The sequence below is a fragment of the Callospermophilus lateralis genome, chromosome 9 (assembly GCF_048772815.1).
Source record: "Callospermophilus lateralis isolate mCalLat2 chromosome 9, mCalLat2.hap1, whole genome shotgun sequence".
Classification (NCBI taxonomy): domain Eukaryota; kingdom Metazoa; phylum Chordata; class Mammalia; order Rodentia; family Sciuridae; genus Callospermophilus; species Callospermophilus lateralis.
Window position 1 is genome coordinate 33,130,342 of NC_135313.1, and position 576,716 is coordinate 33,707,057.

A 576,716-nucleotide genomic window follows, 5' to 3' on the forward strand; every position below is an offset into this window, starting at 1 on the left:
CTAGGGGTTGAACCCAGGGGCCTTAATCACTGAACCACATCTCCAGCCCTTTTAAAAAATATTTTATTTAGAGACAGGGTCTTGCTAAATTGCTGAGGCCCCAAATGGCTTTGAACTTGAGATCCTCCTGCCTGGGCCCCTGGGGATTATAGGTGTGCACCACCATCAATGGCTCTGTAACACTTTGACCTTCTCCTCCATTGCCACTCAGGGTTAAGCTATAGTGACTGTTTGCCTCAACTATTCTAATAGTCTCTCACTGATGTCCCTGCTTCCACTTTTTCACTCTATTCTTCACTCTCCATCTGGTAGAAGAGCTATCCCTCTGAAAAAGGAAGCCAGTCACGTGAGGTGGTGCACACCTGTAATCCCAGCAGCCTGGGAGGCTGAGGCAGGAGGATCATGAGTTCAAAGCCTGCCCTCAGCAAAAGGGAGGCACTAAGCAACTCAGTGAGACCCTGTCTCTAAATAAAATACAAAAAGGGATGGAGATGTGGCTCAGTGGTCAAGTGCCCCTGAGTTCAATCCCCAGTACCACCCCTGCTCAAAAAAGAAAGAAAGAAAGCCAGCCAGCCTATAACACCATCTGCTCAAAGCCCTCTAAGAGTCAGGAACATCAGATAAACCCACAGACCCAATGATTGCCTCACTACCACACCATTGTCAACCTGATCTTATCTCCTACCTTTCTATTCTTTTTTCATTTATCTTTAGCCTCATTCAGACCCTTTGAACCTTTATCATGCATCTCTAACAGTACTGCCCTCCCTGCCTTTGCAATCACTTGCTCCCTTTGCCTGGAGTGCCAGGTGTCCACAGGTTCATGCTCTCTCACTTCCTTACATGTCTCTTTTCAGATGTTGTCTTCTTCTTCTCCTTCTCCTCCTTCTCCTTCTCCTTCTTCTTCTTCCTCTTCTTCTTCTTTTGGTACTGGGGATTGAACCCAGGGGCACTTAACCACTGAGCCACATTCCCAGCCCTTTTTGAATTTATTTAGAGACAGTGTCTCATTAAGTTGCTGAGGCTGGCTTTGAACTCTCCATCCTCCTGCCTCAGCCTCCCCAGCCACTGGGATTACAGGCGTGCACCACCGCTCAGATGTCTTCTTAAAAGAAAGCTTTTTACTTTATAAAAAGCAGCACCCTTTCCCTTCTATCCCGATACCTTTTTAATAACAACAACATCACATAGAGCATAGACATATAGCATTCGCTATATGCCAGGTATCATTGTAAGCACTTCACAGATAGTAAATCATCTAATCCTCACATCACCCTATATAGACAATGTTACTATTCCCATTTTATGGATGAAGAAACTAAGGCATACAGACATTACATAACTTGCTCCAAAGTTACAAAACCAAGTGATGGAGTTGAAATTTGAATGCATTCTCTGGCTCCAACATGTTCTTTTTATTTATTGCCCTATTTTTTTAAATAGCTGTAGTCACTACCTATTTTATGTTTATTATCTCACAGTTTTATCACTTGTTTCAGCATAATCAATCATCCCAAACTTAGTAGCTTAAAGCAATAACTTATCATTCCTCAGGAATTTGAGTCAGGAATTCAAGCAAGGCTTGACTAGGCTGATTTTCTGACCTACTTTGCCTTGGCCCATCTTACTCACCTGCATTCATTTGGTGACTGAGTAGGCCTGGAAGGTCTCAGAAAGCTACACTCTGGCACCTCAGTGTTCCTGAATGGGCTTCTCTCTTCACATGGTTTCTTATTGGCCCGTGCTATGGCTGAAGCTTTAGAACATGGCAGCTGGCTTCTCAGAGAGGATGTGAAAGTTGCCAGTTTACTTAAACTCTTGATCCAGAAATCCTAGAACTTAATTTCTGTTGCAATATATCAGTTAAAATAAAATTGCCAGGGGCTGGGGCTGTAGCTCACTGGCAGAGCACTTGCCTAGCATGCGTGAAGCACTGCGTTTGATCCTCAGCACCACATAAAAATAAAACAAATAAAAAAAGGCATTCTGTCCATATACAACTACAGAAATTTTTTTTAAAAAATTGCCAGGTATAGTGGCACATGCCTATAATCTCAACGACTTGGGAAGCTGAGGCAGGAAGATCACAAGTTCGAGGCCAGTCCAGTCTCAGCAATTTAGTGAAGCCTGTCTCAAAAATAAAAAAATTAAAAGGGCTGGAGATGTGACTCAGTGGTTAAGCCTCCCTGGTTTTAATCCCTTGTACCAAAAAAAGTAAGTAAATAAATAAATAAAATCACAGGGCTGACCCACATTTGGGGGAGAAGAAAAAGTCTCCATCTCTTGACGTTTAGAGTGGCATTTGTATACATGGAAGGAGGAACTGATAGATGTAATCTTAGGAGACGGTCTTCTACATTACCAGTGTGTAACTTCCATGAGAACAGAGACTCTTTGCTATTTCATTTATTATTATGCCTCTCCAGTTCTTAGAATAGTGCCTCACACATAATATGTATGCAATAAATATTTATTTCATCCATGAATTTAAGGCACATTTGAAAGAAAGAATCTGCAAAGATAATGGAAAGGTCCAAAGTAAGAGGAAACCAGGAAGAGCTATGTCTCAGATGTCAAAGACAAAGAGTGAAAGAAAGACCCAACCAAGAACTTTACCTTCTACTCTCTTTTTAAATTGATACATAAAAATTGCACGTATTTATGGGGTTACATATGATGTTTCAGTACACGTACACATTGTTTAATCAGAGTAAGCACATGTATCTCCTCAAACATCATTTCTTTGTGATACAAACATTCAAAGTTCTTTCTTCTAGCTTCTTTGAAATATACAGTACCTTATCTTTATCTACAGTCACTCTACGGTGTAATACAATACCAGAATTGATTTCTCTTATCTAACTATAACTAACAGTTATTCTTGGACCTCCTTGGACCAACCTATCCACATCCTTCCCTCATTCCTATCCTCTCCAGGCTCTGGCAACCATTATTATACTCTCTACTTCTATGGAATCAACTTTTTTAGATTCCACTGAATGAAGTCATTCAGTATTTCTCTTTCCCTGGTGGCTTATTTCACTTAATGTCCTTTAGTTCTATCCATGTTTTCCCAAATGACAAGATTTTGTTCTTTTTTAAAGACAGAATAGTATTCCATTGTATGTACACCATATTTTCTTTGTCCATCCATCAGTTGATGAACAGTTAGGTTGATTCTATTTCTTGGCTACTAGTGTTGCAATAAACGTGGGCATGCATACATATCTTTTATACATTAATTTCCTTTGGACATATACCCAGTATTATACTTGCTGGTAATTCTATTTCTAGTTTTTGAGGATTCTCCATACTGTTTTCCATAATGGTTGTACTAATTTACATTCCTACCAACAGTTTATGAGATTTTTTTTCCCTTTCTCCAAATCCTTGCTGGAGTTTATTATTTTTTTTTTTTTTTGTCTTTTTGATAATGGCTATTCTAAATGGGATGAGAGAATATCCCAATACAGTTCTTGCCTTTCCCTGCCAATTGGTTGAGTATTTTTTTTTCATATACCTCTTGGCCATTAGTATGTCTGTTTTTGAGAATGTCTATTTAGGCATATAAACCATTTTAAAGATTGAATTGTTTGGGTTTTTTGAGTTTTTTGCCATAGAATTATTTGAATTTCCTATATATTCTGAATATCAACTCCTCGTCAGATGTATAGTTTGCAAATATTTTACTCCATTTTGTAGGTTGTGCCCCCCTTCTGTAGATTGTTCTCTTTGTTGTATAGAAGATTTTTAGTTTGATATGATCTAGCTGTCTATTTTTGCTTTTGTTGCATGTGCTTTTGTGATCAAAACCAAGAACCTTTGTCCATTCCAATGTCCTGATGTGTTTCTCCTATTTTCTTTTAGAGATTTTTCTTTTGGAACTTACATTTAAGGCTTTAATCCCTTTTGAGTTGATTTGGAGAGAGGGTGGGGAGGTAGATATTATTCAGTTAGTTTGCATGTGGTTATTCAATTTTCCAAGCACTGTTTATTGAAGAAACTCTACTTTCCCCAGTGGATGTTCTGAGCACTTTTGTCAAAAATCAGTTGGTTATGGATGCTTGGGTTTATTTTTAGGGTCTGTATTCTGTTAACTTGGTCTATATGTCTTTTTTTTTTTTTTAAATGCTAATACCATACTGTTTTGATTACCATAGCTTTGTATATATTTTGGAGTCACCAGTATAATGCCTCCTGCTTTGTTCTTTTTATACCTTTTTTTTTCTTTGTGGTGCTGTGGATCAAATCCAGGGCCTCACTCATGCTAGACAAGTGCTCTACTACTTAGCTACATTCTCAACACCCCATGCCCTCTTCTCATGTTAAAAGTTTTATAAGTAAAAAAGCATATGATTAAATCAAACCATACAAAATGGCAAAGAATAAAGTCAAGTTTTCCTCACTTTCTTGTTCCCAATTCCCTCCCCACAGTGCCAGATACTCTTAAATGTGTTCTTTTAGAGCTGTAATCAAGGATAAGGATATATGTCACAGTATTACTGAAAACTCAGTCCTTGACCCTGATGCCAATCCAATAATGAGGACACAGTATTAAGAAAAAGGAAAAAGAAGTTTTGCTAGCAAAGAAGAAGCACGGGGACCCATTTCCCAAAGGCTGTGATTCTCCCCATCAGGGGAATAAGGAGAAGAAGGGTTTTTAAAAGTTGATTCAAAAGCTACACCCCAAACTAGGGAGGAGATTAGAAAGATCAGGGAGGAGAAGGTTGGGAAGAAAAAAAAAATGTCAGTTTTAGAGAAGCAAGGACTATATTCAAAGCATAAAGTGGGCCACTGTTACAATAGCTATTCACCAACCTACCTAATCTTTTTTTCCTGAAAAGCCATATAAATAACACAATTGGTAGAATACTATACACATGATCCACATCTAACTTTTTTTTTCCTCTTAACAACCTAACTTCCAGATCATTTTGTATAAATAATCCTCATTCTTTTAAATGGTTGTACAGAATTGAAACCAGAGTTTGAGATGAAACTTGATGGATGGGTTCTATGCAGGCCTTGCCCATTTCCATCTTGTTTGAAGAATGAAATCCAACAGACAATAAGTGTAGGATTTATTTAAGTGAAAAGAGATAGAACTCTTGTAATGTGGGAAAGGACCTGATAGCAGGAAAACCTTTTGATGTGCTACCTAGGGGCTGATATGGGTTTTGAGTATGAACATTGAGGAAAATCTGTTAAACAGGCATTGAAAAAGTACCAAAGCCATTGGTCAAAATACATGTTAAACAGGTATTGAAAAAATATCAAGGCTATTGGCTGTGTTCTTTAGTCTTCTGAGTTTGAATCCTTCCAGTCACTTCCATTTGGGTTCCTCCCACCTTCCATTTTCCCTGGGCTCTGGGACAAAGGAGTTGACTGGAATGTTTCCACCCCTTAGCTTCATGGTCTTTACATTTGAAAAAGGCTTTGGTGGGGCCTACTACTCTGACTGCCTAACCATCTATTCTTATTTAGAGTGGTTCCCCTGTCTGACCATATCATTAGATTCCATAATTAGGAGGTGGCTACTGCTTCCAGTAGACTTGAAAAAGCTTGGATTACAGACTGGGTAAGACTGAGAGGTCAGAAAGTAGAGGTATAACATTAGGTTGCAAAGGAAATAAGGCAGAAAAAAAAAATAAAAATGAGACAGAGTTGGGTGCGGTGGATCACACATGTAATCTCAACTACTGGGATGGCTGAGACAGAGGATTGCAACTTTAAGACTAGCTTCAGCAACTTAGTGAAACCCGGTCTCAAAATAAAAACAAAAGGGCTGGGAATATAGCTTAGTGGTAAAGTGCTCCTAGGTTCAATCTCTAGTATGGGGCTGGGGTTGAGGGGAAGAGGAAGGGAAGGAGAGGGGAGCAACCTTATATACTGAAAGATTAAGAGAGGTGGACATTGAAAATACACACAAAAAAGTAGGGCTAAATCATGGAGCAAGTCTCTAAAGGAATTGGAAGAGATGTCTCTGGAGAAGGGTCCAAGGAGTTTCCAGAGGAGAGGGGGAACTCAACTCAGAACCAGTGGGGTTCTTGGCATCGGTGAAGGAAAAGAATTTCAGCATAAGCCAGACAAGGCAGAGGCAGAGGTTTATTTAGGAAAGTAGATATACATTCAAGGGAGAATGAAAGCTGACTTGGGCTAGGGGTTGGGGTGGGATGTCCAGGGGCAGGGCTGGAGGTGCACAATTCTGTGTAAATTTCCCTCATTTTACAAGCGCATGGGCCAAAATTTACAACCTGTTTTGTGCCTCTCAATGGCTTGTGCGTATTTCCTTCAAGTTTCAGTATTTCTCTGTTTATCCTAAATCCCTATCTCAGAAGGTTTCCCGAGTTCAAGTGGAGAGATTAACCTTGAGAGGTCAGAACATTTCTCTTAAGGCAGAAGGGAGACGGCGAGATGGCGAAGAAGGCTGTCGTTGCAAGTAGACTTTGAAATAGTGGCTAGCGGAGTTGAGGAAATTCACCTCTACTGGTCTCATTTTCCTCAGAAATGTAGGAGATGAAGTATTTTATTTTTATTTTTCCAAAGGGGATGGGGGTTAAGTAAGAGGTTAGGAGTACAAGGGTTGGGACTAGCCAGGAGGGAAAAGCTGATAGTCTGAGAAGCAATGTGTAAATGTGACTGTTTTAGGCTCAATCAATAATACCTGATCGCATGGAAGTCCTGACATAAGTTGGACACCTTTGGTTTATAATGACATCAATTCGCAGGGTCGTGTGATTTCTTGCACTGGTGCAGGAGTGGATGGAGCTGGTTGAGGTTGCAGAAGAGTTTTGCAGGTGAGTGGAGCATTGAGGAGGCAAGCGATTGAAGGTTTGGTGAAAGACCATTTATAGCTGGGAGCTTCAGACTCTGAATACACATTCATCGTTGGCTGTTTAAATATATGTTTGCAGGTCCAGTGCACCGCCTAGCTTAAGGGAGTTAGCCTCCCTGGGGCCTGGTACCAAAACCGGCGGTGAAGGACTTCAGGGTGCTGGCGGGGTGGGGCTGTGACAAGCAGATGGTTGGGAAACTCATTTTATTCAGACCGTACACTGGGGAACCCCGCAGGAATCATAGGGGAGGCCAATACCCTTCGGGATTATAACTGAGTAGTAACAGTGTGGACACTCCAGCAAACCGGCGCCGCGTGGCGATGACGTCATTCCAGGGGACAGGAAGCGATCACTTCACATGCAGTTCACAAAGGCAGTTTAAAGATATTTCAGGCTTTTTACTTTATACTTCCACCTCCTGCAGTTTGAAGTAGTATCAAAATGATACTCCTTCACCGTCGCCCGTCACCATGGAAACGCTGGGCAGCTAGGCCGGGACAATTCCATATTGCGTCATTGTTGAAGCGCGCCCGGGAACTGGTGGTTCTGCCCTAGCCTAGGGAGGGGCACTGCGCATGGAAACGTTGGCTTCAGTGCTTAACGCATCTTCAATAATTTTGGTCCCTACTAGGCGCCGTCTCCAGTCTTCCAGTCTCACCCCACCTACTCCGGGAGCAATCCCCTCCCGCCCTCCACCCGCTCACCGCCCGCGGCCCCGCCCCTGTACGGAGGCCCCGCCCCCGTGAATCAGCTGATCTTTCGGACCCGCGGGGCTGCTGGGCTCGCGCCGGATGGCGCCGGATGCTGATCGCTGTGCTGCCGGTGGAGCGTCAGGTGAGCCAGCGCGGGTCCCGGGGTGGCCCTTGGCTTCCGAGGACTGATCTATCGGTCGGGACCTCCTGGGTGCGGATGGCTGGGGTCCGGGAGCGAGGCGGAGACTCCGGCCGAGGCCCTGGAGTGCACTGCGGGGGCCTGCGGATTCGGCGCCCGGGTCTTCCCACCCAGTGTCTACAGACGGCGCCTGCCTGTCGAGGAGCTCCGGACGCTGCCCGGGGCCCCAGGTTGTCCCTCTCGCCCGTATCCCACCCTCCCCAGTCTGGCCTCCCCTGCAGTGGTCTCAGTGGCGTGAAATTCCTTCTTGCCCTCTCTTCCCGCCTCCACCCACGCTGCTTTCCAGCCATTCATTCTTGAGGATTTATTGACTGCCCACACTAGATGCTAAGGAGATAAACCCGGGTCCCTGGCCATGAACCCTGGTGCGGGTCCCAGGCCGATTTGCCCTACGGTGCAAATCGTGGTGAAGAGTAAACCGAGGGCTTTGGTGTTTTGAAAAGGCGATTGCGGAAAGAAGAAAATGACTTTGATATTAGTAATTAGGAGTTTAGTCAAGTCTTCTTAGTGAGTCAAGTGATCCATTAGAAGAGAGGTTAAGTTAAGAAGTATTAGAAGTTGAAGTGGTGTATTCCGGTACGGCATTTCCTTTTTGGTTTAGGAAGGTGAAGGAAATAACTGTTGTATCCAAATGAAGATCCTTACTCTGTTGCCTTTATTTGTTGGTGACTGTAAATGTTCTTTAAAGTGCTATAAGAAATAACATTGTGTGACGTATGTTTATCTGAGCAGGTACAATATTTGGCAAAGCAATTAGTCACACGTTTTTTTCTATTGTATACGTATGTGACTCGGAGTGACCAGTTGATCTTTAGGTTAGAACTTAAAACAGATTTTTTTTTTTGTCTTTGCTGGAGATTGAACCCAAGTCCTCACGCATGCCAAGCGAGCGTTCTACCACTGAGCTACTACCCCATCCCTTTTTAAAATTCTATTTTGAGATAGGCTCTTGCCAAGTTGCCTAAGCTGGCCTCAAACTTGCAGTTCTTCTGCCTCAACCTCTTGAATAGCTGAAATTACCATCCTGTGCCGCCGTTCCTGGCTATTCACAGAATTTAAAGCCGTGAAAATTTTATTTTGTAGTAGATTGCACTATTTTAATCTTAATAATGTAGCATAGTGGCTTTGGCATGCTTACATCTTTCTTTGAGCAAGTTACTGAAACCTCTTCACATTGGTTTCCTTATCACTAAATCGAGGATAAAATTACTTTCCTAACATTAGTAACTTTTATATGTAATGGTTCATGTATCTGTTTATTACAGTGCCTGGTTCATGGTAAATATTCAGTATATATTAACTCTTCTTATAATTGTTTCTTCACTTCATCATGATCCAAACTATATGGATTTTTTCCTGAGTGGTGAGAAAGATATATTTTAGTAGAACAATTATTATTCATGTTTTTAAATCAAAAGAATTTTCCAGATAATTTTGTGATACTTATATTTAGAGAATATGCTTTCAGGTTGGTCTCTAGTTACTTTGATATTAAATAAGGCATTTTAATGTGTAAAAGATGCCGTCTATACCTACCTTAAATTTATTACCTCCTAAACAGCGACTAGTTAGGCATATTGAAGGCTCATAGTTATATCAAGAAAAAATTTAAAACCACTTTGTGATGTTAAGATTTGAATAGGTAATGGTCCAGAAAATAAAGTACCAAATCATAATTCTTGGGAAAAAATTTGAGTACCATTTCTCAGACTGCTCATTTCTTAAACTGATATACAAAGTATGAACTGCATCCTTTCTTACCAGATTTGTTTTTCACAGTTTAGACTATCATTTGAAACCCTTACTTTGAGCATTTTGACTGTTAAAGAAGCAAAGGTCATATTAAGAACTTTACTGAGTCCTGATTTTAGTTTTCGTGTGATTAGGTGGAAAGAATACTATCAATCTACTTTTCATAAAAAAACATGGGTTTAAGCAGTAACTGTTGGAGTTCCTTCTAACAGTATTTCTAAAGAAATGTCACAGGATTGTAACAATCTTCTATGATTATTAGTATGAGACTAGTAAGGTATGAGTGAAAAACTACGAAGCAGAATGGAATGGTGATTTTTGAGACTGTGTTTAAGAAGGCTTGCTTTGATGTAGTAGAAAGTTGAATACCTTTTTCAGTCACTTTGAGGAATGATAGGATGATTTTAGTGACTTCCAAATCATTTAGCTTTTCAAAATAACTTTACAGTATTAAATCTACCACATAGTCAAGCTATATTAGAGATACGGGTTTTCTTAATAGAATTTCCTTTTTTTAGCAGATTTTTTTTCTTTTAACCCTTATCCATTGATAACCAAATAATACAGTTATCACTAATAAGAAAGTAGTACATTTGTAAGGTGTGGGTCCTTAAGAAACTGCTTGGTAATCACAAATAAAGTAGCAATATACTATGATTTGATTCTTTTTTAGTATTGTACTAATTTTCCTATCTGTATTTCCTGTTTCTCTAGATATGTGATGGTGGTGTCTTTAGCTTATGTCTTGGTGTTTGCCTGTATGCAGATGAACTAATTGATCCAATTAGGGTAGAGCAAAACTATTTAAATTAGTCAAGTACTGAATACTTTTTTGGGATATTGTATAGTGTGTGTGTTTGTTTTGGTACTGGGGGTTGAAGCTAGGGGAGCTTTACCACTGAGCTACATACCCAGTTCTTTTTTATCTTTTATTTTCAGACAGGGCTTGCTCAGTTGCTGAGGCTGGCCTTGAAGTGGCAATCCTCCTGCCTCAACCTCCCCAGATTCTAAGATTACAGGTGTGTAACACCATGCCTGCCTATCTATATTTCTTTTAAATTTAAAGAATATGTAGTTTTCTCAGCTCTTAGGAAAAAAAGATTGGGGCTGTTTGGTAGAGGTTCATTTTGCTGCCAATGAAGTATGCCTAGAGAGATTAGCTTTTGTCTAATTAATTCCATAAATTGATCAACTTATGTTTCCCTTAATTATCACATATTATTTAAGTATTTTTCTTCTTAGTCATCACATGGTTCTTATTTGGAAGGTGGCATCTGGGTGGGTTGTAATTTATTTCAGGGTTCTTTTCTCTGACAGCCTAAATTTTTGTTGAACCAATTTCTTAACTGAACTTGGGGGAGTTTCCCAAACAAACATCTAACAAAGATTTAAAGTAGCAATATAATACAGAATAATAATAATAATCCAACTGTATGTTGTGGGAAAACTGGTTTATGCATGCAATTAAATACTTATTTCCTAGTGAAAATGAACTATATCTTCACTTACCAGTATAGATACACCTCAAGTACATAATGTTAACTGAAAAGAATCAAGTTGCCAAAGGATATATAAAGTAAGATGTATTTTAAAGCCATCCAGTCACATCTATTGTTTATTGATAAATATATATCATGTATGTATTATGTATTTATCTAAAGTACATAAAAGTATAAGCATCTGTGTGGGAATGAGATCTATTTTTACTGAGTAGAGCTCCTTCAGCTCTCAATATAACTTTTTCTTCTGTTTTTTAAAGAAAGCTGAAGCAAATTTGGAAATATGTTCATGAATCTGTTAAAACTGGGTAATGAATATGTGATTTGTTTTTTATTTTTACAGTTTTATGTATGGCGAAGATGGTTTGTGAAACTCATACTTTAAAATTTCTTTTTTAATCAGGGTACTTTCCAACATGCTTTCTTTATTTTACTTTGTAACCTCAAAGTAGTAGAATGAAAAATAACTTCTTTCCCTGCCACAGGGAAGGAATGTACCAGTGCATCTCCACTATGTGAAGCTGTACTGTTTTGAAGACAGGAGACAGACCAATTCTTTGGTCAAGTTTTACTTTGCAGTTTGACTTTGTGTCCTGGGAAACACTTTTTTTTTTTTTTTTTTTTAAGGAAATGAGGATTGATCCCTTTTAAAGAGCTGCAGGGGAATTAAACTGCTAGAGATTCTGGGAAATACAGGCATATACTGGTCTTGAATTCTCAAAGTATAGAGGAGTAAGTTGAATCATAGCACTATAAAAGGAATTTGGATATAGATTAACTCAGATATGAAATTACCACGGATTTCATGTGATCGTTAACAGTTTTGTGAAGTTTGGGTTTAGTTGGGTTTGCATTAATTATTCTCATGGGTATGATAATTCTAGCAATTGAATTTCAAATTCCCAAGTACTGCAACAATTTATGCTTCTTATTATATGGCATTATTACAGAATGTTTCATGGGAATTGTAGTAATTCTGAAAAATTCATTTTAAAAATATGCAGTAGTTGTTATAAAAGAAGCTAAATGAGCATGACTGGGTATTTATCATGCTGCATTTACATACTCTTTCCTTTTAGAGGATTCCCATAATCAGAAGAGTGCAGATTTATTAGGTTTCGGTATAAAATTAGCAAGGCATCAAAAAGTACACTGTGAGGCTGGGCGTCGTGGAGCACCTGTAATCCTAGTGGCTCAGGAGGCTGAGGCAGGAGGATTGTGAATGCAAAGCCAGCCTCAGCAAAAGAAAGGTGCTAAGTAACTCAGTGAGACCCTGTGTCTAAATAAAATTTTAAAAAAAGGGCTGGGGGTGTGGTTCAGAGGTTGAGTGCCCCTGAGTTCAATCCCTGGTATCCCCCCACCAAAAATAAATAAATAAATAAACACTGAGAAATCTTCACATCCCTGATCACACCAAAAGCTGTCTCCCTGTACTAAAGGGAAAGGGAGAAAGATATTATTCTTCCTTGGGTTGTGTAACATTTGCAAAGTGGTATGAGATAAAAGTGTCTCCATGGTTAGGAAATACCATTATCAAATTGTGAACAAGAATTTCTATTATGAAAGATATTTTACTTTTATATCTGATGTTGACTTTTATTATAGGCTCTAGAAATCTATAGCATTTGGAAGACTGTAGAATAGAACTCAAGATTAAGGGCAGTGTCTCCCACTCAAGTATTCACTTAAATGTAGCCAGCTTGTATGAAGTGGTTACTGTGGGTACCAGCGTACTGTACCGATGAATAAGGTTTAGTGTCTTGGCTTCAGGAGTTTTGTTGTTGTTGGCAATACTAGAGATCATACCCAGGTCTTGCAAGTGCTCTACTGAACTACTTCCCCAGCCCTTTTAATATTTTTATTTTGAGACAGGGTCTTGCTAAGTTTCCCAGGCTGGCCTAAAACTTCCGATCTTCCTGTGTTAGCCTCCCTAGTAGTTGGGATTATAGGTGTGCACCACTGTTCCTGCCTTACCTTTAGTAATTTTTCATGAATGAATGACTTAGTAAGTGCATTATCCTATTGGTAACAAAGTTGTAAATAAGTAGCTTTCTAGATCAGCCTACTGAATTTATTCAATACATTAATTTACTGAGTTCTTCATCTGGGTGAAAATTTAAAGGCTAGTCAGCTCCTGAAGTAGAGTTAGGCAGTGCTCCCTATGCATCACTTACTGTTGAGAACGCTGGGATTTTAAGTGGCTTTGACCTTCCATGGTGGTTGATTTTTCAAGGCTTCAGTGCTAGGTGATCTTCCTTAACCTTCTGTAGTGCTTGGTGAAGGTTTCAGGGCAGGATGTCCAAAAAGTAGCAGTTGTTATTATATAGGTTATTTGTAAGTCAGATGTTTGAGTTCTTTCAGATGTAAATATATTGACTGAGACAAACATTTATTAAGCATTTACCCTGTGTACATTCCAGATACTCTTAAATTATTATTTGCTGTATTCACAAGATAAATTCTAGCTTACTACATTATAATAAAATATGACCAACTAAAACTTTAAGAAGAAAATGTTAATGGGTACTTGAAATTTTGTTTTTGTGTGTGTGGTGCTGGAGATTGAAACCAGGGCCTTTATACATTGCTAGACAAGCACTGAGTCATGGCCCCAGATCTTTTCCTTTTGTTTTTGAGACAGGGTCTTGCTAGGTTGCTCTGGCTGGCTTCAAACTTTTGATCTTCTTGTCTGAGCCTCCTAAGTAGCTGGTATTGTTATTATTGTTGCTGTTATTTTGTGTTCATGTAATTTATTTTACTAATAATGTCCCCCAAAGTGTAAGAATGGTGGTACAAAGGAGATACCAGGATATAAAACATGGACGGATAATTTAACTCTGATACTGCATGATAATGCATGTAAGAAAAAACATAATAGGGCTTGGTACTGTCCCAGGCATCTGTAAGGGACTTAGAACTTATCTCCTGTGTATAAGGGTGGGGGCTATTGTAGTATGGAAATTCTTTGAGGCAGAAATTCATTTATTTACACATGTATGTTGTCTGTCTACAGATATTAAGTACCTTTTCTATATTAGAAACATGCTAAGCAGCTGGGATTTGCACCCTGTGTCCATGGAAATTTTAGACTAGCAAAGTACCTGGAATATAATAATAAAAAAATACATGCAATTTTGATGTTGAAATTTAAGCACTTGAAGTTTTCACTATGATCCACAGATTTATCTGTCACTAAGTTATTAAGGAAAAAGGACTTTATCCTTTTAAAGTTTACTAGAGATAAATACAGGAAATTCCTATACAATTTTTTCTTTTTTGCACTTGAGATAATAGTCTACTAATGCATTCCGCTACCACAAACATTTTATCTATATCCTGCCCTGTTCCCTCCAAGTTTAAGGCAGCTTACAAAAGTGTATAAATATAAGGTAAAATAAAGAAACAGAAAGAATGAAGCCAGGAGTGAGAATAGAATATACAACACACATATTGTAAAGTCCTAATCACCTACAAGCAGCATCATATGGGACATCCTCCTCTAGAATCCATAATCCTGCCTTTGTCTGTACTGATCATCTTTTTTCTTTATTTTGGGTCTTCGTTTTCCGTTTAAATTCACTTTTTTTACAGTGTGGTTTTTACTCCCCAAACAGACCACTGAAATTGTGACCAAGCTCAGCAGTGATACCTGTTTTGGCAGATGCAGTGGACACTTTTTAAGATCTCATCATATGAACCCTGCTGCCTTGACCTAATTGGCCTCCTCCTCTGCTTTGCTTTCATGTGCCCACAGCATGGTCATGTTTCTCCTTCCTTTCGGACCACTTCTGACTTCAGTCATCTTTGTTGGGTCCCCATTCTGGTCAAGCTGAATGTGTAGGAGCTCTGTACAGCTTGATCCTGTGCCTTTCCTTTTTCTTTACCCACACTCGGTGCCTATTGTGCTGATTTCAGATATTATTCATATGTCTTCCCATATGTCTTTCTTCTGAACTCCATGTTCTTATATTAAACTGCTAATTTGACAAGTACTTTCTTTGCTTTTTTTTTTTTTTTTTGATGGTGGTGCTGGGGATTGAACCCAGGGCCTTGTGCATATAAGGCAAACACTCTACCAACTGAGCTATATCCCCACCCTTCACATGTACTTTCTCACAGGCAACTTGAACTTAACAAAAACAACAAAAATTTTACCAGAGTCTTGTATTTCACTTGAGGATCTTGTCTCTCTCAGCCTTTCCCATTTCAGTAAATAGAACCACTAAGCTTGGGGCAGTGGTACATACCTGTAATACTAGCTACTCAGTAGGCCGAGGCAGGAAGATTTCAAGTTTCAGGCCAGCCTGGGTGATTTAGTGAGACCCTGCTCAAAATACAATTTTAAAAGGATTAGGGGATGTGGCTGAGTGGTAGAGTGTTTGCCTAGCTTGTATGAGAGGCCATAGGTTCAACTCCCAGTACTCAAAAAACAAACAAACAAACAAAAAAAGAACCATTAACATATAGCTGTTCAAGTTAGAACCTGGAGCCCAAACTTGATACCTCTTCCTTTATGTCATTTATTCATCTCTTTCATCTCCACCAAGTTAGCAGACTTGTATGAAATGAAAGAGCCCAGATCTCCTCATTCCAATGAGAACATGAGCCAAGGGAGTATTTATAGGTAGGATATTCCTTGCAAAATTAATTTGTGTGCTGTAAGTGAATATGTTCAGTATAAAATTGACTTAAATGTTTTCAAAGAAATGTTAATCATAGGGCTGGGGTTGTAGCTCAGTGGTAGAGCATGTGTGAGGTCCTGGGTTCTATCCTCAGCACCACATAAAAATAACTAAAATAAAGGTATTGGGTCCATATACAACTAAAAAAAATTAAAAAACAAAGAAATGTAAATCATTGCCATTAAGTCATCAAAACATCAATAGAATATCTTGGTGGAAGCAGTACAACTTCCTCCTGTACTCTTCAAGGTGAAGTTAATGTTAAAAGTACAAGAAAGAACTGGATCTCTGTGTTTATAATCCCAGCTACTGTGGAGGCTGAGGCAGGGAGATCACTTGAGGCCGGGAGTTAGAGGCCAGCCTGAACAACATAGTGAGACCCCCTCCTGCCACCCACTCCCCCCCAAAATACATAAACTGAAGGAAATATAAAAATAGTTAAAAGTTGGGAGACATGTACCAAAAATGGTAGTTGTTTTAGAATACAAGATTCAAGTTTCTTGTTCAAAACCTTTGGGGCAAGATGTGTTTTGGAATTTATATTTCTTTTTCTCTTAAGAATAAGGCGTATAAACCATATGTTATATAATACTTTGTGTAGGATCTATAATATTATTACATTATTGTCATGTTAATATTTATGCAGCAAGATAGAGAGATATAAAGGCTAGACTACCTCACATTTGTTCAGGTCAGATTTTGCTGTCAGAGGGTTCAGGTCAGATTAGATTATTTCACCAAAAGAATTATGGAAAAAAATCTAGTTTTAAAAGCTTTTAGATTTTGGATTTCTGGCTAAGGTATTGTGGAACTGTAGGTGATTTGTAGCTCTTCTTTCTTCAGTAATTAGCACATTTATACCAGATTAATTTTTAGGGCATTCCCAGATTATGGTATTAAATGATAGCCTCAGCACATACCAGCTCCTTTTTCTGTTATATGTAGCAGGAGGATGTGTATCCAGTGGAGTCCAAAAATGGAGTTAGATCATTAAGAACTATTTGCTCTTATTTTTAAAGAGCATCTGAGAGTTTAATTACTTTGCATTTTACTGTGGAAGAAATAGTAATTTAAAGTATAGGGTGGTATACTTTAAAGTGGATCAAGCTTTGTTCTTTGGCTCATAGAACTTAATAGCTACAAGGAATGCTGGAGTCTAGTTTGCTTACTTTTTGGACATACCATTGATCTATGGAGAGGTAAAAAGGCAAGAGAAGCCCATGTATTCTGACTCCAAGTAAGTGATGCTTATATAGCATCACACAGCTTCCTTATGAGAGCTGCTTAATCTAAAACAGGTCTATGGAAGAAAATTATTATTAATAGAAGAAAAGCAGTAGTACAGAGATCTTTCCCCTCAAAGAATGTAGGGTAAGGAGCTTAAAGTTTAGAGGAAGCCCTATGATTAAACAATTTTATAAAACTTTAAAAAATACAGCAATATAAAGCAATTAAGGAAGCTTAAGTGCTATTAAAAATCTTATAGATATCTTGGAGAGGGAATTCTAAAAATACTAGAAAAAGAAAAAATTTAGGTTTACTTCCCTTTTCTGTATGAATGCATAATTGAGAAAGAATGTCTTGATAAATTTACACATGTGAGTAAAACTTTATAACAAGCTTTTCATATTTAACTGTGATATTCCAATATTATTTCTTTCTTTTTCTTTTTTCCCCAGTACTGGGGATTGAACCCAGGGACTGAACCCAGGGACGCTCTTATCACTGAGCTACATCCCTAGTCCTTTTTTTGTTTTGAGACAGGGTGACCCTAAGTTGTCCAGGCTAGCCTTGAACTTGCCATCCTTCTGCCTTAACCTATCAAATGGAATTACAGGAGTGTACCATGGTGCTGGCACATCTGTACCCAGCTTCCCTCTTCCACTTTGAAGAACTCTTTGTGATTACCTTGGGTCCACCTGGATGACCAGAATAATCTCCCTTTCTTAAGGTCAGCTGATTAGTACCATGTCACCTAATAGTCTCAGGGCCTGGACATCTTTGGGGACCATTATTCTGTCTACCCTATACAATAAGTAAAACACAACAACAAAAACTTTGCAAAGCATTTTATGGAGTTTTAATTCAATTTGGGTTTAGGGAAACAGGGGGGTGGTGATAAATAAAGATGTAATTGTTTTTTTAAAGAAAATTCTGACTGTGTGCAGTTGTGCTCACCTGTAATCCCAGCAGTTTGGGAGGCTCAGACTGGAGGATCACAAGTTCAAGGCTAGTCTAAGCAACTCAGTGAGACTCTGTCTCAAAATAAAAAATAAAAAGGGTTAGGGATATAGCTTAGCATAAAATTGCCCCTGGGTTAAAATTCCTAGTAAGCATCTCCCAAAATAACAAAAACAAAAAGAATAGAAAAACTATTCAAAACTCTGACACTAAGGATAAATATTGATGATTTTATTCACTTTACCAAAAAATTCTCAATATTCTTGAGGTATTTTCCATGCAGCGAATCTATTGTGAGAAGTATGATGTGCTTATGTACTTCCGCATCCTCCCAAAGGAGTTCTCTGGCTTCCGTAGGGTACTGCTGGAATTTAGCCAAAGGTATAGAACTGCTTGATCTGCAACAGATAAGCACAGATTAGATCTGGCTTCAAAATTTCACTGTACACCACGAAATGTAGATTTTATTAAAGCTAGTTACTTATGCAGAAAATGCAGTAGCACTTAATGCTTGTATTTTTTAAATCAATAACATTTATTAAATTTATTCTGATTTACTTCCTGTTTACACAGTACCCTTTATCCAACTTTGAATGATTCAAAATCTTTCTAAAATAAGCAGTAGGTAGAAAGTAATTTCCTTAAATATACAGATGGAAAACAGTAAGAATTCACAGGCAACCTGGAGTAAACAGATGGACCTTAGATTACCCCTGCCAGTATGGGCTGATTCCAGTGCACTGTGAACCATATCCTTTTCCAGGAAAAAAAAAATCACAAATTTGTGCACAGTATTTTTGTGGTCCACATATTAAAAGGCTTTATTGCTGTTATTTTCATGAGCTTTGGTAACCTTAAAAATGTAAATATCTGAATTGAAATGCTTTCAGCATTTCTTCTGCTTCTTTATTTTTCAATGTCTTAATATTTATTCAACACTTAGTTTCTAAACAGGTGGGTCATGTATTTGTACAGTGATTTAAAAAATTTTTTTAGATATTGATGGACATTTATTTTGTTCATTTATTTATATGCGGTGCTGAGAATCAAACCCAGTGCCTCACACATGCTAGGCAAGTGTTCTACCACCCAGCCACAACTACAGCCCTTGTATAGTGATTTTGATGTGGCTCTTTCCCACTAAATGGTGGATTTTAAAACAACTATTTTAAAATTCAAGCAACTTCTAGCCCTCTAGATGAGGCATATTATTAGTTTTGAATTGAGGTTGATTTGGGGAAAATACTGCTAGTTCCAATAAATGAAAAACTTCCTTTTTTAATAATGTAACTTTTTGTTCATTACTGAAATACATAAAATTATTTGAATCTAATACATTACTGAGGCGATTTTAGCAAATCTTCCTCAGTTGATATTTAAGTCTTCATATTTTCCAGAAATATTTTAAAAGTAACCTTAATATATATGTAATTTTTGAACTTAACACATTGATTTTTGGATTAAACCACCTTCTGCATAATACAAAACAAACAAAAAATCAGTTGCCTGGAGCAGTACAGTTTAACTGTAGTAGTCGTTTCTTCCTTGACATTACATTTGGCAGGTCAACAGGCATTTTTATAAGCTTGGTGGGCAGGCTCAGTCTAGATATTTGACTTTGGCAGGCAGGATGTGAAATAGTTTAAATAGTTGTGCTGTGTATTTATTGCCCAGTGAATGTACACTTGTTAGTGGGCAGCCCTCCCCCCTCCGTTTTCAAGTCTGAGGAATAAAATAGCAAAGTATTCTTAACTCTTTTTGTGTTTACCCTGTTTTTTTCCCATTTAGGTCTTGATATACTCTTTCTGAAGAGGGAATGGTTTGGTGATGGAGTGCTCCCACTGACCGATGGACTCAAAGAAGAGAAGGTAAAATCAATTCTTCCTTCTCTTCTATTGTTCTAGGAAAACAGTAAACAATTCTATGCCAGTAGCTTTTCTTCAGTTTAATTTTTTTGGTTGTTGATGGTTGTTAAGTGGGAATAGTTAGTGACATTTGTAGTTGATTGGTAAAGAGAAAATAATATTAAAATTTGACTAGTAATAAGCTTTGTTGCTAGTTTCTTATGCTTGTAAAGACACTAAATAGCTTCACTTCATCATTTTAAAGCTCTTGTAGCCATTTTTTTCTTACAAATAATTTCAAGTTTTCAGAGGTATCTTTACTAATTTTAATCAAACTTTACCCTTAGAAAACTAGTCATGGAAGATTTTTAGAAAGAAGGTTAAATTTGTGACTTTTCTTCCATAGAACCATGGTATTACACAATAATAATTTAAGGGAGTATTGTTTAGCAAAAGTAGAGAAATTCTAGGCATTCAAAAAAATTGTTCCACATATCAACTAAATTTACCCCACTAAAATTTTTAGCACCTGTGTTCTAGTAAAAAGGAAAAGGGGAAAATTGTCATTGTGGCATGTAGGAAAACTTTGTAAAGGAAAACAGAAAAGCTTAATATACACTTTTCCTAGAAGGGGTGGCAGTTAGATTATAATCATTATTTTTCAGCTGTGAGTTTTGTATTATTTGAAATAAAATCATCAAATTAGATAGAATTCTTAGGCTGGAAAATGAATGAAGCCTGAAGGATTTTACTGGCATCTGTTGTAAATTTTTCTTAAATCTAAATAATGGAAAATAGTATAGAGACTCTTGAAAAACTAGAAAAAGAACTACCATATGACCCAGAAATTCCACTACTGGGCGAATATTTCCAAAGGAAAGAAAACAAGAATATTGAAGAGATGTCTGTAACCCTGTGATTATTGCAGCTCTGTTCACAGTAGCCAAGATATGGAATCAGCCTACATACCTGTTAACAGATGAATGGATAAAGAAAATGTGGTAGATATATGCACAACAGTATATATTTAGCCATGACTGGGCACTGTGGGCATTCCTATAATCCTAGCTACTGGGAAGGCTGAGGCAGGAGGATCACAAGTTTGGGGCTAAGCTGGGCAATGTATCAAGACCCCATCTCAAAATAAAACATTAAAAAGGGCTGGGCATGTAGCTCAGTGGTAAAATAGCCCTTGGTTCAATGTTCAATCCCTAGTACTGAAAAAAAATGGAAAAAAAATTCAGCCATGAAAATTTGAAATCTTATCATTTTCAGCAACATGGAGAGAACTAGAGAACATTATGTTAAGTGAAATAAATCAGGCACAGAAAAGTAAATACCACAGGTTTTTACTTTAACATGCTGAAGCTGAAAAGTTGATTTCATAGAAGTAGAGAATAGAATAGTGATTGCCAGAGATTGGAAAGGATTTGGGGGTTATGGGGAAATGGAGAGAGAGTGGTTAATGGGGATAGTATATCACTGTAGGGAAATATGAGTGACACAATTAATTACATACTTCAAAATTTCTAGTAGAGAGAATTTTGAATGTTTCCAACATAAAGAAATGATAAATATGCCATTTACCCTGATCTGATTATCTGATCATTATACATTGTAGATGCGTATTGAAATAGTCACACTGCACCCCATAAATATGTACAATTATGTATCAATTACAAATAAAAACATTATTTTTGATACCAGGGATTGAAAAACGGGCATTTAACCACTGAGCCACATCCCCATCCCTTTTTATTTTTTTTTTTTTGAGACAGGGTCTCACTAAGTTGCTTAGGGCTAAATTGTTGAAGCTGACTCTGAACTTTCTATCCTCCTGCCTCAGCCTCCTGAAGTACTGAGATTACATGCATGTGCCACCATGCCTGGCTCAAATTATTTTAAAAACTTAAACAGAAATTATAGATTTAAACTCAGCTTAAAGTAAAATATGGATTTCTATTTCTCAGATCTTTCTCATCAAAACTTTTCATCAATTATAAACTAATTTTAAAATAAGACTTCATCTTGGGGGTACTTTATTTTTTTTAGTTTTTTTAGTTGTAGATGGTCATAATACCTTTATTTTGTTTGTTTAATTTTTTTTTTTTTAATGTGGTACTAGGGAACAAACCCAGTGGGTATGTTTTAACTTGACTATTTAAACAAGGTGTTAATTAATGTATTGAGAAGTTAGAATCTCAAAATTTTACGCTCCCAAATCATAAAATGTCCAAAAATATCCAGTTTTTTTCTTTCTGCTTAGATAGAGAGAAATAATTTGTGGGCTTAGATTATCTTCCAGCCTTTATGTAAATAGTTGTTTTTTCTTGTCTCCTATATCAAAACCAAAGCATAATGTAGGCGCTAATTAAACTTTTAGGACCCAATCATCCATGAATCCTGATAAAAGACATAATTTCATGGAAAATATTAAGACCAAAAGATACAGTTTTGAATTGTAAGAAAAAAGTATATATATTTATATATTTTCCCTAAATGTTTATAGTTCAACAGAAGCAGAAGGATCCAAAGAAAGAGGCCTGGTCCATGTCTGGCAGGCGGGATCCTTTTCTATCATACCAGAGAGATTGCCAGGCTGGGGAGGAAAGACTGTTCTTCAAGCAGCCCTTGGAGTGAAACATGGAGTTCTTTTGACTGAAGGTATTGAAAAGAATGGTTTAACAAATACTAACTAAAATGGTAATAAATACCTGAGTGTGTAAAGTCAGGTAAGAGAGTTATTGAATGTTAGGGGTTCTCAGTGAACTTTGCTGCTTATAATAGTCAACGTTTATCAAACATTTGTGTGCCAGAATTAACACTAAACATTTTCCACATTTTATCTTTGAATCTTTACCTTATGACGTGGCTGCTAGTGTTATTTACAGATAAAATGAAGGTCATAATAAATAAACTGAAGGTCAGGGAAGTTAAATAATTTCCCTTAGCATACATAGCTATTTAAAGTGTCAGAATCAGGATGGGAATTCAGTCTGATTTCAAAGCCTACTTTTTTTGTTTGTTTTGGTACTGGGGATTGAACCCAGCGGGGCTTATAACCACTGAGCCACACCCTCAGCCCTTTATATTTTTTATTTTTTGAGACAGGGTCTTGCCTAGTTTCTTAGGGCCTTGTCAAGTTGCTTAGAGCCTCGATAAGTTGCTGAGGCTGGCTTTGAACTTGTGATCCTACTACCTCAGCCTCCAGAGCCAGTGGGATTACAGGTGTGTGCCACTGTTTCTGGCCCCTCAAAGCCTAGTTTTTAAGTCACTGGACTGTATTGTATCAGTACAGTTTTTCTCAGGCATAAGTAGCAGCTCATAAGAGCACATAAAAACTTGTGCATCTAAAATAGAAACGTGCTAATGTAGAGTTGCCTTTAGTCCCCTGCCTCCAATGAGGATTGAACTCAGGGGTTCTCTACCACTAAGATACATTCTCCAGACCTTTTTATTTTTCATTTTGAGACAGGATCTTGCTAAGTTGCTAAAACTGGCCTTGAATTTCTTATCCTCCTGCCTCAGTCTCCCAAGTTCCTGGGATTATAGGTGTGAGCTTTGAGAGTTGCCTTTAATCTTGATGTCAGTTTATCAACTCAATCACGGCAAATTTGATTTGGGCCAGGATTGCCACTGATTTCACTAATTCATACATTTTGCTGTATAAACATTTATTAAATATTAAATGCTACTTTGGTATTTTCCTTCTAGGAACTAAGGGAAGATAAACTCTAGGAAATAAAGCTTAAATCTGACTTTGGAGTTCTCAAGCTCATAAAAGTAGAATACTGTTGTTTTGAATGAAAACTTGGAATATGTTCATTAAGATTTGGAAATCTTCAGTAAAAGCTGGGACAATTGAGGGATAACTTGAAATATATATAAATGTCCTATTATTGTTCGTGTTTAAAGCAGTATCCTCAAAGATGCCTACGCCCCAGAAAAAACAAAGTAAAAAAACCTCATTTCACACAATGTGAGCATATTTTAGCACAAAGATCTCTAATGTTATCCTTTTCAGGTGAGAAAATGAATGGTTCTGATTGAATGCTAAAATGATTCAAGATTCTTTGTCTCTATTAAATTTGACTATTAGCTCATAATTCATTGATGCTCCATTATGTATTTCAGGGTAAAAATAAAGTGGTGGGGAAATTACATATCCATTTATTTGCAATGTTGCTCTTGCTAGTGGAATAATGTTACTTGAAAGAGTGAGTGACTATTGTTTTGTTCCTTGGGAGAAAAGTTTAAAAAGTCTTAATCAGTGAACTTACTTTCCCATCTTCTTCTTTTTTTTTTAATACTCTTTTTAGTTATAGATGGACACAATGACTTTATTTTTTATTTTTTTTGTGGTGCTGGGGATTGAACCCAGGGCCTTGCACACGTGAGGCAAGCACTCTATCAACTGAGCTATATCCCTAGCCCTGCACAATGACTTTATTATTTATTTATTTATTTATTCTTATGTGGTACTGAGGATTGAATCTAGTGCCTCACATGTGCTAAACAAGTGCTCTGCCACTGAGCCACAACCCCAGCCCCCCATTTATTCTTTATCCAAGCATACATTTCTTAATAAAAGTTCCTATATTCCCTCTAGCCACTATTGTGTTCTTCCCTATATAGCTATTGTGATGAGTTGGCGTGTGTAGCTATATATGCCACATACAGTAGGACAGAGATAAAGTTTGCATTTTTTTCAATTATCAACTTCATTGTTGCCTTGAGGGGAAAATAGTACTGATTTCTTCATTAATCAAAAAATATGGATGTTTCTGTTCATATAGAAAACAAGGAATAGTAAATTTGATTCAATATTTTTTAAAACTTATGGTCAAGTCTTGTTACACTTGAATTTTTAGCCAGCCTGGGTCATATGTACTTGCTCCCAAACTCCTACAATATAGCAATAAAATTAAGACTTATAGCTACTTGGATACATATAAGTTATAATTTTGTGTATATGTCACTGCCTTTCATTTTAGTTCTAAAGTTAGTTAGTCATTTGTTAGTTTCGTTTGCTTTCTGCTGTTTATTTTGTTGTGACGATTTGCTTTTTAAATAAATCTTATCTTAGAAAGGCTCTTTAGTATCTAGTATACAGTATATATATATGGAACATCTAGAAATTACATATGATGTGACTTACATGTCTTGTTGATACTGGTGCTTTCTGTATAACCTAGAGGCATAAAGCCACTTTCCTAGTCTGGGTCCAAATGAATCTTTATTTTTATGCCATTGTATGATTTTCTGTTGCTCCAACTTCTAGACATTAGCAAATGTGTCTATTTTATTATCTTCTGCTTACTTTATCCTATGATTACTTTTTTCTGAGTATTTGGTATCTGCTTCTCTAGTAGACTGTTACACTAGCTAGAGTTTAGTAGTAGATTCATGCTGGGAGTTTTAGGATGGGGCTGAAGGAAAGAGTGATAATACCCTTTGACTAAAAGTAACCTGCTGCGGTTTGTAAATTCTCATTATAGTATAGAATGTTTATTTGTTAAAAGTTATGTTATTTGTTGGGGCTGGGATTGTGGCTCAGAGGAAGAGTGCTTGCCTCCCATGCGTGAGGCACTGGGTTCGATCCTCAGCACCACATAAAAAATAAAATAAAGATATTGTATCCACCTATAACTAAAAAAAAAATGTTAAAAAAAGTTATGTTATTTATTAAAAGACAAATAAGTGTGAAATACTGTGTGTTTGAATCAAATCGCTATAACTGTCCTTTGGAAAGAATTTTTAAAAATTCTGTTTTGTTAAATCTGGGGGCATAGTGCTAGAAGTTGCTGATAAAATTTTTAATTCACTAACCTTCTCTTTTTCTTTTTTTTAAACCTTCAGATGGTGAGGTCTACAGCTTTGGGACTCTTCCTTGGAGAAGTGAATCAGCAGAAATTTGTCCAGATAGTCCCATTCTAGAAAATGCCCTGGTTGGGCAACATGTTGTTACTGTGGCAACAGGGAGCTTCCACAGCGGAGCAGTGACAGAAAGTGGCGTAGTGTACATGTGGGGAGAGAATTCTGCGGGTCAGTGTGCAGTAGCTAACCAGCAGTACGTGCCAGAACCGAATCCTGTCAGCATTTCTGATTCTGAAACCAGCCCTTTGTTGGCAGTCAGGATTTTGCAGTTGGCATGTGGCGAGGAGCACACTCTGGCATTGTCAATCAGCAGAGAGATTTGGGCATGGGGTACCGGTTGTCAGTTGGGTCTCATCACCACTACCTTCCCAGTGACAAAGCCACAAAAGGTGGAACACCTTGCTGGGCGAGTAGTGCTACAAGTCGCCTGTGGTGCTTTCCACAGCCTGGCACTTGTGCAGTGCCTCCCTTCCCAGGACCTGAAGCCAGTCCCCGAGAGATGCACCCAGTGCAGCCAGCTCCTCATTACCATGACTGACAAAGAGGACCATGTGATTATCTCAGACAGTCACTGTTGCCCTTTAGGTGTGACACTGTCAGAATCCCAGGCAGAAAACCACGCCAGCTCTGCCATCAGCCCCTCTGCTGAGACCCTTGACAGTCAGGGAGAAGTGTTTGAGAACACGCCTGTAGAAGCTGGACTGCCGCTTGCCTCCGAATTGAACATTGAAAGCGCCCCCACCACAAGTGGTGATACTACTTCCTCCCAACAAAACATCGAGGGAACAACTGAAATTTCTTCTGCCAGAAACATACCATCATACCCTGACACCCAGGCAGTAAATGAATACTTGCAGAAACTGTCAGATCATTCAGTAAGGGAGGATTCAAAGAATGGTGAAAAGTCAATGCCACCTCAGGTACTTGCTAAATTTCATAGCCTAAGGGTATTATTAGAGTTGAACTGTATGCACTTTACTTTAGAAACTTGGAAATGCTAAGATTTTATGGTGTGCTTTAGTTTGTAAGTTTGACTATATTTCTATTTTATTAGGTAAGCCTAGAGAAAAGAACCTGTATTAATTAAAAATCACTGTGCTTACGTTCTGACTCTTTATCATGTTGAAAAATGTCTTGCTGGGCTTATTTTGGAAGTAGCACCCTCCTTTTTTTTTTCCCCCTCATTAGTGACCCCCCAGCATGGCTAAGGTACTGAATTTTGGTGGATCCCTGAATAGTTTAGTCTAATATAATCACATATGCACAGAATGTTCTGAGTTCTGTTTTGGAAAATCCTTTACTTCCTAACAGGGAAGGTCGCAGGGTGGCAGATCCTTTAGTTGTAGGCAGAAAGACACTGAAAGGCATTCTGTTGTGTTTTTATCAGTTTTTATTAGTTATAGCTGTGGTCCTTACTGAACTTTATTTGGTTGGGAGGTAATGTTTTCTTATCTTGTTAAAACCATTCTCATTTTTAATACTTGTGGCAAGATGAACAAAAGGTTTTACCTGTACCTTGCAATAAAGTTTGAGTCTCCCTGCTTAAAACTAATTTTTCTAAAAGGATAATTTCTGCTTTTTACTTAGGTGTAGCCTTTTGATTTTGCTTTTACCAAAACCCTAAAATTAAGAAACTAAAATTAACAAAACATCTAGTCATAGAAGATCTGCCATGTGGTGTTTTTTTCATGCTTTAAAAACCATACAGTCTCTTGATTCTTTATTGCTATTGTTACTCTGTCAGAATGAGAGCATGGAGGTATTTTTAGAAATAATCTTTATTTCACAATCCATTCATGAAACTATGTTGATATTTCATTTGTAAAAAGTTAATAATAGCTGGGTTTTTTCAACTTTTATTTGGCACTTTTAAATTTCTTTTTTAGTTAGACAGGACAATAGAATCTATTTTGATATATTTATACAAACATGGAATATATCTTTTTCTAATTAGGATCCCAGTCTTGTGGATGTATAGGTAAGATTCACTGTGGTATATTCGTACATGTACATAGGAAAGTTATGTCAGATTCATTTCACTGTCTTTCCTATTCCTATCCCCCTTCCTTTTTCTACATTCCCCTTTGTCTAATCTGCTAAGCTTCTATTCCCTCCAACCCTTGTTGTGGGTTAGCATCCACATATTAAAGAGAACATTCAACCTTTGGTTTTATGGGGATTGGCTTATTTCACTTAGCTGATAGTCTCCAGATCCATTCATTTACTGGTGTATATCATAAAGTCATTCTTCTTTATGGCTGAGTAATATTCCAATGTGTATATATGCCACAGTTTCTTCATCCATTCATCTGTTGGTGGGTATCTAATAATAGCTGTTTTCTAATATTAATTCTAGTCCCAGCTACTCAAGAGGCTGAGGTAGGAGGATTGCAAGTTTGAGGCTATCCTGGGCAATTTAGCAAGGTGACCTTGTGTAAAATTAAAATAAAAATGGCCGGAAGGCTGTAGCTCAGTGGTAGAGTGCTTGCTTAGCATGTGTGAGGCTGTGAGTTCAATTACCAGTATTGCCAAAAACAAAACAAAAACCAAAAGAACATTCTTAGACTGCACATGCTTATAAAAAAAAGTGTGATTAAAAAAAAAGTCATTCCTTTAATTTACTAAAGTTTGGTTTGTTGTATATAGGTTATTTAATTATTAAATTGCCATCAATGAAATTGCATTTTACTTTAGACTTCTTTTGTTAAATATTGAAAGTTTTTGTCACTTGTGCTAGTTTTGGCAATGTGTGTTCCTATTAAGTTTAATTCATTCTTCATAAACAGCATTTCAGTCATATATTCAACTCAGAAATTGAGGTTTGGGACAAGATTTTTCTCCTCTGGCCAGATATAACTGAAAGTGTTTCCCATTTATGTGAAATAAACCAAAATGTTATTGGTTGACCAGTACTCCTAAAATTGTCTTTCATCAAAATTGCTGGTTTTGTATTTTTTCTGTCTTGTTTTTGTTTTATTTATTCACTTACTGTATTCTCCAATGTAATTAAATAGAAAGACTGAATTAGAATAATTTAATGTTTATATAAGGTACAGATATTTTGTTTATTTGTTTTTCATGTATGTTTTCTTTGGCAGTGCTGAGGATTGAACCCAGGACCTAATATACACTAGGCAATTGCTGTAACTCAGGACCACACCCCCAGTCCAATAGATAGCGTTTTGTTACTTTTCCACTATCTAGTGGTAAGAACACCTTAATAGCCACCCCTAAGTATATCACTACTTCCTTAATGAACCTTCATAAAGGGTGGAATATTGAGGTTGGTTCTTCTGAGCAAATTATGAGGTTAAAAAAAAAAATACACACACACACACACACACACACACACACATTTGTATCAGAGATTAAACCCAGTGATGCTTACCCACCGAGCCACATCCCCAGCCTTTTTTTGTAGTTTATTAGAGGTAGGATTTCAATGAGTTGCTTAGGGCCTCACTAAGTTGCTGAGACTGGGTTTGAATTTATGATCCTCCTGCCTCAGCCTCCCAAATTGTGGAATTACAGGCATGCACCACATGCCCAGCTAAGTTATGAGAATTCTATTACCAAAGAAATAACAGGGTTTTTTTTTATCTTTCGTTTCATGTGATTGGTATATTTTTTATTTCATTGACTTATTATAGACTACTTACTTTGTGTAGAAATAGCTCTCCTGAATTTAATATTTAATTCAATAAAACATATTGAGTACCTGCTATACTTCAGAAACTATACCAGGAACCAGGAATTATTTAAGAAAATCAGAAGCCAAAGTGAAGTACTATATATATTTTATTTTGTTGTTTTGGTTTGGTTTGGTGGTAGGGATTGAACCTTGGGCACTTGGGCTGAGCATGCATTCTGCTGCTGAGCTACACCCCCCAGCCCTGGTTTGTTTTTTAATTCAGGACAAATTAAGGAATGTGTGGCTATCCTTTGGGATCTTAGGGTAGAATAAGAAATGATTTTTTTTTCATTATAATTAAGCTTATATGCCAAAAAGCTTTTTTTGTGTTAACTAGGTATATTTAATGACTCTTCTTTTTAGTGAACAATGGTATTTATTAGCTTAGAGTAAGTTTCAGCTCATTTTTTTACTAAGATAGTAGAAAACTTTGGTTTGACTTTTTAATATATCTGTGAATCACATTAAGGACATTGGTTCCAGGTGTTTAATTATTAACGTATCATTTTCGCTCTCTATGGTAACAAGAGCAAAGGTAATCCCGCAACTTGTCTAGCTACTGGGTCATGGAAAATAACTCATTGATAAAGAAGCAGAAAGCCTTAACATAATTCTGAGGATGTTAGATCAGAGACCTAACTTATTTTTCTGTTTCTATATCCCATATCTAAATTTCCATTTATAAAATGTTCTTAAAATCTAATTTTTTCTGCTATTTTTGCGTAGCAATCTGCAAGTTTTCCTAAAAGTGATCAGTAGTAAACCTTGGATTTTTTTCCACCTTATATCCAGGGCTGTGTCAGTGTACCTTATATTAAAGCCAATGTTTTTTGTATCTTTCCTTCTCCTCTCCTCTTTTCCTTTGCTTGATTTTATGAAAATAGTGAGAGCTTATTTTAAAATGTCATGAAAAAACACAACACCCAGGCAGAAGGAAGTACTTCAGATAAGAAACTGTATTTTGAGTCCATCTAATATGTTAACTGTGATCAAGAGGGGATAGTTTTAAGTTGGAGATGAAGACTTCTCTTGTTTAAAATTTTTATATGCAAATAGTGATGGCTAAATTGTCTTTATTGATTATCTGTCTTATAAGGGATTATATTTTTATGTTCTTTTTTTATGTGTGTATATTTTAGCCTCTTGTAGAAGAAGCAGTTCCTAATCTTCACAGCCCACCAACCACAAGCACCTCAGCCCTCAACAGCCTGGTGGTCTCTTGTGCATCTGCTGTTGGTGTGAGAGTGGCTGCTACCTATGAGGCTGGGGCCTTGTCTCTTAAGAAAGTTATGAACTTTTATAGTACAGCCCCTTGTGAAACTGGAGCGCAGGCAGGCAGTAGTTCCATAGGCCCAGAAGGTTTGAAAGACAGCAGAGAAGAACAGGTTAAACAGGAGTCAATGCAAGGAAAGAAAAGTTCAAGTCTTGTGGATATCAGGGAAGAAGAATCAGAGGGAGGCAGTCGAAGACTCTCCCTCCCTGGATTACTGTCACAAGGTAAGGAAATAACCAGCTTTGTGAACTGACTTCTGGTGAACTGTAGATGCTATCAGTACTGTATGCTATATTATAATAAATTAGGTTTTCTGATTATGGAGCTGACATACTTAAAACTTTATATAGTTTTATTAAAATGGTGGCTTTAAAAAAAGGGTCACATATATGCTTTGCTTTAGAAATAACTATAGAACATAATTTTTTCTTGATGTCTGCTTCTGCTTATGAACCTTGTTATGAATCTTATTTGTTCTGGAATGTGGCAGTAGCCTTATTTCTTTATTGGGACCTCTACTCTAAATCAATGAGTTTGTAGATAAGAGCATTGGGTAAGTGAATTTTTAAGCTTCAATAAGAGAAAACTTCATTTCTGTAACCATTAGTAATGTGGTTACAGAGTATTTAGAATATTACACAGTTGGGGTTCTTTTGCATTTTCGAATCAGTTTTGTAATCTCAGCCAAGTAGACTTTTGCTTCCTTGAAATGGTCTGCAGACCAATAGCATTAGCATTATCTGGGAACTTGGTAGAAAGGAAGAATCTCAGACTTCTCCCCAAACTTACTGAATCAAAACATGCATTATAACAAGGTACTGAGGTGATTAGTGTGAATTAGTATTTGAAAAGTATGAGGTCAGACCAGAAGTTGTCAAATTTTTTCAGTAAAGAGCCAAAGAGAAATATGATTTGTAGGTTACACAGTCTGTGATAACTGCTCAACTATGCTGTTGTAACATAAATGCTACTGCAGACAGTCTATAAATGAATGAAGTGCGTGTTTCAATAAAACTTTATTTATAAAGACAGTGGGCCTTATTTGATCTATGATCTATAATTTACCAACCCCTAATTTATACCATTTTGTATAGAGCTCCAAAATTAGAAATCCTAGCCTGACTAAAATTTACCTCTTTTGGCCCTGTTCCCTACATTTGATCTATTTCCCACAGTTTCTTGTGCCACTGTGTACTTTTCTTATCCGATCTCCTGATTCTCATTGCCACTAGATTTTTATATATGATATATATGTGACATATAAGAAAGCCCTTGGGTTCTGTTAAGTCTGAAGGAGAATTAAAATTTTTTCATCTTAAATGTCCTTTAGCTTTTTAAGTATACATAATTTTGAGATCTCTTTGACCCACAGATGTGGAATATTCATTTTGTTATGTCACTAACACACTAACATGCAAAGGTCAAATTTTACTTAGTAATCTAAAGTATACCTAGAAAAATTTTATTTTTCTTCTCTTTAAAAATTATCTGTGGAGCTGGGTGCGATGGCGCATGCCGATAATCCCAGCAACTCAGGAAGCTGAGGCAGGAGGATCACAAGGGCAAGACCAGCCTCAGTAATTAAGTGAGGCCTTAAGCAACTTTTGAAGCAAGACACTGTCTCAAAATCAAAAATGTAAAGGTCTGGGGATGTGGCTCATTGGTTAAGCGTCCCTGGGTTCAATAAAAGAGGAATAGGAAGAAAGCAAGAGAAAGGACAGTGTGAACGCTCATCCTGATATTACTGACTTTGAAGATGGACAGAGAGGGTGCCTCAGGGTTCAATGCCCAGTACCAAAAAAAAAAAAAAAAAAAAAAATCTGCAGAACATCTTTGAAGAAGCTTCAAGTAGTTTATTTGGGTCTCTATGCTTACAAATTGTACATTAACCAGAAAAGAATGTAAGAAATGATGATCACTTTGTGGTGGCCCACAAGTTAATGACTAAGTTCATGAGTGAATAGGTCTGCACTTAGTGACATTTTGATGATTTTCTTCAAAATTTATCTTGCAACCACATTGGTATATAAGATTTACATAGTATGGTGTATGTTTGTTATAATTTTGAATACTACAAAGATGGCAGCATCCTTTCAAAAGATTATTTCTCTATAAAATAATTTGAAATATACAGGCAAAATGCAAAAGCTTTTAATACTAACATTTTATAAGCCTTTTTCTACTATACAAGTTTTGAAATTTTTTATCTAATAAGTCCTTTAGGGGACTGGGGCTGTAGCTCAGTGGAAGTGCACTTGCCCCACATGTGTGAGGCACTGGGTTCAAAATTCTCAGCACTTCAAAATAAGTAAGTAAGTAAGTAAGTAAATCCTTTATTACAAATGTACATGACTATTAAATCCCCCTTTTTTCAGAGAACCTATCAAAATATGCTTAAAAATACCATGTTAATGTATTTATTTGAAAAATTCTCAATTTTTAATCCCCTAGGATTATCGGCATGCACCACCACCCAGCTCCACAGATAATTTTTAAAGAGAGAGAGGAAAAATAAAATTTTTCTAGGTATGCTTTAGATTACTAAGTAAAATTTGACCTTAGCATGGAAGTGTGTTAGTGACGTGGCAAAATAAATATTCCACATCTGTGGGTCAAAGAGATCTCAAAATTATGTATACTTAAATTATGATACTCTATGAAAACTGTATCTTTTCCCTGGCTCTCTGCTCCTTTATCTTATCTCTGGTTTCTTTTTAGTTTCCCCCAGGCTCTTAAGAAAAGCTGCACGGGTGAAAACCAGGACAGTGGTTCTGACTCCCACATATAGTGGAGAAGCAGATGCCCTTCTGCCTTCTCTGAGAACAGAGGTGTGGACCTGGGGGAAAGGAAAGGAAGGGCAGTTGGGGCATGGCGATGTTCTGCCTAGGTAAGTGCAACAAGCATTTACTGATAAAAGTTGGATTAAACAAATAACTGCCCGAGTATGAAGGTCTCTACATGTCCATTTCCTCTTAGAGGAAATCCGATCCCTCTAGATCCAGGTTATAATGCACCATTAACTCTGCTAAAAAACAAAACAAACAAACAAACAAACAAAAAAAAAATTGTCACTTTAGCCTTGAATTTGCTCCTAATAATAAGGACTTAAGTATTCATGGTATACTTTTCCATGTCTCCTTTGATGTATGTTGATCTTGGAATTAAAAAAAAAGCAATGTTAAAGATAAGATGAAATTTCATTGCATCATTTGAATAGTTAAATTTTTTAACTTATGCAGTAATACCAAGGTTATTTTATCCAAAAGATATCTCTCTGCCACTGTCAAAATAACTATAACTGAAACACTAAACTATGTGTACATCAGGGAAAAACTATCATTATGTTTAATGTAAGTATAGAAATGTTTAATATAAGTATAGAAATACTTATATTAAAAAGTATATATTTGTGAAGCTTGAAGATGTGTAAATGGAATGTTTGTCTAAAACAATGGGTTGATATAAATGTCTGTTCTTAGCAGAGTGAAGGATACTATGAAATTAAAAAAAAAAATTTTAACTCATCCACTTCTTTAGTTATATTCTACTGTGTCCTTAGTATACCCTCTGTTATAATGAATCACTTGTAGTTCTGTGGTTCTTAAAAAGATTCTGACTTATGGGGGTTCATTAGTGTTCAATAGAAAAAATTGAATTAAAAACCTAAAATTATTTATAAAATTTGGAGTAGTGTGAACATATATGTATTATTGTTATTTTAATATTCATTTTTACTGAAAAGCCCCTATAATTTGAGCAAGATCATAATTCTTGCTGAGAATACATTGATTTTGTAATGTGTGTGTGTTTATCTTTAAGGCTTCAGCCATTGTGTGTAAAGTGTCTGGATGGTAAAGAAGTGATCCACCTGGAGGCAGGTGGTTACCATTCTCTTGCACTTACTGCCAAATCCCAGGTAAAATGCTGATCTTATTTCCGTTCCACATAAAGCAAATATGGTTTATTAAGTACCTGCTCTGTCAGGCAAAAATGTCACATCTCATTTAAACTTTTGAATGTGTTACATGGTGTTATTTCCATTTTACACAGGAAGAAAGTAAGCTAAGAGAAATTTTGTAGCTTAAGATATTCTTAAATTACAAATGCCAGATAGTAGAGCTTGCATTTAGCACTGGTCTATCTTACCAAGAAGCTTTATTTATTTAATGTTGTTTTATATTGTTGATATGTTCTTTGATGAAGAAAATCCATAGTAATTCACAAAAAAGGGCATTTTTCTTTTGAAATCATGGGACCTGAAAGTGATTTCTGACATTATAAACCTTTCTAAGAAAATAAGTTGTTTTAAGTTATTCTTAAATATATTCAGATAATGGCTTCTTCACCAATTCTCTTATCTTTTTAAGAAGCCAGTGAAGGACTCTAGCTACCCTCCGCCCCCCTTCCTAGTTTGAAAGGAGTAGGATTTATTCAAATGAGAAGAAAAGAGAACTCTCACAGGGCAAGAGGGAATCTGATAGCAGGTTGCCCTAAACTCTTTAAATATTTGATTTTTATTTTAGATTTCACATACCTAACAATTTCTGAAAGAATATATGTTCTCAAAACACACTAGTAATTGTCTTTAAGTGGCTAGTTCATCAATGTTTTCCTTTTTTGAACTATCACCACAGTCTTGTACAAGGACCATGAATTATTTTCATGTTCACTATAAACAGAAACCATTTTCATTTAACATAATCTTTGTGATCCAGTTTTCAGCTGTCTCTGGTAAAACACGGATACTTTTGTTTTTCCTATAGTGACCCTGAGCTTCATATACCAAAAGCTTTCTGGTCATTCCATAGTTTCCCTTCTACAGAGCATTTACCTTTATTTTTTTTATCACTTTCTTTGCAAGTAACTTCTAATGTTACTTTAAAATACCTGTTATTTTAAAGAGTGAACGAATAATATGAGTAATTATGCATGATTATTGATATATATTAATGATTTGAAAAGTTCAAAATTGACATGCAAGATCAGATTCACAACTCTTATCTCCATTCTTTTGCTTTTCTGGTAGGTTTACTCGTGGGGTAGCAATACCTTTGGTCAACTTGGGCATTCTGATTTTCCAACAACAGTTCCTCGGCTTGCAAAGGTACTTTTCTGAGCTTGATAACAATTTACTCATACTTCTAAATTATAATACTTTCATGTTTGTTATTTCTAATTGCCAAAAAATTAGGGGAATTTTATATTTGTAGCCTAATATTGTTTTGATCCTTAAATTTTTTTTTTCTAGTAACACGAAGCCACTTCTTTTCAAGCTAAATATGCTTTTTAAATATGTTTTATTTGGGCATGGTGGAACATGCCTATAATCCCAGGTATTCTGGCGGCTGAGGCTGAAGGATCACAAATTTGAGGCCAGTCTTGGCAACTCTATGAAACTCTTAACTCAAAAAACAAATAAAAAACCAAAAAGAGCTGGGGATGTAGTTTAATGGAAGAACACTTTCCTAGTATGTATAAGACCCTGGATTCAAGTACTCCCTACTAAATGTGTTAGTTTTAATTTCTTAACCATAACTGTTCACTGAATATTTATAGTTCTTTTGTCTTTTTTAAGGCAAAAAAATCAAAAAGTGAAAGTTCTTTTTTATTTTGTATTTTTCTAGAAATCGGAACCGGGGGTGCTTTACCACTAGCTACCTCTCCTGTCTTTTTTATTTTTTAATTTGAAACAGAATCTTGCTAAATTGCTGAGGGTCTCACTAAATTGTTGAAGCTGGTCTCGAACTTGAAATTTTCCGGCCTCATCCTCCTCAAATTACTGTGATTGCAGGCATGTGCCACCATGCCTGACTAAAAGTACTTTCTTTTAAAACAAATGTTAGGACTGTGATATTTTCTGAGCTTTATTCGTAAAATGTCTACTTTTTGACTTCCCACTTCAATTTGACTTTTTCATATAACATTTTGTGGTGTTGTGTGTGTTTTGTAACATACTTAGCAGTAAAATCCTTTTGAAAGCCTTTTCAGTTTCTGTAATAAAACTAAAAAGTATAGGTCACTTTTATGAATGGTTTTTATTATATATTGTTGTTAAGAGCTTGGTAGCTTCTAGTTCCTTTTATGTAAATCTGGAATAGTGTTTTTCAGCCTTTTTTAACACTCAGAAGAAATATCAAATTCTCATTAATAATATTAGTTTCTTTTACAAGGGTTTTGGTTTTTTGGTTGGGGGCAAGGTAGGGTGCATGGGATATGGATCTCATTTCTTTATGCATTTTGATTCTGGTGTCTGAAGGCATCCTCTTTCTATTGACAGTGATAGAAAATAAAAAAAGGATAGTTAGCTCAATTTTAGGAACATGATTCAAATTTAAACTATAGTTAATAAATATTCCAATAATTCATATATGCAATGTTTACCATGTATCCATCACTAAGACTTTTCCATATTGCCTTTTCTTTCAATGAACTTAATTTTACTTGGAAGTAAAGATAATAAAGCATCAGAGAATAGATAGTCTAGTTTAATCTTAAATATTTTCAGTATGTGACATTATAGTAGTAAGCCATCCAGTTTCTGTTATCACAAAAATATAGCAAATTGTTGTTTCTTTTTTTAAAATTTAAATAAAATAGAAAATATACTTATTCACACTAAGGAAAGTTTCAAAGTATAGCATTAGAGACCCTAGAAATCAAACATTCGTTTAACATTTTTAGAGTCAGAGAAGAATAGAATTTGTTATTCAGTTTCATAATTCTTTAACTGTATATGTAAAAGTTATAGCATCACCTTTTTATTTTTTTAATTTGGGGAAGGGTAAACATGAATTTTGAAGTGATTCCAGTCAGTCTGAGAAAATTAAAAGTAAAGACAGTAAGATTTGAATTAGTTTTGATTAGAGACTGAGATGATGTGTTTTTTCTTCCTATTAAAATCTCCGTTCATTCTTTGCTGACCCACCCAGAAGTCAGGTAACTGAATGGCTTGAATGGCTTGAAAAGCGGAAAAGGATAGGTATGAAGTTGTGGAGATACGCATGCACCTCCATCACCACTTGCACAGTCACCTTGTGCTTGGAGCCTATCTAGACAGGAAGGATCTAATGGATTAGGATTTTAGTTAGTTTTTGCTTTTGGTTTTGTTCGTTGTTTTTTTTTTTTGTTTATCAGCTCAGGAATCAGACTGAAGCTGTATAGACACAGAAGATCAACAGATTGGTTTGTTTGTTTTTTTTTTTTAATCAGGATTGGAGTCAAGGCTAAAGCTGGGTCTAGAGGTTTAGAGAAGTAGTTCTGCAGCAGTACACTTCAAATTAATTTATGACGAATTTGATATGTAAAACAGATCATGATGGAACCACCTTAGTTGAAGGTTTGTGGGAATTCCCTGGCACCGGTCTTTCCATGGTAGTTCCTGAATCATTAGGCAGAACCTCAGCTTTGAAAATCATTGGTTTAATTAATGGTCCTCAAGCTTTTGCACATGTCAGAATTACCCAGAGGGATTGTTAAAACAGAATTTTGGATGCCACCCTCAGTAACTCTGGGGCCAGAGAATTTGCATTTCTAACCATTGCCAGGTGATTGTTGCTGCTGCAGCAGCTACAACAAAGACCACTCTTTGAAAACTACTGGTCTAGGTTCACACAGATGAGCTTCTAGGGGTCCTGCCTATTTCAACATCCTGGGATTTGGCATAGTGAATTCATATCAGAAAGGTAGTAAATTACAAGTGGGAAACTGCATTTTAGCACCCAAGATTTAATTAGAAAGAAGTGAATATAGCCTTAATTTTTTTTTTCTTTTTACCTTGATATTTCTGCACACAACTAAATGTGGATGGACAAAGGTGTATTTTAGCTGTGGGGCTCCAGACATTTCTGGGCCTCTTGATTGTAACACAGATTATTCCTGGGGCTTCTAAAAAATAACTCAAAAAATTAGATCTGCAGTTTTTCCTTTTTAGATACCAGTTTTTGGATTTTTTATAAAAATAATCCAGTTCTAAATGAAAAGGCTAAACATGGGATTTCTTTCTACTTCTTTATCTGTTCTGCATTTGATTGCACACTTTGCTGAGTGAGTTTTGCCCTCTGAGATATGGCTGACTTTGTGCCATGCCTGCTTTAGTAACCTAACATTTAAGTTCTCTGCATCTGAGGTTCTCTGTGATTATCTTCATCTCAGACAGTATGTTTCGATCATTTTAGGTAAATGGTGAAAATGGAGTCTGGAGTGTAGCTGCGGGCCAGGATTATTCCCTGTTTTTATTGGATACAGAAGACTTCCAGCCTGGGTTGTATTACAGTGGCCGGCAGGACCCTGAAGAAGGTGACAGCCTTCCAGAGAATCCCAGTGGTACTAAGACTCCAGTACTTCTCTCCTGTAGTAAGGTGAACAGTAATTGGATCTTAGGCCCACATTCTGTAACACGAGAAGTCTTTGATTCCGTTTTTAATTGTATGTATGCCTATTATTATAAAATAGCAGTGCATGCATGTTACTGTGTAATTTACTTGTTTTGTGTATTGTCTATCCTTACTATGGTGTGAGATTCATGAGGGAAGGGATTTAGGCTTTTATTCACTGCTGTATCCTCATAGTACATACTTTTTAAAAAAAATCTTTCCATATTCCTTTATTGGTACATTATAGTTATACATAAAGATTCCCATCTCATTATATATTGTACATGTACACAATGTAACAATAGAGTTTGGCCAGCATCGCTCCCCAGCACTTCTTCCCTTCCTACCCTCCTCCCACCTCCTGGTCCCTTTCCTGTACTGATCTTTTGGTTTTCATGAGATATCCCCACCCCCCACCTTTCTTTACTTTTTCCCTCTCTAGCTTCCACATAAGAGAAAAACATATGATTCTTGACCTTATGAGTCTGGCTTATTTCACTTAACATAATAGTCTCAAGTTCCATCCATTTTCCTGCAAATGACATGATTTCATTTTTCTTTATGGCTGACTAAAACTCCATTTTGTGTATATACTGCATTTTCTTTAAATAAATTCATCCATTGATAAACAGCTAGACAGGTTCCGTATTTTGGTTATTGTGAATTGTGTTGATATAAACATGGGAGTGCATGTATCACTGTAGTAAGAGGACTTTGATTCTTTAGATAAATATCTTTTGCTTAAATATCTTTAGGATAAATATCAAGCTGGGTCTTATGATGATTCCTTACCTAGTCTTTTGAGGAACTTCCATACTGATTTCCATAATGGTTATACTAATTTATAGTCTCACCAATAGTGTGAAAGTGTTCCTTTTTCTCTATATCTTTCTCAACATTTATTGTTATTTGTATTTTTGATGACTGTCATTCTGACTGGTTGGGATAAAATCTCTGAAGATTTGCCAGGCGTACACCTGTAATTCGAGTGGCTTGGGAGGCTGAGACAGGAAGGTTGCTGGTTCAAAGCCGGCCTCAGCAATGGTGAGGCACTAAGCAACTCAGTGAGATCCTGTCTCTAAATATAAACTACAAAATAGGGCTAGGGATGTGGCCCCTGAGTTCAATCCCTGGTAAACTTCCCCACAGCCCCCTGCAAAAAGAAATCTCTAAAGTTTTAATTTGTATTTTACCATGTTGTTGAACATTTTTAGGGGTCCTATTGAGAAAGCTGTTGCCTGTGCCTAATTGCCAGTATTGACCCTACGTTTTCCGGGAGTTGCATATTTTCTGGTATAATTCCTAGAGCTTTGACCCATTTTGAATTAACTTTTGTGCTGGGTGAGAAATAAGGATCTAGTTTCATTCTTCTACCTGTGGATAACCAGTTTTTCCAGCACCATTTTCTCCAATGTATATTTTGGGCACCTTTTCAGAATCATATGACTGTAGATGTGTGGGTTTGTTTCTGTGTCTTCTATTCTGTCCATTGATCTCTTTTATGCAGTACCATGCAGTTTTTGTTACAATAGTTGTGTAGTATGATTTAAACTCAGGTGTTGTGATGCCTCCAGCATTGCTTTTGGGGCTTAGAATTATTCTGGCTAGGGGCTGGGGTTGTGTGGCTCAGTGGTAAATTGCTTGCCTAGCATATGTGAGGCACTGGGTTCCATCCTCAGCACCACATATAAATAAATAAAATAAAGGTATTGTATCTACCTACAACTAAAAAAAAAAAAAAAAAAAAAAATTGCTTTTGCTTTTCTGGGTCTTTCATTCTTCCAAATAAATTTTAGAACTGTTTTTTCTAGTTCTGTGAAGAATGTCATTGATATTTTGATGGGGATTACATTGCATCTATATATTGCTTTTGGTATTATGGACAGTTTAGCAATATAAATTCTGCCTATCCATGAACATAGGAGGTCTTTCCGTTTTCTGAGGTCTTCAATTTTTTTCTTCAGTGTTCTGTAGTTTTTGTTATAGAGGTTTTTCACCTCCTTGGTTAGATTTATTTCTAGGGTGTTCTTTTGTTTGTGTTTGTGTTTTTTTTGTTTTTTTTTTAGGCTATTGTGAATGGAATTGTTTTTCTGATTTCTTTGTCAGCAGATTCATTGTTGTTCTATGGGAAAACTTGGTTTTTGTATGTTGATTTTATAACCTGTTACTTTGCTAAATTTGTTTATTAGCTCTAGCAGTCTTTTGGTGGAGTTTTTAGATTTCCTATGCATAGTATCATGTCATCTGCAAACAGTGACAGTTTGATTTCTTCCTTTCCTTTTTTTATCCCTTTTATTTTCTTCTCTTGCCTAATTGCTCTGGCTAGAATTTCTAGCACTAATATTAAGTAAGAGTGGTAAGAGTATACATGTTTGTCTTGTTCCAGATTTTAAGGGGAATGCATTTCATTTTTCCCCATTTATTATGAGGTTGACTTTGGATTTTTCATATATAGCCTTTATAATGTTGAGGTAGATTCCTTTTATCACTAGTTTCTTTGATGTTTGTATCATGAATGTGTTCTGAATTTTTTTCTAAGGCCTTCTCTGCATCTATTTGGATGACTAAGTGATTTTTGTCTTTCATTTATTAATTTATGTATATTAAACCATTTTTTTTTTTTTTTAAAGACAGAGTGAGACAGAGAGAGAGAGAGAGATTTTTTTTTTTTAATATTTATTTTTTAGTTTTCGGTGGGCACAACATCTTTGTTTGTATGTGGTGCTGAGGATCGAACCCGGGCCGCACGTATGCCAGGCGAGCGCGCTACCGCTTGAGCCACATCCCCAGCCCTAACCATCTTTTTTTTTAGAGTACCAGGGATTGAATTTAGGGGCACCCAACTACTGAGCCATATCCCCAATCCTATTTTGTACTTTATTTAGAGAAAGGATCTCACCGAGTTGCTTAATGCCTCACTGTTGCTGAGGCTAGCGTTGAACTAGCTGTCCTCCTATCTCAGCCTTCTGAGCTGCTGGAATTACAGATGTGTTCCACTGCACCTGGCAAACCTTCCTTGCATCTCTGGAATAATATCAACTTGGTTGTGATGTACAGTCTTCTTAATATGTTATTGAATATGATTTGCCAATATTTTGTTAAGTATTTTTACATCTGAGTTCATCAGGGATATTGGTCTAGTTTTCTTTCCTTGTTGTGTCCTTATTTGGTTCTCGTAGTACATACTTTATAAGTATTTGTTGAATTAATACCCTCATGTCAGTATATTGAAAAGCACATTTCACAGTGAAGTTCTGACTGTGTTTCAGGGAGCCCTCAGTTGAATTAGAATACAAATAGAGTAGATGAATTTCTCTTGGTGGGAAGTAAAAGCCGCAGGGTCCTAAGAAGGGCTAGTGGCAGACTATGACAGACTTACAGACCATTAACAGTGCTGTTTCTCATTGCTTCCCCTGATCTCTTACCTTTTCATTTTATTTTCTACTGCTTATAAAAATAATCCAGTTCTAAATTAAAAAGCTATATGTGGGATTTCTTGTTAATTCTATGTCTTTTCTGCATTTGATTGGGCACATTGCTTAGTGCTGCTTTTCTGCTTTGGTGTTTCTTTTTATAAATGTAAATCATTGATTTGTTTCTGTTTTTGTGTTCCTCACTCAAATAACTCATATCCTCAAAGTAACATGCCATAGGAAAATTAACCCTTAGTGCTACTACATTCTGTATTTCTTATTCTTGTTGAATAATATGTATTATGGACTGCTTTTTAGTCTTTTCCTGGCTAGTAAGCTCTTAATATATTAGGACAAGATCTAAGGCATCACTGTTCAAGATTTGACTCTTGACTTATGTATAGCTTGTTTTTTCAGGCATGTTGATTGGCTGTAGTTTTTGACCATATTCTCCTTGAAAGGGTCCACAGTTTAGATAACGGTGAAATAGGATGATGAAAGGGATGAGGTTCCAATATATATCTTTGGTTACCATGGGATGTTAACTTTGCATTGTGTATACATTTTGCCTGCTGGTTTAATAAAGATATGTAAATACAGACATTGCATGTTTACGTTCAGTGGTAGCATGGGTAAATGATGAAAAATTCCTTTTACAGAAACCCCTTTCCTCCCCCCCCCAAAAAAATTTCTATTTTAATGACACGTACTAATCAAACATTCACAGAGTATAGTGTGACCTTCAATAAATGTATACAGTGTGTAATGATCAATTCAGGGTAATTGATTTATCTGTCACCCCAAACATTTATCTTTTCTTTGTTGAGAACATTTAAAATCCTTTCTTAGTTATTTTGAGATATTCAGTTTTTGCCAACCATAGTTATCCTATCATGCTATAGAACATTATAAGTTACTCTTTCTTACTATACCCCTATACTCATTGACCACTCTTTCTCCATCACTTCTGCCTCTACACCCTTCCCAGGTTCTGGTAACCATGCTTCTGTTTTTCTAATTCAATGAGATTGACTTTTTCAGTTTCCATATGTAAGCATGAACATGTTTTATGGGTCTTTCTGTACCTGACTTATTATACTTAACGACATGTCCTTTAGTTCCATCCATGCTGGTACAAATGGCAGTATCTCATTCTTTTTTATGGCTGAATAGTATTTCATTTTGTGTATATATATATCACTTTTTCTGTATGCATTCATCCATCTGTGAACACCTAGGTTAATTCTGTATCTTGGCTATTGTGAGTAATGCTACAATAAACATTCTAATGCAGATGTCTCTTTCACATACTGATTTTAATTCCTTTGAGTGTATATCCAGGAGTGGGATTGCTGGAACTTATGATAATTCTATTTCTAATTTTTTTAATATTTATTTTTTAGTTATAGGTGGACACAATGTCTTTATTTTACTTTATGTGGTGCTGAGGATCTAACCCAGTGCCTCACGCATGCTAGGAGAGTGCTCTACCTCTGAGCCACAACCCCAGTCCTATTTCTAATTTTTTGAAGCCTTCATACTGATTTCTCTAATGGCTGAAGTAATTTACATTCCTACCAACTGTGTATGAGAGTTTCTCTTCACATCCTTGCCAGCATTTATCTTTTTATTGATAACTGTTTTAACTGGGGTGAGATATTTCATTATGATTTAATTTGCATTTCCCTGATGAACTAGTGATGTTGAACATTTTTTCACATATATGTTAGATATTTGTGTATCTTCTTTTGAGAAGAAACTATTTAGGTCATTTGTTCAGTGGATTAATGGGAAGATTTTTGCTATTGAATTTTTTTAGCTCCTTACATATTATTATTATAATATTATTATATTATTAATCCTCTGTTGGATGGATGGTTTGTGAGTATTTTCTCCTATTCTACAGGTTCAGTATTTTCTTTTCATTCTGTTGTTTCTTTTCCAGTGTAGAAACTTTTTAGTTTGCTATAATCCCATTTGTTAGTTTTTTTCTTTTGTACTTTTTTGGATGATAGCCAAAAAATACTTGCCCAGAGCAACATCCTGAAACATATCCCCTGTTTTCTTAAAGGAAATTCCTTTTTGTTTTACTTTCAAGAAGGCAAGATAATTCCTAGACTCTTAAAACTTTCATATACAGCATAATCTTCATTCTCATTAATCTTATGTCATGCAAAAGGGGTTAACTTGTAGACTTGTAGCTGTCATTTGGATCTATATATCTAGGATGTCTATGGTTCTAAGCACTTGTAATATGAAATAAAAGGTATCTTAGAGATAAATTGAAGTAGATATATGTAACAATACCTAGGTCCATATATATATATATATATATCAAACCAGCTCTAAAATAAACAAATGAAAAGGTCCTGATCTTTAGTGTTTGCAGATTTCTACTATGGTCAGTTTGAAGCTATCAATGGTTTATTCACCTGTTTAAAAAATTCCTGAATATTTAATCATTTGCATTTTCCAGTTGGTATAAGCCAGCTTCAGCCCACCAAATTGATGCTAATAAATTATATTTTATCTGTAATTTTAAAATTTTCCTCTTTTTCAGCTTGGATATATAAGCAGAATATCAGCAGGAAAAGACAGCTACCTAGCCTTGGTGGACAAAAACATTATGGGGTATATTGCCAGTCTCCATGAATTGGCTACTACAGAAAGACGATTCTATTCGAAACTAAGTGATATCAAATCTCAGATACTCAGGCCTCTTCTCAGTTTAGGTAAGTTGAAACCTCTTCCCACCAGCAACTCCAAATCATCAGGGCTCTTGTTTTATCTGTTCTTCTGTATTATAAATAAGACTTTGTGGCTTGATTGTTTTTTTTTTTTTTTTTTTTTTTTTTTTAAAAAGGGATGAGTTCATGCTATATTACCCAACCTGGCATTGAACTCCTGGACTCAAGTGATCCTTTCTGCCTTAGCCTTCCAAGTAGTGGCACACACTACCTTAACTGGCTTTAAGAAAAGCCTTTGAGTTATGGTTTACTCCTTTTCTTTCCACTCTCCTTCCCCCTCTCTTTTTTTAGACACAGACAGTTCAAACTGTTTTAGTTTCTCACTAGCCCAGCTGTCCCCACCCTATCCTACTGCTCCCAGAGCTCCTTCTATGTATGCAAGTTGAAATTGGAACTTTTAGAATATTAATATCTGGGGAAGTAACCCAACATTTGGACTTCCAAGCAACACTTCCAGTTTCACTTGTGTTAAGATATCTTCCATTTTACCCTGAATTTTTCATTTTCTTTGCTATAGGTCTTAGAATTATATCAAGTAGATTCATTTGGATTAACAAGTGATCTCCATATAACTGGTAAGGGCCAGGCCCAGTGACACATGCCTATAATCAGCTCTGGAAGCTAAGACAGGAGGATCACAAGTTTAAGGCCAGCCTCAGCAACTTAGCAAGACCCTAAGCAACTTAGTGAGACCCTGTCTCAAAATTAAAAAAAGGGCTGGGGATGTAGCATAGTGGTAAAGCGCCCCTGAGTAAAATCTCCAGTACCCCCACCCCCAATTCTTAAGGGTCTTATCCCACATTAGCACAAGTTGATTAAATCTATTATTTTTCTACTCTTTACTTGGCTACAAAGAGGGATTAGAAATGAGGCTGTGATGTGGAGAAAGTAGTTACTGTAGTACTCAATAGAATGCTGCTTTCCAATAATAACTGGGACCTGAGTCTCTGGGAGGTTAGGAAGGAATGTGCGGTAAATAGATCTGGGGGATGTTTGAAGATAACCATTCCTTTTTTTTTTCAAAGTTTTTTTCTATGTTTGGTCCTGTGCTCGGAAAATGGAGAGGAAGTTTTTTTTTCTCTTTTACTCCCTGCCACGCTTTGAGGACCTAGAATTTAGGCTAATCTCTAGCATATCAGTTTTCCTACATTAAGATGACATCAACTTGTGTGGGTTTGCCTATTATTCCTAATAGAAAAACATCTGCTTTCCTAACAACTACCTCATTCTTTGTGAATACAATCACTTTGTAAATTGGGGATGATCTCATTTTTCTTTCTTTCTTTTTTTAAATATGCTTTGCATTTTTAAGTGTTCACAGTCCCTATTCTGTAAATTCTCTCTCTTAGGTGGGCCTTGTCTAGGATTTAGACAAGGGAAAGAGAGCAACCCCTCCTTCCTGGATTACTCTGGAAGGAAAGTGAAGACTACCTTTCCCCTGCCCCAGTTCCCAATGTCTGTGTTGGTCTTATCTGATCTATTCATCTATTTCATTTCTTGGAAAGAAGTCCTAGAAATGAGTAACTTTGGAGTGGGAAAGGGCAAATAATCTATGGATGGCTTTTATAAAATTCAGAGTGATCTAGGCAGTATTATTTTTGGTTTGCCCCCTCTGCACTAAACTTGTCTAAGGGGCAAGTAGAGCAGAAATTAGTGCAAAATGTTGAAAAGGTTAATCAAGATATAACTATAGAAGTGAGTTTAATTCCTGGATGTCACTAATTGTGTGAAATTGAATAATTCACTTCTGTTCTATTAGCTTCATATTACATGTTTTCAAAACCTGAGACATGTTGGGGGTAGCTCAGAGGTTCTAATTTGGTTAATCTTTAGCTAGAAAGGACTTTTTTTTTTTTAAACTAACTACCTGGAATCTTAATACTAGATCTACTGGGTCAGAACTTAAAAATTCCTGTGAATTTGTTTTTAATAAGTTCCTCAAATGATTGGATTCCATGATTTCTGAAATTGCTTTCTGTAACATTTTCTGTAATTATTTGGGTTCTATAGATGAAAATACATCTCAAAATGTTAAGTATTCTTAGAAAAGTAAAACTCTTGATCATAATCATATATAATATAATCATTTAATCATAAGAAAGCATTTGGTCTTTGTGTTGTCATCATTATTATTCTCTTGCAGACAATTTGGGCACTGTGCCTGCAGTCCAGCTGTTACAGGAGGTGGCAGGCCGCTTCAGCAAGCTGTGTTATTTAATTGGTCAGCATGGAGCCTCCCTGAGCAGCTTCCTTCAGGGGATAAAGGAAGCCAGGAGTTTGGTCATTCTGAAACATGCAAGTCTCTTCTTGGATAGTTATACAGAGCAAGTATCCAGTCCCGTGTCATGTTCAATCTCTGCAGGGTTATTCTGCCAAGGAGAACAGCTCCTTAATCAGAAGAGACTAGATTAGGGAGAGAGATATAAGGTAATAGAAATTGAAAAGCAGTATTTTAATTTTAAACCCACTGTAGTTCTGCATTGCTAAAATTCAGTTTTCTTTAATGGGAAAAAAAAATTCTGGATTCTCTTATTTCCTTCTATATTCTGGCAGTGTGATAGTATACTTAATTTACATGAAATGTACTATAGTAAATCTGATTATTTTGTTTACTTAAGTAATTTGTAGTAAAATTTGAGGAAATAAGAAATTAAACAAAATTATTTTAAGACCAACTATAAATATGGAGCTGTTCTGATGTCTGCTTTTTTTTATATAAATGGAAGGTTTAAAAGGTCTACTACATTTAACATAAAAATATTTCCTCAATAAAACATAGAATAGTTATGGAAGGTTCTTTCTGTTGTTTAAGTAAACTTTCCTGGGTGTATTTGAAAATTTAATTTAGAAATTTTCTCATTTCGTCTTGATTTGTATGTTGATATTATGATTTAGGGCATACTTTAAGAATTATTTTAATGTATACTATTTTATGCTGCTACGCTGAAATATGTATTGGTTTTATTCTTTATTCATTCATACCTCAACCATGAATTTATTTTTATTCCTAGAGATGGTACAAAATATAACTGTGTTTATGATTTTTTTTGTTGTTGTTGTTGTTACAGGGGTTGGACCCAGGGGTGCTTAACCATTGACCCACATCCTCAGCCCTTTTTATTTTTCATTTTGAGACCTGGTCTCACTAAGTTGCTTAGGGCCTTACTAAGTTACTTAGGCTGACTTTGAACTTGTGATCTTCCTGCCTCAGCCTCCTGAGCCACTAGAGTTAACAGGAGTGTACCACAAAACCCAGCATATTTATGAATTTTTTTTAAAAATATTTTTTAGTTGTCAATGGACCTTTATTTTATTTATTTATATGCGGTGCTGAGAATCAAATCCAGTGCCTCACACATGCTAGGCAAGCACTCTACCACTGAGCCACATCCCCAACCCCATGAATTTTTTAAATTGTTTTATTTGTAGTAAAATTCATATCACCTAAAACTTACCACCAAAACCATTTTTTTTAAAGTCTGCAACATCTTGAGTTATTTTTATTAAGAATTTCCCTTCTTTTTTTTTTTTTCCTACCATAGTTTTTCTTATTCTGGAACTGCATATAAATGGGATTATAAAGTACATATAAGACTTTTACTACACATACTTTTTCGTTTTTTGATACTGGGGATTGAACACGGGTGATTTTACCACAGAGCTACATTCCCAGCCCATTTTGTTTTTTATTTTAATAAGTCAGGGTCTCACTAAATCTCAGAGGTTCTTGGTAAGTTGCTGAGGCTAGCTTTGAACTTGTGATTCTCCTGCCTCAGCTTTCTGAGTCACTGGAATTATAGGCGTGTACCACTTGAGGTGGCTACTATGCATACTTTTGAAGTTCATCCATTTTGTTTGTATATCAATAATTCATTTCTTTTTTAATCTGTTTAGTATACCATTAAATGAGTATACCACAATTTGTCTGTTTACCTGTTTGATAGATGACATTTGTTGGTCCCCCTGTCCCCCCCCCTTCGCACCCTCCCCCCCACCGTTTAGGTATGTTCTGAATAAAGTTGTTAGGAATGTTTTTACACACACACACACACACACACACACACACAGATAAAGTCCCTTCTTGGTATCTGTGATGGCACATGCCTATAATCTCGGGGAAAAGAGGGAGGCTGAGGCAGGAGAATTGCAAGTTCAAGACCAGCATGGACAACTTTGTGAGACCCTGTTTCAAAATATAAAGGGGGTCTGAGAAGTATCAGTGGAAAAATGCCCCTGGGTTTAATCCCCAATACAATAATAAAATAAAATACAGAATTTCCCTTCTCATCTGGTACAGTGGCACACACTTGAAAGCCCAGGGGAGACAAAGGCAGGAGGATCTCAAGTTCCAAGGTAGACTTGGCCACATAATGAGACACTGTTTCAAAACAAACAAAAAACTGGGGATATAGCTCTATGGTAGAGTGCCTCTGGTTTCAATTCTGAGTATGACAAAAAAAAAAAAAAAAATAGAGGGGGTGTTCCTTCTCTTTCAAAATGAGTATAAAGTTAATGTACCTAGCTTAGAGCAGTTTGTCTACCTCTCTAGCTGTGTCAACATGTATTCAACATTTTCTAATATTTTCACACTCAAGCTCTTTAAACATGTTTTCTTACCTTCACTATTATTCATTTTCTGAAATCTTAGTTGGGAAACTTGAAGTGAAGATTAAATTTTCATTAAAATTAAACAACCTTAATCATATTTTTTCCAGTTAGTTACCATTTACTATCTGCCAAATAAATTCAGCATCTTCATAGCTTTAGATGCTTTTAAAATTTCCTGTTTTATTTACATTCTCCCCTAAACTGGCATTTACCACTCCCCACCCTCTTGTGATTATCCCACAATCTGCTCTTTTCTTCATTCCTTTACAGTTCCCGAATGTTGACATCACTAAAGTTCTGAAACTCATTGGTGAGATTTCAAGAAGCATCTGTTCCAGATACTTGCTTGAAAACTCTGAAGAACTATTTACATTTTATCACTAATATACATGTGTTTTCTTTTTTTGCTCAAGGTATTGCACATCAATTACAAATTTCCTGGTTATGGGAGGATTCCAACTTCTTGCTAAACCTGCCATGTAAGCAAATGTGTTCCTCCAGTTATCCTAATATCCAAAGATCATGTTTTATAGTGCTGTGTGTTTTTGAGGGCCCAGGGAAAGTCTTGACTTGATCCTTTTACTAAATGAATTAAAATTTAGACTTTTTGCTTTGAAAATAACAGGTAATGGTGTAATTTGGTCTCTGATTATTCCCCCAAACTGTGAAATATATGATTCATTTCCTAGAACATAGCACCTAAACATGTATATTCTGAACAAAGGTACTATCTGATAAAATTTTCTACACAATATCCTGTGTGTTAGCTAATACCAGAATTATTAACTGAATTTTTTTTCTTCTACCTCCAGTGATTTCTTAAATAAAAACCAAGAGCTGCTGCAAGACTTATCAGAAGTGAATGATGAAAGCACTCAGTTGATGGAAATACTGAATACATTGTTTTTCTTGCCAATTAGACGGCTTCATAATTATGCAAAAGTTTTGCTAAAGCTTGCTACTTGTTTTGAAGTGGTAAGTTTCCATATGTACCCCCTTTGGATACTTATGAAGCTAAAGGATCATGGTAGTCTGTTTGGGTTATGCTACCATAAGATCTAAAACTTCATTAGTATTTACATGTGTTTAATTAAATTTCTTTTTCTTTGGGAACATAAAAGTGTCGGTAAATCTAGTTTTCTTTGCTTTGGATTCAGCTTCCTTTCAGGACCATATCCAAATGGATTATATTCACTTTATGAAACTGTGTCTAAACTTGAGATCCTATTATGAGTGCTACTCATTCAGTAGTTGTCAGTGTCTGTGGAATGCATACTGAGTATGAGTGACACGGAACTCTTTAAACCCTGGCTTCTGTATAATGGTACACACCTGTGAGGTAATGGAGTTACCACCTGGCCTGTATTCATGCTAGACTGATGTCAGGTGTTTTGGTCACTGAAGCAAGTGCTTTGAGAAATCACTGTTATAGGATTTTCTCAAATGTTAGCCAGTCTACTTTCTGTGTAAAATTAACCAATTGGAGCCCTAGGAAATTAGAACCACTCTAGGATTTGGGTATAAGAGCTAATGCTGAGATATTCACTTTTGCAATTATACTGAAATGTGTGATTGCATTTTGTTTCTACTCTGAAGAACTCTAGAGAAACCATAATGATTCCAGGGTTCCTTAACACTTTTTTTTTTTTAATCTTTATTTGTTTGTTTATTTTTATGTGGTGCTGAGGATCAAACCCAGTGCCTCAAATGTGTGAGGCAAGTGCTCTGCCACTGAGCCACAACCCCAGCCCTGCTTAAAACCTTTATAATTTTGGAATGTATTTTCTGATCTGGACAGATTTAGTCCCCAGAGTGACCCAGGAACTGATATGGGATTTCTGTATTTGATACTTGTGTGATCTCCTATGTTTTTCCTTTAGTCTGATTTTATTTTCGCCCAGACTGATCTAGTTTTAGCTGTGCAGGTTTGAGCCACAAAATAACCCAACAAGATGGAGATTTCACCTCAATATGGCCTCAGTTGATCAAAAGTTTTCTCTACTAGGTCAGCTTAGAATTGTTCAGCAAGACTGATGTTGTACTATTTCTAGTTTGAAGGGCATAATTCTGAGGAATAATCAAGACTGTTTGTCAATCAAGGCCTTGCATACTCTAACCCTCTTTTCCTATGTCTGATACGTTAGTCATGTGCTTTATATTTCCTTCCTAAAGTAACCTTAACACTATCCTCACTATGGAAACCTTAAAGGCCTGGCTCCAAAGTTGTTTTTTTTTTTTTTTTTAAAAATCAAGCCCTTCTAGCCTATACTGCTTCTTCCTCCCATTCCCAGCTCTTAACAGTTAGTTACTTCCTCCTCTGTGCTTTGCCAGCACTTTATTTCTCCATTATGTTTATCAGTGCTCCTTGTCACAGTGTATTGAAATCATCTGTGGAAGTTTTCTCAAAACACACACCTGTGTTCCATTATTGTAAAGTATAAGTTAAGGTACAACCTAGATCATCATTTTGTATATTTTTTAAACTTCCCCCCCAAAATTAATAATATTTAATATTTGTTTAATGCATTTCATCTTCTAGTTTTTTGGTCTCCACATCAAACCTATGAAATAGGTATTACTACTATCCCCCATTTACAGATGAGAGAATTGAGGCACATCAGAGAATTGCCAGAGCTAGAATTCGTATCAGGCATTCTGACTTCAGAGTCTGTTCTTTTAACCACTTTCCTTACTATATTGTCTCCTGATATAGAAACTATTTTAAAAACTTGCATTATCCTGTATTACATGTTTTTCAATCTTTCCTGCCTACTTATAAGCTCCTAGAAGACAAATCTCTTAGATACTCATTAAGTGTTTGTTAAGTATTTTTAAAGTTGCTGGGATTACAGGCATCCAGCAAATATGAATATAAGCCACTCTTACCTTCTGCTCATTTACCATATGGCGCAGCAGTTGTATCCTGTCTTGGCAGTTGGTTCTATTTTCATGACAATACTAAGACATTTGTCCTTTTTTCCATGTTGTGATTTGCATTAATAGTACAAAAGTAAAGATGGGTAAAACTGCTGGTTCCTTAGCAGGAATCAGGCAATGGTAGGTAACAAACTGTACTAGCCTTGTACTTGCAGTTTAAAACCAAAACAAAAATTCCAGTTTCCTTTAAGAATGAGGAAGCAGGGGCAGAGGTTGCGCCTCAGTGGTGGAGTGCTTGCCTAGCATGCGTGAGGCACTGGATTCAATCCTCAGCACCATGTAAAAATAAAAAATAAAGGTATTGTGTCCACCCACAACTAAAAAAAAATAAATGTTTAAAAAAAAAAGAATGAGGAAGCAGTTAAAATTATTAACTTTATTTAACCCCGGCCATTGAGTAGATGTCTTCTTAATTCTCTATGTGATAAAAGGAAAAGTGCCCATAGAGCAGTTCAGCTATCACCCCAAGTTTTTCTCAAGAAAAAGCACATAGCAATCGAGTTGAGAACTGCTATTTTTTTTTTTAACTTGAGTGGACAATTTAAATGGACAGATGATAAACTATGGTTACTCAGATTTGGGTATTGTGAGATATTTTCTTAAATATGAGTAAAGGAACTTATTGTTTCAGGGAAAACATGATGATATTTGTTGCCAATGGTAAAATCTGAACCTTTTTCTTTTTTTGGTATGGGGATTGGATTCAGGGGTACTTTACCACTAAGCTACATCCCCAACCCTTTTTACTTTGAGACAACGTCTCACTAAGTTGAAAAGGCTGGCCTCAAATTTTTGGCCCTCCTCCCTCAACCTTTCAAGTTGTTGGGATTACAGCACCCAGCAAATCTGGACTTTTATAAGCAAAAATTAGACAATCACTGATAGTTTTCCAATGCTTAGAACTTTTTCTGATCAAATAGATGGTAATATTAATGTTTTTTGATGTTGTATATAAAAATGTATCTATATTCGGAAGATCTGTATAACTTATTGTTTTCCAGTTGCCCCGTCTACAATGTTACAGAATCATGTATGATAAAAGTGACTTAAAGTGCAAGATACTCCAGTGGATATATAACAGTACAGAAGTTTCTTGCTGTGGTTTCAGATTTCACTTTTGTAGCTACCCTTTAAGAAACTATCTTTAGTATGTATAAAAGGAAAATATCTATAGTAATTATTTTAAATAGATATTAAAGTACATCTCCCTTTTCTAGTTATCCTTATAAGGCCAGATTTTCTTCAGATATTTCAACCAAACAAAAGCACAAGTAGATATAAAAATCTGGCTATTGTCTTTTAAGTGATAATGAAGAGATTTGAAAAAATGAAAATCTGTGCCAGTTTTCTCACTAAAAATGCTTTTTTGGGGAAATACAGTTGTCATTTTAAAATCTTAATTTTATTTGAAATGAATGAATATCTTTTAAAAATTCTTATTATCTAAAATGACAGTTATCAATAGGTATGCCCTACAGGGACTCTGAAAATAAAACATTTGAGACCTCCTGCCCTAACCTGTGTCCTCACTGATAATTGCCAGTGTGCACTCTTCCCCCACCCCTTGCATTATTCCTCCATCTCATGTAGACATACTTACATCGTAAGTTTTTTTGGAAATGATTCTTTTTCCCAGTTCCCTTTAGTGTACCACTGCTGTCCTTGGGCTGAATTTTCTCCCTCAATTAAAGACTACATGTCTAAATCACACCAAGTCTACAGATTCTGGACAATTGTTTTATATTCTTTTCTTGTTTTTCTTAATTATTGGCCTCTAGACATCTCCAGAATATCAGAAACTGCAGGATTCCAGTTCTTGTTATGAGTCTCTTGCTCTCCATCTCGGCAGGAAAAGGAAGGAAGCAGAGTACACACTGGGCTTCTGGAAGACTTTTCCTGGAAAAATGACGGTAATCCATGCCAACTGACATTTGTTACTCCAGCAAACAGCAGGCATTTCCATAACAATTGCCATCATTTTCTTAGTTTCTCACTTGTTTATAACAATAGTGTTTTAATGATCCTTTCATAGCAATAGGGGCTTTAAATACCAACACCTCCCTTCATTTATAGGAATCCTCTGAAGGCTTACCTTCTTTAGTTTGTTCCTGTCTTCTTTTTAATATCCTTAGGGCTCTAATTTTATGAAGTATTTGGATCCCATGTAAATATAAGTAAAATACCATGCTGAGCCATGACCAGGAGATTCCCCTAAATGTGGTTTGTGTCTGCTTCACTTTTTCTTTGCATGTTAAAATAATTTTGATTGTTTAACATAGTATTTGTTTTTAATTCTAGGATTCCTTGAGGAAGCCAGAGCGTCGACTGCTATGTGAAAGTAGTAACCGAGCCCTCTCTCTGCAGCATGCTGGGAGGTTTTCTGTGAATTGGTTCATTCTCTTTAATGATGCTCTGGTCCATGCCCAGGTAGGCCAGATTTCTAACAGGCCTTATTCTTAATGACTACAGTCACATGTTACTTAATGACATACTAAGAAACATGTTGGTAGGTAATCTTGTTCTGCAAACATCATAGAGTGTGCTTCAAAAACCTGGATGATATAGCCCACTATACACCTGTTGTTCTCAGGCTACAAACTTGTAAAGCAGGTACTATACTGAGTACCATAGGCAATTGTAACACAATGGAAAATATTTGTATATTTAAATGTATCTAAACAGGTTTGTTTACATCAGCGTCACCACAAACACATGAATAAGGTATTGTGCAGTGACAGGAATTTTTCACCTTTATTGTAATCATATGTATGGTCCACCATAGGCCAGAATGTCATTAGGTAGTACATGACTATCAATATGTGTTAAAAACTATTGTGATTTCTCTATAACTGTTGAATAAAAGAGAATATTTAGCTACAGCTTGCATTTGTAGTATAGATTGGATTTCAGAGAACTTTTGTTTGTTTGTTTAGTGTTGGGGACCAAACCTAGGACCTTGTGTGCCACGAGGCATGAGCTTTATCACTGAATAATATCCTTTATTTATATTGAGAATGAGTGTCAGCCATATGAAGAGGTCCCTGCAGCAGTGATGGCAATGCCCACTGGGTTTAGTTATGTTATGGGGACTCAGTGGCAGAGATGGTAGCACCCACTTGGACTTAACCATTGCAAGGGGATTATGCTGCAGAGATAGGCCCATATGGGCCAAGGGCATCCAGAGGACGTGCGCAGAGACCCTAGGTGTATGTGGACTTTCACAGACATACCTCTGTGTTCTCTTATTTCAGTTCTCCACACACCATGTATTCCCTTTGGCCACACTGTGGGTAGAGCCACTTTCTGAAGAAGCTGGTAATGTGTAAGTGCACTTCCTCTTCCCAGCTTACCTCCACCACTTCTCTCCCTGTTACCCAGGTCATTTCCTTACATGTTTTTTGTTTGTTTAAGAAAAAAAAAAAAAAAAGACAGGAAGGCTTGGAAGGCTGAGTAATCAGACTTCCTAACACATTTGATGGTTAAGTGCCCTGTTGATAATAAAATGGCCCATTGTAAAAATCAAGATAGAGAGTAGAGGGGCATCTCCATTGTTCTCATCCCCATTGTTAACACAGAACAGAGTAGCTCTGCATCCTTTCCCCTACTGTGGGGTTCAAAGTCAGGCCATTAGCATTTATATTTAATTGACTTCTGCCCCTTCTGAAATAAATAGACTGCTTTTCATATTTGAGGATTGATATTGTAATGACAGTTTGTCATACCTACTGGTATTTATCCTTGTAAACATTTTAGGAATGGCCTAAAGATAACTACACCTGAAGAACAATTCACTCTCATTTCATCAACACCCCAGGAAAAGGTTAGTCCGTTATGGTATTTTCTTTCAGTCTTTGACCTGGCTATTTCTGCCTCTTTTGGTAGTAAAGAGGAAATAAAAATTGTTCTTGCTTGACTAAGAATCCATAGTTATATAATTCTTTATTAAACCAAAAAATGGTTTTTTTTCAATGTAACATAATCTTAACCATATAATTTAAGTTGTATTACTCAACTAATTAGAAAAGTATTAGGAGACAGAAAAATTACACCAAAGAAAACTGTGATTAAAGTGGTGTTTGATGACTTGTTGCCTTAAGCTTATTGACATTCACTTTCTACTCCTAGACTAAATGGCTACGAGCCATAAGCCAAGCTGTGGATCACGCTTTGAGGGGCACATCCGATCTTCCACCTTATGGAAGTGGTAGCAGTGTTCAGAGGCAGGAACCACCCATTTCACGCAGTGCCAAATATACATTCTACAAGGATCCTCGCCTAAAGGACGCCACTTATGATGGGCGGTGGCTATCAGGGAAACCTCATGGCAGGTAAAAATGCTTAAGATTTGTCCCTGCGATTAGGAGAAATTAAAGTCACACTATAGAAAAAGTACCTGAAACATTAGTTGATGTGCATTATTCTTTGCTTATGCTTTCCAGGGGGATCTTGAAGTGGCCTGATGGAAAAATGTATTCTGGCTTATTCAGGAATGGCTTGGAAGATGGGTAAGAAAATTATTTAAAGCATAAGAATAAATTTTGAGTTTGATCACAAGTTATATTATGTTTAGAGTTGCTTTTCAAATATGCAATAGATTTTCGTTTTGTTTTTTAGACATGCTTACAGTTTAATAGTACTTACACTGCAGATGTGTGACCATAAATGGAGCTGGGAATATGGGGTGTAGCCTCTGATTTACCTTAATAGTCACGTGGCCTCAGTTACATAGCCTTCCACCTATTAAAATAGGTCTGTGCTTTCCCTCCCTCTCCCATTCCTTGGGGAATGTCAATGGTGAGGTTGTCCAGACAGTAGTGCCCCCTTTACACAAAGAACAAGAGCAATTTTCCTTTTAGTTTTAAATCATCTTTAATTTTTGTGATATGTCTGTCAAAAGGGCAATCTTGAGGAGTTCTGCCCTGCCCTGCTCTCTGCCATTGTGAGATTTTCCTTTCTCTAGCCCCAGTGCACTTTGCACTCTCCTTTATCACCACAGCCGCTTATCTTGTATTATAATTTGTAATTATCTATGTCACTGTCTCCTCAGAGACAGGCCTCAAGCGTTTGGGACTGTGCTGATAAGCAAATTCCCATGCAAACTCCAACAGTTCTAGTACCTAGATTTATGAATTTAGTCAAATTATTTAATTGCTATATGCCTTGATTTCCTTGATTCATAAAATGGACATTAGACTCTCGTTGGCATTTGGTTGCTGGGAGACATGGTAGTAATGTATGTGAAATATGAGGCATAAAGTGTATTCAATATAAAGGGTACGTTAAAAAAAGGAAATTTTGCAAGTGATGTATTATCCTAATGATACTCTAATAACATCTTTTTCATAAACTTGTCATAAATTTTTTCATGAGCTTGTCATATTTTATAACACTGTAAATATATTTACACAATAAAATTATGGTAGTGACATTTTGTGTCATGCTAAGGAAGTAATTTATATATGTGTAGTACGTGATTGTGTATATGTGAAAATACAAATTTTTTTATGTCTTTTGACCTCTTTTTAATAGATTTATAAAATGAAAGAGCCTTTAGATAATATGCTTTACCCCCTTTATTATGCCAATGAGAGATGATGGATTCCCAGACTTACATAAGGTGATACAGCTTATTAGTTACAGAGATGGGCCTGGAGCACAGGGCTTTGCTTTTCACTGGCCTTGGAATAAAACATCCATTCTGTCAGTACACTGTAGGCTTGATGTCCCTTCTGAGGCTTGCCAGTTGATCTAAGCAATAGATACAACTTAACCAACCTCCCCTTTCTTCCTGTAGGGAAATCTTTTCTCTGTCCACATTAAAATGCTTACTGACATATACATAATAAAGGTGAATAGATCATAAATGTATCTTCTGGTGTTTTTAAATGTTCCTTGGTAGGTATGGAGAATACAGAATTCCAAACAAGGCTCTGAGCAAAGAAGACCATTATGTGGGCCACTGGAAAGAAGGAAAAATGTGTGGTCAAGGAGTCTATAGGTAATTATGTTAGAAAGGTTATTAGACTGGTATTGCTTTTTCAAAGAACCATGTAAATCTAAAGTTTGTATAGCCAGAATTTCTAAAGAGTAAATTTTATTTGATGACTCTTTTTTTAAAATAAAAAATATATTTTTTTATGTGGTGCTGAGGATCAAACCCAGTGCCTCATACATGCTAGGCAAGCACTCTACCACTGAGCTCCAGCACCTATTTAATGACTCGTAATGATTAAAAGTATAATCTTCCTATAAAGAGCAACCCCTCATATATCACAAGATGAAATTCTAAGTTATTAACTTTGATTCTTATCTAAATTGTATGTGTCATATAAACCATAACATTTCCCATCTTGTCTACAAATTTAATTTTATTACTCAACTCTAATATTCTTCTCTCTCTATCGACAACTTATTATTTAATTTTCTCATAAGGAACTAATATAATTTTTCTCCATGTTATTAATGCAAGATAACCACCCATGATGTCTTTAACTTCTTAGGCTCAATCATTGAAAAATGAGTTTTGATTGAAAAATGATTATATAAACAAGTATATAGTTATAGTTATTCACTGAGATAAAGTATAGTTTTGGAGTTTTTAGACTAAGATAAACATCAGAATTCAGTGTGTGTGTGTGTGATCTTTATCCATTCTTTCCAACCATAGTTATGCCTCTGGTGAAGTGTTTGAAGGCTGCTTTCAAGATAACATGCGTCATGGTCATGGTCTCCTTCGAAGCGGAAAACTGACTTCTTCTTCTCCCAGTATGTTCATTGGCCAGTGGGTAATGGATAAGAAAGCAGGATATGGTGTCTTTGATGATATCACTAGGTACGGTATTCTACTTCTAATCTCAAAAGTGTAGTGTGTGACAGGATAAGGTTCTTTTACTTCTCCGAAGAAAATAGTGAAAGTTATATGAAGGCTGAGCATCTTCATTGAACGACATTAACAAAATTTTCATAAGGAAGCAGGGGTGACAGCCATCGTCTTTTCCATTTTCTTTTCTTCTTCTTTTTTTTTTTCTTTTTGTACCTGGGATTGAACCCAGGAGCACTCAATCACTGAGCCTCATCCCCAGCACCCCCCCTTTTTTTGGTCTTTTATTTAGAGACAGGGTCTCACTGAGTTGTTTAGGGCCTCACTAAGTGGCTGAGACTGGCTTTGATTATGGCATGCACCACCACACCAGGCTTCTTTTCCATTTTCTTGTGGGTCATACAATAGATTACTTCTTTATGAAATCATAATAACTAAAAATTTATGTTTGTGCTGTTTTCCCTAAAGCTTCACACAAAAATTTCACTGTCTAAAAGAAGCTACCACATCTTATTATACAAAGAAAAACTTTTTTCTTTTTTTAAATTTAGTACCAGGATTGAACCCAGAGGTGCTTAAACACAAAGCCACCCCTGCCCCCAGCCCTTTTTATTTTTAGTTGGAGGCAGGGCCTCACTGAATTGCTGAGGCTAACTTTGAACTTGTGATCCTCTTGTCTCAGCTGCCTGAGTTGCTGGGATTACAAGTGTACACCACCACACCAGACTAGGGAAAATTTTCTAATGCAGTCAATAGAAAATAGGAACAAAAGGTAGGAGAGAACCAATGGATAATGCTTAGAGGTTAAAAAGAATAGTCTGGAGCTGGGCAAGGTTATGCACACCTGCAATTCCAGCAGCTCAGAAGGTTGAGGCAGGAGGAGGATCACAAATTCAAGGCCAGCCTCAGCACTTTAGGGAGACCCATAGCAACTTTGCAATACCCTGTCTCAAAAAATGTAAAAGGACTGAGGATAAAGCATCCATGAGTTCAATGCTCAGTACCTCCCTTACCCCAAAGAAAGGATAGAATGGTATCTAAACAACTTTCTTCTTAGGGCTTCCTGTTAAGTTGGAAACTTGTTATTGTGCCTACCTACCAGAAATCAAGCCTAATAAAATTCAGTTAACTAAACCTTGGGGAGGAATATAATCCTTTTGCCTCCATATTTGATTTGGCTTAATTTACTTTGGACTTACAGTATACTAATCCCACCCATGTTATTATTTGCCACAGTTTCCATAATGTGGGATTTTAAAAATTGCTGTTATTATAAGCTGTGTGATTAAAGGTATCCAGGAAATCTATAAAGTATATACAGATCTGTATCAAGTAGGCCACAATATTAAATTCCTGAGAGAACATTACTTGGAATAAGATGTCTTTTGCTATCACATTGTCCCATGTTTGAGGGGTCAGGTAACCACTTTAACTAGAAAAATGGAACTGATACCAATCTAGAGGTGATGTTTGGAATCTCTTTTGTCTTAATTTTTAAAATCTGATTTATCCTTATTATTGGTGATTTTTTTTTTTTTCCTTATTTCTATGCAGGGGAGAAAAGTACATGGGAATGTGGCAGGATGATGTGTGTCAAGGGAATGGTGTGGTCGTTACCCAGTTTGGATTATACTATGAAGGCAACTTCCACCTTAATAAAATGATGGTGAGTGGAGTGTTCACACTGACTTTTAAATCATCTTTTTATTAGTATTCTACCTTCTTGGTGCTATTCTCCTGTCTTTAAGATTATGTTAAGCTTTGGGCATGGCTGAACATACTCTCAGTACTCACCTTTTGTGTGTTGTGATTTTGTTTCGTTTCTTCACATAGGGAAATGGGGTTTTACTTTCTGAAGATGATACTATCTACGAAGGAGAATTTTCTGATGACTGGACTCTTAGTGGAAAGGTTGGAATTTTTTTATTTGTCTCCCGAATACATTCTTTTGCCAATTTTTCTTGACTTTAAAGAAACTAATTTATATACCATAAGATTCACTGCTTTTAAGTGTATATAACAGCTATTTGAAGAAAATAGTTATATAGTCATCACCGCATCCTAGTTTTAGAACACGTCTGTCATCTGAAAAGATCCCTCCTACCACTCATAGTCACTCCCTTTTCTACTTCCAGGACCAAGCAATGGAAGTGGACTTTATTATGTTGTAGATTTGCTTTTTCTGGACTTTTCTTATAAATGGAATCATGAATGTGGTTTCTTCTTTGTGTTTTTTGAAACTTACCATAGTATTTTTGACAGTTACCATAGTATTTCCATATTGCAGCATGTGTTGTACTTTATTCCTTTTTATTGCTGAATGGTATTCCAAAATCACATATTATCCTTTTGCTAGTTTGATGGACACTGGGAAATTTCTAACTCTAGACTGTTGCAAACAGTGCTACTATGAGCATTCGAATACAATTTCTTGTGTGTACATATTTGCAATTGTTGGGTTATATGGTAAATGACGTTTAACATATTAAGAAACTGCAAAAATGTTTTCCAAACCGGCTACACTATTTTATATTCCCACCAGCCAATGTATATTTGAGATCCTGGGTTCAATCCCAGTACTGTAAAAATAAATAAACAACAGATTTATAGTTTTTTAACTTCTTCCATTTAGGCCTGTGGTTTACTTTGCAGTAATTTTTGTGGGTGATTTAAGTCTAAATTCCTCTTTTTGTTTGTGGATGGCAATTGCCCAACACCTTTTCCTGCTGAATCTTCTTGATACCTTTGTTAGAATTAATTGATCGTAAAATTGTTTATTTCTGAACTCTCAATTATATTACACTGATTAATATGTCTTTTTTGTGTTAATATTGCATTATCTTGATTACTATAGCTTTCCAGTAGGTTTAAAATTAGGAACTGTAAATCATTCAATCTTGTTCTTTTTCAAGGTTTCTTTGGTTACTCTGGATCTTTTGTCTTTCTGTATAAATTTTAGGGTTGGCTTGTCAAACTCTGCAGTAAATCCTGTTGAGATTTTGATAGTGATCTGTTGAATCAGTTTTTGCTGATCAGTTTTGGGGAGAATTGATATATTAATAATTTTGAAATCTTTCAACCAGTAAATGTTGAACATCTCACAGTTTACATAGGTTTTTAATTTCTCTCAGCAGTGTGTAGTTTTCAACGTACATGTCTTGTGTTTCTGTGGCTAAATTTCCTCCTAGGTATAATGCTATTGTAAAGAGAATTGTTTTCTTAATTTTATTTTTAGATTGTTCATTGCTATAATATAAAAATATAGTTGATATTATATTTTGTTCTTATATCCTGAAACCTTGCTCAATTCATTTATTATTAGTTCTCGTGCTTGTTTTTGTAGACTTATTAGGATTTCTTGTATACAGAATCACGTCATCTACAAATAAAGACAGTTTGGGTTCTTCTTTTATACTGGCTTGAATCCCCAGTAAAATTTTGAATGGATGTGGTAAAGTGAACATCTTTTTTTTTAAATTAATTTTTAAAATTTATATATTACAGCAGAATGCATTACAATTTATATTACACATATAGAGCACATTTTTTCATATCTCTGGTTGTGTACAAAGTATATTCACACCAATTTGTGTCTTCATATATGTACTTTGGATAATAATATCCATCACATCCCACCATCATTTATAATCCCATCTTCCCTCCCTTCCCCTTCCAAGTCCTCTGCCCTGTCTAGAGTTCATCTATTCATGCTTCCTCGCCCTATCCCACTATGAATCAGCCTCCTCATATCAGAGAAAACATTCGGCATTTGGTTTTTTGGGATTGGCTAACTTCACTTGGCATTATCTTCTCTAATTCCATCCATTTACCTGCAAATGCCGTTGTTTTATTCTCTTTTGTTGCTGAGTAATATTTCATTTTGTATTTATGCCACATTTTTTTATCCATTCATCTCTTGAAGAGCATCTAGGTTGGTTCCACAGTTCAGCTATTGTGAATTATGCTGTTATAAACATTGATGTGGCTGTGTCCCTGTAGTATGCCGTTTTTAAGTCCTTTGGGTATAGACTGGGTCAAATGGTGGTTCCATTCCCAATTTTCCAAGAAATCTCCATACTGCTTTTCATATATTGGCTGCACCAATTTGCAGTCCCATCAGCAGTGCATGAGTATACCTTTTTCCCCACATCCTCACCAACACTTATTTTTGTTTGTATTCATAATAGCTGCCATTCTGACTGGAGTGAGATGAAATCTTAGAGTAGTTTTGATTTGCAATCAAGTGGAATTCATCCCAGGGATACAAGGTTGGTTCAACATACAGAAATCAATAAATGTAATTCATCACATTAGACTTCAAGAATCATATGATCATCTCAATAGGTGCAGAAAAAGCATTTGACAAAAAACAGCACCCCTTCATGTTCAAAACACTTGAAAAATTAGGGATAACAAGAACATATCTCAACATCATAAAGGTTATCTATGCTTAGCCCCAGGCCAGCATTATTCTAAGTGGAAAAAAATTTAAGGTATTCCCTTTAAAAACTGGAAAAAGACAGGGATGCCCTCTTTTACCACTCCTACTTAACATAGTTCTTGAAACACTGGCCAGAGCAATTAAATGAAAGAAATTAAAGGTATACACATAGGAAAAGAAGAACTCAAATTGGCACTATTTGCTGATAATATGATTCTATACCTAGAAGACCCAAAAAATTCTACCAGAAAACTTCTAGAACTAGTAAATGGATTCAGCAAAATAGCAGGATCAACACCCATAAATCAAAGGCATTTCTGTATATCAGTGGTGAATCCTCAGAAAGGGAAATGAGGAAAACTACCCCATTTACAATAGCCTCAAAAAAATAAAATAAAATACTTGGGAATCAACGAAAGAGGTGAAAGAGCTAATGAAAAGTACAGAACACTAAAGAAAGAAATCAAAGAAGACCTTAGAAAATGGAAAGATCTACCTTGCTCTTAGATAGGCAGAATTAATATTATCAAAATGACCATACTACTAAAAGCACTATACTGATTTAATGCAATCCCAATCCCAATCCCAATGACATTCCTCATAGAAATAGAAAAAGCAGTCATGAAGAGTGAACATCTTTACATTGTTCCCTGTTTTAGGCAAAAAGCATTTTTGTTAAAGAAGGTTTTCTGCATCTATTGAGATGAACTTATAGTTTTTGTCTATTATTCTATCAGTATTATATTGGTTGCTTTTCTGATGTGAAACCAACTTTGCTTTTCTGGGGTAAATTATACTTTGTCGTGGGTATATAATCCTTTTATATATTGCTGGATTTTTTTTTAAAAATAGGTTCTTGTTATGTTACCTAAGCTGATCTTAAATTCTTGGGCTCAAGTGGTTGTCTTGCCTTAGCCCCCTGAGTATTGGGACTGTAAAGCATAAGCCATTTCATATTTTATGGAGGATTTTTGCATCTATATTTCTGAAAGGTATTAGTTTGTAGTTTTCTTTTCTCATGTGCCCCCCAACCCATTCCATTTCCTGTCCCTCCAGAACTACACTAGTAATTGAACCCAGGGCCTCATGATACATTCTATTAGGCAAGCATTCTATTATACTTCCAGTCTCTTTGATACAAGTTGAGAAGTTTCTCTCTTCTGTTTCCTGAGTTCATGATGCCCTGGTATTATTTCTTCTTTTGAGTGTTTGGAAAAGTTCACCAGAAAAGTCACCTAGACCTGAGCATTACTTTATGAGAAGATTTTTATCTCTGTATTTTTTTTTCTTTCTTATTTTAGGTCTATTTAGATATTCCATTTCTTCTTGATTGAGTTTTGGTCATCTGTGTCTTCCTAGGAATTTTTCTTTTTCCTCTAAGTTATCTAATTTGTTGTCATAAAGTTGTTTTCTTAGTATTCTCTATTTTAGTTCATTTGTGGTGCTTTGACAAAATACCATAGATTGAGAAGCTTATTTCCTGACAAATCTGGAGGCTGGGAAGTCAAGATCAAGGCACCAGCGTGTCTGGTGAGGGCCTTCCTGCTACACCCTTCATGGTAGAAGGTGCAGACACATGGTGGAAGGCAGAAGGGCAAAAGGTTGTAAACTGCTTCCCTCTATCCCTTTTATAAGGCATTAATCTATTTGTGAGGTCAGAACCCTCATGACCTCTTCACTTCCCCAAAAGACCTCTATACCTCTTAATTCCACCCTAAGGAGAATTAAGTTTCAACATGGATTTTGGAGGGGACACATACTAAAACCATAGCACCTTCTAACCTTTTTTTTTTTTTTTTTTTTTTGGTCTTCCATTGATTTCTGCTCTAGTCGTTATTCCTTTCAGCTTCTTTCTTTTGTTTGTTCCCCTTGTTCTAGTTTTATTAGGTAGAATTTCATATTACTGATTTTGAGATTTACTAATTTTCCTAGACAGGTGTTAACAGCTGTAAATTTCCTCCTAAGCACTGCTTTAGCCTGATTCCATAAATTTTAATAGGGTTTAGATGTTCATACATCTAAAAATATTTTCCAACTTTTCCTGTGGATTTTTTTTCTTTCATCCATGGATTATTTTCATACATTTTTTGGACTTGCACATATACACATTTTGTTGTTGTTGTTGTTTATCAAAGAGTTGGAGACTGGTAAAATCAAATTAAAAAGAAAATTGTTAACAATTTAGTGGTTTGGGCTCTTAATTTTTAAAATTGAAAATAATTCCTCTAAGTCCACATTTTTTTTCCCTCTAACTTTACCTAGGGAACACTGACCATGCCAAATGGAGATTATATTGAAGGATACTTTAGTGGAGAATGGGGATCTGGGATAAAAATCACTGGAACCTACTTTAAACCTAGTCTGTATGAGAATGACAAAGACAAACCCAAAGTTTTGTGAGTAACTGATGTTAGTTCTGGATTAATTATTGAATGTTTGAGTTGTTTTGCTTTCATCAAAGCTGGTTAATATTTTAAAAGAAAAATCAAGTTTTTAAAGTCATCATTGTAAAACCGTGAAACTCCTAAATTGTGAACTCACACTGTATAGATAGCTAAATCTATAGTCTTGGCTTAAATTTCAAGTCTTAGTAATAGATGTTTAAAATAAAACTTACTAGGGATAAGAGTAATCCAACTGTTAATGTTGCAGGTGTCCAACTGACTAAAAGAACATTCTTAAATAAAATCCCTTCACAACTTTAATTTGAAAAGTAAAGATCAGCAGACAGATATATGCCCACCCCGTGTGAACTAATACCATCTGTATATGAGTTAAAAGGTCAAAACCTAAATCTATTTTTTCTTCCAAGGTTTTGCCCTATGCCTTTCTTTTATTAGCTTTGCTTTTTATTTTTTGGTAGTTTCTCAGATTCTTTATTCCAATGGGAGCTGGATGTGTCTTCTGTACCATGCTTATTTTTAGGGTATTTTTTAAACCTTCTGTGTGATATATTTCACAATTCTCATCATTGACTGTGCTAAGTTCAGGAAGTCCTTGTTTTAACATGAATCAATGTTACAAAATAAATTCTGTGGAAATGTAGGAGGCAGACAAGTCAATTCTGATGTGGTTTAAGCTTAAAAAATCCATAAACTTTTAATATTTAATAAACATTAATTAGGTAAAAAGCATCTCTTCTAAATTTTTATTCAGTGTTTTTAAAGTAGAACTAAACAGTTTAGTCACAGAACTGTTCTCAATTGTATGTTAGAAAGTGTTTATTTTTCAGAATGATATTATACAAAAGAAGTGATAATGGGTTGCTATGGATTTATTAGCAGGAAGCTAGGAAACCTGGCAGTGGCTGCTGACGAGAAGTGGAGAGCAGTATTTGATGAATGCTGGCATCAGCTGGGCTGTGAGAGCCCAGGCCAAGGGGATGTTTGGAAAGCCTGGGACAATATTGCTGTGGCCTTGACCACCAATCGGCGCCAGCACAGAGACAGGTGAGCGCTTGCCTGCCCAGCACAGGACATAGCATATTAGGAAGATGTAACTTAGAACTAGTCAAGGCTCTGTACATTCAACTACAAACTACAATTTCATTTAAAAGTTAATCATGTACTCCTTCTGTGTAAGATGAATTAAAGCATACCTCCCTTATCTTCTATTAAACTCAAATAAAACCTGAACAGAATACTTGACAGCTGTTTGAAAATTCTGAAAAGTAAATATCAACAATGAAGTGAAGAACTCCTAAATTCAAAGTGCCACCAAACCAGTGGTTAGTAGCGAGTTTACTGGGTTTTTGCCCCAGTGTTTCTCAGCTTGAACTCAATGCAACCTGAAACCTAAAGTAAGCAGACAGACAAGAGATCTAGAATATGTCCTCTGCTTCTGACTCAAGGAGTGAGATAAGGACTCCTAAAACTCAGAACAGAGCCTGTGCACCTGGTTTTCTTCCCCTTCCTTTCCCCCAGTCTCTCCTGCTGTAGTTTCTAGCAAAGGTAACAATGGCAGTGGCTAGAGCAGCCATGAACAGGAAGCATAACTCCAAAGGAATGGAATCTTTTTCCTCTATTGATGGATTATCAGGTCCAAGAGGCAAGGTTAAACCCCATTTTGGGTGGACAGGGGACTCTGTTCTCCCATCATTCAGTCCTAGATATGGCACATTCATGGAAGCTGGCGGAGTACTTAAACAGGAAGTGTGAAAATGCCAGGGAGGTAAAGGAGAGAGAAAAGCTCTGGAAACAACCCCATAAAGTTGTTCATGAACTTCTGGGGTCCCCTCAGACCTGCATCTACATCAGTTTGGTTTTAATTAATTTATCAAAGACTTTGAGAACTGAGCTAATAGGTCAGTTCCAGACTGACTGTTAAATGCTACATTCACAGTTCAGACCTAAATAGGATTACAGAGGCTATTTTAGCCTACAAAAGACTAAAATGTTGGTTGTTTTAGAGATTCCCAAGATTATCTACACTTTTACTAATTCACAAGACTCAGAATATAATCACACTCACAAGTAAGATTAAGGCAACATAGCTCTATGAGAAGGGAAGAAGAAGGTAGAGTATAGAGAATTCCACATGTGAACTTCCCATGTTCTCCTTTCTGTGAGTGGTCACCCCAAAGCACACACTTTTCCCAGCAGTAAAATGAAGTTACATATGTACAATGTTCCTGCCCAGGGAAGCACATTGGTACCCAATGTAACTGGTCACATTGGTACCCTACGCCTGGCAATACCAAACTTCCACAGTCACAGACAGAAAGCAGATGTTCACCATAAATCACATTGTTAATACATCTGTGGACAGCATATACCCTTATCAGTACAAAGAACTTTTAACAAGCTAAGTTCCTAGGCTCCAGCCAAGGGCCAGCCTTACAAACAAGTTATTCTAAAGATAACAGTGTAGACAAAAAGATAACTATTTTATTCATGTCAGTATTCTCCATAGGATATAAACAAGATCCAGAGTAAACATGAAAACCTCAACTCATTAGGGGAGACAGTCAACAGACACCAACAATGAAATGATGTAGATGTTAGAGTTGCCTGACAAGAACTTTATTTGCTTATTTATTTTTAACTTTTTTTGGTGCCTAAAAGAACTTTGAAGCAGCTGTTATAAAAATTCTGAAGTGAACAATCACAGAATACTTGAAATAAATATTAGAACTGAAAAAGTCAGCAAAGAAATTATAAAAACATAATTAAGAACCAAATAGAAGTTGCAGAGTTGAAAAATACAGTAACCAAAATCATTTGCCATATGGACTCAGAAGCAGAATAGAAATGGCAGCGTAAGAGCCAGTGAACTTGAAAATAGGTCAGTAGGAATTAGCCAGGCAGAACAACAGAGAGGAAAAAAACAGTGGGGGAAAAAAAGGATAAAGCCTTGAGATCTATGGGTCTAAATTTGTGTCCTGAGAATTCTAAAAGAAAGGGTGAAAGATTGTGGGGTTAACTATTTTTTAAAGAAACAATAGAAGAATTTCCCAAGTTAGGTGAAAAAATATGAATCCATAGATTCAATAAGCTAAGCAAACTCCATCCTGGAAAATGGAGTCATATTCAGATTCAAAGAATAAACATCTTGAAAGCAACTAGAGAAAAGTGTTTTTTCATACATAAGGAAACAGCAGCTCAAACGACTGCATGTTGATTCTTGTCAGAAAACTTGGAGGCCAGAAAGAAATGGCACAACTTTTTTTGTGCTAAAAGGAAAGTTACAGATGAACTTTTAAATCTTTCTCCCTTTTCTTGTTTTCCTCCTGCATTTTTTCCAACTGCCTTTTTTATTTCCTTATTTTTAAAATTTAGCCAATAACTCCCATAAGGATTGTTTAGCATTTGGACCTAAAGAATTTACTAATCCCCATAGCAAAACCCTTACTAAACTACTTGTGTAATTCTAAGTAGTTATTTGAGCTATTCCTTTATTGTTAGATTTATGCCAACTTTCATTTACATGTATCAGTTGCTTTCTAATATTCAGGAATTAAGGGAAGAAAATTAATCAAGTGTCCATTTATTCAGAATATAAATGTTTGTTCTGAGTAATCAAATATTGTGGTTTCCTAAAAGTTACTTAATTCTCTAAATAAATTATCAATTTTCAAATAACTGAGATACTGAGCTCAATATAATTACATAGAAATTAAATTCCAGAGATTGAAAAATTTTTCAGGAAGTTTAAATATCTCACAATAAAGTCTAACAAGTAATAATTGTTATTCTAGCCTAGAGAGGTTAATCTAGCTTCTGTCTAATTCAGTACCCAAAAGGTATATACTGAGTCCCAAAAGGTATTCAATTCCATTTTTGATTGGGATTTAAAATAAACTATATTATCTTTTTTTCTTGCTGTTTTTCTGTGTATTTTATTTTTAAGGAATTAAATGTATGAAAGTCTTTTTTATAAAATATTTGGGATAAAGAGGTATTGATTATAATGTTTCATTAATGTAGTTCATGATTATTACCTTCTATTCTGTCAGTGGAAGAATTAGAACTTCCAGAATTGACTATAATCATGGACTGGCCCTTGTGTGTGATACAAATGATCAGTTTTCATTGTATAGCTGTTGGTGTAGACCTTAGCCGATAGCCCTCCAGCTAACCTTGCTTAACTGCCAATGGGTATTCCTGAGAATTGAGAATGAACGGACTTGTACATAAAGCCACATTGCAACCACAAAGATCTTATTTATCTTAAGTAATATAATAATGATTATGTGCGGTTTCCAGTTTCCAACTGGTTGTATTATAACAATAGAGTGCTTTTGCCAAAAGTTTCTCTTGGTTTCTAGCATGTGATTTGTCATTAGCCTTTCCATCCAAAACATCTCTTTACCCATTAGGTGCTTCCCTTGCCAGCTATTGGAATGCTCTCATCAACTTGCTTCTTGAGCTCATTTTCATTTCTTTCTTTGCCCTTTTATTTATTTTCCTTTTCCCTCAGCTCCTCCCCCGTTTTTATTCCATTTTCCTCTTATCAATAACCAGGTCTATGACCAGTTTTCTTTCCAAACTAATGTCACAGATTTCTCAACACCATGTTTTAGATTGGAGCAAAATCATTAATTTATTGTGGTTGGTATGAAGTAATCTTAAATGCCATTTGAATGAGTGCTATGTTAACAGGGTGCCTAATGGCAGGTTGTTTACCATTTTTGAATTTATCTGGGCCTAATACTTTGCTTGATGTTCTACTTCATCCTTAGTTCATAACTATGTTTCGTATGTACACTTACACTTATTTGCTTTTTACAGTCCAGAAATACTAAGTCGTTCACAAACTCAGACACTAGAAAGTTTGGAATTCATTCCACAGCATGTTGGTGCCTTCTCTGTGGAGAAATATGATGACATCAAGAAGTACTTAATAAAGGTAAACTGGAGTTTGAATTACATTGGTTTTATGAATTAATAATGAAACTACAATAACATTATGCAAATGTTAACCTAATCCTGGTTTTACTTTCTGAGTATTTCTTTTGCAAATTCTCTTGTACTAAGATCACATTTCTACATGAAGATTATCCCATTATTAGAATAAGACTTTTTAGAGTTTTGTAAGGTATTTGAGAGAGTTCTTGAAAACTTAAGACAAGAATTTAAAGTGGCTTTTTGTTACTAACATTAGCAAACTAGAGATCATATATAAAGCACACTGTCCTCACCCTCTAAAATACTCTTTACTTCTTTCTCAACCCTGTAAGATCAGCTAGAGTTCAAAGTATGATAAGCATTGGTAGGGGGTGCAGGAAGGAAATACATATTAAAGATGTTAAAAGCATTCTTTTATTAAGAAGATTAGGAACTCTAATTTTTCTACTCTCTAGTTCTGTGACTTCAACACATTTAGGTTTCACATATGAGTGAGAACATGTGGTATTTGTCTTTATTGGGGTGGAGGTACTAGGGATTTAATCCAGGGGTACTTAATCACTGAGTCATATCCCCAGCCCTCTTTTATTTTCTACAGGACCTCGATAAGTTGCTGAGGCTGGCTTTGAACTTGCAACCTTCCTCCTCAGCTTCTGAGTTGCTGGGATTATAGGCATGTGCCCCCAGCTGGCTTATTCCTCTAAATATTGTGATCTTCAAGTTCATTCATATTGCTACAAATGACAAAATTTTGTACTTTTTTATGACTTAGTAGTTTTTTTCATTGTGGATGAGTAAGGGATGGTGTTCTGTTACACAGAGGGCAATTATGCTTAACAGGATTGTATCATATAGTGCAAATAGCTGGAGAGAGGATTTTGAATGTTTTTATCACAAAGAAATGATAAATGTTGGAGATGATGGATAACCTCAGTATCCTCAGTTTATCAATATGCAGTGTGTAAACATACCCTGCAATAGCATACTGTTCCCTATACAGGTGTGCAGTTAGTATCTATCATTTAAAAAAGAAGAGAGAGAAAAGATTAGAAACTTCAGCTCTGTATAATTTGGATAGACTTAATACTTTCAGAAAAGTTAAAGTATTTGAATTTTCCTGATCTAAAAAATGACTCCTGACATTTTGAAAATTGTTTACTGTTTATGAAATTGCTTATTATTTACACTTTATGAATTGCTTGTTATTGATTGATCTTGTTATTAATGTGTGTTGACTGACTTCCTTGGTTCTTTTCCTGCTCAGGCCTGTGACACTCCTCTGCACCCTCTGGGCAGGCTTGTGGAGACACTGGTTGCAGTATATAGAATGACATATGTGGGTGTGGGAGCCAACCGCCGATTATTGCAGGAGGCTGTAAAGGAGATTAAGTCCTATCTTAAGCGAATCTTCCAGCTGGTGAGGTAAAAGATCTGTTCATTGAAGTCTGAAAGTTAGAGAGTAGTAATGTATATTAATGCCTGGGTATCTTCACCCTAAATCTAGACATTACAACTTTGCGAAGAATAATAAATGTTACCATTTATCGTGGAAATTATTCATCAAAAAAATGATTTTATGCCATAGGTCCTTAAATAGATTAAATAATGAGTTGGGCACAGTGGCACTGCTTGGAAAGCTCACAAGTTTAATAAAGCCAGCCTGGGCAACTTAGCAAGACCATGTCTCAAAATAAAATGAAAAGGGCTGAGAATATAGCCCAGTGGTAGAGTGCTTGCTTAACAAATGTAAAGTCCTGGGTTCAACTTCCAGTATGTCAAAAAAGATTTTTCAAAAAAATTTGTTTATTCTATAAACAATAAAAAAATATGAACCTTAGCCATTGTTACTTATTTCCTTTTATTTCTTGCTTATTAAGTGTTTCAGAAGGTTAAAATAAATATTTGTTTCCAATTCTAGTTGGTATGAAATGTAGTTGTCTTCTTTCTAAGCATGCCTCTAAAACCTAACCACAAAATGGATGAGGTTTGACATAAATTTTTGTGCCTGATTATTATTAACATTTATGATGCCTGTCCGTTGACAATGGCATCATATATATTAATTTTTTCAATAAATAATCTGTTGAGTATTTCTGTATGTTACTGACCATTCTCTGCTTTGGGAGAAGTTTATCAGTGATCATGGCAAAAAAAACAAAAAACAAAACAAAAATAAACTGCTCTATGCAAATAAAAAACATGGGATATCGGGGTGATTAACACTTTAGAGAAAAATAAGGAAGGGAATGAGATGGCTAGAGATAAGATGCTGATATGTTAATAGAAGGTCAGGGAAGCCTAACTAATCAGGTAATATTTGAACAGAGACTTTGAACAAGGTAAGGAAGTGTTTCAGGTTTTTGAGGGAACAGTCTGTCCCACTTAAAAGATAACTGAGTTGGAACGGGTATAGTGGAATGTGCCTTATAATCCCATCAGGCAGGAGAACCACAAGTTTGAAGCCAGGTTTGTCAATTTAGCAAGACCTTGTCTCAAAAAGTAGAAAGGGCTGGGGATGTAGCTCAGTGTAGAGCACCTCTGGATTGCTCCAGTAAACTACCCCCATCCCACCCTCCGAACCCATCTCCAAAATCACTGAGCTGGAAGTGTTTCAGATGACATTAGGTAGATGTGAATAATGAAGATAAATTTCATGACATTTATTAGTTTCCCAACTATAAAATTTGGGCAGAGGAAGAGGCAAGGTATAAAAGTCTACACAAATAGAGATTATCAGGTACTTTTGAAGGGTGGAGATTTAAGTCTATAAAAATAAAGAGGACAATAAACTTATTTATGGTAGAGGCCACAGGCATACAAGAAGTTAGATAAATCTAGGGGGAAAGTCTCCAGAAAACCTAGGGAAAAAAACAACCTCAATAATTTAGTCTTTTGATCATTTGAAAATTAGCTTTCAGCATCTTCACTTTCAAAATTTACATTGATTTTTCTACTACTTAAAACCATTTTTTTCCTTAATTTTGAACAGATAAGTAATATCCACTAGTATTTGCATGTACTCTAAGAATAATGATTTCTGGTCAGAGTTAGTACATAATAACCTCAGATGAGCTTTGCCAAAAGAAATACATACCTTGTATAGATCATAAATTTTCATTTCTTAGTAATTAAGCAGGATAAAAGCACAGCAAATAAAGGTTTTAAAATATTATTAACTAACTGCACTGTTTTGGTTCTAGAGACTTAATTCAGAGGTACTTTACCACTGAGCTACATCTGCAGCCATTTTCATTTTTTATTTTGAGACAAAGCCTCATTAAGTTGCTGAGGGCCTCGCTAAATTGCCGAGGCTGGCTTTGAACCTGTGATCCTCCTGCCTTGGCTTCCCTAAACTGCTGGGATTACAGGTGTGCACCATTATGTCAGACACTAGCTGCACTCTGTTTTATTCTGTAGGAAGCATCAGTTAAGAACCTCAAAGAAATAAAATACTTACTTGATGATATTGTTTGATTTTATAGGCCTTGAAATGGATTAACTAATGGAAATGTATTTTTACTCTTGGCAGCCACTCAGAGTACAGTTATATTTATTATTCTTTCTTAGGTTCTTATTTCCTGAACTTCCAGAAGAGGGCAGCACAATTCCTCTCTCTGCTCCTCTGCCGTCAGAAAGGAAGTCATTTTGCACGGGAAAGTCGGATTCCAGATCTGAATCACCAGAGCCAGGGTAAATGCAGTTGGGTGAGATAGTGAAGAAAGGGTATGAGAGCTAGATGATCTTATCCAAAGATTCCTAGATCAGTTTCTTCATTTCTACAATGATGTGATTGGGTTAAGAGATCTCTAATAGAACTAAAGACCTTAGGTTCCCCTAAGGTCTTTAGTTCTATTAGCATACCTCAGGAACGAGCAACCACAAATAATACTTACTAAGAATAATCCCAAAGAAAGCAGCCTCAAAGTATAAACATAGTGGATTTTCAGTTAGATTTTGAGTTATTGAATAGAATTCTTAATTGGACCAAGATGAAGCTCTAGAGCCATAGATGAGTTCCTTCTGTCAATTCTGTATGTAAAGAGGAGAGTGGCATTATAATTTCCTTAAAATTTTCCATTCATACTTTTGACTTTTAGAAACTGCAACTCTCTTTGATTCTATATTTGGTTCTAATATTGTGTAGTTACGTTGTAACAAGTTCTGGATTACTGCTTCCTGTGCTGCTCCCCCGCCTCTATCCACCTCTGTTCATGCTTTATGCTTTGGACAATGATCGTGAGGAAGACATTTACTGGGAATGTGTTCTGCGACTAAACAAGCAGCCAGATATTGCTCTCCTGGGCTTTCTTGGAGTACAGAGGTAAGGACAACAATTATGAACAGAACCAAAAGGCTTTAATTGAAGCTCTATCATGTTTATCAGGAGTCTGGTACTTCAATATCTAGTTTTACATATATATGACTTGTAGTTTATGTACTTATTTGTATATCTTATGTAGCAATATAATGATATTTAATATTTCTTATTTCTGAGAGTATTTGGAGATGAATGTGAAACTGCTTATTATCAATGTGATTTTATTATGTATATATAGGTTAGATATCAGTTATCTTGCTATTTTGTACTTCTTTTTTATTTTTTATTTTATTTTTTTTATTGGTTGTTCAAAACATTACAAAGCTCTTGACATATCATATTTCATACATTTGATTCAGTCGGTTGTGAACTCCCATTTTTACCCCGTATACAGATTGCAGAATCACATTGGTTACACATCCACATTTTTACATATTGCCATACTAGTGACTGTTGTAAACAAAATACTTTTTTGGTACCAAGGATTGAACCCAAGGGTACTTCCCCATTGAGTCACATCCCCAGCTACCCCCACCCTTTTAAATATATTTTATTTAGAGACAGGTTCTCACTGAGTTGCTTAGGTACTTGCTAAATTACTGAGGCTAGTAATCCAGCCTCACCAGCCGGGATTACAGGTGTGCACCCTACACCTAGCTCAAAAACATTTTATATTCATATTCCTCAGAAATAAAATTAATTGTATTCAGTCTTTGGCATTCTTCCTTTTTTTCCCATCTGCAATTTGTAATTTAATATTCTGGATATACTTAAAGAAACTTCTGCTGGTCCAGGGGAATGCTAAATAATAATCATTGACTTTTTTCTCCTGTAGTGATAAAGCTGATCTCTTACCGGTTTCATGATTATGTATTGTGCTATCAAAAAAAGTGAATGAACTTTAGTTGGACAGTTTTCAACATTCCCCCTCCCATAGTGCAATAACATAGTAATAATTAAAAAATTGAAAACTGAAAGAAGGAAAGATTTTGGCCAGTACCTATTAGTGTACAGGGTTGTTGTTGTATAGAATTATAAATCCCGTAGAAATATAATAGAATTTTTTTTTTTTTTTTTTTTTTTTTTGGTGCCAAGAATTGAACCCAGGGGCACTTAACCACTGAACTACATCCCCAGATTATTTTTTATTTTGAGACAGTCTTCTAAATTGCTGAGGCTAGCCTTGAACTTTTAATCCTCCTGCCTTAGCCTCCCAAGCTGCTGGTATAAGAGGAGAAATGCTGGGATAAAAGGCATGTGCCACCATGCCCAGCTCTTAGAAACTCTTAAATCACTTCTGGAATGTTTATTAAAGCTTAGCCAATTGGCAGAAGTTACTTTTAATGAGAACCAGGAAGCTAATATAGCTGTCAACTGTTTTTATGGGAATTTTTCTATCATAGTAACTATATATTAATAATTTATGGATTTCATTCTAGGAAATTTTGGCCAGTGACCTTGTCAATCCTTGGAGAGAATAAAAAGGTATAGTAGAATTTAGTTTCCTCTGTAAATATGTTTTTCTTTGCCATGAAGGATTCAAGATAGCAAAAAAAATTCCATTTTACTTGGATCCGTTACCCACCAGTGAGCTGCACTCTGCCATCAGCAGCACTTATTTTTGTTGAAAAAGACAGCTCTCCTCTCTGACCCTTGTTAATTCTTTTTGTAGGTTTTGCCAACCACAAAAGATGCTTGCTTTGCCTCAGCAGTAGAGTGTCTGCAGCAGATCAGGTAATAAGTCTGTGATTTATGGAGAAATCACACAAAGTAATGGTTAGTTTATTAAGATATTATATTAAGATCTGGTCTTTGCTATATATCTATACACACACACACACACACACACACACACACACACATCTATCTTTGAGAGGATATATTTTTGTTTTGTTTTGTTTCCCACAACAGCACAACATTTACCCCATCAGACAAACTTAAGGTTATCCAGCAGACTTTTGAGGAGATCTCTCAGAGTGTCCTGGCATCGCTGCAGGAAGACTTTTTGTGGTCCATGGATGATTTGTTCCCTGTTTTCTTATATGTGGTGCTACGGGCCAGGTAGCTTATCTTTTCTGACTTTATTACTATTAAATCATTATTTAACGAGTCTACTTTTTACTTTTGTTGAACTGATGCCAAGAATATGCTCTCTTACCAGGGGGAAAAACAATCCACTCTCTTAATCCATTCTACCTTGACATTACCTTTTTTCCTTTTATTATTGGGGTCCTGGGGGTTGAACACATGGCCTCATACTTGCTAGGCAAGTGTTCTACCACTGAGCTACATCCCCAGCCTTGGTATTACCTTTTTATTGAATTGTTCTTTCTCTTCCCATCCTAGATTAAAAAGGAAGATGGACTTGTAAGCAGAAATAACTTAGCATCTTTTTCTCTTTGGGACAGGATTAGGAATTTAGGCTCTGAGGTACATCTCATTGAGGATCTGATGGACCCCTATCTTCAGCATGGGGAACAGGGCATAATGTTCACCACCTTGAAGGTGAGTGTAGATATTAGTTAATAATAAAAATTGTCCTTCATTTACTATATTATAAACCTGTCATTAACTGTTTTCTTCTTTATAGAAAATTTTTACTGCAAACATTAAATACCTTTAGAAAAGCAGATTATTGATATTTAAAAGCATGATAACATTTTGAAGAAAAGTAGGATTAGTCAGTTATTCTTCAAAATACTAAAGCAAATTATTCATTATCCAATGTTCTTTGTAAATTGAACATTTCAAGTGATCATAAAGGCTTACATTTATATAAATCTTTCTAGAAAAGAAGCAGAGAGGATTCTTAGTGTCCTAAAAAGTATCCAGCAGTAGAGCTATGTAATGAAACTAAGGAAAGACACAGAGGTAACATGAAAATAATGAATTTGAATTCCATCTTTTTCTTTCACTTGTATTTACTATAACCAATAGGTTACATGAGGCTCTCTGATCTGGATACCCTCTAGGGATTTATTAGAAGTAATTTTCACTTCCCACCTTGAATTTTTTCTTGGAATTTCGTAGAATTACTCTAAAGTTTATCAAAAGAGCAACAGACAGAATATCTTCAAAAGAAGAGGGAGGAAAAATAGATTCACTCTGTCAGTTAATGGAATATCATGAAATTATAATAATTCAGATGAAATAGTATGTTGCTGTCATAGAAATAAATAATACCTAAGCAATAACCCCTGTGTAGACAGCACTAAAATAAAAATTTCTCATGAAAATAGAAGCATCAAAAATGGAAAAGGCAAATAAAAAATGGAAAAGAAGGAATTATTTAATAAATGATAAAGCTTATTAACAGTTTGGGGGAAGGGTAGACTAGCAAGTTATAGATGCTTTGGGGTTTAAACAGAAAGGAAGAGAGAAGAAAAACAGGTAAATTGAAATGAGAAAAAAACTAGACTTTAATGTCAGATTTCTGACAACTTTTAAAACTTGTAGTTAAAACCATTAACATTTCTATTACACAGACTGAAAAGGAGGAAACTAGGAGACACTGGCTGCAAATTGCTTGCATTATTAGTATTTGTTACATGAAATGAAGAGTGCCTCTAAACAGAGAACAAGAGACTAAATGAGTGAGTTTAGATGTGGAAAAATGCTCAAACTTGCTGAAAATCGAAGTACTGCTGATTAAACAAGATATCATTTTGTGCTTGCTTAATTAGCAGAAATGTGTTAAAATTATGCCCAGTGCTGGTGGCTTTATAGTGAAATCATTTCCCACATTGACAATGGGTAAATAGCTGTCATCCTTTGCTGTTATAATTACAATTGCTATAAATTGTTATTAACAGATCTGTTGAATCTGACTGAGTAATCTTAGTCCTGGGAATTTATCCTAAGGAGTTAAAAAAAGAAAAATGGTATATATTATCTGAACGTGGTGTTTTTTATAGTATGAATTATTCCCAGACCTAGGCACTTTCAGAAACATTGAGGGTGTTTCTTTAAATATGGATTCCTGAGAATTCTGGCTCACTAGATTTGCAATGATGCTTAATCTCTGTTAAATGTCCCAGGTGTTTCTGATGACAGTTGTTCTAGCATACCTTTAAAAGATCAGTATATTTTGCTCAATCATAAGTGGTTCATTATGGTATTTCTACTTGATGAAGAATATTGATACATCTTGTAAGAAGTTTTTTTGTTGGTTTTAGAATTAGAGGGAAAAATGCAGAATTTTATCTGTATTAATTACAACTAGACAAGAAATAGCCATTGTATGGGGGACTTGACAGGAACAGGGAAAAGTGTAAGCAACTAAATTTGTTGGGTCACTAGTTTTTAATAAGGGATTTTTCTTTCTTTAGTTACATATTCATTGCTTTGTTTATGTAATTTCTTTAAAAGTAAATTTGAAAATTATTTTGAACTTTTTTCCAGGCATGTTACTACCAGATTCAGCGTGAGAAGCTTAACTAGGCTGCATAATAGCTTGAAAACTGGATTATCATCTACCAAGGGTCACAGCACCATCTGGAATCTTTGTAGTGGTGAAAAATAATGGTGTTGAAAATTGAAAAGGACTGTGTTATTTTGGTTGTTATTTCAGAGCCTTACTAAAAATTAGAGCTCTGAGCTCAGGAAAAAAAAAAAAGACTGTAGTTTAAAGGGAGGATGGAAAAGAAGGTAGAAGTCAATCAGACCAGTGCTTGGCCTGTGTTAAGTCCCAGAATTTTCATGCATCTATTTGGAAAAAAAGGATATCCCTTCCTGCAGTGAAGGGTATGTCAGCCACGTGGATTTGTAAGGCAAGTTCCCAGCATCACTTCTTGCATTAAAGAAGTTAATGATGAATATTTTTTGAGTTTCTGGTTTGCCTGAATCCATCTGCAGTTACCCCAGATCTCTTTGCAAGGAGCAGATTGTACTAAAAACTGTAGTAGCCACACCATGCCTTTTTAGATCCCTTCCAAACGTGTGTGTTATGCTTCTTTGCTTAGAGAGGGGAAGGAGGAATTTTTGAACTGCAGTTTTAACTTTTTCTAAGCTTTTCCACCAGGATATTCATGATGGGAGAGATTCTATGTAGTGACTACCACATCCTGACCCAAGACACAGAATGAATCTAAATAGGAGCCTTCTGCCTGCTGAGTGAAAGGAACATAGGAATTTTGGTTTTGGTTTCCTCAATATGCTGCAGGAAGTTGAGTACACTGGAATTGAAGCACCACTCAGCTGCTGTGGAACCCTTATTTGTCCATGTGCAAATGCTGTATTCCAAGGCCTGTGACTGTCAGCCTGAAAAGCTTCTGCATACAAGCTGTTGTTTTGGAGCAGGACTGAAGTTTGGGAAATACAGAAGCAAAGAACTGCATCGATCCCCAACATAGTGTTGTGGTTCTTCCCTATACCTCACACTGAACCCAAGATGGAAAGAAAAAGAATATAAGCTTTGACTGTTTCCATCTCTAAAGTATTGTGGCACCTCATCAGTTTAGTGTTTTCCTTTTTTAAAAAATGTCTTACTGTAAGTTTTTGGTTTACACTGTACCAGTAACACTAGTAGCTCTTTTGGATAACATAGGTGCTCTCCCTCATCTCATCTCCTACCCACTGCGGTGAACATATGGAGTGTCCTGATTTATGTGAAGTGACTCAGCTGATGTTAATTACTTTTGAAAAAGGATCATGGTTTCTGCTCTACTTTATAATCAAGACAAGTGTTTGTTAAAATACTGTTTTGGAATGTTGGCTTGTAACAGCAATTTTCATAATAAAAAACATTCATCTTTATGAGGTGGTTTTATGATTACAGAAGAAATGACACAGGGCAGCCTAAAAATTTAAAAGAAAGCCAGTATTTTATCTGCTCACATTGTAATTTATGCCTTTTTGACCTCAGAGGAACTTCAAGGACTATAGAGATCTGTCTCTTTAAACATAAACCAATAATTACAGCACCTTTGCTAGCAAAGAACAGATTAACCTTCTGATCCTAAAGATCCTAGGACAAGTCATAAATCTAGTATTTCTTGGGGAAAAAATGGTGTATTTGATAGTTGTTGATAGTTACCCAAAATAGATTCATAGAAAGGGTAAGGAATTTGGTGAGAAACATTAGGCATCAGGTAATGATTGGTTGTAACGTTTTCTCAAGGAGCCTTTCCATTTCGCCATGCCTTCTATTGGAAAGTACACACTTATAGTAGGAAAGGGACCGGTTCTTAAAGATTTGTCTATGCTAAACACTTTGCATTTCCACTGGGGATTGTTTTGTCTTTCTGAACAACCATACAAATGCCTCATTTGGCTAATAAAGACAAATTTTTGAATATCTAGCTCATTAAGAGACAGGGATAATATGTGGAAATGGACAAAGGATGGTAGGCTATCTCAGTTCTAAGAAAAACATGTTACAATTCATCCTTTTACTTGGAGTCTTGAATGAAACTATCCAAATACTTTAGATTCTTCATTGTATATTTTATTTTCAGATTGCATGTTAAAAGAGACCTGAATTTCCAGTTCTTTGAGTGGGGAAGCCCTAAATATCCGGGCCACTATCTATAAATAGAAATACCTAGCACTCACGCAACAGTTGATGGCGATCTTTCACTTGCACCAATGCTCACAGCACCTCTTGGCTGCAGGTATCTGTGATTTGCTCACTTTTCAACAAGGAGTGTATGATTTGCTCACTTCTGGAGCTGGTATCCCATCCTAAAACCCCTCCTAGTCCCAATGCATTTTCTGACTACAGCTGCCAGAGGTGGTGTTTCCTAGCTGGGTTAGGCATTGGTAGTTCTCAAAAATAAAAAAGTTAGTTGAATGAAAACTACATAAAAATTAAGTGCTTTTGATAACCATTCTGTACTCAAAACACAAATGTCTTAAGTTCCCAGCTTGTATTTCCCTCTGCAGTGGAGAGATGAAGAAAACTATGTGTTTAATTGGGATAACAGGGTTAGAAAACCTCTTAATAATTGCCATTTGCTCTTCACCCTTTCTCATGTTCTTTGTGTGATATCTTTGTCAGAGTGCTCTTTCCACTGACTATATCCTGTAATATAAATTTTCAAATACCAGAAATACAGTTGACCTCTATCTGTGGGTCACATCATGGAGTCGGCCATGGGTGGAAAATATTCATGAAAAAACATTGCATCTGTACTGAACATGTACAGACTTTGTTTTTCCTTGTCGTTATTTCCTAAACAATACAGTATAATAACCTCAAAGCATTTGTGTTGTGTTGGATACTATAAGAAATCTAGAGATGATTTACAGTAGTAGGTTATGTGCAAGTACTATGCTATTTTATAAAAGGAACTTGAGCATTTGCAGACTTGCATATCAGCAGGCAGCCCCGGAACCAATGCCCCCATGGATATTGCTGGGTTCCCTACTGTGGCTCCGATCTGAGAATCATGCATGGGCTGGCTAATTGTTATATTCAGAACAGAGGCTTGACAGAACAGACCGGAAGGAGCTGTTTTTGATGGTGCTCTCTCTTTATTACTGGCAGAAGAGTCCCCACTGTTTTCCCACTAGAACATGAGAAAATAAGGCTAATGGGGTTAGTTTACTCCAGGTGCCTACAGGGTTTTTGCTTTTGTTTTTTTCATTAAAATAAAAAATGCCACCTTCTGTTGTAGATTGTTATCCTGAAATAGTTAACAAAAATTGTGTGTGTGTGTGTGTGTGTGTGTGTGTGTGTGTTGTGACAATGTAAGAAAATACTAGGTAAAGGTTAAAAATTATAAATTAGATGTTTAGTCTAAGAAATATTTTAAGATTTGTTGCAGAGGAAGCTTATGAGTTCATGGTTAGGCTAGGTTAGGTCTGTGTGTGGATTAAATCAAAGAGGATGTGCAGAGGTTTTATTTAGAGCAGTGAGGTGACTTTGGCAGCTAATAGCCCATAGTATTTTCCACTCAAGGTTTTGTCTGCATAGGAGCAACATTGCATGTTCAGTCTTACAGGTAAGGTACTGCAAATAATCCTCAGTTACCAGAGATACCTCCTATAACTGTCTAGCATGTCTGTCCATTTTTAATAGCTAAAATATCATTCTGGATAATCTAATTCAAATAGTTGAATTTCAGAGCAACTCAAATATGGAGAATTTCTATGACTTTGGAAGAAGAGGTTCTGCTTTGAGAAACCATTTCTTTAAATATGGAATAATGGGCTGTCATGGAGTTTGAGTAAAACTGAGCATTTATCCCAGTCCTATACAATAGAATTAGACTCTGGAAGCCAGTTGTTATCATAGGGACCATTTCTCATTAAGTCTTCAAGTGTTTTGTTTTTTTTTTTCAGCGTTTGTCAGCTAAAAAGCATTATTTTAAAAACAGGATAAAAGGGGTAGTAGGTTGGATCATTGAATAGTAGTTAGTGCACTTTAGAAAGCTAATAGAAATAATTCTAAAATAATATTTCAGACAAATGTCTTAGGAGTCAGCAACAGTACTGTAGCTTCTAAATCTATGACAAGAGAACTGGTTATTCATGTGTTACTTAATCACCCAGAATTGCATGTGACTGGGTCTACTATTGCTTTTTTAAAGTCAATGTCCTTATCTGGAAATAAAAGTGTTGTATTTTATTTTCTCTAAGATGCCCATCGGCCCAGTTTTGAAGTCTGATAGGACAAAAGGTTAAAGTCAGTATATCCAGGCACTTGCCTTGTCAGCTGCTGCCTCACAGCTCAAAATACATTCATATAAGAAATCAGTCTCCAGTGCCCTTGTCTACTGAATGAGTAGGCCTCATTCAGTGTGTTATCATTTAGGCATTAAATATGGAAGAAATGTGGTCCATCTTGTGTGCAAACAACATTGGCTTATTTAATCTGCTGTTTTACCAAGGACAATGATTTGTGGGACATGCTGGGCTAACAGGTTTTAAGAGGTTGCCTGGTGTCAGCCCCATCTGTCTACTCTGACTTTTGCCTATCTGGCAGGCCCTCCCTTTCCCTTTCCAATATACCTACTCTGTGGATTTTTGAAAAAAAAAAAAGCAGAACACGGGAAAAGGCCCAGTTTAACCTGGCTGGGCTAGATCTAGAGTGGAGTGGGCAAAGGAAAGGCACAACAACAATGTCAGGTTTTGGTGAAATCTAGTAAAATACTTCAGTGTGACTGGAAAAGAATGTGTATAGGAAAGCAGCTGAAAATTCTGTGCAAATTTCTGAGCTGTTCTCACTGCTGTAGAATTTAGAGACAATGTAATAATGATCTTTTTATCTTTTAAATTTCCTGCTCAACCCCATAATTGATTTAGTGTCTAGACAGTGGTTTGCGGCCCAATCAGATTCAATACCCCAGTCTTAAACAACTAATTTTAAATGCTGCTGCTTCTTTTTAAAAAATTATTCTTAAGTTTTAGATGGACACAATATCTTTATTTTACATTTATGTGGTGCTGAGGATCGAACCTAGTGCCTCTTGCATGCTAGGTGAGCGCTCTACCACTGAGCCACAACCCCAGCCCCTTAAATGCTTCTTTTAAAAAATCCTAATTTATTCTTTTTTATCCTACTATAAGAAATATTATCATTGCCCTACCCACATATATCACCTCGATGCTTTCCATTCTCGTGTACTCTGGGCCAACTGCTAGTACCTATCCTTGCTATCTGAAAGTCCACCTGGAGCAGGCTGGAAAGGCCAGAAGAAATGCTCTCAGGAATGGCCCTCAACCAAGGACCTGCAGCAACATTGGTATTTAAATACCTCCATTCCTGTGTTCCTTCTTACCCCCATGGGATTACCATCCAATTGCCACTCACAGTATTTACTCACTCGATCACACTTTTAATGATTTGTTTTTCTTCCCTGCCTTTATACCCTACTCCTCTATGGGAATTTCCTGGGGTCCCTTTATAAATACATTATCTACCCTATAGTCCTTGCTCATTGATCTGGGGGAACTCAACCAACATACTTACTCATGAGTTTTGAAAAAAAAAATGCATATAATTCCCTAATAATAATTAAAAGGATAGTTGATCAAGCTGGGAATGGTGGAACAGACCTGTAATCCCAGCAACTCTGGAGGCTAAGGCAGGAAGATCACAAATTCAAAGCCAGCCTCAGCGAATTAGTGAGCCCTAAGTAACTCACCGAGACACTGTCTCAAAATAAATAAAAAGGGTTGGGAATAGCTCAGTGGTTAAGTGTTCCTGGGTTCAATCCCAGTACTCTTCCACCAAAAAAAAAAAAAAAAAAAAAAAAAAAAATTGATCATAAGACATTGTATATTTCAATATGTAAATATGTGACTTCTCTACATCAAAAGTTAAAAGAAACTTACAAATGTTTGAACATACACAAAAATCTCCATAGAGGATTTGGCAGTTTTGAATACAGGCACAGATGCAGCCTGATACTGATAGGCTGTAGTGATTTCCTGGGTACCACACGCACGCAGCATTACCATTAGTGACATGATTTTCTGAATTGGTGGACAGCTTGGTAAAGTTTAAAGCAAAACCAAGTAAATTCATTCCTCAGTTATGGTGGTACCACTCCATCCAATCAATGTGCAAAATCTTTTGTACTTACATGTAATAAAAAGTTGGGTTCTAGATTCAGATAATTATAGTTTTTTTTTTTTTTTTCCAGTAGGACATTTGAAAATTCCATGGGGCCTAAGATGATTCCCTGTTATGTAGGGCAATTTCTAAGAAATTCTCTTGAAGAGCAGTATGCACATTCCCTCTGTCCTTATTTTCCTAATCCTTTCCAGTCCTGCTGGCTGAAATGTAGACATTATGGCTGGGGCTTCAGCCACCATGTTGGAGCCCGTAGATGAGAACAATGTCACACCTAGGGTGAGGATTGGGAGCTGGAAGTAGCCTGTTCCCTAAGGACTTTGTGGAGCTAGACTGCCCTGCCAATCCTGGATTGTCTCTGCCTCTGAACTTACTTTGTGTTTCTCTTTCTCAAAACTAAACCCACCTAAAGCAATATGGAAAATAAGCATTAAAATAAGCATTTCAAGTAAGTTGTTAAAGATTAGTATTGAATCTGATAGGGCTCTCTAGAATTTAGATAGATCGTGGGGTTGAGTCAGGAAGGTTGTAGGAAAAAAAATCATTATCATGTTGTTTGTAAATTCTAAAAGTCTGCCTCAGCAGCAATCCATCACACATGGATTCAGTTAAGTCTTCTAACAGCAATTGTACAATTGTGACTAGTTGTTATTATTTTTTTTTAATGAAGAACCGTAAGGTGCAAAATAAGAAGCAGGGCACATACAAGCAGTCAGGCCAGGGGACCCTTTTGAGCTTTGAAAGATAGGTAAAATTAATGAGGCAAATCAGTGGAAGATAAATATAACATTGTAACTTGCTTTTAAAAAGCAGAGGGATAGTGGGAGTACTTTTTGAAATAGTAAGTTTTTCTCCTTCCCACTGCTGGTGATGGTTAATTTGCTATGGGACAAGACTAGGTTTTATTTACTTATTTATTAGTAATTTTTTCTTTGTTCTTTTCAGATATCCATGACAGTAGAGTATATTCTGATGTATTATACATATATGGAGTATGACTTATTCTAATCAGGATACATGGTTGTATGTGATGTGGAGTTGCACTGTTCGTGTATTCATATAAGAACATAGGAAAGTTATGTCCAATTCATTCCACTGTCTTTAAGACTGCATTTTATTTGATGTGTACCCCAGTGAGTGGCACAATGCCTAGCGTGCTTTATAAATGCCGTTGAAAATATATTTCTGCAGGCTGAGTGTGTGGCCAGTGTGATTGCATGAACTCTGAGTTGTTTATGATCTGCTTCCTAGGTCCCACCTCCCTTTGGAAGCTCTGGCAGGGAGGATGATACAGTCAGACAAAGGAGGAGATCCTCCAGACAGGGACAGGAAGCTCTCTACTGCAACCCAGCCACGGAATGGTACGCGTCACCAAGGTTCCCTTGAAACCAGAAAGAATGGTATCACTCTAGATACGCAATCTAGGCATGGAAAGAAATTCTAACACATTTACTGTCACCCCAACCAGGCACTTGCTATACACTTTTGATCACCCTACTACAACTGCTAGTGACAGATTGGAAACAGTTTTCAAGGCAGAAAGGAAAGAAAACTGACAGTAGATTCAGATCTCCCTACGTCCCCCATTCCCACAATGCTTCATGTAAAACTGAGAACTGCATGACTTGTTCACATTCAAAATATCACTTGAAAAAAGAATTTTTATAAATATACTTGTGGGGGAAAAAAATCAGGCATTCACTGAAACCTACTTAATCCTTTTACCCAGCAGACTACTGAAATTTGTATTAAAACCCTATTGTGAGTTAAGTGTTTTTCAGTAACACTTTCCATAAGAATTTTCAGAAAGGATAAAAACAAATGACTCCATATTTGGATGTGAGAAAGAGGATCCAGGAAACAGCTAGATAATTTTGGATAAACCACAGGCTAGTAAGATGGAGGAGGGGGAAGCTCTTATGATATTTTACTTCTGAATATTATGATCTGTTTCATCTAAGATTAGCCACAACCCTGTAAGAAATCCAGCATATTCTCATTTAGCCACAAAGAAACTGGTCTCCAGATGGTCATGGGACTTTCTGAAGTTGGCCAGCTGCCTTTCATATATATAGCAGCTTTTCTGACCTTCCCCACCCTATCAGTCTCTGTCCTCTCCCTTTTCTAGGCCTCTCCCAAATCCTGAGGCATGTGCTGCAGGAGCTGAGCCTGTTCTACAGCCGAGATGTGAACGGAGTATGCCTCCTCTATGATCTCCTGCACTCCCCATGGCTGCGGGCCCTGCTAAAGGTAAGCACTCTGTAGCTTGCAGCTCTTTGCTAACTGGCTGGTAAAAACTACTTCCTTAGTCCATTCAGGCTCTGTAACAAAATGCCACAGACTGGATAGCTTATAAACAGCAAACCTATTTATGATAGACTTGGGAACTGGGAAGTCTAAGATCAAAGGCGCTGGCAGATTTCATGTCCCATGAAGACCCATTTTTTGATTCACAGAAGGCCATCTTTTTACGGTGACCTCATATGGTAGAAGAGGTGAGGGAATCTCCCCAGCCTCTTTTATGAGGATGCTAATCCCATTCTTGAGGTTGCAGCCCTCATGACCTCATCCTCTCCCAAGGGCACCACCTCCTAATAGCATCACCCTGGGGTTAAGATTGCAACCTATGAATTCGGGGTGGGGGGCCACTTTCAGACCATAGCAACTACTTACCCAGTGGGATTACTTGTTACCTGGCAGGAAATTTTAACATGGAAAAAGTTCTTAGAAGGCCATCCTCAGAGAAGACCCCCACACACCTCTTAGCTTTGAAAGGAATTGACATAGGTGGAAAAGAAAAAAGCAGCTCCTTTCTTTTCTACCCCTGAGTTACTCAGCTTTGTGCCACTGTGACAAGATACCTGAGAGCAATCAGCTTAAAGGAGGAATTATTTATTTTGGCTTATTTCAGAGGTTTCAGTCCACAGTCACTTGGCTCTGTTTATTCTGGGCTTGTGGAGAGGCAGAACATTGTGGATGAATCCACTGTTGGGGTTGGAGCCCTCGGGATCCAGTCTCCTCTGCCTGTTGACACTACTGCCCTGGGGACCAAGCTTTAGCATATGAGCTGAAGATCTAGTCATAACAGATCTAAGTCATAACAGCCTGTAATTCTTTTTTCTTGCAGAGAGCCCTAGAATCACAAAGCTGCCACAATGGCTATCAGCAGCACCTTATCAGCTATTCTATAATCATTTGTTCTTGAGGCTAATCCTGGAAAAAAAAAAATATATACACACACACACACATGCATAAACACATATATATGCCTTTAAAAAATTATTATTCTTTGTTAAAATCAGGAAATAAGACATCCATGTTCTGTTTGGGTATCTTAACATTTTCTCACCCCTAGGTTTCTTCTTCTTTTTGGGGTGGGGGTTCCAGAGATTGAACCTAGGGGCACTCAACCATCGAGCAACATCCTCAGCCTTTTTTTTTTTTTTAATTCTTTTAGGTTTCTCTTTTAATTTGATTAAAACTTCATGCATTATGCAATAATCAATACTATTACTATGATTTTGTTTTTCTGAACAAATTTTATTATTAAGAAAAACCTTGAGGTCATTTTTGTGTGGGTGTTTCTCTTAAGTGTGGGTTGTGGTCCATCTTAAAATGCGTGCTAATATTATGTTGTTTAAAACTGAAAAGGCAACATCTTCAACATGAACACTTTGCTTGTTCCAAAGCACTTGGTGTCTATCAGACCTCCCCACCCAAAAGAGGGGAGTTTTGGTTTCCTCATGGGCATTGTCCTTGCTCCCCACTAGCAGGCTGTTTGTGCTTTGTGCTCTTGCATTGATCCATCAACTTGGATCATTTCCAGGTACACTGAATGCTGGTCCCTAGGGAAAGTTCAAGCAGCAGTGTCACCACAGACTTGGTGGAAAAGACTGGGCTAAGCTGGCCCCTTGGGCTTTGCTTCTCCATCTATAAGAAAAGCTTAATTCATGAAATAAAATTAAGGACTGCACTGTGGAGCTAGGCTTTAGTATACTCAGCCTGATCCTACATCCTGGTTCAGAAAAATATTCCTAGGGATCCACAGAAATGTGATTGGAATTTTTATAAATGAAGTTGTATTGGAAAATTAAGGGAGGGATATGAAACAGACAGCCCTAAAGATCAGAGCAGAGGACAGATAAGCATAGTGTTCCTGGGTCTCTTCTTCAGGACATGGGTTGGCCCAAAGCCACACGGTTTCCCTACGCAGAGATCTCCATGGGTCTCTGGTCTCACAGAGCCCCTCCCTTGAGACACCCCTGTGTGCATCATCTACCAATCCCTATTGATCTCAGCACTGGAATATTTATTCAGTGTAAAAAGGGTCAAGTTTGGCTGTTTTTTTTTTTTTCAATAAAATTTCTTGGAAATTCGGTGACTCATGGCAGCCAATAATTAAGACACTGAACCCAGGACTTGAGTTCATTTTTCTTTTGCAACTAGAGACACACCTTATTAAAGGCCAACTCACATCCTGCTATTCAGCTGCTTGGACAGTTTCCCAGGTTGTTTCTTCCCTTTGAGAGTCTTAAATCCAGAAATGTTAATAGTCATGTGTTATTAACATCAATTCTCCACCCTCACCCATCTGCAGGTTTATGACTGCCTCCAAGAATTTAAAGAAAAGAAACTAGTTCCTGCCACACCCCATGCACAGAAGTTATCCTGTGAGGTAAGGGGATTTCACTCCAGAGCTCTGACTTTTCCTCTAGTGCTTAAAAAAAATTTTTTTAGATGTTGATGGACCTTTATTTTGTACATTTGTTTATATACAATGCTCAGAATTAAACCCAGTACCTCACATATGCTAGGCAAGCACTCTACCACTGAGCTACAACCCCAGCCCTTCCTCTAGTGCTTTTTTAAGTGAATTAAAGATCTACTGGAAAAGTTTGAGAGAGATCATGCATCTTAATAAGTGGGTTTTGGTTTTTTTTTAATAGAGTTTGAATCCAGTGGCATTTAACCACTGAACCACATTGCTCTGCCCTTTTTATTTTTATTTATGTTTTTAAAGCCTTTTTAATTTTTTTCAAATTATTGATAGATCTTTATTTTTTTACTTATTTATATGTGGTGCTGAGAATCAAACCCAGTGCCTCACACATGCTAGGCAAGTGCTCTACTGCTGAGCCATAGCCCCAGTCTCCACCCATCACCCTTTTTAATATTTCATTAGAGACAGGGTTTTGCTGAGTTGCTCAGGGTCTTGCTAAGTTGCTGAGGTTGGCTTTGAACTCATGATCCTCTTGCCTCAGCCTTCCAAATCACTGGTATTACAGGCATATGCCACTGTGCCTGGCTTTAATAAATATTTTTAATTTAACTTTTTTATAGTTATACGTGACAGTAGAATTCATTTTGATAAAATTATACATGCATAAATTATATCTTATTCTAATTAGGACTCTATTCTTGTGGATGTACACAATGGTGGGATTCACTTGGGTTTTTCATTTCACCATCTTTCCTATTCCTATCTCCTCTCCTTTTTAACTGAGTTTTAATGAAGGAAATTATCTGGATATTTCCCCAAATTAAACACCCCTACATTTTTAGCATTTATCCATCATTTCTCTCTTTCCCCCTAAACTTTAAACTCAATTTACCTCATATAAATGGAATAATATTACACTAACCATTCTCCAATTTCTTTCTCTAACCTGGACCCTTTCTCTGAACTACAGTCTCAACTACCCAACTGTTCCTCCCCATATGATGAGGCTGTTTAATGTGCACTTCAACCTTCAAGTGTCCTTTACTGAACTCCTGCTCACTCTGCCTCCGCACTCCTCTTATAGCCTCCTCTTACTCAGTTAATGACATCTCTGTTCTTCAGTGCTCAGGCCAAAATCTGCGGGGTCATCTTTGACTCTCTCTTTCTTTCAAACTCATACCCAATCTGCTGGCAAATTCTATCAGCTCCACTTTCAAAAAACATCTGGAATCTCATTACCCCTGTGCCACCTAATATAAGCTGTGATAACTGCAGTATAGCTTCCTACCTCTTTCCCTGGCTCTACCCTTGCCCCCGTAGCCTGTTCCCCACACAGCAGCCCTTTGGTTGCTCTTGAATCACCTCTTTAATTTCCTCTTTAATCACCTCTCTGCTTAAATCCTCAGACTTCCCATCTGAAATGCCAAAGTTCTTACATAGCTGAATATAATTGAGCTGCCATGGGCTCTTTGACTCTGAGTTTACTATTCTCCACCTGCTGGCCCATATTGGCCCTGATTTTAAAGACGAAAAAGGAGGCTCTAATAACAGCTTTTCTTAGGTCAATTTCATGTTAGTCAGTGTAGCTCTTATCTAGACTGGGTGGAATTGACTAGGTGGTGAAAGTTTTTAAGAATTTATAACTTGTGCTTTTCCATGAGCCAGGTAATAGAGCTGTTACGAGATGTCCCTAATTCTCCTGAGGTCCAGGAGCTGAGAAAGCTCCTCCAGGCTCCACACTATAAGGCAAGTACTTGCTAAAATAGATAAGGTATGACAACGGGCACACAGACAAAGCTGGAAAGAATGAGTACATGGAGTAGAAAACGTGCTCTCTGAATGGATGTTCTGTTACTGTACATGAGCGACCAACAGATTATACTTGAAGATGTGAGATTCAGTATTGTCAGTCATGGAGCCAGGCCTGTTGTATTTATGACAAGGCATCCAGAACTTTCTATGGGGTCTTGTTTCCCCTATAAAACAATCATCCCTGGAAAATTCTAAGGGGAAATCAGGGGAGCTTCTAGCTAACCTCCACACTTTCTTTCCAACTTGGAAATAATTTAAATTTTGAATGTAGTGTGTGAAGGTATTTGGAATATACAGTGTAATGATGATTAACCCCTTTGAGTTGCTATATGAATAACATTTGATTGCATAACAGAAATCTTCTTTTAGGATTTACGGATTTTGAGATCACTTTATCAATACATTGGAACTTTAGGAGAAGGACTGAATTTGGAGTCATGGAATTCAGGGTTTACAAGATAACTGGTTATCACATACCTTCAACACCACTGCCTAAATGGACAACTTTCCTTTGATTTCTAACTTCAGCATGTCCAGTGTCAGGCAGGCTGAAGAATGACAATAGCCTCCCACCTGGTCAGTTGAAAGTTTGAGTGGCCACTAGAAGGAACTCTCTGATCACACCCTAAAACAAGAACTAGTTTTCCTATTCTGTTCCACATGGGCCCTTGGGTGTTACTGATAAGTTGAACTAGCTAGATGTTTTGATTACTGTCCTTATTCTGCCTTCATTATACAAAATATTATAGAAATTGTTTTGTAGGCCAAAACTCCATAGGAGCACTTTGGATTACTTGGGCTTCCAAGAAATCAGAATATTGTGGAATAACACATTTTAGCAAAAATGGGGGAATATTCAACATTGCTTAACCCCTCTGTGGCTTGTTTCCTTATCTCTAAATGGAAGGCAGTAAGTGATCCTGCCTCACAGGGTTACCATGAAGACTGACATTGCTTAGAACTATGTCTGGCATGCATGTGTTGGTGTACATCTCGTGTGGTGTGGAGTCATCATCTTCTAGATGCACGTGACCCATGAGTGACATTTGTTCACTTTTTCTTCCCTGTTCCCAGGCCTTGCTCAGTGCCCATGACACGGTAGCTCAGAAAGATTTTGAGCCCCTTCTGCCCCCACTGCCTGACAATATCCCTGAGAGCGAGGAAGCCATGAGGATTGTTTGCTTGGTGAAAAACCAGCAGCCCCTGGTAAGGAAGTCACGACATCTTTTCCTTAAGGATTATTCCAGAGTTATTTTGGGCAATACAACCCCACTCTGGGTCATACACAGGTGACAGTGATGGTACAGTGAGCTGTCTGATTTTTGTCTGTGATTTTAAACACATGGCATGTATAAAGTGTTTGTTATGGAATGATTTCTGCTTAGCATTTTTTTTTCCTTTTGGAAAAGTAAGACAAGTCTTACAAGACTTATTTTGTGAGAAATCAGAAGTATATATTTTTTATTTTATTGTTTGATTTTCGGATGTGCTTATATTTCACTCAGTTCCAATGCACTTGCCTAAATTTTATCCTTTATTAATGGGAAACCAAGTAAGGTATTAATTTGATGTTCTAGGAGTAGTCGTTACAATTGGGTTGTTATCATGGGAACTTTATCTTTGGAAGGATCTAAATATTCTTTTACATCTGTACGATTGTAAGGTGACGTCACAAGGCCAAGGCTGAATGGTCTGTCCTTTGCTGATAGCCTGGTGTCACTGGCAGGCTACAGGACACTGTGTGACCCCTCTCTCACTGGTTGGCATACATACCCTTGTCTGAAAGGCCAGAGCTGCATTGATTGAAGGAAGCCACCAGGATAGTGGCCATGTGGGATAAAAGAGGGACCCCATTTTATTTTCTCTCTAGGGAGCTACGATCAAGCGCCACGAGATGACAGGAGACATCTTGGTGGCCAGGGTCATCCATGGTGGGCTGGTGGAGAGGAGTGGTAAGCAAGAGCAGCAGGGTTCTAGTGTGACTGGAACTACTCAAAAGTCTTGATTGTGTGGTCTCTTTTCCGAGGAACCCTCTCTCCTGACAGGTCAGAGCTTTTGTAGTTTCCATGGTTTGATGAGAACAGCAAAGAAAGAAAGATCAGATAGATAGTCCAGGGAAGTCTCTCTTCCTTTCTTCACAGAGTCCCTCCCATTCTAGGTACCATATAAAAGCTCTCTCACTTTACATTCTCATGGTAGCCTAACATTACCATGCCATTTTATAGAAGAAGAAACAGAGGGTCACAGAGATGAAGTCACTAGCTTGATCAAGGTTATACAGTTTGAGTCAGAATTCGAGTACCTGAGTTCATAGTCCCCACTTTTTGACCCTTCTGCTTTCAAAAAGACATAGTAGCTCTTTTCCATCTTGAAATGCCTTTGATTTGCTCTTTCTACCAGTTAAGCACATTTTCCTCCTTTCACTAATGTGCTTCTGATATGAGTGTCTCTTCACCGGCTGCCTCAGGTTCTGGCCCCAGGGCTCCCTAGAGACCACATGTGGTTCACACCCCAATATCCTTCTGGCAAATACTGAGGAGTTCCCAGTTTGTAAGTCCCTTGGGACCCCCTTTTCATCCTCGGACTTGTTTTTCCTGCTGCATCACGTTTGCCATGGACACCTTTCTTGACATTTTGTTATCCTTGGTGTCTTTTCTGTGAGGTCATCCTGTTTTTGTCTCATTTTCCTCACAGTTCCTCCATTTTACCTCATATTTCTCAAGGTTTAATCCCTTTTTCCTTTTTTTATACTAGGGATTGAACACAGGGGTGCTTAACCACTAAGCCACAACCCCAGCCCTTTTTATTTTTCATCTTGAGACAAGGTCTCACTAAGTTGCTTCGGGCCTCACTAAGTTGCTGAGGCTGGCCTTGAACCTTCGATCATCCTGCCTTAACCTCCCAAGCTGCTGGGATTACAGTCATATGCAACCATGCCTGTTCCCTTTTTTTAAGAAAAAAGTATTTATTTTTTAGTTGTAGGTGGACACACAATATCTTTCATTTTTTTTTAACGTGGTGCTGAGGTTTGAACCCAGTGCCTCACATGTGTTAGGCGAGCATTCTACCACCGAGCCATAACCCTAGCCCTCTTTTTTTAAAAAATTAATACATAATAACTATATTAAGAAGGTACAGTGTGATAACTCAATTCATGTACACGTGTGTATTGATCAGATTGGGGTAATTCGCATTTCTATCTTCTTAAAGGTTTATCATTTCTTCGTATTGGAAAACTTTGAACTTCTCTCTTCTAGTCTTTTATAAAATGTACAATAAATCGTTGTGAAATATCATCACCCTACTGTGCTGTAGAACACTGGAGCTGCTTCCCTCTATGTAGCTGTGTTTGGGTACCTGTTGTCTAACCTTCCTCTGTATCTGCTCTCCCCTGTCCTTCCTAACCTCTAGGGGTAAGGTATAATCTTGAACCCCCCCAAATTTCACCACATTTTATCTTCTGCAAATACCCTCAAACACACATCTCTTCCTTTTATCATTTATTCACAACCCCGACATCTTTAATTTTAGTTCTACTTCTTACAATGTTCTCCTTCCATTTTATATCAGATTAGCAGAAAGAAAAATATCACCATTTGCATTGGAAAAGAGGTGGATGGCATGCTCACAGATCTCTATGGTGGTATAGGTTGGAATAAATGGTTTGCTTTTTATTTAGAATGTTTAGAGGATGCTTGGACTAGTGAGTTTGCTTATAGCTTTAGAGATGGTGACCTCATTTTTTCCTTTTTTGGGTACGTTTCTTTGTTTCTGTTTGCCTAGGGTTGTTATATGCCGGAGACAAACTGGTGGAAGTGAACGGAGTCTCAGTTGAGGGACTGGACCCTGAGCAAGTGATCCATATTCTGGTAACTGTCTTCTCTTTGTCCTTTTGTTCATGACTTAGTGAAGAGCTGAAGCACTGGGCCCATCGAGCCCGTGGTGTGTGCATTGTAGTGTGGGGACTTGGGTTCCTCTCCGCGGCCTCCAGTCTCCAGGCCCGTAGATCTTAGTTGCCATGTAGTTCATTGACCTTCCTCCTTTACCCCCCAGAAATTCTGACCCTGCCTGGGAAATGTTCCTACCCAAGCTCTCCTTAGGGGACGATCAGGTCCCCAGTTCAGGTTTCTTGTCACCTGTTTCTCCATTGGAAACTGAGCGTGGGTGGGCAAAGTGAAGCTTTGGAGGAGAGTGTGAGCCTAAGCAAACCACTGCTTGCTCCTCCCATCCCTGCTTTTTTTTTTTTTTTTTTTTTTTTCAGTGCTGGGGATTGAACCCAGGGACTTGCACAGGATAGACAAGCACTCTACCACTAAGCCGCAACCCCATCCCTCCCCTAACATATTTATGCAGCTGAAATCTGCTTAACCTCTTTCTCCAGGGCAGCTTTGAGGGGAGAAAGAAGTCACCATGGGACAGAAGATAGGGAGGAGGGCATCCTTGTGTGGCCCCGCCCCTCTTCCTTGGTGTTTGAAGTTGAGGATTCATAGTCTGATTCTATGAGACTTTGGTCTCTCTTGTTTCCATTCCCACCTCTTAGCCCATCCCCTGAATCACAGTCCAGCATTAACTAGCCAAAGCAGCATGGCTCCATCAATCTCCCCAATGCATACCCCAACTTTGGGGCCTGAGATTTGTCACTATATATTATATAGACAAATGAATCTCAAACTGGGTGCCTGGGAGAACTCTAGCCTTTCACAATGATGGCTTAGAGACTGAGAGGAGGAAAGATATGAAAAGGACATGGCCTCAACATTCTGTGTGGCACATAAGGTGCTGCAAAGGGAGTTTGAACTATGGTGGATCACAGACATGAGGACAGAAAGTCAAACAGGGCCTTTGAGAAGGGAACCTTGCAGAGTAGGGTGTTTCTGTCAGCACTAAGATGGAGGGGTCCTGGGAGAGGGTGTGGATTTTAGCAACCTGTGACTCCAGAGCCCTGTATCAGGGCAGACACAGAGCTACACTGATTCCTAATTTCTTTCCATTCCTGGGTGGAAACAGCTCTGAGCCCTGTGAAAGTTACTGTGGGGGATGTCACCATTAGTCCTGGACACATTCAGCTGTAACTGCATCTGCCAAACCCCAGCAACCTTGCTGACTCCGTGACTTCTCCTCCATGTCATTTTCTAGGCCATGTCTCGCAGCACAATCATGTTCAAGGTGGTTCCAGTTTCTGAACCTCCTGTGAATAGTCAGAAGATGGTAAGAGCTGACTGAACCTTTAGTTTTGCACATAGTGAGTTCCAAAATAATGACACTGATCCAACATGATGTATCACGTCCCTATCCTCTATGCTGTTTTGACATGTGTTTGATACTGTGCTGGATATTTTTCAATACTGATGAACGAAGAGGCAAATGAGTAAAGGAGCACAATAAAGGGAGATGGGGTGCCACAAAGTCATGAAGTGACATTGAAAATTCTGAAAAATTGAACATAAACATTTCAGAGCTATTACCCCAGATGCTTTTTTTTTTTTTTTCATGGTACTTAGTTTAGGAAGCAAATTCTCTTTTTTGGTGAGGGTGGAGAGGAAAGATATGACCAGTTCATGGAAGAAGGGGAGCAATGATTTTAAGTCTTAGCAGCCCAAGGACAAAGGCTCTTTTGATGACACCGTTATGCACTTGCCATCAGATTTACGTTCGTGCCATGACCGATTACTGGCCACAGGAGGATCCTTCCATCCCCTGCATGGATGCTGGATTGCCTTTCCAGAAGGGAGACATCCTCCAGATTGTGGACCAGAATGACGCCCTCTGGTGGCAGGCCCGGAAAATCTCAGACCTTTCTATCTGTGCTGGGCTAATACCTTCTAACCACCTTCTGAAGAGGTAAGGTCATTCTCCTGTATTCAGGACTGGGCCCTCAGGAAAGGTCTGGGACAGCAAGTTTCTGTTAGTGAAGTTAACATGAAATAAAGAGAATCAAGCAGTGGACAAACACACACTTGGCTTATAAATCCAAATGCCAATTTATTGATGTGTTCTAAGCATTGTAAATACTAAAGGGACCAGAATAATCAGGTGAAAAAGAGAGAAAATGTTCGTGAAACTAAATTAAACTTAAGAAGTGCTATGGTCTGAATATTTTTTCCCTCATCTCCCAATTCATGTATTGAAACTGAAACCCTAAGGCAATAATATGAAGAAGTGGGACTTTTAGGAGGTGACTGGGTCATGAGGGTCAGTCAACCCCTTATGAGTGGGATTACTGTCATTATAAAGAACCAAGGGAAGAGGCTTTATTTACTCCCTTCTGCCAAGTAAGGGACAGCTCAAAGATGCCCTCACTAGATAACCACATCTGCTGGTAGCTTGAAAAACAGACCTCCCAGACTCCAGAACTGTGATAAAATAAATTTCTATTTTATCACTATTCAGTTTATGGTATTTCATTAAAGAAGCTTTAACTAAGATAAAAAGTATTAATCTTTCAAGGCTGAGCTGAGCCCTCAGCTACTGAATCTCAATCCATCACTGTGAGATTTGATTAAATCACCTAGGGAGTGAGTGAAAATAGAAAGATGAGGCCCAAGGCTCAGCCAGTGTTAAAGATCAAGAAGAAGAAAAGGAATGAGCAAAGGAGATTGAGAAGGGCAAAAGTCCTGACCATACTGTGTCCTGATCAGCTATATCTGTCAATTGTGGCAGAGAGATCTGAGAATTGACTATTAAATTTGGCAATGTGTGGAGGTCATGGGTGATCTTGATACAGCAATTTTAGTGGAGGGATGGGGGCCAAGATCCTTGTAAGAAAGGTATTTGAAGAAACAGATGATAATAAGCATGGAAAATGTTTTGGGACATTTGGGTGAAGCAGAGTAGAGCAATGGAGAAATATCTAGAAAGGGAAGTGAAATGATGTGAGAGAAGTTCTAGATGGGATGAATAATATTAACGTGAATAATCCAGTGAGAGGGGAATTTTTTAAGTCTCAGGAGAAAGGATTACTGAGGTCCTTGAACAGGCAGAAGGAGATACACTCTAGTGTTCAAGAAGTGGGGTTTTTCTGATGTAGGAACAGAGACAGTTCATCCACAGGGCTAGTCACAGGAAAGAAGGGCACGATTGGGAGTGGTGGGAGTGTGTGAAATGAGAAGCAGTGTCATAAGCTGAGAATAAGGTGGGTAAGGAGGTGTTGAGAAGGAGAAAGGAGAAAACTTGAAAAGTTTCAATAAGAGCTGGAGAGAAAATGAACTAGGTCAATATAGTATGATTGGCATTAAGGGTCCACTGAAGGTTAAAGGTCATAAACCTGAAGTGCTTCCGGTCAGCTTCTTGGATGCAGGTCCAGATTAGACAGAGGGTTAGATTTAACTGCAAATCCAAAAAGGACCTAAGAGAAGTGATGGGTCATGGCATTTAAATTGTTAAGGAGGAAGGTGAGGAAATTAAGCAATGAGGATCCATAAGAAGGAAATAAGATTAATAGATTTTAGGTCCCTATAGGGTCAACAGATAATTGGAGTTTCAAAGATGGGAAATGTTGTAGGTAAAGGGATGCCAGAAATTGCAATTATGGAGAGATTAGCTGTTGGTACTGAACAGGTCTAGTTTATGACAGTGGGAGGGCAGAGGCTGAGGGAGGAGGAGAGAAGGTCATTGGCAAAAACCAGATCAAGAACCCGAGAAGCCAGGGTGTTAGAGGGGCATTTATATGTTTAATAAAACCATCAAGAATTATGACTGAGTAGTATGAAGAGCATGGAAGCAACCAGGAGTGATTGGGGATGATGTTCAAAGTGGGAGCTCTTAAGGAAAAGGGATATGAATATGGAAATGGCTTTGAGGACAAGGACACACTGCATTCCAGGTGCAGTGGAAGGGGCCATGCACAGTGGCATGCTGGAGTCCCCAACAAGAGCCTACTGTGGCATCTCTGCTCACATCCGTGCAGTCATTAGCCAGGGTGAGGAAACGGACACTACCTGACTCAGCAAGTCTCTGCTTTCTTTTTTTGCATAGGAAGCAACGGGAATTCTGGTGGTCTCAGCCGTACCAGCCTCACACCTGTCTCAAATCAACCGCATGTGAGTGAAACCACCTCAGACACAACAGGTGCACAGGGAAGCCTGCTCCCTCTGTCCAGGGTGGGCTTCCTGCCCAAGAGAGGACCTCTAAATGTCTCCACTGCTCCAAATAATCTCCTTGGTTGATGGTCACATGTTCTTTAGATGACTAAATAGGAGGCCAAATTATTCCTAACAAATGCAGTTTGTTAGACAATATTATTCAAATAATAGGGGAGTGGTTAGTGAAGGGATCCATGGTGGCAAATGCTTGGGAACTACTTATGGTTCTTAATAAAGGGGGCCATGGGAATGGGAGGCCATTCTTAGGACCAGGACAGAGGCCAGCTGCACCCCACAGAGGGCAGTGTTAGGGATCAAATTCAGGCCCCACACATGCCAGGCAAGTGCTCTGCCAGTAAGCTATATCCCCAGTCCCTGAAAAACCTTTGTTTCCCCTCTTAAACCAATCTAGATTGAAAAAATTCTTTATTCACTTATCTATTTCAATCACCAAAGGCACAGTGAGATGTTAATTAGACTTTCCAGTCAGTATCTGATAACTTGTATGACGGGTTGGCACGTCATTTGCTCCTGTAGCCTAAGTGTGATTTATAGTAGACTTTTAATTATACTGAAAGTAGTTTACATCAGCCTCTTAGTATCTTCACACATTCCTGAGTACAGAAACCAGGTCTGCAGTCACTAACTTAAAGAGACATCTCTCACAGGGTATGTTTCTGATGGAGCATGATCACTTTTGAAACTATTAGATCATTTCTTTTAACTGTTGTAGATGATACTATAATAAATATTATTTTACATCTTTTAAGTTCTGCTTAAATCTTCCCATGGTGGGGGTGCTGGGGGAGGCGGATCTCAGGAACAAGCTACTAATTAAATAGGCATAGTCAGTTGACTCAGGGGTTTTGAAAAATTCCTAGCCTATGGTAGTTTGCAGATTATTGTTATACTGAAAAGTGTTTGTTGTCATCTGCCTTTCTTTCCCTCCCTTCCTACTCCCTCCTTCCTTCTCTCCTTCCTTCCCAGCTACTTTTTATCCTTCCTTTATTCCTTCCTTCCATTCAAGATTTTAGTTCCTAAAATACACTGAAGTGTAAGAGCATTAATTCGGAAATGAATCAACTGTATGATTCTTATACAGATAATTGGGTTGAAAGATGATGGGAGTTGCCAGAAGCAGGGAGCTTCTCCCAAATATATTTTGGAAGTAGTCATTTATCATTTGTTATTGAATTTCCACTAAATTTCTCGAAGATCAATTACAATAATATTGGCACTTTGCTTTTCTTAATGTAAATTAATTTGAGAAATGAGAGCATAAACCATTGTGTTCCTTTTTTCTCCTCCTGCTTCCATCATTTGAACATACCAGTGATTTCTATGGAAGAAGGTAAGAAATAACATTCAGGGCAGGAGGATCTTATATTCAAAGTCTCCAGAAATTTCTTCTAGTTTTAAAAATTCACTTCGATTCAGTTCAGATATTTTTAAAAACTTCCTATGTACCCATTAGTGTGCTAGCATACAAGTCATAACTATCCTAACACTGAGAAGAATCAAAGAAAGAAAAGTAACATTTATACACAATTCTGAGTCTAACACAGCGCATGATAAGAACCCATTGAGTTGTGAAACTGATCAGATGTCTTATTTCAACTGCTTTTGCTGTATTTTATAAAAAAGACACTGCAGGGAATGGGAGATTATCACTACTAGCTACTCTTCTGACAGAGGATGAATATCTAGAATATATAAATAACTCCAAACAACTTAACAAAAAAAACAAGTAATCTAGTTAATAAATGGGCAGATGAATTAAACAGACATTTCTCAAAAGAAGAAATACAAATGGCCAAAGATAGATGAAAAATGTTCAATACCATTAGTAATTAGGTAAAAGCAAATAGAAACCATACTGGGGGTGGGTGGGGCTGGGGCTGAGCGGTAGAGCGCTCGCCTGGCACTTGTGAGACTCTGTGCTCGATCCTCAGTACCAAATAAAAATAAATAAAGGTATTGTGTCCAACTACAAGTAAAAAAATAGTAAAAAAAACAAAAAAACAAAAACAAAACAAAAAAAAAAAACCCAACTCTACTGAGATTTCATCGCACACCGTCAGAATGGCAGTTATCAAGAATGCAAACTATGGGAAGCAGCGGCCAGAGGATGGGAGCGGCGGCCAGAGGATGAGAGCGGTGGCTGCGACGCGGTGGCCGGCTGTGAGGCCGAGGCCCGGCCACGCCACTGCCATGATGTCGGGCTACGCGCGCCGCCTGGGTGCCACACCGATGTCCCGGGCCCGGAGCCTCGTTGTTCCCGATAATGACAAACTGGAAGACCTGGAAGAGGCAAATCCATTCTCCTTTAAAGAGTTTCTGAAAACCAAGAACCTTGGTCTAACGAAAGAGGACATGACCAACAGCAGAATTTATCCAAAGGAAGCCTCGAGGCACTCGTTGGGACTGGACCACAGCGCTCCCACCCACCCGGCTGTGGCCTACGGCCTGGAATATCAGCAGCCATTTTTTGAAGGCCCCACAGGGCCTGGCAACATCCTGGATGAGGAGGCGAAAGATGAAAACAGGCGGTGGAATGGGGCCTATCTGCCATCTGCCGTGGAGAAGACGCTCTCCTGCAGGGCCTTGGCCGGCACGGCACCCTGTGCGGCGAGCCCTGGTGCAGAGTTTACGACTCTTGGGGAGACTCTGGGGGACAGACACCTGCGCACGCTGCAGATAAGTTATGAAACCCTGAAAGATGAAAATTCTAAGCTAAGAAGAAAGCTGAATGAGGTTCAGAGCTTCTCCGAAACTCAAACAGAAATGATAAGGACGCTTGAGCGGGAGCTAGAGGCAAAGAGGATCAAGGAGGTGAGTGACTACCATGACCTGGAGTCAGTGGTCCAGCAGGTGGAGCAGAACCTGGAGCTGATGATGAAACGAGCTGTAAAGGCAGAAAATCACGTCATAATGCTGAAACAGGAAATAAACTTGCTCCAGGCACAGGTCTCCAACTTCAAGCGCGAGAACGAAGCCCTGAGGTCGGGCCAGGGTGCCAGCCTGACGGTGGTAAAGCAGAACACTGACATGGCCTTACAGAATCTCCGTGTTGTCATGAACGGTGCACATGCCTCCATAAAGCAGCTGGTTTCTGGAGCTGAAACATTGAATTTTGTTGCTGAAATCCTGAAAGCGATAGACAGAATTTCCGAAATTAAAGATGAGGAGGAGAAGTCATAAAGGACCTCTGGATGCTCCCAGCTCCGGTGTGCCCTGATCGCAGTGCTTCATCTGAATGTGCAATTGTGCCCCAAACTATGCCGTCTTCACTCAGCATATTTATCATGAGATATTAATTTCATGACCTAAAACAGTGTTATTGGCCACCCGCAATAAGAGCAGCTCTTGTCCATGAGTTGCATTTGTGGTTTATGTGCAGTCCTTCTTGGTGAAATTCTCAGTGTTTTGTAGATTCAGTAATCTGTTGGAAGAAAATTTTATAAAATCCAGTGAGTTTTTATATTATCAAACATGAAAACAAAAGTTCTGTAATAAGTGCTCTTCCATTTTCATCCCAGAACATTGATAAGTTCAGTTGATTATCTTGATTAGGTAAGTAGAAAGAACACTTACAACCACCCAGGAATGAACAGCTTGAACAGGGACATGTGCCTTTTTGCTGTCACTCAGCACCTATCATAGCCTTCCTGGGGTGGTTTCTGTGGTCAGTGGCCCAAGTTCAGAGGCACCACTTGGTGGATGCTGCTCTTTCTCCCACAGGGACACAAGATTGCAGATATTCCACACTGTGATGGTATGTAAACTTGGGCTTTGAGCCTTCAGCTTTGAAAAGCTGTTTTGGCTGGTGATTTTGATACACATTTCAAGTGTGATTTGTACAATGAAGCTTAGAGTTCAGTAGTCTAAAGTGTGTGCAGAGCCTCATCGGGTAGGCATATGGTCTTTGGGCTCCTTATACCTGTTTTACTATTTGGGAGGGCACAACATCCTGGAGATGCTGTTTTTTACCTTCCATTCCCCCTCTTGTTTAAATCTACAGGTTTCCTGTTTAAATAAATTCTGAAGTTTAAAAAAAATGCAAACTATAAGAAATGGTAGAGAAGATGTAGAGAAAAGGGGATGCTTTCACACTGTTGGTGGGACTGTACATTAGTACAACCCCTGTGGAAATCAGTATGGAAGTGCCTCAAAAGACTAGGCAAGGAACCACCATATGACCCAGCAATACCACTTCTTGGTATTTACCTTACAGAATTAAAGTCATCTTATTACAGTGATACATGCTACCCATGTTTATAGCAGCACAATTCACAATAGCCAAACTATGGAATCAGCCTAGGTGTCCAACAACAGATGAATGGATAAAGAAAATGTGGAATATATACAAAATAGAGTTTTATGCAGTCATAAAGAAAAATGAAATTATGTCATTTGCAGGAAAATAGATGGAACTTGAGACCATTATGTTAAGCAAAATAAACCAAACTCAGAAGGTCAAAGGTTGTGTGTTTTTTGTCATATGTGGGAGCTATAGAGGCAAAAGGAAAAGAAAGGGGGATGTGGATCTCATGAAAATCAAAGGCGAGCAGTAGATTAAAGGGACCAGGTGGTGAGAGGAGGGAAGGATCGGGGGGAAGTTCTGGGGAGTGATAGTGGCCAAATTATATTGTTATCTTGTATGTATGAATGTGTAGCAAAAAATCTATAAGACTATAATGTACAAATTTAAAAAGGGGAAAGAAAAAAAGAAAAAAAAAACACTACAGGGAGATTGCAATTATTTTCCCCATCTATGGATGAAAATATTGAGGTTCAGGAAAACCCCAATAACGTTTGTCAGAAGTTGCAAACAATGTAGCTTCCATCTTATCTGAATGGCCCTGTATTGGGGGCAAGTAGAACCTTCAGTGACTACCTCTTCCCCTTGTCCATTTCCAGCCATCCAGATAATGCACTATGATGTCACAAATGCACATGTACATGCACAAACAAGAGACCTGAGAACTCCTGAGAGGGATTTCTGAGAATTTGTCTCTCAGCATAGGTTCCAGCCTGGGTCCTCCAAGGACAGGAGTTATATATGACACAGGCAGGGAACCAGAGGAGGTGGAAGAGAGCCCAGTCCAGGGTTCGCTTAGGTTTGTGTATCCAAGGCCACATCAACGGCAGCGCTGTGAAGGGCAGTCTGGCTCTGGCACTTGGGAAGGGGTTGACACTCAGTGGGTGGGCTGTTTTAGAGTGGGCCGCCTAATGAGATACACAGACATTTATTTTCCAGTTCAGGAAGCTGGAAGTTCAAGATCAAGTTGGTTTTGTTGTGGCCTCTCTTCCTGGCTTGTAGACAGCCACCTGGTTACTGTGTATTCATGTGGCCTTTCTTAAGTACATACTTGAGAAGATATCTATTGTCTCTTCATCTGCTTCTAAGTCCTTTTGGCATTAGGCTCCATCCCAAGGACTTCATTTTACCTTAATTATCTCTAAAAGACCCTATCTCTAAATACAATCATGTTGAGGGCTGGTGCTTCAACCTATGAATACGGTGGGAACTAATTCATTCTGTAGCACCCACCCTAGCTAGTAATGTAGAATTGCTGATTTGGGAGAATAAAAGCAGTTCCCCTATCCTAGATTCCAGAGTCACAAGTCAAAAGAGCCTCAGGCGTCCTTGTGTGATCATTGGAGAATCATTTCTGGTTTCTGTACCTATGTTGTAAACTAGAAATGACAATTGTAGTTTTTATTTGCTTTCAAAAAAACACTTTAGCTATGACCTGTTAATATAAATGGCTAATCTGGAAAGTAATCTCTAAATGAATAAAAGCTTCCATCTTATCTGATAAGATACAGTCATACATGTACCTAGGGTAATGATGTCTATCTCATCCCATAAGTGGTTTTTAAGTTTCATTCTTTAATTCTCTTATATATGCGTCAGCTAAAGGTAAAATCAGCTACCATTTATTGAGCACTTACCATGTACCTGATATTTTCATGAACTATCTCAATGAATCTTATTCTATATGGTATTATTTCCCCCATTTGTCTTTGAGATAACTGATTTTCTCAGCACTGACAATCCAATGCTCCAATATAACATTTTATGTATTTTCCCTTCTACGTTACACATTTTCATCTAATACAGTAAAGTCCATTTTATCTCACCAAATATGTGATAGTTCCACAAACAACATTGTAAGGTGGTCTCAGTTTTGTTGACACAGCCTCTACATGGGGAACACTGTTTTTAATGCTGACATTAATTCTCCTTCCTTTCTATGCTCTTTTATAGAAGATGACATGAGGATTGATGAGAAATGTGTGGAAGCAGGTAACATTTCCTCTTGATTGATTCACCCCCAGAAGGAACATGAAGCACTTCAGCTATAGATTATCTGGAGCAGAGGTGGTAGAAGAGGCCATAGATCCTTCCTCTAGAATTGACATGTAAAATGACCCCACCCCTGTTTTTGTGGCTCTGCACATAGAAGGAAAAACACAGTTTGGGGATGTCTCTAGGTCCCCACTAAACTTCTGGAAAGTGTTCTAGAAAGCTGCATCTTGGAAATGACCTCAGGAACACGTGCTAACAATCAGCTTACCAGACAGTGGAACACTTGTAACCCTCCTCCTCCTCCCTGTGTTTTTTCGGAACAGCATAAAATCTGTGATACCAAATGTGTAGAAAGCAAAACACATCTTTTTGTTATTAAGTTTGATGCCCCATCTTCTGGTAAATTCTGGTATAGATAGGTAGTAATGGCTTCCAGAATTTTTAGAAATATATGAAAGCTTTTACATTTCTATATTTCAGGTTTTCTAAAAAATTTGGAAATTTTTTTTTTTCAAATTTAGTGGTGGTACTAAGGTTGGTTCAAAAATCACTAGGGTTTTGCTGAAAGTCATTTGCCTGACACATGAATTTGTCTTGGCTTTATGGGTTAATCTAGGTTTTAGAAATGAAAGAACTATTTCAGAGATTTACATATATTTCCTAGAACAACTACAAAATAATGCTCATGCTACAGTTAGTTTACCAAGTATGCATTCCAGTTTTTAAACTTGTGGTAATATGCAATTCCTTTCTGTGCAGTTAATCAAATTTTTATTAAGTAATCTTTTTACATCATTCAAAAGTTAAAAAAAAAAAAAAAACTGCAAAAGTGTACTCGGTAATAAGTTTCTCTTTCCATGTTCCCCTACTCAGTTTCTTTCTTGAGCCAATACATCAGTTTCTTAAGTATCCTTCCAGACAGTCTCTGCATACAAAAATAATGATGTGTCTTCTTTTTCTTCTGCACTTCAATCTTGTCTCCCCAAACATGAATGCACACATCCTTTGATGATATGATATATACACTGTTCTGTTCCTGGCCTTCTAACTGTATATCATTTTTTTTTCCCTTCCAGTGCTGGGGATTGAACCCCGGGGCCCTCTACCACTGAGCTGCATCCCCAGTACTTTAAATTTTTTTTTTTTTAAATCTTTATTTATTTTTATGTAATGCCGAGGATTGAACCCAGGGCCTCACACATGCAAGGCAGGCACTCTACCACTTAGCTACGGCCCCAGCCCCTTAAAATTTTTAATTATAAGACAAGGTCTTGCTAAATTGCCCAGATTGGCTTCAAACTTGAAATAATTCTTCTAAGTAGCTGGGATTATAGGTGTGCACTAAAGCGCCTGGTTAACTTCATATATCTTAAAGATGATTCTATCTTATCTTTTAAAAATTGCTTATTTGTAGATATTTGAGTTGTGTCCATTTTCTACTATAAGCATTGTTACAATGAATAGCTTTATAGATATGTCATTCACACATGTATACTTAAGATGTACCATTGCCTGAGCCAAGGGTATATGCATTGGTAATATTACTATATCTTTCAAATTGTCCTCCATATAAATTTTTACGTTTTTAATCCTTAATCCCTTTTTAAAATGCTAACAAGAATTGTTTTAATGAAGAAAGAAGCTGGTTTCTCTCATGCTTTCTCAGTCACCTGATCCTGCTCAGTCAAGACATTCAAGTACTCATTCTCCCTTTCCTTGCCTGTAGCCCCCAGCTCTGCAGGCAGAGGCCTCCCTCCCACACATGCGAGTCTTCCAGAAGCAAGGTGGTGCAGTGTACAACTATCCATAGGGTTTTCCTGTGACATTTCACTTTTCCCTTCTCTCTGAGCCTCTTTTAAAATTGTGTTTTATTTATTCTCTTTTTAAAATTTATTTATTTATTTTAAGTTCTGGCTACACCTCTGGTTGTCATTACAGCCCAACTACTGAGTATTACGTATCTCATTTAAGACATCTGTATATGATTTAGAGATACCACTGTCTTGACCTTGATAAAGGTAGCATAGGCACAAAAGCATTAGCCAGGCAATTAAATTATTAAAGTATAGACTCAGTGTAGATAGTAATATAATAACCATTTTGCTTTTTGCCTCCATGGAAAACCTTAGATGAAGAAACATTTGAATCTGGTAAGTGAAAAATTTGTACTGAATTTAAATATATATTCCACATTTTAATATAATTTAGCCATATATTTAGAGATATGATATAATAATTGTTTAGATATAACAGTAAAAATAAACATATGAGATGGTAAACATGTAAATTTGCTTCACTGTAGTAACCATTTTATTATCTGTATATATTCTTTAACATGTTGTAAATCTCAAAAATACAAGTTTTATTTTTAAAAAATCAACAATGTGGTTGTGAGGTATAAGTTTTACCTTAACTAGTGCTTCTCCTAGAGTCAATATTACCCTCAATTGGGCATTTTAGAACTCTGTGGGAGCATTTTTTGGCTGCCACATGGATTGGGGTCCCTCCCAGCCTTTACCTAGTAGGATCAAGAATGTTAAATGTCCTGCACAATGAAGGGTCAACTCAAGACCCACATATCTTCCTGTTAGGCAAAACCCATTACCAATCTAAGGGAAAAGCTCATTACTACATGATAGTAAGTTTTCACAAGTCAACATGAAGGGCCCAGTGGTTCAGAAGATGGTCACTCTAGAGAGACATAATGACATTGCCTTAGAAATTATGAAGTCCTTTATTCCAAACTTTCTGTCTACACTACATGGATAGTAAATAAATTGGAAAGTATTGTATCTATACTGAATCCATTTTCTTCTTCCTTAATACATTACTTGTTATTATTGATGACACCTAGTAAGTGTCAAGGGTCTATCCAGCAAAATAATGTTGACCCCATTTGTAGCAAAATATGTCCCACAGGGAGGTTTATAAAAGCTGGCAACCTGTTGGGGCCTGTTAACATTACTTACCTGATTCCAAGTATATTACATTTCCTCATTTTCTCTATTTCATTGGTCTCCAGTTTCTTTGGTATATTATCCCTATTTCAACTAAAGCAATTTCCCTTTCTTATCATGTACAAGACAATCTGGTCTGTTATTACTTGGCAGACTACTTTTGATTCTAGTGTCCACTTCTTTCCTTTTCTTTTCTGTTCTTCTGCACTTCCTATAAAGAATGTTTTCTGATCTTGATTCTTTTAAATTTATGCCTCTTCATTTAAGTAGGTATAAACATCTACTAGTTTTCTATGTCTTTTAAAGATGTTGCCCATAAATTTATATTTGGTATGTATACTTTTAAAATATAAATTACTTCCTTTTGTTTTTCCTTTACATTATAGTTAGAGCATTGTATAGGTTTTTAAAGTTACATGTGTGGTAGATTATATCACCTATGAATTTTATTTCAGAAAAATAGACTGCTACAAATATTAGTTATAAAAAAGATAGCATTGAATTAGGTAGAGTTTGGAACCACTCACTTAAATTAACTAGTTATCATTTATATTATTTCTAAAATTTCCTGTATTTCATGAGATGGTTGGTCTACTGGGGATAATTTAATTATTTATACTTGGGTCAGTGTTTGGGATTGGTTTTGTTTTTCATTCCTCTGAGTTATACCCATCCTTCTTTGTTCTGCTCAACTCATTGTGTTGCTGGAAAATACTCCACCAGCTAAGGCTGTGGCTGAGGCTCAGGGGCGTTATTTTCAGGGTCTGTGAAAGCTGAGCCAGTGTGTCATTGTAGGTAAGACCATGATCTCATGTCACATTGTCCAAGTATGAATCCTGGGTCCATTACTCATTAACTCTGGCTAACCTTCTGGTGCTTACCCCCTCTGCCTTCAGATTCCTCATCTCCAAAATGGGCAGGGGATGTAGCTCAATGGCTGAGTGCTTGCCTAGCGTTCACAAGGGCCTGGCAACACATATATACACACACACACAATGGGAACCATAATTAGATTATTTGCATAAGTAAAGTGCTTAGAATAGTGTCTCACCCCCCACCACCTCCACACTTAGTAAATGCTACATGAGGGTCAGTTTGGTGTTATTATGAAATCTTATTCTTTAGGGCAGTTTGTGGCTGGTTTTTAAAGATCAGCCCTTCAGAGGAAAGCATGCAATGTAAAGCACTCCTTTCAAAGCCTCTCAGTTGAAAAAGAACTCTCAAGAACATGCTGAACTGGCTCTATTAGGAGCTCAATTAAGGAACAATTAGCACCCAACTGGTGTATTTTCCAAGTAGATAACCCTTGGCATTCATTCATGGTACTTACTCCTGTTACCTAGACACTCACTTAGTAGCAGTTAAGGTTCTTCAGTTTTGATCTCTGCATGAGGTATAATGTGACTTCCTTAAATTTCTTTGGGAGGCTCATTTAATTAAGAAGGCCATTAAAAAAAGAAAAGAAAGTACAGCTGTTTAAGATGTCTAGACAACAAAACAGTTTGCTTCATATTCAGTTCCCCTGTCTCCAAGGGGCCAGTTGGAGATGGAAGTGTGTACATTAGACCAAGGAAGGGCTAAGGAATGATGATGATCAGACCAGAGGTTGGGGCAGCGTCTGTCCCACCCCCACCCTCATGTCGTTTCTTCTTCCCCTTCACAACGTGCCACAAAATGGCCTCTAGGAGAGGAGAGAGAAGCCTCAAATCCATTGCCTTTAATGGGTTGTTGTCTCTTTCAAGACTCATCTTGTACCAACCCACAGAGTATTCATGGATCAAAAGACTTCATGGAGAGTCTTAGAGGCAACTTGCAGAAAAAATGGTTGTCCCTCAGCGGTAGAGTGAGGTCAGATGAGTGTCCCAGGCCTTACCCAAGTTAAAACTTTTGCTAATAGTGACATGAATGCTGTCATTTGCCTGTATTTGATGGCTAACTTGGCTTAACTTTTTCACATCTCTTTCTGCACTTGACCAAATACCCAGAGGAACTTTCAGAAGGTAATTGTTCATTTTTATTTCCTGGGCACACTAGACAGAGCTCTATTTAAAGTCTTTCAGTGTGCCACAAAGTGAATAATCGACAGGATAACTTCTAGGATGAGGAGTTGATATGTTAAAGGTGAAATCAATGATAAAATACTCAATTTCATAGACTGCATTTTAAAATGAATGATGATGAGAGCACTTACCTAATATGAGCAAGGCCCTGGGATTTCCAGTATTGCAAATAAGTAAATAAATATAAATGATGGAAGTAATTAAGCATTATTAAACTGTTCCTCAGTAGACATTGTCTTTTAAACTTATTGAGATGAAAAATGTACTTACCAGCAGATGTAACTGACTGTCTTTTTTATATTTTAAAATGTGTATTTAAAAATTTTTTTTAAATAAAAATTAAGAAAAAGAAGGCTGTATATGTCAGTTCATCCTATGAACAAATGTTTTTTATATGTTATTTAATGAGCAAAGCAGAGTTGAATAGATGACAAGAAATTTAAGTACAAATAATTTGGAAATGACATTTTTAGAACATTTTTTATGGAGTTTATAAGTTTGTCCAAAGACTCAGAGGAAGCAGAAACAGGTTTCTGAACTAGTCTATATGCTACAGGTCCCAGGCACAATTTTCCTCACTTAGTCTTATAGCTTCTTGGCAATAAGAAAACAAGTGATCATCATAGAGCAAGGACCAATTTTATGTAGAATATTAAGATGGAAAATAAAAGCTCATATTTAGCAAAGACTTGTAATTATAGGACTTGTAAGAACACTGTATAAGCAAGTTAAAGACAAAAGCCAGTTTCTTTTTTAAAAAAAATCAGTTTTATTAGGATATGTTCAAAAACAAATACCCAGCTTTTGTGTTTTTACTATGGCTCCATCTCTTTTCTTATATCTTTAAACAAGCCTAAGTTTTTTTTTTGTTTGTTTGTTAACCATACTATAAAAATAGTTCAGTATAATACGGAAGTTCTGAAGAATGTTTTTCTATAGTTTATTGAGTGAGAATAAAAGGATGGAAATTGCTGAGAACAATCTTAGAAAGCCACTCAAGAATCAAGTCAACTGTGCTGCCACCTAATAAAACGACGTCACTTGACAATCTGAAGATGATTTCATGCATTGGTTCTAAGTAAACTTCTCTTTGTCTTCATATTCTATTCTTGCCATTACATGTCCCAGACAAGGAGGAATTTATTGGCTCTGGTCAAAAATTCTTTATTGGTAAGTGATGATTAATAAGAGGTGAGTCAATCATTTTGAAGTGGTATTCATATCAGCCTGGTGTTCTGCTGAAAGTTTCTTTTGCTGGTGGACATTTCCAAAATTGTTCCTTGCCTGTTTTCCATCTGTCTGCTTTTTCTTCTCAGTGCTCTGATCTATTAATTATTCATTGTTAGTCTTCTAATTTCCGCTAGGTATCTCCTAATTATTTATGAAACATACTTCTTTTCATTGTCTCCAAGTCTGTTCCACAACCTATTTATCCTTCTAAAGAGACCAGTTCTCTAATTACTAAACTCTCCTTTTATGGTCACATTTCTATATGTTTGTCACCTGGCAGAGCTTTCTGAAGGGACCAGGTTATCTCTCAGTTAGAGCTACTCTGGACTTCCCTCTTCATAAGATGAGAGAGAACCACAGAGCTGCAGTCTGTAAACCAGAGTGTTGGCTCCCAAGCCTAGATGCACTTTGAAATCATTGGGGGACCTTTAAAAAAATAAGTGGCCACCTTTCTGTACTATTTCCAGAATCATCAGCCCCAAAGCCATTAGGTAAGGTAGAGCAGGGTAGGAAGCAGCACGAAGATGGAGAATGAGGAGCCTGAGTAGAGCAAGGTGGAGGGTATCTGTGCAGGGGATGAGGGCGGCCTGATGCAGGTGGTCAGTGTCAGAGGAAATGAGGATGGCAGTTGCCATTTGTTGGCCTCTAACACTCCACAACCTTTACAAAGATGCCCACCTCATCTCTCATGGGCTGACACTTTCTGTCAGGCTGCCACTACTGTTGGTCCCATCTGACACAGGTGTTCTTAGCTGATGTAATAAGTAGACGTATTGAGAATCAGAATGACAGGGTTCTTCCTGTTAGAAAAGGGAGTCGCAAATAAAGGGGAAGGCTGCAATGAATCCTGTGGTTTGAACTCATTTCATAAGCATTGGTATGATCTCATGACTTTCAATATGTATAGGTACAAATACAAATAGTAGTGTGTGTATATATTACACACACATATGTGGTTTCTAGTTGTACTGCTAGAAACAGCTCTGAAAGTACCAGAAAGCTCTTTGATTCAATGGGCAGACAAAGCAGGATTCTAGGAGTTTGGAAATCAAGATGAAGAGGTCCAACTTTACCACTGATCACACAGTCCTGAGCAACCAAGTTAATCTGAATTCTAGTGTATTCACCTGAAAGATGTGAACGAGAAGCCTGTCCACCCTGGTCCAAGCCACTATCATCTCTTACTTGGACTAGGGTGGTAGCTGCCTGACTGCTCTCTCTGAGGCTGACTCACTCTACAGTTTGCATCCTGCCAACAGCAATCAGAGGAATCCTTTAGAAACGGAAATCAAATAAAGTCACAAACTGTCTCTCCACTGTCCAATGACTTATACTTGAACCACATTCCAACACTTCACCAACTCATGCTGTGTGATCTGCCTCCAGCTACCTCTCCAACCCCATTTCCTCCTACACTACCAATTACTCTCTGCCCTGCAGCTATCCGGGCTTCCTGACCTTCCACAAATGCTGCAAGCGCAGTTCTTTCTCTGCTCCTTTGATTTTCTGTTGTTTCAGCCTGGATTGCTCTTTCCCTAGATGCTTCCTTAACTGGCTCCGTCTCTGCATCCAGACAGCTGCTTAATGCCAACTTTTCAGATTCTTGAACTGTCTAAAAAAGCACCCCTGTCACTCTGTCTACTTACCATTTTTCCCAAGTATTTATTTTGGTTATCTATTTTTGTATCTCCTCCTCCATTAACATAGGTTTCAAGAGATGATGGGCTTGGGCTGGTTGGTCACACAGGTCCAGCACCCAGTGCAATGCCTGGCACATAAGAGATGCTGGATGCAACTTAGATAGCACATGGGACATTTGGGTATTTTCCCTTCACATTCTTTCTTATTTTCTAACTTCAGATAGATATCACACACATTACATCAGAATTGAAGCTCCTGCCCTGGAGCTCATGTTCTGTGTGTTTCCATCCTCCCCAGCTGGTTTCCGCCGCAGCATGCGCCTTTGTCGAAGGAAGTCTCACCTCAGCCAGCTGCATGCCACTGCATGCTGCGCTGGCAGCTGCTACAATGCAGTGGGTGCCCCTTATGAGGAGGTGGTGAGGTACCAGCGACGCCCAACAGACAAGCACCGCCTCATAGTGCTTGTGGGTATGTCTCAGTATGCTCTGCCTCTACTTGTCATTGGGGAGTTGCCTTCTAGATTTGATTGTCTTGCATTGTGAGTAGTAGAAATCCTTATAGACCTATATATAATTCCTTAAAAAAAAAAAAGCCTGTTTCAGCAGGGTGTGGGTGGCACACACCTGTAATCCCAGAGATCTAGGAGGTAAAGGCAAGACGATTGCAAGTTCAAGACCAACCTCAGAAATTTAGGAAGATCCCATCTTAAAAATAAAATAATAATAATAGTAAAAAAGACTGGAAATGTAGCTGAGTGGTAGAGCACTCCAGGGTTTAATTCCCAGTACTGGGAGAGAAAAAAAAAAGCTTATTTCATATTTGTGTTTATAAACAAAACTTTATTGTAGCAAGCTTTTGGGAAAATATACAATTGAATATGTTATGCCATGTATGCACCTAATAAACCTAATTATTATGTTCATATTATGTATGAACATAATAAAAAGTTGTATTATGACAAAGTCATAATTGAGATTTCTTCTGTCTGTTTAGAAGTTGTTCTGTAAGCATACATTGTTCTGTATGCCCCCAAACTGGATCATTAGTCTGTGTTAGGAAAATAAACACTTAAAGTTGATTTCCCTAAGAACTTTGTAACCATTTCCTCCAGAAAAGTGGCTGAAGTCTTCTGTACTGTATTTTTGGGACTAAAGAACCAGGCAAATGTTGAGCTTGAGTGTCTTGCTTTTGTAACCAAGATCTCTACAAAGTTAGCAGCTTATATCTTACTGCCATTTTCTGTTCGGCTGTGAGCAGGGCAGAACATGTTATAGAGCCAGTTATCTCCTTTGCAAGGAATAGTGTAAAATGAAAACACAAGAGTTGTTTGTTCAAATTATTAGGATTTCAAGGTAGTATAGCAGAGCATTAATAAAAGTAAGGTATCCTAAGCATGGGCCCTCTGTGCTCAGAAAATCAGCCCTGCCTCCATTTAGACATGGTTTGCTGATAACTACTAGTCAGAAATGTGCCCTTGAATTCCTTAAGTCACAGAACCTATGGCTGTCAAGTCTGATTTCTGACTGTGATATGTTAGTAACTTCATTTGAAGAGGAAAGGCAGGATGTCTCAGATTATCCTAAATGAGACCAGCAAGTTCTCACAGCATCCAACATTAGGTAAAGTTCACTGGAGTACCAGGCGCTTGCAATTCCTTACCTCATTTCTGCATGTTGAAGCAGTGTGGGTTACTCCACGGGTCACCAAGAAAATTCCCAAGAGTTTTATCAATTCACAAGAAAGGATGTTATATAATTTCCCCAAGAAACATTTGCTCTCAAGTTTCTTCAATAAAAGGACTGAAATAATGACCTCAGCACATAATTATTTGTATGCACATCTAATGATTTCTCTATGTGACTCTTTTTATATTTAGGACCTTCTGGCGTTGGAGTCACTGAGCTGAGAAGACAACTTATTGAACTTAATCCCAACCATTTTCAGAGTGCTGTGCCACGTACGTTTGGTTTCTGTTTTAGCAGTTCATGTTTTGGTAAAACTTTATTTCAAATGTCCCAATCTTACTTAACCGTGTCATATTGTTGTAAGACACAAGGGATAGTCCCTAAGTATTTCTAACTATATTCTGGCATTTCAGATAGAGAGGCTTTTCAAATGTGACTTTCCATTTCTTAACAGTAATATAAATGACCTCTCAGGAAAATGAATATTTTAGCAAAAAGGCTAAATATTCATTCAGTACTTCTTATCTTCCTGGCACTGTTCTTGGCTCTTGCCTATCTTACTATTTTTTTAATCTAAAAAATTAATATTTGCACATATAACTTTATGTAAATTTTAAGTATGATTAAACCACACATGGTGTTTTTAAAAATCATATTCTCTTATTACCTTTTACCCAGGGCTCCTTTATTTCTCATAAGCTACCTATTCACCACTACCACCTCCCAAGATGCAATCTTTCATATTTTTCTATATTCATTTATCCAGTCAGAGTATGTTTTCTAAGTTTTAAGATATTTGAGAACTGTACTTCTAAAAAATAAGGTATTATTATTATTTGCTTCATTATTCGAAAAAAAAAACCTTTAAAATCACTCTAAGAAACTCAGTTTGGTTGCAAAAATATAAAAGAACTTAGAATTCCTGAGTTCAAGAAAATAGAAGGTTTCTAATCATATATAGTCTATTACATGTAAAAGGGGGTAAAGTTTTAACTGAGGCACTAAGATGTAAACTTGTAAGTGAGGAATGTAGAAATTATTTAAGCCTGGCACACATATAAGCAGAGTGAAAGGGGCGGGAATAGAAATAATGGGAGATTTTAAGGACACTTTTACTGGAGAAAGCCATGCTGTGGGATGGCTTCCAGTCCAATGCGAGTGGGAAGAGCATGTGGGTGTGGTGTTTCCCCTTCCCTTCAGAGCAGGAGGAAGGAACATAGGGAGACTAATTTAGGGAGCTTTATATGTGCTCCCTACATGGAGGGAATGTAGAGGGAGGAACATAGAAGACTGATGTTAGAAGTATTCCTGAAAAATCTAAAGGACAAGAGATTAGAGCAAGAGGCCAATGGTGACATTTGGGAAATAGCTGCCTGTGTAGACAGGCAAATCTGGGTAGATGGTGTGGGAAAATGTCAGCCTGGGATTATTTTAGCACCTGCCCAAGAGGAGACCTCAGTTGAAGACCAAAAGGGACTCCCAGACGCATCAGAGTATAGAAGGAATTACACAGACAAGCTGGAAAAGAGATTGGATTTGCGAGCCCCAGTTGTTGTGTGGGTGGTGATGGTAGGGTGGTAGGGTTTGCAAAATAGTCCAATACCTCATCTATGAGAGAAAGAGCCAGATTTAAACATCTGACAAGTCTAAAGGAAGCCAAGGGCAGCCTTGGTATCCGTCAAGTGGAAACTTCTCTGACCTGTTTTTTCTTTCTCTGCCTGCACTCTAGCTTTGTAGAGTTATAAAACTGAGGGAGGAGTGGTAGAAATGCAATGAAAAGAAAGAGAAGAGAATATTACTTCCTTTCTTGACGTCTGGCTTCTCTAACTTCAGGCTTCCCTCTGTGCAACACATTTGAGACAGATGAAATGCAGAAGAAATGCCAAAAATATAAATGCAGCTCATAATTTTGATTATTACATGGAAAAGGAATTTAAATTATTAAATTGAATCTGAATGAAGAAATGTAATTGTAGAAGGAATGATGGTAGACTTTATATTTTCTACTAAGTGTTATTTAAGTTGAAGATTCTAAAATTAAAGCAGCCATATTAAAGAATCAGACTGAATCTAGACTTGGCCTAACTTTTCCTTTTAGTCATCTCCAAGAATAGTCACCATCCTGACTTGGGTACCATTACATTTCATTTGAGCAAGACTGCAGAATGACATGGACTTTTTCTATTTCAAATTTGAGACAATCTGGTAGAACAGAAAATAGTAGTCTAGGAAGAGGCAGAATACCTAGGTTCTAGTTTCACCTTCACTTTTCCTTAGTCTCATGAATGTAAGAAAGCTAGTTTTACTCTCCAAAGGCATGAGTTACTTTTCAGAAAAATATAAATAGTAATATTCATCTAGCTAGGAGTATGGGGAATGAAATGAAATAATCAGAAAGGTACTATCCAATCGAAAGGTACTGTTGGTATTGCTACCTGGGAGTATACAGGAATTTTAGGGTCCACACATAATTAATCATTGTTTGTTTTGACTAAGGGACTTTCCTCCCAGTGCTGGGAATTGAACCCAAGCTCTCCCACAGGCTAGGCAAGTGCTGTACCACTGAGCTATATCCCCAGACCCCTATTTTGAATTCTAGCAGGTGTTCTGTTAGGGCCTTCTTATCCTGGCTTAATACCAATACATTCTTTTCCACACTCTGAGCACTCAATAAATGTTTATTGATTGTTTATTATATATGAGAACTTCTTTCTTATCACCAGTTCAGCCTTCCTCTTTTTGGTTTTTGCATTTTACTTATCTGTTTGTTTACGTATTCACTTATTTGTTTTCATCAAGCTTCTTTATCCAAATGCATATTGATAACAAAGCAAAATATTTTGAAGATTCTGAAAACTTTAATTTCCCTTTTTCATAGATACTACTCGATCCCCAAAGAGTTATGAGATGAATGGGCGTGAATATCACTATGTGTCGAAAGAAACATTTGAAAACCTCATGTATAGTCACAGGTAATGTTCAGAAGCTAATTCTTGCTGCTAGTTGTTTGAAATTTAAAATGTTTGACATTCTCCATTTTTTAAGATGCATTTTCTAAAACTCCTCAGGGAAAATTCCTCTGGACTAAAGAGTTAAGCAAGGAAATGTACATTGATACACTAGTACACCAATCCATTGGTTTTGGAAAGGGGGCAGAATCAGGTTGCAAAATTTGGAGAATCTGAGGAAATAGTTAAGACCTATGTCTTCTAATATATTTTCTCCCACTGAGTATCCACTAATTCTTTTCTTTGCAAGCAAATTTAAATCTCTATATTTATATTCAATTCTATTGGAAATTATTTTCATGTTACTACTATGATTTTACTTGTAGAGAAGTTCTTGTTTCCTTTGTTCTACCCCTGCAGGATGCTGGAGTATGGTGAGTACAAAGGCCACCTGTATGGTACTAGTGTGGACGCTGTTAATGCTGTCCTTGATGAAGGAAAGGTCTGTGTCATGGACTTAGAGCCTCAGGTGGGTGTGTGTGGCAATTTTTCTGATGGCCCCAAAGTCATGAGTGCATCACCCATGTTATGCATATGCTGCAGGTTCTAGCTGAGACATTTATTCTGTTAGCCTTATAAGACCCCCTCTCTAAGGACGAGGTTGTTACTTGAAGTATCAATTCCTAACATCTTATTCTCAGTTATGGAAGAACTCTTGCTTCTCAGACACAAGAACAGAACTGAAAAGTTGGTCATAAAGAAAATTTAGAATCTTACTTGCTTTGACCTTCATCATAAATGCATCAAGGTAACTTCTTGTGGAAGCAATAACATGTGGCTGTATACAAGGAGGGTGAGGTTCCTAGGTTTTCATGAGGTGAGGTTCCTAGGTTTTCATGTCTTTATTAATTCTCTGAGACCACATGTAGAGGAGCAGGGGTGAGCAACATAGGGTAAGTTCAAGAGCATGCAAGGAATAGGTTCACTTTTTTGATTCATTTTTTCTTAGTCATTAAAAAATATAAATTGGCCAACAAATATATGAAAGTGTTTGACATCCCTAGCAATTAGGGAAATGCAAATCAAAACTACATTGGCATTTTATCTCATCCAGTCAAAATGGCAATCATTAATAATACAAATAATAATAAATGCTGGTGAGGATGTGTGGGAAAAGGTATATATTCCTACATTGTAGGTGCGACTGCAAATTAGTAAAACCACTTGAAAAGCAGTATGGCATTTTTCCGAGATTGTTTCATTTTTCGTTAAAAAATTAGGAAGGAACCGCCACATGACACAGCAATCCCACTCCTTGGTATTTTTCCAAAAGAACTAAAATCAGTATTCAATAGTGATATAGCCACTTCAATATATATAGCAGTATAACTCACAATAACTAGGTTATGGAATCAGTCCAGAGGCCCATCAATTGATGAATGGATAAAGAAAACATGGTGTATATACACAACGGAGTTTTACTCAGCCATAAAAGAGGAATGAAATTATGGCATTTGCTGGAACTAGAGGACATCATGCTAAGTGAAATAAGCCAGACTTATAAAATCAGTGTTGAATGTCTTCTCTCGTATGCAGAAACTAAAATAAAGGGGAAAATGGTTTTTTTTTTTTTTTTTTTTTTTTTTTTTTTTGTGTGTGTGTGTGTGTGTGCAGAGTCCCATAAAAATAGAAGGGAAATCAGTGGAGCATTGGAAGGGCTTGAAGGGGAGAGAGGGTAAATGGGAAAAGAGAGGAATGGTGGAATGAAATTGTCCAAATTATGCTATGTTTAGCATAATTTATATATGTGTGTGTGTGTATATATATATATATCTCACAGTGAATTTCACCTTTATGTATGTCTATAATGTACTAATTAAAAAAAACTATAAATAAGTAGAAGAAAGACTAGAGGAAGGGAAACAGAGGGAGGAAGAAGAGGAAGGAAAAGGGAAGTACTGGGGACTGAAGTAGAGCAAATTATATTTCATGCTTATATGATTATGTCAAAATGAACCCCAATGTTAGGTATATCTATAATGCACTAATAAAAACATTAAAAATATACTTTGTATGCTAGAGTGAATCAAAGGAAGAGAGATTCTTTTTCATTGGGTCAAAGCCAGTGGTCAAGGTGAAGATGGTAGCAGTATCCAACATGAGGTGATAGCAAAAGGAAAGAGAAATGAGGGTGAAACAGAGTTGACTCATCTTGAGTTTCTGTCTGTGTCATATGAAATCATATATAGGATCCTATTCTCAGTAAGATTCTGTCACATAATAGAACTTAATCAGCTTGTAAGATTTACGTAGCAAGTCATAACTAAAAAGAGGAAGAACCAGGATTGAAACTTAATTTTGAATCTTGAACCTCATCTCTTAATTATTAAAAAAAATTTATTATTTTAGAGTTGAGGAATTGGGAGTTCATGAGACTATACTCTAGTAAATTTCTGGTCTTCTTAGAAGTTTTGAGAATATTCCTGTTGACTCTAGGAAGTTAGGAGTCTGGTTTTTAAATGTACATTCAATTTTTTCTTTGTAGGATATTCAGGCGGCTCGAACCCGTGAACTGAAGCCCTATGTTATATTTATAAAGCCATCTAGCCTGAGTTGCATGAAACAATCTCGGAAAAATGCCAAGATTATCACTGACTACTTTGTGGACATGAAGTTCAAGGTAGATCAACTAAAAAAATTACTGTATTTCTGTCAGTGATGATGAGGCCAGGAGATCCAAGCCAGGTTGGGCTGAGCTGAAGACCTTGACCTCATTGTCCTACTCACCCCTTCTTTGATCCTTTCCCCAAGAGTCCCTCAGAATGGTTCAATCAAAAATAAATAAGAGGTCTGGGGATGTGGCTCAAGTGGTAGCGCGCTCGCCTGGCATGTGTGTGGCCCAGGTTCGATCCTCAGCACCACATACAAACAAAGATGTTGTGTCCGCCAAGAACTGAAAAATAAATATTAAAAAATTCTCTTTCTCTCTCTCTCTCTTTAAAAACAAATAAATAAATAAATAAATAATAAAATAAAAGTCATTGTATTGCTTTTACATGATCCCCATATCAAAGAATGTAATTTTTGTTCCTAATGAGTAGTGCTCTTATATTTTATTCTTTTTTACTGGACATCACTTATATATATTTAAATAAAGTTAGTAAATGCTATGATGCTTATTTTGGGGGGTCTAGTTTTTTTTTTTTTTTTTAAAAAAGATCCTCATGCCACAGTTTGCAAAGCCAAACAGAAATGGGTATGTACAAGCATATTTATATTTTGAACAGGTCATTTATTTTTACTTGGACATTAATTTTTAAAAATGCTTTAGTGAATGTATTTTTGTAATATGAGGTATCTTGCAGAAACTTTTTTTTTTATTGTTGGTTGTTCAAAACATTACATAGTTCTTGATATATCATATTTCACACTTTGATTCAAGTGGGTTATGAACTCCCATTTTTACCCCGTATACAAATTGCAGAATCACATCAGTTACACTTCCATTGATTTATATATTGCCATACTAGGGTCTGTTGTATTCTGCTGCCTTTCCTATCCTTTACTATCCCCCTCTTGCAGAAACTTTTTAAAAAATATTTTTAGTTATAGATGGACACAATACTTTTAATTAATTAATTAATTTTGGGTACCAAGGATTGAACTTAGGGGCACTCAACCACTGAGCCACATCCCCACCCATCCCTATTTTGTTTTTTATTTAGAGACAGGGTCTCACTGAGTTGCTTAGCACCTTGCTTTTGTTGATCTGGCTTTGAACTCTCCTGCCTCAGTCTCCTGAGCCTCTGGGATTAAAGGCGTGTGCCACCACATCCAGCTTACTTATTTATTTTTATGTGGTCCTGAGGATCGAATCCAGTGATTTACACATGCTAGGCAAGTGCTCTAGCGCTCAGCCACAATCCCAGTCCCTTGTAAAAACTCTTTATTAATGATGATAGCAATAATAGAGAAACTAAGCATACATACATACACACATGTATGTATGCATGTATGTGTATATTTAAATTAAATCTACTTGAGATGTTTTGGGTCATAAGACATGATACATTAAGTTGTATAAATATTATGTGTGCAGCTCAATGAATTTTTACATGTTGTATGCACCCTACAACCATCACCTAAACTAAAATATTATACTTATTTGTGTGTGGGGGAAGTAAAAAACGAACAACATAAAACCTACCTACCATCTTTACCAAGTGTACAGTTCAATAGTATTGAGTATATTCACATTTCTGTAAAGAGCCAAATATTTTTCATTTTGTTAAACTGAAATTAAAAATATGACTACTTCACAAATTTCCATGTTATCCTTGCAGAGAGGACATTAATCTCCATACTATTATATTATTAGTATATGTGCTGCCAAAGTAAGCACAAAATGGCTTTATATTATCTTTCATTTTTAACTATTTTTGTCATCATATTTTTTCAATGAGTATTAAATTTGCCTTTTGGACTGGAGTCCATGAATGTATTCTCTGAGTCTTTTGGGCATTTAAAATTGTGTTCTCCTCGGGTGTGGTGGTGCTTGCCTGTAATCCCAGCTACTCAAGACTAAGGCAGGAGATTGACAAGTTTGAGGTAATTTAGTGATATCCTGTTTCAAAATAAAATAAAAATGTAGTTTAGGGGCTGGGGCTATAGTTTAGTGGCAGAGCACTGGCCTAGCATGTGTGAGGCCCTGGGTTCAATCCTTAGCACCACATAAAAATGAAACAAATAAAAGAATGCTGTCCATCTACAACAATAAATAAATAAATGAATGAATAAATAAATAAATAAATAAATAAAAAAATAAAAATTTTAAAAGTTTTAAAAAGGGAAAGGTTTATTTAAAAATTGTAGTTCAGTGGTAGAGCACTTGTCTAGTATGTGTGAGGCCCTGGGATCCTTCCCAACACTTCCAAAAAAGTGTTCTTATTTGTAGCCATCTAAACAATTAATAAAGTTATTTCTGGATCATGAGTATGATTACCTTGTAAAGAAATACTGCCACATATTTCTATGCCAGCATTTATATGTGCATTTAAGATTGCATTGGCAACAAATTGTACTATTCTAATTGCTGTAGACAACTAAGAAAACAACAGCAATGAATTTAGTGCGTTAGGGACAGATAAAGGCCAAATGACCTTCTTTTAAGGACCATTTCACAAGGGAAGAAATAGACAATATTATAGGTAAATTATGTCATCATAGAACAAAAGGAATTTATGTATGCCCAATGCAATAGGAATATGTCAGACTACCCTAATGTTGCAAGTGGTCATTTTGTATCTGCAAAATAATGTCATTCTTATTGGGTTACTGTTCATTTGAAATTTACGTTTAAATTTTATTTAAGTGGGTAATTTTCCTTTGGTTTTATGCCGCATATGGTTTGAGAGCTTCAAATATGTAGATAATGGAGCAAAATAAGTCTACATGGGAAGTTGAGGAGTAATTTGTCTATAAACTATTACTAAAATTTGCAATACTGATGAGAGAGACATTGAGTAAGACTAAAGGTCAAAAATGTAGGTTTTGTAATATAGAATAGAGGGCATTTATTTAACATGTTTTTTTAAAGAGAGAGATATAGAGAATATGAATCTTTTTTGTAGATGGACACAACACAATGCCTTTATTTTTATGTGGTACTGAGAATCCAACCCAGGTCCCGCCCATGCTAGGCAAGTGCTCTACTGCTGAGCCACAATCTCAGCCCCTATTTAACATGTTTTTATAAACTATTTCACAACTGAATGTGACAGTATAACAAACTGTGTATTATTTCTGTGTCACTAAGTCTGTGCCATCAATATATATTTTTTTTCTCTGAAGGATGAAGACCTACAAGAGATGGAGGATTTAGCCAAAAAAATAGAGACTCAGTTTGGCCAGTTTTTTGATCATGTGATTGTGAATGACAACTTGCAAGATGCATGTGCCCAATTGTTGTCTGCAGTACAGAAGGCTCAGGAAGAGCCTCAGTGGGTACCAGCAACATGGATTTCCACCGATGCTGAGTCTTAATCAAGCCTCCTGCTTAAAACTGAAGTTTTAATATTGTACCCTTGTTTCAGAGATATGAAATGACAGTTGCAATCTAAAACAGTATTATTTGACCCATCATAATGTGTGCAACTTGTGAAGTACTGTAGTTTATTAACCATTCTTATTTTTAAAAATGTATGGTTAGATATGTTATTGTATGGTTACACAGATTTACCTGTTTGGCTTTTAGGCATTTTTCCCTTTACTTCATATGAAGAATTGGTAGAAATATGAATTATGTTAAGTTGCTGAAAATGAGAACCTTTCATAGATTCATATGGTCTAAGTTTCAGGTAAAAAGAGCTTTCCTAAATAAAATAAACAGAACTTAATTTCAGAAACTGTATTTTTAGTTCATGAAACTTGTTTTATGAAATTTGTTTTTACAAAAAGTGCCTACTGGACCAAATCAGCAAAAATAGCTAATGTGTACATTTCATATCTAACATCAAAACTTCTACAAATGCCATTGTCATTTATGAATCAGGCTACAAGGAACACATATTCTTCTGATCAGAGGTATAACAATCATAAATTTTCCTAAAAGCCAACATCCATATGTATGCCTAAATTTGGAAAAGATGATGGACTAGTCCTGTAGATCTGTAGATCTGAGAACACCATAAGATGAGGATATTATTCCAAAGACTTATTTTTCTTTCTTTTCCTAGATCTGAGAGTTTCAGTTGCTCTCCCTGCCCATATATTTGTTAATCTTTCGCATCACTTTCTTTCTCCATATGTACACCATGCCTCCAATCTCTTTCTTAACTATAAAGCAGAGTGTATGATTCAAAAATATTTATGTTTTTTTTTTTACTTAGATAACAAATTGCTATCTTTCTGATATAATCAGGGGACATCATAGGGACAAAGGGCAAAAGCACTCTTGGGCCTTGGCTCATAGCCTGACAGCCATTAAAAGGTCCCATTTCACTCACAGATTTTCAGATAACAAATGTGCCTCATTTATCCACTATCATTACAACTAAGGTGGTTTCAGGCGACTCATCCCTATCACAGGGCAAAGATGTTTGAAGTGACCTCACGGTTTGAAGAGTTTCTAAAGCCAATTAACACTCCTAACCCCATCTCTGCTAAGAGCCAATAAAAGGAGCTCTTTTATTTCTTGTGGAGCTGTGTCTCCCTTCCCAAGTAGAGGCCCAATAAAAGCTTAGCCTGTATGTTCCTGCTCGCCTTGACTCGATTTCCTGTCTGTCTTCACTGAGACAAAGTTCCCACTGCAAGGCATCATTTTTTTTCCTTTAAAAAAATATTTTTAGTTGCTGATGGACATGATATCTTTATTTTGTTTATTTAGTTTTATGTGGTGTTGAGGATCAAAACCAGAGCCTCACACGTGCTAGGCAAGTATTCTACCACTGAGCTACAATTCCAGCCCTTAACATTTCTAAGAAAAAAATTTACAAAGAAAATTGTCTTTTTTAATACTTATGTGAGATCCGATTTGATTTTATGTTGTGGTTCTTTGAGAAAAAGTTTCTCCAAACTTGATGTAGGATGGAGGGTGAGTAGAATTTTTTTTTGGAGAAAAGCAGAATTGCACGCCTTAATAAAAAGGTAGGCAGGCACGGATTCCTTCTGTTCTAAGCCAGCCGCCTGTCAAGTCGGAGGCGGGCGGGGATCTGGCCCAGGGGGTGGCGGCCTCGCCCGGTGCCACGAAGCTCCAGCGTCTCGCAGGTCTTGTAGGCCGCGGCGTCGCGGGGAGCGAGGCTCTGGTCCGCTGCATTCGAAGGAGCCCGGGGGAGAGCACCATGAGGACGGACGCCGGGCCTCCGCTGGAGGGCCACCCGGTGAGCGGGCAAGGGTCGCGTCTGCTCCTAGGGCTGGCGGGTCCGAGGGTGCCCTAAAGCAGTAGCTATCCTGGGGCAGGGCCGATTCCAGCGTGCGGGGATCGGGAGGCCCTGCACTCGTGTGGTGCGTACCGACCCCTGGAGCCTGTCTAGGGTGGGAAGGGGCTGGGGACAAACAGGAAGTTTCCCGAAGCCTGAGTTCGCGTTGCCATGACGACGCGTCGCTTCGCTGTCCCCGGGCGGGATGCGGTGCTGCAGCTACAGCCCGGGTTCCGAGAGCTCCCAGACAGGCCTTTCAGCTTTTCAATCAAGGACTCCTCTCCTATTCTCTACCCCTACAAATCACGGCAAGCACTTAGCCAACATGGGGGAAACCGTGATCGCAGCCCCATCCCCGCTGGAGTCTCGGCTCCCGGGCAGTTTGGCCGCGATCCCGAGGCCCCTTTTCCGTTGTGCTGGTTTGGAAAGGTCAAACCAGGTCCCAGCGTCCCCGTCCCCCTCACATCTTCCTCAGGGGTCACGGGCGCTGGTCGGCCTGTAAGGCGCAGCTCGATGACGCACTGCGCTTGCGCGAGGCCGGGCAGCCGGGCGGCAGAGTGGCGCTCTGCGCCTGGGGCCAGCGGCCGCTGGCAGGGCTGAAGACGGAATGGGGAAAAAGCAGGTGGTAAGCGAGTCTTAGTAACTTTGGAGCTGTTAGGACTTTTGTCTTCAGTTGAGCGATCTACTTTCGAGGGTCTTAGAGGTTAGGTTTCTGTACGGAGGAAACGTCATTTTTTTTTGCGGGGCTTTTGAGATGCTGCAGTTATCTAGGGTTCTGGGTCCATGGATAGAACTTGAGAATAGTATTTTCACCAGACTTTGCCCTCTCATTCTTTTCCAGTTGTAGTTTTGACTATGGCATAGTATTAAGACATTCTGTCTTGTCGTAATCTTGCAGCATTTGTGTTGAAACTAGGGTTTGAATGGACTGCTAAATGGAACGTAGTGTGCTGAATGGGACAGACTACCAGGGTGTCTAAAATGTAACCCTTTGGAATCAGTGTCTTCTGCAAGCAGCATGAGCTACCTGGAATATTAAATTCGCTTGTAGGCATTTCTGTATTTATTTTTGAAAGATTTCAGAATGCTTCTTAACTGTAGTACTTTCTGAACTGCACACATTTTTTTATTCATGTATAGCAGCATATTTGAGCCCACCCCCATTTTTTTTTTTTGTCGTAAAATCCATTCTAAACTGTGTAATCAAAGTGATTTTTTTAAAAAAGCATATTACCATGTGGCTTAAAACTTCCACTGGCTTCCCATTTAATTCAAACAAAATCCAGATTTCTTCCCTTTGTCTTCAAGGCCCTAATTAATCGGATTCCTTTCTACATGTTCTTGATAACTGTGCTGCAGCCTTGCTTAGTTTTGCCCGAAGGATTTAGCATTTGCTGCCCATTACCTTATTCATTCATGTTTTAGCTCAAGTATCTTAGAGAAACTTTTCCCTAAGTAGCACTCCTCATTTTAAAATCATATATATGTTTATTTATCATATATAGATATACATTTTATCATATAAAACATGTAGATATATACATATCTACATATTTTATCACAAAATGTGTATTTTTATTATATAAACTTTATCTTCTAATGCTTAATCACTACAATGTAGGCTCAGAAAAGCAGTGATCTCTCTTTTGTTCCCATCCCTAATGCTTAAAATGGGGCCTGGCTTGTGAACAGAAAGAAATGTAAGAAGGAAAGAATTTTATGTGAAATTTAGAAATGGTAGAACAAATTTACACTGACCCATCTGATTTATGTCAGTACCTCCCAGGTTTTGATGATGAACACAGTTATCAAAAGATTTGAGGATATTCATCTGATCCATTATATTTTCCTGCTGTGTCTGAACAATAGGCTCTTTGGAGGATAGCTTTATGGTACTTGAGATACATGATGGTAAGATGCTCCAGGATTTTACTTTCAAGCAATTTTCTTTCTTCCCCTCCCCATTAGCGTCCTCCACGAGCACTTCCACCTGCACCAAGGTAAAAATCTCACTGATTTCATTATTGAGTTTTAAAAATGTAAAATGAGTAAAGTGGAAAAATTGACTAGTACCATTGAAAAAATATGATGCTTCAGGGAAAACTTCCTGAACATTTTAGGAAAAGGGTTCCTAAAGTTTTAAAGGAAAAAAAAATCCTTGAATTATGAAAATAACAGTTATAATTAAAAGTTCTATTTGAAAGCCTGGATATCAACATGGATAGAACAATGAATCCATTCTGAATGTTTTAGTGTCTTGTTTATCAGAATTTTGATCCTCTTTTGTTTGCTAGAATAGTTTCCTCAGAGTTTAAGCTGATTTTAGTCAGTGACAAATAAGAGTTCTTAATCTGCTTAATCCACTTTATTAATAGACAGCAAGGAATGAATATATTCAGGAAAATTTGGGGGTTATTTTATTAGCAGTGCAATTAAAAGGCTTATTAGTTATTACTGATAAGGTAGTTTATAACTAGCTGACATTATAAAAACTATTTTTACTTTAAATTTGTAATGATTTAAGTCAGTTTTCATTCATGCAATAAATTTCTAATTAAAGGTTTCCTTTTTTGTCTTTGTCGTGCTGATTAAATTTGGTTGGTGTCATATGAAGTGTTGTTCAAGGTGAGTTAGTTTGCCACTAATATAAAATTTTCCAAATATAGTTTTTGGTGTTCAAACATAAGTTTGAAAGCTGGGCATGGGGATATACACCTCTAGTCTAAGCTATTTGGGAGGCTGAGGCCGAAGGATTGCTTGAGCCTGGGAGTACAAGCCAGCCTGGGCAACACAGACCATATCCCAAAAATAAGTGCTCTGTTCCGCTACAAAAATAAAAATCAGTTTGATTTCTTAGTTTGTTTCTCTTAAAATTATATCTGAATAGTGTCATTGATAATACTATAGTATCTACTAGTCATAATCATCTTCCATGACTTCCATTTATTAATTATGAATGATGTATGACACCAGATTGCTTTATTATAAGAGCACTTCATCCCTGAAAGAAGTTACCCAGAACATAACTGTTGACTAGTTTATAACTGTAAGATAGATTGCCCTTTTTTTTTGCCCCCTTATTTGCATAGGAAAGATCATGCTACACTAACCACTTTCAAATCTCAGTGACTTAATATCATGTAGGATTATTAGAAATAATATTAGGTTAATTGCAAAGTTCATTGTGGCAACAAAGTTGCCCTCCTTTTCCTCTTCATTAATGATGTGAGATCCTGGTTACTTCTATCTTTTGTTTTTTTAATCTTAACATGCTGCTCTTAACATAGCAGATGACTTTTTCAGTGTTTTGGCCTCCATGTAACACAGGTTATTTCTCCCATTCAAGTGCTAACCAGGTCTATCTGCTTAGCTTTTAAAGTCAAAGATCAGGCACCTTCAGGGTTGTAGAACCAGAGGCAGATATATATCCCTTCTACTCATAGCCCATTGACTGTAACCCATCAGAGGCCACACCTAAGTGCAAGAGGCTTGGAAGTCAGATGTTATTAAACTCACTTTCTATTATCACTGTTTCTGACATTACTGATCGGTGTACTACTGATGCCACCCTATGGGTTCTCTTTGACCTTGTCAGTTTCTTGCCTTTCCCTTCTAATGTGTAGAAGTTAGCTGGATCCAGGGAAGAGAGGGAAAATATTCCCAACCAACAGTTCTCTTTTGACTCTCCTCTGCATTGAATTTTAGGTAGGCTTTTCTGTTGATGTTCTTTGTTTTATAGATGATGTTTCACAAAGTCGTCCTAAAAGAAAGAAGTCCAGAACCAAAGCTACACTAGGTAAGAAGTTCTTTTTAGCATGGGATCACAGGTTTCCCCAGGACGTGAGATGTGACAAACCTCACAAATCAGGTAGAGACAAGACCCCAGCAATGTACTGAAAGGATAGATTCTGCTAAATTGCTTTCACCGAAGCATTAGTTATTTTCTCACCACCAACAGAGTTTGAGAGTGTTATATTTTCTAAATTTCACTTGATTAATTTCAAAATTAATTCAATAGGGTGAAAAGTAGTTTATTTTAGTTTGCATTTCTCAAATACTAGTGAGGTTATATATTTTAATTTGCTTATTAGTACATTTCTATTTCTTCTTTTTGTAAAGAAGATAGGCAAGCAAATGTAGTCAAGTGAAATTATTGAAATCCTGTTAAAATATTTCAAGAGGGGAGAGATTGAAATGAATGAACAAATGAAGAGATTTATAAATTACCTGTTATCTGATTAATTATCTGTGATGACTTCATTATGGGTTAATAATGAAGGATTAGAGGCTGATAAAAATTCTTAAGGCAGGAGTCAAGTAGAAGAGTTCTCTATGGTGTCAATTTTTATAATATTTTTACCTTTTTGATAATTCTAAATATTCTGAACCATTTTGTCCTTCTCCCCTTCTAGTGTTCTTCTTTCTAGCCCTCCCCTACTCTTTTCTTCCTCAGCCTTTCTTATTTCCTCATTTATATGTTTGCTTAACTTAAAGTCTAAAGTTACAAGTGAGGAGGAAGAAAATAATATTTGAGGCCCAATTCTGAAAGAGAAAGTGTTACTTTGCAGGAAACATTTTAGTTAATCTTTTTCCTATCTTTTAAAGACTGATTAATCTCTGTTCAAGTTACCCATGTTTTCCTGCTCTGTTTTCCCCTGTAGCTAGTGCTTCTTTGGAAGGTTTTGATGAGACTATTGTTCATAGATCATCTGAGGGCATTGAGCCACCAACTAATGAACTCAAAGAGCATCCAGAGGCTCCTGTTCAAAGGAGACAGAGGAAGACGAGACTACCTCTTGGTATGTGAAGAACCAAGAAAATTAATCCAGCATTACCTCATTTTAACTTGATTTTATCTGCAAAGATCTTTTTTAAAATTTATTTATTGGTATATGGTGCTGAGAATTGAACCCAGTGCTTCACACATGTTAGGCAAATGCTCTACCACTGAGCCACAAACCCAGCCCCTGCAAAGATCTTATTTCCAGATTAAGTTATACTTATAGGTTCTGGAAGTTAGGACTTGAAAACACTTTTTTCTTTTCCTTTTTTTTTTTTTTTTTTTTGTTGAGGGGAGCACAGTTTGACACAGAAAACACACACAAACACAAAGAATGGAAGGACATAACATGTTAACAGTGGTAGATTTTTAAGAAGGAAGGATGATTTTTATTTTCTTCATTTATATGTTAGCAGTTGTGAGTGGGGGGTATGATAATAACATATCTATCCTCATTTTTCCCCCATCCATTTCTCACAGGTGTTTTCTTGCATTCTTTCTTAAAATATTTACCACTACAACTCCATTGACTTCAGTCAGGAACATGTTACAGGCCTCTTTTGAAAATACATGTACAAATTTAGGACTAAAACAGAAAATTCAGATCTTGGTATACATAAGAATTTAGTAAGTGATACCAGGTGTGGTGGTACATCCCTGTAAACCCAGTAGACGCAGACCCAGACTTCAATCCCCAGGACTGAAAAAAAAAAAAAAAAAAAAGAAATAGACATTTTAGATTAGTAAAGAAAGCATAACTTCTGTGTTAATGATAATATAATGAAAACACTAGCTGACACTTATTGAGTCTTTATTCTATGAATTGTTCACAAGGTAAACAGAATACTATATCATCTTTTTTTTTTTTTTTTTTTTGGTAATGCTTTTTGGCAATGATTTTTTTTTTCAAATTAGAAAACCCAGTGTTTAGAGGAATGGACTCAAACACTGATGGGAGTGTAAACTGACATAGCCTATCCAGATTGCTAGAAATAAAACAACCCTAATAGCTATGGTAATGAAAGAATGTTATCAGCAACATTATTTTAAGAGTAGATAATGGTAACAACCAAATACTTAACAACATGATACTGTAAATAAACATGATTTAGCCAATAAATGGAAACCAATTCTATCTTTAAAAGAATTGCTAAAGTGATATGGAAAACTGACTATTGGTAAATCCCAAACAGAGGTTACAAAATAGTATGCATTGGAGGATTCCAATTTTTTTTTTAACAGATTAGTTTCCTGGGGTCGGGTAACAAATTACCACAAATTGGATAGCTTAACTGAAATGTATTCTGGAGGATAAAAATATGAAATCAAGGTGTCCACAGATAGGGCTGCACTTCCCCTAAATGCTCTACGATGAATCCTTCCTTGCATTTTCTAGCTTCTAGTGATTGTTGAGACTCCTTGGCATTCTTGCATGCTGAGTCTCTGTGGCATGAAATATACCCCATGTGTTGAGATAACTCAGTTCTGGAGGAATTAATCCTCTACTATTAGAGGACTATTGAAATCTTGAACCTGATTTTGTCTAACCTTGCTCTGTCTACTTTTTTATTGTTTTGCTGTAATAAACTTTAATGTGTGTGTCATGACTTCTGAGTTCTGTGAGTCTTTCTAGCATTATGTGGCAGCAAAATGCCGATCTCTGCCTCCATCTTCACATTTTCCCCTGTGTATCTGGGTCCAAATTTTCCTCTTTAAATATAAAGAAATGGGTCATTAGATTTAGGGTTCATCCTAATCCAGTATTACCTCCTCACCTCATCTTAACTTGATTATATCTGCAAAGACCCTTTTTCCAAATAAAGTTATACTGACAGTTTCTTGGAGTTAGGACTTGAAAAAAATTTTTTTTGAACACACAATTCAATTTACACATATACAATGAATTGGACGAATATAGCAGTGTTAAAAGTGAAAGGTTTGGGGCTGGAGTTGTGGCTCAGCAGTATAGCGCTCGTCTAGCACATGTGAGATGCAGAGTTCAATCCTCAGCACCATGTGAAAATAAACAAATAAAATAAAAGTATATAAAAAAGTGAAAGTTTTTCAAAAGGAAAAGTGATTTTATTTTATTTTTTCATTTATATTGTACTAATTTTCACATAGAGGTATGTATGGCTTTTATAATAGAAAAAAAAAAAAGAAAACAGGTTTAGTTAGTGTAAAACAAAGGGAAGAGCATAAGATTGTGAGATTAATGCTCTCCTTTTAACATCAGTCCCTCTGAGTAATTTATTACAATTTAGTTTCCCTAATTAATTGTCCTCTTATAAAATAGCAGGTCCTGATTGGATAAAAAAAATAGGAGTAAAAAATAATAGGATAAAAAAATAATAGAAAAGAGAGGGGAATGCAGCACAGTTTTGGAAGACAAGTTGAAGTGGATGCCACAGAGTCTGAAGTATGGAGTATGAGGAAAAGGCAAGAGCAGAAGAGGGCAGAAGGAAAAACAAACCAGGAACAATTCCCAGAGTTTTACTTCAGTGAAATGATTTATCACTGACTCTAAATATAGTTTAATAAAAGCTATCCTTTTTGTAATTCAATTGACAGGCAGATTTGAAAATTAAGATGGATATTAATAACAAGTTTTATAGTTTGCAAAAAAAAAAAATGTCTGTAACAGAAATGACCAATTTCAGAAAACTCGGGATCCAACTAAGCTTAGATTCAGTAAAGACCTGTCACTATCCTGAGTGTACTCCACCTTGCAGGTTGAGCTTTCTGAATTGCAAGATTTTAAAATTTTGTTTTCTTTTGCTTAGAGTGATCACTGTAGGATCCACTGCTTATATAGTCTTTCCAGCTGAGGATGGAATTGTTTTATTCAAATTGAATTTTAATGGATTTAAGGGCATTCTTCGGAGCCAGTATTTCCAGGAAGGAAGAGTAGCTAGAAGGTTAGAAGTCTCTGTTGACTCATTTAAACGTAATACCTACCTTGGGTGCAGAAAGGAGTTAACATAGAGAGTTGATACTGCTATTCTTAGCAAGGCTTGCTTGTGAGATTGGTCTTTAGTATATGGGAACTTAGATGGTAAGCACTTCCTTACGCTGACATAAAACTATAAGGGTAGCTCATTGTGCAGTTGTGCATGAAATATAGTTTATGCTGAACTACAGGGAATCTGGAATTTTGGCATGTGCTAAGCCTATTGATTAGCCCTCAATGAAAAACTTGGGTACTAAGTCTCTATGGCAGGGAGTAGACCCCATGTGTTGTGATAACTCAGTTCTGGAAGAATTAATGCATCCTGGTTGATGCTACTATTAGAGGACTATTAGAATCTTATACCTGATTTTGTCTGGACTTTGCACTGTCTACTTTTTATTCTTTTGCTATAATAAACTGTAGTAGTGCATGTCATGACTTCTGAGTTGTGTGAATCTTTCTAGCAAATCACTAGACCTGGAGATAACCCAACTCTGGGTGTTAAGATCACTTAACTCTTTTCCATCTGTTTGGCATTGCTATCTTGAATTAGGTGTTAAGAATTTATAGATGTCAGCTTTCAGAAATTAAGAATTTGTAAGAGTAAAAAAAAAATTTTAGCCCCATTAAAATTCTTTTGTCTTACAAGAGTCTTGTACATTACTTTTATTGTTACCTTTTAGTCATTGAAAATATAGTTTATTTTATTTTCAGAGCTGGAGACTTCTTTCACTCAGAAGAAGACATCTAATCCATCTTTATTACGAAATGAAAATGGTATTGATGCAGAGCCAGTTGAGGAGGCTGTTATTCCAAAACCACGAAGGAAGACAAAGTAATAGTTTACTTATCCTTCCAAATCTTCTCTAGGATTATTCAGATGTTTAATTCAGAGCTACCAAGGGTAGTTTCTTATTAGATCAATATTTTTTGGTATATCTCTAGCATAAGTAGTATTATGAAATATCAGACCAACCTACTGTTAAATTTGAAAGAGGTAAAAACTAAGAAAGGAAAAAAATCAATATTGTACTTAAATAAAAACCTAAGGAGTCATCTCTAAGAAATAATAGAGACTATTTTATATAAATTACAAAAAATTAGATATTAAAGGTAATAAATTAGGCCATTTGATTTATCTCCTCATGTTAATAGAATTTGAATTATGATTGTTTTAACAATAGTACTACTATGTGTTTTAGCACGGGAGATTGTCTTGGGTAAAATAGAATGATGTAAGAAATACCCTGAAAGTTATGTAACATATTTTTATTTGAAAGTGACCCTACAAAGTGATTGATTTATATATGGAATCATATAATTTTAAGTCTGGAAATATCTACATTTTCCAGATGAGAAAACTGAGGCCCAGAGAAATGTTTTACTCATTTGAGTAAAAAACTATTTCTTGACTCTAAGTCTTGGACTCTTTAAAAATTCAAGAATCCTTTTTTTTTTTTTTTTAACCTAATGTTCTCCCTGATTACAGGAAAACCCAGAGAGCACAGTTACAGTATGCCAATGAACTAGGAGTAGAAGATGAAGACATAATTACTGATGAGCAAACAACTTCAGAACAACAGTCCAGATTCACTGCACCCACTGGAATTAGCCAGCCTGTAGGCAAAGTATTTGTGGAAAAAAGCCGTAAGTAGTTTCTTATTTTGTAACATTACCTCTTTAAAAATTATGTAAGGAAATCCTTTGACCTTCTAATTATATTTCTGCAATCTGAAAAAAATGTGAACAGTAATTTATATACTGAATTTATCACCACACTTTATCAGGAGAGTGAAAACTGGACAACCCTAAATGTAAAATAAGGGGAGTTTTCAGAAGGCTAGGCTTTGTCTATAATAACCTATTTTTTTGGTATTAAAATCTTCAGAGAAAGTTTTTCATTTCATGGGAAGATTCTAATGAAAAATTATCTCCCACATACATATGCACAGTTTGATCTCAAATATAGAAAAATGCATAGGACAAAAGACTTGAAGGAAAGCTACCAGAATATTAATGCTGGTTCATTGTGAGTTATGAGTAATTTTTATATCTCCCCCCATTCCCAACCATTTCTTCATGTTTTATTGTTCTTGATCAGTTTTTGTCAATTGGTAGTGGTTATGGTAGTAGGGCAGGTAATAGTATAATTCAAGTAAAAACAAAAGAGAAACTACATGATGATACTACCATATTGAATAAGAAATACATCTTTGCAGCTAAATATATATTTTTTTGGAAAAATAGTTCTGATGTTGTGTAGCATGTACTGCTTATAAGACTGGGCTTGCCAGAACAATTAGAAGAAAGAAATTAAAGGGATACAGATATGAAAAGAGGAACTCAAACTATCACTATTTGCTGACAACATGATTCTATATTTAGAAAATCCAAAAAATTCCATCAGAAACATTCTAGAACTAATGAATTTAGCAAAGTAGTAGGATAAAAAAATTACACCTATAAATCAAATGTGTTCTTCTACATCAGTGGTGAATCCATTGAAAGAGAAATTAGGAAATCTAATTCCTAATTTCTAATTACTTTCTAATTAATTCACAATAGCCTCAAAAAAAAAAAAAATGGGGAATCAATCTAACAAAAGAAGTAAAAGACCTCTACAATGAAAACTATAGAACACTAAAGAGAGAGATTAAAGAAGACCTTAGAAGGTTAGGCAGAATTAACATCAAAATGACCATACTACCAAAAGTGTTATATAGATTTCATTCAATTCCTGTTAAGTTTCCAATGACATTCTTCATAGAAATAGAAAAAGCAATCATGAAAGTTATCTGGAAAAATAAGAGGCCCAGAATAGCCAAAGCAATACTTAGCAAGAAAAGTGAAGCAGGAGGCATCACAATACCAGATGCTCGATTATACTACATAGATATAGTAACAAAAATGGCATGGTATTCACCAAAACAGGCAAGAAGACCAATGGTATGGAATAGAAGACACAGAGACAAATCCACATAAATACAGTTATCTCATATTAGAGAAAGGTGCCAAAAACATACATTGGAGAAAAGATAGCCTCTTCAACAAATGGTGCTGGGAAAACTGGAAATACAAATGTAGCAAAATGAAATTAAACCCCTATCTCTCACCATGCATAAAACTTAAAGTGGATGAAAGGCCTAGGCATTAGACTAAAGACCCTGTGCCTACTGGAAGTAAAAGTAAGCCCAAATCTATACTTTGTTGGCTTAGGAACTGATTTCCTTAACAAGACTTTTAAAGTGCAAGAATTGAACTAAAAAGCATCTTTACAGCAAAGGAAACAGTAATATGAAGAAAGAGCCTACAGAATGGAAAAAATCTTTACCACAGACACCCCAGATAGAACATTAATCTCTAGGATATATAAAGAACTCAAAAAACTTAACACCTAAAAAACAAATAACCCAATCAATAAATAAATGGGCAAAGGAACCGAGCAGACACTTCACAGAATAATAAATACAAATGGTCAACAAATATATGAAAAAATGTTCAACAACTCTAGCAATTAGAGAAATGCAAATCAAAACTATACCGAGATTCTATCTCACTCTAGTCAGAATGGCAATTATCAAGAATATAAGCAACAATAAATGTTGGTGAGGATGTGGGGAAAAGGGCACACTCATACATTGCTGATGGGACTACAAATTGGTGCAACCACTCTGGAAAGCAATATGGAGATTCCTCAGAAAATTGGAATGGTAACACCATTTGATCCAGTCATCCCACTTCTAGTTTATACCCAAAGGACTTAAAATCAGCATACCACAGTGACACAGCCATATCATGTTTATAGCAGCTCAATTCACAATAGCTAAACTATGGAACCAACTTTGGTGCCCTTCAACAGATGAATGGATAAAGAAACTGTAGTTTATATATATATACAATGGAATATTACTCAGTCTTAAAGAAGAATGAAATTATGGCATTTTCCAGTAAATGGGTGAAACTAGAGAATATTATGCTAAGCAAAATAAGCCAATCTCAAAGAACCAAAGGCCAAATGTTTTATCTGATGTGCGGATGCTAATTCACAATAAGTGGGGAGTAGAGGTATTTTGGACTAGAAAGGGGAGTGAAGGGAGGGAAGGAAGGGAGGAGAGGGGTCATAGGGGTAGGAATGATAGAAGAATGAATCAGACATTAGTACTCTATGTGCATATATGATTACATGACCTTTGTAATTCTACATCATATATAACTGGACAAATGAGAAATTACACTTCACTTATTTATGATGTGTCAAAATCCTTTCTACTCTCATGCATAACTAATTAGAACAACAACAACAACAAAAAGACTGGGCTTGCAGTTAATTTTAACTTTGGCTACTGCAATAACAACAGACACTTATTTCTTATGGTTCTGGAAACTAGGAAGTCCAAGACAGGTGCTGGCAGATTCTATTTTTGGTGATGGCTCTTTTCCTGGCTTGCAGATGTCATTTTATATGGTGGAGAGAGCTCTGGTATATCTTCCTCTATTTAAAAGGACACTAATCCCAACATGGGACCCACCCTTGTGACCTCATGTAAGCCTGATTACTTCCCATGGTACCTCTTCCAAATACTAGCACACTGGGGTTGAGCTCAAGCCTATGAATTTTGTGGGACATATTCACTTCATATTACAGTGTTTAAGAAATCCTGCCCCAAGTGTGATCATGACCATGTCCTACTCCCATGGATATGCTCTGGATAATCTTAAGATAAATTTATGAAACAATTAATTTCTTTTTGTCATTACAGAAAGCCATGGTATACATCTTGGTGTCTTTTCCTAAGAAATTAATTGGTTTTCAAATATTGACTTAATCTTGATAGTATAGGCATTTAAACTTTAATACTTCTTAAGTCTCTAAACCTGAATTTTATAGACTATGTCATGTTAAGGTTTTTAGACTTTGAGTTGAAAGTTTATTATTAAATATAATTGATTTCTAAAATAGTTACTTTAACATCAATTTGTTGAGAAGTGCATTGATGTTGCTTATCTTTTAAAAAGATGAAGAAATTGTATGATTACACACAAAAAAAGAAAAAAGGTATGAGTCAAAGAGATTTTTATATGGAAAAACAGCAATATTTCAGTCTTAGGATGAAGCTTCTTAAGTATGGAATAATAGGTTCTCTCTTGCTAGTTTTTCATAATTGTATTCTGTGTGTTTAGGGCGATTCCAGGCTGCTGATCGTTCAGAATTGATCAAGACCACAGAAAACATAGATGTGTCAATGGACATGAAGCCTTCCTGGACCACCAGAGATGTGGCACTTTCAGTACACCGAGCTTTTAGGTGGCTGCTTTTATTGAACTTAAGATAAATATTAATTGGGTTTCATAATTTAAAATGAAAGAAAAGTCTTAGCTGTTTAATTCTGTTAATGTAATTGCAATTTAAAATGGGTTATAAAAATTATTTTTTAAGCCTTCCAATAAAGTTAAACTACTTGCCAATTAGTGTAAAGAAAAAGAACAGGCTTGGGGCTGGAGATGTAGCTCTGTAGTATAGCACTTGCCTAGAATGCATGAGGCCCTGGCTTCAATTACTGAGCGCGTGCACACACATGCTTGCATACATATACACACACAGTCTTGTTTTTAGTTTTGATAATATGTCGAATTTTATTCTTTTATGTGAAAAAATTTAAAAATATTTCAGCCTTTTGCTTAAGTAGTTTGTGTATAATAGTTAACCCTTTTTCATGCAGGATGATTGGTCTGTTTTCCCATGGCTTCTTGGCTGGCTGTGCTGTATGGAATATTGTTGTGATATATGTTCTAGCTGGAGATCAGCTGTCTGACCTCTCCAACCTTTTGCAACAATATAAGACCTTAGCGTATCCATTCCAGAGTCTCCTTTACTTACTTTTGGCTTTAAGTACAGTTTCAGCTTTTGACAGGTAAGATGTTGTGACTAAATATTCCTCTAACTTTTATTCAAGAGAAAATGCTGAATGAAATGTGTCTCTGAGTATGTCAGTTTTTAAAATAGAATTATAGAATATTAGTATTTCTTTACCATTTTTAAGCCAGTCTTTGAATCAGAGTGACTTATTTTAACATTATTACATCTGCAAAGACCCTATTTCCAAATAAGGTCATGTTTAATAAGTCATCGCCATATTTTTGGAGGGAATGCAATATACTCCATTAAATGCACATATATCCCTCCTTGTAACCTAATGATATGGGTAATAGAAAAAGGTAGAAGCTAATGAATTTTACAGATCAAGTATAATTTGTTTCTTCAGTATGTCTAAACTGCAGAGTAATGTTTCCTAAAATAGCCTTCTAGTTAGGTATTTTGTGTGGCCTTTGTAAAGAAAATATTCTTGTGTAAGTATAAATTATAGATATGTAAAGCCTAATAATAAACAATATATTTGGTAATAGAATAAAAAAGGAAAAAAATATAGAAAAGTAAATTTTATTAAAAGTTTACAATTGCACTGTGATGAGAAGCTTTGGTATTTTCTAGAATTGACTTTGCTAAAACATCAGTAGCAATCCGAAATTTTTTTGCCCTGGATCCAACAGCTTTAGCGTCTTTCTGTGAGTAATAGTTTAATTTTATAACTATGTAATACTTGAATTATATTGTAATTTTGACCCAGGAAAAATATAATCTTATTTTTAAAAAAGTTTATATTATTACTTAGAAATCACTACCTATAGATGTTTAGTGAATTTGTAATTAAAAACATGGTAGATATAATTTTGATGTTATTTTTTACTAGAGGTTCATCTAAATATCTTGTAAAGGTTTCATTTATACATGAGGACCTGGGTTCAATCCCTAGCACTAAAAAGAAACAAATAAAAGTTTAACTTGTGTTCTATATTTAGAATTTTTAGTATTTTAAAAAACTTTTAGTTTTTTTTTTATTTTCAACTTTACATTAAACAGAATCAACCTTTTGGTAGCAAGCACCATTTGGTATCTTTATGGTAATTTAGAATACATTTTGTTCTAGATTATGAGAATATTAATAGAGCTAGTTTTGGAACCTTAAGAAAGTTTATTTAATTTCTTAAAAGATCTTCTAGGTTCTTATTAGTTTTAATGATAAAATAGCATCTAAAGGACTGTATTGTGTTCTTGAAAAATACTATAAGTCTTTATTGAAATTGGTCAAGTGAATGTCTTTGATACCATCACTCACTAAAGTATATAGTATTTTTGACCTTAAAGAAATATATAGGTCAAAATAAACTTGAGTTGTTAAAAATTATTAGTAATTTTATCTGTCTTTTTCTCAGTGTACTTGACTGCTCTTATACTATCTCTGAGTCAGCAAATGACAAGTGACAGAATCCACCTTTATACACCTTCTTCTGTTAATGGTAGCCTCTGGTAAGAATTTATAGTAACATGGTAATAGTAATAACAGCAATAGTGGAAATAATGGAATTTTTCCTTCTATGCTTTTTTTGGTTCCAGGAATTGAACCCAGGGCACTTAACCATGGAGCCATATCCTCAGCCCTTTTTTGTATTTTATTTAGAGACAGGGTTGAGTTGCTTAGAGCCTCCTTGAGTTGCTGAGGCTGGCTTTGAACTCCCCATTCTTCTGTCTCAGCCTCCCCAAGCCAATGGGATTACAAATGTATGCTACTGTGCCTGGCCTTTCCATTCTTTTTATGTTTTCATTTATAAATAATATTAAGACCCTGTTTTGATTTCCAAAAATAAGGAAAGGAAATCCCTATTCCTTTGGTTAATTGATAGCTATTGTTATAAATCCTCCATTTTAAATAAAATGTCTTCTTTTCAAAAGTATATTTAGGGGGCTGGGGTGGTGGCTCAGTGGTAGAGTGCTCGCCTAGCATGTGTGAGGCACTGGGTTTGATTCTCAGTACCACATGAAAATAAATCAAATAAAGATATTGTGTCCATCTACAACTAAAAAAATTTTTTTTAAATTAGATCTTTAAAATAAGTCATCATGTAATGGACTGGATGGAAGAGAGTGGTTGGAATAGATTCAGAAAACCAAGCATGCTAGAAAGAGAAGAGTAGGAGAGCCAACGTTTGCAGATTAGTGGCCAAACATAGAGCTGACAGGACCCTGAGGTTTGAGTTTAAACTTAGAGGGACAGTCCTCGGGAGAGTGGCTTGGGGAATGGGAAAGATACTTAATTGAAGAAAAAGGCTATGGTAGTTGGAAGGGAAACTTTTAGGAAACATTTTGGGAACACTAACTTTCCATTTATGTTAATGTTAACAGCAGATCTATTTACAGTTTGAATAACCTTTGAACCTTTTTCTTCTGATATATATGGTGTACTTCATAGGGAAGTTATATTTTATTTCATGTTTTGTTATTTTACTGCTTCCCCCACCCCAAATTCGTGAAATAACTGTATTTGGGTATATAAACCAAAATAAAGATGTTTCTAATGAGTGTTTGTATATCTCCAGGGCAGCGGGAATTGAGGAACAGATTCTCCAGCCATGGATTGTGGTGAATCTGGTGGTGGCTCTTCTTGTTGGATTATCTTGGCTTTTTTTGTCTTATAGGCCAGGCATGGATCTTAGTGAAGGTATTCAAGAGAAAATGATACAAAATATCCTGAAATCTTCTCTAATTATTTCGTAAATCTTATAATATTTTAAAACAAAGATATATTCAAAATAAAATAGTTCAAAAAGAGTAAAAATAAAGTGGTCTAACAGAGTGACAGGAGAAGTATGGAGAAGGACCTAGAGAGCGGGAGGGTGGAAGTGAATGGGGGGCATCTGGTGACCTTCTGCATAATCAAGAGGTATTTCTCTTCTTGGAATCTTCGAGTAATTTATAGAAATTCTTTGTTCTTTGCTATTCTTAGTATCTTTCTGATGAAAGTATTTCTAAACTTAAAATAAATTGTGCTTTATCTATGTTGTCAGATACATATTCAAATAAATTATTCTTATCACTTCCTCTACTTGGCAAAAATTCTTTAAATTTTTTTAGTGTATTTATTTATTTTATGTGGTAAGTTAGAGATGACTATAAAGACTGCTACTCTTCTCATTGAAAGATGGGGTATAATTACGTTTTCCTTGAAACTAGGCTTGCCTTTTGACTTCTTTGTATAAGGGGAGCAGAAGTGATGTTTGGGAAAGCGGGACACAGTCATAATGTAGCTCACAGACTCTACTCAGACTTCTTGGAACATTTGCTTGTGGATTTTCCTCTTTAAAAAATTTGTTCTCTTTAGATATACGTGACAATAGAGTGTATTTTGACGTATTATACATATATGGAGTATGACTTATTCTAATTAAGATCCCATTCTTGTGGCTCTACATGTTGTGGAGTTTCACTTATGTTCAAACATGAACATAAGAAAGTTATGTCTGATTCATTCTATTGTCTTTCCTATTCCCATTTCCCCTTCTTTCCCTTCATTCTCCTTTGTTTAATCCAGTGAACTTCTATTCTTCCTTCTCCCACTCTTGTTGTGTGTTAGCATCTGCATATCAGAGAGAACATTCTACCTTTGGTTTTTTAGGATTGGCATATTTCAGAGAGCATTGATAGTCTCCAGATCCCTCCATTTACCAGCAAAAGTCCTAAAGTCATTCTTTTTTATGGCTGAGTAATATGCCATTATGTATATATACCCCATTTTTAAAGAAACTTTAAAAAAATTGTTTGAAGTTGTTGATGGATCTTTATTTATTTGTGGTGCTGACAATTGATCCCAGTGCCTCACATATGCTAGGCCAGTGCTCTACCACTGAGCCACAACCCCAGCCCTTTCTTTATCCATTCATCTGTTGAAGGGCACCTCAGTTGGTTCCATAGCTTAACTATTATGAATTGGGCTGCTACTAATGTGGCTGCACCACTGTACTATGCTGATTTTAAGTCCTTTGGGTATATACTCAGAAGTGGGATAACTGGGTCAAATGGTGGTTCCATTCCAAGTTTTCTGAGCAATCTCATATTGCTTTCCAGACTGGTTGCACCAATTTGTAGCCCCACTAGCAATACATGAGTGTACCTTTCCCCCTACATCTTCACCAACATTTATTGTTACTTATATTCTTGATAATTGCCATTCTGACTAGAGTGAGATAGAAGTAATTTTAATTTGCATTTCTCTAATTATTTTTAGAGATGTTGAACATTTTTTTCATATATTTGTTGGCCATTTTTATTTCTTCTTCTGTGAAGTATCTGCTCAGTTCCTTTGCCCATTTATTGATTGGGTTATTTGTTTTTTAGGTGTTAAGTGTTTTGAGTTCATTATATATCCTGGAGATTAATATTCTATCTAAGGTGCAGGTGGTGGCAAAGATTTTCTCCCATTCAGTAGGCTCTCTCTTTGCATTCTTAATTGTTTTCTTTGCTGTTGGCACAAATTCCTAACCCTTCATGGTCTAACATAGTATTTAGTTATCTTGCCTTTAATATGTCCAGTGTCTAGTGAGATTTACTAATCTCTATAGCCAGGCCCTTTTTGAACACCTGACAAGAAGAGTGCTAGCAGACTGCTAGCCCAACAGCAATGCATTAGGAACTGCTTAGTAGTGCACATTGCACTTCCTTGACAGGTGTTCTACATTTCTATCCTTAAATCTTTCTTGTGGATATTTTCTGGAATTTGGTTATTATTTTTTATTTGATTAATTAATACAACTTGTTTGTCCCAGAAGTATGAGAATGGAGAATCTTCCCATTATTTTATTTATAAAAACCAGGACAAAGACTATTATCTTCTTATGTATTTTCATTCATAAGTGTATCTTTTTGCATTGCAATTCTCAAGTTGTTGTTCCAGTAAATATCCTGTTGCTTTATTCATTTTGATGTACTTAAAATATTTTTTAAAAGTCTTCTGCTTTATATATTTTGTTGTTTTTCTCTCAGTATAGTTTTGATTATTCAAAGAATTTTTCATCTAGTTACCTACATTAGAGGAATCTATTTTACTAGATTCTCAAAGTTTTCTTTTTTATATTTCTTGGCATTTTGATGAATTACATTATCTATGTTAAGTAAAATGTCAACTGATACCATTCTGTGCTGTGGTTGGGACTAAAGATGCATCTGGCTGGCTTGTGCAATATTCAGTCTAAATCATAAAGTATGTATTGTACAGTAAATATATCTAGAAACCTGCTCTTTTTTAGGGCCATGTGAGTCATATAACATTTTATTTCCATATGGATAAATATAGAATGAGGACAATGCCTAGCTTATTGGATTGTTTTGGTGATCCAATGGAATAACACATTCAACATACCCTACTACACACCTAATATTAGTTCCAAGTCCTTCCTTCATATATGTTCCTTACACTTTAGATTATATGATCACTATAAAATTAGACTCTTTATCTGTACAATAATTCTTGTCTAGTGAATTAAATTTCCTGTTAAGATTTAATATAATTCATTATATTATATAGTTTTATTTCAGGCTTTATGATAAATTTAAAACTTAAACATTTAAAAATGTAAAATGTGGGGCTGTGGCTGTAGCTCAGCGGTAGTGCACTTGCCTGGCATGTGTGAGGCACTGGGTTCGATTCTCAGTACCCTATAAAAATAAATAAAGTAAAGATCTATCAACAACTAAAAAAAAAAAAAAAAAAAGAAAAAAAAGTAAAATGTGTACGTTTATTATTAGCTCACTTTTAAAATCAGATTTCACTGTCAAGAATTCTTACTTGTACTTGAGGGTTTGTGTTACTGTGTATTATGCCAATATTTTAAGAGACTGTTTATAACTAAGCTTTGTAAATCTTTGTGAGATACTAGTAAACCACTTTTAAATATGATCTCTTCATTTTCTTCTCCAGAGTTAATGTTCTTCTCTGATGTGGATGAATATCCTGATACAGAAATCAAAGCCTCTTCATAATACCAACTCATGTTCAGAGGAATAATGACGCAGTATTTTTTCCATTTTTGTTTTTAAGTGTATTTTTATAAGATATGTATATGTGTATTTTTAGTTGTTTTTTGTTACATAATACTGGAAATTTTCTCTAAATTATGGAAAATGTTAAATTTGTACCTCAATTTATACTTAAACATTAATTTCTATAGTATTATCATCTTAATGGCAAAGGAGATAATGAGCCAGAAACCAGCAGGTAAAAGAGTTTATTTTTTATTCTTTCAAATTAGTTATTTTCATAAGCATTATCTGAAAAAGCACTAATTCTGGAAAACCCACGACTTTGGTGTTAAATTTAGGGAATAGGCTAGAAGGGAAAAAAAGGCCTTCATTATTTATTTTTGATGTCTCCTTATTGAACAAATTGAAATATGAAACTTGTCTTCTTTGAATCTGGCTTAGTGGTTGTGTGTCATGAAATAATTATAATATGATGTAATTTAGCCTGAAAGATGTTTTTCTTATGGCTAATAAAATGGAAGTATATCTTTTTGTTTGAAAAACTTTATAACCTAAAATGTTAATTTCCCTTTGAAATTTGTACCAGTGATTTCCATGTCTGGTTAGGGAGCTTTAAAAAACAAACATAGCAGGGCTGGGGTTGTGGCTCAGTGGTAGAGCACTTGCCTAGCATGTGTGAGGCCCTGGGTTCAATTCCCAGCACCACATATAAATAAATAAAATAAATGTTCATTGACACCTAAACAAATATTAAAAAAACAAAACAAAAAACAAACATACATAGCAAAAGAGAAGCTGAGCCAGTCAGATGCTCAGGAGGCCTGTGAGCTTGTTGAGCTGACACTTCTGATTGACCGCTGCAGTATCCTTTCTTGTTTCTTGTTTTGAGTAACAAGAAATATGGATAGAAATTCACCATCCCTATTTGTAAGCTCTTTGTTGGAGAGATCTTTGACTTTCTAGGAAATCCTGCACTGAAAAAGGTATCTTCAGGGCTGTATCCAGTGGTTCCTCACCTGGCATTTGTGAGACTCCACAGCTCAAGACAATAATAAAATTTGCTGGGTGAAGAGGTGGCTTAAAGGCTGTTCAGGAAATCCATAAAACTATTGTGCCTGCACTGATTAGCAAGCAATAAAGGTTGTGGAATAGAAGAGGACTGATAACTTGATAACGGAGACAGATGGCCCTGAGAAGCGGTCTGTACCTGATGGCAGCACCATGTAGAAATGTCTTTTGCTGTTGGTAAGGCTGGAGCTGCTAAACAGCTGTTTGCCCTGCTGTCACAGAACTGTGAATCCTGGCAACTCGGAAGTCATTCTGCCAGTTGCAGCTTTCCCTGCTGTCTGCATGATTCTCTTACTGAACAAGGTGGGCAGTGTAGGGGTTCATGATCCTCCCTGTCAGCAAACTGCAGGGAAGCCATGCTTATTATTGCTGAGGCTTATCATACCTGAAGTCTGTCACCAAGGAGAAATATGGGGGCTCTGCTTCTGATGTGGAGGATTGGGATAGGTTGAACAGTGGCCACTAAAGATGTCTATGTCTTAATCCCTGGAATCTGTGACTATATTACCTTATACAGCAAGAGAGATTTTATAGATGAGATTAAGGTAATGAGCCTTGAAATGGGAGAGTATTCTGTATTATCCAGATGACCTAGTATAATCTTATGAGTCTTAAAAGCAGAGAGCCTTCATGTCTTGGTCAAAGAGAGAGATGTTAGTTGTGATGTTGCTGATTTTAAGATGCAGGAGAGGTCTGTGAGAGAAGGAATGTGAGTGTCCTCAGAGGAATAGAGAAAAACCTTTGGCCAACAGCCAGCAAGGAAACAGAGATCTTGGTTTCAAACCTGCAAGAAACTGAATTCTGCCAACATCCCAGATGAACAAAGAAACATCTTTTCTTAGAGCCTCCAAAAAGGAATGCAGCTCTGTGGAAACCTTGATTTTTGGCCCTATGATACCCCACATCAGACTTGATACTCAGAACTATAAGATAGCAAATGTGTTGTCTGAGCTGCTAAATTTGCTCCTAAAGTCCTAGAGAATAAAGAAGCTGTGGAATGCAACTGGGAAAGCTGGCATGAGTATGGTTGTCTTAGAATTCTTTCAGGTCTGGGAAATATGACCTGGACTTCAAATCTCCTGATGACCCCAGGCAGGTACAAAATTCTAGAGTCACTGGTGCACTTGAACAAATCCTTCATCAGGGAAAACCTAAGTGTCTGTCAAAGATTACTTTGACTGTGATGATTGGGAAGCAGGAAAGAAGTTTTATTGCAAATGAATGCCCCAGGATTTAGGGAATAATCTCACTGTGGCTAAGTCAAGGCAGATCACTATGGCTATAGATGAGAATATCAGACCTATTTGAATTAGGTTTGTGGGAAGACAACAAACAAACAAAAACAGTGGTAGCCTTCTAGAGGTTCATGTAATGTAGTTAGCCATAGGTAGGCATAGGAGTAGAAGAACCTAGGAGGGAATTGTGGGTCAGATTAATAGGATACTGTGAGCAGGAAGTTTATAGGATGTATGGGATTTCTACCTGTGGAGATGGGGCCCCCGAAAAAAGCCACAGCTAGGTGAACCCTGAGGGCTTTTTATTTGAAATTGATCAAAACAGAATGTTGAGAGACAGTATAACAGTAACTAATATAGATCAACCTGGATTTAATCATTGTTAACAATTTGCATCATTTGTCTTTTCTTTGTATGTTCTTTTTTTGTTTCAAAGTCCTGAAAATAAATTGCTAAAATCATGGCATTTCAGCATGTGGCTCTAAAAATAAGGACACTTGTTTGTGTAAGTACAATGTTATTAAAACAGTTGGAAAATAATAATTCTATAATATCTAATATCCAGTCCATTCTCAGATTTTCCCACTTGTTTCTGTAGTAGTCAAGGTGTATGCATTTATTTTTGGTTTTGTCTCCCTTATCTCTTAGTTTAAATTGGTTTCCTTACCTTTTGTCCCCCTCCACAACATTTTCTAAAAATATTTTTTCAGTTGTAGATGGACACAATGCCTTTATTTTATTTATTTATATGTGGAGCTAAGGATTGAACCCTGTGCCTCACACATGCTAGGTGAGCACTCCACTGCTGAGCCACAACTCCAGCTCCCTCCAAAACATTTTTTAATGAGAATTTTCACGGAGACAAACAGAATCAATTGATTATAAAAAAAAAAATAATATAGTGAGATCCTTTGTATACTTTGTCAGTGTCTCCAAATAACACTTTGTGAAACTGTAGTATTAATGTCACAGCCAGGATGTTGAAATGGATCACCCACCCATCTTATTTGGATTTTCTCAGTTTTAATTTCTATACAGTTGTATCTTTTGTGTAAATCTGTGTATTGATCATCATAGCCAAAATATAGAACAATTCCACGAATTCCTTCATGTTGTCATTTTTAACCATGCCCATCTCACTTCTGCAGTGTAACCCTTGTACCCCTGACTCTAACCCCTAGCAACCATTAATCTGTCTTCTGTTTTGAAAATTTTGTCATTTCAATAATATTATCAATTTAATCATACAGTATATTATCTTTTGGGATTGCCTTTTTTTTTCTGCCCTGCATAATTCCCTGTCAGTTTCATCCCAATGCGTGTGTATCAATGGTTCATTGCTGATCAGTATTACAAGATATTTTGTACTGCACTATTTACCTGTGAAAGGACATCTAAGCTGATTCTGGTTTTGGCTATTACAAATAAAACTTATAAGTGTTTGTGTATAGATTTTTGTGTGAATATTAGTTTTCATTTCTCTGGGATAAATACCCAGGAGTATAATTGATGGATTGTATGGTAGTTGCATGTTTAGGTTTTTAAAAGTTTTCTAGAGTGGCTTTGTGTATGTACCCATGCCATGAAAAATTTTTTTAACAGTCCAAGCCACTTTTGTTTTATAGTGTCTCACATTTTGGACTGTCTGACTTTTCCCCTATAATGTCATTTAATTTTTTATTTTTCAAACAGAAGTTTTGGTAGACTGGAGCTTAGATCTAGAAGTTTGATTACCTTTAAGTTAGATACTTTCTTTTTTAAAGAAACAAGATTACTTCATCTATGCTTCCATAGATGCTACATCATGAACATCAGGAAGTCAGAGTGAGATGGTAAATAGTAATTCTCATTGACAGAGTAATTAAACACATAGACCCAATGTGGCATAGACCCAAACTGACAACAAATATGTATTTAGGGTCTTGAGTTATTGTGTCATGTACCTGCCGCAGTCTCTGGCTGGGCACAAATCACGAGCCACCACACAGCTTGTAGATTCAAACAGCAATTCTTTATTCCCGAACTCACACCGGCCTTTTACAAACACGTTCTGGGGAAATTCACTGTTCTCTGCCCAAATCCACACCTCCACCGGGCTTCTGTCTCCCAAAATATACTGTCTGACCCTAAGAACTCAAGAGGAACTCAGGCAGCAGGATACGCCCTATTCTAAACGGGAACACCCTAATCTCCTATTATGCTAAACCGGGAACACCCTAAACAGGGATCTGCCCTGGTCCTTGAGCAAGGTCACCTTTCAGGAGTCCTTCCACTAGACAGCATGGGAGTACGCTGGCAAGGAAATTGTCATACCTACTTGGCTGATGGCTCCCAGCATGTACCCTGAAAAGTAAAAGGTGTGGATCAGGTTCTTGCCCTCAAAGCACTGTATCTTTTGAGATTAATAGGATGAACTAATAGGAGTATGCCAAGTAGGTTGAAGACAGTTTATTCTGCTTTTGATGAATAAATGTGTATGGAGTTATAAAGACAACTAAATGCTGTAAGCTGACCATTTTATAAATGAATAGATTCCAAACAGAATAGTGATAAAAAATAATTCTGAGGTAGGAAAGCGCATTTTGGAGACTGTTGTCTTCTGTATTAAGAAATTCAAATTTTGGGGTCAATAATGCAGTTCTGGAAATTTCTGGGTTTGCTTTGTGTATAATGGCAAAACGGTATTACTACTTGAATAGTGGAAGGAATGAACAGGGAGAAGAGGGTTCACCAGGGCAGCAGACAGGGAGTAAACCTTTGCAATAGTCTTGAGTGTGAGAGTCCCAAATTATATTTTTTTAAAAAGAAAAAGTTGAGTTCAGATAATAGGATTCAAATTTTTTAAAAATGTCGGAATTTTCATGGTTGTTCACATGAAACAACCATAAAATGGTTGTGATGGCAAAATCAGCCCTGGTTGTGAAATGAAATTATGTTATAGTAAGAAACCAATGCCTAGGGAAGGGGTCAGTTACCCTCCCCCTCTCAGCCTTTCTCCTGGAAGCCTGAGTGATCAAGAGTCCCTACCTTTTGGATTGTAGATAACTTCCCCTGGGAGTCTACTCCCTTTAAAGTGTAAACGCACCTGTGGAGGCTCAGGGCCCAAGCCTAGAGATTTATCAAAGGCCTTGTAAGAGGAGCCAGTTCTTCCCCTTATCACACTATGCTTCTGTAAACATACTTCCTGCTAGAAACCCCATTGACAATCTGGACTAGATAATTTATGACACTATATAGCCTTTAAATGTTGTGAGAAACTGTAGATGGGAGCTCAGACTTTGGAGTTTTGTTTTCCTCTCGGCCCACAGGTATAAAATAGTCTGGAATTCTCTCCGAATACCAATTGCTGCTTCTCGACCAGCTTGTTTCCTAAAACACTACAAGTGGGTTTGGAACCATACTAGAGGTTCAGAGGGAAAAGCAATATATAAAGTATTAATGTGTCTTTTGTAACAAGTAAAGTTATCCAAGTAGGCTGTTGGAGACAAAACGTTGGGGCACAGGAGATAGTGCAGAGGAAGTGATGACGGATATTTTAAATCTCCTAGAAGGAAAAGGTGCAGGGAGAAGAGTGTTCACCAGGGTTGCTTATAGGGGCAGACAAGACTGAACTGGGTCAGATGACAGCTCTGAGCAGCTTGCTGCCCACCGCAAGCTCCGATTTCCTCCTAAAGGAGAAAGAAATTGCCCGGCTAGTGCTTGCTGCATTTAGGCTCACTAAACTTGCCTACTTGCAAAGCCCCGGCCCTGGCAGCATCCAGGCAAGAACCATCAGGGTCCGCGTGGCTGCACGTGCGAGAAGCAAAGCGCGCGAAAGGCTGCGAGAGCTCGTTGGATTGCGCTGGCGCAGTAGCAAGCGGTCAGTTAAGCAGGCACAGGCAGGCCCCTGCGGAGCATGGCGGAATGGCGCAGCCACACGACACCCGGCAGATTCCCGCCTCGCTCCCTGCTGATACCCACAGCGGGGCACTTAAACTTCCCACCGCAGCCGACAACCGCAGCGGGCGGGTCCATTCCCTGTTCACAGACCCAGTACTTAAGAGGAGTACCCTGGCCATCCCGGAAGCCATACACCTGAGGACGTCGGATGGGAAACCGGTGGAGTTGAGAGGATCGGAGACCACTTACTTCCGCAGTGCCCAGGAAGCTGAGAGGTCGTCCGGGGTAACGGACAAGGAGAAGGAGACCACCGGGCATAGGCTGCTGAAGGTGAGTGCGGGCCTGCTGACTGAAGGGTGGGTCTAGCCGAGGGGGTCGGGCCGAGAACCTGGGGCCAACGCAGACGGCGGGGGAGACCTGCCCGCAGCCGGTAATATCTGAGAAGTTTACTCTTTGGGACCTGGACAGTTAGTTAACTTCTCAGAGTCTCATTTGCTAATTGTTAAAGACTATAATTGCTACCCACCTTACTTAGGGACAGCTAAAGGGCTGATGATATAATGTGATTAGTGGAGTGCAGAGAACAAGGAGCCAATAAATGTTAGCTGCTGTCCTTATCGTCATCACTGGGATCTCATCTAAATGATTACAGGGCTACAGTCTGGAAACTTTAGCTTCCTTTGTTTTCATTCCCAAGGTTCTTACATGGTGAGTCTGCAGAATCTCTGTCTGTCTGCAGAGTGAATTACTGGTCTCCTGGAACTTCTGGGTACCGTTAAAGCCTGGGGGCCTAAATGGCAAAGGAGAATCGAATTGAAATTTGCTTTGTGAAAGTTCTTAGAAAAAATTTGAGGAACTTTTATATCCTTGTTGGTCTTAAGTTATTAAGTTCTAGTATTAGGAAATCAATGGTATGCAAAAGATGAAGTCCTTCTCAGTGAAATTAAGGAGTTGAATTACTTGATCTTTGAGCTATCCTTTTAATTCCCCCAATTTAAAACGCTATTGAAGCATTGTGATGATAAATTGAGATCGTATTAGGAGTAAGCCATAAGGAAAATCATCAGGGGAAAAAAATCATAAATGTCGTGTAGGAGAGGTGTGCTTGGAAATCTAGCCCATGGAAGGTATTAGTTGTGTGTCATTTTAAGTAATTTGGACTTTTTACTATAAAATGGTGATTTCCAATATTTTTTGAGTATGAGGGTCCCTTTTTAATGTAAACAATGAAATTCCTCCACATAAAAATAAGTGATTATTCATTATTATTATTTATTATTATTCACTGATTGGGAAAATATGTAATCACAAAAAGCTGCCAAGTAGGCAGCGTGTTTCTGAAGGAGTTTGCTCCAGATCAGTGTTTCTTTTTTCCTTGGATTGTCTGTATCCAGCTCTTCTGGGGCATTTGTTAAAATGAGCCTTCACCATAGACCTCCTGAATCAAAAGGGTGGGTCCACAGTCATGTGTTCAAATTTAAACATATTCAGGTCTTTCTTAGATTCAGACTTGATAATCACTATAGAGGGAAAGGATAGACATTAATGTTGTAAATTGATGATGTAGGATGGAGAAGGAAGCAGATACAGCCAGAGGAATTGGATGACTGGATGAAAGATGAAGGAGGGATAAAAGAGAAGTCTCAAAAGAGTTTTTAAAAAAGGTTTATTAATCCAGGTGCAATGCTGCATGCCTGTAAATAGTAACTCAGGAGGCTGAGGTAGAAGGATTGCAAGTTTAAGGCCAGCCTTAGCAATTTATTGAGGCCCTAAGCAACTTAGTGAGAACTTGTCTCAAAATAAAAAGGGCAGGTGACTTTAAGTGGTGAAGCACCCCTGAGTTCAATCCCTGGTCCCAAAAAATAAAAATAAAATAAAAATAAATTATTAAATGGAGGTTACTAAGAGAATTAGATCCACTAGAGATAGTGCTTAAACTGAGAGATATTGTGGTTTATAACTTAAGTAAAAATGTGGATAACCTACCTCACGTTTTATTATCAATTCTTTGAACCTCTTTAATTCCTTTCAGTAACTCACTGTAATTCTTCAAATTGAAACTTATCTTCACTCTGGTGATTTTGCTGTCAAATCCCATAACTTAGTATTCTGTTTCCTGAACTGTAATTACTTCACTTTTCTTGCATCTGCTAGACATGGAGGATACGATGGTGAACAAACCAGACAAAGCACTTTTTCTTAGGAAGCTGATATTCAAATTGGATAGTATAGGTTATGCTGTGATAAAATAAATTAACAACAGCTGTGGTGGAGGGACAGTTAGTACTTTGGATAGGGGATCCAGAGAAGGCCTCTTTGAGGAGGTGGCTTGTAAGTGAAAACCTGAAGAATGAGAGGAGGCGAGCTGTTCAAGGAGTTGAGGGTAGAACATTAAGGTGAACAAGCATCACATATTCTAAACTTTATTCCTTCTACGGAGGAAAAAAGTTTAGAATATTCTAGGAATACAATGAATGAGAGGAGGAATGACTTGAGATGAAGTTATAACATATATTTTGTATGTTTAAGTCCTTTTAAAATATTTTGTGTTTGTGAATTGTTGGTTTGAGAGTCATGTTTATTTTTTTCCTATCAGATTATGTTCTTTCCCTTTTCAATTTTTCAAAAGCTCTATCTTTATTATGGGCATCTGAACTCATCTCTAATAAACATCACAAATATTTTCCTACAACTGACAGTTATCTTTGACTATGGTTTGCTATTCAACTCTTAGTTTCCTTGATTCTCAGAATTTCTATTCTCTCTAGTGTGTTTCTGCTCTGGGATTTATTATTTCTTTCCTTCTGCTAACTTTGAGCTTACCTTTTTGTTTTTTACTTAGTTCATTTAGGTATCAAATTATCTTGTTTATTTGAGATCTTTCTTTTTTGATGACACGTTTATTGTTATAAACTTCCATCTTGGAGCCACTTTTGCTGTATTCATAACATTTGTGTTTCATATTTCTATTTTTTCTCAAGATATTTTTGTTTCTCTTTTGATATCTTCTTTCATACGTTGTTTGTTCAGAAACATGTTTAATTTCCACATATTTATAAATTTTCCAAATTTCCTTCTATATTTATTCCTAGTTTCATACCTCTATGATCAGAAAAAATACTTGATATAATTTCAGTCTTCATAAGTTTATTAAAACTTTCTTTTGGCCTAACATATGGTCTATGCTGTAGAATGTTTCATGTGCCCTTGAGAAGAATGTGTATTTTGCTGCTTTTGGATGGAATGTTCTGTATATATTTGTTAGATCCATTAGGTCTAAAGTATAGTTGAAGTCTGATAACTTCTTATTGATTTTAATTGAAATTAGGGCATTGAAGTCTTGTACTATTGTTGTGTTGCTATCTCTTTCTCCTTTCAGTTACATTAATATTTGCTTTCTATGTTTATGTGCCCCAACCTTGGGTTTGTCTCCTTTTACATTTTTGACTTAAAGTCTATTTTACATTTTGACTTAAAGTCTATTTTGACTGATAGTATGTATAGCCATGCCTGCTCTCTTTTAGTTTCTATTTGCATGGAATATAAGCCTATGTGTGTTTTGTCTTTTTTTTTTTTTGACAGTGCTAGGGATTGAACCTCAAGTGTGCTAGGCAAATGCTCTACTATTGAGTTATATTCTCACCCCCCATGTGTGTGTATTTTTTTTTTGTGTGTGTACTGGTTATAAACCCAGGAGCAGTTAACCACTGAACTATATCCCCAGCCTACACCACCCAACATCCCATCCTTTTTTGGGGGGACAGGATCTCACTAAGTTGCTTAGGGCCTTGCAAAGTTGCTAAGGTTGGCTTTGAACTCATGATCCTCCTGCTTCAATCTCCCAAGTAGCTGGTATTGCAGACATGTCACTATGCCCAGCCCCAGGTGTGTTTTTAAAGCTGAAGTGAATCTTGTAGGCAGTATATACTTAGGTTTTGTTTTAGTCATTTGACTTTCTCTTTTGATTAGAGAATTTAATTGTTAATAAGTAAAGACAATTATTGTCCTATTGTAACTTATTTTCTGGCTATTTTGTAGTTCTTTTATTCCTGTCTTCTTCTTTTACTGTCTTCCTTTGTGATTTGATGATTTTCTATAATGGTTTGTTTTGATTTCTTTAACTTATCCACTATAAGTTTTTTTCTTTATGGTTACCATGTGGCTTACATAAAATATCTTATTGTTCTTGTATGGGAGGGTACTGGGCATTGAACACAGAGGCTCTGAACCACTTAGCCACATCCCCAGTCCTATTTTGTATTTTATTTAGAGACAGGGTCTCACTTAGTTGCTTAGTGAGACTATTGCTGAGACTGGCTTTGAACTTGTGATCCTCCTGCCTTAGCCTCCCGATTACAGGCATGTACCACCATACCCATCTATCTTACAGTTTTAATAGTATTTTAAGCCTGTAGCAACTTGATTTTAATCATACACAAGAACTCCACCTTTTTAATGCTTCCCACCCATTTTATGTTTTGATGTTACTGTTTACATCTTACTACATTGTGTATTCATTAACAAATTATTGTGACAAAGTTGTTTTTAATACTTTTGTCTTTTAACTTTTATACTAGGGTTTAGTGATTTACATATCACTATTATAGTATTAGAATATTCTGAATTCAACTGTGTAGTTATCACTAACAGTTCATACTTTTGTGTGTTTTTATGTTATTAATTAACATGTTTTCATTTCAGCTTTAAAAACTCCCTTTATTATTTCTTGTAAGACAATATAGTGGTGATGAACTCTCCCAAATTTTATTTGGAAAAGTTTTATCTTGCCATCATTTCTGAAAGATGGCTTTGCTGAATAAAATATTTTTGGTTGACAGGTTTTTGTTTTTGTTAGTCTTTCCCCCTGACCCCAACCCCATTCAGCACTTTTAGTATATTATCTCATTTTCTCCTGGCCTGGGAATTTCTGCTGGGAAATCTGCTGATAGCCTTATGAGTGTTCCATTTTATGAAATAAGTTTCTTTTCCCTTGATGTATTTAAAATTATCTTTGTTTTTTAATGGTTTTATTATAATTTGCTTTGGTGAAGTCTTCTTTCAGTTGAATCTGTGTGGGGACATATGAACTTCATATAGTAGGATGACCACATCACTTCCCAGATCCAGAAAGTTTTCAGCCATTATTTCTTTAAATAAGTGTTTTTTCCTCTTTCTCTCTTTTTGTGAACTGCTCATAATGCACATACTGGTTTGCTTGTTGGTGCTCCATGACTCATGAAGGTTTTTTTTTTTATTGTTTTTCATTCATTTTTTTCTCCTCTGACTGAATAATTTCAAGCAACTTGGGTTTGAGTTCACATATTCTTTCTTCTGCTTTATGAAGTCTACTTTTGGTATTCTTTGTTGCATTTTTAATTGCATTTCTTGTGTTAATCAAACTGAAGAGTTTGGTTCTTTTAATAATTGCTTTCTCGGTATTGAACTTCAAATTTTGTTTCTGATTTGCTTTTCTGATTTTTGTTGAGTTGTCTGTGTTTTCTTGGAGTTCACTAAGTCTTCTTAAAACAATAATTTGAAATTAGTTGTCCAGCAACTCATAGATCTTCATTTTTTTTTTATTGGAAAATTATGTTTCCTTGGTGGTATCGTGTATTATTTTCTTTCTATTTTTTTTGGGGGGGGTTATTTCTTTTTCTTTCTTTGTTTTTGGCAGGCAGGGGCGGCGGGGGGGCTGTTTCTTATAGCCTTATGTTGATCTGTGCATTTGATGGAGCAGTTACCTTTACGAACTTTGCAGACTGGTTTTGATAGGGTGGATGTGAGTAGGCTGACTGAATGGGCTGTTGGCTTCTGGCTCCAGGGAAGACCAGTGGCATAGCCTTTGTGCAGCTCTATTAGCTGGGGTCATAGTTAGTGAAGGGGCTCTTAACAGTAAGTCTGCAGACACTTCTGGTGGTATTGAGGGCTCTTGGGGTATTCAGTGATGATGGCTTCTGGGAATCTCCTGACAACTTTTTCTTCCACGAGGGATGCCATAGCTGAGGAGAATACCTCTTGGCACCAGGTTCAACTTGAGGACTCTGAGATCTGATGTTCAAGCAACTGAGCAGATTTGGAACCATTGTCTAGAGTGTGGGTGCTCATAAAGCAACAGCATCTCTGGGGTCCAGAGGCTGGGTAGCTATAATGGCAGGAGCTTTCTTATCTGAGATGTGGGCATCCACAGTAGCCTTTGAGCTGGGTCTGGAGAACAGGTATGGACAGAGTGGCCACAGAGCCAAAGTTGGATTGTGAGCATGAACAAAGCAGTTGCAGAGCCAAGATCTGAAGTGCAGGTACATGTGGAACAGCCTTAGCTCTGGGATCTGGAGTATATGTGGAGTCTGGGGAGGAATGGAATCCCTGGTCCTGGAGTGGTGCAATAGCGGCTCTTTCTTCAAGAATGGTTGCAGTAGTGGTGGTTACCTCAGTAGTGAAAGATGTGTCCACTGTAGAATGGGTCACTGGGACTGATACCAGCGAACAGTATTGCGTCCTGTTCTGGAAAGTTGTGGGTAGTCTTCAGCTGTTTTGGTAATCGAGGTCCTGAGCAGCCAAGGCTACCAGGTTCTCCATGGAGCAGGCCAGTGTGAATCATGATAACATCTACTCTGTAGGTAATACAGATAGTTTGTGCCCTTCATCATTGCTCCTACGTATCTCCACTAAACTGATCTCCCTAGTGACCCACTGTTGCTTTACTATTTTGATATAGGTTTCTAATTGGACTCTTTTGTCCTCCTAGAGCTATTTTTGTTTGTGGTTAGCTGATTTTGTGTGTATGTGTGTGTGTGTGTGTGTGACGGGAAGAATGCTAGTATCTCCTACTCTGTCATCTTGCTGATATCACCTTTCTATTATTTTGTCTTTAAATGTTTGATAGAATTCACCAATGAAACCATCTGGGCCTGGGTTTTTCATTGTGGGAAAATTTATAATTATTAATCCAATTTCTTTTTGTAAATCTTTTCATATATTCTTTTTCTTCTTGAATCAGTTTTGGTTATTTGTGTCTATTTTTTTTTCAATTCATTTAAAGTGTCTAGTTTTTTAATATAAAATTGGTGTAGTTGTAGTAGTTACCTTACACAGCAAAATGGACTTTGGAAATATAATGAAATTTAGAATACTGATATGGAGAGATTATTCTGGGTGACTGTGCCCTAGATGTAATCAATGTGTCATTAAATGAGAGTGTTGGAGATTTGGACACGAACAGAAGGGGAAAAGGCAATGTGATTACAGAGGAAGAGATGGAGTGAGGCAGTCACAAATTAAGAAATGTTGGTTGCCATCAGAATCTGGGAGAAGCAAGAACTTCCTGTAAAGCCTCCTGAGGGAGAATGCCAATGGTAATCATCTGATTTCGGCTGAGTGTTACACTCAGACTTCTGGTACATGTTTGGGATCTGGCAGTTTAAAGTCTTCAGAAAGGCAGATTTAGCAAAGCAAGATATTATTATAGACATCTGGGGCTGGAGATGTAGTTCATTGGTAGAGCACTTCTATAGCAATTCATGAGACCTTGGGTTCAATCCCTTAGCCCTGTAAACGTATACACACACACATACACACAGGCATCTAGGTGCAACACTATAGAAGTAGTCTAAATTTCTTTGATTGTATAACCTTTATTAGTAGAAAACACGAGTATTTATCAGTGTTTCTATGTATATTCATACATTATTTAAACATACTATAATTTATTTGTAAATTCTAAAATACAAAAAATTAAAAAGTACATGAATGAAGACACGAATTGGTGTCAACATACTTTATATACAACCAGAGATATGAAAAATTGTGCTGTATACGTGTAATAAGAATTGTAATGCATTCTGCTGGCATTTATTTTTCAAAAAAATCAATAAAAATGATCAATAATAATATTTCCAAAAATGACTTTTAGCTGTATTTTATTTATTAAAAGTATAAAACCAAAAAGCATTACTATGTTTAAAAAGTGTGATTTAACACTTTGTGATACTATGATTTGAAGGTCTGGTTCTAAAGTCAATTTATTTCAGTGTTTGATTTTCAGTTCTGTTACATTTGAACATGATATCTTTAAAGATTTGAAATTCTGTATGGAAGAAATGCTTCTTGGTTGGTAAAATCATTATTTTAAGTTTCTATTCTGTTATACAAAAATTTTAGTTTCAGTAAAATTCCATCTCCTATGATTAAATTAATGCTTGTAAACCAATTGGGAAGTATTGCATTTTATTTATATTAAAAAGAAAAATGATTTCTAATCTTCTGAAACTCTTGGAGATTTTTAAACAAGAAAGTTGTTTCCAAGTTTTTAAAATATGAAGCTATGATGCTGTACATTGATTGGCACATCATTTTCACACACTCAAAATAATGTTAGATGGAAATATTCCAAATGCTTTCAAATGTTCTCACTTTAACGTGAGTATATTTCAAAAAGATGTTTCTTTTCCTATTAATTATTAAAGTACCATGACCTGACTCTGGAAGGACAGATTTTTTAAATAATGTATTTTAAAATATCTACTAGTTTATGTACTAGCGCCCATTTGTCATCACAGAAAAGCCAGTAAATTTGGAACATTTGTCTTTTTATAAAATCAAAGTGTGTGACATTTCTTTACATTTTTCAACTTTTTTGTCTTGTGCTAGGGTGGGAACCTAGACTCTGCTATTTGCATATTCTACCACTGATCTGCACCTCCAGCTCAAAGAATTTAAATGTTAGGGTTAGGAAGAAGAAGTAGAAGCTAACACACCTATATGCCTGGCACAAGGTAAACATTTAGTTAAAAGTGTTTTCTAATTTTTTTGAGACAGGGTCTCGCTGAGTTGCCCAGGCTGGCCTCAAACTTGCAACTCTCTTGCCTCAGACTTTTACATAGCTAGGATTACAGGTGTGCACTATCATGCCCAGTATATACCATCTTTGTTATTATTTTATTTCTTATCGGTTGTTTAGCAGACTAGATATTCAGTTATATAAGGTAACACAATTGATCAGTCCACTTAATTATCAAATGCAGTGCCCTGAAAAAACATAGAAAGTATGAGGCACTGTTATGAACCCAACTGAGTGTGAAACACTTCCTTAGAGTATTTGTCTGCTGCCCACAGCCAGCCAATTTACATTTACTTTCTTGTTGATTAAAAATGAAATTTCTAATATTTTCTCCTGCAACTGTAGGGATAAAGCCTAGAACCTGCTGTGGGTGTTCTTGTTTTTTCTTAGTTACAGAAAACTCCAGAGGATAAAGAGGAGTCATTGCTCTTGAGCTTGGTAGGGAAAAAGAAGATTGAAAAATATCTTTTTTGGGCTAATTCCACATACCTGTAACTTGTGTGATGAATGGTAGGATCTGGATAATCAAATCAGTTAACTCATCTTATGTGGAAGTTGAGTTGGAGGAAGGTTGACAAAATTTTCCCTTTCTGGCAATATTTTTTTCTCTTCAAGCCAATTTTTAAAAAAAAAATATTTTTAAATTATATTAGGAGTCTCCCTGAGAACTCCCCGGGCCTTTCAAACATGGCGGTAGGCAAATTGCCAGTAGGCAGCTAGAACTCCCCGGGCCTTTCAGATAAGGAGCCCTTAATGCAACATGGCGGCAGGCAAGTTGCCAATGGGTGGATAACAAGTTGTTTTGAAAACCTTCTAATTGGTCCTCCTGTCTTCGGTGCTCGTGGACAGTTCGTGACCCCCATGAATCTTATGCAGTGCGGACGTGTGTGCACAGTAAGATGATGACCTGACCTTTACTATGATTGGCACCGGGAGCTTCCTGGTTTAAGATAACTGACTCTCACTTTCTATATAAGCTAGAACCAGCTTGCAGTAAAGTGCTTCATCTTTGTCACTGCTATCTGTGTGTGTGCATTTTAATCTCCGAAGACAAACCTTGGCCTTTCAAGTTATACATGGGTACAATATCTTTATTTTGTTTATTCATTTTTATGTGGTGCTGAGGATCGAACCCAGTGCCTCTACATGTGTGAGGCAAGTGCTCTGCCACTGGGCCAAAACCTCAGCCCCCAAGTTGTTTTTAATTAGAACATTATGAATATATATTAATAGTGGGATTCATTATTGCCATATTTATACATGTCCATAATATAATTTGATCAATTTCATCCCCCAGTCCCTTCCCAATTCCTCTCCTCCCCACCCCATGTTCTACATGCTCTACTCTGCTACTGTTGTTATTGTTACTATTTTGGCAACCATTTTTATATATTGAAACTGCAACTAGTTTTTACTTACCTGTCTTCAATACCAGACTGAAACTCTTTGAGAGTGAAAACACTTCAAGTTGGAAACTACCTTGTGCCAGGCATATAGTTGTGTTAGCTTCTACTTCTACTTCCTAATAATTATTATAATAATTAATTAATATAAGAATAGTTAGTGCTCAATTAGGGTTATAATTAATTAATATAAGGATAGTGAGTGCTCAGTTAGGGTTAGGAAGTAGAAGTATTCTAGGAAAATGCAAACATGTAGGCTAGTAGGTCTTCAAAGAAAAATATGGAATGGAGCAGAGTGGATCAGAAAAAGTCATTGGAGAAGGAAGTGCAGAGAATGCATATGATACACAGACTTTTTAATAGAAGTGCCACAAAGGGCTTCTGTTCAAGGTGGAGCAAGAGGTATAGAGATGAATGGCATGGTGAAATTAACTGAAATCAAAATTCTCTGCAGGTTCAGGAGAAATTCTAGGTGGAGTCAGAGGCTTTATGAGATATGTTTAGAACTGTTGCTCAAGATTCTGATAGGAATTTGGCAAAGGCTTATTTTACTGATGCTGCTGCCACTGAAAAGAGGTCTGTTCAGCTGAGGAAGGAAAAAGGTAGTAATGTGAGCAGGGAGGCTCTATCTCATCTACCCACCCCCCTCTCAACCTCCAATAACCAGCCTTCTACTCTCTACTTCCGTGAGTTCATTGTTTTTAGATTCCATATATGAGATCATGAAGTTTTGGTCTTTGTATTCCTTTATCAGTTAGCATGATGTTCTCTAGGTTCATCCATGTTATTGCAAATAACAGAATTTCCTTTTTATTTTTTAAATAAAAAATATTTACTTCATTTGGTATCATGCAGCATCTTTCAGAGTTCCATATAAATTTTAAATAAAGAGGTTAAGTAGAAACATTCAACTAGCAACACAAATACTTACATTTTTTTTTCCATATGGGAGGAAGTTATCTATATTACAACCATCTTATTCATTATAGAGGGTTATGTGAAACAGATTGCCTTGAATTTTAAAATTTCTATTAGAAAATCAGACCTGGAGTTTTTTTTTCCTGCAGAAATTACATATAAATTTAACACATTCATTGAACCTTATTACAGGCATTTTAAAATTATTTTATTTTAAAATTATAATTATTAGTGCATATTAGTTGCATGAAACAATGGTATTCATTGTGACAGTTCTGTACATACACATAATGTACTTGAATAATATGCATCCTCCCTATTTCCTTCTTTTCCCCTTTTCCCCCCTCACTACTCACTTTTCCCTTCCCTAATATCTCCCTTCTATTTACATGTTATCTTCTTTCTCCTAGTTTCTACATATGAGAGAAAACAGTGTAAAACAGTGTAATACTTGCCTTTCTCAGTTTCACTTACTATGTTGTCCAGTTCCATCCATTTTCCTGCAAATGACATGATTTCATTCTTATTTCTGAAATAAAACTCCAATGTGTGTGTGTGTGTGTGTGTGTGTGTGTACACATACATATATCACATTTTCTTTATCCATTAATCTGTTGGTAAACTAGGCTGAATCCATAGCTAGGCCATTATGAATAGTGGTACATTAAACATGGATATGCAGGTATGCTGATTTCTATCCTTCTATCCTTCAAGAATAATTGTATAGCTGTATCATGTGATAACTCCATTTTCAGTTCTTTTTTTTTTTTTAAGGAAATTCCATTCTGATTTCCACAGTGGCTGTTCTAATTTACATTCTGACCAATAGTATACGAGGGTACCTTTTTCCCTTCAGCTGCAATAGCACTTATTATTTTTTGTGTTCTTGGTAATAGTCATTCTTACTGGGGTGAGATAGAATTTAAATGTAATTTTGATTTGTATTTTCCTAGTGATTAAAGATGGTGAACATTTTTTTTCATGTAATTATTGGACATTTGTGCTTCTTCGGAGAAGTGTATATTCAACTAATTTATTTATTAGATTATGTGTGGTTTTGGTAGCAAAAATTTTTAAATGAACTTGTATTTCTGATTCATGTTATGGTATTTAAAAAATTTAGTGCATTGTAGTTTTACATAATATATCTACAATATTTTGGACATATTCATAAATGTATATAGCATAGTTTTCTTTATTTCAATCCTCATTATTTATCCCCTTCTGTTTCTTCCTCCTTCACCTTGATTGCTTTTCTCTATTGGTTTTCCTTCTGTGTGTTTATTTTTAATTGGTGCCTTATAGTTACATATAAAAATACAATACATTGTGATATACTCATATTGCACATAATAATAATTTGGTCAACTTTATTCCCTGGTTCTTCCCTTTTGCCTTGCCAGCAGATGACATAATTTCATTCTTCTCTGTGCTGAGTAAAACTACATTGTGTATATATTCCACATCTTCTTTATTGCCTCATCTACTTATGGGCACCTAGGCTGGTTCTATAACTTGGCTCTTGTTGAGATTGTACTGCTATTTATATTTATGAATCTATCTTTATATAGTATGCTGATTTGATCTTTTGGATAAATATCAAGAAGTGGGATAGCTGTGTCATATGGTAGTCCATTCCTAGTCTTTTTTTTAATATTTATTTTTTAGTCGTAGGTGGTCACAATATGTTTATTTTATTTATTTATATTTGGTGCTGAGAATCGACCCCAGGGCCTCACAAGTAATAGGTGAGTGCTCTACCACTGAGTCACAACCACAGCCCCCATTCCTAGTCTTTTGAGAAAACTTGACCCTGCTTTCCAAAGTGGTATACTAACTTGTAGTCCCACCAACAATGTATAAGTGTACTCTCCCCCAATATCATAGCCAGCAATTCTTGTTATTTGTATTCTTTTTTGGATGGTGGGTCCTGGGGATTGAATTCAAGAGCACTTGACCACAGAGCCACATCCCCTTCCTATCTTGTGTTTTAGAGTTGCTTAGCACCTTGCTTTTGCTGAGGATGGCTTTTCCTGATCCTCTTGCTTCAGGCTCCTGAGCCACTGGGATTATAGTTGTGCACCACTGTACCCAGCTTGTATTCTTTTTTTTTTAATTGTCAGTGGATTATTTATTTATTTATATGTGGTGCTGAGAATTGAACTCAGTGCCTCACATATGCTGGGCAAGTGCTCTACCACTGAGCTATAACCCCAGCCCTTGTTATTTGTATTCTTGTTGATTGCCATTTTGAGGGTTGAAATGAAATTTTAGTGCAGTTTTGATTTGATATTCCATGATTGCTAAGGATGTTGAATTTTTTTCATATATTTGTCAGCCGTTTGTATTTCTTCTTTTGAGAAATGTCTAGATCATTCATCCATTTATTGAGTCAGTTATTAAGTCTTTCATGTGCGAGGAAAAAGTTCCTGTTGGAGGTTGGGCTGGCTGTCAAATAAAAGCTATGTAAATAGTACCATGAAATAAACATGAGAGATCAGAAATAATAAATGATGGACTCAACTGACCAGAGGTGAACAGCTTCTAACACAAAGAAGGAGCCCATGCTTGCTTTATATATAGCGGTACAGATCAAAAGGGTTTGATAGGAGCTTCTAGAAAAACAGGAATAGGGGTAGGGGTAAGCAGGCTCTTTGGTTCTTAATGGGTCATGCCCATCTCTGGTGTTGTGCTTAACCTCTGATGGAGCTATATAGGAAGTCGCATGAATTGGGCATTCTCAAACCAGTAGAGTTATGCTGGGAGTTCCCAATACCAGACTTTCCTGCCTAATGGCTTCCATGTTGATTCATGCACAGTTCATGGATGGCTCCCCACACATCCCTCTTCTTTATTTTTTAAATGCAAATGATGGGCCATTATTTTGAGTTCCTAGGTCCTTGTTCTGAGGGTATGCCCCAAAAAGAATTAGTAGCAAACATATCATTCCAATAATATACCATGCAGAATGTTTCAACATATTTCCAGGATTAAAGCCATTCAATTCATGAAGTATCTGATCAGCTAGAGATGCAGAATCCATAAGATCGATTTTACTTTTCTGAATATCCTGGATGTGATGATGTAATAATTGAATTGAATCTTCTCTAGAAGAGCCGGGCTATTATTATTGCTCTGCCAAATACCCATAAGATGATTTTTAACCTTTTACCAATCCTATTGGGAAGCATTATATTTGTGAGTAGCAGACATACTTGGAGTCAGCATGGCATTTAAGCCTTTGTTTACATTTGAGAAAGGAAAGTGTTGAGAGCCATAGCCGAAGGGGCCCCAGCAAACTTCCAGCTGCCAGCAAACTTCCAGCTTCCAGCTGATGATTGGCTCACAGCAAACTTCTAGCTGCCAACTGATTGGCTTTTCTGCGGTGATGCTCATTGGGTTGTTTCCCCACCCTTTCAGACCACGGAGCTGCTCATTGGGGGACTTTTTTTGTCTCCACCCACGCTACCCAGCCAATTGGCCTCAAGAGCAGGAGGAGTGGGGGAGGTTGAGAGGCTTGTAGGAAGCTGATGGTGGCAGTTGGGCTCTGAAGGTTTTCCTGTAGAGCTGTGTGGTGTGGCGTGTGTGTGTGTGTGTGTGTGTGTGTGTGTGTGTGTTCTAAAAATAAAGTTTGTTTCTTTTGAAAAAAAAAAAAGGGTAAGTGATAAGGTAAACTGCTCACCCCTGAGGGCAGGGCGAGAGGATGGGTAGCCATTTTAAGATTCTTCTTTTGTTTTGTTTTGCTTTTGTTTTAAGTTGCCTGTCCCTGGAGATGAATGAGACGGAAGAAAAACCGCTCACATCTGAGGAAAAACTATTTGCGTCTGTTGATAGGGAGAAAGGACAGATGGACATTTCAGGAGGATAGAAAGGCTGATACAATGATTTTGTGTTGTTCCACTTTTGTTTCATTCTGTCTCGGTTTTGTTTGGTGTTATCTTGTTGGGATGTATTATAATAGAAATATGGGATCAGAAATTAGTAAAAAACAAACTGAAAGAGTGTTAAGTAAATTGTTAGAGGAAGGAGGCATCCCAGTAAAATCAAGAGCAGTCAGGGCATACGTTGATACAATACAAAAATGTAGCCCATGGCTTTTTAAGGAGGAGTTGTTAAGTATATCACAATAGAACCATCATGGTGAAGATTTAAAAAGAATAGAAAAGAAAAGCCCAGGGACTCTGCCAGTTGGCACATTGCCATGTGGACGTTCGTATCTTGTTTGCTTAGTCCAAAGCCTTAAGTTCAGACAATGGTAGAGGAAGGAGAAGACATATTGATTCAAATAAAAGAGAAGGTGTCTCAAGTTAGTCAGACAGAGGAAAAGATTCAAGTAAAAGAGAAGGTCTCTCGAGCTAGTCAGACAGAGGAAGAAAGTTTAGAGCAGAAAAAGCCATCAGGGGAAAAGTTACAACAGGAGACTGCTACTAACACCTTTCTATCACCAGAGGGCGTAAGTGTCCAACCAACAGCGCCACCTCCATATGCTGGGAGGCCCCCAACCCCCGCAGTTGATAGTTGGGATCCTGAGACAGGATCTCAAATATTAACATGCCCTGTATTTGAGCAGGCAGGAGGGCAGCTAATTCACCATGCTTTAAATTTCAAAAAAGTGAAGCAGCTAAAAGAGGCTGTAACAACCTATGGTCCTCAAGCACCCTTCACTGTAAGCATGGTCGAATCCATTACCAACTTGAACATGACACTAGCAGATTGGGCTAATATGTGTAAAGCTATGCTAAATGGAGGACAATACCTGTTATGGAAGGTTGCCAATGCGGAATTTTGCAAGGTGTCGGCTAGGCGAAATGTGGCAGCTGGTTATCCTTAGAGAAATCTTGATATGTTGTTAGGAAAGGGACCTTATGAGGATCAGCAGCAACAAATTGCATATGATCCTGGCGTTTACTTACAAATTGCTGTAGATGCGGTTAGGGCATGGAAGACTTTACAAGGACATGGAGGTTTACAAGGTCAGCTCATCCGATGACGGGTAAGGACCATATGTAGTATTAGACAACCTAAGGCAGGCACATGCTTGTTGTTTTAAACAGAGGGGGAGATGTTGAGAGCCACAGTGGAAGGGGTCTCAGCAAACTTCCAGCTGCCAGCAAACTTCCAGCTGCCAGCTGATGATTGGCTCACAGTGGCTCCAGCAAACTTCTAGCTGCCAACTGATTGGCTCCTCTGCGGTGATGCTCATTGGGTTGTTTCCCCATCTTTCAGACCACGGAGCTGCTCATTGGGGGACTTTTTTTGTCTCCGCCCACGCGACCCAGCCAATAGGCCTCAAGAGCAGGAGGAGTGGGGGAGGTTGAGAGGCTTGTGGGAAGCCGGTGGTGGCAGTTGGGCTCTGAAGGTTTTCCTGAAGAGCTGTGTGGTGTGGCATGTGTGTTCTAAAAATAAAGTTTGTTTCTTTTGACAAGTGGCTCCTGAATTGTGCCCAGCCAGACTGCGGCAGGAAAGCTCATTACTTGTATTTATGACAGTAGTTTCCAAGGCATTTAATTTAGTTTCAGTCTTCTCATCAATATTATCTGATTATGGAGGGCTTTAGAAGTATTTTGAGCAAAATTATTAAGAAAATTTGCGTGCTGAATGTTTTGAGATATAACTACTGAAGCTATTACTGTAGATGCCATAAAGGAGATTAAAGCAGCCACTCCAAGAATTATGAGACCAAGAGCTCATTTGGCTCTGGTTAACTGAGCATGCATCTGTTTTAAAAGTTGAATACCAGCATCAGCATACCATTGTTGTGAAATATTGGCTGGCAGTGAGACGGGAGAGTTGGTGAAGGACTAACATTCCTCTCTCTGTTAAATCTAGTCATGTAATTAGATTGCATCTTTTATAGGCTACAAGATATTTTTCACCTTTTTTTTCTTAAGTCTTACAATTACAGTAATTAAAGCATAAGGAAATTGAACACAGGCTCTCAGGCCACGGGAGGAGCCCTTTTTGCAATTCCTGCCTACAAAGTCAAGCATAGGGCCACCTGTTAATGTAGAAAAACTGAGGCTGCAATTAAACGCCAGAGATCTTTTTGGATACCACCTTCACTGAAGGTTAGAATATTACCAATGAAACCTCCAGGGGTCATGACATCCTTATTTAGTTGTCTTTTATCAATTCTTGGAGACCAATCCAAAATATATCAACCATTTCCAGAATCTTTAAGTTGTACTGGAAAGATGTTTGCACATTCCATCCATTTAGGAAAGGTGCAAAATTCTATTGCAGAATGATTAGGGCAGTAAGGTATTGGTGGATGTTCTGTGGAAATGACTGGCTTGTTATGAGAAAGTCCCATTTTAATAACTGTCTGGACATATAATCTTGAGTCCCATGGGCCAATACAATTGGCTGGTCTAGGTACCCCAAATGCTGTCTTTTTCTTTAAACATCCAGCATGTTTATTATGGGACCAGCATATAGGTAGTTGCCTACTGTAGCCAGTATAATTAGATTCAGTCACATGGATGGGTGTAATGTGAGTATCTATAAAACCTTCCATCATATGAGTATCATTAGTAAATACTGGGATGGATTCTCCAGTCCATACCACTGGATGCACTAAAGGTAAATGGGTCCAATAAGTTTCTCCAGGGCCCCTACTTATGTGACAGCTCAATAGAGCTATCATGGCCACAAACATTGTGGTTGGAGACTTAATTTCTACTTGTTGATGAACCATCTGCTCGGTCTGTTGCATTAGATTCTTCAGTTGTTTCCACAAGGGCACATGTTTGATCCAACAAGATCTTCTGCCGCAGTCTGGCTGGGCACAATTCAGGAGCCACTTGTCAAAAGAAACTAACTTTATTTTTAGAACTACACAAGATAAACAAAACAGCTCCTCAGGAATAAAACCCTCAGAGCCCAACTGCCACCACCGGCTTCCCACAAGCCACACACCCCAACAACCTCTTTCTCCCACAATCCTCCTGCTCTTGAGGCCGATTGGCTGGGTCGCATGGGCGGAGCCAAAAAAGTCCCCCAATGAGCAGCTCCGTGGTCTGAAAGGGCAGGGAAACAGCCCAATGAGCATCACCGCAGAGGAGCCAATCAGCTAGTTGTTGCTGGGGCTGCTGTGAGCCAATCATCAGCTGGTAGTCTGAAAGGGCAGGGAAACAGCTCAATGAGCATCTCCACAGAGGAGCCAATCAGCTAGGTGTTGCTGGGGCCGCTGTGAGCCAATCATCAGCTGGCAGTCTGAAAGTTTGCTGGAGCCCCTTCGGCTGTGGCTCTCAACATCTCCCCCTCTCTGTTTAAACAAGAAGCATGTGGCTTAGGGACTGTGTCTGCCTTAGGTTGTCCAATAGTACATATGGTTCTTACCCGTTATTGGATGAGCTGACCTCAAGGCGTCAGCCTCCTGTCTTAGGTTGGTACCATAGTAATTGGATCTTACCCGTCATTGACTACCAGTCCAGTATACAGCCACACCTGTGTAGAGGTCTTCGTACCAGCGGGGGGGTGAGGTTCTTTGCCTCACCTCTGTTGTCCCCCAAATTTTAGCTGAACGATCATGACAAACAGAAGGGAGGAAGATACACCAAGCCAGCTGACGGCTCCTTTTGGAAAAATTGTACCACCGATGACACCATCAGCATAAATACCCCAACACTACCAGAAGTTGCTGTACCAACAGATAGTTCACAATGCATACAAGTGAGTTCACAATGCATATAAGTGATACATAGTCCAGGCAAGTTCTGCAAGCAGTTCAGTGATGGCTATTGCAGAAGCTGTAGATTGGTTTTATCTTTGTCTTCATGCACTGGGATGAAGATAGGAATTCTGACAATAATGGCTAAAGAAAAAATTATGTAACATTCCAGAAAGCACTAAAAGAAAACAATTTTCTTAACAATTTACATTGTCTTCACCGGCACTGGGATGAAGATAGGAATTTTGGCAATAATGGCTAAAGAAAAAATTATGTAACATTCCAGAAGGCACTAAAAGAAAACAATTTTCTTAACAATTTACATTGTCTTCACCGGCACTGGGATGAAGATAGGAATTTTGGCAATAATGGCTAAAGAAAAAATTATGTAACGTTCCAGAAGGCATTAAAAGAAAACAATTTTCTTAACAATTTACATTATCTTTAAGAGAATTATTAAATATAATGAAAAGGAAAGGTGAAAGTAAACAAACAGATCTGTTAACCTCCTTTTTTGTTCACATTATAAAACAATCTTCAACAGCTGTTTACCCAATTTAAATTAAACCATTTAAATCACGTGAATAAAAAAAAAATTATTTGGATCCATTTTTTCATGAGCGCTCATCATATATGACATATGGACATACGTACGTTCAAACACAAAACACAAGTGTGCACACATAATACATATGACACATAACATAATAGTAAAGGCCTTATAACTTTTTACAGGTGAAATCTCCATTGCAATGTTTAAAAACTCTATAGTCAAAAAATAGAACTGATCAGCAAAACATTAACCTAGGTCTGTATGAGCTCAAAAAAAAAAATATATGGGAAAGGGCAATAATAAAATAGATATTGAAAAAAGCATTCTGGTTCTGTCGCAGATGTAAGAATAACCAAACTGGAGTTCTGGATATCACATCTTCTTTTTGGTCTGTAGAAATCGCTTTAGTTAATCTGTCTGGAATCCAAATTAGCTGCTGTTCTCCCTGTGGAAACACATAAACAGACCCCCGACTCCAGGCAATCACTGGGTCAGGACCTTAGTTAATCTCTCTGGAATCCAAATCGGCTGCTGTTCTCCCTGTGGAAACACACAAACAGACCCCCGACTCCAGACAATTACTGGGTCAGGACCTTTCCATTGTCCTGTTAGAATATCCTTCCAAAGTACCTTGGGCTTATATACATTTTTTGGACACATATGCCTTTCCGCAGCACTAAGCCCTGATGAATCCAAATTTAAAAAGTTTAGAGTAAAAAGGGTTATTTTAAGTTTATCTTTGGGGAATATATACCCCTTCCCAATTCCTTCTTTTTGCTTTAATAAGTACATTTTAATAGTTTGATGAGCTCTTTCAACTATGCCTTGTCCCTGTGGATTGTATGGGATTCCTGTTATATGAGTAATGCCAAATGATGAGCAAAATTGTTTAAAAGAGGTAGAAGTATAACCAGGGGCATTATCTGTTTTTAACTGTTTTGGAACACCCACAGTGGCAAAATTTTGTAAGCAATGAGCTATAACATCTTTAGTTTTTTCTCCGGCATGAAGGGAGCCCATCAAAAATCCAGAAGAAGTATCAACTGTAACATGCAAATATTTTAATTTTCCAAATTCTGGCAAGTGTGTGACGTCCATCTGCCAAATATGGTTAGGTATCAATCCTTTAGGATTGACTCCAAGATTAACTTGTGGTAAAAAGGTCACACAATTTTGACATTGTTTTATTATTTGTCTAGCTTGTTCCTTAGTTATTTTAAAACGCTTTTGTAAAGTATTAGCATTGACATGGAACTTTTTATGAAAATTTATAGCTTCTTCTAGTGTAGAGAAAATATGTATGTCATGTGTAGTTTTATCTGCTAAATCATTGCCCAAACTAAGGGCTCCAGGCAATCCTGTATGTGCCCTGATATGTCCTATAAAGAATGGATCTTTTCTGTCCCAGATTAGACTTTGTATAGTGGAAAGCAAAAAGAAAATAGTAGAGGAAGGGGAAATCCTACCAGCATCTTCAAGGGATACTATAGCATTAACTATATACTGACTATCGGAAAATAAATTAAATACAGAATTTTTAAACATCACAAAAGCCTGTAATACTGCCTTAAGCTCTACCTTTTGAGCTGATTGTTTGGGTACTAAAAATGTAAAAGTTCGATCAGGTGTAACTATTGCTGCTGTACCATTATTTGATCCATCAGTGAATATATTTGGAGCATTCCCGATAGGTGTTTTTCTTGTCATTTTTGGAAAAATTACAGGATGTGATGACCAAAAAGACAATAAAGGATTAGATGGTAAGTGGTTATCAAATGAAACATTAGATTTGCACATGATTATTGCCCAAGTATTTAACTCATTAGCTAACTCATCAATTTGATTCATAGTATATGGAGTAATAATTTTATTGGGAGAAATTCCAAACACTCCTTTTGCTGCTTTTATTCCTTTGAGTATTAATTGTCCTACAGCCTCAGGATACCTAGTAAGAATAGTGTTAGGAGAATAAGATAAATGTATCCATAATAATGGGCCTTCTTGCCAAAATACTCCTGTAGGAATATTTTTTGTTGGCAGTACAATAAATAATAAAGGCAAACTTATATCAATTCTATCCAAATGCATATTTTCCATATATGTTTCAATGATTTTTAATGCCTTTCTTGCTTCAGGCGTTAACATTCGGGGTGAATTTGGATCTGATGGACCTTTTAGGATATCAAATAAAGGTCCCAACTCTCCTGTTGGTATACCTAGATAAGGCCTTATCCAATTTATGTCTCCTAATAACTTTTGAAAGTCATTAAGTGATTTGAGTTGATCTACTCGTATTTGAATTTTTGGTGGACGGACCATGGTTGAGGATAATAGAACTCCTAAATAATTAATTGGAAAATTTAATTGTACTTTATCTATTGCTATCTCTAGATTATAATTTTTTAATAAGTTTGTAAGTGTGGCATAACAGTCCAGCAATGTGTTTTTAGCTTTGTGTGCTAATAATACATCATCCATATAGTGAAATATTTGTAGTTCAGGATTTTGATTTCTAAGTGGCTGGATTACTTTGTTAACATAAATTTGACACATAGTTGGGCTGTTAGCCATCCCTTGAGGGAGTACTTTCCATTCATATCTCTGATCAGGACCTTCATGATTCAGTGCAGGGATAGTAAATGCAAAACGTGGACTATCCTCAGGATGAATTGGAATTGAAAAAAAACAATCTTTAATATCTATAACTAAAACATACCAAGTTTTTGGCAAAGCAGACAATTGAGGAATCCCCGATTGAGCAGGTCCCATAATAACCATCTCATTATTAATGGCTCTTAAATCTTGCAATAATCTCCATTTACCAGATTTCTTTTTGATGACAAAAATGGGAGTATTATGGGGAGATACAGAAGGTTGTATATGTCCTTCTGCTAATTGTTGCTTGACCAGATCATGGGCTACTAGTATCTTTTCTTTAGTCAGGGGCCACTGAGGAACCCACACTGGTCTTTCTGATTTCCAAGTAATTTTTATTGTCTCAGTGGCCCTTTCTGAAAATCCAACCCATGTCTGTCTGTTCCTTGATCTATTTGTATTGGTGCTGCTATACCTTGTTCTTGTTTTCCTAATCTTTTTCCTTCCCTAAAACCTTGTCTAGTCATAATAGTGGGTGCATTTTGGTTGATGTTATTTGTTAATGTCAAACCTAATTGATCTAGGACATCTCGTCCCCATAAATTTATAGGAAGATGATCCAATACATATGGCTGTATAGTTCCTTCACATCCTTCAGGATCCTTCCAATCTAATACCATTGCACTTCTATGGGGATTAGTCGCCACTCCTAGGCCTCGAAGCGTTTGAGTGGCTTGTTGTAATGGCCAATGTTTTGGCCATTCTTGACGAGAGATGATGCTAAGGTCTGCACCTGTATCCAGTAGCCCATTAAATTCATGTCCTTGAATATTTAGTTTTAGCATGGGGCGAGAATCTAAATTTAAAGACAGCATAGCCCAATCTACACCTGTGGAGCCTAATCCCTTGGAACCTCTTTCTATAGCACGACTGGAAAATTTATCATGTAGGCTTGGTATTATTAGTAACTGTGCTATTCTATCTCCTGGTGAAATTACTGATATACCATTTGGAGAACTGGCTATAATTTTTATTTCACCTTCATAATCGGGATCAATTACCCCAGGACTTATCATAAGTCCTTTTAGAGTAGAAGAGCTGCGTCCCAATAATAAGCCTACTGTTCCTTTGGGAAGAGGTCCTTTCACCCCTGTGGGAATGATTTGAATTCCCATCTCTGGAGTTAGTACTGATCTGGCGGAGGCGCAGATGTCCAACCCTGCGCTCCCTCTGGTTTGTCTGATGAGGGATCTGATGGACAATGTGTCCTGGGCACTACCCTGATGGGGTTGCTGGGTTCCTCCAGTGCTCCGTATATTTGTGGTTTTGGGCCCCGGAGCATTGGGCCCCCCTGTCCATTTTTTGGCAATGGAGCCCAGTACCTTTCTCCACGATATCGTGGATAAACACTTGGTCCTTGTTCGTTTTTTGATAATGGAGTACCCTCTATGGTGGTTTGAGAACGGCATTCATTAGCCCAATGTCTCCCTCTACGGCATCGTGGGCAAATACCCGGTATTCTACTCCTTTGATACCTAGTTTTGTTAAACCCTCCTCCTATGGGGCAATTCCTTTTAAAATGTCCTGTTTGTTCACAATTGTAGCATGTTCTTGGCCTGGAATCTAAAGCCTGTTTTACTGCAGCTGCCACAATTTGCCCTTGTTCATTAATGTCTCTGGCATCTAAAGCCTGTTTTACTGCAGCTGCCACAATTTTCCCTTGTTCATTAATGTCTCTTGCATCTAAAGCCTGTTTTACTGCAGCTGCCATGACTTGCTCTTGTTCATTAATGTCTCTACATAATTTAATATATGTGTTTAAATCTTCATGTTTCCATGGTCTAATGATATCTCTGCACCAACGATTCGCTTGGTCATAAGCCAGTTGTTTTATTAATGGCATTGCTTGTTCTGTATTCCCAAAAACTCTGGTAGCTGTTTGAATAAGCCTATCTACAAATTCAGCATAAGATTCATTAGTTCCTTGTATTATCTTAGATAATTGACCTTGTAAACCTCCATGTCCTTGTAAAGTCTTCCATGCCTTAACTGCATCTACAGCAATTTGTAAATATACACCAGGATCATATGCAATTTGTTGCTGCTGATCCTCATAAGGTCCCTTTCCTAACAACATATCTAGATTTCTCTGAGGATAACCAGCTGCTGCATTTCGCCTAGCCGTCTCCTTGCAAAATTCCTCATTGGCAACCTTCCATAACAGATATTGTCCTCCATTTAGCACAGCTTTACACATATTAGCCCAATCTGCTGGCGTCATGTTCAAGTTGGTAATGGATTCGACCAAGCTTACAGTGAAGGGTGCTTGAGGACCATAGGTTATTACAGCCTCTTTTAGCTGCTTCACTGTTTTGAAATTTAAAGTATGGTAAATTCGCTGCCCTCCTACCTCAAATACAGGGCATGTTAATACTTGAGATCCTGTCTCAGGATCTGAACTATCCACTGTGGGAGTTGGGGGCCTCTCAGCATATGGACGTGGCCTTGTCAGTTGGACACTTACGCCCTCTGGTGATAGAAAGGTTTTAGTAGCAGTCTCCTGTAGAGGTGGTGCTGTTGGTTGGACACTTAAGCCCTCTGGTGATAGAAAGGTTTTAGTAGCAGTCTCCTTTTGTAACTTTCCCCCTGATGGCTTTTTCTGCTCTAAACTTTCTTTCTCTGTCTGATTAGCTCGAAAGACCTTCTCTTTTACTTGAATCTTTTCCTCTTTCTGACTAACTTGAGAGACCTCCTCATTTACTTGAATCAATATATCTTCTCCTTCCTCTACCTTTGTCTGAATTGAAGGCTTTGGACTAAGAAAACCAAATACCAATGCCCACAATGCCAATGTGCCAGCTGGCAGAGTTCCTGGGCTGTTCTTTTCTATTCTTTTTAAATCTTCACCATGATGGTTCCATTGTGATATACTTAACAACTCCTCCTTAAAAAGCCATGGGCTACATTTTTGCATTGTATCAATGTATGCCCTGACTGCTCTTGATTTTACTGGGATGCCTCCTTCCTCTAACAATTTACTTAACACTCTTTCAGTTTGTTTTTTACTAATTTCTGATCCCGTATTTCTACTATAATACAACCCAACAAGATGACGCCAAACAAAACCGAGACAGAATGAAATAAAAATGGAACAACAAAAATTCATTATAGCCTTTCTATCCTCCTTACATGTGCATCCGTCCTTTCTCCCTATCTGTTCCTCAGACGTAAACAGTTTTTCCTCAGAAGTGAGCGGTTTTTCTTCCGTCTCACTCATCTCCAGGGACAGGCAACTTAAAACAAAAATGAAGCAAAACAAAAGAGGAATCTTAAAATGGCTCCCCATCCTCTCACCCTGCCCTCAGGGGCGAGCGGTTTACTTACCCTCAGTCGCTCCCCGTGCGAGCCACCAAATGCCGCAGTCTGGCTGGGCACAATTCAGGAGCCACTTGTCAAAAGAAACTAACTTTATTTTTAGAACTACACAAGATAAACAAAACAGCTCCTCAGGAATAAAACCCTCAGAGCCCAACTGCCACCACCGGCTTCCCACAAGCCACACACCCCAACAACCTCTTTCTCCCACAATCCTCCTGCTCTTGAGGCCGATTGGCTGGGTCGCATGGGCGGAGCCAAAAAAGTCCCCCAATGAGCAGCTCCGTGGTCTGAAAGGGCAGGGAAACAGCCCAATGAGCATCACCGCAGAGGAGCCAATCAGCTAGTTGTTGCTGGGGCTGCTGTGAGCCAATCATCAGCTGGTAGTCTGAAAGGGCAGGGAAACAGCTCAATGAGCATCTCCACAGAGGAGCCAATCAGCTAGGTGTTGCTGGGGCCGCTGTGAGCCAATCATCAGCTGGCAGTCTGAAAGTTTGCTGGAGCCCCTTCGGCTGTGGCTCTCAACAATCTTCCTCATCCTTTTCCTCCTTATTAGCTTCCTGATCCTTCTGGGGATCAGGGCTGACATCTCTGGATTGATCTTTAGTCATTTGAACTTTGGCTCCAGGTCCTCCATGCCTGATGGCACAATCAGGTACCCAAATAGGATGAAATGCACCTTCTGGGAAAACACAAGTATGACCTCTACCCGATATGATCTCTACCCCATATGATCACTGAATCTTGTTTTTTGCATTGTCCTGTTTGTTGATCTTTCCACCAAACTAGGCCCAAACAGACCTGTTACAGCAGAAGATATGTGTCTCTTGGTAGCAGTGTCACCTTAAGAATCACAATTTGAAACATTTAAAACAAAGCATGATTAAGGTTATTTTGTAGGGTCTTATTTCCCACTTTTTGTTTTTTGTGATTGTAGCTTAATAAATAAATGGCTTGACCTTGAGGATATAAGGAATGCCTGTTTTATGATCAATATGAAATTGGTAGCAAAACTGTTGACAAGAACTAGTATAATATGGAGCATTATCAGTTTAAAACTGATAAAGGACAGCACAATACTGCAAAAGCAGCTAGGCAATGAGAAATAACATGTTGAGCATTCTCTTTTACACAGGCAGTGGCAAAGATAAATCGAGAATAAGTTTCAACAATAACATGGACATAGCAATTTTTGCCAAACTCAGGGATGTGAGTTACATCCATTTGCCATAACTAATTTGATCATAAATTGTGTGGAAGAATACCCTGGGTAGTTTGATGGGAATTGCATTGAATCTATAGATTAATATTAATTCTACCTCTCAGTGAACATTGTAGGTATTTTCATCTTCTGTTCTTCAATATTTTATAATTCTCATTATGAAAGTCTTTAATATCTTGTTAGATTTATTCTCAAATACATTTTTTGAGATTATTGTGAATGGAATAATTTTAAACTTTTTTCTCAGTGCATTCTTAAATGAAATATAGAAGCAGTTATTGATTTTTGTGTGTTGATATTGTTGTATCCTGTAACTTCAGTGATTTGCTTATCTAGATGTCTTCTGGAGGAGTCTTCTAAGTTTAGCATTATGTCATCAGTAGAGATGTTTGACTTCTTTTCCTATTTGTATCATAGGAAAAGATTATTATTCTTTTCCTGATTATTCTTGCTAAAGTTTTAAGAACTATATGGAATAGGAGTGGTGAGAATGAATATCCTTGTCTTATTTCTGATTTTAGAGGAAATGCATTTATTTTTTCTCCATTTAGTATCATGTTGACTATGGGTTTATCATATATAGCCTGGATAGTATTCAGGGATTTCAGGGATGCTCCTTCTATACCTAGTTTCTTCAGTGTTTTTTTTTTTTTTTTTTTTTTTTGCCAATTTTAAATACAGTTATTTAAGACATTATATTTTCCCCTTACAATACAGTGTTTATAATAAATATGGAATGCTTAATGAATTTGCATGTCATCCTTTCTCAGGGGCCATGCTAATCTTCTCTGTATCATTCCAATTTTAGTATATGTGCTGCCAAAGCAAGCACTCTTCAGTGTTTTTTACATGAATGGGTGCTGAATTTTGTCCAAGACTTTTTATGTATTTATTGAGATGATCATGTGATTTTTGTCCTTGATTCTATTTATGGGATGAATCACATTTATTGGTTTAAATATATTGAACTAAACTTGCATCCCTGGGATGAAACCCACTTGATCATGGTATATAATCTTCTTAATGTGTTTTTGGATGCAGTTTGCAGATATTTTATTTAGGATTTTTGCATCTATGTTTATCAAGGATTATGGAGAGCAGTGACTTGAGCCATGCTCTCTGATCGCCTGTGGCTGCTTTGCACTGGAAACTTCCTGTGCAAAGGTGCAGGTCAAGATGTCTCAGTTTCTATGGTGATGCTGGCCTGAGGAGGCTCTGTTCAAAGGTGCAGAGCTGTTGTCAGTTGAGACTTTGAGCTCAGGCACCAACTCCTGGGGATAGAGAATTCTGGGCGTAACAAGATAATCCTAATGTCTTTCCAGTCCTGCATTCTTCAGATTTCCTTCTTTGCTGAAACTTTCCCACAAATAACCTTTTGATGAAAAAATCTATTTAATAAACATGCTGTACTAGCTCTGGGTCATTATTCCTCTATCAGAAGGTTATATTCCACCTGGTCCCAGAATTTTCAATCTCGTTGCTTGATATTGGTCTATTTAGGTTTTCTATGTTCTCTTGGTTCAATTTGGGTAGGTAAAATGTGTCTATAAATTTGTCCTTATCTACTAGATTTTCCATTTAGTTTTAAAAATAATTCCTATGATCTTCTGTATTTCAGAATAGTCCTTTATTCTGTATAAAATAGTCCCTTATGATTGATCTTCTGTATGTCTGTGGTGATATCTCCTTTTTTAAATCTCTAACTTTGTTGATTTGGGTCTTCCCTCTCTTTTGGTTACTTTAGTGAAGGGTTTATCGATGTTTTTTATCTTTTCAAAGGACCAACTCTTCTTAATACTAAAAATACATTGTATAGTTTCTTTCCACCTCCTCCTCATTTCAACTCTTGGTTATTTCCTGTGTTCTCCTGGTTTTGGAATTAGTTCATTCCTGCTTTTATAGGACTTGAGATTAAAGATTAGGTTGCATATTTGGGATCTTTCTTTTAACATGGTCAGTTAATGTTATAAACTTTTCTCTTAGAACTGCTGTCATAGTACCCGAGAGGTTTGATATGTTTTATCACTATTCTCATTTGATTCAAGAAGTATTTTAATTCCTCCTCTCATTTACTCTATGATACTTCCTCTTTTAAAAGATTATTGTTCAATTTCCATGGGTTTATGTAGTTTCTATAATTTTTTTCTTCCTAATTTCATTCCATTATGATTTGATAATATGCACAGGATTATATCAGTTTCTTTGTATTTGCTAAGACTTATAAATTGCCTGTTTTGGAAAAGATGCCTTGATTTGCTGAGAAGAAAGTAAATTCGGCTGTTTTTGGATGAACTATTCTACAGATATCTTTTAGGACCATTTTATTTATAGTATTTAGGTTAGAAGTATCTTTATTGATCTTATGTCTGGATAACCTGTCTATTTGTGAGAGGAGTGTGTTGAAATCCCATAGTATTATGGGGCCTATCTTGGATTTAATGTTGAAGTATTTATTTTATGTAATTAGGTACACTGACATTTGGAGCATATGTATTTATTATTGTTATATCATCATGTTGGATTTACCCATATGTAGTGACCTTTACCCATATGTAGTGACCTTGTCTCTTTGGATTAATTTTTGCTTGAAATCTACCTTGTTCCATATGTCCAACCTACTCCTACTTGTCTTTAGATTTGCATGGAAATTCTTTTTTTTTTTCCTTTTTAATCCTACATTTAGCCTGTGGATATCTTTGGTAATGAAATGAGTCTCTTGAAAACAGCATGAAAGAATGGGAAGTTATACTTAACGTACATGTAATATGTCAAAATACACTCTATTGTCATGTATATCTAAAAAGAACAAATAAGAAAACAAAACAGCATATAATTGTATCTTCTTTTCTTCTTTTATTAAATCCATTCTACCACCCTATGACTTTAATTTAATTAGAGTTGAGACCATTTACGTTTAGTGTTATTATGGACAGATGTTTGTTATTCCTGACACTTTTGTTTGTCTGCTGTATTTCTTTGTGAGTGTTATACAGGAGGGGCAATTATTTTTTATTATTAAATCATATAAACTGCACAGATTAATTAATGGGTTTGACTGACATTTCCACACATGTGTGATGTACATATCCACCTCCCTTATCAGTCCCTCTCTCAGCATTCTCTTCCCCCTTTCCATCAGTCCCTTTTCCTTTTTGTTTTTGTTTTTTTAAAGTTTAGTTTCCACTATGAGAGAGAACCCTCAATACTTGTCTTTCTGAATCTGGCTAATTTCACTTAACATGGTGACTTGGTGGGGAGAGGGGTAGAACAGTGGTTCAAGCACCAGATTTTGAAATGGGACAAAATTGGATTTGAGCTACTTTTTGGGGGGTTCTTTTTAGTTATACATGACAGTAGAATGTGTTTTTACATGCCATACATATATGAAGTATAACTTCCTATTCTTGTGGTAGTACATGATGTGGAGTTACACTGGTCATATATTCATATATGAGTATAGGGAAGTTATAATCTAATTCATTTTATTGCCTTTCCCAGTCCCATCCCTTTTCCTTTCCCCCATTCCCCACTGTCCAATCCAGTAAAATTCCACTCCTCCCTCCCCTCCAGCCTATTATGAGTCAACATCCACATATCAGAAGATTTGGTCTTTGGTTTTTCGGGATTGGCTTATTTCACTTAGCATGATAGTTTCCAGTTCCATCTATTTACCAGCAAATGCCATAATTTCATTCTTTATGGCTGAGTAGTATTCCATTGTATATATGTACCACATTTCCTTATCTATTAATCTACTGAAAGGAACCTAAGTTGGTTCCATAGCTTAGCTGTTGTGAATTAAGCTGTTATGTACATTGATTGATGTGGCTTTATATCACTATAGTGTGCTGATTTTAAGTCATTAGTATATATGCCGAGAAGTGGGATAACTGGGTCAAATGATGGTTTCACTCCAAGTTTTCTGAAAAATCTCTATACTACTTTCCAGAGTGGTTGCACCAATTACAGTCCCACCAGCAATGTGTGAGTGTACCTTTTCCTCCACATCCTTGCCAACATTTATTGTTAACTTATATTCTTGATAATTGTCATTCTGCTTAGACTGAGATGAAATCTTGGTTTAGTTTTGATTTGCATTTTTCTAATACTGGAGATGTTGAACCTTTTTTCATATATATGTTGACCATTTGTATTTCTTCTGTGAAGTGTCTGCTCAGTACCTTTGCATATTTATTTATTGGGTTATGGGGTTTTTTGTATTAACTTTTTTGTGTCCTTTATATAGCCTAGAGATTAATCTGAGGTACAGGTGGCAAACATTTTGTCATTCTGTAGGCTCTTTCTTCATGTTCTTGACTGTTTCCTTTGCTGTGAAGCAGCTTTTGAGTTTGTATAGTATTATTTATTGATTTTTGATTTTACTTCTTGTGCTTTAGGAATCTTGTTGAGAAATTCAGTTTCTAAGCCAACATGATGGAGAATGGGGCCTACTTTTTCTTCTAGTTAGGCACAGGGTCTCTGGTCTAATGCCTAAATCCTTGATATAGCTCTGTAGTATAATCTAACATCTGGTATTGTGATGCCTCCTGATTCATTTTTCTCACTGAGCATTACTTTGGCTATTCTAGGCCTCTTATTTTTCCAAATGAATTTCATGATTGCCTTTTCTAGTTCTAAAGAACATCATTGGGACCTTAATAGGAATTGCATTATATTTATATAGCACTTTTGGTAGTATGGCCATTTTGACAATATTAATTATGCCTATCTAATGACATGGGAGAGCTTTCCATCTTCTAAGGTCTTCTTCATTTTCTTTCTTTAGTGTTCTATAGTTTTCATTGTAGAAGTTTTTCACCTCTTTCATTAGATTGATTCCCAAATATTTTATTTTCTTTGAGGCTATTATGAATGGAATGGTTTTCATAATTTCTCTTTAAGTGGATTTATCAATGATGTATAGGAATGCAATTGATTTATGGGTGTTAATTTCATATCTTGTTACTTTGCTGAATTCATTTATGAGTTCTAAATGTCTTCTGGTAAAGTTTTATGGGGTCTTCTAAATATAGAATCGTGTCATCATGTCTGTTGTATTTCATTCAGTCTTAATTTTCATTTAGATAATTATTATAGAAATTTTTCCATTTGGGGGCTTAGGGGCTTGTTTTTGAGTTACTTTTGAATGTAGTATTTTCCTAAGTAATTTTGGTAGAGCCTCCTTAGTGGTCAGGAATTCTTACCATGTAATGTTTTTATTTATCATCCTGTTTAGAAAGATAGCTTTGCTAAATATAACAATCGTGACTGGCAATTGTCCCCCCGCCCAACTAGAGCTTGAAATATCTCATTCTAAGCCCTCCTTGACTATATGGTCTCAATTGAAAAGTCAGAATGATCCTCACTGCTTTACCTCTAAATGTGACCTGAAATTTTTCTCCTGAAGCCTTTAATATTCTTTCCTTTTTTCTATGTAAGGCATTTTAATTATAGTGTTTCTTAGAGCAGTTCTTTTTTTTTAAGAGAGAGAGAGACATTTTTTTAATATTTATTCTTTAGTTTTCGGTGGACACAACATCTTTATTTTATTTTTATGTGGTGCTGAGGATTGAACCCAGTGCCCCACACATGCCATGTGAGCACGCTACTGCTTGAGCCACATCCCCAGCCCAGAGAGCAGTTCTTTTTAAATTTTGTCTATTTGGATTTCTGTATGCCTCCTGGATGTGAATAGTTCCTCTCATTTCTTTTTTTAAACTATTTTTAAAAATTTATATATGACAGCAGAATGCATTATAATTCTTATTATACATATAGAACACAATTTTTCATATCTCTGGTTGTGTAAAAAGTATATTCAGACCTATTCATGTCTTCATACATGTACCTTGGATACTAATGTCTATCACATTCACCATCATTGCTAACTCCACACCCACTCCCTTTCCCTTTCCACCCCTCTGCCCTATCAAGAGTTCCTCTATTCCTCCTATGCTCCCTTTCCCTACCCCATTATGAATCAGCCTCCTTATATCAGAGAAAACATTCGGCATTTGGTTTTTGGGGATTGGCTAACTTCATTTAGCATTATCTTCTCTAACTCCATCCGTTTACCTGCAAATGCCATAGTTGTATTCTCTTTTGTTGCTGAGTAATATTCCATTATGTATATATGCCATATTTTTTATCCATTCATCTAATGAAGGGCATTTAGGTTGGTTCCACTGTTTAGTTGTTTGAATTGTGCTGCTATAAACATTGATGAGGCTGTGTCCCTGTAGTATGCTGTTTTTAAGTCCTTTAGGTATAGACTGAGGAGAGGGATAGCTGAGTCAAAAGGTGGTTCCGTTTCCAATTTTCCAAGAAATCTCCATACTGCTTTCCATATTGGCTGCACCAAATTGCAGTTCCACCAGCAGTGTATGAGTATACCTTTTCCCCATATCCTCACCAACACTTATTGTTGTTTGTCTTCATAATAGCTGCCATTCTGACTGGAATGAGATGAAATCTTAGAGTGGTTTTGATTTGCATTTCCCTAATTGCTAGCAATGATGAACATTTTTTTTTTCATATATTTGTTGATTGTTTATCCTTTTCTGAGAAGTGTCTGTTCAGGTCATTGGCCCATTTATTTATTTATTTATTTATTTATTTTTGGTGCTTAACTTTTTGAGTTCTTTACATACCCTAGAGATTAGTGCTCTATCTGATGTGTGAGGGGTAAAGATTTGCTCCCAGATGTAGGCTCTCTATTCACCTCACTGTTTCTTTTGTTGAGAAGAAACTTTTTAGTTTGAGTCCATCCCATTTATTGATTCTTGATTTTAATTCTTGCGCCAAAGGAGGCTTATTAAGGAAGTTGGGGCCTAATCCCACATGATGGAAATTAGGGCCTACCTTTTCTTCTATTAGACACAGGTTCTCTGGTTTTATTCCTAGGTCCTTGATTAATTTTGAGTTGAGTTTTGTGCATGGTGAGAGATAGGGTTTAATTTCATTTTGTTTCATATGGATTTTCAGTTTCTCCAGTACCATTTGTTGAAGAAGCTATCTTTTCTCCAATGCATGTTTTTGTAATATAAAACCTTTCTAATATAATTGTAATTTTGTGGGTTAGTCTCTATGTCCTCTATTCTGTACCATTGGTCTACCAATCTGTTTTGGTGCCAATGCCATGCTGTTTTTGTTACTATTGCTCTGTAGTGTAGTTTAAGGTCTGGTATAGTGATGCCGCCTACTTCACTCTCCTGCTAAGGATTGCTTTAGTTATTCTGGGTCTCTTATTTTTCCAGATGAATTTCTTGATTGCATTTTCTATTTCTATGAGAAATGGCATTGGGATTTTGATTGGAATTGCATTAAATCTGTATGGTGCTTTTCAAAGGATGGTCATTTTGATAATATTAATTCTGCCTATCCAAGAGCAAGATAGATATTTTCATCTTCTAAGGTCTTCTTTGACTTCTTTCTTTAGGGTTATATAGTTTTCATTATATAGATCTTTCACCTATTTCATTAAGTTGATTCCAAGTGGTTTTTTTTTTTTAGGCTATTGTAAATGGTGTGGTTTTCTTTGATTTCCTTTCTGAGGATTTGTCACTGATATACAGAAATGCCTTTGATTTATGGGTGTTTTATATCCTGGTACTTTGATGAATTCATTTACTAGTTCTAGAAGTTTTCTGGTGGAACTTTTAGGGTATTCTAGGTATAGAATCATATCATCAGCAAGTAGTGACAATTTGAGTTCTTCTTTTCCTATGTGTATCTCTTTAATTTCTTTTGCCTATCTAATTGCTCTGGCCAGTGTTTCAAGAACTATGTTAAATAGAAGTGGTGAAATAGTGCATTCCTGTCTTGTTCCAGTTTTTAGACAGAATACCTTCAGTTTTTCTCCATTTAGAATGATGTTGGCCTGGGGCTTAGCATAGATAGCCTTTATGATGTTGTGATATGTTTCTGTTATCCCTAATTTTTCTAGTGTTTTGAACATGAAGGAGTGCTTTTTTTTTTGCATCTATTGAGATGATCATATGATTCTTATCTTTAAGTCTATTGATGTGATGAATTACATTTATTGATTTCCGTATGTTGAACAAACCTTGCATCTATGGGATGAATTGCACTTGATCATGGTGCACGATCTTTTTGATATGTTTTTGTAATCGATTTGCCAGAATTTTATTGAGAATTTTTGCATCTGTATTCATTAGAGATATTGGTCTGAAGTTTTCTTTTTTTGATGTGTCTTAGCCTGGTTTTAGAATCAGGGTGATATTTGCCTCATAGAATAAGTTTGGAAGTGCTCCTTCTTTTTCTGTATCCTGAAATAAGTTGAAGAGTTTCAGTATTAGTTCTTCTTTTAAAAGTCTTGTAGAACTCGGCTGGGTGTGCATCTGGTCCTGAGCTTTTCTTGGTTGGAAGACTTTTGATGGCATCACTTAAAATTGATCTGTTTAAATTGTATATATCATTCTGGTTCAATTTGGGCAAATTATATGATTATAGAAATTTGTCAATGCCTTCGATATTTAGTTCCTCTCATTTCTAAAGGGAGGAAATTTTTCTGCTATTATTTCACTGAAAATGTGCTGCCACCCTCACAGTATCAACAAAGGATCTTGAGTAGGGGCAATGAGAGATGGAGAAAAATACCAAGACAAAGAAAACACACAGATATTTTTAAGTAAAGCTAGGGCCAGGTAGGACAGTGCACTCTGATGGAAGAACAGTGACTCAGAACTCACTCTGCAAGTTTATTATGTAGGGTCTCATAATCACAAAGTTAACTATAGGGGGCATTGTAAATAGTTTAAGGCTTGTGAGTTATCAAGAGGTTTCTTTGTGCACTAAAATGTTTCTGATCTAGTAATATTTTTATAGCTATCCTACTGTTGCAGTGCTGGGAACATTTTTCTATTATCCTGCTACACCCAGGGAGCCCATTGTCCTGGAATGTCTGAAGACAGTTAGTGTAAGAGCCAAGTGTTAATAACATCCTTGCCTTTTTGAAAAGGAATATTTTTCCCCCCAGGCTTGGCTTTTACTGACTCTACAGGATCAACCAATGACCGGGGACTTATCTACTGTCCACAAAAATGTTTCTTAATGCCGTTGCCTGTATCTTCAGGGTGTCTTCTAACCCAATGACTCTTAAATTTTGTCTTTTGCTGTCCCAGAGTTCTTATATATTCTTTTTTTTATTGGTTGTTCAAATCATTACAAAGCTCATGACATATCATCTTTCATACATTTGATTCAAGTGAGTTATGAACTCCCATTTTTATCCCAAATACAAATTGCAGAATCACATCAGTTACACATTCACATTTTTACATAATGCCATATTTGTGACTGTTGTATTCTGCTGCCTTTCCTATCCCCTACTATCCCCCCTCCCCTCCCCTCCCATCTTCCCTCTCTACCTCATCTGTTGTTGTTCAGTTCTCTCCCTTGTTTCCCCCGCGCCTTTTCCCCTCACAATCTCTTATATGTGATTTCGTATAACATTGAGGGTTTCCTTCCGTTTCCATGCAATTTCCCTTCTCTCTCACTTTCCCTCCCACCACTCGTCTCTGTTTAATGTTAATCTTTTCCTCATGCTCTTCCTCCCTGCTCAGTTCTTAGTTGCTCTCCTTAAATCAAAGAAGACATTTGGCATTTGTTTTTTAAGGATTGGCTAGCTTCACTTAGCATAATCTGCTCTAATGCCATCCATTTCCCTGCAAATTCCATGATTTTGTCATTTTTTAGTGCTGCGTAATACTCCATTGTGTGTAAATGCCACATTTTATTTATCCATTCATCTATTGAAGGGCATCTAGGTTGGTTCCACAGTCTAGCTATTGTGAATTGTGATGCTATAATCATTGATGTGGCAGTATCCCTATAGTACGCTCTTTTAAGAACCTCAGGGAATAGTCCGAGAAGGGCGATAGCTGGGTCAAATGGTGGTTCCATTCCCAGCTTTCCCAGGAATCTCCATACTGCTTTCCAAATTGGCCACACCAATTTGCAGTCCCACCAGCAATGTACAAGAGTACCCTTTTTCCCAATCCTCACCAGCACTTGTTGTTGTTTGACTTCAGAATGGCTGCCGATCTTACTGGAGTGAGATGGTATCTTAGGGTGGTTTTGATTTGCATTTCTCTGACTGCTAGAGATGGTGAGCATTTTTTCATGTACTTATTGATTGATTGTAAGTCCTTCTCTGAGAAGTGTCTGTTCAGGTCCTTGGCCCATTTGTTGATTGGGTTATTTGTTATCTTATTGTTTAATTTTTTGAGTTCTTTGTATATTCTGGATATTAGGGCTCTATCTGAAGTGTGAGGAGTAAAGATTTGTTCCCAGGATGTAGGCTCCCTATTTACTTCTCTTATTGTTTCTCTTGCTGAGAAAAAACTTTTTAGTTTAAGTAAGTCCCATTTGTTGATTCTTGTTATTAACTCTTGGGCTATGGGCGTCCTATTAAGGAATTTGGAGCCCGACCCCACAATATGTAGATCGTAGCCAACTTTTTCTTCTATCAGACACAGAGTCTCTGATTTGATATCAAGCTCTTTGATCCATTTTGAGTTAACTTTTGTGCATGGCAAGAGAAAGGGGTTCAGCTTCATTTTGTTGCATATGGATTTCCAGTTTTCCCAGCACCATTTGTTGAAGATGCTATACTTCCTCCATTGCATGCTTTTAGCCCCTTTATCAAATATAAGAAAGTTGTAATTTTGTGGATTGATCTCTGTGTCCTCTATTCTGTACCATTGGTCCACTTGCCTGTTTTGGTACCAGTACCATGCTGTTTTTGTTACTATTGCTCTGCAATATAGTTTGAAATCTGGTATCGCTATGCCTCCAGATTCACACTTCCTGCTTAGAATTGCCTTTGCTATTCTGGGTCTTTTGTTTTTCCATATGAATTTCATGATTGCTTTATCTATTTCTACAAGAAATGCTGTTGGGATTTTGATTGGCATCACATTAAACCTGTAGAGAACTTTGGGTAATATCGCCATTTTGATGATGTTAGTTCTGCCTATCCATGAACAGGGTACATTTTTTGATGATGTTAGTTCTGCCTATCCATGAACAGGGTACATTTTTCCATTTTCTAAGATCTTGTTCTATCTCTCTTTAGGGTTCTGTAGTTTTCATTGTATAAATCTTTCACCTCTTTTGTTAGGTTGATTCCCAAGTATTTTATTTTTTTTGAGGATATTGTGAAAGGAGTGGTTTTCCTCATTTCCATTTCAGAAGTTTTGTTGCTGATATACAGGAATGCCTGTGATTTATGCGTGTTGATTTTATATCCTGCCACTTTGCTGAATTCATTTATTAACTCTGGCAGTTTCTTTGTAGACCCTTTTGGGTCTGTTAGATATAGTATCATATCATTCGCAAATAGTGATAATTTAAGTTCTTCTTTTCCTATTTTTATGCCTTTAATTTCTTTTGTCTGTCTAATTGCTCTGGCTAGTATTTCAAGAAGTAAATTGAATAGAAGTGGTGAGAGAGGGCATCCCTGTCTTGTTCCTGATTTTAGAGGGAATGCCTACAGTTTTTCTCCATTTAGAATGTTGTTGCTAGCCTGAGGCTTAGCATATATAGCTTTTACAATGTTGAGGTAAATTCCTGTTATCCCTAGTTTTTCTAGTGTTTTGAACATAAAGGGATGTTGTACTTTGTCAAATGCTTTTTCTGCATCTATCGAGATGATCATATGGTTCTTATCTTTAAGTCTATTGATGTGGTGAATAGCATTTATTGATTTCTGTATATTTAACCAGCCTTGCATCCCAGGGATGAATCCTACTTGATCATGGTGCACACTTTTTTTGATATGCTTTTGTATTCGATTCGCCAGGATTTTATTGAGAATTTTTGCATCTAAGTTCATTAGAGATATTGGTCTGTAATTTTCTTTCTTTGAAGTGTCTTTGTCTGGTTTCGGGATCAGGGTGATGTTGGCCTCATAGAATGAATTTGGAAGAGCTCCTTCTTTTTCTATTTCTTGAAATAGCTTGAAAAGTATTGGTATTAATTCTTCTTTGAAGGTTTTGTAAAACTCCGCTGTATACCCATCCAGTCCAGGGCTTTTCTTGGTTGGTAGTTTTTTGATGGCTTCTTCTATTTCTTCCTTTGTTATTGGTCTGTTTAAATTGTGTGTGTCTTCCTGACTCAATCTGGGCAGATCATATGACTTAAGAAATTTATCGATATCTTCACTATCTTCTATTTTATTGGAATATAGGGTTTCAAAATACTTTTTAATTATCTTCTGTATTTCTGTAGTGTCTGTTGTGATATTGCCTTTTTCATCCCGTATGTTAGTAATTTGAGTTCTCTCTCTTCTTCTCTTCATTAGCATGGCTAAGGGCCTGTAGATCTTATTTATTTTTTCAAAGAACCAACTTTAAGTTTTATCAATTTTTTCAATGTTTTTTTTTTTTTGTTTCAATTTCGTTGATTTCTGCTCTGATTTTAATTATTTCTTGTCTTCTACTACATTTGGTGTTGTTTTGCTCTTTCTTTTCTAGGGTTTTAAGATGTTCATTATTTGTTGGTTTTTTCTTTTTTTGAGGAATGAACTCCAGGAAATGAATTTCCCTCTTAAAACTGCTTTCATTGTGTCCCATAGATTCCGTGTCTGTATTGTCGTTTACTAAGAATTTTTTGATTTCCTCCTTTATGTCTTCTGTAACCCATTGATCATTCAGTAACATATTGTTCATTTTCCAGGTGATGCAGGATTTTTCCTTCCTTCTTTTATCATTGATTTCCAGTTTCATTCCATTATGATCAGATACGGTGCATGGTGTTATCTCCACACCTTTATATTTATTGAGAGTTGCCCTATGGCATAATATATGGTCTGTCTTTGAGTAGGATCCATGTGCTGCTGAGAAGAACGTGTATCCACTTGATGATGGTTGATATATTCTATATATATCAGTTAAGTCTAGGTTATTGATTGCGTTATTGAGTTCTATAGTTTCTTTATTCAGCTTTTGTCTAGAGGATCTGTCTAATGGTGAGAGCGGTGTGTTGAAGTCACCCATAATTATTGTGTTGTGGTCTATTTGACTCTTGAACTTGAGGAGAGTTTGTTTTATGAACATTGCAGCACCATTGTTTGGTGCATACAAATTGATAATTGTTATGTCTTGTTGGTGAATGGTTCCTTTTAACAGTATATAGTCTCCTTCTTTATCCCTTTTGATTAACTTAGGTTTGAAGTTGATTTTATTCGATATGAGTATGGCCACTCCTGCTGGCTTCCAAGGGCCATGTGAGTGGTATGATTTTTCCCAACCTTTCACCTTCAGCCTGTGTATGTCTTTTCCTATCATATGAGTCTCCTGAAGGCAGCATATTTTTGGATTTGTTTTCTTAATCCAGGTTACTAGCCTATGTCTCTTGATTGGTGAATTTTTAAGCCGTTAACATTTAAGGTTACAATTGAAATATGGTTTGTACTTCCAGTCATGTTTATTTATTTATTTATTTTAGTTTGGCTAGTTTTTCCTCTTTGGTTATTTTTCTCCCCCTTTACTGAGATACCTCCCACTGTTAGTTTTGGGCGCTATTTTTCAGTTCCTCTTCTTGTAGTATTTTTCTCAAAATGCTTTGCAGTGCTGGTTTTCTGGCTGCGAATTCGTTTAGCTTTTGTTTATTGTGAAATATTTTAATTTCATTGTCAAATCTGAAGCTTAATTTTGCTGGATACAGTGTTCTTGGTTGGAATCCATTATTTTTCAGTGTTTGAAATACGTTGTTCCATGATCTTCTCGCTTTCAAAGTCTGTGATGAAAAATCAGTTGTTAACCTAATAGATTTATCGCTGAATTTAATCTGCTTCCTTTCTCTCGTAGCTTTTAATATTCTCTCCTTGTTCTGTATGTTGGATATCTTCATAATTATATGTCTTGGAGTTGGTCTATTATGGTTTTGAATGTTTGGGGTCTTGTAGGCTTCCAGGATTTGGCAGTCCATTCCATCTTTCATCTCTGGGAAGTTTTCTAGGATTATTTCATTTAATAGGTTGTCCATTCCTTTGGTTTGAACCTCTATACTTTCTTCTATCCCAATGACTCTCAAGTTTGTTTTTTTTATGACATCCCATATCTCTTGGATAGATTGCTCATGAGATTTAAGCATCTTTTCTGTGTTGACTATATTCTTTTCAAGTTGATAAACTTTGTCTTCATTATCTGATGTCCTGACTTCTACTTGATCTAGTCTATTTGTAATATTCTCGTTATAGTTTTTAATTTGGTTTATGGTTTCCTGCCTTTCTAGGATTACTGTTTTTTTTTTTTTTTTAAATCTCTATCTCCTGGTAAAGCTTGTTCTTTGCACTTTGAATTTGTTTGTTTAATTTGTTTTCAAAATATACAAAATATACTTTTTTCCCTTGTTTTTTCATGTTGTTCACGTTACTTTCCAGCTCTGTTTGACTGCTGTGTAACTGCTTTCTCCTATAAATTTGTTTTGGTTTTGTATATCTCTGTTGTCTCTCCTTTGTGTTGGGAGATTATGCCTAGAAATGTTGGGTTTTATTGTACTTTAAAGCTGATTCATTCAATTCATAAAAGGCTTCCCGGTTCTGTATGCATGTAGTGATTTGTTGTTTGTTCTTAGGACTTTATGTTTAGGTTATGTGCTATGATGGTATGAGGGTTAGTATGTCTTGGCTACTTTAGAAGATTGCTCTACTGAAGGGGGATACTAACAGGCGATTGGATTAGGGTGTTGGTAGTAGCTAGGTATTTAGGATTCCTATAGACAGCCTCGAAACATTCACCTATTTGCATTTAGACAGTTGCATGTAATGGAAGACGTAATGCTTGGGATGAAAGTTGGCGGGTAGGGGAAGGAAGGTGCTCTTAAAAAGAAAGAATGAGAGAGAGAGATAGATTAGAGGAGAATGAAAAGAACAATAAAACTTGAAACAGGAAAGAAAGAAGGAAACGGCAAGAAAGGAACAGAGAGAGAAGAAAAGAAGTTTTAGAGATCCATTTTCTTCTCTTCCAGTAGGTGGAACTGTGCCCTCTGAGCCAAGCTTCTGCCCTCTACGTGCCGATAGCAATCCCTGTAAGGCGGCTCCTGGGAGTCTCTCAATCTTGTCAGTCCAGAGCTGTTTCACTTCTCCGGTCTCTCCCCCGCTTCCTCTTGTCAGCCGGCCAGTAAGGTCCTGTTCACCGGAAGCGGTTCCCCAAGGATCTAGTTACACTTGCAGCCCCACCGCACGTCCCATTTAAGCCCCAGTGCTGTGGTAAACTGGCGGCTAAGACCTTGGGAGTCGCCGCTGGTGATATGGGGGGTTGGGGGTCGGGTTCCCCTCTGCTTCCCTACACACTTGCCCCCGGAGAGATCCCTGAGGTTTCCTGGCTTCTTGTATCTGGATTGGGTGGGAGTCACACACCTGCTAAAGTGGAATCCGCTTTCTATCTTATGGTGTATGGTAGTACAGGTTGGGGAGTACTGACAGTTGGAGTTTTGTCTGGATGGAAAGGTCCATGCTGTTCCAGAGCTGATGCAGAGTTATAAATGGAAACTTCCAGCAGCTAGGTTTAGTTCTGACTGTTCTTTTAAGTTCATTGGGAGGTATTTATTCCAGAGAGATTAGGTCCATACCCCTGTTGCTGTGCAAATGCCAATCTCTGCTGGGTGTCTGGGTCTCAGGGACCTCCTGAAAACTCCACTTATAGAATCCTTTCCATGTATTTCACTGCCATGGACGTGGATTTACCAGGATTAGACATGGAGTTCAGACGTATCTATCTGACCAGTTTCTGGCCTTTCCCAACCTGGTCACATGAAACACCAGAAACAAAGGGAAAGCAAGCCTTTCTCCTCCCACTGTCCCCAGCCTGTATCCCCAGGGGCACAATCCTGTCTGTGCCTATTTCTGGCTCCCATGGCAGACTGGCAGTGCTTTTTATGAACTTATGAGCTCCTGTCACTGAAAACTGCCACATGACCACCTGCAAATTACTTCTACTTCAACTTTCCACTTGCCTGCAGAGAGATTTTGAGCTTGCCCCACCACCTCTGGGTTGGTTAAGATAGCCGCCTTCTCTACTCCACAGGTTCTCCCACGCCAAATTTATTCACAGTGCTTTTTTCTCTTTCTGTCTCAGTTATCCCTCTTCTCTGCAAGGAACAAAGCTGATGCATCTCAAATATATTTCTTGTTCTATGACTAAAGCTTTTGAATTTCTGTATCTCTATAATGATTTTACTGTCAGATGTTGAATTTTAGTGAATTCTTTTAGAAAACTCACCTTGCTGAGAAGGAATATTCCTACTGCTTGAATCTGAAACTGGAGTAACTACAAAAATCTGTAGTGTTTTATACATTAATAGCAAACTATCTGAAATGTTGCATTTGTACTAGCTATAAAAAACAAAATATATGTAAATAAATTCATCCAAGGAGGTGAAATATTTCTACCCTGAAAACAACAAAACACTGATAAAAGAAATTGAAGTGAATACAAGTAAATGGAAAGGTATTTCCATGGATTAGAAGAATTAATGTTGTTTAAATGGTTGTATTACCCAAAGCAATCTATAGATTTTATTTTGGGAATATAGGAAATTAACAGACTTTCAAAAAGTAACACCACTAAATAATATACTTAGGAAATTATTACTTTCCCGTTCAGCTCATTCTCTCCACTTCACCCCACCTTCTTTCCAATTTTGGTAACCTGTTTATGATTTATTCTTTCTATATGACTTCAGATGTATACTTTAATTTTCCCCTGTAATACAAAATATGCTTTGCTTTTGTCATTCAGTACTAGTGTAAATCACTGTTATTTCATAGCAATCTTCCTTATTGTTTTAAGTATATGTTATAGTTTATTCAACCAGTATTCTATTTTGGCTGTTAGGTAGTTTGCAGCATTTTGCAGTTGCAAATAATATTGTAATGAAAAACTTTGTGATGTGTTTTCACATTTTAGCAGTGTGTACTCAGGGAAAATGTATAACTTTTAAATCTTTATTTCTGATTATGTCTTTTGGCGTTAAAAAGTGTTCTCATTTGTCTTGTTTAGTAGATGTTTTGCCTGAATTCTACCATCTCATATCATGGTCTAGATATCTCTGCTTTCTTATTGTTTTCTTTTTATTTATTGTATCTGTACCTGTTCCTTTACACTTGGCTTTTTGAATCACTATTTTAGATATATCTCTCATATTAATAGAGTGACTGTCTTGCTAAACTATCCTATCTGAAAGTCCAGAGTCCTAGGAAATACCTCAGTTCTGGGCAAACTGGAATGGTTGGTTACCCAATAATATTTATGCATAGACTTGAGTTTTGTGAATCCTTGAGCCCATTTAAATATCCTTTTCCTTTAGTATATAATGTTAAGCCCTTACATATTTATTGATGTAACTGATAATGTTTGGTTTCAATATGTCATGTCATATTTCCTATGTCTTTTTCATATGTTGTGATTATCATTTTTCTTTAAAATTTTCTTTGGTACTTTGCAAAATGTTTTAATTTTTGTTTCCTGATCTTTTATACTTATTTCTCTGTATCATTTTCATTCTCTTCATTGTTTTCCTATCTTTTCCAGTGCCCTGTATCAAGTTTCATTTGAAACCATGCTACCTTGGGCACCTTGTCTTTATTTCTAAGATGGTTTTTCTTTTTTAGAAAATTTATTTCTTGAGTTGATACACGCTCATTTTTTTTTCTTTTCAGACATTGTTGAAATTGTGAATGTAGACATTAAAAAATATCTCCAAATGCTTGTTTGAAGATCTTTAATTCAGTTTGAAAATTTGTGCTATAATTTACTTCTATTTTGTGTTGTTTTTGGAGGGCAGAATTTTTGTCAGGCACCCCCCACCCCCATTTCTTTTAATAAGAGCTTTTAATGAAGTTTGTCTGGTTTTTCTTATTTCTAATTACTTCATGTGTGCCTTATATGTATGTGTGTGGGGTGGGGGCTATGCATGCATTTAGGTGCAGTTAAAAAAAAAAAGAACTTGTAGATGATGAGAAGTGAGGGGATAGGTTAAATACGGTGGCCTATGGTTCCTTGTTATTTTGTTATCCTTAATTTCCCCTTGTCACATCCTTCTTTCTCATTACTAGATGTATTCAAGGGACACCTCTTTCTTCCTCAACCTAGAAGTAGTGCTTTCTGGAGAAAGCCACCTGTAATCCTTCTCTTTCAGTTCTCTTCTCTATAGCTGTTGCTATACCTCCAAATCCTAGACCCCCGGTTAGAATTTTTGTACTTAGTTTTGAACTTTCTCTTTCTCAGGATAGTTATGTCTGTTCTTTCTTTATGGTTCCCACTTCTCTCTGCTCTTTCCCACAGATTCTTTTAAGAGTTTTCTTCTCTTTATCTCTGTCCCCATAGGTTGTGGCAGGAATTTCAGGGAGAGCTCTGTTGGGATTTGTATTTATACCTCTCCTTATAGGAAATTTGAAGTTTGTGACATGCTTTTTCAAATAATGTTGGAGGCATAAGCCTTGTGTGGTCTCATTTGTATTCCTTGTTTTGACATACTTATATTTGAGTAGAAATTCAGATTCAGGTGATTCCCATTCTAGGACCAATTGGAACTCTTTTTTTTTTATAGTTTTCAATAGGTCTTACTGTATGTATGTTCAGTCTTTTGACAAACTGATTAGGTCATGCTTATACTAATATGCACTCCCTTTTGATTTTATATTTAATTGTGTACATTTTTATTTCCGTGATTACTTATTGATAAATTTATTGAGGATGGGAGTGAGTTTCTTAGGTATATTAGTATCTCACTGCCTAGACTACCTGCTACTTACTCTTGAGATAATTACTGAATTAATCTTTTATCTTGTTATATTCTTTTTCTTCTAAACCCTTTGTTTATTTACATGGTAGATGCTGAGAAAAACTCTTCAAGGGTCTGAGAGTGAAGAACTGGAAATAGCACCATCTGAGCTACCATCTTTGGTGCCATTTGGGGATGTGGTATGTATGATTAACCCTCAAAAACCCAGTGTAAATTATTTATGATTGGATATAAAGCATTATTGAGGTTTATAATTTGGTAATCAAAGAGTGTGTGCATAAAATGATATTCTCTGAAAACATACTCATGAAGTTATTCTTTTTATGAATCAGAAAAACATTATAATAGTTTCTGAAATAATGGAAATCATCCTGATTCACAGAAACAGTGACTTTTTAATATTTATTTTTATTTGTACACAATACATTTATTTTGTTTACTTACTTTTATGTGGTGCTGAGGATCAAACCCAGGGCCTTGCATGTGCTAGGCAAGTGCTCTACCACTGAGCCACAACCCCAGCCCCAGAAATAGTGATTTTTATACTTAAGATTCCCAAATCCAGTTGTATCAGAATTACCTGGGATACTTTTTCAAATCATTGATTTGGGCATCATCTAAGATCTGCTAAGTTGGAATCTCCTCCAGAAGATGGGCCTGGGAATCGGTGTTTTACTGAGTTTTTCTATTGATTTATATATTTATTGCCAGATTGACTTTCAGTTTGAAATTGACCCCACACCCCTTCCCTGTCCAAAAAGGTCCCACAGAAACAAAAGCCAACATAGTCATCAGACATACAAATACTGGATCTGCTATTGAGGCAGAAAAGCAGAAAAGTCTGTCATTCTGTTTTGGGTGGTTTAGAGTATAGGACATGAGGATCTATGCATATTTGGAACTGAAATATCATGGCATTCCTTTACAAGAATAATGAATACCTTTATTCTTTTATAGCATTATTAGAGAAGTTACTGGGTATAAGAATTTCCCTTGTCCCTCTTCTTTACTTCCTGTCATATACAACCTTTAATATAGTATTTCTTCTAATTTTATTGTTTTCTGATACTAAACATGGTTAAATATACTTTAATTTTATATATTAGAATTAAAGTTTCCTATATTCATTTTGTATTTGATTTATGGTTAAAGCACAATTTTCTTTAACATTTAGAAAAATCTTTTAAAGTGAGAATAACTATTTCTTCATCTCTGGCGTGTTCTAGGCAATGAATGATTGTTGAATGAATTAAGTGGTTTTAGGATACTGAGTAAAAGAGCTTATTCAAAACAAAGTATATTTTTTATTTTTAATGTGCAGTATGCTGTATTTTATCATTTTCACCTAATATAAAATAAAAACAATTCAAAGAATGATGATTAAAGTTTATAATGAAATGTTCCTTTGCTTTGTGTTCTTGTTCCTGTAAGTTTATTGGGAACTTAATCCTGCTCACTTTTTTTTCCCCTCTCTGCTTCTTTGTAATGCTTTCCATTAACTAGATATTTTAAATGAGAAGCAATATTTCTAATGAGAAAAAAACAATAAAGAGAACTTCATTCTTAAAATTTTAAATATAGTTCAGTGTGAAGTGGAAGATAAGTTAACTTTGTAAAACATGCATTTACTATCTGTGTTTTTGTTTTGATGCTTGTAGGTTGGCTGCCTGGCTGTTCATGTAAAGAACTGCAGAAATTTTGCACAGAGGAGTATCCTTTCTTTAGGTTTAAAACTCATAGTATGATTATATCTCATTGTTTTAGTTATCCACTGCTGCATTGCAAACCTCTCCAACACTTTTAGGGCTATAAGACTTTAGCAGTTTTATTGTCAATAATTATCTGTGCGTCCACTTGATGGTACCTCTGCTTCACAGTAGCATAGCTTGGGTAGCTGTAGTTACCTGGCAGTTCAAAAGGGCTGTGATATCTCAAGTACCACGTTCACATGTCTGGTGCTTTAGTGAGGATGACTGGAAGGTTGGGCTTAGTTGGGTTGCTGAAATTGTTGGAAGTCTCATGTACTTTTTTTTTTTGTGGTGCTTGAGTTGTGCATATGTCAGTGTTTTACTGAGCTTTTCAAGTAAAACTGAGCTGTATTAGTTGAATTTTTCGAAACTTCTCTTTATATAAAAAGAAACACCAAGTCTCCATAATGAGTGGTTTTATGCCGTAAGTTTAAAAATAAGCATTCAGTTTATTTAAGGGACTGATATAAAATAAATCTTTTAAAAATATTTAAAAGAAGCATATGTATTACTTACAAATTAGTATTATATCCAAGAAAAACTTTCATTCTTTCTGTGTGGTCCATCATGTTTATTTTTTCCTATACTAATTTTGATTTTAAAATGTTAATATTTTTTATCTTGATTACTAAGATTTTAGTATTCTATTAATTTTACACCCTAGGTGAATGCCATTTTAGTCCCAGTCCTAGTCATGTCCATTGCATTTTATGGGTTAAAGTAATCATAAGGCCAGCTCAGATTCAAGGGCAGAGAAGGTAAACTCCACTTTTTTATGTGGAAGTGACAAAAGAATTTTGAACATCTATAATCTATTTCAATCATCTTGCAAGTTAAAGGAAAAGATATTATCTAGGATGTAATACTAATTTGTTTGAAAATAGTATATATGCTTCCCTCAAATATTTTTAAAGGATTTATTTTATACCAGTCCCTTAAATAAACTGAATGCTTATTTTTAGACTTATGACATAAAACCATTCATTATGGAGACTTTGGTGTTTCTTTTTATATAAAGAGAAGTTTTAAAAACATTTTGTGTGGAGATTTGTAAAAGATAATTAAATCATGAAAAAAAATTGTTTTAAAGCCTGGAGTACTGTGAAAGATAATAAAACAGATCAGTACAGTATAAATAGAGTGTATAGTAAGGTGAACTGGACAGTAGAACACTTTGCTCCAAATTCTGTTGCCTTAAAATTAAAGTAATTCTTCCCAAGTGACAGTTTTCTGACTATATAATTTTTCTACATAATTATGTTGTTATATATATTACATATACCTGGAAGTTAATATGTAGAAAATTTTGCAAAGAAATTATGATGTATATCATATTGTATCTATCAGTGATGGGCAAAATATTATTTTAAGATTTCTTTTCTCTTTTTAAATATACTTTACAATTACCTTGTTTACTTGGTTGATTTTTTTTTTTTTTAGGACTTAGCCTGAATTCTAGAATGAATTAATTTTAAAATGTGTATTTGTTCAATTACAACAAAAATTTATTTCCTAAACATTCTATTTTCAGTCACTTCACAACCTTTCATTGATTTGTTCATTCGCATCTCTGTAAACAGCATTATGAAATCTACAAAGCGTCGTATCTTACTGCTTAGAAGTAGTGAAAAGAGCACTGTAGTTCGGTTTGATGAAATTAAGTATTTTTCCGTGCAGGTAAAGTTATAATTCTCTTCAGGATATATTTCTTTACAGTTTCAAATATTCTACTCTAATTATACCTTTTTTAATAGGTAGGAAAGAAAGATAAGTAGTGACTTTTTATTTGGTATTTACAGTATTCTATTTCTGTACTGTGGTCTATAATGGTATTTTTAAATAAACAGATTGCTGGGAAATGCATAATTTAGTGGATTCTTTTTTTGAGATGTTATAGTCTGTGATTTTGAGTTCATTATGTATGTTTATTATGTATGTTTTTTCTGTAGTTTGGTTTTCCTTTTTCATCTACCTTCTACTCTTTTTTATTTTTATCTACTGACCTTCTTTTCTGATTTCCCCTTATATAAGCTCTTAATTATGTTTACACAGATTAACGTATTCAGTCTTTATAACAACTCCAAAAGATAGATTTGTAAATCTATCTGTCTATATGTCACATACATGGAGATAGACACAGAGATGTACATATACATTCTCTTATTATCATCCTTATTTTACAGGTGAGGTAACTGAAGTGCTGTGTGGTTAAAGAACTTTGTTAAGGTCATAGAGCTAGTATGTGGTGAGCTGTAATATATGCACTCTGACTCCAGACCACCCATCATTAAAGTGCCTCTCACACCAGGACTTGCTGTGTTTCTATTTATAGTTAAACAGATTCTTAGATTGTAAAATGTATCTCAAACCTTTTTTTTTTTTTGAATAGTGACACTATTTCATAGACTTGTAGGATTCATTGATTAAAGCTCAATTATTTCTTAATAGTTTTATTATATTAGTTGAATTTTAGCAAAATTCTAAAGCATTTCCTTTACACACCATGTGTTTTTACAAAGTGTGAAAGTTGGATATGAAAGCATGAATGGAAAAATAAAAGCAACAAATAAGACAGTTTTGCTGCAGGTAGTTCATATGTTTTCTTTTATTTTGCAAATAGCTTTCCTAAACTGATAGGCAAGTTCTCAAAAATACCAGGCATGGTGGAACATTTTTTTTTCAGAAAGAAACTGTGCCACTGTCGGGTATGTGAAGGTTCAGTGGGGGAGGGGAAGCTCTCCTTGTGTGAACCAAAAGAGAAAAATTTACTGATTTCAAGGAATGCACAATCCACCATCTGGCAAATACATAGGAAACTATCATCCTGCATAGCTGCAGTAACAGAGAAGAGATTTCCAGCACTTTCCTGTGTATTCAGTGAGAGCTGGGGTGGGACTTTGTTGTCTAGGCTTTCTGCATGGGAGGTGAGAAGACCCTGCAGAGAGAGAGTAGGGGAGAATGTGGAGAGGAGAGAGGGAGAGAGAGTCTAATACTCAACAACCTCTGATTTTCTTTTCACTGGGTTGGTGAGTACCAGCCCTGAAGGAAGTCATTGAGCTGGGAGAATGGACCTGTTAGAGGCTCTGGGCAGTAGGGGTGAGATTGATTGTCATGCAGAGGAAGATGGAGCAGCTTTCCTTTTGAAATTAGCAGTCTGAGCTTTGCTTCGTGATAAGGGTCCAGTTTGTATGGATGTGGAATGAGATTGGGAATGGGTGTGCCTTGATTTGGTTTGGTGGAAAGCATGCCTGCCACACTCCACCCAACCCCAGACCTTCCCCATGCTCAGAGGTATTTGGAGGATTTGTTGGGGTAACTGAGACCCTAGCCATCCCCTGTTACCCCCATAAAACAAATGGAGGCTCTTGTGATATGGAATGCAGCACAATCAGGATTAATCTGCAGGTGAGTGTGTTGGTCAGAAGTCTGCTATAGCCATGCCCTGTCCCTAGGCCTACTGAGGGTGAATTTAGTTTTGCAGTAAATAGCATACACTTAGGACTTTCTGTTGTTAAGGAGGAGTGGAGCTCACCATTCAAACTCCCCTAATAAATTTTGCCTATTTGTGTTGGAATTAATGAGGAACAAACTCTGATTATATTCTACACACCTACCTGTAGCTGGTGGATTCTAAAATGAAGCCCTGGAAAAAATGGCTTAATTTTAATTACATTTTAATTGCTTCAGTAAGGAGAAATTTTAATCTTTTGTTTGTTTGTTTGTTTTCTGAGTTCATTTTTTTTGGTAAATGGTTTTGTTCTATTTTCTCTCATTTGTTTTCCATATTTATATCTAATTTTGTATATATTTTTAATTAATTGACTCTTTTCAGTATTTCTTTTCTTTCTCAACTTTATTTCTATCCCATCCTTCCTCTCCACTTGCTCCTCTCCTCTTCCTTTCCCTTCCCTTCCCTTCTTTCCCTTCCATTTCTTTTCCCTTGCTTCCTAAGATGTGATTTAAGATTTACAGGCCTTGCCAGGCATAGTGGCACATTCCTGTAATCCCAGAGGCTTGAGAGGCTGAGGCAGGAGGATGATGAGTTCAAAGCCAGCCTCAGCAACTTAGTGAGGCCCTGTCTCTAAATAAAGTATTTTGAAATGGGGTGCTGGGAATGTGGCTCAATGATTAAACACACCTGAGTTCAATCCCTGGTCCCCTTTCCCCCTCAAAAAGATTTATTGGTCTTGAGGAAGGACTAGAGAATATAGGTTAATAGCACAGATAACCTATTCAGTGAAATAATGCCATAATAGTTCCCAAAATTTGGAAATGAGATGGACATTCAGATATGGAGACATTTAGAACCCCAAGTAGTCAAAACCTGAAAGAAACCTCTCTATATTATAGTAGGGTTAAAATGCCAAAAATTCAGAACAAAGAAGGAACTTTAAAAGCTGCAAGAGAGAAATGCCAAGGCATCAATGGAGACAAACACATCAGACTAACAGGTTTTTCAGAACTCTAAGAAACAGGAGATCATGGAACTATGCATATCATACCATGAAAGGAAGCAACTGCCAATCCAGATTACTATATCCTGCAAAGTTATCCTCAGAATATTTCATCTAACAACAACTGAATATACCCTCTTCTCAACTGCTCACAGAACTTTCTTCAAAATAGATCATATAATAGGCTACAAAGCAAGTTTTAGCAAATATAGAAAAAAAGAATTCCTTGCTTCTTATCAGATCATAATGTAATTAAATTAGAAATCAACAGTAATAAAAGCTACAGAAACTCTACAAAAACATGGAGATCGAATTATTGTTCAAACTTTTGAATTATGACTGACAGGGTCTTCAATGAAATCAGGGGAAAAATTAAAAAACTCTTATAATCAAATGGGAATGGAACCACCATTTTGACCCAGCTATTCCTCTTCTTGGACTATACCCAAAGGACCTAAAAACAGCATGCTACAGGGACACAGCCACATCAATGTTTATAGCAGCACAATTCACAATAGCTAAACTGTGGAGCCAACCTAGATGTCCTTCAGTGGATGAATGGATAAAAAAAAAAATGTGGCATTTATACACAATGGAATATTACTCAGCAATAAAAAATAAGATCATGGCATTTGCGGGGAAATGGATGGCATTAGAGAAGATTATGCTAAGTGAAGTTAGCCAATCCCCCCAAAACAAATGCCGAATGTCTCCTCTGATATAAGGGGGGTGACTCAAAATGGGATTGGGAGGGACAGCAAAGGAGGAAGATTACCTCTAGATAGGGAATAGGGGTGGGAGGGAAAGGAGGGAGAAGGGGAATAGCATGGATTGTGAAAGGAGACCCTCATCATTATACAAAATACATGTATGAAGATGTGAATTTGGTGTCAACATACCTTCTATGTAATCAGAGATATGATAAATTATGATATAATGGTGTACTAAGAATTGTAATGCAAAAATAAAAATATTTTAAAAAATGAGAATAGAAACACAATATAGAAGAATCCGGCAGGTATAGTAAAGGCAGTTCTAAGAGGGAGTGCCTACATAAAAACAAAACAGATATAAAATGAATGACCTAATGCTGTATCTCAAAGAGTCTTAGAAAAATGAGACCAGTTCCAAACCAGTACAAAGAAAGAATTAAGATCAGAGATGAAATTATTGAAGTAGAGAATTGAAGAATAGCACAAACAATAAATGAAAAAAGGAGTTGTTTCTTTGAAAAGGTAAACAAGATTGATAAAGAGAAGATCCAAACTAATGAAATTAGAAATGGAAAAGGAGATATTATAACAGACACCACTGAAATCTAGAGGATCATTAGGGACTGTTTTGATAAACTTACATGCCAATAAAGTGGAAAATCTCTGAGAAATGGTTGTATTTCTAGACATATATTTCATATCAAAATTGAAGCAAGAGAACATAGAAAACATAAACAGACCAACAAGCAATGAGATTGAAGCAGTAATAAAAAGTCTCCCATCAAAGAAAAAAAAGCCCAAGACCAGATGGATTCATGACTGAATTTTTTAAGCCTTTTGAAGAAGAACCAACACCAATTCTTCTCAAATTATTCTGTGAAATACAAAGGAAAGAAACACTTCCAGTGCTCCTTAAATTATTTCACGAAATACAAAGGAAAGGAATACTTCCAAACTCATTCTACAAAAACACTATCACCCTGAATTCAAAACTGGACAAGGACACATCAAAGAAAGAAAATTACAGGCCAATGTCCTTGATGAATATAGATGCAAAAATTCTTTATTTTCAGTTGTTGATGGACTCTATTTTATTCATTTATTTATTTATATATATATGGTGCTGAGAATCAAACTCAGTGCCTCACAATGTGAAGCAAGTGCTCTATTACTGAGCCACAACCCCAGCCCAGAAAAATTCTTAATATAACATTTGCAAACCAAATTGAGTGGTGCATTAAAAAGATCATACACTATCATCAAATGGGTTTTATTCCAGGGATATAAGGATGATTCAGCAATGTAATTCATATAAATTAAATCAAGGACAAAAAGCACATAATTATCTCAGTAGATGCAGAAAAAAAACCTTTGACCAAATTCAGCACCCATTCATGATACAATCACCGAAGAAATTAGATTGAAGGAACTTATTTCAACATTATAAAGACTTTATTATGACAAATCTAAAGCCAACATTATAGTGAATGGGGGAAGACTGAAAGTATTTTCTCTAAAATTAAGAGCAAGATAAAAGTGTTCATTTTTCACCATTCCTTTTCAGTGTTGTACTGAAACTTCAGGCAGAGTAATTAAGCATGAGAAAGAAAAGGGATGACAAAAAGGAGAAAAAGTCAAATTGCCAAGTGTTCCCTTTTTACACTTCATGAAATAGTTTGTGGAGCAATGGCATTCATTATTATTTAAAGGTCTGATGGAATTCAGCTGGTATTTGCTTTGTTGGAAGGGTTTGTCTGATATATTCAGCATCATTGCTTCCTATTGGTCTGTTAAGGTTTTTTTTATATACTCTTGGTTCAAATTTCACAGGTCATATGTATTTAGAAATTTATCCAATTCCATTCAATTTATTGGAGTTTTCAAAATAGTCCCAAATTATCCTCTGGGTTTCAATGATGTCTAAGGTGATTTCTCCTTTTTCATCTCCAATTTTCCTTATTTGTGCCTTCTCTCTTTTTCATTTGGTAGTTTGGCTAAGGGTTTATAAATCTTGTTTATCTTTTTAAAGTACTAAATCTTCATTATGTTGTTCCTTTGTATTATTCTCTATTATTTTTAGCTCTCATATGAATTATTCCTTCCTTCTAATGGTTTTGAAAATGGTTCTTTTCTTTTTCTAAAACCTTAAGACACATCATTAGGTTCTTAATTTGTGATCTTTCTGATGTTTTAATGTGATACTCATAGCTATAAACTTTCCTCTTAGAACCATCTTCATCGTGTTCTAGAGATGCTGTGTATCTCTCTTCTCATTTGATTCTAAGAATTTCTTATTTCTTCCAATTTCTTTTATGACCCATTCACCATTCAAATATGCATTGTTCAATCTCCCTGTGTTTATATAGTTTTTGTAGTTTATTATACTATTGATTCCTAATTTCATTCCATTATACTCTGATAAAATAAAATGCAAGAAATTATTTTTTTTGTATTTGATAAAACTTCTTTTGTGACCTAAATATGGACTAATTTGGAGAAAGTTCCATGAGCAGCTGTTTTGGGATAAAAAATTCTGTAAATATCTGTTAATTCCATTTGATTTAAGGTATCTTTTAGGTCTGAGATGTCTTTGCTGATTTTATATCTGGATGACCTATTTTTTTATTCTAATTAGTTATGTATGACAGTAGAATGCATTTTGATACATGATGTAGAGTTACACCAGTCATGTAATCATATATGCACATAGGGTAATAATGTCTGATTCATTGTACTATCATTACTACCCCCATATCACCCCCTTCACTCCCCTCTGTCTAACCCAAAGTACCTTTATTCTTCCCTACCCATCCCCTGTGGTAGATTAGCTTCTGTATATCAGAGAAAACATTTGGTCTTTCTTTGGTTCTTTGGGATTGGCTTATTTCACTTAGCATGATATTCTTCAGTTTCATCCATTTACTGGCAAATGCCATAATTTCATTCTTCTTTAAGGCCGAGTAATATTTCATTGTGTATGTATACTACATTTTCTTTATCCATATATCTGTTGGAGGGTACCTAGATTGGTTCCATAGCTTAACAATTGTGAATTGAGATGCTATAAACATTGATGTGGCTGCATTACTATAGTATACTGATTATAAGTCTTTTGGGTATAAACTGAGGAGTGGAATAACTGGGTCAAATGGTGGTTCCATTTTAAGTTTTCTGAGGATTCTCCATACTGCTTTCCATAGTGATTGCACCAATTTGCAGCCCCACAACAATGTATGAGTATACCTTTTTTCTCCCTACATCCTGGCCAACATTTATTGTTACTTGTATTTTCTTTTTAAAATTTTTTTTGTAGTTGTAGATGGACAACATGCCTTTATTTTTATGTGGTGCTAAGGATAGAACTCAGTTTCTCACACATGCTAGGCAAGTTATTTGAGCTACAACACTGAGCTACAACCCTAGCCCTGCGTATTCTTTTCTTTAATTTTTTTTAATTGTAAATGGACACAATACCTTTATTTTATTTATTTTATTTTTATGTGGGGCTGAGAATTGAACCCAGTGCCTCACACATGCAAGGCAAGTGCTCTGCCACTGAGCCACAATCCCAGCCCCCCTGTGTATTCTTGATAATTGCCATTCTGACTGGAATGAGATAGAATCTCAGTGTAGTTTTGATTTGCATTCTCTAATACCTAGTGATGTTGAACTTTTTTTTATATATATTTGTTGATTGATTGTATTTTTTCTTCTGTGAAGTGCTGAAACAGTTTCTTAGCCCATATATTGGTTATTTGTTTTTTTGATGGTAAGTTTTTAGAGTTCTTTATATATCCTGGAGATTAATGCTGTATCTGAGTTCCATGTGGGAAAGATTTTCTCCCATTCTGTAGGCTCTCTCATCATGTTATTGATTGTTTCCTTTGCTTTGAAGAAACTTTTAAATTTGATTCATCCCATTTATTTAGTCTTGCTATTACTTTGGGGGCTTTAGAAGTCTTGTTAAGGAAGTCACTTCCTAAGCTGACATGGTGTAGATTTGCCTACTTTTTCTTCTAGTAGGCACAGAGTCTCTGGTCTAATACCTGGGTCTTGATCCACTTTGAGTTGAATTTTGTGCAGGGTGAGAGATAGGGGTTTAATTTCATTTTGCTACATATGGATTTCCAGTTTTCCTAGCACCATTAGTTGAAGAGGTTATTTTTCCCCAGTTAATGTTCTTGGCACCTTTGTTTTTGTATAAGAAAACTGTATTTATGTGGGTTTTTCTCTATGGATGATGTATCTGTTGATGAGAAAAGCATGCTGAAATCACCCACTATTTTTGGAATTTATCTGAGCCTTTATTTCAATTACTGTTCATTTCATGTACTTAGATACACCAATGTTTGTAGCATAAATATTTTACTTTCTGTGTTAGTCAGCTTTTCATAGCTGTGACCAAAATATCCTACAATGAAAATTTGAGAGGAGGAAAAGTTTATTTTGAGTTCATGGTTTCAGAAGTTCAGCCTATGGTTGGCTTAGTTTTCTGTAAGCCCAAGGTAAGGCAGAATACCATGGTGACAGAATACCATTGTGGAAGAAAGATGTCCACTTCATGGTGGTGCGGGGGGAGGGGGAGAGAGAGAGAGAGAGAGAAAAGAAGAAGAAGGAGGGGGGGAGGAGGAGGAGGAGAGGAGAAGAAGAAGAGGAGGAGGAGGAAGAAGGAAGAAGGAAGGGGAGAGGGGGAAGGGACGAGGATATGTTATCTATCAATCTTTCACTTTTGAAAATAATGTATCTTTTTCTATGTGTGAGTGTGTTGTTGTTTTTTTTCTAATTTTACTCTAATGTATTTGTATTTGGATATCTTTTTGTTATGTTGGGATATATTGACTACTTAAACCGTATTGCTGGTATTCATTGGTTCTGGAAAATTTTTAGCTTTCATTTTTTCAAATAGTGCCTCTCTTGCCCATTTTCTTGATCCTCTATTTTATTTTTTGGCACTCTGAATAACGTGTGTTAGATGTTCTTATGTTATATTTTATGTCTTTTTTTCTTCCTCTGTCTCTACCATTCTTCCTATCTTTCTTTTCTTATTCTTTTTCTTTCTCTCTTTGTTTTTTTCCTATCACTTTGTGTCTCTGCCTTGCATTTTTGGGGCTGGGACTGTAGCTCAGAACCTGCCTAGCACATTCAAGACCCTGAGATTAATATCCAGCACTGCAGCACACACACACACACACACACACACACACACACACACACTCTTGCACCATACCTTTGAATATTTATTCCATTTCACTAATTTTGTTAAAATTTGAGTATTTTGTCATAAAATCCATTCAGTGAGTGCTTTTATTCAATTATTTTAGTTTTCATTTCTTCAAGTTCTGTTTGAGTCTTCTTTGTTCAGGTGTGCTAAATGGTTTTTACATTTTCCTGTAAGAACATATCAGGAGGGGTTGGGGTTGTGGCTCAGCGGTAGCGCACTTGCCTAGCATGCGTGAGGCACTGAGTTCGATTCTCAGCAGCACATACAAATAAGTGAAAATAAAAGTCCATCAACAATGAAAAATAAATAAATAAATAAAAGAGCATATCAGGAATGTATTTTCAGACTTTTTTTTTTACCTTAATTATTCTAAGCCTATTTCTCTAAAATTCCAACATTTGAGGATTTTGTGGGTCTGTTTCTACTGATCCTCATTCATCGTGTTTTATTTCCATGCTTACTTAGTTATTTTTTACTATGATCTTTCATTTTCTATGGAAAATTATTTGTGGAACTCCTTTGAGGCTTAGAATGAAAGTGGCAAATGTGAAAAAGATCTTTGTTTGCTTTTAAGGCATGTGAGACTACTACCAATTTGGGACCACTTTAAAACAAATGTTATATTTGAGAATTTAAAAAAAAAATTATGCCAGACATGGTAGTGCATGCCTGTAATCCCGGTGACTCTGGAGGCTGAGTGAGGCAGGATGATTGCAAGTTCAAAGACAGCCTCAGCAACTTAGTGCTTAGTGAGGTCCTAAGCAACTTAGCAAGATCCTGTCTCAAAAACAAAACAAATGGTCTATGGATGTGATTCAGTAGTTAAATGTCCCTGGATTCAATCCCTATTACCAATAAATAAATAATTGAATGAATGAATGAAATAATTCAGTTGTCCTATTTTAATTTTTTAATTTTGTGGCAGAATATACATAATATAAAATTTACCATCCATTTTAAATGTCAGGTTCAAGAGTTTTTATGCCATTAAGTGGATGTGAATTTAGGCTACAGTTCACCAAACAGATTTTTGCTTATTACTTATTAGGAACTCCTTGCCTCCCCTTCTTCTGTATAGTGCAACTTTCCTTGCAGCCTCTATAAATGGGATGGGAGAATGGTTCCCCATTCACTGAAGCCACAGCTCTTTGAGTTCCTAGTATTATGGAAGAAGGGTTGAACAGGAAACCTTTGTTAAATGCCTAAATGCCCCACTTGTTGTCTTCTTTTTTCTGTACCTTTCAAGATCTTAAAAACTGCAATTTTAGGTTAACTAATTGAGAAATACCCTATGGGAAAATACAACTTAAGAATCAAGTTTACCTCTCTGAATGTTTACTAATACTTGGAGTTTATGTAATTACTTCTTACCATTTTATTTACACTTTCATGCTTTTAAGAAGATAACTTTTAAATTTTTATTCAGCATTGATAGTTGTAAACAAACTGGTTCTAATAATCTATATCCACATTGCTGAAAAACTGAGCCTGCTGCTCTCTCTCTTAATCACTGCACTGCATTATGGGGCCTCATTTCCTTTTTCTCATTTCTCAGGGGAAAACAGTTACAAACATAACTTTCAGAAGTTTCATACCAACTGTGTGGTATCAACCATGGGAAGAAACTTTATAGAAGGAACTAGGATCTCGGGAATGGGGAAGCATGTGATTTGTTTCTAATTAGCAAAATTGTATATAAAATGTAAACATTATATAATAATGGTATTGTACTTCAGACATCACAGGGTTGAGAGTTTCACATTCAATTTTAATGATATGAGTTAAAAAACAAGGGCCAGAGATATAGCTCAGTGGTAGACCATTTGCTGTACCTTAGGTTTGATCCCTAACACTTTAGGATTAAAAAAAAAAAAGAAATGAGGCAAAATGTTAAAGAATAGAGCCAGAAAAAATTAGATATTCTTTAATTTTGAATATGTGGGTAACCTTAATTTGAATTACCTGGATTATTTGGATTTCATATTAGATATTGATGGGATTACCTTTGATAATGTAGTTTCAGTAGTTCAGAGTGAAAGTTTGTGTAGCATTAAAAGAAAGGATTGTTGGCAATGGATGATTTAAACAGATCAATATTAACAGATATAAACAAGGTCCTGATTAGTTATAATTAGTTATGCACATAATATAATTTATAGTATTGTACTTCAGACATCAAAGGGTTGAGAGTTTCACATTCAGGTTTATTTGGAAATAATATCTGGATTTAAGACTGAAAATCTTATGGTTTTTTTTTTATATTTTGATATTGAGGTTCCCCGACGTCAAGATGATACACGGAATAATATTTCCTTAGAACTAATGCAACATAGCAAGACAGAAGTTTATCCTGTCTTATTAGGGAATGCTGAGGTACATCTTTATGAAGTAATTCAGGTATGTATAAAAATATTTTTGTTTTCACCTTGATTCCACATTGTCCAGTTGGCACTTCTTGTTGTGATTCTTTATACCTAATAGACTCCTTTTGTTTTTATCTAATAAGAATTAGTGACACAAATATCTGAAAAACAATAGAATCACCAAAAAGCATGAGACTTAAAAGAAGAAAAATTTTTATACTCCTTTGTAATAATACAATTTGAAAGCAATTGAGGGTTATGTGAAGTATACCTCTTGACCTGGAGGGCTTTTGGAGAAAAAGTACCTTCACTTGAGCAGTCTATAAGAAAAGCATTGTATCTTCCATAGTGAGCCGGATCTTAGGTAAAGCAGAAAGGTAGAAGATATGTTTAGTGAGGCAGTTAAATGTAGGTTTGTTAACCATGGAAGTAGCAGAAGATTCTGGGAGAAAAGGGAAACATGGTTTGGGTGGATGTGGAGAGAAGACTGAACCCTGTTCTGGGTCTTTCCATGATGTATAGACCAATAGTTCTCAGACTGTGCCTAATTTTGTTCTCCATTTTATAAAGCAGTAGTTTACCATAAGCTATTCCATTCTGAGGTTAAGTACTTAGGTAGAATGATTCTACACCTTGTTTGTACAAGTAAAAAACCACCATCTGCCTCATACAATAGTATGGTACAAATGGATAAATAAATTAACCATGCTAATACAAATGACCACCTGTGAACTTATCAAATTAACCAGAAGCACAGGGAAGCATGAATATATCAAACTCATATGGAAAAACCAGGCCCCTGAGCTTATTGAACATACTAGACCAGTGAATGAAGCAATCCCTCACTTAAGACTCACAAAAGAAGGAACACCCTTAGACTGAACCCTGTAGCACCTGATCACATCACCTGGTCACTTGTGATGAGCCTTGCCCAGGAAAATCACCACCGTGATGTAGTTTATGCATTTATTTTGGAAAGACATAAATTTGTTTGGTCTGTTAATGACATGGCTCATTCATAATAGTGGTCTAATTCAGGACATTAGAGATGAGTACAGATAGTGACCAACATACCAAGATTTATCTGGTTTACAAGAGCACAGCAGTTCTGGGGGGACAAGCAAGGTATTCAGTCCTGTCAAGAATCAGATCATCATGTAGATTTATGTATAAGGAACCCCCCCTCACAAAGAATACAGGCATAGCAGTTGCTCTAAGATTTGCAAAATGGGGAACTATTAACTAGCAAAAACATTTTTGTCTAAAATATAAATGCAAATATTAACATTTCTATTACTTCTACTCAGAATTCTTTTCTTCTTTTGAACATTCATTTTATTTGTATTTTAGCTGTTAGCTTCATATGTGCATTTGAAAAATCATTACCTGATTCTTTCTTGCTATAATATGTTTTAGATAATATATGGGAAAACATAGATGAGTAATTCTACATTGAAGAATTTTATTTTATTTTTTTCTAGAAAGGGTGCTTTACTGAAGAATTACAGTTATTGAATAAAAATACAGTAAGAACTTTACTAAAACTTTCTAAGTTTTGTGTGCATGGAATATTCTCTTAGCAGTTTATAGAACTTTATTCAGATATTGTTTGTATTCTACATCTTTTGTTTTTTTATTACCCTAACAGTTACTTGAATTAGTAAATTACATTTAACTAACAGTTACTTATGTGTAAAATTAGTAAAAATGTAATTAAATATAAAGTACAAATATTTGCTCACAAAATTCTTACACCTCCCCTGCCCCTTTTAAAAGCTGCTCTCTTACTGTTAAGTTGTGAAGGAGAAAATTAGAAATCCTCATGTGAGAGAATAGAATGGCTCTGACTGCTTCTTGGACCACAGAGCCTCAGGAACAACCCCCGCTGCACTGAGGGAGGATTATGTTTCTCCTTGGGGAGTTTCTGAAGAGATATTCTCAGTGCTTTATTTGTAATTAAGTTCTTAAAATTCATTAACTTGGTTATTTGCTCTTCTATTCCAAGAGACTTCTGTCTCAAGGCCAAAACAGGGGCAAGGAACACAAGGTTATCTCCTTTGACATCCTTCTTCATTTCACACATAAGCAACCTGGGATTCACAGGGGTGAGATCACTTATATAAATCAAAATTTTATCTGAAATTGGGAGTGGAGGTGTGAGGAGTGTGAGTAAACAATGTACATATATGTATATGAACATGTATTTATGCCAGTGTCTTTGCCTATTAACAATTTTGAGTTGATATTTTCCATACTTTAATCATACAAAAATATTTAACTCTAACATGAAAGATTTTAACATTTCAGGAAATGAATAGGTTTTCTATAGGTACTCCTTGTGTAAATATTTATTTCTTAAAATCTGGAGATTCATACTTGGGCTTTTATAACTTATACATTTGTGAAGTAAAACTATCACTTGCTATCGCCTTTCTAGTGAAATACCATTCTGATCAAACAATAAAATACAGTTGCCATTTTTAGTTTATCTGCAGGTTGGAGGTGGAATTTATGTTCTCCTATGGAAATTTTGGTTATGGATTTTCACATCAGGTTAGTTCCCCTCTTTTAAAAACTTAGATTCTATTTTGGCTCTTCATTCAAATCATTTTCTTTTGAGCCTCTGTTTTTTTTCCAGTTTGTTAAATTCTTCAAAATTAGTATTTTGCTGGGTATGGTGGTTCATGCCTGTAATCCCAGCAGCTTGGGAGGATTGAGACGGGAGGATCTCAGTTTTGCTGCCAGCCTTAGCAACTTACAGAGAGGCTCTAAGCAACTTAGTGAGACCCTGTGTCTAAATAAAAAATAAAAAAGTCCTGGGGAATATGGTTTAGTAAGTAAATGCCTTTGGGTTCAAACCCTGGTACCAAAATAAATGTTTTTGAAAGAATGCTGCTCTACTTTCTGCCCTTAAGGTGTATAGACTTTTCTTCTGCCTAAAAGCAAGAGACTTTGTCATTATTTCCTTATACATTTTAAAATGTATCTTTCATAACAGAATCTTTATTACAAAACTTGCTTTTGTGTTATACCTACAACACGTTTATGTAATTAAAATTGAAAATGAACGTATTTTAAGTATTCAAGAAATGAGTGTGGATTTTACACTTAAAAATATTAAAAATGGAGTTATTAAAATAATGTTATTCAGATAATGTTTTCTACTTTGATTTTTCCTCCATGGTTGTTTTCAATTGAAAAAACAACCATGATTGTTTCTGTTGTTGTTTGAACTTTTTCAGTTCATCAAGAGAGTAATATACTGAGAGAAGATAGCTTCTTGCCTGTTCAAATTCACTACCATATATGAATATTTGTGTACTAACCTGTATTCTTTTCGTTACATCCTTAGGCTAGATTCCTTAGAAAGAAAATTATTGTTCAAAACAATGGCCTTGTTAAGAATTTGTTCTAGAAAAGTTATACTAATATATACTCTTACCCACTGTTTAAAAGAACTCTTGATATCTTTGAGTATTATCACCATTTTGGGACATTTAAAAATCCAGTCACATTAGTGCTACTATTAAATAGGGGAAATGATCCCTGTATTTCAATATTTTTTAAAGTGTTGAGTGTTTTAAAATTAGTAATTGAAAGTGGGAACATCAGCCTTATTGACTAAGCATATTGCAATGTTAACTGAGAAATCTATATATTTTAAAATTTTGCCTATGGTATATCACAATTATCTTTAATGTATTTTGAAGAAGTAAATAGTATACAGGTGAAAGCTTCAAGGAACAGGTTTTCTTTTCTATTTTGTTTTTCTTTCTGTTTTCTTATAAGTTAGGCTATCTAGGAACCCTTAATTGTTCAGACCTTTTGATGATAGTCATAGTTTATGAGCATGAATTTCAGAAGTAGGTTTTGAGTCCAGATAAAAGCATATCATGTAAACACAGCAATGCTTAAGGAGATAGATAGTTTTCATATAAAACTGAGCAGGTATTGTTTTATATATGTGGAATTTACTAAAACAAGGAACAGAGATATACATATAGAAAAGAATGGGTTGTATCATAAAAATTCAGCTGATTTTATGCCTATGAACTATTTAGTTATCCTTATCTATCATGATACAGTAAAAATAATACCATACTCAAGGAGAGAAAAGGCTATGTTCACATCCTGGCTCTCATGCTTATTGTTTAATTTTAAACAAGTTACTGATCTCTGGTATCATCTGTAAAATAGGCAGTTACTACCTACCTCATTGATTTATTAAATGAATTGAATAAGATTAAAGTTATAAAAAAGCTTGTAAATGTTTAATACCCCCCAAAGTTCATTCCTTTCTTCATGCCTTTTCTTCTTATATTGTCACTTAAGTACTCTCTCATCGTCATGAGGGGTTAATAATAATAGGATAAGTTGTAACTAAATAGTGTTAAAATATAATTATATTTTTCTTCAGTTAAAACCTCTTCAAAAAATTGTTGAACCATCTATGTTTATGAATATTGCACCACCTCCAGAAAGAACAGATCCCCTAACGTAAGTGTTTTAAGTCTCGTTAATATGGTCAGATCATGTACAATTTTAGTAAAATTTGACAGAGCAATTTAGTTATCTTAAAAAGTCTTGAGGACATGACCAGGATGGGCTAGAATCCAAGGTAAGGAAAATACTGACTTGTTTTGCTTAATAAGGTGGGAAAACATATGAATTTCTGGGTGTAGTCTTGGAGAAAGGAGGTGAGAAGATGTGGAGTCAAGAAAGAGAGAAAAAGAGCTTCCTTCATGCCTGAAGGAGGAGCAGGAGAGGCTTAATGAGAAAGTTGTCCAGTGAGAGACTCCTTTCTGGGAATAGAGGTCAGGGACTTTTAAGATCAGGGTGTCAGGTAGTTGTCAGTTTTCTGTTCTGCAGTAATAGTAATGTTACTTCCACCTCCACAACACTCCAATTGTTACTTCCAAATCAACAGTAAAAAGACATGGTAAAAACCATCAAGAGCAAAATAAAAGTAATTTAAAATATAATATGCTAATCTATCTTGAAATTTCAACAATAAAAATAAATTGAAGAAAAATGAGCACCCAAGAAAGAGATTTAATCTTTAAAGAATAGGAAGTGGAAAAAAAATCTGAAATGGTATTGAGGGAACTCAATATAGAATGCAAAATTGTTTTCTAAATGCCTATTTTCCCTAGTCACACCAATACTGGGTATTAAAAATATACATCACCTATTTGGTATTGTGATTTGTGAAAATAATAAAGTTGTTGTATTGTTTCCTTTATATATTGACATTTTCACCTCTGTTTATTGTATTGATTAAGTAAGAATTTACTGAATGTCTGCTATATCCCCCAGGCACTGAAACTACAAAGATAAATGAGATCTGGTTGCTGACCTCAATCTCATGGTTTAATGAAAAGATAATATGCAAAAAAAATTAATAATAACTAGCATTATAATGCAGATAGGATAAGAACCCTTCTAGACCCCTTCCAGAGCTAAACATAAAGAACCATGGGACAGTTAATACGCTTTTAATTCTCTGAGGAGTTGGGGAAGACAGTATTATCAAGTAAGGCTACAAAAAAGGAAATGTTTGAGGTAAGATTTTGAAAAAAAAAAAAAAGATACATTGAGCTGATTTCAGAGGGGTGTGGGAACACATTCTCCAAATGGGCACATATATAAGGCTATGCTGTATTGCAGTAGCTAGTTGTGAGTGGATAATGAGTAGTTAGCTGTGAGTAGCTAAGAGCAGCACAGGAGCAAGGAGGGGAATAATGTGAGAGAGAGGAGTAGGCATAGGCAAGGTATAGTGATTAAGAATTCAGGATCAGGTGTGGTGGTGCCTGTGTAATCCTAGTGGCTCAGAAGGCTGAGACAGGAGGATTATGAGTTCAAAGCCAGCCTCAGCAACTTAGCGAGGCACTAAGCAACTCAGTGAGACTTGTCTCTTCTCTAAATAGAATACAAAATAGGGCTAGGGATGTGGCTCAGTGGTTGAGTGGCTCTGAGTTCAATTCCCAGTACCAAAAAACAAAAAAAGCAGGATCTACACTGGATGATGTATGCCTGTAATCCTAGCAGCTTGAAAGTTTGAGGCAAGAGGATCATGAGTTCAAAGACTGCCTCAGCAACGAAGCAAGGCCCTAAGTAACTAAGTGAAACCCATATATAAATAAAATATGAAAAAAGGGCAAGGATGTGGCTTTGTGCTTAAGCACCCCTAGGTTCAATCCCCAGTATAAAAAAAAAAAAATTCAGGCACTAGAGCCAGACTAGTTGGGTTCCAGTACTAGCTATATGACTTTGGGCAAGTTACCTAGGTAATTGATCCTTTATTTATTGAATATTTGGTCTGTGCAGAGACATATGGCTTAGAGACTGACAGAGGATTATTGTGATATTAACTAGGTGATGAGTCCAGTTGCAGCTGTGGCACCAGTTTTGGAGTAAATTAACCCATCTGGTGGTATCTGGTATATAGCTATAGATCCAGTCAATGCTTCTTCTTCCTTACTTGCTAATAAAGACTAAGAATCAGTTTGCATTTAGCCGGCAAGAAGAGCGCTATACTTTCCTTCTCCTGCCTCAGAGGTATATCAGCTCTCAGCCCTAGGTCATAATTTAGTTTCCCAGGATCTTGATCACGTTTTCCTTCTGTAAAATCTCATACTGGCCTATTGCATTGGTAAAATTTTGCTGATTGGACTAGTGAATAAGAAGTAGCAACTATCCTAGGTTTATCAATAAGACATTTTCACATCAGAGTAGGAAATAAATATGCAGAAATTCAGGAGCTTTCTACCTCAGTGGAATTTCTAAGGGCCAGTGAATTGGGCATGTTGAGATATTCCTTCTAAGGAGATTGTTGCATTTGGTCCCTCCTACAACCAAAAAAGAGACACAATACCTAGTGGGCTAATTTGAATTTGAAGGTACCCTGTTCCTCATTTGGGTGTATTAGTATGGCCTATTTACTGAGTGACCCCCAAAGCTGGTAGTTTCGCATGGAACCCAGAACAAGAGAAGGCTCTGCAACAGTTGCAAGCTGCTTTGCCAGTTGCTCTGCCACTTGGACCCATATGATACAACAGATCTAGTGGCATAATACATGTCAGTGACAGATGGAGACAGTATGTTTGGAGATTTTAGCAAGCCCCTATGGATGAATCATGGAACAGACCCTTAGAATTTTGGAACAAAGCCCTGTCACCACCTGCAAATAGCTACTCTACTTTTCAGAAAGAGTTCCAGTCTGACACTGGACTTAGTAGAGACTGAATGTTTAATCATAGGCTACCAAGTTACCATGCAAACTGAGCTGCTGTCATTAACTTGGTTGTCTGACCCACTAAGCCATAAAGTTGTCAGTGTACAGTGATACTTCATCATCAAATGGAAATGATATTATGTGACCGGGCCCAATCTTACACTAGTTACATATTTTTCTTCCCTACATGCAGTGCTTCTGACAAAACTACAGTTTATGAACTTAAAAGATGCCTTTTCCATGATCATGGTATTCCACACAGCATTGTTCTAATCAAGGAACTCACTTCATAGCAAACAAAATGCAGCTTTGTTTCCATGATCATTAAATTTGTTGGTCTTATCATGTTCCCTGCCATACTGAAGCATCTGGATTAACAATGGAATAGCCTTTTGAAGATTCAGTTACACTACCAGCTGGGTGACACTTTTAAGTCTGGGGCAAGGTTCTTTAGAAGGTTGTTTGTGCTCTGAATCAGTGACTGATATATATATTTTTTCTCCCATAGTCAAGATTCATGCATGGGTTCATGCATAAAGATGTGGAAATGGAAGTTATGCTACTCAGTGTTACCCATAGGGATCCTCTAGCAAAATTCTTGCTCTGTTTCATGTAACCTTATTCTCCACTGACCTAGAAGTCTTAGTTCTAAGGGGACAAGTAGACATAATGACTTCCACAGAACTGGATGTGAATACTGCTATCTAGCCATTTTGGGCTCCTCATTCCTCTGCATCAGCAAGCAAACAAAGGAATTACTGCACTTGTAGGTGATTGATGTGGTGCTATTATTTCCTGAACCAGAGAATTCTGAGGCAATAATATATTTAAAGAAGGGGGAAAATGGTGAGCTCTGTTTTAGACATACTGAGTTTAAGGTGCTTACCACTATGCATAATACAGTTTAAGAACATGAGTTTTATTGTCAAAGAAGCTGTGTTCAGATGTTTGCTTTGTCATTTCTCAGCTACAAGACTTTGGGAGTAGTTGCTTAACCTCTTTAAACCTAGCTTTTTTTTTTTTTAAAGAGAGAGAGAATTTTTTAAGTATTTTATTTTTTTTTTAGTTTTCGGCGGACACAACATCTTTGTTTGTATGTGGTGCTGAGGATCAAACCCGGGCGGCACGCATGCCAGGCGAGCGTGTTACCGCTTAAGCCACATCCCCAGCCCCAAAACCTAGCTTTTTATATGTAAAATAGGATCTAATGATTTTCATCTCATTATATGCATTTACTATGAAAACTGAGGTAATATTTTATATGGAGTCATATGAACACAGTGTCTGACACACCATATATTCCATAGAATTAATAGATTTAAAGATTGAGATACTTGGGAGACAGATTCAGCTGTAAATATTGGGAGAGAGGTCTGGGCTCAAATATTTTCTATTTTTCTTTCTTCAGGTCTCTCTTTTCCCCCTTGCTGCTCATGATCTTAGTAGAAAGCAGAGTGAAGTTAGCACTTTTCTCAGCAATAATTCCTGATTATTTTCTTTTTTCTTAACTCTATACTCTGATGACTTAAGGTAGATAGGCAAGCTGAATGAAAGACAGAAGGTTTCAGAAGTAATAGCTACCACTGGTTTTAGAAGTGCACTTTGATATATATCAATATTTAACTTTATTACCATTTTTCAGAAATGTTATTACACCACGACCAGTAGAATATCCAGCATTTTTATCCCCAGACCTGAATGTTACTGTTGGGACTCCAACTACTTCGAAGGAGACAAACCAGACACCTGTTGTGCGGCTTGAAAAACTTGAGCAACAACCCCGGGAAAGGTAAAAAACACAAAAGTTTTCATTTATTTATTATTTATGTCATAGGTTAACTTCTTCCTTTGAGACATGGGCTTGGTATAGGTCCAGCCACATTGACTGTGTTATTTCATGGGTTCATGGATTATCCAATCCAGATGTTTTGTTTAAAAACAACAACAACAAAAAAGTCAGTTTATAGCAAGAAAAGAGTTGAAAAAGGAAGAAAGCTTATTATTTCTTACTGTCTTAAATCAAAAATGTTTTCTGTAGCCTTTTGTTCTTTTGTGTATTTCTTATCCTTTTTTTTCTCTATGCTTCAGTCTAGATATCTTCTTCTGATTTACATTCTAGTTCAGTGGTTCTTCTTTGTTTCTAACCTGCTGTTAAACCAGTTGAATTCTTTATTTCAGTTACTTTCTTTTTATGGAATGTCCATGTATTTGTATACTTTCTATTTATCTTCCCAAACCCCTAGCCTTGTCTTCTAATACCTTAAACATATTAGTTGTGTTGGTCAGCTCAGACCACTATTAAAAAAAAATACCAGAGAGGAGGTGGCTAAAACTTTATACACTTATTTTTCATAGTCCTGGAAGTTAGGAAGTCCAGAATCAAGGTGCTGACTGATTTGATTCCTGCTGAGGGCCCTGTTCCTCATTTGCAAATCAACTTCTTGCTGTACCATCACAGAGTGGAAAGGGGGGGGGGAATATGATTTGTCTTATGTCTCTTCTTATATGGACACTAATTTCTCTCAGAAATTACCTCCCAAATGTCATTACATAGGGGATTAGGGCTTCAACATATTAATTTGGGTAGGGGGAGAGCACTCAAAGTACAGGAATTATTGCTGTTTTAATGTTAAGATTTAATGACTCCATTATCTGAATCTCTTATAAATATGTTCCAAATGTTGGTTTTTATATTAGTTTTCAGTCTTTTTGTTTTTTATTTTTGGCACCCAATGCTGCTTAATCACTGAGACACATCCCCAGCCTTTTTTTTTTGGTTATTTTTATTTTGACATAGGTTCTTGCTAAGTTGCTTAGAACCTTGCCAAGTTGCTGAGGCTGGCCTTGTACTTACAATCCTCCTGCCTCAGCCTCTTGAGCCTCTGAGATTATAGGTATGTGCCACTGCTCCTGGCAGATTTTACATTCTTGTATGCATAGTTGTGCTACTGGATACAGGTACTGTATTTGAAAATTTTTAGAACTAATTTGAGGCTCTTAACTACATATTATTACAGAGAAAGTATTTATTTGCATCTGATAGCCAGTTAGGCAAAGAGTACAGGAAATTCCCAGATCACTTTAATGCAATTAAGATCAAGACTGAAATGATTTGTAGCTGGTCTTTAGTTCCTGTGATGATTAATCTTTTTCTGCTTTACTCTTACTCCTAGTGACAGAACTGGAATTAGGAGGAGGAAAGACAACCAAGTCATGATATTTAAAGAAGCTAGATAAAATATATTTTTCAATTTTGTTAGAAAGCCTCAATGAGGGCCAGGTGTGGTGGTGCAAATCCGCAATCCCAGAGACTTGGGAGGTTGAGACAGGAAGATTACAGGTTCAAAGAGAGTCTTTGAAATTTAGTAAGACCCTAAGCAACTTAACAAGACCCTGTCTTAAAATAAAAAAAAATAAAACGTGTTAGGGATGTAGCTCAGTGACAAAGCACTCCTGAGTTAAATCCCAGTACCTTCCTCCCTCCAAATCAATGAGTTGTAGAGGTAGTGAGGGGTTGCAGATCCAAGATTCCATACAGAAAGCAAGCCCAGAGATGTTGAGCCCATAATTTGGTGCCATTTATTTTTCAAGGCATTTGTTGTGACCAAGAAGGTAAAGAACTGGTTCCATGGTTTGGCTATTGTGAGTTGTGCTGCATGAATGGCATGCATGTATCACTGTAGTATGATAACTTTAATTCTTTATGATGAATACTGATAAGTGGGATAGTTGGGTCTTATGTGGTTCCATTCCTAGTTTTTAGAGGAACCTCCATATTGATTTCCATAGGGGTTGTATTTTTTTTTTTTAAATTTATAATCTCACCAACAGTGTAAAAGTGTTCCCTTTTCTCTACATCCTCTCCAGCATTTAGTATTGTTTGTCTTTTTGATGGCTTCCATTTTAACTGCTGTGAGAAGAAATCTCAGAGTAGTTTTGATTTGTATTCCCCTAATTGCTAATGATGTTGAGAAACTCACATATCATTGTTGTTCATTTCTGTATCTTCTTTTAAGGAGTGTCTTTTAATTCATTTGCCCACTTATTAAGTGCATTATTATTTTTATTTGGTGTTGAGTTTTGGCCTTTATATAGTCTAGATACTAATCCTCTATAAGAAGAACAGCTAGCAAAAATTTCTCCATTATGTAGGTTTTCTCTTCACATTCTTAATTGTTTCCTTTGCTGTGCAGAAACTTTTTAAATTTGATGCCATTCCATTTATTAATAACTCTTGGTATTATTTCAGGAGCATTAGTAGTCCTGTTGAAAAAGCTGTTGCCTGTGTCTATATGCTAAAGTATTGACCATATATATATTTTTTTTTTCCTAGCAATTGCATAGTTTCTTTTCTGATTCCTAGGTCTTTAATATGTATTTAGTTGATGTTGGGGCAAGGTGAGAGAAAAGTTGTAGTCTCATTGTTCTACGTATGGATAACCACTTTTCCCAGCTCCATTTGTTTAAAAGGCTGTCTTCTGCAGTGTGCTTTTGGTGCCTTTATCAAGGATCAGATGACTCTATCTGTGTGGATTTGTCTAGTGTCTCCTATTCTGAACCTTTTTTTGGTCTATGTGTCTGTTTTTATGTCAGTGACATGCAGTTTTTGTTACTATAACTCTTTAGTATAATTTGAAGTCAGATATTGTGATGCCACCAGCATTACTTTTTTGGCTTAGAATTGCTTAAACTATTCTGGATCTTTTATTTTTATAAATGAATATTAGAACTGTTTTCTAGTTATGTGAAGAATGTTATTGATATTTTGATGGGGATTGCATTGAATCTCTATATTGCTTTGGTAGTATGGCTACATTAACATTTTAATTCTGCCTGTTCATGAGTATGGGAGGTCTTTTCATCTTTGTGTGTCTTCTACAATGTGTCTTCTACAATTTCTTCCTTCAATGTTCTATAGTTTTCTTTACTGAGTCTTTCATCTCCTTTGTTAGATTTATTCCTAGATAATTTTTTGAGGCTATTGTGAATAGGATTGTTTTCCTGATTACTTTCACAGCATATTCATTGTTGGTATAAAAGAGATTTTTTTATATTACTTTTGTAATCAGGTACTTTGTTGAATTTGTTTATTTGATCTAGCAGTCTTTTGTTGGAGTTTTAATTTTTTTAATATTCTCAATATAGGACCATATTTGTAAGCACTGATAATTTGACTTCTTCCTTTCCTTTTTTTTTAAATTTTTCCTGTGTGTGTGTGTGATGCTAGGGATTGAACCCAGGCCCTTGTGCATGCAAGGCAAGCACTCTGCCAACTGAGCTATATCCCAGCCCTTTCCTATTTTTATTCTTTTTATTTTCTTTTCTTGCCTAATTGCTCTGACTAGAATTTCTAGTATTAAATAGGAATAGTGAGAGTTGACATCCTTGTCTTTTTCTGGATTTTAAAGGAAATGCTTTTAGTTTTTCCTGATTTACTATGATGTTGGCTTGGTGTGTGTGTGTGTGTGTATAAAATCTCCTTTATGATGTTGAGCTAAGTTCCCTAGTTTCTTCAGTGTTCTTATTATGAATGGGTGCTGAATTTTGTCATGTTTTTTTCTGAATCTATTGAGATGACCAAGTGTTTTTTGTCCTTAATTCTGTTTGTGTGATGAACTACACTTATTGATTTGCATGTTAAACCATTCTTTCATCTCTGGGATAAAACCAAATTGGTCATGATGGTACAGTCTTCTTAATATGCTGTTGAATATGATTTGCTAATATTTTATGAAGTATTTCTGCACCTAAGTTCATCAGGAATATTGTTCTCTAGTTTTCTTTCCTGATGTTTCCTTATCTGGTTTTGGTATGAGTGTGATACTAGCTACATAGAATGGACTCTATTTTATGGAGCATTGGCATTAATTCTTCATCACAGATCTGGTAGAATTCAGGGTTTTTATTTATTAGACTTTTTTTTTTTTTCTTCTATCTCATTACTATTTGTTGGTCTGTTTAGGTTTTTTATGTCTTCTCAATTCAATTTTGCTGGTAATTTTTGTCTAGAAATGTTTCCATTTCTTGTAGGTTTTCCAGTTTATTAGAGTATTAAGTTTTCAGAATAGTTCTTAATGATCCACTGGATTTCTATGATATTTGTGGTGATTTCTCCTTTTTTCATTTCTAATTTTTAAATTTGGGTCTTGTCTCTTTTTCTTTTGGTTAGTTTGCCTATAGCTTATCAATGTTGTTTACTTTTTGAAAGAGTCAACTCTTTGTTTCATTGATTCTTTGTATTTTTTTTAATTCTCAATTTCATTAATTTTGGTTCTGATTTTAATTATATCCTTCATTTTGCTGGTTTTGGAATTGGTTTATTGTTCCTTTTCAGGGGCCTTTAGATGCATCATTAGGTTGTTTATTTGTTCTGATTTTCCTTTGTAGATATTCATAGCTATAACATTTCCTCTTTGAACTGCTTTCCTAGTGCTCTAGAGGTTCTGACATCCCATTGGATTTTTGAAATTTCTCCCCTGATTTCTTATCACACATTGATCATTCAGAAGTAAATTTTTCAATCTCCATCTGTTTATACAGTTTTTACAGGGTTTTTTTTTTTTTTTGTGTGTGTGTGTGTGTGTGTGTGTGTGTGTTGATTTCATTCTGTTATGATCTGATAAGATGTAAGGAATTATATCATTTTTTTTTTAACTTTTAGAGAGTTACTTTGTGGCCTAAAATATGGTCTGATTTTAAGAAGGTTCCATGATTCTCTGAGAGGAAAGTATGTTCAGCTGCTGTTGGATGAAATAGTCTATAGATGTCTGTTAAGTTCATTTGATTTATAATATTTTTCAGTGATGCCGCCCACTTCACTCTCCTGCTAAGGATTGTTTTGGTTATTCTGGGTCTCTTATTTTTCCAGATGAATTTCTTGATTGCATTTTCTATTTCTATGAGGAATGTAATTGGGATTTTGATTGGAATTGCATTAAATCTTTATAGTGCTTTTCAAAGGATGGTCATTTTGATAATATTAATTCTGCCTATCCAAAAGCAAGATAGATCTTTCCATTTCTAAGGTCTTCTTTGACTTCTTTCTTTAGGGTTCTATAATTTTCATTATAGAGATTTTTCACCTCTTTTGTTAAGTTGATTCCTAAGTTTTTTTTTTTTTTGAGGCTATTATAAATGGGGTAGTTTTCTCATTTTCCTTTCTGAGGATTTGTCACTAACACAGAGAAATGCTTTTGATTTATGGATATTGATTTTATATTCTGCTACTTTGCTGAACTCATTTACTAGTCTTAGAAATTTCCTGGTGGAACTTTAGAGTCTTCTAGGTATAGAATTATATCATCAGAAAATAGTGCTAATTTGAGTTCTTCTTTTCCTATGTGTATCTCTTTAATTTCTTTTGCCTGTCTAATTGCTCTGGCCAGTGTTTCAAGAACTATGTTAAAAGAAGTGGTGAAAGAGGGTATCCCTGATTGTTTCAGTTTTTAGAGGGAATGCCTTTAATTTTATTCATTTAGAATGATGTTGGCCTGGGGCTTAGCATAGCCTTTATGATGTTGAGATATGTTTCTGTTTTCCCTAATTTTTCTAGTGTTTTAAACATGAAGGGGTGCTGTATTTTCTCAGATGCTTTTGCTGCGTCTATTGATATGATCATATGATTCTTATCTTTAAGTCTATTGATGTGATGAATTACACTTATTGATTTTCGTATGTTGAACCAACCTTGCATCCCTGGGATGAATCCCACTTGATCGTAGTGCATGATCTTTTTCATATATTTTTGTAATTGATTTGCCAGAATTTTATTGAGAATTTTTGCATTTATATTCATTAGAGATATTGGTCTCTTTTTTTGATGTGTCTTTGCCTGGTTTTGGAATCAGTGACATATTGACCTCCTAGAATGAGTTTGGAAGTTCTCTCTCTTTTTCTATTTCCTGAAATAATTTGAAGAGTATTAGAATTAGTTTTTCTTTAAAGGCCTTGTAGAACTCAGCTGTGTATGCATCCCGGTCCTGGGCTTTTTTTGGTTGGTAGATTTTGATGACATCACTTGAAATTGATCTGTTTAAATTGTGTATATTGAATCCTGATTCAATTTGGGCAAATTATATGATTCTATAAATTTGTCAATGCCTTCAATATTTTATATTTTATTGGGAGTACAAGTTTTCAAAATAATTTATAATTATCTTCTGTATTTCTGTAGTGTCTTCCTTTTTCATCATGTATGTTAGTAATTTGAGTTTTCTCTCTCCTTCTCTTTATTAGCATGGCTAAGAGTCTGTCAATTTTATTTATTTTTTTGAAGAACTAACTTTTTGTTCTGTCAATTTTTTTCAATTGTTTCTTTTGTTTCAATTTTATTGATTTCAGCTCTGATTTTAATTACTTCCTGTCTTCTACTGCTTTTGGTGTTGATTTGTTCTTCTTTTTTCTAGGGCTTTGAGATGTACTATCATTTATTTGTTGACTTTTTCTTCTTTTAAGGAATGAACTCCATGCAATGAACTTTCCTCTTAGAACTACTTTCATAGTTTCCGAGAGATTTCGATATATTGTATCAGTATTCTCATTCACCTCTAAAAATTTTTAATCTCCTCCTTGATGTTTTCTGCAACCCATCCTTCATTCAGTAGCATATTATTTAGTTTCTAGGTTTTGGAGTGGATTTTATTTCTTATTTTATCATTGATTTCTAATTTCATTCCATTATTATCTGATATAATTCAGGGTAGTATCTCTACTTTTTTACATTTTCTATGATTTGCTTTGTGGCATAGTATATGGTCTATTTTAGAGAAGGATCCAAGTGCTGCTGAGAAGAAAGTGTATTTGCTTGTTGAAGGATGAAATATTCTATATATGTCAGTTAAGTCCAAATTATTGATTGTGTATATTATTGAGTTCTATAGTTTCTTTGTTCAGCTTTTATTTGGAAGATCTACCTAGTGATGAAAGAGGTGTGTTAAAGTCACCCAAATTTATTGAGTTATGATCTGTTTGACTCTTGAACTTGAGAAGATGAGTGTGATGAGTGTAAATGCTCCATTGTTTGGGGTATATATATTTATAATTGTTAAGTCTTGTTGGTGTATGGTTCCCTTGAGCAGTATGTAGTGTCCTTCTTTATCCTTTTTGATTGACTTTAGTTTGAAGTCTACTTTATTTGATATGAGGATGGAAACCCCTGCTTGCTGCCGCAGACCATGTGAGTGGTATGATTTTCCCAACCTTTCACCTTCAGTCTGTGGATGTATTTTCCTATGAGATGAGTCTCTTGAAGGCAGCATATTGTTGGGTCTTTTTTTTTTTTTTGATCCAATTTGCTAGTGTATGTCTTTTGATTGGTGAGTTTAAGCCATTAACATTCAGGGTTATTATTGAGACATGATTTGTATTCCCAGCCATTTTTGTTTATTTTTGGTATTTAATATGACTTGGTTTCTCCTCTGATTAGATTTTCCTTTAGTGTAATCCCTCCATCTGCTGATTTTCATCATTGTTTTTCATTTTCTCCTCTTGGAATCTTTTGCTGAGGATGTTATGTAGTGCAGGCTTTCTAGTTGTAAATTCTTTTAACTTTTGTTTATCATGGAAGGTTTTTATTTCATCATCAAATAAATCTAAAGCTTAGTTTTGCTGTATATAAGATTCTTGGTTGGCATCCATTTTCTTTCAAAGCTTGGTATATGTTGTCCCATGATCTCCTGGCTTTGAGGGTCTGGGTTGAAAACTCTCCTGAGATACGAATTGGTCTCCCCCTATATGTGATCTGATTTTTCTCTCTTGCGCCTTTTAAGATTCTATCCTTATTCCGTATGCTAGGCATTTTCATTATAATGAGCCTTGATGTAGATCTGTTCTAATTTTGTACATTTGGTGTCCTGTAAGCCTCTTGTATTTGGTTTTCCAGTTCATTCTTCATGCTTGAGAAATTTTCTGATATTATTTCATTGAAGATATTGTATATTCCTTTGGTTTGAAACTCTGTGTCTTCCTCTATCTTAATAACTCTTAGATTTGGTCTTTTGATGCTGTCCCATAATTCTTGGATGTTCTATTCTTGGTTTCTTACTGTCTTCACTGTGTGATCAACTTTATTTTCCATATTGTGTACTTTGACTTCATTATCTGATGTTCTTTCTTCCAAGTGATCTAGTCTGTTGGTTATGTTTTCTATTGAGTTTTTTATTTGATTTATTGTATCTTTCATTTCAAGGATTTCTGACTTTTTTTTTCAGATTTCTTTCTCTGTCTTGAAGTAATCTTTTGCTACCTGTATTTGTTCTCTTATCTCTTTGTTGGAGTGATCAATTCTTAATTGCCTGTATTTGCTCATTTAGGTCATTCTTTAATTCACAGATCACTTTAATTCTGAACCTTCTGATCTCCTTCTCTGACATTTCATCAACTTTGCTGTACATGGGTTCTGTTATTATAGTATCCTGGTTTGTTTGGGGCACTTTCCTCCCTTGTTTTTTCATGTTGTCTATGTGTCTTCCTTTCTTGCAGTGTGGATCTGAGATATTATAGTTTCTTCCCTATATTCTTGTAGTATCCGTGCTGATTGTCTATACCTCATTTTGATGTTGGACTTTCAGACTCTGCTGGTATCCCTCAATGTATGCTACTGTATCCAAAAGTAATGGCAGCAATAGCTGAGGTAATTCGAGATAATAGTTAAGGTGCCCCAAGATGGAAGCAATGTCTTACAGAGATGGGGCTGAAAGAGTTGGCCTCACACTCCCTTTGGGATGCCTTCTCTGAAATGCAGCTGCTTCTAGGCCCTGACTGGTGTTAAAAAGTTAGGGGCTATTGCATGGGGAAGGCTATGGCGATGACTACAGTGTCCCAGGATGGAATTGGGTTAGGTTTAGGCTCCCAGGTTGCGGGGGTGGGAGGTGTACTCAGACCTACCCTGGACCTGGGTACTGTGCAAGTTGGTGTGGATGGATCTTGTCAGGGTCTGGGTTCCTGTGATAGTCTCTGGTGGTCAGAAGAGGTGGTCCTGTGCCGAAGGCTGGGCTCTGGTGGGTGTCTGCCCCACTGGTGGATGGGTGGACCTGGGCCTACTGTGAGCCTGGGTCCCACGCAGGCTGGTGTGGGCAGTCTGGGCTGGGCCTAGGCTGCCGCAGTTTGGTCTTGATTTTTTTTGTCATTCTGCCTGTGTAAGTCTTCAGTTGAGACCATTTACATTCAATGTTATTATAGAGAGATTCTTATTAATTTTGGCCTTTTTTTATTAATTGTAACATTAATTTGATCCTGTTTCTCATTTGCTTGGTTACTCTTCAAATAAGTTTTGTTCATTTGTGAGCACTGGGGTTTGTTTTTGATTTCTTCTGTATGGAGTATTTCTTTTAGTAAGTTCTGTAATGCTGGTTTTGTAGTCATGAGATCTTTTAGTTTCTGCCTATCTTGGAAGGTTTTCTTTCTGCTTTAGTTTTGAAGGGTAGCTTTGCTGGATATAACAATCTTAGTTGACAGTTATTTTTGTTCAGTGCTTAGAACACATCATTTCAAATCCTCCTGGCTTTGTGCTGGAAAATTGGAATGAATTTTGATTATCGTGCCTCTAAATATGACCTTATGTTTTTCTCTTGAGGCTTTTACAATTGTATCCTTTTTTTATGTGTTAGGCATTTTAATGTGTCATGGAGAAATTCCTTTTTGATCTTGTCTATTTAGGGTTATGAATGATTCCTGTATCTGGATGTGTATCTCATTCTCAAGGTTTGGAAATTTTTCTGTTTTTATTTCCCTGAAAATGTTACTCTTGCCATTATCCTGCCTCTTACAACTCTCCTCAATTTCAATGATTTAGTGTCTTAATATTGTCCCAGAGTTCTTGTATATTCTGATTATGGTTACTTATTTTCTTTTCTTTAAATCCTGTCTAAATTTTCAAGGTTGGCCACTTTGTCTTCCTGCTCTGAGATTCTCTCTTCAGCTTGGTCGACTCTATTCGAGAGACTTTCAACTGAACATTTTAAAAAATTAATTTATTGTGCCTTTCATTTCCAAGATTCCTGTTTGGTTCTTTTTCAGTTATCTCTATTTCCTTTCTAAATTTCTCATTCATATCCTGAACAGACAATTTATCTGTGTTCTCTCAGAATTCATTGATCATTTTTATAATCATTTTAAAAATTCTTTCATCCACTTCAATACCTTTGAGGTCTGTTTATAGCAAATTATATGCTTTAGGAAGTGTTATATTACCTTGCTTTTCATATTTCTTGTATTCCTATATTGGTTTTTATGCATCTGTTGGGATGGATTTCTCTTCCAGTCTCACATGTGGCCCTTTTTAGGGTTCTGCCTTCTCTTTCCAAAATCTTCTCTAGATTACTTCTCAGAGAGTGATCTAGATTGATATCCCCTTATAGGTTTGTTACCCACAGGCTTTGTGCTAATTTTTTCTTTTTGCTCTTAGCAGTGAATGTCTGTGTATGTGAACTGAGGGCCACCCCCTAGCCATTCCTACTGGGTACCTGGTCATTAGTTTGGGCTTTTTTCTCTTCTATTCTTTGTATTAAAGTATAGTTGAAATTTCAATGTTAATTTGTGTGTGAAGCAAGGTATTCTGTGTTTTGGGTTAGTTTAGCAACATAGTTCCTATGGGTTTCCAGCACTTCACAGAATAGGAGTAAATAAATAATAGCAAAAACTGATGCATTAATATAAATACCTAGTTTCTAGGATGACATCTATAATGGTAATTCCCACAGTGAAAACCAGTCAACAAACAAACAAGGAATGGTGGAATCAGCAAATGTCAACAGCAAAAACAATAAATAACCATGAACTAAATCTGGCATTAAAGCAAACAGCAGGTGTCAACTGAATATCATCCAAAGTAGTAATAATTGCAACAACATGAATAGTGGAGAAAGGAGTTATATAAAGCAATTAGTTCTAAAAGATGGTACAAACAGTTCAGCAAGGGAAACAATGTGATACGAAGCTAGAAGAGGGTTTACAGTGTCTAAAAAGTGAACAGAGAAATGTCCCTGATACTTCCAAGAGAAACCACATATGGTCAGCAAGACCCTGACCTGTCCTGGCAGATGGCACTACTAGTAGAGGAAAGCTTGTGCGGGAGTGCTTAATAATAATGATCTCAAAGGATTTTAGAGTTGTAAATTTTTCCTGAGTTAATTTGAGCCTGACCTCATAGACCTACAAATCTTCCTAATCTCCTACACTGATAAACTTGATCTGCTTTTCACTGATATAATTATGAGTTACTGGCTTCATGTTTTTCAGAGACTGGCTGAAATTTTAATTTCTTTTGTGCTAATTGTTTACAAGATGTAATGCTTTGCTGTTTTGTTTATTGTTGTCTTAGCATGATCCCTGTCCTATGTATGAGTTGTCCAGTCACCCACCAGATGCCACTGTGGACTTCTGGACTGCCCTAATGCTGAATATCCTTAATTGTTTAAGCCCTACCTAATAGAGAAAAAGAATTTTGGTTTACTTCCCCCAACTTTGCCCTCTTTTCAGCAGGAAGCAGCTTGGAGATGTCATTACCCATTTTTCTATAGAAATGGGATGTGGAAATTGACAATGGGGTAATGTAACAGTGGTCCACTTTATGCTTTGAATATAGCCCTTGCTTCTCTGCACTGCAACTTATTTTTTAAATGGACATGTTTCTTTATCTTTTTCTCTCTCTACTCCTCCCCTAATCTTTTCCCTCCCTAATATCAAGGGAAAAAAGATTACTTTTCTTCCCCATAGTAGGAAGTTATCTGCTTCTAAGTACACACCCACCATAGGAATAAAGTAATCCAGACATTGGGGATGGTACCAGAAGATCTCAGAAATTATTATCTGCCAAATTAACAAGTGAATTGTTACATTCCACATGTTCCAACAGGGAACATGTGGAATGTAATCTTTGAATCACCTCTTTGAAAGCCCCCTGATGGGCAGCTTCTAAGATAGGAGTCCCCTGTGTTTCTCCTTTGCTAGCAAAATAATGAATCTTTTTCCTTTTTCTCATTAAAAAAAAAACAAAAAAGAAAAGGAAATAATGGATGGTCACTGCCTATGCCCATCTGTCCTTTCCATTTTTTTTGAGGTATATGCTAAGAGAGAGAAAGAGCAAGGGCTGGGGGTTGTTAACCCCTTTCTCTTTTTTGTGTTGCTCACCAAACTGCCAGTTGGAGTATCTAAAACTGAAGCTGGTTGAAATAGTTCTCAGCTTGCCTTCTGACCAGTATAGGGTAGGATGTCAATTGGAGTTTTTCCTGGATACACCAGATCAAATGTATTTCCAGGGTGAGGCTGCTGCAGAGTTACCAAAAGGAAGTTTTGGTGGCTAAGGCTTGGATCTAGTCAGGCTGTGGGGCTTTTTTTGGGTGGTATCTGCTCTGGAGAGATTAAATTAATACACACCTAGGGCTCAGCAGATGCCAGTCTCTTCTGGGAGTCTGAATCCCAGAATCTTTCCACAAATTTTGCTTGTGGGGCAGGGGCAACAAATTTCACCCTTTCTTCTGCCCACAAACAGGCTTTCAAGACTTAGTCCCTGAACATATTCACACCTACATATTCAGATTTCCTACCCTATTCAATTGGTCACAGAAGCCTCTAGACGTAGGGAAAAGCAAGTTGGACTCTCCTTTATTTTTCTTACTTTGAATCCCTCTGGGTACCTTTTCTGTGTTTTTGTTTCATTCATATCCTGGCAGGTAAACCCTAAGCCACATGGTAGGCACTTAAGTGCTGGGAGAGTATGGCATTGTTTGCCATGAACTCCTGGGCTCCGCAGCAGCAAGCTACAGCATGAATTCCTCAAATGCTTCTCGCCTCAATTCTCCACTTGCCAGTTGAACACTTTTCAAACACCAGTTTATGTTGCAGCCTCTGAATCAGCTAAGTTACATGTTTTCTGTGCCAAATCTCTCCATTGTGTTTCTCTCCCATCCCTATATGGTAGACTAGAACTATTGCCACTGCCACTGGTGTAGCTGGCTTGGCTTCAATGTATCCTTTCTTTAATAGATTCAAATATCTAAATCTCTTAGACACTCTGACTGTCCAAATATTGAATTTTAGTGACATCCCTCTTTTACCTACCACACTGACAAGCAGTTTTCCCACTTTTGAATCCCAAGTAAGGGAGTGACAGAATGCAGCCTTCCTCTAACCCACCATCCTAAATCCCCTCATCAGCTCTTACATGAATTCTTTGTACTCAACTACTATTTAAATGAACAAACCCCTCCCAATATCAACTGCTTTTCTCAAATTGGCTCTCTGTGTTCTCCAGTGACCTCCTATTTAGGGGGTCTGTTGTTCTCAGGGCTCTCATATTACTCTTTGCTTTCTCCCTCATATATGTTGATGCCATGAAGGTCTTATGTGTGTATATACTTTCCTGTATGGTTTCTTATAAATGTTGTCCATAGGCTTTTGGGTTTGCTACCTCAATATTCTTTATAATTTTATGTGGGGAGTTAAGATGATTCAAAAATCATGCTGCCTTTGCTGCTACCACCTTCCCAGAAGTTCCCTCTCATATCTGTTTCACTGTTTTCATATTTAAAATTATTTATATTTAATTTATAGTATCTCTCAGGTAATTTATTTAGACAATCGTTTCATCTACAAATAACAGCAGTTTCATTTCTTTATCCCCAAACCTTATCCTCTAACTTTGTTTTCTTGACATATTACATTAGCTATAAGCACCAATCAGGGTCTGATAAAAGTGGTAACAGTGGAGCTCTTTTTTTTCCTTCATGATCTTTAAAAGTAATGCTTCTAATATTTAACATTGAAGAACATTATTTATATAGGTTCTTTTGTGTATATGTGTGTGTGTGTGTGTGTGTGCATGCATATGTGCATGTGAGCTGCAGCCAGTTAACTATATTGTTGAATATTATTCCTAGTGATCTAAGAATTTTTTAAAAAAATCATGAGTGGATGTTGAATTTTGTCTAATGATTTTTTTCTCTTTCAGTCAGTTAAATGACATTTAAATTATATTTTCTAATGTTAATATCAAAACACCCTTGTATTCTTGGGATGAATTGACTTGTTCATTGTATATTATTTTGTTTCTACAATACTGGATTTTTCATACTGAAACTATATTTTATTCATTTATGTTTATGAATGATATTAGCCTAAAATGTCTTTGTCAGATTTTATTGTCAAGGCCATAGTGTCCTCATGAAATGAATTGGAAAACATTCTCTTTTCCATTTAATTTTTAATGACTGCATCCTTAGATTACTCAAGCCTTGCCGCAGTCTGGCTGGGCACAGTTCAGGAGCCACTTGTCAAAAGAAACTAACTTTATTTTTAGAACCACACAAGCCAAACAAAACAGCTCCTCAGGAAAAAACCCTCAGAGCCCAACTGCCACCACCGGCTTCCCACAGGCCACACTCCCCAACCCAGCCTCTTCCTCCCACAATCCTCCTGCTCTTGAGGCCGATTGGCTGGGTCGCATGGGTGGAGCCAAAAAAGTCCCCCAATGAGCAGCTCCGTGGTCTGAAAAGGTAGGGAAACAGCCCAATGAGCATCACCGCAGAGGAGCCATACAGCTAGATGTTGCTAGATGTTGCTGGGGCCCCTGTGAGCCAATCATCAGCTAATAGTCTGAAAGGGCAGGGAAACAGCTTAATGAGCATCTCCACAGAGGAGCCAATCAGCTAGGTGTTGCTGGGGCCGCTGTGAGCCAATCATCAGCTGGCAGTCTGAAAGTTTGCTGGAGCCCCTTCGGCTGTGGCTCTCAACATCTCCCCCTCTCTGTTTTAAACAACAAACATGTGGCTTAGGGACCGTGCCTGCCTTAGGTTGTCCAATAGTAATTGGATCTTACCCGTCACTGACTACCAGTCCAGTATACAGCCACACCTGTGTAGAGGTCTTCGTACCAGCGGGGGGGTGAGGTTCTTTGCCTCACCTCTGTTGGCCCCCAAATTTTAGCTGAACGATCATGACCAGCAGAAGGGAGGAAGATACACCAAGCCAGCTGACGGCTCCTTTTGGAAAAATTGTACCACCGATGACACCATCAGCATAAATACCCCAACACTACCAGAAGTCACTGCACCAACAGATAGTTCACGATGCATACAAGTGAGTTCACAATGCATATAAGTGATACATAGTCCAGGCAAGTTCTGCAAGCAGTTCAGTGATGGCTATTGCAGAAGCTGTAGATTGGTTTTATCTTTGTCTTCATGCACTGGGATGAAGATAGGAATTCTGGCAATAATGGCTAAAGAAAAATTATATAACATTATATAACATTCCAGAAGGCACTAAAAGAAAACAATTTTCTTAACAATTTACATTGTCTTCACTGAAGATAGGAATTCTGGCAATAATGGCTAAAGAAAAAATTATGTAACATTCCAGAAGGCACTAAAAGAAAACAATTTTCTTAATAATTTACATTGTCTTCACCGGCACTGGGATGAAGATAGGAATTCTGGCAATAATGGCTAAAGAAAAAATTATGTAACATTCCAGAAGGCATTAAAAGAAAACAATTTTCTTAATAATTTACATTATCTTTAAGAGAATTATTAAATATAATGAAAAGGAAAGGTGAAAGTAAACAAACAGATCTGTTAACCTCCTTTTTTGTTCACATTTTAAAACAATCCTCAACAGCTGTTTACCCAATTTAAATTAAACCATTTAAATCACGTGAATAAAAAAAAAATATTTGGATCCATTTTTTCATGAGCGCTCATCATATATGACATATGGACATACGTACATTCAAACACAAAACACAAGTGTGCACACATAATACATACGACACATAACATAATAGTAAAGGCCTTATAACTTTTTACAGGTGAAATCTCCATTGCAATGTTTAAAAACTCTATAGTCAAAAATAGAACTGATCAGCAAAACATTAACCTAGGTCTGTATGAGCTCAAAAAAACCAAAATATGGGAAAGGGCAATAATAAAATAGATATTGAAAAAAGCATTCTGGTTCTGTCGCAGATGTAAGAATAACCAAACTGGAGTTCTGAATATCACATCTTCTTTTTGGTCTGTAGAAATCGCTTTAGTTAATCGGTCTGGAATCCAAATCAGCTGCTGTTCTCCCTGTGGAAACACATAAACAGACCCCCGACTCCAGGCAATCACTGGGTCAGGACCTTAGTTAATCTCTCTGGAATCCAAATCGGCTGCTGTTCTCCCTGTGGAAACACACAAACAGACCCCCGACTCCAGACAATTACTGGGTCAGGACCTTTCCATTGTCCTGTTAGAATATCCTTCCAAAGTACCTTGGGCTTATGTACATTTTTTGGACACATATGCCTTTCCGCAGCACAGCCCTGATGAATCTAAATTTAAAAAGTTTAGAGTAAAAAGGGTTATTTTAAGTTTATCTTTGGGGAATATATACCCCTTCCCAATTCCTTCTTTTTGCTTTAATAAGTACATTTTAATAGTTTGATGAGCTCTTTCAACTATGCCTTGTCCCTGTGGATTGTATGGGATTCCTGTTATATGAGTAATGCCAAATGATGAGCAAAATTGTTTAAAAGAGGTTGAAGTATAACCAGGAGCATTATCTGTTTTGGAACGCCCACAGTGGCAAAATTTTGTAAGCAATGAGCTATAACATCTTTAGTTTTTTCTCCGGCATGAAGGGAGCCCATCAAAAATCCAGAAGAAGTATCAACTGTAACATGCAAATATTTCAATTTTCCAAATTCTGGCAAGTGTGTGATGTCCATCTGCCAAATATGGTTAGGTATCAGTCCTCTAGGATTGACTCCAAGATTAACTTGTGGTAAAAAGCCTTTTGAAATTTCTTGGATTAAAGGCTAAATTCCTTTTATTAAAAACTGTTTTTCTGTTTTTGTTTATTTTTTGCAGTGGTGGGGATTGAACCCAGGGCCTTCCACATGCTAGGCAAGTGCTTTACTACTGAGTTAAACCCTAACCCCTTAAACCTGTTTTAAGGAAACTTTCATATTATACATTGATTAATTTATAAAATATGTATGTAGAGTGCTATGAACTGAATTTTTTGGCTTGCTCATCCTAATTCATATGTTAAAAACCTAATCCTCAATATTACGGTATTTGGAGGTGGAACCTCTGAGAGATAATTAGGAATAGTTTAGGTTTGATGATGAAGCCCTATAGATGGGACTAATGCCCTTGTTAAAAGAAGAAACATGAGATCCATCTCTCTCCACTCTGAGATACAAGAAGATGGACATCTGAAACCAGAAAGAGTACCTTACCAGATACTGGATTTGCTGGCACCTTGATATTGGACTTCTCAGCCTATAGAACTGTGAGAAATAGGTATCTGTTGTTTCTGTTGTTTAAGTTACCCAATCTGTAGCATTTTGTTCTAGCAACCCAACCTGACCAGGGTGTGCGGTTAAAAACACTTAGAATGATATGTATTGAATAATTTCTGAAACATGTTTATATTACCTAGATATTTATGTGTCAGATTAAGATATACAATACCACCAATATCATATGCCCTTTTGACAATCTCCCTAATCATCTTCAGGTAACTACTTCACTCATTTTTGTTGTAAGCATTCCATTCTTTTGACTGTATCCCTAGACAATATAGTATGTGTGTCTCTTTTAGAACTTTTTAGAATTGTATCATACTATGTGAATCATAACATTCATATTCTTTTGTTACTGACTTATTTCATCTATGACTGATTACTTTCTTTAGGCTGGAAAAAATGAAAAAAGAATATAGAAATCTGGGTACATGGAAAGAAAAAGTTGACTATTTAGAAAACATTCTGAACCCAAAATTGGAACCTAAAGCATCTTCGGTAATTGGCATAATACATTCTTCCACCTGGAGCTTTGAATACTTTTTTAAAGGAAATATTATTGTCATTAATAGTGAGGATCATATGTCGCTTATTTTTGGAGAGCATGTAAAATGTTATTCTTGGCCCACACACTTTCCTATTTTGATAATGTTCCATTCTCTAAGTATTTAATGATAAATTATTAGGTTTAACAATATTGATCCATTTAAAATGTACAGTTTAATGGCCTTTATTGTGTCCACCATCACAATCAACTTGAGAATATTTTACTCTCAAAAGCACACCCATACCCTTTAGCCAGCACTCACTCAATCCACCCATTGTCCTCCAGCTCTATGCAACAATAACCAACTTTCTTCTCTATAGATTTACCTGTCCTACACATTTCATATAAATGGAATCACAACAATATGTTGTCCTTCGTGATTTTCCTTTTCAGTTGCCATAATGTTTTCAAAATTTATTCTTGTTGTAATATGTATAAGTATTCCATTTCTTTTTATTTCCAAATGACATTCCATTGAATGGATATGCCATCTTTTGGTTTATTCATAATCATAAGCTGATGGACATTTGCATTGTTTTCACTGTTAAGCTAGTTTGAATAATAATGCTTTTGGACATTCATGTGCAAGTATTTTGTGTGAATGTATGTCTTTATTCTCTTGAGTACCTAGGAGTAGAAGCTGCATCATATGGTAATTCTCAGTTTAAATTTTTGAAAAAGTATCAAATTGTTTTCCACAGTAGTTTTGTATTACCTTATGTTTCAATCAGTAGAGAGTTCCAAGTCTTCACTAACTCTTATTATTTTCCATTTTATTACTATTATTACTATAGCCATCTTTGTGGGTTTGACATGGTGATTTATTGTGCTTTTGATTTGCATTTTTCTATAGATTAATGTTGTGAGCATCTTTTCATATGTTTACTGGCCATTTCTTTCTCTTCAGATCTTTGCCAATTTTTAAGTTAAATGATTTGTCTTTTTAATACTAGATCCTTGTCATATAGGAGTAAAGGTTAATATTTAGAAATACAACCTCACCTATACTGACCTGGAAATAAAGAATTTATAGCTATCTCAGTGAAAAGATGAAACATTGACTGAGATCATAACCCTGAAAAAGTAATCATAACATTAATATTTTCATGTGTTTCAATTTCTCTGTAATAGGCAGAGTTCATGTTGCTACAGGAACAATTAAGTATTTTTTAATACAGAAGTAATACTTTAGGGAAAATTTGGAGGGTTATTAATTAAAAGAACTATGGACTTTGGGTTGTGAATGAAAGATCAGTATTTTATAAAAAGCCCATTGTCATTCTGTCTTTTAACTATTTTTAAACCCAATTTTCCTTAGAATTTTATAAAAATATACATCCTTTTTCAAGTCATAAGCCATAATGGATTACAATAAAAATAATAATTTGTTACCTACGGGTACCCTTTCTTAGTCCTTGAAGTTACAATATTATATAATTTACCCTATGTGTATCATGTACATTCATTATTCAAATACTCTACCCATTATTGGATATCTTCTCTCTAGAATATCAACTCCTCTTTAAAATGGTAGTTTTTGGATTGAATTTCTTACAAATACTTCTCTGTCTTATCCTCTGTCCTTTGTATATTTAGCAGGGGATGGGGGAGAATATTGCATTAAAAAGAAGTTATGAAAATAAGGAACTAAAACCTAATTCTCCTTAAATATTTTCCCCAATATTTTTTCTTTCTTTCTGTGATTTTAGGAAAGTAATTTAGATGAAGACCTTGAAAGTGAGAGTAATGATTTAGATGAAGAGAAGCCTGAAAATATCACAACATTATGTAAGAAATGAACTTGATTTCTATGTTTATTATGAAGATAATTAAAATCAAGGTGTTATATCACAAAAATTAGTAATTTGTTCTAAGTAAGTGTTATGGTTTTGTGAGAAGTTCCCCAAAAGCTCACGTGTGAGACAATGCAAGAAAGTTTAGTGGTGAAATCATTGGGTTATGAAAGGTTTAACCTAATCAGTATATTAATCCTCTGAGAGGAATTAACTGGGTGGAACTGTAGGAAGGTAGGGTATGTCTGGAGGGGAGTGGAGAGTCATTGGCCTTGTGCCTTTGGGGTTTATATTTTGTCTGTGGTGAGATGGGAGCTCTCTTTCTCCTTCTCCCTTTCTCCCTCCCTCTCCCCCTCCTTCTCTCTCTCTCTCTCTCTCTCTCTCTCTCTCTCTCTCCCTCTCCCTCTCCCTCTCCCTCTCCCTCTCCCCTCTTCCTCTCCCCCCTTTCTCTACCTCTCCCCCTCTCCTCCTCTTCTCCTCTACTCTTCTCTCCCTCTCCCTCCATCCTTTCTTCTCCTTCCTGGTGCTATGTCCTGAGCTACTTTGCTCCGTCGTATTCTTCTACCAGGATGTTCTGCCTCACTTCTGGCCCTGAGAAATGGAGTTGGCCATCTGTGGACTGAGACCTCTGAAACTATGAGCCTCAAATAAACTTTTCTGCCTTTGAAATTGTTCTTATCAGAACTTTTGGCCACAGTAGTGAAAAAAAAACTGACTAAAACAGAAATTGATACCAAGAATTGGGGTCATTTCTGTGGCTAACCTGACCACGTGGTTTAGAAGCTTTTAGAGTGTTTTGGAATTTGGGAGGAATTTTTTTGTTATTATTGTATCAGAGATTGAATCCAGAGAATGCTTAACCACTGAGCTATATCCCTAGCCCCTTTGTTTATTTTATTTAGAGACAGGATCTCACTGAGTTGCTTAGTACCTTGATAAACTGGCTGAAGCTGGCCTTGAACTTGCAATCCTCCTGCCTTAACCTCCCAAGCCACTGGGATTATAGACTTATGCCACTTCATTCCACTATGGAAAGAATTTTGAAATATCTAGAGATGCAATCTGGGAATGTTCTAGATTATTTTAGGTTGAGCTTAATGGGTGATTCTGGTGGGAGTTCAGAAGACCAGAATGTCAATACAACTATGGACAGTAAAGACTGGGCTTGTGAGATTTTATAGGAGAAGGAGGACTCTGTTGGAAATTGGACTAGAAGCCATTTGTATTATATTCTAGCTAAGAAGTTGCCTGAATTTTTGCTCATATCGTAGACTCCTACTCAGAGTAATTAGTCAAGAAAAATAAATAGCAGGATTTCAAATTGGAAAGAATGAAGGAAAATTTTCTTTTCTGATGTCATAATCTTATATGTAGAAAATCCTAAAGCCTCTAGAAGAAAAACCCCATTAGAACTAATTCATGGATTCAGTGAGGTTTTAGGATACGAAATCAGCATACAAAAATCTGAACACCACCATGAACTATCTGAAAAGGAAAATGGATTAAAGACTTAAACATAATTCCTGAAACTCTAAAACCCCTAGAAGAAAATAAAGAGGAAAAATTCAATGACATTGGTGTGGGCAATAATTTCTTTAATAGACAAAAAGCACAAGGCAACAAAAGCAATAGAATGGGGCTACCTCCAGCCAAGAAGCTTCTGTGCAATAATAGAAACAACAGAGTGAATAGATAACCTTCAGAAAGGGAAAAAATATTTGCAAATCATATATCTGATAAGGGATTCATATTTAAAATATATAAGGAATAACTTCAACTCAAGCAATAACAACAAACTAACTCAATTAAAAAATAGGCTAAGGACCTGAGTACATACTTCTTTGAAGAAGATATACAAATGATCAATAGGTGTTTGAAAATATGCCCAACATCTTTAATCATCAGGGAAATGCAAATCAGAATCAAAATGAGATACTATACTATCTCACAGTTGTATTAGTATAGCTGTTATCAAAAAGTTCAAAGATCACACATTTTGTCAGGGGTGTAGAGAAAGTGGGACCCTTGTACACTATTGGTGGGAATATAAAATGGTGTAGGCACTTTTGAAAATAGCATATTTATTAAAAATAACAGGAAAATCTTATCCCTTCATGCATGTTTTGATTTCATCCCCATACTTGTTTGATTATTACTCATCCATCTTCCCAGAGATTCATCACCCTATTTTAACTAAGCAGTGTTTATGTTAGGATAGGTGCTTTGACTTAAGTTGATGTATGTTTGTAGTGAGGAAAATTATTGTGTACATAAATATAAATAATGTTTTTATTGTTTTGTGTAACAAAGTACTTCTATTTGCTTTTTTTAAATAGATATCCCTGTTAAAAACAATGAACCTGAAATTACTCCAAGTGAGGTAAGGGAAGTTGGAAGAAAATGTCTAATAGTCATTATTTTATGAAGGGGTGAAATGCTTGTTTTTTGTTTTGTTTTGTTTATACTAGGAATTGAATCTAGGGCACTTAACCACTGAGCCACATCCCCAACCTTTTTGTACATTTCATTTAGAGACAGGGTCTCACTAAGTTGCTTAGGGCCTTGCTAAGTTGCTGAGGCTGGCTTGGAACTTGTGATCCTCTTGCCTCAGCCTCTAGAGTCGCTGGGATAACAGGCATGTTCCACCACACCCAGCAGGGGTGAAACATTTGTGAATGGAGAAATAGTTACATATGTACAGAAAAAAAGCACCTGAGAAATTATTCAGTTGTTTCATGGTTATTTCTATATGAGAACATTTATACCATTGTACATTTTTTTAAAGTTAAATTGCCCTCTGGAAATATTGGTTTCAGCATAAAACAGTAGCCCTTAAGAATATATATGAAGATAGGAAACAAAAGGTTTTCAGAAAGGGAAGAAAGGAAGATAAGAACAAAGTATGAAATTCTACATAAGACCTTAGACATGGTTGCCATAGACCTACCCACATTCTGGGCTCTTTCTTACCAAATCTTTTAATTTATCATATTATAAACTTTGTTCATGGAATAATATCATGTATTTTACAGTAAAAATCAGCAAAAAGAAATTCACTTAATATAATTTGCTCTTCAGCTAATTTTATAGCAGGCATCCATTCTATTATAACAGTAGATCCCATGTAAACAATAGGAAAATTTTTTTTTTGTACTGCTTGACAAGTAGGATTTAATGATTTCCATTTTTTGGTCAGAGGCTCATAGATACAAATTTGAAGAATCAGTGTGTACTGTCTTTCCCAGTTCAAGGAGAGAAGGAAAAAAGTGAATACATTGAATTTTTCATAAAGCTGAATTTATTTAACTAAACAGGCTATCCTTTACTTTATGACATGTTTCTTTGTAGTACTTTGCTACTTAAATTTCCTTTCTTTTATATAATATCTTGTTATTTTATAATATTGTTCTTTGTGTTATTATGCTATTAAAATTTCCCATGTTTCATAACATATTGGTGATAGTATAACACTAAAATGTCAGATCCCAGATTTTCTTTTTAAAGATGTTACTGATTATAAAATCCTGACGTAAGAGAACCATTATTTTATAAGCCACTGTTTTATCATTATATATATATATAATATATATATATATATATTATAATATATATATATATAATATATAATATATATATATATATTCTATAACGCCATGATTCCAGAATTAGAGAATTTCTCATTCCTTTTGTTAATTAATGTAGTCATTACCATGTAGTCATGGTAACATGATAAAGGATAAGGGTACAATTGATTTTAATTTGTTTTCAGTACTTTCTAGTGAATAACATTTAATTAGTAGCCTGTTTTATTGCTATATTTTCTAGTTGCTGGGTGATGATAATAAAGAAGGCATACCTACATCAACTTCGAGCCTATTGGACCAAGATTATTCAATTCTTGCTACTCCTGAGAGTGTTATGTCAACACCTCTGCCCTCAGACTCTCTACTGCCCTCTATTCCTAGGCAGGAAAAAACCCTACTGAACAAAATACCATTTTTCAGTGAAGGCCAATCAGAAGTCATGCCAGAGGAAAGGAGAAGTATACCATTTCTATCAGATGCAAAATCAGATGACACACATCGAAGCATTTTAAAAGCAATTTCAGCTCTATCAGAGGTAAAGTTGAGTAGTATCTGTATGGAGCCAGAGACAATAAGGAGGAGGAATTTGACTTCATCTTCAAGAGGAACTAGGTGGCAAAGCTGCTATCTAACCTTAACTGAAGGGAAGAGCACAAGCTTAGCTTCCCCAGATTTGAAATTGAAAGGTAGCTTTCAACGCCATGATTTAGAAGATCTTGAATTAGCCTATCTTCATATTTGAAGTTCAGACTAGTGGGAAAATGAATTATTTTTTAAAATATTAAAGACAAATAAATTGAAAATATATTCATATGTCTCTAAGTAGAAATGTGTCTAAGTGTATTAAATATTTCTACACCCAGTTTTTACTGATAAATGAGGAAAACTTGAAGAAAAAGCAAAGTGATCTGAGATACAAATTATACAAACTAATCTCCTAGGCTCATGCAAAATTCTGCTGAAAGTGTAACTTTTTTAAAGTTCATTTTTAAAATTAACATCAGTAGCAAAATATAAATTCAAAGGAAATGTAAAAGCCTGGGGAGTTATTTCAGTAGAAAAATTAATGAAACTGTTTTATTTTCTGTTACAGAAAATAGTATATGTTATCCTTGTTACATATAATGTTATACTTTTAAAAGAATATAAATTAAAGGTACACCAGAGTAAAGCCTTTCTCAAAATGATAGTATTTTGTTTAGATCTTTGCATCCCATTTGAATCACTATTACGGGTAGCTCTTTTTATTTTGGTACCAGAGATGAAACCAGGGATGCTCTACCACTGAGCTACATCCCCAGTCCCAGTGCTGTCCCACCTTTATTTTTTATTTTGAGACAGAGTCTTGTTAGGTTGCTCAAGTTGGCCTTTAACTTTGTGATACTTCTGTATCAACCTCCAAAGTAGCTGGAATTACAGGTGTGTACTATAGGTAGCTCTTTAAAAAACAGTATTAAAAGGTGTATGGATCAAGTAAGGGTTCTAAGTAAGGCTCTGCTTCTAAATATTTCAGCTAGCTTTGTCACCTAAATCTGTAGACCTATTTCCTCATCCTTTGATATATCAGACCAGATCATTTCTAAATTCCCTTCCAAATTTCAAAAGATACAATTTTATTAAATATCTCTAGCTAGGGAGTTATTCTTTTTACTAAACAAGAAAGTAATGCATGATCATATAAAATTTAGAAAGTTTATGTTTTATTTTTTCTATTTATAGATCTATATTTATCTTCATTATGCCTATATATACTTTAATTTTACAACTTGGATAAAACTATACGTATAATTTTATATTTTGCTTTTTTGAGTTAACATTATAAACACACCTGAATTTTCAAAAATTTGTAAGATGCAAAATATCCTCAAGTATGGTTATTCTATGATTGTTTTAAGACAGTTTCCATTTTTTAAAGTTTGAAATTGGTGTTCTTTTACTATTTATTTGAATATGTGATTATCTAATAATACAGAAATGGCATGTTGACAAATTACTGTCCAGAAAGATTGTACGACTTTACATATTCACCAGCAGTATTTGAGTATTAACAGTCTCTAAATAATGATTAAAACCTTTTCATGCTTAATAGTCATTTTCATTTTCCCTATAAGTAGAAGACCATGTCCTTTGTCTATTTTTTCCTCTTTTGAAGACATATGGATTATATATTTTTAAATTATTTCTGTTTAAGAATAGTGACAACTTGCATAGTCAAGTACTTTTCCATAGTTTGTAGTTTGCCTTTGATTTTATTCAGTCTGACTTCCAAAATGTTCATTTTTCATTTGATAAGTAATTTATTGCTGTACAACAAACCACTCTAAAACTTAGTGACTTAAGACAGTTATTATCTCTCAAGATTTTGTGGGGCTGACTATGCTTAGCTGGGCACTTTTGCTTCACATGATATTGGATATTTGTTGGACTTGTGGTCATTCAAGGGCTTGATTGGGTTGAAATACTTAACAGTGGTTCACTTGCATGATTGACACTTTGATGGGAACAGCTGTAAGGCTGGGCTGAGCTGGGCTGTTTGGACATCTAGTTTGATACTGCATATACTTTCTCAGGAATTGGCCCTCAACCTCTCCCTGTGATCTCTTGTGGTCTATGTGGTCTTTTTAACCAGGCAGTTGAACTTATGTGGCAGCTGAGGCCTTCCAAATTACAGAAATAGAAGCTTCAGGACCTCTGAAAACTTTGGCTTCACACTAATTCAGGTTTATCTCCTCTGAATCTGTTAGTTATAGCAAGTGCCAGGCTTAGTTCAGTATGGAGGGGACCACAGAAGGGTATAAATCTTGGGAGGTGTGGTTCATTGGGGACCATATTTGGAGATTAACTACAGATTTTTAATTACTTAGCAAGTAATTTTCATCCCACATGCAAAATATATTTATTTCCCTTCCCAGATCCTCAGTCTTCATGCTATTACTGCATTAAGCTTGGGCTTGAAATACAGAATTTCAGCATCTAAACCAAGTCCAGATGAGAGAGGCTCCTTGGTTGTGTTACCTCTCAGTTTTGAAATCTGTGAATTTATCAGTTTTCTGTCCCCTACATACAATAATGAGTCCAGAACAGAAAAATTGGAATAGAAACGTAGGATTCCAAAGATGGAGGAGGGCCAACGTGAAACATGTAGCTGTCAGTAGACCATAATTATTCTGAAGTTCTTGGCTTTCCCTTAGATTAATTCTTTTTCCATAAGGAAGAACTTCTGTTTGTAGTTGAATATCTTTTTAATTTGTGTTCTGCCTGAAAGTTGGGGGGTTTGAGTGTCTCTTTTTACTTTAAATTGTTCCTGTTCTTTTTTTGAGGGGGTATCAAGTATTGAACCTCAGGGATACTCAACCCCTGAGCCACATCCCCAGTCCTATTTTGTACTTTATTTCTAGACAGGGTCTCATTGAGTTGCTTAGTTAGTGCCTTACTTTCCCTGAGGCTGGCTTTGAATTTATGATCCTCCTGCCTCAGCCTCCTGAGCTATTGGGATTATAGGTGTGTGCCATGGTGCCCAGCTCTTCCTGTTCTTTTCAGTTTAAGACACTATGATTCTTTCAAAGATTTTGTAGTCATTTTATGTAATAAATTCTGATCTTAATTAGGCAATTATCATACCCCTGTATATCTTTAAGAAAGGCCTATATTTCCTTGAGTTGAGAATCATAGAACTGTGACACAACATCCTTAAGAATTTTAGAAATGTTCCTGTCTAGCAGAGAGGGATTGAGATGCTACCTAAAATTCTGAGAATGAATTTTATCTTCCTCAGTGGGTCTATGAGGTACATCCTTACATCTTTTTGAGGTTTTAACAACAAATCTTATATCCATACCCCTGTGATCTTGGCCTTGACACCACACTTTACTGGTATTGCTGTAGATTTGGTCTTCACCCTGAGGTCATTTCCTACTTTGATGGTCATTTACTAGGAGAGGTGTGTATGAGACACACTTTTATATTCCAGAAAAATTCTGGTTCATAAATATTTCTCCTGGATTCTGCTTGAAAAGGTCACTTTTTTTAATTTGTATTTTGTAATCGACATCTAAAAGAATCCATTTGTCATTTTCATCATTTCTGTAAAATTTCTGTAGCCAAATTTCTGTAACCAAATACTCTGTATTTCTGTAGCCAAATACTGTAAATTTCTGTAGCCAAATACTCAGTGCTTTTATTTCCCGTTAACACAGGGAGCAGGGTTGCCACACTTTTCACAACTAGAAAAAGTTGGTTACCATTTTTGTCCCTAGTAAAAATTACCTACATGTCCTTCCAGCATTATCTAACAGTTTTATTGAAGCTCCCTCAGCTATTGTCTAACATGCAGTCCTCAAATAAATTGCACTGTTTAGGTTTTTGTTGTGGCAGCAATCTATCTCTAGGTACCTATTTTTATATATTTGCGTGCCAAACCACCCCAAAGCTTAAGTGTCTGAAAACATTTTTACCACCATGCCTTTGGTGTGTTGATTGTTCTTATATGGGAAGTTCTGCTTCACATACAGTCTTCTGGGGCTTTCCTGGGTTAAATTGTCTCCAAGATGACTCATTCATATATCTGGTGCCTCATTGAAAATGACTGGAAAGTTTATCTCAATTAGGATCCTGAGATGAATGAGCCTTGTAGTCCATGTAGTTTCATAGTCTTTCCTACTCTAGTGGCCTCCATGTGTTTACTTACAGTAGGGTAGCCAGACTTCTTATATGATAGCTTAAGGTTTCAGTCAGAATTATATTTATATTTAACATAAAAGTATATGTAATCTACCCTGTAATATCTTCAGGTTCCACATCCACAGATTCAATTAATTGCAGAATGAAATTATTCTAAAAGAAAATATATCTGCACAGAACATGAACAGATTTTTTCTTGACATTTTCCCTAAGCAATGCAGTATAATAAGTATTTTCATGGCATTTACATAGTATTGATTATTATATGTAATCTAGAGATGACTTAAAGTATAACATGAGGATAGGTGTAGGCTATATGCAAATACTATACATTATTTTGTAAAAAGGTCTTGAGCATCTCAGAATTCTGATATCATCAGAGTACCTGGGACCACCCCCCCACCCCCACCCCCCCACCCCCGATACCAAGGGACAACTATTTGAATTTATTCTGTAGTAGGATGGCTAATAGTACCCAAAGATATCATATCCTAATCTCTGGATCCTGTAAATGTTAACCTTATATGACAAACACTACAGATGTAATTAAGTGGTGGACCTTGAGATGGGGAAATTATAGTAGGTTGCCCAGGTGGGTACCATCCTTACATAAGAGGCAGAGGAAGATTAGACACACAGAGGAGAGGGTAATAATGAAGATGAAGCAGAGACATTGTATAGTATATCAAGCCAAGGAATGCTAGTATCCACTCACTTTGATTCCTTCAGATATATACCCAGGAATGGTATATACTTATATTAATTGGATTTAATACCTGTAAAAGATAGATCCCTACCTCTTACTCTGTATGAAAATAAACTCAAAATGAATCAAAGACCTTAAATATTCAGAAGAGCTTTTATTAATATTTAATGAAGGAATAGTAAGTGGTATTCTTATTTGTGCTTGGTATTATTTTAAAATCTGGGAGTGTTTTTTTTTCCACCATGGTTTTTGAAAGATAGTTTGGCTAGATATTTAATTTTTGCTTACAGGTTTTTATTTAGTTTTTAGTTTTTAGTTTTTTTTTTTTTTTTTTTTTTTGCCTTGCAGAACTTTTAATATCATCCCATTGTCTTACAGCCTCCATCTTTTTTTTTTAAAATTTTATTTATTTATTTGTACTGGGAATTTAACCCAGGGGCATTTAACCACTAAGCCACATCCCCAGCCCCCCCCCCCTTTTTTTTTTTCTTTGAGACAGGGTCTTACTAAGTTGCTTTAGGGCCTTGCTAAGTTGCTGAGGCTGGCTTTGAACTTGTGATTGATCCTCTTGCCTCAGCTTCCTAAACTTCTAGAATTAGACATTAGACATGTGCCACCATGCCCAGCACAGCCTCCGTAATTTCTGATGAGCAGTCAGATGTTAATCTTATTTTGGTTCCTTATACATTGAGTTATTTTTATCCTACTGCTTTCAAATTTTTCTCCTTTTTTCTGTTTTTCAAAAGTTTTTTCCAGATTTATTAAGGTTTAAGTGACAAATGAAAAAGTATTGGTACCTATAGTGCACAACATAATGTTCTGATATATGAAAATATATAAAATTTTGCAGGGATTAAATCAAGCTACTTAACATACCTATTGCCTCACATACATTTTTTCATTACATAGATTTAAGGTATACAGCATGTTGTTATGAGATACTTATAGGAAGTAAAAATGTTACTGGATCAGTCAGGTTTCTGTAACTGTGACAAAATACCCGAGAAAAACAATCTAAAGGAGGAAAGGTTTATTTTGAATTACAATTTCAGAGGTTTGAGTCCATAGTCAACTTGACTCCATTTTGTTTCAGTCTGTAAGAAGGCAGAACATCACGGTGGCAGGACCTGGTGGAGAAAGCAGCTCACCTCCTGGCAGCCAGGAAGGAAAAAGAGAAAGGTTGTTTTTCACCGTCTCTCAATAGTCCATTCAGCTATGAATCCATCAATAGATCAACCCATTGATGAGGTTAAAGCCCTCATGATCCAATTACTTTCCAAGAGCCTCACCTCTGAACATTGTTACATTAAGGACCAGGCCTTTACCACTTTATACAATGCTGTGATTACAATAGATAGAACACATTGGGTCTGAGAACCATGGATTGAAAGCAGGAGTGACCTGCTTAGTATCATTCATAGTGATATACTTGCTAGGGTCATCAAATATTTAGTAAATAGAAATACAGAAAACTCAGTAAAATTTGAATTTCTTATAAACAAAAAGTAAATCTCTGTTACAGTTTGGATCTAGAATGTCTCATTTGTTGAAGACTTTGTCCCCAGTTGGTGGCACTACAGGGAGGTGTAGAAACTTTAGGGGCCTAGATAGAAAAAGACATGCCTCTGAATGGTATGTTTTGTTCCTGGACCTTTCTTCTCTCCCTCTTCCTCCTGGCCACCATGAGGTGAGCAGCTGTACTGTACCATGCCTTTCTGCCCTGGTGCTCTGCCTTACCATGGGCCCCAAAGTAATGGGGCTAGCCAACCATGGACTGGAACCATGAGCCAAAATTTATCGTTTTTCCTGTAAAATTGATCTTCTCATGTATTTTAACCACACCAACAGAAAGCTAACACATTGTTCTAGCAATATTTGATACTTAAAAATATATTTACATATTTAAAATATTTTTACTTAAACATTTCTTATTTATCTGAATTTCAAATTTAATTAAGAATACTGTTTTTTTATTTTTAAAAAAATTTTATTTATTTATTTTTAGTCATAAAATGTATTTATTTTTAGTCATCAGAATGTATTTTGACATAATACGTACATGGAATGTACATACATCAATCATATGTCTATTCTATTCTGCTGCCCTTCCTATCCTCCTTACTGCTCCCCTCCTCTCCCAACCTTTCTCTCTATCCAATTTAATGTGACACACTTTTTTCTTCTTTTTCTCATCACAGCATCATATATGTATTCTGTATAACAATGAGGTTCTCCTTCCATCTTCCATGCAACTCTCTTTGTCCCTTTTTTTCCCTCCTACCTCTCTTTCCTATTTAGTGGTAGTTTTCTTCTAATGTTCTTCCTCCCTATCCCATTTTGAGTCACCCCCCTTATATCAGAGAAGACATTCGGCATTTGTTTTTTAGGGATTGGCTGACTTCACTTAGCATAATCTGATCTAATGCCATCCATTTGCCTGCAAATGCCATGATCTTGTTATTTTTTAGTGCTGAGTAATATTCCATTGTGTATAAATGCCACATTTTTAAAATCCATTCATCGATTGAGGTTGATTCCACATTCTAGCTATTGTAAATTGGTCTTTTGGGCATAGTCCGAGAAGGGGAATATAGCTGGGTCAAATGGTGGTTGCATTCCCAGCTTTCCAAGGAATCTCCATACTGCTTTCCAAATTGGCTGCACCAATTTGCAGTCCCACCAGCAATGTACGAGTGTACCTTTTTCCCCACATCCTCGCCAGCACTCATTGTTATTTGACTTCATAACGGCTGCCATTCTTATTGGAGTGAGATGGTATCTTAGAGTAGTTTTAATTTGCATTTCTCTGATTGCTAGAGATGGTGAGCATTTTTTCATGTATTTGTTAATTGATTGTATATCTGCTTCTGAGAAGTTTCTGTTCAAGTTCTTGGCTCATTTGTTGATTGGGTTATTTGCTTTTTTGTTGTTTAACTTTTTGAATTCTTTGTATACTCTAGAGATTAGAGATCTATCTGATGTTTGAGGGTTAAAAATTTGTTCCTAGGATGTAGGTTCCCTATTCACCTCACATATTATTTCTCTTGCTGAGAAAAAACTTTTTAGTTTGAATTCGTCCCATTTGTTGATTCTTGGTTTTAACTCTTGTGCTATAGGTGTCTTATTAAGAAATTTGGGGCCTGCCCCCACGTGATGAAGATTAGAGCCAACTTTATCTTCTATAAGACGCAGAGTCTCTGGTCTGATTCCTAGCTCCTTGATCCATTTTGAGTTGACTTTTGTGCATGGTGAGAGAAAGGGATTTAATTTCATTTTGTTGCATGTGGATTTCCAGTTCTCCCAGCACCATTTGTTGAAGATGCTATCCTTTCTCCATTGTATGATTTTAGCACCTTTGTCTAATATAAGGTAGTTGTAATTTTGTGAATTTGTCTCTGTGTCCTCTATTCTGAACCATTGGTCAACCAGCCTGTTTTGGTGCCAGTACCATGCTGTTTTTGTTACTATTGCTCTATAGTATAGTTTAAAATCTGGAATCATGATACCACCAATTTCACTCTTCCTGCTTAGAATTACTTTAGCTACTCTGGGTCTCTTATTTTTCCAGATGAATTTCATGATTGCTTTTTCTATTTCTGCAAGGAATGTCATTGGGATTTTGATGGGAATTGCATTGAATCTGTAAAGTGCTTTTGGTAGTAATATGGCCATCTTAATAATATTAATTCTACCAATCCATGAGCAAGGTAAATCCTTCCATCTTCTAAGGACTTCTTCTATTTCTTTCTTCAGGGTTCCGTAGTTTTCATTGTATAGCTCTTTCACCTCTTTTGTTAACTTGATTCCCAGGTATTTTATTTATTTTTTTTTTTGAGGATATTGTGAATGGAGTAGTTGTCCTCATTTCCATTTCAGAGAATTTGTCAATGATATACAGGAATGCCTTTGATTTATTGGTATTGATTTTATATCCTGCCACTTTGTTGAATTCATATACTAGTTCTAGAAGTTTCTTGGTTGAACTTTTTGGGTCTGCTAGGTATAGGATCATGTTATCGGCAAATAGTGCTAATTTAAGTTCTTCTTTTCCTATATTTATGCCTTTAATTTCTTTCATCTGTATAATTGCTCTGGCTAATGTTTCAAGAACTGTGTTGAATAGAAGTGGTGAGAGAGGGCATCCCTGTCTTGTTCCAGATTTTAAAGGGAATGCCTTCAATTTTTCTCCATTTAGAATGATGCTGGCCTGAGGCTTAGTGTATATAGCTTTTACCATATTGAGGTAATTTCCTGTTATCCCTAATTTTTCTAGAGTTTTGAACATAAAGGGATGCTGTATTTTGTCAAATGCTTTTTCAGCATCTATTGAGATGATCATATGGTTCTTATCTTTAAATCTGTTGATGTGGTGAATTACATTTGTTGATTTCCATATATTGAACTAGCCTTGCATCCCAGGGATGAATCCCACTTGGTCATGGTGCATGATCTTTTTGATATGTTTTTGTATCCGATTTGCCAGAATTTTATTGAGGATTTTTGCATCTATATTCATTAGGGATATTGGTCTGAAGTTTTCTTTATTTGAAGTGTCTTTATCTGGTTTTGGAATCAGGGTGATGTTGGCCTCATAGAATGAATTTGGAAGTTCTCCCTCTTTTTCTATCTCCTAAAATAGATTGAAGAGTATTGGTATTAGTTCTTCTTTAAAGTTCTTGTAAAACTCTACTGTATATCCGTCTGGTCCAGGGCTTTTCTTGGTTGGTAGTCTTTTGATGGCTTCTTCTATTCCCTCACTTGATATTGGTCTGGTTTAGGTTGTTTATATCATCCTGACTCAATCTGGGTAGCTCATATGCCTTAAGGAATTTATCGATACCTTCACTATCCTCTATTTTATTAAAGTATAGGGTTTCAAAATAATTTTTAATTATTTTCTGTATTTCTGAAGTGTCTGTTGTGATGTTGCCTTTTTCATCCCGTAAGCTAGTAATTTGGGTTCTCTCTCTTCTTCTCTTTGTTAGTGTGGCTAGTGGTCTATCAATCTTATTTATTTTTTCAAAGAACCAACTTTTAGTTTTGTCAATTTTTTCGATTGTTTCTTTTGTTTCGATTTCATTGATTTCTGCTCTAATTTTAATTATTTCTTGCCTTCTACTGTATTTACTGTTGATTTGTTCTTCTTTTTCTAAGGCTTTGAGGTGTAGTATGAGGTCATTTATTTGTTGGCTTTTCCTTCTTTTAAGGAATGAACTCCATGAAATGAATTTTCCTCTTAGTACTGCTTTCATAGTGTCCCAGAGATTTCGATATGTTGTGTCTGAGTTTTCATTTACCTCTAAGAATTTTTTAATTTCCTCTTTGATGTCTTCTGTAACCCTTTGTTCATTCAGTAGCATATTGTTTATTCTCCATATGATGTAGGATTTTTTCTTTCTTATTTTATTATTGATTTCCAATTTCATTCCATTATGATCAGATAAAATGCATGGTAGTATCTCAACTCCTTTGTATTTGCTAAGATTTGCCCTGTGCCATAATATATAGTCTATTTTTGAGAAGGATCCATGTGCTGCTGAGAAGAAAGTGTATCCGCTTGATGTTGGGTGGTATGTTCTATATATGTCAATTAAGTCTAAGTTATTAATTGTGTTATTGAGCTCTATGTTTTCTTTATTCAACTTTTGTTTGGAAGATCTGTCCAGTGGTGAGAGAGGTGTGTTAAAATCTCCCATGATTATTGTGTTGTGGTCTGTTTGACTCTTGAACTTGAGAAGAGTTTGTTTGATGAACATAGCTGTTTGGGGCATATATATTAATGATCGTTAAGTCTTGTTGGTGTATGGTTCCCTTGAGCAGGATGTAGTGTCCTTTTTTATCCCTTTTGATTAACTTTGGCTTGAAGTCTATTTTATTTGATACAAGTATGACACCCCTGCTTGCTTCCGGGGTCCATATGAGTGGTATGATTTTTCCCAACCTTTCACCTTCAGTCTGTGTATGTCTTTTCCTATCAGATGAGTCTCCTGTAGGCAGCATATTGTTGGATCTTTTTTTAAAATTCAGTCTACTAGCCTATGTCTTTTGATTGGTGCATTTAAGCCATTAACATTTAGGGTTACTATTGAGATATGGTTTGTACTTCCAGCCATATTTGTTTATTTATGTTACTTAACAGGATTTGTTTTTCCTCTTTGATTAGTTTTTCCTTTACTGTACTTCTTCCTGCTGTTGGTTTTCATTGTTATTTTTCATTTCCTCTTTCTGTAATGTTTTGCCAAGGATGTTTTGAAGAGTTGGTTTTCTAGCTGCAAATTCTTTTAACTTTTGTTTATCGTGGAAGATTTTTATTTCATCTTCAATTCTGTTTTATTCAGCAACCCATCACTTGGGAAGTTTGTGCTTTCTGTTTCACAACTCTGGGCTCTGTGAGTTTAGAGGTCTTGCTCCCCAAATAGGGGACACTTCCATCAGGAGGAGGTTCATTTTACTATAAGCCTGGCCAGGTAATTCTACTTCTTGGGACAAGTCCCAGGGATAATTGAGTTTGGTCACCCAGAGGAAGTAGGGCTGCTGTTGTGCAATGGGAGCATGGAGGAACATGGGACATGGAGAAGATCTAGTTTGGTGCCTCCTGGGAATTCCTTGTCCAATTTTCATCATAATCAAACCAGCTACCTCAGCCCGAGAAGTGACCAAAGGCTCAGACATGGTGACCAAAGGCTTAGACCCTTCAGAAGTGAGGCATTATAACTGGGTAAACCATTAAGATCAGCAGAAATGCTAACTGAAAGTCAGCAGAATCTAGAATGGATAGTTAAGGAGAGAAATTTTGATTCAGTTATCTCTGAGACCAGCTGCAGAGGTGGGAGCTATAGTATGTCCCAATAATTTTCTTCTTCTAGATTTCTCCTAGGAAGAGAGGTCCCCTGGAATCCTTGAGGATCTGCTTCCAGAACCTGTATGAAGGATTGGATTTTTGCAGCACAAAGGATGGACTTTGTGGATGTCATAATTTGCCATTTAGAGCCTATTTTATGAATATAGGACTTGCTTCCAAGCTGTTGGGGTGCTGTTGGAGGAAAGCCTTTAGCTGTCAACCCTCTGGGAATTGTTTCAGCTGAAGAAAACTTTATACAAGCATTTGCTCATCTCTCAAGCCACTGGACACCACCAATTGACATCTGTCTCTATGGATTTACCTATTCTGAATATTCAATGGAATTATACAATATATAACCTTTTGTGTCTGACTTTTTTACTTAGCATAATATCTTTCAAGTTTCATCATGTTGTAGCATATATAAGCACTTCACTTTTTAAGTTTTTTCGGGGGGAGCAAATAAAATCATATCTGTTACAGTTCGGATATAAGGTGTCCCCCAGAAGCTCACGTGTGAGGCAAAGTAAGAAGGTTCAGAGGAGAAATGAATGGGTTGTGAGAGTGATAACCCAATTAGTTGATTAATCCCCTGATAGGGATTAACTGAGTGGTGACTGAAGTGGTAGGATGTGGCTGGAGGAGGTGGGAATTGGGGCATGGCTTTGGGGTATATATTTGTGTCTGACAAAGAGACTCACTCTCTCTGCACTTTCTGATCACTGTATGAGCTGCTTCCCTCTGCCACACTCTTCTGCCATAATGTTCTGCTTCACCTGGAGCCCTGAGGAATGGAGCTGGCCTTCTATGCACTAACACCTCTGAAACTGTGAGCCCTCAAATAAACTTTAACTCCTCTACTGTTGTTCTGGTCAGGTCCCTTAGTCACAGCAGATAAAAAGCTGACTAAAACAATATATATTTTTGGTGTACAACATGATGTTTTGTAATACGTATACATTGTGGAACTGCTAAGCCAAGCTAATTAACATATGGATTTACTTTGTGTGTTAGGGAAAAGAACATTTAAAATCCCTCTTATCCAGTTTCAAGCTGATACATTGTTACTAACTATAGTCACTGTGTGGTATAACGAATCTCTTTAAGGTATTCTTTCTGTTTGACCAACCCTCACCCTAACTTCTGGTCATCATCATTCTTCAGATCTACTTTTTTTACATTCCACTTACGCTGTATTTGTTGTTCTGTGCCTGGCTTATTAGTATACTGTCCTCTAGGTTCATCCTTGTTGTCACAAATGACAGGATTTCCTTCTTTTTTTGAGGCTGAATATTATTCTCTGGTGAATATGTACCATATTTTTTTATCATTTCATCTGTTGGTGTATACATAGGTGGATTCCATAGCTTAGGTGTTGAAAATAATGCTGCAGTGTGGACATGGAAATGCAGATATCTCTTCTTTATATCAGTTTCATTTCTTTTCAATATATATTCAGTAGAAGGATGCTGCTTCATATGGTAGTTCTAATTTTAATTTATTGATGATCCTCTATATAGTCGTCCATAATGACTATCTAATTTAAATTCCCACCAACAGTGTATTGGAGTTCCCTTTCCTCAACATTCTGGAAATACATGTTTTTCATCTTTTTAATATAGACACTTCAATATATGTGAAATGATATTGTGATTTTAATTTTCATTTCCCTGATGACTAGACTTGATGAGCACTTTTCATATACCTGCTAACTGTATGTCTTCTTTTGAGAAATGTATAATTAGGTCTGTTTTTAAATTGCGGGGGGGGATGTTTTACTATTAAGTTGTTTTAATTCCTTATATATTTTGAATATTGACCCTTTATCAGACATTAAGTTTGTAAATACTTTATTCCGATCTATAGATTGTCTTCCTTTATTGTACAGTAGCTTTTTAAATCCCATTTGTCTGGTTTTTTTTGTTGCTTATGCTTTTAAGATCATATGCAAAAAAATTATCACCTGCACCAATGTTATACACTTTCCCACTGTATTTTCTTCTAGTAGTTTTATAGTTTCAATCTTACATATTTGTCTTTAACCCATTTCAAGTTGATTTTTATATATGGTGTAAGATCCAGATCCAAATGCATGCATTCATCTGCACGTGGGACATGTTTTTTTTCTGTCACTATTTACTGACGGAACTATTTTTCCTTATTGTTTGTTTTTGGCTTCTTTGTTGAAAATAATTGAATACAAATACATGGATTTATTTCTAGGCTCTCTATTCAGTTCCATTCATCTATGTGTTGGGTTTTTATACCAAGAACATGCTGTTTTAATTGCTATAGCTTTGTAGTAGAAGTTAATATCAGGTAGTGTGATGCCTCCAGTTTTGTTCAGTTTGCTTAAAATTTCTTTGATTAATCAGAGTCTCTTCTGATTCCATATAAATTTTAGAATTTTTTTTTCTGTGAAAAACAAATGACATTGGAATTTTGACAGAGATTGAATTGAATCTGTAGATTGGGGTAATACAAACATTTTGCCAGATTTATTCTTCCAATTGATGACCACAGGCTATCTTACCATTTATTTGTGTCTATTTCAGTTGTTCCCATCACTGATTGTGGTTTTCAGTGTACAGATCTTCCACCTTGTTAAAAATTTATTCCTAATGTTTTTAGCTCTTATATAAATGGGATTGCTTTCCTGATTTCTTTTTCAGTTAGTTCCTTGTTAGTGTAAAGAAACACAATTGATTTTTTTATGTTGATTTTCTATTCTATAAATTGAATTAACTTTTTAGCTATAACAGAATTTTGGAGGATTCTTTAGGCTTTTTACATATAAGATCATATCATCTGCATACAGAAACAGTAACATCTCTCTTTCTATTCAGTATGCATTTTCTTTCTTTCTTTTGTTTCACTGTTCTGGTGAAGACACCCAGTACTATGTTGAATAGAAGTGGGAAGAATGGACATCCTTGTTTCTGATCTTAGAGGAAGAACTTTCAGCTTTTCACTGTGGAGTAGAATGTTAGTTAATGGTATTATGGGCTTTGTTGTGTTGAGGTACATTGCTTTGATGTCCAATTGTTGGTAACTTTTATTATGAAAGAGTGTTGAATTCTGTCAAATGCTTTTTCTGAGTCTATTGAGATGTTTTTTGTCCTTTGCTTTGTTAATGTTGTATAACACATTCATATATAAATCCCACTTGTTCATGGTGAATGATCCTTTTAATATGCTTTGAATTTGGCCTGCTAGTGAATTATTGAGGATTCTTGCTTGTGTATTCATGATGAATACTGATCTGTGGTTTTCTTTTCTTGTAATGTCCTTATCCAACTTTGGGTATCAGGGTAATGCTTGCCCCATAAAATGAGTATGGAAGTATTTCATCTTATTCAATTTTTTGGAAGAGTTTGAGAATAGTTGATATTAGTTCTTTAAATGTTTGTTAGAATATAGTAAAGTCATGTAATCATGGGTTTCCTTTTTCCCACTTTTTAATAAAAAGTGAAAGTTTTTTTTTTTGGTTGACTTATTTTCTTTTTTTATTGATTTTTTTAAAAATAAATGACAGCGGAATGCATTACAATTCTTAATTTTTTTAAAGAAGAGAGAGAATTTTTTAATATTTATTTTTCAGTTTTTTCAGTGGACACAACATCTTCATTTTATTTTTTTATGTGGTGCTGAGGATTGAACCCAGCGCCCGGCGCATGCCAGGCGAGTGTGTTAACGCTTGAGCCACATCCCCAGCCTACAATTCTTATTACACATATACAGCACAGTTTTTCATAACTCTGTATATAAAGTATGTTGACACCAATTTTGTGTCTTCATACATGTACTTTGGATAATGATGTCTATCACATTCTATCACCTTTGATAGTCTTCTGCCCCCTCCCTTTCCCTCCCACCCCTCTGCCCTATCTAGAATTCATCTATTCCTCCCATGCTCCCCCTCTCTACCCCACTATGAGTCAGTCTTCTGATATCAGAGAAAACATTCCGCATTGTTTTTTGGGGTATTGGCTAATATTGGATAACTTCATTTAGCATTATCTTCTCCAACTCCATCCATTTACCTGCAAATGCCATGATTTTGTTCTCTTTTATTGCTGAGTAAAATTCCATTGTGTGTATATGCCACATTTTTTTAATCCATTCATCCACTGAAGAGCATCTAGGTTGGCTCCGCAGTTTAGCTGTTGTGAATTGTGCTGCTATAAACATTGATGTGGCTGTGGCCCTGTAGTATGCTGTTTTTAAGTCTTTTGGGTATAGACTAAGGAGAGGAATAGCTGGGCCGAATGGTGGTTCCATTCCCAGATTTCCAAGAAATTTCCATACTCCTTTCCATATTGACTGCACCAATTTGCAGTCCCATCAGCAGTGTATGAGTGTTCCTTTTTCCCCACATCCTCACCAACACTTATCATTTTTTATATTCATAATAGCTGCCATCCTGACTGGAGTGAGATGATATCTTAGAATAGTTTTGATTTGCATTTCTCTAATTGCTAGCGATGATGAACATTTTTTTCATATATTTGTTGATTGATTGTATATCCTCTTCTTGAGAAATGTCTGTTCAGGTCATTGGCCCATTTATTGATTGGGTTATTTGTTTTTATTTTGGTGCTTGGCTTTTTGGGTTCTTTATATACCCTAGATTTTAGTGCTCTATCTGATGTATGAGGGATAAAAATTTGCTCCCAGGATGTAGGCTCTCTGTTGGGGGTTTCTTTGATGGGAGATGTCTTACTATTGGCTGATTCAGTTGCATTCCTTATTACTGGTCTATTCAGGTTATCTGTTTTTTTTTTTATTAAGACTTTCTAGAATGTTTCTAGAAAATTGTCTATTTCTTGTAGGTTGTCCAATTTATTGATATGTAATATTCATAGTAGTCTCTTGTGGTCTTTTAGAATTCTAAATTTTAGTTTCATGATTGTTTCTGTTTTTTTATTGATAATGAAATTCACTTAACTATGCTTGGATTTTCATTATTTTTTCTTCCTACTCACTTTGGATTTTATTTATTTTTTTCCTAGTTTGTGAAGCTGTAATGCTAGTTGTTTATTTGAGGTCCTTCTTGATTTTTGATGTAGGCACTTATTGCTTTCAAATTCCCTCTTAGAAATGTCTTCTGCTGCATACTATAAGTTTTGTAATGTTGTGGGCCCATTTTCATTTGTCTCAAGATATTTTTCAGGAGAAGTTGTTTAATATTCATGTAATTGTGATTTTTCCAAAATTCCTCCTGTTATTGATTTCTATTTCATACCACTGTAATCAGGGAAGATACTTGATATGATTTTAGTCTTCTGAAATTTGTTAATACTTGTTTTGTACCCTACCTGGAGAATGTTCTGAGTATACTTAAGAAAAATGTGTATTTTGCTGCTTCTGGATAAATTTTAAGGTAATTATTGATAGGTAAAGACTTACTGCTAACATTTTGTTAATGTTAGCAGATAGAAAGTTCTGTGTATATCTTTTAAGTCTAATTGGTCTAAAGTGTAGTTCAAATCCAATGCCTCTATATTGACTTTTTGTCTGGATTATCTATCCATTGTTCAAAATTGGGATATTGAGGTTCTCTACAATTGTTGTATTACAGTCTCTCTTTCTCTCTTCAGATCTAAAAATGTTTGCTTTATATTTAGGTACTTCCCTATTGGGGGCATACAGATATTCCTGCAGTTATGATAGACTTACATCCTGATAAACTCACTGTAAGCTGAAGATTTTGTTAAGCCAAAAAATGCATTTAATACTGTACACCTAGCCTACCAAACATCATCACTTTGCAATATAGTGCATTATAGAGTGCTGCTTGCATGACAGATCCGTGGTTCACTGCCACTGCTCAGCATAATGAGAAAATATCATATTGGTCATTACTAGCCTGGGAAAAGATCAAGATTCAAAGTATAGTTTCTATTGAGTGTGTTTTGCTTTTTGAACCATCATAAAGTTGAAACATCATCAGTCAAATCATCATAAGTTTGAGGACTGTCCATTTAGAATTATTATATACTTTTGATAAATCAACCCCTTATCATTATTTACTGACATTCTGTCTCTTAAAACTTTTAATTAAAAAATCTCATTTTGTCTGATATATGTGTAGCTACTCCAGTTCTCTTTTGGTTTCTATTTGCATGTTATGTCTTTTTCCATCCCTTCATTTTCAGTCTAAATTTAGTGTCTTTAAAGGTGAAATGACTTTCTTGTAGGAAATGTACTGTTGGGTTTTGTTTAATCCATTCAGATACTCCATTCTTTTGATAGGAAAATTTTGTCCATTTACATTTAAGGTAATTATCGATAGGTAAAGACTCGCTGCTAACATTTTGTTAATTGTTTTATAGTTGTTTTGCAGATCCTTTGTTCCTTTCTTCTATTGCTGTCTCCCTTTGAGATTGAATGATTTTGTTTATTTTTTAGTGGTGGTATGCTTTGATTTTTTACTTTTTCTTTTTTCTTTCTTTTTTTTTTTTGAATCTTTCAATATTTATTTTCTAGTTTTCGGCAGACACAACATCTTTGTTTGTATGTGGTGCTGAGGATCGAACTCAGGCCACACGCATGCCAGGCGAGCACGCTACCACTAGAGCCACCTCCCCAGCCCATTTTTTCTGTATTTACTATAGGTATTGCTTTTTGGTTAGGCTTACATAAAACATAGTGGTAATAGGCTATTTGAAGTTTATGACAACTTAATTTTCATTGCTTAAAAAATAAAAAACAAACAAACAAACAAATAAACCTGTACAGTTTTGCCAGGTGTGGTGGTACACGTCCTGGAATCCAGCAGTTCAGGAAGTTGAGGCAGAAGAATTGCAAGTTTGAGGTCAGCCTCAGCAACTTAGTCAGGCCCTAATCAACCTAAAGAGATCCTCTCTCAAAATAAAAAATTAAAAGGGCTAGGGATGTGTCTCAGTGTTTAAGTACCCCTGGGTTCAATATCCAGTATCAAAAAACAAACCAAAACAAACAAATCTCTACATTTTTACCATCCCCACATACATTTTCTAGCATTCTTTATTTACTAATATGGGTTTAAGTCTAATGTCTGTGTCTACTGTCTAATGTCCTTTCCTTTTAGCCTGAGAACTCCCTTAGCGTTTCTTATAAGACAAGTCTACTAGCAGCAAATTTTCCCCAGCTTCTCTTAATTTGGGACACTCTCACCTTCTTCATTTTTGAAGAATAGCTTTGTTGGTTATAAAATTTTTTGTTGAGAGATTTGCCCCCACCCCCAGCATTTAAAATTTTTTTTTGCCATTTTGACTGAAGTGAGATGGAATCTCAATATTTTTTTAATTTGCATTTCTCTAATTGCTAGAGATTTTGAACATTTTTTCATATATTTGTTGACTATTCATATTTCTTCTTTTGTGAGGTATCTGTTTAGTTTCTTTGCTCATTTATTGATTGGGTGTTTTTGTTTTTGATGTTAAGTTTTTTTAGTTCTTCATATATCCTAGAGATTAATGCTTGCTCTGAGTTGCAGGTGGCAAAGATTTTCTTCCATTCCATAAACTATGTCTTCATACTTTTGAATGTTTCCTTTGCTGTGAAGAAGGTTTTTAGTTGCTGCTATTCCATTTATTGATTATTGATTTTACTACTTGTGCTTTAGGGATCTTATTAAGGAAGACCATTTCTGAGGAAGGAAGTCAATTCCTGAGCCAGTATGGTGTAGTGTTCGGCCTACCTTTTCTTCTAGGATGTGTGGGATTTCTGGCCTAATACCTAGGTCCTTGATACAGTTTGAGTTGAGTTTTGTGCAAGGTGAGAAATAGGGGTTAAAATTCATTCTACTACATATAGATTTTCAGTTTTCTCATCACCATTTGTTGAAAAAGTCTTATCTTAAATGAATATTATTGACAACTTTGTCTAGTATAAGGTAATGTATGTTTGTGGTTTTGTCTCTGTGTCTTCTATTCTGTTCCATTGGTGGGTCCTACCTGTTTTGGTGCCAATACCATGTTATTTTTGTTGCTATAGCTCTACAGTATAATTTTTAGGTCTGGTATTGTGATGCTTCCTGCTTTGCTTTTCTCACTAAAGATTGCTTTGGTTATTCTGGACCTCTTGTTTTTCCAGATGAATTTCTTGAGTGCTTTTGCTATTTCCATGAAGAATTTCATTGGAATTTTGATGGGAATTGCATCAAATATATACAGCGTATATGGTAGTATGGTACTTTAAATATGTCATCCCACCATCTTCTGACCTAAATGGTTTCTGATGAAAATCTAGCTGTTAATCTTATGGAGGATCACTTGTACATGATAAGTCATTTCTTTATTGCTACTTTTAATTTCTCTCTCTGTCTTTTGGCAGTTGACTTATAATGTGTCTTGATGTGGCTGTCTTTGAGTTTATCTTCCTTGGAATTTATTGACCTGCTATTCCATTTATTGATTATTGATTTTACTACTTGTGCTTCCCCAGCTTCTCTTAATTTGGGACACTCTCACCTTCTTCATTTTTGAAGAATAGCTTTTTTAATGTGTCTTGAAGTGTTTTTTAATGTGTCTTGATGTGTTTTTTAATGTTTTGATGTGGCTCTCTTTGAGTTTATCTTCCTTGGAATTTATTGACCTTGGGTGTATAGATTTATGACTTTCATCAAATTTGGAACATGTTTGCCATTATTTATTCAAATTTTATTTCTTTTGAAAAAAAATATTTTCCCTTTTCTTGTTACTCCATAATGTGTATGTTTGTAGACTTGGTTGTTCCATAGAACCTTTAGGCTCTTTTCACTTTCCTTCATTCTTTTTTCTTTATTCTCCTCATAATGAATAATTTCAAATTTCTTATTTTTAAGCTCCTTGATTCTGTCTTCTGCCTAATTTAATCTGCTATTAAACTCAAGTAGATTTTTCATTTCATTGTGCTTTATAAGTTGAATTTCTAGTTAGTTCCTTTGTATAATTTCTATTTCTTTATTAGTGTTCTCATTTTTCTTTATACTTCCTTTTCCTGGTATACTTAGTTATTTGTCAGTGGTTCCCTTTAGCTTTTCAGCATATTTAGAAGAGTAGTTTAAAAATATCTGCTGTTGAGTTCAAAGTTTGGGCTTCCTCAAGAATGATTTCTATTTTTTTTTCCTCTAAGTCGGCATATTTCATGTTTATTTGTATATTTTATAGTTTTTTGTTGAAAATCAGGCATTTTAAATATTATACTATGGGTAACTCTGAAAATCAATTCTCCTCCTCCTTCAGGAATTACTGTTATTTACTGTTGGAGGATTCGATCATCCTTCTCCTTTATTATGATCAATTTGTTTTCTATTCTGTTACCTCTTCCAGGTCAGCTAGTGACCTGGAAGAGATTTCTTTACATATCAAAATTTACCCTCCTCTTATTTCCTTTATTAAGCAGTTCCCTATTTGTTTTAGATTTTATACTGGAATTCCGAAGTAGTTAATCTCTTAGGTTTTGACAGTGCAAGTTCATTTCAGTGATTCTTTAAACATGTGTGTTACCATTTTCCCTGATGTAGTTTCTCCTTCCTTCCTTCCTTCCTTCCTTCCTTCCTTCCTTCCTTCCTTCCTTCCTTTCTTTCTTATTTTGGATATATAGTTTCATTGATATTAACTAGTTTTTTTTGTTGTTGTTGTTGTCCTTTAAATTACTATTCCACCCCTGGAGCTTGGAGAATTAGAAGAGGTTTTAATGATGTACGATGCAATATCATGCATTTTCTTTTAATGTTTGGGATACTTTACCTTAAATGTTTCAGTCATAGATCCCCCCAATGCACTTGTTAGTTGTAAATAAATTCTTTTTTTTTTGTATGAGATAAAACCAAATGCTAACACTTACTCTCATTATAGTAATAACAATAATGCTCTTTCAAGATTATATTGACATTTAATTATTTTTTCCTCTCTACTTCCTCTGATCTGCTTTCATTTCAGACTAGTCCCCCAAAAAGTTCAAATCTTCCTGCTTTTGTAGGTAAGTTTTAACTTACATATATATTATTATAATTTTCAAATATTCAATGAAATTTGGAATATTAATTTATATAAAATAATTATCATTACTTTCTTTCAAAAGTAAGTAATACTTTTTTATTATGGGTATGAAGAGTGTGACACAGTATCAGTAGGAAAATAATCAAAATTAAATACAGTTGGCCTTAAAATCAAGAAGCTCAGAAAATTTTTTTTTTATCTATTATAATATAACATTGGTAAATAACCTCTTACATTTGTTTCTCTTTGTTTCTAAACTTTTATCTACCCTTTAGTTCTAGCTAATGAAATGGCTTTTCTAATTTAAGGATTAGATCAGTAATATAATTAACTTATCAATAAACCCAAAGGTGATAATCAAAATATTTAACAATAAATCCTTCATAAGCATGGAAAAAAACAGATCCTATTCTGTTGGATCAGTGTTCCAGAAATCCCTGATGTACCATTTTGGATTTGAGGGAAATGGGAAATTCCCAGGGAATGAAGGGCAATTCATATAAAGGAAAACTTGGGATTTCTTGAAGGAGCAATGTTTTACCAATATTTAGCATAGAAATATTTTTTAAATTCTAGCAACTAAAATAGTCATAGCTATGTAGTATCTGCATATCCATTTAGAGGTGACTATAATAATCAAAATGAAGATGAAATAGGAAGATAGCTGGACCATGTCCTATAAGGGGACAAGTGAGCAAGCAATCATATTTCTTTATAACATACAAGCATCCTTGGATTGTAGAGAGGTCTCTCTAAGGATTTATGGGGAAAAGAATCATATCAAAATTGTATATGACAAGGCAAATTTGGCTTAGCTTTAATAGTATAATATGATAAAACTGAAGGATTTTAGCATGATTGTATCTGAATACTTTAGTCATATGTGTATTTATTCATCTGTTCCATGCAGAAAGCCATTTTGGAACATAATATATTAATTTCTGGAACCAATGCATGAAATGGCAGGAAAAATCTAAAATACACTTCAACTGTTTTTTTATTTTAGAAGAAAAAAACATTTGGAAAAATATTCAGGATTAATAAGATATCTTGAGAGACTGGGATTACTTGGTTGCCTATAAAATGATAATGTTGTGATTAGAATGTGTCTGCCAAAAAGCATGTGTTGCAAACTTCATTATCAGTACAATAGTATAAAGAGGGGGGCTAATAAGAGGAAATAACACCATGAGGTTGGAGGGAATGGATTAATGACTTTTTCTTGAGAGTGGGTTTGTTATCATGGGACTCCTCTGCAATAAAAGGTGAAGCTGGTTTCCTTTTTCTCTGTCTCCCTCCCTCCCTCTTTGTCTCCTTTTCTCTCTCTTGCTTTTCTGTCTTCTGCTGTGGGAGATCCCCACCAGATGCTGGCCCCTTGATCTTAGATTTCCCAGCCTCTGGAATTATCAGAAATATATTTCCATTCCTTATAAATTACCAGTCTCAGGTATTCTGTTACAGCAGTACAAAATGGATTAAGACACAAAGTTGCTATAACAAATATCTGAAAATATGAAAGCAGATTTGAAGTTGCACAATGAGTTAGAGGTGAAAGAATTTGGAGGATCAAGCTGTAGGTTGAGCTGGGTGCAGGGGCATATGCCTATAACCCCAGCAACTAGGGAGGCTGAAGCATGAGGTCTGCAAGTTCAAGGCCAGCCTCAGCAATTTAGTGAGACATGAGGCCCTCAGCATTTCATTGAGATGCTGTCTCAAAAATTAAAAAAAAAATTTTTTTTAAAGAGTGGGGATGTGGCTCAGTGGTAAAGCACACTGGGTTAAATTCCTGGTGCAAAAAAAACCCTGGAAATAAATAGGCCAGCATGTAAATTTTGGTGAGGACTCAGAAGAGGAAAGCTATAGGGAAAATCTGAAAGTTCTTAGAGACTACTTAAGGGTTGTGGTCAGAATATTTGTAGAACTATGGATGCTAAAGACAATTCTGAGGAAATCTAATTGGAAATGGGGAACAAGGTTTAGAAACTGGAGAAAAAAGTCATCCTTATTGTAAAGTGGCAAATGACTTGGCTGAATTGTGTTCATACCTAGAGACTTTACAGAAAGAAGAATGTGGCAGAAGAAATTTCTAAGCAAAATATTGAGAAACTTCATGGTTTATTTTAACTGCATTAGTAAAATACTAGAGGAAGGAAATAAATTTAAAGAAGGAATTTATAATTACACAGGAAGCAGAATGGAAAGATTTGGAAAATTCATAACCAGGTCATGCATATAGTGAAACACTGTGCTTAGGAAAGCAAACCAAGAGTGTGGCCAAGCAACCATTTGCTAAAAAGTTTAGTACAGGTAGAAGGGAGCCAAGTGCTATTCATTAAGAAAACGGGACAGTGACTCCAAAGGCATTTTTGAGAACTTCTAGGACCTTCATGGCAAGGTTTCCAGTGAGACATTTATAGGACCTCTAAATTTTCTGTCCTATGCCACCTCAAATATCTGCTCCCTGTATTCTGGCACAGTGCTCCTTAACCACACAACCATGGTGGAAGCCAGCCACTACTCCAGAAGGTGAACATCATGGGCCCTAGTAGCATCATATGTTGTTAATTCTGCAGGCACACGGAGTTTATAAACTGTGGAGGCATGGTTACAGTCACCTAAATTTCAAAGGATATCAACCTGAAGAACCCAGTAGAAACTTGTCACAAGGGCAGAGCCACTACAGAAAACCTTTACAAGGGAAATTCACAGTGGAATTGTGGTGTCAAGGCTGATGCGAACCCCCAGAACTACCAGCATGCAATGCCAGCCTGCAAGAGCACCAGAGACTCTGAAACTCCAAACTGTGAGAGCTGCAGGCTGCCTGAGGCCTAGAGGTTAGACCAAACCCACATCCCAGATGGCCACAGAATAGGACATGGAGTTAAGTAAGACTATGCTGTAGTCTTAACATTTGATGTTGGTTTTCCCCTTGGATTTTTGGGCTGACTGGAAACCAGTTGCCCCTTTCTTGACTATTTTTATTTTTGGAATGACAATGCCTATCATATGCCCAATGCCAACATTGTATTTTGGAAGTTGAAAACTTGTTTAATTTTCCAGTCTCACAGCTGGAGGGAAATTTGCATCAGAATGAATCATGGCTTGAGTCTCAACCATATCTGATTTGATGAGACCCTAGACTTTGGACTTCTGAGTTTCTGGACTGAGTCAAGACTTTGGGGCTATTGGGACAGAATTATATTTTACACATGAGAAAGATGAATTTTGAGGGTTGGGGGCAGAATTCTGTGGTTGAATGTGTTTCCCAGAAAGCTTGTGTTGGAAATTTAATCCCTAGTGCAAGTATTGGGAGGTAGAGCCTAATGGGAGATGATTATGCCATAAGGGTAGAATGAATGGATTAATGCCATTATTGTAAGAGTAGGTTTGTTAAGAAGTGGATTCCTTAACAGGGAGAGTTTGGGCCCTCCTTGTCTCTGTCTTCCTTATCCTCTCTTGCCCTTCTGCCTTCTGCCATGGCATAATGAAATAAGAAGGCCCTCACCAGATGCTGGCCCCTTGATCTTGGACTTTCCAGCCTCCAGAACTGTAAGAAATAAATTTCTGCTCCTTATAAATTACTCAGACTCAGGAATTCTGTTATAGCAGCACAAAACAGACTGATACTGATAAAAATTTTGTTCTAATATCTTTTGGATTCTTTTAACCATAGAAGAACTTTTGAAGTGAAATTTTGGAGATTCTTATTCTATTATTCTCAATTATTTGTTGGAAAAGGGGAATTATTAAATCAAGTAAAATGAAGTTATAAAGTAGGTCTCGCCTCTGCTTTTCCATGATGTCTGTGACTTAGACAATTATTTGTCTTATAAAAGCCTCAGTTTTCCCACTTTAAATATGAAAGAATGGAACTTGGTACTAAGTATAATATTCCAATTCTTTGCAGTTTCTTTATATTACCTCAATCCATCTTCAGAATTCTATGAATGCTTCACATATATTACCTTATTTAATTATCGTATGTGCTATGAAATTGCATCACTCTAGTTTTAGAGAAGTGGCAACTAAGGCATGAAAAGTTTGAATAATTTGAAAATACTACAAAAGGGTTATATTAAAGAATTAGTGGTCCAGTTTCTTCTGACCACTAAGTAATGACAAATACAATCTTGGTAGATATAAAATAAATGCAAATACTTGGGAGAAAATGTGGCTTATTTTCTTATCGACCACCACTATCTAGTTCTTGGGCAGCTTAACTTTTCTCAATTTTTTCTCATGTTTAAAATGAGAAAGAGGTAGAAACCTGGGGAGGGAGGAGGGAAGATATAGGGATTGAAATTGACCAAATTATATTGTTATATTGTGGGCATGTATTAATAAGTAACAATAAATCCCGCATATATTAATATGTAACAATAAATTTCACATAGTGAAATTTTGTTCAATTTTTTTTCAGTGGATTATAATTATAAATAACAACAAAAACAACAAACCAGAGAGGTGGTTTAAGGACTGTTTTGTCTCCTATTACTCTATAAGTTTATATATTTATAACTGAAAAGAGTCTTTAAAAACTATTTAAGTCTGTAATTCCAGCCAATCAGAAAGCTGAGGCAGGAAGATCTCAAGTTCAAGACCAGCCTGGGCAACTGAGCAAACCCTGTCTCAAAATAAGAAACAAGGGCAGGGGTTATGATGCAGTTGTAGACCTCTTGCCTCGCATATGTGGAGCACTGGGTTTGATCCTCAGCACCACATGAGTAAATAAAATAAAGATATTATGTCATCTACAATTAAAATAAGAATTTTTTAAAAAAAGGCTGGAGATGCAGCTTAGTGGTAGAGCACACCTGGGGGTGGGGAACCTATTCAAATACGATATCTATATCTGTATATCTATCTATGTATCTATCTATAGATAGATATAGTGCTTTTGCTATACCTTCCATTATACATTTCAGTTTGCTCTTGCAGACCAGTCTCATTAACCCAATACATTATATAAAAACATTGCATAAAGTATATCTACATTATATAAAGTGAAATACAGTACACTAAAAATATTATTTTTAAACTTTAGCACTTTTATATAGCACTCTTGTTAAATTCCTTGAATTATTATCACTATAAGTAAATTAGATGTGTGTGGCTAGCCCAGTTAACTTTGGAGCATCTCTCAATGTAACCTTCTCATTCCTTGTATGTATATATGTGTGTTTGTATATGTATGTGTATACATTTATTTTAGCCTAGCCCTTTAACTCATTGAAAATCATAGTCATTCCCCTCCCTACTTTAAAATTCTCTTAGTTTTTAAATAAGATTTCTCTATAGAATTATGAATTGAATTCTTAAGAAAATAGAGTTATTCATGAAAAGTATCTGGACTGCAGGTTTTTTTTTTTTTTCACAGCTTTACCAGGTTGAGTATGTGTACCAAAGATATGATGGAAGATTACCCAAATGACTGACAGAGGAAGGCCAACCTGTGGTAGCTCCAAGAAAGATGATTAAAAGCTATTCTTAATATGTTCAGTGAAGCACAGCTTTGACTAATGTAGATGATATTTAGCAGCCACAAAAATGGTCAGAATCACTAGAAGTGCAATAGTGAGATATTCTTTAACAGTTTTAGTTTAGTTTAGTACAAGTAGTGAATACCAACATTTACTCTAATCTAACTAAAAGATAGTCCCTAATGTACATGAAAATACAGAAAGCATAGTGCATTTAATTTTAATCACTTAATGTATACATTTCAACAATACAATTGAAAATAGCAGTTAGAGTTATTAGGTGACAAACCCAAGAGTACAGTGTATTCAGGGATCAGAGAAAAGAGTGGCATTGTAATGATATCAACAAAACTTACATTCACTTTGTGCTTCTCTTGTTCCAGATACAGTGTTAGATGCTTCGGTCCACTGAACTACATAGCAGCCTTAGGAGAGTGTCTTCATTCTTTGATAGATGAGGTACATGAAGCTGAGAGAGGCAATATTAGTTGCCCAGATTTAAATGGTTAGTTGCAGGAACTGTCCAAGCAGTCAGGTCTAGGGGCTGCACTCAGCCACTATGCTTCCGTATAATCACTAGGGAGGCATGAGCCTTTACAAAACATACGTCAAATGCCAAACATGGAATTTACTTATGTACTCATTTTTCTCATTCTTTTCCAGATATGGACATGAAAGATAAAGGCATTGGATATAAAAATTCAAATAGAAAAGGAAAAACAGTAAGTAGATTGCTGTATCCTTTAAAAACAATTGTTAGCATTTATATTCTTTTGAGTCATTAATATTTATTCGTAGCATTCTGTCATCAAGAAAGTTACTTTATAAAAGTATGATTTTATTATAAATCGGTTTTATCATATATTAATTTTTACTTATTTTTATACATTTATAAATTATTATAAAGCAATAGAAACATCAACTTTAGCAGGCTTCACTACTTAATTTATTGCTTCTGCCTTCCCACAAATAGCTATTGCTTAACAGGCAAACCACAATAATATTAGGAAAGTACAGACCATACAAGACCTTCCATTGTGAGATGAACTGTTTTTAAAAAACCATCCTCCTTATCTCAATTGCCTACTGCCTATTAATACTTGAATTTAACTATTTTGGATTTCTTTTTTTTGAAACTTTTAAATTATTCAGTTGTATAAATTAATAGTAAGTATTTTAGAAACACAACAGGAGTTATATGGCTTGAGATAAGGATCAGGCAAGAAAGGAATATTGAGATGAAAGGTGAGAAGAGAAAGAAAAAATGTGTTTTACCTCATATTTTGCAATCAGAAGGCAAGAACTATGCTCACACAGGGTAGAAGATATTGACTCCTAAAAGAAGTGTCAGTGCTTTTCCTTATAATTTCTTTTTCTTTTTTTAATTTCCTTTTTTAAAAATTGTTATTGTTGTTGTACTGGGAATTTAAGCCAAGGGCACTTTACCAATGAGTTACATTCTCAAGTCCTTTTTATTTATTTTTTTTAAAAAATAGGATCTTACTAAATTTCTTAGGGCTTCACTATTTTGCTGAGGCTGTTCTCAAATTTGTAATCCTCCTGCTTCAGCCTCCTGAATTGCTGGGATTACAGGCATGCATCACTACACCTGGCAATCTTATAATTTTTGGTGATTAACTGACTCCTTAATCCAAGACAGTGCCAGCTCATGCTAATATCCTTGTAGAAAATGGAATTTGATGTGAGAATTTCCAGGACTCCAAGCAATAGGATATAGTTACTTTAAAAGACTGCAATTTCCAAATTGTGCAAGACATTAGTAATTCTAATATTCAGTCCAGTTGTTCCAATAAGACATTAAAATGTCCTGGAAATATTAATTTTTGTATTTAAACTACTTCTTCCTGATTGACTTATGCACTTAAAAATATTACAAAAAAATTCATCTGACTGCATGGTCTAGGTATGTATCTGTAAGTTGTTAACACATCCATACAGAAAGAATGCATATTTCAGAAGACTTGAATTCTGGCATTAGTCTTTTCACATGTTAGCTGGAGGATAAATGTGTACAGTTTATGAAAAATTTATAGAAATACGAATTATGTAGCAGACACCATGCTAATTAATACTTGATGAGATTATAATGTATGATATCATACTAAACTTTTTATGAACATGTTTTATTTAGTTCTCCTGAAATTAGGCATTTATATTATTTACATTTTGAAGATGAAAAAAACTGAGGCTCTGTGAGGTTAGATAACTGTGTAAGGATGTTAGGACTTGGTCCTAGAGTGCATATATTTATAACCACCTTCTCTTGCTTTCCAATCTTAAGAAATTAAAAGTATTCATTTATGAATTTATGCATCACTTAATGATGGGAATAGGTTCTGAGAAAAGCATCATTGGGCTATCTCATCGTGCAAATGTCATAGAGTGTACTTACAAAATAAGACACTATGTTATCACTAGGTGATATAATCTTATCAGACAACTATCTCATATGTGGTCCACCATCATTGACTAAAATGCCATTGTGGAGCTCAAAACTGTATTAGTGAATGTGACAGAAAAGTAAGAAAGAATTATTATATAGCTATATTAGATGAATGCACAGGGTTCCCTTAGGAGCATCTTATGAAGAATGCACTTAATGGGGACCTAGAGTAGGGGAAGGAGAGTAAAAATAGGTAATGAAAACTCTTTTTAGTCAAAAGAGGTAATACATAGAGAATATAAGATATTGTCTAGTGCCTTGCACATACAACTTGCATTGTGTAGGTTGAATTGAACTAAAGCCTCCAAGCAATAAAATTTCTAGGACTATTTAAACAGTTCGTGTTGTGGTAGTATCATTGAGAAAAAAAAAGGAAATTTTATGTTCAATCCAAATTTGAATATTTTGACAAAGATAAATTTTAGCAGACATATGTAGCCATAAGTGTCTCCAAGGGATTCAGAAATGGTTTTCTAAGCAAAGTACAAACCGTTTCCTAAAAGCTAGTGTACCAAGGTCTTCAGTCATTCTTGTCACTCTTTTTCATCAGAATGTCAGCTCCTTGAGTGCGAAGAGTTTGTGTACTTTATGTTCCCAGCATCTAGGACAGTATCTGAGCCCCCAACAAATACTTTTTGAATGAGTACCTACTAAATGCCAGGCACTATGGATACAAAAATTAAAAGAATACAGCCCTGAGTTCAAAGACCTTTCAGCCGGATAGATTATTTCGATAAAAAAAATAGTTTACGCAAGTAAATCTATTTGTTCTAATGGAGATGCGTTTACAAAATACTTTGTATAATAGGTATAGGAAAGCAGCACTTAAAGATCTGATAGCTGGCTTAAGATTGGGCTTGACTTCATATTAGGTGATTTGGCACATTATACCACTGCTATAAAAAAAGGTCATAAACTGAGTGGCTTGTGAATAATGGAAATTTATTTCTTACTATTTTGGAGACTGAGAAATCCATGGTCAAGGCACTTGCAGATTCATTGTTGGGTGAGGGCTTGCTTCCTGGCTTATAGAGAGATTCCTGTCTTTTCTACGTGTTCTCACATGGTGATAGGGGTAAGAGAGACAGATTTTTCATGAAGGTAGTAACCCCATTTATAAGGGCCTCCAAATACTATCCTCATGACCTCCAAATACTATCATATTGAAGATTTGGTTTCCACATGATTTTGGAGGGCACATAAATATTCTGTCTATAGCATTTCATCCTCGGCCTCCTAAAATTCATGTCCTTCTCACATGAGAAATGAATTCATTCCATCCCAACAGCCCCAATAGTCTTAACTCATTCTAGCATCAGTTCAAAAATCTAAAATCCAATGTCTTGTGTAAATATCATCTAAGTCAGATATGGGTGAGATGTAAGGTATACTGACACCAATTCCCTATCAGTTATGAACCTGTGAAGCCAAACATATAATGTCTACCAAAATACAACTGTGGAATAAGAATAAAAGGAACATCCCATTCCAAATGGAAGAAATATGAAGGAAGAAAGGAGTAGCAAGTCCAAGAAAGTATAAATTCTACAAGCAAACTATAAGGTTTTGAGGTTTAAAACAAAGTATAAATTCTACAAGCAAACTATAAGGTTTTGAGGTTTAAAACAGTTCTTTTGGGCTTTTCTGCACTCAAGGCCTACTGGGCTGAGATCCTGCCTTCTAACCCACTGGGACAGAGAATGCTCCCACAGCATTGCCAGAAAGAACTTGGATCCCAGGATCCAAGTAGCCCTCCTGCTCCTATGGCCTTGTGTGATCCCATCTCCACAACTTTGAATAAGGACCATCCAATCTGTTGGAAATTGAAAAATGATCCCCTTTTTGAAACCTAAGAGGGAAACCTAATGATTTCTGAATTCTTCTGGGGCATTCTTCCTTGTTTTGAATAGTAGTGCCTGACTTCTGTTGAGATGGCTGATAAGGCTGTGATTCTCACCTATATACTTATCTCCTTATTATATGGTCACTTGGTCAAGTCCTTAGTGTCCATGCTTTCTCATCTTCTGCAATATGAATAGGCTAAAAATTTACCAGTTCTAGTTCCTTTTTACTTAACTACTCAATCTTGGAAGTCATTCTTCTCTGATGTTTATAATTAGTGGTTAGGATGAGCCAAGTCATGCCTTCAACACTGCTTAGAAATGGCTTCAGCTAAATATCCAATACCATAGCTCACAAGGTGTACCTTCTGAAAATTCTAGAACATAAACACAATGCAGCCAAATGCTTTACCGCTTTATAACAAGGATCACCTTTCCTCCAATTTCCAATAATATGTTTGTCATTTCTATCTGAGACCTCATCAGAATGAACTTTACCTTGTGACTTGTGAGGCTAAGATAGGACTTAGTGAGATTCTGTCTCAAAAAATAGAAAGGGCTAGAGATGTGGCTCAGTGGTAAAGTACCTGCCTGCTAACTGGGTTCAAACCCAGTCCCAGAAAAAAAAAAATGGATTTTACCACCCGTAGTTTACCTACCAACATTCTGTTCATGATTACTTAGGTATTATCTAAGAAGACTGATTTTCTACTGCTTTTTTATTCCTGAGCCCTCACCAGAATCATTTTTTAAGTTCTGTTTGTAGAAATGTAGGCTTAGTCTAGCTTGTGTCTCCATTTTTAGATATTTGTTATAGAAGTACTCCACACCTGGTACAAATTTCTGCCTTAGTCCATTTGGGCTGCTATTTTAAAAATGCCATGGACCAGGTAGGTGTCTTATAAGTAGAAGGAGTTTTTGTCATGGGTCTAGAGACTAAGAAGTTCAAGATAAAGGAACTGTCAGGAGTCTGTTAAGGGGTCCCTTCCTGGATCACAGATGGGCATCTTCTCATCCCGTTATCACATGGCAGGAGGGACAAGGAAGCTTAAAGTCTCCTTTCAGGGCAGTAACTTAGTACTTTCTGTGCTACTATAAACACAATACTAAAGATTGGATAATTTATAATGAACATAAATTATTTGTTCATGGGTCTGAAGGTTGGGAAGTCCAAGATTGAGGAGCTCACATCTAGAGAGAACTTTCTTGCCTCATCATCCCATGGCAAAGGGTCACAGAGAAGAAGGCAAGAGAGAACAAGTGAGAGACAAATGGTCATTTTATAAGGAGCCCACTCCTGTGTAAACAAACCCACTCCCAGTCCTAACCCAGACACCTCCCATGAGGTCCCATCTCCCAATACATTGGGAATAAAACTTCCAACACGTGAACTTTGGGGAACACATTTGAATCACAGCTGGTATTAATCCCTTTCATGAGGGATCTGCCCTTCTGACCAAATCGTCTTTCACAGGCCTCATGTACAAATATCATGACATTGGAGATTAGGTTTCAATATGCAAATTTTGGGGAGACATAAAATTCAGTATATAGTATCACCAAAGCAATATCCCATTCTTTATAACTAAGTTTGTGACCAAATCCCTTACTAGATTGGGACAAGGGATTTATCCCATTCAATCAGATGTTTAAATTATCTAACAAGGATCTTAAAACAACCCTCACAGAAATTCTTCATCAAGCATTACAAGCTCTCTAGAAACAAATGAAAAAATAGAATTTCTCAGCAGAGAAATAAAAGTATTATAGCTTGGATCTGGAATGTATTCCAAAGGCTCATTTGTTGAAGACTTGGTCCATGAACAATGAACAATGCAGCAGTGTTCATAGGTGGGGCTTTTGAGAAGTGATTTGATGAGAAAGGCACTAAATTCATTGGCAGATTAATTCATTAATGAATTCATAATTTGATGGCAATATAGGGTGTAGAAACTGTAAAAGGTGGGGCCTAGTTGGAGAAAGTAGGCCACTGGAAGCAGGTCCCTGTAGGGGATATCATATACCTGGGCCCTTCCTTTCTGTCTCCCTCTCTTTGCTTCCTAGCCATCACAAGGTGAGTAGCTTTGTTCTGCTATGCCCTTCACCATGATGTTTCCACCTTGGAGTCAGCCAATCATGGAATGAGATCTCTGAAATCACAAACCAAAATAAATCCTCTTAGTTGATTTTTCCCTGGTATTTTGTCACAGTGACAAAAAGCTGACTAACAGGGGAGGGAGGAGGAAAGGCTGGGGAGTGATATTGGTCAAATTATATTGTTATATTGTGTGCATGTACAAATATGTAACAACTAATTCCATCAATAGGTACAGCTGTAATGCACCAGTAAAAAATGTGGGGAAAATAGCTAACAATAATAAATTACAAAAATAATAATAAAAAGATTATAGAACTGGAAAAAATCTGTATCCCTATCTCAGTCAGGCTTAATAGTAAACATATGACAGAGGAAAGACGCCGTGAACTTGAGGAAAGATAAATAGAATTTAGCCAATCTGAGCAACAGAGAGAAAATAGAAGAAAAAGAAAATAAGCAGAGCTCCAGGGACTGTGGAACAATAACAAAAAGAGTTAATGCTTGTATCATTAGAGTCTCAGTAGAAGAGGATGGGGAGAGAGGACACATAGAAATGAGGAGGGAAGGAGGTCAGAAGAAGGGAGGAAAATAAAATGAGCAAATTGGAAGAAATAATTGTTGAAACATCCCCATATTTGGTGAAAGACATAAAACTACAGATTCAAGAAGCTGAGCAAAACTCAAATAGAATAAATCCAAAGAAATCCACAATAAGACATATTATCATTAAAGTTTGGAAAATCAAAAACAAAAAATCCTGAAAGCAGTTAGAGAAATAATTCATTACATAAAAGGAAATACCAATTTTAATGACAGTGATTTTCTTATTTAAAAATCATGGAGACCAGAAAGATGTGGCATAATATTTTTTAATATTAAAAAAAAATCTGTCACTTGTTACTTCTATACCTAGAAAAATATATTTTATGAATAAAGGAATAATAAAGACATGTTTAAAGTAAATCTAAGACAATTTGTTGACAGCAAACATATTATTAAAGAAAGGCTATGAGAAGTTCTCTAAACCAAAAAAAAAAAATTTGAAGAGAGAAAAGGCAGCATTTCAGAAAGAAAAGAACATTAGAATGATGATATAGATTATCCTACTTCTTAGGAGTATTAAATAAGATGTGATGGTTGAAGCAAAGATTATAAACCATCTGATATCATGCACAATGGAGTTAGAGGAAATACTTTAGACACTTATATTTAAAAAGTGGAGATGGCCAAAGGATCTAAATGGATAAGGTTTCTATCTTTCTCTTGAAGTGATATAACTATCAGAAGGGTATGATAAGCTACACAAATTTATTTTAAGATGTAGAGAATCACTACTAAGGAAACTATACATGGTGTATGCTCAAAACACTGTAAATAAATCCAGGTGAAATTCTTAAAAAGTAGTTCAAATAGCTCACAGGAAGGGAGAGAAAGAGAAATGAGGAATAGCAGAAATAGAAATAACAAAATGGCAGACTTAAATCTAAATAGTCTAAAAAATTCCACTTAAAAGTGCTGATGGTGTGAATAAAAAACATGATCTAACAATGTACTGTATGTCTAGAAGAGAGCTAACTTCAAATACAATGACATAGTTAAGGAATGGGAGAGATTATTATAAATAAAATTTGTAAGAATTCCAAAGAGGATTAAATACTTCTAAGTCTAACAAAACATATGCAAAATCTGTATGATAAAACTTAAAAAGTTAATGAAAGAAATTATCCGCATAGTAAATACATCAATTTGCCCCAATTTATCTGTAGATTTAATGCAAATTCTATCTAACTTACAGCTTTTTAGAAGTAGGCAGAGACAAGATCATTCCAAAAAGTGTGTACAAAGGCCTAGACCCATGTTAGCTAAAATAGTCTATTTCCTTTAAAAAGGAAATAGCAGGAGAAATCATTTTTCTTGAAATTAAGAAATCAAAATTCAAGAGAGCATGATATTGGAGGAGAAGTAGACATGTAGATAAATGGAACAGAATAGACATCACCCAAATAGACCCACAAAATATGTTAAACTTATTTTGACAGTTCTACAAAAAACAATTCAATGGAAGGAAGACAACATTTCTACAACTGGTGCTTGAACAACTGGATATTCATGTACGAAACAAAGAAGGAGAAGAATGGCCTAATTTCATATCTAAAATTAAAAACAAGATGAAACTCAATATTGGTGAAATGTGGAGAACTTTTTGGTGGATAATTAAATTTTATAGCCACTCCTGAAAACAGTTTGACAATTTCTTAAAAACATTATATGTGTAGCCACCAAATGACCCAGCCACTGAACTCCTGGTCATTTATCCTAGATTAAGATTTACATATTCACAAAAAAATGCCTGTATATTTATAATAGCCCCAAACTAGAAACAGCTCACATATCCTTCAGTTGTGAATCAATAAACCACAACACATTCATATCAGAAAATAATACTTGACAATAAAAGGGAACAAAGTAATAGTACAAACAACAATCTTCAAAGATTTTCAGAGAATTATAATGAATGAGAAAAAAAAGAAAATGCCCAAATATTTTACACTGTATGATTCCACTTATATAACATTCTTGAAATGAGAAATTATAAAAAACAGAAAGCAGATTAGTGGTTGGTAGGGATTATGCAAGGTATGGAGGCAAGAAGGAAATTAGGGATCCTGAGGAAATGTTCTTCGTCTTTTAACTGTACAATGTCAGTATCCTGGTTGTGAAATTGTACTATAGTTTTGCAAGATGTTACTGTTGAGAAAATCTAGATAAAGAGTACATAGACTCTGTTATTCCTTACAACTGCATGTGAACCTATAGTTAGGGCCTATAGAGTTTAATTTTAAAGAAAATTTGATTTTTAGAAGAAAAAGAAAACTTACCTTAAAGTTGTTCTTAAGGGTGATACTCAAACCTGTACAAACATATAAAACTTCATGAAAATTAAAAGACAGTTTAGTTGGCAACCCATAAAACAGATCATATGCAATCAACAGAATTAGAAGTTTGAAAGAATCTATCACCTAGGGCAACAGATTTATAAACTGAAGACATGTTAGAGTTCTAGAACAAATTTCTAAAAGTCCAAGTTAATTGCTTCACAAACAAGTTGCAAAATCTTCAGAATTCTATGAAAATAAACCTTGGAGTTGTTGGAAGTTAAAAGAAGAGTTTTCTATGAACTAAAGTACACAGTATGTTAAAGGAATGCAGAATTGTGAGACAGACTTCTGGAGTACTAATCTGAATTGGAAAGGATTGAAAACATCTCTTTCAACTCATAGCTGATGCAGGTGACAGTTTTTAAATAGTTCCTTCACATTTTTAGAGCCCCTCCATAAAATAAGACTTTCAAGATATGCTAAATTAGCTTCCGTTTGAACCCTGACCTTTTCTGGCCTCAAAATCAGTTCCCCAAAGGTCAGGATGCAAAAAGGTGGGGAGAGATGAGGAATTTAATTTTACTCACCAAAGAAAGAGAGTGTTTGGTGGTGGTAAGAGAAATAATATAGTAAAAAGAGCTTGGATTTTAGAGGGAGAAATACCTAGATTCAAATCCAGATTCTTCCATTTCCATGGTCACATAACTGGGCAATTTACGTCTCAGTTTCAGTTTTCTCATCTGCAAAATGTGTACATTCTCACCTATTTCAGAGAATTTTAAAGGGCTTGGAACATAATAGGCACTTATTAAATGGTAAGTATTATCTTTATTAACATATACAAGTATATTGTAGGATAAATACAAGAAGTAGAATTGTTGGATCAAGGAGTATGAGCATGTTTAATTTTGATAGGCACTGCTAGATTAGCCTTGAAACCAGATATACTACTTTGCATTTGTGCTGAAAATATAGGAAAATAACCATTATCCCACAGTCAACAGTTTAGTTTTTTTTAATTTGATGCACAAAAATAATATTCCATGATATTTTATTTGCATTTTTCAGATTGTTAATGAGAGTAAATAATTTTCATGTGCATCTTATTCATTTGTACTTCTGTTGACTTTATAATCTGCCATATTAACAAATTGGGTTGAATGTTTATTTGTGAGAATGCTTTATGTATTCTGAATTATAAGATTTTGTCATCTGTGCTGTTTGTGATCAGCAAAATCTGTATGATTCTCTGGGGTTCTAGCCATTTCAAATGTTTATATGATCAAATCTGGTAACTTCTCCTTTGTGGTTATTAGTTTATAACTTGTTTAGGAGGTCTTTTCTCTCCCCAAGATTATATAAGTATTCTCCTACAAGTTTTTCTGTTGTATGCTTTTTATGTTTAACTATTCAATCTACCTATACTTTATTTTTTCTGTATAATGTAAGAATCTACCAATATCTTGCTGAAATGGATAGACTATTGTCTCAATGTCATTAAATTTTCCATAGTCGACATGTTTTAATCTGCTAGGATCCCTTCCTGAGGAAATCATTTCCACCCCCCATCTAATCTCTAGTTTGTTGGCAATCGAATACTTATAACATTCTGCTTCTGTTGATGCCAGGATGACCAGGAAATTTATATAAGAATGCTGAAAGAGGAAGTCTTTATATTTTTATAGCAATAGCTGCTAATGGTGGTTTTCCTACCAAGTGAAGAAAGATGCCTATGAAAACAAATATGGAGAGATGAACAGTCATGGAGAGTTTCCTGATCATACTGAGTCCGTGGAACTTAATGAACCAATACATTCTTTTTTTAATGAAATATATTACTTACAAAGCAAACCATAAATGCATTGGTATCTTTAAAGTCAAATGGACATGTTAAGGATGATTATACTTAGGTGTTATTCCATTATTGGGGTAAGGAAGGGAGAAGAGAGCAACTGTCACCCAGCATTTAGGTTGCTGCCTAGTATTTAGCATTTGCTGCATACATTTGAGAGCTGGAAACTAATTAATTATTAAGTAAAAGATGACAAATGAGTAGATTCATATAAAAATTCCCTAAGAAGCATTTAAAAAAAATTAAGATAATTGATAAAACTTCTAAGTGTGAAAATAGTGAGAATAATATCTTTATTTTTATTTATTTTTCCATAGCTTTTTTTGAGCTAAAATTGCAATGCAATAAAATGCACGTATTTCAAGTTCACAATTTGATCAGTTTTGAAATGTATGTTACCAATACAATCAATATAAAAAACATTGCCGTTACTTCTTTTTAAAATTTGCAATCATGCAGACTGTGTTTCCTGCATGATTTATTACATTACAATCCAATCACCTTAAGATATATAGAATTCCACCACCACATGTCAACTATTTCAAAATTAAATGGCTCACTTACAATTTTTTTAATTGACAGAATTCACTGCATGAAATAATAAACACCATTTGGAGTTTCCATTTAAATGACAAATAGAACATGGGTTTGATGTTAAATTTGAGAAAATTGTTAAAATCTTTATCTGGAAGTGGCTTCTGAGATCTAAATTTCAGAGCACTTGAAATCATTTGTAAACATAGACAATTGAAACTATACCAAACTTAAAAACTTCCTTGCATCAATGAAAACAGTCACAGAGTGAAAAAGTAACCTGTGGAATTTGAGAGAATATTTGTAAATCAAGTATCTGATAATGGGTTAATATCCATATTATGTAAGGAATTCCTAAATCAACAACAAAATATCAAATAACTCAGGAAACCAAGAAAATATACAATTGCTTATAAGTATATGAAAAGGTGCTCAATATCACTAATCATATGAGAAAGGCCAATCAGAACACAGTGAGTTATCAGCTTACACTCATTAGATTAGTCACTATCAAAAGAAAGAAAAAGTGTTAGTGGGGATATGGAGAAATTTGAACCCTTATGCACATTGATAGAACATAGAATGATGTAGTTGATGCAATTGCTATGGAAAACAGTATGGAGGATCCTCAAAAAACTATTATTACCATATGATCCTATAATCTCTTTTAGGTATACATTCAAAAGAATTCAAAGTAGGATCTTGAAGAAATATGTGAGCACCCATGTTCACTATAGCATTGTTCATAATACTCAAGATGTAGAAGCAATCCAAATGTTCTTGGACAGGTACATACATGGAGTGGAATATTAAGTAATCTTAAAAGGGAAGCAATTCTCTTTCATGCTATAGCATGTTTAAAGTTTGAGATCACTATACTATGTTTAAAGTTTGAGATCATTGTACTAAGTGAAATAAGCCATTCACAGAAGGACAAACATTGCATGATTCCCCTTATCTGAAGTATCTAAAATACCCAAAGCCATAGAAATCAAAAGTAGAAAGGTGTTTGCCAAGGACTGAGGGAAGTAATGCTTATTAATTATAGAGTTTCTGTTTTACAAGATGAAAAATTCCAAATATCTGCTACACAGTAATGTGAAAATACTTAACACTACTGAGCTGTATACTAAAATCATGGTTAATATGGTAAATTTACTATTATGTTCTTTTAATCACAATAAAAAAGAAAACAAACTCTCTCAATTGTAGGAAATACTCATTGTCTATAATTCCTTAAAGTCTAAACTTTGACATCTTCATTTTTATTATTTTAGATCAACTAATGTTAATTTCAGTGATTCACTGCATTTATTCTCAAACATAAGTACAGTTTCATACACAAAAACAAATTAGAAATTTCCTGCAATTGTCACCTTCCTTATGCATTTTATAGTCCTTTTGTTCTCCCAGTTTACAAAAAAATCTTTTATTCTTTGAAGAAATAAAAAAAAATCCATTTGTCAGCCCACATGTGTTTCTTAAAATTAGTTTCCCTAATTTGCAAATGAGAATCTTGACTACATAGACCATCTTTTCCCACTGTGTTGACATTTACCTTTATCATATGCTAATTTGTTATGTTAATTACCACATGCTAACTTCCTTGTTTGCACGGGGATATTTTAGTAGTCTGCATTATGTTCCATTAATATACTTTTGTTGTACTACACTACTATACAACTTCAATTACTATGGTTTTAAATTCATTTAATGTTGATATGCAACATACTTAATTACCATATCAACTTTTTCAACTTCAAACAGTAGGAAATTTTTGTGGCACTTTTAGTCCCCTTCTCCCAGGTACCAAGAAGCACTCTTGATCATGAGTAGTGGAACACTAGTTCCCAGTTTCCCTCAGGAGACTGGAGGGAACTAGCCAACCTTTTGTGGGGATCATTGTGTCTGTCTGCTCTGACTTGGTGGGGATCCTGGCTTGCTTATCTCCATCTTGCATACCTTGGAATGCAGGTGGGGAAAGCAGTGGGAACTGGTCATAAAAGCTATAAGAGGCCAACAAATTCACATACAACTGGGTCAGGAGATTCTGAGTGAGGATTTATGATAGAACATCTAAGATGCAGAAGGGATCGTTTTTTGTTTTTTTGTCTACAAATTCAGTCTTTTTATTGGAAGTTATTCATATGGTCTGCTTTTTCTTGAGTCAGTTTTGGTAGTTTGGCTCTTTAATTTTTAAAAAATTTTTATTCTTTTTAGTTATACATGACAGTGGAATGTATATTGACACACATACATGGAGTATAACTTCCCATGGTTGTGGTTATACATGATATGGAGTCACACTGGTCATGTATTCATATATGAACATAGGAAAATTATGTCCAATTCATTCTATTGTCTTTCTCATTCCCATTTCCTCTCTCTTCCCCCAATTCCCCTCTGTCTAATCCAGTGAACCTGTACTCCTCCCTGTCCCAAACCGATTGTAAATCAGCATTTACATATCACAGAGAACATTTGGCCTTTGGTTTGGGGGGATTGATTTATTTCACTCAGCATGATTGCCTCCAGTTCTATCCATTTACCAGCAAATGCCATAATTTTTTCTTATTTATGGCTGAGTAATATTCCATTGTGTATATGTACCACATTTTCTTTATCGATTCATCTATTGAAGGACACCTAAGTTGGTTCCATAGTGTAGCTATTGTAAATTGTGCTGATATAAACCTTGATGGGCTGTGTCACTATATAGTATGCTGATTTTTAAGTCCTTTGGGGATAAACCTAGGAGTGGGATGACAAGGTCAAATGGTAGTTCCATCCAAGTTTTCTGAGGAATCTCCATACTGCTTTCCAGAGTGGTTGCACCAATTTGCAGACCCACCAGCAATGTATGAGTGTGCATTTTCCACACATTCTCACAACATTTATTGTTACTTGTATTCCTGATAATTGCCACTCTGACTGGAATGAGAAAGAATCTCAGTGTAATTTTCATTTGCATTTCTCTAATTGCTAGTAATGAACATTTTTCATATATTTGTTGACCATTTGTATTTTTTTCTGTGAAGTACCTATTTAGTTCCTCTGACCATTTATTGATTGGATTATTTGGGTTTTTGGTGTTAAGTGTTTTGAGTTCTTTATATATCCTGGAGATTATTACTCTATCTGAGGTGCATGTGGTATAATTTTTTCCCATTCCATACGCTTTCCACATTATTGTTTCCTTTGCTGTGAAGAAGCTTTTTAGTTTGAATCCATCCCATTTATTGATTATTAATTTTACTTCTTGTGCATTATAAATATGGTTGAGGAAGTTGGTTCCTATGCCAACATGATGTACACTTGGGCCTACTTTTTCTTCTAGTAGGCACAGGGTTTCTGGTCTCATACCGAGGCCCTTTATCTACTTTGAGTTGAGTTTTGTGCATGGTGAAAGATAGGGGTTTAATTTCATTTTGTTACATATGTATTTCCAGTTTTCCCAGCACCATTTGTTGAAGAGGCTATCTTTTTTCCAATGTATGTTTTTGGTGCCTTTGTCTAGTATGAGATAACTATATATATGTGGATTTGTCTCTGTGTCTTCTATTCTGTAATTGGTCTTCTTGCCTGTTTTGGTGAATACCATGCCATTTTTGTTACTACATCTATGTAGTATAATCGAACATCTGGTATTGTGATGCTTCCTGCTTCACTTTTCTTGCTAAGGATTGCTTTGGCTATTCTAAGGCCTCTTATTTTTCCAAATGAATTTCATGACTGCTCTTTCTATTTCTGTGAAGAATGCCATTGGAACCTTAATAGGAATTGCATTAAATCTGTATAGCACTTTTGGTAGTATGGCCATTTTGACAATATTAAAGAATTAATATTCTGCCTATCTAAGAAGATGGGAGATCATTTCCATCTTCTAATGTCTTCTTCAATTTATTTCTGTAGTTTTCATTATAGAGGTCTTTCACCTCTTTTGTTAGATTGATTCCCAAGTATTATTTTTTTGAGGCTATTGTGAATGAGAGAGTTTTCTTAATTTCTCTTTCAGTTGATTCATCACTGATGTATAGGAACACAATTGATTATGGGTGTTAATTTTATATCCTACTACTTTGCTGAATTCATTTATGAGTTCTAGAAGTTTTCTAGTGGAGTTTTTGGATATAAATATACATAAATATAGAACATATAGAAACATGTCATCAGAAAATAGGTATAGTTTGAGTTCTTTTTCTATTTGTATCCCTTTAATTTCTTTCTTTTGTTGTTGCTCTGGCTAGGGTTTCCAGGATGTGTTATATAGAAGTGGAGAAAGAGAGGGCATCCCTGTCTTGTTCCAGTTCTTGGAGGATGATTTCAATTTAGAATGATGTTGGCCTTGGGTTTAGCATATATAACTTTTACAACGTTAAGGTATGTTTCTACTATACCTAGTTTTTCTAGTGTTTTGAACATGAATTGATGCTAAATTTTATCAAATGCTTTTTGTGCATCCAATGAGATAATCATGTGATTCTTGTCTTTATTAAGTCTACTGATCTGACGAATTATGTTTATTGATTTCCATCTGTGGAACCAACCAACCTTGCCTCCCTGGGATGAACCCTACTTGATCATGGTGCACTTTCTTTTTAGTATTTTTGTATGTGATTTGCCAGCATTTTATTAAGAATTTTTGCATCTATGTTCACCAAGGATACTGTCAGAAATTTTCTTTCCTTGATGTGCCTTTGTCTGATTTTGGTACTAGGGTGATACTAGCTTTATAGAATGAGTTTGGAAGGGGTTCCCTTATTTTCTATTTCATGGAATAATTTGAAGAGGATTGATGTTAGTTATTCTTTGAAGGTCTGGTAGAACTAAGCTGAGAATCCATCTGGTCCTGGGCTTTTGATGTTGTCTTCAATTTCATTGCTTGAAATTGATCTGTTTAAATTTACTATGTCCTCCTGATAAAATTTGGGTAGTTCATATGTTTCTAGAAATTTGGTAGTGTCTTCAGAATTTTCTATTTAATATTATTAGAATACAAATTTTCAAAATAGTTTGATTATTGTCTGTATTTCATTAATGTCCTTTTTGATATTTCCTTTTCCATCATGAATTTTAGTAATTTGGCTTTTCTCTGTCTCTCTTCATTAGGTTAGCTAATTTTGTCCATTTTTTTTTCAACTTTTTGTTTTGTCAATTTTTTGGAATGTTTCTTTTGTTTTAATTTCATTTCTGATTTTAATTATTTCCTGACTTCTGCTTTTGGTGTTGATTTGTTCTTTTTTTTCTAGGACTTTGAAATGTACTGTTAGGTTATTTGTTGACTTTCTATTCTTTTAATGAATGAGCTCAATGAAATGAGCTTTTCTCTTACCCCTGTCTTCATAGTGTCCCAGAGATTTTAACATGTTGTGTCATTATTCTCATTTACCTCTAAGCATTTTTTTAATTTCATCCCTGATTTCTTCTGCTATCCATAGGTTATTCAATACTATATTATTTAGTCTCCAGGTGTTAGAGTAGTTTCTATTTTTTATTTTGTTGTTGATTTTTAATTTTATTCCCTTATGAGCTGATAGAACGCCAGGTATTATCTCTCTCTTTTTTCTATTTGCTAAGAGTTGCTTTGTGACCTAAGGTCTGTTTTAGAAATCATTTGTGTGCTGCTGAGAGGAAAGCGTATTTAGTTATTGATGGATGAAATATTCTGTATATGTCTGTTAAGTCTAAATTATTAATTGTATTTTTTAGTTCTGTAGCTTCATTATTTAATTTTTGTTTGGAGGATCTATCTAGTGGTTAGAGAGGTGTTAAAGTCACCCAGTATTATTGTGTTGTGGTCCTTTGGATTCTTGAAATTGAGAAGGGTTTATTTGATGTATGTTTATTTGATGTATGCTCCATTGTTTGGGGCATAGATATTTACAATTTTTATGTCTTATTGCTGTATAATTCCCTTAAGTAGTATAAAGTGTTCTTTTTGATTAACTTTGGCTGGCTTGAAAAGTCCACTTTATCTGATATGAGGATAGAAACCTTGCTTGTTTATAAGTTCTATGTGAATGATATATTTTTCTTCATCCTTTCACCTTCAGTCTGTGCATGTCTTTGCCTATGAATTGAGACTCTTCAAGAGGGCATATTGTCAGGTCTCTTGTTTTTCTTTTTTTTTTTTTTAATTTATTTTTTAGTTTTCGGTGGACACAACATCTGTATTTTATTTTTATGTGGTACTGAGGATCGAACCCAGTGCCCCACGCATGCCAGGCGAGCACGTTACCGCTTGAGCCACATCCCCAGCCCTCAGGTCTTGTTTTTTAATCCAATGTGCCAGTCTGTGTCTTTTGATTGGTGAGTTTAAGCCTTTCAGATTCAATGTTATTATTGAGATATGATTTTTATTTCCTGTCATTTTGATTTATTTCTAGTTTTTAATTTGAATTAGTTTCTCCTTTGATTGACTATTCCTTTAGTGTAGTTTCTCCCTTTGCTGGTTTTCACTTTGTTTTTTATTTCTTCTTCTAAAATATCTTATTATTGAGTATGTGCTGTAGTGCAGACATTCTAGTGGTGAATTCTTTTAACTTTTGTTTATCATGGAAGGTTTGTATTTCATTGTCAATTATGAAGTTTAATTTTGCTTGGTATGGTATGCTTGGCTGGCATTCATTTTCTTTAAGAGCTATATTATTTCAAGATCTACTGGATTTGAGAACTGGATTGGTTTCCCTCTAAATGTTACCTGTTATTTTTCTCTGTCAATCTTTATAATTCTATCTTTATTCTCTATTAGGCATTTTCATAATAATGTGCCTTGGTGTAGGTCTATTTGTATATTTTGGGTCCTGTAATCCTCCTATATTTGGTTTTCCATTTCATTCTTTAGATTTTGGAAATTTTCTCATTTAATTGAAAAGATTGTACATTCCTTTGGTTTGTTCACCTATCCTAATAAATCTTAAATTTGTTTTTTCAGATCATCCCATATTTCTTGGAAGTTCTGTTCATGGTCTTTTAGCATCTTTTCTCCATGGTCAACATTGTTTTCAAAATTATATATTTTGTCTTCATTGCCTGAAACTATGTCTTCCAAAATGATCTAGTATATTGGTGATGCTTTCAATTGAATTTTTAATTTGGTCTAGTGATTCCTTCATTTCAAGAATTTCTGCTTGATTTTTTCCCCCAGAATCTCCATCTCTTCATTGAAGTAATCTTTCACTTCCTGTATTTTCTCTCTGATTTCACTCCTTATATCATCCTTTACCCCACACATCAGTTTAATTATGTACATTCTAAATTCCCTCTCTGACATTTCTTCCATTGTGGTGTCAATGGATTTTGTTATTGAACTATCTTGGTTTGTTTGGGGCAATTTATTCCCTTACTTTTTCATGTTGTTTGTGTGTCTACCCATCTGATAGGATGCATCTGAGGTAGTAGAATTTCTACCCTGTGGACTTATAGTGTCCCTGGAGGTAACCACTTAGGGGGAGACAAATAACAACAACCAATGCAAACAATAAACAGCATTAAACTAAATAGTTTCTGCTATGACATCTACAGTTGTATTGTCACAATAAACGAAATGATATGATCAGTTATTGCCTATAATAAAAACAGAAAGTTTGCAAAAGATTTCACAATTTCAAATGGTGAACAGGGGGAGAGAACAGAAATTATATATAATGTGATGATTATACGGGAGAAGGAGAGAAGATACAAGTAAAAATAATAAAGGAAGAGTTCAAGAGAACAATAGAGATTGATTGTTAATGGAAGAGAGAGAATCCAGGGAAACAGGTAAGAGAAAAATAAATTAAAAAAAAATATATATATATATATAATTTTTAAAAATAAAAATTAAAAAAAACCTGAAATATACTGATCAAGCATCCTAGTCTTCAAAAAACTGACCCATGAAAAATAACTGGCTTCAAAAATGCTAGAAATGAGAAAAAAATATGAGTGTATATAAATGTTCATGAACCATTAAGGTCACAATTAGAGAAAAGAAAGAAAAAAAAGACAACAAATCAATGAAAAGTTAAAGAATTTTTTCATTGGAGTTCCAAAGATTCTCAGCTTCTCTTCTCGGCAGAATTACTGAGGTGTCTGGAACGTGATGCTCCACAATCTGGATTGCTGGAGTGAGAGAGGTATTCCGGAGGTGGAGTTTAGATTTAGTTGGACTGCAGGCTCTTTGCTAAATGCCAATTGATATGGAGATTTTAAATCAGTGCATCTCTAGGGCCCAGCAATTGCTGGTCCATTCTAAAAGACTGCACCCCAGGGATCTCTCCTGAGTTCTACTCTTGTGGTGGGGGACCCAATTTTTAGTCCCCTGTGAAACCTGTAGACCCCACATTTCCTGTCTCGGGTTCAGTCTTCAAACAATTTCTCTTGTCCCAACCCTTCAAATTCCTAGCCAAGTGCATCTCTCCCAGCTAGTCCTACAAAGCAGCCAGATTGGAATGGGAGGGGGAGATTAGGATGGGTTTCCATGAAGTAATCTTTCACTTCCTGTATTTTCTCTCTGATATAAACGTCACTCTATGTTTGATTTTCTCCTGGTCACTTAGGCATATCTATGTCATGCTGTGTGTAGGTTTGCCAGACCTGTATTTTCCAGAAATCAACTCCCCCAGCTACCAGACCCTCCCCAGCCACTGCAAAAATGGTTCCTTCTTCTGTTCTCTCTAGGCAGCCAGGAAAGAGGGTGGCTTCTTCCACACAGAAGGATATTGTGCATCATGCCTTTCAGTTTTGTCAGGCTTTGATCTCTAAACTCTCCATATCCAGACACACCTCAGGCCTCCTTTAAAATGTGAGTTCCTTTAATTGCCTTTTCCACTTTGCTCTAGGAGGGACTTCTATGGCTAGTGTTGCTGGAGGCAGCGGGCATTGCTGGGGATTTTTTCCTTATTTTATTATATCCAACCTCCTGAGTCCCCAATCTGCTTTGAATGTCCAGTTTTAAATTCCTGTAAAATCCTACCCCCTGCCATTTTTTTTTTTCTTTTTCCAACCACCTTGCTGAGAAGCTGTCTGCTTTCTTGGTTTCATGCCACAGAGTAGTCAGGAAAGTGGCATCTCTATTCTGCCATCTTAAAACCCCTTTTTGGCTCTTTTGAAGGATTTGTCAAAGTTATTCCCCTGGGTATACAGATTTTCATAGGATGCCCTGTAATTTCTATCATATCAGTAGTAATATCTTGTCTCCATTTTTGAATTTAGTAATTTGAGTATTTCCTTTTTTCTTAGTCTAGCTAAAAGTTACTTATTTCTGTTGGTTTTTTCAAAGAATCAGCTTTTAGTTTTATTCATATTCTCTGTTGTCTTTCTATTCTCTATTTTATTTTCCTCTAATTTTTATCATTTCCTTCTTTATCTTAGCTTTGGGTTTAATTTTCTCTTCTTCTGGTTCCTTAAGGTTTATGATTGAATTGTTGATTTGAGATCTTTCTATTTATTAATGTAAATCTTCTAGCCATACATTTCTCTCTTAGCAACTGATCTTACTGCATCCCCTAAAATTTGAGTATGTTGTGTTTTCATTTTCTTTTGTTGTAATGGGTTTGTAATTTCTCCCATAACCCACTGATTGTTTAAGAATTATTTAATTGTTGGGCTGTGATTGTAGCTCAGTGATGGAACACTTGCCTAGCATGTGTGAGGCCCTGGGTTCCATTCTCAGCACCACATAAGATTAAATAAATAAAATAAAGGTATTGTGTCCATCTACAACTAAAATAATAACAATATTTTGTGAATATTTGTGAATTTTTCAGTTTTTTTGGATTAGTGGTTTATAGCTTCATTCTACTGTGGGAGAATAAATTCAGTATGTGTGAAAATTGTTAGATCAGTTAAGAACCATGTTGAGTTCTGAGTAACAAAAACTTATATATAAACAGTGGTGTAAACAGTGATGCAGTGGTTTCAGGATGTCATCAGGGACCCAGGTTCCCTTTTTGGACAGTGATCCTCAGCATGTTCTTGTTACTTGCCAAAAGACTCCCTATCTCCAGGCACCCTAGTGTTTTCCAAGCAGGAAGAAGGAAGTGTATTCTTGTCAGCTTAGTCTGTCTCTGATTTAAGATATTCTCTCTGAGCCTTCTCCCAGCAGCTCCCAATTATATCTAGTTGGCCATAATTTTGTCATGTGTCCTCTCCTGTTTGCAAGAGGCCAGAATATCCTTTTTAGCTGTGGACATTTCTGCCCTATATAAGCTTTTGAGGTTCTTGAAAGAATATATTCTCAGAAAACAACTAGCAGTCTGTCACAGGGAACAAGAGTCCACTGTTTGGAGAGAGATGATGGTGGCTGGTACTATAGTGATAGTGGGAGTTTAATGAAAAGTGACTGTATACTTGATGTATTTTGAAGGCAGCAGTCATAGGACTTAATATTGGATTAGCTATAGAAAGGAAAAAGAGGAGAGGAATAAAAGGTGACTCTTAGATTTCTGCCTTGACAATTCAGCAGATGTTAGCATCATTGACTGAGATTAGGAAAAACAGAAGCCAAGGGTATGTTCTGTTTTGTTGGTTTGTTTGGGGGATGGGTGGTAATCTAGAGTTATGTTTTATATACTTTAAATATAAGATGATGGGGCTCATGATATAGCTTAGTAGTAGGTGTGTGCTTATCATGAGTGAGGTCCTGGGTTTAATTCCTAGTATCACATCCCATACCCCAGTTGAGATGACTGTTATATACTTAAGTGGAAATCAATATTCTCTTGAATATCCCAGAGGATACTATTTGGGATCTTTTCCACAACTCACTACCCTCCTCAGAAATATTTCTCTATTTACTTTGGAATTAATTCCTTTTGTCCTTATAGAAACTTCACTTGTATGCGTTGACTTTCCCCATATATCTGTTAAACTTTGTTCACTTAAATTTGTAGATAGAAGAGTATGATGGTGGTAGAAGTATGCTCTGTGTAGATGACAGGCATGCTTCCCTGGAGGATATGTACAGATGGAAGACCTCAGGCTGGATGGCTGGAAATTTCCAAAGAATCTGTCTCTTTCATGGATATAACTTCTTTTGTAATGCTGGGAATTGAAACCAGGAACACTTTATCATGGAGCTACATGCCCAGCACGATTTATTTATTTATTTAGAGACAAGTTCTTGCTGAAGCTGGACTTAAATTTATAATCCTTCTGCCTCAACCTCCCAGTCCCTGGGATTATAGGTGTGCTTCACTGTTCCCAGCTTTTCTGTTCTTTTTTTTAATCCCCTTGTAGTTGTCTGATGTGGAACTATGAGCTTCAACAGGCTCTACTCTGTTTCTCTGTCAAGGTCCAAAAGTCACATAAAATCTCATCTAGGCAGATGGCACTTTTTAAAAATTCTTTTTATATATATATGACCATGGAATGTATTTTGACACATTATACATACATGGAGTATAACTACCCATTCTTATGGTTGTACATGATGTGGAGTTTCACTGGTAGTGTATTCATATATGAATACAGGAAAGTTCTGTCTTTCCCATTCCCATCCCACTCCTTTCCCTTCATTCCCCTTTGTCTAATTCAATGAACTTCTATTCCACCCCCCACACACCCACACCCACCTACTTTATTGTGTGTCAGAGATGGCACTTTCTGTGGAGAACAGTTTATTGACTTTTGGGTGAGTGATTAGGGAAAGATAGTACGGCCAGCAGTGTGTTCTCTGTTAAGCACAGAAAAAGAGAACAATGATGAAGGGCCCAAGTGATCCTTCTGTTCTAAATGCAGCTATTTCATTAAAAATTGAAAACTGCCCCATGATCTGACTTTCTTTGTATATACTGACTTTGAATTTTTACTTCACCTGATTTCTGATGTTTAAAGTTGTAGTTTTCCTGATTTTTTCCATTAAATCAATTCCATATTTTCTGAATTTTCTCGAACTTTCTGGATCCTGAAGTCTCACCTACTAATTTCCAGTATCACCATAGGTTCTTTCCTTTTGAAATAATGCTTTCAGTTAAGGCCCTGAAGCCTTGGAAAGTGGGAGAATGGACACATGTGTGCAGTCCACTGTGCTGCAGCTCCTATGTGGGTTTGTTTTGCTTTTTCTGGCTTCCTAACATGAGTGCCTATAGCATTTCCTCTCACTATAGTTTTACTGAAGCTTTGCATTTACAGAAGTATCAGATGACCATCCAATTAATAATAGAAAGTTAAACAGAGTAAAAGTAGGGGAGAAACTCTTCCCTCCTCCAGAGTTACTCCCTTGAGAAAATGATGTTAGTATTTCAAATCCGTTTACACATTTCCCCATGTTTGTTAGGGGGTAATTCTTGTTTTTTTTTTTTTTTTTGTTGTTGTTGTTGTTGTTTTCAAAAATGAAATCTTGATCACGTCACCCCAACTGGAGTGGGGGCCGAACAGAGCCGCTGCCCGTGCCTGGAAGTGGCCCAGCGACCCGCTGGCATGGCAGTCACGTCACCCCATTTGGAGTAGGGGCAGAGCAGAGCCGCAGCCCGAGCCTGCAAGGTAGACAGACCTGCGACCGACCGGCAGAACAGGCCCAGCGGTCTACTGGTGTGGTAGACACGTCACACCAATTGGGGGAGGGGCAGAGCAGAGCCGCCTCCCGAGCCCGGAACAGGCCCAGCGGCCCGCCGGCGTGGCAGTCACGTCACCCCATTTGGAGTAGGGGCAGAGCAGAGCCGCAGCCCACACCCAGAACAGGCCCAGCGACCTGCCGGCGTGGTAGTCACGACACCCCAATTGGAGTAGGGGCAGAGCAGAGCCGCCGCCCGCACCTGCAAGGTAGGCAGACCTGCGACGGACCGGCAGAACAGGCCCAGGGGTTCGCGGGTATGGTAGACACGTCACACCAATTGGAGTAGGGGCAGAGCAGAGCCGCCGCCCGCGCCTCCAAGGTAGGCAGACCTGCGACCAACCGGCAGAACAGTCCCAGTGGCCCACCAGCGTGGTAGACAGATCACCCCAATTGGAGGAGGAGCACAGCCGCCGCCCGCCCCTGCAAGGAAGACTTTTCAACTATACAAGAGCAATATAAATATATAGGGGGAAAATTTCAAAAACACAACAGTTTCACCAAGCAGAAAGAAACACGAGCAATATGAAAAGACAAGGAAAGAAAGGACCACAAGCAATGCAGGTCAACTCAACTTTAGAAGAGGTAATAGCTGCAGCAGATGGAATGTCAGATAAAGAATTCAGGATATACATGCTGCAGATGATCTGGAGTCTCAAGGAAGACATTAGACAGCAAAATCAGACAATGAAAGATCACTTCGACCACTTCGACAATGTATTACATAAACAAATCCAAGAAGCAAAAGATCAACTATACAGGGAGATAGAGGTAATAAAAAACAAACAAACAGAAATCCTAGAAATGCGGGAAGCAATAAACCAACTTAAAAACTCAATTGAGAATACTACCAGCAGAGTAGAACACTTAGAAGATAGAACATCAGACAATGAAGACAAAGTATTTCAACTTGAGAAGAACATAGACAGCTCAGCAAGACTATTAAGAAACCATGAGCAGAACATCCAAGAAATATGGGATAATATAAAGAGACCAAACTTAAGAGTCATTGGGATAAGGAAGGTATAGAGGTCCAAACCAAAGGAATGAGCAATCTATTCAATGAAATAATACGAGAAAACTTCCCAGACTTGAAGAATGAGACAGAATCCCAAATCCTAGAAGCCTACAGGACGCCGAATGTGCAAAATCATAAGAGATCCACACCTAGACACATTATAATGAAGATGCCCAACATACAGAATAAGGAGAGAATTTTAAAAGCTACAAGAGAAAGAAAGCAGATTACATTTAGGGGTAAACCAATCAGGATAACAGCTGATCTTTCAACACAGACTCTGAAAGCTAGAAGATCCTGGAATAACATATTTCAAACACTGAAAGAAAATGGGTTCCAACCAAGAATCGTGTATCCAGCGAAATTAAGCTTCAGGATGGAAGATGAAATTAAAACCTTCCACGATAAACAAAAGTTAAAAGAATTTGCAGCTAGAAAACCATATCTTCAAAACTTCCTCGGCAAAACATTACAGGAAGAGGAAATGGAAAATAACAATGAAAACCAACAATGGGAGGTAGGACAGTAAAGGGGGGAAAATAATCAAAAAGGAAAACAAACCATGTTTAGTAACATAAATAAACAAATATGGCTGGAAGAACAACCCATATCTCAATAATAACCCTAAATGTTAATGGCTTAAACTCACCAATTAAGAGACACAGGCTAGTAGAATGGATCACAAAACAAGACCCAACAATATGCTGCCTACAGGAGACGCATTTGATAGGAAAAGACATACATAGACTGAAGGTGAAAGGTTGAGAAAAATCATATCACTCATATGGACTTTGGAAACAAGCAGGAGTGTCCATACTCATATCAAATAAAATAGATTTCAAGCCAAAGTAAATCAAAAGGGATAAAGAGGGACACTACATACTGCTCAAGGGAACCATACACCAACAAGACATAACAATCATAAATATATATGCCCCAAACAATGGTGCAGCTATGTTCATCAAGCAAACTCTTCTCAAGTTTAAGAGTCTAATAGACCACCATACAATAATCACGGGAGACTTCAACACACCTCTCTCACTACTGGACAGATCTTCCAAACAAAAGTTGAATAAGGAAACTATAGAACTCAATAACACAATTAATAACCTAGACTTAATTGATATATATAGAATATACCACCCAAGATCAAGCAGTTACACTTTTTTCTCAGCAGCACATGGATCCTTCTCAAAAATAGATCATATATTATGTCACAGGGCAACTCTTAGACAATATAAAGGAGTAGAGATAATACCATGCATCTTATCTGATCATAATGGAATGAAACTGAAAATCAATGATAAAAGATGGAAGGAAAAATCATGCATCACTTGGAGAATGAACAATAGGTTACTGAATGATCAATGGGTTATAGAAGACATCAAGGAGGAAATTAAAAAATTCTTAGAGATAAATGAAAACACAGACACAACATATCGGAATCTATGGGACACATTGAAAGCAGTTCTAAGAGGAAAATTCATTGCTTGGAGTTCATTCCTTAAAGAAAAAACCAACAAATAAATGATCTCATACTTCATCTCAAAATCCTAGAAAAAGAAGAGCAAAACAACAGCAGAAGAAGTGGAAGGCACGAAATAATTAAAATCAGAGCTGAAATTAATGAAATCGAAACAAAAGAAACAATTGAAAAGATTGACAAAACTAAAAGTTGGTTCTTTGAGAAAATAAATAAAATCGACAGACCCTTAGCCACACTAACGAAGAGAAGAAGAGAGAGAAATCAAATTACTAGCATACGGGATGAAAAAGGCAATATCATAACAGACACTTCAGAAATACAGAAGATAATCAGAAACTATTTTGAATCCTTATACTCCAATAAAATAGAAGATAGTGAAGGCATCAATAAATTTCTTAAGTCATATGACCTGCCCAGATTGAGTCAGGAGGATATTGACAACCTAAACAGACCAATATCAATTGAGGAAATAGAAGAAACCATCAAAAGACTACCAACTAAGAAAAGCCCAGGACCGGATGGGTATACAGCAGAGTTTTACAAAACCTTTAAAGAGGAACTAATACCAATACTTTTCAAGCTATTTCAGGAAATAGAAAAAGAGGGAGAACTTCCAAATTCATTCTACGAGGCCAACATCACCCTGATTCCTAAACCAGACAAAGACACTTCAAAGAAAGAAAAGTACAGACCAATATCTCTAATGAACCTAGATGCAAAAATCCTCAATAAAATTCTGGTGAATCGGATACAAAGGCACATCAAAAAAATTGTGCACCATGATCAAGTAGGATTCATCCCTGGGATGCAAGGCTGGTTCAATATACGGAAATCAATAAATGTTATTCACCACATCAATAGTCTTAAAAATAAGAACCATATGATCATCTCGATAGATGCAGAAAAAGCATTCGACAAAGTACAGCATCCCTTTATGTTCGAAACGCTAGAAAAACTAGGGATAACAGGAACTTACCTCAACATTGTAAAAGCAATCTATGCTAAGCCTCAGGCTAGCATCATTCTGAATGGAGAAAAATTGAAGGCATTCCCTCTAAAATCTGGAACAAGACAGGGATGCCCTCTCTAACCACTTCTGTTCAACATATTTCTCGAAACACTGGCCAGAGCAATTAGACAAACGAAAGAAATTAAAGGCATAAAAATAGGAAAAGAAGAACTTAAACTATCACTATTTGCAGATGACATGATTCTATACCTAGCAGACCCAAAAGGGTCTACAAAGAAACTATTGGAGCTAATAAATGAATTCAGCAAAGTGGCAGGATATAAAATCAACCCGTATAAATCAAAGGCATTCCTGTATATCAGCGACAAATCCTCTGAAATGGAAATGAGGACAACCACTCCATTCACAATATCCTCAAAAAAAAAAAAAAAATACTTGGGAATCAACCTAACAAAAGAGGTGCAAGAATTATACAATGAAAACTACAGAACCCTAAAGAGAGAAATAGAAGAAGATCTTAGAAGATGGAAAAATATACCCTGTTCATGGATAGGCAGAACTAACATCATCAAAATGGCGATATTACCAAAAGTTCTCTATAGGTTTAATGCAATGCCAATCAAAATCCCAATGGCATTCCTTATAGAAATAGAGAAAGCAATCATGAAATTCATATGGAAAAATAAAAGACCCAGAATAGCAAAAACAATGCTAAGCAGGAAATGTGAATCAGGCGGTATAGCGATACCAGACTTCAAACTATACTACAGAGCAATAGTAACAAAAACAGCATGGTACTGGTACCAAAACAGGCAGGTGGACCAATGGTACAGAATAGAGGACACAGAAACCAATCCACAAAACTACAACTATCTTATATTTGATAAAGGGGCTAAAAGCATGCAATGGAGGAAGGATAGCATCTTCAACAAATGGTGCTGGGAAAACTGGAAATCCATATGCAACAAAATGAAACTGAATCCCTTTCTCTCGCCATGCACAAAAGTTAACTCAAAATGGATCAAGGAGCTTGATATCAAATCAGAGACACGGCGTCTGATAGAAGAAAAAGTTGGCTACGATCTACATACTGTGGGGTTGGGCTCCAAATTCCTTAATAGGACACCCATAGCACAAGAGTTAATAACTAGAATCAACAAATGGGACTTACTCAAGCTAAAAAGTTTTTTCTCAGCAAAAGAAACAATAAGAGAGGTAAATAGGGAGCCTACATCCTGGGAACAAATCTTTACTCCTCACACTTCAGATAGAGCCCTAATATCCAGAGTATACAAAGAACTAAAAAAATTAGACAATAAGATAACAACCCAATCAACAAATGGGCCAAGGACCTGAACAGACACTTCTCAGAGGAGGACATACAATCAATCAACAAGTACATGAAAAAATGCTCACCATCTCTAGCAGTCAGAGAAATGCAAATCAAAACCACCCTAAGATACCATCTCACTCCAGTAAGATTTGCAGCCAATTTGAAGTCAAACAACAACAAGTGCTGGCGAGGATGTGGGGAAAAGGGTACACTTGTTCATTGTTGGTGGGACTGCAAATTGGTGCAGCCAATCTGGAAAGCAGTATGGAGATTTCTTGGAAAGCTGGGAATGGAACCACCATTTGACCCAGCTATTCCCCTTCTCGGTCTATTCCCTAAAGACCTAAAAAGAGCATGCTACAGGGACACTGCTACATCCATGTTCATAGCAGCACAATTCACAATAGCAAGACTGTGGAACCAACCTAGATGCCCTTCAATAGACGAATGGATAAAAAAAATGTGGCATTTATACACAATGGAGTATTACTCTGCATTAAAAAATGACAAAATCATAGAATTTGGAAGGAAATGGATGGCATTAGAGCAAATTATGCTAAGTGAAGCCAGCCAATCCCTAAAAAACAAATGCCAAATGTCTTCTTTGATATAAGGAGAGTAACTAAGAACAGAGTAGGGACGAAGAGCATGAGAAGAAGATTAACATTAAACAGGGATGAGAGGTGGGAGGGAAAGGGAGGAAGAAGGGAAATTGCATGGAAATGGAAGGAGACCCTCAGGGTTATACAAAATTACATACAAGTGGAAGCAAGGGGAAAGGGAAAAATAATACAAGGGGGAGATATGAACTGCAGTAGAGGGGGTAGAGAGAGAAGAGGGGAGGGGAGGGGAGGGGAGGGGGGATAGTAAAGGATAGGAAAGGCAGTAGGATACAACAGACACTAGTATGGCAATATATAAATCAATGGAAGTGTAACTGATGTGATTCTGCAATCTGTATACGGGGTAAAAATGGGAGTTCATAACCCACTTGAATCAAAGTGTGAAATATGATATATCAAGAACTATGTAATGTTTTGAACAACAAACAATAAAAAAAAGAATACAAATATATACATCAAGAATATACACATACTTACTGCTTTATTTAAACTACTTTAAATGATACAAATAAAAATAAAACTACTTTAAATGATACAAATAAAAAAATGATGCAAAATAAAAATTTTTAAAAAAAGAAATCTTATTTTTCTACTTTATTTTCATAGATGTCTCATTTATTTTCATTTTTTAGTAAATTCAATTAAATTTTTCAGTGTTTAGAAGTTAAACTGTTTTTAAGAGAGATTTTTGGAAATTTAAACAAAAACATTATGAGCAAAATAACAGGTAAGAAGTACTAGATGTATTTTGGGAATTTAAAATTAGACACACTTGACTGGAGGAGAGGGACTCTTGGGGAATGCTGAGGAGCTTGCAGAGGTGGAGTCTGTGTGAGAAGGCAACAAATAGCATAAGTGGGAAACCACTGAAGATGTGAGTGTAAGGTCATGATGTTAACCGCTTACAGTAAAAATCTTAAAATAATCTAAAAGTATTTCTAATGAAAACATCACTCACTGATTGATTTTGTTGACCAGGTATGTAATAAATCTTCCACAGACTAAAGGAGATAACATATAGGATGGTGGTTTGAACTGTCAAGTGTTCTACAGTGATGTCAAGTTTTCCTTGGCCATGTTGACAATGTAGAGGTACATTAGGATGCTTCTAAGGCCACCCAGACTCCCTCAATGCTGTTTTGATTATGTGGTGGAAGAAGTACCTGATGATGACTTAGGACTCACAATCTAGGCTACTAATCATCTGGGTATCTTGGGGAAAAGAACTTCAACTTTCTATTCTTGTGTAAAATAAGGATTAAGACTAGATTATCTCTAAAGTGGCTTCATCTCCAAAAGTTCAATGGTTCTATGATTCTAGAATAGTTCTCACATACCTTGCTTAAGCAACAATTATTTCTTTAGGCACTTTATAGTATTCATGTAATAATGCCAAGATGAGAATCATCAGGAAATGCTATGTCAGTGTACTTTCCTTTCCTCCCTCTCTCCCTCCCTTCCTTCTTCCTCCCTCCCTCCCTCCTTCCTTCCATTCATTCCTTCCTCCCTTTCTCACAGTTCTGGGAATTGAATCCAGGGCTTGAGCATGCTAGGCAAGCACTTTACCACTAAGCTACATCTCCAGTTTTAGAAGATTTTCACAACCTTTTAAAAATCACATGACATTTGTTCTGACAGTTCTATTTTATTTTTACTTTTCTTTCTGTTTAAAGTGGCTGTGCATTATTTTGATTTTACAAAATTATAATACTAAGGAAGCTAGTAGTACATATACATTTATTTGAAAAAGTTTGAAACAGAAGTTATAAGACAAATACTTATTTAGGTTTAAAAATTATTTTATATCTTTAATGACTATTAGAAGAATAAAATGACCTTAACAAATATCCTTTTATTACAAGTAGTTTAAATTAAAACTTCTTCTTTTATAAGGTGGCTTTTTCATCAAAAGAATACTTTCCATCACATTTCAGACCAGAATATATAGAATTGAAACCAAAATATCAGGTGAGTCCTGAGTTAAATCTCAATATCAACTATAGTTAATTACTGGGCTTCTCCAATACTTAATTGATACATATATACTTAATTCATACACGTATACAATACAGGTGTAGAAGTACAAGGTGTATTTCAGGAATTTAGAATTAGACTCACTTATATGTGATTTAAAGATTCCAAAACCATGCTACTCATTAGAAACACCTGTCTTTAATAAAAAGTATTTAATCACAGGTCTCATCTGACTTAATGAATCTCCATCTGGAAATGGAAACTGGGAACCTGCATTTTTCAAGAAACTTCAGGGGATTCTTAGTGTGTCCCACTAGCATTTCTTACTCTGTATCCACCAGCATTTGTAAACCATTATAATATTTACATCCATTAAAATAACCTTGAACTACTAAGTTAAAATAAAACAAATATTAGGGTGATTATTTCAGATTTTGCATTTTTTAATTGTATAATGTAGAAGTTGTATGAAAAGGATTTGAATGAAAAACTTCATTTTGAAGACTTTCAATGATAGAATAGCTTGATCCCCAAACTACAAATTGCTTATTTTTTACACTGAAATTTCACTTTTAGCCCAAGTTTTTGTGTGTTGTTTTCTTTTAACCATTTCTAAATCTAATACATTAGGCATCAAAAAGCAAGAATCCACTGTGACATGTTGAGGATTGGGTTTCATCAGTTTTGAAACTCTCTGACTTAAGGAGATGATATTTGTCCCCAACAAATTCTTTAAACGATATTATGATACTTTTCATAGGATGTCTACTATTTGCTTGCATTCTTAAAAAATTTCCTACATTGCTGATAAACACTTATATGACTAAGACTTAAATCCTGATATTAGCCACTGTTTTACTATCTAAGCAAACACAGCTAACAATGGAAATTCAGTCAGTAAGAAGCTATTTATGGGTGACTATTCCAGGTGCAAAAGCATTTAGATACGAGGTAGTGTCAAAATTAGGAATTTGATATTTTTGCTTTAAAAGCTTTTTTTAATTCAAGTTTTAAAATAATTAGTTTGTAGAAGGTAGGAGGATGAATAGATAAAAAATGGTAGGAGGATGATAGATAAATTGACATTATTCACAGAAAATTGACTAAAAATTTTATTATGAATTCAAAGTAAATGCTACAGAATTTCTTATTTATATTGCAATTTCAGAAATTCAACAAAGGCGGTTTTGATCCTTTTCTAAGGAACATAAACAAGATGTCGGTCAGGAAAAGGAAAGACCAAGATATATACCAGTTTAGAAATGTTTTAAGTCAGGAGGTTATAGAGCATGAAGACCAAGATCCTCCTTACCCAACACGTTCAAAACCTGGAGGATATAGCAGTGTATCCTGGGCCCATGATCCTGATACCATCCCAAAAAAGAATAAGTCAGCTTGTGATCCTACTATCAATGCAATGAAAACTTTGGACCCTAAGAGTAAGCCAGCCCATGATCCTGCTGTCAATACAATGAAGACTTTAGACCCTAATAATAAGTTAAAAGAAAAACTACCAAGTTTAACTTTACCAAGCTTAAGAGAACCACCAATGACTGGAAACATAAATACCTTTTGCCTCTCAAAGTCATTAAATTTTACCCCCCATATAGAAAATTTAAAACAATCAATAGTGCTCAAGTCAATTTTAAGTAAAAATCTGCAAGATCTTTCAGATAAGTTATTTTCTAAACCAGAAATTTGTCTGAACACTGAAGCAATGAAGAAAAGTAGTTCTTCACATCTGTGCATTCAGGACAAACCAGTCAGTGATTTGGAAATAAAAGCATTGGAACCAATTCAAGATTTAAACTGCCAGCTTTCAGAAAAAGACATTTCAAAGTCAAAGTCTCTTTTAAATCAAGTAATTAAAAACATCACCTCAGATTTACTTTCAGAAGGTAAACCAGGAAAATCTCCAGATGTAGAAGACGTTGTCTCAGAGGCTGATGGAATAGATTTTTCAATGAAAAAAAAGAGTTGTTTCAAAAAGAAACATATAACAAGTGAAGTGTCTAGCCCTATGCTGGGTTTCAGTGGAAGTATACACGACTATATTATAAAGCAAATATTCACTGCACCTATCTTTTCACTGTTGGAAAAAAGCATGAAAGAACTGAGTGAGACACAGATGAACCTGCAGGATCAGTTACTCAAATCTTGGGAGACAAAATTGTCTTCCAATATTCTAGTTAACTATGGAGATAAGGATGATGAAATAGAATTGCCACAGCCCAAATCTGTGATAAGCGAGATAATACAAGCATTTCCTATTGATACACTTTTAGAATCTGGGATAATCAAAGTGATGGAACTAGATAAAGAACAACAGGTGGGTGCTTTGGTAGATACAGAGAAATCCTCTTCTGAAGAAACCCTGAGGGATTCCACAGAAGATGATTCAGAAATCAAATGCAAAACACAATTTCTTTCAAGACCCAGTGTTCCCAAAGAAGGCACTTCTTCTATACGTAGAGTTGAATTTGTAGAAGACAGACAAAACATGTTCCTACATGATTCAGAATATCATTCAACACCAGACATAAAAACAGATTTGTCACGTCAGGGGCTTGATGGAGAAGAAAGTGACCTAATGTTTGATTTAGAAAGTTTCAGTAACTTGCTAACAGATAACCTTCGTGAGTCTGATCCACCAATGTTACAATCCTTTTTAAAAAAAGTATTTAATGCTTTTTTCAAATATAATCAGCCTGAAAGAAGACAGCAACCAGAAAAGGAATTAGACAATCTAATTCAACATTCTTTTCCAACTGACCTAGAACACTCTGAAGAAATTCAAGGGGATTCAGATAAAGCAGACAGATTAGACAGAAAAGCTGTTTTGAGTCCAAAGCTACGTGTGTTTCTAGAAGAACTCTCAGAGTCAGAAATTAAAAATTTAAAATCTGAATTGAGTAGACATATACAGCATTATCTTGTAGAAAGACTTTCAGAATCAGGACATATCACCAAGGAGGATTTACCAAAAATCTACCAAAATCTGTATCTGATGAATGAGAAAGAACTGAGAGAACAAAATGCTTTTCCAGGGAAATATTCAGAAACTGTTAAAGAAATCATGTCTTTTGTAAATAAATTTAATCATCAATTCATAGATAAACATTTAGAAATAAAGCTAAGATCTTTTTTAAATGAAATTCTCCAAAACTATTTCCTTACAAACCTTGCAGAGAGCAGTTTATTTAATGAGACAGAATCCATGACTATCCACTCAAACATGTCTTCTCTAAGAACCCAAAGTGCCTCATTATCTCCTCATGATATTTCAAGGGGGAGTTTTGGTAGAAGGCTTGAAATAAACATGAAATATCCCTTAAATCAACCTCTACAAAGCCTACTTAAAGCTTTATCAGAAAATGACTTCTTAAATTTAAAAGATGATTTAAGCAAACAGCTCCAGAGACTTTTTATAGAAAAGCTTTCAAAATTAGGACTAATGACAGAGAGGCAATTAGAGGGGGTAAAGGAGCATGTAAGCTTAAGTGATTCTGATTCAATACCATTAAAATATATAAAAACAGATTTACCCTTCCGAGATGAAAATTACTTTGTGGGGGAGCATTCAGAAAAGCAAAGTAAATATTCAAAACTTGGTCAAAACACTTTACCAAAGGTTTCTGAGGATAAACGTATCAGACCAGAATTGGTCAGAACTGAAGAAAAGGACTATTCTTCTTTGAAAAATTTAAAAGAGAATCCATCAACAATTAGGGAACAGAAAAATTATTTCCCTGGAGAAGGAATTAAAGCAATAAGTTTAATAAAAGTACAGTCTTCCAACAAAAATATCCAGGCTGTTCCATTAAATAAGTCATCAGACAGAGCTACAGATATATTGTTTAAGAAATACAAGAAAGAACATGGTTTCCTGCAATTTCCTCGAGCAGAAAATTGTATTTATACAACAGAGATTCAAGACCCATACAGTTGGGAGGGTAAATCAAAAATAGTTTCATCAAAAGTTTGCTGTGAAAGGACATTGAAATTGAAGCCCTTTGATAGAAAGGAGAACATTAACATTTGCAAATTTACTGCTCAGGAAAAAACAGAAACAGTACTGCCATCGTATTCAAGAATTCCTAGTTGCAAAATGCCAAGGGAAGAGGAAGAATATTTAAATAGATTGGCCTCCCCTTTCTGGCAGAATAACTCTTTATCTCACTTCAATTTAGAGGCTGAAGAACAATCGAAGTTAGACCAGTACTGTCAGAGATTGAAAGGAAACAATAACAACAATAAAAAACATTTAGTAACAGTAACACAAAATGAAAGAGAAATTCAAAATCTTTCTATAAGCCCAAATGAAATTTGCAATGAAAAATATTCCAAGGTCCCCAAACCACAATCCTTTAAATATAAAGAAAATAAGAAAAACTCAAAACCATCCTTCTTCCCAGAAGTATTAAAGAGAGAAAACATAAAGCCCAAGGTTCGAAAAGAAAAAGATCATGCCACCAAACCAAAAAAGTCACTTAACAAGGTAGTTAGGATCCTACCAACCACACTGCCTACCACAAGAAGTCATTTAAGGAAATCTGCGCCAAGGACTTTGCTTCACTGGACTGCACGGAAGACTATACACGTAATAATGTTTTCTCTGTCTTCTACTTCTCTTATTTGTCAAAGTTCTATCAATAACTTCCCTTAAGCCTGAATGCAAGTGTGGGTATAAATTTAATTGCCCCAGGAGATACAGACCTCCAAGCTTAAAAATTCTTCTGGAATTCAAATTATCACCTTGCCTGATTGATAGTCTAACCACAAAATCAGGGGGGACTATTAATATATCTAATACCTTTTTATGAACTAGATAAAGGGCAGCCTCTCTGGGACAGGATTTAGAAAAAGATGTCCTTTCCTCTGGGCGGACCCTCCATCTGGCATAGCCTAGAACCTCTAGGAACCTGCTGCATATTTGCATGGATCAAAATTAGCCAGGGACCTTTGTGCAACAGCCTGCACAACCTTTAGTAGTGGTGGAATACTGTAGAAACATAATTCAGATTTTCTTTTCTGAGAGATTTAACTATAAATGTTTAAGGCTTTTTTCAGATAGCTGAATTTATCTGTAAATAAATGTGATACTCCTTCTATGTGCTAGTTATTCTGCTAAGAACTAGGGATATGCAGAATTTACAATCTGTGGATAATGAATTGAAAATTTTTTACTTCTTTTTTCTTCTTTTACCACCACTCCTCTGCTATATCATATGCTGAGATCTTGAGAATTCAAGTCTATTCTTAGCATTAACATAAAATAATTAGGAAGGTGAATCTGTTACTAGACTGTACAAATGGTTCTAAAGCACTTAAAATTTAGGAATAGAAGGTACTTATTTTAAATTTAGGAACCAATACTTTTCTCAGTATGTATTACAGGCATGACTCATAAATTTAAAAACTCATAAGATCAACAATTGATCTCAAATTGATATTTTGATGTGCAAGATCCTGCCTCTGAATGAGAAAGTAAATATAATTTCAAAATATTTGCTTTGAATTTGTTTTCCACAGTAAATAAAGCAGGTTGTTAGCTTTACAGTGGCAGGGCAAAAATTATATACCTATATATTATATATACCTATAAATAATATATTATATAGCTAAATATTCTATTAGCTATATAGTGGCAGAGTAAATATTCTTATCACTTGTACTCTTAAGTTTGGATTTTTTCTTTTCTATCTAAATTCAATCATTTAATATTGAACAAGCAAATGTGGGGGTGGGTGTGGGGGGTGTGCATATGAAGAAAAGGAAGTTGAAGATAGGCTCATAGTTTTTGGCGAAAAAAAAATTCTGAAGTTCCTTTAGACAAATGGAATCTTTAATACAACTTTTTCAAATGAAAAAAAAAACTGCATTTATGTCAAACACTGTAAGGTCATCTTACAACCCTTAACAGCGGACGAGGGAGTTAGGATTCTCATTCTTGTTATTTCCCTCTGTTAAGCCAAGTGTTTCTTAACTTTAGAATTGATAAGAGGCAATTGTCAGATGATCAGAAAGGTACTCATTTTATTTTCTAAACCCTAGGAATCTTCAAAAGCCTCTAATCAGAAGCAAGATCAGTTAAGCCATAGGAGTTCTCAGAAAAGGAAGCAGTGGTGTGGGTCTCCACGGCCTTCCACTGATCTTTGTAGTTAGTGATCAACTGTGGAGCCAGTTAAGCACTACTCACTAACATAGCAGAAACTCTTAAAAATTGAGCTTGCCTTATTATTCCAGGAAGGTAAGAGGAAGGAGGAAGTTCTCCCTGCCTTCTCCAAACCCAGGCACTGAGGTAAAGTAGATGGAATTGGCCTTCCTCTTCATACCTTCTTTTTTTCTAGATCTTTTTCTGGCTGTCTTAATTCTTAACAGTTCCTCCCAACCTTCCTGACCCCTCAGTTTTATTAGTGCACTCTCCCCATGTCTCCAATCAAAGTAGCCCATTTCTTTGCTGTGGCTCTCTCTGCGAGGTGTCAAGGAATGGACTGCTCAAACTGTCGAGAGAACTAGTTTATACTAAAACTACCCAAAGAGGTACTTATAGATTATTATGTTTTTAACTATAAAATATTTGTTATAGAAAATTTGAAAAAAGAGAATTAACATTTTTCTCTTATTATTTCAGTGTATATCCTTCCAGTTACTTTCTTGAATGTTATACTTGTTTTATTCTCAGAATGTACATTGAAATTTTTATTTGAAATTTTTTATTTTAATGTAAACATTACAACCACATTCTTGCATGCTATCTGTGCTCTCTTTCTCTAGATACACACACACACACACACGTATAAAGACTAAAGATTTATTAAAGTAACCTTTAGAGAATGAAAGGTCAAAGTTTGGATAATGTAAAAAGCTAAATATAAAAGTTAATCATTTATATTTGGGGTTAGGGCAACAAGTTTTGGTGGAAAAAGAATTGCAATGTAGCTGGACAACTTTGCCTAAGAATCTGACCCCTGAGTATAGCTCCCTTAGGCTTTTCTAGTTTTCAGATTCAACTGTTCCATCCCTTTTGAAACAAAATATTTTTTGGAACAGTAAGATTTTTAAAAAGCCTGGTTTCTAAGGTAGCATCTAAGGGAAATCATTGAGTGTAGAGTCTGAATCTGGGGATAGCCCAGGAAGCATTCGGTGCTTTCATTCTCTTTGTCAATATTACAAACTTTAGTCCTTGTAAATTTCAAGTGTACTTTTTAACTTACCAATTTGATGTTTTATTTTAAAATTTAGGATTGTTCAGATAGATTTGAGGATCTACAAGAGCCCTCAATGCAGCATCTTAATAAAACAAAATCAAGAGTAAGACTTTTAGCAAAGAGCCCAGATGATAGCCATATTCAGGCAAAACAAGCTGCAAGACCTTATACTGCTCCAGAGCCTAACAAACGACGAGAATACTACACTGGAAAATTCACAAGTCCTCGAGTGGTTTCATCAGGATTAGCTAATACAAATGATACAACCCCAGATTATGAAATACGTAAAATGCGATCAAAAAAAAGATTAAAAGAGGATATTGAAAAATGTTCGCTCATTTGTGATATTATCCAAATGTTAAAAAGTTCAGAATGATATGTGAGGCCAACAGTCAGAATTATCACTTCTCCATTAACAAAATGGTTTGGAACTCTGTCCTTGTGTGTGATAGAAGTTAGTAACCAAATTCCATCTTGTTAGAACCATTTTGTTACAATTAAAATGAAAAATAAACACATTTGATGTAAACGTGTTTTTGTTTATAAGCCTTAGGGAACCAACCCAGAAGTATATATCTAGTTGATATTCACTAGAAAACTTGTTTCCCAGCTTTCCCCCTTTTTCACAAATATAAAAATATATCACTCCATATTTCTTTGACTTCTCCCAACCTTTGTGACACTCTAAATTATCGCTGTCTACCCAGTTTTCAGATTCTCTTTTTGTAGTGATCTATGTTTAGTCTTTTTGTTATGAACAAATTTTACACATCAGCTTTAGTTATATTCCCTAGACTAAGCAGTTCTCTGAGTCTGTAGAACTTCTACTAATTTAACATCATCTAATAATTGCTTCCCCCCACCTCCAGTCCTGGAGATCAAACCTAAGGCCTTGTGCTCTACCACTGAACTACACCCCCAGCCTTGGTAATATATCTTTTCACACTATAAATAAGGATAATAAAAGCTTTTAATGCTAATTCCTGAGGCATCTCCACCTAGAGTGACTTTCTAAATTGAAAACTCTTGAGTCTTTTTAATTGCACCAAAATTAGGAAATGGCACAACAACATATAATCTAAAAATCAAAGGATTTAAATCAGAGATGTCTGAGAATTAGTTCTATTTCTATAAAGCATAGTCTTCACTGAACTTTACTCCACTTTTGAAAAAACAAAAATGTCAATTTACAGAATTTTTGTCAGTTTTAATCTTTTTACAAGAATTTATAAAGACCTGAGGGTTTAAATAGTATTACCTAGTGGAAAACATAATTCCTGGTCATTCATTCCATGTTATTATCAGGGTGGTAATTTTTTTTTTTTTTTAATGGAAACCAAGAATTTCCTGCAATCCTCAAAGTTGTCAGTACAGATAGTTTGACTTAGGATTTTTTACCTTTATGAAAGTGTGAAACTGATATGCATTCAATAGAAACCATACTTTGAATTTGGAATTTTGATGTTTTCCTGGGTTAGTGGTACACACACCGTCCTCACATGCTGGTAGGCAGAAGCAGTGAGCCATCACTCCTAGTCAGCTACACAGTCATCAGGGGAAGCTATGAACTCTGCACTGTGCTGTTCGGCTAAGCCCTGAGGTTTTGTAGGTTAGATGTCTTAAATGCGTTTTCCACTTGAAGTTATTTTCAATTTTACAATGGATTTATTAGGACAAAACCCTTTAAGACAAGGAGCCATTATATTTGTACCAGTTAGCATGGAACTGAGAAAACACAACTCCAGAACTTTTGGGTAGAAGGAATACAGGAAATTGGTTTTATGAACAATGGAACTAAGGCTAAGAAAAGCTTTAGTGAGGGAACCCAGAGATTAGCAAGAACTGAAAAGTGCTCCCACCTCTGAGCTGAAGGGGAAGCAGGAGAAGGTGAAGTTATCAAAGTCTTAAAGCTGAAAGACAAGATACAGCCATTGCCAGGAAACAGGAATGGGGCACAGGGTGAGAAATACCTTGTTTCTTCCCTGGACACCGGAGAAGGAGGGTGCATGGGAAACATAGTTCTTGGTTAAGTAGAGCAAGAAAGAGTGAAGAAATGGATTTGAGAGCTAATAGGCAATTGATCGATGGTGCTTAAGAGGAAAATCTCTGATCTGGCTTGAAGTAAAGGAGAAATTACTTACTAGATGGAAATCTCAAGTTCCTTTAGCTCATTACAATTTTAATGACAATATTGTGACCCACAAAGAATTAAAAATTTCTTACCATAGAAATCTCTAAAATTGTCAAGTCCTTTTTAAAATTCATACACTTTATTCAAGAAAGAATTTGTTAGATATTAAACATCTATAATACGTCAGACATTTTTGTTAAATACTAGGAGTATCCTAGTATTTAGAATAAGACTATAGTCTTGAAGAGTCCACAGACTGACTAGTCAGAGACATAAACACAGAAGTCATTAAAATAGATTTGTGTTAAGGAAAGCTCTATAGAAGCTTACAGGTGTTTTAACTCAGACGACTATGCTAGCTTGGGTCCTTCAAAAAGCAGGCATCAAGATAAAGTTAGACATTATGCTGCAGTCAAACTAATGGCCCCCAAACCTGTCCGTATCCTAATTCCAGAAGGGGATTTTGCAACTATAATTAAGGGTCCTGAGGTGGGAAAATTCTCCCGGATTACTTGGCATAAGGGTCAATCAGAGGCGATGTGGCCACAGAAGTAGAAGTTGAAGTCATGCTGTGTCATGAGGCAAAGGAAATCAGGAACGCTGAAAGGTAAGAGATTCTCCTTTAGAGGTTCCAGAAAGAATGTAGCCCTGTCAACCCATTTTAAACTTAAGGCCTCCAGAACTTTAAGATAACAAATTGTGTTAAGCAATTAAATCTGTGGTAATTTGTCAGAGCAGCAGTAAGAGACATGAAAAAGATTTTTTTGGAGGAGAGTGGGGAGCCTTTGAGGAAAAATGAGGAGACTGGGAGATCTGTCAGTCATGGAGTAGGTCTGACCACTGTGAAAGAGGGAAGAACACAGGGTAGACCAGGAAATGTCAGAACGCAGTGTCACTATGTTAATTCCAGCACATCTGATGGAGAGTCCCCTAGCCAAAGCCACTCATCACAAAATGCTTTTGTCTACTAGGAAAGTTGGTTTAGTCAGCTTTTTCACTGCTGTGACTAAAAGACCAACCAGAATACCTGTAGAGGAAGAAAAGTTTATCTGGGGGCTTATGGTTTCAGAGGTCTAGCAGACTCCATTCCTTGGGGCTCCAGGTGAGGCAGGATATCATGGCAGAGGGAAGCGACTCAAGTCATGATCAGGAAGCAGAGAGAGCTATTCTTGCCAGATACAAATATATACCTGAAAGCCATGCCCCCAGTGCTTCACCACCTCCAGCCACACTCCATTTGCCTTCAGCTACCACTCAATTAATCCCATCAGGAGACTAATTTGATGACTGGTTAAGGACCTCATAACATTTCTTGTCTGAATCTTCTTTCATTGTCTCACATGTGAGCTTTTGGTGAATACCTTACATCCAAACCATAACAAAAAGGTCTGACTTACTATCCTGGCTGCCAGGAGTAAGGACTGGAGTGAGGAAAGTATAGTAGGAAGAATTATATCATCCTAAAGATGACAACACAGTAAACACCAGAACCTATGAATATGTGAGGTTGTACAAGTAAGGGGAATCAAAGTTGCTTATCTCTGACTATGTGGCAGGGAAATTACCTTGTATTATTTGGCTATGACCAGTATAAATCACTAGGGTGTTTAGAAAGAAAAATGTCTGGGCATGGTGATGCATTCCTATAATCCCAGCAACTTGGGAGGCTAAGGCAGGAGGATCAAAAGTTCAAAGACAGTGTCAGCAACCTAGTGAGGCCCTAAGCAACTTAATGAAACCCTGTTTCAAAATAAAAAATAAAAGGGTTCAGGATGTGGCTCAATGGTTAAGTGACCCTGGGTTAAATACCTGGTACAAAAAAAAAAAAAATTGAATGGGAAGAAAGCCAGCAAAATGACAGTATGAAGACTCTTCTCAATGGGGATGACGTGGGGGAAAAGGTACACTCATACATTGCTGGTGGGACTGCAAATTGGTGCAACCAATATGGAAAGCAATATGGAGATTTCTTGGAGAACTGGGAATGGAACCACCATTTGATCCAGCTATCTCATGCCTTGGTCTATACCCAAAGGACTTAAAAACACCATACTACAGGGACACAACCACATCAAAGTTTATAGCAGCACAGTTCACAATAGCCAAACTGTGGGACCAATCTAGATGCCCTTCAGTAGATGAATGGATTAAAAAATGTGGCATATATACACAATGGAATATTACTGAGCATTAAAAGAGAATAAAATCATGGCATTTGCAGGTAAATGGATGGAGTTGGAGAAGATAATGCTAAGTGAAGTTTGCCAATCTCCAAAAACAAATGCCGAATGTTTTCTCTGATATAAGAAGGCTGACTCATAGTGGGATAGAGAGGGGGAGCATGGGAGGAACAGATGAACTCTAGATAGGGCAAAGGGGTGGGAGGGGAAGGGAGGGGTCAGGGGGTTAGCAATGATGATGGAATGTGATGGACATCATTATCCAAAGTACATGTATGAAGACATGAATTGGTGAATATACTTTATATACAACCAGAGGTATGAAAAATTGTGCTCTATATATGTAATTTATGAAAAAAAAGACTCTTCTCAACATTGCTGACTTTGAAGTTGGACAATAAGCTGAGGTGGGCTATAAGCTGAGGAATATGGATAACTCTAAATGCAGGAGACAGCAGGGTAAAATGGATCCTCCTACAAGCCTCCAGAAAGAATGCAGCCTGCCCATACCTCAGATTTACCTGAGACCCAAATTATAGAACTACAAAACAATAAGTTGGTACTGTTTTAAGCCACTAAATTTGTGATTTGGTATAGCAGCCATAGAAAACTAATACAGCAATTGAGGTGACTATGATAGAAAATTCAAGGTACTCATGCAAAAGATGAAGCTGTCAATTATAATACCCAATGTCATGGTTAATTTTATGGCTCAATAGTACTAGACCACAGGATACACAGATATGTGAAATATTATTCTGGGTTTTCTGTAAGGGTGTTTCTGGAAGAAATCAACATTTCAGTTGATGAGCTAGTAAAACAGACTGTCATCCCTAACGTGGGTGAGCCTTACACAATCAGTTAAAAGACTTGACTAGGTCAAAAAGGCTGAACCTTCACCAAGTAAGAAGTTCCCCTCACCCAACTGCCTTTAACTGGGACACTGGTTTTTCCTTGTCTGGCCTCAAACTGAAACATTCATAATTCCTAGGTCTTAAGCCTAACAACCTATGGACTTGAACTCTACTACGGGCTCATAAAGCACATCAGGAACCTGTCAGCTTCTACAATTGCATGAGTTGATTCTTCAAAATAAATGTGTGCATATATACATATATTTGTATACAAGTTAATAAGAAACTTGAAACACAATCCTTTTTATATTATTGCCTAGACCTTTTTAAGAAGGAAGGTTGGGATTACTCTCTTAATGCAGCTACTAAGACCTTCCAAGGAGAAAACATTCAGAATGGATAGGAGAGATGAAGAGGATGAAGCCCCAAGAGCAACTGCTGTACATAAAGATTTTATATATTTTATTACTTAAAAAATATACATTTTACACATATGTATATATGACAGATATACACATATATATTATATGCATACACATTCTCTTGTTTCTCTGGAGAACCTTAGAGGCACCATTTATGAGCTCTCAACCCACCTTTTGCACTATACATATGCAGAACTACCCTACAGATGTGGGAGAACCTGTGAGGTACCCCTGGGACTCTGACTAAGGGGAATTCAGAAGGGAGAGGTTGGTGAGATGAACCTCAGCCCCCACCACTGCAGCTGCTCTCAGGGCCTTAACTGGTCTTTATCCTCTCCCTCCTCTACTACCCAATCTAAATTCTTTCACCTTGGTAGGTTTTGGTGGCTGCACTAAAAGGAGTAACCCAATCTTTGTTCTTGAAAGGATCTAACCAATAAACATAAAAGGGATTATGTTAAAGTTGGTTGTGAATTTGTATATTATTTATCATTTTGGTTTTAATTTTTTAGTCTTAAGATAATCATTTAAAAATAATTTTTAATGTAATATAGATAAAAGTGTAAAGATTACAAAAATCAACTGATAGGCTCCAATTCACCACCGCTCAAACTACACTTTTTGAGATGTAGTATCCCTCTTTTACTAATAAGGAAAAATCATTAATTAAGACCTCTATGCCCTTAAGTGTTGCACCTGTGACAGGAGCAATAATTATGTCAAAGGCCAAAATGCCTTCTGCTTCCATTGGGTTGTCCCTAGTCTATAAGGTTATGTAAATCAGTTTGAGACACAGCTTTTCTTGACTAAACAAATTGAAATCTTTTCAACTTTATCAAACCATACATGGAAAATAAATAAAAGCATAAGCTGGATTCAATAAATTTTTATTGAGCTCCCTCAGGGTGCATGAATTTAGGATCTATAATTTACATAGGTAGAAAAGTGTCACTTTAGCCCCCCCTTTTTAAAAAAGCAAATTATATCTTCTCTATGGGTTTCAAATGAATCATTTAAAGTGAGTGAAGTTCAGTGTGATGTTACCATATGTTTTTACAGAAGAAAAAGGAATAGGATAAACATTTTCCCTTTCCCAAAATAAGGGTTTAGTGCCAAGATAGACTAGCCTTGGTCTAACAAGAGCTGATCAAAAAGGCTGGAGAATTTGGAAGATAAAGATGTACTTGGAAGCACTATCCTCTGAGGACAGCAAAATGTCAAAAAACTAACTGGCTCAAAAATTATACTGGGAGATCAAGAGAAGAGTTAGTCACAGCTTGGGAAAAAAACTGAAAATTAGATGACACTATCTGTAGCTAATTCTGATGTTTCCCTGGAGTTGTGAAAGCACTCTAAATAGAGGGGTTATGGCTTCATACCCCTGTGAGCAGAGTGGTTTTAAATGGTAGATTCTCCAGTGCACCAACTGTATTTTCAAGTATAATTCTGGTATTTATACCTAGCAATATAGAAGAAAAAGCAGCAAGGAGAAAGTGTCAAGTATACAGGACATAAAATGAGTTGGTAGCCCTAAAATTCCCAGTACAAGTCTTTTTCATTAGGAAAATCACATTCTGGCTCAGTCCAAGGCAATACTGGAGGTACTGCTTCTGATGGCTTATTATAAGCAGGAGGCAGTAGTGAGAGTATTGAATCCTGGCTTTCTTCTTTCATCTGTTAAGGAAATCCAAAATAAGGCTGTTGGTAGATGAATTTAATATGTCAGTTCTGTTACCAATAAAAAAAATCATTAAAGAAACTGTTTTAAGTGTTTAAATTGTTCTTAGGTATTTTTCCCTAAAAGTGCTTTTGACTGATAATCTGAAAAAAAGAATAAAGAGCCAAGTAAACTGATTTTTATCAGAATTATTTTGTCCTTTCATCATTTCTAGCCAATACAGAAAAAGAAAATGTCTCTAATGAAAACATACACTGAACATATAATAGCATCTGATGGTAGTCCAATTTGCTTTTATTCACTCTGTTTTACAGAATATGAATCTTTTAGAAAGTCTATATGTAATTAAATTACCAAAATTTTTTTTCTTGTTTTTAGCTTTATTTTGTAAGAAAGTTACTAGTCAGACTCTTGACAACCATAAGTATTCCTTTAGCCAATGAAATGACTTTTTAATAGTACTTAAAAATATCTGGACAACAGATCAGCTTACCTGTTTGAAGAATACATGGGACAATAAGCTGCTTGCTGATGGCCTGAAATTTTTAAAAAGTTATTGAAAAAACAGAACCTCATATTAGAATGTAGATTTAAGATATATACTAGAAATTATTAGAAATTAGGTTTAGAGTCATAAAACCCAACTAAAAATTACAAAGAAAATGAATATATGTCCAAAGCCAAATTCTTAGCTCCAATCTTGACTAATGGGAAGAATTAATTCTAGAGGTATCCATCAATTAATCTATACTCAACATTTATTGTGCACATACTATTTACAAGGAACTATATGAGGCACTAAGGGGCTAAAAACAGATAACTAAACATGTCTTCTTTCCAAAATACTAATGCTAATATATAGCTATGTAGAGTAAGAATTTATATTAGTATAATAGTAGCAATTTATATTTTTATACTGTTTGGAGGTTTCTAAAATGTCTTAACATAAATGTACTAATTAATGTCCAGGAAAAGGAACAGATTTTTACAGGTGAGTTGGCTAGGAAATGGTACAACTAATACTGGAACCCAACTCGTGCTATTAATTCAATGTTCTCATTTGCTTTTCATCTCAAGTTGTCCTCAGCATTGATATTTTCTATATTAGGCTAGTTTTTTGATCAAAAGATTTGAATTTTACGGGAAGGGTAATATCACAAATCTTCTATATGAAATCAACATGTATATTTTGTGCTATTTATAGATAACCAATATTACCTTTTCTCAGGATCTTGCTGCAAACAAAGCTGTACCAAGCTAAAGAAGGCAGGAGAGAAGGTTTTTGAGGATGGCGTGTGCAGTCGGTCACTATTGACTGTGTGAGTTCCGCTGGAGACAAGTACACTCTCTCCAATTCCAGAGTCTATGCCTGACCGGGAATTCTTCATTCTAGAGTCTGATTGTGGGAAAATACTGATATCCAGTGGGCTATATGGAGGACCTTTCAGTTTCTGTAACAGCATCTAAAAAAACCCAAAAATTTCCTTCAACCCTTTTCAGGCAAAATATTAAAACAACAATAACAATAAAGTTCCTAAGAGTCTACAATAAACATGTTTAACAAAAATTATCTACAGTGTAAGAGAACCTATGAAAGGGAAGAAGTTCAGTAATTTTAGTAGCACTTACCTGAGTTCTCTGCATGTCCTGGAAAGGTACTTGCCCACTGGCTAATTCACATGCTGTTATCCCAACACTGTAAATATCTGACTTCACATTATATCCATGTAAATCCTAGAGAATACAATTAATTTGATGTCCTTTAGTGCAAAAAAATTAATAAAAAGTTAACAAACGTGTGCTCTTTTGATAAAATATGGTGAATGACAGTGGGAAAAAATACCCGTAAGCGCAAAATCAAGATCTACCTAATGTATGACTTATGATTAAAAATTCCTAACAAAATTTTGACAAGAAAGAGGGAAAGTCTTGTAGTAGGCCATTCATCAATCCAAATATAAGGATACAACTGTCCTTTAATCAAACTCAGAAGACACTCGAGACGCACAGACAACCCAATGCCACGGCCACACCTGACCTGTCTCAGTAGTTCTGGGCTCAGCCACGGCTGCACTGATGTGCTGAACTGTGGGAAATCAAACACAGCCCTATGCCTCTGTCCGTGCTTAACCAAACTATGCAGGTGGGACAGGCCAGAGAGGGTCACTAGGCCATCACCAGAAATGAGGATGTGGCTGGCTTTAATACTCCTAGAACAAAAAGAAACAGTCCTAAGTACTAGGAATCTGGCCCATAAAGAGAGAATAAAAGTCTGGTCAGAATGAATCTATCCTTGGAACTTAAATACCTTTTATAAAATAACAGTGCCTCATATACACTGCTCTACATATGGAAATGTTGAGGGAATTAAGGAAGTCTTCCACCTCCTTAATATAGCACTAGAACAAAGAAAATACAAATGACTGCTACATGTATGGAACTGGTAATTTTTTTTCAAATAAGGAATGGAATAAAGTTATTAATTTCACTATTTTAGGTTGCTGTTGCAAAAAACACCCAAAGTGTCCAAAATATCAAATAATATTTGAAGAGATAAGGTTATAATTTAAGGTTAAATGTGATACTATCCATTAAAAACAGTCTTTCATGATATAACATCATTTATAAAGATATTTTGTATAAAAATTCCCTTTGCCAGATAAATAATAAAAGAGTCTTATTTTTTTCCCCCAAACACTGAATTTGGACACTAAGAAAGCAGGTCAGCCAAGACACTGGTAAGGTATATGGAAACTTCAGTAAATTAGAATATACCATTTGAAATCCTCAGTTAACAAAATGCTGCTAATAAATTACAAGTCAAAGGCTTCAAGGAAATTGAAACAAAACAATAAGAAAGCAAGCTTATTTAAAAGCAACTTAATTAAAAAGCAAAACAAAGTCCCTGCATATCTTAGAAGTAACACTGCTTTTCACATTCAGTCAATTACTTCTGCAACTGCAGTTTGGTAATGAGAATTTATACTTAATATGATAATCTCAGGGTGCTGCAAGATATTTCAAAAATTAAGAAAGGATTAATTATAATTTGATAATGATATATATGTGTGTGTGTATGTGTGTGTATGTGTGTATGTGTGTTTGTGTGTGTGTGTGTATAAAAGCAAGAAAGCAGATAAAGAAACTCTTTGTTTGCTTAAAAAAAGAGAAACCAACAAAAAACTCAGCTAATGAGGACCCCCTTCCCTACAACTGATACTCTGAACATACAGGTTCTTATATCCCTCATGAGATTCAGACTGCATGCTCTGTTAGGTCAGGTGCTCCACTAGCACCAAGGACAGCACTTGGCACAGATGATGTGGTCTCAAAATGATTGGATAAAAGGTAAGCATCCACTGGCTCCTTCCTTCCTACATTTTTGTTCATATATTTCTCATCCCTTTTTTCTTTTTAAACTTTTTTTTTACTTCCTCCTAACAACTTTCTTTCCTAAAAGATGTCTTTCAACTCTTTCATTTTGTAAAATGCAAATAAGTAAATACCTATGAATACAGCCATTTTGGTGCAGATAGTTCAACCCACGCACTGCTCCAAAGAGAATGTTTCTTATTAAAGCTTCGCTCATTCCTTCAGGAAAGTAGGTCCTCAAGAGCTGACTTGCTGAACCTGAAAGAACCCTGACATCTTTACATGAACATTGAAAGTGATTTTGCTCCCATCTATGTTTTTTTAATGTATTTATTTGTTCTAATTATCTATATATGACAGTAAATTCATTTGGACACATCATACATAAAAGGAATCCATCTATGTTTTAAAAAGTGTTCTTTTCAACCATAAACTCGCACATACACCTGTTAGTTGGGAACCTAACTACTTTCCCATGTGAAAGTGAGGTTTCTTCAAGAATCTATAAGACTCTTTTTTCTTGGCTGGGGATATAACTTGGTGGTAGAGTGCTTGCCTAGCATGGTTCCATCCCCAGCAACACACACATACATACACAGTTTTTTCCTAATGACCTAAAAAGTTAGGAAAGAGAATTAATGATTTTTCATTATTACCAGTAAAAATACATATTGCATATGTATGTAATATGTAATGTTTTAAATCCAGAAGAAATTCACAAAGCTGTTATAAAGATCCAAGCTATACAATTTATTCACTTATTTATTCAACACTCTTGAATAAATAAGTCTTGAATAAATATGTGAGCACTTTGGGACCCAAAACAGAAAATATAAATGCTCCTTGCTCTCTAGAATCACTGGTGAGGGAGATGGGCATACACACACATTTATAATAACATGAAATTGGTTCACAGTGCAGTGAACATGAATGGTATGCATAGGTGGGTAAACTATTTTCCTGCAAAATTACAGATGCTCTCTGAAACAGGGGAAGAGATAGCTTGAGCAATGGCATAAAATTCTTAAGAGAATTAATGTTGGTTTCATTGATCATCATACCCATTATACTTTTTTCTGAAGACTGAAAGTCAACATGATAGAGAAATATATCATAAAATATAGATATCATAAAATCTAGAATTGGTCATTAGATATATAAATTAAAAGCAATGAATAATAAATCTAAGATCTCATTCATCTTTGTAATGATAGTATCCAGACTAAACAATGATTTATTTTATTTAATACCAGTTTTCTTACCATAAGCCATAAATGGAGAAATAACCCAAAGCCAGCTGCCCACAGTGAAAACTGTCCAATAAGTTGTAATATTGGGGTGCCGGAAAAAGTGGGATAGAATCACTGCTTTCTAGGATAAACATACAAGAGACAAGACATTTTTACAACCTTTATTTTTCTTATAAGAGAGCAGCAGTAGTGGCAGCTAAACACCCAGGGAGCTTCTTACACTAAGCTCTGTTCTTATTGCTTCCATCCCTCTAAATCTCACAGCCATGCCATGAAATACATGGTTCCCATTTTATAGAAGATAGCACTTTTTAATACGAGAGTCACTTGAAGGAATTAACAGTCATTACCAAAGTTTGAATGTATTTGTTCTTTCACAGAATGGATCTGGCTGTCAAGTGTGTTTTCCAATACAGTAACTTTGTGTTGATAAGAGGAAAGAAATCTATCCCCTCAAACAGACATTCCATTAAGTATGTCCTTTTCTTCCTACTGTTACCTGCAAAGCTTTTAGGCGTTCTTCAGTGCAGTTTTCCAGATTTGTAATTTTTATAGTCACCAGTGTTCCTGTAGGAGTATGCCGTGCGAGATGGACAGAAGTAAAGTTATCAAATCCTCTTCCTGTAATAAGACATAAAATTAAAGATAGCAACAAAAAGAAAAAATTGACACTGTGTACTTTATCAAAATTAGAAACTCCTGTTCTTAAAAAAATTATTAAGTGAGAAGGCAAACCACTAACTAAAAGTATTAATAATACTTATATCTGATAAAACTTCCATTCAGAATACATAAAGAACTCCTATGACTCTGTAAGGTGACAAGCAGTCCAATTTAAAAAAAGACAGAAGATTAACAGGCAATTCACAAAATAACATATGGGAAAGTCCAAAAAGTGAGTGAAAAGATATGAGATAGGGAAATGCAAATTAATATAATGCCAGACCATTATATATCTACTATAACAGCTAAAATTGTAACTTTAGCAAGTTGTGATATAGTAAAAAAAAACGGAGGGCTGGGGATGTGGCTCAAGCGGTAACGCGCTTGCCTGGCATGCACGGGGTGCTGGGTTCGATCCTCAGTACCACATAAAAATAAAATAAAGATGTTGTGTCCACCGAAAACTGAAAAATAAATATTAAAAAAATTTTTCTCTATTAAACAAACAAACAAACAAAAACAGAATGTCATTTGGCTACCTCCTACTCTATTTCTAGGACCTGACAATTATTGATCTGATTTTTATTTGTCATCTAAATGATATCAAAAAGGATGTAAACTTTTGTGTTTAGCTTCTTTCCTCCAGCATAATGGTTTTGAGATTCACCTGTCACATCAGTAGTTATTTTTCTATTGCTGAGTTATGTATGGAGAATTTATTTATCCATTCACAGGTTGGTGGATACTTGAGCTGCTTTCAATTTTTGGTGGCTAGAAATAGAGCTGGCAAAAACACCCCGGCACAGGTCTTTAAGGAGACATATGCTTTCATCTCTCTTTGACAAAATACCTGAGGGTCAAACTGATGGGCCATGGAGTAAATTATGTTTAAATTTATAAGTTGCCCAACTGTTTCCAAAAGTGGCTGAACCAACACATTCCTACAATGTATGAGACCTGCAATTGTTTGGCACACTCACCAGCCTTTGGTGGTACATTTTTAAGTGTGACACTGTGCACCTATTAACAAGCACCTGATCGATGTCAGTTCTCTCCTTCTATCCAGTCACCAAAATCTGTCTGTTTTACCTCTGAAATGAAATTATGCTCACCTTCTCCTCTCCAGAGTCCACTTCCTGCCTTAATTGAAGTCCTTCCTCTCTCCCTGGATATACACCACTCCCTGTATTCTCAACCATGGCATGTACTAGAATTATGAGAGAACTTCTTCAAAGTGCCTATGCTTAGGTCCCATTCCCTAGAAATACTGATTAAGGGCTCAGTAATGGAATACAGACATTGCAATTTTGTAAAAGACACAGATAATAGGGATGATATTTCTGGTTGTGAATCACTGATCTACTGTATCTTCCAAACTACTACCAGAGTTGTTCTAAAGTTGGCATTTTATCAGTAGGAGGGTACTGTGGTGCAACAGTTGAAAGCTTAGACCCCACAGTCAGAAAGATCTGGTTTCAAATTTCTAGCTATTATAAATGTATCTATCTATCTATCTATTTGTGTAAGATAATATATAGATGATTTGAAATCTCTAGCTATTATAGCTGAGGCTACTGAGACTCTGCAAAACAAAAGTGATAAAGGGTGAAATGAAGAAAACACATGTTACTGTTCAGCATAATGACTGTTAGATGCCACCATTACCAGTGCCATTATCAACAATGTCTCTCTAGCACTAAGAGGATAAATTCCAAACTTCTGCCTTAAATCCTTAAGAAAATGAGTAAGATGTGGGGGCCAGCAGTCTGAACTTCTAAATATATCTTATAAAGTCCTTCACAATGTGTTCCCTACATGCCTTTGCAGATTTATTTCCTACCACTGCCCACTCTTCTTTCCACCTCTATTTACAGAGGAACTATGTAGCATTCTCCAACCATCCTTCTGCAGTCATTTACTGTGGTAAGCATTTTTACCTTTCTTAGACTGGCACCATCTGAATTGCCTTTCAGATGCTGATGAATTGCCTTTCTAATGCTGATAAATTTGCCACCAAATTTATTCTCCCTTGATCTCCTTGACCCTGGCATGTGCTCTATTCATGGCCAACTGGAGGATAGAGGGAGTGACATAAGAAGTAGGGGTTATCAGAACTCATTGCAATGAGGCCCCATGTCTGTGGCAGCTATACCCAAGTAAGTAGTGCACCATGCTGCCTAGTCCATGGCTCTCATCTTATTCACTCAGCTCCTTTGGGATTCTTCCAAGCCTATTTCTCTAGTCAACAATTCTGTGAGTATTGTTCTTGAACAGTATTGTTCAAGAATCCCCTTTTAGCATAAGTTACCAGTATTGTTTTTTGCTGTTTACAACAACAACAAAAACTAACTAGAACATGTAGCAAACTTTTCCTGATTTTTTTCTTTGACTCCTAGAGGTTTGGTTGTATGCTCAGTCTTCTCTGCTCCCAGAACATTTAGCACATACTTCTACTGTAGTACTCTCAAGACCATGAAACAGCACTATCTAACGTCGTCATCTTCCCAGAGGTGTATTTTGCATTGTGAGATGTACATGAGATTTTGGGTGCCAGAGGATAAAATGTTATGGTTTAGATGAGGTATCCCTCAAAAGCTCCTGCATAGGAATATTTTGGAGGTGAAATGATTGGATTGTGAGAGCACTAGAATCTAATCAGTCCATTCTAGTTTGAAAGGACAAACTGGGTTGTAACTGTAGGCAAGTGGGGTGCGGCTGGAGAAGTCAGCTCATAGGGTCAGAGTGGGTGCTCTGGAAGGGTTCATCTTCCCTGCAGCCCACTCTCCTTTCTCTTTCTTCTTCCTGGCCATCACAAATGGAGCAGTGCTCCTCCACCACAGGCTTCCACCATGATGTTCTGCCTCATCTTGGGAGTCAGTGGAGTCAGACCACCATAGATTGAACTGCTGAAACAATAAGCCAAAATAAACTTTTCCCCCTTTAAGTTGTCACAGTGATGGATTTTTTGATCATAGTAATCATAAGCCAACTAACACAACTCCTCAAGTGTTTCAGAGGCTCTGCATCCCCAGAACCTACCACTCACTGCTTTAAAAGGTATTTCTCAATGTTCAGAGTTATATAGAATATTTCACATATAGAAAGCTATAAACGAATACTCATTTTATTGCACACTTAACTGAGAAATATTTCTACTATAAGTGGAATTTTGGATAAAATTTTAAATTAGAAAGTAATTGGTTAAAGGTCTATGACTGAGAAAATTTACATGATGTAAGTTGTACACAGTGGTATTCGCCTGTATTCTCAGGATGCTAAGGTAGGAGGATTGCTTGAGTTTAGGAGTTTGAGACTAGACTGGGCAACAAAACCCCATATCAAAAAAATTTACATTATGTGATTTTAATCCATACTCAGTATAAAATTAAACCCACAAAACTAGAAGCTTCCCACAATAAAGAAAAAAAAATAAGTTTTTGAATTTGTGTCTTCCTTCTCTGAATGTACTTCAATGGTAATGTAAAACTTCTAGACAGTAATCTTAAATTCTGGGTCATTATTTTGAAATAGATATAAAATTAATTCAATATTTGATTGACATTATTAATACCCAGTTTTATGCTACAGGTTACAACAGAAAAAGATTTGCCTCTAAAATAATTTTTTTTGTCATTAATTTTATTTCTAGCAATGAAGGGTCAGTTATGTGAAAACCAGGATTATTACCTATTTCTACTTGTAGTTCATAGTGAGAAACATTGGTGGAACATATCACTTCATGGGCTCTAGCAGATGGAGGCGACCAGGAAACAGTTGGCTCATTGACCTGTGTTTTTTTTTTACAAGATGAAAACAAAATAAGTAAAATTTTTTCTTAGTTCCCCAAGTAGGCTCCCCCTCCTCAATATAAGTACTGATGTATTTTCAAATAGATACTCATTAGGAAGGCACTGAAAGGTGCTGAAGAAATTTTTAAGATCTAAAAGGAATTTACCAATTGCTAATTGATGTGAGTTGGGGAGCTCTTGACCTATAAAGGGGAAGTCGACAGGAAAAGCAGAATTATAAATAAGCAGGAATACTATTCAATGAAATTTCTTATAAAATTTTTAGAAGTTGCTGAGAATGCCTAAATGTATCATCAGAAGAGCTGCAGCAATCTGTGAGGGAAATCTCATGCTTGTGCTCTTTACTCTAGTAGTTGCCAGTTATATCCATTTCTCCTACAAGGTGCATGCTCTACTAGAGCAACTGTTAACAGGAAACAATTTGCCTATTAAAATTGCTAAAGAAGTTTTTCATAAGATGAATCAAAAGGGGGTCAAAAAGAAAAAAGAAAAAAAAAAAGTCAAGAGATGGGAGAATAGGGTACATCCCTAGTGAAGGACCACCAGGTCTCATGGGGTGTTTTGAAGTCAGGGTCAGGTTTGCACCTAAATATAGTGGCATTGAAATATACACACATACAGGAGAAAGAAGAAGCCTAAACCACTGGTGTCATATGATAGCCATGAGGATCTTCTAAAGGACATCAGGACCCTAAAGAACACTTAGAAGTCTTTACTGGCATCAGCAGGTGGCAGGAATCTTGTTACTACCTTCAGGGCGGGGAAGCAGACAAAGGGGAAAAAATAACATTACTAGTGCTAGGAATTGTGCTAACTTCTTTTCACATTCTTGACTCTTTAATCAGAAGAAAGAAATGGAGTCTGAAAGTGACAGATGCACTTCTATACACAGTGGTAGATATGAGCCCTAATTTTTTTTCCTTTTTCTTTTTGTGGGGACGCTGGGGATCAATCCCAGGGCTTTGCACATTACTAAGCAAGCATTCTACCACTGAGCTACACTTCCAGCCTTGTTCCCTAAACTTTTAAGAGAACAGAAAAAATAATAATAATTTCAAGCTCATGTCTAAAGATGAAAAAGGTGAATATTGTCTAAGAGGAATGAAATATTGTAGAGAAATTCTACCAAGCAATTGGAAATAATCCCAATGAAAAGAGAAAAGAAATCTAAAGAAATCAATTTAGTTTCCTAAGAACAGGTAGTATTCAGATAAACTCAGATTTAAAGAAAAAATATAAGAAATAAAAAAGCATATAATGATTTTTTAAAATTATAAAGTCATATCAACCCATAAGCTCACCAGGAAGGTTAGAAACATAATGAAGTGAGGCTTTACAGTTCATTGCTTACAAAATGGTCTCATGTTACTGTGTGACAGATTAAAACTACAGTTCAGCAAATGGAAAAATAGAAACAGAAAATATCTGATGCATACCAATGCCTGCTTACAGCAAAAGAAAAGTACTGTGATATGAATTCCAAGTAATCTGAAACCTCCATACTGCCTTTAATTATTCTTTGGTCTTTCTTACAATTTTAAGGAAAGAATGGATTGATGATGCAATGTAAGAGCACCATTTCCTGTGACAGTGGGAGACTAGGTTTACACCAGTCTAATGAACTTGCCTCTATGGATCTACTCTAGATTTCCTGACTAAACCCAGTTTCTGATACTAAGAGACTAAGGAACAAACCCCAAATCACAGTTTAAAAACCAAGATACGAATGGCCCTTAGTGAAATATTTTTGAAATATTCTGATAGACTTTTACTTGTGGTGAAACATCTTTCTATTTTATTTCCTATGATGAAGTTTTTTAAAAATTTGGATTTATACAATTAACTCAATGATATTGCAGAGAACACTCCCTGAATGGGTTGAAAATTGGACTGGATGGCCTTTCAGGAATTATTACACTGCTAAAATCCTATTTATTTATTTATTTGGTACCAGGGATTGAACTCAGGGGCACTCAATCACTAAGCCACAACCCCAGCCCTTTCTTATATTTTATTTAGAGACAGGGTTACACTGAGTTGCTTAGGGCCTCACTAAATTGCTGAGGCTGGCTTTGAACTGGAAATCCTCCTGCCTCAGCCTCCCAAGCCTCTGGAATTATAGGCATGTGCTACTGTGCCCAGCTAAAATCACATTATTTTAAAAAGCAGCATTTCAACTCAGTCATCATAGCCTTTCATTTGTAAAGGCTAATTAAAGAAAATGGGCTTTTTAAAAAAATAGGTATAGAGGTTTCCAAAGTGATAAAAGAAAATAAATCATTTGGAAAACTAAAGACTATTCTGGAAACATGATCTTTTAACCTAACATGTAATCCTGTATTTAGGATCCATGTTAATGAAGAATTATACATCGCACAAATAGAAGATCACAGGTAGTGTTTTGAAGTGTAACTCAAGGAGGGCCCCAGAAGCTTATTCTAATCATCAGGCACCAGTTTCCAGCTGGTGTCAATTTATGTTACATAACTTCTCCAGTTTAGTTTCTCTACTAGGGACTTCAGAGAGATTATACCTCTGCTTCCTTAAGACTTTGGTCTAACTCCAATAACAGAGCACTCCTTAAAATATAAAGGAGTTCTATTTTGGAAGTTTGAAGTATTTCACCACGGAAGTTTCCTGAGTTCTAAGTTCCTGTCTTGGTAACAGCAGGACACAACAGTCAGGTGACTCTGAATTACCTTGGCCATAAAGGTATTACTTGAGCCAAATCTTGGATTGGACACTATCTCCTACTGTACCAGAAGGCAAGCACCTAGAAGGCTTTAGAGTTCTAGTGCCTAAAAAGTGAAATGACAAAATTGAAGACAGTTCAAGATAAAAGTGGGATACATTATAAGCAGGAGCAAATGGAATTACCTAATTTTATAGCAAACTTAGTAAGACATGTTCCATTTTGTAGTAAAAACTGCAGCCTAAATTAAGGATTAAAAGGAGGAAAAGATCCCAGATAAATATTTATTACCAAGCATGTTACTTTAAATATTATTTGATATATCACACACTGCCAAAGGGAGATAAAGATGAATAAGACAGGATGCTTCTTTTAAGTATCACATCATGGTTGAAGAGACATACACATCAACCATTGTGAGATAAAATACTATTATGAGAATGTCTATGGTAGATGAAAGTATAATGGAAAAGATGTCACAGATCAAACTATTTGACCAATTCTTTATAGATAAGAAGGAATTTCTAGGGGAGGAAAAAAAGGGCATTTCAAGCAGAAAGATGAGTGTGAGCTAAGATTCACTAACAAGAAACAAAACTCAAAAACTAGACTTTTCCATACCATTGAGAGTATGTTAACATGTTAAGAAGTTTAGATTTTGTCCTACAGGTTTTAGGAAGTCAATGGAAGTTTTCAAACTGCAAAATGAAACAAGCAGGCCTATCTTGGTAGAATACTGATGTGGGAGAAGATCACGTGTGTGTCTTGGAGACTCAGGCAATGAGTCTACCTGCAATAGGCCAGGTGGGAGATGATGAGACTTGAGTAGCAGCAGTGCTCCGTTAAGGCAGGCACGGACTCAAGGACTTTCATGGACAGACTCCTAAAATGCAGGATTTAAATAATATGGGGTCAGGGTAGAGGCAAAGTGAGGATAGCTTCTAAGTTTCTAAAGTAAATGACTAAGAAGATGACTTAGTAGATAACTTAATGGATGGGTTTTCAGTAACTAAAAGAGGAAATACAATGGGTTAGTGAGGTTTGAAAAAGGGCAGCACATATACTAAAATTGGAACGATACAGAGAAGATTAGCATGGCCCCTGCGCAAGGATGACACGCAAATTCGTGAAGCGTTCCATATTTAAAAAAAAAGAAAGAAAAAGGATTAAGGTTTTAATCAAATTCAGCAGAGATTCCTTTGAAAAATATAACTGGACATACTCTATAGACACATTTGGTTCCCAGGAAAGAGTAAAAATCTAAGAATCATCAGTTCTGTTTGATGCCAGTGTCTCTTCAGGACACCTGACTTAGCACCAGGAAAATCTGAAACTTGAGCAACTGATAAGTGAGGCTGCTTCAGGGAGCAGGGAGCAGGGAGTCTAGGAAGAGAGAAGGTCAATTATAGTAGCAGGAGAGGAGTAAGAAACAGTAAAAGACACTGCAAAGAAAAAGAGCTGTAAGAGTTGAGGAGTGAATGGTATTACAGAAAAGCAAAGGATGAGCATTAATTATACTCAACGATTTTCTTACCAAGTATTGATGGATACTGCTTTCAGATTGCTTTTCAGGTCTGAGTGATTCAACTCGTGTTCGTGAAGTACAGAAACAATCCTGGAAGTCAAAAATACATTAAGTTGAAAGTATGGTGCAGGATAAGCAGGAGTGGCATATGGATAAAAAAAAAGGTCTTGAAATGAGGAGGGGAACAGAGAGAAAGAACAGCACAGACTTAAAGCCAGGATCCATACCATGGAGGTCCTCAGTATGGGGGGAGAAGGGAGGAATAGCTAGGTGTGCAGAAGGCAAACTTTATATCCATTAAAAGGTGCTATCTCTGATCCTTGCCCTCTCTTTTCCTGAGGTGATAACATTAATTTTAAATGCTGGTGTTAACTTTTGATTCTTTGGACACTTTTGATGAATTTCTGAATATTTAGCTAAAAATTATTCTGCTGTATTCATTATAATAATTTTAATTTTGATCCTCATTTTTCTTCTTCAGTATAAGGATCATGTTTATAACATTAAACCACATATTAAGTGTATTGGGAACCAATTTTTTTTCTTAAGGTGACAAGCATGTCTCAAAGCAAATTAAAAGAGACTTCTATTATCACAATTATGTTTTCTTCCATGTTAACCCACAATTATGTTTTCTTGCATGTTTCTATCATGTATTATTAAAAGAAACATCTGCATGTTATCTATCACCTCATCAATTAGTTGGTACAGCTGATCTTATACCATTTAAGAAAAAAGTATATCAAAAGAAAAGCATAAACACATTGCATGAGAGACTTTTATAATAAATTATTTTCAAGCATCTCATCAACATTCATATTTATATGAACATTTGAGTATAATATCAAATGAGTCTTTTAAAGTCCATCCATGCCTCCTTAATATTTTGTAGTCAGTTACTTAAAAGTAACCAAAGTTCTTTTCTTTTAAGATATGTCAGCATTTCTAGATAATCAAACTAGTCATTTCTGCAGTTTACCTAGTTTACTGATTATTTTAAGTTGAATTCAGTCTCTGCAGCTCAGAATCTTCATCTATCAAATGGAGGAACTAACATAAACAGTCTTTTCTATCTTCTCCAACTTACAAATGGATAGAAAATTACCAATCTTAAGTAATCCTTTAAAGCAGGGATCAGCAAAATAGGGTCCATGTGCCAAATCTGGTTCATGGCCATTTTAAGAATAAAGTCTTATTGGAACAATCATTCACTTTTATTCATTAACAATGCCTATGATATGGCTGCTTCTCTGCTACAAAGGCAGAAAAGCAGTAGTAACAGAGACAACAAGGTGTGTAAATACTGTTTGGGCTTTATAGACAAGTTTGCTGATCCCTGCTTTAGAGAATGAGGTATTTCACTTCAATGCACTTCTGAAGATATAAATTTAAAGTAAATGATTTATGCATTTTTGCACATAAATAATGATATAGTATCCTAACTTCATAGTTCTGCCTATCAGCCCTGGTGACTGATGGAATGGAGTAAATTAGCAGATGTGAGTTTGAACCCTGGCTCCATTCTTGGCAAATTCAAATTAGGATGATGCTCTCTCACACAATTTTAAAGACTAAGATTATTGTCTTAATATAAAAAAATTCCCTGTTCAAGTTATACTCCATTTATGTATAATGTGTCAAAATGCATCCTACTGTCAAGTATAGCTAATTAGAACAAATAAAAATTTTAAAAATGCCAAAAAATTCCCTGTTCAAACATTATACTTTATATAAAACAAAGTAAAAGTCCTCAAGATATTTAATCTAAAGTGGATATCATGGATCTAATATAAACAGAAAACAAGGAGGCATCTATACCTCATTATTATATATTGATCCAAATGTTTTTGTCTGATTAAGTCAAAGAGCTTACTTTTAACACTACCTTGCTTGCCTTTATTCAGATGAAAATTTTAGAAGGGATTTTTGAAAGATTTAAAGGATGAGGCATAATTAACTGGATGGAACTAACAAAGTAAAACATATATGTAAGAAAAACTGGACACGGGATAATGGGATGAGGATAAGAAGTATATAAAAAATATACAGGAGAAACTCTTTTCAGGAAAGACAAAAACTCACTAATAATTAATTTCTCAAAACCACAAGTCATTCAGGTAAAAACATCTTAGAACATAGTGTACTCTGCCTTCTGTTATGGCTCTGCACAAACATCTGACTGCTCATGACACCAAGTTAGATCATGTTAATAAAAACTTACCAAAAGAGACATTGAATCGCTTTAGTTCACAGAAAATGACAAAAATCCATCTATTTCAAAGAAGATTTGATTTATCTTCCTTTCGAGATGCAGAAATATCCTACTAAAAGAAACACAAAAGCCAAATAATTTAGATTTATATATAAAAGTTCCTTGAAAAACTAGTTGTCATAAACTCCTTCAATATGTAGGCAGCTATTCCTTGACACAGGACTAGAGACATTACTGACAAATATCTTTAAAGAGCATTTCCTTTTACTGAACACTATTTGGGATCACCACAGAAAGGTAGAGTGAAGTTGAAGGGAGGTTCTGAATATTTCTGAAACTTCGGTATATTCAGTATATTTGCATCTCTCCTATCTTCTCTGTACTGGTTTTTGAAAGAGTCCTGGGCAAACATGAAAGCAATGTAGAAATGCAATTTTGGACTCAATATACATGGGCCCATTTACAATAAACTCCAAGCATTTTCAATATTTTTATTTATTAGCAAACTCTGAGACTTTCCAAAACTTTCTGATTGGATTAACCTATTGAATCATATGGGGTCCCTGATTACCAAATCTGGGAAAGAATTAGAATTAGTAACAGATGAGGAAACAATGTTTTCTTGTTACCATGTTTAAAAAAAGGAAAAAGGCATTTTTTTGTTGTTTTTATGTAAAAATGACATTTTTTTGTAAGAAATTATTTTACCTTATAATTTTTAGTTCTTAATTCTACTCTTAAAATTTGTTGATATCAAATATATATTATTATGCAAATATTCCTATCCATTTTCACTAATAAAATATTAATCTCAATAATCTGTGAAATTCTGCAACAGATGAGAAATTTTTTTTTCTTTTTATCTTTTTTGGGGGGCTATGGGGTACTATGGATTGAACTCAGGGCACTTGGCCACTGAGCCACATCCCCAGCCCTATATTTTGTGTTTTATTTAGAGACAGGGTCTCACTGAGCTTAGAGCTTCGCTGTTGCAGAGGCTGACTCTAAGCTTGTGATCTTCCTGTCTTAGCATCCCGGGCCATTAGGATCACAGGGTGCACCACTGTGCCTGGCAACAGATGAGAATTTTTACTTGGTAACATCTTTGGATTCAGGGAGATACAAAAGCACCAGACCTCTACTAATAAAAAAAGGGAGCCATGTTCTAAGCTTGCTAGCACTTGGTGCTCCCTTATTTCTAAACAATGTCATTTCTTTCATTTAAATTGTACTCAAGTCCACAAATTTCATCAAGGCATCTACAAATATCTGAGCAAAATGAGAAAAGTAGGAGTTTATAGACCATAAATATTATAGAGCAGTATCCAATTTTATTGCTAAAGGAAGAAGTAAATTTACTCAGAATGTTCACTATTAACCAAAAGCAAAGAAAAGGAGGAAGAACCTGAAAGATGATGATTATTTCATTGCCAGCCAGGCATTACTATCAATTAAGGCACTAGAGTTTCCTGTACTACAAAAGGGGAAAAGCAATGCCTATCCTCCCTACCCTCCAGGATGACTGAGATCAAATGGGATACTTCATCTGAAAGTGCTCATAACTACCAAACACTGTACTCAAGATAGAGCTGATGCTCTGAAAGATGCAATGATGGCAGTACAAAATGCTAAGGCTTATTTGGAAAGCAAGTTGGCAATGGTTTGATAACCATGAAAATATTCATACTTTGTGACCCAGTAAAATTCCCACTTCTAATAATCTGTTCCAAGGAGACATTCAAGTAAATGAATCAAACACACAAAGTCAATGCACTGTTATTGGTAACAGCTAAGTATTCATTCCACACATGTATAATGGGTCATGCACTGTGTGGGACACTGGGGACATCCAGGGTTAATCAAGACAGAGAAGGACCTGACTACTTGGAGTAGTTTTTTCCCATAAACAGAAAGTTTAGGGATATCATGATGAATTGAATTTTCTGGTTACCATGATTTTGAATCCTGTTTTTTTCACTTAATAGCTGCCAAGTTGTTATTGATTTTGTTGTCTTAAACAGCTTGAAAGTCCATGACATCATTTATTTTTCAGAAAAACCCACAAGAAAATCTGTGAGAATTGTTAGTTCTAAAAGGATTGTCCCTGTGGGGTGGTTTAATCCTACAGGCTTTGCCTTAGATACACCAGACTATTAAGAGATAATTTTACAAGACATTTTGAGGTCAAGGCAGCAGCTGCACCTGGCAAAGGAGTGGGGCAAAAGATTTGCTGTCAATTTTATTGGGCATGCTCTTTCACTAGTTATGAATATAAATCCTTTTTTAAAAACTCATACTTAAAAGACCTATATTTGTGAGGGTTTTCAAGACCATTTCAGTACAGCCCCTTGCAAATGAATCTAGAAGCTAATTACAATAAAGCTTTATAAATAATATGTTCCATAACTGAATGGTTCATCCTAAGGCTTTAATCTGAAAGTTGAACACTTTTAGTGGAAACAAAGGGCAAATCTATTTACAGAACTCGGGTTCTGAGTTAATTTAGGCATCCAATGAGGCAACACCACAGGGAATACAAACGAAACAAAAAGAAAGAAAAAAAAAAAACAGCTTTAACTCTTTGTTGAGCTTCGAAAATACTGTAATTTTCAAAGTGATCTTGGGAACCCATAAAAACATAGATTAGAGCGACGCACAGCTCGGTAGAATTTTCCAAACTTAGTATCATGACTCATGCTTTCAACAAGTGTTTACTGAGTGCCTACTGTGTGCCAGGCTCCGTGCTAGGTAGGCGCCCTGTGTCATATCCTGACCAAGTTTTGAGGAAATAGATATTGACACAACAAACCTACGAGGAGAAAACAACGCTAAACTTAAATGCTGAGGACAAAGCGACCCCAGAGCATTTAATTTTGTTGAAGTTTCCTTCCTAGACCTGCAGACAGATAGAGCCAGGGCCAGTGTCTTCGGTTTGGAAATTCGCCAGACCCGTGAGCGCGGCTAAAGGTGAGAGCTGGGGGAGAGGAACCACTGGTGGCTCCTGCCCGCGTACCTGGCGCTGTCAACCCTTCGGGGTACCAGTCCACCCGCACTCCTGTGCCTGGACCACCGCACGCGCTGGAACTCGCGGCCCAGGGATTCCCGCAGAGCCGCTGCCGCGCGGGCGCAGGGGCCGCTCGCTGAGCCACACTCCAGCCCGGGTTCCAAGTGGGCGGCCGGTTCTAGTCCCTGGCTTCCCGGGGCGTGAGTGGACCGAGCCGCACTCCCTCTCCTCACCCACAGACCCCAAGTCATTTCCCTCCCCTTATTACCCTAGCGGCGACCACGGCCAGTGACTCTTCAGGTTGCCAGCTGTGCGGGGCCAGGGCGGGCCCGGAGCACCAGAATCCGGGAGCCCACCTCGCAGAGGGGCGAAGGGAGAGCGCTAGGCCCGCTCCCAGCGCGGGCCAAAGAGCACAGAGTGCGGCACGACGGCGACAGGAGACCGTCAGCTTGGAACTCTGTCCCAGAGCCAAGCAACCGGCCGGGACAGGATCCGCCCCACCCCTGCCCAGGTCCCGGTCCGGCCCGCCGCCCCGCCTCTCGCCCCTGGGCCCGGCACCAAGGGGGTGGAGGGCGGGGCCTCCGCGCAGGGGGCGGGGCGAACAGGAAACTACAGTTCCCAGTAGGTCGTGCGTTGGGGCTGTGGAGGCTGCTGGGAGAGTGGGTCTCCTTGGAGCTTCCCCTGTTGTGCGGGGGCTGTCATTGACCCAGCGTCACTGCAGAATCGAGGTCGCCGAGTGATGATGTGAAGTCGCCCGCCCTTCCCTGCCACGCCCGAGTGGTTACTGGCTGCGGCGGCAGCTTGGGCTGCTGCTCTCAGGCTGCCGCCGCTTCTGGGGCTTATTCCTGAGGTATTGGGGGCGGAGGACGGCAGACGCCCGGCCATTCCAGTGAGTAACCTTCCCGCGCGCGACTCGAATTTGCCCTTGCCAACTTCGCCGGAAGGCGGAGGAGCCACCCCGCCCCGCGCCCCTTCAGTTCTCGGAGGTCGCGCACGGACACCGGGTTCCGAGGCTGGGTACCGGGAGTGCTGGGTGCACGCCGGGTCCTCCCCGCAAGGTGAGAAGGAGACTGTTTCCGAAGTGTAGGTGCGAAGTGATGGTGGCTCTGGCCTCGGGATTTACCCCAGCTGCCCCTCTGAGGATTGGCAGCCTCTTATCCTCTGTCCGACAGCATCCATCTGGAGCCCTGTCTTTTAGGATGAGTGGCTTTAGTGTTTGGACATTAAACCTTAAGCCTCGGTGGCCATCTGTGATGCAAACGGGAGGAGAGGATATTGGGAAGAGCACTTTCTGAGTTGTGTTGGGCTTTTCTTTGCAATTGATTTGAAGCCAGACGCCACATTAAAAAGAAATGGTTGGCTATAATTTTAAGCGTGAATAATGGATATTGGCATTGTCCTTTTTAGTACCAGCATAAAAATAATCTAAACAGTTAAAAAAAATTGTCATGGCAGTAGTTACATGCTCATACAGCTTTTACTTACATCTACTGTTTCTTTGCTGGCAAAATAGTAACTTTTCATTGGAAATTCATCAAGCTGAAATGGACCATAAGAACAAAGTGAAACAGACTCTTCCAGTTCTAGAGCTCTCTAAGTGAATTTTTTCATGACCTTCAAATCTTTGCTGTTGCCTTGTAAGTCTGAGCTACAGTTATCTCCAAATTGCATGGTAATGGTGGTGAAGGGCACTTAACAAATGGTGAAGGGCATTTGATGGTGAGGAAAGGCAGAAATGAAGACACTATCATAGCAACAGTTATTCCAGTTTTCTATTTTTAAAATTAAGTAATGTCCAACAAGTCTCAGACATTTAGCAGGCACATAGTATGTGAAAGAATGTTTTATAAATCTTACAAATTTTGTTCATATGATGGAAGAGGTAGGAAAGAGTCAGTATTTGAGTACTTGTAATCTGCCAGGCACGCCAGTTATGAGCTCTGTATACATAGCTAACTTAATCACTTAACAAACCAGTTGCAGTAATCAGGCTTAAATACTTTGCTTATGTAACAACTAGAGATTTAAATCTAGATCTGCTTTGTTTCAAAGTTATAGATCAGGTAACTTACCTACTTCAGAAATTACAGAACTTAAAGACTGACTAAAAAGGAGTTTGGGGTATTATTTCCTAATACTGGTTTCAACACATCTGGCCCTTGCTTTAGTACTTTTGAACAAATTTTTCCCTTTGCCTACAATTTCCATCCCTCCCATTAAGACCCTAAAAACTTATTCCAAATATACTTCAGTCTATTTTTGTAAGAAATTATAGGATTGGACTTTTATCACAAAGGTCCTTTCCAGTTCATAGGTTTTTATGGTTCTACAGTTCAAATTATAAGCCAAGAAGTGTTATTCTGCACTGTGAATGATTAACATATATAGACACAAATAGTAGAAAATTTTTATTTCAATGCTCCAAATATGTAAATACTAATATAAGGAATGAGGCAGATGATAATGTGTTATTTCATGTTCATTTTGATTTTTTTTGTTTGCTTTTTTAAACATCATCAGCACTGACTTTTGACCCTCTTTAGTTTGTCCTATTTGGTTGAAAAGAAACCTGAGGCATTAAGGTAATGTCACATTTAAATGAGTTAGTCATGAAAGGAGCTAAATTATTCATGGTTTTCTGTCATTTCTGTTCAGACCTGAAGTGTTCTTATAATAATAATAGGAAACAGTTGTAGACTTACTATGTGATATGTACTAAAAGTTTTACCTACATTAACTTATCCTCATGTTAACACCATGAAATGTTTGGTTTTTTTTTTGTTTTTTTTGTTTTGTTTTGTTTTTTAATAGACAGGCAACTAAAGCAAAGGGAATAGTAAACATACCCAAGGTAATTTACTGAGTGGTAAAAACTGGGTGTCAAACCAGACAAGATCAAATCTTTAATATTCGAGTATCTATTACCAACCCAATAATGGTATTTTTATTGTGATTAAATCATATATTTGTGCAGCTACCTTTTTAGAATGCAAATTCAGCATTAAATGATTTTGTTACAAAGTAAATGAACAGAGCCAGGATTTGAACCCATGCTTCCCTTACTTCAAGGTCCATGTTCTTTTCCTCTACTTCCTGTTAATCAAATCTTTATTAAATTATTTCTGTGGTTCACTGTCCTAGATGCTAGGACATAGTCTTTGTTTTTAAGGTATACAATCTGAAGAGGGAGACACAATTAGGATAGTGAGTTGAGAAGTGTACAGAGGTCCTACAGGAACACAACGAAAGAGCACTGAAATCAGCCTGGAGTGAGAAGGCTTGGGCCAATCCTGAGAAAACAAATTAAAATTAGCCTTGGCAAAGAAAGGGGGTAAGTTTTATTTGAGCTAAACTGTATCATTCCAAAATTTTCATGTTGAAGCCCTAAGCCTCATAACCTCAAAATATAACACTTTTGGGATAGGGCTCTTGAAGTGATTGAATTAAACTGAGGCTTTTAGGGTGGGCTCTAATTCAATCTGACAGGCGTCCTTATAAGAGGTAGAAATTTGGACACAAAAATTTACCAGAGATGTGCCTGCACAGAGGAAAAGACCCTGTGAGGATATGTCAAGAAGACCAAGGAAACAGGCCTCAGGCCAACACACTAACCTTGGACTCTACCCTCCAGAATTGTAAGAAAATAAAGTTCTGTTGTTTAAGCCTCTCAGTCTGTGGTATTTTGTTTTGACATCCCCAGCAAACGAACAAACAGCTATATTCTAGTCAAAAGGAATGACATATAAAAAGCCTTTTAGGTGTGGCCAGTTGATTTAGGTTTCGTGGTGAGAAGTTTTGAGAGATGAAGCTGGAGACTAGGCTGGCCAGGTTAGGAAGATTTTGTTTGAAAACCTGAGGGGTTTAAACTTTTTACTAAAGGAGATTGAATGGTGGAGGGATTTTTAGCAATGGAAAAACAAATTTGCATTTTAGAAACACTATTCTGAGCCTTGGGGGTGGGATAATATAAAAGGGATAAGATTGGAGGCAGGGAGACCAAATTAGTGGCTATTGCCATAGGAAGGTGAACTAAAGATTTTCTTAGACTATTGAGACATCAAACTAAAACACAACCATTGTTGATATAAGGAAGACTATAACAGGAGTAGCTAACCTTAGGGCATACATAAGAAGATTTAGAAAGAATTTATATATAGCTCATTGTACTTAGACACTGGCTTTGTTTTGACCTTTTGCTTTCCTTATATGGGTCATAAAGCTTTATACAACTATAGTTGTATTTTTCCACTATGAACAATGATTTTATGTATTTAATAGACATTTATGATACTTACACCATTTAAGCCCAATCCTCTGAGAGACTTATAAACTACCTACTGTTATCTCCTTTTTATACATAAATATATAGTAACATAGAGAGGCTATGTAACTTGCTTAAATTCACGTTAGCTAATATACAGCAAAGACTCAACTCAAGCAGTCTATCTTCTGAGTCTTAGCCTTTCACTACTTGAGAATCAGGGAGGAATACAAATATAAATTGAGTATGTTTGGTGTCTAGGATAGACAGTTTGTAAGTGAAAATGATAAAGAGATGATTTAAAAGTATTTTATATAAAAGTAGAGTGATGGAAGAATTGCTTATTTTGAATTGGGCTTCCGGAAAGACTTGGTAGAAAAAGTGGCATTTGAGCTGTTGTGTGAAGAATGGTTAGAATTTGGATCTGCAGAATTGGGAGAGAACATCAGAGATAGACAAAATTGCATTAACAAAATTACAGGATTGGGAACTTGCTGGTGTGTCTAGGGACCTAGTAAATGCAGTCCTTTGTTTTGGCTGGAATATATTGTATGGTTGGGGAAGGAAGATGGAGAAGCCAGTTTGTGGGGTGGGGAACAAAACTCTGGAGAAGAGAACTTTCAAGTGTGAGATGCAAGGAAATTGAAGTTTCAAACCTGAATAACTGAAGTGTATGCCAGATGTGGTTATCTCTGAAGACAGAAAAATTATCAAATCCCAAATCATTAGTTGATAAGTTCTATTTTCACTATTTCACAAGTCCCCCTCTCTTACTGTTGCCATTCACCTGTTTTATGACTTTATGAAAGTAATCCATATATAATGTGATAAAATGTCCTAATTATTTTTCTGTCTCCATTCTGTCTATTCCTGAAATTTATCACCATTCTGCCTCTGGATTTATTTTCCTCAATGTCACTTTCCATTTAGAAATTTGTTTCCTACAGTATTAAGTTCAGACTTCTTATGTTGAGCTAGTCAGATTTAAATCTCTAAATACCTTACCCACAATCCTTACCACTCAGATTGGTCTTTATACTGCTACCTTGCTTTTGGATCTCTTTGGCTTGTGTGTGTGCTTTTTTAAAATTACATTATTCTAACAAATATACTCCATTTTCATCAAAGTCTTAATCCATGAAAATTTTACATTCTATGTGAAGCCAGAAAAGAGTTCTCCCTACAACACTATCTATAGAAATGTTAGGTTGTAATACCCATTAAATATTTGTTAACTAGTGGTGTTATCTTATTTTCTTAGGTTTCTTAGATATTATGTCTAATCTAGATCATAGAGATCATTAGTGCTTTCCTCATAAATACTAGATTTCTTAAATCTTTAACCTTCTTTTGCACAGAGGCTGTATATCTCTTTTTAGTACTTTTCAGTTTAATTCACATGGCATTTATTGAAAGCTGTTCAATAAATAGCTGACTGACTAGTTTTTGATTGAGATCATTTTATTGGTATTTATTTTAGAACTGACTGCTTCGTATGTAATGTTCTGACTTTATTCCTAGCTTTACCACTGACTAATATAACCTTGAGGACATTCTGTTTAACCCTGTATTTATGGTAGGAAATGAGCATACAGAAATTGCCAGAGGTATAGAGGTAGAACTAATTCACTTTATAATGATTGTTGAGATTTTTGAAGTTTAATCTATATTTTATCTGTCAGTGTTTGCCAAACTTTGAGTTCTTACTCTTTAGAAAACTTTTTGAAATCATAGAAGGTAAAGGAGTAGTTAAAATAGGGCCTAAATTAAGAATGTTATACTATTTTTTGTAACAGTGGAGTTGATGAATTATACTTGGTGAAAGTATTCATTCACCCACTAATTTAGATAGTAATTCATTTCAGCAAGTATTTATTGAGTTACTTGATCTCCTGCCATTGTATTTGTGTTCTGATCAGTAAGGAGAAGGAAAGGGAGGAGATGGAATTTTCTCTTTTCTTGCAAGAGGACTTCCAGGAAATAAATTATAGTACTATGAAAGATGCAAATGAGATGCTTTGTTATAGAACAAAGGTGGGCAGGGAAGGCCACTTCAGATCAGGTGAGCTGGTAACTTCTCTCCAAGCATGACTTTTAAGCTGAGACCTGAAGGATGAAAAGTAGTTATCATATAAAGAACAAGAAAGAAGAGTATTCTAAGTATGATAAATGACAGTTACAGAGGCCCATAGATAAAAGAGAACAGGAGAAGGAGGTGAAAAGAAGTGACAAAAGGCATTTATCTCAGTGCTTAGTATGACCAGGAGGAGAGTGACGCAAGAAGGTGAGGGAGGAGGAATGGGCAGGGACCAGGCTGGGCCAGACGTTATAAGACTGTGACTAGAGGTGTGACACTTATTGTAGGTATTATGCCAACTTTTTTTTTTTTTTAAGAAGGAGTTTAGTTTTTAAAACATGATTCTTGCTGCCTTATAGAGAAGGAAGAGGAGCAAGAAATTTAAGCATGAAGTCCTGTTACAAGGTTGGTTTGTAAACTGAGGGATGATAGTGACTTGAACTCTGATGGTGGTAGAGAAGACAGAAGAGTGGGTAGATTTGAGCTGTATGTTGGTAGTTGACTACAGGATTTATTAACAGATTGGCTGTGGCAGGGTGAGGGAGGAAGGAATCTAGCCATTCAGTGTATTCTAAATAACCTGTGGGAAATTTGAGGGGAGCTCAGGAAGCAGTCTGAAGAGCCAATTTGAGAGTTATTAACTGAAGTGGCAGTGTAATCTGTGGTGGTAGTTGGCTGGCACAACGGTAAATGAAAAAAAAAATTAAAACCAAATCCAACGGCAACAAGAACAAAAAATATAGTCATTATCGGAACTGTGGAAAGTATAAAATTTAAGGATCAAGAGGAGAGGGATGGATGACCCAGTGAGAGATCTGAGAACAAGCCTGGGAAGATGTAGGTTCCAGGGGAGCCAAGGAAGGAAACTTGAAGTAGAGAGTCATCAATCAACACTGAACCAGAAATGAGTTAACCATTGGCAAAGTAGGGTTAGATTGATTGGCAGGGACTCTTGGTAGAGGAAGAGAGAATGATTTCAGAAGTATCAGGTTATGGTGGAAATGATGTGTATGAAGAGAGATGGGGTAGAAAAAATAAAACACTCTTTGGAGAAGCTTTGCAAGCATCTCCTGAGAGGAAGTTGCTAGAGGGGAACCTACAGTCTTGGGAAAGGGAGACTTTTGTAACTTTATCTGTTTTTAGTAAAGGGAAAGATTTTGAGCATGTTAATAAGCCAAGGAAGATGGTGAAGCTAGTGGAGGACAAGGATAGCCAGTGGAGCAAGGTTTAGATAAAGCAGAGTTATGTAAATGACGTGGAACTCATGTTTAGTTTTTTTTTTTTAACTGGATATGAATATATACACGGTCAAGAATTGCAAAAACATCATGAAAAGTCAGTTTCTCTCCTCTTTTTGTCTTCTAAGCACCTACTTCTTTTATGACTATTACTAATTCATACCCCCATCAACAAGTGTGCAAGAGCATGATTGAAATTATGCTTACACTTAATGCTCAGTATTTAGAGAGAATGTTAGCTGTAGATTTTGTGAATTTACTGGAGGAATGAGAGAAATGGAGAATAGAGAGGGGGTCAGAGAAGAATAAGAGAGATGTGATATGGAATTGTGTCAGAAGAAAAAGGGCATTTAAGAGAATTATGGAGTATATGCCTGTGGTGGGAGTCCTGTGGTTGGTGACTGTTTTCAGGAGCTTCATTCCATGTGGTTTTGTGGCCCTTTAGGAGAATTAACTGCTCCTTTAGATTTAAAATGCAAGTGAACTTAGAAAATGAACTGCTTAAAAATTTCTCTCTTATATCAAGTAAATAATGTTTGGAATCCAAGTGGCAGAGCTCTGCTCTCTGCTCTTACTATTTTCTGTCAAAGCATGTCATGTATAGTGCTGGAGTTCCTCAGGCCAGTGTTATAAATCAAAACAAAGGGAAGTTTGTTGGTTAAGAAAGAGCACTCTGTCTGGAGGAAGGGAGGAGGAGGAGCCTAGAAACCAATACAAATGTCTCTGAGATGGGCTACTGTTCCTAAAGCATATAATTTAACAACTTTAAAAAAAAATCTTTTCAACCCTTCTCATCTTTCTCAGCTAGTATTAGGCCAAACCTCTGAATTTGCTTTTATTTTCTTTTTAGTCATGAAATTCAAAGACTACAAATGAGGCTTATTTTAGCAGTTGTGAATTTTTAAAGAAGATATTGAATCATTTCTCATTTCATGCAGGGCTTATTTTAAATGTGTTTATAATCAGCTGCAGATGCTTAGTAGATAGCACAAAAAACTAATCAAAGCCAAAGAAAGTTTCAATTCTTTTAGCTATTTTAGAAAAGTGGTACTGTGTCGTTACTATAAAAATGATAGATCATTCTAACACAACTCTTTTATATAGAGTTTTTCATAAAACAAATAACAGTGTTTTCTTCAAAATGTTCAATCTTAGCTGGATTTTGTTTTTTGAGCCGACTCATTTAGTTGATGTTGGACTGAAAATCTATTTAAACATCTAAATGTTATTAAATGTTAACTAAATGTTGACATTTTAATCTGTAAGCTTAATGCATTACGTGTATTACAATCTTTCACATGTCAGTTGCTGTAAGATTTCAGACACATAAAAGATATCTTCCTTTAAGGAGCTCAGAGTGTAATGAGGGAGAAATGACAAGGGAGCACATTGTCCTCTGGGATAATCCAAGAAATGGCTTCATTAAACACTGATAAAGAACAAAATCACAGTGAGAAATTTAAAGATTTCCCAAACCTTTTTTTCCATGTTTGTAATGCACTCTGTATTTCCTTGTATCAACAGTAAAATTCTCACAAAAGAAGAGGAGGACCTGTGCTTTTCTTGGGAGGCAGTAAAGAAAGAACAGTGTGTATTCAGAGCCAGCCTAGGAAAAAGAACACAGGTGAGAAAAACAGTTGACAATAGTGCGAAAGGAAGAAAAGAATGCCAGCTAAATCCCTGGTGCTGAAGCGGTGAAAGACAGAGGTTCTTGGGAAACCAGCCAGGGGTAGAAAAACAGGTCCTCTGGTTCAGTCTCAAGCAGACACCTTATGGGTTCTCTGATAACCTGGTTATCTGGTTTCTTAGCCCAACATCAGGTTAGAAAGGGGAGAAGCACACTGGCAACACTCAAGTGTAATGGCTGATAGCCTCCTCACAGGAAAAGGAAACAAAATTAGAAGTGGACATACAATCTAAAAAGAAAAAAATATTAACTTGGCATCATTTAATATATAGAAAAAGAACTCTAAAAGCTTATAATCCTGGAGGATATCAGCATACCTTATTATATATGCATATATTGCATTTTATATTGCTGTAAATGCTATTCATGATAATGACTGTGAGTCATCTGGTTATTTTCAGTCTTTTTTATACAAAGACATATCTTTTTCCTGCTATAGCAGTTTATTGGACTTTTCCTTGTTATCACGTCTTAACAGTAGATGGAAAACATTTTACCATCAATGTTTTTAAAATAAGAAGACTACCACCATTTGACTCAGCTATCCCACTCTTGATCTAGACCCAAAGGACTTAAAATCAGCCTACTATACTGATGTAGCCATACCAATGTTTAAAGCAGCTGAATTCACAATAGCTAAACTGTGGAACCAACCTAGATATTCATCAATAGATGAATTGATAAAGAAACTGTGGTATATGTACACAATGGAATATTATTCAGCATTAAAAGAGAATAAAATAATGGCATTTGCAGATAAATGGATGCAGTTGGAGAATATTATGCTAAGTGAAATAAACTAATCCCCAAAAACTAAAGGCCTAATGTTTTCTCTGATTAGTGGATGCTGATCTCTGATGGAGGAGGGGGGATGGGAAGAATGGAGGAACTTTGAATTGGGAAAAGGGAAGGGTGGAGATGGGTTATAGGGGTAGGAAAGATGGCAGAATGAGATGGACATTATTACCCTAGGTACACATATGATTGCTTGAATGGTGCATCTCAAAACTGTGTACAACCAGAGAATTGAAATGTTGCGTTCCATTTGTGTATGATGAATTGAAATCCATTCTGCTGTCATGCACAAGTAAGTAGAACAAATTTTTAAAAAGATAAATGCAGGTGATTGCAAGCGGCTTGCTAGCCAGGCTCCCTAGCAGCCCTTCAGGAGAAATAAAGGTTGGTTCTGCCCACCCACTTTAAGCACGTTTGATTTCTTGTGGCACCTCATTATTTCTAACATGATGAATTCTCAGGTGAACTTTTCTCATTACTAAACATCTATTTGAATTTGAAAATATTTATGTTTTATTAAGGCATGTAATAAACTATTCTTTGAAACCTGTTGAATAGAATAAAATTTAAAGCCATATTGTAAAAGATGGCATACTGATTGCAAAATAAACAAAAATAACATCATTTAAAGAAAAATAAGATATGGAAAACCAAAAATATATGTATATATTGAAAGTTTGTGGTGTTTATCACAATGCTGTTAATTCCATCTCCAGGGTGTGTTTGCAACTGTAGTGTAAATGATGGGCTTTATTGATATACCCCTGCATATACACATACAACTATTACTCAAGCCCATAAGAGGCCTAGTAGATTTTTGTAGATGGGCTAAGAAAGCTGTCAATTTTCAAATGCTTTTAATTCTCATGTTTCTCATGTAGTTTAATTTTTGTCCTATTGTAGACTGCAAGGATACAACTAAACTATAGCCTATTCATTCATTTAACCTATTTTTAAACTATTTTTTATTTGTAGATGGACATAGTATCTTTATTTTTTTTACTTATTCATTTTCATGTAGTGCTGAGATTGAACCCAGTACCTCATTTGTGCAAGGCAAGCGCTCTACCACTGAGCTACAACCCCAACCCCTAACATATTTATTGAATGCCTGTCATTTACAAGATAGTACTATGTAAGTAGACTTAATTTACTGGAATAAGGATTTATTTTGATCTGTATTCTGCTTATTACTGTTAACAGCTCAAAACAAGTAACAGAATTATTTCTTATTTACAATAATGATCTGTATTTTTGTTGTAGTTGTTGTTGTAGAATAACCATTTAAAGGCAGAATTGAATTTAGATTTGGGACTGTCTTTTTAAAGAGGCAGATGATGTATTTAAAAACACAGATCACTTCTGCTTCAAAGTAAATTTACTCAACTTTGGGACTAGATAACTCATTTTTAAGAGCAAATGTAAACTACTTGACAGAGTTTATTTCCCCCCTTTTTATTTCTTCTTTCTTCAGTAATCAGTATGTGTTATAAAAAATTGGAATGGAGAAATAGGATTATATTGGAATTATCTGAGGCTTTTTTCAAACTACATATACACTTCTTGTCCTCCACACTTCTAGTCTTGTACACCTTAGAGGTTAGAGGTCCCCAGCTTTAGAGAAATAGTTGGACATCATTCCTAGTTTTTAAGCAAGGTAATTAAAGAGAATTATGGGCAAAAAGCATTTAATGTGATACTAGGCACACAGTAAATGCTCTGTCAGTGTTAGCTATTATTATTAGAAAAGACTAAAATTGCAACAGAAATGCAAATATATTTAACATTTTCATTTGAAACTCAGAAAGCTCTTATGCTCATATTATAAATTGTTTACTATTACAAGCTGATTTTAGAAAACTTCTGCAGTATAATTTCATTTGGTATATTCTTCAATAAAGTCATGCATTATCTAAAAGCCGTTAGTGTCAAAGAGCTAGTTCCTGCTCAGGAAAAAACTCATGGTGCAGTGTTATCTCCTCCTCAGTTGTGCAGGTCTAGTAACTGAAGTTTTCTCAGTATACTCAAAGTTGAAGAGGCCTGGAGGTATGTCACAATAAACAAACTCACTAACATATGGTAATTAAGCCAGAATATCTGATCTTAATATATAATGTAATTGTTGAATGAATTGTGTATTTTGTCTCCCATAGAGTTAGTACATTTTTCCCTTATAGGAAAATCTTCACCAGAAACCCAAGTTGCCAGAAATTTAGAGGCGAAAGACACTGGAATTATAGGAACAGCATACTGAAAGAATGGGGAGGGCAAGTAGGGTAGCAATTTGTATTCCAAGAGCTATGCTAGCTTAGAGTAAGAAAGCCAGACCAGGTCAGAAGCTCTTGTAGTACCCAAGGATAGAGAAAGGTTTAAAGTAAGACCAGCACAGTAGCCTTGGAAAATAAATCCACAGGAATCAGTGACCACATGCAAAGCAGGGGTTGAGGAGAGAAAGGATGACTTATTATTAACTTATCAGTGAAGCAGGAAAAAACAGATTTCATGCGAGAAGGAATTCAGTTTAGAATGTAGGGAATTTATGGTACCAATTATAAATTGATATTGAGATTTCCAATTTAAAGTCATGAAATGCCAGTTGGAACTAAAGAGAAAACTTGAGGAGTGACTCACACAGTTGGAAATTAAGACCTTTGAAGTAGAAGGATTCCTGAGGAGAAAAAAAGAGAGAGTCCATGAGAAAATGCTGAAGAACTGGTGAATACTAGCCATTAAAGGCAGGTCAAAGAAGAGAATTCCTGAATTTCCTCAGCTACCTACTAACTATATCTTCAAGCTCAGAATCTCATGGTCTCCTGAGGTGCAGATAGCCAACAGCTATCAAAACATTATCTGTTCTTATTTGTTTTCAAAATTTCATTGGCAAATCAGAATCATCCAACACATGTCAATTCTCATTCAAAAGTAACCTTATCTTGAAATCCTGGAGATGATTGTGACAACTGGTTTTGAAAAACAAGTATTATGTCTAATTGTAATATAATCAGAAAGTCTCTTGCCTAGGAGAATTACATTATTAAAATAGTTACATGACAGACAAGCAGATAATTCTAGAATAGTTCTTAAGTTACATGTGTTTATAAATATGTTTGTAATAACTATTTTTCCATCCTGAACGTCACTCACCCCCATTTTTAAGTTACACCCTGTTCCTGGTCATATAAGATTGCATGTCCTAGTGTCAGTGATAATGTTTACTTGTAGAGCAATATTGCCTACAGTTTTGCTTTTGGCATCTATCACATGGAACCTTCTGCTTTTAAAGGCTTTAAGTACAATAATTTTTAAATAACTGAAGAATTTAAGATCATTTTAAGCAATCCAAAGCAATTTACATTTTATTGTTGGGATATGATCAAATTATATGTATGAAAATATTACAAACCCATTATTTTATATAATTAGTATATGCTAATAGATCTAATAAAAACCACGATTTTTTTTCCTGGTGTTCTTTTAAAAACGTGTATATTTCTTACGTTACGTGAAAGCTCCATTTCAAGGGGCCTTCTTAGCTGTTTTATTTGACACTAAGTCCTGAAGAACAGATATAAAGTTAAGACTCTTAAGTCTGACAGCATAATTATATCTATTGTTCAGTCCATTTCTTAATCTTCCATAAAGTGTTTCTAGATTTTCCAGTTGATAGTGTCTTTTGATTTAATCTGCTAACTAAATTTTGCTAGTCAATATTGAGAGAAAATACTTTCTGACTTGCTGGAGAAGGATTTATTTGGTTCCAGAAGTATAGAACATATTTTAATAACCCCAGAATCAATTGTATAAAATGCTTCTGCTTGAGGTGTTTTTTCCATTTTGCAGGATGGTGGGGAGGAGAACAGGAAACCCACAAACTCTGTAATGCCCTTTACTCTGCTTTACTCATTTTTTGAAGATCTCTATTTGTCTTTTCCTTTCTTCAACCATTACTTTAATCAAAGGATCTTATTTTCTATGTTTAAGAAAAAGATGAAGCCAAGGGTACGCACTTGTAGACCCAGCTACTCTGGAGTCTGAGACAGAATATTCACTTGAGCCCAGGAATTCAAGGGCAACCTGGGCAACATAGTGAGACCCTGCCTCAATAATAACAAGAAAAGATTTAAAAATAAAATACATCATTTTATTAATATCCTGGATCTTAATTCTTGGTAGCAGCTGCCCTTATAAGCTAATAATATATCTGTAACCTAATGTCAGCAAATGTCCAGATCCTTCAAGAGGTAAATAGTTGGCTCAAACTTTCAGTTTCATGTTAGGGGGAAGCCAAAACACTCCCTAGGATTTCCTTGTGTTTTTCGAGCTGCTGCCATCTCCATTGGACCTCTCTTCCTTCCCTCTTCCTTTAACAAAAAAGATAAATATTATTCCCCTCATCTCATGCAGATCAGCTTAGCTGCTGTGAAGCTATCAGAAATGGTTTTGGCAGAGGATCATTATTAAAATAGAATGCCTACTTAGTCAGAGGTTAATTTGGGTAAAGGTTAGGAGTTCAGCACCTTAAAGGCTGAGTGTAGTGAATGAAAGTGCTCTGTGGAAACTTAACGAAAACTACAGATGGCACCATGGGTTCCAGGCCTTTTATCTGCAGGCAGAGCTCTGATGCAGAGGTTACCACCCTTCTGTTGGTAAAGATTGTGGCAGGGAGGGGTTTTGCCTCCGCAAATGTTTATTCTAAACAGAAAAAAATGCTCAAAATATATAAGATAGGCAGAAATGCTGAGCCCATAAGCCTAAACCTCTTTCATGGTTTTGGATGTTTAAACTGATGGATTTAACAGCTTTTTGGAATCCAGTGTTTGTAAGTAGAGCTACCTCTGGGCGTTTCATATTCTGAAAACTCTAGTGATCAATAAATTGAATGACAATTTAAAAAAAAAAAGAGGAAGAGATTGCTAGAATAATATCTGTGCTGTTCTGTACAATTGCTGGTAGAATAGCTATGCTGGAATGTAGCCAGTGTAGTTCTCTATGGACTCACTGCAGCTGGACATGGTGTATGGTCTCTGCCTTCAGGAAGTCTGCTGATCCCTAGATGGGCTGGATTTTGGTGGTGACACCCTTTCACATACATATTGCCATTTTTCCCCCTCTAACTTTTAGCACAGAAGCCCTGCTGGAATCTTTATGTGGCTCATTATTTGATTTTTAAATTACTGTAGCTTTGGAGTACATTTTGTCTGGTGTATCCAGGTATAGTACCATTAATGATTCTTTGTCAACAATCTATTATGTAATATAGGGTCATGGTGAATTTATTTTATTTTTAAAATTACATAGCTTATGTCTGGGTTAGTTTGTACTGCCTGGGGAGCTGCTGCAGAGTTGGTGATCAGCACTGTTTCCACTCCTACATGTAGATCAGCAGCCAAATTAATACCCCAAAATCATTTGTAAAATAAAATTTGGAAATATATTTCCAGTATCAGTGTTTCATTAAGTCACTGCATTTACTGTATTTCCAGACTTTACAGTCCCTCAAGTTTGTTCTCCTTGAGTTATTTTATCCCTTTCCTTTTTTTTAAGGAAGTAGCAAGATTTTTTTTTTTTTTTTTTTTTTTTTTTTTAAGGCACAGGGCCTATATTTAGGCATTCACTGTTGATCAGTTAGTTCCAGGGCTGAACTAAACTAAGTAATTTGCCATGTTTTTTCTACCAGCAATATTTATATTACTAACCTGTTTTTGGTTTGTCTTTTTGAGTCTCATTCTTTTATTTTTTTAAATATTTTTAAAATTGTCTATGGACCTTCATTTTATTAATTTATTTATATGTGGTGCTGATAATCGAACCCAGTGCCTCACACCTGCTAGGCAAATGCTCTACCACTGAGCCACAACCCCAGCCTTGAAGTCTCATTCTTATTAAAATAAGTTTTTTGGTTAGTTTATTTTCCTTTTTTTTCCTATATGTACATGAATTACAAAGGCCTGCTTTTTTTGTTTAAGTAATGCATACTTGACTTTTTTTTTTTTAAAGTAGAACAGTTGTTTCTAAAATGATTGAATTAACATCTAGCAGAAAAAGTAGGTGGCTCTCAAAGAAGTACTAAGAATGTGTGTACAAACTACGAAAGATACTGAAAATGTGTTGTTTGTGCTTATCAAAATTTAACTTCTACTAAGGTCAGAACTCTGACTGTGCTTTCTGTTTATTCATACATCTAAGAGACTAAAAGAAAATGATTGCCCTGAACTTAACATAATTTGCCAGAGGGCAGGAAATAAATGTGACTTATGTTGAGAGAAGATGCCATCAAGCTGTCAATAGGTTTTCCATTGCACCCAACATTGTGTAAGGTACAATAATAGTATCATAATGACAATAAGAATGCACTTTGGTGATAGAAATAACAAATAATACTCATATAGCATTTACTGTATTCTGTGGCATTATTCCAAGATGTATGTACATGTGAACTCATGTAATTCCCTCAATAACACCCTGAGGCTGATGCTACTATTACTTCCTCATAACTCATTTAATCCCCATTATACCTCCACAAAAGTAAGTCCTGTTATTAGGCCCATTTAATAGATGAAGAAATGAGATTAATTTGACCAAGATCATATAACGAGTAAGTGGTGGCTCTGCAATTCAGACTAAGGCACTGTAGCTGCAGAATTCATGTTCTTAACCACAGTGGTGGGCTGAAAAATGGCCCTCAAAGGTATCCAGACCTGACTCCCACAACCTGTGAATGTTACATTAAGCAAAAGGGATTTTGCAGACATGACTAAATAAAGATCTTGAGATGGATTATCCTGGATTATCCTGTTGAACCTTAAACATAATTACAAGTGTCCTTATAAGAAGGAGGCAAAGGGAGATTTTGGCAAAAAAGGCAGCAGTGGGACAATGGAAGCAGAGAAAGAGATTTGAAGATGTTGTGCTGCTGGCTTTGAAGATGATGGAAGAGACCCTGAGCCAAGAAGTACAGCAGTAGAGGGTCAAAGAGGCAAGGGAATGGATTTTTCCCTTGGGGCCTCCAGAGGGAGAGAACACTGCCCTGCCAACATCTTGGTATTTGGTCCAGTGAAACAGTTTCGTCCTTCTGACCTCCAAACTGTAAGATAAGACCTGGGTGGGTGGTTATTTAAGCCACTGAGTTTGTAGCATTTTTTTGGTAGCAGCTGTAGGAGCTAATATAACCACAATGTTATGGAGAAAATTAAGACTTTCTATTATAAGAAAACCTTCCTCAGAATTGCAAAGAAATGAGCTTTGATAATAATACCCTCGGTAGTTCCAACATTATGACACTGTTACTATATTCCCGAGTTACTTTATTCCTTTATTACCTGAATAGTCTCTTCTGTGCTCCTTTTTACTTTATTTCCAGGATCACAAAAAAGATTACTCAAGTAATCTTCAGATGCATTTGTTCCATACTTGAATATTGCAGAAACCTAAGAAATATTAGGTAGAAAACATCATCTTTTCTTCAGGCCCAAGCTGTAGTAGGGAGAAGCTGAAAGGAATGGGCATCTCCTATGTGTCAGGTTCCAAGAAGGGAAGTTTTTTTATTTATTTTTTTATTTTTAAATTTAATCCTCATATATGACCTTTCTCTTAAGGGTAGTTAATATTCCCATCTTGGCAATAAAGAGTGAGACTCAAAAATGGTAAATTATGTGGAAGAAAAGCAGAAAATTCAGACTTGAATTATGCCAAGGTGCATACTTGTACTGTGTTTACTGCTGCTACACCAAATTGATTTTACTGAGTTCAGATTTAGACCATGGCATGTTCTAAGTAGTCACCAGGAAGAGCATTCCATTTGCAGGTCTCTGACCTGCTGCATAGTGTACAGGATGGACAGGTTCCTGGATTGTCCTGGAGATCTACATTCTTCTTACATGACTCTTAAAGTGATCTTAGTTCTGTGTTCAACTTGGTTTTCTCTATTCTTGTGTGTAAGGGTTCAGACCAAACCATTAACAAAACCTCCAGAGCTAATTAAAAAGCAGTTCTCTAGAGCAAAGTCTGGAATCCATTGTTAAAACTTAGATACAGTTTTTTGTGTTATTGTGTGTTATATAAATACAAAAAAAATAGAAGTTAAAAAATAGAAATGGTAATGTAAACATAAGATTAAACTAGCTTGTATGTAACTAAATGGTGGATAGAAGATCTCAAAGTTATTATTAGATTTTCACAGTGCTTTTGATTAAAAGAGTCCCAGTTCTTTTAAAAAATCAGTTTAAATCAGACCAGTATGATAGTACTTAGTTATCCTTTTCCTTTTTATCCTCTTCCTCTTCCCTGCTTTTCACTTCCTTCTCTTTGCTGTCTCCCTCCCCACTCTTCCCTTTTCACAAGCAAATCTGTAACTTATTACTTTTTAAAAAATGCTTTCTTAGAAGTTGAAAATAATTTTTCTTAACTGTCAGCAGAATGTATTACATTTCTTATTACACATATAGAGCACAATTTTTCATATCTCTGTTTATATTATAAAGTATGTTCACACCAATTCATGGTTCATACATGTACTTTGGATAAATATTTTTTTCTTATAACACCTGGTCAGTACAGGACAGAGATGCTGCTGAACCATGTTACCCAAATGACTGAAGATGACAATAGTGGCCAGGCTGAGAAACCTAAGTTGTTATTCCATTTCATCTCTGTTGTTGATTTGGTATATATAATTCTTACTTATGTCATTGCTTACTTTCTGGTTTATAAAATACCTGTTTAACTTATCACAGTCTACCTCCCTTTTTAATTTATCACATTCTACCTTTAAACGGTATTTTACTATTTGACATAAAGTATAAAAGCCTATAGCAGGATGCCTCTGTTTTTCCCTCCTGGCCTCTATGCTATTGCACTGCATTTTACTTCTCTATATGTTCTAGTCCCTATACTATGTTATTATTGTATTCCTTTAAACAGTTGATTTCCTTTAAAAATAATGTAAATAGCTATATTGAAAAATAATTAACATGCACCAAACTGCATGTTTTAGGTATGCAATTTGATCATATTTCACGCACAAACACACATAAAGTCATCACTACAATCAAAATAATGATCATATTCATCATCTCCCAGACTTTTTCTCCTGCCCTTTAGTAATTCCTCCCCCAATCCAGGCAGCTTCTGATCTGCTTTTTGTCACTGAAGATAAGTTGAATTTTTTCTAGAATTTTTATTTAAATGGAATTATAAACGATGTACTTTTTCAGTCTTGACTTTTTTCAGCATAATTCCTTTGAGATTTATGCATATTGCTATGTATATCATTAGAAAAATATTTTTAATGACAGACTTGCCAGATAGATAACTGTTATTAAAGAACATGCTCAATTCTAGTCATGTGATCTATTCTTTGTTTTAGGTCATGGCTGTCCGAGTGATGATAATCACATGAGAGCACTCATTGCTGCAGATGCTATTTGACTCATCAGGGAAAATCTGTGCAAAAGAAAATATCCATATGCCTACTTCTATTTCTTTATTAAATGGCTTGATGGATTTCCTTTACTCTGATTCATACCAAAGCTGTCCTTTTCAACCAAAGCAAGAAAGGATCCTGCATGAGTCAGTCGCAGAATGCCATTTTTACATCACCAACAGGTGAAGAAAACCTCATGAGTAGCAATCACAGAGACTCGGAGAGCATCACTGGTAAGTCCAATTTGATAATATCAAAGTGATGTTGCTTATAGGATAATATGCAGATACCTCAGTCTACCCTATATGACCTGCTATGATGAAACTTCAGCCTCCCTCTCTGGCTGGGTTTCCTTGGACTGAATTAATCTCTCCATACCCTGGTGTCCTTTCACATTATCAAAATCTCCCTTGCATGCTATTCTGTGTCTGTGTCTGACTTCCATATGCCCTCTGGTGCGCTGGTGAGCAAGGACTGCCTCACACCAATCTTCTTATCTCACCACAGGACAAAAACAGGGTTACCTGTGTTTGTGTACCCTACCAGCACCTGACAACAGTGCCTCGCATACAAGAACCTCTTGGGACTTACAGGGTATGCAAACATAGGTACAGGACCTTACCACCTCATATGCAATGCTAAATTTAAACAAACAAACAAACAAACTCAGAACACTCAAAAAAGTTTTTTCTAAACTTTAGTTCTAAAACTCATTTCTCTGGTTTCTGTGGTCTCTTCTAGATTTATCTGAGAATATTCATGTTTGCTGAAGATGTGTTAATATATTAAATATGGGATGTAGCTACAAAACCAGATGGGAATGTTATGTAACACACAGTACCACTTTTTTAAAAAATCAAAAAAATTCCAAATACTGACAGCTATCCAAATCCAAAGTTTTGTTTTTTTGTTTTGTTTCTTTAGTTCAGCTGTATGGCTGTGCTAACCACTTGGGAGGCTGAAGCAGGAAGATTGAAAATTTGAGGCCAGCCTGGGCAACTTAGTAAGACCCCATCTCAAAATAAAAAATAAAAAGGGTTGGGGATATATAGCTTAGTAGTGCAGAGACCCTGGGTTCAATCCCCAGTATTGTTAAAAAAAAATAAAATAAAAATCAGCTTTATTGAACCATCTTTATTAAAATACAATAAAAACACCCATTTTAAGTGTACAGTTTGAGTTTTTGCAAATGTATTCACTCATATAACTACCAGTACAATCAAAGTTTTAGAACGTTATTATCTTTCTACAAAAGTTTCCTTGTAACCAAATCTTTCCACTCCTTACTTCTGGCTCCAGACATCATACATCTACTTTTTGCCACAATAGATTAAATTTGCTTATTCTGGAATTACAGATAAATTAAAAATTTTGTGTTGGCTTTTTTTGTGCTACAAAATGTTTTTGAGATTTATCCACTTGTGTTAAGGTTAGCATCGTAGTTCATTTGTTTTTACTATGAAGTTGCAACATCTCTGTTATAGCAGAAAAGCAACCATAGGGGATACATAAAAGAAAGAGTGTGAATATGTTCCAGTGAAATTTGATTTATAAAGCCAGGCAGAGGCAGCAAGCTGGAGTTGGCATTCCAGGCTGAAGCTTGCTCACCATCATTAGTACTGATAAGGTCATTGCTTTTGTTCATCTAGTAGATGTGTACTGGCTTCACTTTGTTGTATTATTTTAGATTTTGTTGATGCCTAATGATGTTTAGCATCTTTTCATATGTTTATTGTCCATTTATGGATATCATTTTGAATTGTCTATGCAAGTCATTTGCATGTTTTTTTAAAAAACCTTTTACTATTGAATTGTAAGTACTGAATTGTAAGTGTTCCTTATATATTCTAGATGTAAGTTCTTTGTTAGACAAATGGATTGCAAATATTTTCTCTAACTAGCTTCCTTCCCTTTTATTAATGATGACTTTTAAAAAGCAGAGATTTTAAATTTGATGTTTATTTTAGCAATTTTTGCTTTAACAGTTCATTTTTTGTGCCATTCTGAGAAATCTTTGCATATATAAAAAATCACTAAGATTTTGTCCTGTTTTCTCTAAAAGGTTTTATAGTTTTTGATTCTACAGTTGGGTCAGTGGTCCATTTAATAGTTTTGTTTTTTGTTTTTGTACCAGGGGTGTTCAAAACTGAGCCATATCCTAGTCCTTTTTATTTCTTATTTTGAGATAGTCTTGCTAAGTTGCTTAGGGGCTCCCTATAAGTTACTGAGGCTGGCCTCAAAATTGAGATCCTCCTTCCTCATCCTCCCAAGCTGCTAGGATTACAGGAATATGTCCAATGCCTGGCTATAGTTACTTTTAAGTATAAAATGAGGTTAGGATCTAGGTTTTTTTTTTGTATGTTTATTTTTTTCCAATCAAATATTTAGTTGTTCCTGTACCATTTATTGAAAAAACTATCTTTTAAATTTATTAAATTATCTTGCAGGTCACTTAGTTCATAAATATATGTGTGTCTGTTTCTGGACTCTATTGTGTTGCTTTACTCACCAAGTCTATGTTTACAGAAATACTACATTGTCTTGATACTCTAACTAGTAAATCTTGAGATCAGGTAATGTAAATCCTCTAATTTTGTTTTTTTCAGAAATTATTTTGACCATTCAAGATCTTTCACATTTTTACATAAATTTTAGATAAAGCTTTTTAATTTCTACCAAAAAGGAGTGTTGGAATTTTGAATGGAATTGTATAAATCATTTCATAGAGTATTGACATCTGGAGAATTTTGGATCTTTCAATCCGTGAACTTGATATATCTTTTCATTTTTTTAAGTTTTCTTTAATTTCTCTTAACAGTATTTTGTAGTTTTTGTTGTTCAGGTCTTAACATTTTATAAAATTTAATCTTACATATTTTTGTTTTAAAGGGCATTACTTCTTTAATTTCATTCCTCAACTGTTACTGGCATATAGAAATGAAATATTTTTATATTAACCTTGTATTCTGCAACTGCCTGGATTTCTTATTAGTTTTAGTAACTTTCTGGTAGATTCCTTTGTATTTTCTATAGATACCATCATGTCATCTGAAAATGGAGACAGTTTTACATATTGCTTTTCAATCTGGATGCCTTTTTCTTTCTTTTTCTTGCCCCATTGACTAGGACAGGATCTCACTATATTGTTGAATAAAAGTGCTAAGAACAGATTTTTTTTTATTATTTTTAATTTATTCTAATTATTTATACATGACAGTAGAATTCATTTTGACACATTGTACACAAATGGAGCACAACTTCTCCTTCCTCTGGCTTTACATGGTGCAGAGTCATACTGGTAGTATAATCATAAGAACAGATATTCTTGCCATATTTCCATTCTTAGGAGAAAAATTAGCCTTTCACAGATGTTGTCTCAAGAATTCCCTTTATCAAATTGAGTCATCCTAAGTAAGATCAGAAATAAAAGTAATAATAAAATATTTATGATAAAATTACTTAAAGTGAATAAAATTGAAATATTTTTACTCTCCACATATCGCAAGATTGATTTACTAATGTTTTGTTAGAGAGAGAGAGAGAGAGAGAGAGAGTGTGTGTGTGTGTGTGTGTGTGTGTGTGTGTGTATAAATCTTTCCATTTAAAGAACACCTTGTACAGGTAAATTACAGTTGAATTGTTGTCTTTTTTTAACCCAGTCTGACAGTCTCTGCTTCCTAATTATAATATTTAGATTATTTACTTTTAATGTAATTATTAATTTAGTTGAGTCTACTGTGCTACAATTTGTTTTCTATTTGTTCTTTCTTTTGTGCTCATTTTGAAAAATTGAGTATTCTATTAAAGATTCCATTCTAATTCCATTGTTGGTTTAGTAGCTATATCTTCTCTTTGTCTAAATGGTTGCTCTAGCTTGCAATATGTATCATAATTGATCACAGCCTATCTTCAGATAACATTATAGTATTTCATAAAGTAGTATTCTTAAAATAATATTCTTTCATTTTCCTCTACCATTCTGTGTATTACTATTGTCATGCCTTTTATATCTACATATGTTATACATGTTATACTTTTTTATTTTTCTTTTAAAACTTTAATTATAAATTATGAGACCAAAGGCTTATTACCCACAGATTTACCATTTCTATCACTTTTTATTTCTTGCTTGTCTGGGAAAAAAAAGAAAGAAGAAATTCTCACCTTTTTTGAAAGATGTTTTCACTGGTAAATAATTTTAAGTTGACCTTTTTTTTTTCATATTTTAATGATGGTTTCCATTGTTATCTACGTTGCACTCTGTCCAGTGAATTAGTGTTAGTTCATTCTTTTTTCCCTTAATGTAATGTATCCCTTTTCTCTGCTTTTAGGAGTTTTCTATCATTGGTGTTTTGCAGTTTGGTTTAGTCTGGTTTTCCTTTTGTTTATCCTGCTTGAAGTTGTTGAGTTTCTTTAAACTATGGGTTTATAGTTTTAATTAAATTTGGAAGCTTTGGGCTATTCTTCAGGTATGTTTTTGATTCTCACCTCTCTCTTCCTCTTCTATGACGCTGATTGCATGTATGTTTGGCATTGTGAAGCAGTCACTGATGTTCTTTGTAATTTCCCCCTAGTCTTTTTCATCCTATGCTTAATTTTGGATAATTTCCATTTCTATGCCTTTAGATTTTCCTGTTCTTTTGTTCTAGAGAATATCTAATTGGTTAATCATCTAGTGAATTTTTCATTTTTGAGATTATACTCCAGTTTTATCCTGGTTTTATAATTATAGATATATCTTTTGTTTCTTGTCAAATTCATGTTTCTCTTTTAAATCTTTGAACACATTAATTATTAACTGTTTTAATGTTGTGCTAATTCTGTCATCTCTGTCACGAGTTTTTTTCTTGCCGAATTTTTCATCTGATTATGGATTTAAATTACTTTAATCTTTGCAATATCTGGCAATTTTTTATGGGATGCTGAGTATTATAACTGTTAAATTGTTAGCTATTTGGATTTTGTTGTCTTCCTTGGAAAAGTGTTAAAAATTTGTTTTGGGCGGATTATTTGCTGATAAGGTTAATGTTTTGTGGCTGTTATGTGGATATCTGTACCATACTCTAATATTCTTTATTATAGCATTAATTTACTCCTACTACCAGTAGGCATGGCCCTTCTGAAATCTTTATTCATTGCCCAAAATATTCCATGAGGTTTTTCTCTACTGGCTAGATGAAATTTAAATCAATCAATCAATCTCTCTCTCTCTCTCTCTCTCTCTCTCTCTCTCTCTCTTTGGTACCAGGCATAGAACTCAGGGGCACTTGACCACTGAGCCACATCCCCAGCCCTATTTTGTATTTCATTTAGAGAAAGGGTCTCATTGAATTGCTTAGGGCCTCGCTGAATTGCTGAGGCTGGCTTTAAATTTGAAATCCTCCTGCCTTAGCTTCCCAAGCCACTGGGATTGCAGGCATGCACCACGTTGCCTCACAAAATCTCTCCTAGCCTTAAGTAGGAGAGTGATAGATGATTTGGAGGGTGAGTTGAGTGCAATGCATGCAGACCAATTCTGAGGACCTATTTAAGAGGAACAAGGAAGCCCTGAACCTAAATGGAGGCAATGTGAATAGAAAGAAGTAGGTTTGATGGGGAGACATTGGAAGATAAGGTTGTAAAGGGTGGGTTGTAAAGTTTGTTACAAACAGAAGAATAATATAGTACTTCAGAATCCCAGCAGCTTGGGAAACTGAGGCAGGAGGATCATGAGTTCAAAGCCAGCCTTAGTAACGGTGAGGCACTAAGCAACTCAGTGAGACCCTGTCTCTAAATAAAATACAAAATAGGGCTGGGGCTGGGGCTCAGTGGTTGAATGCCCCTGAGTTCAATCCCCAGTACCAAAAAAAAAAAAAAAAGAGTACATCAGAATATGTAAGCAAGTAGGAGGAACTAGTCTGAAGAATATTTATCTACTAAACCTGGATTGTACCCTAATTTTTTAAATTACATTTTAGAAGCAGGAAATTGGTGAGTTTGAATTTTTGGAGGATTTCATTAACACTTACTAAAAGAAAACTCCCAAATTTTAGTAGAATTATAATTAAAGTTTAAATGAACCTTATCTCTCCTTGGGATTATGAAGCCACTGCTTATTCTTCTGGGTGCATAGGAATGCCCGATATTGCTAGTCTCATTGTATTTGACTCATTAAATTATAGTTGGTGCTGGTGCGAAGGTACACGCCTGTGGCTCAGTGGTCGAGTACCCCTGAGTTCAATCCCTGGTACCAAAAAATAATAATAATAACTGTAATTGGTAAGTTCAGGTCAAGTAGTATAAGTTTACTCTTTTAAGCTTTGTATTCTTAAATACTTTGTTGGGGGTTTCTTGGTTGGTTTTGTTGTGGTGGTGGTGGTGATGGTGGTGGGTTTTGTTGTTGTTGTTGTTGTTTTGCCAGAGTTAGGGGATGTTCCTTTATACCACCCACAAAGGAAATATAAGATCTCTTAAAAATGAGAGGATAGATACCACATCCTGTATTTTCTCTATTTTAAGCCCTAGTATTTTAAGCATGTTAAAAGGGATAACTCTTTCTTTTTTATATAAATGGCTAAATTTGGAAGGTGTTAAATGATGGATAGTCTTGGGAACAGGAAGCCAGGAACAGACACAAAACGAAGAAAATCCAACTTGTATTCAGGGACAGTGGGCCTGTGAGAGAATAGTGATATGAGTAGTATTCAGTGGGTACCTACTATGTGCCAATTATTACCTTGGGTGCCTTAATTGTTTCTTTGTTTTGTTTTGTTACTTCTAATTGCTGTGTGTAGAAAATGATCTCTTTATTTTACAAATGGGGAAAATTAAGTTTCAGAAAAAGTAAGTCATATGTCTAACATTCCATAGCCAATAAGTGGAGAAATCAGATTTAGGAACTAGGTCTAATGCCAAATTCCATGTTCTTTCTAGTATTAAGAATGAAAAATAAGCCAGGTACAGTGGCGTACACCTGTAATCCCAGGAGCTCGAAAGGCTGAGGCAGGAGGATCACAAGTTCAAAGCCAGCCTCCACAAAGGCAAGGCACTAAGCAACTCAGTGAGACATCCTGTCTCTAAATAAAATACAAAATAAGGCTGGGGATGTATCTCAGCAGTTGAATACCCCTGAGTTCAATCCCCAGTACCAAAAGAATGAAAAATAAGTTAGGCTAGGCACCTGAAGGAATTAGGTACATGAGACTAATGTGGAATGGTAGAGACATGATGTGTATGAACTTGCCTTCTAGGACAAGTGGTAAGCCTTTGTCCTATAAGTAAATGGGAGACAGCAATAAGACATGGCCTGTAGTTGAGTAGGCATAGTGCTGGATAAGAAATTGAGACACAAATCCAGTGGTCCTCAGCAACTCACTCATTTTTAAGTCTTAGTTTCTTTTATCTAGGAGGCAATAGTGGATGGTTTCTGAAGTGCCTTCTACCATTGATTTTTTTTTGTGATTATTTAGATTCTATGGGAACTGAAGCCTTGATTTGATGTCTAGGTATAAAAAAAAATTCAGTTGCAAAATAGTAATAGAAATAACTAACATTTAGAGATGCCTTCATGGTGTGCCAGGTATTGAACCTAAGTATAGGTATTTTTCATGCATTTATCTCACTTAGTTCATAGAGCAGCCATGAAAGCACCAGATACTGTCACTGTCTCCATTTTATAGATGAGGAAACTGAGGCATAGAGATTATATAAGCTATCATGCAGTGGCAGACTCAAACTCAGGACTATCTGACTTACAAGTTGATGTTCTTTGTATCATACTAAATTTATATTATGTTAAGGCTATAGAAGTGAAGAAATTTTTTTCCCTCCCCTTTTAAAACTTCTTCTAATATAGTAAGGGCTTCTGTATATCACATTTTTAAAATAAAAAAATGATCAAGTACTTACTTCGCTGTCAAGTATACTAAAATGTAATTTTTCCAGATTTTGAAGATTTCCTTCTATGAATTGAAGTTTTATTATTAGAGAAACTGTAATTTAATCCCTTTTGAATTGGCTATTTTCTGCTGGTAGTTTCATGTTGCTCCCCTTGCCTCTAGCATATAAGTTAAGGTGAGAACTCTTAAAAACAGTGTTAAATAGATTGATAAGGAAGAAATAAGAAATTTGTTCCAATTCATTTAAAATTTTAAAAACATAGTTTTATTATCGATAAGCAATATATTTTTAGATAATGTGTAATTAAATTTTATGGTTGTCATTTTTTAAAAAAAAATTTTGTTGTTTGATGGACTTTATTTTATTCATTTTTTTATATGCAGTACTGAGAATCGAACCCAGTGCCTCACACCTGTGAGGCAAGTGCTCTACAACTGAGCCACAACCCCAGCCCTGTGGTTATCATTTTTACCTTGGAAGTTCTCTTTTTAAAGAAATCTAGAGAGAGACTAACGGTAGTACTAGAACATGTTAATAAAAATCAGTAGAGAAGTTATCTTGTCTCATGTCTCTTTGGTTTCCTACTTTTGAAAAACTAATTTCATCAATTTTTTTTCTGTAGCCCAAGAAACTGAAATGCACTGGTTTCATTTCATGGTATCTCCTCTTTAGATGTCTGCTCCAATGAGGATCTCCCTGAAGTTGAGCTGGTCAATCTGCTAGAAGAACAGCTACCACAGTACAAGCTAAGAGTAGACTCTCTCTTTCTGTATGAAAATCAGGACTGGACACAGTCACCGCAGCACCAGCACCATGCATCTGATGCCCTCTCTCCAGTCCTTGCTGAAGAGACTTTCCGTTACATGAGTGAGTATTTTATTTATTTGTTTGTTTTACCTATTTAGAGTCTGTCCAGTACTAGAGGGGAAAAAGAGAATCATGAACTGAATTCAGTTTCCATGCATGTATAAGTTTGTCAGAATGAACCCAACTACTATGTATAATTGTAAAGCTCTAATAAAAAAATGGGAAAAGAAAAATATAGGCTGTCCATGGAAATGAAGATCATTAGTATCTTGGTATTGACTTCTGAAACATTTGACATTTAGTAGCATTACTTGCTGTATACCTGCTTTAATTCTAACCGATTTAACAGAAAGGTTATCATCCTTTTGATGCTGAGTGGCCAGCATTGCAAGTATGCTTTTGTTTCTTTCCTCTTTTACTTGATATCTTCCTCAGACTGAATAGAAAAGAGAACTTTTTTAAAAAGTAGTGAAATTTTTAAAAATTTTAATATCCCTGTGTATGTCAACTTTTATTATCCCAATAGTGTGCCATTAGCTTTGTTAAACACAGACCCAGAAATTTTCAGTCATTAAGGAGCACAATTCATAGATACATAAGTAATTTGATCAAGCCAAGGAGAAATACATGTACTACTATATAGTAAGCATCATTATTTTCTTAAGAATCTAGGGAGAATAGTTCTTTGAGAGGGTAAGCCTAATTTGTTCTGAAATAGTTCTGCTTTATTCCAAGCTGCCAGAAATGACAAAATTAAATAAAGGAGTTTTTAAACTTTGAAGTATGGAAACCTTTTCCCATTTGTTCTTCTCCCACAGTTCTACATTAAGGCTAAACTTTTTCTTTTCCTTTTTTTTTTTTTCCTTCCCATTTACTTAATTCAGTATAAAAATGTTGTGTGCATAGAAGCTGTTAGAATTTAAAAGGAAAGTCTAAATTCATTATCGATATGTTTGTGAACTTCTTTTAATTTAAACTAAATGAGAGATTTCATCAAGAGCTAGACATTTTTCCCAGTGAGTGCTTCAGTGTTTTTAATGGAAGATTGTTGCTGGAGAATAATTGTTATGAAAGTTTCAATTCCATAGTAATCATTAACTAACTGGTTTTTACTGGTAGTTTCCTAGAACCACAGTCTCTTATTTACTTCTTGTAGAACTTACTGCCCAAGGGGAATAATTATAAACATTGTTTAAACTTAAATTGAAATATCACAAAGCCCAAATAAAACTGTATTTCTGTCCATAAGTTTTCTTTTAAGTAGCTGAATTAAGTTAAACTAAGGCTCTCATGGTTTTTGTTAAGTTTTTATTTGAGAAATTTAGTTTGTCATTATTTTGATAAAATAACACACAAAAAAAATAGCCTTTTATTTTAATGTTTTTTGTACTTCAGGCCATGAAGAGGGAAGGGTGGGCTAGAAAGATGACTCAGGATCATGTTTTAATGAAGTCTCTTCTAGAACAATTTTAAATTAAGACTAGAAATAAAATGTAAAGAAATTCTAAAATACTTCTCAAGACTTTATACAAAATGACCAAGGAGCAAAGTTTTCAATTTGAGATTATTAATGGGATACAGGTCTGTACGTCAAGGTTCTGAAAAAAGTATTCTATTCCTTTAGTCTAATGGTACTATTTTCACTTTAACAAATTTGAAAATTGAACTATAAACGATACACCTAAGATCAGGAAATAAATAGGCTATGATTTTTTTTTTTTTTTTTTTTTTTTTACCAGGGATTGGACTCAGGGACACTCAACCACTGAGTCACATCCGCAGCCCTATTTTGTATTTTATTTAGAGACAGGGTCTCACTGAGTTGCTTAGTGCCTCACCCACCCCACTGCTGCTGAGGTTGGCTTTGTACTTGTCTCAGCTTCCAGAGCTGCTGGGATTATAGGCATGCACCACCGCACCCATCTACTAAGCTATGATTTTAATTGTCATTAATATTTTTTTCTCTGTACTGTAATTTCATTGATTTTAAAGGTATCGATTTTTTGGGTTAATAATCCAATCAAATATAAATAAACTTCATTATGGATTTGCATCCAATGAATGTAAAAAACACGTGATTCATTTTATTTAGCAATTGAGCAAAGTTTGACATGTAAGACATTCTTCTACCCTTTCTCAGAATTTTCTATCCCCCTGAGACATCAAAATTTATTATTATTACATACTCTGGCAGGACATCTAGGGTTCTACTCCCTCGTGCTGCTTTAGCTCCTTATCTGTACTCCTCTCCTGTTGCAGTGGGTACTTGTGCTCAATAAAATGAAATTTTAATAACTAATACAAAGAGGTAGCTGGCATGGTGGCACTCGCCTATGATACTGCTGGTTACCTTGACAAATCCTTGCTTCCCCAAATGCTGAAGTATAACATGAGAGAAGCAGGAGAGTAGAAAGCAAAAGGCTTTATTGAAGGATAGCAGAACAGACTCCCCACCGCCCCCACCCCCACCCCCAGGATGCAGGGGATCCAAAAGGCGGAATCTGTGGGATGAGGAAGTCCCATCCCTTTTATATCTAAGGTTTTCTTTGTCCTTCTACCTTCCTGTTCTTTATCTTGCTTATTTCCCTTTATCCTACATGTGTTGGAGGATGCAGGTGGGAAGGCCAAAAGGTGGGAAACTGGTGGGCCAATGTGGGGGTGGTGGGGGGAGTGATCCTCACAGGAAGGGCTTAGGCTGAATTGATTAGCACCTCCCTATCTGCTGGGAGTTCCTTCATTAACAGTTCTTTAGGATGGTCCAGGGGACCTTGGGGACAATAACATTTCAATCTCCCAGGTGCGGTTTCTGATTTCCCAGACTCAGATAGATTCCATTTTCTTTATTAGACTCAAGTCTATTTTTTCTCTGTATCAGACCCGATTTACCTAGCTACACTAACTACCTATCTTTAAATCTGGCGTCACCTATAATCCCGGTGGCTTGGGAGCCTAAGGAAGGAAAATCGCAAGTTCAAAGCCAACCTCAGCAAAAGAGAGGTGCTAAGCAACTCAGTGAGACCGTCTCTAAATAAAATACAAAATAGGACTGAGGATGTGGCTCAGTGGTCTAGTGCCCTTGAGAGTTCAATCCCCAGTACAACCACTCCCCCACATACACACACAAAAAAAGGGGTGGCACAGGCAAAGGCACTTCCCCTAGTATAACACAAAGAATTAGAGCTGTGAGAATAGTGATTTAGTAGGAAACATTTGGGTTTAGGAGCCTATGTCACATGAATGAAGGTCTATGAAGTCACCCAAACCAGAAATAGATTATTTATTTTTAAAATAGAATGCTTGATCCAGGTATGGTGGCACATGCAAGTTGCAGGCTAGCCTCAGCAACTTAGTGAGACCCTGTCTCAAAAAATAAACAGGGGTGAGTATGTAGGTCAGTGGTAAAGTGCCCCTGGGTTCCATTCCTAGTACCAAAATAAATAAATAAATAAATAAATAAAATGCTTGAGAGCTGTGAGTGGGCCCAAAAAATAATACAAAACTCAAGATGCTTAATGAATGTGTTACTGTGCATGCAGGTTATTCCAGGTGTTTCCTTATCTTTTTACAGGTAAGCCCTAGCTATGGGGTTAGCTGTACAATAAAAACACATAAGGTATAGAAAGAACCTTTGTTCATGTAAAAACTAAAAATAAAAACCTGATGTGCCTTTCTGGAGATTTTATTTGGGAATCAAGGACCACTCTCTAAGGCATAAGAAGAGGGAAGGGGCATGGGATTTATTATATATAAGTTTCATTTAAGGCAGCGTTCCCCAAATGTGAACCCTGCCATCCACATCACTTGATAACTCATTAGTAATGCAGATTCTTGAGCCCCTAATCCACCTACAGAATCAGAAACTCCAGGGGTGAGACACAGCACTCTGCTTCAACATATCTTCCTGGTGATGCTGATGCACTGTTAAATTTGAGAAGCACTGATACAAAGCATTATAAACCAAAGCTAATGACCTTTTTTACAATGACCTTAATTAGGAAATTAAGGAATTAGGGAAAATATAAAACTTTGCAGAGAAATACACTTGTAGAAATTATTACTTCTTATTGGTACATGGACTTTCCTTTGTGTTCTGCCCTCTAAAGCCATTAACGGTACTGGAAATGACTGATAATGTTCAGAAAACATTAATTATGAGCCAGGTCCTAGAGATTAGCAGAGTTACAATCCCTCTAGATCAACCCTCTCATTTTCATGAGAAAAATTTAGCTATGTGTCCAAATACATCTAAGTTTTTATATTACAGTTTTTTATATTGTAGAAATGTTTGAACCCAGGGCCTCACACATGTTACGTAAGCACTCTACTATTGATATGTCCCCAGTCCTTTTTATTTTATTTTGAGACAAGGTCTCCCTGAGTTGCCCAGGCCAACCTTGAACTTGTGATATTCCTGCCTCAGTCTCCCAAGTAGTCAGAACTACATGCAGTCACTTCTTTAGGGTTAAAACCACAAGACCTGCTTATAGTTGTCAGAAACTGTTTTACTATGCAAGTGGTACATGTTTTTTGGGGGGTTTTTTTTGCGTTGCTAGGGATTGAACCCAGGGCCTTGTGCATGCCAGGCAAGCACTCTACCAACTGAGCTATATCCCCAGCCCTTTTTTGTTTTTTTTGATTCAGTTTTGGGTTTTGGTGAGGGAAGGTTGGAGACTGATGAAAGATTAGAGTTCTTTTTAAAATTCAGAAATTATGATAAAAACCTATCTTGGAAGGGACATATTAAAGAATTATTGAGCACCTCATATAAATGACAGTTCAGAATGGAGTAACATTGGTGTTTCCCATCCTGAAAAAAAATATGAGAATGGATTAGACAGGGATTGAACACAGAAAGTAAGGATTAGTGAAGCTCTTCTATGTACTAGCCCCCCACACCATATTTTCAGAAACATTAGAATTTCCAACTATTATACCAAAAGTGTGAACATTAACAACTCTCAGAAACCAAGTGGCAAAATTGTTCCATAAAAATGTTTATTATCTCCCTGATGTATAAATATATATAATTTTTTTTTTTTAAGAGAGAGTTAGGAAAGTTCAGTCTGGATCATTGCTAATGATCAGCAGGGATCATTCCTAATTTCTGAGCCATTTAACATATTTTTTGTTTTAACAGCTGAGCAGTAAAGGGAACATAGATTTTGATAGGATTGATTGGAATAAAGGATGCCTTCTTGCCTCTCTCAGAGTATAACTTTTGAAGCATTTAATTACAGTACCTAAATACCAAGAGGATTCTAAGAGCTTTTCTCTGAGCTCTTTTGGAATCATCCCAAGAAGAATTTTTACTGAGAACCTTGTGTGAAGGAAGAGAAGACCACTGATTAGGTTGCAGAGAGGAAGCCCTTGTGTTCCTTATCTGCTTTGAGGCTGACTTGGAAGTGGTCCAGTCTTTGGGCTTGGACCATAGGCCGTTTCACATAAAACATAAGAATTGGAGATTAATGTTGTTAACTGTTTGACATAATAAATATTTAAGCATTTTAAAGTTCATTTTTGTGTTTTGAAAACTCTTAACAAGTGTTGCTGTGTTTTTTTTATAATCCCTACTGAGATAACATCTGTTGACATTTTAATGTATGTCCTTCCAGCCTTTCTTACAAATAGATATGCATAGATATCTTCACACTTTTAAAAAGCAAAATGGGGATTTATACTGTTTGATATATTCATGAGTATGTGGTTTCTTTTTTTTTCTTCTTTTTTTTATTAGTGCATTATAGTTATACATAAGATTAGGATTCTTTTTGACGTAACTATACAGACGTGGAATGTAATTTGCTACAATTCAGTCCCCAGTGCTTCTCCTTCCCTCCTCTTCTCCCTCTCCCTGTTCCTTTTCCACTACTCTATTGGGCTTCATTTGTTTATAGTTTGTTTTTTTAATTAGTGCCTTATGGATACACATAAAGTTGAAATTCACTGTGGTGTATTTATAAATGTGCATATGATAGTTTGGTCAACTTCATTCCACTGTCTTAGGTATATTATACTCTGGTATTCCATTAGGGCTTTTTAATGTTTTTAATGGAGCTGAGGTAGAAAGAGGAGCATGGTAAGAACACAAAGCACTGACTTCATATGGGTCTGCAGATACCCAGTGGGGAACTAAAAACAGAAATGAATCTTGGCATTTCTGCCTTCATTTTGTGTTAGTCTTCAGATTCATACTCTGCACAAAGGCATGCTAATCGTTTAAGGAGATTTTATCTAAACACTGGCAATAGAAGATTTATTGGCCCTAAATTTATCCAACCTATCTTGTCTTTCTTCAAGACTGAGGACACTAAGATAAGAATAGGATATTTTCAAGATTTTCAAGGATCTTCATCTGTCAGCTGTATGAAGTCCTCTTAAAGACTGCTGAAGTGGCACCTAGAACTCTCTAGTTGTTGCCCCAAGCCTTCCATGAATAGCAGAGTCTTAACAAGCAGATCACCTGAGGATGAAACTGCTCCCCTAAGCAGGAGCAGTTGCTTCCTGAAACTGAGTTGCCCCCTCCCAGGATTACAGGTCTAATAGATAAATGTCTATCATATAACTAACAGATATAGCTAATAGAGATTTCTTATAAGGACATTCCTGGAGCCACTCACAGAACCAGAACTGAGATAACAATCAGCCAGACAACAGTTTGACCAAGACTGTTTAATTATCCATGCCTCTTGCCTCCTGCCCCAATGCTTCCTCTGTTTTAACCTAAAACTCATATCAATTCCCCAAAGAAGTTGGGACTGAGATGCTTGATCTCAGTTTGCCGTTCTCATTATGGCCATATGGATTAAAGTGCTTTCCTGTTTTTTTCATTACTTTTGTTTGTTTGTTTGTTGGTGAGTGGCTGGGCCTGACTTGTTAGGACCCCCAGCATCTGGCCTGTAACCTGGTAACAGGAAGAGCTCCTTACTTTTCTAATGACCTTGTGAGTTGCACATTATCACCTACATGTTAAAATCCTGTCCTTGCCACTAATACTTTGCTTTGTGGTCTTAAAATATGTCATATAATAATTTCTCTCAGAGAAGAGTCCTCATGGGAGAAAATAAGATAAACTGAGTAACTTCTTAAGGTTTAACTTAAAATTTTCATACTATTCCTATAAATTGCCTATAAATGGTAAACATTTTTAGGCACTATGTTTTCATTTCTCTTGTCTAAAATAAGTTTATTCTTAATAGTTCTAAACTATATTAGTATCCTTTTCTCCTCCTTTTATCATATTTGATTTATGATTCACAGTTGTTTATTACATGCTTTAGCCTACTGGCTTTACTCCAAGTTAAATCTGCTACTTCATCTCCACTCTGATTGGGAATTTTTTAAAAAATTATGTAAAAAATGTTTTTAACTGATTTTCTAGGATTCCTGGTTCTCCCATTTGTGCATTTGTTAGCTTTAGTTTGGGGGGGGGGGCGGGGCAGAGGAGGTACGGTGTTTGCTTGGTTTTTGGTTTTAGAGGTTTTTATTTTTATTTTTTTGGTACTAAGGGTTGAACCCAAGGGTGTTTAACCATTGAGCCACATCCCCAGCCCTTTTTATTTTTAAATTTTGAGACAGGGTTTGCTAAGTTGCTAAGGGCCTCCCAAGTTTGCTGAGACTGGCTTTGAACTTATGATCCTCCTGCATCAGACTGCCGAGCCGCTAGGACTACAGGAATGTGGTACCACACCTAGCTAGATTGGTGTTTTTCATCCCTGGCTTCATATTAGAACACCAGGGAATCTTCTACATGCTATCAGTATCCTAGAACTCCTCCAGATACATTAAATATGAAGCATTGCTCCAGATTATATTTGCTTTTGCAATCATTGGCTGGCTTTCTGTAACTAATTTACAGCATGAATATTTGGTTTTTTACTTCTGATTTGTTATTGTGTGATCAGAAGTAGAAGAGACCACTTACTGTAAGTATCTGTCTTAATTTTTTAATTCTTTGTTCATACTAAGAATTTAAGTGTCCCACTTAAATTATTTATTCCTATAGGCCCAAATGCCCCTTTCCCTTATCACTGTGGTTAAATTATGCAACTAATAACATGGCATACAATTAATTTTATAGCAAAGATGTAGAAATTATGTAGATTATTACAGATAAAGGGTTTTTAATTTAATTTAGAAGGATTGTGGCTCAAAGTCCTACAAAGTTTACATTAGATTACATGTTAGCCTGGCTCGGTGTGCATGCCTGTAATCCCAGCAATTTGGGAGACTGAGGCAGGAGGATTCCAAGTTCAAAGCCAGCCTCAGCAAAAACAAGGCACTAAGCAAATCGGTAAGACCCTATCTCTAAATAAAATACAAAATAGGGCTAGGGATGTGGCTCAGTGGTTGAGTGCCTCTAAGTTCAATCCCCAGTATCCAAAAAAAAAAAAAAAAAGATTATGTTAGATAATCTTTCATGGTCAACAAAATCACAGGAGAATGCTAATTAAATTCCTCTTTAACTGCATTACCCCTCACTAACTCAGCCCTCAGTAACTTTAATTTAAATAGGGCTTAAACTGTAGTGGACAGTTTAATCCATTCTCCCAGGCCACACTCTCAGATGTGACTAGGCCAAGCTTCTTATTTTCCCAAGGGCAGGGGAAGTGGTCAAGTAGTGACTGCCTTCTGATCATTTGATACTTTTAAATTCTTTGTATGATATGGACTTTGTAATGGTTAGTCTGTTTCCTGATTGGCTAATACAAGAAAAATCTTTCCTTTTTTCACATACATTTTAATACTCCAGAATGACTTTTTGTAAAACTATGGAGCTTTTGTTGTTATCTTTTAATTCTTATGAGTATTTTAAATTTTCTCTTATTTCTTAAGTTATTTTTAACTTAGTTCTAGGTACAGACAGAGTGGAGCAGATGACCAAAACTTACAATGACATTGACATGGTTACACATCTCCTTGCAGAGGTAGGAGTTTATCTTTTATTTCTCTAGTACAAAAAGCTAAAACTGGGGACCAGGGTTGTAGCTTAGTGAGTGCTTACCTAGCATGTGTGAGGCACTGGGTTTAATCCCCAGCACCACATACAAATAAACAAATAAAGGTAATGTGTCCATCTCCAACTTTAAAAATATTTTTTTAAAAAAAGCTAAAACTGAGGATCATTTGTAATCTATCAGATTTGCGCATTAGATGAAAAATGGTGATGTCTGTGCTCTGGGTTCTTTTTGGGTAAGATTGTTACAACTGAAACATCTGGCATACCATCTCACATTACAAACTAAATGGTTTCTGAACCATTGATTGTTGTGAAGTTATAGAGGACTGATTGATCGATCAATTGACTGATTGATTAATATGGTGCAGGCTGGACTGTCTCTTCTAGAAAAAGATCTTGTTTTTAAATTGTCCCTGCTGTTATGCTGGAGTAGAGCCACCCATTCAAGAAGATCTATTGCAAATGGGGATCCATTGCAAATAAATACCTGCAGTTTCAGTCAGCTTTTTTGTCACTGTACCAAAAGACCTAACAAGAACAGTTTGAGAAGGAGAAGTTTATTTGGCATTCATGGTTTCAGAGGTCTCAGTCCATTAACAGCAGATTCCATTCCTCTGGGCTTAAGGTGAGGCAGAACATCATGATGAAAGAGTGTGGTGGAAAGCAGCTCAGGACATAGCAATCAGGAAGCAGAGAGAGATCTGCTCACCAGGGTCAAAATGTATACCCCAAAGGCATGCCCCAGTGACCTTCCCCCCTCCAGCAACATCCTACTTGATTACAGTTATAACTCAGTTAATACATTCAAGTGAATTAATGCACCTGTTAAGGCTTTCATAACCCAGTGATTTCACCTCTAAACTTTCTTGCGTTGTCTCACACATGAGTTTTTTGGAGGACACCTCATATCTAAACTATAACATAAAAGCATTTTCTTTTTTTATTTTCAATTTGATCTATTTGATCTTAGTTTGTTTATGGCATTTTAAACATGTATAGTGTATATCTTCCAGTTAATAGTCAATAGTGTTCTCTTCTTGTATCTGTTTTGTTTGACTTTCTCTTTGACATATATCTGCCCCCTCTCCTCCCCAGATTTTCAGACTAATTTTTGTATATGCCACTTAGCCTATATTTAAATGAGATAAATGACCTTGATACTTGGGAGATAATCCATCCATTTTTATGTGCTATGGGAGGGAAACAATTTTATTCATAATGATTAATGTAAACTGAACTCATATTTTAGGCAGTTAGAGATATGTGACAGTTTTCCATGCCATGAATATAATCCTTACCACTACCATACAGATGGGATTCCAGGGCTCTAACTGACTATAACTCTGAATTAAGGCTTGTTGCTTGGCCTCTCTGCGTCACTACCACCAACTTCATTAGACTCTCTTCTCCTAGAGGCAGATCCCTGAGCCTCAAATTTCTAATCCTTTATTCCTTATTTTATTTCACATCATTATTCTTACACCATTTATCAGTGGGCTCTTGACTGTGTTTTCCTCTAAGCTACTGGCAAGAGTGCATATAAACTTTGCCCTAAACAAAACTATTTTCAATATGATATGATCCCCATATCTTAAATGGCTAATTATGTATCATTATCATACTTAATACACAATTATGCTTAACAGATATTTGGGCTTTTATGGAATAGTTTCCATCTTGTGGGAGGGGGGGTGTTCACTGGGGGTTTAACCCAGGTCTCCGAGCATGCTAAACGCACATTCTACTATTGAGCTACATTTCCATCCCCCATCCTTATTTTTTTTAAAGCCTCTATTAATTTTTCTAATTCTCCAGTTATAAGTTTAAGGGTTTAATTGTTGAGCTCTAGTGACTAGAATGATCAATAAACTGTCACTCAGTCTCAAAAAAAGAGATGCTCTCCTGCATTTATAACTATAGTAGTCATCCATTTGATTAATTTTTTTAATTTTTTGTAGTTGTAGATGGACAGCATGCCTTTATTTTATTTATTTTTAGGTGGTGCTAAGGGTCAAACCCAGTGCCTCACCCATGCTAGGCAAGCACTCTGCCACTGAGCTACAGCCCCAGCCCTGATTAATATTTATTAAACACTACCTGTGTGTGCCTGACCCTGTATTCATTTGCAGTATCTGGTCATTAAAATGAATCTCAATGTTTTATAGGAGATTGCTTTTGAGTTTATCAAAATTGACTGCAGAATCTCTAAGCTGACATCTAATTCTGTTAGTACTCAAAGAAGTGTGTTTATTTGGTGTTTTAACAGAGGGATCGTGATCTGGAGCTAGCTGCTCGAATTGGACAAGCTCTCTTAAAGCGGAACCATGTCTTGTCTGAGCAAAATGAAGCCTTGGAAGAGCAATTGGGACAAGCCTTTGATCAAGTAAAATCTTTGATCTAGTATTTGCAGCATGAAACGTTTAGGTATTGTGTAGTGGAGACCTTTATTTTCCCAGATATCCTTGAAATGATGATAGTAGGTAAATACCAGTCCCTGTTGGCAACCATCAAACTAAATAGTAGAGAAATGAAATGTTACTATATAGAACACTCAGGTGACCCTACCTTAGTCAATTAAAGCCTATATTCAGTATCCAGAGTGCTTCTAGCACCCTGCTTAGATCCTAAGACTGTCCTTACCCCTTTGCATGAAGTCTTTGTTTGTGATCATAAAGTGTAGTATCTTTACTCTGAAGCCAAAACAAAAGGCAGAAAAGAAAAAGAAATTTTTAAAAATGCATTTATTCCATATCGATAAATATTTGTATTAAGAACTAATTTATTGTCAACTTGAATGGTTAAATTTCAGATTTCCTATAACTTGTTATTTTTATCAGTTTTCATGTATCTTTTATAAATATATTATAGTTGATAATATTTATGTCTATGTTGAAAATATTTATTTCCTAGAACTAAAATTAATATTCCTAGGAAGACATGCAAAGTTATATATAACTTAAAGTATAAGCTCTTGGGTTGAAAATTTGAAGTAGGGGGTCTATTCTGGTACTTTGAAGGTTGTTCTGTACTGTTTTCAACTAAGATTGTGTCATCATCTTAAGTGAAATTTTCTTCTATTTTCTTATCTTTTAGAGTATGAAAATTGAATTTTCTTCTTACCTACTAAAGAAAAATCGGTATTAGTTGAGTTAATGGTCAAAAACTGTATTTTAGGAAGTATCTGGGATTTGTTATTATCTTTAACACTTGTTATTTTTGTCATTCAAATCTAGCATCTGATTTTATAATTTTTTATGGCAAAAAACAGTTGTTCCATATAGTAGAAGCTATAATCAAGCACTTTTTATACGCAGGTTAATCAGCTGCAACATGAGCTATCCAAGAAAGATGAATTACTTCGAATCGTCTCTATTGCTTCTGAAGAGAGCGAAACTGATTCCAGCTGTTCTACACCTCTTAGGTTCAATGAGTCCTTTAGCTTATCTCAAGGTTTGCTGCAGCTGGACATGCTACAAGAAAAGCTCAAGGAACTGGAAGAAGAGAACATGGCTCTTCGATCCAAGGTACATTTGACCTCATTCTCATTGTCCTTTACTTTAAAGGCTACAAGGTTCAGTTGCAGGTAGAATTGAGATAAATTATGGCATAACATTCTTATTAAGGGTTGGCAGACAAGGAACTGTTTGCCTTCCATTGTTACTTAGAGCCCACTGAAAAGTGGATGATAGCAGGTTGACAAGTAAAATGGGGATAGCCATAGCATAGGATGGACATCAAATGGAGTTTATATATATAAATAAGTAACTGGAAGAAGAACTATGTCCAAAAAATTCAGGTTTCTATGAGCTGGCATAATGTAGTGAATCAAAGATGTCCTACTTAAGCAAGTGACATTTTAACCAAGCCTAGAGATTCATTAGAGATGTAGATTACAGGGGGCATGAATGGGCGTGTGCAAAGACCCTGAGAGCAATGAGGAGAGATGCTTTTCATGTTCTTTTCCCTACATTTATTTTGTGGTAGGTAAAGTTGACAGACTGTTAGTATTTTTTTTCCTTTGAAAGTGGTGAGCTTAAATTTTTAAACAACAAAGCCTTTTGTAGTTGTTAATACAAAAGCATTAGACGATATTGTCACAGACTGTTTTCAACTGATTTTTTTTCTTGAAGGCTTGTCATATAAAGACAGAAACTTGTACTTATGAAGAGAAAGAACAACAGCTTGTGAATGACTGTGTTAAAGAACTTCGTAAGTAGTAATATATTCTGTTTCATAGCCTTTGTGCAGTTCTTTGTTAGGAAATCTCCAACTCAGAAATTTGATTAATAGTTTCAGTAGAAGTATCTCAAGAAACAGTTTAAAATTTACTTAGTCTATTTTGTGTTGCTATAACAAATACCTGAGAATGAGTAACTTACAAAGTAAAGAGGCTTATTTAGCTCACAATTCTAGGGGCTAGAGATTCCAAACATTGTGATGACTACATCCTGGCAAGGGTCCTGGCTGGCTTACAATATGGCAGAGAGGTGGAAAGGGAGCTAGCTGTATGCAAAAGGGGCCAAGCATTTGGAGTGTTCTTGCTTTATAACAACCAAAATCTAGAAATCTAACATAATTGGAGAGACCAGCTTTAATCCCTTCTATAGGCAGTGTCCTCATGACCCAAATACCTTCCAGTAGGTCCCACCTCCTAGAGATCTCACTACCTTCACACCACCACACTTTTCCAATACATCAACCTTTGAAAGACAGACCACATCTAAACCATAGCAATTACTAAAAGTTCTATCACATTGAGCCTACAACCCTAAATAAGATACCACATGTATTTTTAAGAAATACATGTTTCAAATAACCATCATCATTAAAGAAGGCCCTGAATTTCTTTTTTGTCTCTCCTTTCACATGTTTTTATTGGTGCATTATAGTTGTACATAATGATGAGATTTCTTATTACATATTCATACATGCGCACAATATAACAATATAATTTGGTCAATATCGCTTCCCACCACCTCCCCACTCTCTCCCCTTTTCCTACCCCGAGTCCCTTTTCTCTGCTGATTTCCCTTTGATTTCCATGAGATCCAAGCCCTGTATTTCTATAAATAAATTATAACATAATAGCAAGAAAAGAATTAAAGCTCTCATTTTGTTGCTGAGGAAATAATCCTAGAGAGGATATTATTTGCCAAAGTCAGAAAACCGATTAGAGGCAGAACAAGGGCTTAAAATATGGCATAAAATCTAATGCTTATGGAACACCCAAATATTCCAGTAAGGACAGGAATATATTTTGATTTAAAGTAATGTTCTCTAAAACAGTTTAAAAAATAAATCATAGAAAAAGATTGACTTCACCAGAAAAAGATTTAATTTCTCTGTAAACAGAGCCTTTTATATTGAAAGACACAATATGATAATGTTACATCAATTCATTTTGGCTGTGCGTCTCAAAATATGACACCTTAGAGTAACAGAATATTAGAGAACCAAAAAGAATGTAATTGAATCTTCTCTACTATCTTTACCAACTTCAGAAAGAAGTGACTTTCCCCAAAGCTCAGCTACAGGTCTCCTCCCTTTCTATTATTATCCTTTGAAATACAAGAGGCTCTCCATCAAGTTAAAAATAACTTTCATACAACAGTGCAAAGTAGTTTTTCCACTTGTAATTAGATGTCAAATTTTTCATATGAAATACAGGTTTATTTCTCCAGTGGAATTCTGAAGGTTCTATTTTATGTACATGCAAGAATGCTAGGCTGCAAGAATTATTCTGGAGGTCCTACTTAGTTTTCTGGGTAGCCCAGAAAGTCTGTTTTACACAGAAGCATCTCAGTAGCTTTATCAGATTCTGTCACAGATTGTGGCTGTCCCATTCTGTAACTGTTCCTTTATTAGATTAGTTAAGATTAATTATCATTGTTTGTGGGATTTAAGTTACATATCCCTGAAGAGTTCTCAAAGACAAATGAAATTGCCTGTTAATGCTTGCAAAAATATGTAATTCACTTAACTCTCCTTTTAGTTTTTTTAGTCCGTCATTAAGAGAAATATTGGAACAACTGTCTTACATAAAGAAAAAAAATGAAGTAATACATTTAGCCTTTGGCCTTTATAAGTCATCTCTTTTCAGTGTCATTGTCTCCTGTATAATTCCCAGCATTTGCCTATCTCAGAAAAAGCTTTTGTAATTTATGTTAAAGAAAAATGTATTTATGTTTGTCCAGTCCTTGTTACTAATCAGAATTCAGCCTATAAGCAGTAGTTTGCCAACCCTTGCTATACCTTTTAATTTTGCTTCCTAGGAGAAACAAATGCTCAGATGTCCAAAATGACTGAAGAATTGTCAGGGAAGAGTGATGAACTGATTCGTTACCAAGAGGAGATCTCCTCACTTTTGTCTCAGATTGTAGATCTGCAGCACAAACTTAAAGAAGTAGGTGTATTCATTCATTCAGCTAATGTTTGCTAAGTGCTGACCTGGTACTGTTTGCTAAGCAGCACTAGATACATGGAGCAAAATATACAGGTCCCCAGCCCTTTTTAATGCCTTAGTCTAATTACTGTTTTAATCTTCCTTATTTCCTAAAATATCTTAAATAGTTTGGAGTCACTGTTTTTCTCTTAAATGGTGTTAGATTTTCCTTAGAAATTTTGCTCACTTTATTGTTCTTAATTGGCTTTTAAAAGCCTTTTAAAGGACTTAAGAATACGTGTCCCACAGAGAAACTTTTAAGATGTTTTTAAAAGGGAAGGAGTAGCCATTTTTAATATGGGAAAGCCTCATGTGTCTCTTTTAATATATTGTTAGCATGTGATTGAAAAGGAAGAACTAAGACTTCACCTACAAGCTTCCAAAGATGCCCAGCGACAACTGACAATGGAGGTAGTGAAATCTTCCTTGATCTCGTGTAATTCAGGAGGGCTGGGATGAGTATTTTTTTTTTTTTTTCGTCTGTGAGACTAAATTATTAAAGGGGAATTACCAGGTTTGAAAAACAGCCAAAGATTAAGATGAAATTATAAGATCTGTGAAGAAAAGCATTTCTAAAATTCTGTCTCTAAAACTAATAATGGCAACATCCTTCTTGATTAGTAGGGAAAACCTTGACCTTTGTAATATAGGATCCTTTTACTGGTCTGCCTTAAATAGTCCAGCAGTTTTTAAATAAGATCATTTCTCAGTAGTAAGAGAAAGAGCAAAACTTTTACTTTCTGTCTACATAAACATTTTATGTTAGATATAACTTAGTGGTAATTTAGTATGCATAAGAATCACCTGGGAGAGCAGGTTTTCAATGGAAATGCCCAGGCACCATCCCAAGAGTTTCTAATTCAGTTAATTTAGAGCAAGGGCCTAGAATGTACTTTTTATTTTTTGATACTAGGGATTGAACCCAAGGGTGCTTAACCACTGAAACACATCCCCAGCCCTTTTTTAAGACAGGGTCTCACTAAATTGCTTAGGGCCTTGCTAAACTGCTGAGGATGGCTTTGCCTTCTGAGCCACTGGATTCTTAGTGTGTACCACCGTGCCCCGCTGCTAGATGTTCATTTTAATGAACATCCCTGGCTCTGGTGATTCTGATGAGTAACAGTACACATACTAGAAGAAATTTTTTCAGTTCTGAAAATTATATACTCTTTTACCAGACTTGTGTATCTAGCTGTAAAAGAAGATTCTGAAACAATAGGGAAAAACTACTTGTTTCGGATGATTGAACAGCCTGATATCAAGTACAACACTTTCTGTACTCTTGATCTTGTCACTTAAAGACTTCAGAGTGATGTTTAAAGGAAAGATATGACTTGACCATATCTTTTAAACCTCCTCTGTAAGCTTGATAAAGTTAGCTTAACCCCCTGGATAAAATTAATACTTATCCCCAGGATTTCTGTGGTTTTTTCCCCATTGTTGTTTTGAGAAGATAGTGAAGTACACTGCTGTCCTTTCTTTCAGCTACATGAGTTACAAGACAGGAATATGGAGTGTTTGGGAATGTTACATGAATCCCAAGAAGAAATAAAGGAACTTCGTAGCAGGTCTGGCCCTGCTGCTCATCTGTACTTCTCCCAATCTTATGGAGCTTTTACTGGGGTAAGAAACAAACATGAATTTGAGGAAAAGATTAGATTGTCCTAAGAGTGAGAGGATTTATGATGGCATAAGTTGCCTTGAGATGAGATAACATGGTTTGTTCTTGTTTCTGAGATCTAGTTATAGATTTAGGCTTCAATTTGATATATCCCTATCTTAACACTCTTACTAATTCTAACAGATGATCTTCTAGAGTATTGTAATAAGTAAGATGAACTGTAAGGAAATTACATTTTAATCTGTGTACTAAGAGTTACTTAAACATGTTTCATCTCACCTGAGGCCCATCATCTACTAATTATTTAAACAGTACTTTAAGCATCTAAAACCTCTTTCAGTACCTCTTGAAGTTTCTTGTTATGTTTAACTCCATTTAGAATGTAAGCCCAATGAGAACAGGAGTTATTTAATTCATTAGTAGACAGTATCTTTTTTGTTTTGTTTTGTTTTAATTAGTTACAGATGACAGAATGCATTTTGATACATCATATATAATGGAGTATAATTTCTCATTCTTCTGGTTGTACATGATGTAGTAGACAGTATATTTTTAATGGTAGAAATTAATAAAAGCTTCTGAGTTTATGCCAGAATTTGTGATGTTGGTTCAAAGATTTACCTTAGCAATCTGGTTCTTAAACACTTACATGGAGTCCTGTGAAATTTTTAAAAAACCAAAACTCTAAATTTTGGTAGATTTTCTTAAGGATATGAGGGTAGAAGTTTTGTTTTTTAATTTTGAAATAATTTTGGATTTAAAATTCCAAATATAGTAAAGAGAACTCTCATATATTCTTCAACTATTAACATACTACTGTATTTACTAATTACATGTCTGTCCTTTTTTTATTCTGGACCATTTAATAAGTTGCAGATACAACATATTACCCCTTAGTATGTAAGTATGTGTCTGCTAAAAGCAAGGACACTCTGGAGGACTTGCCTACATAATCACACTATGACCATCAGCATAAGGAAGTTGACTTGATATAATACTGTTGTCTAATCCACAGAGCCCATAGATATTTTCCTAGTTCTCCCAATAATGTCCTTTAAAAGATGCATAGCATTTAGTAATTTAAACCAAGGGAGATTCTTTTGTTTTTTTATTTCATAACCTTTATAGAATGTCCTCAATTTAATGCCATATTATTCTCAGTGCATCATAACAGGAGGCTACACAATGTCTATATATTACTTTATTCATGATATTAGTATTTTGTGCAGAGAGACTTTGAAATTAAATGTCCTGTTTCTCCTCAGACTTTCCATCCATGGTGTTAGCTCCATTGATTGTTCTCATCTGGTTTGGTTGTTACTATTGGGATTGCCAAATGGTGATTTTCTAATTCCATTTTTCTACATTTTTTAATGACATTCTTTTGTAAGAGCTTTTCTACCCTATTTATTTATTCATTTGCTCCTTGAGTTTTATATCAATATGAATTCCTATTTTATTCAATGGATTATAAAATATTATTATTATGTATTTTGATATTTAAATTGTCCCAGAGATGGCCAGTGGGATTTCCTTCAAGCTTATATTTACTTTTTGTCCCAGACCTGGAATTGGCCCTTTCTCCAAGGAGCTCTGATGACATTTTTACAGAGGAATGGTATTCTGAATGCAAGACTGGGTGCTGGGTATACCCATTACCATTAGAGTATTTTTGCTTCTAGGCCCTCTCAGCAGATAAAGCTAGGAAATATTTTCTATTTCATATATATACCTAGACAATACATAGGTCTATTTTTCCACTCATATTTATATTTACATATGTATATATAATAAAAATCTCGATTTCACATGATTGGCTTTAGTTCCAGTTATTCTCAGCTCAAATTACTGAGCATGTCAACCATGCTACTTGAAACCTTATCTCTGACCAGGGGAAGAAATAACTTATTTAATTTCTTAATGATTTTTCTAATGTTACAAAAATTTATACATGTATGATATGGATAAGTTAGAAATTACAGAAAACAAGAAGTAATTGTTGCAGAGAATCACAGTTCTTGGCTTATGGTCTTTCAGACCTTTTTGTTTTTGTTTATTTGCTCGTGTAATATTTTCTGTTTTTCATAATTCCCATTGCTTTCTTATAAAAATATTTCATGAAAAGATAGTTGGTTCTTGTTCAAATGTTTTATTTCCACAGTGTCTCTTTTTATTCACCCTGAGTTTTAGCTTGTGACTATTTTCTTGTGTTTTCTTTTATTATAACACCAAAAATATAGGCTGCTTGAAAATCTGTTGATTAATTTAAGGGCCATGTTCACTTTAGGGAGCACATACTCTTTTTTTTAGGAATCTTTGGCAGCTGAGATTGAGGGGACCATGCGTAAAAAGTTGAGTTTGGATGAGGAATCTCTCTTTAAACAAAAGTAAGTACAGATCACAAGGTGATCTCAACCACTGGAATGGACATTAAACAGAAGCCACGGGTCTGGGGATGTTGCTCAGCCTAGTATGTGCAAGGCCCTGGGTTCAGCCACCAGCACTAAAGGGGAAAAAAGAAGCCACAATCCAAAGTGGTAACTATTATGAAATTCAATAGTAAATCTTCTTACTATTCTTTTTTTTTTCCTTCATTATACTGACTTAAGAGAATTTTCTTGTTCTTAAAGTTTATTTTCTACTAAAAACTAAACAAAGAATTAAACTGAGAGTTCTACTAAGAACTAAAGTCTCTAAACTTTAGAAACTGTTCAGTGTGGCTTTATTTCTAATGAACTGTACATTCAAGACTCTGCTAAAGCACCCTGGTGGATGGCAGAGAGAGTAACGAATGCTTCCTTTTTTGACAGAGCCCAACAGAAACGGGTGTTTGATACTGTCAAGGTTGCAAATGACACACGGGGCCGCTCTGTCCCATTTCCAGCTCTGCTACCCATCCCAGGCTCAAACCGTTCAAGTGTCATCATGACAGCAAAACCTTTTGAGTCTGGTGTACAGCAAACAGAGGACAAAACACTCCCAAACCCAGGGAGCAACTCAGAGGAGGCTCCAGGGTAAGAAACAGATGACAGCAGTGATTCTGCATTTCTGTGGCATTGGCATACCAGATACATATACTGAGTATTCCAGCACTCCTCTATACTATTCCATAAAGGTTCTATAACTCTCCATTCTCATTCAGTTTCGATGTCCTACATTTATTATCAATTTCATCAATGTTTTTGAGTGAAAAGGTGTGTTCAAAATAAAGTTTGCATTTAACTTCAAAATTTTTCACTTCTTATAAGTCTAAATCTTCATGTTCAAAGTCGATTTGTTCGAATCAATTTGGTCAGTGTTTTAAATGCATCAGATGACATTTTCTCCTATCCCATGTTTATAATCTCAAACACTTTGGTACTTTGGATAAAGAATGAATTTAAGTACATATTGTGAAGCTCCAGGTTGCTTCTGATTTCTTACTTGTTTAAACTCAAATTATTTTCCTTCTTTTCATTAATTCAGTTCTTTAAATTACATATAATTAGAAGCTAAGCAGCTTTATTAGAAAAAGTCAACTGGAAACCTTTGAAACATGAGTATATGGCACTTTGGGAAAATCTTACCTAATGCAGAAATCCATCACACAAGGTTTCATTTGTGTTGCTTGGTCTGTCATGAGCATGGTGTGTCCCTTGTTATATAGTTGTTTTAGGAGAAGCTCTGAAACAGATCTATGTGAATTCACACAGTTACTAAGCAAGTATAATCTTTCCTTTGATGTCATTTGTAAAATAATTTCTAATTTTCCAATGTTGAAAAGTTTAAAAAATGTGCACCAGAGAACTATGAAAATTCAGTATTATACAAATCTTATTATCTTTTAAATATTTTGCAACATTCACAGCCCAAAGGAAATTTTTTCATAATTTCATATTTTTAAACTGTTGTTTTTCAACTAATGACATGTCATTTAATGGATAGCATGTTCTCTTTTATCATATTACTTAAAATAATGATACCTCTTATAACCAATGGATATTCAGTAAAATGTGATATTTACTTTTCTGACTACCTGATCTGAATATATAGATGGACATATCTATAGCTTCATAAATCAAATAGAAAAATTGACAAACACAACATAACAATAAAATATGTTTTGCCTTCTCTAAAGTAATTTGAAATATCTGTAAAAATGACATTTAGTAAGTATTGCTGGTGATTTGGATTTGGAATTTGGATTTGAATGTTGTTATTGTACTCCAGATATTCTATGAGAATACCTCACTTTTAAAATTAGTCTCTTAAATGTTCACCCATATAGGAAGGAGAGGTCATGACTTTATGATCTGATCAGTGAATTTGATTTTCCTGCAGGAGCTCTCAGTCGGTGAGCCAGCCAGAACCTTCAGAAGACAGTGATTTGGCTACAGCACTGCATCGCCTCAGCCTGCGACGACAGAACTACTTAAGTGAGAAGCAGTTCTTTGCTGAAGAGTGGGAACGGAAGATCCGGGTTCTGGCTGACCAAAAAGAGGGGGTTAGTGGTTATGACACCCCCACAGAGAGCCTTGCATCTGTTTGCACCGACCAGTCAGAGATCACAGACCTCAGCAGTGCCAGTTGCCTTCGAGGCTTTATGCCAGAAAAATTACAAATCGTCAAGCCCCTTGAAGGTAATAAGTCAGTAAGGGCTCTGTCCAAACTAGGCAGCATTTGGACATTCCTTTCCCTGGACTTGAGATTCTTTTGTAACTATAAGAGCACTGTGTGTGGAAGATATATTTTCAAATCTCACTGTTTGGCTGATAGGGCATTACGTGTTTTGTGGAAAATTAGTAAATGAGAACAGCGTTCTCTAAGTCATCATCCATCAGTTCTTTTCTGATATTTTTAATATAAATATGAGGGGGGAGGAGGAGAAATCTTTTCCTGTCCTTTGCTAAGGACTGTCATTAATAGCAGTTTCCATGGTATGAAAAACGAAAATGAACTGGAGATGATGCCTCATGTCCATCTTCCTATTCGAAAAAGAACTCTACATCCAGGAACAATAATTACTTTGGGGTTTGTATGCCTACATTTTTTTTTTAAATTTCTGTTTCAGTTCAGTTTTTATTCTAAGGTAGTACTTGAATTCAAAATAAATTTCTTTGTTTTATGGGATATTGACAGTTCTCAAATGAGATTCTGCCATTATCATAACCATTATTATAAAAGAATTATGCATTAAACAAAATTTGGGGTAGTTAACCTATAAGGATCCCTCAACTCAAAGGTTCCACAACTTAGTTTGATGTAGGCATTTGTCAGAGTTGTCATTCTTAGGATGAAATGACTGTAGTGACATAATTAGATGCTGCATCTGGTGCAGGTGCTTGGGATGAGTGTTCACCAGGGACCCATACACTAGAACCAAGGGAATGTATCCTTTTTATCATTTTCATTTTCCTTTTCTTCCTGGGAACCCAGAGGAGAAAGAATCATGAGCAAGATGGGGAAGTACATAAAGAAATTACTGAAAATTCAACTTATCTCCCAACCTAGGAACCTGGCTTTTGGCTTCCAAGTTAATAAGCCCTGTTCCAGGCCAGGGGAGTATTGATTTTTATCACCAGGGAAAACACAGCCCACCTCTCAGGTACATCCCATCCTTTTCCTCACTACTTCAGCATCCTGATTCCCATTAAGAATGTCTTCTTGGATTTTTTCCCCTCCCCTTCTTTAAATATCCTTTTATAAAATGTATTTATTTATTATTTTGGAGGGGATACCGGGGATTGAACTCAGGGGCACCCAACCACTGAGCCACTCTCCCAGACCTATTTTGTATTTTATTTAGAGCCAGGGTCTCACTGAGTTGCTTAGTGCCTTACTTTTGCCGAGACTGGCTTTGAACTTTCGATCCTACCTCAGCCTCCCGAGCCGTAGGGATTACAGGAGTGTGCCACCATACCCCGCTAATTGTCCTTTTTAAAGTTGACTTTTGAAATCGGTTATTACACCCCCAATGTCTTATCAGTCTTTCACAGAGAATTTTAATTTGCCAAGCTTATTAACAAAATATTAAGATCAATAAGTAGTTCTATTACTATCATTATTACTATTGCACACATAATTTTAACTTCTGTTCAAGATTTAAGATGCCTCTCTTTTCCCTTGGCTTGTACATTCAGGATCACAAACTCTACATCACTGGCAGCAGCTTGCTCAACCAAACTTGGGAACTATTCTTGATCCACGACCAGGTGTCATTACTAAAGGCTTTACCCAGTTGCCCAAAGGTGCCGTCTATCACATCTCAGATTTAGAGGAGGATGAAGAGGAGGGCATCACTTTTCAGGTTCAGCAGCCTCTTCACATGGAGCAGAAACCTACAGTATCCAAACCAGTAACAGGGATCTTCCTACCACCCATTTCTTCAACAGTTGGACCACTTGCAGGTAAGAAGAGTGGTTGGTTGAACATGGCCTAGTAACCAGTAGCTTTTTGCATTCTGACTGATCAACTGACTTCCTCTGCTCAAATCTCACTGGAATGTATTCAGTATTGGATTTAAGATAATGCATATCTGTGGCATTAGTGACATTCTAATTCTCTCTACTTTATCTCAGCCATGCCTTCATGGATTGGGCAGAGATAGATCAATTCAGTCAGTTTGCAAAAAGGTTTGCATACCTTTTGGTCTCAGTATCTGTTAAAAATTTTGAGAATTCAAGACATTGTTTCTATGAGGGTTGTGTTACATCAATTGATATTTACTGTTAGAAAACAACTGGCAGAAGTAAGAGATTTTTTTAATATTTTTAATATTTTTTAAAAATATTAAATCACTGTTACACAAATACTATGCTTTATTTTTTTTAAAAAAAGTCTTTTTTTTTAAGAAGTAATGAAATTTTTTTTTTTTTAACAGTTTTACAAGTCTTTAGTTTCTGACTTAACAGAAGGTAGCGGAATTCTCATTATCAGTATCTACATTCAGTCTTTCACAGTATGTTGTTTTGATTGAGCAATACAAAAAAAATTGCAGCCTCACATAAACATGTAGAAGTTGAAAAAGGAAAGAGTATTTTGATAGTCTTTTCAGGTGTTTATTGATATTCTTCAATATTATAACCAAAACTTGGTCCATGGTAGTTTCTTGAACATTTATAGCAATGTAGATTCTGAAATTCTATCAATGAATTTTCATACTTTGTTACATAAAACGTATTGGTCCTATATTTTTAACTTAATTTACTCAGGCACAGTTTTGAAACATGTATTGGTCATTAATAAAATACTGGTTTAGTGAGTTATGCAGATCTTCTAATGGTTGACACATTTCATTATTTTATATTGAAATTGTATTAATATCACCACCTATCCCAAAAGAAAATTCTTAAATTTTAGGAAACTTTCAAGCTCTCTAGTGATAGATACGAGTTTTCCAAAACTCTGATTTTTATTTGAAACCTACAATTTTGTCAATGGCAGAAAATATTATTGTTATTTCTTTTGAAGGAGTAGGTTCATTTCATTCGTTTTGGAGAAAAATGCCTGCCAGATACCCAAGACTGACTAACTATAACTTACCTCTTATTCTTTCAAGTGAAAATGTGGCTTCCTGGCAAAATTTCAACTCATCTGCACAAATGCTTTTTCTTCTAGATTATCATTACCTTGATGTGCAACAGAAGTACTAACGCATACTTCATTTTATTGCATGGCATTAAGATTTATGGGCCAAGAATCAAGATTTAGTAAAGAATTTTTACTAAATTCATCAAGGGCATTCTTAGCTAAATCTGGCTTTTTTTTTTTTTTTTTTCCTGTTACTATGAGTGCATGAGAATGAAAAATACAAGTATAGTTTGGAGACATTGCCTTGATTTGTACTAAAGAGCCAGCAATTTTATCCATCAAAAAGAAAAATTCCCTATCAAAACATTACTGTAAAAGCAGCTTTGACCACACTTTGAAAATCACAGAAGTTATTTAGATGACTAGATGTTGATTTTTTTTAATGTATTTTTTCAGAATGTATTTTTCTCTCATTGCTAAACTATTTTTTTTTTTAAAGAGAGAGTGGGAGAGAGAGAGAGAGAGAGAGAATTTTTTAATATTTATTTTTTAGTTCTCGGCGGACACAACATCTTTGTTTGTATGTGGTGCTGAGGATCGAACCCGGGCCGCACGCACACCAGGCGAGCGCGCTACCGCTTGAGCCACATCCCCAGCCCCTGCTAAACTATTTTTATGCCTTTTTATTTACAGTTTTAAAGTTTTGAAGGATTAAGCTAAATACTAACCAGTTAATACTTGTGCATGCAATCTTTTTATTTTATTTCCATATTTGGGGATTTTTACTACAAAAGGCAGATGATAAATGCTTTAATATTAATAAATAATGATGAGCTTCTTATAATATTAACCTAGTCTTTCAATTTTGTGTTTGGCTCCCTGAAAATCTCATTTCAGTTTCAACCTCAAACCCAGGAAAGTGTCTGTCATGCACGAACTCGACATTCACCTTCACCACCTGTAGGATATTACATCCCTCTGATATCACTCAGGTTACCCCTAGGTAAGAGGGCCTGGGAAATCCGGCGCCTCACATAAATTTCTTTATAAAATTACCTTAATTTTAATTCCCAGAATTTTAAGTAATGTTCTGTATAATTTGTCTTTAGACTATTTTCACATTTTATTTTCTCATTTGATCATTTTAACTCTTTTTTTTTTTTTTTTTTTTTTTTTTTTGTGGTACTGGGGATTGAACCCAGGGCCTTGTGCATGCAAGGCAAGCACTCTACCAACTGAGCTATATCCCCAGCTCCATTTTAACTCTTTGAAGTAGACAGGATAAGTGAGTATATATTGTTTAAAATGAAGAAACTGGGACATTGAAAGTTGAAGTGACTGGTCCAAGGGCAGACAGCTAGTAAATGACCCAGCCAAGGCTATATCCAGAGTTAGCCACATTGCACAATACCACCTTCACTTCTGATACTACCTATAAAGTTCAAGGGGTGTCCACAACTCTGTCAAGTTTAGTAATTTGTTAGAACTCACAGAAAGCTATTTTACTTGTTTTATTACAAAGAAAGAACATAGGTTAAAATTATCTAAATAAAGAAATGTATAGGGCAGAGTCTGTGGGGTTTCTACACATGAAGAATCTCTTTGTCATTAGGGAGATTCTCTTGTCATTACTCTCCTGGCATCAATGGGTAACAGTGTATGACTCAAGCATCAGTGTCCAGAGTTTTACTGGTGCTTCATTGTGTCAGCATAATTGGTTGATTTCCCACATGGTTGAATTCAGCCTCCAGTACAACTAATATTGTATGACCCAAGGCTTCAAGCCTAAATCACACTGTTGGTCATTCTGGCATGGCCAGACTTCACCCTAAGACTATTTGGTGTGGCCAGGCCCATCTTAAGATCTGTGACTAGCTCCCACTCTAACCAAAGACATTCCTATAGACTGCTTCCCAAAAGAGGTGAGGACAAAGACCAGACCTCTCTGGGCAAAGCCAAATTATTTACTGCACAAGCTTCTCTTGGATGTTGTTTCCATCCTGCCAATTCCCAAAAGAGTCTGTGGTAGCTTTCAGAGACCCATTGACTGTTGTAGGGATATTGTTAACTAGAAGCAAAAAAGAAAGAAAATGTAAAACGGAATCAAGGGTACAAAATGGGTACAGGAATGAAATCTAGTGCACAAAATGTACCATAAAGTCTCATCTACTAGATAAGGTGATCCATGCATTTGAGTCTTACTTTCTAGCTTCCAGTGTGCAGGGAAATAAGATTATGATTTATAATATCTATAAGATAGAAATAAATCAATTGTTTATGGAAGCATTTAAATGATATCCAATAATGATTCCAATCTACAGTGTTCTTACAATCACCAAGATAATTTTTATAAAATTTGTTCTTGAAGGGACTTTTAATTGAAGTATATAATTTGGGAAATGACAGGCAAATCTACAGTAAGATAAGATTATTGAGTGTAGAGATGGCATAGAGAATATGGACTGCACCAGATCAGAGGTTCTCAGTTGGATTAATTTGACCAAGGAAGGAGTCAAACTTGCTTGACTAGCTTCTATATGAGTTGGTGCTATAGAAATTTGCATTTTTTTCCTAATCTTTAAAAATATTGAAATTGTGATATACTGAGCATTTTGTAATAAAGTGAAAGTTTATTAAATACTGATAACATTTGTTCAGGAGAAAATTGGCTAAAGAACTCTCCATTCTGTCACCATTTCCTTAAGTACATGATTTCTTATTTAGTTTTTCTTCTTAACTAAGCATAAAATAAGAAGAAAGGGTCTAATGGTTGCCAAATTTTTAATTATTTCTAACTTCCTAAAAACACATGTTCTAAGTTAATGTACTGAAAAATTTATTTCTCAAGTATTCATGTATTACTACTGTTTGGAATTAACATTTCTTGGAAAATGGGAATTGAATAGTCAGAGGTTTGTTATTTCTCAGGGATATAAAACTGAAAATTTGCTAGTCACAGTGGTACATACCTATAATCCCAGCTCCTTGGGGAGACTGAGGCAGGAGTATCATAAGTTCAAGGCCAGCCTTTGCAACTTAGTGATACCCTGTCTCAAACTAAAAAATAAAAAGATGGGATGTAGCTCAGTAGTAGAATGCCCTTGGGTTCAATCACCAGTACAAAAAAAAAAAATTAAACACCAGTTTGGGATTGCTGTTTTATTCTTAAATACTCTCTTCCTGCTTCTTTCTTTGAGCTCTGGATTCCCTTCGCTATCCTGTGGAAGTAGTGGGAATAGTTCATCGAACACAGCTATGAATTCTCCTGCCGTGTCCTATAGACTCAGCATTGGTGAATCCATCACAAACCGCCGAGATTCTACTGTAACCTTCAGTAGCACCATGAGCTTGGCCAAACTTCTACAGGAGCGTGGCATCTCTGCTAAAGTGTACCACAGCCCAATTTCAGAGAACCCCCTTCTCACGCCTCTTCCAAAAGCCCTTGCTATCCCTTCCACACCTCCAAATTCCCCATCTCATTCACCATGCCCCTCTCCCTTGCCCTTTGAGACCCGAGTGCATCTCTCTGAAAATTTTTTGGCCTCCCGTCCAGCTGAAACATTCCTCCAGGAAATGTATGGCTTGAGACCTTCCCGGAACCCTCCTGATGTTGGCCAGTTGAAGATGAACCTAGTGGATAGGCTGAAGCGACTAGGGATAGCCAGAGTTGTCAAGACCCCTGACAGCCAGGAGAATGGAAAAAGCCAAGAGGCAGAAATCAGCCTACAAAAACCAGACACTGCTGTTTATTTAAATTCCGGTAGCAGCTTAATGGGTGGACTGAGAAGGAATCAGAGTCTTCCAGTCATGATGGGTAGCTTTGGTGTCCCTGTTTGCACATCCTCACCCAAAATGAGTATCCTGAAGGAGAACTGAAACTCATCATTAACTGAACCCTTGTACAGATTAGCACATGAAGGATTGATATGCACTGATACAAGCAATCTAGTCTGACTTGAGAGAAAAGGAATGTTGCAGAAGGGTTGTGAATGTGGAGAGGGCAGTGGAGGTGTGGAAACGAGATTGGGCTGAGGTCCCTGTGGATGAAGTCTGGTAAATTGAAAGTAGAAACGAATGAGCCATGAGTGTTTGGAGAAAGAAAAGAAAGGTTTAACAATCTTTCAGTTGAGTTTTCTTGTCTTGAAAATAAAGAATGAATAGAAATTCAGTAGTATTAGAACACACCAGAAAACTGAACTTGCTGATACCTTTACTTCTGATGAGCATAGCAGGATGGGAAGAGAAAAAGAACCACTTTGACGGTCACTCAGAGAAAGCTCTTCCAAAAGGTTGGTGTGGTGATTTCAGTCTGTTACTCGGATGGTAGCGAGATGCTCAAATGTTACTCTGCTAATGTCTGGTTAAATCATGCATCCATCTAATGGTGTGCTCATAGCATTCGCAAAACAAGGAATTTTATCTTTTTAGTTAGATCATAAGTTGAGACTCCTTTTTTCCTGTTTTCAGGCCTTTGAGCCACTGTGAGCTCAAACGCCATCCAAATTCCTTCGTATTAATGATTATTGAAAGCTCATTTCTAAATTTATATTTTTATACAATATCCAAACAAAAAAAAAATGTGGGTAGGGTTTGGGAGGGATTTTCTTTAAGAAGGAAAATATGGGTTAAGTTGGAACCAAGGAAACTTGTTTTTAGAATATTTTTGTTGGATAATACAGTGGCCAGGAAAGACAAACATTAAGTGCATGTCTTTTGAATTTTCTTGGAGGCTAGAAGGGGTTAAACCAAAAGTGCAATCAATAGGAATTAGGCTATGTTGTATATTTATATGCATAAAAATTTTTTTGTAAGGAAAGTTGACCACAACTTTTTCCAAAGTGCGCTATGCATATTTTTCATGAAAGATGATGTGTATTTGCACAAAAATTCTCAGGCACATTAAATTATTATAAACTGAAGTAAAACCCAGGTGCTTGCTTTGAGAGTATATTTTGTTGTTGTTGTTGTTGGGTTTTTTTCCTAATAAAACATACCTGCCTCGTACTGATATCCATAGAATTAGAGGACAAACTTTATCATGGAAAAGTTAAGCTTCTTTTCTCTGGGGTTCTTTTTTGACAAACTGAAATAGTAAAGTGAGACCATGAGATTAGGTTTCAGTATTCAGCAGTGTGATGAAAACCTGTGAATTGGGAAGAAGTCTTTCTGTTTTGTGAGTGTTGCTGATCAGGGTCTGTCCCTCATCAGGTGGCATGGCTTTGTATGACTGGGGCTGGAATATCATTACATGAAAAATATGATAGGGAGAAGGTGGGGGAGGAGACTTATTACTTTGTTCATGAAAACAGGAGATGTATCACTTGATCTTTCTGGTGCTTAATTTGCAATTGCTTTTTTGCTTTGTCCTGAATTAACTGAAAGACAATTTTCTAAAGAGATCTCGACTCCGTCTCCTGTGGTACCACTAGTACACCTATTCCCAGGCCAGGGATGGTCCTTCCTCTCTCCTTTTGAGGTGCCTCCCCTGTATAAAGAGCTACAAGCTCCAAAGAATTAAAAAACCAACATGCATACACAGTGGTAAGAATGTATGAGTTTTTCATAATTTTTAGAATCTTTTAATAAAACTTTTCTAAATAAATTCCTCAAAAACAAAGGGTGAAGAGAGAGAGAACTCTTCCCATTCTTTCCCCTTCGCTCAGCCGTGCTGATGTCAGCAAGCATACACGCACACAATCAGAAAGGATTCCAGGCAAGTAAGTAAGGCATTAGAACAGAATTGTTGAATTTCTTAAATATTCCAACTCACTTTTTTAAAAATGGCATTTGAATTTCTACTCTGTAAAGTAGCTCTGGGGTGCTTACTTTAGCCAACTCTTAAAGCTTTTTATTTGTTCCCTAAGAAAGTAATCTTCCTGTTGCCTGGACATTTATAATTTCAAAGCAACATCAGGAAGTAGGAAAACATAAGGTTAGGAAGTAATAAAGAATGTTAAATTACCAGATTTATATGCATATTATATAAATCCCTTTAAATTAAGCTAGATTTTGTAGTGTTCTGCGTTGAGCATAATTTTTTATAATCAATGCCTAAATGATCACTGGAAGCAGAGTGGGTGTATTAGCAATCAAATAGGAACATCTGATTAAAGAAAACCAGACCTGGGTTTTTGAAAATTCAATTGATAGTGATGTCATCGGAAACTATAATTATATGCTGGTGCATGCTTGTCTCTAGAAATGTATCCTATCTTAAAACTGGGTTTTGCTATTTTTGAAGTTTCCACTAAAATCATTTTTGGTACAGCCTGAGAATCTGCAAAGTATAGTAAAAACTAGAGCCTCACAGCAAGTTCTTCCTCAGTTTATCTTATATGCTTTGGTTCTATTTGTGGTTTTTTCCTCTGGTGTTAGCTGTATCTGTAATTTCGTGCTAGTTTAGGAAATCCCAATCTTTCTTTTTCCCTCCAACAATGTTTTCAGTGATTAATACCTCAGGTATTTCTGAGTATCCTGTTATCTAGTAGGAGAGATAACTTTCTTGAGCTCAGAATTAAAAGTTCTCCTGAATTAGGAAGATCCCAAATCTTAAGTAAATAGCTGAAGGCATGGATCTTTAGGGAGAAGTTAATGATTATTGTTAAAAGTCATTTTTTTAAAAACATTTTTGTGCTGTATGCTCTTGATTTGACATAAATGGTCAGACTTTGTCAAGAGAGGAAATAAATTAGAGACGCACAACAGAAACCTATTCTCTTTTATAAAAGGTATATTTTGCACAGTATTCAAAGTTCGTTTTTTTCTGATCGTTCTAGTACATAGTTAGTAGTGGGTGGTTCTAACATCTTTGGACATCTGGAACTAGGGCTGTCAGTATTTAGTGTGCTGTCCCTTGCACAGGGATCTGTTCTCTATGTGTACAACAGCAACAGCACAGTGTTGTAACTGAGCTGTTGCATCACAGAGCACAGACTACTGGGAGTAGGCACAAGTACCCTCTGTTTGGGACAGCCAGAGAAATACCATATTGTGATGTCTGGGATCTGACTTTGTCAAACAACTCTTTGTGCACCTTCCTTTGCTTTGTAAAATGTAAATCAGATAATAAACATGAGAAGCTTCTTAAATTTTCCTTTGTCTCCCTGTGTTTTGTCCCAGGTCTTGCTCAGATGAGCCTGCACTGTCTCTTCTATGTTGTTTTTAGTTGGAAAACAACATCTACTTGTTGAGCCAACACACAAAACAGACCAGTAACACAGTCAAGTAGTAAACAGATCTTATTGTATGGCACACATACTTTTTTAGAAGTATTGTCTCTCTATCCCATATTTCCTTAGCAAAGTAATAGTAGTTAATGACTGGGGATGCAGTTCAGTGTAGAGCACTTGCGTAGTGTGCCTGAGGCCCTGGGTTGAATCCCCACCACTGCCCAAAAAAATAAAAATAAAATCTGAAGTCATTGATATGCAGATATTAAGTTTGAGAAGATTCAGAAGTGTGAAATAATTCTTTTCCACAATTTTCTCTTGAGATTCTTAACCAGTTAGAAATGGTTTCCAAGAAACTAAATTTAAATACTCTTGGCCTCTAAAGAAAAGGTCCTTCTATATTCTCACCTCCTTCACAATTTCTGTATTTTTTGGGACTGGGGTGGGACTCAGTGGTAGAGCACTTGCCTAGCATGCATGAGGCACTGGTTTTGAGCCTCAGCACCACATAAAGATAAATAAATATGGTATTTTGTCCATCTACAACTAAAAATATATATACATATATTTTAAAAATTCTGTATTTTTAAAGACTCATTCATATAGAATTTTGGACAATTTTGTGAGGAATAAATTCAATATAAGACTCTTCTTTTGAGGGGCTGGGGTTGTGGCTCAGCGATACAGCGCTTGTCTAACATGTGCGAGGCACTGGGTTCAATCCTCAGCATCACATAAAAAAATTAATAAAGGCATTGTGTCCAACTACAACTAAAAAATATGTTTTTAAAAAGACTCTTCTTTTGATATGAAATTCAGTAACACTCTTAGCATCTTTAATAATGTGTCTTTTTTTCATAAATGAATATCAGTAGATTAAGTGCAGAGACCTTTTGATGGGGGTGAAGATTTGGGACTTTGCTCATTTTCTTTGCTCATTTTCTTTTCTGTATATTAAGTTGGAATTATGCTGCTATCAAATTTTGTGTGTCTTTTTTTTTCATTAGCTTATAAAATTAAGGGTCAGAGTGCCACAGAACTTTCACATGAACAAAAGATGCCAAAGTACAACAGCTGGTTGGCATGCATTGTCCACAATAGCATAAAGTGGTTTTGTTCTTTATTTTAAGAAAGTATAAGTATGCATAAAATGATTTTAGATGTTAGTGAAAAATATATTACCTGAATATATAAAAATCAAAGTATTATTTCACAAAAGTTAACTTTCTTACCTCCTCAGCAAAACACTAAGTGATTAAAAAGCAAGATTTTCACGTCATATGCAAACAATCTCATATAGCCTCTTATATGGCTATTTTCTCCATCACATAATCTTTTTTTTTTTTTTTTTTTTGCTACTGGGGATTGAACCCAGGGCACTTAACCACTGAGCCACATCCCCATCCCTTTTTTATATTTTAGTTAGAGACAGGTCTAAGTTGCTTAGGGCCTCGCTCAGTTGCTGAGGCTGGCTTTGAACTCCTTATCCTCCTGTCTCAGCCTCCCAAATTGCTGGGATTATAAGTGTATGCCACCACACCTGGCCCATAATCTCTTGACCTATCCAGTGGTATGAAGATTTGGTACTATGCTTGGTTCATGTCCCATCTGGACTTACAGATGAGGAATCAGGATTCATATTGTAAATTATTCTCCAGCCACCGTATGCAGTTTTTGCAAATATTACTCCAATATCTAAGTACCTGTGGAATTAAAATTAATGCATTAAAAGAAGCAAAAAAAAAGATGTTCAGCACATCTAGAAAACAGTATGCCCTCGTATATGAATCTTGCGCTAATGCTAAGAGGTTTTGTAAGTTACCTTTTCTGTTACCTAACTACTGCTGCCCCAATCCCTTCTCCATTCTAAAGCAATGTCTATCTCCGACCTTAACAGATGAATAAATCACAAATATCCATAGTATTTGGATGTAGTCATCTTGTTTTGAAAGTATTGTGGTTTAGATATGTGGTATCCCTGAAAAACTTGTGTGTGAGTCAATCCAAGAAACTTTAGAGGTAAAATGGTTCAGTTATGAGAGTCTTAACCCAATAAGTGGATTAATCCATTGAGATTAATCCGGTGTTAATTGTAGACAGGTGGGGTGTGGCTGAAGGAGGTGGATCACTGGTATGTATTTTATTCCCTGGTGAGTGAAAGCTCTCTCTGCTTCCTGATAGTTGTGTCCTGAGCTTTTCTTCTCCACACCTTTCCACCATGATGTTCTGCCTCACATCATGGTGATGTGAGGCCCAAAGCAATGGAGTCAGCCATTTATGGACTAAGATCCCTGGAACCATGTTTTTATCACATCTTTTAGTAACAGCAACAAAAAAGCAGACTAAAACAGAAGGTAAAGAGCAAGAGATGTGGAAAAAAACATTCCCTGAGGTCTGAATGATGTTCATGATGGGAGCTGATGCTTAGCTGTGTGGATCTTGCTGTTGCAGAGCTGAGCTCCAGATCAATGAACCAAGGTGTCTGTGTCTGTCCCTGCTTTGCCAAGGCTCAGAAGAGTGTCCCCTCCTTCTAGACATAAGGCTTTCACATGATTCCTGCACTTTCTGTTTGGCCATCAGGAACAGCTAAACGAGTCCAGAAGAGTTAGCATGGCACCCTAAATTAGATCTTGAAATACAGGAAATGATCAAAGGGAAGGGAGAAGGTTAGAGACAATTGCAAGCTCCTTAAGAGAACACTGCCTTTTCCACACTGGGAATAGTTTCCTCTCACTTCTCACAACTGATCACACTTGAGGGCCACAGCATCAGACAAGGTGGTGTCCCTTCCCCCAGTGTACACAGTAGTTTGGGTAATGTAATCAGATTGTTAAGACATAGTTTCTCTCATTCATCTCCCTTACACTTAAACCCTCAGTGTTCCAAACATAAAGCCATGTTTTTTGGCAGAAGACACTGAGATCCGACCCCCAGGTGGAGATGGACTTGACTAGATCAAGAGTGAAATCTACCAATTTTCCTCTTTGTAGTATTTCTTCCTTTTGAGCTTTGAACACCTGTCTTCAGTTGTGGCAGTGCCAGGGCCACCATGAGGCTTCCCTCAGTCACCACACTGGGCCTTAGAGAGTTGGATTTGCCAAATCTGTGTATTGACAAGGTTGGCATTGCGTTCAGACTTCGTATTTCATAAAGTTAATAAGCCTCTTTGACTTAAGCCACTAATAGGCAAGTAATAGTTGTACATATTTTAACTAACCCATGGCCCACCTTTTGAAAAACATCATTGTAAATACTGGTGTTCCTTAGGGCTCAGTTCTAAGAAGACCCTGTCTTCTTATATGATACCATCTTCCTGCATCTGCTGCCTCAGAGTAAAGTTGCCTACTACTTTTAGATTGCCTTGTATACCCCTTATAATGGAAAGAGGGCATCCACAAACAATCTCCTAAGGGGAGAACCCAGTCTTTCTAGTAAGGATAGACCTAATCCTCAACAAAGCAATGGGAAACACCTGGTCCCAGTGTAGGTAGGTTTCCTCACACAGTTTGCTTAATTGTAACTTTAGAGTTTGGTTCATTCACTCCACCTTCCCAGAACTCTGAGGACAGTATGCTGTGTGTAACTTCCAGAGAAGGAACCCCTTTGCCACCGATTGTACCACCCCAGCCACGTACCCTGGCCCATTACCCAGTCCCATGATGTTTATGATTCCAAGCTGAGGAATGATTTCCTTTAGGAGAAATGGGGCCACTCATGTGCCTCCTCCGTGACAGTAGGGAAGGCCTCTATCCAGCTGAGAAATTACACACAAAGACTAGCAAATACTTAACCCCAAACCCAGGCTATCTCAGTGAAGCCCAAAACTATATATTTTTTTTAATATTTATTTTTTAGGTGTAGATGGACACAACACAATGCCTTTATTTTTATGTGGTGCCGAGGATCGAACCCGGGTCCCGCCTGTGCTAGGCGAGTGCTTTACCGCTGAGCCACAATCCCAGCCCCACAAAACTATAATTTCAAATGGGCCCCCCCAACATATTGCACCCAGGAATTAGGTCCCTGACACAGGTTACTTCGGCACATGTTTCACACTGTTTGCACGCCACTTGAGCTATGCTGGAGAGCTGGGGAATGTAGAATATGTTGGCCAAATGTGTCCTCAAGAGCCATTCAGCCAATGTGGTTCTTCCAGTGGAACTGCTTGGCTGGAGCTAGGCTAGGGACTCAGGAATTGCTTTGGGGCCATTTTCAAATCTTCATCTGCCCAGGAAATAGCTCTCATTTTCAGTTTTAAACCAGGTGTTCTCACGTTGTAAGTATTTTAGGTCCCATTCAGAGCCATTGATTCTATTGCTGCCTTGGAGGTCATGAGTTTTGCCTCTCAGTCTGCTTTACAGTTTTCCCAAGTGATGGTGGCATTTCCCCTCTTATGTCCCCAATAGTGCATGACTGCCACCTTTTTAAAAGCCCATACAGCATCTAAGGTTCAAGAATTTCTTTGAATACTTTGTCTTTCCCTCCTGAGTTGATTTGGCCCTTTTTTTTTTTCCTTTTTAATATACAAAGCTCTGTTCATGTGGAGGGTGGTGAAGGCATATTTAGAGTCTGGTATATATTGACACATATCCCTGCTGACAGCTGAAGGGTTCAGGTCAGCTCAACAAGTTCTGCTTTTTGTGCTGAGGTTCCTTTTGGCAGAGGTTTTGCCTCAATGATGGAATTTAGGGTCACCATGGAGGACCCAGCAAGGCATTCTTCCTATTCCACAAAATTGCTACCATCAGTGAAGTATTCAGCATCAGATCGTTGAGAGGCTGGTCTGTTAAGTCCAGTCATCTGGAAAATACCTCCTCCATGACTACAATGCAATTATAATCTGGTTGACCTTGAAAAACAGGCAGTAGGATCCTGTGGTTTAAAGCCCACACTACTTCCAGGTGGAGGTACAGATTTTTGCACAACACTCCCTGGTATCTGACCATCCGGGCATTAGTTGATATTGACCCTTTTATTCCATGGATGTCAGTACTGAGTGTGACACTGTTCTTGTCCCATAGTCATTTTGTCAGCCTCTGACATTAAAAGGACTGTGGCCACAAGTGCTCATAGGGTGGCCATCCTGGGCGACAGAGTCAAGTTGTTTAGAGAGGTATGCCACTAGATGATGCCATAACCGCAGCATTGGGTCAGGACCCCCATGGCAATGCCAGTATGCTTGTATGTACAAGAAAGACTTGGACATGTCTGGGAGTCCCAAGCTGGTCACATTGGGAGGGCCAAATTAATATCCTCAAAGGCCTTTTTTGGGGTTCATTCCCAACAAAGTTGGGAAGTTTCTCCTTCTCCCCTCTTTGTAGTCTCATAAAAAAGCTTTTTGCCAAGAGAGAGAAGTTAGATATGCAGTTTTTACAGAAACTTGCAGCCATTTGAAAATCTTGAACTTGGTGTTGGGTTAATGAAACTGGGATTGAGCAAACAGGCCGTTCATTCTCTAGGCCAATGTCCTTGGGATAGGTAAAAAACGGAGATGTTTGACTTTTTCTTGAGAGATTTGGGCCTTTTTCCTCAAAACCCTTCCATAGGAGGGTGAGGAGTAGTGTTCCTTCATACAATCCTCCTGTGTCTGCTCAGCCAGCAGTAGGTTGTCTACATACTGGAGCACTGGACAGTTATGTTGGTCCACTGGGAAAGCTGCTAAATCAGAGGCTGTTGTGGTGCCAGAAATGGTTGGAGAATTTTCAAATCCACCTCAGCCAAGCTTTGTCTTCACTTCAGGATTTTCTCACTGGAAGGCAGAGACTGTTTGACTCTGGGGTGCTGGGCAGACACAGAAGAAGGCATTCTTGAGTCCAGACAGGTGAAGAAGGTAGCTTCAAAGGGGATAAGACCCAGGAGAGTATAGGGGTTAAGGACTATTGGGTGTAGGGTAACAGTGGCCTGGTTTACTGCTTGTAGGTCCTGGACTAGCCAATAATCATCTGTTCCCAGCTTCCAGATTGTCAGGAGAGATGTGTTCCAGGACGACTGGCAGGGTCAAAGGATTCCATACTGTTAGTTGCAGAGCAGGCTGAACACTCCACCCTCACTCTCATCCATGTGTTCCTTATCACTTGTTTGCCTCAAGTCTGAATACTCAGCCCCACTCAAGGATGAACACTCAGCCCCCACCCATCTGGTGCAACAGAAACCCACATCTGACCCCTGCCCCATCTGCCTGAAGGCAGAAGATGACACCCTAGCAACTACTGTGTGACCCAATCACTGTACGCCAACAAGGCAGCTTGCAGACCCAAAGACCCCATTAGATTTTGGCTATAAAAACTCTCTCCTGCTGGGCTTCCCTCTCTTACTCTTTCTTTTCTCTCTCTCTTCTCTCTCTCACACTATCACCCCACTCTCTTGCTCTATTTCATGCTCTCTCTCCTCTCTCTCTCTCTCTCTTTCCTCCTCTTTCTCACTGATGCAATAAAGATCTCTTGGTCGCTCTGAGTGTCATGGTCACTTTCCTTTCATCTGGTCTAAAATCTGGGAAGAGAGTGAAAACCCACTTTGGGGTCCCTCTTCCCTTGGAAGTGCCAGTCACTGGATGACCTGGACCTTATTTTCTCAACCACCAGAATTACATCCACCACTGGCCTTCGATTGGTGAGTTTCCCCTTCCTGGAGTCCTAAACCCAATGGTGGTGTCAGAAGGATTTGACTGTTGATTATCTGGCAAACCTCTTCGCCCACCTTCGGGGAAGAAAGCACCCCACCACAGCCTTCAAGGCCACGGTGGTCCTCAGGGACTCCTTCCTCGGGCAGATTCAACTCTTGGGTCCAAATTATTTTCCTTCCCCTTCCCCAGCAAAGACTTTATACATCTTCTTCAAAGGACAAAGGACTGTGTAACCTCCAGGAACACATAACAGAGAACTGAGGATCACACCCCACCCAGACCTTCACGGTCACAGTGGCCCTCATATAGTCCTCTCACCTTTAAGACTCGGCAGCTAGAGATACGCTTACCCTCCCCTTCCACTCTTCTTCTCCAGCCCTGGGACTCACGGGCCTCTCCAGAAGGGATCCCGAAAAGCCTTGGCCACGGTCTCCCATGGCTCCGGCCTCGTCCAGGACGGGAGCCTCAACTGTCAGAAATTGGAGACAACCAATCTCTGTAGCTCAAACCTGCCACTGGGAACTGTCTGATTTTGGCTGTTGCGAGGACATCCCTTTTGCCAATAAATCAGTTCCTTTCCCCTCCCTTTACACTATATTTGCGACATGGGTAATACATCCTCTCTGCTGGTTGACTCTCCCTTTTAGCCAATCTCAAAACCTTCTCCTTGACACCGGACATCAAACCCCCCAAAATTGATCAAATATAGCACCCAGGCTTGGCCCACTTATCCCCTAGACAACCAAAATAAATGAACTGCATTTGGATCTTTAGATCCCTGTATTCTAGGGGGTCTCTACAACTACTGTGAACGTTCAAAAAGATGAGTGAAGAGCCCCTATGTCCAAGCTTTCTTCTTGCTCGGATCCAATCCTGCTCTCTGCACCTCTTACAAACCTCTACAAATTCTTCTAGCTTGCAAACCAACACCCACCCCAACCTTCTCCTCCTCCTCCAGACTCATCCACTACTTTTGACCCTGCTGATGAACCCCACCCTATTGCCCGGCTCAAATAGGTCCTCATCCTCAAACTTATGCCTCAGCCCCTCCACCATCACCCCTGCCTCAGCAACGTGCTTTCTTCCCCCCAACTACTAGATAAAAAACCTATACCACCACCCTTCCTCAGACCGTTGTCCCCTTGCGTGAGGTAGCAGGTACTGAAGATACCCCTCCACCCACTCAGTCCTCTCTTCTCCTGTCAGTGCCCACACCCGATCCCACCAGGTCCTCTTACCAGCAAACCCAAAGCTCAAACGAGCTGAGGAGGTCCCCCAGACCCCTATCCAAGATCTGATGAAAATGGCCTTTAAAGTTGCTTTGTCATCACTGAAAACAAGGTTACTAAGAATTTAAGGTTTCTTATACACTTTTTGGTATATTCGCTCCCGTCTTCCCCTCTGCTCTACCTGTTCTACTGCTCAAGTTTTCCTTGCTAGGGAAAAATCCCAAACCCCTTTCCCATTATTCTTTTGCATCTCCTTCCTCATTGTTAGATCCAACTGAGCTGCTCTCAGCCCCATCTTCCTGTCTCCCCCCGCCACCCACCCAGGCCCACAGAAAAATCTTAACTGACCTTCTCCAGAAATCTTCACTGTGGCTGATTTTAGGACTGTCAGCAAAAGAGTCTCTACAAAAAGGTTCAATGCAGATAAACTTCCTCTTTTCATGTTGCTCTATTTTACTTGGCCACTGGATGGGAAAAAATCATCACTCCAGATGCTAGACACTCTCTAACTAGTTTTTCACAAAAATATGTAAACAAGGCCTCTGGCCTTGAGCTGGAGCTTCACAGAGATGTCTACCTTTCTAAGAGAAGTTACCAACTGGGCTCCATGGGAACAGCTGGCAGGGGGAGGGAAAAAAAGGATATGGAAGAAGCTCTCTCCTTCTCAGGTGCTGTCCTTGAAGGGTTAACTTGCCCAAAACAGTGGGGTGGGTGGGGGGAAACTGCTTTTATGTGAACTTCTGAGTCCCTTCCCTTACATGCTGGGTATAAAATTCTGAAACTACCTAAACTCAGGGTTCAGAGGATTAATTGATTACAGCAGAAGCTGTGCCCTCTGAACCTGGCTGCAGCCAAATAAAACTGTTTCCCTATCTTTGGTGCTATCTTAAGTGCCTTGCCTTGTCCGTTCCTATAATAGTATAGTTCTATAAACTTAAACATTGTTTATGTTTTCATGAAATGGTAAACAGATGTGATTAACTGTATACTGTAAATAACAAAATATTTCTTATTAAAATGGAATAATTTGCCTAAATTTAAAAATTTACAAGGATTATTTCAAAATGTGAATAAAGAAGGGTTAACAGATGGGAAAGAGAAATTAGAAGGTTCTAGGTATGAATTTAATAGAAGGGAAAAAGTGTTTCTGGATAAGAGAGTCTACATGATTAAGTAAATAAGAGGATTTAAGTAAGTGATAAAGAAGGTCTGTGTAAGTTGGCTGTTTAAGGTCTAAGTGATAAAGAAGGTCTGTGTAAATTGGCTGTATAAGGTCTAAGTGATAAAGAAGGTCTGTGTAAATTGGTTATATATGTGAGTTTTTTTAGCAAGTAATCTTGAAGGAATTAAGGATTAACAACTGTGGTTAAATAACAACTGTTATTTTGCAATATTATAATATGTTTTTTTAAGAGCTAAACTTGATTAATATAAAGACATCAATGTAATTGTGGTGCTATTACTCTTCTTTGTATATTAAATTTTTTCCATATTTTCCAGGTATAAAGTCTTTAAGGTAGAAGCTTTAAAAGAGCATTATATCAAGCTGATGTTCTCCAAAAGGTCGCATGGTAATTTTAGGCTTATAAGACATATTGGAGATTTATTTATATCATTTAATGTTCTATAACTGGACCTGTTAACAATAAGATTAATATAAAGTTCTATATACTAGGATACAATTTAAATGTAATATCATTTTGTGTTAGCTAATATTCATGTGACCTCAAACAACAATATATGTAAACTCTATAAAATGATATTTAAGAAGCAAAGATCAGCTTCAATACTAGAACACTTTACCTAAGATTTAAAAAGAGCCCCACCTTACCTGAGATATGGCTTTGCCTTCTATCTTACTACATGTCAGAATGACTCCAAAGTAGGCCAGACTTCAGTTAAAGCCCAGTACTCTTAATTTAAGACTGTTGAGATTGACTTGCTAGATGTTTAAGATCAAGACATAAAATTAAAATAAATTAAAAAGGCCAAGAAAACCAATATTTGGCTCTTAACCCTCTCAGTCAGTCTGAATCCAGGGAACAGGGAACTTCTTTAAAGAGCTTTGAAACTCTGGGCCACATAACCTCCTGATCAGGGAGATTAATGAGACCACTGGAGAATGAAAAGCCAATCAGTGCACTTGCTGTGAATAGGAGGGTCATTGGAGAAGGGAGACATCCCTGATGCTTCCAAGGGAAGCCACATGATCAAGCAAGACCTTGACCCATCCTAGCGCAAATGGCACTAGCAGAACTAAGAAGCTGCTCTCAAGTTTCCCCACTAGTGAGTTCCTATGAGAACTCAGCTGACTCTGAACAATAGAAACAAAGTCAATTTTGACCAGTTTGATCTTAAACACCTCACAAAAACCAGTTAAACCAAAACACAGTCATTCCAGCTAGAAAAGAGGAGACAGCAACTAGGCCAAAGTGTCCATGGGGAATGTTCAGTCAAGTATGGCCTTGGCTCCTCTCCCTGGCAGGACCCTTATTAGTCCTCTTTATGTTTCTCCTAATAGGACCATGTCTATTAAATTGCCTACAAAAGTTCCTACAAGATTAGATACACAAATTCACCAAACAGTTGGTCAATCAACTACTTCTTTAAGACTACCAGCCTCTGATGCTCAAGACAGAGACCTACGACTCATGACCAACTCCTCCAGCTCCAGAGATTCTTCCCCCATCTAAAACCCTCCCTGACCCCTTTTCCAGTTTTTACCACCCCTCTTTTACTCCCTAGGAATGAGAACTACGCTCCAGCAGGTCCACTCCACTTGTTCTGTCTGCTTTACAGTATCTCCACAAGGAAGTATCAAACCTAAACTCCCCACGCATCAGATGAGGAGCCACCAGCCAGGTGAAGACTGGCAGATTGACTTCACTCACACGCCTAGACACAAAAGCTTCACTACCTACTTCCTTTGGTTGATACTTTTTCAGATTGGATAGAAGCCTTCCTTACCTCCAGGGAAATTGCTGACACCATCACCTCCATTCTCATCCAGCAGATCATTCCCAGGTTCGGACTATCTGCCTCCATCCAGTCAGACAACAGTCAGGCCTTCACTTCTCAGGTTGTTCAACTAGTCTCCAAAGGCCTCAACCTCTCTTGGAGGCTCCACATCCCCTACCACCCGATCCTCGGGTAAGGTTGAGAGGCCTAATGACATTCTCAAGGATCCTCTCACTAAACTTGCTATTGAAATCAGGCTGTCCTGAACCAATCTCCTGCTGTTATCCCTCACCACAATTCACGCAGCCCTTAGAGCTCCCTCAGGCCTTAGGCTCTTTGAGCAACTCTATGGGTATCCTTTCTTAATCAACCAAAGCTTTCCAATCATTCCTCCCCCCTTGTGTCCTATCTGCCCAATCTCACACTTGTACGCAAACTCCTAAGGGAACATGCAGACCTGTGTCTTCCTGCGCCATCCATTGCTTTAATCCCAACACAACCACAAACTGAATCGGACCCTCTTCAACTGGGTGATGTAGTCTTACTTTGGGAACTGCATCCTCAATCATTGGGACCTCAATGGATGGGACCCATACAGTCATACTTACTACCCCAACAGTGGGTCAAGCTGTTGGGCTACTCTCCCTGTATCATGTCTTCCACCTTTATAAAGCGCCTGTTCCAAATGACCAGTCCTGGACTTCCACCATGCCCACCAAACTCAAGATTTCTCGTCAACCCTCTTCTTCTTTTACTAATCATTAATCTCTCTCAAGCTTCTATCCCAACCACAGATGGCACTTCTACATCCAAGCAACATGGCACCAGGATGACACCACCCACTATCAGTTTATGGTCAAGGCGATTGCCCTTCCACTGGCTGCAAACCGACAGTCGTCCTTAACATTACTGGATTCAACCAAGCCACTTCCCATATTTCCTAGAGTCCCTAGACAGGACCAATGGCTGATACCAAGGATCTCTACCGCTCAGGAATGGTTTGATGCCATTGACAACTATGGCTTCAAGGAATCTTTATGGACTTTGCTCCTTCCAAGATAACTGTCTATATAGCCACTGGATGTTATCTCTAGCTGCCCTGGTATTCCCAAGTCTGTCCCCCGAACATTTCCTTGCTCTCCCAGGTAGGCCCCAAGATGCCCCCACTCAGCAGGAAATAGCCAGATGGAATTAAGCTGTCCCCACACCACTAAAAAAATAAAAAATAAAAAGGGAGGAATGTTAGTTGTGGAGCAGGCTGAACAAATGTTAGCTGCAGGGTGGGCTGAACACTCCACCCTCACCCTCATCCATCTGTTCCTTATCACTTGTTTTCTTCAAGTCTGAACACTCAACCCCACTCAAGGCTGAACGCTCAGCCCCCACCCATCTGGTGCAACAGAAACTTACATCTGACCCCTGCCCCATCTGCCTGAAGGCAGAAGATGACACCCTTAGCAACTATTGTATGACCCAATCACTGTACGCCAACAAGGCAGATTACAGGCCCAAAGACCCCATTAGATTTTGGCTATAAAAACTCTCTCCTGCTGGGCCCCACCCCCTTGCTCTCTCTTTCTTCTCTCTCACCCCCTCTCCCCTTTTTCTCTCTTCTCTCTCTCTCTCTCTCTCTCTCACCCTGCTCGCTCTCTCTCTCTCTCTCTCTCTCTCTCTCTCTCTCTCTCTCTCTCTCCCCCCTCTTCTTTTTCAATGCTGCAATAAAGATCTTTGGTCACTCTGAGTGTTGTGGTCATTTCCACATACTTTAGAAGTCTCTCAGGTGCCTCTAGACTTCAAATTGTGCTTTGTGAGGAATGAAATATTGTTTTGGTCAGGCAGGGCCAGCCCCTGTTTTTAGTTCTATTATTTTTAGGCATATGTTTTGGACCAGTCTAAGAGGATTTAGCCCACATCCAAGGCACCTTGAAAGGAAGCCCAGGTCCCTGTGTGGCCTTTCTGTGAGACTATAGAAGCACAACTCTTCTTGTTGAGTCAGGATTTTCATTTCTGGCTTTCCTAGGGTTGGGATGGCTTGGATGTAAGAGTTGACAGTTATTTGCACCTGTCGTTTTCCCAGGGAAGTCAGGGAGGTATAGGAACTTATGAACAACTTCATGGCCACCCAAATTGCATTCTCGAGGCAATGAGAAGGGGTGATGAACTCAGCTACCTGTTGCTCCCACAGGTGGTGGCTTATATCTGTGAGAGGGGGCCTACAGGTTGAGTCATCATGGACTGTTCTGCCCCATATTGATCACGAAATCCATGGGCCAGCTTCCCATGGTTGTTTGGACCATAGGCTCCAGGGAGCCTAAGAAAATAGAGCCTGGTCCTGTCCTAGTCTTCCTTATGTCTCCCATGGTGGCCAATCCAACACAATCATCCTCAGGGGCTTCATATGGTTGCAGTGTTTCTTTTTTTTTTTTTTTTTTTTTTGGATAAAAGGATTTTGATAACTTTTTATTTTGAAATAACAATGGACTCAGAGAAAGTTGAAAAGTAGAGTCTCCTGAACCCTTCACAATGTCAAAACCAGAAAGTGCCATTTACACATTATTAACTGGACCGCAGACCTTACTCCATTGCACCCTTTGAAGTTTGCCTTTGTGTATGTGTGTGGATACTGTGTGTAGATTTGTGTAGTCAAGACACAGAGCTCTTTCAGTACCATAAAAGAACTCCTCCTACCTCTCTGTATTTCTTCTCTCCCTTGGCAACTGCGAATCTAGTCTCACTTCTATGGTTTTGTTATTTTGAGAATGTTAGTAAGTATGTTGTGCTTGGGGATGGTTTGGCTGTACCCTCAAGGACTCATGTGTTAAAAGGTGGGCCCTCAGTGTGGTGATGTGAGAGGGGATGGGAACTTTAAAAGGTGAGGACTTAGTACTCAGGCCTCTCCCTGATCTCTGGCTTCCTGTGGTTGCAGTGTTTCTTGGTACCATCCTAAACCACTCGGCCTCTCTCCCTCCATCCGAGGACTGGACAGTAATCCTCTGACTGTTGAGGACATTCGTTCTACCAATAAACTTCTTGAGGGCAGCAAGCACACTAGTTCCTGCCTTACCTCACCTCTGGGGAGGCAGTCCTTCTTTTCCAGCTCCTTCTCTGGCTTCAGCTTCAACCCAACAGGACCCCTCTCAGGGAGTGACCCAACCATTTCACTAGAGCAGCAGCAAGCAGATCTATCTTCCTCTTCCATTTCCAGTCTGCCTTACATCAGGGGTCTTGATCACGGGTGACAGATACTTTTGTCACAACCTCCTGTAGCTGGCTGTAGAGCAATATGTAGTTTTTGCTGGATGTGTCCCTGGGACGGAGTGACAAAGACTGCATTAACCGTTTGCTAATTTTCGACTGCTTCTAGGTTGAAAGGATGGAATACTTCCCATAGCCTCTCATAGAACTGATTTGGGGTCTCTTCAGGTCCCTGGAACACCTCTGAGGTCTTGGTCATATTCATGGCCTTCTTCCCTCCTTTCTTCATGCCACCCAACAAAGAGCCTCTTGATAACGCTCAAGCATCTGAAATCCCTAGTCATCATTAAAGTCTCCTCGGGGATCTTTCTCAGGGAATTGGTTCTGGAAGTATACCTGAATATTTATGGTTCCTGCTAGGGCAGGTTCCTACAACTACTTAACATGGCTTGGGTAATTCAGCAGCGTTCTTCAGTGTTAAACAAAGTCAGAAGTAGCTGGAAGCAATCAGTCCAAGTGGGCTTGTGGGTCTAAATGATGAATTGCATAAAATCAATCATAGTCTGAGATTTCTCTGTGAAGGAGGGAGTATGGTTTTTCTAGTTCAGGAGATCTGTAGTGGTAAAAGGTTGATATATGAAGGTGCGTTGTCCCTGTTGCGCTTGGCCATCTTGATAGTAGTAGATGGGCCCCTGGGTTTCTCTTAGTGGCATCTGTAGGGCACTTGGGCATCTCTTAGGAGGGCGTCTGCCAGAAGGGTCCTCCTGGTACTTCTTGGCTAGAGTATACCTGGTTAAGACAGGCAACTCCTGGGTTGCTATGGTCAGGAGTGCTTCGGGGGCCTCATGGCAGAGGTGGTCTTAGGGGTGTGAGCAGCCTCTGGTGGGATTCGGGCTGCAGTAGGTATGTCAGCAGAGCATACAGTGGTGCATAAGGTGGGGGAATCTCCTCTGGCTCTCCAGATAGAATGGGCTTCTTGGGTTCCAGTCAGCAGTTTGAGGGAGCCATCACCTGAGCCATTATATATTTAGTTGGAGTTGAACACAGTACTCTTATTTTATTTATTTTTATGTGGTGCTGAGGATTGAACCCAGTGCTTCGCACGTGCAAGGCAAGCGCTCTACTGCTGAGCCACAATCCCAGCCCCTGAGCCATCATAATTTTGTTCTCTTCCAGACAAGCCTTCAGCCAAAGCGGCTGAGAGAGGACAATGTCTTGCCATAAGTCAATGCAGGGGAATTGGTCAGGGTAGCCTGGGTCTCCTACAATAATCCCGAACACCTTGTTAACTCATTCTTTATCTAGTGAGCCCTCAGAAGGCCAAACTAATCTGAAAGAAGGCCAATCTATTTCACAAAAGTCCAGAGTTTTCCAGGAGTCAACTCCTATGGAACATCCCTTTTTTGAAAATTTTTACCATATACTCTAGGATGGGTAAATTTATTCTGTTTGCCACCCATTTCCTTCCCCTAAAAGACAATCACATACACAAGAAGGGAAAGGGGCAAGGAGTGAGCAATCACTTTGTCTATCTCCAGCCACTCCCCTCACAGAGGTATTTCAGGCACCTCTTAGCATTGGTGGGACTGTATAAACCCCAGTGTCAGGACTACTCTGAGGAGGGCCACCCTAAGCCAGGGACCCATGGAACAGGACTCCATATTCACCATGGCCCTGGATCCTGCTGGAACTCTCCCATGGCCCATCTTGTTCACTCACTCTCACACAACATCTCCAGCCCTCTGCCTAGTACCTTGGAGTTGTGGTTTCATCTCATATAATTGAGACTATTCTGGCAACTCTGGGAGGTGATCAGGCTCCCCTTCTGCCACTTAGGGGCAGGTTTACTTCTGAAACCATAATTCCTACCTGTCCAACAGGTAGTGCTCCCTGCATTGGTTCCTGGGCCCCACACCAGGTTCCTTTGTGCTCCTGGGGTCCTTGCCTCAACATGCCCCTATGGATCTATTGCTGGCATGGGGTGAGGTCAGCTCTCTCAGTATCTCAGGACTTGCACCCAACATCAAGAGAGGAAAAATCACCATCTCCAAATCCTGACACAAGTCCCCAAGAATGGTGCAGGATTCTTGTACAGAAAGATGGGACACTCAGGGTCTCAGCCAGAAAGCAGTGTTTACTAGCGCCGGCAGTGGCCCAGTAGATTTACATCCAAAAGCTAAGCCCCAGGCACAGTGGAGCATTGCCATATGTGTCCTGTTAGTTTCCCCTTTTCATGTTAGGCCCTTTGTCTCCCCATGTGTTTGCATATATTCTGATTGGGTGTTCTATACCATGGAGTTGGCAGCAGAACTGTGCATGCCCAACACAGGCATGGACTGTGCCACATCACTTTCCCTTTATTCTGGGAGAGCTCTTACCACTTGGACCTCTCCCTGGCACTTATAATCTCATCCCTAAACCTATTTATCCTCCAGACTTTCCTATCTCAATAAATGGCACCACTATCTATGCAATCACTGTAGCCAGAAACCTCAGAATAGTCATGCCTCCTCCTTTTCCTCGCCCAAACATCCTGCCAATCACCAGTTCCTAATGTGTCATCTTCTGACCATCCCCACAGCTGCCCTTCAGCTGGGGCCACCCTGGGTCTCATCTATACCTCTACCACAGCCTTCTGCCTGGTGTCCTGCCATGTGTTTTGATCCGTCCAACTCTTTCTCTAAGTTGCAGTCAGATTAATCTTTCTGATATTCAGATTGAGTGAGTTCCCTTCTCTGATTAAAACTGTTCCCCGACTCATTGGAGTAGAAGAGTAACACTTGATATTAACTCACACTCCACCCGTGAGTCTCAACACAAGATTCACTGAGCTGTCATTGAATTTACTGTTTTTCCATTAGTCTCTAGGCTCTATTGAACCCAGAAACTGAGGCACATGAGGACATTTCTACACCTACCCAAAGCACCTGGCATGCAAGAGACAAAAAATGTGCAGTTTAATGGGTGGATTCATTTATAACAAGGCTTTGTAAACTGGGTAGTGACCTAGAAGGTGATCATGAAATCAATGTAGTAAATTAGAATCAACTTTCATCTAGAAAAGAAAAACAAATAGAAAAGTAAACAATAGAGGTATTATTATTTCATTAAACTTTTTATGATTAAAATGTATAACATTATAATAAGTTGCAATAAAATCAAAATGAACAAGTACTTTTTTCCTATGGTGAGAAAAGCAGTTTTATTTAGGGAAAAAAAAAATCTGAAACCATTGGTAATTGAAAGATCCCTGCCCAGAGGACGTTGAACATAACAGATTTCAAAGACTTACATTTAAGGAATAAAGTACCTACTTTGGAGTTCTAGGTTTCTGTAAGAAAATGGCAGAGGAATTTAAAAATCCAGTTCAGATTCTGCCCCATGATGGCCAGAGGCCAGTTAAGGCTAGGAATACTGTTTAATTCTATTTGCTCTGAAAAATGTATCTTAAGCTTATTTTGTCTCATGGCTGAGGTCTAAAATGGAAACCTTGCCATTAAGGCCAAGCACTGATTTGGGTCTTGGAGAATTTCACTGGTTGTTTCTACAATCTTCTCTCTGTAAGAGCAGAGGGCCCAAGCCAATGAAATCCTGCCATTCTGTTTCCATAGCAATAAAAGAAACAAACCTTCACCAGCCATCTCCTAAGAGCAAACCTCACCAGTCAGGCCCGAGTCAAAGGATCAGAACGAAGAGGGTTACTTTCTCTTCTAGTTTGACTTCCATTGCAATAGTGAGAGATTGAACAGGACTGTCTCTAGAAGGAAAGTTGACATTCATGCTACTTCAGCCTTTGTGATTGGATTATCTGGAAGTCTGCCTCTGCAAACTGTGGATTTCTGCTTTGACATTTCAACCACTTGGAATAAGCACTGAAGTCTTGAGTTCTTGGACCCTCTGGATCTGACCTACAATTAACTCTGATTTTCAGGGACTGAGGAATAGTTTCACTATAACATTGGGTTTTTTTTAAGACTCTTGACCTTGGAAGGAACCATTGGGAAAAACAAATCTTCAAGCAGTCCAAGGTAAGCTCTTTGGAAAAGATGGTTTGTGTGATTTTTCCCCCGCTTGCTGGTTGTTTAACTATCGATCTCTCTCAAAGCTCTGTTTGCTCACTGGTGACTATGGCATTTCTAGCTGGCACATTTAGCATTCTGGGCCTCAGGGAATTCATCAGAGAGAAATGTGGAAAAGGTAAAGAGGGGAAAAAGAATCCTTACACACACACACACACACACACACACACACACACTCTTATCTCAGAAACAAACATTATAACACCAAGTCACTACAAGTGAGAGCCATCTGTGCCGATATGGCAATACCTACCAGGTCTCTTGTTACATAAAAAGAGCAGGTGTAGCAATAGTGTAAACAATTCAGACACACACACACACACACACACACACACACACACACACATTCAGAGCATTTCTGGAAGGATACCCTTCTTAAAAAAAAAAAAAAAAGACTGTTAACAGAGCTTCCCCCTTGGGAAGGTATTGGAAGTCAAAGCTTATGCTCAGTTGGAGGCACAGTTGGACATTGCCATGCTGATCATGGCTATTGCACAAGGCCCTCAAATGTCCCCCTTACCACCTTGCTTGTCTCAACTCCACCCCTACCCCCCAACACAGACCACCCTGTGGTTCAGCAATTGGCTTGAGGTAGGAGGGTGTGGGCTCCTCCAGGACCACGTCACAGCACTACAGTCCGTGTTCATTGCATTTGTTCAATAGCTTTGTCTTACAGGTTGTTAAATGTTTGGGTGTTCAGAGACAGAGGACTCTACTTTTTAATAGCAAATTAATAAACACCAAGGCATTGTTTATAATGAGGTTAAAAAAGAAAACAAACATTCATCAATAGAAAACTAGTTAAAAATATAAATCAGTATATTCATAGAATAGAAATATATAGTCATGATGATATAGAAACAAATCTCTTTTTTTTTTTAATATTTGCGGGGGGACAGTACTGGAGATTTTACGCAGGGGCAATTTACCACTGAGCAACGACACTAGTCCTTTTTATTTTGAGACAGGGTCTCAGTAAATTGCTGAGGCTGACCTTGAACTTGCAATCCTCCTGCTTCAGTCTCCCAAACCACTGGGATTACAGATGTGCACCTGACTCAGATGTGTTTTTAATTATTTGCTTTAAATTAGTTGTGAAATAATCTGATGTTGGAGGAGTGGGGTGGGTATAGATAAATGAGATTAGATATAAGTTGCTAATCGTTAAAACCACGGGATGGGCAAGTTCATTATATTTTCTGTACTTCTACATACTTAAAAAAAAAATTTCCAGGCTGTGGTTGTGGCTCAGTGGTAGAGCACTTGTCTAGCATGTGTGAGGCACTGGGTTCAATTCTCAGCACCACATATAAATAAATTAATAAATAAAGTAAAGATCCATCAACAATTAAAAAAAATTTCCCTTGTAAAAACTTAGGTTTGAAAAATACTGATATAGATCTATGGTTACTGACATAAAAGAAGCTTGTGGTATTGTAAAAAAACAAACAAACAGTATAGTCAGAATATAAGTATAGTTTGTTTCCAGTTATAGAATATTATATAGAATTCTGGAAAGCATTAACAAAAAATTTTTTTTGTTTTCTTTTTTTTTTGGAGTATCAAGGATTGAATTCAGGGGCACTCAAGCACTGAGCCACAATCCCAGCTCTATTTTGTATTTTATTTAGAGACTCAGTCTCACTTAATTGCTTTGCACCTCACTTTTGCTGAAGCTGGCTTTGAACTCACCATCCTCCTGCCTCAGCATCCTAGCTGCTGGGATTACAGGCATGCTTCACCATGCCCAACAACCAAAATGTTTTCAGTGGTCATCTCTAGGTATTAGTATTTGGGATATTTTTCACTGCCTTAGGCTTCTCCATTATGACTTTCTTTACAATAAGTCTATCACACACACACATGCAAATAAGAATATTCTTAAAAATGTAGAAATAAGTTTTTATATGCAAAATGCCCCTGTGGGGTTCATGACATTCCTAACTTCTGTCATTGGTTCTTGTGTGCAAGGCAGTGTGCCAAGAGCTCTCTCAACATGGTCTCATTGTGTGGCAGTGAATGAGGCATGAATTCCCATGATTCCCATTTTGTAGATAAGGAAACTGAGACTCAGTATAGTAAGTTTCTTGCTGTCCCACTCCTAGGCAGGGAGCCTGTATGCAAAGTCAAGCCCCTCTAATTTCAATGTCCAGGCAGAATTTCAGTAAAGACTTTTATGTTTAGAGGGGTGCTAATACTGACATTCTAGGTCAATTTTAATTTTTTTTAAAATATATTTTTTCTAACATTTGCTCAAATAGGTGCATACTTTCACATAATTGTATTGCATATGTATCATTTTCTCTTTTTCTCAAATGCACTTCATGTTTCCACAGGTTTTATTTGTTTTGTCTTGAGGTTTTTTTTTGTTGTTGTTGTTTTGTTTTGTGGTGCTGGGCTAGAATTCAGGGTATCATACATGCTAGACAAGTGGTCTACCACTGACTCCCACCTCTCCACAGATTTTATTTATTTATTTAATTTATTTATTTTAAAGAGAGAGAGAGAGAGAGAGAGAGAGAGAGAGAGAGAGAGAGAGAGAGAGAGAATTTTTTAATGTTTATTTTTAAGTTTCCGGCGGACACAACATCTTTGTATGTGGTGCCGAGGATTGAACCCGGGCCCCACGCATGCCAGGCGAGCACACTACCGCTTGAGCCACATCCCCAGCCCTCCACAGATTTTAAATAATTGTTTAACATTTATCTAAAACTCCACACATCCAATTGACCTATGCATCCTGGGTTTTGAAGCCTAGTATTTAATATTATCTATAATACTGTAATGATGATTATAACATTCTGGCAGTTCCATCTGTGGATTCTTTTCTTCCTGTTGAGCTGGTGCCTATGGTTGCAATGACCCAAGTTACTACTCAGGTAAAATATATTCATCTAACACAATTCACATTGCCGGCCTCAGTGGGCAGCAGAGAGCAAGCCACGGTGGAGGCCTGGCCTTCAAGAACTACAAGTCCAGTTGGGCAGGCATGGAAGAGGGAAGGAAGCTGCTAGGAGCTGGCCTGCCTGGCCTTTCACTTCCTGTCCCGGGGATTCCTGCTAAACCCCCTAGGTTCAGGGTCAGAACCTTTCATTATTGTGTCTAAGCAGAAGTAAAGCTGCTTTCTTGCTACTGCAGCAACCTCCTTCCCAACGCTCACCTGCATCCTAGCCCCTGTGGCCTCCTCTTCTCACCATGGTTCTCAACCACATTGTCCCCGACCTTGTCTGCTTGACTTTCACTGACATGTGATATCTCCTGACAGGGCCCCCAGGCACAGTGAAGAATGGATATCTATACATGGCAGCTATGCATCTTCAGGCCTGGCCTCCTTTTTAGCCTTGGCTTCTACTCCATGTAGGCCCCTGGTCCTAGGCCCCTGGCCCACCACCTCCACTTGCCCTCACTGCCTGTCTTCCAAGGCCAGGTCCCACTTCTGCACCCAGCCAGCTCAGATCACTGTGCTGACTCTCCACTGACTGCAGACTCCCCGAGGACAAGGCCCAGGTCTTCCTATCCCTCAGTGTTTAACAGAGTGCTCACAGCACTGGCCTGTAAGTATTTATGCTGTTAAATCAGCATTTACAAGTGGGCGAGTGGTCCCCTCCCATCTTTGTTTCTCAGTGTCCACATCTGTAAAGAGACCTAATCTTCAAGTCCCCTATAGCTCTAAAAGTCCTTAGACCAAGTGCCTGAGTTTCTCATGCACCAGTCATGTTAAATAAAAAGATTTATTTCTTTCATTTTTCAACTTACACAAATTTATTCCACTGTAGTGTTGAAATCAGCCTTTGTCTTAGAAATTGAAGTTTTAAATCTACTAGCATTTTAAAAGTTCTATTGGGTTATCGGTTTTCATAACATTTTGGTATTTGTTTCATTTTTAATGAAATAATCTGCCGATGTCACTTAAAAATCAAATAATGTTAAAAATACATTAAGGAAAAGTACAGTCTCTGTCTCACCCTTAACCCCTGCCAGTTGTATTCCTCAGAATGCTCCTGGGAGGCAATTATTTTCAACTCTTTTAGCTATTTCTTTTGGAATTTAACCTCATGCTTCTAAACAATTTTGCCTTTTTGGTGCTGGTGCTGTTGTGATGCTGGGGATGGAACTCAGAGCCTCATGCATGCTGGGCTAAGGCTCTACCACTGAGTCACACTCTCAGCCCACTTTGTTAATTTTTCAATTTTACACCTTCTCTATTAATTCCTGGAACAGTAAACAAGGATTTAGCTGCTACACATTCTCCTTCTATTTCCCTCCCCCATTCTTCCAGTGAAATCACAATTCACTTTTTAATATTAAGTGTCTACATTCATACATATGAATGTGTACCTTGCTACTTTCTTATACAATATTTTTTAACCAAACATGTGCTGATCCCTTTTGCAATTTTGTCTCCTTTCCCATATTCTTGTGCTCACAGAATTAAAACTCTCTTAATTCTTAATTATTTGAGCAGGGTTCTGCAAAATAATGAAAATAAATAAGAGTGGTTAAGGCTTCATGCTTATCTGAGAGTTGTCTTGAATGCAGCCCTTCATCAAAGGGAGTTTGTCTTTATGGAGACAGGAAGTGGAGTTTTCAATCTAATTTAGGCAGGTGACCAGGTGAGATTGCATAGTAGCTTGATTGACAGCTAATTTTCCAGAAAATTCTATGCAGGTCCTGCTGTGCGAATTTCTCCTCACATCAGTGAGAGTCAGAGTGGCCTGAGGGACGAGCAGGAGCTTAGTAATCAGGGAGACTTCTGTTTGTTCCCAACTCTGCAACTTGCTATCTCTCTGACCTCTCTGAATATCCTCATCTGTAAACATGAGATAGCAAAATTGAATACTTATTGTGTACTTGCATCACAGTAAGAACTCAGTTCTGGAAAATTTTAAATTGCTTTCAAGTCAAGTCTATTGGGTAGCAAGAAGGGAGGTGTTATTCTATCCTCAAGACCTGACACCGGATCAGCAGCTTCTGAAGTCATCTACCATTGTTCTTTGGGTCCTTCCCAGTTTGTCCCTAGTTTTGCTTTGATTCTAGGTGATGATGTAACTTTCTGCTGTTGTTTTCTCATTTCAGCAAAAACCTTCTAAAAGATCTAGCAGCCAAGACTGCTCCTGACCTGGGGACATGTACCACAACCCTCTCATCTACTGTACCTGCTGGGACCCCTGGAACTTGGGACCACGGAAGCTAATCAAGACCCTTCAGCCACCAAACAAGGCCCCTACCAGGAAGTCCAAGTAAGGATTAACTGGGATGGGTCGGGGCAGAGGGCTTGGGTTTCATTTGCAGCCTTCTTCTTGTCACAAGTTTTCAAAAATAGTAAGCTTGGCTGCAAAATCCCAAATGGGCCAGAAAGCCTAGCTTCACACAGCCTTCTGTGCCAGCCTGGCGGGGGCTACACGCTGATCTCATCAGTCCTGCCTGAGGCTCAGTGTTGTTTTAAATGAGGACATCTCAGCGTTGGTGGGACAGGGAAAATGCAGCTTTCCACTGAGAATCTTTGGTGGCAGCTGTCTCCTCCCTCTAGGACAAGAGCTTTGGGGGATGAGCTGGGCTGCTACCTTGGGGACTCCCCAGAACAATGGACAAGTGCCAGGGCCTTGGGTCTGAGGTCTTAAAGGCCTCAGATCTTCAAGATAGCAGTTGTCAAGCCATATATTTCAATTTTGGGTCCTGGGAGTATGTACTTAATGGAGAGTATTGAAACGGGTTTTTGAATTTCCGTTGTTCTCTTTTTGAGTTACTTATTTTTCACTTTTAGGTTAACTCCTCTTCTACCGGCTACAAAAGAACAGAATTACCTCCAATCCCAACCATCAACAAAACCTGTTGATGTCCCAAAGTACGTATTTCTGGATCTGGGAGGCAGGAATGGTTTGGGGCATGTGAATGAATTAATTCCCAACATGCCCGGTCCTGCCTGACTAGAACTAATCTGCTTCCAAGGACATCAGAGAATTGTCAGAATCCATTTGAATTTCCCTTAAAACTTCAGGCCCTGTGGGCAAATCTTATAGTCCTTCGTATCCATAACTCCTGAAGTCACTACAAGTGAGCTCTCAGCAGGGAAGCCCTCCTTAGCTCTTTCCTGCCTTACAAAGGACCATGCTTTTCACAGTTCTGGAAACTTGGTGAGCCGTTTGGGGTACAGGGGACACAGCCATGAACACAATGTGTCCCCTCCCTTGACCTTCCCGATTTCACTGGGCCCAACTGGAAAATTCAAGATAGTCTCTCCAACTCAAGGTCAGTTGATTAGCAGCCTAATTTCATCAGCAACCCTAACTCCTCCTGGCAACTACACAACATATTTATAGTTTCCAGGGATTAGAAGGTGGACATCTCTGGAAGGCAGCCGTGGGGGATGAGCATTGTCTGTCTACCACATCATCTCCTTCTGGTCCCTGAGCTCATCTCCACCACTTCCCCCTCCACTCATCCATCCTGACCTCTTTGCTTTCTTGGAAGAGGACAGACACACAAGCAAGTGCCCACACAGGGCCTCTGTCTTGCTGTTCCATCTGCCAGACATCAGTGTGGCTGCAGCCATCCCCTTAACTCAGGGACTTGACCTGACCTCCCTGTGGACAACAACGGCACCCTCACACCCCTACCCCCTTGGCCTGCATTGTCTCACACATGAACTTTTGGAGAACACCACATCTAAACCATCAAACCCAGCCACCCTAGGAGTCCCCTAAAATTGAGATGACCAGAGCTCCAAGAAGAAGGGTCAGATGATAATGTATCAGATGCAGCTCCTAAACTTTGGGCTTGCTTTTGCCCTGGTTGTTTTCTGAGCACTCCTTTCTCTTGCAGAGTGAAAACCAACGTAGGAAGGCAAGAGGAGGGTTGTAAATCACCTTATGTGAGTACCAACCGGACAGGGTCACAGGACATTGATCCAGCAGTTGCCCAGTAGGCCCAGGTCTCTTACACATGCTGTCTTCCTGAATCTTTGCATGCTCCTTAGAGGAGGTGCTGTTATCATTGCACAGCATGTGTCTGGTCAATGGCGGAACCACGACTTAGCCTATCAGGTATTTGCTTGCCACTCTATGCTCATGCAGGGCAAGAGTCCCAGGGAAAACCGACAGTGACAGCTAGTCCAGGCCAGGGTGTAGCTCATGCCCAGGTGCAGGAAGCCTCTGCAGGTGCACAGGAAGCCACAAATCCCATGGCAGGGGCTGTCAGGACACCTGAAGGGACCAGCAGTGAATGCTGGGGAAAGAGATGGAGAGCAAACCCAAAAGGCTCTTGACACCTGCCTTGGAGTGTGGGCCTGATCCCTGCTCTGCACAGGAGTGTTTATGGGTCTGACACAAGCACAGAACCAGGTAAGAATTACATTTTAGGAGTGGGGTTGTGGCTCAGTGGTAGAGCACTTGCCTAGCATGTGTGAGGTTCTGAGTTTGATCCCTGGCACCAAAATAAATAAATAAATAAATAAACAAACAAACGAACAAATAAAATAAATGTATTGTGTCCATCTACAACTAAAAAAAAAAAAAAAAAAGAATTACATTTTAGAAAATGTGCCCTCTGATGGGATATTATGGGAACCTTTTCCTATTTTTTGCTTTGCTTCCCTCCCACCACCATACCCCACAAGAACCATGCACTCCTTAATGACCAGGAAGTAAAACACACAAAAACATAATTGCCTCTCCAGGAGGAGAGGATGATGAACTTAGGGAAGTGATTCTGAAGGCAGAGAGGCCAGCTGGGAGGGTGTCATTAGAAACCAGAGCAAGATGCCTACAGCCTTGGGTGATGTCCAGGTGGGTGTAAAAGAGAGGGCCAGGTGGAGATGCTCTAGGAGATAATGACGAGTGGCCTCAAGGTCATTTGGCAGCTCCAGAAGCAAGGATCTCATTCTGGTCCACACCAGCTGGTAGCCCTGCCAGGAATCTGACTTGGCATCTCGTATGGCAAGGAGATATGACATTTTCGTTTTGTTTTTTTTGCAACCATGCTAGTCATTTCTTTTTGTTGTTGTACTTTTCCTCACAAAAGCTCTTTGAGAGAGAATTATTACCCCATTTTTCAGATGAGAAAACTGAGACACAGAGATGTTAAATAACTAGAGATTGGTGGCAGGTCTGTTCAATTCCAAAACCTGAGCAGTTTCCACAATGGCTCCATCCAGCATGGAGGATGCAGTGGAGGAGCAGTTGAGCATTGGGATTGGATCTCACAGATCTGAGGGTGAATGGTAACTGGGGGAGGGTGCAGAAGGTACTTGGGTCCTGGAATCTCATCTCATGACTCTATTTTTCAGATGATAAGACAATGGTAGACTTGGAAGACTCTCAGGGCTCCAAGTCTACAATTTTACTTTATCTTCTCCATTGGCACTCAGGAAGTGATCCATGTGTCACCTGGCTATCAACTTGCCCGGAATCGGGAACAGATTTCTGTCACCTTGGGGGATGAAATGTTTGGTAGGAAAAAGCAGTTGGAATCTGAGATGATGGACAAATTCAACATGTCCAGGTAATGTCTTAGGACCAGCATGCAGCTCCTCTCAGCTATCCCCACCTGGCCTCAAGGACAAGCCTCTGACATCCTTGCCTGGGCCACTGGGCCACCTCTCTCCTGCCCCCTGTTTCCCAATGCTGCTTCTCTCCACACCCATCTTGCTCTGTTCTGATCCCATCCATGAGTGAATCCAGAGGATGAAGATGGAATTAGTGTGATTCATACTGAGGAGAGTGATTGTTCCCGTGGGTGAGAAACAGGTGAAATATTCATGAATGAGTCTAGATTTAGAGTATGTAAATTAGGAGTAAAGTCAGTTTTTGGAAGACTCAAGTATGCACTTCTTCTTTCACTATAAATAGTCTAAAAATACCACTCAATTCATGCCTCTGGGAAATACAGAGTGGAAAGTTCCCAGCGCCATTCCATTGAGCACGGTCATCTTCTGTCACTGAAGCCCACCCTCTCTCTCGCTAGCCTCCAATGCCATACGAAGCATAATCCCACACCTTTTAATTCTCCCTCCTCAATTTCTCACTCCTATCTTCCTTCCTCACTACCCCGAGTTCAGGCATCCTTACTTCTTACCAGCTCTACTCTGAGTGTCTTTTCCTTTAGGCTTTAGTCTTTTGTCAGAATTATTTTTCTAGACAGAAATCTAAAAGACCAATAACAGAAAACAATAACAGAAAGCATACACGCCTTCGCAATCACTTACCCATCTGTCAGTGTGTAGAAAGGACACAGCCAAACCATTAGAGGGGTTAGAAGAGATTCAGTTGAGGGTCAAACTGTACTTTGGAGTTGTCCGGAGTCCTCTGACCTGGCCCAGAAGCCAGACCAAGTCCTTGTCTTCCCGTCCAGTGGGATTATTCCATCTCTGTCCTCTTTTCTCTGATCATCCTCAACCCTTAGCAGGAAGAGAATGGGTCATGTACATGTACTTGCCAGTCACACTAATACCCACAGCTACTTTGTGGCCTCCTAAGAAGTTTGCCACCAGTTGTGGCATAATAAAACATAATAGCCCATGCTTGTCTCATTCCCTGATAAAGCTGTCTGCACATTCCTTATACTGAAGCTCATGTTCAAAAGACAAGGGTTCTGTATTGTTCGACTTTCTCAGGTCCTGTTACCCTCCCCCCAGATACTGTCTTGTTTTCTTACCTCACATGCTTTCATGCCCAGTTAGACATAGAGGAGTGTTTGGCCAAGTGAACTCCCTTCAGTTTCACTGCACATAGCATTACTTGCTACCCTGTTTACTCTGGCTCAACCAGATAGAACTGAGTAATTTATACATATCATGGCAGCCTCAGGCCCACAAACACAGTAAATAATTATCTGTTCTGAAAGTCACTCTCTTAACTCCTCTCTTAGTCCTATTTCTGGCCCATTTCTTGTGTATGAATCACTGTCTGCATGAATCCTACTCCCACTTTCTCATTTCCTAATCCTCTGAACTTAACCCTGCTGCATTTCAACTATCATGATCAAGTCAAGGTCAAACCCTAATCAATGTCAGACATATTCCTATTTCTCTTTACTCAATAGGGTACCAAACCACCCTGCTCCCTTCTGGCCAGGTCACCCAAAAGGCTAGATCTGAGGTTCAACCACTCAACTGCAACCAACTTTCTCCAAGAAAACCCCTCCATCCTGTCATGCCTACCTCATAATGGTGGAGCTAGTACAGAAATGACCTGGTTCTAATCGTCCCAGGGGCCTGACTGGCCTGCAATGAATTATAAGTTCTCTAGATGATAGAAGAATTACTTCTCCCACAGGACCAATATAATTAGTGACCTTGAAGAGCAGATCTCAGAGTTGACAGCATTAATAGAACAGATAAACAGAGACCACCAGGCTGACCAGAAATTGGTGAGTGATCCTTGCACTAGCAACATCTTTCTGGGTGGGATAAGACTAATATTTTCAGATCACAAATGTGCCAGGCAAGACACCAAGCACTTTATTCCCATGAACCATGTTATCTAGATGATAGAACTCTGAAGATAGGACCATGAAACTGATAGTGTCTCTCTGACTCCATCTTCATCCATAACAACAAGCACTCACGGTTTAACTTGTTCATTTCTGGGAGTTCTCCAGGTTTCTTCCAGGTATGCAGTGAACCTCCTCTCCATACTAGGGGACACTGGTCACTCCTCATCTGGCCTTTGTGGTGAGATCAGCTTCAGAGGTTGCCAGGATCTTACCGTTTTCACCCACATGGAGGAAACTTCCAGTGTTGCTCAAATCTTCCTGGAGGCCTCCAGTGCCCACTCTGTTGCTGTTAAACTGTTAAAGGTCACTCTTCAGAATCATTTCCATATGAAATCATTTTTATATGCTTCCTGAGATCTGCATAAGTGATACTTCTTTAGATTTTATTACCCATTACATCCTGGTCTCTTTTTCCCCACCTCAAGCAGATATGCCTGTTGGTCTGGGCTAGAATAATAGAATAGAACTATGCTCAAAAATATCATCCCCAGTGTAATTGACACAAATTTGTGAGATTCTACACCCCCAGCAGGCAACCTTTCACTCTCTGGTACATCCTAGGTATGTCCAAATCCTACAGGAACCCAGCTTATGACCCAGGCTGAGATCTCCTCCACTACTGATTCATTATCTTATTTATCTGAAAACTCTGCCAGGTTGATGTGTCCTTCTACAGAAAGAATATTGAGGCTCAGGGAAGTTTTATCATTTGTATAAGGTCACAGCCCAACAGTAGTGTGTTGTTGGGTAAAATGCACATTGTGACTTATAAGCACAGGCCCTGCTGAGGACAAACATGCAGAGACTGTTTCCACAGAGGGACCTAGATTGTGATCTTGAAAATACCCTACTTTGGGGAATATCCTAATTTGTGATGTGATACTGTGGAGGAGACGTGCTGGCTGCCATCGTGCCTGTCACCCCTGGGGCCTGACCCCTTGGTTGTACCAGGCAGTCTCTGGCTCCTCACCTCTAGTCAAAGACATTAAAGCCTTATCTCAGCTGACTGTTGGGACACTGACCAGAAGATCTGGTGTGTTAGAAGGGAGTCACCTGAAAGTAAGCAAATCCTATCTGCTGGAACCCCACCATGCTATCCACAGGACGGGATAACACTAAGCCTTAAGTTCCTTAAAATCAGCATCTAAGTGTTAGTTCTGGGCCAAGTCCTTTGCTCAGGAAAGGATCTCTCAATTGAGTTATTTATCCAGAAACCCAAAGGCTAGTCTTACAAAGAAATGACAGTCCAGCAGAAGAGACCAGACCAATCCACAAAAATCAATTAATCAAAGAGATGGCCTCCATGCACCAACATTATGCACTGATTAAGTACAAAACAACAAAGAGTAAGGCAAGAATCGTTTCATTCCCTTGATAATAGCATGTTCTCTGATATTGCAAAACACAAATAGGGGAAGTGAGGGGTGGGAGGCATCCCCTGTGATTTGGAAGACTTTTCAGAAGAAGCAAATCAGAGTGGGGCCTAGGTTTTCAACACAGTGTTGTTTAATGATGACTTCATTTTCAGCTTTTTAATGAAATGGAACTCCAGTGTGCTGAGATGAAACAGAACTTTGAAAACAAGAACAGGTATGCTTTCTAGCATGATCCCTGTGTGCTAAAGGCCTTAAGGCTTCTGCACCGTCTACAGAATTTCAATTCTCTGGGACTTGAGATGGTGCAAAGTGGAATCAGAGATTGGGGTTCAGTGAGATGAGTAAAGCATGAGTCACTGGACAGCAGGATGGCCTAATTTGAGAGCACAAATGAAGCACAGAAGAGCTATTCCTGCTATTGTATTTTGTCATCCATTTTTTCACTTTGATTATAAATTTTTTTGTTTGTTTGTTGTTGACAGGAGCCATTTTTGTTCTCTGAGACTTCAGAGAACCTTTGTGAACAATTTATTCTCAGCACATTCTTCTCCTTTTCCTCTTCCTTCTTTTTCTCCTTTTCTTATCTCTTCCTGGCTGCTAGGTTGAAACCTGGGGAAACTAGGAAGAAGGGAGAGAAGGAGAAATTGATTGAAAAATCAAGGGGAAATGAAAAGGAGGTGTGTTGTCTGTGGGAGTGAGGAGAATCTCAAAGTTCCCTTCTAGGCTACCTGCTGAGTCCCAAAGCAGCCTCAACAATCCTGGTGGAGAGAGCACTCCTAGTTGAGTCACACATAGCCTTTTGATTGTTAGCTACTTTTTAAGAGATGTTTTAGGTTTTTCACAAAATTGAGGTTAAAGTCCAAAATTCCCATGTACTGAGATGTCTAAATAGTATATTACAGTTTTGTTGTATATGCTTTTATTTTTACATTTTTAATTTTATTTATTTATTTATACTTTTACTCTATATATTTTCCTCTCACTTATTTGTTTCTTTGGAGTATCTTTCTGTCTTTTCTCTTGCTAACAGCCAACTTCATTTGATTCCTTCTTCACTCTTCCTATAATCTAATACCTCTACATTCTCACTTCCTACCTCATATACATCACATCCTATACCCGCTTCTCCCAATTCTCTCTTTGTCCACCATTAGAAACTTTTGTATTTATTGTAGCTGATAATAGCACACATCATTTCTGTTTATTAGAACAAAACTATAATCATTTAAATAGAAGCCATTTTATTTATGGCTGCAAATTGTTTGCATTGGTCTCTCCCTGAAAGGTGAGGTATTGGAAACCTGCAGGGACACTATAAGTCTATAGGGTATAAACTGTAATACTTTGGATCCACATTGCTAGAGTGGAAGACACACGAAAACATGAAAACGCAAGGGAAGAAAGTGCCCCAAACAAACCAAGATACTATAAAAATAGAATGCATTGACAGCAGTAAAATAAATATCAGAGAATGAATTCAGAATGTACATAGTTAAAATGATTTGCAAAGTAAAGAATTATATAAGCAAGCAAATACAAGAAACAAAAGATCTTTTGTTTCTTGTATTTGCTTGCTTAGATAAGAGAGCAAATATGGATAGCAAAAGATTACTTCAAGAAAGAGAGATTCTGAAAAAACAAACAAACAAAAATCCTTGAAATGAATTAAACAATAAACCAAATTAAAAATGCAATAGAAAGCACCACCAACAGACTAGATCACTTAGAACACAGAACCTCACTCAATGAAGACAAAATATATAATCCTAAAAATAAAGTTGACCACATAATGAAGATGGTAAGAAACCATGAGCAGAACCTCCAAGAATATTGAGATAACATGAAAAGACCAAATTTCAGATTTTCTGGGATAGAGGAAGGTACAGAGACACAAGCCAAAGGAATGTACAATTTTTTCAGTGAAATAATATCAGAACATTTCTCAACCCTGAAGAATGAATTGGAAAATCAAATACAAGAGTATTACAGGATATCAAATGTACAAAATTATAACAGATCTACACCGAGACACATTATAATGAAAATGCCTTTCATACAACATGAAGATAGAATTTTAAAGGTTTCAAGAGAAAAGTTTCAGATTACATATAGGGGAAAACCCATTTGGATCGCAGCAGATTTCTTAACCCAGATTCCCAAAGCTAGGAGGTCCTAGAATGACATATACCAAGCTCTAAAAGAAAATGGATACCAAGAATCTTATATCCAGCAAAATTAAACTTCAGATTTGCTGAAAAAATAAAAACCTCCCATTATAAACAAAAAATTAAAAGAATTTACGATAAGAAAGCCTGCACTATAGAACAATTCTCAACAAAATATTCCATGAGGAGGAATTGAAAAACAACAATGATAATCAGCAAAAGAAGGAATTACACTAAAGTCAAAGCTAATCTAAAGAGAAACCAAGTCAAGTTCAAAATCAAAAATAAAACAAAATGACCGGGAATACAAACCATATTTCAATAATATTCCTGGATGTCAATGGCCTAAACTCATCAATAAAAAGACACAGACTAGAAGATTAGATTTTAACAAAGACCCAACAATATGCTGCCTCCAAGAGACTCATCTCATAGGAAAAGACATCCACAGACTGAAGATGAAAGAATGAAAGAATGGACTATGTAAACAAGCAGGGATTTCCATCCTCATATCAGATAAACTGAACTTCAAGCCAAAGGTAATCAGAAGGGATAAAGAAGGACATTTCATACAGTTTAAGAGAAATCATACATCAATAACACATAACAATCATAAACATTTCTGCCCCAAACAATGGAACATCTACATACATCAAGCAAACATTTCTCAACTTCAAGAATCAAATAGGTCACAATACAATAATACTGGGTGACTTTAACACACCTCTCCCACTCCCTGGATAGATCTTCCAAACAAAAACTAAACAAACTATAGAACTTAATAATACAATCAATAATTTAGACTAACCAGACATATATAGAATATTTCATCCATCAATAGAGAATACACTTTATTTCTCAGTAGCACATGGATCCTTTTCTAAAATAGAGCTTATGTTATGCCTCAAAAGCAAGTCTTAGCAAATACAAAGAAATAGAGATACTACTTTGCATTCTATCAGATCATAATGTAAGGAAATTAGAAATCAGTTATAAAAAATAAAAAATAGAAGCTATTCCAACATCTGAAGACTAAATAATATGCTAGTGAATGAACAATGCATAATAGATGCATCAGGGAAGAGATAAAAAAATATTCTTAGAGGTAAATGAGAATAGTGATACAACATATCAAAAACTCTGGGACATTGTGAAGGCAGTGCTAAGAGGAAAGTTTATTGCACTGAGCTCATTCATTAAAAGAATAAATGTCAACAAATAAATGACCTAATATTACATCTCAGAGCCCTAGAAAAAGAAAAATAAATCAATACCAAAAGTAGTAGAAGATAGGAAATTATTAAAATCAGAGCTGAAATCAATGAAACTGGAACACAAGAAACAATTGAAACAATAGACAAAAGGAAAAGTTGGTTCTTTGAAAAAATAAATAAAATTTATAAACTTTTAGCCATGCTAACAAACAAAGGAGAGAGAACACTCAAATTGCTAAAATTCATGATGAAAAAGGAAATATAACAATGGACACAATTGAAATACAGAAGATAATTAGAAACTATTTAAAAGTTTATATTCCAATAAAATAGAAAATTCAAAGACATCAACAAATTCAGATTTGCTGAAAATTTCAGATTTTCTAGAGACATATGATCTACCCAAACTGAATCAGGAGGACATACACAATTTAAACATATTTAAAGCATTGAAATAGAAGATGCCATCAAAAGCCTACCAAGTTCTACAAGACCTTTAAAGAAGAACTAATACTAATACTCCTCAAATTGTTCCATGAAATAGAAATGGAGGGAACCCTTCCAAATTCATTCTATGAGGCTAGTCTTGCCATGATACCAAAACCAGACAAAGACTCATCAAGGAAAGAAAACTGTATACCAATATTCTGATGAACATAGATGCAAAAATTCTCAATAAAATTCTGGCAAATCACAAAAACATATTAAAAAGATAGTGCACCATGATCAAGTGGTGTTCATCTCAGGGAGACAAGGTTGATTCAACATATGAAAAATCAAAAAACATAATTTATCACATCAACAGACTTAAAGACAAGAGTCATATATCATCTCAATAGATGCAAGGAAAGCATTTGACAAATTACACCTCTTTATGTTCAAAACACCAGAAAAACTAAGAATGGTAATACCTTAACATAGTAAAATCTATCTATGTTAAGCCCAAGGCCAACATTATTCTAAATGAAGAAAAATTGAAAGCATTCCCTCTAAAAACTGGAACAAAATAGGGATGCCCTCTTTCATCACTTATATTCAATATAGTCCTTGAAACTCTAGCCAGAGCAGTAAGACAGATGAAAAAATTAAAGGGATACAAATAGGAAAAGAAGAACTCAATCTATCACTATTTGCCAAGGACATGATTCTATGTTTAGAGAATCCAAAAAATTCCACCAGAAAACTTCTAGAACTAATAAATGAATTCAGCTAAGTAGCAGGATATAAAATCTATACCCATAAATCAAATGCATTTCTATACATAAGCAATGAATCCACTGCAAGAGAAATTAGGAAAACTACCTCATTCACAATAGCCTCAAGAAAAAAAAAAATGGGAATCAATCTAAAAGAGGTGAAAAACCTTTTCATTGTAAACTACAAAACAGTAAAGAAAGAAATTGAAGAAGACCTTAGAAGATGGAAATCTCTCCCATGTTCTTCGATAGGCAGAATTAACATTGTCAAAATGGCCAGACTACCAAAAGCGTTATATAGATTTAATGAAATTCCTATTAAAATCCCAATGTCATTCCTTGTAGAAAGAGAAAAATAATCTTAAAATTCATTTGGAAAATGACACAGAATAGCCAAAACAATCCTTAGCAAGAAGAGGGAAGCAGGAGGCATCACAATACCAGAACTTAAACTGTATTACAAAGCTATCATAACAAAAATGACATGATATTGGCATCAAAATAGACATGTAGACCAATGGTACAGAATAGAAGACACAGAGATAAATATAGTTATCTCACACTAGACAAAGGCTCCAAATACATACATTGGAGAAAAGATAGTCTATTCAACAAATGGTGAAATCCATATATAGCAAAATGAAATTAAACCTCTATCTCTCACCATGCACAAAAATCAACTCAAAGTGGATCAACGACCTAGGAGTTAAACCAGAGACCCTATGCCTAATAGAAGAAAAAGTAGGCCCAAATCTTTAACATGTTGGCTTAGGACCTGACTTCCTTAACAGGACTCCTAAAGCATAAGAAATAAAATCAAGAGTCAATAAGTGGGATGGATTCAAACTAAAAAAGTTTTTTTCTGGGGCTGGAGATGTGGCTCAAGCGGTAGCGCGCTCGCCTGGCATGCATGCGGCCCGGGTTGGATCCTCAGCACCACATACAGACAAAGATGTTGTGTCCACCAAATACTAAAAAATAAATATTAAAATTCTCTCTCTCTCTCCCTCTTTCTCACTCTCTCTCCCTCTTTCTTTAAAAAAAAAATAAAAAATAAAACGTTTTTTCTCCCCAAAGGAAATAATGAAGAGAAAGTCTGCAGAATGGGAGATAATATTTACCACATGCACCTCAGATAGAGCACTAGTTTCCAGGATATACAAATAACTCAAAAAACTTGACACCAAAAACAACAACAACAACCAAAAAAAAAAAAAAAAACCTCAAATAACCTAATCAATAAATGGGCTAAGGAACTGAACAGACACTTCACAGAAAATATACAATTGATCAACAAATATATGAAAAATTTTTCATCATCTCTAGTAATTAGAGAAATGCAAATCAAAACTACTCTAAGATTTCATCTCACTCTAGTCAGAAAGCCAGTTATCAAGAATACAAGCAATAATAAGTGTTGGAGAGGATCTGGGGAAAAGGTACACTCATAAATTGCTATTGGACTACAAATTGGTGCAACAACTCTGGAAAGCAGTACAGAGATTCTTTAGAAAACTTGGAATGGAACCACCATTTGACCCAGCTATCCCACTCCTCGGTTTACACCCAAAGGACTTAAAATTAGCACACTATAGTATCATGGTCACATCAATGTTTATAATAGCTCAATTCACAATAGCTAAGCTATGGAACCAACCTATGTGTCCTTCAATAGATGAATGATAAATCAAATGTGGTATATATATTCAATAGAATATTACTCAGCTTTGAATAAGGATGAAATTACAGCATTTGCAGGTAAATGGATGGAGCTGGAGAACATCATGCTAAGTAAAATAAGACAATCTCCCCAAAACAAGGCCAAATGTTTTCTGTGATATGTGGATGCTGATCCATAATGGTGTGGGGAAAGAGCAATGGAAGAATGGAGGGACTCTAGATTGGGTAGAAGGAAGTGAGGGAAGGGGGGAGGGAGAATGGGGGTGAGAAAGATGGTGGATTGAGACTGATATTATTACCCTATGTACATGTATGATTGCATGAATGGTGTGACTCTGCATTATAACCAAAGAAATGAAAAGCTGTGCTCTTTTAGTGTACAAAAAGTTGAAATGCATTCTGCTGTCATGTATAACTAATTGGACAAAACCAAACCAAAACAAAACAAAAAACCCCGAAAAACCACAGAGATACCACTCACCTATCAAAAGCTATTATCAAAAAGAAAATAGATAACAAGTGCAAGAATGTGGAGAAAGGAAAGCCTTTCACAGCGCTAGTGGGAATCATGTAAATGGGGACAGGCATTATGGAAAATAGTATGGAGATTCCTCAAAAAATTGAAACTAGAATTACCATATGATCCAGCAATCCCACTACTGGATATTTACCCCCAAAGATTTGAAGTCAGTTCCCTTAGGGTTGTGTGCATCCCCATGTTTATTGCACCACTATACATAATAGCCAAGATAAGAAATCCACCTAAGTGACTTTCATTTAACATTTGTCTGAAACACTGCCAACACCTGCCTCTTGGGAGGGCAGCTGGGAAGACCTTGGGGTCTGAAATTATCCCAATGTAGCTCAGTTTCCCAAGTGAGGTGTAAGCAGACTGCTGACTGTTTGGGTCGAGTCTGCAGCTGCTGCCAGCTCCACTCAAACAGTGCCTGCAGAAAACAGGAAACGGCTCACCTCTCTCTGAATAGAAGCAAAAGACTGCTCCAGGAAGTGAGGGCTTCCTCCAGGTGGGCGGGGGGGGGGGGTGGGGGTCAGGCCAGGGTGGGGCTCAGCCCTGTTCACTGGTGATTGTGGTTTTCTGTATCCCACAGGGAGCTCAGAAAGGCTCACAGAACAGAGCTCAGTGAGTTGGAGAGCAAGTACAAAGAAGCGTTGAAGGCAGAGAAGGCGGCTTCCCGGGGAAAACTAGGTACCCCAGGGCCTGGGTGAAGGGAAGAGGGGCTGATAGTGTGGGTGTGGGTCCGGGGCTCCCATGGCCACGGATGGGTGGTAGCCAGGTACCAGAGGTTTCTTCCTGAAGCTAAGGGGGAGAGAGGCAGGGACTGAAAAAAGGAAAGATTATGTCTACCAAGGTCCTTCCTTTTCCTGGAAGGTCTGAGGATGTCCCTTCATCTTGAGTCTCAGTTCCTCATCTGGGGATTGAGAACAAAATATCTACCCTTGTGAGTATGAAGAGAATCTGAAAACACTTTAAAAAGCACATTCCTAAGTTCTACAAATATGACACTGTTACAATTTGTTTGTAACTAGTTTCCTGACCTGTACCTGTACACTGTTACAAGTTTCCTGACCTGTAACATGACAGGGTTTTATTCATTTCTCCCTGACACACTGCCACTGTATAGTCTTATAAAGCAGAAGGTTGTGCTGACCATTTGATCTCACTATTTACACTGCCCTCCTGAAGGGTGAAGTGTGTAGCCTCCTGAATTCTGGGTTCACAGACTCATCTCCACAGAGGGAAGAAGTAATGCTATAGGGCCTTCTTCCTTTATTTTGCCCCAATCTTTTAAAAGATCAAATCTGATTTACACTTTTCTGATTTTCCAATTTTCTCAAGAGAGCATGTAATGTTTTCGTAGTCATGGTAAACCAAGAAATGTTACCTAAAAGAGCAGCAGATACATGCCACAAGCTTTTGTTCCTCTTTTCCCCACAGATGTAGCTCAGCCCCTGGGATGTCTTTAAGACTTTGTTAACAAGAAGTTTATTTGTCAATAAATAATTTGTCCCCAGAAACCCCAGTTCCACAGGTGCAGGGTGGAGTCCAAGCAATTGAGTTTTGAAGGTTCTAGGGGAATTTCTGGGGCACTTACAGGCCTCACAGCTGGGAGGAGGAGTTGAGGGTGGGGAGCTGTGCTCCAAAGCTCACATTTGAGTTTGAAATGTGCCTTTCAGAGGAGTGATGATGACCCTGTTGTTTTCCCCCTTTCCAGAGGAGATGGAAAAGGAGTATAAGTATTTGAAGAATATGTTTCATATGTATCAGGTGAGACAGAGCTCCTTGTTGGCTTCCGAGAGTGAGAGAAGCAAGTCTTATGCCTGGTTGACAATGCTGAATCCAGAGCTCTTGCCTGGAAAAACCATGTCCTGAGACTCCAGCATCCATAGACCTAAGTGGCACTTGCTGTACCCAGGAAGAAGTGTGGACCCAATGGCTTCCACATATGACAAGTCAGCCCACACTGTAAAGAGGCCTATTGACAAATATGTTTGTGGTTATACCACAAATTATTAATTCTGGTATTCACTATTATTATTGTTCACTTAAAAAAAAGTAATGGGAGTAACCAACAACAGTAACATTCAAAAGAAAGAAGTGTTACCACCCAAAGACAACCTCTGCAAAAATCTGTATTCTTTTAATGTATTAAATCTGTGTATAGTTTTGTATTCTCTTCATCAGGCAGAAACTTTTTTCTCCTTTTTAATGATTAGATATTATCCTAGTGAAAACATGTATTTCACTATTCCCCAAAGGTTGGTTGTTTGAGTTGCTTCCAATTGCTTGCTGAAATATATATATATGTATATATATATCACTTTGAACATCTTTGATTCTGGCAGTGCTGAGTCTAAAGAGTTGAATTTTTTTTTTTTTTTTTTTTTTTGTACCAGAGATTAAGCTCAGGGGCACTCGACCTCTAAGCCACATTCCAGCCCTATTTTGTATTTTATTTAAAGACAGTGTCTCACTGAGTTGCTTAGCACCTTGCTATTGCTGAAGCTGGCTTTGAACTCGTGATCCTCCTGCCTCAGCCTCCCAAGCCATTAGGATTACAGGCGTATACCACCGTGCTCAGCAGGGATGAATATTGTTAAGACCTATAGTAGATTTGGCCAAATTGTAATCCTAAAAATCTCTGTCACACTGCACTGCACAAACTAAACATGGAGTACATAGCCATCTCAGAGCATAACCCATCCACTTAATCAGCTAATCTGATGAAGGCCCAGAGTTAGAGTATGATGCCTTGTGAGGGGGATGAGTGGAACAGGAGATGGGAAGTGGACAGGGGAAGGGCAGACTCAAGCCTTCTTCCTATTTAACTGTTAAATATAGGAACCAACTAGTCCTGTTGCCTTGGGACTGAGAGTTTCCTGGGATTCCAGACTTTATTGCATATACCTGGGCAGTCCCAGGCAAACCAAGACAGGTGGTCACACCCATCAAAGGTGAAACACCAGCACTACCTCTGAAGTTCTATGTGCTACTGACAGTTTCAGTTTTGAGCTTATATCCAAAACCTGACCAGATTTATGACCAGGTTCCTAAATCTGTGTTTATTTCAGTCTGGGCCTCTCCAGGCCACTTGAATTCCGTGGCAACCATGTTGCCCACTAGCATGAAAATGAGGAGAACCCATCAGCATGGTCCCAACAACTCTATGGGGAACTGATGCCCCAATTAGTGTGTGTGGCTCCTGATGCTTTCCCTTCTGGGAACTTACTAGCAGCATTGAGATCCTGGGCTGCCTTCTTTTAGGTTTTTAGGATTCCCTGCAAAACAAACGGGGACTCCTGCCAGACATCACGCTGTGTTCTAAGTCTAAGTTCTAAGTTCTAAGTTCTAAGTCTTCAAATTAACTCCAGGCATTTCTCTTCTTTCTTGTGTGCCACTGAAGAGCGACTCATGGTTCAGCAGGAGCTGACATGGGATTCTCCCACCTGGAGAGCCCACCTGTGTTCAGTGGAAGCCCAGTTCCAGCAGGGCAAAGGCCGCTCAGGCGTGCATGGTTCTCCCCTGACCTTTTGGGTTCCATAACTCTCTGCTAGAAGGGGGTGGAATTTACTTCCCATATGTCATCCAAGGAGGGGCCTGTCAGTGAGGGAAGCTGCCCAGGGCAAGGGCCTGTGCGTAAGGGGGCCTCTCTAGTGTGCATGGATTTCTCCAGGGCTTAGGGCTCTTTTCCTCATGGTGCCTTTGGGACTCCACAGGACAGCATTTATGATGAAATAGAAGAAAAATGGTCAAAGCGGAAAGCAGAATGGGAGAAGGATGAGAAGTTGGAGCGGGAAAAGATCCTGCTGCAACAGAGTGAGTACTACAGAGATGTTGGGCTTGAGGATGACAAGCTCAGCAGAAAACTGCCTTAGGCTTGGCCTTGACTTGAGGGACCCTGGGTTTACCAAGTGTGAAGGCCCCACACCAGACTCCTAAATGGAAGGTGCTGTAGTCATCAAGAAAACAAAATGGCTGGGCATAGTGGCACACACTGTGATCCCAGCAATCCAGGAGGCTGAGGAAGGAGGATGGCAAGTCCAAGTTTGAAGCCAGCCTGAACAATTTAGTGAGACCCTGTCTCAAAATAGAGTTGAGTTTGCAGCTCAGTGATAGAGTACTTGCCTAGCATGTGTGAGGCTCTGTGTTTAATCCCCAGTACCACAAAACAAACCACAAGCAAAAAAAATCTCCCATGTGATGAGAAGGGCAGGGTCCTTTTCAAGTTTACACACCTGAACTAAGGGGCCTGAGCTTGTATCTTTCAAACTCACTGGTTCCAAGTTTGCCTATCATGGACTTGAACAAGTGTTGTGACCTCTAATAGGAATGTAGACTTAATATCTAGTTACAGGCGACTCCAAAGCTCCAGGAGTTCTTCAATTAGAATTTGAAATATTCATTTTGGGGAGAGAGCAGGGATGAACCACACAATCCATTATAGTAAGAGCCTCCCTGTCCCCATGTCCCCCCAAAGGGAGCCATGTTTGATAAAGCTTTTGAATACGTTCAATGCTTAACCTAGAGTTTGGATCTGTAGCACTTCCCACAACACTGAGCTTCTTCATTAATGGAAGAATGTACAGAGCGATTGGTGGAGAGGAATAGTCCAAGGAGGAGTGGGCCCTCTACAAACTTATTCCTCTTATCTTACATTTATTCAGTTTAAACCAAATTACTCATTCAAATGCAAAGACTCCCTGGAACCGTTCACGTTCTGGTGGGGACTCTGGCTGGGGTTGGAATGTGGAGCTGCTCCTGTGTGTTGGTCACTTCCCAGACTTCTACATTCTTACACAACACACATGTAGGTTTTGAAAAACTATAATTTATGCATCCCATTCCAGGGTTTCCCTGTCAGTCCAGAGAATTCCTCCAGCCCCCAGAATTGCCACACAGAGGGAATTTGTGTTTGTCCCTTCCCCGCCTTCCTCCTTTGTAGTATTAGGGTTCTGGTGGCAGATTTTTTGCCCAGAAAAAAAAAAAAATAATAAGGTAAGCCAACCTCAGGGCTTTAGGACAAAATGAATGATATTGCTGGAGAAAATCAGGTAAGCCAAGAGCTTTAAGACAAGAATATTTAGGAATAATAAGTAACACATCCAAAATAAATAATGCACACAAGAACCACAGGTGGTGACAGTATATCTCATATGGCTAATGTGATCAAGGACAACCATCATGATCACCTCATCCTCAGGCATTTCCAGGTCAGAGTCCAAAACACCAGGCTTAAAGGACTGGGGTTTGACCTGGTCTGAAATTGCTTGTATCTTCAAATATTCTGGGTTTCTCTCTGTACTTGTTTTTCCATATTTACACATAGATGTGCTTTTTTCACACCTCTGCAGAACACAAGATGACAAAAAAGTTCGAGTTAGAGTCAGAAGAAGAAAAAAAGAAAATAACTGAATCCTACAGTGCTTCCATTGAGAACCTCATTAGCGAGAAGGAGGTAGGTCAGAGAGCACTCGGTGGTTACATGTGTGTGGTCCAGGCACAGTAGCTCCTCCATAGTCAGGAATCTTTTTGTGTGATTGATGGGCAATCCTTGTCCTTACCCAGCTTTCCTGGAAATAAAATCAGGTAGGTTGATAGGCTTGCTCTCCTTTAGCTAGTCTTATTACTTGTTTGTTGAAATGAAAATCTTAAGTGATGGGAAATAATTGAATGCTAAATATACAGAACCTGAAATCCCCAATTTTACCAAAATGCCATCTCTGAATGTCTTTTTCATTCCTGACTATAGCAGAAGAGAAAAGGCATTGCTGCAAACCAAACACATTTGGTCACACAAGACTCTTAGTAAATAATGAAGGGAGGTGAGGGTTGACTACTCCTGCTAGCCAAACCTCACTACTGCTAAAACCTTACTTCTGAGACCAGGTAATAATGAAAGCAGGTCTCAGGCCAAGTTTTGCCATACTTATGAACATTTACTTAGCAACTATGCATTAGCAAGCAGCCCCGACATTTCATGCCACCAGGAATCTGAACTTTTAGATGCACGGAAGTTTTCCCAGTGGCAGGCATGATGGCATCCCAGAGTCAGAACTTGGCACCCATTATCATCTGCACCAGGCAACCAGAGCATGTCCTTAGCAGGACTCAGGGCCACCTGGGATCAAGTCCTAGGCATCATGCTTAAGTGGACAGCTACAGACTTTGTTACATTCTTGTACCACTTTTGGGTAAAATGTTTTCCCAATATTTTGGATATTCTACATATTTCATTTTTGTGTCCATGTCTAACCATTACGCTAATCCATAATCCACTAAGTTCACCAATAAAAGTCAATTTCTGGTATTCACTATTATTAATGGACAAAACAATGAGATGGGGTCAGGTTCTGCAAGTTTGTATAGAGCTCCTGAGGTCTGGAGGGCAAAATCATGGGAGTAAGAAGCAGCCATTCCATACATTTGATCTGTATACATCCTTTCTTTCTTCTTCCTGTTATTTCTCTAGTGATGCTGGCTGTAAATAGATCTCTCTCTCTCCCTCTCTCTCTCATTGAGCTATCATTTATACTTAGCAAAACACACAGACTTAAGTGTGAAATTTGGTAAGTTTTGACATTGTTTATTACAATGCCACAATGATATTCTATATTTTTAGAAACTTCATAATTTTAACTTTTATGATTTTATGATCCATTTTGAACAATTTGTGTATACAGAGTGAGGTTGATACCATGGGTCACTTTTTTACATATGAATATTTAGTTGTTTCAGCATCAATTTTTTTTTTTAAAACCAAAAACAAAACAACATTCCTTTTCCCATTGAGTTGCCTTGGGGTCATTGAGGGTGGGGAGTCAGACTCCATTCTGTTTCTTATGACTAATTGTCTTCGCTTAGGCCCACAAACATAATGTAGTCTTACCTATTAGAGCTTAATACCAAATAGTTAAGATCATCTAACTTTAGTAATGTTTTCCAAGATTATTTTTCCCCCATTCTTTGCATTTGCATATACATTTTAGAACTAGCTTGTCAATTTAGAATTAACTTCTCAAGAAAGCCCATGGGCATTTTGACTAGGAATACATTGAAAATAAAGATCAATCCATGCAGAAATAAATCCTTAACAATATTGAATCTGTACACTAATTTAAAAGCTTTTGATGAAAATCTAATTTATTTTATATTTGTCAATGTGATAGTGTTTAATATAAGATTTTCATTAGTTAACTTCAAAATGTCATATCATTTGTTGAAAATGTGTGTATCATTATATTGATATATAAGCTTTAGTAAATATTATATTCCTGAATCCTCTACTGGCTTTCTTAATTCTCCAAAAGAATATCCAGAGCCAATAAAATTGTTTTTAGGAGCTCTTGAAACAACATGAAAGTGACACTCTGCAATTACAGGAGCTGAGGAAGACCAAAGCGGTAAGCTTTTCTGTTTCTTCCTATGGAATTGATGTCTGGCAAATATATCAGTGAAAGATATACTCTCCGTAAAATTTTTTCCAAAACCCATAAAAGATGCAAGACCTAAACCTAAGTTTGCTAGATGAAATAAGTTAAAAAGTAATCTGGAATTGTCCGTTAAACAAAAATACCTGGTACCCTTTTCAAAGCCAGATTTGAGCACATACATCAACAGCATACCATATGGTCATCAATATTGAATGAATTCTATTTCTAGCAAAGCTTAAGGAAGGACTTTGATTCATGAATGGCCATGTCTTTCCTTTGAGCTCAGAAAAATACAGAACTTCCTTTGCCTACGGATCTCTGGTTCCAAGCTCTGGGTGTACCTCAGATGTGATAACTTTCTTTAAAAAAAAAAAACAAAAAACTTTTTAGCCACAGATGGACACAGTACCCTTATTTGTTTATTTATATGTGGTGCCGAGGATCGGACCGAGGGCCCCTCACGTGGGAGGCAAGTGCTCTACCACTGAGCCACAAGCCCAGTCCCAAGTGATAACTTTCTTGTGGGTCACTTTGTGGAGACATCTGAATAGAAGCTGTCCAGACCCACAAAAAAACCTGTGGTTCTTTCTTCTTTGAGAATTTAACTTGGATCTAGAATGGATATGTTTGAGATAAGCTTCATTTATGCCATTTCTGTTGCTATTAATTGATTTTTCTCCTCATTCGTGGTCATATTTTCTTGTTTGCTTGCCTGGTAGTTTTTTATGGTGACAGCCACTGTGAAAGTTGCCTCGTTGGGCACTAAATATTTTTATATTCCTTTAAATCTTCTTGAACTATGTTCTGATACAGTTAAGTTACTTGGAAGCAGTTTCACTCTTTCACATGAAATACATCAGCCTTAGCATTGATTTTATGCTTTGCTGATCTGAACTGAAGTAGTCCAGGGCAGAGCTGGATTCCCGGTTCCTGAGGTAACACCTTTCCAAATGCTCTCCCAGCGCCCTTTGCATTAGACGGCTTCTTCTGCTCTGGATGGTGCGATTGTGAACTGCTCCCAGGACTGTGTTGGCCCAGGGATTATCCCTCTTGCTCTTTTCTTTCCCCAGCTTCATCACCTTCTATTTCTTGCCTCCATCATTCTACCCCAGCAGCACTGAATTCCTTGCCATTTCTTAAAAGGCCAGGATGCTCCTACCTTAGGTCTTTTTTCTTGGTGATCTCTCTTCCTGAAAAGCTCTTTCTCAGAAATCCACATGGCTAACATTCTTTCCTTCTTCTGGTCTTTACTCAAATACCACCTTTTCAGGAGCCACTGTTAGGCTCGAATTCGGGAACCCCAAAGACCACCAGAGACCCAAGATCGATGTAAGCAGCAAAGAGGTGTTTATTGCGAGCTAGCTCGGTCCTCCGCATGCACACACAGCAACTGGTGATGCTGAGAGGCCCCGAGCCCAGGGTTTGCAGCAGTTTTATACATTTTTTGGAGAGGGCAGGGACTTCACATACATCATAGCATCCCTTAGCAAATCATCACACACCGCGGGAAAATCAAATAACTCTAAAACATGATTAGCACATTCACTGGCGGGAACAAGTTGGGTAGGGGTGATTGGTCAGTACAAAAGGGGTATTCGTTTGAACTGATTGGTTTGAGCCAAGAGGGGTGTACGTGCTGAACTACATGGTTTCCCAACCACCATAAACCACTGGCATCCCAGGTATTTCCCTGTCTCATGCTGATTGGTGGCTGCTAGGGGGTTGCTATGGGTCTCCACCTAGCCTGACTGAGTCAGGGACACCTGGCACAGCAGATCTCTCCTGTTATTTGTAGACAAACAACTCAGCAGGGTGGGAATGTGCTTAGGAGTGCTCTGTGGGTCTTTCCAAGGACTAAGGTCATGTCCCTTCCTTGGACAGGCTTTGCTCTGAGATAGAGGCTGGTTTTTCACCACCCTATTTAAAGGCCTAGTTCCCTGCCCAATACTTCTTGTGACAAATACCAGGAATGCCTCTCCTGGCCTGAGGTGAGGTCACTTCCTTCCTGAGCCACTCACCTCTGGCTTTCACAAGTGTCTGCTTCTCCCCCACTGGTCACTTCTCGGTCCTCTTTGTAGGTCCTCCTCCTCCACCTACATTCCAAGCCCTGGAAAGTTTCAGGGCTTGACCCTGGGTTCTGTTTCTTTTCTTTCTCTCCCTTTTCTCCTTTGGAAGTTAATTATTCACACAAATGTAAATGCCATCTCTGTGCTGCCTACCAGACTGACTCCTCCAGCCCCGGCCCCTCTGAGACCCAGGCTGCATATCCAACTGTCCATTTGGTGTTTCTACATAGGTGACAATGGACATCTCAAACCTAATGTGTCCCATTCCACATTCTTGATTTTCCTCCCAGGATTTGAGCTCTCAAATTGTAAATCTCCCAGCTGTTCAAACTGGAGTCAAAGTCGTCCTTGATTTCTTCCACTCTCCCTCATCCATGCATCGGCATCAACCACTCCTCCATAGAGCACTCTATAAATCCACTTCTCTCCAGCGCTGCCATCTCCCCCAGTCCATTATTTCTCACCTGAACTACTGTAATACTCTTCTCCTTGCTGACCTTGTTTTCTACCCTGTCCCTTCCAACCCATGTTCCACAGAGCAGTGAGATCCATGCAAACAGTGAGAACCAATATAAACACTCCTCTGCCTAAAACTTTTTGACCCCCACCCCCCATTATTCTCGAGTTACCATGAATCCCAGGTGTTGCCTGGCTCCTCTGCGTCTCCTCACTGTGGCCCACTCTCCTACTTGTGGTCTCTATTCCAATCCCCCTAGTGTTCCTTAAGGATTCCTACGGTTTTTGCCTCCTAAGGACTTTTGCACAGGTTCCTAATTGTTCTTCAGTAGTAGTTTGTTCATTTAACTGATAGTCTATTTCTTGGAGCAGTTTTAGGTTTATAGAAAAATTAGGGCAAAAATTACAGGTTCCCCTAGGCTACCCCTCAGAGTTCCACCTATTATCAACATCTTGCACTAGGATGATATATTAGTTTCAATCTACCAGTTGATGCTAATGCATTATTATTAACTGAAGGTCCATAGTTTACATTCTTCATTCCTTGTGCCATACAGTCTATGGGTTTTACCTAATATGTCATGTCATGTATCTATAATCATTGTGTCATACAGAATAGTTTCACTGCCCTAAAAATACCCTCTGCCCCACCTACTCATTTCTCCTTTCCCCTTCCAACCTCTAGAAACCACTAATCTTTTTACAGTCCCTAGAGTCTCACCTTTCCCAGAATATCCTATAGTGGGAATCAGTAGTAGGTTATTAACAAAAGACTCTTCAGTGAATGAATGGCGGATTGCCATGGTAACCATCTGTTTGAGCTCTGGTGAGAACTGGCTCTGTGGCAGTGATGGTTGAGGCTGAAGGGGAGGGTATGTAGCTCGGAGAGACAGAAAATGGCCAGAATTTACTGGCCAGGGGTGAGTAGCTAAGGTTGTTGCTCTGCATTGTAGTCCAGGTTCTGTGGAGAAGAGAATAAATAGGTAACATGGGCTTGGTGTCCTGAAACAATTTCTTCTTGTGCAGATCATGGAGGAAGAGTTGCACGCACAAGCTATTATTCTAGAGTCGCTTAACGCGCACCTCTACCAAACACAGATGGAACTCCAGAAAGAGGTGAGTCCTGGCTGGAGAGAGGACAGGGACTGGGAGAGGAGCTATATGGCTTCATGCTGGGTGGCTCTGGGGAAGACTGCTTTTAAATTTTGTCTTTCCAGAAAGCCACAGTAGGAAATCTTGAGAAGATGTTCCAGATCAAGCTTGCTGAAGCTAATGAAAAGCATAAGCACACTATAGAGAGCCTGACAGAGGAAAACATTCTTCTAAGGTGTGGATGCTGTTGGCTGAGCTCTCTTTAGGAGTGGGAGGGCATGTGAGTGAGGAATAGGTTCAGAAGATAAGCCAGGTACTGCTTACTGATGTCAAGACAAGAGGGAGGTTATGTCACTGAGCTTGGACACAGTTATCTGCAGAGGCCAGAGTTCTTTTGAGATATGTCTGGACTTCTCTCTCTTGCCTGTCTGTTATGCAAAATGACACAGGAAGTGTATCAATTTCTGAGTTTTTTTTTTTTCTGTTCTTGACTGAGGGTTGTTTTTCAAGTCCCTCTTCTCTGAAACACTCGGTGATTTTTGTATTAGACACAGCTGCTTCTGGTTGCTCTGGAAATCAACTTCAGAACACAGAAATCTTTTGCTGTTACCTGAAGAGACATCTTAAATTGCTCAAACAAATTTTAGTCAAACTTTACTGAAGTTACTTGTTGCATTGATTCCATAGAAAATGCCTCATTTGGCAATTTGGTCACCCAAATATCACATTTTACTAAATTCAAAACCACCGCAAGTGATGAGAGACTGCTCCCCCAGGGAGGACTAAAGCCACATTTCTGCCCCTACCCACACACCCATATCCTGTACCCCCTTCCATCCTTTGAGTCTGTCATGATATATCCTTCCTTTTACAGGCAAAAGATTTCCAAGAATGAAGAAGAAGTTTATGAAAGACAATCTGGAACCTTGCCCTCTTTAGCCAGTTATGAGTATAATTATGATTATGACATTGAATACGGCAACAAAAAACAAGAATCATAAACAAAAAGTTGTTCTCCTTGGCCAAAGATGGTAGGAACACCATCCCTAAAGACTATGGAACTCCTGGGGGTAGGGTGGGCAGAGAGGGTTTCTTGAGAAAATGCATATGATTAGTTGAGTTCTTGGGTTGTTCTGACTGTGTTTTTGTCTTTTCACAATTTGCTTTTTTTCTGAATGGGAATGTTTAAATTCTCAATTGCAGAGCTTCTCATCGACTCTTCATTAAAAATAGATGTTCTCTATCCTGAAGCTGATCTCTCTCTAGGCCTTGTACTCTTTTCTCTTGTGCATTTTACACATTTTATTAGAAAGAGACTGATTTGAAAGCACCCTTCCTATTGAATGTTGACTGTATGTTGGGCTACATCTTTTGTCCCCCTCTCTAGCTAGCAAGACAGATAACTCTTTGACTTGACTTCAATACTTTTTTCTGTTATACATGTGCCTGCATTCCCCGACCTTCCAACCATGTTCCCGAACCTATCACCTAGGAAGAGTATCTGAAGATTCTTGCTGCCTTCTCTAAACCATCGCCAGAATTCAAATGCCCCCCAGGGTAGGCAATATAAATCAACGAAAATGTCTGGATATAAGGTAAAATGGTCACACTGGCAGGGTGATAAATGGCCATTGACAGCAGCCCCTTGGAGGAGCCCGGGTGGGGATGGAGAGAGGACTGGGGAAGGCAGAGCCACACCTGGCTGGAGAGAGGTGCTTCTCAGACCTCTACGATTGCTACCACACAGTTACCTGGGGTCAATGTTATCAGACATTCTCAATTTTCAAAAAAAGATATTATGGGTTTTATGTGATATCTCCTGTTTTTTAAATGTTGACAGTAAACGTTAAAAACACAGCCTGTGGGAGCCAATATTGGGAGACTCAAGTAAAACAAGTCTATGACCGGAATGTTTTCCATTTGTGACACACCATTGGCAAAAACAAACAACAAACAAACAAACAAAAAACACTAAAAAAATAATCTCTAAGGAGCAGTAAGATAAAATTACATTTTATTTTATTAAAAATGTTTTTTAAAAAAATTTTAAAATACTCTTAAAAGCATAAAATGAGCTGAAAGAAAAAAATGGATACAAATATATGAAATACTAAAATGCTTTATTCAAGAACACTAAATCCTACAAGCATATGAAAAGCTATGTGAAAGAGCAACAAAATGAAAAAAAAAAAAAAAGGCTGAGGATGTAACTCAATAAGAGAGCCTTTGCTTTGGCTCCAATCCCCAGCATTGAAGGGAAAAGAAAGAAGAAATATCAGAAAGGAATTTAGGGACATCTAATATTTAGAAAATTAATTTTTCAAATTTAAATATTTTGAAAGTAGTGTATTAGATGGCTTGAAGAGAGAGGAATTAAGTTATTTACTTTTAAGTAGTACTTTTTCATCTTGTTAAAAATACAGTTAAAATTATTCCATAACTGTAAATGTCTAATAATGGCTGATATTACATAGCCAGGACTTGAATTCATATAAGAATTAAATGTTCTTGATTCAAATGCATAAAGTGAATTGATTATAGTAATGCTTTGTATGGACAAAATGGTTTTGATGTAATAATTGAAGATAATGTTGTATATTTAAAAACACAATTTTTTATGAAAAAAAAGTACTTAGTTCCTCATTCCCTCCCTGCCTTAAAAAACAAAAGTGCAAGTCAATATCTTATAATTAACTAACACTAATTAGAACAAATAAAAAAATACTTAATAAATAAAGCATAGTGTTACACAATGATGTAACATCAATCAAGAGGAAAGAAGAGTTTTTTCCTTAAGGTGAAAGTGGGCTGTGGCATCTGTTTCCCCATGTTCTTCTTATCATCCTTATTGCTCACTTCATAGTTCACTTCAGTCAGGATGGTGAGAATATCATCGCCTCTGAAAAACAGAGCATAACATATGATGATTCACGGGGCAGGGCGGGGGGACCGGACTGACAACCCATCTCATCTGCTGTGCTGAGGGAGAGACCTATAGCTCCCTCTCTCAAATATCAGGCTTTGGAAACCATAATCTGCTAACCCAAGACCTACCACAACTTTCCAGGTAGATGAGTTGTCTCAAGCTTGATAACTTCACCTTCAGCTTCTTTGGAATCTCTACTAACCATCAGAAACCTCAGGGCCAGTATTGGATTTGATTTCTTTCCCTTCCAGTCTGTGTATCTCTCTCACTACTCCATGGACTGTGTCACTCAACCCCCACAGCATCTCAATGCCTCTGAATGCCTTCAGCTTACACTCAGCATTGCTTCTGCAAATTCATCTACAACACAATCTAACATCTCCTGCAGCCCTCTCTCCCCCTCCATCCCCAGATATCTTAGCAGTTTTCTTGGTCAACCTCTTCATCTATCTCTGTAGCAAACACCAGAACCTTGCAGGACTCCTGGCCTAAGTTACAAAATGAAAACTTCACGTTGGTGCTGTGGTTTGCTCTTTATATACCATGAGAGATTCTCACTCTTCATACTCTGAAAGCCTAATGAGAAATAGGTCTAGAAGGAATGTGTTAGGATTCCTCATGGTTCATCTGTCAGCTTTGCACACGTGGGTAAGCTATGACATTTGAAACTATAACTAAATGAAACCTCTGATATAATAAACAAGGGAAGAATATTTTCCCACATCTTGCGGCTTTAAAGCAAGCCAGGTGAGTGGGGAGACACGAGAGGCTCCATCTCTTTGCTACTTATCTCCCACAATGCATCAAGGGTTTGAGGTGAGTTAGCTATTATGGGACTTTTGACAGAGTTGGAGAGTGTTAAATATTGACATGGTTATTGCCTTCTTGGCAAACTTACAAAACTAGCTGAATCAGCTCAATCAAGATTTTTTTTTTTTCCTTAAAGACAGAGAGCTGGACCACATGCCTATTGCCTTTCCAGCTTTGTAATACCGTGGTTGTCCTTTGAGATGCGGAATCAAGGAAACCTCTCAGTAAGTGTATCAGTTTTCCCATCTGTGAAAGAAGGATATTAACACTTGCCATTTCTCTTATTTCACAGCTGACCTGGGAAGTAGGACTTTGTAGTCCACAGGGAGACATTTTAGAGGTAAATGGAAATCACCCCTCTTGATGCTTCTTCAATTAATACTACCTCACCCATAAAGCTTTTTCTAAAAGGCCCTGGCTATGCATACATAGTAGTGGTGATGGGGAAGGGGAGCAGGTAGTATAACACTGAGGAGGGTTGGATAGGCAAACCTTACCGAGGACATCTTTCTCTCAGTCTCTGGCAAAGGGACTGGATATACCAGGTTCCCTCCATGGGATTTCGATAGGAAACACAGTTGCTCACAGTGGCCATCCCCAACAGAAAGTCAGCTTCATCTGGGATATAACTCTTTTGAAATGATAAATCCATCTCTAAGTAGGGGTCCTTCTGCTTTGAATCGGTTTCAACAAGTACACCTTTCTGGTAGTTATCCCCTTGACAAGCCTGAATAAAAAAGACTTTAGGTTTCCCAGCAAGGGAAGGGCATTTTGAACCAGTGAAATAAGAGGTCAGCTCAAAGATGGAGACCTTCTGTCCATCAGTGCCATAGATTATGCCCTCATCTCCATGCGAGAGGATACAGCAGATGAAACAGTCTTTATTGTTATGGTCTTCACTTTGGTAGAATTTTAGAACTTCACAGATTTCCTTGGCTGTAGAATCTTTGTAACATACTATTTCAAAATGAAGCTCCTTAAAGGTCTTGCTCAAAGCCTCTGAAAAGTGAAAGAAGAAAAGTCATATCACACTACAGCAATTCATTGCCACGGCCCAGAGTGAAAAAGAATTGGAGGGATGTGATATTGATAGATAAGAATTTGAGCCAAGAGTTCAAAAAGGAGAACATCTATATTAGTAGGTGAATTCTATAGACTTTTAATATTTATTGCCACCAGCAGAGAACATTTCCAAACCATAAGGCAAATGAGAAAGGGGTGAGTGCTATTTTCGGCCTGTTGCCTTTTCTGAAACAGTTTATAGGATGAGTAAGCTGTTATTTTGGCTACCAAATCAATTTAAGAGGTGATTTTATTTCCTATGTAATCATAAAAAAGAGAAAGAATTTTTGAATAAAAACCCATATTCATTTAATGCTGTACACTCAAAATTAGTTACACTTATCAATATAGGAGATATGAATAAAATAGAACTAAAAGACCTATTACAAAAACAGTTATCCTCTCTCTATTCTTCTCTGTTACCCAGTCATATGCCATGAAAGCAACCACTTTTAGGTTTTAAATACTTTAATATTAGCTGCCATTTTGTAATGAATTTGAATTCACTACTATTAATTCATTTATAAATTTTAGACTTTTTATTAATACTTATTTTTTAATTGTAGTTGGACACAATACCTTTATTTTATTTATTTATTCATGTGGTGCTGAGAATCAAACCCAAGGTCTTGCACTTGCAAGGCGAGTGCTTTACCACTGAGCCACAACTCCAGCCCCGAATTTTAGATTTTTTTATGTGAATTATTATGGAAGGTAAGCACACAGTACTCTTGTATAATTTTTTTATAATTTTGGGTTGAATTCATAATAATATATATGTTACCAGGACAATGTCAACATCAAGTTCTTAAATTATATTTCCTTTTTTATTATGATTTTTGTCTTTCCCAGAGTTAATAATTGTATTACTTTTTAAATTTGCTTTGTTTCCCATATGGTTAACTTTTTTTTTTTTTTCAAATACACTAACAGATAAGGTCAGCCTTTCACCATTTTCAGACTGCTTGTCTGATTCATTTTAATTTTTCTGAAGAACATTTCATCTCGAGCACTACATCTTCTTTCTCTAATCCTAACTGACTGTTCCTTAGGTTTGATAAATTTCTCTTCTCTTGGGAAATCTTTAGGTCTTTTCCATAATAGATTCACTTTTTCCTGAACTTATGACTTCTTCTTTATTGATTTACTAACTTGTTTCGCTAGAGTATATCTACTTCTGCATAAAGAATAAATTTTTTGAGCCCTTAGATGAGCTTTACTTCTACTTTCATATTTTTTGTAGTTTAGCTAGATACGATATGCTTTTTCCACAAGTATTTTTCCTCAGAATTTTGAAGGTATTTCATCAGTCTTATAGTTTTCAGTGTTCCTATTAAGAAGTTTACTAACAGCCTGGTTCCTGATACTTTATATATTTGACTTATTTTTTTTTCTCTTTAGAAGTTTCTAGGATGAAATATGCTTTGGTGTGAATCTTTCTTAATTCATCAGGCCCTTTTGGTCTGCAGGCTATTAACCTAATTTCTGGAAATTTCCATTTCCCCATTTTCTCTGTCCTCTTTGAAACTCTGATTATTAGAGACTGGACATTCTTAACTTTTCTTCAAATTTTCTTTTCCTTTGGTTCCTATTTGTCACTTTTTTTTTTGTCTTTTTTGTCCTATTTTCTGAGATTTTATCTTCTGCCCTATCTGCTCTTTTGAATTTTTTTTATTTCTGGGCTCATATGTTGAATTTTTAGTAATTCTTGTTCTGTTTCTTTTTCATAACATCTAGTTCCTCTATGAATATTTTACTAAAAATATTAAATATAGTTTTAAAAATTATTTTATGTGTGTATAAATATATACTAAACAGATATTATACAAATTATATTATTATGTTTTATTATATTATGTATTATTATATTTTATATATTATTATATATTATATAATATTATAATATATATAATATCTGTTTTAGTTATATATTATATATAATAGTTTTAGTTATATAATATCTGTTTAAGTTGTGGATGGACACAATACTTTTATTTTTATGTGGTGCTGAGAATCAAATCCAGTGCCTTGTGCATGCTAGGCAAGCGCTCTACCACTGAGCTACAACCCCAGCCCTTAAATATAGTATTTTAAGGATTTCCTTTTACCCAGCATCATCTCTGTTTAATTTATATTTCATTTCATTTTTTTTTCTTGTTTGTATTGCTTGTTTTATATTAGGGGTGTTCTTTATATGCCTTATAAAACTTGGTTGTCCATTAGTCTACTAAAAAGTTAAGTAAAAGCTCTGTGTTCATAGGCATGGTTTGTTCACTGGTGGACTTTATAGCAGAGTGTTTGATTAGGAAACTTATCATTCCATTAGGAGACCCCCAGATATCATGATTTATACATCTTTTATCTAGGGCTTTCAGCTTCTCCAAAGGAGAATTCCTATTTTCTACCAATGTTCTTGGAACCAAGATAGGTTAGAAATCTGACTTCATGCCACCAGTAGGTTGACTTTTGTTTTTATCTTCCTTTCTTCCATACTTCACTGCTTTCTTTGCTGAGCCTGGTATCACTAGATCTTAGAGACTCTCTGGTTCATTTTTATGAGAGAATAAACTTCCTGTTCCTTATGATGGTGGAATAGGAACAGTTGTTGGCTTCATGAGATGGAACTGGGGCATGTGAATGTGGGGTGGTGATGAAGAAAATAACAGCAAAGTTCGCAGAACACTGCAGCAGAACAGAAAGGACATCTCAGGAGAAATGACACAGGCAGCTGCATCTATTTTTACTCATTAACACAGAATGTAATAAGCCCAGGAAAAGATAAAACAGGACATGTGATCTTAAACACCCGTCACAGACTGGGTTCTGTGGGCCAGATATAAGAAAAATGAACTGCCAGAAATAGAATCAAATGAAATTTAATAGAAAAAAAAATAATATTCAATGAATAGAAATCAAAGATCTAAAATGTTTTTTCAAAACCAAATACATAATGATAACTGATGTAATCAATGGCCTGAAATTCTGACTTTAAAATCTTAAATAGATTTGCTTAAATAGGCAAAACAAATGGTAACAGGGACCATTACAGTGTTCTAGTGATTATAACAGGTCTAATTTAATTTTCTAAACTTTACTCAGTTTAAAAAATAAGTCATTAACTGGTGTTGTGACTCAAAAATACCATTTTCAAAAGTTCTTGACCAACTCAAAATTATTAATATCTCAATGACTGAGTTGGATTGATTTGTTATTCTTTTTAATTAAGCCCATTTTTACATCCCCTTTCCACAGATTTTTTTGTTTAAATTGTAAATTCTCTCTATGTACACAATGGAGTTTTACTTAGCCATAAATAAGAATGGACATAATTGCAGGAAAATGGATGGAACTTAAGAACATTATGTTAAGTGATATAAGTCAAACTCAGAAGAACAAGCATTGTATGTCTTCTCTTTTATATGGGAGGTAGAGAGGAAAAAGGAAAAAAGGTGGCCAGGGAATCTCATGAGAAGCAAAGCAAGATCAGTAGAATAAAGAAAAGGGACCAGGGTGTGGAAGGAGGCAAGGGAGTAAGCAAGTGCCAAGAAGTCATCATAAACACTGTTATAATTGTGTGCAGGTACTAATATGTATAACAAATCCCACCATTATGTACAACCATAATGCACCAGTAAAAAATGTGGAAAAATAAATTTTAAGTTCTCAGTCTTCACTTAAATAGGTTGATCAAAAGAATTTCTGTCCGGGCACAGTTGTGCATGCCTATAATCCCAGCAGCTCAGGAGGCTGAGGTAGGAGTATTGAGAGTTTAAAGCCAACCTCAGTAACTTAGTGAGGTGCTAAGCAATTTAGTGAGAACCCTGTCTCTAAATAAAATACAAAAAAGGGCTGGGGATGTGGCTCAGTGGTTAAGTGTCCCTGAGTTCAATCCCCAGTATAAAAAATAAAATTAAAAAAAAAAAAGAATTTATGGCTAATTTGACATTTGAAAATGATATTTTTGTTAAGAATTCACAATTCTTCTACATTCAGTAGCACAACTTTTTTTTCTTTTTCTTTTTTTATTTATTCTAATTAGTTATACATGACAGCAGAATGCATTTTGATTCATTATATACAAATGGAGCACAACTTTTGTTTCTCTGATTGTACCCAATGTAGAGTTGTACCATATGTACGGTCATAAAAGTACTTAGGGTAATGATGTCCATCTCATTCTACCATCTCTCCTGCCCCCATTCTCACTCTCCACCCCTCCTTCCCCTATGTCCAAAGTTCTTCCATTCTTCCCATGCCCCGCCCCTTCCCCATTATGGATCAGCAGCCATTTGTCAGAGAAAACATTTGGCAGTAGCACAACTTTAAATTCAAGACCAATATAGATTTTCATACTAAGGCAATCTTTTTCACCTAACACACACTACAGAAATTCTATTCACTTAGTTGACTTAAAAGTAAAGCTCATTGCTGCTCCTCTTTATAAGATTCTAGTAAGACTTGATAGTTTACCATTCTACATATACTTATGCTGTGATTTATAAAAACAAATTTTATACAAAGCAAAAAACTAACAAATATATAAGAATGTTCTTCACCTCCACAAGAAAATATGTTTAAATTCATATTCTTGAAATATGTGGCTCTTTTGGTACAGCTTTTGTTTTCCCCCCTTTTGATAAAATTAAAAAAAATAAATAAATGTAAGAAATTTTCACTTCTCTTTTGGATTCTACTGTACCTTCATCCAAATCTGATCCTTTCCTATCCTTAATGTTGTGGAGCTTGGGCATATCCTTCCGTGCCATGCTAAAATCATAGTTGTTGAAGATCAAACAGTATCCCCGAGGTTTGTTTTTCATTTGGTAAACTTTGTCTGATGTCTGGAAAACAAAAACCCAACCCAGGCACTTTACTCTGCAAGTCGAACACTGGTGATATAAACAAACAACTTTCCAGGAGAGGGTGGGCTCCCCAGGGGGCTGGGGCAAGTGGGCTCTCCCTTGCCCCAAGTCACCCCAACTTGGAGCCATTCCCCTGAAGAACTAGTTCCCTACTGTTCTCACACAGGATCCCTCAGACTTCTGCCCCATTGATAACTGTAAAGTCAGTGTACCTGGGCTGCATGAGCACTTTGCACATACATTAATACATTAATACCATCCTCATGTCTTTGAGGCAGAGAACATTGTGCCCACGATTGGGATTTAGAAACTTTTGAGAGCTCAATCCAGAACTGCTAAAAATGACTGTCTTTGGGCTGCTCCACCCTGACTGTGGACCTATTGGCTATCCACTCATCTCATCTGCACTTCTTGGCTAACAGCTGAGAGCCTGCCCATCAGGCGGATACAGTATAGTCCCAGGTTGTTCGAAGCTGATATAACCCAGCTCTCAGGACCACTGTAGCTGGTGGAGAGAGATGTTGGGGTTATGTTGTAGGTTAAGAATCCAGACTGTATGCCTGACAGTACTGGCCTGAGGTGGCCCTGTGTGCTGCTTATTTTTCTAGGGCTATTTCATTGCTGGGATTCTTAGCATTTGGTTGCATATCTGTGTAACCCATTGAGGTACAGAAAACAACCCCTCCCCAGGTTAGGAAACCAAATTTCTGCTTCTACATAACATAAGACTTCAGGCAATTTACCCAATGTATTAGAATCTTAGCAAGTTTACTAAGATATCAAGTATTTTATTAAGTACTTAAGTATATTCAGTATTTACTATCATGTATGCTAAGTATTTACTAATATACTGGGTACATTTATAATACTAGACAATATTAAGATTATAGACTATTTGATGAGAACAATGCTTGTAGAGCATTATTTTACTTTAAAGTGCCACATCACTGTGCATCACATCTGCATCTCAGATGGAGAGAGTTCTTGTAATTTTCACAGAGCCCACACTACTAAATAGTTACTCTCAAGCCTAAATCAGGTGTTTAGGGTCTCCTGTGCTTCCTGCCACAGTGAGGAGTGGTGAATGGGGCAAGGCATTAAAATGCATTTGGTGAATTGTTGAAGTTACATAAGTACAACTTATGTTGTCTAGAGAGGAAATTTTTCTTCTGGCTCAAAAGCACAAAGATATGACTAGATTATGAGTACTTGTTTCTTACTCCAAATCATAAAAGAAAAACATTTTTTAAAGGTCATGCTAAAAGGAAAGACTTTGCTTGTTCCAGGTGTGCTAGGCCCCTACCCTAAAGCATCCCCCATTAGGTTGGCATGGCATCTAGAAGATTAGATAGGAGGCCTCCCACCTTCTAGCTAGTCCAATACCTCTGTCTTTTGTTTTAAAATAAAAATGTAACACACTGGAACTGGAGAGGTCACATTTTTAAAATGAAATGACATTTTTAACTTGTCCTTTCATGGGATTTTTTTTCCCCTACAATTCTCAGATTTTTCATTTTCTACCCTTAATTGGTTCATTTGGCAGCTAAAAACAACAACAACAACAAAAAAAAACAAAACAAAAAAAAAACACACACAACAAATATAAGATCTAGAATCTGCAATGTAAAAGGAAGAAGGATTTGGAGGTGTCCATGTACCTGTGAGTCACTGTCCTGTTCTCCTGGAGAGTCCGACAACGTCAACATCCTGAAGGACTCCTCCCCTGCAAACAACAGAGAGACATGAATGGAATGAGGCATGTCAGGAAAGAGACTTTGGTAAAGAAATGCGTATCATCTTGGACAATGGTGACCAAGAAATGTCATAACTTTATATGCTTCCACATTGCTAGGTTGAGCTCTATGGTATTTGTGAAATATTCATTTATAAAACACTGGCACAGGATGAATTGACTCAAAGTACTACTTAATGTACTCTTCAAATCTTAAGCCCATGCAGACATGGGAAGTAGGGAAGAACTGGATGCATGGATATTACTCAGAGTAATCTTTATAAAAAGGTGATTCAAAATGCATTTTGCATGCATGCACCGGCACACATGTGCCACACGTAAAAAAGGGCCAGGGTGAAAATATAACAAATATAAAATATTAACAGTAGTAATATTTAGGATGTGATGAATCTCAGTGGGTATTTAAAAAATTTTTCTCTGAATTTAAAATCATCCTCGGTGAGTACGTATAATTTTTGTAATGAGAAAGTAATTAAAAATTTGAAGGAAATCCTGAAGAATTCCTTCTGTTTGTTTAGTCTAACTTCCCCAGGTAGGAAAGAGACAGAGGACTGGAAAAATATAATTTGGCTGAAACATCCACAAGGGAAGTCAGATAGATGATGGGGAGCTTTAGTGGAGGGCAGAACAGGTAGCCCGGTGACTCAGCGGGGGATGGAGGGGAATTAATCACACTTGGCCAAGGGGTCTCCGACCTGGACAACCAACTAAAAAAAAAAAAAAATTGTTGAAAAAGGAAGTGACTTAATCAACAAAGTCATTTAAATCTAGCTACCAGTGTAAACCACAGGCAACACATGTCAGTGGGAGGTGCTAGGAGAGAGAAGGGGGAAAAAAAGAAGCAAAAAAGTTAAGTCCTTATAGCACTTATGACACACATGCCAGTCTGGGGCTGTGAGGTCTGTCGATGTGCAAAGAAGGCATAACAAGTGACCACCAAACTTTCATCCCAATAACAGGAAGCGGTAGAAAGCAGCATGATGATATCAGAGGGTAAATTAACTCTGCACATCTGCAAGCATTACCATTTGAAAGTGCATCTGGACTTCTTTCAGGACTCATTCTTCTCTCTGAATTAAAAAGAGAAAAACACACCCCAAATATGTGGTTAGATCTGCTTCAGACAGGAATTTATGAATTTGAGAAAATGATTAGCTGATTCACAATGTCAGGTTATTTTTACCTCTGCTTAATTCTTCATAATTCTTAATGATCTTCAGCAGGCTCTTGTTGATTTGTTCACAGATATTTTTCAGGGTTCCCAGGTTTCTCTTTCCTAGGATGAGCTTCTTTTCCATCTCTATGAAAATGTCAAGCAAGCTCTAGGGGACAAGAAATAAAGTGGGAAGATTGGATTGAGCCATACTAGTTTTTTATAATATATATATTATATATATAATATATATTATATATAATATCACTTTTTATTTTATATATATATATAAAAACACAGAAACACATATATATATAATATCACTTTTTCCAAACCAAGGGTTCACCCTTACTTCCCAAGCAGACCCCTGAGAGTGCATGCTGGTCTCCTGCAGCTGACAGGCACCTAGGGAGCCATGTCCTCTGGCCCAAAAACACAGAAGTGAGAGAATAGAAGAGAGGCCATGTCAGATGTCCCCAGATCCCCAGGCTCTATGCTCAGATTGCCTGTGGTTGTCTTTATGTATGAACCAGGCCTATGTGCATTGGCTGAGACACAGCAGCCTGGTCAGTGACACAGTGACAGCTCTGGGACTCCCTTATACCCCGATGTAGTATAATCTACCTCCAGACCTGAACACACACACACACACACACACACACAAATACCACATACATACCCACACCCACACAAATACCACACACCACACAGACACACAGAAACATGCACAGACGGGGACACACACACACAAACAGAGACACAGGAAAAACAGAGACATACACACAGACATTACAAAGAGACACACACCACACATGGATATACATATCATACATATAAGAGACATGCAATACATATAACAGAGATACCTACACCACACACAACATACCCAGAGATACCACCCAGGAATGAAGAAGTGGAGAAAATGTCTCAGACCACCACTTCCTTCCTGCCTCTGCCTGGTCCCACACAGGGTCCTGATGCACAGCCGCACTACTCCCCTGGCTCCCGAGTCTGCTTGCTTCTGAAGATTAATGTGAGCAGCATTCACAGTGCAAAGGCATGAAATCTACAGCACACCTGCTGACGGCTTTCCTCTCTCTGGTTAGCAACTAGAATTCAGGTTGCTTTTATCAGAAGAGCCCCTCTCTTTAGCCTCAGAAGTCCCCAGTGGTTGACCAACTCTCAGGACTGCATCTCCAGACAATACCAGGTCTTACCATGTCGTCATCCAGCTTACACTTGGAGATATCCTTGCTCAAAAGAAACTTAAAAGACTCCAATTCCAGTTTGTTTACATCTTCTGAAATCTGAAAAAGCATGACCCTGCGGTGGGAAATGGAGACACTTAAGAAATGTTTCCTTAGATCCTTTCAAATTTGCTATGTGGAGTCACAAGGGACTTGACTCAATAGCCTCCCTCCAAAACAAATCTGAGACATGATTTAGGAACTGAGTCCTGAGAGAAAGGCAGGTAGACACACAAGTCTACTGACTTGTGCCTGCCCTGAACAATTAAAAGTTCCATCAACTTTGTCCTTTGGTTCATTCCAGCTAAATGCATCTTGTTTTTCCTTTGTCTTTCACTCTAAGAACAAGATCTCGTTGCAATACAAAAAAAGCATTGACTTTTGAAAATGGTACTTTCTACTCTGCATGTTGGATTACCACTTCCTTCATTAAACTGGGCAATGTCCTCTCAGTCTTTCCTTCAGGAGAAGAGCCAGCCAGGTGCAGTGGCACACGCCTGTAATCCCAGCAGCTCAGGAGGCAAGAGGTTTGCGAGTTCAGAGGCAACCTCAGCAGTGAGGCCCTAAGCAACTCAAAACTCTGTCTTAAATAAAATATTTTAAAAGGGCAATGGATGTGGCTTGGTGGTTAAGTAACCCTGGGTTTAATCCCTGGTACCAAAAAAAAAAAAAAAAAAAAAAAAAAAAAAAAAAAAGGAGAGCCAAACTTTTAGTTCTGGCAAACACATCATCTGCTCTGCTCCTCACTGCCCCCATTCCCTCCTCCCTTTCCAGCTTGCCCCTTCCCCGTCACCCACTAATGGCCATTGTCTGCCTGTTCTCAGGGCGGCATGTGCTCCACTATGCCTCACTGCGTTCACTTCAGAAGGGTCACTCTTTATCGTCCCTTTACGAAAGTGTTCAAGTCCCTTTATAGCCTGGTCCATGCCCTTATTATTTTCATAATCCCTGAGGGTGGTAAAGGCAGCATTTGAGCACAAGAGACCCACACGACCTGTGTTAGAACTTTGGCCCCACCATCTGGGAGCTGTGTGACTTTCAACATGTTAGACATTTTTTCCTCCTCTGTAGACTGGAGATAATTATATATTCACACCATAGGCAAATACCAAAGATTATGTGAATAAATTTACATGATGTACAGTTACCTCACTTAATGATGGGAAGTTACTCAGTGTTATCATCTGATACATACACCTTCTCAAGAAATCTGATCCATAAATCTGATACATAAATCTTCTCAAGAAATAAATAATCCTTTATTTGGACAAAGGGTCTTTGCAGATAAAAAATCTCATTGAACTGAGATCATAGTGAATTAGAATGGGCCCTAATCCAATGACCAGTGTCCTTACAAGAAAAGGAATCTGCAAGACAAGGAACACCAAGGATTGCCTGCAACAGCAGAAGCTAGGGGAGAGGTAGGGCAGATTCTCCATCAGGGCCTCTGGAAGGAGCCAACTCTTCTGGCACCTTCATTTCTGCACTTGAGCCCCCAGGACTGGAGAGAATAAATTGCCTCTACTGTTTTTACCCATCTAATTTGTGATACTTTTGTTACAGCAGCCCTCAGAAACTAATACATCCAGATATTTATTTTGCCATTTAAAATCAAAATAGTCAAGCCTCAAGTAGGAAGACATATGACAAGGAACATGCCAGAACCTCAGGTGTCTGAGAATAGAACCAAGGCATTGATAGGCTGGGCTATCAGAGGGTAGTAGCCATCAGCCCTGGCTGTGAGGCCTTTCCATGCAACCTGCCAGTTACTGACAAGCAGAGACAGTGAATGGGCCAGAGCTAATGCATACATAAAAAATTTCTAAAAGGAGAATTACAAATTAAAGAGTGTCTGAAAACAAGATGCTGACAGACGGGCGCGGTGGCACATGCCTGTAATCTCAACCACTTGAGGCCAGGAGGATTGCAAGTTCAATGCCAACCTGGGCAATTTAGCAAGACTCTATCTCAAAATAAAGAAACTTTAAAAGGGCTGGGGATGTAGCTCAGTGGTAGAGCACTTCTGGGTTCAATTCCTAATACCACCACCAAAAAAAAAAAAAAAAAGAAAGAAAGAAAAGAAAGAAAAATTAAATGAAGATTGAAAGAGCATAACGTGTTTCTATTTTTAAAGTCATGAAGTTGCAACTATATGTGGCTCACCATTGCCCTGTCTCCCCAGGTTGAGAGAAGGTGAGTTTCATGGCCTTTGTCACTGCTGTTCTCTTGAACAGCCAGCAATCGGGGTGCTGCTGTGCTAACTGGACCTGAGCAGTCTCTGTGGGTCAGGCCTGGCAGCAAACACCTCACTAGGGAATAGTGTCATTTTGAGTCTTTAATTATGGGATAAAATCCTTAAACCCACTGAAAATTTCCAGCAGGTGGGAGGGGCTTCCAGGCCAGGAAACCATGATGCCTTGCTCAGTGGCAAAGTAGGCAGTTAAGTACATGGCGTGAACATCAGCAGAGGAGGGACGCCAAGATGAGAGAGAAGGAATTAGAACATTTCAAAAAACTATTTTAACGTCAGCATACCTGCAGGAAGTTTCACTTTGGAAAGTAAATATTTTATGACTGTGGTAATTTTTTCTCTGAATTTCTTTTCTTCGGGGGGGGGGGGTGGGGGTGGGGTACCAGGGATTCAACTCAGGATCACTTAACCACTGATCCATATCCCCAGTCCTATTTTGTATTTTATTTAGAGACAGGGTCTCACTGAGTTGCTTAGCGCCTCACTGTTGCTGAGGCTGGCTTTGAACTTGTGATCCTCCTGCCTCAGGCTCCCAAGCTGCTGGAATTACAGGTGAGCACCATCGGGCCTGGCCCCCTAAATTTCTTAATCAGGCTCTGGTGAGACATCTTTTTCCAGAGCCTCCCAACTCATGGAACATAGCCAATCCCCAATCAGTCATGCCCAGAAAGATGTGTCCATTCAACCTGTACCTCCAGATCCTCACACTGTGAAGTTTCTACGTACCTATAGGCAGAAATCTGGGCCTTGCCAGGAATCTGAAGTTCCCACACCATATCCTCCTTGCTGGTATTCAGGATAGTGGTCAGCAGGTCCAGTCTATTAATTCGGAAAAGCAACTCCTTCAAGAAGGACAGATTGTTTTCCTCCAACATTCCTTTTTCCTGAAGTGTCTGGAATAGCTTCAAGGCATCCTTGATGGGCTCCTGCTTCTTTTGTGGAATATATTCCAGACATAAGAACTTGAGGGAGGACAACTCATCGCTGCCCAGTTGTTCCCCAATATCGTAAAGACATTTGTTGAAATCCATCCTTGCCATAAGGTAGGAGAAGTAACCTAGGTCAAAATATGATATAATGCTCAGGTGAGTAGGAAATGTACCATCCCTCCCCCCCCCAAAAAAAATACCATCCCCTGGTTTCTTCCTTCATCAAATGCTATTATATCTACTCTCTGCCCATCTGTCTGTAGATACAGGAAAGAAGAAGGAAAAACAAGTTTCTTTTTTGCAAGTAGTTTCTTTTTTGCAAGTAATTAGGGAAGTAGACAAAGAAGGCAATGGTCAGAGAGTTGTGACAAGGTGCAGTGGGAATACAGAGGAAGGAGCACTGGGAGAAGGGCTCTCTATAGGGAAAGGACTTTGGGGAGGATGCAGTAAAGGACAGTTGTCGCAGGAAACATTTTATGCATAAGATAGAGGCAAGAATTTTCAAGTTAGTTCAGGCAGGCACAAAGAGATCAATAAAGTAACCACTAAGGGTGTGGGTTGGGGAGTGATGTTACAAAGAAATGAAGATGTAGCCAGGAACCATGCCATGAAAGGCCTCATACTGTGGGGCAGGGGGGTTAGGCTTTGTCCTGGAGGAGACAGGGAACTAAGAACATATGATAAAAAAGAGAATGATATCATCTGATTTGGGATTCACAATGACGGTGAAGTGGATAAATTGGAAGAGTAGGAGGCAGGAGACCTACCAGGAGGAGGCATTTAAGTAGTGGTAGGAAGGAGTGATGGCTTTAATCATGGGACAGTGGTAGGAGGAGACATAGTGTCCACAAATGCCCCGAGGACCAGCACCTACAGCTATCAGAAACTCAAGACTGGAAACTGAACCAGGTCAACCCTGACAGCCCTCTCAGTCCAAACAGTCTCTAAGATTAGGGAATGTTTTCATAGGCCTACATGTTTAAGATGGAGAGGATAGTGTTTCAGAAAACCCTAGATAATCTTCAAGCCAGCAGGCCTGAACCTAAGATTTCTCCTCCCTTGAGGCCAAGGCTTGACCATCTTGTCTAGTTTCTTCCCCACGGTTACTGCACTAACTAGCCTGTGTCCATAGTGAAAGGAGTCCCTGGAGAGTGTACTGAATTCTTCAGAGGAATCTGAAGACTCAGATACAGTTCCCTGTTGCAAGCTATAGTGTCACTATAAATGCCATGTGGTCCATCATCAGGGAAGATGGGCAGTGGCAGTGCTTAGAGACAGGGGCTCCACTACACATCAAAACCTGGTTGTGACACTGGCCATACGGCCTTGGGCAGCTCTCTTCCTCCTCTGTAAAATGGGGATCAGAAGTCCATCCATATCTTAGAGGTGTGGAGAATCTATGAGATAACACTTGTAATGCATTTAGAACAATGGCCAGCGACTAATGAATGCAGAGCAAGACACTGAGAGCCCCTGGCCCTGAGGCCCTGAGGCCAAGGGCATGGGACTTCCAGCACTTCTCTCACCCTCCTACTTTTCCCATTTCATCAATTGAAAAATGTGAAATTCATTTGGAAGTGGTGGTTCTCATACTCCCCCTTGTTGAAGTCTTACTCAAAATCTGCCCGGCCTGTAAGAGAGGATTCTGGATAGCTACCATTGAGAGCCCAGCACCACCATTTCGTTCTTTCTTTCTTTCTTTCTTTCTGTCTTTCTTTCTTTTTAAAAACATTGATATGTTATTTAATCAGAAATAAATAATGCGGTCACATTATTTCCCTTATAAATATCTCACAGATCAAAGAAAAAAAGTAATTATAAGAAAAGTAAATAAAAAGGGCTTTGAACTAAGTGATAATAAAAGCTTAAAATAGGGCTGGGGATATAGCTCAAATGGTAGAGTGCTTTCCTTGCATACACAAGGCCCTGAGTTCGATCCCCAGCACCACAAAAAAAAAAAAAAGCTTAAAAGATCAGACTCTCTGGGACAAAATAGTACTCAGATGAACACTTATAACTTAAAGTATTTGTATCAGAAAGAAGCTAGATTAATAATCAAATTATTTTCCAATTAGGTAGTAGGAAGGAAAAAATAAGAGTAGGAGCAGAAATATGTGAAATAGAAAAGAAATAACACAGCTAAAAGTTGATAAAAATCTAAGAAGTCTAATCAAGAAAAAATTAATATCAATGAAAAGGGCAGCTCCACCATTTCTATGACTCCACAGATGCTGGTTTGGGCCCTCCTCAAATAACCTTAACCTTGGACCTGTTCCCTCCCCTGAAACAAGATGGATGGGTTCCTGAGTCTATCAGTTCCTTAAATTCTTGAACATTCATGGATGACTGCACCAACTCTGACCCTATCACTCAAAGGCAGTGACCAGGCATTTTCTACATCTGATGCTAAAGTAAAAATACTTTTGATTTGCACATTAGAACATGTTTTAATGTTTTGGTTTTTTACTTTATGTTTTTGTACTGAGGATTAAACCCAGGGGCACTTTACCACTAAACCACATCCCCAGTCCTTTTTATTTATTTTGAGACAGGGTCTCACTAAGTTGTTTAGGGCCTCACTAAGTGGCTAAGGCTGGCCTCAGATTTGTTTTCTTCCTGCCTCAGCCTCCTGAGCTTCTGGGATTACTGGCATAACTGAGCCCAGTTTAATTTTTTTTTTTAATGAACTTTTTTTTTTTTTTTTTAATTCGGAAAGATGGTAGATTAGAGGAAGGGTGCACTTCCCAGCAGTTCCTGAGCTCAAGATTTTAAAAGTGGCACATTGTGGAGTTTTTGCCTGTCTCTAGGTGATCTGTTCCACCTTGACAGCTGAGACCAACAGAAAGTCCTCCCAACACTCTCACATCCCTAGTGATTATAAAGTGCTAATCAGTTGCCTCTGAATATAATTGAAACCAAAAACAGGAAGATGTCAGCAAATTCTTCTAGAAAAGTTTTTCAAAACAGAGTTGTAATCTTGGCAGAACTGGACAAAGAGATAAGAGAATCACTTATGCAGAACCAGTCTTTAGCAAATAGTCCTGAAGCTAGCACCACACTCTCAGGACCGCTCTTAATAAGGACTTCCAGGATCACACAGAGCAGCATCGTGTCACAGCCCAACAGAAGGCAGCTTTGCAGCATGCACCTGCACATTCATCTGATACTTCACAACTCAACACTCTGCATTTGGGAATCTTATTCTTCCCATTTCACCTCACTGTGACCCAGAATGAAGAAAAGATCTGTGGTGAAGATGACTTTGTAACACCAAATGCCAGAGCTACTCTCATTCAATGCTATACACACTGTGACATTCAGAATTTTGGTGAACTTTCATATTTTTTGCTTCCTTAAAAGAAAGAAATATATAAATGAAAACAAAAAGAAGAAGAGCTAGGATGATGAGAGCTTTAGAAACTATATTATCTGAAAAATTCATTATGCTGCCTGGGATGATAACTTTTTTGTAATAATGTTTGATTTTTAGCTCTAAATCAGACTCTGAATTGGATAGTCGCATAAAATCAGTCCTTAACAACAGAATATGTTATGTCTACAGTCAACTTGTAAAAGCCATTTGTAGTATTTAACTTTAAAGAAATGAGGGTGCTTTTTAAAAATGTGAAACAAAAGGATTAAATAACTTACATTTATATTTGTAGTCCATAGGATTGATATACATACATGTATGTGTATATATATATATATATATATATATATATATATATATATATATATATATATATATATCTATCTATCTTTCAAGTTTAGATTCAATATATCATACAGAAATCATCTTTGTAAATTCACAGCTATTCTCATATTATCTTAAAAGAAAATCCAAGATAAAACTAAGTTAGCAACCAGTCTTAAACATCTTTTATAAAAATATTGCATTATAAATGATGTGACAATGCTATTCAAAACAGTTATAAGTGTTAGAGTCTGTAAACAAGTCTGGATGGTGCCTGGCAAAATGCCAGAGGGAGTGGTTTGTGAGGTAACACCAGCAAGCCATTAAGTGTGAAGATTCCTTATTGGTTGACTGCTGTATCTAGTTTATGTTAATGCCATTAAGTGTGGAGATTTCTTATTGGTTGACTGCTGTATCTAGTTTATGTTACTAAGATAAGCTGTGTGGAATGTATAAATATCCCTCCGGTTCTACAATAAACAGCTTCCACTCCTGCTGTATCAACGTACACAAGTTGTTCGTCACCCCCCGGTTATTTTGCTGCAGCCGGACTTAAACATCTTTTATAAATATATGCCATTATAAATGATGTGACAATGCTATTCAAAACAGTTATAAGGAATGTGGTGGTTTTAAAATTTGCACGTGCTCTTATTTAGTGTTAACAACATACATGGTAAGTTGGCGTGGTTTTATTGCTCACTTTTTTATCTAATTAAAAAATTTTAATTATGCAAGTTGAAATAAAAGATTTAAAAGGTGAGAAGACTGTTTCTCAGTGAGGTGGGTAACTAAGGGAACTCCCTGAAATTCAACACTGGACAGTAAAAGATATGCTAGAGACACAGAAAGTCAGACACTTCAAACATAATATAAGAAAGTATGTTATGTAAATGCCGGTGATGTTAGTGGCAGCAATGGCAGAAGCTACAGCTGCTAAGGAAAGGGGAGCAGAGGCAGAGAGAGAGAGAGGAAAGCACTGTGAAAAATCAGCTTGGCGGGAAACTGAAAAAAGAGAGAGAGGTTGGTCTTAATGAGCCCAAAGAGGAAGGGGAAGTTGTTGAGTGAAAAGCAACCCACATCACTCAGATCGTGGGTGGATAGCCTGGCAGGAACCATATATAAGTGGCCACATGGCAGTGAGCAGAGGCAGGAGATCAATAATTCATAGCAGAAGTTGCCAGCCTGGCCCAGTAGTCATCTATTGTGGGGTCCAGGGTATGCCTGGAAAAATGGAACTAAACAGGTGAAGAGAGAGTTGTGCTAGCTTTAGAATATACTGAAGATAGAGTTCTTCATAGCTGGCATCCTGTATGAGCTTTTAAGAAGATGCCAATATGGGCTGGGGATGTGGCTCAAGCGGTAGCACGCTTGCCTGGCGTGCGTGCGGCACGGGTTCAATCCTCAGCACCACATACAAACAATGATGTTGTGTCCGCCGATAACTAAAAAATAAATATTAAAATTCTCTCTCTCTCTCTCTCTCTCTCTCTCTCTCTCTCTTTAAAAAAAAAAAGAAGATGCCAATAACTGGTCATACAGGAGCATCTGCTCCAGGTCTGATCCTAAGTAATTCACATCCATCACAGTGAATGTGAGAACTCTGGAGGTTTGGACTATGCAGCCTAAAAGTGGAATTTATGGGAAGTCCCTGAGACCCAGACAAGTAGCTGGGATTGGCATTTCCCCAGCAACAGAGGATATAGATCAAAGTTCAAATACCCACCAACAGAGTCTCAAAGGTCAGCCAAGACTAAATCCCAAGTACTAGAACTTCCAATTTAGAACTCTGCACCCCCAAGGGAGTACACGGCTAGTCAGCACCCCCATCTACTCCATCCAACACTATGAGATGGGAAGCTGAGGGCTACTACACCCAGCTTTGGCTCCTGGCTACATCGGCTGGCAGCTTGGTGAGGAACAGCCACACCCAGCCCTTTACACAAGGGTTACAGAGCCCAGAAATAAATACAAAGCATGAAACAACAACTGAAGCAATGAAAATCCATCTTTGCCAACAGTTTTGATCACCTCAGCAGAAACAAGCCCTTTATTTCTCACTAAGAATTTTTATCTTTTTTTCCCTATTCTATTATTTTACTGTTTTAGATTTAAATTTTAATTTTTTATTTCATCTTATTTTTTTTATCCATTCCATGTGATTGTGTTTGTGTGTGTGTGTGTGTGTGTGTGTGCGTGTTCTCACTGCACAGATGGGTTTAAAATTATATTCACATAATTTTACTTTCATTTTAATTGCTCTCTTCTTAATCTGTTTATTATTTAGCTGGGTTTGACTTTGGTGGGATAAAATTATATGTGGGTTTGAGTTGTTCTGATCTTACATTCATTCATTTATTCATGCCTAGATTTTTGTTCCTCTTACTATCCCTTCTTCACTCTCTTCCCCAACTAATGACCAAATTTTCCTGTCACCTCTTCCTCTCTTTAATTATTTTATTACTTTAAGCTATTTTTTAACTCCTTCTTTATTGCCATCATCTGCTACCTATCTCCTGCTTCTCAACTCTGTTCACTTTTGAAGTATTTCAAACTTTCTTCTGCCTCCCTACACTATTTTTCTTCACTTAAGAAACTATAACTCCATTATCTGATAGAATTATATAGTTTATGTAATTCCTATCCCATTCATGTAGTTGAGATTTTAATGCAGCCCAAATCCCTCATGAACATAGGGGTTAAGAGCTGCAGTACTGAGGGGGGATCCAAGATGGCAGACTAGAGGGAGGCTGCACTCCTTGTTGCTGGGACTCAGGATTCAAGCAGAGGAAATACCATTTCTTTGTGAAGCGGCCATGGCTGCCCACCCCTGCTGTTTACCTCCCATGCATCTGAGGCAATTGCTCACCATCTGCCAGCACATTGTTCATCTTTTGAGCACAGATTGCTCACTGACCATCCACCATTTCCCTATTTGCCTCTTGCCTGCCCATCACCCGCCACCCAAAATCTACCTACCTATCACCTGCCATTAGCCTGCAGATGGCCCACAGATCACCAGTGGCCTGCTGCCCGCTGCCTACTGCTGCCTGGAAGTCTGTTGTCATGGTACCCGCAGGTTTGGTCACACACGTCCACTGCCATCTTGGGACATTGCCAGGGCCTGCACATTTACCACTGCCTCCACTGTCATCTTGGGGTGCAGCTGCATCACTCTGGGGACACTGCCCAGTGCCTGGAGATATATTGTTGGAGTATCTGAAGGTCTAATTGCACTTCAGGTCTTTCTGCTGGGTGTGCTAATGGCCGCTATCTGGCTGCCTCTTTGCAGGGTCGCTCCTCTGTGTGAGCACATCCCTGATGGTGTCTCTGCAAGCTGAAAAGGCATTGAGATTTTGGTACTGCAGCAAGGCAGAGCCTAGGGATGCTGAAACCCAGGTCCATCAGATTGCAGCTGGGTTTATTTGGGCCAGTCTGGGTCTGACAAGTCTGTGGAAAGCTGGAGACTAGGGGCAGTTTTGTTTTGTTTTTTAGAGGGGGGTGTGTGGCCACACAGGTTGGAGAAATTGGAGAAAACCGAGCTCTCTCCAGCTCAATGAGTCCTGAAGTGCATGGGGACACACGGGGCTGGCTACAATGGGTGGGAAAACTGGAAGAGGGTGTGAGGGCATCTTGCTATCAGCTCATCCACCAAATGGTCCAGCACCCACTGGATTGGAGCTAACATCAAACTTCTAACAACCCTACCTATCAGTGGAGAATGGAAGCTGAGAAAATTTTTGAAAGCCAACAGAAGCAATTGTTCAATTTTCCATTGAGACTTTCCTTTTTTTAATCTTTATTTTTAAATTTCTATTTTTTAATTTTTAATCCCCCCTGCACACTTCTACCATTGTAATGGTTAATTTGAATTGTCGACTTGATTGGATTAAGAGATACTGGTGATAAGAGGCTTATGGGTATGTCAATGAGGGTGTGTCTAGGAATGATTGGAAAGTGAGATAGCCAACTGAAATGGAGACCCTCCCTAAGTATGGTCAGCATAGTCTACTAGGATGATGGCTTGGATGAAATAAAAGTTGGAAGAACAAGAAAGCAGCAGCAGATGCAAGCTCATTCTTCTTAGAAGGGTTCTTGATTGTTGCTGCAATCGTCTGAGGATATCAGAGTCTTGCTTCTTCACTCTTCCAAAGTGGACTCTGCCAGCAAATCTCCAGAAGCTTTTGGCCTCATACTAGGGTAGCACAGTTAATCCCCCTTCTTCTGGGGCTTCAGCCTCTTGGACTGCATAGCTACTAGTTCTTCCAGCTCTCCAGCCTGCAGATGGTCATTGTGGACTATCTCACTACTGGTCGCATAAGCCAACCTGATAAATCCTCTGTTTATAAATATACTTTCTGTTGATTCTGTTCCTCTAGAGAACTCTAATACAACCATCTTTAAATCCAAATATTTTTTCACACATCAATTTATTGTGGAATGGAATGTCTGAATAGTATATTACAGTTTTGTTATGGATTCTTATATTTTTACTTTTTAAAATCTGTTTATATTTTTTTCTCTCACTTGTCTCCCTGGATTCTCTTTCTCACTTCTCTCATACTAACTGTCAACCTCTATTAATTCCTTCCTCACTCTTACTATAAATTTTTCCTCTCTTCTCTCCTTTCCATAAATATCACATTGTTCTCTTGTTTTCCATCATTTGAAATGGAAAGCCCTTTTACAAACTTACTATTTATATTGTAGACAGTAATTGAGCACATCATTTCTGTTTACTGCAACAAAACTCTAGAAATATTAATAGGAGATATTTGGTTTAAGGTTGTATATAGTTTACATTGGGAGCTGTACATATTGGTCTCTCTCTTAAAGGTGAGGTACTGGAAGCCTTCAAGGACACTATAAGACTACAGGATAGAAACTGTACTGCCTCTGATCCAGACCACTAGATGGGAAGATATAAACAACATGAAAAAAACAAGGGAACAAAGCACCTCAAACAAATCAAGATGTTCCAACAATAGAATCCATAGGCAACACAGTAGAAGAAATGTCAGAGAAGGAGTTTAGAAAATACATAGTCACACTCATCTTTGAAATAAAGAATGGTATTGGAGAGAAAATACAGGAAGTGAAAGATAACTTCAATAAAGAGGCAGAGATCATAAAAAAGAATCAAGCAGATATCCTTGAAATGAAGGAAACAATAAACCAAATTAAAAATTCAATGGAAAGTATCACCAACAGACTTAGAAGACAGAACCTCAGGCAATGAAGACAAAATATATACTCTTGAAAATAAAGTCAACCACACAAAGTAAATGGTAAGAAACCCATGAACATCACTTCCAAGAAATATGGGATAACATGCAAAGACTCAATTTAAGATTTATCATAATAGATGAAGGTATGGAGATACAAACAAAGGAATGCACAATCTTTTCAATGCCATAATATTAGAAAATTTCCCAAATCTAAAGAATGAAATGGAAAATCAACTACAATAGGCTTACAGGACCCCAGATGTACAAAATCACTGCAAACCCACACCAAGTCATATTATAATGAGAATGACTAATGTACAGAATAAGAATAGAATTTTAAAGGCTATGAGAGAAAAAAATTGAACTACATATGGGGGAAACCAATTCAGATTTCAGAACCCCAACTCTCAATGACAGGAGGTCCTGAAATAACATATATCAAACTCTGAAAGAAAATGAATGCCAGGGCTGGGGATGTGGCTCAAGTGGTAGCGCGCTCGCCTGGCGTGCGTGCGGCCCGGGTTCGATTCTCAGCACCACATACAAACAAAGATGTTGTGTCCGCCGAGAACTAAAAAATAAATATTAAAAAAATTCTCTCTCTCTCTCCTCTCTCACTCTCTCTTTAAAAAAAAAAAAAAATCATGTTCTTTAAAAAAAAAAAAAAAAGAAAAGAAAATGAATGCCAACTGAGAATTTTATGTCCAGGAAAATTAAGCTTCAGGTTTGAAGATGAAATAAAAACCTCCCATGATAAACAAAATTTAAAAGAATTCACAATTAGAAAGTCTGGACTATAGAACATTCTTGGCAAAATATTCCTTGAGGTGGAAAAAAAATGAAAAACAAAGAGAGGAACTACACTAAAGGAAAGGTCAATCAAAGGAGAAACTCAGTTGAGCTAAAAACCAAAAATAAACCAAAATGACCAGGAATACAAATCATATCTCAACAATAACCCTGAATGTTAATGGCCTAAACTCACAAATCAAAACACATAGACTGGCAGATTGGATATTTAAAAAGATCCAACAATATGCTGTCTTCAAGAGACTCACCTCCTAGGAAAAGACATTCAGACTGAAGGTGAAAGGTTGGGAAAAAAACATATTCACACAGATGGCATAAACAAGCAGGGGTTTTCATCCTCATATCAGATAAAGTAGACTTCAAACCAAAGTTAATCAGAAGGGATAAAGAAGGACATTTCACTGCTTAAAGGAATCATTCATCAACTAGACATAACAATCATAAATATTTATGCCCCAAACAAAGGAGCAACTACATACATCAAACAAACCCTTCCCCATTTCAAGAATCAAATAAACCACAACACAATAATATTGGGCAATTTTAACACACCTCTTTCACCACTGGATAGATCTTCCAAACAAAAACTAAACAAAGAAACTATAGAACTAAATAATACAATAAATTATATAGACTTAATGGACATACATAGAGTATTTCATTCATTAGCAAGCAAATACATTTTCTTCTCAGCAGGGCATAGATCCTTCTCTAAAATAGACCATGGGTTATGCCACAAAGCAGTCCTCAGCAAATACAAAAAAAAAATAGAAATACTACCCTGCAATCTATCAGATCATAATGGAATGAAACTAGAAATAAAAAAATAGAAGCTATTCCAACACCTGGAGACTAAATAGCATGCTATTAAATAATGAATGGATAGTAGAAGAAATCAGGGATGAAATAAAAAAAATACATACAGGTAAATGAGAACACCAATACAACACATAAAAATCTCTGGGACATCATGAAGGCAGTGCTAAGAGGAAAGTTCATTGCATTGAGCTCATATATTAAAAGAATAAAAAGTCTACAAATAAATGGCCTAACATTATACTTGAAAGTCCTAGAAAAACATCAAATCAACACTAAAGTAGTAGAAAACAGAACATAATTAAAAGCAGAGCTCAAATCAATAAAATTGAAACAAAAGAAACAATTGAAAAAATTGACAAAATGAAAAATTGGTTCTTTGAAAAAATAAATAAAATTGATAAACCCTTAGCCATACTAATAAAGAGAAAGAAAAACTCAAATTACTAAAATTAATGATTAAAAAGGAAATATCACGCCAAACACTATTAAAATTCAGAAGATGAATAGAGAATATTTTGAAAATTTATACTCAAATAAAATAGAAAATCTTAAAGACATCAATAAATTTCTAGAGACATATTATCTACCCAAACTGAATCAGGAGGATGTACACAATTTAAACAGATCATTTTCAAGCAATGGAATAGAAGACACCATCAAAACCCTACCAAGCAAGAAAAGCCCAGGACCAGACGGATTTTCAAGAAAGCCGGGGACCAGGCTGAATTCTACAAGACCTTTAAAGAAGAGTTTACACCAATACTCCTCAAATTATTACATGAAATAGAAAAGGAGGGAACCCTTCCAAACTCATTCTATGAGGCTAGTATCACCCGGATACCAAAACCAGACACAGACACATCAAGGAAAGAAAACTTCAAACCAATATCCCTAATGAACACAGACACAAAAATTCTCAATAAAATTCTGGCAAAGTGCATTCAAAAACACATTAAAAAGATAGTGCACCACAATCAAGTGGGGTTCATCCCAGGGATGTAAAGTTGGCAGTAGAACAGAGATCCTGCACCTAACAGAAGGAAAAATAGGCCCAAATCTTCACCATGTCAGCCTAGGATCTGACTTTCTTAACAAGACCCCTAAAGCACAAGAAGGTAAAACAATAGTTAATAAATGGAATGGATTCCAATTAAAAAGCTTTTTCTCAGCAAAGAAAACAATAAAGTGAGAAGAGAGCCTACAGATTGGGAGAAAATCTTCACCATATACCCCTCCGATAAAGCATTAATCTCTAGGATATATAAAGAACTCAAAAAGCTTAACACCAAAATAAATAAATAAAATAAAATAAAACCAAAAAACAAATAACCCAATCAATAAATGGGCTAAGGAACTGAACAGATACTTCACAGAAGAAGAAATACAATCCATCAACAAACATATGAAAAATCTTTCATTATCTCTAGCAATTAGAGAAAATTAAAACTACTCTTAGGTTTCATCTCACTTATGTCATATTGGCAATTAACAAGAACAGAAGCAACAATAAATGTTAGCAAAGATGTGGGGGAAAAGGTGAACTCATATATTGTTGGTGGGTTGCAAATTGGTGTAACCACTATGGAAAGAAGTGTGGAGATTCCTCAGAAAACTTAGATTGAATAAAAAAAAAAAAAAGAGAGAGAGAGATTCCTCAGAACCACCATTTGACCCAGTTATCCACCCAAAGGACTTAAAATCAGCATACTACAGTGACACAGCCACATCAATGTTTATAGCAGCTCAATTTACAATGGCTAAACTATGGAACCAACATAGGTGCCCTTCAACAGACAAATGGATAAAGAAAATGTGATCTATATGCATGATGGAATATTACTCAGCCTTAAAGAAAAATGAAATTATGGCATTTGCAGGTAAATGGACAGACCTAGAGAACACCATGGTAAGTGAAATAAGCCAACCCCCCAAACCCAAAGGCCAAATATTTTTCCTAATAAGCACCATAGTGGAGGTGAGGGGTAGGAAAGAATGAAGGAAATTTGGATTGTGCAGGGGAGAGTGAGGGGAGGGGTGGGGAAGTGGGAATAGGAAGGATGGCAGACTAAGGCAGACATTATTACCCTATATACATGTATTATTACACTACTGGTGTGACTCTGCACCATGTGCAGCCTGAGAAATGAGAAGTTATGCTCCATTTGTGTACAATGTGTCAAAATGCATTCTACTGAATGTATAACTAATTAGAACAAATAAAAATAAAAAATAAAGAGATTATTAATACAGTGGACAGTGTAGTAGAGACCTGCTGTTTAATGTATGATGTAGTTCATGATTGCCTATTATTCATGATGACATTAAATGCTGACCCTACAATTCCTATACAGGTGGTAATTAGTATTATAGAAGTGAAAGTAGACACACGACATTTATTTCGAGTTACTCCCCCTTTCTCTAGGAGGGGCTGGAAAGTGATTGGCACACTTCAAGTTCACAGAGCAGAGATCCTGCTGCTGAGCAATTCTTACAGCTCAGTAAAGTAACAGAGAACTTCACTCCACAAATGAACTAGCCTCACTTAAGCCTCAACAATACTTCAACATATAGAATAGGGGACAGAAAACCCCAAACCAACAACCAGGCCCCGAGTAAGAACAACTAGAGGGAGAACTCAGGTCTCACTCCTGGAAATCTACTCAAACATTAAAAATAGAAGTTTCAGAACAAAAAAGGTAACTAAACACAACAGGGCACACATATAAAAAAGGAAGAGAAATCCATCTCAACTGATGTGCAAGTCCAAGATCCTTGAAAACATGAGGAGCTGGAGATCTGGAGGAGAGACCCACCAGCCACTCGCAGCCTGGAGATCCGGAGGAGAGGCCCACCACATGTGGTTCAGAAATCGGGAGGAGAGGCCTGTCCCAGGCCCAGAGATGTGCGGTGAACCTTCCCGTGCTGGGGTTCCTTATTCACCAAAGTGTGGCTTCACAGCGCAACATCAGGGTACATATAAGCTTGAGGCTGCCACCACCACACAACTGGGGTATCACTGCTTGTATCAAGGGACAGCAATAAGGAATAAAATATCATCAAGGTCCCTGTGGGCCTCACTACACCAAAGGTATCTCTACTAGGGGTGCTAATGGTTATCCTGTTGCTGAGGTAACAGGGAGCTTGCATGGGGTTGCCTCTTTCTTCTTTCTCCTACTAACAGCCAACTTCTTATGATTACCCTCTCACTTATCATACAATCTAATACCTCCATATTCTAACATCCTACCTCATAAACATTTCAGGCCCCCCTTCTACCATTAGAAACTGTAAATCATTATGCAAACCTATTGACTATAAGGTAGAAGATAACCAAACTCATCATTTCTGATTATAGTGACAAAATAATAAATGTAAAAATAGAAGCTAACTGATATAGGGATGCACATTGGGTACATTGAGTGCTGTAATATTGATCTCTCCCTTAAAAGTGAGGTATTGGTAACCTATATAGACACCATAAGACAATAGGGCAGAAGCTGTCATACCTCAGATCTACACTGCAAGAGAGGAAAACTCATAGACATTATGAAAAAACAAGGGAGGAACGTGCCCCAAACAAACCAAAATACTACAACAATAGGATCCATACATAGCAAAGCAGGTGAAATGTAAGAGAGGGAGTTCAGAATATATATAACTAAAATTATTTGGGAATTAATTTAAGTGAGCAGATACAGGCAAAAATTGATCACTCCAACAAAGAGATAAGGGAGCAAATACAAGTTGCAAGATTACTTCAAGAAAGAGATACAGATACTAAAAACAAACAAACAAACAAAAAAAACCCCACAAATAGAAATTCTCAAAATGAAAGAAACAATAAGCCAATTAAAAAACTCAATATCAAAAACAGACTAAATCACTTGGAAGTCATGACCTCAGACAATGAAAATAAAATATATAAGCTTGAAAATAAAGTAGACCTCACAGTGAAGATAGTAAGAAACCATGAACAGAATATCCAAGAATTATGAGATACCATCAGACCAAGTTTAAGATTTATTGGGATAAATGAAGGTTCAGAGATTCAAACCAAAGGAATGCATAATCTCTTCAATGAAATAATAGCAGAAAATTTTCCAAGCATAAAGAATGAACCAGAAAATCAAATACAAGAGACTTATAGAACGCCAAATGTACAAAATTACAACAGATCTACATCAAGACACATTATAATGAAAATTCACGGCACACAGAATAAGGATAGAATTTTAAAGGCTGCAAGAGAAAAAAAAAATCAGATTCCCTATAAGGGAAGACCATTTCGGATCTCAGCAGATTTTTCAACCCAGACTGTCAAATCTAGGAGATCCTGGAACAACATATACCAAGCTCTAAAAGATAATGGATGCCAACCAAGAATCTTATATCCAGAAAAATTAAGCTTCAAATTTGATGATGAAATAAAGCCTTCCATGATAAACAAATTCAAGAAAGCCTGCACTTCAGAACATTCTTGGAAAAATATTCTACAAGGAGGAAATAAAAAACAACAGTGAAATTCTGCAAAGGGAAGAACTACAATAAAGGAAAAGCCAACCAAAGAAGAAACCAAGTCAAGCTAAATATAAATAAATAAAAATGATCTGTAATACAATTCATGTCTCTTTCAACTCTTTTTGATAAATTTTTACACATAAAATTTTTAACTACAATATCATCTGATTTTTCAGGTTTTTGTTTATTTCATATTTTTTTGTTTTCCATTTCTCTTCACAAAGTTATACAAATATGTTCTTTAAAAGTTTTAGCATTTTATATGTTATATTTTAATATATAATCAATCTGGTATGTGTGTATACATTGCCTATGGTATACATAGGTATATTTTATCTTTAAATTATTTCTTATAATTTAAAATCTATTATTTAATATTCAAGGATGAAAAAGATCAATCAGAGTAAAAATTGTTTAAAAAGGTAATTATAAAGTAAGGGAAAGGTTGAGAGTAACTAACAAATTTTGTGAAGCACCTTTCCTTCCATAAACTTGGAGAGGTAAGAGGTGAAATAACAGAAGAGCCATTATGAAAAACTTGTAGGAGAAGGTGACCTAACTGAAGTTATTCCCACCAAAAGCATGTAGAAACCAACTCACAGTCTAATAGAGTCTTATAGGAAGGATTAAAACACCTTACTCTACTCTTGTATATTCTAAGTTCATCTCTTCGGTGTCCCTTTCTGATGGAACTCAACAGGAAACCACATAACAAGGGGACTTATCATGCAGCCTTGTTATAGAGCATAAGTCTCACCAAAAGGTGAAAGTTGGAGAAAGGAGCCAATATGGCAGCCATTGGTTACATAAGGCCACTGAGTATTTGAAATGTGTCTAGCTTGAATTGAGGTATGCTCTGTGTTAAATAGACATTAGACTCCAAAGAATTACTAGCACAAAGAAATAAACATGAAATATCTTACTAACAATTATTCTCTTTGCAAATTATGTTGGTAATCCATTGGGTTAAATGAAAATATATTAAAATTAATTTCTCTATTTGTTTAATAAAAAGAAGTAAAGGAGAACAAAGTAACATTCTGTATCTTGATGGTAGTACTATATATTTCATATATATATGTTGTCATTTTTTATATTTATGTTATCAAAATTCATATAACTATAAAGCTGAATGGGGTAAATTGTACCATATATAAACTATATCTCAACAAACATGACTTTAAAAAGAAATTTAGTTCATGAAGTGTTTTAACAGTATTGGGCACATACTAACCACCTGATAAATAATGGCTATTATTATGATTCATTAAAACAACCAGCATCAAGCTGTTTCATAGTGTGGTAGGGAGGGGGAACATGCACAAAACTCAACTCAAAGTGTATCAAGGACCTAGAAATTAGACCAGAGAGCCTGTGTTAAACAGAAAAAAAAAGTAGGCCCTAATTTTCATCATGTCAGATTAGGCCCCAACTTCCTTAACAAGATTCCTATAGCACAAGAAATAAAATCAAGAATAAATAAATGGGATGGATTCAAACTGAAAAGCTTCTTCTCAGCAAAAGAAACAATCAGGTAGGTGAAGAGAGAGCCTACAGAATGGGAGCAAATTTTTACCGCACTCATATCAAATAGAGCACTAATCTCTAGGATGTATAAAAAACTCAAAAAACTTAATATAAAAAAAAACCCCACAAATAACTCAATCAATAAATGGGCCAAAGAACTAAACAGACACTTCTCAGAAGGTGATGTATAATTAATCAACAAATATATGAGAAAATGTTCAACATCTCTAGCAATTAGAAAAATGATAATTAAAACTACTCTTAAGATTTCATCTCACTCCAGTCAGAATGGCAGCTATTAAGAGTACAAACAACAATAAGTGCTGGTGAGGATGCTGGGGAAAAGGCACACTTATACATTGCTGGTGGGACTGCAAATTGGTGCAACCAATCTGGCAGGTAGTATGGAGATTCCTTGGAAAACTTGGAATGGAACCACCATTTGACGCAGCTATCCCACTCCTCGATTTATCCAAAGGACTAAAAAACAGCATGCTACAGTGACACAGCCACATCAATGTTTATAGCAGCACAATATACAAGAACTAAATTGTGGTACCAACCTAGATGCCCTTCAATGGATAATTGGATAAACTATGGTATATATACACAAATATATATTACTAAATAAATAAATATTATTAAATAATATTTATTTAGTAAATAAATATTACTCAGCATTAAAAGAGAATAAGATTGTGGCATTTGCAGGTAAATGGATGTAATTAGAGAATATCATGCTAAGTAAGCCAATCTCAAAAAACCAAAGGCTGAATATTTTCTCTTATATGTGGATGCTGATCCACAATGGGGGTAAGGGGAGAGCATGAGAGGAATGAAGGAACTTTAGATAGGGCAAAGGGGAAGGAAGGGAAGGAGGGGAAGGGAGGGGACCTGGGGGTAGGAAAGATGGTGGAATGAGATAGACATCATTATCCTAAGTACACATATCAAGACACAAATGGTTTGACTCTACTTTGTGTACAACCAGAGACAAGAAAAATTGTGCTCCATATGTGTACTATGAAATGAAGTGCATTCTGATATCATGCATAACAAATTAGAATAAATAAATAAGTTTTTTTAAAAAAAGAAAGGCATTTCAAATACATTCCAGCAAAATGCAATAAATAAAAACTGCTGGGCCTATAAGAGAACAAACTAGTAAGCCCATTAAATACACTCTGTGAAAACACAACAGAGTGCATCCAGGAGGTCTCACAAACCACAACATTATGTGTACCCCTGAACAACCCGAAACCACCCAAATGTCCTTCAATAAAGGAATGGTCAGGCAAACTAAGGTACAGACACACTATGGGAGAGCATATAGCAGTAAAGGATAATGTATTTCATCTTCTGAAATAAAAGTGAAGAGACATCCAAAAAGTATTGACAAAGCAAGAAAAACAAGTTACAATGTAATTTTTTAAGAAGTAATTGGACACAATACCTTTATTTTATTTATTTATTTTTATGTGGTGCTGAGGATTGAACCCAGGGCCTTGCATGTGCTAGACGAGAGCTCTACCACTGAACCACAACTCCAGCCCTACAATATAATTTTTAAAATCTACTTTTTAAAAATATTCAGAGATAATAGGTATATGTATAAAAGAAGAAAATAAAAATGAGGGAGGTTGTGCAAGCACACACTTTGAAGCCAAGATGTTGTCCCCTTGGAAGCATTGAAAAGATGACCAGGACTGGAGGGTGAAGGATTAAGGAAGGGAATTAGCCTTTTTTTTTTCTAGAATGTGTTAAGGAGAGTATTTGCAGACATTATCTGTGTAAAAAAAAATGCTGGTTTGAGTGGGTTATTTCATTTATGCAGTGTGCGAAAGTGGGTGAGGCAGAGCATTAAATGTGGCTGCAGGGGAAGTCCAGGGCAGGATGGTGCCTCCCAGGCCAGATGAGGAGACCACACCACAGAAGAATGACATCATCATATTTGTTTTTAAAACAAAATATTAGAGTCTAAGTCCTTAAGAACTTGAAATAACTAAAATCTTACTCCCCCCCACACACAAATAGCAAAAACTTTCATACATCTCTCAAAGAAACCAAAAAATCTAGTAGACTAAATAGAACGATGGCCATAGAGGATTTGAGTGGCACAGTTGATGAATGCTAACAACGCTCATTTACTATCAGGACACACCACATCTTCCTTTTCAAACACGTGAACTGATCATAAAATATTGACCACAAAATCACCATAGATTTCCAGAGCCTAGAAATAATACAACCCATAGTCTGTGACTCCAAGGCACTGGAGTTAGACATTAGCAATGACGAATAGCCCCAAATGAATACTACTAAAAGGGCTACCCACCTTAACATGGCTTTTTCAACACACGGTGATTAGAACAAGGGGGCAAACTTCTCAAAACAAACCCAAATGGATACTAACTGAACTCCTTACATCAAAACAAACTGCAGATGGATCAAAGATTTGAAACTTTAAAAAGTACTAAGAAAAACAAGATAATTTTTAAAATGATTTTGCTGATGAAAAACTTTTGCAAATATAACAGAGAAACTAAAAGCTACTTAAGATTGATTTTTGCCCTTAAACAATAAGTAAAATATTTTGAAAAAGTAACCCAAACAAGATTTAAAAGTAAACTTTGCAGTAGGGAAAAAAACAGCATCATACATGATTTTTCATGGGGGAGGGGCTAATTTTCTTAAGTTTCCTGTAAGTCCTTTTTTTTTTTTTTTTTTTTTTTAAACGAAAGAGGCCATTAACCACAATACACAAGCAAGTAAGGATCACAAGACGACAGTTCTTAGAAAAGTACCGGTAACTTTCAATTTTAAGACAAACAGATTTTAAGCCTTTGAAAAGATGTTCAATTTCTTTTCTGTTTTTGAGATGGGGCCTAGCTATGGTGCCCAGGGCGGCCTCAAACTCAGGATCTGCAACTTTAGCCTCTCAAGAAGTTGGGATAATAGGCATAAACTATCTTGCCCAGCTAAAATGCTCAAGTTCATTTACAATAAAAAAATATTGAAATTATTACAATAGGCCATTTTGGCAAGGTACAAAAATTACAATACACAGTGTTCAGATGGTGGAAATAAAAACACATAGGTATAATGTGTTGTTGTTTTTCCAGTACTAGGGATTGAGGCCAATGGCCAATGAGTACCACTGAATTATGTCCCCAGCCTTTTTGAGTCTAAATTTTGAGACTTCTTGACTCAGCCTCCAGAGTCACTGGAATGATAGGCACACACCATGATGCCTAGTAGTTAAGTATAATTTGGCCTTCTCTGTTGAAATATAAAATGAACCTGGAACCTACAATTTCAGGATTCCGATTTAATTTCCTACATCCACTTAAATATAAGTGTACTAAAAAGCAGTACACTTACATTGCAATATTAGTTGAAATAACAACTGACCCAAAACAACTGTTTATCTGCATAAGAAGGGTTAAGTATGCTAACATACACAAGGGAACTCGATTCAGCTATTAGACAAGATGGAAAGATAGGTTGTATATTTGTTGATCTACATAATGAATTAATTTGTATATTCACAGATTATGGGCCTATTTGTGTATTCCCAGATCTCTGACTCACACAGGAGTCAGTGGTACCTGAGGAAAGCAGAGCTGTGGACCTGCATATGTATGTGGGGAGAGCAGGGGCGAAGTGAAAGTGAAAAATTTTGAAGTGCTTTTTGAAAATTCTTTGCCCCTTTGCACCGTTTTACCAACTGCAACTTTGACCAGGTGCCTGCATTATGTGTTCTAAATGTACTTACACTTAAAATCTCTTAAAGACCTATTTTCATTTATATGCTAGAAGATATAAACTTGTCCAGTTCTGTTTGATAGCATTAAATCAACTGTTCTTAAATTTTTAAATCAATTTTAACCTCTGTTAAAGTCCAAAGACAAATACCTAATAATACCTATATTTCTAGAATTATTTTAGGAATGCAGATCACACTCAAGGGATAATGCAGGCTTTCTCAACAGAGAGATACCTTTGGAATAAAGCAAGAAATACTCAATCAAGAGAGAATGAGGGGCTGGGGATGTGACTCAAGCGGTAGCGCGCTCGCCTGGCATGCGTGCGGCCTGGGTTCAATCCTCAGCACCACAGACAAAACAAAGATGTTGTGTCCGCCGAAAACTAAAAAATAAATATTAAAAAATTTCTCTCTCTCTCTCTCTCTCTCTTTCCTACTCTCTCTTAAAAAAAAAAAAAAAAAGAGAGAGAGAGAATGAGGACCATCTCAAGAATGAGAATGAGAAACAACCCACCTAATATTTCACTCTTTTTCCTACCAAATATTTTATTCACATACATTTTCCATTATGTTTGAACACATCACATTTCTGCTGTATAAGCAGGTTTTGTCACTAATAATATTGCAGGAATATTGTGATTTTTTATTTTTTTCTTCTACAACGTGAATTTCAAATTCACAAAGCATTTAATGAATGGATGGACTATGATTTATATAACCAGTCTCTTGTTACATTTTAAATGATTTTAAGATGCAAATCTCTGAATACATCTCTAATTATTTTCTTAGAATAATTTCCTGGAAGTAATATTATCAGGTCAAAAAGGAGTGAACCTTTTTAAGATTCTTATTACATATTCAACAGCATTTTCTGACATCATACAATATAAAATAATAATAATAATATGTTCCAAGGCTGCAGTGACATGATGTGTGTGTTTTGACACTTGTCTCCCGTGGCCATCTTAGCTCACTCATCTCATTACCTTTGCAATAATATGGCAATGCTTTTTAAGTGGATTTTCTATCAAATCATAAATGACATTTAGCAGGGAAAATGCCTAGGAGGATTAGATATATTTAAATATTTAGATATACTCCATGTATGTATGGTATGTCAAAATACCTTCTACTGTCGTGTATAACTATTTAGAACAAGAAAAAGGGGGGGGGAGAATAAATAAGAAATTTTTTTAAAAATTTCAAGATTTTAAAAAAATCTTTACAGCAGATGCTATAAAGCTTCAGATTTTATTCTAAAATGTTACAAGTGAAAGGCAGTGAGGGAATTCAATGAAGAAAGGCTAATAATAATAATATTTTAATGGCTAAAATTACAAAACAAAAAAAAAAATCTTAAAAGTTAAAAATAACCACAAAAGCAGGAGAATTTAATAGATGCACTCTAGCAAAGAGCAGGTCTGGGCCTAAGGAGCCAGGGCTAGAAGCTGAATCAAACCCTCAGGCTTTCACTCCAGAGTCTGGACTCTGCCACTGCCTTACCAGTCACGATCAGGATGAGGCCTGCTAATCTCATTGAATAACCGTGCAGCATCCCAGCTCCTTAGTGATTTGGACAACTACCTCAAAGTGCAGGGGCAGAGGACAAAACTCGCATGACAGATGTCTGTCTGTCATTTAAAGCTTGAGAATCTCTGAAAGATCTTCTCAGGGTGAAACTCTAAAGGGATACTACTGCTACTGTTTCCAGTTCTGGGTGACCCCCCAGACCATGAGCTCCCTAGAACCTAACAAACTTCCCTCTGCACACAAACACTACCGACACCAGGACCCTGAGCCTAGGGTACTAATGAACCAGTAAAGGCAGTCAACCCTCAACAAAATTTATAACTAACCCTGTCATTTGTAAACCAAATGCAATTTATAACTTCACCTGTAAAATGCTTAATCCTTCAAAAGTACACATGTGATTTTTTAAATCTGTGCTCTCCCTGTTATATCATTTTTCTGGGCTGGTTCGTTTTTGTTAATTTCTTAAAAAGGGTTGAACTGCTAAAAGTGTGTGTGTGTGTGTGTGTGTGTGTGTGTGTAGTGGTGGGTGGGGAACTGTAGTGACCAAATCAGTTCAGATTTAAATTTCAATGTTGGTTTCTTTTCTTTGGCGAGTTTGGCCGGGATAAGGATGAGGCCTACTACAGACAGCTGTACCCAAGTACAAGAACTTTTCAGAAACCCCTAGGACTGCACCAACCTAAGCTGGAAGGGCCTGGGGATCTGGATACTGTGTGGGGCCCTCAGCAAATCCCACAACTCTCATGGCTTCCCCATCAACACTCAATACACGGACCTCCTCCAGGGCCACATGGCCTCCAGATCCCACATTCGGCAGCCCCCAGAAAGCTCTAGAATGAAAGACCTTCCTCCCCAAAGCCTAGCCAACCTTACCAGAGGCAAATCCTGGGTCCCTCACAACAGCAGCACCTTCCTCGCAGGTCTCTTCTATGACTGTCTGTGCATCTAAGACGGGAGGCAAAAGCGAATCAAAACTTGAAGGGGCAGAACCTTCTATACTTCCTGCTTGCTGAGTCACAAACACTATAGGAAGAGGGCTGGCTCTGAGCAGCTTGAGTGGCACTGTCTACTTTTCCAGCTGAAAAGAGAGGCTGGGGTGTATGGAGCACAGCTAGACAGGAATCCTGGACACCTAACTTTGTTCTGGCTGCGACTTTGGATGAGTCATTTAACTTCCTGACCCCATTTCCTCCCTCCACATGAACAATTGAGACCAAATGATAACCAAGAACACTTTCTCTTCATGTTTCAGAATCTTAAAGATTTTTCTGTGCTAACCAACATGACTTTAATTTTTTCATTCAATAAATATTTCATGAATGCGTTCCAGCACCAGAGAAGGAGTAATGATATCTAGAATATTTGAAAACTGCCTACAAATTAACAAGAAAAGGAAACTCTGTAGTGGGACAACAGATATGAACATGAAGTTCCAGGTTGCAGACATTCAAATAGCGAAAGTGTAGGAAGGCATGCTTAAATACATTGGCAGCCTGCAAAATGCATTTGTCCCTGTTGGTTGGCAAAGGTTTTCAAGTTGGATCAGGTCAGGGATTGGTGGGCAGGTGGGGCTGTGGAAGTTTAGGGCTTGGTCTGATTGGCCTCATATCCCCACCAGCAACTCCTCTGCCATGAACCAACTATGTTCTCATATTGTCCTCAGTATTTGTGAGAGCTGGAAATGTGAATCTGATTTTTATGCACCCAGTTACCACACCATACCCCAAAAAGGTGTTCAAATATTTGTGTCGATCTAAAAAAATAAAAAGACTTGGCATCGTGTAACAACAAGCACTAGTTTGAAATTGGTACCCACAAAGTCGATAGAACCGGAAGAGCAGGGTGCTCACTTAAAAAAAAAAAAAGTAAGAAATGAAATGAGCAAACTAAAATAGAACTAATATCAATATGTGAAGATAATTGTGAACACTTACTGAGTACCTTAGTAGTGCCTGTCAGTATTGTTAGTGGTAGACAGGCCTTATCTCCTTCAATTTTTACAATGCTCTTGGGATGTATTATTTAATTTAATTTAATGATGAGCAAACAGAAGTACAGAGAAATTACTTGCCCAAGGCCACGTAGTTTTAAAAATAGCATACACATCCCAAAACACACTTTGATATAGATTAATTCAGGGACTCATGTGAAAAGCATTAGAGAGCTGTCCTAGAAGATCAAGAGGGTGAGAAGGAAGGAGAGGGCTGTGGATGTCAAACAGGAGGACTCCAGGCATCTCCAGCCCACAGAATGATTAACTCAGATCCAAACAAAAGAGAAAACAAACATGAGTCGATCAATATAGTTTTCTGCAATTCTTCAAATTGGTTCAGAGACAGTGTCTTGGGCTGAGGCTGGGGAGACTGTGGGGATGGAAGTGCAACAGATTCAAAGAGTGTCAAGGCAGTCACTGTGATTCAGAGGAACCAAGGAGAAGTGGACACAGCAGAAAGTGTGTCCCCCGCTGGGCAGGACAGGGGGAGGCCTCTGGGTTTCCAGTAGAAGAAGCCACCACTGCACCAGGCACTCACCTGATCCAACCTTTTCCGGAACCATCCCAGTCACCACGTCCCCCAAACTGCCTAATTCCAAATGCTTCAATATCCAAGACTCGTCCACAGGGGAGAAAATCCCCGAAAAACAGACTGGTGGGGGGCGGGGACTCCAGGAAGAAGCTTTCTTTTACTTTCGATCACTCTACCGGCTTGTCTCCTCCAGCTCCCTTCTTCCTGTTTCTCTGTTCTCCCGTCCAGAATTTACTAGTGAATTTAGCAGGATTTTTAAAAATTACCAGAGATAAAGCAAGGAGCACCTGTGAAAGAAAACATTTTCTTCCAGCAGAAGGGCAGACTCTGGTCTTTGGCAAAAGAGAAAGAAAAATTCTCAGTCAAAAGAACCAGAGTCAACTTTACACCCCAAACTGGAAGGACAGAGATGACTGGCTCCAACAGGAAACTTTGAATATTTAAAGGAGCCTGTGCTGATTTCCAGCCTCTCCAGAGGGAAATGACAGCTAATTCAATGCACCCACTGCCAATAAGGAAGCTGGACATAACTTTGTTGGAAAGCATTTGTGACTCCATTTAGTATAAATAAATAAAACAGCAAATTTTGTGCTGTTAATTCTTTGCAGTGAGTCCAGGGGTGGGATTTTCCCTCTGTGCCCTGGTCCAAAGGATCAAAGCTGGTCTGTAGCTAAAACATGGGAAAATTGTACATTCACTCAAAGGAGAAGGGGTTCTGGCCCAGTATGGACAATACTCGAGTCCCTGGCTATGTTCTCAGAAATTGTAGCTCATGTGATTGTCGAGGTGAGCCTGGAATAGAAGTCATGTGAGTGTGATCTGGCCTAGTCCCTGAGCCCCACACCCTCTCTTTGCCACTCTCAACCTGTTTCCTGTTTGAATTTCTCCTTTTGCCTTCAAATTGTGTACATTTTTATAAACAAGGCAGTAACACTGGAGCCACAACTGTACACTGCATCCCTTTTGTGAACTGTGACTAATTCTCACAGTAGTACGGGGGATTATTCTCCCATATTATGGATGACAAAACTGAGGCTCAGTCACATGGATTGAAACACCATCCCAAGACAAGGATTTCCCACTATCTGATAGGACTTGAGCACTTTAGCACTCCAGGGGTGGAGGAGGTATAGACCTAACCTTCCTCTCTCTCTTCCACAGACTTCCAAATTGCCAAATTCATTAACCACCTTCATAGGTGCCATCTTGTTCCTATGAAAGTTGTGGTTAAGTGGAACATCTGGGAAAAGGGATGTGAGATGCACCACTGGGACTGTCTTGGTCTCAGCATTGGAGGCTTCTCCTCTCCTATACTCCATCCCGCCTTACATGAACTTCTGACTTCCACTCATACACTTTGCCACCTGTAGGGACTTCTGGCTGGTTGACCCTGTGGTAAATAATGACATTTATACTCTCAGCACTATTAGAGTATTTCTTTTACAAAAGTCATGTTGTCACCTGCCTTTCACCTACCAATGAAGATGCACATATAGGTATTAGTAAGAGATTTCTAAGAATTCAAATATCCCCATTCATTGAGCACATGGCACTATACCAAGTAAGATGGTGTTGTGGTTTAGATGTGGGGTGTCCCTCTAAAGTTCATGTGTGAGACAAGGCAAGAAGGTTTAGAAGTGAAATGATTGGGTTATGAAAGCCTTAACCCAATCAGTGGGTTAATCCCCTGACAGGAATTAACTGAGTGGTGACTGTAGGCAAGTAGGGGTAGCTGGAGGAGGTGGGTCATTGGAGGCATGCCTTTGAGGTATATATATATATTTTTTTTTTAAATATTTTTTTAGATGTGGATGAACCTTTATTTTATTCATTTATTTATATGTGGTGCTGAGACTCGAACCCAGTGCCTCACACATGCTAGGCAAGCACTCTGCCACTGAGCCACAACCCCAGCCTTGGGGTATATGTTTTTTGAGCTGAGCTTAGTTTCTCTCTCTCTCTCTCTCTCTCTCTCTCTCTCTCTCTCTCTCTCTCTCTGCTTCTTGGTGACCACATCCCCAGCTGCTTTTCTCTGCCACACCTTTCTACCAAGATGTTTTGCCTTGTCTTGGGCCCCGAGGAATTGAGTCAACCATCTGTGGGCTGAGACTTCTGAAACTGTGAGCCCTAAAACAAACTTTTCCTCCTTAAAATTGTTCTTGTCACGTCTTTTGGTCACAGCAGTAAAGAAGCTGACTGAAACAGATTGGGAACCCCAAATAGGCAGATAATCAATCTCATTCTCAGATTGATTGCCAGGTATGATATTGCTAACTCTGCTCACATGAACATGTGCTTCAAGCATATGTTGAGATAATTGAATCAGAAAGTGTCCTGCACAATTTGTCTTTGACCCTCACTGAGATTGTTAATAGTACTACTTTAGCTTCAAAGGCATGACAGAGCCTCAAATTCCTCAAATAATATTAGAAAAATGCATAGCCTTTCTGCTGGCCAAGGAGAGGGCTGTTTAATTGGCAATGACTCATTTTGTACCTGGATCAACAAGCTTGCCAAAGTAAAACCATTGACAGGCTTAGGAAAAATTCTCTCTCTAAAGTAGACCTAGTGGATTACCTTTTTTTGGCTTGTCCATGTTGAAGCTTGGGGTTATGCTGTATCCTCCAGGGAGGCTTTATCATGCTGCTTGGAGTGATCTTGATCATGACCCTGGTCTGTTGTGACCTCAGACTATTAACCTGATTCAGCACACAGGCCCTCAAAGACCAACCCATTTGGATCCATGAATTATGGAGATGATTATAGGATTTTTCTACCACAGTGTCTTAAAAGGATCCATGATAGAATAATCTATGTTCCTCTTATGAGTTTCAAAAAATCAAAAGATGAAGTTGAGGAATCTGGTTTCAGGACCAAATCCTATGTTAGAATATTTCTGGCCTGACTATAGGCAATTACAAAGGCTTTACCTGGCAGGCCTCCCAAGGGAAAACTACCCTCCCCACACAAGACTCAGTGCAGAGGCAGTGGGTGGCAGTGTCTGAAGGGAGGCACAGCCGGGAAACTTCTGCTCTCCTCAAGTTGACCACAGCTTATGAGTGTTCAGTGAACTTCAAATCCTCTAACTCGTTGGAGTGGGATGATTTTTATCAAGTTAGGACTTTTCCTTTGGAACCAGGCACAGTGTCACACACCAGTAATTCCAGCTACTTGGGAGACTGAAGCAAGAGGATCACAAGTTCATGGTCAGTCTTGGCAACTTAATGAGACCATATCTCAAAATAAAAAATAAAAAGGACTAGTGATGTTGCTCATGGTAGAGTGCCCCTGAGTTTGGTATCCAGTCCTAAAAAAAAAAAAAAAAAAAAATTACAGAAGAGGCATTACATTATTCAAAAAAATTTCAGGTTTTCTGGAGATGATTATAGGATTTTTCTGCAACAGTGTCTTAAAAAGAAATTATTTATGTTGTGCTTGTGGATTCAGGGGTATGTGCATCTTGCAAACTGAATTGGGATCTGGCTATAAATATAACCAGCCCATGTGGAAGAATAGAACATTCTGAACCACTTTTTATTTTAGAATGCTGCCTGATTATAGAATTACAAACAAAGCCAATTAAAAATTGAGTTAGAAAATTTTTTTCTGTCTTCTGTCTACCTCAATACAGAAAATTTCCTGAGTGTAAATTGATTAAAAATTTCTTTTTATTACTTATTAAATGGAAATGCAATTTGACCTTTTTATGTATATGAATTCTTTTTCATCATTTTATCAATTTTATTTTATGGTGGTAAGAACATTTAAAAGAAATGTAACCCCTTAATAAAAATTTTCAATGTACAATACAGTGCTGTGGATGAGTCTGTACAATGTTGTACAGAAAATCTCTAGAACATACTTATCTTGTTTAACTGAAGCTTTATGACCATTTCACCCACTCCCCAGCTCCATTTTTCAATTGTATAAGTTTGGCTATTTTAGATAGCACATATGAGTAGAATCATGCAGTATTTGTCTCTGTGACTGGCACATTTCACTTAGCACAATGTCTTCAAGGTTCATTCTTGTTGTCACAAATGGCAAAATGTCCTTCCTTTTTAAGGCTAAATGATATTCCATTTTCTTTATTGTGCTCGTTCATATCTTGATGGGAATTTATGTTGCTTCCACAACTTGGCAATTGTGAATAATACTTCTCTGAATGGGGGAGTTTGATATACTTTTTTTTTTTTTTTTTTTTTTTAATGCTAGGTATTGAACCAAGAGCCTTGTACATGCCAGGCAAGTGCTCTAATATGGAGCCATATCACTGGCCCTTGTAATATACTTTAAAATCAGGGGGTGTAATACCTCTCTAACTTTATTCTTCTTCCTCAAGATTATTATTAGCTTGAGAAAATCAAAGATGGTGGAAGAGAGGAAGTCATGTTCCTGGCTGCCCTGTGGCATGAAATCAAGAAAGCAGACAGGCAACTTCTCTGCAAGGTGGGTGAACAAAATAAAAGTGGGATGGGAGGGGGTACTTACTGGAATTTAAAACTGGACATTCAAAGCAGACAGGGGACATAGGGGGATGGATATAATTGAATAAGGAAAAAATTCCCAGAGGCACAGCTGCTGCCACAGCCGGCAGGAAGCTCCAGCCAGAGAGGTCCCTCCATGAGCATAGTAGAGAGATAAGGGAATTAAAGGAACCTACATATTAGGGAGGTTTGAGGCATGTCTGGGTACAGAGCATTAAAGACCAAGGTCGTTGCCCAACAAACCTGATGGATTTGATGCAGGATGTTCATGGGTGGGGAAAAAAAGCCTCCATCTCTCCAGGCAGCATGTGGAGGACAAAGGAAGGAAAAATTTTGCAGCTGTGTTGTGGGGACCAGCAACAGAGGAAGCCAATTCCTGGCAAACCTGAGTTTGGCCTGAAATACAGGCCCAGTGAACACACGCAGCATGACCTAGACTGTGCTTAAGTGACCAGAAAAAAAAAAATCAAACATGGAGAGGGGTTTACATAGGGGACAACTGGTTGCAGAAACCCACTCAGCTCTACCTCTCCCCCTCCAATCCGACTACTTGCAGAACTGGCTGGGAGAGACACATCTGGCCAGGAACCTGGAAGGGCAGGCGCAGGGGAAATTGGAAACTGAAACTGAGACAAGGAAACATGAGATCTGCGGGTAACCTAGGGAACTAAGAATTGGCTCCATTACCACACAAGTGGAATCCAGGGGAAATCCCTGGGGTAAAGTCTTCCTATATGGACCAGCAAGTAGTGGGTGCTGAAGGTGTGCTGATATAAAATCTCCAGACCAACTAGCATTCAGCAAAGAGGCTGGAGCCCATCAAGCTTAAACCTGGCCTCCAGGAACTCTCACTCTAGCACTGCTAAGAAGAAAAGCTGAGAATATTTTGAACTCCAACAGAAAGAATTCTTAAACTTTTCATCAAGATTTTTTTTTTAATTTTTTTTCACTGATTAGTTGTGACCTTAATTGTACATGGATATTTGTAAATTTTCCTTTTGTCCCCCCTCTCCTCATCTCTAGCATTTATGAAGCCAGTTATTTTACATGTTTTAGTTTTTTGTGAACTAGGGTGTTTGATTAATTTATTTTAGTTTTATTTGGTATTCTTTTATTAAAGTTTTTTTAGTTATACATGGACATAATATCTTTAGTTTATTTATTTTTATGTGGTGCTGAGGATCAAACCCAGTGCTTCACATGTGTGAGGCAAGGGCTCTGCCACTGAGCAACAACCCCAGCCCCTTGTTTTTATTCTTTTACTTTCAACTTTTTAAAAATTTCTGCTTTATATATATGTCTTTATCCTACCTGTTTCCCTTGATTCTCTCTTCTTCTGCTAACAGCCAATATCGATTGTTCTCTCTTTCACTCTTACTTTAATCTTTCACTTCTGTCTTTTCACCTCCTCCTTCATAATCATCACATCCTTTATCACTTCTGTTCTCTCCCTATCCACCATTTGAAACTTTTGCAAACTTGCTGTTTATGTTATAGGCAATAACTGATCATATCATTTGTTTATTGTGATAACATTGTATACAACATTGTAGGAACTATTTAGTTTAATGCTGTAAATTGTTTGAGCTGGTTGTTTTTATCATTTGTCTCCCCCTAAACAGGGAGGTACTGGAAACCTTCAGGAACATGATAAGTCCACAGGGTAGAAACTGTGTTAGATAGGTAGATACACAAACATCAAGAAGGAAGGGAACAAATTGCCCCAAGCAAACCAAGATACTCCAATAATAGAATCCATTGACACTAAAGTGGAACAAATGTCAGAGAAGGAGTTTAGAATGTACTTAGTTAAACTGATCTTCAAAGTAAAGGATGATGTAATAGAGCAAATACAGGTAGCAAAACATCACTTCAATAAAGAGAGAATCTGAAGAAAAGAAAAAAAATCCTTGAAATGAAGGAAACAATTAAATAAACCAAATTTAAAATTAAAGTGAATGCATCACCAACAGATAAGACCACTTGGAAGACAGAACCTCAGGCAATGAAGACAAGAATATATAATCTTGAAAACAGAGTTGACCATGAGAGAAGATGTTAAGAAACCATGAACAGAACTGTCATGATACATGATTAAATCAGTCAGGCTCACTCCAGTGAACTGGGCTGGCATGAAAAAAATCATACAAAGACAGAGAAAATAGCTTTTTCTTTGGATTCTGTGACAGCTCCTCTGACCCAGCTTCCACAGAGTGGACAAGGCAGGCAGGAAAGAGAGAGGTGTACACCTTGAACCCTGGTTTTATTGGGCAAGGCTGTTTGAAAGAACATTCCATCCATATAAGGCAAAAGAGGTAATGTTACAAGGGGCAGCCCACTCCCAAAGCTGTGCTCCTCTGCTGAGCAGAGATGGGGATCCACCTGCTTCCAGGTGAAGGAAGCCAGTCTCCACATTTCCATCACTCAAAGCTAGGGGTGCTCAGCTCCTATGTGGCAGCTCCTGACACAGAGCTTCCAAGCACTAAGGGAAATGTGAAAAGACTAAATTAAAGGTTTATCCAGATAGATAAAGGTGCAGAGATACAAACCAAAGGAATGCACAATCTTTTCAATTAAATAATATCAGAAAATTTCCAATCGAAAGAATGAAATGAAAAATCAAATACAAGAGGTTTATAGGACCCCAAATGTGCAAAATTACAACAGACCCACATCAAGTCACATTATAATAAAAATGCCTAGCATACAGAATAAGAATAGATTTTTAAAGGCTGCAAGAGAAAAGCATCAGATTACATGTAACGGGAAACCAAAAAGGATCTCAGCTGATTTCTCAACCCAGACCCTCAAAGATAGGGGAACCTGGAATAACATATACCAAGAGTCTGAAAGAAAATGAAAGCCAACCAAGAATCCTATATCCAGCAAAATCAAGCTTCAGATTTAAAGGTAAAATAAAAACCTTCCATGTTAAACAAAAATTAAAAGAATTTGCAATCAGAAAGGCTGCACTTCAAAATATTCTCAACAAAATATTCATGAAGATAAAATGGGGAAAAAAAGTGACAAGTATAACTACACTAAAGGAATAATCAGTCAAAGGAGAAATTAATTCAAAATAAAAACTAGAAATGACCAGGAATGCAAATCATCTCAACAATAACCTTGGACATTAATGTCCTGAATTCATCAATCCAAAAGCATGGACTAGCATATTGGGTTAAAAAACAAGACCGAAAAATATGCTGTCACCAAGAGACTCACCTCATATGAAAAGACATCCACAGACTAAAGGTGAAAGGATGGGAAAAAATTATATCACTCACATGGATTGTGTAAACAAGCAGCGGTTTCTATCCTCATATTAGAAAAAGGTGACTTCAAGCCAAAGTTAATCAAAAGGGACAAAGAAGGGCTTTCATACTTCTTAAAGAAATTATACATCAACAAAACATACAATAATGAATATTATGCCCCCCAAAATGGAGCATATACATACATTAAACAAACCCTTCTTAATTTCAAGAATCAAATAGACGACAACACAATAATACTGGATGACTTTGACACATACCACTCTCACCATTGGATAGATCCTAACACAATCAATAATTCAGATTTAATGAACATATATAGAGTATTTCATCTATCAATGAGTGAATTACTTTCTTTTCACCAGTACATGGATCCTTCTCCAAAATAGACTATATTTTATGTCATAAAGCAATTCTTAGCAAACACACACACACAAAAAAAAAAAAAAAAAAACAGAGATAATAACCTGCATCCTATCAGATCATATTGGAATGAAATTAGAAGTCAACAGTAAAATAAAAAATGGGCTGGGGTTATGGCTCAGTGGTAGAGCACTCGCCTTGCATATGCAATGCCCTAGGTTTGATCCTCAGCACTACATAAAAATAAATAAAATAAACATATTGTGTCCATCTACAACTAAAAAAAATAATATTTTTAAAAAATAGAAGCTTCTCTAACACCTGGAGACTAAATAATGCACTATATAATGGTGAATTGATAACAGAAGAAATCAGCATGAAAAAAAAAAATACTTAGAGGTAAATAGCGATACCAAAATCTCTGGGACACCATGAAGGCTATGCTAAAAGGCAAGATCATTGCATTGAGCTCATTCATTAAAAGAATAGAAAGTCAACAAATAAAAGTCCTAACACTATATCTTAAAGCCCTAGAAAAAGAATAAGTCAGCACCAAAAGCGGTACAAGATGGGACATAATTAAAATAAGAGACGAAATTGATGAAATTGAAACAAAAGAAACAATTGATAAAACAAAAAGTTGGTTCTTTGAAAATATAAATAAAATTGATAAACCTTAGCCATGCTTAATGAAACAAAGGAGAGAGAAAACTGAATTAAATTACTAAAATTCATAAGGAATATCATGACAGACACCACTGAAATACAGAAGAAAATTAGAAACTGTTTTGAAAATTTATATCCCAATAAAATATAAAATCTTGAAGATATTGACAAAATTTCTAGAAATGTATGATCTACCCAAACTGAACCAGGAGGACAAACATAATTTAAACAGATCAATTTCAAGCAATGAAACAGAAGACACCATCAAAAGCCTACAAACCAAGAAAAACCCAGGACCAGATGGATTCTCAGCTGAGTTCTACTGAGTTCTACTCTTTAAAGAAGAGTTCACACCAATACTCTTCAAATTATTACATGAAGTAGAAAAGAAAGGAACTCTTTCAAAGAGATTCTATGGGGCTAGTATCACCCTGATACCAAAACCAGACAAAGGCATATCAAGGAAAGAAAACTGTAGATCAATATCTTGGATGAACATAGATGCAAAAATTCTCAATGAAAGCCTAGAAAGTTGCATACAAAAACATATTTAAAAGATAGTATACTACAATTAAATGACGTTCATCCCAGGGATGCAAGTTTTGTTCAACGTATGGAAATCAATAAATGTAATTTATTACATCAATAGACTTAAAGACAAGAATCATATGATCATCTCAATAGATGCAGAAAAAGCACTTGACAAAATACAACACTGGTTCATGTTTAAAACACTAGAAAAAAACAGAAATAGGAGGATCATACCTCAACATGTAAAAGCTATATATGATAAATCCAAGGCCAACATCATTCTAAATGAAAAAAAATTGAAAGCATTTTCTCTAAGAACTGGAAGAAGACAAGGATGCCCTCTTTCCCCACTTTTATTCAACATCATCCTTGAAACTCTAGCCAGAAAATTACACAGAAGAAAGAAATTAAAGAGATACAAATAGGAAAAGAAGAACTCAAACTCACTATTTGCTGATGACATGATTCTATATTTAGAAGGTCCAAAAACTTCCACCAGAGACATTTTGGAACTAATAAATGAATTCAGCAAAGTAGCAGGATATAAAATTAATACCATAAATCAAATGCATTCCTATATATCAGAGATGAATTCATTGAAAGAGAAGCTAAGAAAACTACCCCATTCACCATAGCCTCAAAAAATAAAATAAAATATTTGGGAATTAATCTAACAAAAGAAGTAAAGATCTTTACAATGAAAACTACAAACACTAAAGAAAGAAATTGAAGAAGACCTTAGAAGGTGGAAAGATCTCCCATGCTCTTGGATAGGCAGAATTAACATTGTCAAAATGGCCATACTACTAAAACTGTTATACAGATTTAATGCAATTCTTATTAAATCCCAATGACATTCTTCAGAGGAATTATAAAAGCAATCATGAAATACATTTGGAAAAATAAGAGGTCCAGAACAGCCAGAGCAATCCTTACCAAGAAGAGTGAAGCAAGAGGCATCACAATACCAGACCTTACTATACTATAGAGTAATAGTAACAAAACCAGCATGGTATTGGTACCAAAATAGACATGTACACCAATAGTACAAAATAGAAGACACAGAGACAAACCCACATAAATATGGTTATCTCATAGTAGATAAAAACATATATTGGAGAAAGGATAACCTATTTAACAAATGATGCTGGGAAAACTGGAAATCTATATGTAGCAAAATGAAATTAAACCTCTATGTCTCACCCTACACAAAAATCAACTCAAAATGGATCAAAGACTTAGGCACTAGAACAGAGACCCTGTACCTAATAGAAGAAAAAGTAGGCCCAAATCTCTACCATGTCAGCTTAGGAACTGACTTCCTTAACAAGAATCCTAAAGCGCAAGAAGTAAAATCAAGAATCAATAAATGGGATGAAATCAAACTAAAAAGCTTCTTCAGAGTAAAGGAAACAATCAAGAATGAGAAGAGAGAGCCTACAGAAATGGAAAAAATCTTTACCACATTCACCTCAGATAGAGCATCAATCTCCAGGATATATAAAGAATTCAAAAAATTTAACAACAAAAAGTAGCCCAATCAATACACATGCAAAGGAACTGAACAGAAACTTCACAAAAGAAATATAATCAATCAATAAATATATAAAACAATGTTCAACATCTCTAGCAATTAGAGAAATGCAAATCAAATGTTCCATTGGTCTGTATATTTGTTTTTACAGTTTTGATTACTGTAGATTCCATCTCACTCCAGTCAGAATGGCAATCAAGAATACAAGCAACAATAAATATTGATATGGATGGGGGGAAAAAGGTACACTCACACATTGCTGGTGGGACTGCAAATTGGTACAACCACTTTGGAAAGCAATATGGGGATTCCTAAGAAAGCTTGAAATGGAACCACCATGTGGCCCTGTCATTCCATTCTTAGGCTTATATCTAAAGGACTTAAAATCAGCATACTACTGTGATGCAGCCACATCAATGTTTATAGCAGTTCAATTCACAATAGCTAAATTTTGGACCAATGTAGGTGCCCTCCAATAGATAAATGGATAAAGAAACTGTGTATATACACAGCAAATATTTTTCAGACTTAAAGAAGAATTAAATTATTTAGAAGTAAATGGATGGAACTGGAGAATATTATGCTAAGAAAAATAAGCCAATTCCAAGCAACCAAAGGTCAAATGTTTTCTCTTATATGCAGATGCTAATTCACAACAAGTAGGAGAGGAAAGAATAGAGGTAATTTGGACTAGACAGAGGGGAGCGAAGGGAGATGAGGGGAATCAGAGTAGGAATGATAGTAGAATGAATTAAACATCATTACTCTATGTGTGTATATGATTACATGACTTGTGTAACTCTACATCATATACAACCAGACAAATGAGAAGTTATACTCCATTTAAGTATGTGTCAAAATGCATTCTACTGTCATGTATAACTAATTAGAACAATATATTTATATATAATTTTTTAAAGGATTGTTATAGTTCTTTGAATTCTTTTGCAGCTCCATATAAATTTTAAACATTTTCCCTTTGTTTAAAAAAAGGGTTTGGGATTTTAATAGGGATTGCACTAAATCTGTACATTGCTTTACTTGGTATATGGAATAGATTAAATATTGTGTCCCCTTAAAATTCATATGTTGAAACCTAATCCCCAATGTGATGAGGTTCTTTGGACGTGGGGTGTTTGTGATGTGATTAGATCATGAGGATGGAGTCCTCAAAAGTAGGATTAGTGACCTATGGAAGAAAACCCACAGAGTTTCTTTACCCTAACATCAGGTAAGGAAATTACCTTCTGTGAGCCAAAAAAATAGGCCCTTACAAGCTACCACATCTGCTGTGCCTTAGTCTTGGGATTCCCAGCCTCCAAAACTGTGAGAAATAAGTTTCTATTGTTTATAAGCTACTAGGTCTGCTTTAGCATCTCAAATGAACAAGAACAATAAATATGAATGGACTTATTTATGGGTTTTCTATGCTGTTCCATTGGTCTGTATATTTGTTTTTACAGTTTTGATTACTGTAGTTTTTCAATGTGTTTTGAAACATAGTAAAGGCCATATAAGAGAAGCCCACAGCTAACATGAAAATGGTGAGAAAACTTGTATATGCCTTTACTATGCTGAGGCACTTTTCTTATATTCCAAGTTTGTTGAAAGTTTTTATCATGAAAGGCTATTGCATTTTATTAAGTGCTTTTTCTGCTTCTATTGAGATGATCATGTGATTTTTGCATCCTTTATTGTATTAATGTGGTGCTAAATATTAATTGGTTTTCATATCCTGAAATAGCTTTACAACCAACGGATAAATCCCACTTGGTCATGTGCATGGTTCTTTTAATGTGCTACTGAATTCACCTAGCTAGCTTGTCATTGAGAGTTTTTGCTTTGTATTCATCAGAGCTAGACTGTTTTGTGGTGTCTATGTTTGGCTTTCGTATTAGGGTAAATGTTGACCACATAACATGAGTTTGAGAAGAATTGGCATTAATTCTTTAAATAATGGGAGAGTTTGCCAGTGATGCCATGTGATCTGCAGCTTTTCTTTGTTTGGAGGTTTCTGATTCAATTGGTATTTAAGCTCTTTTCATTTTTGTTAATGTAGAAGTTTATCACAATTTATTCAATCTCCATATGAGTTATAGGTCTATTCAGATTTTCTGTTTCTTAATGGTCAGTCTTGGAGCCTTGTTCTAGAATTTATCCACTTTTCCAAGGTATGAAACTTGCTGGTGTATAATTGTTCATAGTCTGACAGAGGTCCACTTCTCATTTTGAACACAGCCCTTTCTGCTTATTTTTAAAGGGACATGTTTTTCTTTTTCTCTTCTCCCTCTCCCACTCTTTAACCCGGAGGCAGGGAACAAGATTTCCTTGAGTTATCTGTTCTCCACAGTAAGGTATCACCAGAAGGAACAGAAAGTAACTAATTCCCAAAATGAACAAGTGAATTTCAACACACCAACAGGGCACTCCTGGGACCCTGTGTCAGAGCACACCTGGAATGTAGCCTTTGAAAAGCTTCCTTAAAAGTCCTCTGTTTTTCTGTATAGGCAAAATTATAGCCTTTGAGACAGAAGTCCCCTGTGTTTCTCCTTTGCTAGCAAAACAATAAAACTTCTGTTTCCCAAAACTGTGTCCTTGTTTTTAGACTGGCATTGGGAACAAGGATGGAGATTTTGGTGACAAAATTGGCACCCTAGATGGGACCTGAAAGCAGCCTTTGATCCAGCTTTCTTGGGCAGATCTCACTCCAAGCAACCCCCTACCATTATGAGGATGTAAGGCAGACTTTTTGAGAGCTGACTGCTGGAAAGGTAGGAGAAGGTTTAGTGAGCTTCAGGTAGAACCAGAGGAGCTATTCCTGTGAGTAAAGGGAAGAATTGAGGGACCATCCCAGTAGCTATAGTTAGCTCTGCCAGTTAAAGTTATTTGAACTTTTGTGTACTGATATGAAGCAAAGTCACACTGATCTGCTCTTTTCAAGATAATTTTCTTGTATTTGTTAGGTTTTATTACTTGGTGGAAACTAAATCAGGAATTAGGATTTGTACCTGTTTAAAGTCTTAAATAATTAGTTTGTAAATGGTTAAAAAAAAAAAAAAAACCAAACAGTTTTTTAGGTTATAACAATATAGTTGACACCCAAAATATATGCAACTCGGTATATGTATGTATCTGAGAAATGTATCTGTCTAAGCCTTGTCTAAGTGATATGTAAAAGTTTATAAAATGAAAGTTTATGTAAGTTTACTGACAAAATAACAAATAAGTACTCTCTTTTATAAATTATATCTGACATAGAAGGGCCACACCATCATATGAAGACCTGCCTTATATCCATTTGCTTCGACTAAGTCAATTTCTGATCATTAATACTGTTTCCAAATGTACAAGAAATTTAAGGCTATCCTTTGGTTTTTGTTAACCCATGTAAACCTGTGGTTATTGTTACCATATACTTCAGATTCTAAATTATACTTTAAACTTAGTTAAATGTGAAGTTTAGAGAGTACTTTGCCAAGTTGGTGTTAAATTTAGTTCAAACTAAAATTATCTATAGCGAAAGTCTTGGATTTGTATATAAATAATAAATTTGGTTAGCATTTATTCATGTCATTTGATGTTTCATAGCTGGATAAAGTATCTAACCTGTTGTCAATAAATTATATATACAATTTTGTGTTACTCTTCACACTGGATTTGGACATTAAATGTATTTTTGGAAGATAATACAGGGATCCTGATCTGTTTAAAGATGACACTGTAAAAGATGGAAACATTTGGCCCCTTTTTTCACAAAAAAAGGAAGTTAAAAGCTCTCTTAGGCCTGGGTGTGGTGGTGCATGCCTGTAATCCCAGTGATTCAAGGGGCTGAGACAGGAGAATCTTGAGTACAAAGGCAGCCTCAGCAATTTAGCAAGAAACTAAGCAACTCGGTGAGACCCTGAACCTAAAAATAGACATAACAGGGCTGGGGATGTGGCTCAGAGGTCAAGTGCCCCTGAGTTCCATCCCAGTACCAAAAAAAACTTCCCCTAGCATTCCTTTGATTCATGTTTCAGATGTTATGCTGTATTTTTTAAAGAGCCCTGCCATACCTCATGTAAGTCTCTGCCTCCCACCTTATCCCATGTTAAAATGGCTCCAAAATAGGCTAGACTTCAGATCATTTAAAGTTGTGTTCAATGATTGATTTTTAGTATAAAAAAAACTATGATCTCAAACAGGGAATATAATATATAACTAAATAAAGTCTCAAGATTATAAAAGTCATTTTTCTTGGTTCAGAGCTATTACACAAACTTATGTTTTTGCTCTGCTAATTTCATTTTCTATATTTTCCTTATAAACTTTATAACTGTTACCTGTTAGTACTTTGCAGAGGTACTGAAGGGAAAGCAAGGAAAGAGAGATAAGTAAGAAAGAAAGGAAAGACAAAGACCAGGCAGAGATACACACCTGAGTCTATTTGTCAAAGCCGACAAATAAAGGCCATCTCTCTATAGCAGAGAGAGGCAAAACAGACTTGGGTTCCGTGACTTTTATGGGGCAGGCTCAGAAATCAGAGGTGGGCAGGTCCTAATGAGGCTGGTTAGGGGTTGGGTTGGCATGAGGGAGTATGAGCTTTTCTCAGAAATGCCCTTGGGTGGGAAAGCAAAACATTTTCCTTAAAATGGTGGCTATCACTTAAGATGGCCATCCAGATGCTAAGCAAGGACTTTATAGGTATTGCTTCTAAACAAACAAACAACAACAAAAAAAAAAAACCCAACCTGGGTTAATTTGAGATACTAAGCCATCACCTACAGGACAGATATTATATAATGCTGACTTCCAGTACTAATACTAACCCCAATTAAATGAAAAGGATTATAGATATTGAAGTTATATAACCTGTTACTACCTCTTTAAGACTGGTGAAATTGACTTGCTGGGTATTTAAAACCAAAAACTTGGAGACTAAAGTCAAGTTAGTAAATGGGACAAGGAAAAATCAGTCAACATTTCAGCCCTTACCTTTTAAGGTCATCCAGGACTCAGAGAAAGACATGAACTCTCTCTCTCTGAGCCCTACAACTCTGGTGAGTTACCTGATCTGCTGCTCAGGGAGATTGAGAGGATCCTAGAGAACAGGATGTCAAACAGTGCACATCCTGCAAAGAGGAGGGTCATTGGAGACAGAAATGTCCTGATGCTTCCAAGAGAAGCTACATATGGTCAGCCTGACCCCAATCCATCCTGGCAGATGGCATCACAGGCAGAGAAAAGCTAAAGGAGCCAGAAGCCTTTGCACATGTCTTCAAGAGTGATCTCTGAGGAATCTCAGCTGAAGAGTACATAGGAACAAGGTGAGTTTTGACCAACTGCGGGGGAGGTGGCGGGGGCGGGGTGGGGGGGACACAACTCATTAAGCTTCCCTTTGTGTCAGTGAAACCAAACACGATTCTTATAACAAGCTCCATTCATGGTTTGTCTGTCTAACATTTAATAGCACTGGAGAGGCCACAGGTGAGTAATGGAGACCCATCAACTCATGGCCTCTATCAGTTTATTCTTTAATTTTTCTCACCAAATTTTTGACTTAGAGCATAACCAAAGACCTCATCCATTCACCCTATGTTGAGGTTCAAGGAATTGGAGTTTATTGATTAAAACTTGGGTTGGGTTAGACGGGAGAAGGGAAGGGGAAAGAAGAAGTGGGAAAAGGAAAAAGCAAAAAGTTCTATGTTCAGTCATTTACTGCCCTTGGTTTTGTTGTTGTTGTTGTTGTTGTTTGTTTGTTTGGGGGGAGTACTGGGGATTGAACTCAGGGGCACTCTACCACTGGTCACATCCTCAGCCCTATTGTGTATTTTATTTAGAGACATGATCTCAATGAGTTGCTTAGTGCCTTGCTAAATTGCTGAGGCTAGTTTTGAACTCATGATCCACCTGCCTCAGCTTCCTGAGCCACTGGGATTACAGGCACATACCACCATGCCTGGTGACCAACTGCCCTCCTTTTTAAATAAAGTTTGGCAGATTTGCATTCCAGCTCAGCTACACCACCTAGGTCATATGGCCTTGGCTACCCTGACATATACCCAGGTCCCTTCCCTTGCCCCCCAGGATATTAGTTTCAGGCTGTTGATAGGTTGACTTGAGGAATCAAATAAGCCAAACTTGCCACCCATAATTTCTCAGCTAGCTCCTGTGACAGTAACAATATGTAGGTAGGATAAAGTTAGTCTTTACTGGTAGGCCAGTGTGTGCAAAGGAGGTGTCCCTTTATAGTTAGATTTTAAAGTAAATTTTCACCATTAATTTTTGGTGCTGTTTTCGTAGATCCTCTGAGAGCATTTTTTATTTTCACTTTAAATTCAATGGTTTTCTCTGCATTTCTTGAAATATATTTAAAGGGAAACAGTAATCACCAATAATTTTTTTAAAAAGATATCACATTTTAAACTGGATTGAGTCTTTAAAGCAATGCCTATTTGTATTTTTTCCCCCTAATGGAACAGATTCTGCAGTAAATTACCAAGTTGAGAACTGAAATATTTTCTTACACCAGTATTGCCTAGAAAAGAAAATAAATAAAACCAAGAAAATTTAGTAGTAATAACTTAGAGTAATTATATTTGTTGGTAAATATCTCAACAAAATGAAATCTTGAATTTGTGTGTGTGTGTGTGTGCGTGTGTGTGCAAAAGAGAGAGAGAGAGAGTGAGAGAGTGAGAGAGCGCACACATGCGCGCAAGCACTTTGGATTGTGGTTCCTGTTTTCTTTTCTTTTGGAGATACTTGTAATTATAATTTACACTGTGGGCACATAAGGTTTTTTCTTCTCTCTCTCTCTGGTTGTTTTTGTTTTTTAGTGGACCAACAGCACAAACCACAAGGCCTTTGTTTCCTGAGAATGAAGCTGTTGCCGTTTTGTTCCTTTTTTCCTTTGTGTGGTCAACTTTCACAGACTATAAAGGAAATCCGTTTGTGAAGGTTGAGCAAAGTTAAATCTGCTTTTAACTGAGATGTGAGTTTCTTGATTATGTATTCCAGGGCTCCAGATTTTTTTAGAAGCCACATCAGGTTAAACATTAACTGGTTTGGGTTAAAAACTAATATATTAACATAATTCACATACCTTCCAAGTAAGCAGCTTTTTTTTTTTTTTTTTTTTTAAAGGTCAAGTTGCCTCAGGAAGAGTCTGGGAGATCAAATCTTGAATACAATCAACTTACATATTTTAAAAGAACCTGCCTCAAAAGAGAAAATGCGCTCAAGCTATGAAAAGAGATTATATTTTTTAAAAAGTATAGACATAAAATTTACTGGTAGTAAAAGAAAGCCAAGAAAGAAGCTATTCTCTTATTACCCAGTTCTATCTGCTCCTGTATTTTATATAACATTTTGGTAAAAGTGGGAGTTGGTTCCCTTTTTCCAACCTGAATTTCTATCTTACAATAAAGGATCTATTTATGCTTGTGTTTACAAACTGTATTAGCTGTTTTGTTTTTGTCTTTGTTGGCATTTTTTTCAGGTCATTTTGCTTCAATAACAGAGACAATTATTATCAAATAATTTGTCTTCACCTTTTCATGTATTTGTAGTGATTCAGTATTAGAGAAGTCCATTGTTTCTGTCATATTTCTGATCTCTGTTGGTGCTCATTTAAGAAAATTAAGTTTTCAAGTATTAAAAAAAAAAAAGCATTGGGGCTAATTGTTGGAATCTAAGCTGTGCAGATGTTGGGAACATACCAAGGCCTGTGACTTTCTATTTGGCTGTGCTTTTAGTTCCTAAGTCTGAATTCTTTGTAAAGTCCATTTAGGTTTACCCCATTTCCATTTCTCTGGATTAGAATGCTTAACATCATAGGGTTTCTTTACATTTGGGAAAAAGAAAAAAATCCTTATTTGGGGACCCTCATTGTCTGACAATTAACCAGCGTATATTAATGGGGGTGGGGGATGAAAGCTGCCAGTGACAAGGAACAGGGCAATGGGGTCCAGTACTATTAAATTATAATCTGGGAACACAATAGCCTCCCCTTTTAAGATTTAACAGGATGCCACATTAGGCCAGGGATACTTCTGGGAGCAGCCCTACTGTTGCCCACAGAGCTAAAATAAAAGTGCTTTCCAGAGTCCCCAAGTATGCAAGCACCTGGGTCCTGACCCTGCTGACTTCTGCAGAGAGAGGTCGCTAACATTCTCTGTATGGTCAGTATAAAGCAGAAAGGGATGTGTGAGATCAGGAACCACAGAACAAGAATGAGGCACCAAAGGAAGGTTATTGGGGAGTGCTCGTGGGCGAGGTTCACCGGTCTGCGAAAGGGTGAGGGCTGGGGAAGTCTCAGGCAGGAAAGTCAAGAACAATGCTAATAAGGGAAACTGGAGGTAGGAGGGCCTAGGCCATCTAAATTGCAGCTATGGACAGCAGGTTGGCCAGGCCAAGTTTAGGGGGATCGTGTCTGTCGTGGGGTCGTCAGGGCTGATTGAATTGACAGGGCGATTGCTTCCCCTGGTGGCAGCCCATGGTGGTTGAGGTCTGTTGCCATGTCGGTTTCTGATAGACCATTTCAGGTCTCTTCAGCCAGGTGGAAAGTGTCCACCCACAACCGCCATGAAAGGCGAGAGGGAAGGGAAACCTGCCAACCTAACGGTCAATGTGACCTTTTTTAGACAGAGTACCTATCTACCTATGTCTATATCTACATCTATCTATCTATATATGATATGTATGTATATATATATCATATAATAATAATAATAATAATATTTATATAATTGACAGTGGGGAACTCACTTCTTGTTGGCATTATGATGATGATAAGGGACATTGGTCAAACAACAATATCCTGTGCTCCAACCCCTTGAATACAAACTGGGATAAAAAAAAAAAAAAAAAGATTAAAGCAATACTTTTTTTGTATATGCTAGACCATCTGATACCTCTCCTGGGATAAAATTTGTTGTGTAAGTTAAGTGTACAGGTGCTATTTTCACCCCAAAAGCAACAACTTTATTTGCAAGTATCTCCCAGGAAAAGGAAACAGCCTACTCTGCTGAGAAAGATGATCAAAATTATTTTAACCAAGATCCTGTTTTAGGAGAAAATAACTTAAACGGGGGAAGGGAGGAATAAACCCTTAAGAAAGAGACATTAGTTGGGATTCATTCTCTTCTGGACAATTGTTTAAAATGTAGATTGAATCAGCTTTGCCAGATATCCTACTATGCCTTTTCCGCCTGTTAAAAAATCTTCACATTGATAAGTACAAATTTGTGCAAGACTTGAGAGTGCTAACTGTAATTTCCATTGCATTTAGGTTTTTTTTTTTTTTTTTTTTTTTTTTTTCTCTTTGTCAGAGAAACAGATGACCTAAAATTCTGACCAGGCTTGGTTTTCATGAATAATCTAAATATATGCAACTAAACCTATGTATATATCTGAAACTAAATATGTTTGTCTGAGCCTTATCTAAATGTTCTGTAAAATTTTATAAAACAAAAGTTCATATAGGTTTAACTAATAAGTGCTCTCTTTTATACATTAAATCTGGCATAAAAAGGCCACACTGCCATTTGAAAAACTAGCTTGTATCTGCTTTAACTAAGTCTAGGTCTGATCATTACCAGTGTTCCCTAAATATATAAGATTTAAGGCTGTCCTTGATTTTTGCTAATATTGCTAAATTCTACAAGCCTGTAATGATCTGTGGATTCTGAATTTCACTGTGAAAATTAAATCTAGTTAATATAAGGTCATTTTTGTAATTGTGTTGCTAACTATTAGTTCTTCTTTGTATATTAAAAATATTCATGTTCTTCCAGTATACAAGTTTTAAAATATAAAGCTTAGGAGAGCACTTTACCAAGCTGGTATTCTCCAAACTAAAGTTGTCTGTAATAGTAATTTATTTATTTATTTGCTTTTTTAAAAAATTTTTTGTTTTAATTAGTTATACATGACAGTAGAAAGCTCTTATATACTTTTATATATCATACATAGATGGGATATAATTTCTCATTTTTCTGATTATACATATTGTAAAATCACATTGGTCATACAATCACATACATACATAAAGTAATAATGTCTGTTTCATTCTACTATCTTTCTTATCCCCACATCCCCTGCCTTCCCCTCCTTTCATTTCCCTCTACCTAATCTAAGGTAACTCTATTCTTTTTTTTTTTTTTTTGCATTACAATTCTTAATACACATTTATACCACAATTTTTGTGTCTCTGTATATAAAATATGTTGATACCCAATTCAAGTATGTAATAGTAATTTAATTGGGGATTTATTTATGGCATTTAATATTCTGTAACTGGATCTGTTATCAATAAGATGTGTCTAAAATTTTGTGTTACTTTTTATAAGGGGGTGGAAATGTAACTCTATTTCTGAAAGATAATAAAAGCCTGATCTGTTTAAAGGTTAATATTTTGAAACATGAAAACATTTTGCCACTTTCCCACAAAAGGGATTAAAAGCTTTTTTAGCTTTTGTTTGATTCATGTTTCAGATGTAATGTTGTATTATGTTAACTAATATTCATATAGACTCAGGAAACAGTATATAAAAACTTTGTAAACTTTAAGGAAAAGGCAAAGATCAGCTTCAGAAATAAGATAATTTACCTAAAATATGTCAAGAGCCCCACCTCACCCAAATTAAGACTCTGCCTCTCACCATGTTAGGATGAGTTCAAAGTAAGCTAGACTTAAGCTCATTTAAAGTTATGTTCAAAGGATAAATTTTTGTTAAAAAATTACTGTGATCTTGGGCTGTGGTTGTGGCTCAGTGGTAGAATGCTCGCCTAGCATGCATGAGGCACTGGGTTCGATCCTCAGCACCACATAAAAATAAAATGAAGATATTGTGTCCACCTAAATCTACAATAAATAAATAAATATATTTTTTAAAATTACTGTGATCTCAAAATAAACAGGAGATATAATATATACCTAAGCGAGGTTTGGGATTATATAAATATGGTTCGAATCACAGCAATTATACAAATATGAATACGAATATGTTTTTGCTATTGTTAATTTCATTTTGTTCTTGTAAATTTTATAACTGTTGCCTCTTAATGTTTTACAGAAGTACTCCTTCTACTAGAACAATCTGAGTTAATTTGAGATAATAAGCCATTACCCACAGGACAGACAGGATATAAGGCTAATTTCCAGTGCTAATATTGACCCCAATTAAATGAAAGGGGTAACAGTAAAATTAAAACCCATTATTCTGGCCTGCTAGATGTTTAAAACCAAAAACTTGGAGACTAATGTCAAGGAAGAAAAAGGGCCAAAGGGAAAAGCTGCCAATATTTGGCCTTTGCTCTCTAAGAGAATGATGGGACCTCTGTAAGGGCCCTGCAACTCTGGTGAGTTACCTGAGATTGAGAGTGAAAGGAAAATAAGGAAGAGGGAGATGGGTGAGTGAGAAATGAAAGACAGAGACCAGGCAGAGATACACAAGACAGTTTATTTGTCAAATAAAGGTACATCCTTCCATAGTGGAGAGAGGCAACACAGGCTTGAGTTCTGAAACTTCTATGGGTCAGGCTCAGGGATTAGAGGGGGGCAGGTCCTACTGTGAGCAGTTAAGATTGGTATGAGGGAGTGGGTGAGCCTTTCTCAGAAAGACCCTTGGGTGGGAAAGCAAAATACTTAAAATAGCAGCTGTCACTTAAGATGGCCACCCAGATGCTAAGCAAGGACCTTACATCCTCCCCCCTTTTTTTTGTTTGTTATTGGGCCCCTTAAGAAACAGGGGCATAGATCAATCTTCTGTAGCTTCTTCCTGCTGGGAAGGGGCAGCGTCTGGACTCTTGTTAGAGGCACAGGGTGTCATGGAAACAAAAATGATGGACAGGAGGTGCCAGGCGATACTGACTATGGGTGGCTCAATTTTGGTGAGGGGTTGGAAGTCCTGTAACAGAAGCTAGTTCATGGTTTGGTTAGAGACCATTTGAACCTGGTCTTGAATAAATCTAATGACGCAGGGGGAAAGCATTAGCAAAGGGCTTATGACAAGGAGAGATGTCAGGAAAGAAAGTGTCCACTGGAGAAGGGGATTAGCTAGCATTCTTCATCAGAGAAGAGCTGTTGTTTCCAACATTCAAGGTCCTGTTGGAGTGGGTTTATCTTGTCCTTTATTATACCAAATTGATTGACATAAAAATAGCATTCCAGACAAAGTTAGCCTTTTTCAGCCATAAGAAGATCAAGGCCCCTTTGATTCTGCAGAAGCTAAAGAATCAAGCTGGGTTTGTATGGGGTAGAATGAGGGAGGAGGGCAAAAACAAAAAAGGGAAGGCAGTGTCCTCATGGTTCTCAGAAACTGAAGAAAAATTGGGGGTCCGGGCCTTGAGAAACACAGCTTGAGAGGGCCTGTGGGTGTCATTGTATAAAGGGCAGAGAAAAACATTTTAAATGGGAATTATGAACCCAATATAGGATGCCCTCAAGATGGGCCACCGAGGGAGTGGTAAGAATGACCGGTAGGGTCCAGTCCATTTTGCGGAAAGCACCAGGTCGCCAGGAGACAGAGTGGGAGAAGGGGAAGAGGCAGAACTAGGCTTTGCCAAACAGCAACAATGTATTGCCAAAGAAGTTTCCTAATGTATGCAAGAAGGGGCCATAAAAGATGAGGAGCAAGGGGTAGTGGAGATTCAGAAGGTGGTGAGCTGAGCAGGGAGCTATGCTGCCCATATAGAAGCTCAAAAGGGGAGATGTTGAGTGGTTTCTTTGGGAGGGCCCATAGTCTAAGAAGAGCCAAGGGAAGAAGTTTAGCCCAATGTAAATGTAATTCAAGAGATATTTTAGTGAGAATGTTCTTCAAGGTCCAGTTGGTTGCAGTTTTCCGAGGACTGGGAATGGTAAGGGATAGGAGAAGTTGAGTGCCTTAACTACAGACCTTGAAACATGGGAAGTAAAATGCCAAATGTCTTCTTTGATATAATGAGAGCAACCAAGATCAGAGCAGGGAGGAAGAGCAGGAGGAAAAGATTAACATTAAGCAGAGTCATGAAGTGGGAGGGAAAGGGAGAGAAAAGGGAAATTGCTTGGAAATGGAAGGAGACCCTCATTGTTATACAGAATTACATATAAGAGTTTGTGAGGGGAATGGGAAAAAAATAAGAAGAGAAATGAATTACAGTAGATGGGGTAGAGAGAGAAGATGGGAGGGGAGGGGAGGGGGGATAGTAGAGGATAGGAAAGGTAGCAGAATACAACAGTTACTATTATGGTATTATGTAAAAATGTGGATGTGTAACCGATGTGATTCTGAAATCTTTGTAATGTTTTGAATAAAAAAAAAAAAAAAAAAGAAACATGGGAAGTAGATTCAAGACCATTATCAGACTGAAGTGAGGAGAGGAGGCTGAATAAAAGGGAAGGCAGATGGGCAGAGATTGGAGGTGGGATTTTGGATTGGGAGTTCCCCATGGTGAGTTAGAGTGCTGGAGTGGCTAGAGGCAGGTGTTCCCAGCTCTAGGCCAAACCAGAGTAGGGGCAGAAGCCTATAGGGTACAATAGTAAAAAGGGGTCATCACCATATGATTCACTGGCCCTGGGGCTGAAGCTTTGCAGGGACTGAGAGAAGGACATTGTCATCCACTAGTGATAACTAGTCCCAAGTTATGCCCATAGAGAATCTTGGTTGCCTGGCCAGGGCTTTTGTGAGCTCTGCTGAGGAGCTGAGAACCAAGACCTGAGAGTAATTCAGCAAGGGGAAGGGGTGGATGAGGAGCCACCTGTGCTGAGACATCAGGAACAGGGCCCATAGAGCCACTTGGACACCTGGTTGGGAGCAGCAGAAGCCTTAGAACCCAAGACTGAGAGGTCTCACCAGGAACAACTCCCAATAAGAGCACTCTGTGAATGGTAGAAAGTATGTGGTGATTTTCCTGGGCTCTCAAGCAAGGGTACCAAAGCTGCTCAAATCCCTAGAGGGGAGAGCAAGACTGATGGGAGGGCCTGGGCCTGGATAAATGTGGTGCAGGAGTAACCACACACATACCTGGGATAAGAAGTGGGTTTATTTGTCAGAAGTCTGATAGGCAGCTCTTTAGAAAGAGAAAGGGAGAGCATGGGGAATGAATAGATCTAAGGAATCCCTTTCACAAGAGGTCTTGATTGATAGGTGTAAGCCTAGGAGTCTTTGTTGAAAGAGCAAGTATTGTGATTGGCCCAGAAAATGGAGGGGTGCTTTGAGACAGATGTGAATGGGCTTGTGGTGTGAGGCAGTAGAAGGACTTGAAACATCCCAGACAGTAAGGTCCACCTTGGAAGGGGGTAATAGGAAGGCACTGGCAGACGGAATAGGGGATGGTCCTAAGGTAAGGGTGAGGATCAGGGGAGCGGCAGGTGAATCTAGATGGAAGCATATATGAGGGCAGAAGGAAAGCGTGGCTCCCAACTTTGTGGGGATGTCCCTTCTCATAAAGGGAACAGGGCACTGTAGAATGACCAAAAAGGAGTGGATGAAAACTAGAGAGCAAGCAAGGCTAGACGTTTGTAAGGGTTAGTAAGGTTTTATAGAATGAGTAGTAGGCCCCCAGAACTCCTTGAGGACTGAATATGTAGCCCTGGTGTCTAGGAGGAAGGAGACAGGCCTACCTGAAACATGGAGTGATGGTAGTGGTTGGGTGATGGGGACCTGGACCTCATCAGACCTCTATAACCAGTCCTAAGAGTTCCCTAAGAGGAACTGTTGAACCCCGATACAAAGAAAAGACAACCGACTCTAATTTAAAATCAAATTAAAGCAAGCTTGTATTTGTGTACACAAAGGCTGGCCAGTGACTGTCTCACCCGAAATCCCCAGTCTAGAGATCGGTCCCCTAGCTTTCCAGGAACACAATTTTATAGCACAAAAAGTTGCAATGGGGGGTGTCTTCAGGACAGGATTTTGACAGGCATAATACAAAGGCAGATGGTAGGTTAAAGATCTACATGGCATGATATCTCAAGGTAGAGAGTAAATTCAGATCCCAACATCAGAATTTATGAGGCACCACTGAGGTTTCAGAGAGGGTTGTTACCTGGTCAGGGAAAGCCAGGCATGGGTGAGTTCAAGGCATGGGCAGGAATTTCAGACAAGTTTAGAAATTGCAGTAATTTATAGTAAAACACAAATTAACTTGTCATGACTTTGTGATGAGATGGCTCCCAATCTTAAAATGGAATTAGAGTGGGTTTATCAGAACCAGAAGGGCCGGATGGCTGGGGGCCACTAAGGGCTCAGGGACAGTCAATGGCCCAGTGTCCCTCCTGATGGCATTTAGGACAAGGGCCTGGAGGCTTGCAAGGCTTGGGACATGTATGAGCCCAGTGACCCACTTGACCACACCTAAAACAGAGTCCAGGTGGTCCTGAGTGACCCTTCCACAGGCCAGTGGAACCAGGGACAGATGCTGAGGCTGGAAAGACAGCTTGAGTGAGCATCTGATATTTCTGCTTCCGGGCCTTCTCATCTCTCCCATTATACACCTTAAAGGCCCAGAACCTCAGCTTGGGGAGTAAGGGGCCCCCTCTCAAGGTGCCTTAGTTTGACCCTAATATCAGGGAAACTCTGGAAGAAAACATAGGTCATTAGTAGTTGTCTCCCGTCTAGAGTCTCAGGGTCTAGATTAGTATATTGTAATAAAGCCTTCGTCAGGGCTGGGGTTGTGGCTCAGCAGTAGAGCACTTGCCTAGTATGTGCGAGGCCCTGGGTTCAATCCTCAGCACCACATAAAAATAAATAAATAAAATAAAGGTATTGTGTCCGACTGCAATTAAAAAATAAATATTTTAAAAAATAGATAAATTAAAATAAAGCCTTGGTCAGGTGATCCAAAAATGCTGAAGGGTTTTCATTTTTATCTTGGATGACTTCCTGGAGCTTTTCTAGTAATTACTCCTCCAGGAAAATTATAATCCCATTTATGTCCTGATTAGGGACCACTTTAGAGCTAATTGGATGGGCAGGGGAGGTCTGATGTACCGCATCAGCATGATTTCTAGCTTGCTCCCAAACTTGCCTGCGCTCCTTAGGCAGGAGGATGTTAGATAAGATCATATGGGCATATATGTGATGGGACTTGAAGTACAGGACTTTTCTATCTGTGAGAGATATGACAAAGAGAAAGGCACATGAACCCAGATTACACCATGGACCCCAGTGTGAAGATGACCTGAGGCCTGAGCCTAAGCAACTTCGTTGTAAAAACTCCAGTTTGAAACCTGCAGTCTCACCAGGCACACCTAACAGAGCCCTCCCCTGTGGCCCTCAGGCACAAACAAGTCACTTCTCCCCACCCTGGTAAACTAAGAGTGAGGGTTCTGGCAGATTGTCCTCGCCTGATAACAAGGAAAGGCGAAAAGATCAGGGTGGGGACCATCAGACCAGGTGTTTTAACTCCAGGGTAAATGATGTCCCTGAGAAATCTAGTAGCAGCTGATAAGGACTGAAAGCCAGGTCAAAACCCCCCAAATTTAGTATAAATAATAGAGCAAATGAACAGACATTCAGCCAGCCAATACTGATGCACACAAGCTGTAGAGCCTAATGAGGACCTGTGTTAGACCAGGATGCAAAAAAAGACCACTGACTCCAATTAAAATCAAATTAAAGCAAGCTTATTATTTCGACCAGCCGGGCTGCCTCTCCCATCCAAAACCGAGGGAACAAGACAGCAGCAGCTGCTTTCCTGCAGCCCAGATTTGTAGCCCAGAAAGTTACACAAAGGGGGTTACAGATAACAGAACTCTGACGAGCATCACACTAATGATAGTTTACATTTTTGCTGGCCCCAACATCAGAATTTATGAAGGTCATTAGAGCCTGAGAAGGTTGTTATCTGGCCAGGGAAGGCCAAGACTTGTGAGGCGTCACTAAAGTTTCAGAGAGGGCTGCTATCTGGTCAGAGAGCCAGGCATGGGTGAGTTCAAGGCACGGGCAGGCATTCCAAGCAGGTTCAGAATTTGCAGTAATTTATAGTAAAGCCGAAATTATCTTTTCATGGCTTTGTGGCGAGATGGCTCCCAATTTTAAGAAAAGATCAGGTTGGGTCTATCACCTGGACTGACATCCCAAATTTTCTCATCTGCCTGAACTTCTTCTGCATCTTTCTCACCACTCTCAAACTCTACAGCCACATCTTGACCCTGATGAGAGCGGCAACTTTACCCTAGGACCACCTTCTCAGCCAGCTGTCAGGTTTACCCCAGGAGAAGCCTGCCTGATCACTGTGGTATGAGTGAGTGTGCATCTGCTGGACACAAGTGTGTCCTGTGTTTCAGAGACTGGCTGAAATTCTAATTGCTTTTGTATTAATTGTTTACAAAAAAAGTAATGCTTTGCTGTCTTCTTCATTGTTGTTGTAGCATGATCCCTGCCCTATGTATACCTTGTCCACACACTTGCCAACTGCCACCATGAACTGAAAGGGTAAAATTTCTAAGCTGCTTCTAAGCTACAAAGCCTGAGTTAAAGTGTAAAAGACTGGGCATTGCATTGTTAAGTTCCTCTGCTACACCCAGAACCTGAAATTCCTGAGGCAGTTAAGACAACGCCCTACTGGCCATTAAGCTGATTAATAGCCTAGGGCCCTGTGCAGCTTGTCCACGTAGGCATTGCAGGACCTAAACCAATTAGTTTGAATGTGTACCCCACTTAGGAGTGACCAATCACCCCCGTCCAATCTGTTCCCGCCAATGAATATATTAATCATGTCTCAGAGTTGTTGTTCAATTTTCCCGTGCCTCATGATGATTTGTTCTGATGTATGCAAAGTCCCCACCCCCCCCACCCCCCCCACCCCGCCCTCCTCAAAAAGTGTACTTAAGCACTGCTTGACCTCTGCTCTGGGCTCTGGGCTGCTCTCCTTTCTCGAGTGGGCACGGAGCCCCAGCATGCTGGAATCTCAATAAACCCCCTCCTGCTTATTGCATAAAGTCAGTCTCTTGGTGGTCTCTTCCTCCGACTCTTCGCCGGACCCTTACAGAACCTCTGGACTACCCTGATGTTGAATACTCTTAGTTGTCTATGCCCCACGTGACAGAAAACAAGGACTTTGGGTCAATTCCCCCCAACTTTGCCATCTCTCAGAAGGAGGCATGTTGGAGATATCATCACCCAGTTTTCCATAGAAATGAAATGTAGAAATTGACAGTGGGAAAATAGAAGAGTAGTCCACTTCACCTGTTGAACATATGCCTTGCTGCTTATTTTCCTCTTCTCCCTCCCTAACCTAAGGGCAGGGAACAAGATTACCTTGAGTTATCTGTTCTCTATAGGAAGGGAATGTCATTAGAATAACTAGGAAGTGACTATCAAATGAAGGAGTGATTTTCAACACACCAACAGGACACCCTGTGTCAGGGCACACCTGGAACATAGCCTTTGAATAGCTTCTTTAAAAGTCCCCTGTTTTTCCTGATGGGCAGAATCATAGCCTCTGGGACAGGAGTCCCCTGTGTTTCTCCTTTGGTAGCAAAACAATAAATCTTCTTTTCCTCAAAACTGTGTTCTTGTTATTAATAGATCGGCATCGAGGACAAGGATAAAGCTTTTAGTATCAAGCTTTTGGTAACAATACTCTTGCGATCCTTTTTATTTCTGTGTCATCTTTTTAATTTTTTTTGTTGTTGGTGGTGATGGTGCTAGGGATTGAACCCAGGACCTTGTGCATTCAAGGCAAGCACTCTATCCCCAGTCCCTTATCCTGGATAAAAGTGTCAGTTTTATCTTTTTGAAAAACAACTCTTAGTTTTCTTTTTTTCCTTTTGTTTTTCTATTCTCTAGTTTATTTGTTTCTACTGTAATTTTTGTTATTTCCTTCCTTTACTAACTTTGGGTTTAGTTCTTATTCTTTTTTCTTCTATCTCCCCTCCCCTCCCCCTTCCTTTTCTTTTCACTTTTGGGTTTTAAAGTTAGGTTGTTTATTTGAGCTCTTTCAAATTCTGTTGTTACAGAGCTGGGGCCTTCTGAGAAACTGAGGCAATGCAAAGACCTGCTTCAAACCCTGATTCTTGAGATCAAGTCAGACATATTTCAGACATGTCGCTCAGAGTAGCAGGCATGAGTTTTATTGAAGGCATAGGAAAAGGGAAAGGGGACACTCTCAAGGTAAAGAGTGGGTCCTCTCAGAGAAGAGAGGGACAATGTGCTTTTCTTGCACTGAAAATTTCCTGGGGATCCCAGAGAAGATTCCAGAGAGTCCTGGTCAGGTCCACCTCTTGACTTTTGACTTACAGCAGGGTGATATCAGACTTTCAAGTACCTACTGCCATGACAATTCTAGGTTCCCTTGGCCCATGTTGAGCAGTTCTAATTGAATTCCTACTCATTTTTACAGGTTTTATGATTAGAAGGAATTAGCCTTATCTTTCTGAATCTGGTCTGTGAAAAGGGTCACAAAAGTCTCTTCCTTCAAAGTAAGTTGGGTTCCTCTTGATATATCGCTGTTATTTCCTGTCTGCATTTCCTTGCAGATTACAGGTAGTTTGCTGAGGAATATGACATATCCTGTCCACTTAGGCCAGGCAGGACTGCAGGTAAATTGCATTTCAGCAAATAAAGCATGTGAAGGTCAGCACAGTGGGCCCATTTGATAGGATTATTCTCTAAATCTTGTGTTCCCACTGAAGCCAGAATTAGACAGGCAGTCAGTATTGATACATAAATTGTCGGATCAAGGAGGCCAATTTGAGTCCAGAAAGTTGGAGATCGCCTCTTGAAGGATTGAAATTCCTTCAGAGCCCTTCCTCCACCTTTATCAAGAACCTGCCCCTGCTCCAACCTGTTGCTAAAGTAACCTGTCCCAGGAATTGCCCCTCCCTACAGGGAGCTATAAAGTTTGTGAATTAATGTGTCCTGGGCTGCTCCAGCCTGCCCTACTCCCTTCAGCCCACCTGTTTCCCACCTTTTGGCCATCCTACCAAGCATTCCTGGGCCTAGTCACATATGCAAGAAGGAGAAAGATAAGGGGAAGAGAGCAGGAGAACAAAGGAAGCCTAAGATATATAAAAAGGAAGAACATCTCACTTTTTGGGATACCAGCTATGCCCCCTTCTCCCTCCTGGGAGAAGTCTATGTTACCCCTTTTTAAATAAACCCTGCTTCATATGCTTGCCTTGGCGTGTGTCTCTACATGTGAGGGAGCAGAGCTCGTCACCGATAACTGGAGGTATCTCCACCATCCTCATCTATCTGTCCCCTAACATTGTGAATGTAGTTTTATCATAAACCTGTCTCTTAGTACTACTGTTACTGCATTCCATAGATTTGGGCATGTTGTATTTTCATTTTCATTTGTCAAAGGTCCTCTTTGATCTAAGGATCAAACCTAGTGCCTCATGCATGCCAGGCAAGCATTCTACCACTGAGACACAACCCCAGGCCTCAGAGTGTGTACTTTAATTTCCACATATTGGTGAACTTCCTAGTTTTCTTTCTGTTGTTGATTTCTAGTTCCTAACCCCTGTAGCCAGAAAAGATACTTGGATTCAATGCCTTAAATTTGTTAAGTATTATTTTGTAACTTAACATGGCAGTCTATCCAAGAGAAGGATCTGAGTGCACTTGAGAAGAATGTGCGTTCTGATGCTGTTATATAGAATGTCTGTAAAGTTCTATTAGGTCAATTGGAAATATATAGACACACACACACACACACACACACACACACACACACACACACACATGGCTGAATATTATATAACTGTATAGCCACAATGTTGCCACATTTTCAATTTACCTTGAAGGAAGGCTGACTGAGGTTCATTTTGCCAGTCATAGATGTCAGTACGTCAAGTCTGCCATTGTGACAGGCAACCAGCCCTCCACTGAGCTGGGAAAACACCCTGACCCTTCACATCTACCACCTGGTGACTTCTCTACCCCAGAACCATCTTTCACTTTGAATGCAAAAAGACTACCTATTTCTTCACAAACAGTTCCTCCTTGCTCTTCAAACTCCTTCTCAATCCTACATCCATCACCTGCAGAGCTGTTTGGAGCCCCTTCAATTGGAGGAGTTCTGAAAGAGCTGGCAGTTGCAGCTCCTGCTGCAGTGTTTAAACCGCAGCTTCTCCCAGAGCAGCAAGAGCTCTAGGCTCTTGCTGGCTTTCCCCTCTCCTGTTTACTTTACACTAAAATTCTGTCCTAGAAGACAATGAGCCCCAAAGGAAAAGAGTGTTTATGGCTCAAATCTCACTTGGGTCTAGCCCCATCCCACTCCATTGTAAGAATGGGCCTGTTTTTAGTAACAGGAATTCTTCAGGAATATCTATGAGCTAATTTGAGATCATTTATTGAGAGACTCACCTGTCAGTGAAGGTAAGGGGGACAATGAATAGGTAACTAGATCCTAAATCCCCAAGATGCACTGGGAAAAAACAGGCAAAGCACTTGGTTTCATTTATCAATGAAAACTGTTTCAGATTGCATTAGAAGCCACCGAGACAGCATCAGCAAACTTCCAATACTGCTGCAGTACCAGCTTCCCAAGAGCAAATTACCACAAGATCAGGGTAAAGATTTCCACCTCGAGGGCTGCCCCAACAGGGACAACGTTCTTGCTTGAAAAGGGTGAAAATTCTCAAGCCAGAAGGGAAGGAAACTAAAAGATGTGACCACCAAGAAAAACCCCAATGAACGCAAAGCACAACCTATCCAAAATATGGGGGAACTGAGGATAAATCATATTAGAAAAAGGAAGCTAGTAAGTATCTATATAACTCCTAAAAAGGTGTGTTATTAACTAAAAAGTAAAAATCAAATCAGGAAACAGAAATTGAGGGTAGTCAACATAGATAATATTGGGTCAATTATCAAAGAAAAAGAAGTGGGTTGCTAACACCACACTTTCCCTCTCCACTACTCAACCATTCCCACACAGGCAGTTACCCCCTGGGGCTGCTCTTTCCTGCCTTTCACCACCTACCAGGGTAGATGGAGGAGGTGGGGAAGGGGAGAGAAAGTCTGCAATCTATAAACAGATAAGACACATACTCTCCCATGTGCACTTAGCTCTGGGCCCCCACTTCTCTCTGGAGAAGCCTGTTATCTCTGTTCTCTTTCCTAAATAAAAGCTGCTTTCTATGCTTGTCTCAGTGTTTAATTCTCAACACTTGAGAAGAAGGATCCAATCCTGATTTCCAAGACCGGTATCAAAATTCAATGAAGATGCTTAACAGTTGAGGAGAAATGCATTTCAGAAGAGTAGAGAATAAATGCTTTAGCATCTCCTGTGCTGGGGTATTCTCCAAAATTATCTCATAAATAACCTTTAGGGGCTGGGGCGGTAGCTCAGTGGTACAGTACTTGCCTAATGCGCATGAGGCACTGGGTTCAATCCTCAGCACCACATAAAAAGTAAACAAATGAAATAATTTTTTTAAAAAATAACCTTCAGAAAATGTGAGCGACAGCCCACATATTCAGGGAATATTTCTTCACTTGTCCCCAGAGACCCTAAGCTTTCTCAGGGGTCTCTGCTGGGTCATTTCAATTTCAGTTCATCTTTAGGTCTCTGATGATATCATGCTGTTTTCTCACCCTTTTCTTCTTTGTCCCTGAGAATTCAGCTTGGAATTCTCCCTCCACTTTGATCCCTCTAAAGTCCATGTCCCCCAAGAAGCCCATCCAAACTGGCCCAGCCTAGAATTCTCTTAAGTTCTTCTTGCCCAATCTGTCAGAAATGGCTGCTCCTCAACATTCCCAGAGTTTCTATCAAGAGTTTGATGAGATTGAAAAATGGATCTTCCAGTGTTTCCCATTCTAACTCCTGTCATGCCTGACATCTAAGCTACTTGCTAGATGTTGTTATAAAAATAGAGAAAAGGATCATACACATTGAAAAGAACCCAAATGGTCAAGATCATAATGAAGAAAGTCAAAGACTCTGAAGATGTAAGACATGGAAGGGGTAGAAATACCTGACACTGTTCTTCAGCTAAACTCATTCTTCATTTGGAAAACAATGCCACGTGGCTCTTTTGTTCACTTGCATGTTTTACTTTGCTTTTGTATTTTAATCAGAAGGAAGAATGTGCTCTAAGAAAAGTCTATGGGAGCCTTCAGGAATTATTTATTTTCTATATTAGTCACCTTTACTCCTACATTTAATCATTTCCTTTTGGTGGAAAAACCTTACAGAACAGAAGGTTAGTAGCTATTTTTAGTAGCTTGGCAACGTGAAAAAAAGTTTGGAAGTTGTTCTAAAAGTCATGCTTCACTACTTTTAGTGAAACTATTTGGACTATTTGTAAACAGGCATTTCTCTCTTCATAAATCCCTTTATGTTGTCAAGTAATTAAAACTCAGTTTCTTTAATCACAGGTGTATTCATTCTTCTCCAATTTACTTGCACTTATTAATCAAATGTACCAGATCTCTGTATAATTAAAAATGACCTCTGTTAATTTGAAATAAAGAAAACTGCCATTTAAGCCTGCAGCCTTTTGGCTAGGATATATACATTTTCTCTGCCCCTCTTACCAAGTAGGAGGCATCTCCCTCACCCCTCTTGGGCCTCAGCTCCCCAATTATCTGCCTTCCCTAATACAGGACATTTCAGTTAGATCAGACTCAGGGAACCTGCCCCTCTCCTACCAACAACAGATAGTCCTAAGGACCATGCTCAAAATGTAATCCTTCTAATTTTTTTCAATTTTTAAAGTATTATAAAGTAATTATAAATAAATTTGAAATGCAAAACCATAATAATATAAAATTCTGTAGCTACCCATAGGTATTGTGTGTATGTGTGTGTGTGTATGTGTGTGTGAACTATTAGATCATAGTACAGTTTTGTATACACTTCCTCTTGATATTCACCCCAGTCTTCTTTCCCTGCCCTTCCTTTAAGACTTAACCCTAAGCCCCCCTCCACTCTTCCAGTTCCCTCCTTCTTTTTTTTTTTTTTTTTTTTTTTCAGAATAGAAATTAGAAATTTATTAAAGGACAGCAGAAAAGACTTCTCCCGGAGGAAGAAGGGGACCCAAGAGGTGGGAATCCTTGGAAGGGCTGTTCTTTCCCCTTTTTATAGTTCTTTCAGTGATGGAATGTAGGTTGGAGGCCTACAGGTGGGCTTAATTATCACCTTTTGGGATGGGCTATCTCCAAGTCTGTTGGGGCTGTTTCCTGGGCTCCATTAACATTTCTTTGAGGTGGACTTTGGCCTAGGGCCTTTTCAGGACTTCATTAACATTCCATGAGTTGTCCTGCGTTTTCCCTGAAGTTCCCTCCTTCTTCACCTGCCTGGAGCTATACATGATTGGATCAGAGCTTTTTAAATAGAATTTTTTGTTTATTTGCTGCCCTCTGGTGGGATTATTAAGAAATTTATCATAAATGGTATGAAATTCACCCTGGCAATGACCACTGACATAAATTACCTGTGGTTCTGGCTAATAGAGTATCTCTGGGGACAGGAATTTTTTAGTAGCCTGGACATCAGAAATATGTACAGAAAAAACCCCCAAAGTACTCAGAAACCAAATGACACACTTGTAAATAACCCAGGTATCAATAAGAAACAAAGAGGAAATTAGGTAGTAATTTTTAATTGAGTTATAAAGAAAAAAAATATTACCATGTATGGAATTCCAGCAAAGCAGAGGCTGGTGGGAAATTTATATCACTAAATGCATAAAAAGGATAGGGGTGGGGACAGGAGGACGGGATTCCAAAGGACGTAAGAATAACATCTTTGCTATGATGACAGTTTCATAGGTGTATGTGTGAGTGTGTGTGTGTGTGTGTGCGCACACATGTGTGTACTATCAAATTACATACTTGCAGTATGTGCCATTTGTTGTGAATCAGTTGTGCCTCAGTAAAGTTGTTTTAAACAGACATGTGGGAGTTGGCCACAAGTTAGACAGTGTAACTGAAATGTAACCATTAAAAGAATGCATTATCAGAATACACAATTAACAAGTTAATAATGAGGTAATATATGTTGAGTTTCCCTCATCCTACATGCTTGGGACTAGAGGTATTTCAGATTTGGGATATTCTTGGATTTTTGGAATATTTGCATATTTGTAGTGAGATATCCTGGGGAAGGGACCAAGTCTCTAAACACAAAGTTCATTCATGTCTCAGATGCATGTAGCCTTAAGGTAATTATCTACAATATTTTAATGCATCTTCATTTTGCTGCAGCCCATCACGTGAGGTCAGGGGTGAAATCTTCCACATGTGGCATCTATGTCAGTGCTCAAAAAGTGTCAGATTTCTGAGCATTTTGCACTTCATATTTTCAGATTAGGTAGGTTCAATCTGTTTGGACTTTTAAACATTCATTAATTCATCTAGAAAAAGTAGAGAAGAGTGAATTGATGCTACAAATGGAAAACAACCAGAAATGTAGTAGATTTAAGGCCAATTATGGCAATAAATAAATTAATTAAAATTAAATAAATATAATTTTAAGGAAGATACTAGACTTTTTTTTTTTTTTTTTTTTTTAATGAGCAACACAGTGCCTTTAACAGGCACAGTTCAAGCAAGGACTGAAAATATAAGAATGGAAAAAGGGTGTGAGAACTGCTATTAAACTAATAGTAAACAAAGAAGACATAAAGCAATAATGATTAGAACTAACGTGAGAAATAGACTATTGACAATCCTGCTGTGAGACATTTGTGTGCCTCTCCCAGACACTTCTCAGATAGACAGAAAAGCAGTGAAGATTTGAACAACACAGTTAATGATATTAACCTAAATGACATGAAATTAATCAAGAGAAGTATAAGCATGCTATGTAAAATGTGGGATATAAATCAGTAAAGACAACTTTAAATATTCAAAATTATACCTCAGCGAGGACTGGGAGGTGGACTTTAATGGTGAATGAATGCTGCTGCCTTCCCTCTTTCGCAGCCCAGAGAATCTGATAATACCACTCCTTCTGGCCAAGAAGAAAAAAATGACTTCCTGCCAATGGTTCTCAGTCTGCTCTATTTATCTCTTCCTAATTTTCCCAGATTGAGATTGTATGTGTTCACTGAAATTGTATTCTGTTCACTCAGATATAAAAGAGCTTCTTAATACTTTTCTAAAATTATTGATCTCTGACCAAGGTTCATTCTAGAACTTTCTGGAAACAATCTGGACTTCCATAGCTGAATCATCCACTGGTGCTAGGACAGATCACAGTCGTAGTGTCCGGCACTTCTCCCCAAACCTCTTCTGGAAATTCCAGGCTCACCTCAATATTCATGAACTCTCAGTGGCCAGGTTCAGTGATCAGGCTGCAGAGGCCCAATCCCACACAGCCAGAAAGTGGATGACCCCAGGGGCTGCTCCCAGAAGGAAGGAGAGATGGTGGTGATGGGAAGCCAGAGTCAACAAACTCTGGCTTGGCTCATCCTCTACCCACATATTGACCCACAGCCCACCGTCTCTGAGAAAGAAACTAAGGATGCTGGTCAGCTACCAGGACCAGCCTCCCAGAGATGGGAAATGATTGATCTGGACACTTACTATCTAGAAAGCAACTTGACATGGTCGGATGAACCTGAACCTGGTCTTGAGTATCAGACAGATCTGGATTTAAATCCTGCTTCTGCTTCTCACTTGATAAGGAATGGGATGTCTTCTTTTGCTTCACAGAGAGAGTCTTTGCATGTGGAAACGACTACTTGATAATTTTGCTAGAAAGAGTAAGAAAAACAATATATGTGGTGCTTCCTGTATAATCTTACAAGAGCAAGTGCTAATTCCCTGGCTCCCCCAGCCTCCCTCAGGCAGCTACTGGTCACTTTCTTCCTGAAGCTTTGGAGGGAAGGGAGGAAGGAAGGAAGGAAGGAAGGAAGGAAGGAAGGAAGGAAAGTACATAAGCAGCCTTCAGATCAGCCCAGACACAATGTGAGCCAGAATCCAAGAGCTCAGGCATGTGACTCAGCTTCCTCCAAACTTGCCCCACAGAGCCCCCTCTCCCGCCCTGTCCCCTGAGAGTGCTCATAATCTCTGTCACTTTCCAGGGAGCGGTTTTTCACTGCTGGGCACTGGGTGATGTCATTTATTAATTATTTCAGTTTATCCTTTGAAAGATACTCTCCAAACCTGCCACACACAAACATAAAATAAAAAGCAGTAGTTAATGTAACCATATTTATTTATTTGAAGTACTAATTTTTTTTTAAAGTGAAAATCTCTGCCGCAGCCTCTTCAATGCTTCCTGGAAGTGACAACAGTAAACATTTTGATTCTTTCAGCTTTTTTTCTAGGCTTATTCTCACTCTGCTACTTACAAGTTGTGTGACCTTAAGCAAGTTACTGAACGTCTCAGTGCTTTTGTGTCCTCATTCATAGGGTTATTATGACAATCAAATGAGTTAATGCATACAAAATACTTAAAAAGGGCTCCTGGCATGCAAAGCAAACGCATAAGTATGAACAAATATTGTCAAAATTATACATATATATACACACACACACACACACACACACACATCACACATTATATATATATATATATATATATATACACACACACACACACACACATATATGAAGGGTCAGTATACTTTACCAGTATCAATCAATCTATTGCTTCTCAGCTGCAAATCCACTTTTTTTTTTAGTTGGTTCTTTTTAGTTGCATGACTGTAGAATCCATTTTGATATTAGGACCCCATTCTTATGGACGTACACAATGGTGCGATTCACTGTGGTGTATTCATATATGTACATAGAAAAATTATGTCAGATTCATTCCATTGTCTTTCTTTTTCCTATTCTCCTTCCCTTTATCTCCTTTGTCTATCTACTGAACTCCTATCCCCCTGTCCTTCGTATTGTGGGTTAGCTTCCACATATCAGCAAAAACATTCGACCTTTGGTTTGGGAGAATTGTCTTATTTTGCTTATCATGACAGTCTCCAGATACACCCATGTACTGGAAAATGGCATTAAGTCCTTTTTATGTATGCACTCTATTGTGCATATGTGATATATCTTCTTTATCCATTCTCCATTGAAGAGAACCTAGGTTGGCTCCATAGCTTCGCTATTGTGAATTGAGCTGCTATAAACGTTGATGTGACTGTGTCACTGTAGTATGCCCTGCAAATCCACTCTTAATCCTATTTGGTGACAACAGCTCTACTGGGTGAAAATTTTCTTTGCCCGCTGGCACAATTTTACTCAATGTCAGTAGGGGGCGCTGAAGGGTCAGTGCAAGGCCTGGCAGAGCAAGGAGTCTGCTTTCCAATTCTGGTATATTTCTCCCAGCTCCTGTGATTTTCTGGCCAGGGACCTTCACAAGACCCAGTGATGCTTACCCTCAGAAAATTTGAGAGCAGCTCAATAGACATCCTTCTGTTCACCAGCCCTGACGTGCTGACTGCAGACCCCCCTGCAGGTTCTCACCACCATTGCTCCATAGCCACATCTTCTTCCTCCAGTTCTGACTCCCAGCCTTGGTGAGGTTCTGGGAGAATTCCCAGGCTGTTCCCTCCTTGGATACTCCTTGAGATTGCAGCTGCTGCCACTCTGGTGTTCTTTGGAGTACTTTGATAGACTTCTTTTACAAGTTCATAATTCTTCCTATTAAATTTTCCCTTTCAAACTTGTGGCTTCCATCTCTAAGTGGATCCTGAGATAATATATAGCTCTAATTCATTATTTTAATTCGTGCCTACTATATCATTGAATAGCTTATGAAATTTATTTAGCCATTCCCATAATTAAGAAAACATGGGTGGTTTCCATTTTTTGGCTGTCACACCCTGTGCAGTCATAAACTTGTGCTTTTGTTCATGTTACTATTTCTGAAGGAAAAATTCCTATAAAAGTGAATTGCTTTTTCCCGGGTTGTGAAATTAAAGCTATGTAAGAACTGTGAAAATTTTCTCCCTAATAAGCTGCTCTACTTTATATTTCCTAAAAAGTAGATAAAAGTGCCCAGTTTCTGGAACCTTGACTCATTTTTTTTTTTGTCTTTAATATTTGCTTATGTTGGGGGTAGCCTCTGATGATTAAGGATCTTGAAAATCTCTTAATAACTTAATTGCCCATTTTTATTTCTTCTGTAAAATATGCATTTAAATTCTTGATGAATTATTCAGATGGATTTGTTTTTCCCTGATTAATGGACACTCAGGGGGGAAAAATCCATCTGAATAATGAACCAAGAATTATTGTTGGTTCATTCCTAAAACTATGTTTAATTTTACAAATTTTATTACAGGTCTTCACCCTCAGTTACTTATGTAGTAAATACTTTCATCTTATTCATTACATGTCTTTTTAAAATTGTCCTAAAATATATATAACATAACATTTAGCATTTTTATATCATTTTTTTTCTTTTTCAGGTTCTAGGGAGTAAACCCAGGGCCTCATGTCTGCCTGGAAAGCACTCTACCCACTGAGCCACATCCCTAGCCCAACATTTAGCATTTTTAAGTGTACATGAAGTACAGCAGCATTAATTACATTAACATTATTATGCATCCACCACCACCTTCCAGCTCTGAACTTTTTCATCTTCCTAAGCTTAATTGCGTGTTTTTGTTTTTTTATTTGTTGCAGTACTGGGGATTGAATCTGGGACCTTGCACATGCTAGGCAAGCATTCTCACTGAACAACATACTTAGCCCCTTTATTATTTTTTTTAAAGTTTATACTGAGACAAGATCTCACTAAGTTGCCCAGGCTGTGATCCTTTTGCCTCAGCCTTGAGTATCTGGGATTAAGGTGTGTACCCTTGCCCCCAGTTCATTGCATTAACATATGCTTTGTGTCTTGGACTATACAGAGGTTTTATATTTTTATGTAGTTGAATTTATCAATCTTTTTCTTTATGAGTTTTAAGTTTTATGTCTTGCTTAGGGAAACTTTCTGTGGTCCTTTATTATATTTCCTTTTAATACGTTTCTCGTTTTAACATTTATGTCTTTAAACCTTTTGGAATTTTTGCTCATGTGTGCATGGTTTGAGGTAAGCATCTAACTTTACTTTCTTGCAAGTCGGAAGCCGGTTGTCCTAACACCTTTTTAAAAATCCATCCTTTCTTATTTATTTTATTATGTCACCTTCTCCAAAAACAAACAAATAAACAAAATCTGATTTTTCTCCTCAATCAGATTATCATTTCCTAGAGGAGAGGGACATTTCGTGTATTATAAGCTTATTGCTTCCCTGTACATATAGAACTTAGGACATGTGGGTTGGTGGTGTGATTGATAGGAAGCTAAAGAGACCTGGAACTTTGCTTTGGTGAAACAAAGCAGGAGGTATTAGAACTCAGAATAATGAAACATTCCCTCAATTCATGAATGGATGTGTGGGTGATATTGGTTTGTGTTTTAAGTTTTGAGCAATCTGGCTCACCTTTTTGTGCAAAGCACTTTAAATTTGGCTTGTGGAGAACACAAGATAGGTAAGATATAGTTTCTGCCCTTATGCTGTTTGCGATCCCTAAATATCCAGCAGTAGGGGGCTAGGTAGATGACTCCTACTTATCATGGAGCTCTATCAGTCATGAAAAGGATCAAGGAGATATATATGTTCTGTTATGGAACCACCTCCAAGATACATTAATGAGATAACCAAGGTGCAGAACAGTCTGCCAGCATTCATGGGGGAAGGGGGGAGTAGGAAAGGACCGAGGTACACATATGCTATAAGAATAAACTGTCTCAGAAAGGGTATTCAAAACACTGGGAACAATAATTACCTCTGTAGAGAGCTTTGGAGGACGGCATGAATTTTGCTTTTCCCTTTGAATCCTTTTGAATTATTTCACTGTTGCTTACATTTCCAAATAAAAAAAAATGGGAATTTTTAAAGTATGCTTATTCCAGGCATGGTGATACATGCCTGTAATCCCAGTTCCTTAGAAGACTGAGACAGAAGAATCGCAAGTTCAGGGCCAGTCTCAGCAATTGAGCAAGGCCCTATCTCAAAATAAAGAATTAAAAGGGGCAGTGTATGTAGCTTGGTGGTAAAAGTACCCCTGAGCTCATTCTATAGTATGCAAATAATTACAGTAATAATAATAACAAAAATAAAAGTATGTTTACAATGAAGTGAGATACAAACACATCCACTTGCACATGAAAGTGTAACCAGCAGTAGAGAGTAGAAGAGTGCTAAGTTCAGAAGTCACAGTTCTCTAGCTCCAAAATAAAAGAATGATTTTGTAAAGGGGCTGGCTTTCCATGGTGCTGTCAATCTCAGGTTGTACTGCTGGTGGGCGGACAGAGGAGCAAAGACTGTGAAACTGCTCCGCCTGTGCATGGGGTGGGGCATCTGAGCAATGGTGGCCACAGGAAGGCAGATTGTGCAGATCTGAGAATGTTCAGTGTCCTGCATACAGTCTCATTCTGCCTCTGAATTAGTTTGATTTTTCTTCCCAGAAGCTATAACCTCTTAGTGGAAGAACAATAAAACCGGAACTTCCAGACCAAAGAGGAGGACCTGGGGAGGCCAGAGCAGTCTAAGTCTTGTACAGACAGCTGTGCTTGCAATTACTGCAGAATGACTCACCTTTCTCATCAGTGATAGCTTTGATCACAGTCATCAGCCTAAATCGAGCCCTTATCTTAGAGGCCTGACACTATTGGCAAGTTGCCTCGTCCTTGATGTTTCAGGGTTGTAACTCAAATGGAGAAGGTGTTGGTTCCCATTTCCAGGACTAGGGCTGGGGTGTGAATTACTTTACACAAATCTGCTCTCTGTCCTTCAGGAAAAATTTTGATAAGAGATACATGGTAAAAACAGGCCCCAGGGCTTAGAGGTCAGCCAAATAAGAATTTAAATCTTGTTCCTCTAAGTTTCCAGCAGTGTGACCTTATTTATTGCTAAGCTTCTCTAAGCCTTGATTTTTCTTGTCTATAAAATGAGGACAGTAACACCTCTCTGGCACCCTCATGGGTCATTATTTTCAACCCCAACAGGTGGCAGGACTCAAAGACTGGAGTTGCTAATTTGGCAGCAGCCCCAAGCCAATTTGGAAGAAGTCCCAAGTCAAACCTGCCTCACTGTCTCCTCACAGTGTGACCAGACAGGGGACACAGGAGGGCATGAGTGATATCCCACAGTCCTAGTATGAGAACCATCTTTTTTCTCCCGGGGAGCCGGGCAATGTCAATAGCAGTGGCCTGAAAGAGGGAATCACAGATGAAAAGGCTAAATCTGCACTTAAAAATCTTGACTGACTGATTTCTTAGAAACAGGTTTAGGCGTTGCAGGGAGTTCCCTGTCTGCAGGTTTGCTTCATGTTCCAGAGTAGATGACAGGATGATTTTTATAACAAGGATGATCAGGGCAATAAAAAGTGAGTCCATGAGCCTTATCACTGCCCTGGCAATGCTAATCCTATTATCACAGAAATAATCACCACCAAAAGCATGGTGGAGCACTGAAGTGAAGAAATGTAGTCTGCCTCAAACAAGAGAGAAAAACCACCCGGTATACCCTACCTACCTGGCCAAAAACTCAAAAACACAGCAAGGCCAGAAGTTACCTGATCTGGTGACCGGATTCCATTCATCAACTGCAACATGTGAAGATTTAAGGAGAATCCCCCACATCCCCACTCAGTTGAAGAAATAAAACATGACCAATGCATTTGACATCCCTGTAATTCCTCTGAAGAGCATCTTCCTCTGTTTCCCCAGACCCCGAACCCATCCCAGAACAACTATTCTGAACTCTTTGTTCACTATGCTGCTTTATATTTGTATAATATGCCTAATGAGTTCATAAGCTACACGTAGGACACTTATGTGTGTTTTTAACATTTCATAGATCATATCAAAAAATTGCTGATATTTTTTATTTGCTTAAAATTATGTTCCTGAACCATATGAAATAGCTGGTATTTAGAATGTGTAGAAGAGCTAGAAGAATGGCAATTTTATAGGGTCCAATCAAATAATTGTAATTTATTATATTTCACTACTTGATAGTATTCCTTTATATGACTATTTATCTAATATTGCTTTTTTTTTTCTTTCTTCAAACAATGCTGGTTTGAGAATTCTCCTCCATGTCTCCTCATATGTGTACAAGAGTTTCTTTTGGGACATAGATCTAAAACTGAAATTTGGATTGCTAGAACAATCCATGTGCAAACATCCAACGATTACTATAGATAGTGCAAAATGTTCTCTAAAGCAATAGCTCAAGTTACATTTCTTTAAGCAGCATAATAGAATTCCCTTCACACCATATCCTCACCTCTGCTTGGTGATGACAGATTTTGAATATCAAAATGATGAGAATAAAATAGTATCTCATTGTGACTTGATTTTTGCAATTCTCTCTTACTAAGGAGATTGATTATGTTTTCAAGTGTTCCTTGTTCATTTGTATCCCTCCCCCTACCTTGGGTTTTGTTTGTTTGTTTTCTTTCAGTACTGGGGATTGAACTTGGAGGTGTTTCACAAACCCTGAGTTACATATTCACCTCTCTCTGATTTTTTGTTTGTTTGTTTGTTATTATTTTTGAGATAGGGCCTCACTAAGTTGCTGAGGTGATGAAGCTGGCTTCAGATCTGAGATCCTCTTGTCTCAGGTTCCTAGGATCACAGCATGTGCCATGGCACTTAGCATCCTTCTCTTTTAATAATGGTTCATAGTTTTTTGCTCATTTTAATCATGTTTCGTCCACCTAACTTGTTTAATTTTTCATGGATTGGTAGACCTATGTATATCTCCCCTTTCTATATGCCGATCTCCTTTGTCAGCTTTATAATGTAACAAATACCATTTCCAGTTTGTGGCTCATCCTTTCAATTTTTTAATATTGTTTTTCATGTTTTTTTATTTTATTTTTTTTTAAAGAAAGAGAGAGAGAGAATTTTTTTAATATTTATTTTTTAGTTCTTGGCGGACACAACAGCTTTGTTTGTATGTGGTGCTGAGGATCTAACCTGGGCCGCACACTTGCCAGGTGAGCGCGCCACCGCTTGAGCCACATCCCCAGCCCCAATTTTTCATGTTTTAAACTAGACAAGAAGAGAAAGTATTTCTATGTAAATAAATTAGAAAATGACAGCACCATAGTAGGCTAAAGTGGGACCTTTCAGGAAATATCTTAAAAGAGATATCAGGTTGGGATCATAGAGAATTTTTCCACAGAATTCCAGACTTGAGGACTCATAGATCTAAGTATGACATTATATATGTTCTTATGCACACGTTAGGGCTTCAAGTAATCCAGAAGGAGCTGGGGTAGGAAGAGGAAGGGGCTGGTTGTGGACCAGGGGCAGGCAATCTCCATGCATAAAAACGATCGATTCTATCCTGGCCTTTTAAATACAAAGGGTTGCCCCAGATCACAGAGCGTGCCTGGAAGTTTAAGTCCCTCAGCTGGGACAACTCTCAGCCAGGCACTGAGGTACAGGGTAGTGGGAAGGCCTCTTCCTTGCCTCCCATTGAATGGAGGCAACCCTTTACTCCAGAGCACTCCCACCAGGCCAGGCTGAGGTACAAGTGCTCTCCAGCTGGGAACCAATCACACACATGGATCCTTCTCTCAGGATCTGCTTCTGAGCACCTGACTGAAGATAGGCATTTGGGGTTTTGCTTTGTTTTGAAGAAAGAAGTTTTGGATGCCAAGGGGAGTGCCCTGTGAGGGAGGGGTATACTGTCAAAGCAGCAGAGGAGGGGACCACAGGAGTGACATTCACAAATAAGCAGAGGAGACAGTTATGCACAAGAGAGGGACCGTCACCTAATCTTAGCACAGGCAGCTCACCTTGTTGGAAGCAATCAACCAGGTTCAACGTGGAGGCATACTGCTGGGCATGGTGGGGGAAGGTGGGAAAAATAGAATGGAAAGAAAGAGAGTAGACAATGACAGAGGTCTGAGGAGACACAAGGTGCCTAGGGAAATGCCACAAGATGCTGACCTCACTGAAAGTCTATTTGAGGTTTGTGGTCATTGGTTTTAAATGAGACCAGTCTGCAATGTCTCCTGGTTTCACACAGCCACATCCAGGAATTTTGATACAAATCAGGTGTGAGCAAAGGTAGGATTAACTAGAGTTGGGATTGTGCCATCTGTGTAGAACTAAGAGGAAGGCAAGGGTATGGACGGTGGGTTCAGGGGTGAGTTCAGTTATGACGGTGCACAATGAAGGCAGAATTAGACAGGCTGTCAGTATAGATAGGTAAATCAAGTCAGGTCGAATCAAGGAGGCCAATTTTGAGAGAGTCTGGGAAGTTGGAGATTGTCCCCTGGATTGAAAATGTTAATTCCTTCAGAGCCCTTCCTCCACCCTTATCAAGAACCAGCCCCTGTTCCAACCTGTTGCTAAGGTAACCTGTCCCAGGAATTGCCCCTCCCTACAGGGAGCTATAAAGTTTGTTAATTCATGTGTCCTGGGCTGCTCCATCCTGCCCTACCCCCTTCAGCCCACCTGTTTCCCACTTTTGGCCATCCCAAAGACAGCAGGGGAACAAAGGAAGCCTAGGACATACAAAAAGGGCAGAACACCTGGCTTCTTGGGATACCAGGATACCAGCTATGGCCTCCTTCTCCCTCCCAGGAGAAGTCTATGTTACCCCTTTTTAAATAAATCCTGCTTTATATGCTTGCCTCCGCGTGCTTCTCTAATATTCAAACTTCAACATGTGAGGGAGCAGAACTCGTGACTGATAACCAGCGGTATCAACACTAGGCAGGGTAAAGAGAGACTGAGGGGTGGTGTTGACATGGACAGGTGGTAGGCAGGGTCAACCAACCAATCTGAGTCCTCGGTTGCACTGAAGGCATTTGGAGGGAGGGTCCAAGGGGAAGTGACCTGCAGTGCTTGGAGGTGGCTGTCAGAGAGGCAAGCTTGCAACTGAGACTCAGGTGGAATACATTTATTATTGATAACACATTTTTCTAGATGCACGATTGATGGTGTAGACAATAATGTATTTCAAGGAGATGGGTAAGATCAAGGACAAATGCAGAAGTTGAAATAATGGGAAAATATATCCTGTACAAAAATGGAATTATAAATGAATATATTCCTGTTTGTGTGGACTTACATTTCCCAATTATTCCACAATGATCATACATCATACATAATCATAAAAAAGTTAGTAGATCAAGTGAAGGACATCACTCAAAAGATAAGAAGGGACATTTCTCCTTATTTATAAATAAATCTAGTTGCAATCTACAAAGCTCATAAAGTTATTCCATTCTGAAATTGTACCAGTATTTTCCATATATCCTAAAGAATTACTTAAAATGAGAGGGTGTTTGTGTCACGGAGGCAGGGGAGGATTAGAGTTTCCACGGCTCCCTCAGGCCTGGCAAGCTGAGGAGCGACGAGGGTCTCCCGGGAATGGCGGGACATTGTAGAGGGCCCAGTAATGTACCAGAGGCCCGACCGCTCATGACACCCTGGGCCTGGCACAAAGAGGCACCGAACTCCCTGAGCGATCTGGCGGCCTCTCTGCGGCAGCTGGAGGTAGGACAGTTCCTGGACTGGGGCTCAGGTGTGACTCATCTCTCTTCTTTAAACTGTTAGCTGCAAAATGGGAACAGTGGCTTCCACTTCAGAAGGAGATCTGAGAAGGAATGATCTGGGAGGAGTTGGGAAGGGATCCCCTGGGCGTCCAGTCCCGACCTCAGATACAACCTGCGGGGACGCTGACCTCACATAGTCAGAGCCACCAGGACAACTTTGCTAGACTCCCCTATGACCCTTTTGCAGCCTAAGAAGTGTCTCCCACCCACAGAATTTTTTGCAGATGACACCGAGGGTAAAGGACCACCTTAGGGAGCCTTTTGTTGTTGTTGTTACCGGGGATTGATCTGGAGCTCACGACCACTGAGCCACACCCCCAGCCCTATTTTGTATTTTATTTAGAGAGAGGGTCTCCCTGAGTTACTTAGTGCCTTGCTGTTGCTGAGGCTGGCTTTGAACTCGAGATCCTCCTGTCTCAGCCTCCCAAGCTGCTGGGATTACAGGTGTGTGCCACTGCGCTGGGCTTGGGGAGCCTTTTAAGAACAGCCCTGAGTCTTGGTCCCACCCTGGCCTCAGCGCTTAACACAGGATGGGGCACGCAGTGAGTGAGTGCCCAGTAAATTTCGACTGAATGAATGAATGCAAGGTAGTAAATGACCTTTCACATCCATCATCTCATGGCAGCTTTCTGTGACCTCACCCTGAGGTGGTGACAGTGGCTGCCTAACTATGTTTCTGAAACTCACTATATATGCATGGGAATGTAACCTAGTGGTAGAGTACTATCCTAGTAAGCCCAAAGTCCTGATTTTGACACTACCACCACAGGAAAGAAAGGAGGAGGGAAGCCTGGTGCAGTATTGCACTTCTGTAATCCCAGCGACTCAGGAGGCTGAGACAGGAGGACCGCCAAGTTTGAAACCAGTCTAAGTAACCTTGTCTCAAAATTAAAAAAAAAAAAAATTAGAGCACCTCAAAAAAAAAAATCAATTTAAAGCACACTATTTGATAGGTAACCTAATGGGTGTTATAAACCTATGACACATTTTGGGGAAAGCTGAGTGTGAATGCCTGAAATTTGAGAAACACAGTGCTCAGGAAAGAATTCAAAATGGGGGAAATATTTTCTATAGCTGCTGACTATAGCAACTTCTATAAAAGGATTCTTCTTTCACCTTTAAAAAAATGAGATCAAATGAGAGATATGAATTTCACAGTATATGTTTTCTCTCTCAATAATACCTATTTTAAACAAATATATGTTTGTATTTCTTGAATTTGCACAACAAATACATACATACTCGTCTGGAGTGATCTATGGGTTGAGGACATGGAAAGGACTGGGCACATGGTAGACAGAAAAATTCAAGACTTTTCTGAATACCTATTCTCATTTTCTTATCATGATACAATGTAAAGATATTATCTACCCAAAATTAAATGTAAGAAGTAAAAATCAATATACTTTAAAATTTTTATTAGAAAACCTTTTAAAACTAATCTGCAAAAGTTATGGTAGGAAATGATTGTTTGCATTGCCAAATGAGTCATTGTTTAAACAAAGATTTCTTCTAGCATTTTTTAAATGAGTACAAATTTTTTTTATATTTATTTTTTAGTTATAGGTGGACACAATATCTTTATTTGTATGTGGTGCTAAGGATCAAACCTAGTGCCTCACACATGGTAGGCGAGCACTCTACCTCTGAGCCACAGCCCCAACCCTAACTTGGGATGCATGGATAAATTATATATATGAATATATAATAATATATATGAATATACCATTAATATTGGAATATATGTCAAAATATATTACATATGCTTTTACATAAAGTTAGGTTTAGGTATAAGGGTGTTTTAGTCATCTTTTTTGCTGCTGTCACTAAAGGACCTGACCAAAACATGTGTAAGGAGGAAAAGTGTATTTGAGGGTTCACAGTTTCAGAGGTCATAGTCTATGGAAGGCTGGCTCCATTCCTCGTGGCTCAAGGTGAGGCAGAACATCATGGAGGAATGATGTGGCAGAGAGAAGCAACTCACATGATAATCAGGAATCAGAGATCTCCACTTGACAGATATAAATATATATCTCAAAGCCATGCCCTCAATACTCCACCTGCCTCAGTTACCACTGGATTAACCCCATCAGGTGATTAATTCACTGACTGGGTTAAGGCTCTCGCAACCCAATCATTTCCATTCTGAACCCTCTTGCATTGTCTCACATGTGAGCTTTTGGGAGACACTTCACATCCAAACCATGATATTCTGTCCCTGGCCCCCAAAAGTTCACACTCATCTGACAATGCAAAATACATTTAGTCCATTCCCAAAAGTCCCCATATTCTCGATAGTTCTGAGATTTCTCAAAGCTCAAGTCCAAAGTTTTCTCTGAGGCTCAAAACAATCTTGCATTGTGAGATCATGTAAAATTAAAAGCAATTTACAAGTATCCAAAGCAATTTACAAATATACACTATATACAGGTACAGAGTAAACATTTCCACTCACAAAAATAGGGGCATAGAAAGAAGGGATGGGACCAAAGCAAGACCAAAATCCAGGTGTGCAAACAAGTCCTGTAGTTGTGTGTCCAACATCTGGATCATATGGTATAATGTCTTCTCCAAAGGGCTTATGTAGCTCTGTCCCTGTGGCCTTGTTGGATGCAGCCCAAGTGGCCTTTCTGTTGGCTTATCTCTGCTTAATTCCTGCAGCTTTCCTAGGACAATGTCCCACGTTACTGTCATTTCTTCATCTTGGGGGTCTTCACTGCAGCTTCAGCTTCCTCCACACATCTCCCCTCTTTGTCCTTTTGGGTGCAGCCCACAGGGACTCCAACCCTTCAGCACCTTGCCTGGCCTCCCAGAACTTCCTTTGAAATCTTGGTTGAAACCTCCATACCCCCTCACTCCAGCCTCCTGCATTCCTGCAGAACCAGCACCATGTGATTAACACCAAGGTCTACTGCCATCTCAAGCAGTAGCTTAGCCTCCAGGAACACTTGCTGCAGCAGCCTCTGAGTGTCTGGGTGGTTGAGCATGTTGAAAAAACTTTCTAGGCCCCTTTGTACAAGAAGGATTCCCCACTGATTTCATCTCAAGAGAATTTTTACTTTTCTTTCCTTGAGTCTGAGGAGGGTCTGGTCTTGCAAATTCCTGAGATGTCCTCAAGCCATCTTTCTCATTGTCTCTGGGCAAAGATTTTGGCATTTCTTTAGTGGAAGTAATATCTTTACTAACTGCAACTTCCTTAGCCCTAGTTTACTTCCACTTTTAAGTCTGCATTTTCTAAATCTTTCTGCTCTGCTTTCTCCTCCTAGCTATAACAATAAGTTTGGCTATAGGCTGCCAGCATATCCATGCCACCTTCTGAATGCTATGCTGCCTAGAAATTTCTTCTACCAGATTAAGAAGTCCATCACTTTTAAAATCAGCCTCACAGAAAGTCTCAGGGTATGGGCAAAATGCAGATAACTTCTCAGTCAGAATATAATAGGAATGGCCTCTAGTCCTATTACCATAGTGTCCTCTTTTTCCTCTAAACAATCTTGAGCTCTGTCTTAACTGTCCACAGGCCTATTAGCATTCTGCTCTTCTGAGCTCCCACCAAAATCAGCCATTAAGCTCCACTTACAACAACCTAAAGCATTTCCAGCTTGCATTGCTAAACATCTCAAAATCCTCCCACCAATTCCAAAAAGCTCAGAAAGATTCTGAACCACATGGTCAGGTTAGTCACAGCAATGATCCCACTTCTCAGTAACAATTTCTGTTTTAGTCAGCTTTTTCACTGCTGTGACTAAAGGATCCAACCAGAACATGTGTAGAGGGGGGAAAGTTTATTTGAGGGCTCACAGTTTCAGAGGTTTTAGTCCATAGAAGGCCAGTTCCATTCCTTGGGGATCAAGATGAGGCAGAACATCATGGCAGAAGAGTGTGGCAGAGGGAAGCAGTTCTCATGATTATCAGGAAGCAGAGAGCTCCTCTAGCATTTTTTAAAAATATTTATTTTTTTAGTTGTAGTTGGACAAAATATCTTTATTTTATTTTTATATGGTGTTGAGAATCAAACCCAGGGTCTTACACCTGATAGGCAAGCACTCTACCGCTGAGCCACAATCCCGGCCTTCCTCTAGCATTTTTAAGAGGGTTCCATTTTTAAATTTTTTGTAGAGTTCCATTTTAAAAAAAACCCAAAAAACCCTAAAGTTAAAATTTTAGTTCCTATTCAAAGCTATTACTGTGTAGTATATTCATACCACATCCTTAAGGGCAATCTCTAGACTTTCTATAAGACACACACCCTAACAAAAAAAGATCAATGACTTTTCACATACATATACTTCACCAGAGGACAGTTACACAAATTTTGTACAGTTCAAGTTTAGAATGAGAACAAGTGTTTTTTAAATTGGTTCCTGTTCAACAGAAGAAAGGGAACAATTAAAGCTACCAAAAATGAAACCAATTGACTTAGAGGCATAAGATTACAAATCCAGAGATATATAACAGAGCAAATCCTCCACTAACAGTTATGATACTTTGGCAAACTGTTTTACACTTTGAGACCTGAATCATGAGGTCACTGGGATCCTTCCAAACTCCCAGCTCCATGACCCCACTTGGGGTATGAGTTCCCTTGCTGGAAAACTTAAGCAGAGATGAAGAACTATAAAGTAGAAGTTGATCATGGAAAGAGAGGATGGATTGGAGCAGGTGCCAAATGAATTAACCACCGGCTTCTGACAATAATTTGATGCCCATCTATCTACATTAACAGTTCAAGGTAAATTTTATTATTTTCTGTGGATACCAGAATGTCCGCACAAAAATTATGTGTCAGTACTCAAATCTGAAACAGTCAGAAAAGCCAAGATACCTATCTATTAATTTTTAAGGAGTATTGGAAAAAATAATTAAAGCATCTGAAAGAGAAAAAGGAGAGCTCAGAGACCCTAAGAATAAATTTACAAACATTCCTAAGAATTCTAGGTTAAGAACAATTTGCCTAGATGGCTTAGAATGTTAACTGAGTGAATGTATGGCACAAAAATTGCCCATGAATTGAGGTAAACTTTGAAGATGGTTTACCTCCATTGAGACTTAATCATGAAAAAAGGGCTGCAAATCAGCAACATGAACCATTGTGTTACACCTGTTATTGCCTGTATTAATTGGTCAGTACTCATAATGCACCATTTGTTCAATTGTGTAACATTGCCTAAGCACTAGTGAAATACAGTGTTTGTTAAGTGTAATCTGCAGGATATCAAACCCACCCACCCCTGTTGGCCCCCTGAAGTGAGGCCAGTAGGATGTGCTACCAGTAACTCTAATAATAATAATAATAATAATAATAATAATAATCCGTTATTAGTAGAATTAGTATTAAATAGTATAATTTAATTAGAATTAAATTAGAATTTAATTAGTATTAAATCAGTAGAATTAGTATTAAATAACTATAACATTGCATAATATCTTGTTGACAGTTTTCATGTCTTTTCATTTTGTGTGACAGTACCTAAACCTTTGTGAAAGAGAGAACAGAAAGGGAAATAATAATAATAATAATAATTAAAACTCTTGTAGGTTGAACACAACTGTACAAAATATGTAAGAACTTCACTGAATTTTCCCATTTCTTTCATAAATATCTGGGCCAACACTGACTGTAGCCACTCTCAAATAGCTGTCACTAAAAAAACCTGTTATTCCTGGACTTTAAATTCACACAGATGTGTACACACTCTTAAACACAGACAAATATGTTTTGCACCATCTTTGAAGTTGCTCTCTAACATGTGTGCACAGGCCCTGATCAGGAGAAATGAGTCAAGGATGATTGCATCCCTGTGGTCTGTATATATTCATGACTCAGTCCAGCAACTCCTAAAGTGCTTGGTGGAAGCCTCTACAAAATTCATGGAAACTTTGCTGATTAGAATTTAAACATGTATATGCACTAGGTTCCAATATATCAAAATGTGAAATAAACCTCGGGCCCTAGACTTAAACATCAGCCCTCAATTGCTGCTGAAGATTTTATTAACAGTGTTTTATCAACTGGACTCCACCAAGTTGGCCTTCTGCTGCTGGGGACATCATGACCCAATGAAGGGAGACCTGGCTCCTCACTCAGAGGATGTCAGGGCCTATTGCTAGTGTTGCTGCTAATGAAGTCAACTGAACTCAAAAGAACTCGAGTCCTGTATCTCCACTTAGAACACTACCAGAGGACTCCACCACCTAAAGGTCTTGCATGTACATGCCACAATTAGATTTAAATGTGTATATAGATATACATTCTTCTTTATCTTCCCAATAGCTAGTATTTTTCTACTCCAGAGAAGGTTCAAAAAAAGCTTGAACCAGTGACTATTTCAGAGCATGGGAGTTTTGCAGGGTGAAATGGAAATCTGAGGCCTCAATCTCCAGATCCTCTGTTTTTTTCTTCATACTACACCAACTTTCATTGCAGAAAACTGTTAAATAGCCAAAGGCTATGCATGTCCAACTGGATAAATACTATGATGACCGCTTTTAGCTTTGCTCTATTTGAATGAAGGTTTTTAAAGAACATTCTGACATATATTGGGCTTATTTCCTTAATCAAGCTACATTCAAGTCCCTGAAATGGTCAGTTACATTATAACGGGTGTGTGGGAATACTTCTTACAGCAAATTCACTATGAATCTGATTTTCATATAAATTATAAAGTCAAACACCTATGAGAGTCATTTTTCTTCATTCCTTGGTATCTTTTATGAGCATCTACATATTCAAAGAAACATAATGCCCTGTCATGCCCCATGATATTCCAGTCCACTAGAGTGGGAAATGGAATTCTGTAAGCAATAACCTGCTGAAGGACAGTGAGCTAGTTGCCTCAGCATCTTCATCTATAAATGAGGCTTTGATCACAAGATTTTCCATCTTCTTCTTAGGTCAAAACTTCAAGGATTCAAAATATGTTTCTAGACATTAAAAAGAAAAAAAAATCCTCTTGGAATTGAAAAAAAATGTTCAAGGACATGTTCAAAACCTTCATGTAAAAATTATCATGGCTTCTATACAAACACTGCCAGACATCTCTCTGGTCAGGGAAAGTCCAATGATCCCTATGCACAGCACCCATTTTTGAGGTGGCCTCTTTCCTCCACATTTGGATCAGAGGAGCACTGTGTACTAGTGACAATGTAGGGCTGTTGACTGCAGTCCACACAGTGCAGTTGGCAACCTGAGAAGATTCAGTGAAGAAACAGGTGCTGCCTTGTAGATTGAGTCCTGATTCAAGTGTTGCCTGAAATAAGTGCTACTGACTCATCAATTTCCAAGGAAAAAAGGGTGGCAATAAATTCCCTTCTGTGTTTTAGTCAGTTTGAGCTGGGTGTTCTGTCACTAGCACTTGAAAAGTTTTGAACAAGAGAGAGTGTGACATCAGGCTATGAAGTTTCTGTTTCTGGAGCAGCTGAATATGTCTGTCTTCTCAGTGAGCTGTCTTCTTCCTAGAACCACACCTCTTCCCAGCCCAAGAAAAACAGTTCCTGCATGAGTACCTTCCCTATACTAAAGCAGGAGATTGGCTGTGGCACAGACCAGATTCCCCTCACTACATGTGCAGGAAGAGAAGTTTAGGAAGGGGGACAGCAGATGGAGTGTGCATCATGATGCCATCATCCCATGTCCAGGGCCATGCAGAGGGGACACAGAATTATAACCAAGGGGTATACATCTAGAGAGGAAAGCCAAGCTCAGACTAAGCCAGTGGTTCTTAGAACTTGAAGGAACCTGAAAAATACATCTGATCCCACCTTGCATTTCACAGACGCACAAACCAAGGTCAGTTGTTTGTTCTTCAGGATACCTACCCAAAACCAAGGCTATAACCCAAGTCTTTAATCAATAAAGTTTTCTAATATGTAGACTTGTCAAAAGAAAAAAAAAGTAGAATTGACTATCATAAAACAAGGTATTTCCATTGCTAGAATGACAGGTGGAGACCAACTCACCACCTATCACCAATGCCCATGCTGGGAGGGAGGCCGGAGGACATAATCAAAGTTTCCTTTCAAATCCAGGAGCCAGTGAAAACTCTCTACAATAATGAAAGCTCATTCTGTGGCACAGGGAACACGAGTTTTTTCCTTAGTGTGAAAGCAGGCTGGGGCATCTGTCTCAGTGTTCCGTCGCTGTTCACCTGTTGACTCACATCATCGTTGACTGCAGTGAGAATGGATAAGATGTCTTCCTGTCTGCAAGAAGAAACCACACACCAGGTCTTAGAAAGATGCCTCTGAGGTCAAGTAGGTGACTGTGTCACAGATACATATTATATTAATAATGCCCTCTCTACTCTATCTTTAGAGAGGGTTAAAAAGATAAACATGGCACAGCTCCTGAACTTCAACAGGATTCAGACATGAAAATTTTTTGAAGGACAATTTATATATGCTATCCAAAATACAAGACAGAATGTGATCAACACCATATGACAAGGAGGTCAAAGTTCCACTGCATGTTGACAGGAGAAAATACTTCTGGCCAAGAGGAAGAGCAAAGGCTCCATGGAGGAGGCAGCAGTTGAGCCTGGGTTTGCAGGACCTATAGTATTTACCAGAATCTTCTGGTGGTGGGCATCTACATATCACTGGAAGCAAATATAGGAGACAGCACTCAATTTTGAATTGTGGATTCATCACTCACTCACTGTGTGGTCTTAGGCAGGTTATTTACTTCTCTGTACTTCAGTTCTCCCAGCCCTAAAATGGGAGACATGATAGTCCCCATCTTAGAGGTTGCCATGAGAATGAAATGATGTAATTCAAACTAAGCACTAAGAAAGCCAATTACTCTATTCCACTATCATTTTTAGTGTCGTCATACTACTATCCTCTTCCTAACTTTATACTACTATCCTCTTCCTCCTCTTACTCATCTTCATCACTATTTTTCAGGTGGAGGATGTGGGCCCTGACTGGTTTTCAGTCCCTATATCCTTCTTGGTACCAACTATTCTCTGTCCCCAAATCTTTTTCTGAGTTAATCTTTCTCATCATTAGCTCACCTGAACTATTACCTTCAGCCAAGAAGCCTTTCAAGTAGCTCCAGCCCCATTCTCAATGTTTTTTTTTTTTTTAAGGGATCATGCATGCCAGACAAGTCCCCTGCCACTAAGCCACATTCCCCCAACCTACCATTCTTCATTTCATTACCCTGTTTTTCTTAGTTCATAGAAGTTATCACTTCCTGAAATTTAAATTGTTAATTTAAATATTCACTTGCTTATACTTTTATTTCCTGTCATTCTCTCACCAGACTGTATGTTCCATGGGGCAGAGATTTTTGTCTCTTTTGTTCACAACTGCACCCTCACCCCCTAACTCAGTATGCAGTACAGGAGGCACATAGTAGGCCATCAATAAATATTGTTTTGTTCCTAAAGCTATAGACATTGGCATTTGATGACTATGGTGGGGATGGAAGAGTTGGTTTAAAAAAAAAAAAAAAAAGAAGAAGAGCAGAGTTGACTCAAGGCACCAATTTGGAATTCCCAGTAGAGCACGGACCATTCCTAGAATTGGGGATTCAAGAGCAGGAGCTCCTGAAGAAGGGCTAGGAAGATGAATTCGGAAAGATGCAAGCTGAATGTGAGGTCCAAGGGCAATACAGGGGTGGGATGTGTGGCAGGTTGTGAATGAAGTTGACTCAAGCAATAAGTCATTCATCAGCCCAGCAAATACTTATCAACCTCATCAATATGATACTATATCAAGTTCTAAAGATACAAAATTGAATTAAACAGGGTTTCTGCCCTACAAGAATTCAGAAATGAGTGGGCCTCAGATACAGTTTGAGAGACATTTTTAGGAGGCACCAGTGGTCTCTGGGTACTGCTAAAGCTACCAGTGGAGAAAAGAGAGAGAGAGAGAGAGAGAGAGAGAGAGAGAAGGAGGGAGGGAGGGAAGGGGAGAGAGAGAGAGAAAAGAGGTCCAGAAAAGAACCTGGTGAAGGCCCATTTCCAGGGTGCAGATAAGAAGCATTATGGCAGAGACAGAAGGGAAGTTGTCAGAGCAGTGGCAAATAGAACGCCAAAGACAGCACATAGGCACTCAGTAAATATGAGCGACTAGTAAACTAATAAATGAAGGGACAAATAAAAAGTACCCATATCTTTGTTGGTGCTGTTGCCTTTGTCCAGCACATCCTTCACCCAGATTCTTTGCATAGCATCTATTTGTCATCTCTAGAAGCCTCCTCTAATCCTCCAAATCTGAGTGAAGTACTTGTCTTACATGATTTTATAACACCTATGCTTCACAAAGTGTACTGATCACTGGGATGCTCTTCCCTACCTGTTTGTCTATCCCATTAGCTTGGAAGCAAATCAAGTATAGGGAATATGTCTTTTTTTAAAAATTCTGTATCTTCCTCTCCTTTCCAGGTCTGTGCTGATGCTCAATACAAGTTTGTTAGATGGGTGGATGGATGCATGGATACATGGATGGATGCATGAATAGTTAGGTGAGTAGATGGTGGTTGGATAGGTACATAAACAGGTAGAAAGATGAATGATGAGTGAGTGAATGGGTGGGTAAATGGATAATAGATAAACAGGGAGGTAGATACAGAACACTCACCTTGGGACCAACTTCTTCAGATGACTACACAGAGACTGAATATACCAGCTGCCATCTCTTATATGCCGAAAGGACATGTAGCCTGGGACAGTGGCCAGACCAAGCAAGAAGTCAGCCTCAGTGGGAACACTATCCATAAGGGAAAGATGCTTAGAATTCTGAGCATCTGCTTCAGTTAACACAGAAGTTTGTACCTCTGACCCTTGACAGGCCTGAATGAAAAAGAGTTTTGGTTTGTGAGCCAGCCTAGGGCACTGCTGGGCTGTGAAGTGATGCATGATACTCCGAATAGGAATTAGGACTCCATCTGAAGAGTAGACTGCTCCAAATTCCCCATGGGTCAGAATGCAGAACACAAAGCAGTCCCCATCAGCATGGCCTGGATGACTCTTATACTCCTGCAGAATCTTGTCCATGACTCCTTTAGTCACATCATCATATTTGTGTGCTGTGAACCCAAGCCACTCAAACACAAGCTTTAGACACTCTGGGACCAAAAAAAAAAAAAAAAAAAGGAGAGAAAGAGGAAATACTAAAATGAAGTAAAGCAAAATGAAATAGAGTGAAACAATAATAATAGTTTTTAAAAATCACATAGCTCTGCCTAGCATACACAAGGCCCTGAGTTCAAACCCCAGCCTTGAAAATTAAAAAATAAAATAAAATAAAAGCACATACATCAAAAAGTCTAAAGCCCTGATTTTTTTTTTAAATTTTTGTAACAATAACATCTTAAAATTACCTTGCCTTCTCAAAGGACCCACAGTGTCACAATCGTCCTGAGGGTCAGCAGTGACCAATGTTTTATTCAATTTCACAGTCTAGAAGCTGAGGCTAAGGCCCTATGACTCTTCCAAGGTCACAAACCTAATGAGAGGTGGAGCCAGAGCTAAAACCCCAGATTTTTGGGTGCACCAGGCCCTCCCCCAAACTACCAATAGTCAGGGACTCCTGCTACTTGGGATGCACAAGAGCTTCAGAAACATTTAGATATCATCTTTAAATTTCTGTGGAAGACAAAGTTTAATGAAAGAAAATATGAAAATGAAAAAAGGATTTTAAGATTCCCAACTACCATTTGATACACTATTCCATGCTTACCAGCATCTCTATGGGTTCCTGGTCTATCTTTCAGGGAGGTAAAGCTGTGATTGTTGATAATGATACAGTGGCCTCTGTGGTTCCGATCCATCCTGTACATAATTGTCTCCTTAAGGAAGAAGAGATAGAACCCCTTAGTTGGGACCATCATGTTAGGAGGCTTAATATTTCTAACGAGCTACTTCAGCAGATCCATATGAGGAAGAGCAGGATGTATCTCTTAATGCCAGTTTTTTTAAACCATTTTTTTTACACTTTAGTCTAAACAAACTCCTTAGGCTGGGGGTGTATCTCAGTGGTAAAGGACTTGTTTAGCATACACAAGGCCCTAGGTTCAGTCCCTAGCACAAAAAAAAAAAAAAAAAATTCAAAAAAAAAAAGTATGTAAAATGGGGCTGGGGATGTAGCTCAATCCAGTCAGCACTAATCCCCAGCACTGCAAATCCCCAGCACTACAAAAAACAAACAAACAACAACAACAACAAAAAACTTGTAGTATGGAATATGCCAGATAATTACTAAAGTTATACACAGAAAGACCAGAGATTCTGACTACTGTGTACTTAATTTTGCTGCTGAGTTATGATTTGAATACAATTTCAAATGTTCTTTTAAAGTCCCAGAGCCCAGGATAAAGAATACTGTCATTTGCATTAAAGATCAGCCACCTCCTTTCTTTCAGGATCCCACTCCTAGTACCAGAAGCTAAGCTTTCTCAAGGTCCTGACCCTAGTTTGAAATTAACCAATTAATCCTACAGTTAAATGCCAGGTCTTAACTAAAACTCAAGATTCCCACTAGAATCTCAATTTCCAGGGTTAAAAAACAAAACATGTATTTTAACACCGGCAAAGCCAGGAGATAGATAGATAGATAGATAGATAGATAGATAGATAGATAGATATACACACACACACATACATACATAAAATAAAAAATCTTCCTTTTCAGATTAGAAATGTGAAGAAAGAATAAGCAAGGATTTAACAAGGCAACAAAAATATCAAGTGATATTTGATATCAGCTTCTGGAGTGATTGATACCTCTGAAAGCTAAGGAATCTCTCTTGTAACTTTATTTCTCAATATAAGTCACAGTAGGAATTTTAAAATTCGTGCAATTATTTTTGAAGGCTAATAAAAACATTTTGCAATTACAGATTAACAACTTTGGCTTTGGCTGGGTCTCTGTGGAACTAAAATGATTTGAAAATCTGGTATATTTTTGATCCAACCAGAAAAAAAGTGGCTTCACTTGATTTCAAAAAAAAGAAAAGAAAAAAGAAAAGCCCTCCCTCTGGAAATAACCCAAAGAGTATACGTTCCTCAAAGTGCAAAGCAATGTCAAGGCCTTCACAGGCAAAGGTCACACACTTCTGATTGTCACAGGAATAGATGGGAAGATCAAAGAGAATCAAAGAGGAAGGAAGAACCAAGGCAAAAACTCCTCTGAGCCCTCTCAGCTCAGGTGAGAGCCCTGAATAAACTCTCCAGACCTTTGTCCAGATTTTAGAACCCAGGGTGTTAGCAGATGCTCCTACCATCTCCATGGACACAGGGATTAGTGCACCATTTGTGGCTCCATTGCCCAGAAAGAAAAGTACCCAGACTCCTCAAATATCTTTCTCTAAGCATTTACAACCTTGCTAATAAATTTCTGACATAGCATTCAATTCTGGAGAATTGTTTTAATTTCAAGAAACTCCCCAAATATAAATTTGGCCTGCATGCCCTTGCTGATAGGAAAGACAAATGTCCTCATATTGCTATTTGCTCTGTTTGGGTTGAAAATTGCGCTGCTGGCAGAGGATGAATTGGGGGATTAAGAACATGTGGATTGGCTCAAGGGTTCCTGGTAGAAAGCACAGCTGGGTTGTCAGCATATCTCTGTCTCTGGGTATAGAGAAGCCTGGTGGACATCAAGAAGAAAAAAGGGAGCGAGGGGAAGGTCCACAGCAATGGAATCAACTGGTGCCTTTGTCACTGGCTGAAGCTCACAATGCCTTGAAGGGTTTCTGCAAGCTCCATTTCCTCTGGGTAATAATCTATCATGGGGTGGAAGTTCATGATAGGTAATTTATAGGAAAATGTAACATGCACCTGTTTTCCTCTCCCTCTCTCAGCAAGTTTGTGGTAGAATCACCAAGCTCTATCCTCATCTCTGGGGAACATCTGGTAAATCAGCTAAAGGTCAGTCTTTGGAGCTCAGCTCAGGCTGTATGAGTCCAGTATTCCACAGACCAGAGAACACACCAAAAGGACCCAAGGTGCAGTGCCCCTGTACACCTGTGCATCTTCCTCACTTTGGGAGAAGATAACACTCCAAGAGAAGGCACATCTAAACCTTGGAACTGCAGAGTTATAGAACTGAAAAAAAGCCACCTTGTTCTTCAGAGAAATGACTTGGCTGTCTAAGCTCATACAGTGTCCAGATGCAGAGCCAGCTCTTGGAGGGAGAACTCTGCTCTCACACTGCTGGGGTCGAATCCCTGAGTCACTCCTTTTTAGCAGTGGGACAGTTAGCAAAGGGATAGACTTCGTGGGTCTCAGTTTTAAATGGGTATTAAGTGGGAAAACATTAGTATCTATCTCCAAGCTATGGAAAGATTAAATGAGATGCTCCCTGGAAAGACTCTTAGGACAATGCTTGGCCTATGCCAAGTGCAAGAGTAACTCCCATCAGCACTGTCAACATCATATCAGGTTAGCCAAAAGGTGGCATGTCATGAATTCTAAAGGCTAAATTTCCTGGGGGAAAAAAATGAGGAATAGACTCTGATAAACTTTACATATCATAGATGCTATGTTTGAATATGGCTCAAGTCCCCCAAGGCTCCACTGTGAGTGAAGGCTTCCCATTCCAACTAAAGATTTGGAATGGGAAGCACTTTCTAGTTGGAATGGAAAGAGCTGTGGAACTTTCAGAAGGTGGGGCCTGATGGGAGGTCCTTGGGTCCTAATGGGAGCGTGGCCCTTAGAAGGCAGTTCAATTGTTATGAAAACCCAAGTTTGTTCCTACCCTGTTCTCCCTCTGTTCCTGGTTCAAGATGTAATCACTTGCTGTCTGCCATGATGTGACTTAGGCAAGAACTGAGTCAGTGCCATGCCCTGGGACATCTAAAACTAATAAATAAATAAATATCTTCATTTTTATAGATAGCATGTGTCAGATAATTCATTATAGTAAGAAAAAACAACTAATACAACAGATTTCAGGCCACTTGCAGATTCTGGAATATTTTCCTAAGGTCGTGGTTTCTGGGCAGGAATTCAGGACACTCAAACACACCATTACTATTGTCCTTCCCTCTTGTTTCTGTACCTCTGAAAAATAGAAGGAGCATCTGGAGCTGCTCTGTAAACCACATTTCCTCAGACTGCATATGCTCTGATGTTGCTGGGCTGCAGGCCTCAGCCCCACCAGGGGTTCCTTCCCTCCCTACAGAAAGTGACCTAATTCTGAAGGCTGGGAGGAGAGGACAGTAGCTGCCAGAATTCTGTAGCATCTGCCATGCTAGGCTTTCAGTAGGAACCACCCTGTCATCTCCATCCCCCACAGAAAAACTTGGTACAAACCATACACTGTGGCATGCCTTAAATTGCAATAGGAAATGAATTCTCCACTAAGTTATCTTCAACTACTTGGTATACATCAAATATATCTACTCCTGCCATAATGATCCAAGTTGTAGAAAATACATAAATACATTACGCCTACCATGAATCATGATAGGTGTAATGTATTGCCACAATCCCTCCTATTGAGGAAACAAGAGATGTATGAAATGTAGGAAGTTCACACAGGATGATGCTGAAGACACCATCACATGAAGGAAGTGAAGAATTGTATTTTAGTATACTAACTCTTCTTTAATTTAGAGAAGACACAGGGTATTTTCTCCAAAAAGTAATAATAGGATAAATAAACAAATAAATAATAATAAAGATGGTAATTGAATGGGAAGGGAAGAGAGGCAGGGAAGCAGTGTAGACTTCTGAGTGTGGCTCTACAGGTTTTACTTTGGATCTACATTGATACTGTTTTGTTTTATTTTGTTTTGTTTGGGCCAGCCTAGTCATTGAACCCAGGAGTGCTCTGCCACTGAGCTACATCCACTGTCCTTTTACAATTTTTTAAAATTTTGAAACAGGGTCTCGCTAAATTGCCTAGGCTGGCCTGGAACTCGCAATCCTCCAACCTCAACCTCTCGAGTAGCTGGGATTACAGGTAAGTGTCACCATGCCTGGCTTAATGTTTCATATGTAAAATACAAACTTAAAACAAACCGGAGGGTCCATCTTTTCTGCATCCTCCTCCTCACCCACTACCTGCCCCCATCCTCAGTCTCTAGGAGAAAGCTCCAAAGAGGACTTCACCAAGGTGTTGGGAAAGGAGTGACCCTGTAATGGGCAGCAACAGGACTTACTGGTGCTGCCCATCACAGGGGTGACAACCAGCAAGTCACCCTAGGTCACAGATATGCATCCCTGCTGAAAGCCACAGGGAAGTGACTTTTGTTTAAGCCAGACCCAAGCTGCTGGACCTCAGTCCCAGGGCTGCACAATACTGGAATTTCCCAACTCTGGGGGATCAAATACAAAGGAGTTCCAGTTTCACTTTTCAAAAGACTTCCTGCCTTTCTCTTCACACCCCACATTTTCCTGCCTGAAGTATCCTGGATTTCTTCTTGGTGGCATCCAAAGCTGGGCCAGGCTGCTTTCTGGTTTTGTCCAGAAATTGAGCGAATCTTCTGGGATTAAGGGAATGGCAGAAGCAGTGGCAGGCTCTATCCAGCAGCTCCAGACTGGGCTTTCCTTGATTTGTCTCTTCAGGCAGAAGAGGGACTAGGTCAGATCTTTATGTCTATCTACTTCTTTGCCTGAGAATATCACATCCTCTGTTAACTCCACCCACATCTTTGTGTCAAAGAGTGAGTGAATGACCACCATCTGGCCACATTCAGCCTTCTTTCGACTGTTTTCAAGAGGAGTCTAGTAACCTCTCAGAAAGAAGCAGTTGTCACATCTCAATAGAAAGGCATGCCTCTCTTTCAGAAAATCTCACAATCAAAAAGACTTAGGTTTTTTTTTTTTTTAATTGTTGATGGACCTTTATTTATTAATTTATTTTCATGTGGTGCTGAGGATCAAACCCAGTGCCTCACACATACTAGGCAAGTGCTTTGACACTGAGCCACAGCCCCAGCTCCAAGACTTAGTTTTTAAACGAATTAGGGGATGTAGCTTGAAATGCAAAGGCTTTTTCCTCTTAAATTTAATTTTTAGCAGTGTTCTTTTAACAAGATAACCTTCAGGTGCATATGAAACATGAAATGATTTTCCATGGAAAAAGGCAGGATTGCCTACATAACTTTTAAGACACCTTCCTGCTCTGAGAGTCTGACAATATATGTAATGTGAGGTGCTGCCCCACCCCCTCAGCCCTATGCACTCCCAATACCACCACAACTACCCCACCCTCATATGGCCATGACCAGTATCATCCCACATCTGCTTCAGAGACCAATGCCAAGCCATACCCCTTTAGAGAACAATGAATTCTAAAAGGTAAAGAGTAAAATCCTGTGTGTGTGCACATCTGTGTATCATCTACATGCATGTGAAGCCTTTGGGTACAACACTGGTTGAAAAAGTAGGTGAGGGGAATTAAGTTTAGCAGGCAATTTAACTTAGAATTAGGGAATCCTAAAATGTCAGTGCTGGGAAATTACATTTTTAAAAAACTTCTATATGTATGTAGGGTGGTGAGGGTGGTCTACAATTCCCTGCTCAAAGCTATGGTAGGTACTTGATAAGTGTTGGTCTAATTTATTTAGAGGTGGGTGCTGTGGTTGTGGCTCAGTGGTAGAGCACTTGCCTAGCATGCATGAGGCACTGGGTTCAATTCCCAGAACCACATAAAAATAGAAACAAACAAAATAAAGGCATAAAAAAATTAAAAGGGAGCCACTCTTTCTCAATTCCTCTTCCAATTAGATGTCTAACTGCTTTTCTAGGATAAGAATTTATTGAATCAAGGGTTATTTTCCTAGAAAAAAGAAGTCAGTTTAGGGTTTTAGAATAGCTGCTATTTTGTCCCTATTGGGAGAGGAGAGAGGGAACCTAGATTAACAAATAAAGAATGAATCACTTTCAAAGTGCCCTCCAAACATAGAAGATTCCTTCAAATGCTTTAACTACCCCCACCTGAAACGTGGTAGTTCAGAGCAGGACCTCAGACCTCCAGCCAGGCTCTGGGTCAAACTCTGGCTGCCTGTGAAGACTATAGGTTGTCTTTGCCTAGCCTTTGCAGCCCTAGGCCACTGAATGTTTGAGACCCTCAGTAGTAGAGTGCCCCTGGCTTCAATCCCCAGTGTTGGCAAAAACAAAAACCTATTTATACAGCATTTATATTATATAAGGTATTGCAAGTAATCTAGATGATATAAAGTACAGGGGAGGATATGCATAGGTTATATGCAAATACTAAGCCACTTTATATAAGGGAATTGAGCATCCACAGATTTGGGTATCTTTGGGGAGTTTGGGAACAAATTTCCCATGGATAATGAGGGACAACTATACATAAAGTAAACTACATATTATAGAAATCAGACATCTTGACCAAGTAATCAAAATCAGCATTACCGATGGAGGGCAGGATGAATATCATGTATCTCTAGATAGAATGCCCTGAGAAAGACACCATATCACTTATATGATGTTGTGATCAGAATATATAACTTGAATCTAATCAAGAGGAAACACCACATGCACCAAAAATAGAAAAACTCTATTAATTTTTATAAAAGGTGGGAGGGATGACTACATGGTTCAAAAGTCTCCATGTCATAAAAGAGAAAGGAAAGTTGTGGAGATGTTCAAGATTAAAGGAAAATACAGGGACATGACAACTAAATACAATACTGTATTATATTTATATGATCTTAGATTGAAATTTTTATATCATGCATATATATAGATGGATAGATACTAAAAACAATTCAATAACAAGTCACATTTAAATTTTATAAGAAACACACAAACATTAAAACCCTGGTTACAGAAAAAAGAATAGGATGAAAAACTATAAGCTATGATTTTTTTTTAAAGAGAGAGAGAGAATTTTAATATTTATTTCTTAGTTTTCGGCGGACACAACATCTTTTTTTTGTATGTGATGCTAAGGATCGAACCCAGCGCTGCACGCATGCCAGGTGAGCGCGCTACCGCTTGAGCCATATCCCCAGCCCAAAGCTACGATTTTCCTTTTCATTAAAGACCAGCATCCTGTGAGAATAATCAAGTTAATTAGCAATACTCATCTGTACTGCAACATAATATATCCAAAGGAAAGGTAGTGATTGTACTGATTTTATTATTTTTTCTAAGCCATTTTGTCTTCCTCCCACTCAATGCAAAGAAACAAAACATTATTTTTTTTAAAAGTTACTATTATGTACCCAAAACAAAGGGTCTGCTGCATCCTTTGACACTGGGCAATTTCCTCTACATGAATCACTTTAGGTCATCCACCATGATGAACCCCTTTCTCTCACAGGATCAGTCTTCATGCCTAGGTTTCTGGGCTGCCCAATTTCCTTCACTGCACTCCAGTGACAGTTTCAAAAAACAAGTTCCTCTGCAAGTCCCCTAGATTTAATTTTGCCCTGGCAGAGTAAAAAATTATCAAGGACATTATTGGGTCAACAGCCAAAATTGAAATACAAATCATTAATATGATAACAATATTGTATTAATTTAACATTTTGGCACTGATAACTGTACAATAGTTCTATAAAAGAATATTCTTATTCTTAGGCAATACATACTGAAGCAATTAGGGATCAAGGGTCTTGATATATACAGCTTGCTTTCAAAAAACTCAGAAAAAATTATGTAGGCATGGAGAGAGAACATAAAAATGATAAAGCAAGCAGCATACAAGTGTTCTCTGGGTTATTTACATTCTTGCAACATTTCTATAAGATTGAATGTATTTCTAAATTTTAATGTTGTACTTATCAAAATACAAGACCATGAAAGTAGTAAAGAAGCCTAAAAATTTTTTTTCAGGACTAGGGATTGAACCCAGGGCAAGCACTACCACTGAGCTATACACACAGCCCCCCATGAAAGGAAATTTTAAAAATAAAAAATAAAACTCCCACAAATGACCCAATTAGGAAATGGGCAGAAGATCCAAATAGACTAAGAAGGTATACATATGGCCAACAGGCATATGCAAATTAGCTCAACATCATTACTTGTTAAGGAAATACAAATCAAAGCCACATTGAGATACTGACTCACATTTATTATGAGGACTATTATGAAAGAAAGGAAGAGAAAATAACAAGTGTTGATGAAGATGCGGAGAAATTAGAACACTTATGCATGGCTGGTGGAAATATAAAATGGTGCTTCCACTGTGGAAAACTGTATGGCAGGTCCTTAAAAAGTGGATGATAGAATTACTATATGATCCAGCATTTTCACCTATGTGAATTACCCAAAATAATTAAAAGAGATATTTTTATACCAATGATCATAGCAGCATTATTCACAGTTGCCAAAAGGTAGAAGTTATCCAAGATCCCACTGATGGATGAACAAAGCATAACACATTCATTAATTCCTAGATATACTACAATGTGGATGAACCTTGAAGCCAATAAAAAAAGAATATATGTTGGGGCTGGGGTGTAGCTCAGTGATAGACAACATGCTTACCATGCATAAGGCCTCTGGACTCAATCCCCGGTATGCAAAGGGAAAAAATATTTTTATATGAGTTATCTAGAATAATCAAATTCATAGACACAAAGTAGAAGAGTGGTTTCATGGGACAGGAAAAGAATGAAATGGGAAATTACTATTTATTGGATACAAAGTTTCAGTTAGGGTTGAAAATGTTCTGGAAATGAATGGTAGTGACACAAAGCACTTAACACTGCTGTATATTTAAAATCAGGTAAGGTGGTAAGTTTTATGTAATATGTATCTTATGATATTTAATGTTTAATGGTAAAATTTATGGATATATTTTACCATAATTGAAAAAAAAATTTACAAGGCCAAGATCATTTCACTAATTTTGACAGATATTGGTAAAGTAGAACTACCCAAGCATGTTGGAAAGAAAGGAACTTAGGAAAGACTCAGCATTCCCAAGGTTCACCGTTCACTGAAGATTCTCCCAAGGTTTTTACACAGTCTTCGACTGCTGAGCACTACAGAAACCAGGAACCCAGTTCTTAACCTTCTGGGGTGGACCAGCTTCATAATTTGTAGAGTCCTTTGTTCATACATTATTAATAATGTCACAACAGTGACAGAAGACTATTAAAACCAAGGAAGAGGGTCCTATGAAACTCCATGGCTTGTATTCCCATGAAGCTGGACTGATCTTATCCTACAGATAAGAACAGAGGCACCATTTTAAAGCAACCCAAGGGAGTTCTGTGGTAGCTCAGGCCAACTACTGAGAGCTAATTGTCAAATTTTCAGGAAATCTGCAACCTGGTCGATGTCATGTTGATCATTTGAAATCAATCATGGTGGGAATATTTACAAATGCTACATATCAGGATCCATCCCTCCCTGCTCTCTCTCCCTGGAGACTGGAGGTGGAAGTAGACATCTGGTAAACACTGGCCTGAACAACACTCAACTTACTGTTAAGGCTCCGTGGAACCGCTTAATGTCTGATGGGGTAAATATTTCTTCCTGTCCTTGAGGCAATGATTCAGTTTCTTTGTCCACGGGACGTGTCACTTCCTGGGCAGCTGTAATAAAACCACAGGCAGAAAACAAAAAACAAAAAACAATTCACCTTCTAACTAATACCAATCCAAGATAATCAATCATCAAAAGTTACTATTTTAAAGAGATTTTTAAATTTGCAATGGCATTTCTTATGGAAGTCTACATAAATACTCAGAAAAAAAATGTGAATTTATAATTATTTTTATTGTTCTTATATTTTTATTCTTTGTATTTCATATATTCTTTCTTATTGTTCCTATTATTTTTATAATTTTATTAACTCCTTAAAACTACCATATATTTTACCAAATAACATTTCATAATTTATGGTACTTAATGTTTCAGATAGTTGAAAAGACTCCAAAAGGATTTCCTCAAAAAATAATATCGAAGTCAGGCTACAAGAATAAAAAGAAAGAAAGAAAAAAGACAAAAGAAAAACATTCAGAAGTGGTAGTTAAATGTATCATATCCATAAAAAGGATTTATTTGAAATTATTAATAAGAATAAGCTAACTATATCTGTATTATATTCATGGAAAATGTCAGGCATATTGGGTGGGGAAAAAGCAAGTTACAAAATATAATTAGCATGGTCCTGTTTACACATACATCACACACACACTCACAGTTGTTTCTACACAGAAGAAAATCTACAAGAATATATTCTTTTTTTAAGTTATTTTTTTAAATATTTATTTTTTTAGTTGTAGTTGAACACAACACCTTTATTTCACTTGTTTATTTTTGTATGTGGTTCTGAGGATCAAACCCAGAGTCTCGCACGTGTGAGGCGAGCGCTCTACTGCTGAGTCACAACCCCAGCCCACAAGAATATATTCTAAACAGTGGTTATCTCTGCAGAATGGGTTGGCAATGGAAGGAAGAAGAGAAAGATTTTTATCTTCCACACTCTGTATTATTTTCATTATTTGAATTTTTATTTAATTTCATTATAATTACATATATTATTTTTAATAATACATTTAAAATATTAAAGCAAACGACAAAGTTCAAGTAAACTCAGAAAGTGAGCCAGATGACCTTAAATAAAGCCAGGTCTTAATCAAACAAAAGGGGCTTGGACTTTAGATCACATAGAAGAGTCTGAGCTCTGCACACCCTTTCTGTTCAGTCTTTAACAGTCTTTCATCCTAAAGGCAGAATTAGGCCCAAACTCAGGATTGTAGAAAGCCAACATTTTTAAAAGAGTAATAATACTTGCCATCCAAACAGACCACACAGATAGGTTTAAAAAAGAAACAGGAGGGCTGGAGTTGTGGCTCAGTGGTAGAGCGCTTGCCTCAAATGTGTGAGGCACTGGGTTCGATTCTCAGCACCACATATAAATAAAAAATAAAGGTCCATCAACAACTAAAATGAATAAAATAAATATATTTTTTAAAAAAAGAAAGAGGAAAATCAGAACTCTTCTGATATACTCAAGACTCTGTGAGGCAGATGTAAATGCTGACCACACAGAAACCAGTGAGTCTCCTCCAGAGTTCAATATCAAAAATAATCTGCTCCCCTATATCTACAATAACCTGCTCCCCTGCCCTGTGTTTCTTTGTGTGGGAAAAATGGGTAAGTAGAAAAAAGACACATATCATTTGGAGTTCACATGAGGATTCCAAATACTCTTTCAGTATCAACTTCCTGCTTTTCATTTCCTATTTGATAATGTGACTGAAAGAACTGTTTTTATTTGTCATAATAATTTTTAATTAAATTTACATTTATTTATTGTTTTAGTTATTGTTTGAGATTTTATCAATTTCACAAGAGTATATTTTGTTTCTCAACTTATTTTGTCTTCACTGAATTCTTAGAAGGAAGCTTCCTCTTGGCTAGTTTCATTTTTAAAAAAGAATTTTGCATGCTAGATTAACTCACTGAACAAAATATGGGTGTAGCAGAGAAACTTCCCAAACATAGTCATGAATTATTATATATTGTTCTTAACAGTGGAAATAGACCCAGAGAAATTTATGTTTATGCTAAATATTTGCTACTTAGCATATTGACATTTGTCAGGTATGATTCCTGCCCTGTGTTTCCACCTTTACATAATATCAAAGAAAAACTATCTTTGTAAGACATACCAAAGCTCTTGTCTAGTGTGTGCAATGCCCTGAGTTCAAGCCTAAGCACAGTCAAAGGAAAAAAAAAAAAAAAAGAATGGGCTAGCTATCTCTGCATTATATTCATTTGCCTAAAACTACTTTCCCCCACTAGAACATAAGCTCCAAAAGGGCAGGAGCTTTGCAATATACCTCCAATTTATAAAATAATGCCTGGGCTAAAGTATGCATTCAATAAATATGTACTGAATGAACAAATGAGGAGATTTCTGGCTTTCCCAAGAAAATATTACCAAAATGATAAGAAAACCTCCTACATATAAACATGGGACAAGTAAGCAAAAATAAGCTGCTTACCTTTCTCTCTTTTATAGTTCTCTATCTTCCTTAGAAGGAAAGGTGCAACCTTTTTAAAAACTTTCTCCAGTAATATCACATTATCTTCATCTATTTCAGTGTTTTTTTCTAGGTAGGCCAATAAACTTAGAGAACTCTGCAAGAGAATCAGTAGAGTCACATTTACTTACCTTCTGATTATCATTCACTTAAACACTACCTGCATGGACACTAAGCACCAGGTTTTGCAGTGATGAATATGGTATAGCATCTGCCTCCAAGGGGCTCAATTTACCAAGCAAATCTCTACACAAGCCATGTTAATAACAGACACCAAAGACACATAACTCACTGTACGATGGGAATAGTGCTTGGTGCTTGTTATAGATTAGCCTAAAAACAGCCCAATGAAGTAGATACTGTTATAATCTCTATTTTAAAGATGAAATAACTGAAGTACAGAGAGGTTTAGTAATTGGCTCAAGGTCACAAAGCCAACAAGTGACAGATCTGGTGCAATCTGATGTCAAAGTCTGTTTTATTGGCCAATGAGCTATACTGCCTCTAACTCATAGCCATAAACGATATCATTGATTGGGGAACCAGAAAAACAGGGACACCAAAGAAATGAGGTGGGAAATGGGAAGAACATCATATTTGATATTTTAGAAGAAAATATCTATGATGTTATCCTGTGGGGGGGGATCACAAATTGGCTAATATGATTTTAATATAGATTTACATATGTGGTGGGAGGTACCATAGACCTTTCAGAGATTAGAACTTAAAATTATATCAGAGCCCACAGAAAAGAGCAATCAGAAAGAGAACATCTGAATACCGTCTAAGTGTACACATATGCATTGGCCAGGTGGGAACAGGTAAGGGAGAAGTCCAGTCTCTGTTAAACAGTTTAAAGTTTGAAAAATGGCTATGTCCTTGGGAACCTTGGAAAGAGGCTAAAGTACAAACCCCATGAGCCTTAGGCCATGGCTGACACCGCAGGCTGGGTCAGGCCATGAGGACACACACACCACAGGAGGAACTGGGGCAGGAGTCCCTTGGGTCAAGGGCTGCCAGCAGTGATCATTAAAGAGAACAGGGACATGATCAGATTTGTCTTCAACTGGAAATCTTGGAAGTAGATTGAAGACAGAAATGGATTGAGAAAATATTGGCTGGAAGATTAAATAACCTGGTAAAGATGATCAAGACCTGGTCTAGGACTAGTGATGGAAAAGCAGAGGAGACCCTGGACATCTCTGAAGCATAATTTGGTGGGTTTTAGGGATCACTTGGAACTGGGTGAAAAATGAGGAAAGAGTCCAAGATGTCTTCCAGTGGTGACAATATTCATTTATTCCTCATTCATCCATCCCGCATACCAGCCTCCATATAAGTTGCACATGGGCATCGAGGCTTGAACTGCATGAAGAATGACAAGGCCCTACTGACAAGGTGGAAAAGGATATGCCATGCAAATACAACCAAGTGGGGACGTGAGGAGAAACTGGAAATTGGTTATTAGGAGGTACTTGGTGGTTTCAGCAAGAAAAGTTTCATTGGCACGATACAGGTGGAAGCCATTCTGGAATACATTGGAAAGTGCCTAAGAGTTGAGTTAGTGGAGAGAAGAGTATGTGTAGACTACTTTTTCAAGAAGGTTAGCAGTAAAGGTAAAGAGAAAGTTATAGCAGCAACATGTAAAGAGACAGGGTTAATAAAAGTCGTGTGTGTGTGTGTGTGTGTGTGTGTGTGTGTGTGTGTGTGTGTTTTCCAACATGGCACTCAAATCACAAACAATCCAGGCAAAAGGCCAGAGTTTCAAAGTCTTAACTGGTTTCTGTCTGCATCTGGTTAAAAAAAGGAAAAAAAAGAATTTTCGAGAAATTCCAGAAGCAGGATGACCTGTTCTGGAAAGGCAAAGATGTGTCACTCCACAGCAGCCCCAACATACCAGCTGGTCAAGGGGCAAAGCAGAAGAGAGGTGTGGAGGAAGAATCTTCCTGAGTTAATCAGCCGGGCACAAAGGTCAGAAGGAACTCCCCCACCACCCTTGCACCATGTCCCGCAGCAAATAATACACAGGTGAGCTTTCTGGGAACCTTGAAACCAAACTCCATGTCTTGACAACAGCCTACCAGGAGGAAAACAAAGGAATTAAGACATGATCCCCAAAAACAATGATGGAAATCTTATATTGTATAAGAAGATACACACAAAAACACATAATTAAAATGAAGCCCATACATGGGTTTAAAAACACCACCCTGGTAAATACTAGCAGGACATTCCAAAAGTTCTTTATTTTGTTTCTTCACTAAAGAGCCAGTAGGTTTGGGTGTAGTTTCCTCTACATCAGCCATCTATGCTGAGAGTTGTGCTGAGGTTGGAGTTCTAGACAGTTGTTCAGGTCTCACAGGAAGTGTGCAGGCAACTATACTGCCTAATTGTGTAAGACAGCTATCAAAGAGGAATCCCAAAATACCCTATAGAGGTCATATACCCCCCTTTTTTTAAGAGAGAGAGAGAGAGAGAGAGAATTTTTTAATATTTATTTTTTAGTTTTCTGCAGACACAACATCTTTGTTTGTAGGTGGTGCTGAGGATGGAACCCGGGCTGCACGCATGCCAGGCAAGCGCGCTACCGCTTGAGCCACATCCCCAGCCCAAGGTCACATACCCTTTTGACTGAGCCCAGTGGTACTCATCTGTAATCCCAGCTCCTTGAGAGGCTGAGGCAGGAAGACTGAGTTTGAACCCAACCTGGGCAACAGAAAGACATTGTCTCAAAGAAACAACAATAATAAAAAGTCACTTTTGTCCCCATGGAAAAACCATAAGAATTTAGAACCTTGTCCCCATGGAAAGACCATAAGAATTTAGAACCTTTTCCTTTTGGTTGAGGGGTATCCAGGTCCTCCTCCAATGGCTATAAGTAAGTTATTTCTTCTGTGATAATTCTTTTGCAGTTGCAATAGTAGATAATGCAGCCTCTTTAATCCCTGGTAAGAAACTCCTCTGAGATACTTAGAAGTTGTCCTCCACATACTTCAGAGCCTGGCCTGATTGCAAAGTCCAGGAGAGACAAACCCAATTATCGAATCATGACTCAGCCATGATTATATCATGAAGATATAATCTTTTACTGTTGGACTGAGAAAAACATATCAAAAGAAAAAACAAATCATCTGGCTGCTTGAGCATGGGCTTTTGTTGATTGACAAGCTAATTTAGCAGGAGGAGGAATGTTTGGAAGGCTTGCTCACAAAAATGATCCTGTGTACACTCAAAACACAAACAGAGATCTAGGACCTGTGCAACCAAAAGAGAAAGAAACTCTCCCCAGTTCTGGGTGGAAAAGCTCTGCAGTCTGGAGCATTGCAGGGACTCCTTCAACAAGTGCTTTTCCCCCCACCTCTCACTCCCCACCTCAGGTTGCAAGGACTTCTGTCCAGGACGGAGGGAGGGCTGGAACAATGAAAAGAGGTCTTATTTTATTTATAAATCCAGACACTGGAAAAATTGTAGGAAGATGCCCCAGGTTGGGAGAGAATGTTATTAGAAGCACAGGGAGAGCTTTTTAAACTGCAGGCATCTCTCCAATGTTGAGAATTTCAGCACTTAAAAATGCTATCAGTTCAGCAGACAGAAGCAGAGAGCACCTTGATGCTTTATAAAAATTATCTGAAATTAAATGTTTGATTTTTTTTAATTTGTCTAAGAGCTCACCCCCCCTTCTCTCTGTGCGCGCGCGCGCACACACACACACACATACACACACACAATGTTTATAGAACAAGGTCTAAATTAGGACTAAAAGGAGGAAGGGGAATATAGCATAGAATGGCTGAATGCTCTGACATAGGGAGAGGATGGATATAACATGAGCAAATAATTTTCCAACTATGTGAACAATCATATTGGTAAAAGAGGTAGGAATATATATTCTGAGATTGTGGTATGTGTCATATGAAATAAAACAAAAACAAAGATTATCTAACATTCTAATTCTATCATCCCCTTGAAATAAGAACCAGGATTCTCAGTGTGAAGAACAGGAGATGCAGGTATAATATAGAAATGATTAAATAAAAATCTAGTGGATATTAGTTTGAACTGAAAATATAAGTGGAAGTTATGAGATATTTTGTATTAAAAAATTTCTCTCTCTATCTCTCTCTCTCTCTCTCACACACACACACACACACACACACACACACACACACACACAGTTTCCTAGCTCTATCCTTTGGGAAAAACAATTAGGAATAATTATCATCCCAGAATCAATGAATATCCCCAGTACCTAATTTGCAGTCTTGAAATAACACTTCTCATTATAAGAAAACACTGCTTTATAATATAAAGAAAGGATGGATTCTAGGACTGAGCAGAATGTTTACAAAGTGAACCTGGGACATCTTTGCCACGTAACAAAGAAGTCTTTAAATACTATGACTGAAGAACCAATTCAAAGAGTCTCCCAGTGATCAAAAGAGAAAATTTGAACCTCAATAAGGATAGTTATTGCAATGGATTGAAATACCTCAAATATACATAAATCCACGAGTTCACCTTTATATATATTTTTATAATGGGCCATCTTCAAAAACTTCAGGAAACCTATTAATTATCTAGAAAACTACACAAGTAAAAAAATAATCAAAGATTTATACGTAAACTGTGTCACTGGCTAACTAAGTAATAGATGAGGAGAAAACAAAATAATAGAATTTTAATATTTCTATTTTACAACCCCCAAAGAATCAATCTATAAAACTGTTGAAACTCAACAGTTTCTAATATTAAAGAAAGAAAAAAAAAACAGGAATGGTTTTCTACGAAAGATCATAAACCACCTATAGTCTTTCCAAAAGTCTGATGGAGCCTCAGAATACAGCTGCCAGGTTATGAGAAATGCAGAGGACAGAGGAACAAGCTGACCTGCACCAGGAGAGCAGCATCAGAAAAGCTCAGACACTGCCCTGGGGCTCTTCAACAGGAAAGGGCTGAGAAACATAAAGAGAGGAGGGGAGGTCCATACAGCTCTGTGGCGGGGCACTTGCCTGGCATGGGCAAGGTCCTGGGTTCAATCCCCGGTACTGGAGAGGAAAAAGAGAAAAGAAAGAAAAGAAAGCAACTGGAGGAATGGAACTTAACCTACAGATTCAAAAACTCTTGAAAGAAGAAAAACCAAACAAGACTAAACAAGAGATCTAGGGACTCCCAGTTAAGTGAAAAAGTCGTCAAGAAACATAACAATGCAGTTCTAAAACGTCAGGACAGTGGTTACCTCTAAGGGCCAAGAAGGAACCTGACTGGGACAGGGCAAATGGAGCAATTTCCAAAGTAGATGGGAATTTTTAATATTTTTTCCCTGCATTTCTTTTTTTAAGTTCTTGTCTATTCACTTATTTTGAAAGCACTCAGATCAGGAGCACATACAGCAAGTTCAGATGACACATTGTACAATATGATTTCGCTAAAATGCAAAATGCGGTTTCTTGACCTAGGTGGTGGTTTCAAGGGTATTAGCCTTATAATAGTGCATTACTCTGTATGTTTTGTATCATTTTCTATACCTGTGTTTTGTTGGTTGTTTGGTTGTTTTTTTAACAATAAAAAGGCAAAAGAAAAAAAAAGTGTAAAAAACAAAACCAGAAATGTATAAGATGAAAAACAAAGTACTTCAAGGACCATCTAAGGGAGAAAACTAGCAGATTCTGACAAGGAGCAACAACTATGAAAATGTTATATCTTTACACATCACCCTCCCAGTTCTTTAGTTTCTCTGTTACCTCTCCTAGTTATTATTGCAAAAATCACATAAAAGGAAAAGGTTCAGGGATTGGGCATGTAGCTCAGTAGGACAGCACTCGCCTAGCATATGCAAGGTCCTGGGTTTGATCCCCAGCACTACAAAAATTTTTAAAAAGGGTTCAGGCAGCTTTCTTAAACAGAAAGAGAAGATAGAGGATGGCCTCATCATTACTCCATTTTGTAACAGATTTCACAAGTCAGAACTAAAATATGAATTAGACTCAGTCCCCACCCTTAAGGAACGCACAGCCAATCCTTGGAAGCAAGGAACACAAAAGGGAGAGTAGAGAATGACCAACAGAAGAACTCAAGAGGCTGAAATCCCTGAGGACTCTAGAAAGGGAATAACATGACTCAAAGGTTATGGTCAGAAGAGACTGAACCCGTTCAGTCTCAGACCCGATTCCAGGAAATTTGTCTAATGAATTACAACATAGTGCTCATTTGACCCATCACATAAAACTACTTCCCACTCTCCAGTGACTTTCTCATGTTATTTGTCAATAACATCAGTTGACTCAGGTTGATGCTTCCATTTAGAATCTGGATGGTGGGTCCATGACTGTTCACTTCATGACTCCGTTTCAACACTTCTACCCATGTTACATGTATTCTTTTGTCCTACTGAATACTGTTGTATTCTTATGTACTTACAAAACTTAAAGTCTAATAAAAACAACAGCAAAAACACAATGTTATAGGGTAAAATTTGAAAATCTCCCCTTCTCAAACTAGCTAACTTGTTTGTCATAAGTTATTCAAGTCAAAAAAAATTTTAATATTTATTTTTTTAGTTGTAGCTGGACACAATACCTTTATTTTATTTATTTTTATGTGGTGCTGAGAATCGAACCCAGGGCCTTGCATGTGCTAGGCGAGTGCTCTACCACTGAGCCACAATCCCAGCCCTCAAGTCAAAATTTTAAAATTTAATTTGAGGCTTGGGAGATACACATGCAACAATTGTGCTGCCTTTAAATATAACCAATACAGAGAAAACAATTCTGTTAATCTTAAAACCATTCCTAGTAATTCAACACACCTGTGCAGCCCTTTACAAAACATCATCAAACATTTGTTTCACTTGATTTTCACAAAAACCGTACCTAGGCTCCCTCAAAACCCTCACCTGAAGTAGGTGATAAACACAGAACTCCCACTCTGCTATTGCTTACCACCTCTTCATTCCCTTCTTTTGCTCCAAATGACTTTTATACCATAAAACACATGACTGTCAAAAATAGTCAGTATTTATTGCACAGTTAAAATGCCAAACACTCCTGCTAGTGCTTTTTGCACATTATTTCATCTAATTCCTCAGTACTAGAAGGAAGTGGTAAGATTAGATACAATTTGACGTAAAAGGAAATACAAAGTCAGAAATGTTCAATCACTTGGCTAAAACACAGGGTTAGTAGCAAAATCAGGACTAGAATCCAGGCCCATCCAATGCCAAAGACAGTGTTCCTAACAATGATCCAGGTCCAAACATGGACCAAAGTCAATGTTCCTAACCACATATGGTACTGCCTCCCTTTTTCAAAAGAAGAATCTTCCTGTGTCAATCACGGGTGAAAGCAGTGCTTGCCTGAATCCCCAGCTATAGGATTCACTCACCATCGAGACTTTGGGAATCTTATCTGCCAGCAGAAAGATGATGTCTTTCAAATTCTCTTCATCAATGCCTTCTGACAGTTCATAGAGCAGTTTTCTACGAAACACATCCAAAAGGACAAATGAAGCCTTACACTTGCAGAGGATACCATGGTAAATCCAGGGCTTTCACAAATGTTACCTGTCATTTGAATGATCAGCACTGGGAGTGGACAATTATGACTCTCCTTTGATACATTCAAAAACAAAAAGTCTGAGCCTCTAAGTGACCTATTTAAATTAAGATAACACAGTGAGAAGTAGAGGCAGGCTGGCTGATTCCTGGTGCAGTGCTGTTTCCATACTAGGAAAGTATAAACCCAGATTCAGCATGCTTTCCCATCTGACTCCATTCTAGAAATTCAAGCTTCATTTACAGGCCCTTGTTAGAGAGAACCTGATGTTGGCCAATATACAGCCCACTACATATTTAAAAAGGAAAGAAGTGACTAAGTCCTGGATAGTCCTATCATCCACAAACAGAAAAACACATTCACACACTAACAGATGCCAGAAGCATCCCTCAGAAGTTTAGCTGTCAGAGGGCAGCATGGAGTTCTGGAATTCATCATCCTTCCACTGACCCCAGGCTAGGTCATGTTCTGGGATCAGCTTCAAGGCCAAGGCCTAAAGGGCTGTAATCTCCACAAAACATCCTTTGAAGGTGGCTTCTCCTCAGGTTCTCCTAAGTGGATGCTACAATATCTATAGATAGTTTAAAACACTGTTGTCAAAGGTGTGGCCATGGTGGGCCCAATGCTGGTATTTTACCTTCGTGGCAAAATGTCTGTATGATATTTTATCTTTCTGGGTTTCTGCCAAAAACGTATAAAAATCTATAACCAGACATGACATATGTGATGTCCCCCAGAGATATATTTCCTTTTTCATTTTGCTTATTTGACTCCAAGCATTCATTATTTCTTTGTTTAAGATCCTGGGATACAAGCAGACACACCAGAGCATCCCAGGAGGAAGAGCTGCCTGCCAGCACAGAGTCTGGGAACACAGAAAAGCTCAGGACTCGCCACCTGGTGTGGCTTCATGGATAGTGAGCAGCTCAACAAAGGAAAGCCATGTTCAAGCCCAGGGCTGGGATCTGGAAACTTCATAAATCTCCCAACCATCTGAAACTGAGAAGTCTCCCCAAATAGAATCTCCTGGTTTATCCTTTTAGGGGGTAGATAAGAGAAAGATCTTAATTCCAGCTTTCTTTCAAAGCGCAAAGGCCAGAATGCACCCTCCACAGAAAAACCCTTCAGTCTTTCTGACAGACACCTCCTCACCTGAATGGAGACAGCTTCCCTCGGATGGGAAGTAAACGTTCCACCTGCTTTTTGGTGTAGCCGAGATGCCGCAGCAGATAATTCTGCTTGATGGTATAGAGGAGTTCTGCCAGGAAGAAGGGGTCTTTTACACTTATCATCTCCCCTGTCATGAGATAATCAAAAAGATGCAAGGCAGACCTGCACTTTTCCATCTTATTCTGGGGGATGAAACCTATGCAGAGAAACTTTAGGCTTTCTACTTCTTGAACCTTCAGTTCCAAATCGATAGCTAGAAGCTTCTCTCGAAATCTCAATTGACAGTTTTCATCTGAACTGGAACCCAGACTTTGATCTTGAGATGTGGCCATCCTGAAAAAGAAAATGGGGAAGGAGGCCAGAACTGAGTGAGACACGGGGCACGTTGGGTTCTGGATCCGCCCTCAATTCTGGCCTGCTTTGTTCTGGGCATTTGCCAGGCTCTCTATGATTCCCAGCCTCTTCTGTTTGGGCCATTAGAATTCTTGGAAGTGCCAAAAATTAAAATTACGCAGGGCTACTTCAAAACCCCACAGCCCAGCCTGCCGTATGGATGCACACCTGTAATCCCAGTGACGTGGGAGACTAATCGTGTAGGATCACAAGTTAGATCCTTGGCACAAAATAAAAATAAAAAAGTACTGGATGTAGCTCAGAGGTAGACCATTTGTGTAACATGTGTGAGCATCTGGGTTCAATCCCCAGCACCACGGGAAAAAAAAAAAAGAATCAACCCAGAAAACTCTACCCCAACACTTATAAGTTACTTTCTAGGAGATTTGGAGGGAGTTTTATAGGAACTCCATTTACTCTGTTTTCTCCCAAATAAAAAATGTCTCCAGCGGGAGAGAGTTAAGAGTGGGGAAGATACAGCACAATTTCTCTCAGGCCTGGTAAACTGGTTGGAACTTGTAAGCTTCCCAGTTGGCAGAAACAGCACTTAGATCTACTTTTTAAGTTGTAGAAACAAAGCAATCTTGGCTTGGTGAACATTTCAGAAAGAACAACCTAAGACGGTCAGGTACCCTGAGGGATGAGGGTTCATCCTTTACTGCAGGTTGCTAACACTAACCAGCCTTTATCTCACAACAAGGAAGCCATCACCCTTTTCTTCCCATCTACCGGGAAGAAAAGGGCGGGGTTGTTTTTTGTTTTAAATAAGAAATGCTCAAATTAGTGTTGGAAGTTACAAAAAAGTACTTATCTACCTGATCTATTTATAAACTCTAGGATTTTCTACACTGAATTTCATTCTACTCAAAAGGAGAAACGCATTGATAAAGATCTTCACTAGAATCTTATTCATTCTATAAAGACTGAGGTATGAATTCATTTTGCAGGATTTCAGCTATTTTAGAAACAGGAAAATACTTTCTAAAGGTAGGAACAAAGTTTCAATAACAAGGAGTGTTTATATCACTTAGATATTATAAATTTTCTTCTGGGCTTCCATCTGAGTTTCTTTAATTTGAATAGATATTACTTTTGTTGTCAGGAAAAAAAGAAAATAGATGGCATTGTGGTGTGTGCCTGTTGTCCCAACTGCTTGTCTTGGCAACATGGCACAGCCCCACCTCAAAAGAAAGAAGAGAAGAAGGAGAAGAAAAAAGAAAAGCTTCTATTTTAATGTAACATGAGTTGGGGTCTTCACCAACTGGTTGCTTAGAGAACCTTTTGGGGTCTCCCATATCATCTGCCTTGTGTTTTCCTAAGATTCTGACCCTTCGCCTCAGTGAGTCTGACAAACCTGTCTGGACTAGGGTACATCTGCCGGTAAAAGACTATGTTGAAGACTTCCTGGTTTTCAACTAACTTTCATTTTCCCTGGTACAGCAAAGACATCGAGGCAGAAATAATGTCGTTGCTGACAATAAGGATTTTTGCAAATTTCTATGGCCTGAATAAAGGAGAAGGTCGAGCCTGAACCTGGAAGCGGGGTGGTGGTGGGGGTTACTTACATATCTTCCGCTCTAAGTTCCACCAAGCCTCTGGAAGGAAAAGTTTCTCTGAAGAATTCCCTTAAAATGAAGTTTCAAAGAAACTAGAATCGTTTATGTGCTCTGAGGTCCATTTGTGTAGCAAGAGAACCCAAAACGTGCTGTCCCAATTGGTCTGGAGAACGGTGACTCTTAACTTCCTGCTTTTGTCATTGCTCCTAGGATTTTTTTCCTCCCTGTCCCTGACTAAAATAATCTTGACTAACAGCACCTCCTAAAGGCCAATGTACACTTGGTTACTCATCATAGAGCTCAGGAATTCCCCAAGTGGGAAAAGGCAAATGGCTCTGGGATCCAGGAGGTACTCCAGCCATTCCTTTAGACCACAATCCCCCCAAAAGGAAACAAGTCCATTTCCCTACCCATCTCCTTCCCAAACTCACTTCTCCTTTAAAATAAAACCAGAAAGCTCATGAAACAGTAGTTATCTTAATCTTTCCTTGAGTATGTCCATATGCAAATAAATAAAAATTTTAAGTAAGCCCATGTGCACATAAATAAAATATTTTAAAAGACCAAAAAAAAAAGTGAAAACGGGAGACTATAAACCCATTTGGAGTTTCTTGCAAGTGAATTAATTAATAGGAGACGACACTGATAGTATCTGCACTCTCAACGCTTTCAATCCAGCAGGAAAAGGAGATTTTGAAGACAGTATTTCTCATAATAAAATAATAGGAAATATCTGCATTGCACCTACAGTGTGCCACTCATAAAATATTGACAAATATTTACTTAATTAATCATCCCAACAACACTCTAAGATTAAAACTATTATTATGGCCCCTGCTTTAAAAATGTGAAGATTAAGGCACAGAAAGGTAAAGTAATTTGCCCAAGGTCACACAGTGAGCCAGAAAGCAATATTTAAATGGGCAAGTTTGACTCCAAGTCCCTACACTGAAATTAACTCAAATGTGCAGAACTATAGAAAGAGGTATAGAAGCTTAGGAAGATGTTTATCTCTGGAAAAAAGCAAGATGTAGGATGCTTTTTTCCAGCAAATGTGCTAAAGTGCGGTTCCATACTCTAGACCTCACCCAGAGAGTTTCAGTATTTGACAAAGACAAGTACTGTAGTGAGAGTTGTATGACAACATCAATCTACATAATGCCACTGAATTGTACATTTAAAATTATTTAAATGAGAAATTTTATGTTATGTGTATTTTACCACTTGGTGGGGGGTACTGGGGAGTGAACTCAGGGGTATATCCCCAGCCCTTTTTATTATTTTTAAATTTTGAGACAGTGTCTCCCTATGTTGCTGAGGCTGACCTCATACTTGAGATTCTCCTGCCTTAGCCTCCTGAGTTGCTGGGATTAGAGGCACTTTCCACCACACCTGGCTTACCCTAATCTTTTTTTAAAAAGATAAAGACAGATAAACCCTAAATCTTAGTCCTCTGGTTTGATTAGAAATATTTTGTTCCTTAGGCCATTTGGGGAGGCAATTTTATAAAACTATCATTTCTTTCTCACATTAACTCTTACAGCTTTTATTCAATAATGTTAACTATTTAGCAAGCATTTCCTAAATCTAAAGCATGGAATTCCATTGGAAAGCAAAAGGGAATAAGACACAGTGCTGGCCTTCCTTAATAACTATGACACTACCACTTTTTTATCCCACCTCTAATAAACTTTTATTAGCTACTTTCTGCTTTTGTTATCTACATTCAATAGATGAGGAGACAGAGGTTCAGAAAGGCAAACTCTCTTGCCACCCTCCCAAAACTGGGAAGAGCTGGTAATTCAGGCCCAAACCCAGGTCTCTCTGACTCCAAATCCTGAGTTCTTGATCCTCAGGCTACTGCTGGCTGTCACTCCCTATGTCACCATACAGGATCTGTAAGTAGTGGGCAGGGTGTAGAGGTGCTAAAAATGGGGCTTCCCCTCAGTGTCACACAGGCCCAAAGGAATCAGGGACAAGTCTAGACAAGGATGCCCAGGAGAGAGAGGTGTTTGATTTAGGCCTGGAAGGAATGTAAAACTTAAGCTTTTCTCTTAGCAATCCTGGTAGTCAAGGGAAAGACTTAAGCTGAGTTACCAAGGGGAGATAGCAGGCCCCAGGGGTATTTGTACTCCGTATTTCAAACTTCTCCCCTTTGGAACAAAACCCCCTAGGGCACGCTGATGCTGAGCTGACAGTAACATGAACAATTCCCAGCCTCTGCCTGAAGGACAGTCAAAACCTTTATATCCTTTCATGGTGATGGGTGTCAGCTACTGCTCTGGTGACTAAGGGGAAACGCCTGTTTCTCTTTAGTTCCACTTTGGGAAGCAGCAATAGTAGACCTAATTGGTTTTCCTTTACTTCTAAGCTCTGGTCCAAGTTCCCCAACCTCAGAGAGACTTTACATATGAATGAAGGATTGACACCCAGGATAGAGGGGGTGGGTGCTCCAGCTAGAGAATAGCTCAGTGTGTTGAAGGTCCATCCCAGTTCTTGAGAGTCCTCAAAAGGGCCTGGGGTAGCGGGAGCTTTTGATTTGACACCTTCCAACTTCCAAGACTCCCTCCTCCTCCATATCATGCCATACCTTTACCCACTCACTCAGAGACCTTCCCAGAACCAGCCTTATTTGGCATATGGGAGTTAAGTGAAACTAAGTTCCGGAGGAAGAGACTTTTTCTGTTAAGTTACCTTTTTCTGTTAAGTTACCTTCCTTCCAGGCCTAAATCAAATACATTTCTCTCCTAGGCATCAGGAGCAAGAGATAAGGCTGGGTAACTTCTTGGACAGCACAGCACAAACAGCAGCTGCAGATTTTTTGCTGAGAAACTTACATAAAGACTGTTTTTAAAATCAGGACTTATGCAATAGAAATTCAGGATATAGGTGACCTGAAGTCCACGGCCTCTCCATAGAAGGAAAAATGTCTGATCAATATTTTGATTGGACTAAAGCCTGCATGAATACCTCATGGACACTGAGTGCCTTAACTAGGTTTGGGCAGGGGACCGACTTCTTTAAATCCATCAGCCATCCTTGTGAAACCAGAATTAACAGGCAGTCAGTATAGATGGGTAAATCACATCAGGTCAGATTGAGTCAGGCCAATTTTAAGTAACTCCAGAGAAGTCTGGGATTGACATGTTAATTATTTTGTGGTACTGGGGATTAAACAAAGGGTTTTGTGCATGTGAGGCAAGCACTCTCCCAACTGAGCTATATCCCCAACCCTGAAACCTTACTTCTTTCAGAGCCCTTCCTTCACCCTTAACAAGAACCTGCCCCTGCCCCTACAGGGAGCTATAAAGTTGTTAATTACTGTGTCCTGGGCTACACCATCCTGCCCTTCCCCCTTCAGCCCACCTGTTTCCCACCTTTTGGACATCCTGGGCCTAATCACTTATGCAAGAAGGAGAAAGACAACGGGAAGAGGGCAGGAAAACAAAGGAAGCCTAAGACATATAAAAAGGCAGAACACCTCACTTCTGGGGATACCAGGATACCAGCTATGCCCCCTTCTCCCTCCAAGGAGAAGTGTATGTTACCCCCTTTTTAAATAAACCCTGCTTTATATGCTTGCCTCGGCGTGCTTCTCTAATGTTATACTTCAACATGTGAGGGAGCAGAATTCGTGACTGATAACCATCGCTACCACTTACCAGGCGCAGTGTTGTACAACTGTAATCCCAGCAATTTGGGAGCCTGAGCCAGGAGGAATTCAAGTTCAAGGCTAGTGTCGGCAATTTAGCAAGGCCCTGAGCAACATGGTGAGGCCCTGAGCAACTTAGCAAGGCTATAAGCAACTTAGCGAAACTCTGCCTCAAAAATTAAAAAAAAAAAAATTAAAATAAAGAGGGCTAGGAATGTAGCTCAGTGGTTAAGTTCTTCTGAATTAAATCCACAATATCCAAAAACAACAACAACAAAAACCACCTGTCTATCCATATAAACCTCTAAACAATATCCATTTGTGCGCATCCCTCAACTCCCAGGGATTCCTCCCTCTTTGGGAGCTCTGTTTTCTTTCTATTAGTCTAATAAATCCTGTTACTTTATTCTGACCTTCTGTCCATGGATTTCATTCTTCAAATTCACAAGACAAAGAACCCAACAACATGTTCTGTGTTACACCTGCAGAAATTTCCAAATGAACTGAGAGGAGGCTGTAGCTTGACAGGTTAAATGTGATCCATCTTGTGACAATATAGGACTAAAGGACACTAGAAGCTAGGTGTTTCAAAAGTGACAAAACCTTGAAGTTTCACAAGCGACAATATTTCCTGGAAGAGTTATATTGGCAGTGGATTGACTAAGCAACTAGGAGGAAGTGGTTACATTTGAGTACAATATTTTTCATGCTGCTTAAAAAAAAAAAAAAAAAAAAAAAAGATAAAGCAGAAAAGTCTTCCAGATTAGTTTGTTGTTTCTAGAACAAAACATAAGGACAAATCAGCTTTAATATTTGATTTAATAATTTTTTTCAAAAGGGTAGCATATAACTTAGCCATATCTGTTAAAAGCTACAATAAGGCAATAAGAAATGTCAATTTCAAAATAGCAATGTATGCAAAAGAGGAGTTCCATTAAGGTGGCCATACACCTCAAATTGATTACCTTCAAAATCTCAGGAGCCCTTTCTGTTCAGTCTCCCTTTCTGGCAGACTGAACCTAAATATTATATGGAAATGTAAGAACATGTAAACCAGTATGACCAAAACCATTTTTATGGGCTGGGGATATAGCTGAGTTGGTAGAGTACTTGCTTCACATGCACAAGACCCTGGTTTCCAATCCCCAGCACCACACAGACACAAGCATACACACACACACACACACACACACACACAATTTATAAAAAAAGAGCACGATGACTCACACTTCTCAATTTCAACTCCTACCACAAAACTGCAAGAATCCCACAGTGTCAGGAGCTGAAGCCACAGACATCACAGCTTGTCCCTGTTTCCCCTCCCCCTTCCCTTCTCAGGTTGACTTCCTGTGCCCCCTGAACTCAAGATCCAGGCCTTGCCATGTCCCAGATACAAGAAAAGAACCCTGTGGAGGAGACCAGTGAGGAGAAGCAATGAGGATTAAGTAAGACTGGAGATGACTAGAGTTACTAACATGCTGTCACAATGGCAAAAGGTGCGACTTATGCAGTCGAAGGGGAGAAATAAAGAATGTCCACGAGCTTCTGCCCCTTTCAATGCTTTGTTCACGGGAATAATTTCACTCTATAGGATTCCTTATCAAGGGAATGACAATCCTTAATTCGAGGCACTGCAATAGACATAATCAATTCACAGTAAACAATTCTAGATTAATTAATTCTAAGCACTGCAAATAATCCTAGATTAATTAATTCACAGCAAACAATTCTAGATACATTATTTCTAAGCACTGCAAACACACTTAATCATGATAGGCTCATGACAGACATTCCCTCTGCGTGCTGAGTTCAAGTGTCAAATCAAAAGTCTCAAGCCTTAGGCTCTAATCCGGCAGATAGATGCACACTCACTCAGACCACAGTGATCAGATCAGGAACCAAGACAGGCTTCTCCTGGGGTGAACCTGACAGGCCCGTTGAGGAGGTAGACCTAAGGAGAAGTTGCGGCTCTCACCAGGGTCAAGATATGGCTGTAGAGTTTGAGAGTGTTGAGGAAGATACAGAGGGTCAGGCAGATGAGAAGAGTTGGGATGTCAATCCAGGTCCTCATCAGGCTCTCCAGCTTGTGTGCATCAGTATCGGCTGGATGAATGTCTATTCGTTTGCTCTATTATTTATACTAAATTTGGGGGCTTTTGACCTCCCTTTCAATCCTTATCAGCTGCTACTGGATTTCTCAGGGACATCATTTACCTTGGGGTTAAAACATCTAGTCTGGTGATCCCCACCCTGATCTGTGAGGACAGCCTACCAGAGGCTTCACTCTGAGTTTACCAGGGTCGGGGTAAGTGACTTGCTTGTGTCTGAGAGCCATATGGGAGAGGAGGGCTCCGTTAGGCATGCCTGGTGAGACTGCAGGTTTCAAACTGGAGTTTTAAAAACGAAGTTGCTTAGGCTCAAGCCTAAGGCCATCCTCACACATAATAATGAAGGCAAACCTGGAAAAGACACCAACAGAGCCGAGATGAGAAATCTGTACCCTCAGGCAATGAGGCTTTGTCCACCTGTGATTCTGTGATGAAAACACAGTGCTGGGGACACATGAGAAAGATGAGGAGAAAAAGCTAAAGGCCAAATATCCAAGCCCAGGACAAAAGCCCAAGGCTCCAACTTCCTCCTAGAGATACCTAAAAGGGCCAAAGTACCTTGACTCAGGAGATTAAACATGACCAAAGCCAAGAAGAAGAAGCAGGTACCAAGTGCAGACCAGATAAGAATCTGGTGACAGGTGACCACATCCTCACCTCACAGATTCACCCCAAAGTCCTTGCTGGTCACCAGCAGTCTTCCTGGGTAACTTGGGCCCCTCCCCCATCCTCACCCACTGGGCACCTCCTCAGATCTCAGCTTCCAGCCAAGAAAGACTGAGATTCTGCTAGGGGTTGCTGAGAAGGCAAGAGGAGTAGAAGAGGGGCACTGAGATCATTTCTTTGGTTGGGACTTCCACACCTTCACTGTAGCCCAGGTAGGGACCCAGAAAGAGGAAAAGACTGGATTGGATCATGCTGCAAACTGTTTTATTGTGAGAAACTGGCAAGATCTGATTTCTCCTTTTTGAAAGAGAATGTCCCCAAATTGGTTAAGCTGAATTAACATGGCAGGTTTAACATCCCAAGATTAACCTGACATAGTTGAGAAAGGTAGATTGAATGAGATGTGTTTTCTGTGCTTCTAAGTGTTTTATCACTTAAGCTGCTACGGCTTCATGTTTCCATCATGAGAGGTGTTTTAGTCAGTTTTTTTTGCTACCATAATCAAAAGACCTAACAAGAACAATTTTAGAAGAAGACAAGTTTATTTTGGCTCACAGTTTTAGAGGCCTTAGTCCACAGATGACCAACTGCATTCCTTTATCTCTTCCTGAGATGAGGCAGAGCATCATGGCCGAAGGGTGTGGAGGAGGAAAGTAACTCAGGACATGGCAATCAGCAAGCAGAGAGAGGAGCTCCTCTCACCAGGGACAAAATATATACCCCAAAGGCACATCTTCAGTGACCTACCCCCATCAGCCATACCCTACCTGCCTACAGTTACCTCCCAGTTAATCTATCAAGTGAATCAATGCACTGGTTAACCCAAGCTCTCTTAACCCAATCATTTCACTCTAAACTTTCTTGCATTGTCTCACACATGAGATTTTGGGAGATAAATCATGTTAACTATTAAAGGACTTTTAGAGAACCCTCAAAAAGGAAAACCAATTTGCTGACTTAAAACTACAGTGTCCATTTACCCTCCTTTATTTAGTATCTCTTATAGTTTGCCCTGGTTTGCAAATAATGTAAAAATTGATGAACATTATTCATGGAAAATGGGCACCTCCTTTCCGTCTTTCAGCACACCATTTCTGAAAGGTTTGTGAGATATGTATCTAAGAGCACTGGTTTAGGAGTCAAAGATATTTGGGTTGTAGTTCCACTCAGTCTTGGCCGTGCCATTGGATAACTTGTCCAAGTCATTTAACCTCTCTGCTTCTCTGTTTCCTCATCTGTAAAATAGAGTTAAATATGTGTAAAATTAATTCCGATTCTAAATTTCTATATCTTCCAGCAGAAAAACTTTGTGCTAGTTCATCATAAACTAAAAGTGAGAAAAGCTCATGGATGAGCCTTTGCATTGTACACTGAGAATATACTACAGAGGGGAACTATTGCGGACTACATAAAGAGAAAGGAAATTTGAGAATGGAGGGCTTTAAATTCAGGCAACAGAACCTCGTAGATATCATGGTCTTGAGGTTCAGGAAAATAAAAAACTTCTAAGAAGTCAACCATGGAAACTCCGCCTACTTTCTCTGCCTATATCTGGGCCTTAGCTGCTGAA

The 576,716-nt window shown here is 37.3% G+C and overlaps 9 protein-coding genes, 5 non-coding genes and 2 pseudogenes across 31 annotated transcripts; 10 read left to right on the forward strand and 6 right to left on the reverse strand.

Moving 5' to 3' along the window:
- The first annotated feature begins 7,625 nt into the window (after positions 1-7,625).
- Positions 7,626-81,236, forward strand: Als2 (alsin Rho guanine nucleotide exchange factor ALS2). Of its 6 annotated transcripts, none has more exons than XM_076865671.2 (35): positions 7,626-7,670; positions 10,419-10,498; positions 19,630-19,709; positions 22,195-22,349; positions 25,545-26,482; positions 30,393-30,750; positions 33,245-33,413; positions 34,346-34,442; positions 35,553-35,630; positions 38,701-38,883; positions 44,872-45,043; positions 47,202-47,382; positions 50,080-50,145; positions 50,479-50,641; positions 54,382-54,513; positions 54,902-55,030; positions 55,855-55,925; positions 56,357-56,423; positions 56,729-56,931; positions 57,043-57,108; positions 58,503-58,601; positions 59,271-59,435; positions 60,978-61,089; positions 61,257-61,334; positions 66,127-66,260; positions 67,146-67,313; positions 71,094-71,211; positions 72,475-72,632; positions 74,778-74,900; positions 75,355-75,531; positions 76,968-77,013; positions 77,201-77,262; positions 77,440-77,589; positions 77,937-78,033; positions 79,930-81,236. In XM_076865671.2, the coding sequence occupies exons 3-35, from the start codon at positions 19,690-19,692 to the stop codon at positions 79,966-79,968; spliced, it is 4,974 nt and encodes a 1,657-aa protein (XP_076721786.2). In that variant the 5' UTR covers positions 7,626-7,670; positions 10,419-10,498; positions 19,630-19,689; the 3' UTR covers positions 79,969-81,236. The 6 variants fall into 6 exon arrangements, with proteins under 6 accessions (XP_076721786.2, XP_076721789.2, XP_076721790.2 ...); XM_076865674.2 differs by having other exon boundaries at positions 67,149-67,313; XM_076865675.2 differs by lacking the exon at positions 79,930-81,236 and adding an exon at positions 78,318-78,755.
- On the reverse strand, positions 15,000-15,075 carry Trnai-uau (transfer RNA isoleucine (anticodon UAU)). The gene has a single exon. It is a non-coding gene; the product is annotated as a tRNA-Ile (tRNA).
- Positions 81,237-87,332: 6,096 nt separating the features above from the next.
- Positions 87,333-125,539, forward strand: Mpp4 (MAGUK p55 scaffold protein 4). 2 transcript variants are annotated; one of them, XM_076866437.2, is made up of 21 exons: positions 87,333-87,408; positions 88,176-88,297; positions 90,645-90,722; positions 92,433-92,513; positions 93,654-93,785; positions 94,450-94,531; positions 96,363-96,448; positions 97,716-97,787; positions 98,224-98,420; positions 100,554-100,618; positions 101,994-102,011; positions 106,935-106,973; positions 109,106-109,126; positions 111,919-111,933; positions 113,122-113,163; positions 115,162-115,332; positions 116,741-116,821; positions 119,428-119,521; positions 119,918-120,026; positions 122,043-122,177; positions 125,348-125,539. In XM_076866437.2, exons 1-21 carry the CDS (start codon positions 87,333-87,335, stop codon positions 125,537-125,539), a joined length of 1,908 nt encoding a protein of 635 aa, XP_076722552.2. The 2 variants fall into 2 exon arrangements, with proteins under 2 accessions (XP_076722552.2, XP_076722553.2); XM_076866438.2 differs by lacking the exons at positions 101,994-102,011; positions 106,935-106,973; positions 109,106-109,126; positions 111,919-111,933.
- Positions 102,875-103,861, forward strand: LOC143407398 (endosome-associated-trafficking regulator 1 pseudogene; annotated as a pseudogene).
- A 1,720-nt stretch (positions 125,540-127,259) lies between the features above and the next one.
- Tmem237 (transmembrane protein 237) lies at positions 127,260-150,767 on the forward strand. Its single transcript, XM_076866835.2, has 13 exons — positions 127,260-127,374; positions 129,382-129,413; positions 130,028-130,038; positions 131,153-131,209; positions 132,075-132,212; positions 135,858-135,978; positions 136,633-136,790; positions 140,325-140,448; positions 140,864-141,055; positions 141,634-141,707; positions 142,416-142,509; positions 143,577-143,698; positions 146,951-150,767. Exons 1-13 carry the CDS (start codon positions 127,336-127,338, stop codon positions 147,010-147,012), a joined length of 1,224 nt encoding a protein of 407 aa, XP_076722950.2. The 5' UTR covers positions 127,260-127,335; the 3' UTR covers positions 147,013-150,767.
- Positions 147,229-312,301, forward strand: Catspert (catsper channel auxiliary subunit tau). The gene is given in 18 exon segments (XM_076866836.1): positions 147,229-147,247; positions 153,055-153,524; positions 198,629-198,718; positions 200,198-200,249; positions 201,819-201,964; positions 212,950-213,072; positions 214,520-214,564; positions 215,523-215,591; positions 217,456-217,535; positions 221,915-222,061; positions 239,953-240,058; positions 241,817-241,895; positions 244,237-244,280; positions 245,726-246,019; positions 304,686-304,760; positions 305,908-309,366; positions 312,012-312,272; positions 312,275-312,301. Coding segments are annotated over 18 exon segments (5,586 nt in total).
- LOC143407663 (U6 spliceosomal RNA) lies at positions 180,494-180,600 on the reverse strand. Its single transcript, XR_013092405.1, has one exon. It is a non-coding gene; the product is annotated as a U6 spliceosomal RNA (small nuclear RNA).
- A 6,133-nt stretch (positions 312,302-318,434) lies between the features above and the next one.
- Stradb (STE20 related adaptor beta) lies at positions 318,435-338,126 on the reverse strand. 4 transcript variants are annotated; one of them, XM_076866584.2, is made up of 12 exons: positions 338,038-338,126; positions 334,775-334,877; positions 332,563-332,643; positions 328,215-328,314; positions 324,364-324,485; positions 323,877-323,985; positions 322,749-322,872; positions 321,281-321,452; positions 320,872-320,976; positions 320,461-320,705; positions 319,736-319,778; positions 318,435-319,238 (listed from the first exon to the last, which is right to left on the reverse strand). In XM_076866584.2, the coding sequence occupies exons 2-12, from the start codon at positions 334,784-334,786 to the stop codon at positions 319,095-319,097; spliced, it is 1,257 nt and encodes a 418-aa protein (XP_076722699.1). In that variant the 5' UTR covers positions 334,787-334,877; positions 338,038-338,126; the 3' UTR covers positions 318,435-319,094. The 4 variants fall into 4 exon arrangements, with proteins under 4 accessions (XP_076722699.1, XP_076722700.1, XP_076722702.1 ...); XM_076866585.2 differs by having other exon boundaries at positions 334,775-334,874; positions 338,038-338,119; XM_076866587.2 differs by lacking the exon at positions 338,038-338,126 and adding an exon at positions 337,779-338,013 and having other exon boundaries at positions 334,775-334,874.
- Positions 332,068-332,174, forward strand: LOC143407665 (U6 spliceosomal RNA). Its single transcript, XR_013092407.1, has one exon. It is a non-coding gene; the product is annotated as a U6 spliceosomal RNA (small nuclear RNA).
- Positions 338,127-338,404: 278 nt separating the features above from the next.
- Positions 338,405-395,039, forward strand: Trak2 (trafficking kinesin protein 2). Of its 6 annotated transcripts, none has more exons than XM_076866917.2 (17): positions 338,405-338,658; positions 346,870-346,969; positions 357,192-357,481; positions 365,799-365,993; positions 374,766-374,857; positions 377,156-377,272; positions 378,204-378,413; positions 379,020-379,098; positions 381,162-381,292; positions 381,668-381,742; positions 382,817-382,954; positions 385,263-385,339; positions 385,763-385,966; positions 387,273-387,571; positions 389,072-389,338; positions 391,359-391,464; positions 393,659-395,039. In XM_076866917.2, exons 3-17 carry the CDS (start codon positions 357,391-357,393, stop codon positions 394,335-394,337), a joined length of 2,760 nt encoding a protein of 919 aa, XP_076723032.1. In that variant the 5' UTR covers positions 338,405-338,658; positions 346,870-346,969; positions 357,192-357,390; the 3' UTR covers positions 394,338-395,039. The 6 variants fall into 6 exon arrangements, with proteins under 6 accessions (XP_076723032.1, XP_076723037.1, XP_076723034.1 ...); XM_076866922.2 differs by having other exon boundaries at positions 374,781-374,857; XM_076866918.2 differs by lacking the exon at positions 338,405-338,658 and adding an exon at positions 338,682-338,827.
- Trnaa-ugc (transfer RNA alanine (anticodon UGC)) lies at positions 391,639-391,712 on the reverse strand. The gene has a single exon. It is a non-coding gene; the product is annotated as a tRNA-Ala (tRNA).
- Positions 395,040-415,295: 20,256 nt separating the features above from the next.
- On the forward strand, positions 415,296-446,642 carry Flacc1 (flagellum associated containing coiled-coil domains 1). Of its 3 annotated transcripts, none has more exons than XM_076866016.2 (15): positions 415,296-415,662; positions 420,790-420,953; positions 421,478-421,558; positions 422,536-422,584; positions 424,079-424,212; positions 425,985-426,078; positions 427,733-427,794; positions 434,945-435,042; positions 436,070-436,122; positions 438,072-438,171; positions 439,707-439,810; positions 441,693-441,755; positions 445,334-445,423; positions 445,525-445,634; positions 446,274-446,642. In XM_076866016.2, the coding sequence occupies exons 2-15, from the start codon at positions 420,841-420,843 to the stop codon at positions 446,398-446,400; spliced, it is 1,278 nt and encodes a 425-aa protein (XP_076722131.2). In that variant the 5' UTR covers positions 415,296-415,662; positions 420,790-420,840; the 3' UTR covers positions 446,401-446,642. The 3 variants fall into 3 exon arrangements, with proteins under 3 accessions (XP_076722131.2, XP_076722133.1, XP_076722132.2); XM_076866017.2 differs by lacking the exon at positions 415,296-415,662 and adding an exon at positions 419,211-419,267; XM_076866018.1 differs by lacking the exons at positions 424,079-424,212; positions 425,985-426,078.
- Positions 446,643-447,750: 1,108 nt separating this feature from the next.
- Positions 447,751-487,181, reverse strand: Casp8 (caspase 8). 2 transcript variants are annotated; one of them, XM_076865685.2, is made up of 10 exons: positions 486,822-487,181; positions 485,164-485,235; positions 462,190-462,520; positions 459,183-459,288; positions 457,996-458,134; positions 457,838-457,882; positions 456,718-456,782; positions 454,897-455,038; positions 449,633-450,134; positions 447,751-448,298 (listed from the first exon to the last, which is right to left on the reverse strand). In XM_076865685.2, the coding sequence occupies exons 1-10, from the start codon at positions 486,844-486,846 to the stop codon at positions 448,163-448,165; spliced, it is 1,563 nt and encodes a 520-aa protein (XP_076721800.2). In that variant the 5' UTR covers positions 486,847-487,181; the 3' UTR covers positions 447,751-448,162. The 2 variants fall into 2 exon arrangements, with proteins under 2 accessions (XP_076721800.2, XP_076721801.2); XM_076865686.2 differs by lacking the exon at positions 485,164-485,235.
- Positions 465,322-465,628, forward strand: LOC143407459 (SOSS complex subunit C pseudogene; annotated as a pseudogene).
- Positions 487,182-540,582: 53,401 nt separating the features above from the next.
- On the reverse strand, positions 540,583-568,830 carry Casp10 (caspase 10). Its single transcript, XM_076866387.2, has 8 exons — positions 568,730-568,830; positions 566,754-567,104; positions 565,432-565,525; positions 558,013-558,148; positions 555,482-555,591; positions 545,805-545,913; positions 544,704-545,190; positions 540,583-542,318 (listed from the first exon to the last, which is right to left on the reverse strand). Coding segments are annotated over exons 1-8 (1,446 nt in total). The 5' UTR covers positions 568,732-568,830; the 3' UTR covers positions 540,583-542,161.
- Positions 551,651-551,723, forward strand: Trnaa-agc (transfer RNA alanine (anticodon AGC)). The gene has a single exon. It is a non-coding gene; the product is annotated as a tRNA-Ala (tRNA).
- Positions 568,831-576,716: the final 7,886 nt, after the last annotated feature.

Excerpts from the sequence above, each read along its gene's own strand:
- Trak2 (XM_076866917.2), top strand. The coding sequence starts at position 357,391 with ATGAGTCAGTCGCAGAATGCCATTTTTACATCACCAACAGGTGAAGAA. Across the intron at positions 377,273-378,203 it reads TGGGACAAGCCTTTGATCAA|GTTAATCAGCTGCAACATGA; the intron begins GTAAAATCTTTG and ends TTTTATACGCAG. Across the intron at positions 385,340-385,762 it reads GAATCTCTCTTTAAACAAAA|AGCCCAACAGAAACGGGTGT; the intron begins GTAAGTACAGAT and ends CTTTTTTGACAG.
- Stradb (XM_076866584.2), bottom strand. Across the intron at positions 328,315-332,562 it reads GCAGTATCCATCAATACTTG|GTCAATGAGCCAACTGTTTC; the intron begins GTAAGAAAATCG and ends AAAAAAACACAG. Across the intron at positions 319,779-320,460 it reads CAGCAAGATCCTGAGAAAAG|GCCATCAGCAAGCAGCTTAT; the intron begins GTAATATTGGTT and ends TAAAAATTTCAG.
- Als2 (XM_076865671.2), top strand. The coding sequence starts at position 19,690 with ATGGACTCAAAGAAGAGAAG. Across the intron at positions 33,414-34,345 it reads CATGGCGATGTTCTGCCTAG|GCTTCAGCCATTGTGTGTAA; the intron begins GTAAGTGCAACA and ends TTTATCTTTAAG. Across the intron at positions 34,443-35,552 it reads CACTTACTGCCAAATCCCAG|GTTTACTCGTGGGGTAGCAA; the intron begins GTAAAATGCTGA and ends CTTTTCTGGTAG.
- Casp10 (XM_076866387.2), bottom strand. Across the intron at positions 545,914-555,481 it reads GGTTCCACGGAGCCTTAACA|GAGACAATTATGTACAGGAT; the intron begins GTAAGTTGAGTG and ends TTCTTCCTTAAG. Across the intron at positions 542,319-544,703 it reads CTGAAGAAGTTGGTCCCAAG|ACAGGAAGACATCTTATCCA; the intron begins GTGAGTGTTCTG and ends TTCTTCTTGCAG.
- Flacc1 (XM_076866016.2), top strand. The coding sequence starts at position 420,841 with ATGTACCACAACCCTCTCATCTACTGTACCTGCTGGGACCCCTGGAAC. Across the intron at positions 427,795-434,944 it reads AACTTTGAAAACAAGAACAG|GGAGCTCAGAAAGGCTCACA; the intron begins GTATGCTTTCTA and ends TGTATCCCACAG. Across the intron at positions 445,424-445,524 it reads AGATGGAACTCCAGAAAGAG|AAAGCCACAGTAGGAAATCT; the intron begins GTGAGTCCTGGC and ends TTGTCTTTCCAG.
- Mpp4 (XM_076866437.2), top strand. The coding sequence starts at position 87,333 with ATGATACAGTCAGACAAAGGAGGAGATCCTCCAGACAGGGACAGGAAG. Across the intron at positions 87,409-88,175 it reads TGCAACCCAGCCACGGAATG|GCCTCTCCCAAATCCTGAGG; the intron begins GTACGCGTCACC and ends TCCCTTTTCTAG. Across the intron at positions 115,333-116,740 it reads CCGCCTCATAGTGCTTGTGG|GACCTTCTGGCGTTGGAGTC; the intron begins GTATGTCTCAGT and ends TTTTATATTTAG.
- Tmem237 (XM_076866835.2), top strand. The coding sequence starts at position 127,336 with ATGAGGACGGACGCCGGGCCTCCGCTGGAGGGCCACCCG. Across the intron at positions 141,056-141,633 it reads ACAGTTTCAGCTTTTGACAG|AATTGACTTTGCTAAAACAT; the intron begins GTAAGATGTTGT and ends GGTATTTTCTAG. Across the intron at positions 141,708-142,415 it reads AACAGCTTTAGCGTCTTTCT|TGTACTTGACTGCTCTTATA; the intron begins GTGAGTAATAGT and ends TCTTTTTCTCAG.
- Casp8 (XM_076865685.2), bottom strand. The coding sequence starts at position 486,846 with ATGGTTCCGGAAAAGGTTGGATCAG. Across the intron at positions 455,039-456,717 it reads AACAGGACAGTGACTCACAG|ACATCAGACAAAGTTTACCA; the intron begins GTACATGGACAC and ends TTTGTTTTCCAG. Across the intron at positions 448,299-449,632 it reads CTGAGAGAAAGATGTCCTCG|AGGCGATGATATTCTCACCA; the intron begins GTAAGGTTTGCC and ends TCTGTTTTTCAG.